Source organism: Sphaeramia orbicularis, chromosome 19, assembly GCF_902148855.1.
Source record: "Sphaeramia orbicularis chromosome 19, fSphaOr1.1, whole genome shotgun sequence".
Taxonomy (NCBI): Eukaryota; Metazoa; Chordata; class Actinopteri; order Kurtiformes; family Apogonidae; genus Sphaeramia; species Sphaeramia orbicularis.
Window position 1 is genome coordinate 12,913,342 of NC_043975.1, and position 512,957 is coordinate 13,426,298.

The 512,957-nt window shown below is 35.6% G+C and overlaps 4 protein-coding genes and 2 long non-coding RNA genes across 8 annotated transcripts in view; 3 read left to right on the top strand and 3 right to left on the bottom strand.

The window, feature by feature from the left end:
- Nucleotides 1-64,059: 64,059 nt before the first annotated feature.
- On the bottom strand, nucleotides 64,060-64,622 carry LOC115439503 (uncharacterized). The gene is made up of 3 exons (XR_003938260.1): nucleotides 64,505-64,622; nucleotides 64,316-64,428; nucleotides 64,060-64,285 (listed from the first exon to the last, which is right to left on the bottom strand). It is a non-coding gene; the product is annotated as an uncharacterized LOC115439503 (long non-coding RNA).
- LOC115439501 (zinc finger MIZ domain-containing protein 1-like) lies at nucleotides 64,417-445,348 on the top strand. Of its 3 annotated transcripts, XM_030163314.1 has the most exons (25): nucleotides 64,417-64,605; nucleotides 157,511-157,608; nucleotides 204,343-204,400; nucleotides 250,188-250,281; nucleotides 316,061-316,180; nucleotides 339,497-339,610; nucleotides 354,805-354,910; nucleotides 420,795-420,930; nucleotides 422,164-422,278; nucleotides 423,121-423,338; nucleotides 423,426-423,627; nucleotides 424,778-425,053; nucleotides 425,731-425,913; nucleotides 428,007-428,084; nucleotides 429,748-429,916; nucleotides 431,660-431,801; nucleotides 432,689-432,899; nucleotides 433,080-433,185; nucleotides 435,693-435,853; nucleotides 435,950-436,017; nucleotides 437,098-437,166; nucleotides 437,250-437,494; nucleotides 438,787-438,950; nucleotides 440,223-440,510; nucleotides 441,779-445,348. In XM_030163314.1, exons 5-25 carry the CDS (start codon nucleotides 316,112-316,114, stop codon nucleotides 441,884-441,886), a joined length of 3,228 nt encoding a protein of 1,075 aa, XP_030019174.1. In that variant the 5' UTR covers nucleotides 64,417-64,605; nucleotides 157,511-157,608; nucleotides 204,343-204,400; nucleotides 250,188-250,281; nucleotides 316,061-316,111; the 3' UTR covers nucleotides 441,887-445,348. The 3 variants fall into 3 exon arrangements, with proteins under 3 accessions (XP_030019174.1, XP_030019175.1, XP_030019176.1); XM_030163315.1 differs by lacking the exon at nucleotides 204,343-204,400; XM_030163316.1 differs by lacking the exons at nucleotides 64,417-64,605; nucleotides 157,511-157,608; nucleotides 204,343-204,400; ... (2 more) ...; nucleotides 339,497-339,610; nucleotides 354,805-354,910 and adding an exon at nucleotides 381,459-381,561.
- LOC115439504 (uncharacterized) lies at nucleotides 201,760-211,179 on the bottom strand. Its single transcript, XR_003938261.1, has 3 exons — nucleotides 211,048-211,179; nucleotides 203,247-203,253; nucleotides 201,760-201,772 (listed from the first exon to the last, which is right to left on the bottom strand). It is a non-coding gene; the product is annotated as an uncharacterized LOC115439504 (long non-coding RNA).
- A 2,409-nt stretch (nucleotides 445,349-447,757) lies between the features above and the next one.
- On the top strand, nucleotides 447,758-457,654 carry LOC115439502 (peptidyl-prolyl cis-trans isomerase A-like). Its single transcript, XM_030163317.1, is given in 7 exon segments — nucleotides 447,758-448,001; nucleotides 448,199-448,229; nucleotides 451,300-451,388; nucleotides 451,469-451,565; nucleotides 453,539-453,614; nucleotides 457,244-457,277; nucleotides 457,279-457,654. Coding segments are annotated over 7 exon segments (582 nt in total). The 5' UTR covers nucleotides 447,758-447,848; the 3' UTR covers nucleotides 457,381-457,654.
- Nucleotides 457,655-474,575: 16,921 nt separating this feature from the next.
- Nucleotides 474,576-486,836, bottom strand: LOC115439343 (zinc finger CCHC domain-containing protein 24). The gene is made up of 3 exons (XM_030163176.1): nucleotides 486,726-486,836; nucleotides 478,687-478,851; nucleotides 474,576-474,718 (listed from the first exon to the last, which is right to left on the bottom strand). The coding sequence occupies exons 1-3, from the start codon at nucleotides 486,744-486,746 to the stop codon at nucleotides 474,605-474,607; spliced, it is 300 nt and encodes a 99-aa protein (XP_030019036.1). The 5' UTR covers nucleotides 486,747-486,836; the 3' UTR covers nucleotides 474,576-474,604.
- Nucleotides 486,837-509,940: 23,104 nt separating this feature from the next.
- The window catches only part of LOC115410470 (zinc finger MIZ domain-containing protein 1-like), a 6,935-nt gene continuing 3,918 nt past the window's right edge, over nucleotides 509,941-512,957 (top strand). The window contains exon 1 of the mRNA XM_030122126.1: nucleotides 509,941-509,945. Coding sequence (XP_029977986.1) covers nucleotides 509,941-509,945 — 5 coding nt within the window. The remainder of the gene's footprint in view (nucleotides 509,946-512,957) is intronic.

Here is a 512,957-nt window from a genome sequence, read left to right on the forward strand (position 1 = left end):
TATATATATATATATATATATATATATATATATATATATATATATATATATATATATATATATATACACATACATACATACATACATATATACATATGTGTGTGTGTGTGTATGTATATGTATATGTATGTATTATGTATATAAACATACGTATATGCATTAGCACTTAATAACTGTCAAAACATTAGCTAATCAATTCATTTAATCAACTTACATAAGATTTAGCACATTTATATTACAATATATTCATTTTTCACATTCACTCTAGTGTCATTTATATACATTCATTATAGTGTAGTATATACAACTATATATATACACGTAGGTATATGTGTGTCAGCACTTAATCATCTTGAAAACATTAACTAATCGATTAATTTAATCAAGTCAGCTACAATTTAGCACATTTATATTACAATAAATTTACTTTTCACATTCCCTCTAGTGTCATATATATATTCATTATGGTATATGCAACTATACATATATAAACATACATATATATGTATTAGCACTTAATCATCTTGAAAACATTAGCTAATCAATTCATTTAATCAAGTTACATACGATTTAGCACATTTATATTACAATACATTTATTTTTCATATTCCCTCTAGTGTCATATTAATGCATTCATTGTTGCATAGTATATGCAACTATATATATATAAATTTACGTATATATGAATTATATATTCCAGCAGCAGGTTTTTTTTTTTTGTTTTTTTTTTTTTACAGTATTAAACTTTAAATTAACAGTTTCATCTCATAAATAGAAAAGAAATATTTGTGAAATTAGGATGTAAATGTATTTTAACTGTATCTTTCTGTGAAAAAAGAAAACAATTCTTTTAAAAGATTGAAATTTTTCGGTTATTCTCAGTTACCGTTTTTTCGTGGTATTTTACATTTGACATGTAAAATCACAGTCTATTTTTGTAATTTCATTGATATTTTCCTGTATCTTAAACATACAGGAAAAATTCTGTTAAATTACAGACTTTTTTTTTACAGTGTGGTTTGAAGTCGTGACTTATTACGGGCTCAAAAACTGGAATGGAATGCAGAATACATTGTTCCTAATTTAGCATTCAACCCACAACTAATACAGAATGCAGTAATTGAATCATACACAACAATATGATCATGCAGGAAATTGTAAATGATTGCTAGATTTTGAAAAAAAAAAATGCTCTGGAAAAATGGGCAAATGAAATTTTTATAGTCAAAATAAGAAAAAAAGTCCAGGTGAACCATTTTAGGTTAAGGTTTAAAGGGTTATAAATACCACAAATGTTGCTACTGCCACTTTTCTTTCCAGATAAACCTACATATTAGTGTCTAGTTGGAGTCTGCATCTTGGTGATTGGTGTTTGAGTGGTGTTTTTATTTCCAGAATCGCTCGCTATATAGATTTTTCTTAGGGTTCCAAATGCCTTTAGCGTGTCCGTCCTGTATTCGAACCTAACCTTGACCTTGAAGTGGAAAGTGCTCCTGATAAAAACTGGAGTTGCTGCTTCTGTGAACATGAAAGAAGCCATAAAATCACATTAAGCACACGGTTCTATGAGAAAAAGCAGCACATTCTTCATATTTAATGCACGACTGCGAGACTTTATATAGAGGTGAACATGGTTATATACAAGTAGCGGAAAAAATTTCTAGACCACCCTTGTTTTCTCCAATTTCTTGTTCGTTTTAACAACTAAAAGGTACATTTGTTTGGACAAATATAATGATAACAACAAAAATAGGTCATAGTAGTTTAATTTCAGAGCTGATATCTATCCATTTTCCAAAGTTTTCTTGATAATAACCAAAATCATTTCAGTTCTTACATCTATATCTATGGCATTGTACTGACAAAAACAGTGCTTTTAGGCATTCCATGTTTTCTTTTCTGTCTGTTTTAGTCACATGATACACACAGGAGTTAGTACTGGATTGTATAAGCATTGTTTTTGATGACTTTTGATGGTCTAATAATTTTGTCCGCGACTATATTTATTTATTTATTTATCTGTATTTGGGCCACATTTGCTTGGAGTCTGAACTAGAGCTGCACAATATATTGTTTGAGCATTGTCATCGCGATGTTTGTGTACGCAGTAGTCACATCGCAGGTCCTGCAATGTAGGACACAAATGAACTCAACATGTTTGCATCTAATTTCAAGAGTACCTGACACACACTGCGCACAGTGATCCACCAATCACAGCCGTTCTTAATCAGTTTGGAGTGAGTCGCCGGTAACGACATTGAAAAATGAGCAACGAACAAGAGAAAATCACCGAAAATGAAGACTTGGTGCTTCTCCCATCAGGCAGGAGACTACGGCACATCCAAGCCCAGACCACCAGACTCTGAAACAGTTTTTATCCGGAGGCACTTAGAATGATGAACTCCTGCTGAACTTTGAGCCCAGAATGCACTTTTAAGTTGGCACTTTACTGCTGTGCACTTAATAAATAAAACTTTTTTTTTAGTTATTTATAAGTAATTTTTAGGGGGGGTGTTGTTGTTATTGTTATTGCTATTTTTTTTTATATCAGTATTTTATTATTTTTATTATTTTATCAGTAACTTATACTCTTTTTAACTAAATGCTGCTGACAGTCGGGGACCTGAGTACAATATTTTGTTTCTGTGTATTTTTATATGCTGAAATGACAAATAAACTTGAATCTGAATCTGAATCTGAAAAGAAAAGCAGCTTTAGCTATCTGGAATTATTTCAGCTGAAAGAAGGATGATATTGAAACGTGTGGTCTGTATAGATTAGGGCTGTGCAATTAATTGAAATTCAATTACGATTTCGATTATTACACGGAACGATTACAAAAATTATGTAATCGAGAAAAAATGATTATTAATTTTGAGTTGTTTTAATTCACGCGCACGCAAGCTACCATGAGCTGCTCGGCCCCGCCCCCCTCTAAGCTACTGCTGCCAGCTAGCCGACAGGTCCACCCCAAAAGGAAAGTTGTACCTAGCGGTCTGGAAAAATAGCAGGAGAATCACAGCAGAAGTGCTTGGTAAACAAAAAAGGCAAGTCAAATTCCATTGTATGGAATCACTTTGGGTTTGATGAAGAGCAAAAACCCATTACGTGCAAAAAGTGTTTCGTAGTTGTGTCCACACCGACCGGTAACACAACAAACCTTTTTAACCATCTAAAGTTTAACCACCGCCACCTTTATCATAATCTTATGAAAAACTAAAACACATAAAAACAACTCCGTCTACAACTTCGTCCGCAATGCAATCTTCAGTCTCCGAATCTCTTTACGCTGCAACTCCCGTATTAACCTAACTGAAACCTCACGGCACGCCACTGAATTTACTATGTTTCATACTACATTGAAAATACTTGAATTTATAATTTGCACTTTACGTGAGTTTTTTTTTTATTGCTCCAGATCTATGGCAAGTCTAGAGCAGTTTAATTACAGTGAACTATTTGTTTACATAAGGAAACATACTTGAATTTACAGTACACTTATTTGCATTCAAAGATTTTTTTTGTTTCGTACAAAAGTGAACATACTTTGTTTTAGTGGTTAAAAGCTTTATTTATATTTAAAGAGTATATCTTACATTGTTTTGCAAGAAAAAAATAAACAACTTTAAGGTTAACAAATAATCGTTTTTAATAATCGTGATTTCAATTATTGCTAAAATAATCGTGATTTTTTTTTTTTCTATAATCGAGCAGCCCTAGTATAGATAGTGCATTTCACCTGTCACCACAACGAGAGGAAACACAACTAATTTGTTTGACCATTTATGTCGGCACCACACAGCTATTATATCCTCCTCAGTAGTTTTTCATATCGCAACATATATATATATATATATATATATATATATATATATATATATATATATATATATATATATATATATATAGCAGAGTTACAAAAAAATCACGGTGACACTTTATAATAAGTACACACTATGAAGCATTAGTTAAGCATTAACAAATACTGAATTCATCATTTATAAAGCATATATTTGACATGAATACTCATTAATATAATCATATACTAATCATTAATTAACCCCTTTAGCCCTATCAGCCCACCCGCGGGCCAAAAAAATTATATTAATATTCATCTACTATAAAAATATAATAAATCAGGACAATGGATGTTTTTTTTCAACTTTTGCTCAAAGTTTAGACCCTAATGTTAATAAAAGTACATCAAAAGTGTATTTTAGTGCAAACTTTAATGTTCAAACATGAGTTTTAATCTTTGTGGGGTGAAATATACGCTATTAAAAATCTCCGACACAAACAATTAATTTATGCATATCATCGTCAATCCAGCTGAAAAAAAAACAGGCAAGAATAAAAAAATTCTAATTTCTCTTTTAGTTTGTTACAGTTTACTCAGACCTAGTAATAGATACAATATTTTAGACAATGGGAATAGATTCTGTGAGGTCTTTAAATGTCCACTGACACCAAGAACATCCATATGAACCTTATTATTATAAGTATTATAAGTAATTACTTTGGGTATGTCTTTTCAGGCGTTTTTCCCCTGAAAATATGGTCAGGGTTAAACAAGTTATTAATAAGCTCACCTACAATGTGCTTCATGATTGTATTTTCATACTTTATAAATGATGGATTCAGCATTTAAACATTTAGTATTCAGACATGTATAAATGGTTAGTGAATATGTCAGTGTGTATTTTATACTGAGTCACACATTTATTTTCCAATAGACGTCCTATAAACAGTTATTAATATAGGAATTCATTATTTCAGGTAGTTATAAAGCACTTACTACTCATTAATTAAGTCTATGGTGTGAGCTCATCTAAAGTGTGGACTATCTATACCATCTAAAGCATTTACAAGTGAGATTTAAAGGTTGGCAACACCTAAAGACTCACAAAAGTCTGAGTTATTCTAACAAAATAAAGACACAGCACATGGGATTATCAAACAAACTGCATGATTGAATGATGAGTGATTACGAATGATGAGTAAAACCATTATAACTGTGCTGATAAACCGTATATTAACCCTTTCATGTATACTGGTCACTCCAGTGGACAGCTATTCTACAGCTGTTCTCTTGTATATTCATGGATTTTGTTGTTCTTTTCGTTGTTTTGTTTGTTTGTTTGTTTTTACACATATCTATATTAAAGTTTTGAGACACTACATATCTTTTCTGACATGAATTGGTAACATTATGTAGATCTCCCCTGAGCATAAATCCCCAGAATCACAAGCCCTCCCCACAATTTTCACACAATTTATCAGTAAATACATGTTTCTGTGCGTCAGAAATTAAACATGTAGTGTCCAGCTGAGTAGACATTTTTGCAACTTCATGAAAAATAGGTTCATAAGATTTTTTTTTTTTTTTTTTTTCATTATTATTTTTTAATGTATTTTTTATTTTTATTTCATTTTTATTTATTTTTCAGAAGAAAATTTCCAATCACATTGTGTTTTTTCATGCCTAAAGAGGAATAAAAACACTCAGGAAAAACTTTTGATTAAGGTTCTCATAATTCGTACATGAAAGGGTTAATGAGTATTCATGTCAGAAATATGCTTTATAAGTAATGAATTCAGTATTTGTTAATGCTTTACTCATGCTTCATAGATACTTATTATAAAGTCTTACCAAAGTCACAATGTCAGTTTTTTCCAATATCGTGCAGCCCTAATCTGAACATAGTCAGTTACCTCTAAAAAATCTGCTGAACACTGACTTAAATCACAGTCAATTTGCATTAATTTAACTGTCTCTTATCTCTTGGAAACCTCAAGAACATAAAAGGTTAAACAGTGAAATCCACTTATTACACTGTGGTGCATTTATATGATTCAGCACTTATCAGATAATAACACTTAATCCAACAGGCTACAATATTTATAGCAACACATCAACTTCTGCACTTTTTATTCCCTTTATAAATACCACAAATGCTGGTACTACCTGTTTTTTTTAAAGATAAATCAATATATTTGTGTCTAGTGGGTGTCTGCTTTTTGACGTTTGAGGTTTTCATCGTGTTTATAGTTCCAGAATCACCCACTATACTGGGTTTTGTTGGGTTTAAAAAATGCATTTCACTTCTTCAACCTCTATTGTAACCTAACCTTGACCTTGAAGTGGTGGGGATAAAAAAGAAAAAAAAAAGAAAAAAAAAAAAAAAAAACAGAGCTGCTGCTTTTCTGTGAACATGAAAGCAGGTATAAAGTCACCTTATACATGCAAGGAAAAAAAAGGAAGTCATTGCAGACATTTTATTTAAAGGGGTCATATTTATCTAAACCCACTTTTATTTTTTTTTATTAGTCTTTGGTTCATTTATTTGTGTATTTGGATCCTAATAGTTTATGTAGTTTGAATTTGAACCCTCCAGGTGTTGTAAAGATATCTTTATATTCATTTTGGCAAAAATCGAGTGGATTTCCACAACCTGTTTAAATTCCTGCTTAATTTGTTATATTTTATAACTAGTTACATCACGACATTTGCAGATATAAGGTCAAGACTTCCGACGAACATTTCTCCGAGTACGACATAATTGTTTGTCGGCAGCAGCGGTTGTAGTAAAAACTGAAAATATGTCCAAACGTTGAGCCGATTACCTAAAATGTTCAGTTGTTGGTTGAACAGGACAGAGCAGCACACCCAACAACCTGGAGGGGGTGGGGCCTGAAGTGGCTCATTTTCATTTAAAGGGCCAGCGCTAAAAATGACCTTTCTGGTGTCATTAGTCAGAAACAGGGTTAAGAACGAAGAATTCAGACCCAAACATAGCATTTACAGTTTATGCAGACCACAGGGAAATGTTTTAAAATGCATAATGCCATCTAAAAAAGCAAAATATCACTCCTTTAAAGGTTAACATAAACATTTTGGCCATCCTAATACAGATCTAGCACCTAGCATTAGCATTAACATATAGTACCGATTAAGAGCAGTGAGCTGAACTGACGAACCTGGATTCTTCTTGCTGCAAAGCCGAAGTGCTAACCAATATGTCACCGCGCCACCAGGTCAAAGGTCAAAACTACCTAGCATTAGCGTTAGCACATAGTACACTTTAGGGGCAGTGAGTTGAACTGTCAAGAAAAGAGTCAAACCTAGCGTTAGCGTTAGCACATAGTACACTTTAGGGGCAGGGAGCTGAACTGTCAAGAAAAGAGTCAACCCTAGCATTAGCGTTAGCACATAGTACACTTTAGGGGCAGTGAGCTGAACTGTCAAGAAAAGTCAAACCTAGCATTAGCATTAGCATATAGTACACATTAGGAGCAGTGAGCTGAACTGTCAAGAAAAGAGTCAAACCTAGCAGTAGCATGAGCATATAGTACAATTTAGGAGCAATGAGCTGAACTGTCAAGAAAAGAGTCAACCCTAGCATTAGCATTAGCACATGATACACTTCAGGAGCAGTGAGCTGAACTGTCAAGAAAAGTCAAACCTAGCATGAGCATATAGTACACATTAGGAGCAGTGAGCTGAACTGTCAAGAAAAGAGTCAACCCTAGCATTAGCGTTAGCACATAGTACACATTAGGAGCAGTGAGCTGAACTGTCAAGAAAAGAGTCAACCCTAGCATTAGCGTTAGCACATAGTACACTTCAGGGGCAGTGAGCTGAACTGTCAAGAAAAGAGTCAACCCTAGCATTAGCGTTAGCACATAGTACACTTTAGGGGCAGTGAGCTGAACTGTTAAGAAAACAGTCAAACCTAGCATTAGCGTTAGCACATAGTACACGTTAGGGGCAGTGAGCTGAACTGTCAAGAAAACAGTCAAACCTAGCATTAGTGTTAGCACATAGTACGCTTTAGGGGCAGTGAGCTAAACTGTCAAGAAAAGAGTCAAACCTAGCATTAGCGTTAGCACATAGTACACGTTAGGGGCAGTGAGCTGAACTGTCAAGAAAAGAGTCAACCCTAGCATTAGCGTTAGCACATAGTACACTTTAGGGGCAGTGAGCTGAACTGTTAAGAAAACAGTCAAACCTAGCATTAGCGTTAGCACATAGTACACGTTAGGGGCAGTGAGCTGAACTGTCAAGAAAACAGTCAAACCTAGCATTAGTGTTAGCACATAGTACGCTTTAGGGGCAGTGAGCTAAACTGTCAAGAAAAGAGTCAAACCTAGCATTAGCGTTAGCACATAGTACACGTTAGGGGCAGTGAGCTGAACTGTCAAGAAAAGAGTCATTCATAGTTCATGTCGACCACAGAGAAATGTTTTAAAATGCATAATTCCATTTAAAAAAGCAAAATATCACTCATTTAAATCAGTATTACATGCATTTTACTTTAGTAGTATTTGACAAATTCTGCTTAAGTCAGTACTATTACAAACATTCCTATTCCACCAAAAGTATTCTTTTCATTTTACTTTGATCAGTAGTGTTAGTTGTATTTTCCCTCAGGTAGTAAGAAGTATTGCATGTATTGTTCTTCAGACGAATATTAAACAGTCTTCTTGTCAGTAGTATTACATGCATTTTACCTTAATTACTAGTATTTGGTAGAATACTAGTTAAGTCATGAGTATTACTCACATTCTTCTTCATTCGGGTTTCATAGTTTCATTTAATGGGAAAAAAGTTTGCAAAAATATCTGAATACATAAAAAAAAACGAAATAAAAGACAAAAAAATAAGAAAAATACAAGCATCTGTGTCCATAATGTAGGTTTTTGACTGGTTTCAACAGCACAAAGTACAGAAAAACGAACAGAAGCTTAGCTATTGCACACGTTTCATGCTTAACACGACTAGACTTTGTTTTCTAGAGCTGCCCGTGTTTATTTCTGACCTGTCTTGTAATAAATTAGAATCATTCATATTCAACTCAATGGAGTCTTTGTACTCAGACACCTGCTGTTAGACACGTTTCTTTTATCCTGAAATAAATGAGGATAAAGGAACAGGTGGAGCTGCTAATAAGCTCCGAAATATGTATCCAAATAGTGATTTAAAGTATCATAACTCAGAAATAAGCCTGTATTTGGAAAAGGATTTGCCTTTTCCAAACAGGCGGTGGAGAGTGCTTTTATTTTCTGCATGATAAGTGTGTGTTTGGAAGTGGAGTCGAACACACAGCTATGCGGGGAAGTGTCTGAGAGCCTGGCTGCTCTCTCTTTTGACATGTCAGGTGTCGTGTTTACGCAGGCTGTTGCTCGGCAACCCCTGCCAAATAGACTGGCGGATGAGGAACGCTGTAAAGCAGAAGTAGATGTTGTCATGAGTGCGTCTGAAGCGGAGTGTGTGCAGATGTGTGTGTCTGCAGACAGGTAGTGCTGCTGCTGCCCTCCATGGGGCTTTACAAGCTGCTGCACCGCTCACTTTAACCCTTAAAGACCCGACACTGGAAAAACGGATTGTTTTTGGTGTAGTAATATTTATGACAACTTAAATTTGCTTAGACGTCAATTTTATCTTACAAATGTTCATGTTTATGTCAAGTACAGGGTGGGGAAGCAAAATTTACAATGAACATTTAGTTGTTTTTTCTCAGCAGGCACTACGTCAATTGTTTTGAAACCAAACATATACTGATGTCATAATCATACCTAACACTATTATCCATACCTTTTCAGAAACTTTTGCCCATATGAGTAATCAGGAAAGCAAACGTCAAAGAGTGTGTGATTTGCTGAATGCTCTCGTCACACCAAAGGAGATTTCAAAAATAGTTGGAGTGTCCATAAAGACTGTTTATAATGGAAAGAAGAGAATGACTATGAGCAAAACTATTAGGAGAAAGTCTGGAAGATACTATTAAAGAAGAATGGGAGAAGTTGTCACCCGAATATTTGAGGAACACTTGCGCAAGTTTCAGGAAGCGTGTGAAGGCAGTTATTGAGAAAGAAGGAGGACACATAGAATAAAAACATTTTCTATTATGTAAATTTTCTTGTGGCAAATAAATTCTCATGACTTTCAATAAACTAATTGGTCATACACTGCCTTTCAATCCCTGCCTCAAAATATTGTAAATTTTGCTTCCCCACCCTGTATGTGTATTTTCGGTGGCAGACAAACACTACAGATGACTAATATCTGATGTAAAACTCTTACTCTTTGTTTGTTTGTTTACTCTCTAGCAGCAAAACTATTGGTTGAATTCATACCAAATTGGGTCCACAGGTTGCCAGTGACCAAGAATAGATCTGATTATATTTTGAGAAAAAAAGGTCAAAGTTTCAATTTTTTATGAATTTTTAAAATATTTTCTTTTCCCATTTTCTTACAATGGGTGAAATTTCACATGTCTGTAGCAGCAAAACTATTGGTTGAATTCATACTAAATTGGGTTTATAGATTGCCAGTGACCCAGAATAGATGTCATTACAATTTGGGAAAAGTAGGTCAAAGTTAAAAATTTTTATAAATTTTTAAAATCTTTTTTTTTCTCCCATTTACTTAAAATGGGCGAAATTTCATGTCTATAAAAACATCAATTTTGTTTCAATTCACTTCAAACTTGGAACATATATAGAGGCAACTGATATGCTGACAACAGCACATGCATAGACATGATGACATCAGCTGGATCGATGCCAAAATAAGCGACAACACATGCGAGGAGCGGAGTTTGTTGTACCTGGCACCACTTGTTAATATATTTTACATTCCGGCTAAAATTTGCTTAGAGGTCTTATTTCTGTCTTTGTGCATAAGAAATCAATATAAGTGAATCCCCAAAGGAACTTTGTGTTGGTAAATGCAAGTTATGCAAATTTACAGGATTTCAGTTCTGTTGCAACATGTTGATGGTCATATGAACTATGTTTTCAGCTCAAAAATGTCCAATTTCATCATAATTAATGCTATATTTTCATGTCACAAATGGCCAAGTTATATTTGAACTGAATTTACCTGAAAAACAAATATTCTATTCTTTTAGATTCCCCAGTTTTTCTTACAAGATTCTCTCCTACATATCACATGTTTTATTTTTACAGCTTCAATATGGAGTATGGTGCTGATCCATCCTGCTTATGTTATGCCAATACATACATTAAGAATGTCACACGTCACTTTTTAAATCAGCAGTTTTCTAATAATAAGCATTTTTATAAAGAAACTAGAAGCACTCGGAGAGCGCAGACCTCCACCAAGGCTGATCAGTGCACCCCCACCCCCCCCCCCCCCGTGGGCCCCCCCACCCCCGATCACCACCAAAATTTAATAATTTCTTCCTTATCCCATTTCCAACAAACCCTGAAAATGTCATCCAAATCTGTCCATAACTTTTTGAGTTATGTTGCACACTAACGGACAGACAAACAAACAAACAAACAAACAAACCCTGGCAAAAACATAACCTCCTTGGCGGAGGTAATAACAATTCTATATTGTTATTTCCTCTTTAGTATGATGATAAACTATACAATAAATAATTCATATCCTAGTTTTTGCACAGTGATCATTAGTGTAAACGGTGACATGGCTGCTGAGCATCAGTATGATGGGATCTGTAACAACCATGTCACATCCGTCCACTGCCACATTTTGTGTTTTTGTGTCAGCTGTTATTGTTTTAGATCCACAATACTAACATTTATGAATAAGAGGAGAATTAGCAATAGTAAGTATGTAAGTTTATTACTAATAAAGTACTGGTGCTGACCAGAGCATCATGGGTAATGTCACGTCCGTCCATCAGCAAAAGTTTTCACATACACGTGCTATTCAAAATCCAATATTTCTGAAAATATAGCTTCCACTGTCAAATAATATCAGTAGTCTGTGCACAAATGGATTAGCATTATTTCAACACAGTTCTATGCATTTCTTACAACTTTTTTTCTTTTGACAAAAATGACCACTCATTTGACCCTCTAAGTAAATTTTAGCTGATTAGGTTAACTGTCACAATTTTTATTTTCTAATTGTAAGTATCAGCAGTCGCTTTTCCATTGGACATCTGCACAAAACTTTACCGATATTTGCTAAATGTCGAAAAAACAGAAGTGCGTAATGTCGGTTTTTCCATTAAATCACAAATGCGATGATTTTTACCTCCGCCAAGGAGGTTATGTTTTTGCCAGGGTTTGTTTGTCTGTCTGTTTGTTTGTCTGTCCGTTAGTGTGCAACATAACTCCAAAAGTTATGGACAGATTTTGATGAAATTTTCAGGGTTTGTTGGAAATGGGATAAGGAAGAAATGATTAACTTCTGGGGGTGATCCGGAAGAAATCCTGGATTCTGGACCACTTTCAAATTTTCGTTAACATTGTGGTAAATGGGGCCAAAATTTTCGTTTCCCAATATCTCGCTTAATTACAGACCAAAACTCATGAAATTTAACTCAGGAATTGACAATGGGGTCCTCTATCACATTTCAAAGGCTGATCCGGATCTGATCCAGAAGGCGGATTTTATTTTAAAAAATAAATGTAGGATTTGTATCACCGATTATGTGGGGAATTTTTGCGCTTGGTGGAGGTCTGCGCTCTCCGAGTGCTTTTCTAGTTTCATTTATTATCGCGAGATGACACGAGAAGTCATTCCATAAACATGGCGACGAACGTAAATATGGTGTTGATTTACAGATATATTCATTATTGTTATATATTACCCCTCTCTTGTAATAAATTATAAAATTATTGGGTTTCCTGGTGTGTCCACACATACCGCAACATGTTTCTTTTAAAAATCTTCTTCGCTTGTTTTAACGTCCGTCAACATCCTTTTTTTTTATATTCACCTGACTGTAGTTGTGGAAAAAGGTCTTTCCGTCGCAGTTTTACATGATATACCATTTGCACTACGCCCGAAAAACCACCTCTTGCCAGTGAAAACTTTTAATCAAAAAATGGCAAAATTGTCCTTTTTCCATTAGGTAGATTTTTATTTCCAGGTTATATTCATGCAGTTTGAGGGTCAATGGAAAAGCGACTAATGGCAGTGGATGGAGATGCTAGGTTCATGTTCAGTGAATGATATATTTTACTGAAAAAGTTGCTTTTTCTTCAGTTTTCTCTGTTTTTTTATATAATCAACTTCAACTTTCAACTTTAATCTGAGCTTTTATGAACATTTTCATGATCAGTGAATTAAATACAGGAAAATATCAGATTTATACCGATAAAATGCTAAAATCAAAGGATAATATGATAATAAATGGTGATGAATCACTTAAGAAAGGTTAAAATTTCACTTGGGAAGTGGCACGAATCTGAATTTTTATGAATATCTTTATAATCAATAAATTAAATACAGGAAAATACTTGATTATCACTGGAAAAAAATCTAACTACAGAGGATAATATTGTAATAAGTGAGGATAAATCACTTAAGAAAGGTTAGATAGACAGAAAAATTCAGTTTGGAACTGCCGTAAATGTAGCAGTGGGTCTTTATGGATTTACAATTAAAAACCTGTAGCTATTTATGTGGTAACTTAACTTCCAAATAATTGATTTAACATCATGTATTATAATCAGCATGTTATCCTTTTCAGTGAGAAGCAGGTATTTTCCTATGTTTAATTTACTGACTATACATAGCAGAGGTGTCAAACATACGGTCTGTGGGCCAAAACTAGCCTGCCAAAAAATCCAATCTGGTCCGTGGGATGAATTTCGAATGAATCTGAGCAAAAATGACATGGAAGATGTTAACGGTTAAGGGTGTTAAACTCATTTTAGCTCAGTTTGATCTCAGTTGGGTAAAGTTAAGCAAAAGCAGAATAAATTCCAAATGCCAAAATTTTAACTATATTATGCCTTTTGCTAAGGGTTTTGTGCATAGATCTGTGTATAAATGATAGGTTGAGGTATAATATTGTTAAAATTCCACTTTTTTTCTTAAGAAATTTCAGGTTGTTTAGATTATTCATTTTTTGTTTGAAAATGTAAAAATTCATTTTTACTTTTTTTGCACTAAAACAAAGGAAAAATATTTGGAGTTGTCATTATTTATGGGCTATTTTTCTATTATTTTATTGGTTCATGCCACTTGTGATTACATTGGACTGCATGTGGCTCAAAACTCATTCTCATTGGCTTTTAATCAATGAGTGACATGTCTGTTTTTTGGGGGGTTTTTTTTAATGCTAATTTTATCAGATTTTAATTTGTCTTTGTTTTTAATGATGGTTGTATTTTGTTGTTCTTAGCCCGCTTGACACCCTGTGTTATCTCTAGTTTTATTTACTTATTTAATCCCTTGTTTTATGTTTGGTGTACGGCACTTTGGCCAGCTGTAAAGTTCTTAAAGTGCATTATAAATGTAGTTGGTATGGTATGGTATGGTATGGTATGGTATGGTAAAACTAGAATGGCTTTGTGCAAAAATCTTAGGCCACCTCTACCTTTGTTGTTTTTACAGGGTTGAAATAAACCAGACCATTCCCACTGCCTTAGCCGCTACCACTTAGTACATATGAGGCGTTCATGGTGCACTCGGAAAAAACAATACCAAACACATATAACAAGAAAGTGCTCTTCTTCTGCACATTTTTTTTTTTTGCAAAACCAGCTATTAAACTCCTCAAGTGCACCCCCTTCACTCACAGTAAATACCATGAAAATAACAAAAAAAAATAAAATAAAAAAAATAAAAAATAGCACGTGTGTGGGGTTCCTGCTTAACTTTATATAAAACAACAGTAAAATACAACAAAAGTAAACATAACCAGAATGATTCCCTCACATAAACATATTTATTTCTCATTCTCTTTTCTTCAGATACAAGAAAATACAAGAAATTTAGTACGCACAGCTTAAAAAGACACAAAAACTGAACTAATTTGTTCTAATGGTTAAAGTCACTATGTAGTTTGACCTTTGACCCCATGACAAGAAGCAGCAAAAACTATTAGAAACATCTGACACATAGAATATCAGAAAATTAATGCATTAAAAACCTCTTAAGCACCGTTGCCCCCTGGAGACCTGAGGCAGCCACGGTGTCATCTTTGTTGCCATGGTAACGCTACTTGACACTTGTAGCAATATACACATTCTATACATCCACGTGACTGGAGGAATGTTAGCTAAAAACGTTGACTAAACAGACAACAGAACACAATCCAAATAAAAAGCACTTAAATGGGCTAATATCTAAACCAAGCTAAAGTTACGAATAATTTAATTGAACAAAAAGACCAACTTTGCAGCGCTAAGCTAACACTAAACAGATCCAACTGTACAAATATTCCGCTGCCGCAAAAACTCACAAAGCAAAACAAAAAAAAGAGCAGAATTAAAGGTGACATTATGAAGCAATGACCATGAGTTTTGTCTTACCTTCGCTGTTTTCTACTCATAACTCAGTTTAAATGAAAGAAGCTTGTGTTCTCAGTTAATCCATTGTTTTGTGTTACATTGAAATGGCTCCCACCGGAAACAAAAGGCCCAGGTTTTAAAGTGACTATTTAGTGTGACCTCTGACCCCATGACAAGAAGCAGCACAAACAATTAGAAACACCTGACATGTGTTGAATGAAAACTGGTGGAAAACATCAGAAAATTAATGCAATAAATGTCATATGGTCTGAATAAAAGGGTTGAAGACATACTAGCATTTTGGTTTATAGAAACTGTTTTTTTGTTTTTTTGTTTTTTTTCACAAATTTACGTTAAGACTTTAACCCTTTCATGCATACTGGTCACTACAGTGGACAGTTATTCTATAGCTGTTCTCTTGTATATTCATGGATTTTGTTGTTTTAGTTCCATATCAGCCAACACAGTGGACACTTAAACATCATCCCATACACTGACATTCATACCATTACTATAACTTTGCTGTGTTTGATAAACCTGATCTGGAGTGATATGTTTTAGTGTAAATCAATTGTTATTTGTAAGACTTTTTTTTTTTTTTTTTTTTTGCATATTGTCTCCATTACGTTAGTAATAACTAGCATTAGAATGTGTTAAAATGTAAGAAAACATCAGATTAGCAGCATTAAAATGTTTTTATTTCATTGTTTTCATCTCACGTTCTGATATTGGGTTTTAAAAACATGTTTCTGTACTTCAAAAATTAAATGCGTGGACATTTATGTAACTCCATGAGAAACAAAAATGGATCGCAATTTTTTTTTTTCATACCTACAGGGTGGGGAAGCAAAATTTACAATATTTTGAGGCAGAGATTGAAAGACAGTGAAAGTCGTGAGAATTTATTTGCCACAAGAAAATTGACATAATAGAAAATGTTTTTATTCTATGTGTCCTCCTTCTTTCTCAATAACTGCCTTCACACGCTTCCTGAAACTTGCGCAAGTGTTCCTCAAATATTCGGGTGACAACTTCTCCCATTCTTCTTTAATAGTATCTTCCAGACTTTCTCCTAATAGTTTTGCTCATAGTCATTCTCTTCTTTCCATTATAAACAGTCTTTATGGACACTCCAACTATTTTTAAAAATCTCCTTTGGTGTGACGAGTGCATTCAGCAAATCACACACTCTTTGACGTTTGCTTTCCTGATTACTCATATGGGCAAAAGTTCCTGAAAAAGTATGGATAATAGTGTTAGGTATGATTATGACATCAATATATGTTTGGTTTCAAAACAATTGACATAGTGCCTGCTGAGAAAAAACAACTAAATGTTCATTGTAAATTTTGCTTCCCCACCCTGTTAGTAGGAATAAAAATACTCAATAAGAAAATCTAGACTAAGGTTCTCATAATTTATGCATGAAAGGGTTAACCTGTTTAACCCTGACCATATTTTCAGGGGAAATACACTTAAAAATACATACCCAAAGTAAATGAAGAATTACTTATAATACTCATAATAATAAGGTTCATATGGATGTTCTTGGTGTCTATGGACATTTAGAGACCTCACAGAATCTATTCCCATTGTCTAAAATATTGTATCTATTACTATGTCTGAGGAAACTGTAACAAACTAAAAGAGAAATTAGAATTTTTTATCCTCGCCTGTTTTTTTTTGGATTGACGATGATATGCATAAATTAATTGTTCGTGTCGGAGATTTTTAATAGCGTATATTTCACCCCACAAAGATTAAAAATCATGTTTGAACATTAAAGTTTGCACTAAAATACACTTTTGATGTACTTTTATTAACATTAGGGTCTAAACTTTGAGCAAAAGTTGAAAAAAAAACATCCATTGTCCTGATTTATTATATTTTTATAGTAGATGAATATTAATATAATTTTTTTGGCCCACGGGCGGGCTGACAGGGCTAGAAATTAACCCTTTCATGCATAGTGGTCACTACAGTGGACAGCTGTTCTCTTGTATATTCATGGATTTTGTTGTTTTAGTTCCATATCAGCCAACACAGTGGACGCTCACACTGCAAAAATCTAAATCTTACCAAGTGTCTTTTTCTTATTTCTAGTCCAAATATTTCATTACACTTAAAATTAGACATAATCACCGAAAGAGTAACTTTTCAGTGAGATATAAGAACTGATTTTTAGACAATAGATCTGCAAAATCTGATTTCACAAAATCTTACCAAGATAATTTTCACTTGTTCCACTGGCAGATTTTTTGTTTGTTTGTTTGAATTAAGCAAAAATAAATAAATAAATAAAAAAAATTACTCTTTAGGTGATTCTGTCTTATTTTAAATGTGATGAGATATTTTGACTAGAAATGAGAAAAATCCACTTGGTAAGATTTAGATTTTTGCAGTGCACGCACCATCCCATACACTGCAATTCATACTGTTACTGTAACTTTACTGTTCTTGATAAACCTGATCTGCACTGACATGTTTGAGTGAAAATCAATTGCTTGTTATTGGTATTAAACTGTAATTAACAGGTTTTTGTGTTTTGTTTTGTTTTGTTTTGGGGTTTTTTGCATATTATCTCCATAAAGTGAGTAATGACTAGTATTAGTGTATGTTAAAATGTGAGAAATCATCAGATCAGCTGCAGTAAAAATATTTTTATTTCATAGTTTTTACACAGTTTAACAGTAAATACATTTCTTTGCTTCAAAAATTTAATGCATGGTGTGCGGCTGAGTGGACATTGTTGTAAGTCCATTAAAAATAGGTTCATAAAAACTATTTCAATCGGATTTGTTGTTTTTTTTTAATGCCTCGAGGAATAAAAACACTCAGGAAAAAAAAAAATCTTGATTAAGGCTCTTATAATTCATGCATGAAAGGGTTAAAGGAATGATATTTTGCTTTTTTAAAAACATTTCCCTGTGGTCTACATAAACTGTGAATGCTATACTTGGGTCTGAATTCTTCATTCATTCAACTCCACAGGTCCATCTTCAACCCTATTTCTGAGTAATGACACCAGAAAGGTTGTTTTGAGTGCTGGCCCTTTAAATAATAGATTTTGTTGTGTATTATTTTAGTGATTTGTCTCATTTAAACACGTGCTTATGTCTTCATAAAAGTCTAATTATAGGTCTGTTATCTGGTCATTTGAAGCTGAACAGGTAACACTTATCCCTAAAAGCCTAAATGTGGTTTCAGCTTGGTATTATGTTAGTCTGGGCACTTTTTCAGTGACAGTGGACTCGTTCAAGGTGAACACCACCTCGTCTGGGAAAAGGACAGAGCAGACGGCGGCAGCAAGTTGGAAAAAGTCAAAAATACTGTATATTCTGTATACTGCATCATGTTCCTCTGATAATTTGTGTTTTCTCAGCAGTTTTACTGCAGGAGGAGCTAGAAGTCTGGACACACCACATTCATCTCATTTATAGAAAGACACAGGACAGCCACTGGACCACTAAAAAAATAGAATAGAATAGAATAGAATAGAATAGAATTAAGTAGAATAGAATACAGTAGAATAGAATAGAATAGAATAGAATAGAATAGAATAGAATAGAATAGAATTAAGTAGTCGAATAGAATAGAGTAGAAATAGAATAGAATAGAATAGAATAGAATAGAATAGAATAGAATAGAATAGAATACAGTAGAGTAGAATAGAGTAGAAATAGAATAGAATAGAATAGAATAGAATAGAATAGAATAGAATAGAATATAGTAGTCGAATAGAATAGAGTAGAAATAGAATAGAATAGAATAGAATAGAATAGAATACAGTAGAGTAGAATAGAGTAGAAATAGAATAGAGTAGAACAGAATAGAATGGAGAGAATACAGCAGAGTAGAATAGAGTAGAAATAGAATAGAATAGAATAGAATAGAATAGAATAGAATAGAATAGAATAGAATAGAATAGAATTAAGTAAAATAGAATAGAATAGAGCACAAATAGAATAGAATAGAATAGAATAGAATTAAGTAGAATAGAATAAAGTAGAATAGAATACAGTAGAGTAGAATAGAGTAGAAATAGAATAGAATAGAATAGAATAGAATAGAATAGAATAGAATAGAATATAGTAGTCGAATAGAATAGAGTAGAAATAGAATAGAAATAGAATAGAATAGAATAGAATAGAATACAGTAGAGTAGAATAGAGTAGAAATAGAATAGAGTAGAACAGAATAGAATGGAGAGAATACAGCAGAGTAGAATAGAGTAGAAATAGAATAGAATAGAATAGAATAGAATAGAATTAAGTAAAATAGAATAGAGCACAAATAGAATAGAATAGAATAGAATAGAATAGAATAGAATAGAATAGAATAGAATAGAATAGAACTTTAGTGTTCAAAAAGGCTGTATAAAAATATCATACAAAATACTGAAAAATATTAGCAATGTACAAAAACTACCGAGAAAAAATATTAAATGTACAAATACTTCTAAATACTACTAAAATATACACCAAGTTAACTCTATAATACAAATTAAAGGAATATTGTCTATATATTGCCTCCTCAACCCCCTGCTGTTTATTGTTTTATTGTTATATTCTATGTTTATTGCTTTATTCTATTCTATTTTTTGTATTTTTACCGCCAAGGAGGTTATGTTTTTACTGGGGTTTGTTTGTTTGTTTGTTTGTTTGTTTGTTTGTTTGTTTGTCTGTTAGTAAGATAACTCAAAAAGTTATGGATGAATTTTGATTAAATTTTCACGAAATGTTGATACTGACACGGGGAACAAATGATTAAATTTTGGTGGTGATCGGAGTGGGGGGGCGGTTGATAAGTCATTGAAAGTGAATGATTCATTTAAAAGAGAAATTTAAACTCCATCCACAATCAAAAAGTAAAGCAAAAATTGTAAATAAAACAGTTTCAAACATAAAGATGCTATTTCTCATAAGAAGTTGTTTAACACATAACCACTGCTGCTTTATACATACATTTGTGAACACATTAGACTATTATTATCTGTTCCTTTACTACAAGTTTTGGACATTTCACCATATTTTATGAGTTTGTAACTTTTTTCCTGTGTGACAACATTTTTCTCTGCTACACAACTTTTATTTATAATCAACTCTTCCGTTTCAATCTAGGCTTTCATCAGCGTTCTGCTCCAAACCAACATCTAATCAGCTGTTCACGTAAAGAACAGTCACTGGTTTCATCTCATAGTCGCCGCACAGCAACTACAGCCATAAACACATACATATATTCATTTTTATATATATATAGGAGATGCAATAGTTGCTTTATCCTGTTGCTGCAATACATCAACATGTCTGTGAAATTCATGACCAGTCAAGAAAAGAAGGTTTTTTTTTCCAGCATAAGAAGTAGTTCAAATCCTGTCGGTTTACCTGGCCCTGGTTTTCCTCTTCGTCATCTGTGTGTATTTACAGACACAGATGACTAAGAGCATCATCCTGGTGTTTTCTTGGGGTTTCATCACATTCTATGGGTCTTCCAGTCACAAACACCAGACTGATTCCTCATGTTTGCTGCCGATTTTGTCTCCGTTGGTTTTCTACCTGTCAGCTCTGGTTTCAGTGTTTACCAATAACTCTGCCTGTCTGCCAGTCCCACAGGCTGCATCTGGGGCCTGGACCCACTGGTTTTACAAGATATATAGAGATAGATATAGATATAGATATAGATATAGATATAGATATAGATATAGATATAGATACAGATATAGATATACATGTGAATGTAGATATAGATACAGATAAAAATATAAATATAGACATAGATATAAATATAAATATAACTATAAATATAAATGTGAATATAGATATAGATAAAGATACAGATACAGATACAGATATAGATATAGATATAGATACAGATATAGATATAGATATAGATATAGATACAGATACATATATAGATATAGATGTGAATGTAGATATAGATACAGATAAAAATATAGATATAGACATAGATATAAATATAAATATAAATGTGAATATAGATATAGATATAGATATAGATATAGATACAGATATAGAAACAGATATAGATATAGATACAGATATAGATATAGATATAGATACAGATACAGATACAGATACAGATATAGATATAGATATAGATACAGATACAGATATAGATATAGATGTGAATGTAGATATAGATACAGATAAAAATATAGATATAGACATAGATATAAATATAAATATAACTATAAATATAAATGTGAATATAGATATAGATATAGATATAGATACAGATACAGATACAGATATAGATATAGATATAGATATAGATACAGATATAGATATAGATATAGATATAGATATAGATACAGATATAGATATAGATACAGATACAGATACAGATATAGATATAGATACAGATACATATATAGATATAGATGTGAATGTAGATATAGATACAGATAAAAATATAGATATAGACAGATATAAATATAAATATAAATGTGAATATAGATATAGATATAGATATAGATATAGATATAGATACAGATATAGAAACAGATATAGATATAGATACAGATATAGATATAGATACAGATACAGATACAGATATAGATATAGATACAGATACAGATATAGATACAGATATAGATATAGATACAGATACAGATACAGATATAGATACAGATATAGATATAGATATAGATATAGATATAGATACAGATATAGATATAGAAACTGTTATAGATATAGATATAGATATAGATATAGATATAGATATAGATATAGATACAGATATAGATATAGAAACGTATATAGATATAGATACAGATATAGATGAAAATGTAGATATAGATTAAAAAAATATAAATATAAAAGTGTTTGCTCCTGGAGGATTCTGTTGGGTTTCTGTAAATTGGCTTAGAGTCTGGTTTTGACCAACTCTATATGTAAAGTGTCATGACAAAACTTTTGTTATGATTTGGCGCTGTATAAATAAATAAATTTGATTTTGATTTGAAATTTGATAAATTTGATATAGATATAGATATAGATGTAGATGTAAATGTAAATGTAGATGTAGATATAGATCAAGATATAGATGTAGTTATCGATAAAATATAGATGTAGAGAAAAATATAAACATAGATATAGATGTAGATATAGTTATAGATATAGATATATAAATATAGATTAAAAAAATATATATCTATAGATATAGATGTAGACATTGCGATATAAATAAAATATATCTGTCGATATAGATGTTGCTCTGGATGTAGATATAGATAAAAAAATGTATATATAGATGTAGATAAGAAAATAGATATAGATATAGATGTAGATATAGATATAGAGATATAAATATGGATATAGATGAAAATATATAGACGAAGTCATAAATATAGATGTATATATAGATATAGTTAAAGTATAGATGTGGATGTAGATATAGATATAGATGCAGATATACATGTATATAAAAATATAGATATAGGTAAACATGTAGATATAGATGTAAACTTAGATAGAGTAAAAACACAATGGTGGCCATTTAATATGTGTGTGTGTGTGTATATAGACACACACACACACACATATATATGTATATATATATATATATATATATATATATATATATATATATATATATATATATATATATATATATATATATATATATATATATATATATATATATATATATATATATATATACAGGGTGGGGAAGCAAAATTTACAATGAACATTTAGTTGTTTTTTCTCAGCAGGCACTACGTCAATTGTTTTGAAACCAAACATATATTGATGTCATAATCATACCTAACACTATTATCCATACCTTTTCAGAAACTTTTGCCCATATGAGTAATCAGGAAAGTAAACGTCAAAGAGTGTGTGATTTGCTGAATGCACTCGTCACACCAAAGGAGATTTCAAAAATAGTTGGAGTGTCCATAAAGACTGTTTATAATGGAAAGGAGAGAATGACTATGAGCAAAACTATTACTATTATATACCAAGCAAGCAAAGCAAGGAAAGCAAGGAAGCAAAATTTACAATATTTTGAGGCAGGGATTGAAAGACAGTGTATGACCAATTAGTTTATTGAAGGTCATGAGAATTTATTTGCCACAAGAAAATGTACATAATAGAAAATGTTTTTATTCTATGTGTCCTCCTTCTTTCTCAATAACTGCCTTCACACGCTTCCTGAAACTTGCGCAAGTGTTCCTCAAATATTCGGGTGACAACTTCTCCCATTCTTCTTTAATAGTATCTTCCAGACTTTCTCCTAATAGTTTTGCTCATAGTCATTCTCTCCTTTCCATTATAAACAGTCTTTATGGACACTCCAACTATTTTTGAAATCTCCTTTGGTGTGACGAGTGCATTCAGCAAATCACACACTCTTTGACATTTGCTTTCCTGATTACTCATATGGGCAAAAGTTTCTGAAAAGGTATGGATAATAGTATTAGGTATGATTATGACATCAATATATGTTTGGTTTCAAAACAATTGACATAGTGCCTGCTGAGAAAAAACAACTAAATGTTCATTGTAAATTTTGCTTCCCCACCCTGTATATATATATACATATATATATATATGTGTGTGTGTGTGTGTGTGTGTGTGTGTGTGTGTGTGTGTGTGTGTGTATATATATATATATATATATATATAAAATCCCAGATCTGACCTGTAGCCAAAGGTTTAACATGTTCAATACCCTCCGTACACCACAATAAAGAATCATTGGCATACATTAGCAGCACATATTGTTCAAGCAAACTGGAGGGGATTAATAAAATAAGCTCCTTTATAATAAACAAAATGATTCAACCAATTTATGTTGTTCTGTTGTATGTTTTTCCTCTTTTCTATGGATGAATAGGCCAGCTCTGGATGCCACATCAACATCCAGCAGCTAAAAACGAGTTTTGACAGCAGAGTATTTCCTTGAATAAAAGAGCGAGCACATCTTTGTACACTTACATCTTTTCACCAACATTCAACATTAAAGCAGTGATATCTCCATTGTGGAGGAGGCTGAGATAGCATTTTCCCTCCTGACAGCAGCTTCAATACGCCATAATGCTTTGCAGCCACAAGACATGTTGCATTTTCAGCGAGAAGCACAGTGGACGCTTTATTCTCTAATGGAAAAGCTCTTGTTGCTTTGCTATCAATATTGTGGCATCACCTACAAGCTAGACCTGCAGCAAGTTCACAAGTTCACAGCTGCTCTCCGGAGGTTTTATTGAAATGATTCTGTGAAAAGTAAGAAATCACTGGCTGAGTGGGTGTGGGAGAAGACAAATTGAAGGGAAAGATGTAAAAAAAAAAAAAAGAAAGAAAAAGCAGTGAACATAACAGTTCAAGAGTACCCACAGGTGGATGGACAGTTCTAATAAACAGCTAACTAAGGTGATAATAAGCAAACTTTGATCCAACTGCTTTATCACAGAACATATCGTCAACAACAAACACATTTCATCTCCATATTTCAGTCGACTGTGTGAACCAGACACTGTGATTTTCTGGAATGACCGACCTATTTGTTGTGTAACACAATTCATTTGTCATTTATTCTGTATCTTCCAGTCATTACTGAGCGCACGAAACTGTTAAAAACCAAAAACTATTTTTGTGATGGCTTTCCAATGAATTTTTCTTTATATTTAACCTTTCCAAAGTCAATTTTCACAATTTACTATAATATTATCCTCTGCATTTTGCATTTTTTAGTGAAAATCAGGTATTTTCTTATATTTTAGTGACTGATTATGTAGTTTGGTGATTCTCAAAATTTTTTGAACAAATGCCCCCTTACGTCATCATGAGGCTCGTGTCAACCCCCCAAAAATAATTTTGTGATGGGGTGGTGTGGGGTGGGGACTTTATATTGCACTGTAGGTAACGCCCCCCTCACCTCATTGTTATCCTCCTTGGCGCCCCCCGACACCAATTCTAAAACAAATTGTCGGAGGGGTGCAGTAAGTAAGTAACACTATAGTTCTCAAAAGTGGAAGATGGGGGGGGGGGGGGGGGGGGGGTGCGGGGAGACGTACATCATAAGATAACATGCTGGTTGTAGGAAAGTTGCATTACGAGGCATAACACTGACTAACGCCCCCTATTTGTGCCTCAGCGCCCCCCTTCTCACCTTTCTCCTTCCAAACACCCCCAACGGTGTCCCAACGCCCCCTGGGGAGGGGTATCGCCCCCATTGAGAAACATTGATATAAATGTTCATAAAAGCTCTGAAGGTTCTTTTATCGCAACAGAGAAAAATGAAGAAAAATTACTTTTTCGACAAAATATATAATCAAATCATCAGTCACCATCACCTGTATTTTTCAGTATTTTGTGTGATATTTTTATAGAGAGTTTTGCTATATGTACTTTCCATACAGAAAACTAAAATTATAAAACTCTAAGGCCCCACGGTGCAAAATGAACAGTAGAAAAAATACAAAATATAAAATAGAATATAACAATAAAAATAGAAAATAATAATAATAATAATAAAACAATAAACAGCAGGGGGTTGAGGAGACAGTAAATAGACAATATAACTGTTATCTGTGTTATAGAGTTAACTTGGTGTATATATCATTTAGTAGTATTTGTGTATTTAACCCTTTCATGCACGAATTATGAGAACCTTAATCAAAAAATTTTTCCTGAGAGTTTTTATTCCTCTTTAGGCATAAAAACAACAATGCAATTGAAAAATTTCTTCTGGAAAAAAATAAATAAATAAAATAATAATAATAATAATAAAAATAATTTTAAAAAATTCAAAAATACATAAAAAATAATAATAATGAAAAAAAAAATTCTTATGAACCTATTTTTCAGTAAGTTGCAAAAATGTCCACTCAGCTGGACACCACACGTTTAATTTTTGACGCACAGAAACATGAATTTAGTGATAAACTATGCGAAAACTATGGGGAGGGCTTGTGATTCAGGGGGTTTATGCTCAGGAGAGATCTACCTAATGTTCCCAATTCATGTCAGAAAAGATATGGAGTGTCTTAAAACTTTAATAAAGATATGCGTAAAAAAAAATAAATAAATAAATAAAAAAAAATCCATGAATATACGAGAGAACAGCTGTAGAATAGCTGTCTACTGGAATGACCAATATGCATGAAAGGGTTAATATTTGATCTCTGTAGTTTTTGCATATTGTTAATATTTTTTAGTATTTTGTGTGATTTTTTAAACAGTCTTTTTGCAATTTACATGTTTGCTGCTAAACAGATTCTCATTGTTCCTGTAACAATGACAATAAAGACCTATTCTATTCTATTCTATTCTATTCTATTCTATTCTTTTTAATATCATGCATATTTACAAATGTCAACAATCTATACAACATAGACCTAGTTGTTTTTTATGTATCCTAACTCTGAAATATTACACATAGTAGCTTTAACATATGTTTTTAGAGTACGATGGCTATCATATGTAACAGTACAAGCAAAGAAGGTCATGGGGAGTTCCTCTAAACCCCCTGTGAAACGTCTGACAGAGTAGATTTTTGACATCTTAGATTATGTTATGTCGGTACCTGTCACGAAGGCAAATTATCATAAGAGGGAATCAATCTAAGCTCCTCTGATGAAAAATAACTTGAGAGATTCAACCTGACCTTAAAAAACATGTGACATTTCCCGGTGGAGGAGCTGGAACCCATCCTCTCAGATAAGGAGAGCATCTTACTTAAATGTCACAGTGCCGGACAGACTAACTCTGATATTGTTGAGACGCTGCCATCTTGGTTTGATGCTCTTTTTTTTTTTTAACCCTTTTTTTTTAATCCTGCCCACAGAGGTCCTTCCTAACCACCAAGTCTACGTAACAGGCACAGTCGCGAAATGATGTAAAACATTTTTTCACACAGTTTGTTTTTTACTTTATATTTCATCAGCTTGAGCCATAAAGAAAAAATACCAAATGCACAATCACTGTCAGATTTTTTTAACCCTTTAAATACAGTGTTTATAATGAAAACAAACCATATTTTTTGATGCAAAAACCTGTTTGTTTTTTTTTCCAATATTCTACATAAAAATTGGATTACTTATTTGTTTTTATTTTGCAGCCTCACACACCCACAGCTACAAACAGCCACAAAAAAAATTATGAGACCATTCTTGTTTTCTTCAATTTCTTGTTCATTTTAATGCCTGGTACAACTAAAGGTACATTTGTTTGGACAAATATAATAACTAGAAAAGCACTCGGAGAGCGCAGACCTCCACCAAGGCAGATCAGCCCCCCCGATCACCACCAAAATGTTATCATTTGTTCCTTGTGCCAGAATGAACATTTCCTAAAAATTTCATCCAAATCCACCCATAACTTTTTGAGTTATCATGCTAACAGAGAAACCAACAAACAAACAAACCCGATAATTAATGACCAATTCATTTATTTTTCTTATCAATGAAAGAGGGCACTTTTCAGTTTCTATTTTGCAAACAAAATTTACTTAATTTTTTTTTTTTTTCCTTTGGCAGATGGATATGTGATGTCATGTTTTTTCTTAAAATTGAAAAGATTAGATACACATTGAATGGATCAAAGGGGAAGTTTAATGTGGTATGGCATCCGTTTATTTCTTATGTAGAACAGCTGACAATGCACCATGACTCTGGATAATGTGTGCTGTGTACAAAGTGACTGGGTAATTACATAGTGGAACCCTTTAATTTTTATTTTAATTTTTAAATTTTTATTACCTCCACCAAGGAACAGTGGAGGTTATGTTTTCATTGGGGTTTGTCTGTCTGTCTGTCTGTCTGTGTGTTTGTCTGTTAGCAAGATAACTCAAAAAGTTATGGACGGATTTGGATGAAAATTTCAGGAAATATTGATACTGGCACAAGGAACAAATGATTAAATTTTGGTGGTGATGGGGGCACTTTTCTAATTTTAATCTTTTTAAAAAAAATTTTGTGGCGTTTTATACCTCTGCTGTATGTCCCAGTGTTTGTCTTACACTGTGTAAAAAAAAAAAAAAAAAAAAACATTAAAAAAATGGTATTATTCCAGCAGCAGGGGTGCTGATAAAATACTGTTAAATAACGGAAAATAACCATCTCATAAAAATACAGTAATTTTCTATAATTAAAATACAGTTTTTTGCCCTAACTTTACATGAGATTTAGCTTTTTTTTTTTTTTTTTTTTTTTTTTTTTTTTTTACTTTTTAATGTTAAATAAAGAATATTTACATGTATTAAAACAATCAAATTACATATATATATGTGTGTGTGTGTGTGTGGGTGTGTGTGTGTGTGTGTTTATGTATGTATGCATATATACAGGGTGACACAAAAAAAACGGGAACTTTTTAACAATCCAATAAAACCAAGAGTGATGGAAGAAAAATATTTTATTCATAGTAATTGAAACCTTAAAACATGCCATTTAAGAAACAATGATGGAATTTTCATTTTTTAAAAATGACTTCCTGTAGATGGCGTCCTCCTGTACAAATGCATTCTTGAAATCTGCTGTTGAGATTCCTCATTGACCGCTGCAACATCTCAGCTGGGATACTGTGAATTTCATCCTGAATTCTCTGTTTTAACTCATCCACAGTTCTTGGTCGAGTCGTGTGCAATTTACTCTTGAGATAGCCCCACAAGAAAAAATCACAAACGGACAAATCTGGCGATCTAGGGGGCCAGGGAACGTTAACGAATCTTAAGATCACACGGTTACCGAACAATTCTTGCACAGCCGCCAATGGTTACTAAAATGGGGGTGTGTTTACTTGCTCAAGGTCACTGTCTCGCAGTGCTGCCACTTGCTCATGTCTGCCAACACGCACTTCAAAAATTCCCGTTTTTTTGGGTCACCCTGTATATATATAATTTTCAATGAGACTAAGTTGTACAATCCACTGATAAAAACTGTATTTGGACAGTTTATCAGTGTTTATACATGTTATACATTCACAAAAACACATTTATTCAACAGTTTTGCTGTGAAACCTCCTGTAATTGCACAAGATATTTGTCAATTAACAAACAAGTCTTGTTAAACTTACAGAACAAATACTTCTTTTATGGTTAAGTGTCAGTAATTTTATCTCGTTTTATTTATTTATTTATTTATTTTACAGTATTAAACTTAAAATAACAGTTGAATCTCATGAATAGAAAAGAAATATTTGTGAAATTATGATACATTTGCAAATGTATTTTAAAGGTATTTTTCTGTGAAAAAAAAAATCTTTAAAAAAATGGAAATTTTATGGTTATTCACAGTTACAGTTTTTTCTTGTTATTTTATATTTTACATGTAAAATCACAGTCTATTTTTGTTATTTATATTTTATTGAGATTTTCCTGTATCTTGAAAATACAGGAAAAATCTGTAAAATAAACAGTGAAAATTCTGTTAAATTACAGAATATTTTTACAGTGTACATTTTATATATTTGAAAGACTTGATAAAAATGCATTGATCAAAAAAAAAAAAAATGCATACACATACATTACAGTTAAATATATGTTGTTTGTTTACAAAGTTTGGAAAATATAAACAAACACCTTTGGTACAGGAACAAATTTTGCCTAATTTATTTATTTATTTATTTTTAATCAAAAATGCTGAAGCAAGAGTTGGGAGTACTTGCCTTAAAAAGCATATTTCAGGGGGTACTCCACTGTAAAAAGTTTAAGAACCACTGACCTAATACAAATTGTGAAAAATAATACAAACTTTTGTAACACGAAGTGCAAAGTGTGCATAATATGCTCGTCCAGATACCAAAGGGTTAAACGAATCCGTATGGAACTACAGCGCAATTTGCTGTGGTATCTCATTAAGCCCTATAATGTCTTGGTAATAATTAAACGCTCACATTTAGCAGAAAATGATTCAGCCGAGTGTATCACAAGCCTGGGATTCTGACAAACACAGTATGCTTTGACTATAATTGACTTTTCAGTCTGCCCTGGAGTTACAAGAGAATAATGGGGCTGGAAATAGCTAGTTAACCTCCTGTCAGGTAATACATAAAAGGAAAACAAAAAAGTGTTCACAGCTATATACCTAAACCTTATTCTGTGAGAGGAGCACGGGGATGTCAAGGTGGGAATTGTTACACTAAGTGATTTTATTAAGTGGAACACCCACTGTGAGCTCAATCTGCCATGCAGGGATTGTTTGACGCAAATTATACATAATTCCTACCGCATGACAAAACATCTATAACCCAGACGTATACAGTATTTCTCAGCAGCACCGACCTGTCTTATAGCATAAACAGAACAAAACAAAAACTGTGAATTAAAAATAAAGAAATGAAAATAAATAAATAAAGAGCAGCAACGTTAATAGACTGATTTTACACAATTAGGCTACATAATTGCAGGAAATTAATACACCATATTAGAAGAGCTAATAACAATACAGCAAGAAAATTAGCATTGTTATTTTAATTATGAACCAACATGTAACGTGGAATTATTACAGTACAATCAGTGTGAAAATGGAAATCATTCTGCCCGTGTTTCCAAATGTTCATAATTAGATTTGACTATTACTGATTACACAAAATACCAGCTGATTATTTAGACAATTTAACTGTTTCGTCAGTTGTCTGTCTATTATAATGAGCTTTCATTAAATTATTGTTTGTTTGCCTCGGTGTACGGATTTAGAAATAATGAAACCTAACCTGTAGCGCCGTTAGTTTCATGAAACAAACATTATCCAGTTGTAATTAGTGGATTTTCTATAGCTGTAACTGTATTTACATGAGTTCTTTGATCAATAATGAGAGTAATAACTCAGTCTGAATAAAATGCCTCAATCAGAATAGACAGTTTGAGAACGTCGATGTGAAGTTTTGATACTAAACGGGAAAATGTAAGCATCTAATAACTAGGGGTGTAAGAAAACATCGCGATATTTCATTTCACAATACTGTATCGATATTAAAAAGTACTGTATTGATATTTTTAGGTATTTATTCAAATGCAGATATTGTGGAGGTTCATTTTTGTTGTTTTGTTTTTCATTTTTAAATTTTTTTTTTTTAATTATTATTAACACTCTTCTATTAAATAATGTTAGTTCCTTTGTTGGGATTGAACTAAAATGTTCTGATGTTAGTTCTGAACTAATAGAATATGAACATTTGAACAGGATCTTAAACTGTAATGTCTGTAAAATATGATTTAAGTTTAAACACAGGAAATGTTGCGATATAACATCAGATCCTGTTGTGATCAAACAAAAATGTGTTTAGTATTTGCGCAGATTTCTGGAGTAATTAAATTTTTCCAGGAAATAATCTTTTTAAAAAAGAAACAAAACCAATAAAAAAAAATTTGCCTTTTTAACAGTATCATGATATATCACCATATATCATGATATATGGTGATATATCATATCATGATCCTAGTATTGTGATTTGAATGGTATTGCCAGGTTCTTGCCAATACACAGCCCTACTAATAACCATGTTAAAGCTTAACCCTTTATCAGGCAAGTGACTATTTTTGGTCATTTCCACATATATTACAAGACAGTGACAGCAACAGTTACAGTGAGTCAACAATCTCAGGTCCAATGTGGTCTCCAGGGTCTGTAAGGTCCACCTCTGCATGAACAGTGAGTGGACCTGCTTTTTTCGGTACCATGAAGTAATGGTACTGATGTAAGGAATGATGTTCAAAGGGAGAATGTGTCTGGATCAGCACTTATGTTGTTCTAATGTTCTAAAAGTGATGTTCTTTTCGGCTTACATGTGTTTTTCTCGTATTTTTTAGATATACTTCTTGGGCAAGGCACCAAATATGGTAACTTCATTGACCTTGATTTTCTATATAATAATAAAAACATTTTAAAAATTTAATAAAAGTGATAAAGTCTTGTTACGTCCTTCAATCACACATTATGGTTGAAATGTTGTACTGAGTATTTCTATGAGTGTCCTATAAAGGGTTAAGCTTTGGCAACATTTGAAGAACATTTCTGTTTGTGGGATCATGTGGATGTGGACAGGGGTCTGGATCAGCACTTACGTTGGTCTAATGTTCTAAAACGGATGTTCTTTTCAGCTTACACAGACTGATCTCGTGTTGTTTGTGACGCCAGTTTATAGCATTTGGCGTGCTATATGTACGTGTTTTCATCCTTTTATGTGTTAATTAACACCATTTGATAGCATGTCAATGCGCTAGCCACTATTCACTAACCCTAACTCCTAACCCTAAACCTAACCCTAACCGCTAATCGCATTAATCACTAACCGCTAACCCTAAACCTAACCCTTACCGTAAATTTAATCCTAACCACTAATCACATTAATTGCTAATCGCTAACCCTAAATCTTACCCTAAACTTAACCGCTAATCACATTAATTGCTAATTGCTAACCCTAAACCTTACACAAAACTTAACCGCTAATCACATTAATTGCTAACCATTAACCCTAAACCTAACCGCTAATCGCTAACCCCTAACCCTAAACCTAACCCTAACCGCTAATCGCATTAATCACTAACCGCTAACCCTAAACCTAACCCTTACCGTAAATTTAATCCTAACCACTAATCACATTAATTGCTAATCGCTAACCCTAAACCTTACCCTAAACTTAACCGCTAATCACATTAATTGCTAATCGCTAACCCTAAACCTTACACAAAACTTAACCGCTAATCACATTAATTGCTAACCATTAACCCTAAACCTAACCGCTAATCGCTAACCCCTAACCCTAAACCTAACCCTAACCGCTAATCGCATTAATCACTAACCGCTAACCCTAAACCTAACCCTTACCGTAAATTTAATCCTAACCACTAATCACATTAATTGCTAATCGCTAACCCTAAACCTTACCCTAAACTTAACCGCTAATCACATTAATTGCTAATCGCTAACCCTAAACCTTACACAAAACTTAACCGCTAATCACATTAATTGCTAACCATTAACCCTAAACCTAACCGCTAATCGCTAACCCCTAACCCTAAACCTAACCCTTACTGTAAATTTAATCCTAACCGCTAATCACATTAATTGCTAATCGCTAACCCTAAACCTTACCCTAAACTTAACCGCTAATCACATTAATTGCTAACCACTAACCCTAAACCTAACCCTTACCCTAAACACTAATCACTAACTCCTAACCCTAAACCTAACCGCTAATCGCTAACCCCTAACTCTAAACCTAACCCTAACTGCTAATCGCAGTAATCACTAACTACTAACCCTAAACCTAACCCTTACCCTATACCAGTGGTTCTTAACCTTGTTGGAGGTACTGAACCCCACCAGTTTCATATGTGCATTCACCGAACCCTTCTTTATTAAAGAATAAAATATGATTTTTTTTTCAAATTCAAGACAAAGGTATATGTTTTACTGGTGCACAGAATGAACCGCGCATTAACATCACTGTGTTCAAAGAACAAAACCAATACAGTGCATGAACAAATTACATACTTTTTCACAAAGACATGACCTTTTTTAATACTACCACACTGAAATGGTTTTAATTTTTAACCTTATGTATTCCACTAATGAACTTATTGTATTTATGCTATTTATCATTTTCAACCCGGTTTTCATTTCATCTCGCTCCGAACTTTCCGAACCACGCAATTTTGACATAAAAAAAAAAGATAATTGCATGTAGTGTATCAAAAAAAAGTTCTAGTTATACTCCTTCAGTATTTTGTGATCGTTGTTTTATTACAGCACTAGCTCGGCTTTAGTGTAATACGATTTCTCCATCCACGACGGTGTGTCGGTCATCACGTGATTGTAACTGACCAGTGCGGTGACCGAAAAATGTAAACAAATGCTACACATGGCTGCCTCCGTGGTTAACAGGAAGTAACAAAAGTCATAACAACGATGTGGAAAATACTCAAATAATTCATCGTCAGACGAGTGGAAGAGATTATAAACACTTCCGGATTGTGTTGTAGTGCTATAAGCAACAACAATACACCGCGTATATTGGATGTCAATCAGAGAAAGAGTCTCCGAAGCCGTTTGTTTACATACACGGACCTAGCCCGACACACACACCTGACTAATGAGTCGAGTGTGTGTCTGGACCTCCGCTGAACCCCTGAGACTGACTCACCGAACCCCTAGGGTTCGATCGAACCCAGGTTAAGAACCACTGCCCTATACCTAACCCTAACCGCTAATCACTAACCGCTAACCCTAAACCTAACCCTTACCTTAAACTTAATCCTAACCACTAATCACCCCTTACCTCCCCCAACCCACCCCGACCCTAAACCTAACCTTAACCGCTAATCACACTAATGGCGTGTTATTTTACGTGGCATAAATATACACGCTGAAAGCTTAGAATGCATACAGATAACACATCAAATCAAAGTGGCGTGTTATCTGTACGCAGTTCATGATATCATGTTGCCTTACATGTGTCATGTATTTTTTATATATACTTCTTGGATTTTTTTCATTCTTTTTTTTTTTTTGCAACTTATGGGGAAGGAACCAAATGTGGTAACTTCATTAACCTTGAATTTTCTACAAAACACTAAAACATTTTGAAAAAATTCACAAAAGTAATAAAATCTTATAGAATAGAATAGAATCTTTATTGTCATTATGCAAGGCACAACGAAATTTCGTCCAGCAGCTCTAGGCCTTAAGGCACACATATTTACACACATATAATATAAAAGGCACATCTAAGCTATATTTATATATATATATATATATATATATATATATATATATATATATATATATATATATATATATATATATATATATATGTATAAACAGAAAAATAGAATAAAATAAAGTGACACAAGTATCCGTAGTGCAAACTTTAGAACTTTAAAGTGACCATGGCATTTAAGTAGTAGTTATGTCCTCAAATCACACAATAAGGCAAAAAAAAAAAAAATTCAGATAATTTCCATGAGTGACCTGTAAAGGGTTAATGTCATTGTTTCTCTTGGGTTGGAATAAATAAATCTTTTTTTCTCTAAAGTACAGAAACATGGTGAGATGAGGACAAAAATGGTTCATAGGATTGATTTTTTTTTTTTTTCTAGAGATCTTAAAAGCTTTCATGATTGTCGAACACCTCGATGGCGTGTCCAAATTCCAGAAGACCTTGTGGCCGCTTTAATAATGTCATACCGACTGTTTGTGGCCTTCATCAGGGTCATCATAAAACACATTACAAGCGGCACTTCACCTCGATGGGCAAAAGGCTCCAAACAACAAGTGGTTCAAACCAGTATTTAAAAAGATTAACGAGGCTGTAAGCACTGAAGCATCCACCAAATCTAATCCACTGGACTAGATTCAAGGCTGCCCATTACAAGTGTGGGATCAGACCAATGGGCACAGACCTTGGCTACAATGAGGCTGGCACTTACTCCCAAACTCACATTGGACTTCTCTGTAAAAATAGTGAGTCCATAAATTTTTTTTCTGGGAGTCATTCTAATCTGATTCATTTTATTTGAAACCTCTCAGAGTGGAATGGTGGTGTAGTGGTTAGTACTTCCACCTCACACCTACAAGGCCTCTCTGTGTTGAGTGGTTTCCCACCGTTTCCCCCACCATTAAAAAAAAAAAAAGTAAACAAGTACATACAGGTTAACTCTCCTGAATTTGTAACACTTGTAATTAAGTGAATGTGGACCAATGTGGAATGTGGGTGGGGGTTGAGGGGGTACTACTTTTCTCCCTTTTTTTTTTTTTTTAAATATTAGTTTTAGTTTTGTTTGTTGTTAGTTTTTTGTTTTGTTTTTTTTTTGGAAAACTGGAAAATTGGACATATGCTTATACCTGTGCTGAAAGGATATGTATACTGAAAATGTGTCCTAATATATGACGGTGTATTAGGGCCACATAAGAAAAAAAAAAAACGCTTGTCACTACGATAATACAGTCGTTATTTAACGAGAATAAAGTCGTAGTTTTACAAAACTCATTATTTAACGAGAATAAAGTCGTTATTTAATGAGGATAAACTCATTATTTAACAAGAATAAAGTCGTTATATTTCGAGAATAAAGTCATAATATAATGAGAAGTTGTACCTACTCATCGATGTAGAACTTGGAACATTTAGTGCAGTTCTCCTTTCATTTGTGGGTTCGGCATAAAGGCCAAATACTGAGTCTGTCCTCCATCAACACATTAGTCGAAGGACTTTGAAGAGAGTTTGCACATGTTTGGGTTTGTTGTAAGAACCGAACGGATTTGGAGCAAATTGCCTCTTTTGTGGAGGAGAAACTGATGAAGTGTTCAGCTGTAGGGCTATCAGTGGAAACACCAGAGAACTAAACACAGAGGGTTTGGTGTTTCTGAACAAACTGTGGGGAATCTGCTGTGAGTTTTGGGGTCCAACAGAAGGGAAAGTGTCTGCTTCGCTTGTTGCCTTCGCTGTAAAACCGGAAACTGTCGAATTTTCAAAATATGACGAGTTTAATCTCATAAAAGTATGATTTTTTTCCTCATTAATCAACGACTTTATTCTCATTAATTAACAACTTTATTCTTGTTAAATAACGACTTTATTCTCGTTAAATAATGACTTTTTTAAAACTATGACTTTATTTTTGTTAAATAACGACTTTATTCTCATAGTGACAAGCGTATTTATTTTCTTATGTGGCCCTAATATGCCGTCGTAAGTTTAAGTGTTTGTTTGTTGTTAATTTTTTTTCTTTCTTTCTTTTTTTTTTTTTGTTGAAAACTGGAAAATTGGACATATGTTTATACCTGTGCCAAGAGGATATGTATACTGAAAATGTGTCCTAATAAAAAGATTATTTAAAAAAAAAAAAAAAAAAACTCTTCTCAATTTACCCTGATCATGAGTACCTTCTTCAGTGAGATATAAGAACTTATTTTTAGACAACAGATCTTGAAAATCTTATTTCAAGAATTCTTACCAAGATAATTTTCACTTGTTCCACAGGCAGATTTTTTCTTTGAATCAAGCAAAAAAAAAAAAATCTTGAATTAAGAAAAAAAAATCTGCCAACGGAACAAGTGAAAATTAGCTTGGTAAGATTTCTTGAAGTAAGATTTTCAAGATGTACTGTGTAAAAATAAGTTCTTATATTTCACTGAAAAATTACTGTTTAAATGATTATGTCTTATTTTAAGTGTGATGAGATATTTTGACAAGAAATGAGAAAAATACACTTGGTAAGATTTTGATTTTTGCATTATTCACGTTTTCTTTGCAATAAAAGTATTTGAAAATGACCTTTTTTGCCAATTCTTTTGCACCTTTGTTTTCAGGAAGAACTTAAATTTCAATATTTGGCCATTAATTATCATTATTATAAAAAATAAATGCTTCAAACTGTGTGTTTTAGTAAAAGAGAAAAAAAATGACAAAGTTTTTAGCATGTTTACTATCAAAATCAACTGTAAATGTCCATGATGAAACTTTTGGAGATTGCAGAACTAAACTATTTCACATCTGCTCAAACACAGTATCCGTTTGGAAAACTGGAAAATTGGAAATATGCTTATACCTGTGCCAAGAGGATATGTATACTGAAAACGTGTCCTATGAAAAGATAATTTAAAAAAAAAAAAAAAAAAAAAAACTCTCCTGAATTTACCTTAATCATCAAATAATCATGAAGATCTGAGGTTGATCTCTGAGCACCGTCAATTGTAGCTAATGTTACATTAGCATGCGTTCGTCAGGGATTCTGCTAGCACTTCGGCTAATGCCTCACCTAGCTTGCAACAAACACGTTAAGTGCATATATGTTCCTGTCTTTCTTCAGTCTGTTTGCTCATGCAAAATGAAACATGATTAATATAGATTAAAAGTGACGGTTCATATCTGATGATGATGAAAAACTAAGAAACTGCATTTTACCTGAATAATTTACATGTATTGATCGGGTTAGCTGTTAAAAAGTCAATAATCATTTTAGATCTTAGTTTTTTTATGGTTATATGTGGCTCTTTAGGTCTTTGAGGGTTAAAATGCATAATTGATACTTGTTAGAGTAACACCAGTTGTACTATTTACTTAATAAAATCACTTTTCCATTAGATCATATTTAATATAAACTGATTTCTTAACCCATAAAGACCCGAACATCCATCATCGGCCAAATTCATCTACTGATCTAAACTGTTTAATACCTGCTGATCCACTAATTCTATCAATACATGTAAATAATTGGTGTAAAATGCAGTTTGTCGTCTTTTCATGGTCATCAGATATGACCCATTTAGACGTTCAGAGGCTCCGTAGTTACCGTGGAAACACTGTCATCTTCTACAACATTGATTCACCAGTAAAACCCATGAATGGATGGAAATGCTTGTTTTATGTTCAGTTAATACTGAAAAAGTCACTTTTTCTGCAGTTTTCTCTGTTTTTGCTATAATGCCTTCGAATTTAATCTGATCTTTTATGAACATCTTCATGATCAGTAAATTAAATATAGGAAAATACCTGATTTATACTGATAAAATACAAAATACAGAAGATAATATTATAAGAAAAGGTAATAAATCACTGAATATAGAGAAAATTCATTTGGGAACTGACATAAATGTAGCACCAGGCCTTTATGGGTTAATCGTGATTAATCAAAATTAATCCACAGCAACCCTGTGATTAATCTGATTAAAAATTGTACCGTTTGACAGCACTAGTTATTATATAATACATGTTATGTTTGGTAGCCAGTGTCACATTTGCTGTGTGTCAGTGTTGCAGTGATCATGTTGTTTCTCTCACTATATAGTAGCAAAGGAAACATGTTGTCAACCCTCTCGCTCGGCGCTGTCTCCCTCTGTCTCTTCCACTTCTTTTTGCCCATGGCCTAAGGGAACAGTTGGCTTTCTGAATGCTTTTCCCCCCTTTGTGAGCACACATTGATTGGCTCGTCGCTCCTCCAAAAGCAGAGCAGCATGGGGTGCCAGCAGCCAGCTTTCTGCTGGTATTGCTCGCTCCGGCTATAAAAGGAAGGAAAAAAACGAGGGGAGCGAGCATCAGGAGGCTTCGGCACAACCTGTCGAGGTATGTCTCTTCTCTGTCGGCCTGTTTCTCCTGCTTTAATGAGAATCAATGGGGTTTAACACATTTCTCTCATGTGTTTTTCCCAAATAGAGTGCAATCTCCTCTGTTTGTAGACCCTCCTCTTCCTCCTCCTCCTCCTCCTCCTCCTCCTCCTCCTCCTCCTCCTCCTCCTCCTCCTCCTCCTCCTCCTCCTCCTCCTCCCCACTGCCCTGCTGATTCCCTTCATCCTTTTCACTCCTATTTGTTGACTAGACACTGCTGCTCAGTCTGCAATTTTGTCACCAGGTCACATTCCCATAACACAACAGACCCCAAATAACAGTGTTTGAGGAAGGGCGCACAGGGAGTAAAAAAAAAACACTGATGCTCTCATCTGCAGCTGCAATTCCACTCATATTTTTTTATGTTTTACCTCGAGAAAGTGGAGTGAATATGCCAACACAGCTCTTAAAAGTTGTAAGCACACCCCGGGGAGATACGACACCGACATCATCCTTCTTGGACGTAACATGGAGCGGTGTGAGCGCTGTGTCCACGGCGGACTGAAGCGTGCACTGTGAACACATTTGGACTGGAAGGCTGCCAATAGTTGGTCGGTTGCAGAGGATGTGGGCTGGTCTCTGGAGCCTGGCGGCGGTTCATTCATAAACCAGGTGGGAACTGTAAATGAAAACACAGACATGTCCCTGCCTACACTTTCAAAGATCACATTGTGCTGTTTTGTGTTTTTTTTTTTTTTTAATGGAAGGAGCAACGGGAGTTGCTGGGATGCAGGTCCAGTAAAATATTTTGTAATTCTCCGACAGGTTTTGTCTCTGAATCTAAATTTCAAAATAAGCCCAAATAAAATACATGAACTTTATGGAAATGACACACCAGACATATTTTTACCTTGAGTTACTATAGCTTCACAATGATCTTTTTATTCCAGTTTGGCTTTTGATTTTAGTTTTGGTTTTTGTTGTCATTCATTCATTTTCCAAACTGCTAAACCTCAAGAGGGTCGTGGGGGGAGGGGGGGGGGGGGTACTGGAGCTACCAATGGTTGTTATGTATGTATGTATGTATGTATGATGCATGTGTGTATGTATGTATGTATGATGTATGTATGTATGTATGATGTATGTATTTATGTATGTATGTATGTATGTATGATGTATGTATGTATGTATGTATGTATGATGTATGTATGTATGATGGATGTATGTATGTATGATGCATGTGTGTATGTATGTATGTATGATGTATGTATGTATGTATGTATGATGTATGTATGTATGTATGCATGTATGTATGTATGTATGTATGTATGCATGCATGTATGATGTATGTATGTATGTATGTATGTATGTATGTATGTATGTATGTATGTATGTATGCAGGTATGTATGTATGATGTATGTATGTATGTATGTATGTATGTATGTATGTATGTATGTATGCACGCATGTATGATGTATGTATGTATGTATGTATGTATGTATGTATGTATGCAGGTATGTATGTATGATGTATGTATGTATGATGTATGTATGTATGTATGCATGTGTGTATACAGGTATGTATATATGTACATATGAATGTGTATATATGTATGTATGCATGCATGTATATATGTATGTATGTATACATGAATGTATATATGTGTGTATGCATGTATGTATGCATGTATGTATGTATGTATGCATGTATGAATGAATGTATGTATGTATGTATGATGTATGTATGTATGTATGCATGTATGTATGCATGCATGCATGTATGTATGTATGTATGTATGTATGTATGTATGTATGTATGTATGTATGTATGCAGGTATGTATGTATGATGTATGTATGTATGTATGTATGCATGTGTGTATACAGGTATGCATATATGTACGTATGAATGTGTATATATGTATGTATGCATGCATGTATATATGTATGTATGTATACATGAATGTATATATGTGTGTATGCATGTATGTATGCATGTATGTATGTATGTATGCATGTATGAATGAATGTAGGTATGTATGTATGTATGATGTATGTATGATGTATGTATGTATGCATGTGTGTATACAGGTATGTATATATGTACCTATGAATGTGTATATATGTACGTATGCATGCATGTATATGTATGTATGTATACATGAATGTATATATGTGTGTATGTATGTATGTATGTATGTATGTATGTATGTATGAATGTATGAATGTATGAATATATGTATGTATATATGTATGTTTGTATGTATATATGAATGTGTCTGTATGCATGTATGTATGTATATATGAGTGTATATATGTATATAGGCATGTATGTCTGTATACATGTATATATGCATGTATGAATGAATGTATGTATGTATGTTTATATGTATTTTTTTTATTTATAACTTTGAGAAATGTACTTGTTTTGCTTTTTATTCTTGTACACCATTAACATTGAAGAAAGGTGAAAATGAAGCTGAATTATCTGCAATTCTGTTTTTTTTTTTTTTATCCCTATAGTTTAAAATATTGTATGTAATTGCAAAATCATTTTGTTTTCACATATATTGCTCTTTTTTATACCTATTTATGCACACCAGTAATCACAATGAGTCCATACTGAGTCCCAGTTATACTTTATCTATCAAGAATAAATCACATTGTAAACCTAATTATTTCATGACAAGACTTAAATATATTTTATTCTATTTTTATGAGCAACAGTGTATATTAAAGCTGCAAAATGTAACATTTCTGAGTTAAAGTATATAAAAACTACTGTGTGTGTGTGTGTGTGTGTGTGTGTGTGTGTGTGTGCGTGTGTGTGTGTGTGTCTGTGTGTGTGTGTGTATATATATGTATATATATTCTATTAAATATCTCCACCAATGTTCAAATTCAGGGAAATTAATTCCAACTTCATGGACAGCAGTGTATATATACAATCAATAATGCATATACGTCTGATTATGTATATTTATGTGAATTTATGCTGTCTGAAATCAGATTAGTGTTGCATCCTAATTAGATTATTTATGTTTACTATTGAAGCTGCAATGCAACACTATTGCCCCAGACAAATCCCCTTACTCAGACAATAAAGTATATTTTATCATGAATTGTTTTTTCATTACTAGTTTCAGTGTAATTGTAACTACAACATCACTGCTTTGGTGAGAAATAAGTCCCATCTTGACTCATCCAGGTGTTCAGTCCTATTTTGTCATCATATCAATCTTTCGGTATAAGCTAAAGCTTTGTGAATCCGATGTTGCCCCTTACAGTCCATTCATCTTCTTGGCAGCCATCTGGCCAAAGCCCCTCTGTTAAAGCACAACTGGGAATGCTGGGAGGAGTTTGTATTATAAGCCAGAAGTTCCTTAAAGTTTTGGACGCACCTTAAAACTCTTAAGACTGCCATCATAACAGGCTGCCGAGGTGTCTTCAATGCAAAAATCCAAATCTTACCAAGTGTATTTTTCTCAGTTCTAGTCAAAATATCTCATCACACTTAAAATAAGACATAATCACCTAAGAGTAACTTTTCAGTGAGATCTTATTTTTAGACAATAGATCTTCAAATCTTATTTCAAGAAATCTTACCAACATAATTTTCATTCTTTCCATTGGCAGTTTTTTTTTGCTTGAATTAAGCAAAAAAAAAAAAAAAAAAAAAAAAATCTTGAATTAAGCAACAAAAAAAATCTGCCAATGGAACAAGTGAAAATTATCTTGGTGAAATTCCTTGAAATAAGATTTTCAAGATGTATTGTGTAAAAATAAGTTCTTATAATTCACTGTAAAGTTACTCTTTAGACGATTATGTCTTATTTTAAGTGTGATGAGATATTTTGACCAGAAATGAGAAAAATACACTTGGTAAGATTTGGATTTTTGCAGTGTTTATGTTTTCTTCACAATAAAAGTGTCAGAAAATGTCTTTTTTTGCCAATTCTTTTGCATATTTGTTTTCAGGAAGAGTTTACCTGTCAATATCTGTCCATTAATTATCATTGTCATTATTATAAACAATAAATGCTTCAAACTGTGTGTTTTAGTAAAAAATTTAAAAAAGAAAAAAAAAAAAAAAAAAAGGGCTTGAAGTTTTTAGCACATTTATGATCAGAAACAACTGTAGTCCATAATGAAACTTTTGGAGACTGCATAAATAAACTATTTTACATCTGCTCAAACATGTTTTTTGGTCTTGAACATTCAATATCTGTATCATGGCTTCATATTTTTTAGTATTTCCAGGCATTTGTTAGTCTGTGTGGAAGTCTCTGAAACAGTTCCACAGAGTCCCACACTGTTGCTGTATAGCCCTTAGCCCTCCCCCTTACCCTTGGCCCTTGCACTTGGCACTACCTCTTGAAACGAAGCTGCAAGGGTTAGGGTTTGAAACAACCCTACGCGACCTGTTACGTCATCAGCAGTCATCGATGCTGTTATTGACAGATGCGACAACTTTGTTTCCTAAAGTATTCCCCATGCCGTCAGCCGCTGTAACCGTCTCTGTTCCATGGGCTTTGGTCATCTTTTGTGGCTATCAACTATAAACCACAGAAATGTGGTCTATAACGCATTGAATTGGCATTAAACAGTTGATCAATTGATTAAGTGTTTTACAAAGAAAATACGTACACTGTAAAAAATGACTGTAGAATTAACACCAAAAAGTTGTAAAATTGCAACATAAAAAAAACTGGAAGTGACAATACAATGCAAAGTTGTTTGTTTGAAAAGATTTTTGTGTTAATGATTAAATCAAATATAGCTGTAGTTTTTACAGGAAGAGTATGTGAACAAAACCAGATTTGTATGTAGAAATGATGTATTTCTATTGTTTTTGGAAAATAGAACTGTAAATTGAAAAACATTGTGGTGCCGTTTAAATTGCAAGACCATAATGTTGAAACAATGGCCTATTTGCTTATTTATTTTTTAATAAAAAAGTATATAAAAAAGTAAACATTTAACAATGTAACATTTTAAACTTGTAAATTAATGGGTTGGTAGAGTTGGTAGAGCAGCTTGTCCAATAACTAAAGGGTTAGTGGTTCGAATCCTGCCTCTGACTGTCCAAATGTTAAAGTGTCCATGGAAGACACTGAACCCTAACTGGTCCCAGTTGGACCTGGTGGTTTCGGAAAGTGCTTTGGACACCATGATGTCGTAGAAAATGTGCTAAATAAGTGCAGTCCATTTACCATTTAAATCCAATGTTAAATCTACATGTTTAAAATGTTCAATCTACATGTTACTCCATAAGTATTTTTACAGTTGGATGTGTTTTTTACAGTGTTGTTCTGGAAACCACAACTGCCAGTTTTTTTCCGTAAAAACTACAGGATTTTTTTTTCACAGTGTACATTTGTGTGTTTCTTTTATCCTACTGCTGCACTTTTTGGCTGTGTTTACCTCCATCTTGCCAATGATTCAAACAGAATTATGGGAAATGTCTCCTACCCCTTTGTTCTGAAATATCTCCGTTTGGAGGGCTATACAGCCCTCCGCCTTAGCCCTTCCCCTTCATCTCATCGAGAATCAGGACAACACTACCCCTTCACGTGAACATGCAAAATGGAAGGATAGGGGTAAGGGGGAGGGCCAAGGGGTGAAATGGGATTCAGCCAAAGTCTTCAAACTTTCCGATGCCGTTTGAATTTTGTAAATAGTGCAAACAGTTCAGGAGTTGCAGTAATTTGAATGCTGTAAAGTGCAAAATGCAGTGCCGGAGACTGCCGTTGTTAAAAGGTTAAAAAATAAACCATGTGTATCTATGACAGTGTTTCTCAATGGGGGCAGTACTGACCCCCTAGGGGGTGTTGGGACACCGTCAGGGGGCGTTTGGAGCGAGAAAGTTGAGAGGGGGCACTGAAACTAAACCCCCCACTTGACAACTTGTTACGGAGTGGTATAACACCCCTCGCCCCCCCCCAGAGCGCTATAAGGACCCCCCCAGGTCGCAAATTGTGAGTGCAGTAAAGGGGCGTTTGTTCAAAAAAAGGTTGAGAAACACTGATCTATGTGAAGAAAATAATTCCTTGTTTCATTTAGAGCACAGGTGTCAAACATGCGGCCCGGGGGCCAAATCCGGCCCACCACAGGGTCCAATCCGGCCTTTGGGATGAATTTGTGAAATGCAAAATTACACTAAGATATTAACAGTCCTTTTAGTTCAGGTTCCACATTCAGACCAATTCAATCTCCAGTGGGTCAGACCAGTAAAATACTATCATAATAACATATAAATGATGACAACTCCAGATGTTTCTCTATGTAAATGTAAATATTTTCATGCATTTACAACAAAACAAAGTGTAATTTCACAGAAAATGTGAATAACCTGAACAAATATGAACAACCTGAAATGTCTTCAGAGAAGTAAGTACAATTTTAACAATATTCTGCCTGTTACTAAATGTTTTTGTGTATTTGTAGATCCACTGTGATCTGTAAGTTATAATGTACATGTGTAAATGATAAACTGAAGCAGAATATTGTTAAAATTACACTTATTTTTTCAGTTTGTTCATGTTATTCACATCTTTTGAAAGGATAGTTTGTAGATGTAAACCTTTTCATAATGTAAATTTACTTTTTTTGCTCTAAAACAGGGGTGTCAAACTCATATTAGTTCAGGGGCCACATAAAGCCCAATATGACCTGCAGTGGGCCGGATCATTAAAATAATAACATAATAATACATAAATAATATCAATTCCAAAATTTGTATGTCTAATTTCTATGTTTTAGAGTAAAAAAAGTAAGATTGTATTATCAAAATTTTTTACATCTACAAACTATTCTTTAAAAAAATGTGGAAAAACATGAACAACCATGACCAAAATGAAATTTATTTAGAAAAAAAGTGCAAGTTTAACAATTTATGTCATTATTTGGCTTCTCATTTTTACATGTTCATTACAACGTACAGATCACAGTGGATCTACAAATACACAAAACATTTAATAACAGACAGAATATTGGTACAATTACTCTTAAATCTCTTTAGACATTTCAGGTTGTTCATATTTGTTCAGGTTTTTCACATTTTTTGTAAAAGGCTAGTCTGTAAATGTTAACATTTTTGTGTAATTTTACTTTTTTTACACTAAAACAAAGATAAAAATCTGTGGTTTTCGTTATTTATAGTTTTTTATGATAGTATTTTACTGGTCTGACCCATGTTAGATGGAATTGAACTAAATTTATTTTGACATCCTTGATTGTTAATCTCTTCGGTGTAATTTTTGCATTTCACAAATTCATCCCAAGGGCCTGACTGGAGCCTTTGGTGGGCTGGTTTTGGCCCCCGGGCCGCATGTTTGACACCTCTGCTCTAAAACATAGAGAAAGGTTTGGAGTTGACTTTTTTTAAAAATATATTATTATGTTATTATTGTACTGGTTCGGCCCACTGGAGATCTAATTTAGCTGAATATGGCCCCTGAATTAAAATGAGTTTAACACCCATGATTTAGAGACATAAAGAAATAAAACTTTCAACTGTCACAATAAAAAATACTAGAAGGACTTTGATATTTTGGGGTCATCCTGTTGGAAATCAGTGTGATATGAAGGATGCATGGGGATTCGGTGTTCCAGGTGCCAAACAAAAAAACTTTTAATGATTCGTTACAAACAATAGACACTGAGAGGAAGGACGGTTTCTGTGCCATGCTTTGGGAAGAAGACTTGTCTAGACACATCGTCACTCCATTAACGGGAGCTTTGTGGTCCAAAATGTGGAAAATTGTCTTTGGCTTCGCTTCTCACAGCATTAATTAAAAGCAAGAAAAGACAATTTGCATAGGACAAAAGACGTCACGAGACAACATGACCTTCAAATAAACAGATTCATTAAGGAGGCAAATAACACTGGAGAGCAGATTTTTGTTTTTTTATACCCACACTCTAAAAAATTATTCATGGGGTTAGTAAGTTAAGCTTAAAATCAAGAGCTTTCTCTGCTTAAAAAATTAAGTTTGTTACATGTACACATTTAAATCAGTTAATAAGTTATTTTATTAAGTTGGTCTAAATGAAAAACAAGGAAAACAGTCTTAATAACATATTGATTTTGAACTTTAACTTAACAAAAAAGTATATTAAGTTAGTACAACTTAAAAATCGTGTAATCTTCCTTTAAAAGCTGAGTACAAATCTGATGTGCCTGCACACTAACAAATGATTCACGGGGTTAGTAAGTTATGCTGAAAATCAAGAGCTTTTTGTGCTTAAAAAAATAAGTTTGTTACATGCACACATTGTAATCAGTGGATAAGTTATTTTATTAAGTTGGTCTAAATGAAAAATAAGGGAAACAGTCTTAACTTAATAACTTAGTATATTAAGTTAGTACTAGTGATGTGATGTTCACGAACGAATCGAATCTTTTGAACAGCTCTTTGAAACGAACGATGGGAACCGAGTCTTTGTATAGAGCCGTTCATTTTTAAATTTTTTTTTAAAGGAGGGAGTGTCCGATTGCCTGTCAATTTAGCGTCACTGGGGAGGCATTGGCTTTATATACAGAGTAGAAGTGAGAGAACTCCTGATGTGGTGTCATTTTGATATTTACATTAGAGATATCAGGTATTTTGCAATGTTACTTGAAGTATTTTATATGCACTACAGTTTTTTTTAGGTATTTAAGTACTGTAATTGCAGTGATTAATCACTGTTGTGTTTTGTGCAATTTTTTCCCATTTGTTTACTCACATTTATTGTTCTTGTTCTGAGAATTGCACTACAGTTCAGGTATTTAAGTAACTGCAGTGATTAATCACTGTTGTGTTTTGTGTAGGGATGTCCAATATTGGCTTTTTTGCCAAAAACCAATGTGCCAGTATTGTCCAATGCTTAATTTCCGATTCCGATATCTACCGATACCGCTGCCGATATATGTGGGATATTAAACCGTTAAATCACATATCTCCTGTCATGGAATTAACACATCATGCCTAATTTTATTGTGATGCCCCATTGGATGCATTCTCAAATGCAACAAGGTTTTCAAAATGTAAACACTGTGCAAAGAATACAAACTTCAACTTAAGTTGTGGAAAAAATGCCATATTTATTTATTTTCTCTCCCTCCCTCCATGAGTCTATTACAGTGTGGCAACTCTACTGTACAATTTAGAAAACTGCACATTTCTTTCAGCTACAAACAATGCTTCATTTACACGTCGGTAAATGCCGGTGAAATCAAGGCATTATTTTATCAGTTTTAATGATAGGCAAAAAAAACCGATAACGATATTCACCGATATTACATTTTTATGCCAATATCAGGCCGATAATATCGGTGGGCCGGTATTATCGGACATCCCTAGTTTTGTGCAGTTTTTTCCATATGTTTACACACATTTATTGTTCTTGTTTTGAAGAGAGTAAAATGTTATTTCATAAGAAAATGTTTTATATTCTTCTTCATTTTTAGGCTACAGACTAGTCCACATAATGTACCGTGATGTTTTGGTCAAATTCCAGCATTTGCCTAATGTCACCTCTCATGTCATGTATTTAGCCCACACATTTTAACTAACTATTCTTTTTTATGGTAAGATAATATTTACTGCCGCGCCAGTTAAACACCTTTAAAATGTAATGTCAATCATCCCATGTAGCCTATTTAGTCATTAAAACATTGGTGTTTCAAAATAAGGAAAAAAACACAAAAGAGCCAGTCTTTTGAACGGCTCTTTTCAGTGAATGGCTCCTGATTGAACGGCTCCCTTCAAAGAGCCAGAAGTCCCATCACTAGTTAGTACAACTTAAAAATCTTATTAACTTCCTCTAAAAGCTGAGTACAAAGCTGATGGGCTTGGTATGTTTTGCTGACAGACCACGCCCACCACAAGAAACAGAAAAAAAAAAAAGGAGAAACATGATTTTACACAGAACTGTAATAAACTTTAAGGCTTGATAGAATTTAGCTTTGTTTCTGCAACAGTAGTTTTAATTATTCAAGGACTGAATAATACACATTTTGCTCCTTTCTCATTTAAAATTGTAGTTTATATTGTGGCGTGTTTGCTGCATTGCATTGTGGGTATTGGGTATAGTGTTGAAAATGTGTTTTTTATATGCAGGGGTTCAGCAGGGTTGTGGTGTTGGTGTTAATTTCTAGTTAATGTGTGCATGCTAATGTTTATTGGCGTTTTCGTGTTTATTTTTGTGTACAGTTGAGATGTTAACATGCAGACAGATCTAGTAATTAAGATACGTAGAGAAATAAGCAATATGATCATATAATTGGCATTTCTATGTGAAATTTGTTCTGATGTACAGAAATAAGTTAGGCCAACTCAAAAAATTAAGGTAACACTTATATGGACATATATGAGTAGAATAAAAATAAACAATTAGTCAGAATAACTAAATGGAGTAGTTTTTACACAATTAAAATTAAGTTGGTTCAATTTAATTAAGCTTGTAGAGTACAAGGCAAATCATGTTTGTACTAAAGTAAGTGTTTACCTAACTAGAGAAGTCTTGTGGCATTTAAGCAATTTGCCAAGTTGAAATAACCTAAGATTAATGGAAATTGTTGCCTCAATTTTTTTTCACGTTGAGCCAACTTATTTTTTAGAGTGCATGGTGACAGACAGTTTAAGCATTTACTTGTTTTTCAATGATATGACAAAGAAAAAAAGAACTTCTAAGCTGTAAAGACCTCAAGGTGGCATCTTGATTTGTTAATGAGGTGCTAAAGATCATCACAGAGGTCGTCTGATTATTCTAAAACCAAGAGTATTAAGGGAATACACCTAAAATCATTCCCTTCAGTTAGATCATACCAACTGATAAAGGTTTGTTTGTGGTTTAATAATATTGTGGAACAACAAGAAGAGTGGAATATTGGTCCAAAGATCTGTGCTCTATAAGTGCATTTCCACTCATCAGTTTCAACATCACATTGTGCATAAACTGTAATCCAGTAATGTCATATGTCAATTTTATGGGGAATTTCATGTTTTATTTACCGAAAACAATTCTTTAAAGAGATCTGTACTGTGTATGCCCATGCCTGTAATGGTCAGAGTACGGGAACTGAACCCAATTGCAAGACCTGGAGGCAGACGTAAAAGTTCACTGTTTATTAAACACAATAACAAATGACAATTCACAGACAATATTAATAAGCAGATCCTTGAAGGCAAGGGTTCCCGGACTCTTCACAGGATCCAGAGACAGGACCGGAGATTGGGCTTCACAGCCCGGACCAGTAACACGCGTCGGTAACCCGACTAGGGGAAAACAGAATTGTCAGAGTCCAAACCAGGTCATACACGGGTAAGCAAACAGATAGACAACAGGACATAAGGAACTGGCAGGCTCACGTACCAGTAAAACAGGTGAAAGGTCGAACACACGTGGAATCAGTTGGAGGCAGAAGCACAGACAAGGGTTAGGGCAAAAGGTAGGAGTCAAAAAGGCAATCCAGGTTAAAAAAACAGACAAACAGGATCCAAAAATGCTGGTAAGCATCACACAAAGATAGAATACAAACTGGCACAGCACAGAGGGAAACACAGGCCTTAAATACACAAGAGGGAGGGGAGAAAACGAGACACAGGTGAAGTGAATCAGGGCGGGGAAAGGTAATCACACAGGTGGGAGTAATGGGGAACAGGAAGCAAAGACACCAGACATGACACATGAGGAGGACTTAACAAAAATAAAACAGGAAATGACAGACAAAACCAGACTAACGTCTGGAGGCTGATGTGACAATGCCGACCTAGCATCATTTTTAAGAAATCAGTTTATATTAAATATAATCTAATGGAAAAGTGATTTTATTAAGTAAATAATACAACTAGTGTTACTCTAACAAGTATCAATTATGCATTTTAACCCTCAAAGACATAAAGAGACACCTATAACCATAAAACGCTAAGATCTAAAATGATTATTTACTTTTTAACAGCTAACCCGATCAATACATGTAAATAATTAAGGTAAAATGCAGTTTCTTAGTTTTTCAGCATCATCAGATATGAACCATTTGGACGTTCAGAGGCTTTTCCCTCAATTTCCTCTGTTTTTGATATAATAAACTTTGAATTAACTCTGAGCTTTGATGAAAATTAGGAAATTAAATATAGGAAAATACCTTATTTTCACTGAAAAATGCAAAACGCAGAGGATAATATTATAATAAATGTGGAAAAATCACATTACATCAATTGAAAGTCACCACAGATCCATTTCTAAGTGATTTTGTAGTGAGTGTTTTGATGTGATACTAAATTCTGTATTATGTTAGTTTATTTAGTATGGATTACTGTCAATGATGAAATTATTGGAGTTGAATGTCTTGTTTAATTTGTTTTTGTGATATTAACTGCTAATATTGCACATGTTTATCAATGTTGTTGTCAATAATATTTAACCGTCCTGGAAGAATAGCTGCTACTTTATGAAAACTAATGGTGATCCCAAGTCAGTAAATATAGAAGAAGATTTTTTTTGTATTACTGTGCTTATCTTTTTACTTAAATGACGCATGCAAATATTTCTTCCACCACGAACAAATGAGGACTGTGTTAACCACAAGCAGTAAAGCATGTTGGGTAAATCTGATGTCACACCGCCGAACAGAACTTAGTGCATCATTTCTGAAGTATTTCTCTGACAGACTGCTTTTGACTCAGTCTCCTTGACCCAGTTGTGATAAGGAAAAGTTCCCTCTATATTTGGATCTATGTGCTTTGTGCTGGAGAACATCACAGACGTCACAAGTTGTACAGACTGAAGGTGTCACAACGCTGTGATCGCAGGTCTGACAGGTCACTTTAGAAAAGAAGATGACGCGTCCTCGAAGAATATTTGATAATACACACAACTGTCACTAATAAAGTTGGATTTTTTTTTCATTTCACTATATAAAACATGCAGTAGATTCCTAAAATTAGATGGACTGTGACTGAATCTTTCTGAAATGCAAGTCAATACCCATAGATGGCAATTTTGAAATGAAAAAAGAAAAAAGTTTTTACAGCCTGGTTCAAAAACAGATTCTGATCTCTCTATCACAATGAATATGAGTCAATGAATATATTTTGATAGAACTCACCTGTTTAGATTATGACAACCAGGTGATATCGTCTGCATGTGCTGCGCTGCATGGCTTTGTTAGCTAACATTAGCTTGGCTGCTGAGTTGGATATCAGAGCTCTTCTTTATATGATAAAACTTATTTTTCTCGTCAACTGACAGTTTTGTTTTAGTTATGTTTAAAGAGTTACACTAACAAAGCCATCAGTGGATTCTGTCAAGAATTTTACTGGTAGTTATTTCCTATAACTAGGCTCCGTTAGTTACGTTAGCATCCATCTGCATTGAATTGCATAGTCTGTCAGCTAGCATGCTAATTAGCACAGGTAGTGGTAATTAGTGTGTTTATTCATTTCACAAATTTGACATTTTTATGAAACACAACCACACAGCTCACTTTATAAAAGAAGATGACACATCCTCGAAGAATATTTGATAGTACACACAACTGTCACTAATAAAGTTGTTTTTTTTATTTCACTGTATAAAACTTGTAGTACATTCCTAAAATTAGATGGACTGTGACTGAATCTTTCTGAAATGCTAGTCAATCCCCATAGACGGCAATTTTGAAATGAAAAGAAAAAAAAAGAAAGAAAAATGTTTTTACAGCCTGGTACAAAACCAGATTCTGATCTCTCTGTCACAATGAATATGAGTGAATGAATATATTTTGATAGAACTCACCTGTTTAGATTATGATAACCAGGTGATATCGTCTGCATCTGCCGCGGTGTGTGGGCTTTGTTAGCTAACATTAGCTTGGCTGCTGAGTTGGACATTCAGAGCTCTTCTTTATATAATAAAACTTATTTTTCTCATCAACTGACAGTTTTGTTTTAGTTATGTTTAAAGAGTTACACTAACAAAGCCATCAGTGGATTCTGTCAAGAATTTTACTGGCACTTATTTACCATAACTAGGATCCGTAAGCTCCGTTAGCATCCATCTGTATTGAATTGCATAGTCTGTCAGCTAGCATGCTAATTAGCGCAGGTTGTGGTAATTAGTGTGTTTATTCATTTCACAAATTTGACATTTTTATGAAACACAACCACACAGCTCACTTTATAAAAGAAGATGACACATCCTCGAAGAATATTTGATAGTACACAAAACTGTCACTAATAAAGTTGGATTTTTTTTTTCATTTCACCATATAAAACATGCAGTAGATTCCTAAAATTAGATGGACTGACTGAATCTTTCTGAAATGCAAGTCAATCCTCATAGACGGCAATTTGGAAATGAAAATTAATAAATAAATAAATAAATATGTTTTTACAGCCTGGTACAAAAACAGATTCTGATCTCTCTATGACAATGAATGTGATCAATGAATATATTTTGATAAAACTCACCTGTTTAGATTATGATAACCAGGTGATATTGTCTGTATCTGCTGCGCTGTGTGGGCTTTGTTAGCTAGCATTAGCTTGACTGCTGAGGTGGACATTCAGAGCTCTTCTTTATGTAATAAAACTTTTTTTTCTCCTCGACTTAAAGTTTTGCTGTAGTTATGTTTAAAAGTGCTGAACAGACTTTCTGCGTGATCTTGAAAAAGGCTTATTTTTATATATATGCCTGATCATAGTCCGATATTTAAAATGAGATTATCAGCACCAAAACAGGTTATTTCCAAATGCTATTTCCAGTGTCCGTGGTCGGGTCGGACAAGACTGGACCGCTTTACGGCAGACTTATGTCACTATGACAACACCACACCGACAGGCAGAGGTTAGCAGTGAGAAGTAAGCTAAACAAGTGAGGAGTAAGATCTGTCCTTTAACTAGAGAAAGGGATTTCTTGGCTGTATTTAGTTTTAATAGTGGACACTGGAACTGGAGCTGGACTGGCAGAAAGAAAAAGAGAACTAAACGGTAGAGTGATAGAGCACAGACTAAAACACCAGTAAACCTCTGCATTGAATGGATGGATAGAACTACGGGAGTTAAAAGGAATGAAAACAGCTGGAGTCGTCCCTCTTCCTTCTCCACAGGTACAGAATGCTTCTGTTCTTTATTCATATGCATTGGAACACTGGATTTGTCTGTAGTGTCTGTTGGTAGCTCAGTCAAACACTTAGTAAACACTTGTGTGTTAGCCACAGGGCTAGCTCTGTGACGGGGCTAATCTGTTTGATTTGGAGCATTGGTTCAGTCCAAAGGGCTTTGGAAGGTGAGACTGAAATGGTTCTGTGTGGAGTTGAATGTTCATGCCGGGGCCTGGATACTAAACTGTCCTTCAGGAACAAAACAGTTCTACCAATAGAACACTGTGAATGCACAAGGCTGAAGCAGCTAGCACTGAACCGCTAATGCAACACGATGAAGATGTTGAATGATTGAAGTCATTTATGAAAATGACTGAATACTTTGCTTAAAAGCTAGTACAAATATATATTATCGTGACATGTCTTAAACAGCGGTCTGTGTGTAACACTTAATAGCTCCGGAGTAAAAGAGACATACAGGGTGGGGAAGCAAAATTTACAATATTTTGAGGCAGGGATTGAAAGACAGTGTATGACCAATTAGTTTATTGAAAGTCATGAGAATTTATTTGCCACAAGAAAATTGACATAATAGAAAATGTTTTTATTCTATGTGTCCTCCTTCTTTCTCAATAACTGCCTTCACACGCTTCCTGAAACTTGCGCAAGTGTTCCTCAAATATTTGGGTGACAACTTCTCCCATTCTTCTTTAATAGTATCTTCCAGACTTTCTCGAAATAGTTTTGCTCATAGTCATTCTCTTCTTTCCATTATAAACAGTCTTTATGGACACTCCAACTATTTTTGAAATCTCCTTTGGTGTGACGAGTGCATTCAGCAAATCACACACTCTTTGACGTTTGCTTACCTGATTACTCATATGGGCAAAAGTTTCTGAAAAGGTATGGATAATAGTGTTAGGTATGATTATGACATCAATATATGTTTGGTTTCAAAACAATTGACATAGTGCCTGCTGAGAAAAAACAACTAAATGTTCATTGTAAATTTTGCTTCCCCACCCTGTAGAAGCAAGTGTTGGACTTTCAAAGTTTGGTTTCACTTTTGTTTGCATGCCAGTCACTAAACTATGCTACAAACGGACTTTATGAAGTTTTCTTGTCGACTCGTTTCAAACACCACTTTGCACTTTGTCTTGAAAAAAGAAAATACAGCGTTGTAAAGAGGATCTGCTCTTCAGTCATTAGCTTCAAATCAAATGCAGCCTTGGCCAGAGTTATGCCCTTCCAACAGTAGGTGCTAGTGCTCATGGGAAATGGAGTCTTTGTCCCTTAAAAACACCACTGATTCTGGCCGAAGGTGTCGCTGCAATCAACTTTAAACAAATTCTCTGTACAGGACCTTTAAACAGTTACATGAACAAAGCCATCAGTGGATTCTGTCCTGAATTTTACTGGCACTTATTTACCCTAATTAGGTTCCGTTAGCTAGGTTAGCTTCCATCTGTACTGAATTGCATAGTTGTCAGCTAGCATGCTAATTAGCGCAGGTAGGGGTAATTAGTGTGTTTATTCATTTCACATCTTTGACACTGTTATGAAACACAACCACACATATTATTTATGAAATTTCTAAAAAATAATTGGTGGTGTTTAATACAACATTGTTGGGCAATATTGTCTGTTATTTTAAGTAAATTTTTAATTCATCCTTCATTCTTCACCAATCATAAACCAACATCCATCTCAAGACTTTACAAAAACAGTCCACACACCAATTATTCATGTACAGTTTATGGAAGTTTCCTGTAGTTTGTGTGTGGGCTGCACTGTGTGGGCATTGGAAGCTAACATTAGCTTGGCTGCTGAGTTGGATATAGCCTACAGAGCTCTTCTATATATAGTAAAACTTATTTTTCTCCTCGACCGTCAGTTTTGTTGTAGTCATATTTAAACAGTTACACTAACGAAGCCATCAGTGGATTCTGTCATGACGTTTACTGGCATTTATTTACCATAACTATGTAACCTGGCACCATTAGCTACATTAGCATCCATCTGTATTGAATTGTATGGTCTGTCAGCTAGCATGCTAATTAGCTCAGGTAGTGGTAAAGATAATTGGTGGTATTTAATGTGACATCATTGGGCAATGTTGTCATTATTTTAAGTGAGTTATGGTTCTTTACCAACTCTCAAAAAAATAAAACGACAAGACTTCACAAAAACAATCCATAAACCAATTATTCATGTACAGTTTATGGGAGTTTCCTGTAGTTTGTGTTGAACTCAGATGCTAACGACGATGATGATGACAGTAACAATACACTGACTTCTGTGAAAACTTTGCCATTGCTTTTGAGTTAGTCACAGTCTGCTTTTTATTTCGCACTTTTACGACTGCACTTGTTACTGTTAACTCTGAAATCTACAAGATATAATAGCTTAATTTGCCAAAATGCCAGTAATAATTTGTAAAAGAATATAGCTCCCAGATGAGATGGCTTTTAGCGCCTTAAGATAATTAAGTAAATCACTTTGGATACCCTCCACTCATTAAAATGTAGCGGAATGACTTAAAATATAGATATGAATGACTTTATCTTATTTATTTGAGCATTTTAAAGGAGTAGATTAGAATTAATTGAACATTTTATGACATCAGAGAAGTGAATTTTATGGATAAAAAGCCAAAATCCCATTTTAGGTCTGGTTTCCTTGCAGCTTTTACTTACTTTATAGGCAAATTTATACAATAAGCTTAAGCTTTTATTTAATTTACTTATTTGTTCCAGTCCCTGAAAGTCATTCTCTGATCCTGAAAGCATATTTTTCTCAGCATTCTCCTCACAAGCTCACTCACCAGATGGAGGTGGCCTTTTTTCTCGGCACACTTCTCTTGGATCGTGGATGAACTTTCAACTTAATCTCTCATCTTAACATCTTACATGACAGCTGGGAAACTCCACCTGTTAAAAAAGATCACATGAGGTGATGGAGAGATTCAGAAAGGTGACTACGCAACTTGTTTGTATGGCACCCTCCTAAAATTACCCGCTGAGCATGCAGAGTTTTATGTAACCCTTTAATGTCTGCAGTGGAGTTTGATCATTTCATGAAGTAGAAGGTGACATAACATATCGTACACTGAGGCTACCTTCAGACTGCCGGCAAATGTGGCCCAAATCCGATTTTTTCGCCCATATGTGATCTGTATCCGATCTGCTAAAGACAGTTTTGTTTTGTTTTTTAACTTTTTATTTATTCCACCAATATAAAACACATGGAGATGTACAAAAATCACACCAGCCTCAGTCTACAAATCACTCGATCCATGTCACATTACTTTCACTCATAACTACTTATACTACACCTTTTACATGAATGTAGGACGTTTCGGACTTGGACGTTTCGGCCTAGGATGTTTCGGGCTAGGACGTTCCGGACTAGGATGTTTCGGACTGCACTTTTTGCAGTCCCTAACCCTAACCCTAACCCTCGAAAGGCTGAAACGTCCTAGGCCGAAACGTCCAAGTCTGAAACGTCCGTCCACCCTTTTTACATATAGGTCAAAAACATGTCAAGGTCATATATATTTTACACAGATACCAACAACATTCTTGAAATCTGATGTCTAATATTCCACCAGCACAAATAAGTGTATTTGCAAAACCAAAACAGGTGCTACTGAGGAAAAGAAATAGAATAAAATAATTGAGTTACCAAAAAAAAAAAAAAAAGCAGTATTAAAAACAAAAAGAGGTATTTAGAGCTCTTGTATCGCTTGAATTATTGGTTTCCATCTTCTCTCAAATTTTTCTAGTTTCAGTTGAAACCTTGCAGTAGTTTTTTCCATAATAACAACCTTTTTTACTTTGTCTATCCATTGCATTATGTTGGGGGTGGTGGTTTCAGCCAGTTAATTGTGATCATTTTCTTTGCTATTATGAGAAAGACTTTCAATAAAAAGCTACAATCTCTGTCTATCAGATCTTCAGGTAATATTCCAAGTATATACAGGGTTAAATCAAGATGTAGGTCAATACCAAGAAATCTTTTTATTTCTGTTTTCACACACCTCCAAAAATCTTTGATCTGTGCACAATCCCAAAATATATGAGTGAAGTCACCCACCATTCCACAGTTCCTCCAACATAAATCTGATGTTTTACTATATTTTGCAGTGACAAATGGAGTGTTAAAGTAACGCATCTTCACTTTCCATTCAAACTCCCTCCATGTTGGACTGTTAGTTAGTTTGTGTCCAGATTTGAACGTTTCTTCCCAATCATCATTCATTATTAATACATTTGCTTCCAGTTCCCATCTCTCTTTAACATCCATATTATTGTCATTGGATTCCTATTGCAGTGCTTTATGTATTTTTGAAATCAGCCCCTTTTTTTGACTCTTCTTCTGTAAATGACATGAACAGCTCTTCAATCTTGGTTGGTACTTTTCTTATTCTTTCCCATTCATTGTGTTTCTGGAGGTAGTGTCTCAATTGTAAGTATTTATAAAAATCATTATTTGCTAAAGACAGTTTGAACAAGCACAAATCTGATGTTTTCCAATCCGACCCAGGCCACTGTCATATGTGGTCCGAAATCCAACGTGTTTCTGATATGACAAATGTCACAATTTTGTATCCCTCCATATTTTCTTCCGTAAACACAGTGCGTGTCTGTGTGGTCACGTATTACGTCAGGACCTCTTTTTCGCATGTGGGTCACTTCAGGGTCGCATTCAATTAGAACTCAAAACTTAGAGAAAATCACATTTAATGTGTAATATGAATGAGCATGCAAAAAAAATCGGATTTCACCAAAAAATCCGAATTGTGTTTTAAGATCCGCTGTCTGAATGTAGCCTCAGAATAGAAGAATAGGCTGCATTTCATGTAGTACAGGGGGGTCAAACATACGAACCGTGGACCAAAACCATCCCCCAGAAAGGGTCCAATGCGGCCTGTGGGATGAATTTGTAAAATGCGAAAATTACACTGAAGATATTAAAAAGTCAGAAGTGCCAAACTGGTTTTAGTTCAGGGGTTACATACAGACTAATTAGATCTCAAGTTGATCAGACCAGTAAAATAATAGCAAAAAAAAAAAAAAAAACCCTATACATTTAGCTTTATAAACTATCCTTTCACAAAAAATGCGAATAACCTATGAACAACCTGGAATTTTTAAAGAAAAATAAGTCCAATTTTAACAATGTTATGACTGTTATTAAATGTTTTGTGTATTTGTAGATCCACTGTGATCTGTTAGCTGTACTACACATGTGTAAAAGCTAACATGAGGCATAACATTATCCTTAAGAAATTTCAGGTTATAGACATTTTTTGTAATTCTAAGTATGTTAATAAAGTAATTTTACTTTTATCTACTAAAACAGGGGTGTCAAACTCAGATCCTCGAGGGCCGGTATCCTGCATGTTTTAGATGTTTCCCTCTTCCAGCACACCTGACGATCCTTACCAGGCTTCTGCAGAGCTGGATAATAGGCCGATCATTTGAATCAGGTGTGTTGGAAAAGGGACACATCTAAAACATGCAGGATCTGAGTTTGACACCCCTGTACTGAAACAAGTTTGTAGTTGTCATTATTTATAGGGTTTTAGTGCACTGGTCCAGCCCATTTAAGATCAAACTGGGCTGCATGTGACCTGTGATCTAAAATGAGTTTGACACCCCTGATGTAATATGTCATTTTATTTTTGTCTTTGCATTTTCAAAGAGTTTAGAAATGCAAAACGATGTAATGTAATGTGAAAAATCCTGTTCTGAAAATGTTTACATTTCTAAACTATCCTTTTGCAAAAAGTGCAAATAACCTATGAACAACCTGGAATTTTTTAAGAAAAATAAGTTCAATTTTAACAATGTTATGTCTGTTACTAAATGTTTTGTGTATTTGTAGATCCACTGTGATCTGTGAGCTGTAATACACATGCATAAAAGCTAAGATGAGACATAACATTATCCTTAAGAAATTTCAGGTTGTTGACTTTTTTTTTTTTTTGTGTGTGTGAAAGGACAGTTTGTAATTGTTAATAAAGCAAATTTACTTTTTTGTACTAAAACAAAGAGAAAAATGTGAAGTTGTCATTATTTATGAGTTATATTGCACTGGTTTAAGCTCAGACTGGGCTGCATGTGATCTGTGATCTAAAATGAGTTTGACACCCCTGATGTAATATGTCATTTTATTTTTGTCTTTGCATTTCCAAACAGTTTAAAAATGCAAAACGAAGTGAGTGTAAAACTATGGTGCAGACACAAACCAAATGTGGGGGCTTCTCTATTATAAATGTAAGTGTTAGTCATGAAGAGGTTAATTAAAAACTCAATAACACAGAAGAGTCAACAGATATTCCTCCCACATCCGAACGCCGTGGCTTTAAAGTTCTCCAGCCCTCTGTTAGTGGAAATATTCACATTAGCCAATTTAGGGATGGCTTACAACCCTGGAACAGGCTGAAATCAATGCTTCCTGTCACCTTTTAGCAGGACAAATGGCGCCTATTGTTCCAGCCTATCCCTCCCCCTAACTTTAGACAGCTGGGGTAGAGACACAGACCAGAAAGCACAGCAAAGCAGGACCAGTCACACCAGGAAGGAGGAAGTGAATGGACCAGCTTCTGAGAGAAGAACTAGAAAAGCACTGGGAGAGCGCAGACCTCCGCCAAGGCAGATCAGTCCCATCCGTTCCGTTCCAACCCCCCTCCAATCACCACCAAAATTAAATTATTTGTTCCTTGTGCTGGCTTAATTCAAGGTTTTTTTGAGCTATTTCAAGACTTTTTTTGCTTAATTCAAGATTTTTTTTGCTTAATTCAAGATTTTTTACTTAATTCAAGATTTTTTTGCTATTTCAAGATTTTTTTTTTCTCAATTCAAGATTTTTTTTTTTGCTTAATTCAATATTTTTTTTTGCTTAATTCAAGATTTTGTTTTTGTTTAATTCAAGTGAAAATGATCTTGGTAAGATTTCTTGAAATAGGATTTTCCAGATCTGTTGTCTAAAAATAAGTTTTTCTATCTCATTTTTTTTGCTAAATTCAAGCAAAAAAAAATCTTCAATTAAGCAAAAATGTCCTGCTTATTTATTTATTTTTTTTGCTTAGTTCAAGATTTTTTTGATTAATTCAAGCAAAAAAAAAAAAAAAAAAAAAATTCAACTAGAAAAGCACTTGGAGAGCGCAGACCTCTGCCAAGGCAGATCAGTGCCCCCCCCCCCATCACCACCAAAATTAAATTATTTGTTCCTTGTGCTGGCTTAATTCAAGGTTTTTTGAGCTATTTCAAGACTTTTTTGCTTAATTCAAGATTTTTTTTTTGCTTAATTCAAGATTTTTTTGAGCTATTTCAAGACTTTTTTTTTTGCTTAATTCAAGATTTTTTTGCTTAATTCAAGATTTTTTTACTCAATTCAAGATTTTTTTTTGCTATTTCAAGATTTTTTTTGCTCAATTCAGGATTTTTTTTTTTGGCTTAATTCAAGATTTTTTTGGCTTAATTCAAGATGTTTTTTTTTTTTTTTGCTTAATTCAAGTGAAAATTATCTTGGTAAGATTTCTTGAAATAGGATTTTCCAGATCTGTTGTCTAAAAATAAGTTCTTCTGTCTCACTTTTTTTTTTGCTGAATTCAAGCAAAAAAAAGTTCAATTAAGCAAAAATACCTTGCTTAATTTTTTTTGCTTAATTCAAGATTTTTTTGATTAATTCAAGCAAAAAAAAATCTTCAACTAGAAAAGCACTCGGACAGCACAGACCTCCGCCAAGACAGATCAGTGCCCCCCCCATCACCAAAATAAAATTATTTTTTCCTTGTGCCGCCTTAATTCAAGATTTTTTTTTTTTTTTTTTTTAGCTATTTCAAGATTTTTTTTTTTGCTTAATTCAAGATTCTTTTGCTTAATTCAATATTTTTTTGCTTAATTCAATATATATATATATATTTTTTCTCAATTCAAGATTTTTTTGCTTAATTGAACTTTTTTTTTTTTTTTTTTTTGCTTAATTCAAGTGAAAATTATCTTATCTAATCATTTGTTCCTTATGCCAGTATCAACATTTCCTGAAATTTTCATCCAAATTAGTCCATAACTTTTTCACTCATCTTGCACATGGACAGACAGACAAACAGACAAATCAAAAACATAACCTCCTAGGCGGAGGTAATAAGAACGGTGAGAGTCCACTGTGACCCTGAACGCATCACAACTTTGAGGAGTCAGTCACAGCAGGCAGGATGTTGTGTTTCAGGGTGACTCGTCTAAAAGATAACTTCTGACAAACAGGTCATGGTGGCAGCTGCGGGTCAGTGTGTGTGTGTGTGTGTGTCATGTGTGTGTTTGTGTTGTGCGCGTGCATGTGCGTGCGTGCGCGTGCGTGCGTCCTGGAGTCTGGATGCTGCTTGGCACAGTCATGGCTCCTTGACGTCAGCGCTCAGCCCAGCCTGCTGCTGCTGCTGCTGCTGCTGATGCCGCTGCTGCTCTCAAACATGTCTTTGTTATTCAGAGCTTTCCATCAGAGAGCGGCGACCTGCAAAACACGGAGGGTGGCGTCTCCTCCGAGGCGGATCACACGTCCACGGCACGCGCGGGATCGCTGCGTGAGTTCTCTGTGCGTGCTTGCGTGCGTGCATGCGCGCGTTTGTTGCCCCTTTTTTGTCATCTAATAATTAATGAAAACAACATTATAAATATTTTTTCATATTTTTTATTTTTTATTCCAATCTTTATTTATTTTTTTTTTTTAATTTATGTAAACTTAATGAATGAATAAACAGTTTGTATGTTTGTGTAAAAAAAAAAAAAAAAAGTTTTTTTTCATTAGTTGCATCAGAAATTAAGAAAGTTTAAGTTTTAAGTTTGACTGCAGCAAACAAATAAGATAATCACTTCGATGTTTTTTTTTTTTTTTTTTTTTTTTTAAATTGTTATTATTATACTGTCTGTGCCACTATTAGTTTCTATTATATGGACATGTTTACGTTTGAATGTATTGAATTAGAAGCATTTAACAATTTAGTGTATGATATTTGAAGTCAAAATTCAGAATAGATTGAAGAATATATGCAAAAAAAGTCATTAGAAACAAGAGATGTATGTATAAATAAAAATTCAGGAACATGTTTGTGGGGGATTTTATACATTATTATGAAGTTTTATTGTCATATATCAAGAAGCATGTACATTTGAAGTAACTAACTAACTAAATAAATAAGTAAATAAATAAATAAATTCAGTCACATTAAAATGTATATATAGGTTAAAGATTTTCTTCTTTTCATCAATTGTTTGTGATATTTTTGATCAGTTAAGTGTAACTGGGACTCAATGTGTTATTGTGATTACTAAATAAAGGGATGTATATAAAAAATTAAAAAAAATATTCCAACTTTTTATAAAACTCATTAGAAAAAGGAGCAGTATGTATGCACAAACGTGTTTTGGACACATTTCACACATTCTTATTAACTTAGTTTAGTTGTAGTTTAGTTTAGTTTATTTCAGACACAGACATAATACAAAACATATGGAACAAAAATAAAAATTATAATAATAATAAACAATACACAAATTAAAAAAAAAACAAAAAAACAAATCAAACAACAACAACAATAATAATAATAATAATAAACAATACACACAAAAATCAAATAATAGAAGAAAAAGAACAACTGTTATGTCTTATATTTTCATATATATATATATATATATATATATATATATATATATATATATATATATATATATAACACACTGCAACATTATTCCTATAGATAAGTGCTTGTATTCCTTCTACTGTTGTATTCATGTGCATCCACTTCCTATTTCAGCCATGGCCGCAGATTCTAAACCCATGTTGTTATTATTTACTCCACTTGTTTCCATTTGGCGCGGTGCATTTCCGTGCGTAAAATCCGGAGCTTTTCCATCCGGACACTGCGGTAGACCCGGGTCGCTCTGCCGGATCCAGTCCACCACTACCACCACACTACCACCACTACCACCACCACACGGAGAGAGGCTTTTTGAGCGACAGTCCGGCTCCTGCTTCTTCTTGTCCTCATGGCTTCTCCTCGGAAATCCGCGACACATTTTGTCAGCAGCCACCGACCGTGGGTCCCTTTGGTAATAGAATAGCCAATGTAATTTGACACTTCAACTTACTGCGCTCTCTCCGAGTCTATTCAGTTACTCACCCACTGACGTTGAGCCCGTTCTCAGTGGCCGTGAGGGGGGAAGATATTTAAAAAACAGGAGCCGAAAATTACCGGAGGAGTTTCTGCGCGTAATAAGCCCGGTGAGTAAGCTGCAAACTTAAAAAAAAACAAAAACAAAAAAAACAAAAACACGTCGCTTGTTCTTTCTCAGTCAGTGTCTCGACTGCGAAGCGTCTTGTCTATAATAAGGGGAGGTTTTGTTTCCACTTTTGGCTCAGATTTTTGTTTCCCAACAATAGGGTGACCGCTTGGACTGGCACGGCGGAGCGCGTTCGGGTGCCTATAATAATAATAATAATAATAATAATAACAACAACAAACCTGCAGCTTGAATTATTATGATGGTGTTTATGATGATGATTATTATTATGATGATGATTGGGATTATTTACTAACACGCCGTCGGGGATTGAACCGCCGGGGCTGTTCAAGCAGGTTGTGCATTTCGTTGGTAACAGATGCCGCGTTGATCTGTGCGCGTCGGGGTTCTCGGAGGATCCACGGTTGTAGCAGAAATACAAGCAGAATGTGTGCGTTTTTTTTGTGTATGTGTTTGGGTTTTTGTGCAGAATGAATGTGTCTTTGCGTGGCGTGTGGGCTTTGGTTTGCTTTCCTGATGCGCACAAAGCACATGGCTGCTCTAATCTGGCTTTAATAGTCGAGGTGATACACGCTAGAAGGCTGCAGGAGAAGTGTGGATGGATGCGTGGATGGTCACTGCATTGCGCGCATTATTCCTGGAATCTAATGGTTTAAAATGTGAACTTTGCTGCTGCTGTTTTGTTTTTTTGTGTTGGGTTATTACTGTTATTGTCTCACATTCCTTAAAAAAAAAAAATGCTGGTGTCTGTGACTGTGGAACCAGTTGGAATTGAGGGGGGGGGGGGGGGGGGGGCCTCCTCTCATACAGAACTGGGCTCCTTTTCACGGCTGTACATCTGGCCAGGAAGCCAAAAAGCATGGCCAAGTGGAAAAAAGTAAGCCAAACACAGCTCCCGGCTCTGTTTCCTAACCATTGTCAATGACAGAGAGAAAGAGAGAGAGAGAGAGAAGGGAGAGAGAGTTTGAGTCATTGAGTCATGTATACGCACACACATGCACTTTATCTGCAGTCGAAAACGTCCCAGTTTGGGAGCATCAAGCAGCCAAACAAACACACGTGCAGATGTTTCTTGTCTCTTTTCGCAGACGTGTCCAGGAGAGCTCTTCCTGTTGTTGTTGTTATGTTGTTGAAAAGTTCATTCTCCTCCTTTCGCTGCAGCATCCCCAAACGTGCCTCCTCGTACACGCTTCGTTCGGACCCCGGTGTCAGTTTCTTGTTTACATTGCTGACATATAACCCGGCGGTCTTCGCTTCTACTAAAACACTTCGGGTGAAATAACTCAAGACTTGTCAAGATTTCTCAACTTTCACTTTAGCCTTGAAGTCGTGCCATCTTCCAGCAGCACCTGGTCTTTTGAGTTTTGATTTCTGATGGCTCCGAACCGCCGACTTTTTAATCAGAAGTACTCGAAAGCCACGTGCGATTAAACGCTGATTGAGCTCTTCAAAAAACTCGGATTCCTCCATCTCCCGTCGATTTAGAGCGCAGGGAGTTGTCAGATGTAGGCAAAAATAGGAGGAAGAAGAAGAAGAAGAGGTGGTGGTGGTGGTGGTGGAGGAGGTTTTCTGTCCCCTTCACCCTTTTCACTCCCTTCACAGTCACCCCGCCAATGTGGGGCCCCAGGTTGGGCTCCTGAATAACCATGGGGCAGACCCCACCAGGCTGACCTTCTTCTATTCAAGTTGAGGATGTTGAAACACCAGCCGTCAAACAAAAGACACATTGAAACAGAGAGCTGCAACCCAGCACGTGTGTCTGGCTGCTGAAGTAGACCATTTATTAACTGTGTTTCCTACTGACCAATGGAAAGCGGCGGAATAAAACTGCAAAAAGAACAACAGAAGACAATATTCAGTCGCGGCTTGAATGGACGGCATTCTTTCTTAACTTAAACATATTTTCGTCTGGATCACCGCCAGCTGAAGGTCTGTCTGTGTGTGTGCGTGTGTGTGTGTGGTACCGTTAGATTGACAATGGCAACACGTTTTCAGCTCGGGGTGGGAGTTTTCGCTCTCGCCTTTCCACCCACCCGACGAGGTGAGAGCAAAGGCGGAAGCTGGAAATGGCTGTGCCACATGGGAAATTATTCAACTCTCAGATCAGAGAGGACACACAAGAGGCCTCATTACCTCCGGCAGCACCACTCGCCTGCGAAGAGACCCAGAGCTAGTGTGTGTCAACTGGCCACACTCACCTACTGAGATATTGTCTGCATTACACCCATGCTCCTTTTGTCTTCCAAAACAGTCCACCGCATTATTTGACACTCAAAAAAAAAAAACAGAGATAATTACCTGTTTTTGACATATTGCATCATTTTGATCCCAAAGGTTTGCAGCCTGATCCCTCTTTTACCAACAATGTGTGCTTAAGTAGCTGGTAAACAGGGCTGTTAGCTTGGTGTATAATGTCATAATGTTATTGATTCGGCTTGGGAATTCCACTCGCGGCGAGCAGCTCCTGTGCACGGAAAACCTTCTTAAGCACTCTAACAGGAAAAAAGGCGAGCGAGTAAGCGAACGACCGCTCTTCCTTCAGCGGTTTGTGTAGATTACGCTCAAGGTCCTATTTGTGTTGTCTTTGCCGGGCTACGTAAACTCTTGGGTTGAACGAACGACCCTGCCGGGACTGTTTTCAACGAGTAAGGAGAAAGCAGGGCAAGCCCGGCGTCCTCCATAAAAGATGTGTGTCACTAGGCAGCTTGTGTGAGTCAAAGAGCATTCTGAATGAAGGTTTTTGTACCGGGCAAAGGGTACAAGGCTCTCAAGTGTTTACAGCAGGTCTTTGCAGGTTAAGATATTACACCTGTGATTAGTTTGGAGATGAAGTTAGTGTTTCCCGCCCCTTTTTTTCTTGTAAAATCTCCACGAAAGTCATCAGTGCTGATTTAAAACTTTGTTTCCATACAGTGTTTGAGCAGGTTGTCCTTAGGTGGAACATTTCTGATTGATGCAATATTGTAACAAAAAAAGAAAAAAAAAAAAAAAAAAAAAAAAATCAAATTTAGCAGAGGAAGTCAGAAGTCAGATTCAGTTTGTTCCACAATAACATCCAAGAGTTTTGACAAAAGTATCTCCCTGATTTGCTCTTCATGATGGATAATAACTTTATGAGAGCCAGAGTTTCAACTGACTGTTGTATTTTTGTGAATATGCCCAAAACTGTTCATTTAAAGTAGTGTTTTTGACCATCTGGTGCCTCTAAATGGAATATTTGCTCTCTGTTTTTGGTCATTATCAGCTCTTCTGTGATAGTGTTGCCCTTTGGCTCAACTAGTTGCTTCTCTGATTATGATCTTTGAGATGTGCTTGTGCTTTGTAGCACCCTGCTGTTGGAAACTGGTGAATGAATCTTAGTGAATTTGTCCTTGCATGGAACTTCTTTACACATAACTTCATGATTTTGGTGAAGAAAGTGTTGCTAAATGCATTACAATGTCTGTAAGTTGTCAGCATTCCACCCTTTTTGACTTGAATAGTTTTGTTTTTTGGCTGATCTCCAGATGAAGTTAGTGTTTCCTGCCCCTTTTTTCTTGTAAAACCTTCACAATGAAGTCATCAGTGCTGATTTAAAAGGTTGTTCACCTACAATGTTTGAGCAGGTTGTCATTAGGTGGAACAATTTTAACTGATGCAATATTGTAAAAAAAAAAAAACCCAAAAAAATCTAAAGGCTGCAGAGGACGTCTTTTTGGCAACAAATTCAGTTTGTTCCACAATAATATCCAAGAGTTTTGACAAAAAATATTTCCCTGATTTGCTCTTCATGATGGATAATAACTTTATGAGAGCCAGAGTTTCAACTGACTGTTGTATTTTTGTGAATATGCCCAAAACTGTTCATTTAAAGTAGTGTTTTTGACCATCTGATGACTCTAATTAGAATATTTGCTCTTAGTTTTTGCTCTGTTTTTGGTCATTACCAGCTGCTCTGCCATGATGTTGCTCTTTGGCTCAACTAGTTGCTTCTTTGATGATGATCTTTGAGATGTGCATGTGCTTTATAGCACCCTGCTGTTGGAAACTGGTGAATGAATCTGTGAATTTGTTCTTGCATGGAACTTCTTTACACATAGCTTAATGATTTTGGTGAAGAAAGTGTTGCTAAATGCATTGCAATGTCTGTAAGTTGTCAGCATTCCACCCTTTTTTACTTGAATACTTTTGTTTTTTGGCTGATCTCCAGATGAAGTTAGTGTTTCCTGCCCCTTTTTTCTTGTAAAACCTTCACAGTGAAGTCATCAGTGCTGATTTAAAAGGTTGTTCGCCTACAGTGTTTGAGCAGGTTGTTATTAGGTGGAACAATTTTGTTGTCTTTGAAGTCTTGTGGTGACAAAGTGAGTTTTATCCACGATAACACCCAAGGGTTTTTACAAAAATATCTCCCTGATGTGCTCTTCACAATGAATAATAACTTTATGAGAGCCAGAGTTTCAACTTTGACTGTCACAGTTGTATTTTTGTGAATATGCCCAAAACTATTCACTTAAAGTAGTGTTTTTTAGCATCTGATGACTCTAATTAGAATAGTTGCTCTCAGTTTTTGCTTTGTTTTTGGTCATTACCCGCTCTTCTGTGATCATGTTGCTCTTTGGCTCAACTAGTTGCTTCTTTGATGATGATCTTTGAAATGTGCTTGTGCTTTATAGCACCCTGCTGTTGGAAACTGGTGAATGAATCTTTATGAATTTATTGTTGTGTGCAACTTCTTTACACATAACTTAATGATATTTGTGAAGAAAGTGTTGGTAAATGCATTACAATGTCTGTAAGTTGTCAGCATTCCACTCTTTTTGACTTGAATACTTTTGTTTTTTGGCTGATCTCCAGATGAAGTTAGTGTTTCCTGCCCCTTTTTTCTTGTAAAACCTTCACAATGAAGTCATCAGTGCTGATTTAAAAGGTTGTTCGCCTACAATGTTTGAGCAGGTTGTCATTAGGTGGAACAGTTTTGATGTCTTTGAAGTCTTTTTGGTAACGAATTGAGTTTGTTCCATGACAACATCCAAGAGTTTTGACAAAAGTATCTCCCTGATTTGCTCTTCATGATGGACAATAACTTTATGAGAGCCAGAGTTTCAACTGACTTGTTTTTTGTGAATATGCCCAAAACTATTCACTTAAAGTAGTGTTTTTGACCATCTGATGACTCTAAATGAAATATTTGCTTAGTTTTTGCTCTGTTTTTGGTCATTATCAGCTCTTTTGTGATAATGTTGCTCTTTGGCTCAACTAGTTGCTTTTTTGATGGTGATCTTTGAGATGTGTTTGTGCTTTGTAGCACTCTGCTGTTGGAAACTAGTGAATGAATCTTATAGTGAATTTGTTCTTGCATGCAACTTCTTTACACATAACTCAACGATTTTAGATGATAAATACATTGCGATGCCTATAAGTTGTAAACATTCCACTTTTATTGACTTGAATACCTTTGTTTTTTGGTTGATTTGTGCATCTGTAGATATGAAAAATACTTCATATGTGTGCAATGGAGTTAATTTTCATTGTGGTTTTCATCTACGTATTTCCACCCCCCCGAGAATCGCAAAACAAGCTTTGGCTGTACGTCATCCCGCTGTATTCTTCTCACATTGTGCATTCCTCATGTGTGTGTTTGTCATGATTTGTAACGCTCTGACTTGGTGACACGGATCCACGGCGACATGTGTACGGCGCAGATTTCCCGCTGAGAGGTTTTTACGACGGAGGGAACGGTCAGACTGTACCTGTCAGCTCCACTGTTGACTGTTAATATGAGGCGTCTATTTTCACAACACGGCTCAGGGAAAGGGAATCTGCGTATGTTTGCATTCGTGCAGGAGGGAGATAGAGTGAGGAGCGAGGGATGGGAGAGGTGCTGGGAGTGACGCCAGACCACACATCATTTAATCATGTTAGAGTGTGCAACCACTTTGTGCATATTTTCGGGGCGCATCGGTGATAGGAGCTGTTATTGTACAAACTGTACGCGCGCAGAGAGGGCTTGACAGGAAGGAAGATGGGGATGACAGGAAGAAAAACATCCCTCACTTTTTGGTTTTGTGATTTGTCAAACTGCAGATTAACTCCAGCTTTACACGAAACCAAAATATGGCAAGAAAGTGAGATTTTCATGCCGCCGCTGCTACTTGAAATAAGATGAAAAATCCACAGCAGCAACATTTGCAACCACTTAAAACTTAAGCCTGTGGTAGGATGACCATTGTGCATATTAGCATTGGATTTGAACGTGTCCTTTAGGCTTAATCCCACTGTTGACTTGCCTGCTAAGTACCGAGTGTGTTATTTTTGCTCTTTTTAGGGAGCCCCTCTCTGCATAATCTCACTTAATCTAATCTATCCCCCTTTATAATAGACTGGGAACGATGTGACTTCATAGAAACAGCTTTAGTGTAGATCCGTCCCAAACACACTGGTGTGCCGTTACTTCCCCAAACCCCTCTGGCAAAAGCTCTTGTGAAAATGCAAGTGACCTCTGCGCCCCTTGTTAGTCTGAACAATAGGCCTGCCTCCTCCTACAGCTGCAGCCATGCTGGAGGGGAAGTTTGCCGGAACACAAAACACACATCTTGTGATTAATAGGCCTAAAATACTGTATTTTTGGCATGATCCCATCCTCTCTTTGTGCATGGGGAAAATTCCTTTTGTATTTAAAATCTCAATTATGGGCTGGACTCTTTGAACTGAACTTTAAATGCTTTCACACGGATAATTATCTTGAAACAGCCTCCAACTTTGTAGTATTTTGAATGTTTAGTATCACTACAAACGCAGCATTAGTCAAAGATGGCATGAAAATAAGTTTGGACTTACTTGTATTTATTATTTTCTCCTACTTTATAATTAAGAGTTGGACTCAGCAACATTTCAGAGGTGAATATTGCACTTTTTACTCTGATACATTCCGATGAAAAGCTGTTTTTAGAAGTTATTTTAGTTATTTACACAAAAAACACATGATGTGTTTTTGCAGAGGCTCTTTATTGGCATATATGTGTTCAATGGAGATTAAAACTATAATAATAAAACATGTTGAAAGGAGTGATTCCTTTACTTTTGCTGCTTTACCATATACTTTTGTGCACTGCTGTCTTTATTTGACTCGACTAAGATTTTAACTTATACATTTTTTCATTAAAGTCTTATTTATGCTTTCTGTATGTTTATACTTTAACATTTTGCAACAGTTAAGCGTTAAGTGTAAGCGTCTTTGTTTTTAAACTATTCATACTTAATGGTTGTCTTCCCACTATTGAAATGGTTGCATGTTTTAACCTCTCAATAATGAAAGAAATGATAGCTTTTCTGAGTTTCATATCATTGCAAATGTATTTTTAGTGATACTTGGACAGTTAGACAAACCTCAGCATGCAAGATTAATGTTTCAGCTTCAATTTTAAGGATTTAAAATGTTAATTTTTCACTGTTTTCTAACATTTTAATGACAAAATATCAAATTAAAAGCCTTAATGTTGATAGTTGTAATACTAGGGGGAGATACTGATACCGATATTTTGGCTGATGGCTGTTGGTGCTAATTAAAATAATAATAATAATGTTACTTTTTGTTTTATTTTGTTTTTGTTGGTGTTGATGACACAACAGAAACACAACAGAAAAATATATGCCACTGCCATTGGCACCGTCAATCTTAAGGTTTTAAGGTGTTAAGTTTTCACTGTTTTCTAAAATTTTGAGGATTTAGGATGCAAATTTTTCACTTTTGTAAAATTTTAAGGATTTAGGATGTTAAATTTTGACTGTTTTCTAAAATTTTAAGGATTTAGGATGTTAATTTTTCACTGTTTTCTAACATTTTACCAAAATATCAAATTAAAAGCCTTAATCTTAACAGTTGTGATATAATAGGGGTTGATACTGATACTGATATTTTGGCCGATGGTTGGTGCCAATAATGATATTGTTACTTTCTGTTTTATTTAGTTTTTGTTGGTGTTAATGCCACAACAGAAACACAACAGAAAAATATATGCCACTGCCATTGGCACAGTCAATTTTAAGGATTTAGGGTGTTAATTTTTCACTGTTTTCTAAAATTTTAAGGATTTAGGGTGTTAATTTTTCACTGTTTTCTAAAATTTTACACACAAATATCAAATTAAAAGTCATAATGTCAATGGTTATGATACTAGGGGCTGATACTGATACCGATATTTTGGCCGATGACCGTTGGTGCTAATAATAACGCTACTTTTTGTTTTGTTTAGTTTTTGTTGGTGCTCATGCCCCTTTTCATAAAGAAATCTTCCATGTTAACATATTTATAGTTACTTTTCATCACGTCATCCTTGAATGAATGATTGCAACATACACATTTATGAAAACACCTTTAATATAACATAACAGAAAAATATATGCCACTGCCTTTGGCACTGTCAATTTTAAGGATTTAGGTTGTTACTTGTGAACTGTTTTCTAAAATTTTAAGGATTTAGGATGTTAAGTTTTCACTATTTTCTAAAATTTTACAGACAAAATATCAAATCAAAAGCCTTAATGTCAACAGTTGTGATACTAGGGGCTGATACTGATACCGATACTTTGGCTGATGGCTGTTGGTGCTAATAATAATGTTACTTTTTGTTGTATTTTGGTTTTGTTGGTGCTCATGCCCCTTTTCATAAAGAAATCTTCATTTTTAGCATAATTGTAGCCACTCTTTATTGTATTATCTTTGAATGAATGATTAGAACATACTATTTTAAGAAAAAAACCTTTAATATGCAACACACTAAAAAAATATGTTACTGCCTTAGGCACCGTCAACTTTAATAATTTAGGGTGTCAAGTTTTCACTGTTTTCTAAAATTTTACACACAAAACATCAAATTAAAAGCCTTAATGTCGACAGTTGTATATAATCGGGGCTGATACTGACACCGATATTTTGGCCAATGGCTGTTGGTACTAATAATAATGTTACTTTTTGTTTTATTTTGTTTTTGTTGGTGTTTTAATGCCCCTTTTCATAAAGAAATCTTCATTTTTAACATAATTGTAGTTACTCTTCATCTTCATTATATTATCTTTGAATGAACAATTAACACATACAATTTTATGGAAAAACTTTTAATATATAACACACCAGAAAAATATATGCCACTGCCAACGGTGAAAAAAATCTATACAGATATTGACTATTACCAGCAAATACCCATTTATGTTCCTGATAAATTTATGTATCCCCTCTATTCGTTGTCCCCTCTTGTCTTATTATCTACATATATGCATAGACTCACTCATGTAATTGTTGCTGTAGTGAATGATGTTAGAGCCAAATGTGAGACTAAACAGCATTTTGAATCGACTGCTATGTTGTTTACATGTTTGCTACGGGGTAGTTTCAGAATACAGCCGGTTTCATCATCAAAAATTAGACTCAATCTGCGAGTCTGAGCCCACGGTTGGATATAATTGGAGCTTCGGAGGCCCCTAGCATTCACAGGCTCATGCATGTTGAATGTGACATGCTGTGAAAAACATACGCAGATGATGTCACGGCGCTGCACCACAGTGCTAAGTGTAAATGAAAGGCTTTGAATCATGAATAACATCCGCCCTCTCCAAAGTCTCAGCTTCTATAAATTAAACACAGTCCGAGCCTTCTGTCGGGATCCCCGAAGGGCCGTCGGATCCTGCAGCATGTGTCGGGCTTGTATGGCCGACATATTTCCCTCCTAAATTTCAACCTGCAGCTGCTCTTAGAAATCTGAAAATGTCTCAAGAGGTGTAATCTCACTATCAAAAAATTGGGGCTGCAAAGAGTCCTAAGGGGCGACACGGTTGTCTAATGTGCACTCCAGTCTTTTTTTTTTTTCTTTTTTAATTTTGTTTTGCGGGGGGAGATCCACACTTCTGATGAGTAATGAAGGTGATTCTGAGCAAGTGGTGGAATTACATTCAACAGAGCCCGTGGGGGTCTATATCTCATTGTTCTCTGACAGGGAAAATTAACTGGGATTTACTAATACACAGCAAACGACCTTCCCCCCATTCTCAATTTCCCTATTTTCTCTCCTGCTCTCGATGAAAAGGTCTGAGGGTAATCTCTTTCCCCGGCAACATCAACCCCCTTCCATCTACCTACCCAACCAAACCCACCCACAAAGGTTATTATCATTAACGAAAACTAACGAAATGACGAAAACTACAATTGAAAAAACATTTTCGTTAACTGAAATAAATAAAAACTATAATTAAAAGAAAAAAACAATAACTAACTGAAACTGTATTGTGTGCTTACAAAACTAACTAAAACGTCTAAAAATTATGGATAAAATTCCCTTAGTTTTCGTCTTTGTCAATGTCAGATTGATATAAAATCGATTTATTTCCCTCAAGCAAATTTAGCTGCTGGCACCATATGATATTTAACGGTCCGTCACTTCTCGTCATTTGTCGTTTACAGCCGTCTTCTGGTTCCCACTCTACCTGGAATAATGGAGACTAAAGTTGGGAGAAAGCAGCAGAGTCCTGTCTGGGATTTATTTGAATATGACGGAGAAGAAGAGAAAATATATAAAAAAAAAACTAAAACTAAACTAAAACTAAGCTTTTAGAAAATAGCGAAGACTAATAAAAACTAGCAAACCTGCTCGAAAAACTAATTAAAACTAACTTAAAATTAAAACTAACTGAATTAGAGAAAAAAAAGTCAAAACTAAATAAAACTAAACTATAATGAAAAATCCAAAAACTATTAGAACCTTGCCACCCACCCACAGTGTTGTATAAAGTACTGGAAAGTCACACTTGGGTGGAAGTCCAGGTCCTCTACCGAAATCAGCTTCCTGACTTTGTTGCTGTCATCGGTAATCTCAGCAGTGAAAACACCAAATTTCCTTTAATTATTAATTTTTTGGAACGATACTGCAAATTAAAAATATATGGGAGTGGAAGTATGGAATTGAGGTCAGAAATGTAGTGAAGTAAAAGTGAAAGTGAACAGAAAAAAAAAAAACTAGGGAAGTCCCGATCTGACCTAAAGATCGGTATTGGCTGCTGTTTTGGCATTTTTTTTTAGAAGATCGACTCGGATTTAGTCATGAGATCAGGCCGATCCGGGTCCAGTTCGGGCTGGGGGAGGGTAAACAAATGTCCTGCCCCCTCAAATTCAAGATTCTGAAGCTAGGGAAAAGGAAAATTAGCTGCACAACCGTGGGAGGCTTAGGAATTAATAAAGCGTCTATGTTTCACTTTCACTTGAGGTCCGGTAGTGATACGCCAGTCGTTTTTTTTTTCAACCCGCGGGGCTTTTGTGGAATTATTTGACCCGACCCAACCCACGCTGACAAAAAACTGACATTCTTCTGACCTGCCCCAACCTGACCCGTGAGTAATCTCCTGATTCGTGCACCACTAACATATGGCATGGAACGCACCCCCATATAATTCCTGGACAGACCTGTCCATAGACGCGCTACAGCAGTGGCAAACATACGGCTTGCAGTCCAAAACTAGCCTACCAAAGGTTCTAATTTGTCCCACAGTATGAATTTGGAAAGTGCAAAAATCATACTAAAGTTATTAAGAGTCAAAGGTGTCATGCTTGGTTTAGTTCAGGTTTCACATTCAGTCCAATTGTGATCTCAACTAAAATAATAACATAATAACCTACAAATAATGACTTCAAATTCATTCATTCATTTTCTAAACCCGCTTTATCCTCACTAGGGTCACGGGGGTCGCCTGGAGCCTATCCCAGCTACATAAGGGCGAAGGCGGGGTACACCCGGGACATTTCGCCAGTTCATCGCAGGGCTGAACATATAGAGACAAACAATCACTCTCACATTCACACCTATGGGCAATTTAGATTAACCAATTAACCTATCAGTGCATGTCTTTGGATGGTGGGAGGAAGCCAGAGTACCCGGAGAGAACCCACGCAGACATGGGGAGAACATGCAAACTCCACACAGAAAGGTCCCACCCCCCGTCGACTGGTGTTGGAATCGAACCCAGGACCTTCTTGCTGTGAGTCACGAGTACTAACCACTGCGCCACCATGTCGACTTCAAATTTAAATCAAAATTTAATTGTAAAAACTCGGTATTGGATCAATATTGGCAAAACTAATCCTAAAACTAGAAAAGCACTTGGAGAGTGCAGACATCCGCCAAGGCAGTTCAGCCCCCCCCCCCCCCCCCCCCCGATCACCACCAAAATTTAATCATTTGTTCCTTGTGCCAGTATCAACAGTTCCTGAAATTTTCATCCAAATCCGTCGGTAACTTTTTGAGTTATCTTGCACGCGGACAGACAAACAAACAAACCAACGCAAGCAAAAACATAACCTCCTTGGCTGAGGTAAAAATTGGATCGGAAGCAAAAAAATCTAGATCAGGACATCACTATAAAAAACACTCAGTAAAGTACAAATTCTCCTCAAACATACTTGAGTACAGTAGTGAAGTATTAGTACTTTGTTACTATACGACACTGCTACCTACCGTACCTAACCCACCCACTCCCACTCCAAACACAAATGTCAAACGCTTTCACGTTTACTATCAAGATGTAAAACACTCCTAGATAAAACCCCTGACAGGCTGCACCTTTTCTCATTCACCTGTTGTCATAAGTCGATGCACGAGAAGCAATCGATTTAAATATCACTTTGCATTTCATCTGTTTTCGTTTGCATATTCACTGTGGATGAGCCAGAGATGACCTGAAGTGGAGAAGGTTTGAAGGCTTTGTTGTTGTAAGGGGGGAGTTCTGACTGACTGAGATGTTTCCGCTATACAAAGTATTGAAAGGACAACAAATTTTTAAGAGTCGAGTCTAGTCGAGGGTCTTGCACGGCTGCTCGTCTCGAGATAACATTTAATATTTGAGAACTTTTTGTTGAATAAAACATCAGAATGTGGGAAAGAAAAACTCAGTATTTAGCAGGAGGAGGCGAGTATAGAGTTTACAAAGCACAAACGCAGCTGAATAGACGTACTGATGATGGTACAATTGAATTAAAATGTCATATTTGAAGATAAATTAAGAAATATTTTGTAAGATAAACACACTGGGATAGGTAGTGGAATTCATTTAAGGATTTGCTTCCAGAAAGTCATGAAAAATGCAGAAATTGCAAAATCAAGATGATGCCTCTTCTTATTATTATAGATTAATCGTGAATGTTTTACTCCAGTTAAATATGACACATAGTTTTAGTAAATTATGAGTCATTTTTAGTCACGTTTTGCCTTTAGTTGCTGTAACCAGAAAATAAACTCATTCATAACACAGAAAAAAAAATCTATTTTAAATTTTTGGGTGATTTTACCCAGCTCTTGTATGAGTTTCTTACACTTAACTTTCAGCATATAGTTTTAATCTATATGCTGAACTTAGATCAAACCAAAAAAACTTTGAGCAGCTTTATTTCTTCAGAATGCGCAAGATAACCTAACATGGATATTTTTTAAACAGATATTTCCTTTTTTTTTATTTATTTATTTATTTATTTTATTTTGTCCACATGGTAATGTAAACAGAACTGGTAGAAACTGTTGGACTCAAAACTGTTCACACTATTCTATTCTATTCTATTCTACTCAATTCTATTCTACTGTGGATGATACTAGATGTAGAAGATGCATCAGATCTGTGAAGCTGAGAAATGTGATAAAAGTGGTAAAATGTTGATTCTTGGTACATTTTTGTTGTTATCATTATATTTGTCCAAACAAATGTACCTTTAGTTGTAGCAGGCATTAAAACGAACAAGAAACTAAAGAAAACAAGGGTAGTTGAATAATTTTTTCCACAACTGGACTGAGAAAAATATATTTTGGAACTGTCGCAAAAGCAAAACTGGGTCTTTACAGGTTAAACATTTTAGATCAGTCAAATTTTTTGGTCCCCAGTGGTTGTTTGGGTCTTTATTGTCTTTAATATAAATGTATCTACACCAGGATGGACACGGCGATAAGTCTGACAAAGTGTATTTATTAGCTTTATGTAACGGAGATCAGGCGTCGCAGTCACTCTGTGTTGATTTCAGCTGTGATTTTTTTTTCTCTTCCGTTTGTGACCCGATATCCCTTTTTTCAATCTTCTGAAACAAAACTGTCCACCTGACGAGATGAAGCGCAGGCGGCAGTCACGCCACACCCACGGCCCTGTGTGTCGGCTTACAGCGTACCCTCATGCTAACATGGTGTCTGTGTGCGGTCGGTTACCCAGGTGCAAAGCATGCATCACAGACCGCCGCTGATACACTGACGTGACAGCTGCGGGCTGGAATAACATTAACCCTTTCGCTGGACTTGTGCATTTTCATCACTGAGCTCTCACTGAGTCAAAGCACACACAATCATCAGTACCGTCCTGTTCTTCTGCGGGGAACTGTTTCAATGCAAATGTATGGAAAAATGCTTAGAAATCCAATAGAAAAAGCTAGTTTTAACACATAATACAGATAAAATCAAATGAAATATAAAGTATACTGTATGGAAATTAGAGGCTGGTTATTAGACATGCTTTTTATCAGATTTGTCACATGTTTTATGCTTATCAGTACTGTATTCATCTGATATACACTAAAAGAAACGGATGGTTTCGAGTACTGCACTGATCGGTTTGATATCGCAAATGCTGTTTTTTAATGGATTCTAAGTAGAGGAAGAAGTATAAAGACAAAAAAACACAATGATAAGGTACTTCATTACACAGATTAAGTGTTTTTCATATCTGTAGATGCATGTATCTGTTAAATAACTGTATTATTATTCCAGTCCATAAAGGTCAAAAGGAGTTGAGGGGTATTTGCATACGTTTTAGGGCAATTTACAGACACTACAATGTTTTTTGCAATACTTTTCTGTCAAAATAATCAAGTTATTATGTGTAAGAACAAAATTACAATGATTTGTTACGGATTTGCAACAGCAGAATGGTACAAAGGAAAATGTCTGTAGCTGTTTATAATGAAGCAGAAAAAGAAGGAACGAGCCAAAGGTGAAGACCAAAAACAGAGCAAAAAGGAGAGTGAATATTCAATTTTGGGGTGGGGCATCAGATAGTTAAAAACACTACTTAATGTTAATGAAAATACAGGAAATAAAAGTCAAAGTTGAAAAATCTCAGTCTAAAAGTTCTTTATGGTTGTCAGCATTGGTTTTATCTAATATACACTAAAATACAAACATGGTACTGATATGCATAGACAAAAAAACAACAAAATAAGGTACTTCGTTACACACATATTAAGTGTTTTTCATATCTGTAGATGCATATATCAGTTAAAGAACTATATTATTATTTCAGTCCATAAAGGTCAAAGGGAGTTGATGGGTATTTGCATATGTTTTAGGGCAACTTACAGACACTACAATGCATTTTGCGATAAACTTCTGTCAAACTCATCAAGTTTCTATAAAATTACAAAGATTCATTACTGATTTGCAACAGCAGAATGGTACAAAAGGAAATGTCTGGACTTGTCCATAATGAGGCAGAAAAAGAAGGAACTAGTTCAGTGTTTTTCAACCTTAGGGTCTGGTCCCTACATGAGGTCGCCTGGAATTCAAATTCAGATACAGTAAAATGACATGAAAATGTTTACATTTACAAAGAGAAAAATTTGGAGTTGTCACTATTTATAAGTTATTATGATACAGCTAAAATTTACTTGGGGGGTCAAATGAGTGGCCATTTTTGTCAAAAAAAAAAAAAGTTGTAAGAAATGCATAGAACTGTGTTGAAATAATGCTAATCCATTTGTGCACAGACTACTGATATTATTTGACAGTGGAAGCTCTATTTTCAGAAATATTGGATTTGGAATAGCACGTGTATGTGAAAACTTTTGCAGGTGGACGGATGTGACATTACCCATGATGCTCTGGTCAGTACCAGTACTTTATTAGTAATAAACTTATATACTTACTATTGCTAATTCTCCTCTTATTCATAAATGTTAGTATTGTGGATCTAAAACAATAACAGCTGACACAAAAACACAAAATGTGACAGTGGACGGATGTGACATGGTTGTTACAGATCCCATCATACTGATGCTCGGCAGCCATGTCACCGTTTACACTAATGATCACTGTGCAAAAACTAGGATCAGAATTATTTATTGTATAGTTTATCATCATACTAAAGAGGAAATAACAATATAGAATTGTTATTTCTTTATAAAAAATGCTTATTATTAGAAAACTGTTGATTTAAAAAGTGACGTGTGACATTCTTAATGTATGTATTGGTGTAACATAAGCAGGATGGATCAGCACCATACTCCATATTGAACCTGTAAGAATAAAACATGTGATGTGTAGGACAGAATCTTGTAAGAAAAATTAGGGAATCTGAAAGAATAGAATATTTGTTTTTCAGGTGAATTCAGTTCAAATATAACTTGGCCATTTGTGACATGAAAATATAGCATTAATTATGATGAGACTGGACATTTTTGAGCTGAAAACATAGTTCATATGACCATCAACATGTTGCAACAGAACTGAAATCCTGTAAATTTGCAGAACTGGCATTTAACAACACAAAGTTCCTTTGGGGATTCACTTATATTGATTTCTTATGCACAAAGACAGAAATAAGACCTCTAAGCAAATTTTAGCCAGATAGTATTTTACTGATCTGACCCACTTGAGATTAAATTGGTCTGAATGTGGAACCTGAACTAAAATGATTAATATTTTCAGTGTAATTTTTACATTTCACAAATTCATCCCACGGGCCAAACTGGACCCTTTGGTGGGCCAGATTTGGTCCCCAGGCCACATGTTTGAGACCTCTGCTCTAAAATAACTCTAATATCTGTCTTCATGATTATATTAGAATAGTACTAAAACACACTGGTTGATCTTTCATATAAATGTTACTCTAGTATCGCTCACATGTCACATGACGGCGTTTCTCAATAACTTAAATGAACAATGACATGTTTGCCGTGAGTCTGTAAATAAAGGCAGTGACTGAGCAGGAACAGAACAAGAGTTCAAAAGGTTAAGAACTGCACTGATCCACCTCCCAACGACCCGGGATTTCAGGATATGAAATGTGTGTTTTTGTGTTGGCACAGCGTGGAGGCAAAGGGGAAAAAAAAAAAAGAAAAAAAAAAAAAAAAGAAGAAGAAATCCTTGTAACCACGTGCTGTCCTGTCCCCGCGATGACTTTAAATAACTCCTCTGTAAACACGTCCTGTCTGTTTCCTCATGTTCCCTTCGTCCGGTGGCAGGGAGGCGGGCTGTCCCGTCCTCAGCGGCGGCAAATAAACACAAACTGGAGATTATTTTACATGTTAATAGTAACAACTACTGTTACTGATTAATTGGGCCGTGGTGTGTGGATGTAAACACATATGTGCGCGCACACACACACACACACACACACACACACACAAACATGACTATTTATAGGCACAGATTGCATAAGCGCTTCTCAAACAACAGGGTGTTCTCACTTTGTCGGTATCAAACGGAGAGAGGCTGCGACTGACCAGATTATTTTTACACACACACACACACACACACACACACACACACACACACACACACACATATATACAGTATCTTACACCCTAGTCCTTCTTGGCCAAGGGGTCTCACAGCGTACAAAAATGTTGACAGCGGACGCTATTTTTGACCATCTGCTCTAAAAGGAGGGCACGTTTGAGTCACAGACGCTGTGGTGTGAGGCCGCGATGTGCCCGGCGCGTGGAGGGTGAGCGAGAAGCGAGCATCCTCTGCCGCGTCGCCACGGACGCAGACGGGCTTCGCTTTATGTCATGTACGTTACCAGGATGGGAGTTGATGGGAATTTTCTGGTTCTATTCCCTATTGATGATTCAGGGTGTTTATTGGGAAGAATCTGGAGATACGATACAAATCACAATTCAAGGATCATGATATTTGACGATATATCACGATACTGTTAACCCTCTGGTATCCCGTCCAGCAAGGCCCTTACTAAGCACCAAGTGTCTGTTTTCCGCACACTTGTGGAATAATGTCAAAAAATTTTTTATACAGTTTGTTTTTAATTCTTTTACACTTTTTTTCTTTTTCATCAACTTGAGCCATAAATAAAAACACCAAATACTCAATAATTGTCACATTTTTTAACCCTTTAAATGCCGTGTTTGTAATGTAAACAAACCATTTTTTTGGATGCATAAAATTTTATTTTTTTCAATATACTACATAAAAAGTGGATCACATATTTTTTCATCCTGGCATATGTCAATGATTAACTCCAACATTGGTTAATTTGCATTATTATTTTTGGCGCTAGGTCAAATGTCCAAAAATACTAGCATCTGTCACCAAGTGTGCCAAAAAGGCACACCTATAAATCAAACTATTGAATATTATATATTGATTTATATTTCTGCTCTATTTTGATTTTATTTTTGTAAATCAAGGTCAGCCCTAATCATACATATCAAATGGAGGAAATAGTGCGTTTTAGGCACACTTGGGAGACAGATTCTAGTCTGGTAATTTTCTTTTGTTTACAATGTGCAAATTTTAGTTGGTGGCCAGAATTTTAAAGATCATGCAAAAACGAACAACTTTTGAATTCTAACCTTATTTAAATTGTGAAAAATAATATGAAGTGTTTTAAAACAAAATGCAAAGTGTGCCTAAAAGGCGCACCCGGATACCGGAAGGTGACAAAGGCGATATTTTTTGTTTGTTTTGTTTCTTTTTTAACCCATAAAGACCCAGGGTGACTTTTGTGGCAATTACAAAAAATATTAAACCTTCCTTAATTGATTTATCATCTTTGATTCTAATATTATCTTCTTTATTTTTTCAGTGAAAATCAGGTATTTCCCGACATTTAATTCACGGATCCTGTAGATGTTCATAAAAGATCAGATTAAAGTTGAGGATTATTCCATCAAAAACAGGCAAAAACGGAAGAAAAAGCTACTTTTTCAGTCAAATCTATCATTAACTGAACCTAAACCAAGTGTCTCCATCCACATTTGTTTACCAAACTCCATGGGTTTTACTGGTGAATCAATGTTGTAGAAGAGGACGGTGTTTCCACGGTAACTACGGAGCCTCTGAACGTCCAAATGGGTCATATCTGATGACCATGAAAAGATGACAAACTGCATTTTACACCAATAATTTCCATGTATTGATAGAATTAGTGGATCAACAGATATTAAACAGTTTAGATCAGTAGATGGGTTTGGCCTTTGGTGGAGGTTTGGGTCTTTATGAGTTAAAAAGATTATTTCCTGGAAAAATTGAAGTCTTTAATCAAAACAAGATCTAATTCTGTATCACAAAACTTTCCTCTGAAAGAGCTTAATCATGTTTTACAGATATTACAGTTTAAATGCTCATATCCTGTTAGTTGTGAAAATAATTTACAATGTACAGTCCCTGAATCCTCCTATTTTTGTGCCGTCCCAACGAAAGAACTACCATCTGCCTCTTTCAGACAGTAAAAAGCGCTATTAGGATGCTTGAAATAAAAATTAGTTCATAAAAAAAGTGTTAAATTATAATAAATAAAACGTAAACAAAACAAAACTGAACCCTCGCCATGTCTGCATTTGAATAAATACCTAAAAATATTGATATAGTATCATAAAGTGAAGTGTCACTGCATTTTACACCAATTATTTCCATGTATTGGTAGAATTAGTGGATCAACAGGTATTAAACAGTTTAGATCAGTAAATGGTTTTGGTTGATGTTTGGGTCTTTATGGGTTAAAAAGATAATTTCCTGGAAAAGTTTAATTACACCACAAATATGCACAAATGCAATACATATATTTCTTTAATCAGAACAGGATCTAATGCTATTTCACAAAACTTTCGTCGGTAAAAACTTAAATTGTGTTTTACAGATATTTTAATTTAAATGCTCTAATTCTGAATTTACCGTGTACAGTCCCTGAATCATCTTATTTTTGTACCATCCCAACAAAGGAACTACCACCTGCCTCTTTCAGACAGTAAAAAGTGCTCTTAGGATGCTTGAAATAAACATTAGTTAATAAAAAAGCGTTAATAATAAATAAAATATGAACAAAAAAAACCCTAAATTACACCCTCACCATGGCAGCATTTGAATAAATACCTAAAAATATCGATGCAGTATCATAAAATGAAATCTCACTGCGTTTTACACCAGTTATTTCCATGTATTGATAGGATTAGTGGATCAACAGGTATAAAAAAGTTTAGATCAGTAGATGGTTTTGGTTTTCGGTGGATGTTTGGGTCTTTATGGGTTAAACAAGCAGACTAACGATTCCCATGACTTGAGCTACTGGCAGCCAGGTCTCCATTCCCATCCCTAGCTCCATTAGCTTGATGGGAGTGATGCATGATGGGAGTGTGTGAGGTGGTGAGAATGAGGTTTTGGACGAAGAACAAGGGAGAAGACATCGTCAGTGTTTGACTCATGGTGTAAACATCATCAGAGAGATGAAATAGTCTGAGGTCAAAAGTGTCTCAACAAAAAGTGTCTGTGTCTCATTCCACCTCTTTGTGTGTGTGTGTGTTTGTGTGTGTGTGTGTTATTTGTGAGGCAGGAATGTGAAACCTAATCTAGGATGGGGGGGGGGGGGGGGGGCGGAGTACGTTGGCGTTCTTTTTGAGAATCACCCCAATGAGTTGCCTCTTCTCCCAGTGTTTATGACGGCGAATTCGGGCTTTTACACACATTTAATATCACATAAAACTGTAACATGTGGCAGGTTTTTAAGGGTTCGTACAGGTGCTGGAAATCCTTGAAAGTGCTTGAATCTCAATGTTGTGTTTTCATGGTCTGAAAAGTGCTTGAATTTTAGTTGAAGTGCTTGCAATTCTAACTCAGTGATGTGATTTATCTGTTTTTAATTTAATATTTTAATAGCAACTCAAAGTAAGTAAGGAAGTAAATTTTGTTTATAGAGCACTTTTCACAGACAGAGTCACAAAGTGCTTAGCAGTGATCAAGCCATGATTATTATTATTGTGAAAAATAGATTTAATTTCTAAACTTTTTGCTATAATGAAACATAATTTTAGATGATTTTATGACCATCATTGTGATAAAAAGTGAATAAAATAATCATGAGTAGCCTAGCTGTATTCCTGTAGATATGGATTTGACCACAGTGATAAGTTGTCCTTAAAAGTGCTTGAAAATTGCTTGAATTTGACCTTGAAAAATCTGTACAAACCCGTACAAACCCTAAATACTACAAAAATCTGCAACATGAGGCAGGTTTTTAAGGGTTTATACAGATACTGGAAATCCTTGAAAGTGCTTGAATATCAACGTTGTGTTTTCAAGGTCTGAAAAGTGCTTGAATTTTAGTTGAAGTGCTGGCAATTTTAACTCTGTGATGTGATTTATCTATTTTTAATTTAATATTTTAATAGTAACTCAAGCCATGATTATTATTATTGTTGTGAAAAATAGATTTAATTTCCAAACTTTTTGCTGTAATGAAACATAATTTTAGATGATTTTATGACCATCATTGTGATAAAAGTGAATAAAATAATCATGAGTAGCCTATCTGTATTCCTGTAGATATGGATTTGACCACAGTCATGAGGTGCCCTTAAAAGTGCTTGAAAAGACCCTTAAAAATGCTTGAAAATTGCTTGAATTTGACCTTGAAAAATGTGTACAAACCCTGAATATTACAAAAATCTGCAACATGAGGCAGGTTTTTCAGGGTTTGTACGGGTGCTTGAAATCCTTGCAAATGCTTCAATTTCAATGTTGTGTTTTCAAGATCTGAAAAGTGCTTGAATTTTAGTTGAAGTGCTTGAAAGTGCTTGCAATTCTAACTCTGAGTTGGGACTTATTGATGTATTTCTAATATTAACTCAAGCCAAAGCTACAAACATTTAATTTCTAAACTTTTTGCTATTATCAAACATACTTTTAGATGATTTTAGATTGACATCATTGCGACAAAAAGTGAATAAAATAATCCTGAGTATATGTATTGCTGTAGATATGGATTTTAACACAGTGATAAGGTGCTGTGCTGGAAAAAATTTGAAAACGACCCTTAAAAGTGCTTGAATTTGACCTTGAAAAATGTGTACGAACCCTGTTTTTTGGCGTCATGAGACAAGAAGACTCGTGCATCTTCTGTGGACTCAGTTCCAGAGGCTGTGATTGGAGATTTCTAGGTGTTTTTCAGACAGGTGGGCGGGGTTTAATGTGGGATTGACAGCTGTAATTACCAGTCGCTGATAAGATTCTATCAGACAGACAGACGGTGCTTCAGGGGATGACTCAGAAGCTTCGCAAAAGTAGTTTCATGCATTGTAACATCTGTCTTTACATGTTATCTGTACATTTGATTGGATTTCCAATGATTTTAGCTCCTGTAGCTGTTAAAAAAGTTGTAACACTGCAAGATTTTGGTGCTATACATGACCACCAATACCGTCTTAATGGACAGGGTATTACTACTACTACTATTACTACTACTAATAGTAATAATATTAACCAATAAGTGCAACAGCATCACCAATTAAATAAACAACAATGAACAAAACTTGGATAAAAATTGGGGAAAACAGTAGAAATAAATAACTTAGACATTAACCAAAAGAAAAGAAGGCAAAAAAAACAGGACTCCCAATAAAAATGGGATAAAAGGTAAAAAACAGCCAACATTAAATCATAAAAATAGTGAAAGTGGTCACGCAATACAGCGATAACAGCAATAAAAAGATGAGAAAATGTAATAATAATGGCAACAGGTGGTAAAAGCAGTGAGACAAAAGTGAAATAAAGTCAAAATGAAAGAAAAAATTTAAAAGGGATACGAATACTAAAAGAAAATGGAAATAATATTCATCTTATGTATTGTATGATTTTATTGACACTGGTAGCAAATATTGATATTAGAATTAAAACATGCAACACCATTATTATTTAAGCAAACTTACGGTTAATTTTTCTATTTTATGTAAAAATAGAACATATAGGTTTAGACTTACATTGCGCCTTTGAAGCTTATATATGATGTATTTTTCAGTAATTAAACATCTTTTGTCCCACATTAATATAGTTAAAGTGGCGTTGTTTTGACCCCGGTTCATTTTATACCGACTCATTCATACTAGTTCTTTTAGGTCTAAATATAATATACTAAAATGCATATATTCACCTAAAGTCTCATTGTACTTTCTGTAGTTCTTGTCGCTGGCAGCAAATGTATTTAATGTCGTATGTGTTTGGTTATGTCACTGCTAATATTTTTGCAAAGTTATAGAACTCGTTATTAGAGACATTCAACATAGAAATGTCTCCTGCTGTTTTAGACCAAGTTTTTCTGAGGTTGCTGAGTGATGCATTTATGATTAACAGCAAAGACATGGATGTTTTTTCATTCCATTTGTCGACGGGATCCTGGGAAAATAAAGCATCAGTAAATAAAGAACAGGTCGTGCTCATTGTAACTGGAGGAAGCTACAAGTACTGCTTTATTTTTTAGACATTTTTATTCCTTACTGTGACAGAATCGCTTAAATTTGACAGTGTTGTTATTGTACGTCAGCATTGTGACGGTATCATGGCTTATTGTGGCACTTACAAGGCTTCCGTGCCACGTTCATTCACTAATATTCCCCATAATTCATTTAGCCTGGGAAAAAATTAAAGCCACCACTCCAAAATTCTTAGTTGTTAGCTCCCATTGAAAACCTCTGGAATGGGATCAAGAGGAAGATGGATGATCACGAGCCATCAAACAAAGCCGAGCCGCTCCAGGAGTCGTGTAAAGCAGCCAACGGCGATCTGAAAGCCTGGCGGCGACTTCGCCAAGAAGCATGAAAACAGTGGCTGAAAATCAGACTGTTTTCCCCCCAAGTTCAAATGTGGGACCTGTGGAAAAAGTGGGCCTGTACTTAGAATGGGACAAATTCTAAATGGTTTATAACATTTAAATGGTTACAGATAACAATATAGTTACTATTGAGCACTGATAGGAAGTCATATATGGACTGTCATTTGAGCCCATGACCTTTGACCTTGAGTGACCTTGAAGGGTCAAACAAGGTCACCATTGTCTAGATTTCAACAATCTTCTCTGAAAATACTGGTGGGATTCATTTCAAATTTTATATATACCTTCCTCGAGACAGCATGTACAAAATTTCTTCACAGTTTTGAGAAATTTTGAATTTTTCAAATATAAAAAAATTGACCTTTTCTTACAGTGGACCATATTTTGATGGTTTATAACATGGAAATGGTTACAGATATCAATATAGCTACTATTGAGCACTGATAGGAAGTCGTATATGGACTTTAATTTGGGTTCATGACCTTGAGTGACCTTGAAAGGTCAAACCAGGTCACCGATGTCGAGATTTCAACAATCTTCTCCAAAACTACTGGTTGAATTCATTTAAAAATTTATATGTAACTTTCTCAGGACAATATCCACAAAGTTTTCTCACAGTTTTTAGAAATTTAGATTTTTGAAAAACTTTTGAAATATCAAAATTTTGCCTTTACTTATAATGGCCCATATTTTGATGGCTTATAACACGGAAATGGTTACAAATATCAGTATAGTTACTATTGAGCACTGATAGGAAGTCATATATGGACTTTCATTTGGGTCCATGACCTTTGACCTTGAGTGACTTTGAAGGGTCAAACAAGATCACCATTGTCTACATGTCAACAATCTTCTCTGAAAATACTGGTGGGATTCATTTCAAATTTTATATATACCTTCCTCGGGACAATGTGTACAAAATTTCTTCACAGTTTTGAGAAATTTTGAATTTGTGAAATATAAAAAATTGACCTTTTCTTACAGTGGACCATATTCTGATGGTTTATAACATGGAAATGGTTACAGATATCAGTATAGTTACTATTGAGCACTGATAGGAAGTCGTATATGGACTTTAATTTGGGTTCATGACCTTGAGTGACCTTGAAAGGTCAAACCAGGTCACCAGTGTCTAGATTTCAACAATCTTCTCCAAAACTACTGGGTGAATTCATTTAAAATTGTATATGCAACTTTCTCAGGACAATATCCACAAAGTTTTTTCACAGTTTTTAGAAATTTTGATTTTTGAAAAATTTTTGAAATATCAAAATTTTGCCTTTACTTATAATGGCCCATATTTTGATGGCTTGTAACGCGGAAATGGTTACAAATATCAGTATAGTTACTATTGAGCACTGATAGGAAGTCATATATGGACTTTCATTTGGATCCATGACCTTTGACCTTGAGTGACCTTGAAGGGTCAAACAAGGTCACCATTGTCTAGATTTCAATAATCTTCTTCTCTGAAACTACTGGTAGGATTCATTTCAAATTTTATATATACCGCCCTCGGGACAATATTTATAAAGTTTGGTCACAGTTTTGAGAAATTTAGAATTTTTGAAATATTAAAAATGTGACTTTATTTATAATTGGTCATATTTTGATGGCTTATAACATGGAAATGATTGGAGATATCAATATAGTTATTACTGAGCACTGATAAGAAGTCATATATGGACTTTCATTTGGGTCCATGAGCTTTGACCTTGAGTGACCTTGAAAGGTCAAACCAGGTCACCAGTGTCTAGATTTCAATAATCTTCTCTGAAACTACTGGTGGGATTCATTTCAAATTTTAGATGTAGCTTCCATGGGAGAATATCTGTAAAGTTTGTTCACAGTTTTGAGACATTTTGATTTTTGACACATTTTTAAAATATCAAAATTTAGCTTTTTTCTTTTAATAGGTCATATTTTGATAGCTTATAACACGGAAATGATTGGAGATATCACTATAGTTATTACTGAGCACTGATAGGAGGTCATATATGGACTTTCATTTGGGTTCATGACCTTTGACCTTGATTGACACTTGAAAGGTCAAACCAGGTCACCAATGTCTAGATTTTAACAATCTTCTCTGAAACTACTGGTTGAATTCATTTAAAATTTTATATGTAACTTTCTCGGGACAATATCCACAAAGTTTGTTCACAGTTTTGAGAAATTTAGATTTTTGATGACTTTTTGAAATATAAAAAATTGTGCTTTTACTAATTATGGGTCATATTTTGATGGCTTATAGCACGTAAATAGTTACAGATATAAATATAGTTACTATTGAGCACTGATAGAAAGTCATATATGGACTTTTATTTGGATCCATGACCTTTGACCTTGAGTGACCCTGAAAGGTCAAACACATCACCAATGTCTAGATTTCAACAATCTTCTCCAAAACTACTGATAGGATTCATTTCAAATTTTAGATGTAACTTCCATGGGACTATCTGTAAAGTTTGTTCACAATTTCGAGAAATTTTGATATTTGACAAATTTTTTTAAATATAAAAAAATAGCCTTTATTCATAATGGGGTCATATTTTAATGGCTTATAACACAGAAATGGTTAGAGATATCAATATAGTTACTATTGAGCACTGATAGGAAGTAATATACGGACTTTCATTTGGATCCATGACCTTTGACCTTTATTTACCCTGAAAGGTCAAACACAAGGTCACCAATGTCTATATTTAAACAATCTTCTCCTAAACTTCTGGTTGGATTCATTTCAAATTTTACATGTAGCCTCCTCAGGACAATATCTACAAAGTTTGCTCACAGTTTTGACAAATTTTATTTATTTATTAATTGAAAATTTGGCTTTGCTTATAATGGACCATTATTGATAACTTATAACATGGAATTGGAGATATCTGTATAGTATTGAGCACTGATAGAAGTCACATATGGACTTTACTTTAATTAGTTGAGTTCTCCTCCAGTGAAAGTACCACCCTTTATATTAGGAGACTGATCTCCTAAATCCAGACCACTGGATGCTAACATAGCACCAGAACACATTCACGTTATTGATTCTCTATAGAACATGCCACAGTGTGAGCCACAGCGCCATTGATCTTATTTTTTTTTCTTATTTTGATCATTTAACAGTTCTTTCTGTTAAATATTTCCACTCTCAAACACCTAAGTCTCTAAGTTTTGCATGTGATAAGACCTGTCTCCACTTTACACATCTATCCTGTACATTTCGGACACTTTGTAGGCCTGTTTTTCGCTTTGTTTTGGTGCGATCTTTCACAAGGCTGCGTATCCTGCATCCTCTTTGTGTGTCTTCGTCTGCAGGAGGGAGGTGGGGAGGATCATGTGAGCTGTAATTATATTTATGTTGAGTCCCATTCAATCTGTCACAGTAAATTTTGCCTGACTTGTCATATTGTAAATCATTACTGCGGATTAAATGCTGGTTATGAACTCAAAAGGACGGGGAAGGATTCCTTTTTGTCCCTGTGATCGCTGTATTTGTTTGTTTTTGACAAGCCGGTGGCGGCGGCAATATTAGCCGCGCAGTATTCCCTGGATGTTTCCAATAAATGTTAATTGGGAGGAGAATGGCTAATGTCAGTGGCGTTTGCTTTGAAGAAATCCCTTTCAAAAGAGCGGGCAGCGTTCCAGGAGAGTACGAGAGCGCCTCTGAAAGCCTGTTTCACAAGCCATCCTCCACTTTTTTTTTTGTGTGTTTTCTTATTTGTCTGGGATCAAAGACGGTGATGAGCGGCGGCGGAAAGTTTGACTCTTGTTTCTGGCAAATGGCCGCCTTCAAACTCAGTGGAAAACATCGTCCGTTTGATTCCCGCTCTTTTTCGATCAGACGCTGAAGCAGGAGAGACTTCTGTCGACTGATGAGAGAAAGTGAAGAACAATCATACGCTCGGTGTCTTTTCCACAGAAACATCCTGATTATTAGCAGTATATGGAAGCCTGCTTATATACGCCAACTTTATCAAAGTAATGGAACATATTACATCTGATGACTTTTCTAATAAGGCTGAAAAGTCCAAAAAAAAACCCTGAATAAGGGAGTGCAAACCCCCTGTAATGGCCTCATCATGTTAATATTTAATTAAAACAGATTGCTGAATGAAGTCAGTAAGTGTTATTAGATATCACATAATTATCCAAGGAATAACGTCAGTGAAGATTTTCTATCAGAGAGATTCTAAATACAGGTGCAGCTCTGGAAAAAGTCTCAAGAATGGAAAATTAACCCCTAAAGATCCAGTACTCCTTTAATGGCAGTTCCCAAATGGAATTTTTCTCTATATTTCACCATTCTTAAGGGATTCATCACCATTTATTACAATATTATCCTCTGTATTTTGCATTTTTCAGCTATTTTTCCCTATATTTACCTCCGCCAAGGAGGTTATGTTTTTGTCCACGTTGGTTTGTTTGTCTGTCTGTGTGCAAGATAACTCAAAAAGTTATGGACGGATTTGGATGAAAATTTTAGGAAATGTTGATACTGGCACAAGGAACAAATGATTAAATTTTGGTGGTGATGAGGGGTGGGGGGGTGGGGGGGCACTGATCTGCCTTGGCGGAGGTCTGCGCTCTCTGAGTGCTTTTCTAGAAAAGACAGCGCAGACTTCCGCCAAGGCAGATCAGTGGGCCCCGTGGACCCCTCCACCCTCGATCACCACCAAAATTTAATCATTTGTTCCTTGTACGAGTATCAACATTTCCTGAAATTTTCATCCAAATCCGGGGCACTGATCTGCCTTGGCGGAGGTCTGCGCTCTCCAAGTGCTTCTAGTTAATTATCTGATCATGTAAATGTTCACGAAAACTCAGAGCAAATTCAAAGTTTGTTTTACAATAGAAAAAAACTGAACTTTTTCAGCAAGAATATTAATGATTCAACATAACAAGCATTTAAAACTTCTGTCATTGATTCAGCTCCATGGGTTTTACTGGTGAATCACTGTTGTAGAAGATAACAGTGTTTCCTTGGTAACTATGTCCAAATGGGTCATATATGATGACCATGAAAAGATGACAAACTGTATTTTACACCAATTATTTACATGGATTGATAGGATTAACAGGTATTAAACATGTTAGATCAGTAGATGGTTTTGGCCGCCAGTGGTTGTTTTGGTCTTTATGGGTAAAATATAAATGTAGACACCGTTGGATGGTCACCAAACAAAAGAGATTAACTGATTTTTGGTATGGACTGAAATTTGAGGGAAATATTACATAACTTATAACATAATGATCGTTCCATCTTTGTATTTTGACTTTATTTTGATGTTAAGTTGATTATTTGCTTTGAGTTTGATGTGTGATTCACATTTATTAAAGCATTTATTAGTCTGACTTGTCTTCCCTGTGTATTTTTGGTAGTTTGTGATACTTACAGAGGTTTGGAGGCTGTGCTGGTGATGTTAAATGGAAGTTTTAGAATTTCAGGACAAGTAAGTGCTGTAAGTGGCAAAAAAAAAAAAAAAAATCCAACAAGTGTACATATAAAAAATCAAGAAAAACGCATGCAAGGTGAAAAGAACATCACTTTGAAAACACAACATAAGTGCTGTTCCAGAGACATTATCCATTTGAACATCATTCCTTACATTAGTACCATTACTTCACGGTACCTAACAAAGCAGGTATACAGGTTCATGCAGAGGTGGACCTTACAGACCCTGGAGACCACATTGGACCTGAGTAGGGATGTAACGATAAGAAAATTTCATATCACGGTTATTGTGACTAAAATTATCATGGTTATCATTACCGGTAATCGTTACATCCCTAGACCTGAGATTGTTGAGTCACTGTCCTCACTGGAACTGTTGCTGTCACTGTCTTGTAGTGTTTGTGGAAATTACCAAAAATAGTCGCTTGCCTGATAAAGGGTTAGTTATAATGTTTCATGTACTTATAGTATGTCTGAAATATGTTTTGTCTAAACTCGCAGTGTTTGGCTACATTGGCGAAGCAGTAAATATTCTAATGATAAGTTGAGTTGATAATTTATTAGTGAGTGGTATGAAAGATGATTAAACTTTTCTGACACAGTAGTTTCTTCTCCACTCGTGCGTTCATGGTAGTTAAATCTCCATCCAGTCGTCATAACATCCTTTCCGCCGCTTTGAACACAACCGCAGTTGCGAGCAGCCTCTCATGTCGGAGCTTTATTTGTCTACAAAACGTCTTGTTTGGAGAAGCCCTGAATGTTGCATCCCTCGATTTGTATGCGAATCACATCTACCCAAATAGGGCCTTTAAAATTTCCCTAATGTTCACTGCAGCAAAATTACATTTGAGCCTGTTTACGCTGCTGTATATACCTGAAGACATAATTTCATCCTTAATCTTTTAGAGACGCTTTAACTCGCTATATATTATGGATTTCTGAGGGGGAGCGTATGAATTATTTGTGCCGTTACTTTTGCTGCTGATAGGAGATGTTTTGCATAATAGGCAGCCAAAACAACAAGTGAAAAATTAATGAGGAATATTTTGCAGAGATAGACTTCATGATGCATGTGTTGCTCTGATGAGTCAAAAAACACGCCATTCTCCTTGGTGTGATTGTCAACCATCCATTTTCAATAAGTCATTGTTCAGCCGCTGAGTATTTGTTTTCATTAATCTTTCCCGTTTGTATTGTCATGTTAATTTACTCCGCACTCTACAGGACTCTGGGTACATTGTGAAATTTTAAGGACAACGCAGATAGATGAAAGCCGGAAAGAACGGCGAGGCTTGGATATTGGAGGAAGGCCCAATCCCAAGTCTCATTTTCACCCCTCCCCCCTTAGCCCTTGGTCCTTGCACTTGGTACTACCCCTTGAAATGGAGTTGCAAGGGGTAGGGGTTGAAATAGTCCCTTATAAAATAAGATGATCTTTTGAGACCTGTTATGTCATCAGCAGTCATCAATGGCGCTATAAAAAGATGCAACAACTTTGTTTGCGTATAAATCCCCATGCGGTCAACAGCTGTAATCGTCTCTGTTGCATGGGCTTTGGGCATCTTCTTGCGGCAATTAACCGCAAACTGCAGAAATGCTTGAAAGAGAAGATGCTAGGGTTGCCCGATTTTGGACAAAAATAAAATCCAGATTTTTTTTCCTCTAAAAACTTGATTTTCGATTTCGATTCAGGCTGGTGTGCGATGATGTTTGAGGTGCTGAAATAAGTCGATTGTGCTACTGTCTTTCACAGATACCGCCTTCAGGTTTAGCTTGCAGTGAGGAATGGTTTGATCTTTATCGGAAACTTCAAAGCCATACCAATTTCACACAACCGACTCTTGCTATTTTTAGCCACAAACTTTTTAGTCACCTTAGCAAACGCCATTTTTGTTCTGGTGTGTGGAGACCAAAGACTGTGGAGACCGCTCTCACACTTAGGAGGAGGAGCCTCTGGTCGCCCGGAGACATGAGAAAGATGAAATTTGATTTGACGATAACTGTTTTTCGTCATCCTAATTAAATAATCTGATTTCGATTTAAAACTGATTAGTTGTGCAGAGACTCAAGACACCCCTACCCCTATGATACAACCCTTCGAAACCTGTTACATCATCAGCAGTCATCGATGCCGCTATAAAAAGATGTGGCAACTTTGTTTGCGAAAGAATTCCCCATGCCATTAGCAGTTGTAACCATCTCTGTTACATGGGCTTTGGTCAGGTTTTTGCAGCTATCAACAACAAACCGCAGAAATACTCGAATTAGACGACGCATTCAAATTGTTGCTATTTGTCATAAACAAGCGGTCTATAATAGATTGAAATGACAATCAGACGATCAAATGATTGTTATTTACAAAGAAAATGTGTACATTTGTGGGTTTCTTTTGTAGCACTGCTGCACTTTTTTTGCTGTGTTTGCCTCCATCTTGCCAATGATTCGATCAAAATTATGGGGAATTTCTCAAACCACTCCGTTTGTAGTGTGGTCCTGAAAAATCTTTGTTTCGAGGGTCAAGCAGAACCCCTTAGCCCCTCCCGTCCAACTCATCGAGAAATCAGAGACACCCCTACCCCTATGATACGACCCTTTGAGACCTGTTACATCGTCAGCAATCATTGATGGCGCAATAAAAAGATGCGGCAACTTTGTTTGCGAAAGAATTCCCCATACTGTCAGCAGCTGTGACCGTCTCTGTTGTGTGGGCTTTGGTCATGTTTTTGCGGCTATCAACTATAAACCGCAGAAATACTCGAATTAGATGACTGTTGCTGTTTGTCATAAACAAGTGGTCTATAATAGATTGAAATGACATTAATCAGACGATCAACGATTGTTATTTACAAAGAAAATGCGTCCATTTGTGTGTTTCTTTTACCACACTGCTGCTGCTGATTCAATCAGAATTAAGGGAAATTTCTCATACCCCCCTCTATTTGTAGTGTGGTTCTGAAAAATCTTTGTTTCGAGAGTCGAACAGAACCCCTTAGCCCCTCCCCTCTGATACATCAAGAATGGAGACACCCCTACAACCTTCACCTGAACACGCAACATGGAGGGATAAAATGGGATTGGGCCTAAGAGAACAGCCTCCACTTAGCTGAACTCCCAAAGCTTCTTTTTTAATATTTAGCTCCTGTCAGTTGAAATCAAAAAGTTTCTCACTTTCTCTAAAGCTGGGAGAAAAGGGGGAAACTTCTTCACGGGTGAAAGCCCTCGCACATGAATATTTAATGGTTGCATTTTAACCAGAGTCATAAAATCCAAGAGGATGTGGCTGAAAAGAGAGCAGCGAGGAGTGTGCAAAGTAGGCTACATTGTTTCTTTATAGTCTGAGCTGGAGGACTGGAAGTCATGTAACTCTTTTTCTGGCTGCACACTGAATCAAATATGTGGATTGTGTCGGGGATAATTTAAAGCTCAGGCCACGTTTAGCGGCGTGTTGCAGCCTGTTTTTGCAGGGTAAGCAGCATGTTATACAGCAGGAGGAAGAAATCTTGGACCTTAAGGGGCTAAAGAGAAAATGTTTCATTTTGACACTTCTTCAATGCACTCAGGAAAATGGATTTGATACACGTAATCCATTTGGCCAGTTGACCAACATCTACTCCATGTGCATCAATTTGAGTTTAACCCATAAAGACCCAGTGCTACTTATGTGGCAGTTCCCAAACCACCATTTATTATAATAATATCCTCTGTATTTAGCTATTTTTTCACTGAAAATCATGTATTTTCCTATATTTAAGAGGAAGAAAAAGTGACGTTTTCAGCAAAATATATCAATGACTGAACCTCGGTTTTGTGATTTAGGGATTTTTCACTATTTTCAGACATCAAAACCTTGATTAATTGGATAAGCTGCCCAGCCCTAACATGCATATTGCATTAGCATTGTCAAATAAATTCAAATTTATGGGAAAGTTAAGTTTAATTAGCTTCTATTTTGCAGTCATAGGTCTTAATTTTCACTTAAATCCGAGATGAACGACTACAGTTTTCATGTCTAATTTTCTTTCCTATAATTAACAGCTTTCACAAACATTTCAACTTTTATTTAATTTCATTCATTTTGTTGAAGGTTAAAAGGAAAAAAACTGAATCAATAACTGAACATGCATATTTAACCTTCCTTAGGTGATTTATCACCATTTATTCTAATATTATCTTCTTTATTTAGCATTTTTTCCCCATGAAAATCATGTATTTTCTAACATTTAATTCACTGATCATGTAGATGTTCATAAAAGCTCAGATTAAAGTTGAGGGTGATTATATCAGAAACAGAAAAGTGGAGAAAAAGTGACTTTTTCAGCAAAATATATCAATGACTGAACCTTGGTTTTGTGATTTTGGGATTTTTTAAATTTTTTTTTACTGTTTTCAGACATCAAAACTTTGACTAATTGCATATACTGCCCAGTCCTAACATGGATATTGCATTAGCATTGTCAAATAAGTCCAAATTGATGGGAAAGTTAAGTGTAGCTTCCTTTTTGCAGTGGTAGGTCTTAATTTTCACTTAAATCCGAGATGAACGACTACAGTTTTCATGTCTAATTTTCTCTCCTCTAATTAACAGCTTTAACAAACATTTCAACTTTCATTTAATTTCATTCATTTCATTGATGATTTTTATATCAGAAACAGAGAAAACGGAGGAAAAGTGACTCATTCAACAAATCTGTCAATAACTTAATATGCATATTTAACCTTCCTTAGATGAGTTATCACCATTTATTCTAATATTATCGTCTTTATTTAGCATTTTTATCAGTGAAAATTATGATGTTTGTATTTTTCTGGAAAATGCTTGGTTTTCACCGAACCCGTAGTTATATTGTATCGATATTGAGATATCTGGCATGAATATCGAGATATGAAGTTTTGTCCATATTGTTCAGCCCTAATGAAAAGATGACAAACTATATTTTATATCAATTATTTACATGTATTGGTAGGATTAGTGGATTAAACATTTGGATTAGGTCGATGGTGGATATTTGGGTGTTTATAGGTTAAAGGAGCAGGAGCCAAAGTTTAAAAAAAAAAAAAAAAAAAAAAAAAAAGGGGATATCTGGATATTTACTATGCAACCTTTCCTTCTACTTCTACTCTCGTCATGCATTTTTAAAATTCTGTTCAACCCTCCGCCGAGCCAGACTCGCAGACAGACACTGAGCTGATTGTTAACTTTGATAAAGCGCAGTATTTATGCATAGCGGGGTTATTTTGGTGTGTGTAAGCTTTACTTCACTGAGGCAATCATTTGTCATCCAATATTGAATCACGTTAAATGGACTCATAAATTGCAGTCACTTAACTCAGTCCAACTATAACATTTAATATTTCTTGGTGGGGAAAGGTCATCCGGCAGTGGATCAAGTCCCCGCAACGTAGATAATTCAGCTTCCTTTTTTACGAGTCTGAAAAAACGGACTGAACTTAAAGGCGGCGGCAGCTACTGTTTATGTTTTCAGGCTTTAGATATCCTTAATGCAGTGTTTAAAGTGTGTGGCTGGCAGGTTGCAGATGAACCACAGTGGATGCCCTTAAGGGAAACGCAATAAAAGGCTTTTCCCACTGAAAGGTCCAAAGTGCAGTTGTCCACTCTGCACGGCAACAATGGAGCGCTTGTGCAAACGGAGTCATCAGCGGCGCTGGCAAGCCTGGCAAACCAGCTTATCAGGAGGCAGGGTGGAGGTGGAGGCTGTGTGTGTGTGTGTGTGTGTGTGTATATATATGTGTGTGGGTTTTGTGTTTAGTGGTACACAACCTCTCAGTTCATTATTAGGAGTCGGAGTCCGAGCTGCAGACACAGCTGGGTGCCTTTGTGTTCACTTTGTAGCGACAACCCCAACAGTAAATGCCTTCTACTGCAAGTAAATAGTTTATTAATCTGTCAAATGATCACAAACTGCTCCAGTAGTAGTCATATAAGTAATTTATGAAGACAAAAATACTGTTTCAACTTGGTAAATGGGAAGATTTTTGTGTTTTTTCATTGGCAGTTGAACATTTTTTGGATTTTTGGCTTATTTAGTTTGACCATTCACAGGAAATACCCATCCAACCATCCAAATCATGCACAAACAAAACAATTATTGATGTCCTGTTATCAGTGTCAAATATGTACAGTTGTGCTGGCATTTCATCGACTACAAATGTCAATCAATCAATCAAATTTTATTTATATAGCGCCAAATTATAACAAAAGTTATCTCATGACACTTTATATTAAATGTTAGAACACGTTCATCTCACAGACGAGTTTGTTCAGAATCAGTTTTATCACAAACCAACAGACTCCATGTTGTTCACTTCTCATACATTCCCGTTGCACTGTTTTCTCATTCGATCTCTGCTCAGTGCATTTGTCCGCAGACGCTCAGCTGAGCTCAGTGGGACTGAGTGGAACAGTTTTTTTCATTGCCTCAAAACTGGACGGTAATTGGATAAATGTCACGATGTTGTCCCGCCCCCGGACGCTCGGTGTCTCTGGGGGCGAATGGAGCTGTGGGCGGAGCTCGGCCGGGCTGGACGCCGGGCTTCCTCGTGCTGATTGGAGGATCAGTTGAAAGGCTGAATCCCATTTGATTGACAGCTGTTTTGAGATCTACTCCTTCACTGACACAGTTCAGTTTAATACCGTCGCACATTCTGCTGTGAAATGGAGAGAGAAACCACTACGAAATTAACTGTTCATTTCTTGCACTGTAAATAAAACACACTCATGGTACTTCCTTGTTCCTTGTTTGACATAATTTCAACGTTTTCTTGTTTAGTTGGTACGATAAGGTCACTGACCATTTTCTTAAAAAAGAACGGAAGGACGAATTTATGTTTAAATAACTTGACTTTTTTTATGTAAGCCGACAATTAGCTTCCCCTGTCTGAAAGACGAGCAGCCACCACTGCCTGTTATTACTGTTTATTAAGTATTATCAGTACAAAACAATGTAATTTTGCATTGATTTGTGATAGAACTGAAGCTTAGTCAAACAGTAGATTTGATGAATGAAGTAACTAAGTAAAGCAAAGTAACTAAATGGTTTATTAATCTGTCAAATGATCCAAAACTGCTCCAGTAGTAGTCATGGAAGTAATTTATGAAGACAAAAATACTGAAAATTTAGTCTTTCAACTTTGTAAATGGGAAGGTTTTTGTTTTTTCATTGGCAGTCGAACATTTTTGGATTTTTGCCTTATTTAGTTTGACCATTCACAGGAAATACCCATTCAAGTCACGCACAAACAAAACAACTGTTGATATCCTGTTATTATATTAAGTATTATCAGTACAAAACACTGTAATTTTGAACTGATTAGTGGTAAAACCAAAGCATAACCAAACAATAGATTTGATTAATAAAGTAACAAAGTAAAGCAAAGCAAGTAAATAGTTTATTAATCCATCAAATGATCAAAAACCGCTCCAGTAGAAGCAACTTTGATAATATATGACTACATATAAGTAATTTATTAAGACAAAAATACTGAAAATACAGTGTTTCAACTTGGTAAATGTGAAGGTTTTTGTGTTTTTTCATTGGCAGTCGAACATTTTTGGATTCTTGCCAATTTTTTTTTTGGCTTATTTAGTTTGACCATTCACAGGAAATACCCATCCAACTATCCAAATCATGCACAAACAAAACAATTGTTGATATCCTGTTATTATATTAAGTATTATCAGTACAAAACACTGTAATTTTGCACTGATTAGTGGTAAAACCGAAGCTTAGCCAAACAGTAGATTTGATTTATAAAGTAATAAAGCAAAGCAAGTAAATAGTTTATTAATCTGTCAAATGATCAAAAACTGCTCCAGTTGTAGTCGTGTAAGTAATTTATGAAGACAAAAATACTGAAAATACAGTGTTTCAACTTGGTAAATGTGAAGGTTTTTGTGTTTTTTCATTGGCAGTCGAACATTTTTGGATTCTTGCCAATTTTTTTTTTGGCTTATTTAGTTTGACCATTCACAGGAAATACCCATCCAACCATCCAAATCCCGCACAAACAAAACAATTGTTGATATCCTGTTATTATATTAAGTATTATCAGTACAAAACACTGTAATTTTGGACTGATTAGTGGTAAAACTGAAGCTTAGCCAAACAGTCGATTTGATTAATAAAGTAATAAAGCAAGGCAAGTAAATAGTGTATTAATCCATCAAATGATCAAAAGCCGCGCTAGTAGTAGCAGCTTTGATAATATATGACTACATGTAAGTAATGTATTAAGACAAAAATACTGAAAATACAGTGTTTCAGCTTGGTAAATGTGAGGCTTTTTGTGTTTTTTTTTTTTGGGGGGGGGGGGGATTTTTGCCACTTTTTTTTGGCTTATTTAGTTCGACCATTCACAGGAAATACCCATCCAACCATCCAAATCACGCACAAACAAAACAATTGTTGATATCCTGTTATTATATTAAGTATTATTAGTACAAAACACTGTAATTTTGAACTGATTAGTGGTAAAACCGAAGCTTAGCCAAACAGTAGATTTGATTAATAAACTAATAAAGCAAAGCAAGTAAATAGTTTATTAATCCATCAAATGATCAAAAACCGCTCCAGTAGTAGCAGCTTTGATAATATATGACTACATATAAGTAATTTATTAAGACGAAAATACAGTATTTCAACTTGGTAAATGTGAGGCTTTTTGTGTTTTTTTTTTTTTTTTTTTTTGCCAGTTTTTTTGGCTTATTTAGTTCGACCATTCACAGGAAATACCCATCCAACTATCCAAATCATGCACAAACAACACAATTGTTGATATCCTGTTATTATATTAAGTATTATCAGTACAAAACACTGTAATTTTGCACTGATTAGTGGTAAAACCAAAGCTTAGCCAAACAGTAGATTTGATTAATAAAGTAATAAAGCAAGGCAAGTAAATAGTGTATTAATCCATCAAATGATCAAAAACTGCTCCAGTTGTAGTCGTGTAAGTAATTTATGAAGACAAAAATACTGAAAATACAGTGTTTCAACTTGGTAAATGTGAGGCTTTTTGTGTTTTTTTTTTTTATTTTTTTTATTTTTGCCAGTTTTTTTTGGCTTATTTAGTTTGACCATTCACAGGAAATACCCATCCAACCATCCAAATCATGCACAAACAACACAATTGTTGATATCCTGTTATTATATTAAGTATTATCAGTACAGAACAATGTAATTTTGCACTGATTTGTGATCGAACCAAAGCTTAACCAAACAGTAGATTTGATTAATAAAGTAAAAACTGTTTTTGCAGGTTTCAATACAGTAACTTTATGACTTTTACAGATGGCATTTAAGCCTTATTTCACATTCATGCTTGCAAAAAAGTATGACTGATCATCGGTACACAACCTCTCAGTTCATTATTAGGAGCCGGAGTCCGAGCTGCAGACACAGCCGGGTGCCTTTGTGTTCACTTTGTAGTGACAACCCCAACAGTAAATGCCTTCTACTGCAAGCAAATAGTTTATTAATCTGTCAAATGATCAAAAAACACTGCAGTAGTAGCAGCTTTGATAATATATGAGTCGTGTAAGTAATTTATGAGGACAAAAATGCTGAAAATGTAGTGTTTCAACTTGGTAAATGTGAGGCTTTTTGTGTTTTTTTGGGGGGAGTTTTCCAGGTTTTTTTGGCTTATTTGATTTGACCATTACAGGAAATAACCACTGAAGTCATGCACAAACGAAACAATTGTTGATATCCTGTTATTATATTAAGTATTATCAGTACAAAACACCATAATTTGCACTGATTTGTGTTAGAACCAAAGCTTAGCCGAACAATAGATTTGAATGATGAAGTAAAAAAGGTTTGTGCAGGTTTCAGTACATTAAATTTAAGGCTTTTACAGGTGATATTTAAGCCTTATTTCACATTCATGCTTGTAAAAAGTATGACTGATAATCGGGGTTGTTGAATTATTGATCAGATCTTGTTAAACTCACATTAGCACATATTTGATAATGGAAAGAAACAATGTGAAGGCATTACTTCTAAAGCTGTTAAATCTAAATTAGTTACATCTGACCAGGCTTTAGTTTATTTCTATGTTGGTTTCTGTTTTGCAGATTTGTTAGGGGATGATCCATATAAAGTTATACAAAAAATACATATAAATGTAAATGGAAGTTGATCTGAGGATAATTTGATTGAACTTAAGTCAACGAATCATCTTAAGTGTCGTGTTAACGGCACAATCTAAACCATATTTAAGCCATAAAAACTCAGTGATACTTTTGTGGCAGTTCCCAAATGAATTTTTTCTTGGTATTGAACCTTTCTTAAGCGATGTATCACCATTTATTGCAATTTTATCCTCTGTATTTTGTTTTATTTGCAGTGAAAATCAGGTTTTTTCCCATATTTAATTCACTAATCATGTAAAGCTCAGATTAAAATCGATAGTTATTATATCAGAAACAGATAAAATTGAAGAAAAAGTTAGTTTTTATTTAAAAATATATTATTAACTGAACATAAAACAAGTGTCTCCATCCACTGTCATTGATCCAACTCCATGGGTTCTACTGGTGAATCAATGTTGTAGAAGATGACGGTGTTTCCATGGTAACTACGGAGCCTCTGAACGTCCAAATGGGTCATATCTGATGACCATGAAAAGATGAAAAACTGCATCGTATGCTAATTATTTACACTTATTGATAGGATTGCTGGATCAACAGGTATTAACCCTTTCATGCATAAACTATGAAAAAAGTATCTACATTTTTTAAAGATTGATTTTATTTCACAAAATTAGCCTGAAGTTGATTTTGAATTTTGTTTTTTTTACATATATGGTTTTACCAAGAAGATATTTAATCCTCAGAAACTCAGGAAAGTACCGGTTTTGGCTTTTTTTTTAATTAAATAATTGTCTATATTAGAAACATGATGATGCAACAGTTTTTTCAGATGCATTTTTTTAAAAATTTTGAATTTTGTTTTTTTTTTTAATTGAAAATATTTGTTTTTGGTTTGTACTTGTAGCATAGTAAATGTACTGTGACTCATTCCACTACTAGAAAACAAAGTGAAATAAAGTAAGTTTGGGTGATTTAACTGGTAAAATATTCAATAAAATAATCAGAAATATAAGGAAAAGTAACAAAACAAGACGAATGCAAAAAATATTCAAGATACAAAAAATTGAATTTGAACACTTTTTTTCTTTGATTGAGTATGTTTTTTTTTTTTTCTTTAACTGAATTTTTTTATTATTATTATTATTATTATTTTTTTTTTTATTTATTTATTTATTTATTTTGTTAAAGCAATAAAGAAACAAATCTATCTTCATAATTTTTCATGGAGTTCCAAAAATGTCTGGACACCATGTGTTTAATTTTTGAGGCAAAGAATGCAAATATTAGAAAGTGATAAACTGTGTGAAAACGATAAAATCAAAACATTTTTAACGCAGCTAATCGGATGTTTTCTCACTTTTTATCAAATTCCCAATTTTTATTAGCAATTGATTTACACTCAAACATGTTAGCGCAGATCAGGTTTATCAAGAACAGCAAAGTTACAGTAATGGTATGAATGCCAGTGTATTATTATGGGATGGTGCAAAAGTGTCCACTGTGTTGGCTGATTTGAAAGTAAAACAACAAAACCCATGAATATATAAGAGAACAGCTGTAGAATAACTGTCCACTGTAGTGACCACTATGCATGAAAGGGTTAAAATCAGACTTAAAATTCTTGTAGGCTTTTTTTTTAGGAACCTGTAGAAGCTTGAGATGAGTGTGATTATGACAAAAAAAAGCTCAACAGAATGAAGTGGAAATATGGTTTGGATGTGTCATCTATATCCCATGTCCAATATTTCTGGATATCTGTTTTGTGTAAACACACTAGAAGTGATGCTACCTTCATCCTCTACCAAGAACCGGGCTAAAACCTCCTCAGAAAGACAGATTTGTCAAAGAGTATAGCACCGGGCAGATGTTAAACAGCTCTACCTGGATAGGTCCTATCACAGTGTCAATATTTACATGATTTTTTTTTTTTTTTTCCTGCTGCAGTAACGCACTGGCTCCTGTCTGCTTCCCTTCAGGTGTAAAACCCTGCATATGCAAAAATAAAACGTGAATCCTCGCTGGTGTCTCAGTGATTTTGAAGCAGTGCAGCGCAGTTTGTTGGTGGCAGATCTATTTTCTTTCTCTGAGGTGTTGGAGGAATGCGTTGTGTGCTCAGAGAGTTTACTCACTTGCAAGATAGTCTGTAGTGCTTTCACTGTATTTCCTTTGGGACACAACACTCGGAAAAAAAAAAAAAAAAAAAGCAAGTCTCAAGGTGCCTGTGTTCGGCTTTAGATGTGACTGTGGGTTGGTAAATATTGAGAGAGCAAACATTTTGATACCAGCAGCAGGATTATAGTTGAGGGAAACATGTTTTTTTTTTCGAAGAATATAAAAGTCAGCATACTGCAAGTCACAACGCTACATATTTATATTTGAATGCCAGTCGGTGAAAAACAGCAGTTTAGCGACTCAAATTCCCGCAGAGGAAATGTGATTGTGTTTTCAAGTCCGTCTTATTTTGATGTAGCTCGCCCACTGAAACTCATTCCCTTTGTTCCAAAACAGTCCAATTCATCAGCGGAGGGGGGATTGTTACCGCCCACAAACAGCCAACATATTTGTTCTGCTGCTTCACCTTGTTGGCTTTGTAGAGAGAAGGTGCCAAAGGTGGATGTTAAACATGTCAAGTGCTATCTGCCTCATTTACTCGGTCGCTGAATATTCATGGGCTTCGGATGCTGGTGTCAGCCGTCAGCCAGCCGTGCACATGGAGGCGGCGACGGCATCAAATACGCAGGATGCTTCAGCACGCAGCGTCCACACCACAAAGCCCACTTCTTCTGTGCATGTGTGGAAATGATTCTGCGACCGTTTACCATCAGTGTACAGCAATTTATGGGATTTAAGATAATGTCACTTCTTGTTTTTTACTCAACATTTACAAGAGGATTCACCAAGAGTCTTAACCCTTTAAACCAGGAGTGTCAAATATATGGCCCGGGGGCCAAATCCGGCCCGCCAAAGGGTCTGTTCTGGCCCATGGGATGAATTTGTGAAAATGCAAAAATTATACTAAGATATTAACAATTATTACCTCTGCCAGGAAGTATTGTGATCACTTTGCTTTGTGTGTTTGCGTGCGTGTGTGTTTGTATGTTTGCATGGAACCTGAACTAAAACAAGAAAAGCACTCGGAGAGCGCAGACCTCCGCCCAAACAGATCTGCCCCCCCCGTGTTTGTTTGTTTGTTTGCATGTTTGTTTGTTAGCAAGATAATTCAGGAAGTTATGGATGGATTTTCGTGAAATTTTCAGGAAAAGCTGATACTGGCACAAGGAAGAAAGGATTAAATTTTGGCGGTGATCGGGGGTGGGGGGGGTACCACAGGGGGGCCCCAATGGCAGAGGTGTGCGCTGTCTTTTCTAGAAAAGCACTTGGAGAGCGCAGACCTCCGCCAAGGCCGATCAGTTCCCCACCCCACCACCAAAATTTAATCCTTTCTTCCTTGTGCCAGTATCAACATTTCCTGAAAATTCCATGAAAATCCATCCATAACTTTTTGAGTTATCTTGCTAACAAACAAACATGCAAACAAACAAACAAACAAACAAACACGGGGGGTGGGGGGGTGGGGGGCAGATCTGTCTTGGCGGAGGTCTGCGCTCTCCAAGTGCTTTTCTTGTTTTAGTTCAGGTTCCACATTCAAACCAATTCAATCAGTAAAATACGATCATAATAACATAAATAATGACAAATCCAAATTTTAGTGTTTGTAAATGTCAACATTTTCATGTAATTTTACTGTATTTACACTAAAACAAAGTATTATTTCACAAAAATATGAACAACGTGAAATGTCTTAAGGGAGTTAAGTGCAATTTTAACAATATTCTGTCTGTTACAAAATGTTTTTTGTATTTGTAGGTCCACTGTGATCTCTAAGTTATAATGAATGTGTATAAATGATAAACTGAGGCATCATATTATTAAAATTGCACTTATTTTTCTGAAGAAATTGAAGTTTGTTTATGTTTTTCACATTGCTTTAAAGGATAGTTGGTTGATGTAAATGCTTTAAAACTACAGTTATACTTTTTTTGCTCTAAAATAAAGAGGAAATTTTGAAGTTGACATTATTTATGATTATTATGTTATTATTTTACTGGTCCAGTCCACATTAGATCAGATTTGGCTTAATGTGGGCCCTGAACTAAAATAAGTTTGACACCCCTTCTTTAAACCCCACGCCCAAAATGGTCGACATGGACTTTTTTTTTTTCTTATTTGGACTATAAAAAGGGTAGAAAATATGCTGTGAGTGCATCTTTTTTGCCCATTTTTCCAGAGCACTTTTTTTTTTTCCAGATGTTTCAAAATCTAGCAATCATTTACAATTTACTGCATGTTATAATTCTGCTAAAACAGCTTCTTCTCCAGCTTCTAGTACAGGTGTGAGTGAAATTACTGTAATGACCTAATAAAACCTATAAAGCACAACGTCTCTGGTTTCAGAAACTGTTGGAATTTTTCTAATTGAACCAACAGTGAAAGAGTTACAAGCATTCAAACTGCATATGCACAGGGTGTGTCAGCGATGACACGTTAGGTTTTAAAGAGTTTATAAGTCTTAAAAGTCTTGAATTTACAAATCTGTATTAAATATCTTAAAAAACAGTCTTTTAAAGGTATTAAATTTGATATGGTAGGTCTTAAGTGGTTGCCATAAACTGCCATAAATGTGCAAGAAATGTCCAAGCTGCAAGGAAATAAACATTAGTCTACCCCAGGGGTGTCAAATTCGCTTTAGTTCAGGGGCCACATACAGCCTAATATGATATAAAGTGGGCTGGACCAGTAAAATAATATGAGGATATAAGGATAATAACTTTTGAGTGAAAAAAGTAAAATTCTGTAATGAAAATGTTTAAATCTACTAAGTGTATTTGAACATAACGTGAACAAATATGAACAACCTGAAAATTTGTAAGTAAAATAAGTGCAATTTTAACAATATTACGCCTTAGTTGATCATTTATACATGTGAATCGCAACTTAGAGATCACAGTGGCTCTACAGGTACACAAAACATTGAATAACAGGCAGAATATTATTAAAATTCCACATTCTTCTTGTAAGACATGTCAGATATTCACATTTTTTGTAAAAGGCTAGTCTGTAAATGTAAACATTTTTGTGTAATCTTACTGTTTTTTACACTAAAAGAAGGAGAAAAATTTGCATTTTTCATTATTTGTAGGTTATTCTCATAGTATTTTACTGGTCTGATCCACTTTAGATTGAATCAACCTAAAATGATTTTAACTCCTTTGATTGTTAATATCTTCAGTGTAATTTTTGCATTTCACAAATTCATCCCAGGGGCCGGATTGAACCCTTTGGCGGGCTGGATTTGGCCCCCGAGCCGCATGTTTGACGCCTGTGGTCTACTCAGTTCCTTCGCTCATAGGTAGCTGAGATAGCCCCCCCAACCCCACCCCCTCATGCAATTCAGAAAATGCATTTATTAATCATATTCAAACAGGATGACATAATTATTTCCATTGACTTCCATTCATATGGAAGTCATTGTTTCATTCATTTTCTGAACTGAAGTCCCATGGGGCACGGCGGAAGGGGCGGGACTTTGGCTCTCTATAGCCGACAGCTGTGCTCCTTAGTCACATGACTCGTCACAGGAAGCACGATTGGCTGGAACGATATCACATGACAAGAGAAACCAGACATGCCAAACATTTACATTGAATGGAAATAATTTCAAGTGAGATACAATGGAACGATCACAACGACTCAGCGGGAGATCAGCGCTGATTTTCTCGCACGCCAAAAAAAGATATTCAGTCTCCGCTGCAGATTTTACATAGCGACAACCCTTCACTTAAGCGTTTCTAAGTGACTTCCGGTTGCCTTTTTTTTTGCTAGAGAAGCCACGCTGCCTCTGACTCTTGAGTCAAATCAGTGAAGGCACCCCACGAAGAGGTGTCGGAGGGCGGTGAAGGCGGCGAGCGTCTCTAACCCCATGTTCTGCACTCATGCCCATTTACTCCCCCTGACACCTCCAGGGACTCGCATGGCGGAAGGGGCGGGACTTTGGCTTTCTATAGACGACAGCTGTGCTCCTTAGTCACATGACTCGTCACAGGAAGCACAATTGGCTGGAACGACATCACATGACAAGAGAAACCAGACATACCATACATTTACATTGAATGGAAATAAAGTGAAGTGAGATACAATGGAACGATCACGACTCAGCGTGACGTTGGCTGATTTTCTTGTGTGCCTAAAAGAAATTCAGTTTCCGCTGCAGATTTTACATAGTAACAACCCTTCACTAAAGCCAGGGGTGTCAAACTCATTTTGGTTCGGGGGCCATATTTAGCCCAATTTGATCTCAAGCGGGCCAGACCAGTAAAATAATGACTTAATAACCTATAAATAATGACAAGTTTTCTTTTTGTTTTAGTACAAAAAACCCCAATTAAATTATGAAAATATTGACATTTTACAAAAAAAGATGTGAATAACCTGAAAAAACTGAAATTTCTTTTGAAAAATTAGGGCAATTTTAACAATATTATGCCTCGACTTATTATTCATACGTGTACATTACACACAATGTTACATAAACATTTGATAACAGGCAGAATATTGTTAAAATTTTGGAGTTTGGAAGTAAAATTTCATCAATTTCTACAATATTACACCTCTTATTATTAACACAACTACAAATCACAGTGGATCTCTAAATGTACAAAACATTTAGTAACAGGCAGAATATTGTTCAAATTACACATTTCGGGTTGTTTGTCTTTGTTTTTATTTATGTATTTATTTGCATTTTATTGTGAAAGAATAGTTTTGTAAAGGTAAATATTTGCACAATGTAATGTTATTGTTTTCACTTAGATTTTTTCCACATAATTTTTCACAAAGAAAATTTGCCATTGTCATTATTTATGGGTTATTGTGTTGTTATTTTTACTGGAGATCACATTGGTCTGTATGTGGAACCTGAACCAAAATGAGTTGGACAACCTAGACTGTTCAGGTTCATTTTTGCACTTTCATCCTGTGGGCCGGAATGGAACCTTTGGCGGGCCAGATTTGGCCCCCGGGCCACATGTTTGACACCACTGACTTAAGCGTTTCTAAGTGACTTCCGGTTGCCTTTTTTTTTTTTTTTTGCTAGAGAAGCCACGCTGCCTCTGACTCTGAGTCGAATCAGTGAAGGCACCCCACGAAGAGGTGTCGGAGGGCGGTGAAGGCGGCGAGCGTCTCTAACCCCATGTTCTGCAGTCATGCCCATTTACTCCCCCTGACACCTCCAGGGACTCGCTCTGACCTCTGCAGGGATCTCGCTCCCTCTTTACTCTCACTCATGCGTTTCCTCTCTGCTCAGAGGAAACCGCACCGAATTCCTTGTGCATTACCAGAGCTTTCGGGAGGCCCCCACCACCACCGTTGCTGCCACCGCCGCCGCTAGGCCTCGTCTAGACTGCCGTGACTGTTGTTTGGCAGCAGCTCCAGGCTGCGGCGGTGGGGTCAGACTCACTTAGCATGGCAGCGTAGATTGCAGTGGTCGTCTCATTAAATGTACGTTTCCTGTGTTAACATTAAAAGCCTGTGCTCTCTGTTGCTTCCTGTCAGAGTCATAAGAATCCCTCTTCAGGCTGTACTCCTTCAGCACTTACTACTGTCAACATTGTTAACGCTTAAGATTAATAATTTTCCAGGGTTGTGCGAGGAAACTGGAGAGGTAACGGCAGATCAAGTGACTATGTGGAGTCTGAAAGATGTTTTAATGAGGTACAAACTGGGAACAGACCATACGTATTTACAGTGTGGTATTGTTTTAAGAGTAAAGAATTGGAATCAAATAATCTCGATTTTTTTGGGGGGATTTTTCACCATTTTCAATACAAAAAATATTTAGCCTTCCTTAGGTGATGTATCACCATTTATTCTAATATTATCGTCTTTATTTTGTATTTTTTTCAGTGAAAATCAGGCATTTTTTTGACATTTAATTCCCCGATCATGGAGATGTTTATAAAAATTCAGATTAAAGTTGAAGGTTTTTATATCAGAAACAGACAAAAATGGAAGAAAAAGGGACTTTTTTAGTCAAATCTATCATTAACTGAACATAAACCCAGTGTGTCCATCCACTGTCATTGATCCAACTCCATGGGTTTTACTGGTGAATCAGTGTTGTAGAAGATGACGGTGTTTCCGTGGTAACTACGGAGCCTCTGAACGTCCAAATGGGTCATGAAAAGATGTCAAACTGTACTTTACACCAATTATTTACATGGATTGATAGAATTAGTTGGTCTAAAGTTGTTAAATGTTTTATATCGGTTGGTAATTTTCTTTGCCAGTGGTTGTTTGGGTCTTTAAGCGTAAAGAGACTTCGAAGTTCAGAACACAAGAGAAAAACTGCAGACAAATAATAGTAGTAGAAGTCGAATCAGATAGTGTTAAACAGTAATAAATAAAATATAAACAAAAAAGAAAAACAAAAATGGTATATGCTATGCTAATGCTATATCACATTATATCACATCAGTTTAAGATCCTGTTCAATTGTTCATATTCTATTAGTTCATAACTCACATCAGAACATTATTTTTTGTGCAGTCCAAACAAAGGAACTACAATTATTTCATAAAAGAATGTTAAATAATAATAAAGAAAATATAAAGAAAAAAGAAAAACAAAAAACTAAAATGAACCTCCACAATATCTGCATTTGAATAAATACCTAAAAATATCGATACAGTACTTTTTAATGTTGATACAGTATCATGAAATAAAACATCGCGATATATTGCATAATCGATATTTTCTTACACCCCTCCCTGCTACTACACATTTTTTCTATAAATAAGAGCTTTCTTTTTCTTCATGCTTCTCCTTGCATTCATTGTCGTTGCCTAATCCAAACACAAAGGCTGTCGTGCGTATTGTGATTACGCTGCATACATTTCCAAAGAACGCTACTATAACCTGAATAATATCAGCACCGCCCTTGTATCTTAATTGGAAAAAAAAAAGTGGGAATACCCAAAATACCTGCAGCAAAGAGCAGACAGACACAGTTAGAGAGCAGCTGGTGGACTAAGTAGAACATCCAACAGCTGAAGAGTGAGAAGTTTTTCTTAGGACAAGTGTAAACTTAAAATAAACACAGCGCTTTAGCGCATCATGTGATCCGTTACTCTCCACAGCTGGATCCTGGAGAGGAGGCTCAGTAAGTCCTGATACATGAGAGGGGCTGGCTGCAGCAGAGGAAATTTCATCCCCTGCCATCTCACCCGTTGATTAGTATTGATTGGTTGTGACCCAATTGGCTTCTTAAATGGAAGTTGCATCAAATAATCCCTCATTCTAGTTTCCTAAATCCATTGTAAGAGCTGAGCGAGATTGCATCAATGGGTTTTTGAGCTTTTTTTGGAAGTGGTGGTGGTGGTGGTGGTTAGGGATGAGAATGTATAAAAATTTAGCCATTCCGGTTCCATTATTGATCATCTTATCAATTCCCATTGGATTAGGGAATAAACTATAGTATTATTGGTTTTGTTTGTGTTAACTCTTTAACGTCAAATACGCACTGTAGAAGCCAATAATGTATAACAACTGATAACAAAATAAAGGCCGATAACGTAATAAGTTTGCCATTTTTAAAATGTAATAAGCCAATAACGTAATATCTGGCCAACAACGTAATAAAAGTCCTGAACCGATAACGTAATAACTTTTGACCAATAACGTTATAACTTATTGGCTGGTTATTACGTTATTGGCGTTACTATTACATTATTAAAAAAAAAAAATTCTTTGCAAATGTAATAACTTAGCCAATAACGTAATAAGTTATAACATTATTGGCCAAAAGCTGTTACATTATCGGTTCTGTACTTTTATTACATTATTGGCCTATGACATTTTAAAAATGGCAAATTTATTACGTTATCGGTCGTTATTATGTTATCGGTTGTTATTACATTATTGGCTTCTGCACGCACTAACAGTTTGAATTCAATTGGAACTAAACTCAAAGGGTTATAAAGGTGCAGTTAAAGGAGACTTGTCATCATCTAAATGTAATATAGGACATAGAGATTATAGAATAGAATAGAATAGAATATCCATTACTGATTACCTTATCGATTCTCGTTGGATTAGGGCAGTGGTCCATTTTTGAACGAACGCCCCTTTACATCATCATGCGCCTCTTGTGCCCACCCCCGACTCCCCCCTAAAAAATTGCGACTGAGGTGGGGGTGTGGATGATGGGGGGTTATACCGTGGGGATGGGTCTGTGGGAGACCCCCCCCCTTAGCTCAGTAAGGGCCTCAACGTACCTTATTGCTGAGGAGCAGGGTGGGGGTCATTGAAATTCGCCTTTGACTTAACATGCTGCTTGATATTGATACTTATACAGACTAACTCCCCCCATTTCAGTCTCAGCGCCCCCCTCTCAGCTTTCTCGTTCCAAATGCCCCCCGACGGTCATCTTTACTGGTCAAATACAACCATCTGAACCAAAATACGGAAATGATGTGATGACGCATTTGACGTGATGATGTTGTGGAACCGATAAGTGGACTAACGATTCCAAGGAACTGAGCTACTGGGGATCGATTCCCATCCTCCGGTGGTGGTGGTGGTGCGTTGAAACATACCCCTTGGGCGTCAGAAAGTGAAGCAACGGTGTTTTACCTCTTAATGAGTCTGGGGGAAAGTTGACCCAGCGAGTAACTGTGACAAACGTAGCTGAGGGTTGTGTGTCCCCCCCCCCCCCGTACAAAACCTGCACCTGTGGTTTGTATAGGCATGAATCTTTTCCTAGACAAAACCATGAATTTGCTGCGGCTCCGAAGGTTTCCCCCCCAGCAGCGTCCGGATGACACGGTCTGCTTCTACCGCCGCTGCCGCCGCCGCTGTTGGTTGGCTGTTGATGAGGGCAGCTTGAGTGTAATGATGAAATGGAAAAGTTCCAGCGCAGTGAGCACTCACACGCTGAAGGTAATTGGAGATTGCCACCAAAGAACTCTGCACAATATGCTTTCAATTCCAGTCCAGAGAGACAGAGCACAAAGTTTGATTATGTTTGCTGTTAGCCAAACGCCTGCTGTAGTCCAGCGAAATGGAATCCTGTTCAGACTCCAGGTGAGAAGGCAGGGTTGGTGCTTTTATATTTACTCATGCTTTATATTATTTTTCTCTTAACATTTCACTGCTCGGATGTTTTTTTAAGAGCAGCGCAAATAGCTCCTGGCAACTTATTCTTTATTCATGAGAGTCGAACGTCTTGGATGAAATGATTGACGGCCAGTGTTTGTGCAGGTTACTGCCAAACTGTCGTACATTACTAGGGTGTTCGAAAATATCGGTTCTGCAATATATCGCGATATTTTATTTCACGATACTGTATCAATATTAAAAAGTACTGTATCAATATTTTTAGGTATGTATTCTAATGCAAATATTGTGGAGGTTCATTTTTTTTTGTTTTCTTTGTTGTTTATATTTTATTTATTATTATTATTATTTAACACTCTTTTATTAAATAATGTTAGTTCCTTTGTTGGGATTGAACTAAAATAATGTTCTGATGTTAGTTCTGAACTAATAGAATATGAACATTTGAACAGGATCTTAAACTGTAATGTCTGTAAAACAGAATGTCACTTTTAACACAGGAACATTTGGTGATATAGCATTAGATCCTGTTGTGATCAAATAATAATGTGTTTAGTATTCGTGTAGATTTCTGGTGTAATTCAATTCTTACAGGAAATATAAATTTTTTTAAACAGAAAGAAACAAAGAATTGCTTTTTTAACAGTATCATGACATATCGTGATACATCATGTCGTGATCCTAGTATTGTGATTTGTATCGTATCACCAGATTCTTGCCAATACACAGCCCTATACATTACATATTACTTGTTACTGTTATTTATAAGTAATTCCTTACCTTACAATATTACTGTCTCACAATTGTAATGCGTTACATGAGTCCTGTGTTACTTTTAAGTCAAATACAGACTCTCCTCACAAATGCCCCCCTCAATACCAGAGATAGGAGAGCCTTGGGATGAAAATAGTTGCGGAGAAAATTATTAGACCATCAAAAGTCATCAAAAACAATAGCTATACAATCCAGTACTAACTCCTGTGTGTATCATGTGACTAAAACAGACAGAAAAGAAAACATGGAATGCCTAAAAGCACTGTTTTTGGCAGCACAATGCCATAGATATTGATGGAAGAAATTAAGTTTTTTTTTTTTTTTTTTTTATTGCTGTGCCAACCCTCCGGAACTCCCTCCGACGCTCCGACCTCAACACCTTTAAATCTGTTTTAAAAACTAATTTATTTAAGATTGCTTTTAATGTTTTTTTTTTTTTTTTTTTATTATATTCATATACCTGCCTTTTGCACCTGCCTTTTTTAACTGTTTTCAATGTGTTTGGTTTCTGTTTTATCTGCTGTATGTAAAGTGTTTTTGCGTACCATTAAAATATACAAATAAAATTTATTATTATTATTATTATTATTATTATTATTATTATTATTATTATTATTCATAATAATAATAATAATAATATTAATAATAAGTGATTTTGGTTATTATCAAGAAGAACCATGGAAAATGGATAGATGTCAGCTCTGAAATTAAACTATTATGAGCTATTTTGTTGTTATCATTATATTTGTCCAAACAAATATACCTTTAGTTGTACCAGGCATTAAAATGAACAAGAAATTGAAGAAAACAAGAGGTGGTTTAATAATTTTTTTCCGCGACTGTAAATTTGCGTCCCAAAGTACATGTGGACGAATAGCTCAGAAAGTAACGCTACAGTCTACGATGTTCAAATCCCGGCAAGAACACTTTTTTTTCAACATTTTACATGTTTAAACGGGGGCGCAGCACCGAGGACGCTGGTAGATGAATCCGCGATCGACAAAGAATTTTAACTATTCATAGAAACGTTAGCTTACCTTGTCATTGCTGATCACAGGGATCATGCTAATGCTAACTAGCTTCTGTAAAGCAGGCTTAGGGTTAGTAATGAGCATACGTCCATGTCTGCCATTTTCACCCGTTGGCTGAACATCAATAGGAAATAGATTTTTTAACTGACACATTTTTGATTCCTTAAGGTCTTGCGGTCTTGGTGTTTTGTTTTTTTCTTTTTTTTTTTTCATTTGCGCAATTAAATTATGGTCAAAAAGTGTGTTTTGTGAACATATACCAAGTAAAATATTACTGAAAATTGATTAGTGATGCCTTACACTACTGCGTAATAGCAAAAAAGTAATCCATTACTGTAATGCATTACTTTTGTAATGTGTTACTCCCAATACTGTTGACGGCGTCTGGATTTCCTCACGTGTTTGCATTTGCATTGTTGATAGTTTGGCGAGCAGGTGTCAAAGCCTGGTGTTGGTTGGTTAACTGAAGAAAAGGCTTTCAGATTGTGGTTGTGAAGCCACTCCAGGTCTGATGTGACACCAGAGGATCCGAGTGTTTTCAATGGAAAGCGGATGAATGATTGATGAGAGAAGCGAAGCTGCTTCAAGTCCTGCTCCGACCACATTAATAATGAAGGACACTTTGAGTGCCTCGGTGCCGTATGGAAGACAAGAGGTTTCATCACCTCCTCAGAGCTGCACTTTTCATTATTTTTGAAACACTTTGACTATTTAATTTATGTATTTTACTTTTTGTCTATTATTTTCTAATTAATTAATGATGGAACAGTGTTATTTACTATTATATTACTTGAGTGTTTTATCTTATGTACAATTTATGTATTGCATGGTTGTTGTAATTATGTATTTAAAGTAAATATTTATTTTGTAAAGTATATATTAGCTCTTTGATATGTCAGTATCAGCCATTATTTGAGTTGTTGACACAATCGGCAAATCAGAAAATAATCATCGGCCACGGTCATCAGTGACGGTGAAAGAGGCTAATAACAAGCTTTCTGTCTGTCTGTCTGTCTGTCTGTATTTATTTATTTATTTCCGCTTTAAAAAAGTTGTATTTTGGCCTCATGACATTTCATCAATTATTTATTATTTTACATCATTTATTTATTGACGTAGATTTAACTTACTATATATGTAATGACTTTTATTATTAATTTTTATTTATTACATGCTCTGATTTTGCTTCATCCTTTCTAATACTGCTTAAAAAAGTCTAAAAAAAGGCTAATAACAAGCTTTTTGTATTATTTAAGTACTTTTTCATTTAAAAAAAGTTGTATTTTGGCATTATGACATTTAATCAAATAGTTGATTGATTTATATTTGATTTACTATATATGCCATGGCTTTTATTATTAATTTTTTTTTTATTTTAATGTAATTTGTGTGTAATTATAGGCTCTGATTTTGCTTCACCCTTTCTAATACCGCTGAAAATAAGTCTAATAAGTCAAAAAGGCTAATAACAGGCTTTTTGTATTATTTATGACATTATGACATTTAATCAATTAATTGATTGATTTATATTTGACTTACTATGTATGTAAAGGGTTTTTATTCATTTTAAGTTATTACATGCTTTGACTTTGCTTCATCCTTTCTAATACTGCTAAAAAAAGTCAAATAAGTCAAAATTCCAAATAATGACAGGCTAATAACAGGCTTTGTGTATTATTTATACTTTTTTTTCCATTTAAATAAGTTGTATTTTGGCCTAATGACATTTCTTCAATTCATTGATTGGTTTATATATGGCTTACTATGTATGTAATGGCTTTTATTTTTAATTTTGATTAATTTGAATGTCATTTGTGTGTAATTATAGGCTCTGATTAAACTTTACCCTTTCTAATACCGCTGAAAATAAGTCTAATAAGTCAAAAAAGCTAATAACAGGCTTTCTGCATTATTTCTAAATAATTTGTCCATTTTAAAAAAGTAGTATTTTGGCCTAATGACATGTAATCCATTAACTGATTGTTTTATATTTGATTTACTATGTATATAAAGGGTTTTATTATTCATTTAAATGTATGACATGCTCTGATTTTGCTCCGTCCTTTCTAATACCGCTAAAAACTTAACTTCTGCTACTTCTTTCTCAAACGGGTGCAGTTTTTAGCAGCGAACACTATCTATTTTATAGATCCTTCCCATTAGGGTTTGTTTTGCTGGCGCCTCAGCGCTCGGCAGCCACCGGCTCGTTTTATTCCACAAGGTTCTGCTCTTTTTGCTGCTCAGTGTTTGACTGCTCTCTTTTGAGTCAGAGATGCCAGAGGTGCCAAAAGACATAAAAGATGTTGGAAGAGGAAAAAAAAAAGGGAAGATGAGGAGATGTTTTTGGCAGCGTTGTAAGTGTGTGAAGCGGCAGTGTGCTGCTGTGTGTGTCTGTCAGGCTCCATGTCATCCTGCCATTGTTCAGGCCAGAAATCAGCCCAGACTCCTATTGTTCTACACACTGATCTGCAGCTCCAGCCTGGTCCACCCAGTATCTCTGCACTTTGTCAACTTTGTAAAATTAAGTGTCATCTCTCAGCAGGTGACGGCAGCGATAAGGCAGTTGTGTTTGTGCCTCCAAAAACTCTCCACCTTGTCATTGTGGTTTGAATCCTTTACACTTGGCAAAAGCTTTCACTTGAGTGTAGGAATGAAGAGCCACTGTTGGTAGAATTTAGCCTCTGAGTGGAGCTTCTCCTCTCCCTCCCTTAAACCCCAGGGGTCTAAAAACGGCCCGCCAAAAGGTCCAATCCGGCCAGTGGAATGAATTTGTAAAGTGCAAAAATTACACTGAAGATATGAACAGTCAAGGATGTTGAACTCATTTTAGTTCAGGTTCCACATACAGATCAATTGCCGTGTTTCCACTACATGGAACCGGCTCGACTCGGGTACCAGGTCCTATTCCTGGAGACAGTTTCCATTTCAGGATACTACCGACTTTTCAGTACCTGGACGTCACAGCGATTCGGCGTGTTACTTCCATGTCGTCTGCTCAGAGTTGCTGATAAACTCGCTCGTTACGTGTTGTCACGTTAAGCTCATGCTGAATTTTTACGTCTGAACCTCCTCAACAAACCATGGTGTAGTTTAACAGGCTGTCATCATGTGGATTAACCTACCGCTATATTTGCTGTCAACTTCCGCATCTGTTTTTGTAAAACGGCGGGTCACAGAGACAACTCGCTGACCAATCAGTGGTCTGCAGTGTTCACACATCACGTTTTAGTATCTGGTCCCCAGTGCTGGAACCTCAGCAGAGGTGATACCAAAAAAACTAGTACCAGGTACCAGATTCCAGGTCCTTTTTTGGTAATGGAAACGCAAAAAGGCCAAGTCAAGTCGAGCCGATACCACGTAGTGAAAACGCGGCAAATGTGATCTAAAGTAAAACTAGAAAAGCACTCAAAGAGCACAGACCTATGCCAAGGCAGATCAGTCCCCCCCATCACCGCCAAAGTTAAATCATTTGTTCCTTGTGCCGATATCAATATTTCCTGAGAATTTCATGAAAATCCGTCCATAACTTTTTGAGTTATTTTACAAACAGACAGACAGATGGACAAACCCCGATGAAAACAGAACCTCCACCGTTACACTTGGTGGAGGTAATAATATAATTTATAAATAGTGACAACTCCATTTTTCTAGGTTCTAGGTTCAGCTGGACTAGTTTTGATTTTTTGAAACAAAGCTAGTCCAGTTGAACCTGGAAGAACTACCAAGAAGAACAATGACACAGGCAAATGAGAAATTTTATGAAAAAATGTTCTTATTTAGTTCCAAATTCTTAAATTTTTGGACAACTGATAATTTGAGGCATAATATTGTGAAGACTGCACTTACTTTTCTTACAAATTTTTTTTTTTTTCAGGTTATTCATGTTTTTTGGGAAAGGATAGTTTGTAAATGTAAATATTTTCATAATTTAGTGTTTTTTATTGCACTAAAACAAAGAGAAAAATTTATCATTATTTATAGGTTATGATGCGATTACTTTCCAGATCCAATTGGGCTCGATGCGACCCCTGGAAGAAAATGAGTTTGACAGCCCTCTGTTTAACCCATAAAGACCCAAACGTCCATTGAAAACCAAAACCATCTACTGGTCTAAACTGTTTAATACCTGTTAATCCACTAATCCTATCAATCCATGTAAATAATTGGTGTAAAATATAGTTTTTCATCTTTTCATGGTCATCAGATATGACCCATTTGGACATTCGGAGGCTCTGTAGTTACCATGGAAACACCGTCATCTTCTACAACATTGATTCACCAGTAAAACCCATGGAGTTGGATCAATGACAGTGGATGAAGACACTTGTTTTATGTTCATATATTGATATATTTTACTGTGAAAGTAACTTTTTCTTCAGTTTTCTGTTTTTGCTATAATAACCCTCAAATTTACTCAGAGATTGCTAAATTAAATATTGGAAAATACACAATTTTTACTGAAACAACAGACAATAACAAGGATAATATACAATAAATGGTGATAAATCACTTAAGGAAGGTTAAATATAGAGAAAATTCAATTTGGGAACTGACATAAAAGTAGCATTGGGTCTTTAGGGGTTAAAATAGTCAATAAATGAGTCAGAATTGCGGCATTTGCTCTGGGTGAATGTAAGACTGACCCAGGATTTATGCGTTCATTATGAAATATCGATGTAAATAGAGAGTTGGAGCTTCCGGTTGTGTCCTTTGGGACCTTGGAGTTTGATCAATGACAGTGGATGCAGACACTTGTTTTATGCTCAGTTATTGATATATTTGTTGAAAATGTCACTTTTTCTTCAGTTTTCTCTAATCCTGATTTAATAACCTTTGATTTTACTCTGAGCTTTAATGAGCATTAACATAATCAACGGATTGAATATAGGAAAAATATCTCATTTACACTAAAAATATGTTAAATTCAGAGGATAATATTCTAATAAATGGTGATAAATCAATTAAGAATGGTTAAATAGAGAGAAAAAATTATTTGGAAACTGCCACTGAAGAAGTGCTGTGTCTTTATAGGTTTAAAAAGCAGAAAACAAAAAAAAAAACCCGTGGAGAGTAGAGGAAGACATGCCTCAAAGTGGATCAAAGTCATCCCACCCTCCCCCTGTCTAAACAAAGCAACATGTTGACATGGTTGCAGTCACAAGCTCGGCTGTTTGTGGAGGAGGCGAGTGGTGGAGGATTGTGGGAAAGCGCTCTCAGTGAAAAGAAGTCCTGACATTGTTTTCCAAACAGTGTTTGTCTTGCTTCATGTCGAGGGGCAGCGAGGACGGCGGACTAAAAGGAGAGTAGCTGTGGACTGTTCTGGCTGTTTTGTTGCCTTCTCTTCTGAGAGTGCAGCTTTCATGTGGTTTGACTTTTTTTGAGGTATCTAACGCGCCACTTTCACTTTGCTGCTGTGTCTCTTCAGGCCAGAGAAGCTGCGTGTCCCATTCAATGGCGGCGCAGCACGACTCCTCGGCGGGCAACAGCGAGTAACCTTTAGTTCAGAAAGAAAAATCTTTTTTCTCAGTAAGACATTCACTTTTTACGCGACACTCCTCGGCCCTGGTGAATTTAGCTGCAGCACTGTTGAAATCAAGCACTCTCATATTGAGCAAAACAAATGATTACACTCTGAATTCGGTCCTGTTGAACTGCTCTTGATGCGACTGGGTACTCAACAGGAAATGTCAGATTTCTACTTGAAGAATTGCATGTTTGTTCAGCCAGAAAGTCTCCTCCTTTGAAGGAAGATCTCAACCTAATTTCCGAATGTCTGTGAGTGCGAGTGGGTTCTCAGATTGTGTAACAACACATGAAGTTGCGTCAGTGGAAGGATGGATGGTTTAGATGGAGTCAGATCTATGTTCCCCCATACCTGGGTGGCGCCTCAAAGCAAGAAGGTCCTGAGTTCGATTCCAAGACCAGGGGCTTTTCTGTGTGGTTTTCTCTCTGGGTACTCCGGCTTCTTCCCACTATTCATAGACATGCACTAGTACAGGGGTTCCCAAAGTGACGTACACATATCTGCAGGGGTAGTTGGAAGAAGTCCAGGGGGTACCTCAAGTTTTTTTTTGAAAAATACATTAAATAAGTCATCATGTACCAAATACAAAATAAGCAATGAGAACCAGAAAAGCACTTGGAGAGCGCAGACCTCCACCAAGGCAGATCAGTGCCCCCCCACCCTCGATCACCACCAAAATTTAATCATTCGATCCTTGTGCCAGTATCAACATTTCCTGAAAATCATCCAAATCCGTCCATAGCTTTTTGAGTTATCCTGCACACAGACAGACAGACAGACAGACAGACAGACAGACAGAAAAACAGACAAACGAACACTGACAAAAACATAACCTCCTTGGCGGAGGTAAATATAAAACATGATAAATACATTCATATAATAGTATAATTGCCAATCATCTTTGGTAACATTTTAAGAACATTTCTCTTTTATATTCTTCAAAATGAGTTTACTTGAATAGCGAAGTAATTATTTATTAATTAATGACCAATTTGTACATTTTTCTTATCAATAAAAGAGGGCACTTCAGTTTATATTTTGCATGCAAAATTTATGTAATTAAAAAAAAAAAATTATAGTTAAATATATGTTGTGTGTTTACAAATTATTGAAAATATCAAAATTTTTGGCACTGGAACAAATTTTGCCAAATTTTTTTTTCATGCAAAAATGCTGAAGCGTTTAAAAAAAAATTACTGAAGCAAGAGTTGGGGGTACTTGGCTAAAAAAAGACTGTAAAAAGCTTGAGAACCACTGCACTAGTAGGTTAATTGGTTAATCTAATTTACTCATAGGTTTGAATGTGAGAGTGATTGGTTGTTTGTCTCTTTATGTCCAGGTTGTTGTTGAAAATGAGAATCCGTTCTCAACTAACTTACCCAGTTAAATAAAATAAAATTAAAGTATCAATGTTCCCCAGTCCAACATATATGATATGAATGTAGGTACAAATGTAGAGACAAAGGCCTACAAAAGAAAATTGCAGACAGTGGCATTTCACCAAGGGTTAGGGTTAACCCTACATATGTACTGTGGAGCACAGATACGCTTCTACAGCTTTTGAGAGGCCAATTAGATCGTTTTACTTGATCAATAAATGTGACCGATAATCCCTCTGATTAGCGATTCCACCATAACTGTTAACATGGTCGCTGAATAAACTGGTGCAGTATGTGTTTGCATGCAGCATTTAATTAAAATAGAACATTCCTCCTGCTGTGAAGGATCTAATCTCCGGGAAATCTATCAGTCGAAGAGCTTTATTCCAGATTTGCTTATCTTTTCAGACATTTAGTTGAAAACCCATATATAGAGCTTGTTGACAATCCTAAATCTTTAAGGTCTCCAAGAAAAACAGTTTCATTTTGCTCCTAGAAACTACTCCCATCCGACCAGAAAGCAACAAATCCATTTCTATTTTCCTTTTCAATGGAGTATTAAAGGCTCGCAGTGCGTCTCTCAACCTGATTGAAAGTTACCTCCGATCAGACCGGTCTCTTCTGATTGAGGTCAACAAAAGCGCCATTTTTATTCCATTTCAATTGCCTACTCTACTGGTTTATTAGTTTGAGAGAACACTGACTTACATGCGTTTTACTATTTGTTAGGATTATCATGTCGTAAACTTTAGAGGTGGGAATAAATTCAAAGTCATGTTGTTGACAATGTGAAGGTCATGTTAGATGAAGTCTTTGGCAAACGGACTTGTGTTTTTTCTAATGATACTCAAAGTACTTTTTACGTGTTACATTCCTCCTTCTTGGGGTTCAGAGTCTTGCTCAAGGACACGTTGACATATGGGTAGTGGGCAGGGATTGAACTGCCAACCTTCTAGTTTGTGGATGGTCCGCTCTATCTCCTAAACCACCTGCACTGAATGTGAATATGATTATTTTATTTGTAATGTTTGCACAGATAGAGCTATGGAATATAGATTGTACAGACTAGTGATCTGGGGTACCGTAAGGGGGGGGTGGGGGGTGAACAGGACAAATTCATGGGGCCCAGCATTTCCAGGGGGCCCAGTGGATATAGGTTAGAGGTTGTGAAAATTTTGTGTAAGCTCCGGAGTAGTTGTTATGAAATGCACCCCTATACCCTCAGTCCCGACATACCCCCCCCCGCTGTGATATACTCAACGGCAATTTTTTAAATTGTCACATCGTTTTACTATTGACTGTGACTTACTGCACTCATACAATCTTGGGACTGTTGTGTTGACGGAAGTTGGAAAATCTTTTTGTTGGAAGGGATGCATGCGCTAAATTAGCTTTGCTTTACCGTTTTAGCTTTGCATTAGTTTTTATTTCCCAAGATTTTATTCCTGCAGTAAGTCACATCGCCATGATTTGAGCCTCAATTTGTGATCATATTGACCCCAGCGGACTAAAGTAATGATTAGGGAGAATTGAATTTTACAAAATCACTCATAAAATACTACAGATCACCCATAAAAACCTGGCTACGTCTGACCATAGGAATGAAGCCATTATGCTAAGCTAGGCTAAGCTAAGCTAAAGGAAGGGCTGCGAGAACAAGGCAATCGGTGCACTGCAGAGCAAACTGTTTTACCCACTTATCGAAGTCATTAGTGAATGACAAATGAATGAATAAAAAAACAAGTGTTGAACTCTTCAGGGTTTTCCAGGCTGGTAGATCCCATCAGAATAGCCCACTGGAACGGTTTGGGTTTGGCATATTCTTCCGCCAGCGCAGAACATGTGCGTCATCGCGACAGGACAAGACAACGAGCATGTGCAGAATGGAAGGAATAAAGTCCAAACGGAATAAAAGGTTTACATGTCTGAGGAATAATTTAGCCCCGATTCAAAAGGGGATTAAATCAGTGGCTTTAATCGGGTTTAAATTTAATCTGAACTTTTCTTTTTCAACTGGAACAAGGTGTTTACATGAGCATCTGAAATAAGATCTAACCTTTAATCAGTTTAAACCAGAATAAAGTTGTCATGTAAACGCACGGATTGTAGTTAAAGTGTTTCTAACAGTACATTTGCAGTACATTGAGTTTGGTGTAAAAATGAGATCCAGCTAAATCTTCATTAATCCTAAACTCCTTAGGAACGAGTTAACTGTGGTGTTCTCCATTTGATTGGATTCTTAATTTGTCCTTGATGGATGCTGAGTATGGAACGACATATGGCTCTGTTGTTTCCGACGGCCTAGCCGCCTTCTGATGTTTTGCTCCAATAAGCCGCCAGACATCTCTCAGCCTTTGCTATGACACATGAAGAGACCGCAGATGAGAATCACCTGTCTGTGGTGAGCCCTCGGAGGCCGAGCCCATCTCCTCTCAAGGCGGGTTGTCACCGCAGCTATTAAGACTAATAGAGGCAGCCTGTGATAAGCACAGTTAGCTGAATTCATGACCCGAGAGGCCGGAGCGCCGAGATCATTTCCACTTGTGTGTTTTTCTGCTGATGCGTTTAATTTTTATCCTGTCCGGCAGTGTGACACATGAGGGAAAGCAGAGAGTGCCAGAAAGAGAGAGGAATATAGAAAAGGATCGAGGCGGCTGTGGGTGAAGTATTGATCGGTTTGATCCGGGGAGAAAGCACTGCAACAACAGCAGCACATTACATTCTCTCTCAAGACACAACGTCCTCTCTGGATGGTTTATTGCACCTTTAACACTGATTTCTTGTTTCTTCTTCTTCCTTTAGCAGTGTAGTGCATTAAAATGTAGACTTTGTAAGAATCTGACACATTTTTCCAGGCATATTGTTATTAACCCTGTCATGCATAGTGGTCACTACAGTGGACAGATGTTCTCTTGTATATTCATGGATTTTGTTGTTTTAGTTCCATATTTTAGTTTTTATTCTACCTTTATTTAACCAGGAAGTCCCATTGAGATTAGGAATCTCTTCTGTAAGGGAGACTTGGCCAAGGTAGCAGCCATACAACACAAAACACATACATGATATACAATAAACAATAAAACACAACAACAACTATTCAACCATAATGGCATCAGCCAACAGCCGACACAGTGGACACATGCATCATCCCATACACTGTAAATCATACTATTAATCTATTCATACTATTAATCAAACACTACCATGCTTGAGTGTAAATCAGTTGCTAGTTGTTATTAGACTGTAATTAACTTTTTTTTCCCACTTTTTTTTTTTTTTTTTTTGCATATTATTTCCAGGAAGTGAGTAATAACTAGTATTAGAGTATGTTTAAATATGAGAAAACATCAAATTAGCAGCATTAAATATGTTTTTATTTCCCAGTTTTCACACAGTATATCGGTAAATACACGTTGAGTGAGTGGACATTTATGCAACTCCATAAAAAATAAGTTCATAAAAAAACTTTTTTGTCATGCCTAAAGAGGAATTAAAAACGGGGGGGGGGGGGGGGGGGGGGGGGGGGGAGGATCATGATTAAGGTTCTCATAATTCATGCATGAAAGGGTTAAATTTGTTACAGTTGGCAAGTTCTTACATAAAAGTACAAGGCCATTATCTGTAATGAGTGTCAGGGTGTCACAAACACACATGAATATCAGGATAAATCTTTATATTTTTATTACTAGTAGCCTTTTTTCACCCTAAACATACTCTGTGTATTTGAATAGAATAGAATAGAAGCATTATTGTCATTGCATAATAAATACAACGAAATTGCACATGCCCCCCACATAAAAAACCCACAAATAACATTCATAATACATTCTTCTCAATCATAAATACATTCAGTAAGCACAACAAACACACCAAAACACATCAATATTAAAATACTATTATATAAAAGTGCAATTATATAAAAAGTGCATCTATATAAAAGTCCTCTGGCTTGGATTTTTAAGTGCTGGTGACTATGGTGAATGCACTTTAAAATCCATTGGGAAGGTTAATTCAGCTTAATTGTTTAACACATGCTTTTAATGTGGCACAACATTAAAAAAAATACAGCCCTTTTATTGTGTGGTGTGTTCAAGTGCCTGCCAAATATAGCAGATTATTACTAGATATGTGTGTTATTAAATTATGAAGTGAGATGTTACAAGGACATCACCTCAACATGGAGTTTTAAGCCTTTATAGGGCACTTATTGAAATACTCAGAAAGTCCAGATTTCCACCTTAGCCTGTTATTGGACATCGTCATCTGCCTCCTCGTCGGTTGGCGTGACAACAGTCTCCGTCCTCTTGCCATAAAATATCCGATCAGCGCTTGCTAAAGGGTCAAAACACAGTATTTGAAATCTCTCTGACGGGATATTTTAGAGACAATTTGACAGATTAGTGTTGCTAAATGACCCACATTTTTTTACTTTTAAATTCATTTTTGCTTTAATTGGACTATAAGGGATTATCCAAAACAAGGAGCTACTGTTTATTGATATAAATATTGGAACGGTAATCAATTAAAGTTCGCTCTCTGATGGGACATTACTGTGTTTTTACCCTAAGAAGTAGACACATGCAATAAAACAACTGTTATAAGGCCATAAACTGACAAAAAATGACTCATATTCACTATTTACAGCTTCAAAATGTCTATAAAATCTCTCTGAATCACTGTATAGTGTTTTAAAAATCAACATGCTTGAGGCACGTAATTGGTCCTATATTTAATGTTTGAGGAAATTACCAAAATAGTCACTTGTAGGGCTGTGTATTGGCAAGAATCTGGCGATACGATACAAATCACAATACTAGGATCACGATACGATATATCACGATATATCATGATACTGTTAAAAAGGCAATTTTTTGTTTGTTTCTTTTTTTTTTTTAAATAATTATTTCCTGAAAGAATTGAATTACACCAGAAATCTGCACAAATACAAAACACAGTTTTATTTGATCACAACAGGATCTAATGCTATATCACCAAATTTTTCTGTGTTCAAACTTAAATTCTGTTTTACAGACATTACAGTTTAAGATCCTGTTCAAATGTTCATATTCTATTAGTTCAGAACGAACATCAGAACATTATTTTTGTCCCACCAAAGGAACTACTATCTGCCTCTTAGACAGTAAAAAGTGCTTTTAGGATGCTTCAAATAACCATTATTAAAAAAAAAAACAGTTTTAAATAATAATAAATAAGACATAAACAATAAAGAAAAACAAAAAAAAAAACATAAATGCACCTCCACAATATCTACATTTCAATAAATATCTAAAAATATCGATACAGTACTTTTTAATATTGACACAGTATTGTGAAATGAACAGGGATGTAATGATATGAAAATTTCATATCACGGTTATTGTGACCAAAATTATCACAGTTGTCATTATTATCACGGTATTGTTGAAATTGTGCTCAAACTGTTCAAAAAGTACTGATACACACACTGAAATAATTTAACCAAGTTGTATTTTGAAAACAAAAAACAAAAACAAGTAAAATAATTGGCGTAATGTACCTTCTGTTGGCAGAAACATTCAAATATTAACCTTTGGTGGTCTGAGCCTATTTTGGCCGTTTTTCAGTACATTTGAATTTGCCTTTATATCCTATACACAGAAATGTTTACTATACCCATGTTTGGTATCTTTTTTTTCCAGCACAACTTCATTCATATCATCTGCCTTTTATTTTTTTTCACTTTAACCTCCTACTATATCAACATAAATGGCCAGAAAACACACAAAAAATATATAATCCAATTTGAAAAATTTCTATACTTTATTGCATAAATAACACAAAGATGCTTAACGGACCTTTTCAAAGACTTTAAAAGTGAATATTGGTTCCAAATGTTAGGCATATAAAATCAAAATTGTAATAAATTAAAACTATACTCACATATTTGACATAAAAGCAGATCTTTACATAGGGTTTTTTTTCCCCTAAAAGTGCGGTAATTAAACACGGTTATCATGATAATTAGAATTTAAACGGTAATATTAACCGTCTGTGATTTTACCATGGTTTATCGTTATACTGGTAATCGTTACATCCCTAGAAATGAAATATCGCGATATATTGCGGTATTGATATTTTCGAACACCCCTAGTCACTTGCCCGATAAAGGGTTAAGAAACAGTTGTATATTCCGCCTTCAGAAAGCGTGATTAACCGGATATGGCAGTGATTGGGTGACACGCCGCCTTATCTTTCCTTCCTCTGCCATTTATTCGCATTAAACGAACCTCCCTGTGTAAACCACCCAGATCTTCATGAGCATCAGATGTTGCCCCCCTCTCCCCCTAACCCCCCCTTTTCTCTTCACTGCCACCACATGGCCGGTATTAGCCGATTTCCTGGAGATCACTGGAGGATGCCGTCGGAGCACTTGTGCACCTCTCCTCCCTCTCATTTGCTCTCTCTCTCTCTCTCTCTCTTTGCGTAGAGTGGCCCGCTTAATGCATTGTAATGGCTGACCATTATTTACGCAGGGGATAAACAAAGAGAAGCGAGGAATTGATGGAGTAATCCACTCTCGCAGTCATTAGGCGTTGAGATGGAGGAGCTGGTGGGAGCAGCCTCCTCCTTATGCCTCTCGAGTCGAGCAGCTAATGGAAATGGGACTCATTAAGACACCTTATACTCCGACGCACCCAAGATCATGAGCAATTGCTAATTGATTGTCGTTAGCGCTCTTGCAATGAGACGCTCTGCCTGTTTTCTCATTTGTTATGAACGGCTTTGTTTTCTTCCCCCCGTCTCTTTCACTTCATTATTGATGTTGCTGTTTTTCTTTCTCTTCTGCCTTTTTTTGTTTTGCCTCAGGAGGCTTCTCCGACTGAGTCATCTTAACACCCTCGGTTTACCTGGTTAGCTGCAGCAGCAATCAAATGCTGAGGAATCCTAAAGGGGGTAGAGCAGTGGTTCCCAACCTTTTTTGGCTGGTGACCCCATTTTAACATCACTAATTTCTGACGACCCCAGATATTCAAAATAGAGACTTTTTTTTTCTAAAATTAATTTATTTTTGATCATGTAATAGTTTGCTATACTATGTTGCAAATAAACGTTAATTTTCGATGGCATTTAGTCTATATAATTAGTGATGGGACTTTTGGCTCTTTGAAGGGAGCCGTTGACTGAAAAGAGCCGTTCAAAAGACTGGCTCTTTTCAGTTTTTTGCGTTCTTTTGAAACACCAATGTTTTAATGACTAAATAGGCTACATGTGATGATTGACATTACATTTTAAAGGTGTTTAATTGGTGCGGCAGTAAATATTATCCTACCGTAAAAAAGAATAGTTAGTTAAAATGTGAGGGCTAAATATATGACATGAGAGGTGACGGTAGGCAAATGCTGGAATTGGACCAAAAACATCACGGTACATTATGTGGACTAGTCTGTAGCCTAAAAATGAAGAAGAAAATAAAACATTTTCTTATGAAATAACATTTTTCTTTGGCTCATTACTCACAGGTGGTCAGTCACTCACTCGGAAAATTTTGTCCGGTTTCGACCAGTCTTCCAGCTCCACCTCCTCCAGTATGCTCACCTCATGCTTCAAACTGTTGTTTTTTTTGCTAACTTCTTGCCATGAGACGTGCAGAAGCACTCTTTTTTTACTGCTCGAACATTCTCCTCCTGCCCAATGCCTCCCCAGTGACACTAAATTGACAGGCAATCGGACACTCCCTCCTTAAAAAAATAAAAAATAAAAAAATGAACGGCTCTTTACAAAGACTCGGTTCCCATCGTTCATTTCAAAGAGCTGTTCAAAAAGATTCGATTAGTTTGTGAACGTCACATCACTATATATAATGTATATTATTATGGACGAAGGCAGTAAATCCAGGTGTAGATTACTGCACAAAGTGAGATTTTTTTTTTGTTTTTTTTTTAACTTTTATTGAAGAAAACAAAATAAAACAAAAAAAAACAATGTACAGAGTAACAACGTTTATCCTGAGATTGGGCCCAAGATTACAATATATAATATTTGGTTACAATGAAGAAAAGGAGAGAAAAAAAAAAACAAAAAACAATCCAGGCTTAAATATCCATTCCAATAAGACTGAATACTGGTCTCCATCTTCTTTCAAAGGTCGGAGTGTTCAGCTGTAGCTGTTCTGTTAACAGTTCCATTAGATAAACTTGTTTAATTTTTTGTATCCATTGTCCAACTGTAGGTGATTCAGGTTTCAGCCATAACATTGTTAGCATTTTTCTCACAGTCATCAGAAGATGTAGTATAAATTCTTGGTCGTGGGACAGACCATCAGGGAATATGTCCAGTAAAAATAATAATGGGTCCATAGAGAGGTTCACTTTAAGTAAACTATCCAATATGCCTTTTACATTAGTACAGAAGTGTTTCACAATGGGACACTCCCAAAATATGTGTGTCTGATCACCGACAAGACCACAGTTTCTCCAACACTTGTTGCTAACACCACTTTTAGAGTGAAAAGATTTTAATGGGGTTCTGAAAAATCGTATTTTAACCTTCCAGTCAAATTCCTTCCACAAAGTGAGAATTTGATTTTCCTTGGTCAGGATATGTACAGTCAATCCAGCTTGGATTTACAAGGCTGACAGTTAATACTGAACAAACAAGAACTCAAACTATGAATTATGAAAGAGCTGCAGCATCTGAAACTGACCACAATGAACATTTGACAGATAAACAGAACCACAGTGCTTCAGTTTCAGCTTCACAGTTTGTCATGTCTTTTATGGATTGGGATTGTCTCTGTCAACTCACCATATATTTTTTTATTAGCAAGTGTTTCTTAATTTTTGTCAATTACTAGAAATTTCAGGCGACCCCATTTGAATTCCAGACGTGGAGTCCCGACCCCAAGGTTGAAAAACACTGGGATACAGTATTTCCTGTGATTAGGTGGCTCTAAAAGAAAAAAAAATCTATATTCAACATGAAAACCACATGCAGGAGTAAAAGGGCGGATGTAGAAATTGTGCCTTTGCCAACCCGGTCATGCTTGAATAGCAGGGAAAGGCAGGTCTCCCTGTGACGCTTCCCTTATTGGCTCTGGAAATTCCTTCCTCTTTCCTCTGGAACCAGCAGATTGTGTTCATCTCAGCCTTTAATCATTTTTCCCTCCCAATAGTAATGTGCTCTCTTTCCCCCCTCCCTGGATTCCTCGGTGTATATGTCCCCCTCCTCCTCCTCCTCCTCCTCCTCCTCCTTCTCTCTCATTGCCTTTTCCTTTTTCCCTTATTATGAGGAACATACAAGGGAAAGAGATGAAGAAAGGGCTTGAAAATGCAAATACAGACCTGCAGTTCTTTCTTGTGACAGATCAGGCCTCATTACACCCACCTCCCCTTTAGAACCGGCTCAGGACAACCCTCAGCTCTCTCTTCTTCTCTCCGTTACATTACAAAGTCGTTCACCTTTGGAAACCCTCCTGTGTTCTGAACAGCAAGGTGACCAAAGAAGAAGCTCTGGCCGCAGGGCATGCCATTAGCTTTGCAGATGAAGCTGGAGTGGGGGGGGTGGTGGGGGGTGGTGGTGGTGTCATTTTTATGCCTGTGGTCAGACAGTGCAGCATTTCTTCGCCTTAGCGCTCCGCTCAGCAGGCTACACCTCTATCTGGATCTGCCTCATGGGAGTTGCTACCACCTTCTCATTCTATTAGAGAAAGAGTGGAAACAAAGGAAGAAAAAATACAGGCGCCCTCTTGGGTTTGCTGGCTTCTGAAACAAGATATACAGTACAGAGACAGGAGGAGGAGGAGGAATAATATTGAAGCTATCAATTCATGGAAGACATTTGCTCATCTGTTTGAGCTAGAAAAACATCTCTTTAAAAGGGAAATTCTGCTTTCATTAATCTCAGGGTCGTATTTTCTGGTTTTGGCCACGGTTTGCATCAGTAATAAAAACTGTGAGTTGACTCTCAGTTTCTGAGATATGAGAACATTAAAAGATGTTGCCTAACTTTTTCTTCCAGTCACTACACCAGTCTTCATTTTTTCTGCAATTAGACTTACAACATGTGGAAAGGAGTCTATGTATCTGAAAGTGAATTAATCAAAGCTCATCGTTAAAGCAGAAATTAATTGAAGTAATATTTTTGTTTTAGGAGTTTTGTCTTTCAAGGTTGAATATCGTCACTGTTGGGTGGAAACCTCTTAAGTTCATTTTTGGTCTTTTTCTTTTTAGCTTACTGGCCGATAGGCTGTAAGCTATTGTCATCATGCAGCCTCTGTCGTTGTCTGTCATCATCTGTCATCGTCTGTCGTCATCTGTCATCGTCTGTCGTCGTCTGTCGTCATCTGCCGTCTGTCATCGTCTGTCGTCGTCTGTCGTCATCTGTTGTCTGCCATCATCTGTCGTCATCAGTCGTCTGTCGTCATCTGTCGTCATCTGTCGTCATCTGTCGTCTGTCATTGTCGTCATCTGTCGTCTGTCGTCATCCGTCATCGTCTGTCGTCATCTGTTGTCATCTGTCGTTTGTCATTGTCTGTCGTCATATGTCGTCATCTGTCTGTCATTGTCTGTCGTCATCTGTCGTCTGTCGTCATCTGTCGTCTGTCATTGTCATCATCTGTTGTCTGTCGTCATCTGTCGTCTGTCGTCATCTGTCGTCTGTCATTGTCATCATCTGTTGTCTGTCGTCATCTGTCGTCTGTCATCATCTGTCGTCATCTGTCGTCTGTCATTGTCGTCATCTGTCGTCATCGTCTGTCGTCATCTGTCGTCATCTGTCGTTTGTCATTGTCTGTCGTCATCTGTCGTCTGTTGTCATCTGTCGTCATCTGTCATCTGTCATTGTCTGTCGTCACGTCGTCTGTCGTCATCTGTCTGTCATTGTCTGTCGTCATCTGTCGTCTGTCGTCATCTGTTGTCTGTCATTGTCATCATCTGTTGTCTGTCGTCCTCTGTCGTCTGTCGTCATCTGTCGTCTGTCATTGTCATCATCTGTTGTCTGTCGTCATCTGTCGTCTGTCATCATCTGTCGTCATCTGTCGTCATCTGTCGTCTGTCATTGTCGTCATCTGTCGTCATCGTCTGTCGTCATCTGTCGTCATCTGTCGTTTGTCATTGTCTGTCGTCATCTGTCGTCTGTTGTCATCTGTCGTCATCTGTCATCTGTCATTGTCTGTCGTCACGTCGTCTGTCGTCATCTGTCTGTCATTGTCTGTCATCATCTGTCGTCTGTCATTGTCATCATCTGTTGTCTGTTGTCATCTGTCGTCTGTCATCGTCTGTTGTCATCTGTCGTCTGTTGTCATCTGTCGTTTGTTGTCGTCTGTCATCCGTTACAAAACTTTCAATCGTCTTCTTCTCCAAAACTAGTGTTCGTGGTCCTAGTGATGTGATTTGAATGATCCTAGTGTTGTGATTTGTATCGTATCGCCAGATTCTTGCTAATACACACCCCTATTCTTCAGTGCGTCTTCTGCTCCTCTACAGCAGCAACATTGTGCAACACCTGCTTCTATTAGCTTAGAAAAAGAATTCGACAATGCCAACAAACATACATTTCACTTCCTGCACGATACATGACAATATGAGAGTCTTACTTATTGAACCTAAATATACATCATGTACATTTTGCATTTTTGGGGTTTGATGGTGTTTAACTGATTTCTTGTCTAAGCTACTGATGTAGAACAGTGAGGAGCAGACGACAGGCACTGAAATAAATTAAACATAAGGATTTTATTGCAGAATTTAGTTATCAGTAGGGTTGTGTATTGGCAAGAATCTGGTGATACGATACAAATCACAACATTAAGATCACGATACGATATATGACGATATATCATGATACTGTTCAAAAGGCAATTTTTTTGTTTGTTTCTTTTTTTTTAAATGATTATTTCCTTAAAGAATTGAATTACACCAGAAATATGTACAAATACTAAACACAGTTTTATTTGACACACACCACAACAGGATCTAATGCTATATCACAAAATTTTCTTGTGTTCAAACTTAAATCATATTTTACAGACATTACAGTTTAAGATCCCGCTCAAATGTTCATACTCTGAGTTCAGAACTAGCATCAGAACATTATTTTTGTGCAATCCCAACAAAGGAACTAACATTATTTAATAAAGGAGTGTTAAATATGAAATAAAATAGAAACAAAAAACAAAAAAACAAAAATGAACCTCCACAATATCTGCATTTGAATAAATACCTAAAAATATCGATACAGTATTTTTAAATATCGATACAGTATTGTGAAATAAAATATCACGATATATTGCAGTACCGATATTTTCTTACACCCCTAGTTATCAGTGCGCTGCTATCATGCATGTTGGCAACCAAGAAAACCAGGATTTTTTTAAGGCATGTTGCAGTCTATTCACACATTAAAAAGACATATATTAAATACGGAATTTAAATTATTAGACATTTTTATCCCAGGTACAATCCACATTGCTTAGAAGTGTATCTATTAATATATTTTTAGATTCTGGTATCATTTCATCTTCCTAAATTTCAATTTAACATACGTATTGTACGATGAAACCCGTCATGACCTTTGTTACCCTAATTTAAAATGGCGTATTCAGTCTTCAGCAGTTTTAATTTTACTTCTTTTAGCACAAAAGTAGATACAGACCTTGGTCTCAGAGTGATTCCTTGTCGAAATACATGTTGAATAAATCTAATTCAGGTTGATTTTTTTTTTTTCTTTTAATTTGCACATGATGTCAAATGAATAGTGTTTACATAGATCTATGAACAGGTTGACTCGTGCTGTGCTCAGGGCATGTTTGCATGTGACAGGAGGAGGATCGTGTCAAATACTTGGATTTAAGGCCCGTGGCAAACATGAACTCAATAAGTTCCTTGTATTAAAAGTGTCGAGGCGGAATTTGGTGAGACCTGGAGACTCTAATGCACAGGTGTCAAACATGCGGCCCGGGGGCCAAATCCGGCCCACCAAAGTGTCCAGTCTGGCCCTTGGGATGAATTTGTGAAATGCAAAAATGACACTGAAGATGTTAACAATTATTTTAGTGCAGGTTCCACATTTAGACCATGGGGAGCAGAGCATTCAGCCGCTCTGCTCCCCAGCTCTGGAACTCCTTGCCACCGGATCTCAGAAACACCACTTCACTTCCTCTCTTCAAATCCAGACTCAAAACCCATCTGTTTAGGACTTCTTTCTCTTTGTGAACACAATTGCATTGTCCAAATTTTTAACCTGCTTTTTATTTTTACTCCGCTTTATTGCTTGTTTTAAACTCTCCTGTTTTACTGTTTTACTGTTTTACTGTACGGTGTCCTTGAGTGCCTATAAATAAAATGTATTATTATTATTATTATCATTATTATTATTATTATTATTATTAGACAAATTCAATCTCAAGTGGGTCAGAACCAGTCAAATACTATCATAATAACATATAAATAATGACAAGTCCAAATGTTTCTCTTTGTAAATGTAAATATTTTCATGTATTTACACTAAAACAAAGTATAATTTCGCAAAAAATGTGAATGATCTGAACAAATGTGAACAACCTGAAATGTCTCAAGAGAAATAAGTGCAATTTTAACAATATTCCACCTGTTACTAAATGTTTTGTGTATTTATAGACCTACTGTGATCTGTAAGTTATATATAATGAACATGTGTAAAGGATCAACTGAAGTTAAAATTGTTACTGTTAAAATTACACTTATTTTTTCAGTTTGTTCATGTTATTCACATTGTTTGAAACCATAGTTTTTAGACGTTTCATAATGCAATTTTACTTTTTTCGCTCTAAAACATAGAGAAAAGTTTGGAGTTGACATTATTTACAGGGTGGGGAAGCAAAATTTACAATATTTTGAGGCAGGGATTGAAAGACAGTGTATGACCAATTAGTTTATTGAAAGTCATGAGAATTTATTTGCCACAAGAAAATTGACATAATAGAAAATGTTTTTATTCTATGTGTCCTCCTTCTTTCTCAATAACTGCCTTCACACGCTTCCTGAAACTTGCGCAAGTGTTCCTCAAATATTCGAGTGACAACTTCTCCCATTCTTCTTTAATAGTATCTTCCAGACTTTCTCCTAATAGTTTTGCTCATAGTCATTCTCTTCTTTCCATTATAAACAGTCTTTATGGACACTCCAACTATTTTTGAAATCTCCTTTGGTGTGACGAGTGCATTCAGCAAATCACACACTCTTTGACGTTTGCTTTCCTGATTACTCATATGGGCAAAAGTTTCTGAAAAGGTATGGATAATAGTGTTAGGTTTGATTATGACATCAATATATGTTTGGTTTCAAAACAATTGACGTAGTGCCTGCTGCGAGAAAACAACTAAATGTTCATTGTAAATTTTGCTTCCCCACTCTGTATATATAATTATGTTATTATTTTACTGGTCCGGCCCACTTCAGATCAAATTTAGCTGAATATGGCCCCTGAACTAAAATGAGTTTGACACCCCTGTCCTAGATCTCTCAAAATCTAGCAGTCGTTTACAATTTTGTTCATGGTATAATACTGCGAAAACGGCTTCGTCTGCAGCTTCTAGTACGGGCATGAGTGGAATTACCGAAACGACCCAATAAAGGGTGTGTCAGCGATGGCACGTCAGTTTTTAAAGAGTTAAAAAATAAATATCGGCCTCAAACATCGGCTGTAGATATCGACCATCGGCTCACCAAATGTTTAAAAATCGGTATCGGCCATAGAAAAACCTATATCAGTCGACCTCTATTCCAAACTCTAATGATAATTTTAGGCAAGGCAAGGCAAGTTTATTTGTATAGCACATTTCAGCAACAAGGCAATTCAGGGTGCTTCACACAGGACATTGAAATAAAAGAAACAAAAAGAAACACATTTAAAACATTATAAAAGAAACATATAAAAGGTGATTAAAAACAGCAAGTAAGAAAACAACACATAAAATCAAAATAAATAAATAAATAAAATAAAACAGAATAAAATAAAAATAAAAACACACACATTAAAGTAAAAGTTGCAGTGCAGAGTTTCAAAGAGAATATAAAATTTAAAAAGTCAAAAGACTTTTAGTCAAAGGCAGCAGTGAACAGGTGAGTCTTTAACCTGGACTTAGGTCTTTTTTCAGATTTTCAAGTAGAAAACCTACATATAACCCTTTAAATCAGTATTAAACCATTTGCAGGTTAATTTTCCGTTGACGTCCTAATCATTGCAGCCCGGCTAATATGCATTTTTAAATTAACCTCTTAAATTATTACGGGTTTAAAGAGCCTTTTAAGGTCATTTAATTCATTTTTTTTAAGCTTATTTAGGTGAAATATGACATGAAATCCAAACAACATGATGCTAGAGGGCAAAGTGTTTGATAACACGTTGGGTCGTTATTCACAGCGTGAAGTAAATCACCTGCATTTGCATAAATAACATCCATAATTGGTAGTTGCTGTGTTGCTGATCTGTGTGTGTATATGTTAAGTGTATGTGTGTGTGTGTTGTGTAGCTTTGTGTAATTACAGCTGCAGCGGTTAACTAGGCGCTGACATTTGTTGTATACAGGAGAGGGGGAAGATTAGGGCGCTAACCGAGCCCGGTGTCTTATGTTGTCTGAGTTTATCCCACGCGAACACGATGTATAAACCTGTAATGGACACTGCAGCAGTTTACGCAGCTCATACTATAGCTCTGTCCTGCAACAACATGTGGCTCTGGCTAATGAAATCCTACAGAATGTGCTGAGATGGACATATTAGGACTGTTACCTGGATTCTTTATTGGTGTTATCAGCATTTACAGTCGCTCTGGACCGCAAGATCTAATTTCAGTTGAAAATGATGAGTTTAGAAAAACTTCTGGTGCATTCAAGGACTCAAATAACGAAAGAAAGCATTGGAGTTTTTCGAATTCAATCAAAGCGTGCAATTTTGTTTTTAATTATACAAATTCTTTAATGTGTAAAATTAATAAAATTGGCTTCTGGACTGGTGATATTTTAACCATTTTATAGAAATACTGCAGAATGTGATGAGATGAACAGGAGTAACTTGTTAACCCTTTAGATGCTGGAGTTTTGTTTTGTTTTTATTTAATTTTGATATCAAGATTTCAAAAAGGTGTTTGTTTCATTCAGTTATGTTGCTCTGGTGCTTAAAGGGTTAATTATATGTATTCTTTATTGTGTAAAATTTGCAAAATTAGATGGATTTAGCTTCTCAGATGTCAGTTTTTTTTCCCCTGGATGTCACCTTTTGGGCTGGTGAGGGACATTTTTCCACCCATATTTTAATTATTTTATAGAAATCCTGCAGAATGTGCTGAGATGGACAGATTAAGACTGTTACCTGGATTCTTTATTTGTTTTTTTTCTTTATATTTCATAGAAATCCACCTCTGGTGCATTCAAGGACTCAAATAACGAAAGAAAGCATTGGAGTTTTTCGAATTCAATCAAAGTGTGCTTTTATTTTTTAATACAAATTTTTTAATGGGTAAAATTCACAAAATTGGCTTCTTAAATGTCATCTTGTGGACTGTTTTTTTTTTTTTTTTTTTTTTTTTTTTTTGATATCAAGATTTTAAAAAAGCTGCCTGTTTCATTTAGTTATGCTGCTCTGGATCTTAAAGGGTTAATTATATGTATTCTTTATTGTATAAAATTAGCAAAATGAGGTGGATTTAGCTTCTCAGATGTCAGTTTTTTCCCCCTGGATGTCACCTTTCGGGCTGGTGATGGACATTTTCCCCCCATATTTTAATTATTTTATAGAAATCCTGCAGAATGTGCTGAGATGGACAGATTAAGACTGTTACCCGGATTCCTTATTGGTTTTATCAGCATGTACAGTAGTACCAGCACTTTGAACCACATGATGAAATTACAGAGTTTAGTAACACTTCTGATGCATGCAATGAATAAAAATAACAAAATGAGGCATACAGTTTTTTTGCAATTCAATCAAAGTGAGCAATTTATTAATTTTACGTATTCTTTATTGTGTAAAATTAACAAAATGAGGGAGATTTAGCTTCTTAGATGTCACCTTGCGGACTACATTTACAGTTAAAGTTGAAAATGATGAGTTTAATAACACTTCTGCTCCATGCTATGAATAAAAATAATGAAAGAAAGCATGGTGTTTTTGAAAGTAATTCAATCAAAGTGAGCAATTTATTAATTATACATATTCTGTATAGTGTAAAATGAACAAAATGAGCCAGATTTAGCTTATTAGATATCACCTTGTGGACTAGTGATGGACATTTTTCGCCATATTTTAATTATTTTATAGAAATCCTGCAGAATGTGCTGAGATGGACATATTAAAACTGTTACCTGGATTTGTTATTGGTGTTATCAGCATTGAGTGAACCACAAGATCTAATGACAGTTGAAAGTGATGAGTTTAGTAACACTTCTGATGCTTGCATTGAATAATAATAATGAAATAAAGCATTTTGTTGTTTTCTAATTCAGTAAAAGTGAGCAGTTTATTAATTATATGTATTATTTATTGTGTGAAATTAGCAAAATTAGGTAGATTTAGCTTCTTAGATGTCACCTTGTGGACTAGTGATGGACATTTTTTCCCACATGTTAATTATTTTATAGAAATCGTACAGAATATGCTGAGAAGGACATATTAAGATTATTACCTGGAATCTTTATTGGTGTTATCAGTATTGAGTGAACCACAAGATCTAATTACAGTTGAAAATGATGAGTTTAGTAACACTTCTGATGCACACAATGAATAAAACTAACAAAATAAAGCATATTTTTGTTCTCTAATCAAATGAAATTGAGCAATTTATGAATTTTACATAGTCTTTATTGTGTAAATTAACAAAATTAGGTAGATTTAGCTTCTTAGATGTCATCTTGTGGACTGGTAATAGACATTTTCCCCCATATTTACAGTATTTACAATAGCACGAGTGCCAAAAGATCTAATTACAGTTGAAAATGATGAGTTTCAGAACACTTTTAATGCTCGCCATGAATACAAATAACAAAATAAAGCATATTGTTGTTTTCTAATTCAATAAAAGTGAGCAATTTATTAATTATATGCATTATTTATTGTGTAAAATTAGCAAAATTAGGTAGATTTAGCCTTGTAGATGTCACTTCGTGGACTGGTGATGGACATTTTTCCCAATATTTACAGTATTTACAATAGCACGAGTGCCACAAGATCTAATTACAGTTGAAAATGATGAGTTCAGTAACACTTCTAGTGCTCGCCATGAATAAAAATAACAAAATAAAGCATATTTTTGTTTTCTAATTAAATAAAGGTGAGCAATTTATTAATTATATGTATTATTTATTGTGTAAAATGAGCAAAATTGGTAGATTTTAGCTTCATAGATGTAACTTCATGGACTGGTAATAGACATTTTCCCCCATATTTACAGTATTTACAGTAGCATGAGTGAACCACAAGATCTAATTACAATTGAAAATGATGAGTTTAGTAACACTTTTGGTGCATTCAATGAATAAAAATAATGAAATAAAGCATGTTGTTGTTTTCTAATTCAATGAAAGTGAGCAATTTATTAATTATACATATTCTTTATAGTGTAAAGTTAGCAAAATTAGGTCGATTTAGCTTCTTAGACGTCACCTTGTGGACTGGTAATAGACATTTTTCCCAATATTTACAGTATTTACAATAGCATGAGTGCCCCAAGATCAAATTACAGTTGAAAATGATGAGTTTAGTAACACTTCTGATGCATTCATTGAATAAAAATAACAAAATAAAGCTCATTGTTGTTTTCTAATTCAATAAAACTGAGCAGTTTATTAATTATACACATTCTTTATTGTATAGAATTAGCAACATGAGGTAGATTTAGCTTCTCAGATGTGATTTTTTTCCTCAGATGTCACTTCGTGGACTAATGATGGGCATTTTTTCCATATTTAAATCATTTTATAGACAAAACTAATTTAACCAGTTCAGTATCAGTCAATACAGAGTCCCACTGAGGTGTATACAGAACATTGATGAGCTTCAACCTTCAGATCCAGCTAATATGACGCTGTTAATGTGCTAATTGACTGTTGTCGCAATCACTGAATGGATTTGTCTGTAATCATGCGGTTAGCCTAGATGTAGACACACTGGTTTTGGAGGCGAGGCGGTTAGAAATGTCAGCGCGTTGGTGCACTGTCCTGTTTTTATCTCCTCAAAGTGAAAGCCTGCCTCTCTGCTATGAAAATCATTATACAGTAGATTGTCATTCCAGCGTTTGCCGTTGCTCTTTCTTTGACTTCCAAGTGCCTTTGATAGGCGTCTGGTGAAAAGCAGAGATGCGTATCTCAGTTGATCTTGCGTGTCTTGAGCGTATCAACAACAGGAAGCCGTCTAAAAGAAGCTGTCGTGGCTGCTGTGCCAAGGTAACGCCGAGTGGAAGGGGAGCGCTGCCGAGGGAGGTGAACGGGAGGTGAAAGGTTTTTGGAGATGTTATTTACAGAAAAGACGCTGACGTGATTAAAAGCTTCTTATCAGCTCTACTGTGTCCACTTAAAACAGAATTAAGGAAGCTTTGAAGAGGTATCAGAGGATTACAAGTCATATTCATTTAACATCTTTACTTCGGTCTGAACTGGATACGCTAAGTGGTTTGGAGTGTTGGTGAGCTGGGGCGCCGTAAAGGGGGGGTCCAGCATTTCTGGAGGGGGGGGGTCCAGTGGATACAGGTTAGAAGTTGTTAAAATTTCGTGCAGAGTCGGACTTTGAAAGGGGGGGGGGGGGGTGTTCCAGTGGATACAGGTTAGAAGTTGTTAAAATTTCGTGCAGAGTCGGACTTTGAAAGGGGGGGGGTGTTCCAGTGGATACAGGTTAGAAGTTGTTAAAATTTCGTGCAGAGTCGGACTTTGAAAGCATGTTAAGTTTCACTTTAGGTTCACACCAGCATTACTTATGGACCGCACCCCCACATATATAACAGCTGCCCCCACCCCAGTGGTTCCCAACCTTTTTTTGGCTCGTGACCCCATTTTAACATCACAAATTTCAGGCGACCCCAGACATTCAAAACAGAGACTTTTTTTTTGGGCTAAAATTAATTTGTTTTTGATCATGTAACAGTTTGCTGTACTATGTTGCAAATAAACATTAATTTTAGACAACATTTAGACTATGTAATGTAAATTTTTATTTGTAAGTTTTCATTTTTTTTATTTATTTTTTTTTAATTATTAGAAATTTCAGGCGATCCCAAACATTCAAAACAGAGACATTTTTTTTGGCTAAAATTAATTTGTTTTTGATCGTGCAATAGTTTGCTAATTTTAGACAACATTTAGACTATGTAATGTAAATTTTTATTAGTAAGTTTTAATTTTTACATTTTTTGTTATAAATTATTAGAAATTTCAGGTGATCCCAGGCATTCAAAACGGAGACATTTTATTTGGCTAAAATTAATTTGTTTTGATCATGTAATAGTTTGCTATAACATGTTGCAAATAAACATTAATTTTAGACAACATTTAGACTATATAATGTAAACTTTTATTAGTAAGTTTTAATTTTTTAATTTTTTAAAATAAATTATTAGAAATTTCAGGCGACCTCAGACGTTAAAAACAGAGACATTTTATTTTTGGCTAAAATTAATTTGTTTTTGATGGTGTAATAGTTTGCTAATTTTAGACAACATTTAGACTATATAATGTAAATTTTTATTAGTAAGTTTTAATTTTTTTATTTTATTTTTTTATAAATCATTAGAAATTTCAGGCAACCTCAGACATTCAAAACAGAGACTTTTTTTTTGGCTAAAATTAATTTGTTTTTGATCGTGTAATAGCTTGCTATAATATGTTGCAAATAAATGTTAATTTTAGGCAACATTTTGGCTATATAATGTAAATTTTTATTAGTAAGTTTTCATTTTTTATCAATTACTAGAAATTTCAGGCGACCCCATGTGAATTCCAGGCGACCCCAACGTGGGGTCCTGAGCCCAAGGTTGACAAAACACTGATCTACCCCATGTGCAACATAGATAGATAGATAGATAGATAGATAGATAGATAGATAGATAGATAGATAGATAGATAGATAGATAGATAGATTGATTTACTTTATTAATCCCCAGGGGGAAATTCAAAATACAGTCACTGCTTCACAGTAACAGTCACATCAACAATAAATAAATAAATGCAGAGTGTAAATAGCTAAAAATAAAACAAAATGTGTTTTCTACCTAACACATTGAACATCAAAACATCAAAACAAAAAAAAAAAAAAAACAGAGGATAGAAGTGTTTTGGAGCTTCTACCATGTAACGCACGACAATTCTGAGACAGTAATATTGGAAGGAAGTACTTTTAAATAACAGTAAGAAGTAATCTGTAATGTATTACAGTTTGGAAGTAACTTGCACAACACTGCTGGTTTGTGTCTAGTATGAACCAATGAACCAGCGCAGTTTGATGAATTCGCATCCCTGCTGATGTCAGAAGAATCTGCGAAAGTGATAAAACGTACACAAATCACAGCTGTGTTTTGTCAGAGTTCAAAGACGAGATTCAAGACGCAGGTGTCATTTGAGAATCTGTTGTGATCTGCCTCAATCTTATGCTTCCTTTTTATCATTTTTCTGACATCAGACTTGTTTCTACACAGCTGGAAACTTGTGACAAGAAGTCGTCGTGACTGAGAGGAAGAAAAGTTCTACAGCGTGCATTTATTTTACAAACAAAGATGAGAAAAGCGCTTAAAAGTTAGGGAAGTTTGGCCTCATGCTAATGCGTTAGCGATCCATTCACGGTTAGCATTAGCAATCAGTACATTAGGAGCAGTGAGCTGCAACAACAACAACAAAACAAAACAACATACTCATACAGGGGAGCGATGACAGAAACAACAAAAATATACACAAAACCTAAAATACAGTTAATGAGAAATAATAAGTATTTTTCCCTCCTTTCTCCTCTGTAGATTAACACTGAAAAGTTAAACACTTCATCTGGTTTATCACTTTAATGCCAAAATGCAACAGTTTGCCCCTAAATAAATCAGGATCTTAGAATCAGAACACCTTATTAATGCCAGGGGAAATTGTTGTGTTCCGTTCAAATATAAGAAAAAGTACTCAATACTACCAAAAAAAAAAAAAAATTTTTTTTTAAATCTGTAAATTGGCTGGGGAGTCTGGTTTCAACCGCCTCTACATGTAAAGTGTTATGGGATAACTTTTGTTATGATTTGGCACTATATAGATAAAATTTGATTGATTGATAATGATAACACACATATATAGCTGTAAATATGGCTCTACAAGTATATATACCTAAATATCCACGTTAAAACACAATCATAATTTGTACAATATGTTCGACACAAATATGATTTATTTATTTATCTCTTTTCGAATACCACTTTGTTTTGGTTGTGTAACTTCCAAGTTAAATTATTCTATTCCAATTTTTATACTTTTATACTGATCTTAAATTTTTGTGGTATTCAGTGTGGACGACAAAGTAAGGAAGCCTGTTTTTTTTACTGTACACGACAATAAACACTTTGAATCTTGAATATGAATAAGTATAAGACATATACATAAATAAGTGTGCAAAAATATTATGTGTAATTCTAATTATGTGTTTCATGACATGCTAGTCGCTAAAACATCGTCTGCTCGTGCTTTCTACGGGAGCGCCGACTTATTTAAGTCCATCATTACAAATGCAAAGTAGCCCGGCGTGTTTCAGTTTCTGTTTTATCTCCTCTCCAATAATAATAATAACAATAACACATACACATACATAGCTCTAAATATACGTATATATGGCTCTAAATATATAAATATCCACATTAAAACACAATTACAACAGCAATTTGTACAATATGTTCTAAAAAATATAACTTATCTATTTCTAAATGCCACTTTGTGTTGGTTGTGTGACTTCCTAGTTAAATTAATCTATTCCAATTTTTATACTTTTATACTTATCTTAAATTCTTGTGACATTCAGAGTGGTCGACAAAGTAAGATTTTCAGAACAGGGAAACCAGTTTCTTTACTGTACATGACAATAAACGCTTTGAATCTTGAATATGAATGATAAGTATGAGAAATATACATAAATAAGTGTGTAAAAACATTGTGTGTAATTCTAATTATGTGTTTCATAACAGGCTAGTCGCTAAAACATCGTCTGCTGGTGTTTTCTACGGGAGCGCCGACTTATTTAAGTCCATCATTACAAATACAAAGTAGCCCGGCGTGTTTCCGTTTCTGTTTTATCTCCTCTTCAATAATAATAATAACAATAACACATACACATACATAGCTCTAAATATACATATATATGGCTCTAAATATATAAATATCCACATTAAAACACAATTACAACAGCAATTTGTACAATATGTTCTAAAAAATATAACTTATCTATTTCTAAATGCCACTTTGTGTTGGTTGTGTGACTTCCTAGTTAAATTAATCTATTCCAGTTTTTATACTTTTATACTTATCTTAAATTCTTGTGACATTCAGAGTCGTCGACAAAGTAAGATTTTCAGAACAGGGAAACCAGTTTCTTTACTGTACATGACAATAAACGCTTTGAATCTTGAATATGAATGATAAGTATGAGAAATATAAATAAATAAGTGTGTAAAAACATTATGTGTAATTCTAATTACGTGTTTCATAACAGGCTAGTCGCTAAAACATCGTCTGCTCGTGCTTTCTACGGGAGCGCCGACTTATTTAAGTCCATCATTACAAATGCAAAGTAGCCCGGCGTGTTTCCGTTTCTGAGCTGTTTTATCTCCACTCCAATAATAATAATAATAATAATAATAATAACACATACAGATACTGTATACACTCAAAAAAATAATTAGGCCAAAAATGTTGACTTTATGTATTTTAATTACATGTAAATTTTCCATCTAATTTCATTACATAAGTTTAATGTAAAGAGTTGCATTTAATACAATGTTTTTTCTATCATATTGAGTCCATATGAATAAATTAAATACTTTCAGTCAGATTTGCTTTAGTTAATGCAAACTTCTACATAAACTGTTTTTGACTGTAACGCTCAGCCTTTTTATGTGATCTAGTAAATAAAGTTTACTTTATTTGTTTAGATTCACTTCATACCAAGCATATTCACATTATGTTTGACTTTTTCAGATAAATAAACTTTAAATTTCATATATTTCAGTTATATTTTACTTTAAAATATTACTTCATGTTTATTAGAGCCAAGAATCATTTTTTTGAGTGTATAGCTCTAAATATACACATATATGGCTCTAACTGTTTAAATATCCACATTAAAACACAATTACAACAGCAATTTGTACAATATGTTCTAGACAAATAGGATTTTTCTATTTATTTTTAATACCACTTTGTGTTGGTTGTGTAACGTCCAAGTTAAATTATTCTATTCCAATTTTTATACTTTTGTACTGATCTTAAATTCTTGTGGTATTCAGTGTGGACGACAAAGTAAGGAAGCCTGTTTTTTTACTGTACACGACAATAAACACTTTGAAACTTGAATATGAATGATAAGTATGAGAAATATACATAAATAAGTGTGCAAAAACATTGTGTGTAATTCTAATTATGTGCTTCATAACATGCTAGTCGCTAAAACATCGTCTGCTCGTGTTTTCTACGGGAGCGCCGACTTATTTAAGTCCATCATTACAAATGCAAAGTAGCCCGGCGTGTTTCCGTTTCGGAGCTGTTTTATCTCCTCAGCTCATTGTTTCCTCTTTCTCACTGAGGCCAAACACCCTCTTTAATCCTTTCGCTGTTTCATTTGTTCACATGCTCGCTGAACGTGTGCTACTAAACCTACTGTATTTACCAGTTAAAATGCTAATGTGACCCACTGGGAATAATAGCCACTGAGGGCTGGACGGGTGGACCGACAGCCTGTGGCTCTGCGGAGCTTTTCCCACCCAGCTCAGAGCAGGGCCAGGTGAGCCTTCCTCCCCAGGTGTTCCTCTCTGTCTCGCCATTGTCCAACCCCCCCTCATACCCCCCCCTCGTCCAGCTCCAGTGGGTCCTGTGGCCACTTTGCACAGGGTGGTTGTTTTAAATGCAGTTGCTTGACTGAGGGGACGACTCGGGCTGTCCACCCCCCGGCGGCTTCAGCGACGGCGGGGATTTTGGCTCCATGAGGACCCAATTAAACCTGGGAGGGCCTCTGTGAAGGAATAATAACAATGATAAATGCACCTCTGTGAGCGGTGTAAAAAGAGGGAGGGAGAAATGTTTTATTGTCCTGGTCCGCCTTGACACAATTTACTCCATTTTTTTTTTTTTTTTTTGCAGTATCATCATCTTTAAAGACCTCACCTTGTAAAAGTTTTTTTTTTTTTCCTGGTGTCATCTTATGGATTTTCTGATGAGTTAGCTTTATGCAGCATCAAACTCACTCTGCATGAGCTCTGAATTGGTGCTGGATGAAGCTCAGACTCCCTGCCAAACTATAAATATTATGTTAGTGTGTGGGATTCATGCCCATAATTAGAGGTCATCATAAAAAAAAAAAGAAAAAAAAAAATCCATAATCTATCATTTACAAGTGAATGTGGTAATAATGTGCTGACTGCAGGTTGATCATTGTATTTACTGTTAACCCTTTAACCCCTGACGTGTTCTGTATACGTGATATATTTTAAATATTCTTTTGTGGCAGTTCTTAGATGACTTTTTCTCTTTATTTTAACATTTCTTAAATGATTTATCACCATTTATTATAATATTATCCTCTATGTTTTGCATTTTTCACTGTAAATCGTGTATTTCCTATATTTGATTTAGACATTCCTGAAAACTCAGTTAATTCAAAGGTTATTATAGCAAAAGTGACTTTTTCAGTCAAATATGTCATTAACCCTTTAACCCCTGACGTGTCAGTGGTGAACATTCTTTATGTATGATTTATTTTAAATATTCTTTTGTGGCAGTTCTTAGAATACTTTTTCTCTTTATTTAACCTTTCTTAAGTGATTTATCACCATTTATTACAGTATTATCCTCTATGTTTTGCATTTGTCACTGTAAATCATGTATTTCCTATATTTGATTTAGACGTTTATGAAAACTCAGTGTTAATTCAAAGGTTATTACAGTAAAACAGAAAAAAGTGACTTTTTCAGTCAAATATATCATTAACCCTTTAACCCCTGACGTGTCAGTGGTGAGCATTCTGTACACATGATATATTTTAAATATTCTTCTGTGGCAGTTCATAGATGACTTTTTTCTATTTATTTAACCTTTCTTAAGTGATTTATCACCATTTATTACAATATTATCCTCTATGTTTTGCATTTTTCACTGTAAATCATGAATTTCCTATATTTAGACATTCGTGAAAACTCAGAGTTAATTCAAAGGTTATTATAGCAATACAGAAAAAAAGCGGCTTTTTCAGTCAAATACATCATTAACCCTTTAACCCCTGATGTGTCAGTAGTGAGCATTCTGTATGTATGATTTATTTCAAATATTCCTAAAAATTCAACCGTTTGCTTAATAAGAAAAATTTCAAAACATACCGATAGAATAGACCTTGGTTTTTCCATAGACCTCTGAGCATGCTCAGTGCACCTCCCACCACCTGTGTAATGGGGGGCAAAACACAGAGCAGTGAGTGAGACCGACTCGCTATAAAAATAGACACATAGACAGTTTGGGCTTTTTTTTTTTTTTTACTCAGTTTTTCTTGCGTTTTTTTTGTTTTTACTGTTGTTCGCAGTGTTGTGGTGATTTTCCTTTGTTTTTTTTTTACTGTTTTTACAGAGTTTCCACCCTGTAACTGCTTTCTGGAGTTCAACCAGGTGCCAAAAAGCAGCTGGAGTGATTGCACTGAGATAATGTCTCAGGGTCATCTCACAACAGGGTCAGTTTAGTTGCTATTGTGCAGTTTTCTGTTATTTAGAGCTTATTTGGAGTGACCCACTTACTGTATTTAAGACGGTAGAATTTCCATTCTTAATGAGAAATATTTTCTGCAAATTCAGGTTAATTTAAGTCAGACTGTTCAGGCTACAACTTCTGTGTTGCTTTATGCAAAATAAAAACTTGCATCTGTGTCAGATATTACATGGCTTGCTCTGATATAGCGCTTCTTGGATGCACGTTTGTTTGTATTGCACAGTGAACATAAAGCAAATCAAATCATTCTTGATCAGTTTATCAAAATATGCAAATCACTTCCTCAGTAATGACAATCTTGTAGTGTCACTGGAAAGGCCTCTGGTGAACGAACCCCCCCCCCCCCGGTGGTTTATCTGTGTATTACATGTATCTAATTGTATACATCAGGTTTTTCAAGAAAAAAAAATCACACTGATCATGTAGAGGGCTTCAAAACTCGTGTATCAAATATGATACATGTGGCGTTATAGGGTTAAAATAAACCCAAAGTGCTTCCAAACTTGCTTCCTAACATTAGTCTACATCTGGTTTGAATTTTTAGCCCCCATGTCTCTTTATGAGAAATGTTTTCTGCAAATTCAGGTTAATTGAACTCAAACTGTTTAGGCTACAACTTCTATGCTGCTTTATGCAAAATAAAAACTTGCTCCTGTGTCAGATATTACATAGTTTGCTCTCATATAGCACTTCTTGGATGCATGTTTGTTTGTATTGCACAGTGAACATAAAGCAAACCAAATCATTCTTGATCGGTTTATCAAAATATGCAAATCAGTAGCTGCTGCATCATGTTCATCTGCAGCTGGAGTTGGCCAGTTCCAGCAAAACTGAGGTCCAAAGTCTGTTTTTTTTTATCTCCCATTTAGTGCTTTCAACCCGATCAAATACACATTAATTACTTTAAAATGTCCTGCTTTTACAATTTTGAGCTATTTGTTTGAGAAATAAATCCAATTAGCAACTATTTTTTCCAATGCATGCCTAATAGATGTATTTAAAAAACATTAGGTGATGATTACACAGCCCTTTTGCAGTGCCAGATGTGTTACTACATACTTAAAACTATCCAAAAGAACACCTCAAAAGCCACGTTTTTTATTGATTCACTTCTTATCCACTAAATCTTCTCATAACGGGGAAAAAAAAAAGTGTTGCAAGCTCCTTTCAAAAGCCGGTATTTATCACTGAAGCTACTGATTGCAGTCATTTTAGACACAGAGTGCATGTTTCCTGTCAGGTGGTAAATCAGAGAAAAACTCTTTAATTAGATAACCGGCCTGTGTATTTCAGATTTGCACCATACCGGCAGTTTATCAATTACTGCTTGTGGTTTCTTTACTGCCAGTCAGTCTTTGTCTGCATGCCCGAGCCTCCTCCTCACCGTGCTGCAGAGCCGTGTTATTGTACTTAAACAAATCAATTCTGTTGCAGTTGAGCTTTTTTCCCTCCATCCCCCGTCATTATGAACTGTTTGCAGTGCAGAGCACATTGATTTTTCACAGCCCTGGAAAAGCTGTTGATGAATAGCACAGAGGTATCTGGGGAGAATCTGGCTTTAAAAAGGAGGCACCCAGCGTCAGCCCCTCCTCCTCCTCCTCCTCCTCCTCCTCCTCCTCCTCCTCCTCCTCCTCCTCCTCCTCCTCCTCCTCCTCCTCTTCCTCCTCTCTCGACCCATTGAGCCCCCCAGCGCTCCTCCACTTTCTCTTTTCAGAGCGCGGCACTTCCAACAGGGGAGAAATGCTGCCTGAAAAATCTTCCAATGATGAAAAAAGAGGATTAAAAAAAAGTGTGAAGCACAAGGGACTGCCTCTACCCCGCCGAATGTGAAAATATACCTTGTGGTTAGACGGTTTTTATATTTGGAGCATTAGCCCTGTCCTGTGTCAGCCAAAACTGGAGCTGAGGAGAAGCCAGAGGTGTGTTGGACTGGGGAAAGAAATGACTAGCATGCTACGTGTCGCCAAGAAGACGCCTGATGAAAAAGATACTCAAACATGATGCAGAAATAAAGGAGGAGGCCATGCGTGGGTCCTCACTTAGGCTTATAAAATGCACTGTAAAGTAAAATATAAGGGTGCTTCTCTGAAACTGGGTTCATTTTGGTACCTGTCAGCTTTTTAGACCCAATAATAAAACGGCTAAAATTTACTTAGGGAGTCAAATGAGTGGCCATTTTTGTCAAAAAAAAAAAAAGTTGTAAGAAATGCGTAGAACTGTGTTGAAATAATGCTAATCCATTTGTGCACAGACTACTGATATTATTTGACAGTGGAAGCTATATTTTCAGAAATATTGGATTTTGAATAGCACATGTATGTGAAAACTTTTGCTGGTGGACGGACGTGACATGACCCATGATGATCTGGTCAGTACCAGTACTTCATTTGTAATAAACTTATAGACTTACTATCGCTAATTCTCCTCTTATTCATAAATGTTAGTATTGTGGATCTAAAACAATAACAGCTGACACAAAAACACAAAGTGTGGCAGTGGACGGATGTGACATGGTTGTTACAGATCCCATCATACTGATGCTCGGCAGCCATGTCACCGTTTCCACAAATGATCACTGTGCAAAAACTAGGATCAGAATTATTTATTGTATAGTTTATCATCATACTAAAGAGGAAATAACAATATAGAATTGTTATTTCTTTTTAAAAATGCTTATTATTAGAAAACTGTTGATTTAAAAAGTGACGTGTGACATTCTTAATGTATGTATTGGCGTAACATAAGCAGGATGGATCAGCACCATACTCCAGATTGAAGCTGTAAAAATAAAATGTGATATGTAGGAGAGAATCTTGTAAGAAAAACTGGGGAATCTAAAAGAATAGAATATTTGTTTTTCAAGTAAATTCAGTTCAAATATAACTTGGCCATTTGTGACATGAAAATATAGCATTAATTGTGATGAAATTGGACATTTTTGAGCTGAAAACATAGTTCATATGACCATCAACATGTTGCAACAGAACTGAAATCCTGTCAATTTGCATAATTTACATTTACCAACACACAGTTCCTTTGGGGATTCACTTATATTGATTTCTTATGCACAAAGACAAAAATAAGACCTCTAAGCAAATTTTAACCGAAAAGAGAAATTTAGATATATTTCCACCCAGGATGTACCTAATGATGACCTCAAATAAATACAAAAAAATTATACTCTTGCTCTGAGCCATCCCAAAATTAATGATTTTTTCATAAAGTATCGGGGCCAAAAATTGGGACATGAAAAGTTACTGAGGTGTCAGTGCATTTGATCTGAAAATGTGGCTTGAAATGGTCTTATATACTGCTATAAATGAGGACCAAGTGTTAAATTTGATGATCCTAGTGGTTTTTCTAATCCAGACATGTGGGTTTTTCATGAATCTCAGTCTCATTCTAGGTTTTGTGTGTAACCCTTCATGTCCACTCATGTTACATGCGGAATCTGGTCATTTAAACACATAGAAATTGCACGTGATTTTGCAACAGTGGTCATTTTTGTGAAACACTCTGCCTTGTAAAATTAGTTTGATTCCCAAAATGTATCTGAGAGAGAAAAAGATATCTAAAAAATACTAGCATGTAAGTTCATGTCCTTTTTACCTTGTTACATGTGGACTTTTTAAAATAAAAATAATATAAAATGTGTTTATCTGAAAAATAGTTTCTCGTTTATCTCAGTAAACATTTATTTTTAACCCTCTAAAGCCCGAGCCATTAAATCATTATTACTTTGAGAGTGGAACCTTTATTGGTCCTTCTGAACAACCCAATGTATTATTTTTTTTCCAAATATCAATTTCCATGTATGAGTTTCAATTTGTATCATATTTGATACATCAGGTCTCAATGCTTAAATATTATTATTTTTTAACAAACAAAAACATAATATAACACAAACATGTCTAACAAATTGGTAATTCCTTTTCAAAACTGCCAAAGTTCTTCCTCCTTCCTCATTAATGACAGTGTTGTAGTGTCACTGGAAAGGCCTCTGGTGAATGAAGTCCTCCCCTGGTGGATTATCTGTGTATTGCATGTATGTAATTGTATACATCAGGTTTTTCAAGAAAAAAAATATCACACTGATCATGTAGAGGACTTCAAAACTCATGTATCAAATATGATACATGTGGCGTTATAGGGTTAAAATAGACCCAAAGTGCTTCCAAACTTGCTTCATAACATTAGTCAACATCTGTTTTTTATGAATTTTTGTTTTAGGGACCAGTTTCATAGAAGCACCTAAAACCAAATGTATAAAGGAAATAAACGCAAATGATCACACATTTTCATCTGCTGCAGAAAAGCAACATATTTTTCACTACTTTTTGGGAAAACAAACAGCCGTGATTCACCAGGAGGCGAGGACTGACCTAAAACAAGGCTCCAGCGGAACAGCTTTAGAGCGTAACGGACAGTGGAAATTGAACATTTCCAGTCACGCCGCAGCTTCACCGTGTGTTTCCACCTGCCGCCGCTCACGTCGCGTGTTCCTTCCTAAGTCATGTTTTATTCACTCAATCCGTTTCCACTGCACTTTGTCGCATTTTGTTTTTTCGATACATCACACTTCCCTCTCGGCCAAGCGTGAACATTTCTTTGCAATATTTAGACGTTTTTTTTCTTGAATTTTCCAACACTCAGGGTTTATAATGAAAAATGCACATAAAAATGAGCTTATGGACTTAACTTCGTGTGAGTTGTCGCTATGGAAATGAGTGTGAGGAGGGAGTTTATGACCAATAATCTACATCTAGTCCTTTTATTTAATGAACAGTGCCTTTAATTTAGTCAAATGTGTAGATTTGAATGTTTAGGAAGTGCAAATAAGGCAAAAACATGCTTCTGCACAAGGGTTTCTTTCTCACATGCCAGCAGAAGCATGCATGATTTATGAAAGGAGAACATGCTTGGATCCAGTCTGTGTTCATTGGAATCTACAGAACGCTGCTGCTTGGATTTTATGTCTTTTCTCAAGCTCCAGTTTTACTTCTTCGTTGGCTTTAGCAGACATGACGCTAAACTGTGTTTTTTACCAACCAAATACGTATCCAAATATACATATAACGTAAAAGGTATAACAGCTTCTCTTGGCTTATGCCCCATTTTTCCTTCTCTGTTTCCCTCAAATAAGGAAGGAGCAAGCACCTTTGGTGATAGAAAGGATTATAAATGAACATAAGCTCCGTACGGTCCCCCATGCTGGTTTGTTTACATCTAACTACCACAATCCCTTGCTCTCAGGCAGTTTGGTGTGACTTGCCTGGAACGCTGCAAAGTTGTGAGTTGTAGTTTGAAGTCGTGATTTACGGGCTCAAAAATCTGCCTGGAACACACCACAATACACTGTCGTACTGACTTGAACTTCTACCAAAGTCATTTTTGGGAGGTTACCTGTACTTCTACCTAAGTGGGACTACTGACTACCAAAGTCATTTTTAGTAGGGTACCTGTACTTCTACCTAAGTCGGACCACTGACTACTGAAGTCATTTTTTGGTAGGGTACCTGTACTTCTACCTAAGTGGGACTACTGACTACCAAAGTCATTTTTAGTAGGGTACCTGTACTTCTACCTAAGTCGGACCACTGACTACTGAAGTCATTTTTTGGTAGGGTACCTGCACTTCTACCTAAGTGGGACTACTGACTACCAAAGTCATTTTTTGGGAGGTTACCTGTACTTCTACCTAAGTGGGACTACTGACTACTGAAGTCATTTTTTGGTAGGGTACCTGCACTTCTACCTAAGTGGGACTACTGACTACTGAAGTCATTTTTTGGGAGGTTACCTGTACTTCTACCTAAGTGGGACTACTGACTACCGAAGTCATTTTTTGGTAGGGTACCTGCACTTCTACCTAAGTGGGACTACTGACTACCGAAGTCATTTTTAGTAGGGTACCTGTACTTCTACCTAAGTGGGACTACTGACTACCGAAGTCATTTTTAGTAGGGTACCTGTACTTCTACCTAAGTGGGACTACTGACTACCAAAGTCATTTTTTGGAAGGTTACCTGTACTTCTACCTAAGTGGGACTACTGACTACTGAAGTCATTTTTTGGTAGGGTACTTTCACTTGTACCTAAGTGGGACTACTGACTACCAAAGTCATTTTTAGTAGGGTACCTGTACTTCTACCTAAGTGGGACTTTCCAGTACTTTATACAACACTGTCCTATACTTCCAGGACTGCAGGGCCTTGGCTGAAGTATTGTATGTGCTCTGATTCACTGTCCTCCTATCCGCTGAAGTAACTTCCTCATATCTAGCGATGCCTCACTAACTTTCTAACAATATCATAACTGATGTTGTCCTTCTGATGGGTGCGAGCGGGTCCTGGCAGGAGGGGCTAAGTGCTAAGATACAGTGAAGGCCTCTTGTAATAGGCTTATGTGTCAATCTGAAGTGAGTTGCGAGCTAGCGTTGAACGTGCCACGGCGGTGAACTCGGTCTACGGCGGATGTTTATGATCCGTACGGCGATCATGTGAAGTGGCGGGTTCGTCCTTTACGAGCAGGGGAGCGTGAAGGAGCCCGTCACGTCAAAAAGAAAGCACAGATGGGAAACGGGGAAGAATCTGGGGAACTCAGCGGGTGGGCTTGATTAGAAAAAGACACATGAAAGTTTACGGATTAACCCGTTTTTTTCTTTTTCTTTTCTGTGATTTCTCTCAGGGCCTGGAGACGTGAGGTGCTGGAGTGTTTCTCTTCCTCGGGTGTGAATGGGTGGGGGGGTCCTGGTGGCGACAAATCAAGGATAGAAGTCGACACAGGTGAGTCACAGTTTAATATTTAATGTACGATAACGCCGTGTTTACATCGTTACATCATTTACAGGGCTGTTTGAGGATCCAGGTGCAACTGATATTAATACTATGACATAACTTCCATCCTTTTGGACTGGATACAGGAGGAATAAATGAACAAAATAATAAACCGTAAACATTTGAAGGCAGAATTTGGACCAAGATATGCAGAGGACATAACATCAAAATGCTAATATTACTGTAAAACCAATACTTAAGTCTGATGTTTTTGGATTTTCTTGTGCCTTCAACCATGTTTAAGTGTCTTCATTAGTTAAAGGACTTAGTGTAGGTGTTAATTTAAGGTTTCATCCACAAAACTTTAACTTTAACCCACCTTTTTTGAACAAACGCCTCTTTACGTCATCACCGCCCCCACTGAGAAACACTGCTTTAACCCTTTATGGGGGCAAGTGTCTATTTTTGGTCATTTCCACATATAAAAACTTATTGTTTTGTGTGGTTTCTGTTCTTTATTTTATTTTATAACTTCAGCCATTTCTCAGTAACATAGCATCTGACCTGTTCTTTTGTATGAGCTATATATACTAGTCATGTAAACAGGAGTAGGACATCATAAACTCATTGTCTACCTTCTCTGTTTTGGACAAAATGTGTTGTTGAGGAGCCACTATGAGGTAGTCATACCTGGTGGTATTTTTTTGTTTTGTTTTTTTTTTGTTGACTTGTTGTCTTCCATATTCTGGAGTGTTCTGTTTAAATTTGCAGTTTCTCATTGCCTTTTGCTCACCTTTATATTTTATTCCCATTTATGTTCAAAATAAAGATTAGATTAGATTAGATTAGTTTTGATTAGACTGGGTTAGATTAGATTAAATTAGATTCCATTAGGTTAGATTAGATTAAATTAGATTACAGTACATTAGATTGGATTAGATTAGATTAAATTAGATTACATTAGATTAGATTAAATTAGATTGGGTTAGATTGCATTAAATTATATTATATTATATTAGATTACAATAGATTGGGTTGGATTAGATTAAATTAGATTAGATTGGGTTAGATAAAATTAAATTAGATTAGATAAGATTAAATTAGAGTAGATTGCATTAGATTACATTAAACTGGGTAAAATTATATTATATTATATTATATTAGATTAGATTAGATTAGATTGGGTTAGATTAAATTACATTAGATTAGGTTACATTAGATTAGATTGGGCTAGGTTAGATTAGATTAAATTAAAATAGAATAGATTACATCAGACTGGGTTATATTATGTTATATTAGATTAGATTAGATTAGATTAGATTAGATTAGATTAGATTAGATTAGATTGGGTTAGATTAAATTCAGTTAGATTAGATTAAATTCAATTTGACTTTATTGATCCCACAATGGGAAAATTCAGTGGTTAAGGCAGCAACAGAATGAAGTGCAAGTAAAAGTGTGCATGCATAGAGATGGTGCAAAAAAAAGTAATACTGTAAACTGTACAGACTGTACACATATTTACAACAGAGTGGAACTGCAGAACATGAGTGTCATTATCAGTATATCATTCACTCTGAATCTGGGCTCTGAAGAGCTGAGGTGTCCTGTGTGTGGTTTTCAACAAGACCCGGGTCCACAATGTGTCCTGTTGCACACACACACACACACACACACACACACACACCAAGGTCATTGTCGTTAACAAAATGACGAAAACTTGTAAAAACATTTTCATTAACTGAAATAAATAAAAACTATAATAAGAAAAAAAAACGATAATGAAACTGTATTGTGTGCTTACGAAACTAACTAAAGCTTATAAAAATTATAGATAAAATTCCCTTTGTTTTCGTCTTTGTCAATGTCAGACTGATACAAAACCAATTTATTTCCCTCAAGCGATTTTATCTGCCGGCACCATAGGATATTTAACGGTCCGTCACTTGTTGTTTACAGTCATTTTCTGGTCCCCACTCTACCTGGAAACATGGAGACTAAAGTTGGGAGAAAGCAGCAGAGTCCTGTCTGGGATTTATTTGAATACGACGGCGAAGAAGAGAAAAGATACGACAAAACTAAATTAATACTAAAACTAAGCATTTAGAAAATAACTAAAAGTAATAAAAACTGGCAAACCTGCTTTAAAACTAATTAAAACTAACTGAATTAGAGAAAAAAAGTCAAAACTAAAAACTAAACTATAATGAAAAATCCAAAACTATTAGAACCTTGACACACACACACACACACACACGTATCCCAAAGGTCAGGACTAGCAGCAGCTCATCCTGTGTATTTATGCAACATGCGCTCCACTAACGGGAGAATTATGTCGTGGAAAAGGGATGTAATTGGTTCGTCCACTGTATTATACAATACTTCATAGCTTAGGAATTAGGACATCTAGCAACACACACACACACACACACACACACACACACAGAATAGATAAGAGTGGTTAATCTTGATTAGAGCAGTGTGAACGCTGAGGAATACGGCGCCCTGACAAACATCTGCCCGCCACACAGCTGAGTGGGATAAACCAAAGTGATTATTGTGGAAATGTCAGGCGAGGTAGACACCGAGAGGGGAGATGACACGAACAGGGAGATGACAGCAGCGCTTCAGCCTCTGTCTGTCGGCTTCCTGTCCATGTCAGGCTGGGGTTTGATGGAAGGAGAAACGGCACAAAAAGGTGTCATCATATATATGAAAAAGGCGGGGGGAAAAAACTGTCATGGAATATATGGGTTTAACTCAGGGGTGTCAAACATGCGGCCCGGGGGCTAAATGCGGCCCCTGAAAGGTTCCAATCCGGCCCGTACGATGAATTTGTGAAATGCAAAAATTACACTTAAGATGATCACAGAAAATTTGGTTCGGGTTCCACATATAGACCGGGAAAAATACTATTATAATAACCTATAAATTCTTACAACTCCAATTTTTTTTTTTTTTGTAAATGTTAATATTTTCATGTAATTTTCCTGTATTTACATTAAAACAAACTGTAATTTCACAGAAAACGTGAATTTTCTGAACAAATATGAAAAACCTGAAATGTCTGAAGAGACGTAAGTATAATTTTGATAATGTTCTGCCTGTTACTGAATATTTAGTGTATTTGTAGATCCACTGTGATCTGTAAGTTGTAATGAACATGACATCAATAATAAACTGAAGTAGAATATTGTTTAAATTACACTTATTTACTTAACAGATTTTAGGATGTTCATGTTATTCACACTGTTTTAAAGAACAGTTTATAGATGTAAACGTTTTCATCATGTAAGGAAAGTTTTGGAGTTGGTATTATTTATATATAATGATGTTATTATTTTACTGGTCCGACCCATTTTAGACCAAATTTGGCTGAATTTGGCCTCTGAACTAAAATAAGTTTGACACATTTAAAAGAATAGTTGGTAGATATAAACATTTTCATCAAATAATTTTATTTCTTTAGCTCTAAAGCATAGAGAAAAGTTCGGAGTTGACATTGTTTATATATAATGATGTTATTATTTTACTGGTCCGACCCATTTTAGACCAAATTTGGCTGAATTTGGCCTCTGAACTAAAATGAGTTTGACACATTTAAAAGAACAGTTGGTAGATATAAACATTTTCATCAGATAATTTTATTTCTTTAGCTCTAAAGCATAGAGAAAAGTTCGGAGTTGACATTGTTTATATATAATGATGTTATTATTTTACTGGTCCGACCCATTTTAGACCAAATTTGGCTGAATTTGGCCTCTGAACTAAAATGAGTTTGACACATTTTAAAGGATAGTTGGTAGATATAAACATTTTCATTGCGTAATTTTACTTTTTTCACTCTAAAACAGAGAAAAAATTTGGAGTTGACATTCTGTATGTATAATTATGTTATTATTTCACTGGTCAGACCCACTTCAAATCAAATTCCGCTGAATTTTTCCCCTGATCTAACATGAGTTTGACACCAATGTTTTAAAGAATATTCGGTAGATATAAACATTTTCATCAGATAATTTTACTTCTTTAGCTCTAAAGCATAGAGGAAAGTTCGGAGTTGACATTGTTTATATATAATTATGTTATTATTTTACTAGTCCGACCCATATTAGACCAAATTTGGCTGAATTTGGCCTCTGAACTAAAATGAGTTTGGCACATTTAAAAGAACAGTTGGTAGATATAAACATTTTCATCAGATAATTTTATTTCTTTAGCTCTAAAGCATAGAGAAAAGTTCGGAGTTGACATTGTTTATATATAATGATGTTATTATTTTACTGGTCCGACCCATTTTAGACCAAATTTGGCTGAATTTGGCCTCTGAACTAAAATGAGTTTGACACATTTTAAAGGATAGTTGGTAGATATAAACATTTTCATTGCGTAATTTTACTTTTTTCACTCTAAAACAGAGAAAAAATTTGGAGTTGACATTCTGTATGTATAATTATGTTATTATTTCACTGGTCAGACCCACTTCAAATCAAATTCAGCTGAATTTTTCCCCTGATCTAACATGAGTTTGACACCAATGTTTTAAAGAATAGTCGGTAGATATAAACATTTTCATCAGATAATTTTACTTCTTTAGCTCTAAAGCATAGAGGAAAGTTCGGAGTTGACATTGTTTATATATAATTATGTTATTATTTTACTGGTCCGACCCATTTTAGGCCAAATTTGGCTGAATTTGGCCTCTGAACTAAAATGAGTTTGACGCATTTTAAAGGATAGTTGGTAGATATAAACATTTTCATCAGATAATTTTACTTCTTTAGCTCTAAAGCATAGAGGAAAGTTCGGAGTTGACATTGTTTATATATAATTATGTTATTATTTTACTGGTCCGACCCATTTTAGGCCAAATTTGGCTGAATTTGGCCTCTGAACTAAAATGAGTTTGACGCATTTTAAAGGATAGTTGGTAGATATAAACATTTTCATTACATAATTTTACTTTTTTCACTCTAAAACAAAGAGAAAATTTGGAGTTGACATTTATATGTTATTATGTTATTATTTCACTGGTCTGGCCCACTTCAGATCAAATTCGGCTTAATGTGGCCCCTGAACTAAAACGAGTTTGACACCCTTGTATTAGTAATTTAAAAGTTTTCTTAATCAAAAAGGTTGTTCTTTTTGCATTTTATCTCCATGAAGTGAGTAATAACTAGTATTAGAGTATGTTAAAATGTTAGAATCCATCAGAATAACAGCATTAATAATGCTATTTCCTAGTTTTCACACACTATATCACTTTCTGATAATGGGTTTTAAATACTTGTTGCTTTGCTTCAAAAATTAAACGCACGGTGTCCAGCTGAGTGGACGTTGTTGTAACTTCATGAAAAAGAGGTTAATAAAAAATAAAAATAAAAAAAAAAGCAATCGCATTGCTTTTTTCATGCCTAAAGAGGAATAAAAACACTCAGGAAAAAATCTCGACCAAAGTTCTCATAATTCATGCATGAAAGGGTTAAATCTGGAGTCCCAAAAAAAAAAAAAGAAGAAGAGCAATATGTCTTTACAGCAACAACGTGCTAATATATATTTCCCTACTTAAGAAAAAGCCGGTATGAAAGCTGTCCGCAGTAATATCTGTGGATTATCCAGTAATGGGGACACTCGGACTGAGCTCTAATCCAATATCAACGCCGACTTTCATATTGTATTTGACTAAATGACTCCATCCGTGTGTGGATTCAGAGCTGTTTGTTTGATTTGTTTTGCTTCCTGTCAAATCCAGTGCATTTATACAGCAATTTTAGACGAATAACTAGTTAAAAAGTCATATATTATCGCTGTTGGGTGGAAACCTCATAAGTCTATTTTTGTTTTTTAAGTGTTGTAACTACATCTCTTAACATAATTAATTTATTTAGAATATACGTTGTTTTTGCAGTTTCTAGAAAAATAACCATTTTGGACATATGAGGTTTCCACATGACAGCGACGCTATGTCATTTTTTTTCAGGTTTTGGTTTGATTAGAGTTTTGCTTTCTGTCAAATCTAGTGGATTAATACAACAATTTTAGACAAATAACTAATTAATAAAGTAATTAAAAAGTCATTTATCAGTGCGGTCGGGTGGAAACCTCGTAAGTCCATTTTTGTTTTTGTCATAAAATGATTCTATTGGTCAGCCGTCGCGTTGGTCTGGCGGTTTTAGAAACATTAAACCAATGAAAAGTGTTAGGACTACATCTTGTAACTACATTAATTTCTTCATCATTTTTTCAGTTTCCAGAGAAATAACCGTTTTTGGACATATGAGGTTTCAACATGACAGTGACAATTTGTCATTTTTTCAGGTTTTGGTTTGATTTGAGTTTTGCTTTCTGTCAAATCCAGTGCATTAATACAGCAATTTTAGACGAATAACTAATTAAAAAGCCATATATCATTGCTGTCGAGTGGAAACCTCCCAAGTCCATTTTTATTTTTTTGTCATAAAATGATTCTATTGGTTAGTCTTCATGTTGGCGTGACTGTTTTAGAAATATTAAAACAATGAAAAGTCTTGTGACTACATCCTTTAACTCCATTCATTCATTTAGAGCATACATCATTTTTCCAGTTTCCAGAAAAGGAACCATTTTGGACATATGAGGTTTCCACCCGACAGCAATGATATGTAATTTTTTCAGGTTTTGGTTTGATTTGAGTTTTGGTTTCTGTCAAATCCAGTACATTAATACAACAATTTTAGAAAAAAAAAAAATTAATAAAGTAATTAAAAAGTCATATATCATTGCTGTTGGGTGGAAACCTCGTAAGTCCATTTGTTTTGTGTTTTGTCATAAAACAATTCTATTGGTCAGTCTTCACATTTGCCTGACGGTTTTAGAAATATTTAAACACTGAGTAATGTATTTAAGTCAGTATATTTCCCTGCTCTGTATCAAATAAATGGAAAGAATCACTGTTTTGCTCATTTTAGACACAAATATAATTTCCAGTTTGGGTTTTTTCGCACTAATATTCACAACCATAGACACATTTTATTGATTTCAACCAGCATTTTTACCTTTTATATTCAGTTTTTGAAGCGTTTGAATGAATTTCCATTTAGCTCCATTACTGTGTTCTCTTCGTGACTAGATAAGATGTTGTTTTTTTCCATTTGTGAGGTGACCCTGTCTTTGCCAAACCCAGCCTACATAACTGGAATGCTTTATCCTGGACTGTTTTATTTGTTTGGGTTGATGTGTGATGGTTACCAGGTCATCTCTGCAGCACCAGTGTAAGCCCTAATGAATAATTGCTTTCCTCTGTGAAATGTGAGGGGTGCAGACATTCTGTTAACCTCCCTTAAGGGAAAAAAAAAAGCGAAGGGACAAAAAAAAAAAAAAAAAAAAAAAATCCCCTTCCTGTCAGTGGTCTCTGTTTCTCTCTGTTCTTGTGAGATCTGGAAGTGATAAGTGTGAGGCCTCTGGTAACTGAACAGGAAGGATGGAGGGTCTGGACTCGGAGCCCCCGCCTCGGTCTGAACACATGTCCACCTCCCCTCCTAACCTGCCAAACAAGACCAGCCGTTTAGGTTCATAAGAACAAACGTCGTCTTAACCCTTTATCGGGCAAGTGACTATTTTTGGTCATTTCCACAGACACAGTGAGGACAGTGAGTCAACAATCTCAGGTCCAATGTGGTCTACAGGGTCTGTAAGGTCCACCCCTGTATGAACAGTGCTTTGTTAGGTACCATGAAGTAATCAGGGTTCGTACGGGTGCTTGAATTTCAATGTTGTGTTTTCAAGGTCTGAAAAGTGCTTGAATTTCAGTTGAAGTGCTTCAAAGCGTGTGCAGTTCTAACTCTGTGATGTGATTTATTTCTTTATTTTTAATATTAACTCTGCCAGGTTAGATAACAAGTCAAAGCTACTTACAGAGAGGTGATACATTTAGAAAAATAAAACTTTATGTCAAAAAAGAACATTTCCAGGTGTTCTCAGGTCGACTCCAGGTACATTTTTATCTTAATCTTTGTCTCGGTGCGACTGTGTCTGAAGAACCCCAAGGGGCTTCCCTATATTAGCTGACCAGTCGACAGGCCGTAAGCTATTGTCGTCATGTGGCGTCCAGCGTCGTCGTCTGTCGTCGTTTGTCGTCGTCTGTCGTCGTCTGTCGTCGTCTGTCATCCATTACAAAACTTTCAATCGTCTTCTTTTCCGAAACTACAACTCCAATTGACTTCAAACTTGGTATACAGCTTCTTTATGATGATGTCAACAAAAGTTCGTGAAATTATTTGGATCCAGATCTGATTCTGGATTTGGTGCCACTTTGAAAAATTTCCCCATTATAAGAGATAGGAAGTGGATCAATGCAATAACTCAATAAATATAAATGATATCCAGTGTAAATTTCCACAGTCCAGCCCTGATGGGGAGATGACCCAAACATAATGTCCACATGCTGATCAGGATCTTCTTCTGGATCTGGGAACTTACGGAAAATTTAACATGGGCTCTTATGGGGAAAAAATTTCAATCATCTTCTTCTCCGAAACTCCAGTTCTGATTGACTTCAAACTTGGTATACAGCTTCTATATGATGATGTCAACACAAGGTATTGAAATTATTTCGATCCGGATCTGATTCTAGATTTGGTGCAACTTTGAAAAATTTTCCCATTATAAGAGTTAGGAAGTGGATTGATCCAATAAATCAGTATCAATGATGTCAAGTTGGAATTTGAATTTTTTACAGATCTGACAGGAATATGACCAAAACATGGGCTATTTCTGTAATATAATAAATACACAGAACTGGGTGATAATAAATGGCATCTGGATACATTTCCCAAAGCTTTTAATTTGACCGGTAAGCTACAGGGCCGTTGGTCCTAGTTTTTGGAAATAACTTTGCGTTCTCCTTTAATTTCTAAAGTTTTTGCTATTATGAAACATAATTTTAGATGTTTATGGCATAATACAATGTACATCAATGTGATAAAAATTGAAAACGTAATCATTAGTATATGTGTTCCTATAGATATGGATTTTACCCCAGTGATAAGGTGAAACTGACCCTTAAAAGTGCTGGAAAAGTGCTTGAATTTGACCTTGAAAAATGTGTACAAACCCTGAGTATTGGTACTAATGTAAGGAATGATGTTCAAAGGGTTAGTGATGATGTTGACAGGTGTCTGGATCAGTACTTATGTTGTTTCTTGTATTTTTTTATATAAAATATATTTTTTGATACTTCAGGGCAAGGAACCAAATACGGTAACTTCACTGACCTTGATTTTCAATAAAATAAAAACTTTTGAAAAATTTCACAAAGTAATAAAGTCTTGTTCTGTCCTCCAATAACACACTGAGGCTGAAATGTTGAATTTCAGAGTATTTCTATGAATGAACTATAAAGAATTAAAGACCAAAAAGTGTTTTTATGGCGACTTCCAAAGGAATTTTTCTCCACATTTAACTTTTATTAAGTGATTCATCACTATTTATCACTCTGCATTTTACATTTTTCTGTGAAAATTGGGTATTTTTCTATATTTAATCTGATGAATGTGTGGCTGTTTGTTAAATCTTAAAGTAAATGCAAAGGTTTTTCTTTCAAAACAGAGGAAACCGAAGCAAAAGTGACTTTTTCAGACAAATACATCATTAACTGAACATAAAAAGTGTCTAAAATCACTGTCATTTATCAAACTACATGGGTTTTATTAATGAATCGTTGTAGAAGATGACGATGTTTCACTTTATTAAATTAAGGATATTATAGGATTAAAGGAGGCTGTCTGTTGGAATAGATTGTTCTCAATAACAGTTATGGGAAGAAACCAAATATGGTCACTTCATTGACCCTGATTTTCAAAAATATAAAAACTTTTGAAAATTTTCACAAATGTAGTAAAGTCTTGTTCTGTCCTTCAATAACACACTAAGGTTGAAATGTTGAATTTCACAGTATTTCTATTTCTATGAGTGAACTATACGTAAATGGTTAAAGACCAAAAACTGTCTTTTATGGCAACTTTTTTCTCCATATTTAACCTTTACTAAGTGATTTATCACTATTTATCACTCTGTATTTGGCATTTTTCAGTGAAAATGAGCTATTTTTCTATATTTAATCTGATGATTTTGCAGCTGTTTGTTAAATCTTAAAGTAAATGCGAAGGTTATTCTATCAAAACAGAGAAAACTGAAGGAAAAGTGACTTTTTCAGCCAAATACATCATTAACTGAACATAAAAAGTGTCTACAATCACTGTCATTTATCAAACTACATGGGTTTTATTAGTGAATTGTTATAGAAGATGATGATGTTTCACTTTATTAAATTAAGGATTTTATAGGATTAAATGAGATTGTCTGAATAGATTATTCTCAATAACACTTACAGGCGAGGAACCAAATATGGTCACTTCATTGACCTTGATTTCTACTTGATGATAAAAAATGTACAAAAATTGCACTAAAGTAATAAAGTCTTGTTCTGTCCTCTAATAACACATTAAGGTTGAAATGTTGAATTTCAGAGTATTTCTATGGGTGAACTATAAAGAGTTACAGACCAAAAACAGTTTTTATGGCAATATCCATAGGAATTTTTCAGAGCAAAAATTAGGTATTTTGCTATATTTAATCCGATGAATGTGTGGGTGTTTGTTAAATCTTAAAGTAAATGCAAAGGTTATTTTTTATCAAAACAGAGGAAACCGAAGCAAAAGTGACTTTTTCAGCCAAATACATCATTAACTGAACATAAAAAGTGTCTACAATCACTGTCATTTATCAAACTACATGGGTTTTATTAGTGAATCGTTATAGAGGATGACAATGTTTCACTTTATTAAATTAAGGATATTATAGGATTAAAGGAGGCTGTCTGAATAGATTGTTCTCAAAAACAGTTATGGGGAAGCAACCAAGTATGGTCACTTCATTGACCTTGATTTTCCAAAATATAAAAACTTTTGAAAATTTTCACAAACGTAATAAAGTCTTGTTCTGTCTTTCAATAACACACTAAGGTTGAAATGTTGAATTTCACAGTATTTCTATTTCTATGAGTGAACAATAAATGGTTAAAGACCAAAAACTGTCTTTTATGGCAACTTCCAAAGGAATTTTTCTCAGTGAAAATTCGGTATTTTGCGATATTTAATCCGATGAATGTGTGGGTATTTGTTAAATCTCAGAGTAAATGCAAAAATTATTAAATTAAAACAGAGAAAACCGAAGCAAAAGTGACTTTTTCAGCCAAATACATCATTAGCTGAACATAAAAAGTGTCTACAATCACTGTCATTTATCAAACTACATGGGTTTTATTAGTGAATCGTTATAGAGGATGATGATGTTTCACTTTATTAAATTAAGGATATTGTCGGATTAAATGAGGTTGTAGCTATGGGCAAGAAACCAAATATGGTCACTTCACTGACTTTGATTTCTACATGATGATGAAAAGTTTTGAAAAATTGTTCTAAAGTAGTAAAGTCTTGTTACGTCCTTCAATATCACACTAAGGTTGAAATGTTGAATTTCACAGTATTTCTATGGGTGAACTATAAAGAGTTGATTAAAAAACGACAACAGACTTTTGCATCCACACGTACCTGGTGGAATTAAAGCTCCGCTGCAGTTCCATAATCACCCATCCTTTGTTGCGCTGACCAGTGTCGAGTCAAGTGGAAGCACTTGATTATACAAGCGCGTGGCACGGCGTCGACTTTATCGCTTCATTCAGAGGTCTGAATGGAGCGCCGCTAACTGATAAGCTTCATAGTGCAGTTCTAGCGTCTGTTTGGTTTTCTTTAGCGCCTGCTCTAAAGGAATGCAAAGTGTGACACCAGTTGACACCGGCGTCGGTTCAAAGATCAGTTTAGTGAAGCTTTTACAGAGCGTGAAGACAGACAAAACACATACAAATCATTGGCTGAGGGTCGTCACGAGCCAAATCCTCTGAGTTTGGAGAGTTTTCAGCGTCCGAGCTAAAAGTGGAAGGGTAAAGGCTCTGTTATGGATGAAACCTTTGGAGGAAAAAGTGTCAATTGGAGAAATAAAACCAACTTGCTTCAGAGAATGACTTAATACACTCTACAATATCCCTCTGTCTGTTTAGAGACTAGTGTATCAAGGCATGTCATGGTATGAAAACACTTAAATGGTGTTAAACAAACTTCAGCTGGACCGAAAATTGCATCTTTTAAATGGAAATACTCAGCTTTCTTGCACATTTTTCTTCCATTTATTGTGAAATGGGAGACTTTTTACACACAGTTTGTACAGGGTGGGGAAGCAAAATTTACAATGAACATTTAGTTGTTTTTTTCTCAGCAGGCACTACGTCAGTTGTTTTGAAACCAAACATATATTGATGTCATAATCATACCTAACACTATTATCCATACCTTTTCAGAAACTTTTGCCCATATGAGTAATCAGGAAAGCAAACGTCAAAGAGTGTGTGATTTGCTGAATGCACTCGTCACACCAAAGGAGATTTCAAAAATAGTTGGAGTGTCCATAAAGACTGTTTATAATGGAAAGAAGAGAATGACTATGAGCAAAACTATTAGGAGAAAGTCTGGAAGATACTATTAAAGAAGAATGGGAGAAGTTGTCACCCGAACATTTGAGGAACACTTGCGCAAGTTTCAGGAAGCGTGTGAAGGCAGTTATTGAGAAAGAAGGAGGACACATAGAATAAAAACATTTTCTATTATGTACATTTTCTTGTGGCAAATAAATTCTCATGACTTTCAATAAACTAATTGGTCATACACTGTCTTTCAATCCCTGCCTCAAAATATTGTAAATTTTGCTTCCCCACCCTGTATATCTATGTCGTAATACTGGAAGGTCTCAATGCATCTGTGTGTGTCTGCACAGTCACTTTTCCATTGACTCTCAAATCGCACAAATATAGCTTACGCATAAAAATTTACCTGATGAAAAAAAACATCAATTTTGCCAAAAGTCACAATTTTCGATTAAAAGTTTTTGCGCTGGCAAGAGGTGGTTTTCGGGGTGTTGTACAAATAGTATATCACGCAAAACTGCAATGGAAAGACCTTTTTTTGCAACTAGAGTTAGGTGAATTAAAAAAACGGATGTTGACGGACGTTACAACAAGCGAAGAAGAAGAAGAAACATGTGGTGGTATGAGTGGACACACCAGGAAACCCGATCATTTTTTAATTTAGTACGAGATAGAGTGGTAATATATAATAATAATAATGAATATATCTGTAAATTAACAATGTATTTACGTTGGTTGCTATATTTATGGAATGACTTCTTGTGTCATCTCGCGATAATAAACAAACAAATCATTGCATTTGGGATTTAATGGAAAAACCAACATTAAGCATTTCTGATTTTTCGACATTTAGTAAATATCGGTAAAGTTGTGCGCAGATGTTCAATGGAAAAGCGACTACTGAGACATTTTTAACTGGCCGATTTGGTACCTACAGTTGAGGAACAGTCCCATCTCCACATTAAATATCTTGGCAAGTTGATAGGACCAATATTTTGGGAGATATTCGTCATTTTGGAATAAAAAAGCCTTGCAATTATGTTGCTCAGTTGACTGGAAGGGCAGTACCACACTGCACGATGGGAAATTAAGTTAAAGACAGGAATGACGCATTTATTAACTTCAGTCACTAGATATTGGTATTAATCCATAAAGACTCAAACCATCTACAGATCTAAGCTGTTTAATACCTGCCGATCAACTATTCCTATCAATACATGTAAATAATTGGTGTAAAATGCAGTTTATCGTGTTTTCATGGTCATCAGATATGACCCATTTGGACGTTCAGAGAATCCGTAGTTACCATGGAAACACATCATCTTCTACAACATTGATTCACCAGTGAAACCCATGGAGTTGGATCAATGACAGTGGATGGACACACTTGTTTTTACATTAAGTTAGTAATATCTTTGCTGAAAAATTAACTTTGTCTTCATCTTTCTCTATTTTGATATAATTAACTTTGAATTTACTCTGAGTTTTCATGAATATCTACATGATTTGTGAATTAAATGTTGGAAAATACATGATTTATACCAAAAAATGCAAAACACAGAGGATAATATTATTTAAAAAATAGAAATACAGGAAAAATTCATTTGCCAACTGCCACGAAAGTAGCACTGGGTCTTTATGGGTTAATCCCAACACGCTAATAAGTATATATGTGTTGAACCAACAGAAAAGTCTTCATTTCTTTTAAGAGTCATAATGATGATAATAATAATGGTAATAATAATCTTCATGTTTTTGCAGCTGTTTAACATTTATGCATCCAAATTAGTAATAAAACGTATTTTCACTGGTTGATCTGACGTCTGATCTGATCTATTAAAAAAATTCAAAGTATTCCATTTTACGCCCATTCCTCTTTAACATGGACATTTTTCTATACAGATATTTTCTTCCTCTCTTCATTAAAAAAAATTGTCGACTCAACTTTTGTTCGGTTTATAAAAGTTTACAACAATCCTCACTGTAAAAAGCATTCTGTTTTTATGACTGTTAAATCCAGTCCAATCCATTTTTATTTATAAAGAACAAATTTAAACAAACACAAAGGTTTCCAAAGTCCCGTACGGTAAAATAAATGCAATAAAAACATAATAAACAGATAAAATACTAAGATAAAAACACAAGGCAAGGCAAGGCAAGTTTATTTGTATTGCACATTTCAGCAACAAGGCAATTCAAGGTGCTTCACACAGGACATTGAAATAAAAGAAACAAAAAGAAACACATTTAAAACATTATAAAAGAAACATAAAAGGTGATTAAAAACAGCAAGTAAGAAAACAACACATAAAATAAATAAATCAATAAATAAATAAATAAAATAAAATAAAATAAAATAGAATAAAATAAAAATAAAAACACACACATATTAAAGTAAAAGTTGCAGTGCAGAGTTTCAAAGAGAATATAAAATTTAAAAAGTCAAAAGCCTTTTAGTCAAAGGCAGCAGTGAACAGGTGAGTCTTTAACCTGGACTTAAAAGAGCTCAGACTCTCAGCAGACCTGATATTTTCTGGTAGTTTGTTCCAGATATATGGAGCATAGAAACTGAACGCTGATTCTCCATGTTTAGTTCTGACTTTGGGAACACAGAGCAGACCTGCACCAGATGACCTGAGTGGTCTGGATGGTTCATACTGGACTAGAAGGTCTCTAATGTATTTTGGGCCTAAACCATTCAGTGCTTTATATGCTAGTAAGAGAATTTTGAAGTCTATTCTCTGAGAGACAGGGAGCCAGTGTAGATGGAACATAATAAATAAATAAATAGACTTTCCACCCCTGATAAAGTATCCATGCACATAAAATGAACATCATATACGGTGTAAAAAGCCAAAGAGAAGAGGTGGGTTTTAAGACGTGAAAAAAAAAAAAAGTGAATAAAATGCTCAAATATAGAGAAAAATCTTCATTATATCTGCATTATTGTGGCCGGGCATTATTTCCCTGCAGCCTAAACTGACGTTTCTAATCAAAGTGTTAATCTGGTTAAAATCAGCAGGAATCAGATATAGGATATATTGACAAATAGTGTCTTTGCTTCATATTTTAGCGTAGTTTTTTGCTCCAAATGAACCAAAATACAAGTGTAGGGTTTATGTGTAACCTCGGGATTAGCATCTGAAACTCCACAGTGCAAGAAAAAACATGTCATATTTCTACGTGTCTCATTAGGGAGGCAGTTGTAAGACGTAAAACCAGAACTGATAGCAATTTATAGCACAGATGCGCTTGATTTTGTCATGAAAAATCAACATAAAAATGATAATTATACAGCATTATTAACTAACTCCAACTTAGTTTCGAATGATTCGATAAAATACTTGAAACAAACATACATGAGGTGACAGCTGACATATTTCCAGTGCAGTGACCGTGAAGAGAGAGAGAGAGAGAGAGCGAGGGGGTGATGTTGTCGTCACATTCACCTCACGTTTCATCTTTAAACGTCTCATTAGAGGAGCGTTTATGAGAGAAGACTGAACCTGATGTCAGGTTGTAGGACAGATTTACTCAATATTGCCAGAAAAGAAAGAAATTAAAGTGACAAATGCTGCATTAATGTCATTAAAAAGTCAATTTAGTGATGTTATTGCATAAAACTCTTGATCTGATAAACTGATATTGTTGGTTCTGAAACAACCGTACGTGATGTGACATGATATTTCCAGTGCATCCACCTTGGAGAGAGGATGTTGTAGTTATCGGAACCATCAGTAAACCATCTCAGCATGTTTTCATTTTTGCAAAGAGAAATCTAACTAGACCACTCTGTATGTGTGCATGTAGAACAGACAGATATGATTTTTTTTTAAAAATTTAACCAGGATATATCGCATTGAGATTAAAAACCTCTTATACGAGGGAGTCCAGGCCAAGATAGGCAGCAGCAAATAAAACACACAGTAGTAAGATTACACAGTTAACCCTTTATAGTTCACTCATAGAAATACTCTGAGATTCAACCTTTCAACCTTAGTGTGTTATTGGAGGACATAACAAGAGTTTATGACTTTTGTGAATTTAAAAAAAAAAATTGTATTGTCATGTAGAAAATGAAGGTCAATGAAGTTATCATATTTGGTTCCTTACCCGTAAGTGGCACAAACAAACAAACAAACAAACAAACAAACAAAAAAATATATATATATAAATACAAGGTTTCTACAGGTTAAATTTAAGACTTTTTAAAAACCTTTTTAAGACTTCTTAGAGCAGAATTATTACCTCTTATGTTTTCATCTGGGTTTGTCTGTTTGTTTGTTTGTTCGCAAGATAACTCAAAAAGTTATGAATGGATTTTCAGGAAATTTTGAGGAAATGTTGATACTGGCACAAGGAACAAATGATTAAATTTTGGTGGTGATGGGGGGAGGGGGGGGCTGATCTGCCTTGGCGGAGGTCTGCACTCTGAGTGGTTTTGTAGTTTGTTTTTATCTGTTTGTTATTTCGCCTCCTATGGTGAATGGACTGCACTTACATAGTGCATTTTATACACCTTCATGGTGCCCAAAGTGCTTTACACAGCCTCACACTCACCTGTTCAGACACACACTCATACACCAGTAGGTGGCCATTGCCATGCAACTGCCATGCATGCTACAGGGTCCTACTGGGAGCAATTTTGGAAGGACACTTCAACATGGACAGCTGGATTCGAACCGCCGACCCTTCGGTCATTGGACGACCCGCTCTACCAACTGAGCCACAGCTGCCCCAAAATGTACAATGTACAAATGTATAAATGTACAAATGTATAAATGTACAAATGTATAAAGGCAAGAGGCCGAGTATTACCTGATATATAAACATGTACCAGCGGCTGAATTACACATAAATACAGTTTTATCTCTGGAATAATTATTAAACATAATGCAGCAAACAAGACTTAAGGCCTACCATATCAAATTTAATACCTCTTAAAGTCTTGATTTGTAAATTCAAGACTTTCAAGACCCTCTGGGAACCCTGTACATTAGTGCTAGAGGCTTAGAACACTCCAAACAGACCAGGTATCTGGAAAAAAACAAGCACTTTCTTGACGGATGCCATGCTCAGCTCTCTCTCCGGTGACTAATAGTCCAATAATTCAGCTGTCAACCCGTTGCGTTATCTTTCTCATGGGATAGGATACCACCCTGGAACATCTCCACCTCAACCCCCCCCCAAAAAAAAGAACAAAAGATATTCCAGAGATCCCCAAACAAGATCGTCTCAAACAAGCCGCAACGAGGCAGCCACTTGTCAAGTTTCTCACTGAAAACCGCTCAGGAAAACCCGCCGAGTCTCAGAGAAAAGAATCTTTGTTCCTGGGAAGATTCAAGGATGAAATACTCTGTATGTCTGCACTGTTAGATCAGTAGATTATCCTCCTGAGACCCAGGAAGGCAAAGGTTTTGGCTTTGTTGTGTTAAGTAGTTGTCTTGATTGGAAAGAGTGTAATGCAACAGCTTTTTCAGATACATTTTTTATGGAATGTCCCTTTTTTTAAGTAAAGCTGTGAAAGTCTTTTCTCTACAGAGGACAAAAATGCATTGCTGGGTCTGAAGAGGTTAACCCATTAAGACCCAAACAGCCACTGGTGACCAAAATCATCTCCTGTAAAATATTTAATATCTGTTGATCCATTAATTCTGTCAATACATGTAAATAATTGGTGTAAAACCCAGTTTGTCGTCTTTTCATGGTCATCAGATATGACCCATTTGGATGTTCAGAGGCTCCGTAGTGAACGTAGAAACACCATCATCTTCTACAACATTGATTCACCAGTAAAACCCATGGAGTTGGTTCAATGACAGTGGATGGAAACACTTGTTTTTATATTCAGTTAATGATAGATTTGCTGAAAAAGTCACTTTTTCTTCAGGTTTCTCTGTTTCTGATATAATAACCCTCAACTTTAATCTGAGCTTTAATGAACTTCCACATTACCAGTGAATTGAATATAAGAAAATACCTGATTTATACAGAAAAAACACAAAAATACAGAGGATAATTTAATAATAAATGGTGGTAAATCACAACAGAAAGGTTAAATAGAAAGAAAAATTCATTTGGAAACTGCCCCAAAAGAAGCACTGGGTTAAATGTGTCTGGGAAATGTCCAAGCTGCGCAGAAAGTAACGTTAATCTACACTGTTCCACCCGTTCAAACCCGACAATTTATACTGAGATTAAGAACCAGTTATCACCAAAATTGCAGCCCCCGGTGAGAAATGATCACAGAACATTCAGCCCAACATGTGCAGCCGTTAGTCACCCGAGAAAGCTGACTTTGGGAACTTTAAGGAACGGCTCGCAAGCAAAATGTAAGCATGAGGAAGTGCAAATTTAACCCATGAAGACCCAGTGCTACTTTTGTGGCAGTTCTTAGATGAATTTTTCTCTCTATTTAACCTTTCTTAAATGATTTATCACCATTTATTGTCATATTATCCTCTATATTTAGCATTTTTCACTGTAAATCATGTATTTCCAATATTTGATTTTGACATTCATCAAACGTTATTATAGCAAAACAGAAAAAGTGACTTTTTCAATAAATTATATCATTAACCCTTGAACCCCAGATGTGTCTGTGGTGAGCGTAATGAATACATGATTTGTTTTAACCCTTTCATACATAGTGGTCACTACAGTGGACAGCTGATCAAAGGTGTTTTCTTATATATTTATGGATTTGTTGTTTTGTGCATTATCCCATACGCTGCAATTCATACCATTACTGTAACTTTGCTGTTCTAGATAAATCTGATCTGCAGTAACATGTTTGAGTGTAAAAAATTGCTAATTGTTACTAGACTGTATTAAACAGTTTTTTTTTTTTTTCCAAACAAAAAGTTGTTTCTTTTTTTTGCATATTATCTCCATGCAGGTATGTTAAAATTTGAGAAAACATCAGATTAGCAGCATTGTTTCTAAAATTAAACGCATGTAACTCCATGATTGAATAGATTCATAAAACATCCATCGCATTGTTTTTTTTATTTTTTCATGCCTAAAAAGGAATAAAAACACTCCGGAAAAAAATCTTGATTAAGGTTCTCATAATTCATGCATGAAAGGGTTAAATATTCATAAAAATTCAACCGTTTGCTCAGTCGTTAAATTTCCAAAATGTCCCGATAGAATAGACCTTGTTCTTTCAATAGACATCTGAGCATGCTCAGTGCACCCACTACCACCTGTGTAATGGGGGGCAAAACACAGAACAGTGAGTGAGATCGACTCGCTATGAAAATAGACAATTTGGGTTAGTTAGGGTTTTTTTTTTTTTTTTTTTACATCGTTTTCCTTGTTTGTACTGTTGTTTGCAGTGTTGAGGTGATTTTCCTTTATTTTTTTACTGTGTTTTTCCTGAGTTTTAATCATGTAACTGCTTTTTGGAGTTCAACCAGGTGCCAAAAAAAAAAAAAAAAAAATAGCACCAAAACATGAACTTGAACATGAACGTGTTCCAATTCACAGTTCGTGTTCATCATCCTAAATCTCTTATTGATGTACCAGGTGTCTTATTTAGTATGTATGGCACAGGTGTCAAACATGCGGCCCGGGGCCAAATCCGGCCCACCAAAGGGTCCAGTCTGGCCTTTGGGATGAATTTGTGAAATGCAAAAATAACACTAAGATATGAACAATCCTTTTAGTTCAGGTTCCACATTCAGACCAATTCAATCTCAAGTGGGAAGGACCAGTAAAATACTTTCATAATAACATAAAAATAACGACAACTCCAAATGTTTCTCTTTGTAAATGGAAATATTTTCATGCATTTACACTAAAACAAAGTATAATTTTGCAAAAAATGCGAATAACCTGAAATGTCTTAAGAGAAGCATGCACAATTTTAACAATATTCCGCCTGTTATTAAATGTTTTATTGATTTGTGATCTGTAAGTTATAATGTACAAGTACAAATGATAAACTGAGACAAAATATTGTTAAAGTTACACTTATTTTTTCAGTTTGTTCATGTTATTCACATCTTTTGAAAGGATAGTTTGTAGATATAAACCTGTTCATAATGTAAATTTACTTTTTTTGCTCTAAAACATAGAGAAAAGTTTAGAGTTGACATTATTTATTTATATATTCTGTTATTACTTCACTGGTCTGGCTGACTTCAGATCAAATTTAGCTGAATGTGGCCCCTGAACTAAAATGAGTTTGACACCCCTGATGTATGGCTATGAAATGAGCATTCGATCCTGTTCTCAGTAGTCTTAAAAAGTCTCGAATGTAACTTGTGGAAACCTGTAGGAACCCTGGCTGTAGGAGCTGGAGGGTCAGGGTGCAGATGCAGCGCTGTGTTGTTGCCGCTGCTGCCGATGACCCCACCGCCTGTCCTCGGAAACAGAGCAGCGGAGGCAGAACTCGGTGTACCGGACTATAAATAGCCCCGGCGTCATCCCCACTTTCACGTACAAACACAGACACTCGCGCTAGGACATTTGCATGTCTTCAGAGGTGAACCCAACCTCTGGTGATGGTCGCCGGAACGTGATTGACGGAAACACGGCGGATGTACAAAGCGTCGGTGCTTTCAGGACAGATGTTGTGAAGTACAGCAGGAGGAAGCCATTAAGCAACACTTGGCTCCCAGATTAACTTCCCTACTGGTTTGTGACCCTGTTGAATCTCCAAACTACCCCCTCCTTCCTTTCTTTACATCTCACGTGTCCTTGTTTAAGCTCTGGAGTAAAGACCTCACAACAAAGAAACCGAAGAGGGGCTCAGTTCCTTCCTCCGACGCAAAATGAACACTGATATCCCTTTGACGCCATGGATAACTTGTCAATTTCCCGCTCTTTAAGAACAGCCTGAATATGCCTCGCAAGCCAACAAATTAATGAATGGTTTAGTGTAATATGTTTGAAGGCAGGGGTGTCAAACTCATTTTGGTTCAGGGGCCATATTTAGCCCAATTTGATCTCAAGTGGGCCAGACCAGTAAAATAATGACTTAATAACCTATAAATAATGACAAATCCAAGTTTTTCATTTTGTTTTAGTACGAAAAAACCCCAATTAAATTCTGAAAATATTTACATTTTACAAAAAAGATGTGAATAACCTGAAAAAACAGAAATTTCATTTGAAAAATTAGTGCAATTTTAAAAATATTATGCCTCGACTTATTTATACATGTGCATTTACACATATTGTTACATAAACATTTAGTAACAGGCAGAATATGGTTCAAATTGCACATTTCGGGTTGCTCATCCTTGTTTTTATTTATGTATTTATTTGCATTTTATTTTGTAAGAATAGTTTTGTAAATGTAAGTATTTTTCACAGTGTAATGTTATTTTTTTTCACTTAAATTTTTTCCACAAAGAAAATTTGTCGTTGTCATTATTTATGGCAGGGGTGTCAAACATGAGGCCCGGGGGCCAAAGCCGGCCCGCCAAAGGGTTCAATCCGGCCCGTGGGATGAATTTGTGAAATACAAAAATTACACTGAAAATATTAACAATCAAGGATATTAAAATAATTTTAGGTCGATTAATTCTAAAGTGGATCAGAACAGTAGAATACTATCATAATAAACTATAAATAATGAAAACTGCAAGTTTGTCTCTTTGTTTTAGTGTAAAAAATATAAAATTACACAAAAATTTTCACATTTACAGACTAGTCTTTTACCAAAAAAAATGTGAATATCTGAAATGTCTCAAGTATGTGGAATTTTAATAATATTCTCCCTGTTATTTAATGTTTGGTGTATTTGTAGATCCACTGTGATCTCTAAGTTGTGATTCACGTGTATAAATGATAAACTAAAGTGTAATATTGTTAACATTGCACTTATTTTACTAAAGAATTTTCAGGTTGTTCATATTTGTTCATGTTATGTTCAAGTACAATTCGTAGATGTAAATATTTTAATTGCAGAATTTAAAGTGTATCTTTGCGTGTATTGTAAGATATTTAAGCATATTTAAGTCTATTTTTTATTTTACGGAACTTACTTTTTTTCACTCAAAACTTCTTATCCTATTGTTTATATTATTTTACTGGTCCGGCCCACTTTAGATCATATTAGGCTGGATGTGGCCCCTGAACTAAAATGAGTTTGACACCCCTGGTTTATGGGTTATTGTGTTGTTATTTTTACTGTAGATCACATTGGTCTGTATGTGGAACCTGAACCAAAATAATTTGGACCACCTGGACTGTTCAGGTTCATTTTTTTACTTTCATCCCGTGGGCCGGAAAGGAACCTTTGGTGGGCCAGATTTGGCCCCTGGGCCGCATGTTTGACCCCTGTGATTTAAAGACACGTGGCATTGAGATGTTGAATGGTCTACCTTAATGCTTGAAATATGACCACATTATTCCACCTTTGTTCCGCAGAAGCTGCCGTATTCGATCACTCCTCTACCGCCGTCTCCTTATAACTTAAGACTCAAGAAGCTCGACTCGACTCGGCAGCGCTCTTGTAATTTGTCAGTATAAAATAAATGAAGTGACGAAAGTAGAAGAGCTGCAGGGCCTTGAATTAGCTCATCAGCTCATCAGCTGATCTGATGGGCCCGTCATGTGGCCCAGTTTGGAGATAAATTTACTGCAGGACGACAAATATGAGCACACATGGTGCTTTAATGCAGCAATAGTGCGGAACAGGAACTATTTTATTAGTTTATTGATTTATTTCCCTTGTGTTCCACGTATTATTTAATTATACACCAGGGGTTTTGTTTGGCTGATGTAATTTCCTGTTAGTTTTCGTTCATATTTTACTGAGAAAACATATATTACATGAAAGTGTCGAAGGCTGACTCATGAATTGGCTTCAACTTGAGAAAAAATATGAATGGTGGTCAATGGCGACACAGAATTTTTTGATCTTCTTGATGTTTGTCAATGTAAAAGAGAATTTTATGACCCAAGAAAGTCATGGTTTATGGTAAAGATAGTTAACAAACATCTAGTTTTGTGGTAAATAGCTCAATGGACTGCATCTATTGTCACACATACAGGGGTTGGACAAAATAATGGAAACACCTAACATTGTGGCATTATAGAAGGTGTTTCCATTATTTTGTCCAACCCCTGTACTACACAGCTGTACTGAAACGGCACAGTATGATGAGAAAAAGAAAAGGGAATGAAAGATGTCATTCGATGCGGAACTTTAAATCCACGCAAGTTTCACATGGACTTAATAAAGGAGCACACATTGACCCGAAATATGAAGTAGCAGTTGATATAAGGTTAAAAAAACCCCAACAAATATGATGTGAACTTGGAGGGAAGAGACTGGAGACCCTCCACCATCAGTCCAGTCCAGTTTGGATCAGTTCAGGTTCAGGTGAACGACAACAATGACGAAAGACACGTTAATAAGACGGACGTTGTTTGGCCCATGTGAACTACGGTAGTTCTAAAACACTGAGACTAGCTCTGTCTGTCCGTCTGTCCGTCTGTCTGTCTGTCTGTCTGTCTGTCTGTCTGTCTGTCTGTCTGTCACGCACGCTGTATAATAGAGGAATAAATAGAACGTTGAAAGTATGTAAAGTTTCACTTTCGTTTCACGACAGCGTTCGTTACGTTACTTATGGACCGCACCCCCAGGTAAATAACTGAGCACCCCCCCCCCCCCCCCCCAGGCTCCGACAAAAAAAAAAAAAAAAAAAATCCCCCGTGCACACAGGCACACACAAATACACACAGTGTCCTAAAGAATTTGTTCTTTGTCCTAAAATAAATAATTTGGTTCATTGTGTTGTCAGTGTTTCTCTTCAGTTTGTTTCAACAGAATACCAGTTTACCCTCTTGTTAATGTTGCACTTCATGTGGAATTTTTTTGTTATTTTTATGCAGAATGTGAACTGACAGAACAATGATTAGATTTTTCTTGTTTGTTCAAAACTCCTTTTCAGGGAAAAGTGCAATACTAATGTTTAAAATACATATAGTAATATTAATAATTTATTTTATTTTCTATTTGATTTGTAGCAGCAGAATTATATTATTCCTGTTTTTCTATATTCTATTGTCTCCAAAAATTGGGGGAAAAATGTTAAAAAATTCATAAATGCATTAATAGACATTTTGAGGGGTTTTCTTTCGTCCCGTACCGAACCGAAAAAAACTGAACTGTGGCTTTGAAAACCGAAAACGTACTGAACCGAAAATTTTGTGTACTGTTACAGGCCTAATGATCGGTAAATTAAATATAGGAAAATAGCTGATTTTTACTGAAAAAATACAAAATGTAGAGGATAATACTAGAATAAATGTTATAAATATCTCAGGAACAGTTAAATATAGAGAAAACTTCATTTTAAAGTTGCCACAGAAATAGTTCTAGATCTTTAAGAGTTTAATAAACTGATCAGCTGTAACATATGTTTCCAAACCGAAAAGCAAAACTTTGTTGACGTGTGTTTCAAACAATTCCACCCACTGTGAAACATCTGATAACAGAAGAAGAAAAACCAAACTTTTCCAGCGGTCGATGGTCTGATCTGTGGTTTGGTGGATTCCAGCTTCATTCATTTCAACAGTTCCTTGTGCTTCTGTTCCTCGCAGACGCCAAAATGTGGACAAACATTTACAGAAAGAACATGATGATTATGAAAGGGTCACAACCTTCTGCTTGGACCAGTCGTTGGAATATTGAAGCTCATGTAAACACAGATAATCATATCATTAGCCTCATAGCATAATACACTATATGGACAAAAGTATTGGGACACGTTGAATTCAGGTGTTTCTTTTCTAACAGGGGTCTGGGATACAAAACAATAACACTGGTCAACAACAAATTTATTGTTTAAGTTTTTTGAGCTGATTTAGGATAATTTTGGTGTGCTGAATCCAAAAATCATATTAATTTTGCTCAATCAGGTCAACTTTCTGAACTATGCTACATATTGGCTTTTTAACATTTTTGCTTACATTTATGGGCATTTTCACATCATATGATACAAAATTCTTTCATATTTCTTGCAATAAACAAGTTCTGAAGATTTTACTTTTGCCAATTTACGATTAATGTTTTTTTTTAATATTACAGGTGAATGAAATGGCTTCGACCAGAAGATCTTGCAAAAATAAGCCTGACGTATTCTGCTACATCTGCAGTGAATACACCATTGTACCTAACAGGAATCAAGTCACAAGTTTCATAAAGTGTGCTTACCAATCTTATTTTGGTGTTAATTATTATATTTTGTGAGAAGATCAAATTTTTCAAAATCAAATTAGCAAAAAAAAAAAACCTGACCTGATTGAGAAAAACAGATGTCATTTTTGGATTTAGCGGTGCAAAATGGTCCTAATTCAGTTGAAAAAACCTAGACAACTTGCAAAAAAACATTTTTTTGTAACCCAGTGTAATGATAAATATCATAATATAGTTTTATATTGGAATAAATGTCATTACATTGGTTAATTTTGTTTAAATTGTTAAATGCAACAGAAATAGTTTTTACTTCATTTCTTTCAACACTGATTTTTATTTATTTTTTATGCATGACTATAATTTTAAATGTTCTACCTCTAAATTTCTACAATATTTTTCATGCTCTGATTGTAAATAATCATTTTCTACCACAACTAACCATCTTTTTTTTTTTTCTCATATAGCACTTAGGAAGAAAAATCTCCTATTAAACTTTAAGGAAATATTGATGTTTATTAACTATATGGACAAAAATATTGGGACACATCATATCTACAGATCAGAAGATGTCCTGTTCATGCTGATTTGAGATAAAAACATCAATATTTCCTTAAAGTTTAATTGGCGATTAATGGGAAAAACAAATAACCTTTTTTATTATATTTTTTTGTTTTCATTTTTTATTTTAGTTCGAATATAAAACAAAAACAAGGGACCAAAACAGTTTATGAAAGTAAGAAAAAAAAAACATTCGAAAAGTAGCGGGATGGAGTACAACTTATATACTCCCGCCCCCTTACCCCATCTTTTTCTATTGATCCCGAAGTCCCGTGTTAGTTCCTCAAAGTAACTTAACAAATCTTACACGTCAAAATAAATGCCTGCACAAAACGCCAAAAGTATTCTACATATCAAAAATGAAGTGTCCATTTCATTGCCGTATGATGCATATGATAGACTTCACTTAAAATATAAGAAGGCAACATAAACAATATGATATTTATCACAATATAAAACTATATTACGATATTTGTCATTATTGTTTTGTATCCCAGACCCCTTTTAGAAAAGAAACACCTGAATTCAACCTGTCCAAATACTTTTGTCCATATCAGCCAAGGGGTGCAGTCCAGCCCCTGCAAAAATTACACTGAAGATATTAATCATTTTAGTTCAGGTTCCACATACAGACCAATTTAATCTCAAGTGGGTCACATCAGTAAAATACTATCATAATAACCTATAAATGATCACAACTCCACATTTTTTCTCTTGTAAATATAAACTTTTTTTTGTCATTTTACTGTATTTACACCAAAACAAACTATCATTTCACAAAAACACGGATAACCTGAACAAATATGAACATTTTTCAATGTCTGAAGTGCATTTTTACCAATATTCTTCATGTTATTAAATGTTTTATGTATTTGTAAATCCACTGTGATCTGTAAGTTGTAATTTACACGTTTAAATGATAAACTGAGACATAATATTGTTAAAATTCCACTCAGTTTTCTTAGGAAGTTTCAGTTTGTTCATGTTATTCACATTGTTTTAAAGGATAGTTGGTAGGTGTAAACATTTTCATCGCATGATTTTACTTTTTTCACTCTAAAACATAGAGGAAAGTTTGGAGTTGACATTATTTATATATTATTACGTTATTATTTGACTGGTCCGGCCCACTTCAGATCAATTGATCGATTCGTTTCATAGTTTCGTCGATTCTTATTTATTTCCATGTGCACTGCTCACGATGTATATAGTTTCTTTGTTATACTTGTTTTGGATTTATTTTCTTCATTTAGTTAATTTTGTTTGCTTATGATTGTATATCATTACTAGACATTGCAAATACTTTCTTTATTTCAAGTTTTTAGGGAGGCCCATGATAAACCACTTTGGTTTCTGGCTTCCCCGACATGTTTACCTCCGCCAAGGAAGTTATGTTTTTGCCAGGGTTTGTTTGTCTGTCTGTCTGTCTGTCTGTTTGTTTGTCTGTCCGTTAGTGTGCAACATAACTCAAAAAGTTATGGACAGATTTTGATGAAATTTTCAGGGTTTGTTGGAAATGGGATAAGGAAGAAATGATTAAATTTTGGTGGTGATCCGGGGTGGGGGGGGCCACTGATCAGCCTTGGCGGAGGTCTGCGCTCTCCGAGTGCTTGTAGTTTTTATTGTTATTATTATGTTTTATTGCCTTATATACATGCAAATGAACAATAAACAATAAATTTGGGTTAATGTGGCCCCTGAACTAAACTGAGTTTGACACCCCTGGTCTATCTAGTGTTGTGCTATGTTATGCTACGGCGCTAATGATATAATTAATCGCGTATCTGCAGTTTTTTTTGCTTTACTTCATTAATTTACTTGACTTCAGAACCTTGACGTTGCTTCTTTTTCTTCAGCGAAACCTCTGAATACTCATTTCCAGCGCTCCAAACTCTAAAATCCTCGCCTATTTGCTCGTGGAATGAAGCCAAGCACATATTTTCACATTTATCGAAGACGTTTTTGATGTTTAAAATTGCTCGGTTAAAGATTCGCTTCTTCATTTAAAAGACGCGTCATAATCTTGCGGTGGATATTACCAATTTGTCTCCTCCTGTAGTCGACCGAGTCGGCTTGAAATGCATTCAGACTCGTTTCAGAGTCGAAGAATTCACGGCAGACATGCTGATATTCATCAATTTCAGACTTGTTTGGCAATTTTTGGGATCAAAGACGATGATGAGGATGATGATAGTGATGCTAATCCCACTGAAGGGGATGATTGAGTCATCAAGGCAAAACAGCTGTCTTATGTGCCGCCTCTCCGCCGCTAATGGCTGATGATGACGGTAGCAGAGTGTAAGTGAGTGCAGTTGACAAGCCGAGTTGGAGCTTCCTCGGGGAGGGAAGAGAATGGCTGAATCTGAGCAGAGGGAAGCAGGCAGCAGGGTGGCCATGAAACATTCATGCACCTGGGGACTCTTTGCATAAGGAGAGCAAGCTGAGCCAGTAATGAAGTAAGGAGCAGAGGACTTTTAATGGTTCTGTTTGTCCTTTTATGAGATTAGCTGGAGTCTGCCTTTTTGGTAGAAATTGCATTAAAAGCCTAATTGCATACAGTGAGTTAGCGAGGACTCGTACGAGCAAAATAGCCGCCGCTTTCCTCTGGAGTTCGTCAAAAAATGTTATTTAAATGGGGAATAATGCGATTAAGGTTAGTTACAGGCTGAGGTCACGAGTGTACGCACATTCTTTACGAGTAAAAGTAAAGATATTATGTAAAAATAAGAGTCAAGTGAAAGAATGAAGCATCAGAAATGTAGTTCAAGCCCCATGAAGGACGTTTCCACAGGCTATTTAATGGTAACGTCATATAGTATGTAATAAAGTAAAGCATCTAATGTCAAATCATATAAAAACATACTGAAACTACTGTATTTTGGCATTGTTTTAAGTGATTTTTAAGGAAAATTCTCTGATTCCAGCCTTTTTTAAATAGATATATTTACTGATGGCCCCTTGAAGGACATTTCCACAGGCTATTTAATGGTAACATCATATAGTATGTGATTAAAAAATGAGGATTATTAAAGCGTCTAATGTCAAAGTAGATAAAAACATGCTGAAACTACTGTATTTTGGCATAGTTTTAAGTGATTTTTAAAGAAACTGATCTGATTCCAGCCTTTTTCTATATATATATATTTACTGATAGGACATTTCCACAGGCTATTTAATGGTAACATCATATATTATGTAATAAAAAGTGAGGGTTATTAATTAATTATCTAATGTCAAATCATATAAAAACACTCTGAAAATAATCAATCACTCAGAATTTGTGTATTGTGTATAGATGAGACTCGTGAAAAAATGCAGCATCAAAAATGTTGTTAAAGCTCCTTGAAGGTTATTTCCACAGGCTATTTAATGGGAACATCATATGTTATGTAATAAAGTAAAGCATCTAATGTCAAATCATATAAAAACACTCAAAATTAACTGCCAGCTACTGTATTTTGGTATCGTTTTAAGTGATTTTTAAAGAAAATCCTCTGATTCTAGCCTTTATACATACATATATATATATATATATATATATATATATATATATATATATATATATATATATATATATATATATATATACTGCTAGGACATTTCCACAGGCTATTTAATGGGAACATCGTATAGTATATAATAAAAAGTGAGGGTTATTAAAGCATCTAATGTCAAATCATATAAAATATGCTGAAAATAATGAACATCCATTTAGAATTAAGTGCCAACTATTGTATTTTGGCATCATTTTAAGTGATTTTTAAAGACAATTCTCTTAATTCCAGCCTTTTTGTTTTGCTCCTTTATGAATATGTTCTAGGTTGTAAAACCATACATTTAAGGACATCACATTGAATTTTTGGAAGCGCTGACCAACATTGTTCACAATATTCTGACAGTTTATAGCCACTGCTCTCCTCTGTAGTTCGTCAAAAAATGTTATTTAAACGGGGAATAATGTGATTAAGGTTAGTTACAGGCTGAGGTCATGAGTGTACGCACATTCTTTACAAGTAAAAGTAAAGATATTATGTAAAAATAAGAGTCAAGTGAAAGAATGAAGCATCAGAAATGTAGTTCAAGCCCCATGAAGGACGTTTCCACAGGCTATTTAATGGTAACATCATACAGTATGTGATACAGTAAAGCATCTAATGTCAAATCATATAAAAACATACTGAAACTATTGTATTTTGGCATCAGTTCAAGCCATTTGTAAAGAAAATTCTCTGATTCCAGCCTTTTTTAAAAAGATATATTAACTGATAGCCCCTTGAAGGTTATTTCCACAGGCTATTTAATGGTAACATCATATAGTATGTGATAAAAAGTGAGGATTATTAAAGCATCTAATGTCAAATAATATAAAAACATGCTGTAACTACTGTATTTTGGCATCGTTTTAAGTGATTTTTAAAGAAAATTCTCTGATTCCAGCCTTTTTCTGTAAATATATAGATATATATTTACTGATAGGACATTTCCACAGGCTATTTACTGGTAACATGATGTATTATGTAATAAAAAGTGAGGGTTATTAAAGTATCTAATGTCAAATCATATAAAATATGCTGAAAATAATGAACATCCACTTAGAATGAAGTGCCAACTATTGTATTTTGGCATCATTTTAAGTGATTTTTAAAGACAATTCTCTTAATTCCAGCCTTTTTTTTTTTTTTTTTTTTTTTTTTTTTTTTGCTCCTTTATGAATATGTTCTAGGTTGTAAAACCATACATTTAAGGACATCACATTGAATTTTTGGAAGCGCTGACCAACATTTTTCACAATATTCTGACAGTTTATAGCCACTGCTTTCCTCTGTAGTTCGTCAAAAAATGTTATTTAAACGTGGAATAATGTGATTAAGGTTAGTTACAGGCTGAGGTCATGAGTGTACGCACATTCTTTACAAGTAAAAGTAAAGATATTATGTAAAAATAAGAGTCAAGTGAAAGAATGAAGCATCAGAAATGTAGTTCAAGCCCCATGAAGGACGTTTCCACAGGCTATTTAATGGTAACATCATACAGTATGTGATACAGTAAAGCATCTAATGTCAAATCATATAAAAACATACTGAAACTATTGTATTTTGGCATCAGTTCAAGCCATTTGTAAAGAAAATTCTCTGATTCCAGCCTTTTTTAAAAAGATATATTAACTGATAGCCCCTTGAAGGTTATTTCCACAGGCTATTTAATGGTAACATCATATAATATGTGATAAAAAAGTGAGGATTATTAAAGCATCTAATGTCAAATAATATAAAAACATGCCGTAACTACTGTATTTTGGCATCATTTTAAGTAATTTTTGAAGAAAATTCTCTGATTCCAGCCTTTTTCTATATTTATATTTACTGCTAGGACATTTCCACAGGCTATTTAATGGTAACATCATATAGTATGTAATAAAAAAGTGAGGGTTATTCAAGTATCTAATGTCAAATAATATAAAAACAATTTGAAAATAATGAACAATCACTCAAAATTAACTGCCAATTACTGTATTTTGGCATCATTTTAAGTGATTTTTAAAGAAAATTATCTGATTCCAGCCTTTTTTTTGTGCTCCTTTATGAATATTTTCTAGGTTGTAAATCAAACGATACATTTAAGGACATCATATTGAATTTTGAGAAGCACTGACCAACATTTTTCACAATATTCTGACAGTTTATACCCGCTGCTTTCCTCTGTAGTTCATCAAAAAATGTTATTTAAACGTGGAATAATGTGATTCAGGTTAGTTACAGGCTGAGGTCATGACTGTACGCACATTCCTTACAAGCAGAAATATAGATATTGTGTAAAAATAAGACTCTGTTACTGATTCAACTGAAAAAAAATGCAGGTTCAGAAATGTAGTTAATGTATAAAAGGGAAAAGTAGCCCCTTGAAGGTCATTTCCACAGGCTATTTAATGGTAATGGTATGGCTTCATTCATCTTACTGTGGGGAAATTTCACAGTTAACAGCAGTAACATCCAACAAGCAAGTGCAGAGAAAAAGACAGGTAGAAAAATACCATAAACAAGTGACAAATTAAAAATATAAAGAGGAAAATGTGAATCAAATAATGTCAAATTATATAAAAACACAGAAAATAATAAAGTCACTCAAATTAACTGCCAACTACTGTATTTTGGCATCAGTTCCATCCCTTTTTAATGTTTATTATTTGTAATTTTTAGGTTGTATAATTCATTTCAGGTGCATCTTCAATCTCTGTCATGTTTTTTTTTTGTTTTTTTTTGTATGCTACTTTATATAGCGTCATAACTGGACGGCACAAGATGAAGCATTCCCAGCCTGTAATGTGTTGACATGACAACGGTGCACCAAATGTGGACATCCCAGCTGCGCCGCTTTAACAGTTGTCCGTCCTAAACTCATCCTGCCAGATAAAAAAAAAAAAAAAGTGCATGTGCTCGCAGAGGGACAGAAAAGGCGAGGCAAGATGAAGAGGAGAAGTAATATTTAGACAGCTGCACGTGTAGTATGGTATCACTGTCAGTGGAAGAGGACGGTGGGGGGGCTGGGGGGGGGGGGCAGAGGTGATGGGATATTTTGGTGTCCTCAGACAAACACCCACTGCAGTATTGATGTCACTGCACCCCCCGACACTAAATCACCAGTCACAGTCAGCTACAGATTTATGGGACAGTCTGCTCTGTTTTTTTTCTTATGCTGTTAAAATACGAACACTATTATTTCCTCAAAAACGTCCCCTTTGTGTTTATGTGATTAACCTTTTAACTCAGGGGTGTCAAACTCATTTTAATCCAGGGGCCATATTTAGCACAATATGATCTGAAGTGGGCGGGACCAGTGAAATAGTAATATAACAAGTGGTGTCAGGCACAACAAACCCCGCCCCTTACATGTATTGTAGCTTATTTTGGCATCGATCCAGCTGATGTCATCATGTCTATGTGTGTGCTGATGTCAGCATATCAACTGCTTCTATGTATGTGCCAAGTTTGAAGTAAACTGAAACAAAATTGATGTTTTTATTGACATGTGAAATTTTGCCCATTATAAGTAAATGGGAGAAAAAACAAGATGTAAAAATTCATAAAAATTTTTTAACTTTGACCTATTTTTCCCAAAATGTTATCATGTCTATTCTGGGTCACTGGCAATCTATAAACCCAATTTGGTATGAATTCAACCAATAGTTTTGCTGCTAGAGACATTTGAAATTTCACCCATTATAAGTAAGTGGGAAAAAAAAGTTTTAAATTCATAAAAAATTGAAACTTTGACTTATTTTTCCCAAAATGTAATCACATCTATTCTGGGTCTCTAGCAATATATAAACCAAATTTAGTAAGAATTCAACCAATAGTTTTGCTGCTACACACTTTTGAAATTTCGTCCATTATAAGTAAATGGAAAAAAAAAAAGATTTTAAAAATTCATGAAAAATTTTAAGTTTGATCTACTGTTGCCAAAATGTAATGACATCTATTCTGGTTCTCTAGCAATATATAAACCAAATTTAGTAAGAATTCAACCAATAGTTTTGCTGCAACAGACGTGAAATTTCGCCCATTATAACTAAATGGGAGAAAAAACAAGATGTAAAAATTCATACAAAATTTTAACTTTGACCTATTTTTCCCAAAATGTTATCATGTCTATTCTGGGTCACTGTCAATCTATAAACCCAATTTGGTATGAATTCAACCTTTAGTTTTGCTACTACAGACATTTGAAATTTCACCCATTATAAGTAAATGGGGAAAAAAGATTTTAAAAATTCATGAAAAATTTGAACTTTGACGTATTTTTCCCAAAATGTAATCATTTCTATTCTGGGTCTCTAGCAATATATTAACCAAATTTAGTATGAATTCAACCAATAGTTTTGCTGCTACAGACATTTGAAATTTCACCCATTATAAGTAAATGGAAAAAAAAAAAAAAATTCATAAAAAATTGAAACTTTGACTTATTTTTCCCAAAATGTAATCACATCTATTCTGGGTCTCTAGCACTATATAAACTAAATTTAGTATGAAGTCAACCAATAGTTTTGCTACTAAAGACATTTGATATTTCGTCCATTATAAGTAAATGGGAGAGAAAAAAAAGATTTTAAAAATTCATGAAAAATTTTAGCTTTGACCTACTGTTCTCAAAATGTAATCACATCTATTCTGGTTCACTGGCAATCTATAAACTCAGTTTGGTATGAATTCAACCAATAGTTTTGCTGCTAGAGTGTTAACAAACAAACCAAACCAAAAACAATACCCTTTGCCTCCTCTTAGGGGAGGGAGGTAAAAATATTTTACAAAAAAATGTCAACTCCAAACTTTTCACTATGTTTTAAGGTGAAAAAAGTAAAATTACATCAAGAAAATGTTTCCATCTATCAACTATCCTTTAAAAAAAGTGAATAACATGAACAACCATGAACAAACTAAAATTTATTAAGAAAAATAAGTGTAATTTTAACAATATTATACCTCAGTTGATCATTTACACATGTTTGTTACAACTTACAGATCACAGTGTACAAATACAAATGCACAAAACATTTAATAACACACATAATATTTTTTTTAAAAATTGCTCTTTGGACATTTCAGGTTTTTCATAACTTGTTCAGGTTATTCACATTTTTTAAAGGATGTTTTGTAAATGTAAACACTTTTTTATACTAAAACAGAGATAAAATTGCGGTTTTCATTATTTATAGGTCATTATGATCGGATCGGAACTAGTTGAGATTGAATTGGGCTAAATTTGGCTCAAACATTACCACTGGGGGGGGCAAGGTAATTCAGCTTTGACATAACATGCTGCTTGATATTGATACTTGTACAGACTAACGCCCCCCATTTCGGTCTCAGCGCCCCCTGTTGAGAAACACTGATCTAAACTGTTCTTTTTTGGTTGCAAAAAGTGTCGATTTCTAATAAATTCCGGTTTGTATATCCATGTGTTCAGAGAAAATGTAGAAATTGTAAAACAGTGGCCTGACATCCCCTTCTACTCATATTTGTTATTACTTTGTGTGTTGAATCTGCACCTGAAACATCAAATCCAGTCCAGTATTATCCAGTATCCATAGATTTAACAACACTAACTGTGTTTTGTCTGAACATTCGGACCAGTTTGTAGTCGTTTTTCCATTGTTGAACAGAGGTATTCTTTGCAACACAGGCCGTTTGGGCAGAATTATCAATAGAAAATATCTGTCTCAGTGTGGAAAAAGCATTAATTAGCAAACGCTGTGATTTCTGTGTAAAGGGATAAACATCTTAGTTAATCAATAGACGTTTCAACAACGAATCTGTCCAATTCTATTCATTGAAGAAATCATTGTCAGCGCTCAAAAAAACTGTCAAAAGCATTTAAGTCTGATTTCCACTTCTCATTCAGACTGAGATCTGGGTTAAAAAGAGGCTTTCTTCATCATTTTGATTTATAAAACTGTGAATAAATGCGGGCAGGTGCTTCACAGTTGTTTAGAGGAAATTACAATCACTGTGACGGTTAAATCCACTTCAGTGTCTGATAAGCTTTATTTCTTCTAAGTACTTTTAGCATTTTTGGCTTGAAACAGGATCTGGCCAATGAGGGGTTTCTGTGCAGTGATCAGTTTTCAGGTGAAGAAAAGGAAGTGGACAAAAGTATTGGGACACGTTGAATTCAGGTGTTTCTTTTCTAACAGGGGTCTGGGATGCAAAACAGTAACGACAAATATTATAATATAGTTTTATTTTGGGATAAATATCATTATATTGCATTGGTTAGTTTGGTTTAATTTGTTATCTTCGCTTCTGAAATGCCTCAGAGATGGTTTTTACTTAATTGCTTTCAACATTGTTTTGTTTTTTTTTTTATCCATGACTATGATTTTTTTAATTCAAATTTTTATTCAAAACAGTCTCACAACATATTACACATAAAATCATTGATACAAACTACACTGTTTTCGCTTTTATTTTGAAAAAAGGGTGTCAATGTTGCATGAATATTGTCATATAAATATAGACTTTCCAGTGCAACACAGAACAGAGGACTAATTTGTGAAAATCAATGCTTATCATGGTCATGCTACTTTTGCAGGACATCCATGACTATGATTTTAAATGTTCTACCTCTAAATTTCTACTGGAAATAATCATTTTCTACCACCACTAACCATCTACTTCTTCAGATCTCACTTAGAAAGAAAACTCTCCCATTAAACTTTAAGGAAATATTGATGTTTATAAAATAAATGGACAAAAATATTGGGACACATCATGTCTACAGCTGTAAGATGTCCTGTTCATGATGATTTCAGATGAAAACATTAATATTAATTATCAATATGGTATTTATCACAACATAAAACTATATTATTATTATTTGTTGTTATCATTTTGTTTCCCAGACACCTGAATTCAGCGTGTCCCAATACTTTTGTCCATATAGATTACAAACATCAATATTTCCTTAAAGGTTAATGGGAGATTTTTCTTCCTAAGTGAGATGTGAAGAAAGTAGATGATTAGTTGTGGTAGAAAATTATCATTTACAGTCAGAGCATGAAAAATATTTTAGAAATTTTGAGGTAAAACATTATAAAAAATAAATAAATAAATAAATAAATAAATAAAATCAATGTAGAGAGAAATGATGTAAAAACCATCTCTGAGGCATTTTAGAAGCAAATATATTAATTTAAACAAAACTGACCAATGCGATATTTTTCATTCGTTTCATTCACTCATTTATTTGTTTATTTCAAGCATTTATCACAGTATAAAACTATATTATGTCATTTGTCATTATTAATTTGTATCCCAGACCCCTGTTAGAAAAGAAACACCTGAATTCAACGTGTCCCAATATTTTTGTCCATATAATTTATAAACATCAATATTTCCTTAAAGTTTAATGGGAGATTTTTCTTCCTAAGTGAGATGTAAAGAAAGTAGATGGTTAGTTGTGGTAGAAAATTATGATTTAGTCAGAGCATGAAAAATATTTTAGAAATTTCAAGGTAGAACATTATAAAAAAAAAAAAAAAAAAAAAAAAATCAATTTTGAGAGAAATAACGTAAAAACCATCTCTGAGGCATTTTAGAAGCGAATATAACAATTTAAACCAAACTAACCAATGCAATGATATTTATCATTCATTTCATTCACTCATTTATTTGTTTATTTTGAGCATGTCATTTGTTTTTATTGTTTTGTATCTCAGATCCCTGTTAGAAAAGCAGCACCTGATTTCAACGTGTCCCGATACTTTTGTCCATATCTCGTTTGAGTCGGCAAACCTCAGTGGGAAGAACGGAGGAGAATCAGCCTTTGCACGTGAACGGCGCACATTAATGAAATAGTAAACAAACGACCACTGTCTCCATCACAACACAAAGGCAACAAAGGCCTCCAGTAAGGATTTCCAGTAAAGCGACTGAGGGACGGACGCTGAACGAGCTCCACATCCACTCCTGATGAGTCGATCCATTGTGAGGCGAACAACGCGTAAGTCGAGTTCCCAGTGAATCAGAGCAGTCAGCTGCCATCCACCACCTCAAGGCACAGGGCCAGTCTAGCACAGGACCGCAGACATGTGACCAGCCGTCTCACACAACCGCCGTTACTATACCGAAGCCTCGCCGCCCGCCGCTGGCCACACAAACACCGACAGACAGATTCTCTTCGGTTTTCATCTGCGATTCATCGGCTTGCAAATCAATAAGTAACACATTCGTCATCGGAGTCATTAAAAACAATGTGAGGCTGTGTTTTCTGACGCGCCGTTAATTTAAGTCATTTTTCTAAAAGATAAGACGAGCGTTGGACGGTGCTGTCAGGAGTAAACTTTATTTATTTTAGTAGGAGGTTACAGAGGGTTGGTAATGTTCGGAAAGATTTAGTAGTTTTTTTGGTGCGTTTTGTTAAGGACTTGGATTGTAGACATGATAACATTTTGGGAAAAATAGGTCAAAGTTAAATTTTTTTAATGAATTTTTACATGTTTTTTCTCCCATTTACTTATAATGGGCGAAATTTCAACTGTCTGTTGCAGCAAAACTATTGGTTGAATTCATATTAAATTTGGTTTATATGTTGCTAGAGAACCAGAATAGATGTCATTACATTTTGGCAACAGTAGGTCAAACTTAAAATTTTTCATGAATTTTTAAAATCTTTTTTTTTTTCCCATTTACTTTTAATTGACGAAATTTCAAAAGTGTGTAGCAGCAAAACTATTGGTTGAATTCTTACTAAATTTGGTTTATATATTGCTAGAGACCCAGAATAGATGTGATTACATTTTGGGAAAAATAAGTCAAAGTTTAAATGTTTTATGAATTTAACACTTTTTTTTCCCATTTACTTATAATGGGTGAAATTTCAAATATTTGTAGTAGCAAAACTAAAGGTTGAATTCATACCAAATTGGGTTTATAGATTGAAAGTGACCCAGAATAGACATGATAACATTTTGGGAAAAATAGGTCAAAGTTAAAATTTTTTATGAATTTTTACATCTTGTTTTTTCTCCCATTTACTTATAATGGGCCACACAAACACCGACAGACAGATTCTCTTCGGTTTTCATCTGCGATTCACTGGCTTGCAAATCAATAAGTAACACATTCGTCATCGGAGTCATTAAAAACAATGTGAGGCTGTGTTTTCTGACGCACCGTTAATTTAAGTCATTTTTCCAAAAGATAAGACGAGCGTTGGACGGTGCTGTCAGGAGTAAACTTTATTTATTTTAGTAGGAGGTTACAGAGGGTTGGTAATGTTCGGAAAGATTTAGTAGTTTTTTTGGTGCGTTTGTTAAGGACTTGGATTGTAGACATGATAACATTTTGGGAAAAATAGGTCAAAGTTAAATTTTTTTAATGAATTTTTACATGTTGTTTTTTCTCCCATTTACTTATAATGGGCGAAATTTCAACTGTCTGTTGCAGCAAAACTATTGGTTGAATTCATATTAAATTTGGTTTATATGTTGCTAGAGAACCAGAATAGATGTCATTACATTTTGGCAACAGTAGGTCAAACTTAAAATTTTTCATGAATTTTTAAAATCTTTTTTTTTTTCCCATTTACTTTTAATTGACGAAATTTCAAAAGTGTGTAGCAGCAAAACTATTGGTTGAATTCTTACTAAATTTGGTTTATATATTGCTAGAGACCCAGAATAGATGCGATTACATTTTGGGAAAAATAAGTCAAAATTTAAATGTTTTATGAATTTAACACTTTTTTTTCCCATTTACTTATAATGGGTGAAATTTCAAATATTTGTAGTAGCAAAACTAAAGGTTGAATTCATACCAAATTGGGTTTATAGATTGAAAGTGACCCAGAATAGACATGATAACATTTTGGGAAAAATAGGTCAAAGTTAAAATTTTTTATGAATTTTTACATCTTGTTTTTTCTCCCATTTACTTATAATGGGCCACACAAACACCGACAGACAGATTCTCTTCGGTTTTCATCTGCGATTCACTGGCTTGCAAATCAATAAGTAACACATTCGTCGCCGGAGTCATTAAAAACAATGTGAGGCTGTGTTTTCTGACGCACCGTTAATTTAAGTCATTTTTCCAAAAGATAAGACGAGCGTTGGACGGTGCTGTCAGGAGTAAACTTTATTTATTTTAGTAGGAGGTTACAGAGGGTTGGTAATGTTCGGAAAGATTTAGTAGTTTTTTTGGTGCGTTTGTTAAGGACTTGGATTGTAGGTTAACCCTTCTAAGACCAGGTTTTCTTTGCAATGAAAGTATCAGAAAATGTCTTTTTTGCCAATTCTTTTGCGACTTTGTTTTCAGGAAGAATTTAACTTTCAATATTTGGCCATTAATTACACTGGGATACAAAAAAATGTTTTGTGCAAGTTGTCTAGGTTTTTTCAACTGAATTAGGACCATTTTGCACCGTTAAATCCAAAAATGGCATCTGTTTTTCTCAATCAGGTCAAGTTTTTTTTGCTAATTTGATTTTGAAAAATGTGATCTTCTCACAAAATTGATTACATTTTTGTGACTTTATCAGTTGATTTTTTATATAGTTCCCAGTAAAAATAGGTTTTAAGAGAAAAAAAATCATTTTCTAACAGGATGTATTTATTATTTATTATGTATTCACCGCAGATGTAGCAGAATACGTCAGGCTTATTTTTGCAAGATCTTCTAGTCGAAGCCATTTCATTCACCTGTAATATTAAAAAAAACATTAATCATAAATTGGCAAAAGCAAAATCTTCAGAACTCGTTTATTACAAGAAATATGTCATACTTTTTCAGGACATGGTCAATGATGCAAAAAAAAAGCAGCAGTGAAGTTACGCAGATATCACAATTTGACCAAAAAGATGACTTAGGCAATTACGCTACGAGGCTAACGATATTTATTTTACAAGGAGAAGGAGAAGTAAACGGACTTTTATGGTTGCACTAGAGCCTGACCTCCTCCTTTTATAATATTTACATCTCTGCTACTATGGTTTAAGTTGCACAGCTGCAGGAAAAGGCCAACTTTTATGATGATCAGTAGTCAGGTTTCCACTGACCTTTAGCGAGGCAGGACAGGATGGATTGAAAATGTGTTTAGAGAAAGGAAACAGTGGATTTTTTTTTTCTTTTTCTCGCTCATCTTCATCATTTGACGGTGTCCATTTGGTTGCTATAACATGTTTAACTTGTGCTCGTGTGGTCATTAAACACAACAAAGATGCAATTTTCTTATTAAAGGGAAACCAGACTGTGTACTGCGTTGAGTTTTTAGGATCAGGCTTTTCGTGGAAGTAGTTAAACTCCAGTTAGAGATGAAAATTTGAGGAGTAAAGGAGTGACATTTTCAGGAAAGGCTTAGAGGGATTTAGATAATTGAGCTGGAACGTACTCGATTATCTTCGTATCTTCGAGCTTAAAACTGCAGAGAGAAAACATGAAGAACTGTGTCTGTTTCTTAGTAATTTATTTAGAACGTGTCGTCAAATCAATCACTGATAAAATAGAAATATAACACATAGAAAACAACAAATGAAGTCTCTAGATTTTTGAATCTCAACCAGGAAACCCAGGAAAGTGAATTATTTTTTTTTTTTTTTTACATTAAACAATTGTCTTGATTGGAAACAGCATAAAGCAACAGTTTTTCAGATACATTTTTTAAAAAATAATTGTTATTTATTTATTTTTAATGGAATGTCCTTTGCAATAAACAGCATTTTATAAGTAAAACTGTCCAACTTTTGTCATCTACAGAGGACAAAAATGTATTGCTGGGTCTCAGGAGGCTATAAGTCGCAGGTGTCAAACATGCGGCCCGGGGGCCAAATCCAGCCCACCAAAGGGTCCAGTCCGGCCCTTGAGATGAATTTGTGAAATGCAAAAATTACACTAAGATATTAACAATCCTTTTAGTTCATGTTCCCCATTCAGACCAATTCAATCTCAAGTGGGTCAGACCAGTAAAAAACTATCATAATAACATAGAAATAATGACAACTCTAAACTTTTCCTTTTGTAAATGTAAATATTTTCATGTATTTACACTAAAATAAAGTATAATTTCACAAAAAATGTAAATAACCTGAACAAATATGAGCAACCTGAAATGTCTTAAGAGAAGTTAAGTACAATTTTAACAATATTCTGCCTGTTATTAAATGTTTTGTGTATTTGTAGATCCACTGTGGTCTGTAAGTTATAATGTACATGTGTAAATGATAAACTGAGGCAGAATATTGTTAAAATTACACTTATTTTTTCAGTTTGTTCGTGTTATTCACATCTTTTGTGAAGATAGTTTGTAGATGTAAACCTTTTCATAATGTAAAATTAACTTTTTTTTGCTCTAAAACAGAGAAAAGTTTGGAGTTGACGTCACTTATAAATAATTATGTAATTATTTTACTGGTTCAACCCACTTCAGATCAATTTTAGCTGAATGTGGCCCCTGAACTAAAATGAGTTTGACACCCCTGTTGTAAGTCATTTATTAATCAATAACACTGGGTTACAAAAAAATGTTTTTTTGCAAGTTGTCTAGGTTTTTTCAACTGAATTAGGACCATTTTGCACCGCTAAATCCAAAAATGACATCTGTTTTTCTCAATCAGCTCAGGCTTTTTTTGCTAATTTGATTTTGAAAAATTTGATCTTCTCACAAAATTGATGACATTTTTGTGACTTTATCAGTTGATTTTTTTTATGTAGTTCTCACCCAAAATAGGTTTTAAGAGAAAAAAAATCATTTTCTAACAGGATTCCTGTTAGGTACAATGGTGTATTCACTGCAGATGTAGTAGAATACGTCAGGCTTATTTTTGCAAGATCTTCTAGTCGAAGCCATTTCATTCACCTGTAATATTAAAAAAAAACATTAATCATAAATTGGCAAAACTAAAATCTTCAGAACTCGTTTATTGCAAGAAATATGAAAGAATTTAGTATCATATGATGTGAAAATGCCCATAAATGTAAGCAAAAATGTTAAAAAGCCAATATGTAGCATAGTTCAGAAAGTTGACCTGATTGAGCAAAATTAATATGATTTTTGGATTCAGCACACCAAAATTATCCTAAATCAGCTCAAAAAACTTAAACAATAAATTTGTTGTTGACCAGTGTAATTATATGTAGATATATATACACACATTTATATACTGTACTGTGCAAAAGTCTTGGCTGTTTTTTCAAGGTTTAAATATTCATGCATTTTATTTCTCATTCTTCTTTACTTCAATACAATAAGAAAATACGTGAAATCTGTGCACAGACTTAAAACACACAAAAAACTGAACTAAATGTTTTGCGAAGGTTAAAGTCACTATTTAGTGTGACCTCTGACCCCATGACAAGAAGCAGCACAAACAGTTAGAAACCTTTGACATGTGTTGAAAAAAACCTGGTATAAAACATCAGAAAATTAATGCAATAAATGTCACATTATCTGAACAAAAGGGTTAAAGATATGTTAAGTGCAAACGGAGGTCACTAAATATGACCACCGTGGTTTATAGAAGCTGTTTTTTTTTTGTCCTGAAACTTTAGTTTTTATACTTCACATATATCACATTGGATCTAAATACACAGACTAAGAAATGTATACATGTGGACATTAAAACTTTAATAAAACAACAGACATAATGTTGGTTTTTAGGACTTTTGCACAGGACTGTACTTCCCTATCGGCTTAATTTTGGAGCTGAGGTCCTTGCCCTTTGTTTTGAGTCCATTCATTCCAATGGTAGAAGTGAATATGAGTACAGATTATGACTATTTCTTTCACCACAGGATAAATATTGAGATCATTTTTGACAAAGTGCTCAAACTCTGAACATTTTCACATTAAAATCTCACAGCAGTGTAAACCTGTGTTGTCCAATTTGCAGCCGCTTTCTAGCATTATAATAGCAAATACATGATATGATTGTAATATTCTTTTATTTATCCTTCTTTCATCTATTTTTGTTCATCCACATAACGTTTCCAATCCTTTCAATTATGTCGACATAGGAGACAAGAAGAACTAAATACTTTCACTTTAGTTTACTGAAGCTGTTTTTACACTGAAACTGTTTTTCCTGCTGTTCATACTTCCCATATATCAGATTGGATCTAAATACAGATGCTGATAAATGCATGTGTGGACATTAGAATTTTAATAAACCAACAAACATAATGTTGGTTTAGGACTTTTACACAGGACGGTATATACACACATACATATGTACATGCATGTATATACCTGTATGCATACATACAGGGTGGGGAAGCAAAATTTACAATGAACATTTAGTTGTTTTTTCTCAGCAGGCACTACGTCAATTGTTTTGAAACCAAACATATATTGATGTCATAATCATACCTAACACTATTGTCCATACCTTTTCAGAAACTTTTGCCCATATGAGTAATCAGGAAAACAAACGTCAAAGAGTGTGTGATTTGCTGAACGCACTCGTCACACCAAAGGAGATTTCAAAAATAGTTGGAGTGTCCATAAAGACTGTTTATAATGGAAAGAAGAGAATGACTATGAGCAAAACTATTAGGAGAAAGTCTGGAAGATACTATTAAAGAAGAATGGGAGAAGTTGTCACCCGAATATTTGAGGAACACTTGCGTCAGTTTCAGGAAGCGTGTGAAGGCAGTTATTGAGAAAGAAGGAGGACACATAGAATAAAAACATTTTCTATTATGTACATTTTCTTGTGGCAAATAAATTCTCATGACTTTCAATAAACTAATTGGTCATACACTGTCTTTCAATCCCTGCCTCAAAATATTGTAAATTTTGCTTCCCCACCCTGTACATACACACAAACCTGCATACATGTGCATATATACATACAAACAGATTGAAAAACATCACGGTGATGGGGTTTTATAAGAAGTTACACACTGCACATTATTTCCCCAAAACTAGGTTGTCAAATTATTATTAAATTATGTCAATTTTTAGCTTTTATCCCAGTCAGTAAAATCATAATCTTAAATTTACAAATTATGAATGTCTTATACAAACAAGACACATTAATTATGAAGTGTTTCCATTTTTTCCCATTTCCATTTCTAGTCCAAAAAAAAGTCATGATAGTGGCATCTGGTCTATTCATGTCATTCAAAAACTATTGCTTTTCAGATGTTTTTTTGCTCAAATACTTTGCAAATTTGCAAATAGAAAGTGACTTTCATGAAAGCGCATTAATCTTGTAGTAGCTGAAATGCCACGCCACTTAAAACAATATTAACACACAGCCAGTAAAACATGCAATAATAAAGTGGGTTATTAAAATAAATGTTAGCACTGCAGCTCTGGCAGCTTCATGTGTATTTGCTGTAAATAGTGCTGAGCAACAGCAAGGTTACTGATCTAGTTGCATCTGCATTATGCTAATGTAATGAGAGCAAGAAGCCAATGGGGGCTGGTTGCATCGCGTCGCCGTGGGACACAAACAGAAGAGTCATCATGCAAATGAAAAGGATGGCTGATGGTTCAAAAAACAAAAGTTAAACAAGCGATAAGCAGCCAAATCGGACCACACCTCTAGTGGCAGACCAGATTCAGATGCTGACTTCTGCTTTGATATTTTATTTTATTTTTTTTTTCTGTAACCAAATGTTCTTATCGCGGCCCCCGAGCAAACATGCAAACAATCTGGCCTGTGTGTTTCCAGTCACATGGGTCAGGAGTGCTGGAGAGTCAGCGAGTCTGTCCTGGTATTTCCTGAGGCTTCGAAAACATACGTACGCTCTCTCTTTTCCGCCTCTTCTCCTTTCAGTTTCTGCCTCGCACACACTGGAGGTCTCATTTCAACAGCCTGTAACGATGATTTAATAATCGTCCTTATTTGTGTAGCACTTGTCAAGCTTCTTTATGAGACAGGAGCAAATTAAATAAAACCACTGGCGCAAGAAGTACACTGATCCTGAAAGGCAATCAAGAAATACTCTGTTACAGGGGTGATAAACATACGGCCCGTGGGCCAAAACTGGCCCACGAAAGAGTCCAATCTGGCTCGTGGGATTAAAAAATGACACTGAAGATATTAACAATCAAGGATGTTAACTCTTTAAAACAGGGGTGTCCAACATGCGGCCCGGGGGCCAAATCCGGCCCGCCAAAGGGTTCAGTCCGGCCCCGGGGATGAATTTGTGAAATACAAAAATTATACTGAAGATATTAACAATCAAGGATGTTTAAATCATTTTAGGTCAGTTCAGTCTAAAAATGATCAGAACAGTAAAATACTATCATAATAACCTATAAATAATGGAAACTGTAAATTTTTCTCTGTTTTAGTGTAAAAAAAAGTTACATTACACAAGAATATTTACATTTACAGACTAGCCTTTTACAAAAAATGTGAATATCTAAAATGTCTTAAGAGAAGTGTGTGGAATTTTAATAATATTCTCCCTGTTATTTAATGTTTTCTGTATTTGTAGATCCACTGTGAGCTCTAAGTTGTGATTCACATGTATAAATGATAAACTAAGGCGTAATATTGTTAACATTGCACTTATTTTACTAGAGAATTTTCAGGTTGTTCATATTTGTTCATGTTATGTTCAAGTACAATTCGTAGATGTAAACATTTTCATTACGGAATTTTACTTTTTTCACTCAAAAGCTCTTATCGTATTATTTATATTATTGTACTAGTCCGGCACACTTTATATCATATTAGTCTGTATGTGGCCCCTGAACTAAAATGAGTTTGACAGCCCTGCTTTAAAACCTGACGTGTCATCGCTGACACACCCTGTGCATATGCAGTTTGGATGGCTGTTCCCTGTTGGCTTATAATGGAAAAGTGTTGTAACTTAAAAACAGTTGAATATGTCGATATAATTCAATTAAAATTCAGTTTAAAAAGCTGTGAAAACTCTGCTCCTGAGTGATTGTAATTTTCCACATGGGATATATTTCTAAGCTTGGTATATCATGGAATTTTATTTGTTGAAAATGTACTTTTGTGCAGCTTGCAAATATTTTTTCATATTTTTAATTGCAGGTGGAAATAATCTTTGAAATCTGGATTGTGGAATCTGGTTGCCACTTGCGGGTTTTTGGTAAGCATCCATCACAATTTCTAACCAACATGTATTATGTGTATGTTTTTTACTATGTGAAAAGTAAGTAAACAAATAAATAAATAATTAATATTGGCAACAGATAGGAAGTCACATATGGCCTGTCATTTGGTGCAATGACCTTTGACCTTGAGTGACCTTCTTTAAATATGGACCCTTGCTTCTATTTTTTCTACATACTTTCTAGTTTGTTTTTTGAGCTACTTATGGGTAAAGAACCAAATATGATAACTTCATTAACCTTGATTTTCTTCTTTTTTTTTTTTTTTTTTATTAAACCTGCCACCACCCCTCTTCGGAGGACAACTTTTTTTTTTTTTTTTTATTACCGCTTGTATTTAAGTAACAATCTCAAACTTTATATTCACATGTTCCTCGATTTTTTTAAAAAATTTTTTACATTTTTTTTTTTTACATCCACACCATCAAAAAGTGTAGAAAAATTTCGCAAAAGTAATAAATTCTTGTTAGGTCCTCCAATAGCACACTATAGTTGAAATGTAGAATCTCAGAGTATTTCTATGAGTGTCCTATAAAAGGTTAAGTCAGTGTTTTTCAACCTTGGGGTTGGGACCCCACATGGGGTTGCCTGGATTTCAAATGGGGTCGCCTGAAATTTCTAGTAATTGATAAAAAAAAAAAAAAAAAAAAAAAAACAAGAAAAAAAAACTTATTAATAAAAAATATATGGTGAGTTGACAGAGACAATCCCAATCCATAACAGACATGACAAACTGTGAGTCTGAAACTGAAGCACTGTGGTTCTGTTTATCTTTCAAATGTTCATTGTGGTCAGTTTCAGATGCTGCAGCTCTTTCATAATTCGTAGTTTGAGTTCTTGTTTGTTCAGTATTAATTGTCAGCCTTGTAAATCCAAGCTGGACTGACTGTACATATCCTGACCAAGGAAAATAAAGGTCTCACTTTGTGCAGTAATCTACAGTACACCTGGCTTTACTGCCTCCGTCCACAATAATATAGATCAGGGGTCTCAAACTCATTTTCTTTCAAGGGCCACATTCAGCCCGATTTGATCTCCAGTGGGCCGAACCAGTAAAATAATAGCATAATAACCTATAAATAATGACAACTCCAAATTTTTGTCTTTGTTATAACCTCCTACGACCCACTGTCTACACTTGTGGACAAGAGTTTCACAACTTTATACAAAATAAATAAAAGAAAAGAAAACTGTCCACCACAAAGGACATTCCATACAAATTTTAAAAGCTGCATCTGAAAAAACTGTTGCATCATGATGTTTCCAATATAGGCACTTATTTAATAAAAAAACAAAAAAAGCTTGTACTTTGCTGACATGTCCTGGATCTTAGATGGTTAATGCAAAAAAAATAAAACAAAACATTAAATTGTGAAAATACTTACTTTTATAAACTATCCAAACTAAAACGATGTGAATGACCTAAAAAACCCTGAAATTTTTTGAGAAAAATAAGTGTAATTTTAACAATATTATGCCTCAATTTATCATTTCTACATGAGCATTATGGATCGGATCTACAAAGACACTAAACACTGAGGAACAGGCAGAAAATGGTTAAAATTGTGCGTAATTTTCTTTAGACATTTCAGGTTGTTCATATTTGTTCAGATTATTCACATTTTATTGTTACAGGATAGTTTGTAAATGTAAATATTTTCAGAATTTAATGTGATTTTTTGCTTTAAAACAAAGAAAAATTTGAAGTTGTCGTTATTTAAAGGCATAATGCTTTTTTTTTTTCTTTCACATCAAATTGAAAAGAAAATATGGAGTCATTATTTTTAGTAGTTTTTTCGCTATTATTTGACTGTAGTTCATATTGGTCTGTATGTGGAACCTAAACTAACCCCTTTAGCCCTATCAGCCCGCCCGTGGGCCGAAAAAATTATATTAATATTCATCTACTATAAAAATATAATAAATCAGGACAATGAATGTTTTTTTTTTTCAACTTTTGCTCAAAGTTTAGACCCTAATGTTAATAAAAGTACATCAAAAGTGTATTTTAGTGCAAACTTTAATGTTCAAACATGATTTTCAATCTTTGTGGGGTGAAATATACGCTATTAAAAATCTCCGACACGAACAATTAATTTATGCGTATCATCGTCAATCCAGCTGAGAAAAAAACCAGGCAAGAATAAAAAAATTATAATTTCTCTTTTAGTTTGTTACAGTTTACTCAGGCATAGTAATAGATATAATATTTTAGACAATGGGAATAGATTCTGTGAGGTCTCTAAATGTCCATAGACACCAAGAACATCCATATGAACCTTATTATTGTGAAGTAATTCTTCATTTACTTTGGTCTTTTTAGGCGTTTTTCCCCTGAAAATATGGTCAGGGTTAAACTGGCTAAAATGAGTTCCACAGCTCTGACTGTGGAATTTTTGCACTTTCATCCCATGGGCCGCATTGGACCCTTTGGTGGGCCAGATTTGGTCCCCGGGCCGTATGTTTGACACCCCTGATATTGATTATACAGACTAAATGTCCTCTAAAATTAACATTATTTACAACATAGTATAGTAAGGATGCAGGGTGGGGAAGCAAAATTTACAATATTTTGAGGCAGGGATTGAAAGACAGTGTATGACCAATTAGTTTATTGAAAGTCATGAGAATTTATTTGCCACAAGAAAATGTACATAATAGAAAATGTTTTTATTCTTTGTGTCCTCCTTCTTTCTCAATGACTGCCTTCACACGCTTCCTGAAACTTGCACAAGTGTTCCTCAAATATTCGGGTGACAACTTCTCCCATTCTTCTTTAATAGTATCTTTCAGACTTTCTCGTAATAGTTTTGCTCATAGTCATTCTCTTCTTTCCATTATAAACAGTCTTTATGGACACTCCAACTATTTTTGAAATCTCCTTTGGTGTGACGAGTGCATTCAGCAAATCACACACTCTTTGACGTTTGCTTTCCTGATTACTCATATGGGCAAAAGTTTCTGAAAAGGTATGGATAATAGTGTTAGGTATGATTATGACATCAATATATGTTTGGTTTCAAAACAATTGACGTAGTGCCTGCTGAGAAAAAACAACTAAATGTTCATTGTAAATTTTGCTTCCCCACCCTGTACATGATCAAAAACAAATGAATTTTAGTAAAAAAAAAAAAAAAAAAAAAAGTCTCCATTTTGAAAGTCTGGGGTCGCCAGAAATTTGCGATGTTAAAATGGGGTGACGGGCCTTAAAAGGTTGGGAACCACTGGGTTAAGTTAAAGTATAATTTTCCTCCCTGTGCAAAATCAAGGAATTACGGTGGTGTTTGTTCTAACCAAATGCAGATTGAAGCTCTGAACTGCAAATCCACTACCATAGATGGACTTGTGTTCCACTTCTCGTGCATTTCGCTCAGTAAAAAGCATATTTTTACAATTACACCACCCTCCGTACGGACATTAATGGATGTGGTTTGTGTGCGAGTATGCTTATGATGCTGGACTTTGCATTAAATAATCACTCAGTTTTTTTTTAACAGTTGAAATGTGCGCGCGCTGGTTCATCTAATTGATTTGGAGTGTTAAAGTGCAGGGTTCAACGAATACTCCAAGAAAACCTGTGAGAGGCTGATGCTAAAGAGTGATTTAACGTGTCTCAGACTGCTGGTTTCAAGTGGTTTTCCTTTCCTTTTTTTTTTTTTTAAACAGTACACGGGGTAAACACAAACGTTTGGATCAAGTTAGAACCGAAATCAGGAGCTGTCAGCGCTCATTTCCAAACTCCACATGCATTAAGTGCTCTAAGTAATCTCCTTTTTTTTACCCATTTAGTGGCCATTTAACACAATTTCATGCTTTTGATACAGAATCTAAAAACTCAATAGCTGAACATGTATGCTGGGATTATAATTTGGAGTCTCTGTGGGGGATGTAGGTCAGCTGAAAGACTCCATTTCCTCAAATATTGTAATCCCCATTTGTTCTGCTTTTTCACCAGAAACACAGCTTTGAGGTCTTTGTCAGGATACAACGCCCAGGGCAGGACAGTAGCTCTTAATTCTGTTGTCTTGTTTCCACATGATTTCTCCACTTGTCATGTCCAAACTCTATTAACCCATAAAGACCCCGAGCTACTTTTGATTTGATTTTTTTTTCTCTATATTTAATATTTCTTTAGTGATTTGTCACCATTTGTTAAAAATAACCACCCATATTTTGCATTTTTCCAGTGAATATCAATCATTTTTCAATATATTTCTAAAAACTCAGATTAAAGTTGAGTGTTATGATATCAAAAAACAAAGAAAATTGAAGAAAATGTAACTTTTTCAGTAAGATATGTCGTTAACTGAACAAAAAACAAAGTGTCTCAATCCATTGTCATTGATCCAACTCCATGGGTTTCGCTGGTGTATCAATGTTGTAGAAGATGACAGTGTTTCCATGGTAACTACAGAACCTCTCAACGTCCAAATGGGTCATATCTGATGACCATGAAAAGATGAAAAACTGTATTTTACAGCAATTATTTACATGCGTTGACAAGATTAGTGGTTCAACAGGTATTAAATAGTTACATCAGTAGATGGTTTTGGTCGCCTGTATATTTATATCTGAAAAAAACTGTTGCATTAACCCATAAAGACCCACTGCTACTTCTGTGGCAGTTCCCAAGTAAATTTTTTAAAATCTATTTAACCTTTTTTTTGTGATTTATCACCATTTACTATCATATTATCCTCTGTATTTTGCATTTTTTCAGTCAAAATAAGGAATTTTCCATTATTTAATGTGTTGATCATGTAGATGTTCATTAAAGCTCAGATTAAAGTTGAGGGTTATTACATAAAAAACAGAGAAAACTGAAGAAAATGTGACTTTTTCAGTAAAATGTATCATTAACTGAACATAAAACAAGTGCTGTAGTATGTAGAAAAGTTGTAGCGTGACTGTTATGAGAAGTGTCAAAATATAATTGACTCGTTATGAATCTGTGGTGGAAACTTTAACCCATAAAGACCCACTGCTACATCTGTGGTAGTCCCCAAGAGAATTTTTCTCTCTATTTAACCCTTTTTAAGTGATTTATCACCATTTACTATCATATTACCCTCTGTATTTTGCATTTTTTTCAGTCAAAATCAGGTATTTTTGATTATTTAATTTGTTAATCATGTAGATGTTCATTAAAGCTCAGATTAAAGTTGAGGGTTATTACATAAAAAACTGAGAAAACTGAAGAAAATGTGACTTTTTCAGTAAAATATATCATTAACTGAACATAAAACAAGTGCTGTAGTATGTAGAAAAGTTGCAGCATGGCTTATTATGAGAAGTGTCAAAATATAATTGACTCGTTATGAATCTGTGGTGGAAACTTTAACCCATAAAGACCCACTGCTACTTCTGTGGTAGTCCCCAAGAGAATTTTTCTCTCTATTTAACCTTTTTTAAGTGATTTATCACCATTTAGTATTATATCACCCTTTGTATTTTGCTTTTTTTTTTCAGTCAAAATCAGGTATTTTCCATTATTTATTTTCTTGATCATGTAGATGTTCATTAATGCTCAGATTAAAGTTGAGGGTTATTTTACCAGAAACTGAGAAAATGGATTAAAAAAGTGACTTTTTCAGTAAAATATATCATTAACTGAACATAAAACAAGTGCTGTAGTATGTAGAAAAGTTGTGGTGTGACTGTTGTTATGAGAAGTGTCAAAATATAATTGACTCGTTATGAATCTGTGGTGGAAACTTTAACCCATAAAGACCCACTGCTACTTCTGTGGTAGTCCCCAAGAGAATTTTTCTCTCTTTTTAACCCTTTTTAAGTGATTTATCACCATTTACTATCATATCCTTCTCTGTATTTTGCATTTTTTTCAGTCAAAATCAGGAATTTTTCATTATTTAATTTGTTAATCATGTAGATGTTCATTAAAGATCAGATTAAAGTTGAGGGTTATTTTATCAGAAACAGAGAAAATTGATTAAAAAGTGACTTTTTAAGTCCAAAATCTCATTAACTGAACATAAACCAAGTGTCTCCATTCACTGTCATTGATCCAGCTCCATGGGTTTTGCTGGTGAATCAATGTTGTAGAAGATGACGGTGTTTTCACAGTAACTACGGAGCCTCTGAACGTCCAAATGGGTCATATCTGATGACCATGAAAAGATGAAAAACTATATTTTACACCAGTTATTTCCGTATATTAATAGGATTAGTGGATTAACAGGTATTAAACAGTTTAGATCAGTAGATGGTTTTGGTCTCTGGTTGATATTTGGGTCTTTATGGGTTAAATCACCAGCTTTACTTCCCTTTTATGTCAATGTGGACCTGACTCCACCTTGGTGTGTTGCATATTTTTAGTTCAGTCGCTCTCTCCTTGGGCTGTCCACTCTGCACAAACTAAAGCAGGTCATGTTTGTGGTTGAACTGGGGAACAGGGTCAGCAGGATATATCTATTTAACCTTAGCGGAACCTCCACAAACTGAAAAAGGAAGTCATTCATTTAGCCTGTAGTGATAAAACATGGGGAAATACTTAACACTGTCTGCCCTCTCATTGATACAACTGGTTTAACCCTTTAGAGGGCACTCATTGAAATACCCTGAAATTCTAAATTTCATCCTTAGCATGTTATTAGACATCGTCAACTACCTCCTCATCGGTTGCTGTGACAACAGTCTCCATCCTCTTGCCATAAAACATCCAAGCAGCACTTGCTAAAAAGTAAACACATGTAATAAAACAACTGTTATAAGGTCATAAATGGACAAAAATCACTCATATTCACTATTTACAGCTTCAATTTTTTTTGAAAATCTCACTGTATATATATATATACTTTTTTTTGCGACTTATGGGCAAGGAACCAAATATGGTAACTTCATTGAACTTGATTTTCTACATGACAATAAAAAATGTAGAAAATTTCAGAATATTCTATGAGTGCACTATAAAGGGTTAATTGTTCAGGTTTGAAATACCCCGAAATTCTGAATTTCAACCTCAGTGTGTTATTGGACATTGTCATCTACCTCCTTGTCGGTTGCCATGACAATAGTCTCCGTCCTCTTGCCATAAAACATCTGAATAGCACTTGCTAAAAAGTAAACACATGTAATAAAACAACTGTTAAAAGGTCATAAACAGAAAAAAATCACTCATATTCACTATTTACAGATTCAAAATGTCTATAAAATCTCTCTGAAACACTGTATACATACTTTTTTTGCCACGTATGAGCAAGGAACCAAATATGGTAACTTCACTGAACTTGATTTTTTTATATGACAAAAAAAATGTAGAAAGTTATTTAAAAAATTAGAGTATTTCTATGAGTGCTCTATAAAAGGTTAATTGTTCAGGTTTGACATTAACTCTTTATGCGGCACAAATACCCTAAAAGTAAACACATGTAATAAAACAACTGTTAAAAGGTCATAAATGGACAAAAATCCCTTATATTCACTATTTACAGCTTTAAAATTTTTAGAAAATCTCTCTGAATCACTGTGTGTGTGTGTATATATATATATATATATATATATATATATATATACATATTTATATATATATATTAGTGGTGGGCAGCGATTAAAATTTTTAATCGCGATTAATCGCATGGCTTTCTGCGATTAAGCGCGATTAATCGCATAGTTGTTGGGGGGGGGGGGGGGGGGGGGGAACGCATCAACTGCATGTATTGCCTTTCAGTGATATTCCAGACTGGAAGTACTCCGGTGATAAAAATAATTGCACGTCAGTGCTTCCAAACAACTGTGTCCTTCTCAACCCCACCATCTGAAGACATTTAAAAGGAAAATGTCCATGTAAAAAACCACTACTTTTACACATGTTTATGTCCCCACCAGTGTATTTACAGTTGTGAGTGATTGACAGGAGTCTTAAGCCCACTAATCAGTACTAATACTAATAAGCCCATTAATATGTGATGTTCAGTTGTTCAAAGCAAGCAAAAGGGGCCCTGAAGTGGTCAGAATAAGTTGCACTAATGTATGTTTTGTCCTTTCCGTGTTACCGTAGTTAGTTCGGACATAGAACTAACAGACATGTTTCTTTCACTCTTGTTTGTATGGCCCCAAAAACGTTTGCCTGTGAGTATTTTATGTTCAGTTGTTGTAAGAATGAATAGTATCAAATATCTCTGATGTGAGCCTTTGTTGCTGAATAAAAAGACGTTGTAAATCTTTAATTAACCTGGAAATGCTAATCGTTAGCGTGTCTATGGATTTTCCCATTCAAGTTAGCATCGAGATAAAATGACTGCTAATACAACATTCACATCGTAAATGAGTAAAGGTTAGTTCAAAGGCTGACATATTAGACCTAAACACAACCAATGAATTTACATAAACTTAGCATGAGCCTGCATAAAGAATTAGCAACCCATCTGCAACTGCTAGCATAAACGAATTAGCTTAAACATCAGCATTACTTGTAAAGTTCGCCGGTTTTCTCCTCTCAACCAGCACATACACAGAGCACCTTGTGTGGACCGGCAAAATAAAAGCATGAGTTTCAAAATAAGAGTCCGTATGTATAAGTCAACTAAGACTTGCTTGAAAGGCAGACCAATAATAAAACGGCGTTAACGTGAGATAAAAAAATTGTCGGCGTTATTTAATGAATGCGTTAACGCGGTAATAACGCGTTAACTTGCCCACCCCTAACATATATATATATATATATATATATATATATATATATATATATATATATATATATATATATATGAGTAAAGTATATATATATATATATATATATATATATATATATATATACACGTTTTTTGCCACTTATGGGCAAGGAACCAAATATGGTAACTTCATAGAACTTGATTTTCTATTTGACAATAAAAAATGTAGAACATTTCAGAATATTTCTATGGGTGCACTATAAAAGGTTAATTATTGAAGTTTGATGTTAACCCTTTATGCGGCACAAATACTCTGAAAGTAAACACATGTAATAAAACAACGGTTAAAAGGTCATAAATGGACAAAAATCCCTCATATTCACTATTTACAGCTTCAAATTTTTTTTTGAAAATCTCACTGAATCACTGCATATATACTTTTTTTTTTACACTTATGGGCAAGGAACCAAATACGGTAACTTCATTGAACTTAATTCTCTACAGGACAATAAAATTTTTTTATTTTTTTATTTTTTTAAAGTTTGTGAATATTTCTATAAATGCACTATAAAGGTTTAATTGTTTGGGTTTGACATTAACTCTTTATGGGGCACAAATATCCCAAAACAGACAAAAATCACTCATATTCTCTATTTACAGCTAAGGAACCAAATATGGCAACTTCACTGAACTTGAGAGTCTATATGACAATAAAAAAATGTAGAACATTTCAGAGTATTTCTATGAGTGCACTATAAAGGGTTAATTGTTCAGGTTTGACATTAACTCGTTATGGGGCACAAATACCCCGAAATTAAACACATGCGGTGAAACGACTGTTAAAAGGTCATAAACGGACAAAAATCACTCATATTCACAGCTTCAAACTTTTTATAAAATCTCTCTGCATCACTTTTGCCACCTATAGGTAAGGAACCAGATATGGTAACTTCATTAAACTCATTTTTCTACTTTTTTTTTTTTGGAAAGTTTCAGAATCAACGACTGTTAAAAGGTCCTAAACGGACAAAAATCACTCATGTTCACTATTTACAGCTTCAAACAGTCTATAAAATCTTTCCGAATCACTATATAACGTTTAAAAAACCCTACATGCATTTTGACCTCACTGAGGCACAGGATTGGTCCCATATTTACTGTTAGCTGAAATGACCAAATATAATCACTTGCCCGTTAAAGGGTTAACCATCATTTTCCACGCGTTGTGTGTATTAACGCTTGCACTCAGCCAAACTAATTCCATACCCGTTCCTCTGGGCTTGAGGAATAGTTTTGTGAAACCATGCATGAACATGAAAAATTGATTTGTTTATATATCATTTCAGTATAATAGGCTTCCTCCCTGATTTAGTGACAAAACTTGATGCTCCTTGTAGGGAAAAGGGGAAAGAATTACATCCCGTGTCTCTTGGTTCTGTGGTGTCTAAACCTGATAACAAGGATGGGGCGAAAGACCAGACCGTCCACGGTGGAAAGAGTTTTTTTTTTTTTTTTTTCCTCCAGAACAAGTCATTATGCTGGATCAATCGTCCCCAGAGACACGGTAGACTCAAACGCCACACACAGAGATGGAGGTTTGCATCAAAATATGAAACAGCCCCAGGCTTTTACTTGATGCTTCAGCAGGCAGAGGTACAAAACATACATGCAATTATGTGGGTGTTTTATTTGGATGTTTTTATTTATCTGTATCACTACCCGGAGTGTCGTCTAATATTTGTCGAAAAATATTCTAAGTAGAACCAGCTGAAAATTAAACGCTGACTATTTTTCATCTTTTTATTTGTCATTTATATCTTTGCGGTTGGGATCGTTGGACTGTGAAAACAAAAACATTTGGCATCATCGCCTGGATCTCTGAGCTATTTCACTTGTTTTCTATTGTTTCGTAGACTGATTGTATGGATGTGTGTTTAAGAAAGGGATTAGCTCTGCTTCTGTATGATTAGCCCATAATATGCAACATTATTAAAGGCTCAGATTTATCATCTGGGATTCTCAATGATGCATAGAACCAGTATTGCCTTTCTAATATTGATCTTTAGCGTTATAATCACCATAAAAACATACATTGTTGATGAATCCCTGCGAGAATTGGTGCATAAAACCCAAACTAGCAGCAAGATGAGAAGCTCGCAGAGAAAATGAGAAGAAACATGTTGTCTGATCAAGACTTGGGCGTCACTTCAAGTTTGTCGTTCGTGATTTTGCTCATTGGATCTGGTTCTTATTGGATATTTGTTCAGATTCTGATATTTTTGGAAAGAAAAGAAGGATCAGATACTTACCTGATTTTATTTTTGGCACTTTTAGGCTCTGATGAGTAAAGTTTCAACTGTGAACAGAAGGTTTTTTTTATTCCTTTTTCTATAGGAGGTGAAAAAAACCACAGTTATTAACAAAAACTAGCGTTGACCCATGGGGGACCAGGGTTTCTGTATGTCACAGGTGTCAAAGAAGCGGCCCGGGGGCCAAATCCGGCCCGCCAAAGGGTGCAATCCGGCCCCTGGGATGAATTTGTCAAATGCAAAAATTTACATTGAAGATATTAACAATCAAGGATGTTAAAATCATTTTAGGTCAATTCAATCTAAAGTGGATCTGAGCAGTAAAATACTATAATAATAACCTATAAATAATGAGAACTGCAAATTTGTCTCTTTGTTTTAGTGTAAAAAAAGTAAAATTACACAAAAATATTCACATTTACAGACTAGTCTTTTACCAAAAAAAAAATGTGAATATCTCAAATGTCAGAAAAGAAGTATGTGGAACTTGACTAATATTCTCCCTGTTATTTAATGTTTTGTGTATTTGTAGATCTATTGTGATCTGTAAGTTGTGATTCACATGTATAAGTGATAAACTGAGGTGTAATATTGTTACCATTGCACTTATTTTTCTTAAGAATTTTCAGGTTGTTCATATTTGTTCATGTTATGTTCAAGTACAATTCGTAGATGTAAACATTTTAATTACAGAAGTGTATTTTTGCGTGTATTGTAGGATATTTAAGCATAATTACGTGTATTTTTGCATGCATTGTAGCATAGTTAAGCATATTCAAGTGTATTTTTGCATGTATTGTAGGATATTTAAGCATATTTAAGTGTATTTTTGTGTGTATTGTAGGATATTTAAGCATAATTACATGTATTTTTGCATGCATTGTAGCATAGTTAAGCATATTTAAGTGTATTTTTGCGTGTATTGTAGGATATTTAAGCATATTTAAGTGTATTTTTTATTTTACGGAATTTACTTTTTTCACTCAAAATTTCTTAACCTATTGTTTATATTATTTTACTGGTCCGGCCCACTTTATATCATATTAGACTGTATGTGGCCCCTGAACTAAAATGAGTTTGACACCCCTGCTGTATGTGGTAGTTTTTACGCTGGAGAAAGGGCACTTTTGGGAAAAAATGACAGTCTGTATTTTGTAAGTCCTGACATAACAATTGTTTGGAACATCATTCTTTAAAATTTAAAAAATTAACATATTAATACCGATGTCTGGGGACCAAGGTTATAATAGTTTTGGATTTTTCATTATAGTTTAGTTTTATTTAGTTTGTACTTTTGTTTCTCTAATTCAGTTAGTTTTAGTTTGTTTTTAGAGCAGGTTTGCTAGTTTTTATTAGTTTTCTTTTTTTTTTTTTCTCTGAATGCTTAGTTTTAGTTTAGTTTTAGTATTAATTTTAGTTTTGTCATGTCTTTTATCTTCTTCACCGTCGTATTCAAATAAATCCAGAATCAAGAATATGTGAAAGCGAGGAACCAAAATGTTTGTGAACAACCTTTGGAAAGAAAATCGGTTCTTGACACAAAAACTTAACTCCAGGTTTCTGCAAATGACAGACATGCAAACATCAGGTTAGAAATATATACTTATTCTGGGTTGCATCTCTTACATCTCAATAGTGTTTCTCACAAATTTTCCTTCTGCTCTTCAGCAATTTTTACGGCCAATATTCGGCACCGACAAGATTTGGTTTTGTAAGAAAAAGTTACCAAAGAGTCCAGCCACTGGTTCCGGTTTTAGTCCTGGTTCTGGTTGAACTGGAGGGTTGCATCAGGAAGGTCATCCGGGGTAAAACGTCTTCCATGCAAATCATCGTGATTTGTTGAGATTGTCTTTGGGAGTGACAAGGACGGACAGGATTAGGAACGAGCACATCACAGGGACAGCTACGGCTGGACGTTTTAGGGATGAAGAGAGAGAGGCCAGGGTGACATGTGCAGAGAAAGATGATGAAGAAGGAGGTGAAGAGGAAGACCAAAGAGGAGATTTATGGATGTTCTGGATGGAGTGAAGGAGGACAAGCAGGTGGAGGTGGAGTGTGAGAAGACAGAGGAGGGGACAGGGGCGGATGGAGGAGGAGGATCTGTTAGTCCAAATAAGTTCATACTGTTCACCCGAACTTCTGCAGAGTTCCTTTTCTGATCTGTCAGATAGAATGGAAAAAGAATGAACTGTGTTTCCTTCTGTCTGACAAATAAGAAAAGAAAATCTGTACAGGATGATCTGGTGTGGTAACCCCTAAAGGTAGTAGTAGTAGTAGTAGTAGTAGTAGTAGTAGAAGGATTAGTGGTAATGGTAGTAGTAGTAGTAGTAGTAGTAGTAGTAGTAGTAGTAGTAGTAGTAGTAGTAGTAGAAGGATTAGTGGTAATGGTAGTAGTAGTAGTAGTAGTAGTAGTAGTAGTAGTAGTAGTGGAAGGATTAGTGGTAATGGTAGTAGTAGTAGTAGTAGTAGTAGAAGGATTAGTGGTAATGGTAGTAGTAGTAGTAGTAGTAGTAGTAGTAGTAGTAGAAGGATTAGTGGTAATGGTAGTAGTAGTAGTAGTAGTAGTAGTAGTAGAAGGATTAGTGGTAATGGTAGTAGTAGTAGTAGTAGTAGTAGTAGCAGAAGGATTAGTGGTAATGGTAGTAGTAGTAGTAGTAGTAGTAGTAGTAGTAGTAGAAGGATTAGTGGTAATGGTAGTAGTAGTAGTAGTAGTAGTAGTAGTAGTAGTAGTAGAAGGATTAGTGGTAATGGTAGTAGTAGTAGTAGTAGAAGGATTAGTGGTAATGGTAGTAGTAGTAGTAGTAGTAGTAGAAGGATTAGTGGTAATGGTAGTAGTAGTAGTAGTAGTAGTAGTAGTAGAAGGATTAGTGGTAATGGTAGTAGTAGTAGGAGGAGGAAGAGAATTAGTGGTAATGGTAGTAGTAGTAGTAGCAGTAGTAGAAGGATTAGTGGTAATGGTAGTAGTAGTAGTAGTAGTAGTAGTAGTAGAAGGATTAGTGGTAATGGTAGTAGTAGTAGGAGGAGGAAGAGAATTAGTGGTAATGGTAGTAGTAGTAGTAGTAGTAGTAGTAGTAGTAGTAGTAGTAAGAATAGTGGTATTGGTAGTAGCAGTAGTAGTACGAGTTGTAGTAGTAGTAGTAGGAGTGGTAGTGGTAATGGTAGTAGAAGTAGTAGTAGTCGCAGTAGTAGCAGTAGCAGTACTAATTGTAGTAGTAGTAGTTGTAGTAGTAGTGGCAGCAGTAGTAATGGTAGTAGTAGACGACACAGAAGTAGCAGTAGTAGTACTAGTTGTAGTAGTAGTAGTAGTAGTAGTAGTGGTGGTAGTGGTAATGGTAGTAGTAGTTGCAGTAGTAGTAGCACTAGTTGTAGTAGTAGTAGTGGTAGTGGTAATGGTAGTAGTAGTAGTACATATTGTAGTATAGTAGTGGTAATGGTAGTCGTAGTCGCAGTAGTCGTAGTACTAGTTGTAGTAGCAGTAGTAGTAATAGTAGAAGTAGTAGTGGTAATGGTAGTAGTAGTAGTAGTAGTACTAGTTGTAGTAGTTGTAGTAGTAGTAGTAGTAATAGTAGAAGTAGTAGTGGTAATGGTAGTAGTAGTAGTAGTAGTTGTACAAATTGTAGTAGTAGTAGTAGTGGTAATGGTAGTAGTAGTACTAGTTGTAGTAGTAGTAGAAGTAGTAGTGGTAGTGGTAATGGTAGTAGAAGTAGTAGTTGTAATGGTAGTAGTACTAGTTGTAGTAGTAGAAGTAGTAGTGGTGGTGGTAGTAGTAGTAGTAGTAGTAATATTTGTAGATAGCAGGTCTTGTTTCATCCAGTATAAGTTCATTAGATCTGATTGTAAAGTTCCTCATTTCTGACATAAACCACAACCCTCCCCCTAAAGTGCTTCTTAAAAAGTGCTTTTATAACATAAACCCAAAATGAGATCTGCAACATCTGGGTTTTGTCTTTTTTTTTTTTTTTTTTTCTCTGCCCCCCCACCCCCTTCTAGTTCATTACGAAAAGGCCAAAACGAACAGATCCTCCAACACCAAACTACTCGTAGATGAGTCTTATCCGTGTTTTTGCAGAAACGCACGACGCGCGCCAATTTGCTCTTTGAAATACTGGGGTAAAAAAAAAGAGGAAAGAGGGACGTGTGTCTCATTAAAACATGTCTGTCGGTGGGTCGTTGTCATCTTCAGTCGGCCGTCACTTGGGGCGCTGGTCAGTCTGAGTCCGATCCACATGACAGCAGCATGTGCATGCACGGACAGCGCATTTAGCCTCTGTCGCTTCTGTCTCATCTTCAATGTTTATACCCACAGGTCAGAGGAGATCTCATTTAAGAAATAAAGGCAGAAGGTTGTGTTAAGGGGGGGGGTAGGCGAGGCGAGTGTGTGTAGGGGGGGTTGGGGTAAGTATTTCCCTGGTAACAGAGGACGGAGCTCTGCAAAGTCTCGCTCCATCTGTCTGCATGACTGCTCGGTACATGAAGCTGTGTGGTGGTGAAACTGCTCCAGGGGGTTGTAGAGGCAAGTTAGTGTGGAGGGAGGGGGCGGGGGGGTGTAGAAGAGGTTGGTAAGTGTGTGTGTCTGTGGTGGTGGTGGTGGTGGTGGTGGGGGGGTTGTTTCTGTAAATAGCCCACCCTGCATTAAGAACCATGCATGCCGGGACTGCGCTCTGTGCCGTCCTGACCTGGCCAACCCAGCCGCCGCTCACATTTCCTCACAGCGCGGCGGCGGAGGCTGTGGAAGTCAGCGCTGACTGTTCCTCCACTTTATCCAGGTCAGATCTCATCTACTCTCACTAGTAATGCACTAACGCTTGTGACCTTACTGCCCCCCCCCCACACACACATACTTCCTCCCCCTTTCAGCCAGCCAGTGTCAAAATAACACAAGCCTCCGCCTGCTGTTACCCAATCACACCGGCCTCGTCTGGATTTCTACATATCTACAAATTCCCACATCAAAACAAAGTGTCAGCTCCGTTTTTTTTTTTTCTGATTTCCATCTTTTTTTTTTTTTGCGCTGTTAAAAGAGTTTGCCTCGCAGCATATGTGCACTGGATATGTGTACGCGTGTGCTGGGAAGTAGGTCATTGATTTGGAACTTGGACACTGATTATGTGCTGGCCTAGAAATGGGCTATAATCGGTGTCTCTCATACCAAAACAGCTTTTCATAAGCAGTGTTGGGAGTAATGCATTACAAAAGTAATGCGTTACAGTAGAGTCAAAACACAGGAACGTCCCGTCGGAGAGCGAACTTTAATTGGTTGCCATTCCAACGTATTTTCTCAATATAAAGTAGTTCCTTTTTTAAGGAGCGATTGAGGAAAAATGTAAGCTTTTCAAGTCTAATGGACAGTAACAACAGAACTGCTCTGAAGGTGCGGTCATTTCAAGGTCACGGTAACGCTACATATAGATATATACGACTTTATTTATCCCACCGTGGGGGAATTTCACCGTTAACTACAGCAAAGTGCAAGAAAAAAAAAAAAAAAGACGGGTAGAAAAAAACCAGAAACAAGTGAGAAATGAAATATAAAAGAAAACGAGAAATTTGAGTTTTATATAAATATGTATATAAATAGAGAATTAAAATTAAAAATAAAAAATGGTGAAATTTAAATAGTATTTACATATTTACATTGTAGACTGAAAGGTTGAGAGCTGAACTGAGGTGACATTTGAAAACAGTGGCGTCCTACTGTTGACAGGTGCAGTAAAAAGATACCAATCAATCAATCAATCAGTCAATCAAATTTTATTAATATAACGCCAAATCATAACAAAAGTTATCTCATGACACTTTACATATCGAGTCGGTCGAAACCAGACTCTGAGCCAATTTACAGGAACCCAACAGATATCTCTTCTCCACACAAAAAAAGACTATTTACGGTTCCGTCCACTGAGTGGCAGAAAGAGGGAGATGAGTAGCGGCTTTGGCTTGAATACTGCGAAAAATTTAGAACAATCTAAAAAATGGGGAAGAGCTGTTGTGCCATTGATTGCACGAACAGATTTAAAAAGCACTCGGAGTTATCGTTTTAGCGGCAACCTAAAGCCAAAGACAGAGGAAGCAGATGGATCGCTGCAATTCGTAGAAATAACTGGAATCCAGGCAACGAAACCTGGATTCGTGTCAGGTAACGTTTATGCTGTGTTCTTGCATAAAATCATACCTTAAATTACATATCGTTTTGGCTAACATTACTTCTTAGTAAAGCTCTTAATGTTAGCATCTGTCATTTAGTTCTATATTTCAGAACTGAAACGTCTTTGTCTTCAGTTGTGTGATTCCGAACCTTGTGCTTTACATGATTTGTAAACTAGCTTAAACTGAGGCTAACCTAGTTTTCCAAATAAGGGGGTACTCTAGCACAAAGCAGTTGTAACTGTGTTGTATCAAGTATTTGATGTTAACTCTACTTAAATATCAAAAGTATACTCAGTGACAATGAAAATGCAACACTTGAACATTCTTATATTTTTTTTAAATCGATGAGGATTTTTATTCCATAAGCTCTTAAGAAATTAGTCATAGGCCATTTCTATACAGTAAAAATAAAAAATCACATCCAAATTTGTTGGCAAAAAATAAGGATAAAGAAGAAACTCAAGGACCCCCAAAACCAAAAGCCACAAAGCGGTCTCGGAGGTGCTGCAGCTCAATGTGGCGATCCTGCTGTGGCGTGGTCACACGTGCTCGTCCAGGGTGAGGTCTGTCTGCAGCTGAGCCAGTTTCTTCATGCCTCTGTTACATCCTGACTATGGTGGACACATTGCATCCAAAACGGCGCACCACCTGCTGAGCAGAGATTCCGGCCTCCAGGAGCCCCAGAGCATGGCATCTGTGGTCACGTGTAAGTCTAGGCATCGCTGAGTTATTGCAAATGATTTTGATGCTTTTCAGCTTTCCTTTATATACAGAACATGACCACTCCTTAACTGACCACAAGTTCATTCAGACGTGACAATAGCTCAACCCGTCTCAGGTTGTGAAGAAATTGTCTGGGATTATCTTATACAGGTGAAACTTAAACTTACTGATGCAGCTCAGGAACAATAAAACACGTTCAAGTGTTGTGTTTTCATTGGCACTGAGTATACAAGTAGATGGTCCACTCACTTGAGTTCAACTCCAGTAAATCAGAAGCGAACTGTGAGCACTACTGCTGGGCCAAGAAAATACGTCTGCACTGACAGAAAACCTCAAAAACAATAGTATGTTGAATTGAAAGCACTCACCAGCTGTAATCCTCTAATTAACGATGACGAGGATGTCAACAACTCTTTGTCTTTTGTATGCTTTCAGCCTTTGCATTGTGGATTTTCCCGGCGTTGAAATCAGGTTCATATAAATGTCAGGATACGTGATTTCCAGCCACATATCAATGTTCGTAGACCACTTGTTGTTTGGTAGCTTGTATGGATCCATGTCCAGTCCATTTGTTTTTAATTTCATATTATATTCCACATTTTTCCGGGTCTCGCTGTAGTTACTGCTATACTCCGCCATGTTGAGCCAGTTCGTTTTTGCCACTCGGTCTGACTTAGAGGGGCGTGGCCCTGGGAGGAAATGACGTATGTGCATTCCCTCTATTATATATTTATTTTACATTTACCTCTTTCTCAGTCTCAACAGATTTGTAGTTGGTGGATTGTGGTTGATGTTGTGAAAGAACACTACCGCTGTTAACCCTTTCATGCACAGTGGTCACTCCAGTGGACAGTTCTTCTCCAGCTGTTCTCGTGTATATTCATGGATGTTGTTTTAGTTCCATATCAGCCAACACAGTGAATACTTATGCACCATCCCATACACTGACATTCAAACCATTACTGTAACTTTGCTGTTCTAAATAAACCTGATTTGCAGTAACATGTTTGAGTGTAAAAAAAAAAAAAAAAATGCAAATTGTTATTTGACTGTAAATAACAGTTGTTGTTTTTTTCCTTTTTTAACTCATTAAGACCCAAATATCCCCCATCTACCAAAATCATCTACTGATATAAACTGTTTAATCCCTTATGATCGACTAATCCACATCAATAATTGGTGTAAAATACAGTTCTTCATCTTTTCACGGTCATCAGAAATGACCATATTTGGACGTTCAGAGGCTCCATAGTTACCATGGAAACACCGTCATCTTCTACAACATTGATTGACCAGTAAAACCCATGGAGTTGGATCAATGACAGTGGACGGACACATTGGGTTCATGTTCAATTAATGATAGATTTTGCTGAAAAAATAACTTTTTATTCATTTTTTTTTCTTTTTTGATATAATAATCCTCAAGTTTACTTTGAGCTTTCATGAACATCTACATGATTAGTAAATTAAATGTAAGAAAATACCCAATTTTCACTGAAAAAAACACAAAATACAGAAAATAATATTACAATAAATTGTGATAAACCACTTAAAGATGGTTAAAGACAGAGAAAAATTCATTTGGGAACTGCCACAAATATCACACTGGGTCCTTATGGGTTAAACAAAGGTTTTGTTTTTTGTTTTTTTGCATATTATCTTCATGAAGTGAGTAATAATTAGTATTAGAGTATGATAAAATGTGAGAAAACATCAGATTAGCAGCATTAAAGATGTTTTGATTTCATAGTTTTTACACAGTATATCAGTAATAGGGATGTAATGATTACTGGTATAATGATAAACCGCGGTAAAATTGCAGACGGTTAGTATTACCGTTTGAATTCTAATTATCATGATAACCGTGTTTGATTACCGCACTTTTAGGAGAAAGAACACCTATGTAAAGATCTGCTTTTATGTCAATTATTTGAGTATAGTTTCAATTTATTACAATTTTAATTTTATATACCTAATATTTGGAACCAATATTCACTATTAAGTCTTTGAAAAGGTTCGTTAAGCATCTTTGTGTTATTTTTGCAATAAATTATATACATTTTTCAAATTGGATTTTATATTTTTATGTGTTTTTTGTCCGTTTGTGTTTTTATAGTAGGTTAAAGTGAAAAAATAATAGAGTTGATATAAATGAAGTTGTGCGGAAAAAAAAGATCCCAAACATGGGTATAGTAAACATTTGTTTATATAGTATATAAAGGTAAAATCAAAAGTACTGAAAAACGCCTAAAATGGGCTCAGAAGGTACATTGCACCTATTATTTTATTTGTTTTGTTGTTGTTTTTTTTTTTTCAAAATACAACTTGATTAAATTATTTCAGTGTGTGTATTAGTACTTTTTGAACATTTTGAGCACAATTTCAACAATACCGCAATAATAATGATAACCGTGATAATTTTGGTCACAGTAACCATGATATGAAATTTTCATATTGTTACATCGCTAATCAGTAAATACATGTTTCTTTGCTTCTAAAATTAAAAGCACGGTGATCAGTTGAGTGGACATTTTTGTAACTGTGAAAAATAGGTTCATAAAAAAATTCAATCGCATTTTTTTTTTTTTTTTTTTTTTTTTATGCCTAAAGAGGAATAAAAACCACTCAGGGGGAAAAAAAAATCTTGATTAATATTTTCATAATTCATGCATGAAAGGGTTACACACACACACACACACACACACACATGCTTATCTCTCTTCATATGGACTTGAATGCGCCCCAATCTGCAGGCATGCCCCGTTCTGCCACCCGATTCCTCGATGGGGGTTTGATGTGCTCATTCAGATGCCATTTGAGCCAATAATGTAAATATCTGGTCCTTGAACATGCCAAGACGTGATCTAATCTGCGTCTGACATAAAGTCTCTGAGAACACATGTATAAGGGAGTTTTCTTCACGACCGTGTTGGAGTAAATCTTGCGCTCAAAGCCGGGAATTAACTGTCAGCCTGCATCATCATAACTCCCCTCTCCTATGCCTCTCTTTTTTTTTTTTTTTTTTTTTTTTTTCATTCCTTCAAGCTAGTGGCATATTAGGTTCTGCAGTAGATTTTCCTGAAACGCCCTCAGGATGAAGCCTTGATATTGTTTTGTAAATGCGGCTCAGTATAAATTCAACTCTGCTTACAGTAGGAGCTGATATTTAGCTGGAGCCACTCGCTGAATAGTGGTTAGGAGGTCAAAAGGGCATGTTTGTGTACTTCCTGTTCCCTTCCTCAGTCCTGGCCAGTGCGCTTTAAGAATAAACATTGGCAGCGTGTGAGCGTGAATGGAGGAGGTCTGTATTCCCTGCATGATACTGGAAAAAGAAAAAAAAAAAAAAACTGACAGTGTAATATTTATTTTTTAACCCGTAAGGACCCAGTGGTACTTTTATGGCACTTTTTTCTATATTTAACATTTCCTAAGAGATTTATGAGCATTTATTGTAAAATAATCCTCAGTATTTTTGCATTTTTCCAATGAAAATTCAGTATTTTCCAGTATTTAATGTACTGATGATACAGATCAGGGGTGTCAAACTCATTTTCTTTCAGGTTCCACATTTGATCTCCAGTGGGCCGGACCAGTAAAATAAGAGCATAATAACCTAGAAATAATAATAATAATAATAATGATAATAACCCCAAATTTTTTCTAAACAAAAAATAACATTAACCCTTTCATGCACAGTGGTCACTCCAGTGGACAGTTCTTTTCCAGCTGTTCTCTTGTATATTCATGGATTTTATTGTTTTAGTTCCATATCAGCCAACACAGTGGACGCCTATACATCATCCCATACACTGACATTCATACAATTACTGTAACTTTGCTGTTTTTGATAAACCTGATCTGCACTAACAGGTTTGAGTGTAAATCAATTGTTTGTTTTTGTTAATAGACTGTAATTAACCATTTTTCTTAAACAATTTTTGTTTTTTTTGCATATTATCTCCATAAAGTGAGTAATAACTAATATTAGAGTATGTTAAAATGTGACAAAACATCAGATTAGCAGCATTAAAAAAATTTATTTCATACTTTTCACACAGTGTATCAGTAAATACATGTTTTTTTACTTCAAAAATTAAATGTATGATGTCCAACTGAGTGAATGTTTTTGCAACTCCATGAAAAAAAGTTTAATAAAAAATTTTTTGATTGCATTGTCTTTTTTTATGCCTAAAGAGAAATAAAAACACACAGGGTCAAAAAACGGTATTCAAAATCTCTCTGAAGGGACAATTTGACCTACATTTTTACTTTTAAATTCATTTTTGCTTTAGTTGGACCATAAGGGATGATCCAAAACAAGGAGCTACTTTATATTGAAATAAATGTTGGAATGGCGATCAATTAAAGTTCGCTCTCTGATGGGACATTACTGTGTTTGGACCCATTAAGGTTCATATAATTCATGCATGAAAGGGTTAAATGATAAAATCCTTTACATTTTACAAACTATCCAAACAAAAAAAGATGGGAATACCCTGAAAAAACTGACATTTCTGAAGAAAAATAAGAAGAAATGATAAGAAAAATTCTATCAATATTTATACGTGCATCTACCAAGACACAAACCAGAGAGAATATTGTTAAAATTGCACTTATTTTTCTTTAGACATTTCAGGTTGTTCATATTTGTTCAGGTTTTTGACGTTTTATTATTAAAGGATATCAGAATTTTACGTTCTTTGCAGTAAATCAAAGAGAAAAAAATTGGTGTTGCCATTATTTATAGGCATGATGTCATATTATTTTTTTCACATTAAACCAAGAAGAAAATTTGGAGTCATTATTTCTAGGTTATTATGCTGTTATTTTAGAGTTTGATGCCCTTGACTGTTAATATCTTCTGCCCTTTGCACAGTCATCCCTGCGGGCCGGATTGGACCCATTGGCGGGCTGAATTTGGCCCGCGGGCCGCATGTTTGACACCTGTGGTATAGATGTTCATAAAAGCTCAGAGTAAAGTTGAGGTTTATTATGTTAAAAACAGAAAAAACTGAAAAAAGGAGCAAGGATATCAGTGACTGAAACTAAAAACAAGCATCTACAACTTCTGTCATTGATCCAATTCCATGGGTTTTACTGGTGAATCAATGTTGTAGAAGATGACAGTGTTTCCATGGTAACTACGGACCCTCTGAACGTCCAAATGGGTCATATCTGCTATAATAAGGTAACCACAATAAACTACAGAAAATATGACTTCAGACTCGTACCTCGTTTAACCCATAAATAAGTTTTATGTCAATTCCTAAATGAAATGTTCTCTCTATTTAACCTTTCTTAAGTGATTTATCACCATTTATTTCCAATATTATCCTCTGTATTTTATATTTTATCAGTATAAATCAGGTATTTTACTATATTTAATTCACTGATCACGTCGATGTTCATAAAAGCCTAGATTGAAGTTGAGTGTTATTATATCAAAAACAGAGAAAACTGAAATAAAAGTGACTTTTTCATCAAAATCTCTCATTAACTGAACATAAACAAAGTGTCTCCATTCACTGTCATTGATCCAGCTCCATGGGTTTTACTGGTGAATCAATGTTGTAGAAGATGACAGTGTTTCCACGGTAACTATGGAGCATCTGAACGTCCAAATGGGTCATATCTGCTAAAATAATATGACTATAATAAACTACAGAAAATATGACTTCAGACTCGTACCTTCTCGTCTTGAACATCAATGTTTTACATTTAGATTCAGTTCATCAAACACAAAAACAGCTTCAATAACTGCACTCCTTGAAAGCACCAGTCAATGTCTAGAGAGTTAGTTTAGCCCATAAATAACTTTTATGTCAATTCCTCAATGAAATGTTCTCTCTATTTAACCTTTCTTAAGTGATTTATCACCATTTATATCCAATATTATCCTCTGTATTTTATATTTTATCAGTATAAATCAGGTATTTTACTATATTTAATTCACTGATCACGTCGATGTTCATAAAAGCCTAGATTGAAGTTGAGTGTTATTATATCAAAAACAGAGAAAACTGAAATAAAAGTGACTTTTTCATCAAAATCTCTCATTAACTGAACATAAACAATGTGTTTCCATTCACTGTCATTGATCCAGCTCCATGGGTTTTACTGGTGAATCAATGTTGTAGAAGATGACAGTGTTTCCACGGTAACTATGGAGCATCTGAACGTCCAAATGGGTCATATCTGCTAAAATAATATGACTATAATAAACTACAGAAAATACGACTTCAGACTCGTACCTTCTTGTCTTGAACATCCATGTTTTACATTTAGTCTCAGTTCATCAAACACAAAAACAACTTCAATAACTGCGTTTCTTGAAAGCACAAGTCAATGAGCAGAGTTAGTTTAACCCATAAATAACCCGGCGCTACTTTTCTGTCAATTCCTGAATGAAATTTTCTCTCTATTTAACCTTTCTTAAGTGATTTGTCACCATTTATTATAATATTATTCACTATATTTTGTATCTTATCAGTATAAATCAGGTATTTTACATTTAATTCACTGATCATAAAAACTCAGATTAAAGGTGAGGGTTATTCTATCAAAAACAGATAAAAAAAAACTGAAGAAAAAGTGACTTTTTCAGTAAAATATATCATTAACTGAACACTGGAACATTTTTCCATTGAACATGAGGTATATTCCAATATTTAATGTACTGATCATGTAGGTGTTTATTAAAGCTCAGATTAAAGTTGAAGGTTATTATATCAAAAAGCAGAGAAAAGGACAAGTGTTTAATTAGAACAAGTGAATATCTGGAAATTCAATTACTCCCAACATTTCTTAACCCATAAAGACCCAGTGTTATTTTTTGTGGCAGTTCCCAAAGTGACTTATCATCACTTATTATAATATTATCCTCTGTATTTTGCTTTTTTCAGTGAAAATAATGTGTTTTTCTATATTTAATAAATTGATTATGTCAATGCTCATAAAAGCTCAGATGAAAGTTGAGGGTTATTTTGTCAAAAACAGAGAAAACTGAAGAAAAAGTGACATTTTCATCAAAATCTATCATTAACTGAACATAAAACAAGTGTCTCCGTCTACTATCATTGATCCAACTCCATGGGTTTTACTGGTGAATCAATGTTGTAGAAGATGACGGTGTTTCCACGGTAACTACGGAGCCTCTGAACGTCCAAATGGGTCATATCTGATGACCATGAAAAGACGACAAACTGTTTTTTACATCACATATACTGATAGGATTAGTGGATCAACAGGTATTCAACAGTTTAACATCAGTGGATGGTTTTGGTCAGTGATGGATGTTTGGGTCTTTACGGGTGAAGCATTTACACAGAGCATTGCATTGTGGGTGATGCTGCATTATTGTTACTACTATAGCGAGTGCATTTAAGTCAGTTTGTAGTGATTTTTCAGTTTATCAGCACTAAAAGTATTGGATTAGTCTGTAAACTCCTGTTAGAGTTTGGACAAAATAATAACAACGAGGCAATACTTCTAGTTTTTGTTTGTTTTTACAGGTATTTGCAGAACCCAGAGCACAAAACACACAGTTAAGAGTTATTTTACTAACATTTTGAGAGGCAGGAAATATTTTTGGCTTGTCATGAATCTCTTGTGGGTAATTATTTAACAGGAAATGCTCATTATTCACAGTAATTTCAGTCTTTGCAAAACAAACTTTAAGCTGTACAAAAAAAAAAAAAAAGACAAATGTATTTTAATGAATGTTAATAAGATCAATCTTTTCTCACATTGTACGTTACATTTATGGTTCGATATCACATTGCAAGTCTTTGTTGGATCCAAGTTTTTGCAGTGAAGAACTCTGAAATTTGACAAAAATCAAGTTCTGTTTCGAGGTGTGCAACAGAAAAGTTGTAGCATGACTGTTATTATGGGATATCGCTGACTCGTTACGGATCTGTGGTGGATAATTATGTAAAACAACACTCACTAGTGGCAAAATCTATGTATCCAGTTTAATTTTATATCAATGCAAACAAACTAAGATCTACTAAAATGAGAATCAGTGTTAATAATTATTATTATTGAAAGTTTTTGCAGTGAAAAAAAAAAAAATTCTGAAAGTTATCCTTTTTTTTTTAGTTTGTTCGGGTGCTTGAAATCCTTGAAAATGCTTGAATTTCAATGTGTTTTCAAGGTCTGAAAAGTGCTTGAATTTTAGTTTAAGTGCTTGTAATTCTAACTCTATGATGTGATTTATTCATTTATTTTTCATACGACCTCAGCCAGGTTCAATGCCAAGCCAAAGCTACTTACAGAGGTGATATGTTAAAAAAAAACAAAACAAAACTTTATGACTAAAAAGAAAATTAGTGGGTGTTCTAAGGTCGACTCCATGTACATTTTTATCTTAATCTTTGTCTCGGTGCGAGTGTGTTCAAGAACACCAAGCGGCTTCCCTTTTTTTGGATAAAACTTTGTGTTCTCCTTTCATTAAACTTTTTGCTATTATAAAACATAATTTTAGATGTTTATAGCACAATACAATGTACATTATGGTGATAAAAAGTATGCGTATTCCTGTAGATATGTGTTTCACCCCGGCGATAAGGTGAAAATGACCCTTAAAAAGTGCTTGAATTTGACCTTGAAAAATGTGTACGAACCAAGGTTATAATAGTTTGGATTTTTCATTATAGATTAGTTTTATTTAGTTTTGACTTTTTTTTTTCTTCTAATTTAGTTAGTTTTAATTAGTTTTTAGAGCAGGTTCGCTAGTTTTTATTAGTTTTCGTTTTCTTGTAAATGCTTAGTTTTAGTTTCGTTTTATTTTTGTCATATCTTCTCCATCGTATTCAAATAAATCCCAGACAGGACTCTGCTGCTTTCTCCCAGTTTCAGTCTCCATGTTTCCAGGTAGAGTGGGGACCAGAAGACGACTCTAAACAAGTGCTGAGAAGAGACGGAGCTTGAAGTGCCGTATGGTGTTGCTAGCTAAAATTGCTAGAGCGAAATAAATCGATTTCGTGTCAATTTGACATCGACAAAGACGAAAACGAAGGGAATTTTATCCATAATTTTTATCTGTTTTAGTTAGTTTTGTAAGCACACAATACAGTTTCAGTTAGTTATCAGTTTTTTTCTTTTAATTCTAGTTTTTAATGTATTTCAGTTAACGAAAATGTTTCTTCAATTCTAGTTTTTGTCATTTCGTTAGTTTTCGTTAATGGTAATACCCTTGGTACGAACCCTGATGACTGGTTAGAGTGGATGTCCTTTACTTGACATATCATGTCCTCTATAATGTGTGATTGTTGCACATGTCACTATGGCGATGCTCGTCGTATTGTGCGGACCGACTGTATTCCCTTTTGTGTTTTTTTTTTCTTGCAGAGTTAAGAGCCTGTTTTCATAATGACACCAGGAAAGTTTTTAGAGCAGGTTCGCTAGTTTTTATTAGTTTTCATTTTCTTGTAAATGCTTAGTTTAAGTTTTGTTTTATTTTTTTCATATCTTCTCTATATCTTATTCTAGTTTTCGTCATTTCGTTAGTTTTCGTTAATGATAATACCCTTGGTACGAACCCTGATGACTGGTTTGAGTGGATGTGCTTTAGTTGACATATCATGTCCTCTATAACAGTGGTTCTCAAATGGGGGTATGCGTACACCTGGGGGTACGTGAAGGCACTCTAGGGGGTACGTGACATTTTAAAACATTTAAAAAGTAGCATCCATGCAAAAATCCTTTAAAAATTACTACTACTAATTACTAAATTAATTAAATATTTCAGGAAAATATATAAGTTCATAAAAGGAATTTTATGTTCAGTAGGCTATTCAATTTCATCATCCTAAAAACCCAGAGTCTCCCCCATACCAGAATGGTTCGACCCAAGCTGTCATATGCCACCTAGCATTACCTGTCAATCACTTGAAAACTCAAACAATGGAGTCGTGGTTGAAGCGTAATCCTTTTGAAAACACGGAGGGACCAGTGGTAAAGAAGGCCAAAGCAGAGCCGACAAAATTCCACCTGTATCTTGTATATTACGTTTTATTTGGATTTACGTCCACAAGTTGCAACCCACCCAAGGCACTGTGTTTTTTTGGGTGGGGGAAAAACGAGCTAACAGTAGCATGACGCTAACAGCTAACAAGCTAACAGTAGTATGAAGCTAACAGCTAACGAGCTAACAGTAGCATGAAGCCAGCACATCTGCAGCGTCATCTGAAGACAAAACATGGATGTCACGTTGGTAAGAGGAAACTGTCTGATCCCACAAGAGGACACTTTATGTTGAAAATTATTTTTATGTAAACAAATCTTTATTTATAATTAAGTTAATTATTCCTTTCTGAGAACAGATGTTTACTATGATCCCAAAGAAGGACACTTTATGTTGATAAATATTTTTATGTGCACAAATCTTTATTTATAATTAAGTTAATTCTTTCTTTCTTTTTTAGTTATATCTTTTTTATTTCCAAATAGTTCAAGAGAGACCACCACAAATGGAGTTCCAAAGTTTAATAATAAATCAGACACTGACGGCACAGCACTCTGTTTTAAGTCTTTTTTTTTCAACCAAAAATGCTTTGTTCTGGTTAGGGGGTACTTGGCAGAAACAATATTTCACAGGGGGTACATCACTGAAAAAAGGTTGAGAACCACTGCTCTATAATGTGTGACTGTTGCACATGTCGCTATGGCGATGCTCGTCGTATTGTGCGCACCGACTGTATTCCCTTTTGTGTTTTGTTTTTTTTTCTGGCAGAGTTAAGAGCTTCTTTTCATAATGACACCAGGAAGGATTGAAAGAGCAAATTTAAGCTGGCCGTTTGCATATCAACTCAAGTTTGCATGAGAGAGAAGCGCTCCCCCCCGCCCCCTCCTCCTCCCTTCCACTCGTCCCCTATGAAACATCCTCATACTCGCAGCGTGCACTTGTTTAAATGAGCCCTTGCCATGTTTGCATTTGTTTAGGCAGCCCCAACAAGCAGGCACAGACAAAATCCTATCAAAATCACATCAGCCGCCACAGCTGCAGGCGGCGAGGAAAGAAAGAAGGAGGCGAAGAGGGGAAGGGAAGAGGGAGGAGAACAATTGACCAGGAGCGACACGGGAAGGAGAGGTGACCTGATTGCTCAGCTGGCCAAGAGCACGGGAAGGAAGCAGCAGGAAAGGCTGGTCCCCTCAGTCTGCTTCTGGTGGGTCCCTCTGTGGCCTTCCTCTCCCCCCACCCCCACCCTTCCTCCTCCTCCTCCTCCTCCTCCTCCTCCTCCTCCTCCTCCCGTCCTCCTTCCCGCACTGCTGCCTGTCACGGCTCACTACATCAGAACAAAATGATCAGCTCTCACCTCCTCATGAACACGGGTCATCGTGGTAGCCATGCAAGGGGCTGGGCCTTTTGTATTAGATAGGGATCACTGATATCGAGGAGGAGGAGGAAGAGGAGGAGGGAATAGTGTTTGGGCTTTTACTGCACACACTGTATATGTAAGGGTGTTTAATTTTTATTATTTTATTTCTTACACATGGCCTTGAGGTTACTAATTTTCTAGCGCTATTAATTTCATCCCAGCTGCTTTCCAGGAATTATTGGATGTGTGCACATTTACGATTCTTCCCTCCACAAGAAAAGCATGTCAAGCACCTCTTTCACAGCTCCTGTAGCTCATAATGTAATTAATTCTAATCGCAATCATCGTAATAGCTTTTCAGATCAAATACCCAGGAGCGGTCCTAACAAAATAATCCATTCCTCTGAAAAACAAACACCCAAACTCTCTCTCTCTCTCTTTCACACACCCTCACCCCCCCCTCCCGCCTTCGTGTTTGGCTTTGGCTCGAGAAGAAGAGCAGTCAGTTGGACGGAGGCTAAAAAACATCAGAAAACAGAAGGACCTGCACATTTGCATACCTTTTTAGCATGTGGCTGAGGGAGCCTTTATTAAATTCAACCCCCCTGTGGGGTGGGCCCTACCACTGGGATGGAGGAAGGGAAGGGAAGGAGGGGGGAAGGGCGGGGGGGGGTCGTTGGAGGGAAAGAGGGGTGGTCTCGTCTTGGAGACAGGAGGCACCATCTGAGCCAGCAGACGAACAATCCTGTTTCCAGACACGTGAACAAGGTGGCAGCAACTGCAAACGGGGCTTTTTGAAGACCAGGGCCGGCCCAGTCTGGTCTGGGAGGGGGGAGGTGGGGTGGGGGTGGGGGGTAAGAGGAGGGGAGTGGGGGGTGGGGGACACCTAAAACAAACAGCCTGAAGAGGAGGACGCTGAAATAATAGGATAATTAGGTAGATTATCATACAGATAATTAGAATTGTTAGCTAAGTAAGTTAGCGATTAGGTTCGTTTCTGTGTTTAAAATCACTGTTAAGTCGGTAGTTTAAAGGATTTTGAGACTATTTAAGATAAAAAAGTAGAAATATCATGTCATTTTGAGTCGTGACAATGTGATTTTTGCCAAGTTAGGATTAATTATCTCATTAGCCGAGCATTTAGCACGAAACGTATTAAGTTTCAAGTTCATAAACCAAGATGACATTTTTTTTTCTTTTTTTACGGTTTAATGTATTTTTACTTTGTCTGCCTTGTTCAGTTTAAGATGGATTAGTTTTAAGGTTTGGGCACTTCAGCCTTTATTTATTTAGTTTTTATTTCACCAGTGATAAACAGCCTGAAGAGGAGGACGCTGAAATAATACGATAATTAGGCAGATCATCACACAGATAATTAGAATTGTTAGCTAAGTATGTTAGCAATTAGCTTCTTTTCTATGTTTAAAATCGCTGTTAAGTCAGTAGTTTTATGGATTTTGGGACTTTTTAGCAACAGAATGTCATTTTGAGTGATGACAATGTGACTTTTGCCAATTTAGGGGCAGTTATCTCATTAGCATTTAGCATAAAAAGCATTTAGGCTTCAGGTCCATAAACCAAGGTGCTATATATTTTTTTACTACTTGTTATTTTATTTTTACTTTTTCTGTCGTGTTTCAGTTTGAGATGGATCAGTTTTGGCACTTCCGCCTTTATTTAGTTGTATTTCCCCCCCAAAAAAACAAAAAAACAACTCATATAAATTATATAAAGTTGTTTAATTTCACCAGATTTAGTGAACGTACTGGGTTGAAACTTTGCACCACTCTGTTAACCCTTTATAGGACATTCATAGAAATACTCTGAAATTCTACATTTCAACCTCAGTGTGTTGTTAGAGAAAATTTGTTATTGTTATATAGAAACTCAATCAGTGAAGTTATCATATTTGGTTCCTTACCCTTAAGCGGCAAAAAATAAGTAAAAAAAAAAAAACAAAACAGGAAAAACACATGCAAGATGAAAGGAACATGATATTCAGAAGATTTTAATATGATTTGATGTAATTACAACTTAATTAACCCTTTATAGGGCACTCATAGAAATACTCTGAAATTCTAAATTTCAACCTTAATGCATTATTGGAGGACATAATAAGAATGTGTTACTATTGTTAATTTTTAATTGTTTTTATTTGTTATTATGTACAAAATCAAGAACAGTAAAGTTACCATATTTTGTTCTTTATCTGTAAGTGGCAAAAAAAATCAAAAATCCAACAAGTATATATAAAAAAATACAAGAAAAGCACATGTAAGGTGCGAAGAATATAACTTTTATAACATTCCAACAACATAAGTGCTGATCCAGACCCCTGTCCACATCCACATTATCCCTTTGACCATCATTCCTTACATTAGTACCATTACTTCATGGTACCTGACAAAGCAGGTACACTCACTGTTCATGCAGAGGTGGACCTTACAGACCTTGGAGACCACAATGGACCTGAGATTGTTGACTCACTGTTCTCATTCGAACTGTAACTGTTGATGTCACTGTCTTGTAATGCATGTGGAAATGACCAAAAATAGGCACTTGCCCGATAAAGGGTTAAAGAACATAGATACTGGGTGCATCTTGATTAAAATTACATGCATCACATTAGTAAAAACATGCTCTTTTTGTTATCTTCAGTGTGAGGAAGCAGCTCTTACCGGGTGGTTTAATAAGAGTTGTGTGTTTGTGTACCTGTGAGTGTGTGTGTTTGTGTGTCTGAGGTGAAGGAGGGCAAGCCCGACACGTCGGTATGTGTCGGAGCAGGCAGGGGCAGCTCGCCTTCGTACCTGGGAGGAGGCGGAGACCATGAACCGCTGTGAAGTGAGCCAGAGAGGACTGAGCTTTTAGCACGCCACGCTAGTTAGCCTGCTAGCTCCCCTAATGAGGCGCTTTACAAATACCTCGTCAGGAACAATTATCACAGGGAAATCCCCACTCTGGTTTTTGATAGCGTTTTAGTTCCAGTGATTTTAGCAACTAGGATTTTTTTCATTTCTTAATGTTGCCTTCACATGCTATTGGAAAGATGATGCTTTCCACTTGTGAATTCAAACTTACAAGTGCGTTGTGTTCAAGTGTTTTTGAAATGAAAGATGGCTGACATACAAATCTCTCGTATTTGGGTAAAACAGTTTTAGACATATTAACTTATCTGCTACAGCATTTTTGATTTTTTTTTTTTTTTTTTTTTTGGTATATACTATAAATGTGCCAAATCATCAGCTAACAGCAGCAAAACGTTAATCATTGTACTTGTTTATCATTCATGATAAGTCCCTCATTACTCTCCACCATGTTGAAAAGCTCAAAGGTTATTTATAAAAAAAATGTTCCCAGTTCTCCAGTGGAAAATGAGGGGGTGCTCATGTGCAATTTTTGAGTTTGTAACGAGTATTTACTATAATTCCGATAGCATGTGAAGGCAGCAAAAGATCGCTGAAACGGACCAAAGAGGTGTAAAGCATGGAAAACATATGAGGAACACAATTTATACCCCACTAGATTAAAGAAAATTATAACCTCTTATCAACAATCTGGTTGATATTTTATGCAATGAATATGTTTTTCTCCGATTTAGATGCTAATACAGAGTTGAAGTCTCGCCCTATGGGGATGAACTTTGAAAAAAAAAAAAACTTATTTTACAGTCAATGGTGACAAATGAGACATGAATTGATGTTTGCCTATTTAAGATAATTTAACAAGTCAAGAAAGTCACAGTTTGTTGTAAAACTGTTGGAGTATCAGATTATAAACATTTGTAACTATAAAAACTATGCACCAAAAAGCCATTGAGGTGATGTTGGAGATCACTGAAGATGATAGATTTTCATCTCTTTTAATACTTTTTCATCTCGTTCTCAAAGATTAGACGTGAAATGCGCCAAAACAGCCTCCAATTTGGTGTCATTTACATGTATCACATATGAGAGATGCAGTCCATTAAGCTATTTCCCACACAAAACTAGATGTTTCTATGCAATCTTTGCCAAAAATGCTGACTTTCTTGACTTGTAAATGTATCTTTTAAATTGAGAGACATCATTATATGTAAATGGTGACACAATTACAAGTAAAATGCGCCAAAACAGCTTTCATTTTGGTGTCGTTTACATGTATCACATATGAGAGATGCAGCCCATTAAGCGGTTCCCCACACAGAACTAGATGTTTCAACGTAATTTTTCCCCAAAACTGTGACTTTCTTGACTTGTAAATATATATTTTAAATTCACAAACATCATATATGTAAATGGTGACACATTTACAAGTAAAACGCACCAAAACAGCCTTTGTTTTGGTGTTGTTTACATGTATCACATGGGAGAGATGCAGTCCATTAAGCGGTTCCCCACACAGAACTAGATGTTTCAACGTAATTTTTCCCCAAAACTGTGACTTTCTTGACTTGTAAATGTATATTTTAAATTGACAAACATTATATATATAAATGATGACACAATTACAACTAAAATATGCCAAAACAGCCTTTGTTTTGGTGCTGTTTACATGTATCACATATGAGAGATGCAGTCCATTAAGCGGTTCCCCACACAAAACTAGATGTTTCCACGTAATTTTTGCCAAAAACTGTGACTTTCTTGACTTGTAAATGTATATTTTAAATGGACAAACATTATATATGTAAATGATGACACAATTACAACTAAAATATGCCAAAACAGTCTTTGTTTTAGTGTTGTTTACATGTATCACTTATGAGAGATGCAGTCCATTAAGCTGTTTCCCACACAAAACTAGATGTTTCTATCCAGTTTTTGCCAAAAACGGTGACTTTCCTGGTTTGAAAATGTATCTTTTAAATAGACAGACATCCTTATGTGTAAATGGTGGCACAATTAAAACAGGATTTTAAAAAAAACATTACATATTTTGTCGCGGAATAGTACTGGGTATCATAAGATCTGTTGTAATCTGGCAAAAACTGTTTGCTTTTACAGTTTGCACATTTAGATATGATAATATAAAAAAAAAAAAAAAAAATACACAACAGATGATTAAAGTAGGTTTAGCACAATGACATTTCTTTATATTCTGTCAATTTTTAACATTTGGTGCCTGGACTTCACATGCATTCACTACTATCTTCATCATCATCCAGGCTTTTTACCAGTTAATGCAGGTTTAAAAACAAAGTGCAGCACAGAGGTAAAGTGGGATTGAACTTGACTTCTATAAATCGAGTGTATTTATGTGCATATTGCAAAAAAAGCATGGTTTAACAGAGTGGTGTTACAGCTTAGAGAGCTTGTAAGCAGCTTTTTACAGCTTGCTAAACACAAAATATGGTCAAGGTTTAATATGCTATGTCGTCACATAAAGTCATTTTCGCCACTAGTGACATTTAAGAATAATTCCATAGCACAGGTCCAATACATTCTGCAAGACTAACAGCCTGAATCTGATCTCTGAGTGAACTGAAGGGGCCCTCAGCCATCAGTTGAGACGGCAACACTTGTGCTAACCAAAAAAATACCCTTTGCTCTTTGCTGTTTTTGTAAGCCCCACCTTAGCATTTGGCACACCCAAGGCAAGGGGGATGGGGGAAGGAGTATGAAGTGAAGAAATATCACAGATGTTAGTCTGCATGAACTCCTTCCCCTTTACAGCCTTCCTGCTCAATCTGGCCTCTTTAACCCCCTGTTTTTTTCCGCCTTCTCTCTCCAAAAAAGACAAATGACTTCTTCTAACCTAATTTCAGTTGCAGCATGTTGAGGGTCTGCTTTTTTTGACGCCTGCCGGTCAGCAGAGTTTGAGGAGACACTGTGCAGATTCAAGCCCATCTGCAGATCAGTTATTTGGGTTTTTTTTAGACTTAGACTTTATTGATCCACAAGGGAAAATACTTGGTCACAAGTACACACAAAAACACTAAAAAAAACACTAGCAAAAAAAAAAAAAAGGAAAGTAAGTGTGAAGAGACAAAAGCAACAAATAGAATAAAGCAGGAAAGAAAACAGGAAATGGAAGTAGATTATACTACGTTCAGACAGCAGGTCTTTTCGGATTCGGATTTTTGGGTGAAATCCGATTTTTGTGTGTGTGCTCATCTTGGTGTTTGTGTTGTGGCTGTTGTTGTTTTCCCATCGCTCCTCCTCCTCCTGGGACGCAGAATTGTGACGTTTGTCGCATTTCAATGACGTAAAGGTCAGATAAATGTGACCCTACGATTCAGACTGAAGTTGCATTGCAAAATATCGGATACGTATCGGATTTAGGACCTCATATGAAAGTGGCCTGGGTCGGATTTGAAAAAGTCAGATTTGTTCTGTTCAAATTGTCTTTAATAGTTCGGATACAGGTCACTTATGGGCAAAAAAATCGGATTTGCCTGCAGTCTGAACGTAGCCTTAGGCACATTTAGCAAACCTAGACAAACTTTATTGATCCACAAGGGAAACTATTTGGTCATAATAGCTAATTTACATACAAAAACACTCAAAAAAGCAAGAAAAAAGTTTCAAAAAAAAAAAAAGGAAAGTGTGATGACATAAAAGCAATAAATAATATACGTAGAATAAAGCAGAAAAAAACAAGATTTGCATAAGTACAAATCTACAGGAAATAGAAGTAGACTTAAACTACGTCTTAATGCACAATTCAAATTTTTTGGTGAAATCCGATTTTTTGGTGTACTCGTTCATATTACACATTGAATGCGACTTCCATCAGTTTTGAGTATGAACTGAATGCGACCCTGAAGTGACCCGCATACGCAAAAGAGGTCCAGACGTAATACGTGACCACGCAGGCATGCACTGTGTTTACAGAAGTAGATATGGAGAATTGTGACGTTTGTCGCATTTCAATCACATAAAGGTCGGATAATGCGACCTGGCCGTTCAGACTGAAGGCACACTGCAAAATATCAGATATATATCGGATTTAGGACCACATATGAAAGTGGCCTGGGTTGGATTTGTGCTGTTCGAACTGTCTTTAACAGATCGGATACAGGTCACATATGGGCAAAAAAAATTGGATTTGGGCCACATTTGCCTGTAGTCTGAATGTAGTCTTAGACAAACTTAGCCAACTTAGACAAACTTTACTGATCCACAAGGGATACTTGGTCACAATAGCTCATTTACATCCAAAAACACAAAAAAAAAACCCTCAAAAGAGGAAAGTAAGTGTGAAGAGATAAAAGCAATAAATAATATGCATAGAATCTGAGGCACCATTAAGTGGGGGGGGGGGCATGACAAATTCATGAGGCCCAGCATTTGTGGGGGGCTCATAGAGCAGTGGAGGGGGTCCAGTGGATACAGGTTCGGAGTTGTGAAAATTTTGTGTAAGATCCGATGTACAATAGAGGCATAGAAGTTGGGAGACAGACATTGAAAGCATGGAAAGTTTCACTTTCGTTTCTGGTCAGCATAAGTTACGTTAGTTTTCAATCGCACCCCCATGTACAACACTCCCCCAGCTGCGACAGATCGACAAGATACTGAATTTTTATGAAGGGTCCACAACATTCAGTTTAGTATAGAATACACTAGGGTCAAGTCACGCACATATTGACTTTGAATGAAAAAGTTAGAACTGAGATAATGATTTCAAACTCTTTGTAGCTTAATAGTATAACATCTTAACTTTCTAAATCCATTAAAATTTTTGGCAAAAAAAGATTTTCAAGAAAATTACAGAACTTTTTATAGGACCTAAATTCTGTCCCTTGGAAAGTTCTCTAAGAATGAATAATAACATAACTTATCATTGCTATAATTTGAAATCTCGATCATATATTTCTGTTTTCAATATAGTTTTATGACCTTTTACACACCCTTTTATCATTAAAAAAATAATTTTGTCTGAAAAATTGGTGTGAATTGCTTTTTTAAGCATTTTGATATCAGATGGTGCCGGTTATGTAGGGATTTTCACTTTTCTCAAAAAACATGTTTTTTTTTTTTAATCACTAATTAATCAAATGAGCTAAACCAATGGAAATTTCTGAAAGTAAGCATTTAACCCTCTGCTCAAGCATGGCTTCATTGGAATTTAGGATTATTTTGTCACTAATCTAAAAAAAAAAAAAAAAATTTTTTCCCCTACATAACCAAAAATAGGTCTTAATAAAGCAGAAAAAACAAGATTTGCTTAAGTACAAATCTAAAGGAAATGGAAGTATATATACACTATGACCCCCCCCCCACACACACACACACACACACACACACTCAGGAATTCTTCATTAGCCTAAACTTTGCGACATTAGTTTGTTTTTGTGTCTATTTCCGCTCCTTTCAACTCGTCTTTGGCTCCACATGTTGCAGGTCCAGTTGTGTGGTTTGAAGCGCTGTGGAAACAGCAGGGTTAGGGTTTCAGCTGGTGCTGCAGCCGCGGTGTGTGTCTGGGTTTGAATGCGACAGAGGTCACAGTTGTGTGGTGTGCCAAACCCAGTCTGGTGACTGAGGCGGCGGCGGCGCTGTCACTCATCCAGCCGCTCGGTCAACCTGTACTGTCATCCCGCTTGTGTTTAATTTGGTTAAAGCCGGCAGAGCTGTCTAAACCCGATCACGGGGCTTGTTGAGAAGCCGATGGCTGATAAAGGCCAGGAAGTGTCTTTGATTGTTTGGCCTTTCTCTATTTCCCTGGGGTCGTGTTGCTGCTCCGTGATTGGCTGAGACTTGGCCATAACCAGGAGGAACCTTTGATTGGTTCCTGATGTGGGGACAGCAGCTGCATCCCAGGGGTCCACAGCAATTTATCCAGAGGATATTAAATGACCTAATGGCCAGATTATTTACACAGAATTTACCTGCAGGAATCTCCATGTTCCTGTAAGGTGTTGAAATGGCCAGGGAGAGTGAATACAGCTCTGTAGTTGGACTTAACCCTTAAAGACCCAAACATCCACCATCGACCAAAACCATCTACTGATCTAAGCTGTTTAAAGCTGCAGTATGTAGGAATTCTGTTCTAAGTAATTGTAAAATGGCCTTGACTGTCACCAGACATTAAGGAATCCTGTTCATTTCAAATACTGATCTCACTGACAGTAGTAGTCCAGCCAGAATATTTACCTCCGCCAAGGAGGTTATGTTTTTGCCAGGGTTTGTTTGTTTGTTTGTCTGTCTGTTTGTTTGTTTGTCTGTCCGTTAGTGTGCAACATAACTCAAAAAGTTATGGACAGATTTGGATGAAATTTTCAGGGTTTGTTGGAAATGGGATAAGGAAGAAATGATTACATTTTGGTGGTGATCGGGGGTGGGGGGGCCCACGGGGGGGGGGGGGGGGGGGGCACTGATCAGCCTTGGCGGAGGTCTGCGCTCTCCGAGTACTTCTAGTTGCATTTGAAAAGCTCAGTGTCAGCCCCGAAATGATGTTTATGTTGACATTGTGTGTTTTGGTCTGAGGCTCCGCCCATCACCTGTCTGCCAATCACAGAGTCAGAAGCCTTTCAGCATCCAGGTTGCCAGGTCCTACTGAGCTGCAGCTGGAACATTTCTGATCAGAAATGTCTGACGTTATTAAACCTAAAAGGCCTCTCATTATTCCCAAATACATCGTGACAAAGTGAGAAACAAAACAAGGAGATGTTTAGGAGATGATTTAGAAACATGGAGACGGATGAAAGAGGAGAAGGATTTGAAGACCGACGCCGGCCCTGCCTTAGTCTGAGCGCCGGTAAGAACCACTGAGAGCCGGGGTTGTGGCCTCTTCACCCGGTCCCAGACTGTTGGTGTGTTCTCCTGGGGCTGAGCTGCAGTCTCTTTTCCTGGCCCCAGTGAAGAGACTGCCGGTCCGGGACTGGTGAACAGACCAGGTACCGGTGTAGACTTGTCTGTTGCCATGGTAGTTCCTTGTAGTTCAGTGTTTTCTGTCGAAGTGACCTCTTCATGTAGCGGTGTGTAATCCGAACGGGGGGGGGGTGTCAGTAGTCTGGTGTCCGTGGTTCGGTGGTGGTGGTGGTGGGGGTTAGAGTGATGGTGCGGCTTGTAGTAAAAGTGAAACTTGCGGCTCATTTCCCTTCGCAAACTTTCATTTGAGTGTGCAGGACATTTGTCCCGGCCTGTTATATATTACACTTATGTAGAATAAGTCTGGTGATGATTTTTTTGTATGAAATTTATGGTGTGGTGGCAACGATTAGTGGAAACGCTAGTAGTACAGGGTGGGGAAGCAAAATTTACAATGAACATTTAGTTGTTTTTTCTCAGCAGGTACTACGTCAATTGTTTTGAAACCAAACATATATTGATGTCATAATCATACCTAACACTATTATCCATACCTTTTCAGAAACTTTTGCCCATATGAGTAATCAGGAAAGCAAACGTCAAAGAGTGTGTGATTTGCTGAATGCACTCGTCACACCAAAGGAGATTTCAAAAATAGTTGGAGTGTCCATAAAGACTGTTTATAATGGAAAGAAGAGAATGACTATGAGCAAAACTATTAGGAGAAAGTCTGGAAGATACTATTAAAGAAGAATGGGAGAAGTTGTCACCCGAATATTTGAGGAACACTTGCGCAAGTTTCAGGAAGCGTGTGAAGGCAGTTATTGAGAAAGAAGGAGGACACATAGAATAAAAACATTTTCTATTATGTACATTTTCTTGTGGCAAATAAATTCTCATGACTTTCAATAAACTAATTGGTCATACACTGTCTTTCAATCCCTGCCTCAAAATATTGTAAATTTTGCTTCCCCACCCTGTAGATGCTCATGCTGGATCTGGCAACCCCTAGCCTGGGGAGAGGAGGAGGGGATACCACGTTCTACAGTGTTTTGAATGTGATTGCAGTACCAGTTTTGGCCACAATCCTACATACTGCAGCTTTAAGCATTTTTGATTGAAAAAAAAAAAAGGCAAAATTTGTTCATGAGCCAAAGGTGTCTGATTATATTCTCAAAACTTTGTAAACAAACTACATATATTGAATTTTAATATATTAAACATAACAAATCTTTTTAAGTAAATTTCATATGCAAAATATAAATTGAAAAGTACCCTCTTTCATTGAGGGAAATAAATTCAGTGGTCATTAATGAGTAAATGAACCGTTCATCAACAAAAAATTATTTAATTGCATCAATTAAGTTATCTTGAATAACATAAAATTGGAATGTTTTTAAAATGTTACCAAAGCTTAAACAAGATGATTAATATGAATAATATGAATAAATAAAAATATTGAATAGAAATAAGGTCAGGAGTGTCAGTTTTATTATATGAATGTATTGTGTTTTATATTTCAGCATTAATTCTCATTATTTATTTTGTATGCGGTACATGATGAGTTATTTAATATATTTTTCTACAAAAAAATTTAAAGTACCCCCTGGGCTTCTTACAACCTTCGTCGTACCCCCATTTGAGAAAGACTGGTTTAGGCTGTACAGGTGATCCAAACCCTTTAGAGCACAGGTGTCAAACATGCGGCCCGGGGGCCAAATCCAGCCCACCAAAGGGTCTAGTCCGGCCCCTGGGATGAATTTAAGAAATGCAAAAATTACACTGAAGATCTTAAAAATCATTTTAGTTCAGGTTCGACATTCAGACCAATTCAATCTCATAATAACCCATAAATACTCAAAACTCCAAATTTTTCTCTTTGTAAATGTAAATGTTTTCATGTAATTAGACTAAAACAAAGTATAATTTCACAAAAAATCTGAATAACCTGAACAAATATGAACAACCTGAAATGTCTTAAGAGAAGTGAAATTTTAATAATATTCCACCTGTTACTAAATGTTTTGTGTGTTTGTAGATCCACTGTGATCTGTCAGTTATAATGTACATGTGGAAATGATAAACTAAAGCACAATAGTGTCAAAATTACACTTTTTTTTTCAGTTTGTTCATGTTATCCATATTGATTGAAAGGATAGTTAGTAGATGGAAACATTTTCATAATGTAATTTTACTTTTTTCACTGCAAAACAGAGAAAAGTTTGGAGTTGACAGTATTTATATGTTATTATTTTACTGGTCCGGCCCACTTCAGATCAAATTTAGCTGAATGTGGAACTGAACTAAAATGAGTTTGACAGCCCTGCTTTAGAGGAAATCAGTGACTGATTCTACTAATGAGCCAACGGTGGAGCATGTGGAGAATCTGCAGAACCAAAAAAAAATAGAAAAGGAAAAAAAAAAAACTCTATACCCAGCGAAAAAATTTCATTTCCTGACTGCTCTCTTTTCCTTTTAAGGCTCTTCCAAAGTCGGATCGAAAAGTCCTGCGCCACCTGTAAAACGTTAAAAAGCGTTGACCCGCAGACTCCAGCGCTCGTTAAGCTTTTTCAAGTGGAGAATTCTGTGAGATCCCCTCGCTCAGATGTTTCCCTCTCAGTCAACCAAATGGTATATCAAGTTCAGGAAATTAGCCAGTTCCTGTTGGGGGAAGAGAGAGGCCAGTGTCAATGCAGCTGACTTTGTACTATTACGCCTCTCAGTCCTGCATTACACCCTGAAGCCTAACACACTCATCGCCTCAGACTCCACTGAATTCGCACTCAAATCCACCTTAAATATCCAAAATATTGTCCTCTAAGGCTTATTCAAACACCTGAATAAAGTGGAGGTGCATTTTAACTGACACCCAGACAGTAATTTTACTCAAGTACAGTAATATAAAAATGCAGAATTAACCCATAAAGACCCAAACATCCACTGTCAACCAAAACCATCTACTGATCTAAACTGTTTATGTGATTTATGATCTTGTGATTTAGTGATTTATTCCAAACATGCAATGAAATTTAACATATATACCAGGGCCAGATTAGCACTTCATTGTACCCTGGGCAACAATATTCAAGGGCCCCATCATCACAACCCCAGGATCCCTATAATCTGGCAAAATACAGAATAAGTTTCAGGAATATATGTAAATATACCCCATACTTCAATATCTAACTATCATCAAATGCATTTTGATGTACAAATGTGTAAATGCTCGTAGAACTACAAGTGCACCACTATAGCCTCTTGTCAAGGCCACTCACTTGCATATGATGATATGAAAACAAAACACATTAGCATCAGTATAATCTAAAATTGATCCACTACATTAGAAAGAGAGGGAAGTGTCCTCCATTTTCACAAAAAATAAATAAGAAACCAGATATTTTCATAATGCCTGAGCTACCCAGGGCCCTTCACAGGTCCCGGGCCCCTGGGCAATTGCCCAGTTGCCCATATGGTTAATCCGGGCTTGATATATACACTTGCAAAACATACATAATAATACAACTATCAAGAATCATAACAGTCTTAGACAAAAGAAAAGCACAATAGTTCCATTTACATGCCCGAAAAGGGGTGGGAAGAAGTGCAACTTATTTAATCCCACCTCCTCTCTCTACAGTATGTCCCTCTTCCTTTTACATTACTTCTCTATATTTATATATCTATTCACACACACACAAACACACACACTCATTCATCCATATACACATATATACGTTTATACATACACACAACATTGATCCATTAATTAATTCTATCAATACATGTAAATAATTGGTGTAAAATACAGTTTGTCATCTTTTAATAGTCATCAGATATGACCCATTTGGACGTTCAGAGGCTATGTAGTTACTGTGGAAACACTGTCATCTTCTACAACATTGATTCACCAGTAAAACCCATGGAGTTGGATCAATGACAGTGGATGGAGATACTTGTTTTTATGTTCAATTAATGATTTATTTTGCTGAAAAAGTCACTTTTTCACTAGTTTTCTCTTTTTCTAATGCAACAACATTAGCTTAAATCTGAGCTTTTAGGAACATTTACATGATCAGTGAATTAAGTAATGAAAATTACCTGATTTTGACCGAAAAAATGCAAATACAGAGGATAATATTATAATAAATGGTGATAAATTACAAAAGAAAGGTTAAACACAGAGGAAAAAGTCATCAGAGAAGTGACACAAAATTAGCACTGGGTTTTGTTTTGTTTTATTATGCTCTATATTTTGCATTTTTCGCTGTAAATTATGCCTTTTCGACCATGCAAAATTCAGACTTGTATGTGCTTGAAGAAAGATTCTATTCTTTTAGAGGTTATTTTGTTTTTGTCTTAATTTGCTTCATTTTATTTTATTTTGTTTATTTGCATGTTCTAAATAAATAAATAAATAAATAAACCTATATTTAATTTCCTATTTTTAATTCAGATGTTCATGAAAACTCAGAGTAAATTCAATGGTTATTCTATTCAAACAGAAAACTGAAGAAAAAGTGACTTTTTCAGCCGAAATATCAATAACTCCTTTCCCCTTTTCAGGCATGTAAATGGAACTATTGTGCTTTTCTTCTGTCTAAGATTGTTATGATTCTTGATATTTGTATTATTATGTATGTTTTGCTAGTGTATGTATGTTAAATTTCATTGCATGTTCGGAATAAATCACTAAATTACAAAAAAAACTCAACATAAAACAAGCATCTCCATCCACTGTCATTGATCCAACTCCATGGGTTTTACTGGTGAATTGATGTTGTAGATGATGACAGTGTTTCCACGGTAACTACGGAGCCTCTGAACGTCCAAATGGGTCATATCTGATGAACATGAAAAGACGACAAACTGTATTTTATACCAATTATTTCCATATATTGATAGGATTAGTAGATCAACAGATATTAAAGAGTTTAGGTCAGTGATGGATGTTTGGGTCTTTATGGGTTAAATTACTTCATATCCAACTTTTATATCTGAGGGATCATCATGTGATTAATGGCAGAGGAAAGAAGAAAAAGCAGTTTTTGTTTGGACGCACTAATCTGTCTTCCTATTATATTGGATTTTTGTGCAATTTGGACATTTACTGAAATGAAACCATGTGAGAAGTTGAGAGAGAAAAATCACTATTTGGTGGAGGCGGAACTGTTAACAACTGCTTTTTGCAAGATATTAGAAGAGCCCCGGTTGCCGTTTTTTTTTATTAATGTGTTGTGTTTTAAAGGCTGGTTATACTATAAAGCCAACTTGCATCCATGAGGGTTTTCCTGCCTTATCTCTTACATGCTCATCCCTCTTTGTTATCTGTGTTTCCGCTTGTATTTTATTGTTTTTTTAAGTATTTGTTGAAGCATTGAATTGAAGATATTAGGGGTGATTTGTTACTATAATCTACCCAGGTACCACAGACGAAAAATGTTCTCTTTAGTGAAATCCAGCACTTTCACACTGATGTGCGAAATGTAGAAATGCTAAAAATGGTCCAAAAAAATATAATCAAATTAACCCATAAAGACCCAAATATCCACTGGCAACCAAAACCATCTACTGATACAAAACGTTTTAATACCTGCTGATCCACTAAGTATATTAATACATGTAAATAATTGGTGTAAAATACAGTTTTTCGTTTTTTCATGGTCATCAGATATGACCCATTTGGACGTTCAGAGGCTCTGTAGTTACCGTGGAAACACCGTCATCTTCTACAACATTGATTCACCAGTAAAACCCATGGAGTTTGACAAATAATGGTGGTTGTAGATGTTTGTTTTAATGTTCAGTTAATGATATTTTGCTGAAAAAGTCACTTTTTCTTCAGTTTTCTCTGTTTTTGATTTGATAACCCTCAACTTTAATCTGCGCTTTTATAGAATAGAATAGAATAGAATAGAATGCTCTTTATTGTCATTATACATTGTACAATGAAATTGGGGGGAGCTTCTTCATGTCAGTGCAGCAATATTAAAAGAGACAAAGTAATCTGCGCTTTTATGAACATCTATATGATCAGTAAAGATGAAAATATCTTATTTTCACTGAAAAATTCTAAATACAGAGGATAATATCATAATAAATGCTGATAAATCATTTAAGAATGGTTAAATAGAGAGAAAAATAAATTTGGGAACTGACATAAAAGTAGCACTGGGTCTTTATGGGTTAAAAAAGTAGAAATTTTTTTCTTAACCCATGAAGACCCAGTGTTACTTTTATTGCAGTTTTCTCTCAATGTAACCTTTCTTAAGAGATTTCTCATCATTTATTATGATATTATCCTCTATATTTGGCATTTTTCAGTGTAAAACATGGATTTTCCTGTATTTAATTCACAGATCACATAGATGTTCATGAAAACTCACAGTAAATTCAAAGGTTATTTTATCAAATTAGAAAATAGTAGCTTTTTCGACTAAATATATCATTAACTGAACATAAACCCAGTGTCTTCATCCACTGTCATTGATCCAACTCCATGGGTTTTACTGGTGAATCAATGTTGTAGAAGATGACGGTGTTTCCACGGTAACTATGGAGCCTCTGAACATCCAAATGGGTCATATCTGATGACCATGAAAAGATGACAAATTGCATTTTACACTAATTATTTACATGTATTGATAGGTTGTAAGATGGTTTTGGTTGTTGGTGGATGTTTGGGTATTTTATGGGTTAAAACGACGGGAATGGAATCAGCAAAATCAGCCTTTTTCAGTTACTGACTAAGAAAAATATCTGAAATAATCTTTATCCTCTATGTGGATGCGGATGAAAAAAAAAACAACTTTCATTCAGTAAGAGTAGAAAGTATATTTAGCTGTCACGGTAAAATACACTGTAAAAACTTCAGTTCTGAGCATTGTACGATTGCGTTCTTGTCTTACAGTTGGTCTCCAGAAGCTTCTCAGCTGCATCGCAAAAGACGCCAAGATTGGCTGAGGAGCAACCGGTAGTCTGTCACGTCACTCGGCCACGACACGGTAAGAATTTATGAGTCTTATTTAAAGCAACATTATGGAACTTTTGGTCGCAGGGTCTTCCTAAAGTCAAGAAACGGTATTGTCTGTAGCAACTGTCATCTAATCTGTATCTCGGTAATACTCACGCATTTGTCAACAAACCATTGATGCCGGCAGAGGCAAGACAATTAATGTGCGTTCAACCATGTTTTCAGACCAGGTAAAGTAGCCTTACAGCATTTTATACAAACATTATGGTTTTATTTTTTAAAAATATCAGTAATGAAAAAAACCACAAATGAGCAGATCTATATAACAGCCTATAACTGATTGCTCATTGTGGGAACATAGTTTTACTGTAATACAACGCTGTTTGCATGGTCATCGTGTTCATATTGTAATACGAGGAATCAAAGATCGATTTGTAATGTTGTAAATTATAGTTAAATCAAAAATAAACTTCTGGTGTCATCACAACTAACTTTATGAGGAACGGAAAATTTAAGCTTGACAAAAATAGCAATTTCATTTACTAGCGGCATTGTACCTGTGGTGCCATTGTGCGATATCACCCTCCAACAGTGGCATTGCATCTGTATGCTTTCCCATGCTGCAACATCGGGATGCGTGTCAGACAAACACGCGCCAGACACAGAAATGTCCATTATAGTAGGATATCATGATACATATCAACAGGGGCGCTGCTACCAATTATATGCCCCATGACAGCATAATCATTGTGGACCCTACAGAAATTGACTATCTTCTCTATCTATCGGACAGGGGGGTTGTTATGTACAAGGGGGTGCGGTCCATGAACAACAGCACTTCTAATACCATCAAAACGAAACTTATTATACTTTCACCGTTTGCCTCCCGACTTCTATACCTCTGTTCCACGGTGGATCTTACACGAAATTTTCACAACTTCTATATCCACTGGGCCCCTTCCACCGCTCTATGGGCCCCCCACAAACACTGGGCCCCATGAATTTGTCATGTTTACCCCCCCTTATTGGCACCCCAGCATATCGATATCGTCTCATATGAAAAAAATGATCACAATATGATTTTTTTCCTAATCGCCCAACTCTACTCTCAGGTTTTCTTTTCTTCGTCTCTTCGGACAACACCCTTACCCTGTTTGCTTTTCTTGCTGCTTCAGCCATGACCGTTAGCCTATTTGTAGCTTTCCTTTAATCATAACTTCGTTTACGTGCCTTGTCTTCTGAAGTTGGAGCGGTGGATTTGACGTAGGCCGTAAACCAGTCCAATTTTGTAGTTCTTTTTATATAGATGAGTTTCAATGTTTACTAACAACAGTGATGTCATTAAGATGCGCGCGCAACTCGGAGGCAAAAACACGAGTACCAGCTACCAGCTGGCTCACATCAGCTGCGTACACCTCCAGGCTCTCACCCGGAACTCGTGAATGAGCCAATATGTTAGCTCTAAAATGGTCCATTAAATGTCTCTGTCCAAAAGCCGATCCCGTCTTCTCTTTCACGGCCGCACAATTTGACTTGACCGTAACGGGAAGGCTGTCCCATAGTAGAAAAGTAGACTTGCACGCCACTAAGCGCAACAGGCACGCAGGCTAACTATACCAAGAAGCTACGCTAACTGTGGTAATAACTATAAACAACGGTCGGCAGAACAGAACCACCGCTGCCACCGATGGAACCGAGCGGTCTTTCTGCCTCCAAGATGCGCGCGCAGCAAGACGTATTGTGTGCGTACGTCACATGAAACAGATCTATAGGGGTTACAACCCGAAACCAGAAGTTGCGTAGAGCTAGCGCAGGCGATACAGACACTCTGGAGTGTAATTGAACCTATTGTGAGTTGTCGTACCACCAAAATGACCTGGAAAATATCATTTGAAGGCTGAAAAAGTCCATAGTGTTGCTTTAATTAACCCGACGCCTTAAATGATCATGTAGCCGGTTTTAAGTCTCCGCTTCAAAGCCTCGTCTTGAATGACTCGTGCTTCCTGCGGAGCGACTGTATCTGTTTCCCCGCCTTTGTTGCTGCCCCGTGTCAAAGGTCACGACCTCAGCTGGGGGGTCAGCTCTTTGGTCAGCTGCTTTGTGGTTAGATGAAGCCCAGACACACACACACACACTTATCCCCCTCCCCCCTCCTCCTCCTCCTCCTCCTCCTTCCTTCTCTTTTTCACTCTCGTCTCCGTATGATCCTACAAAGTGGCTAACACGTGTAACTTCCTCCATTGATTCCGATGAACCCTTGACCACAGTGAAATCTTCCATGCGATGACCCCCGGAGCTGTGGTCAGCGTCTCGTGTGCTTCTGTTAAGTGAGCTGGTGTTTTGCAGTCAAACAGTGGGGGTGGTGCAATAAAAAGAGGGAATAATTTCCAGACAAAGCACTTGTCTGCCTCTGTACAGCTCAAGCATTAAACTTGTGCAGAGTATTACTTGAGCCTATTGATTGCCGTCCTCTGCTGTAGAGGGCCAGTGTGCAAAATCAATGCTTTATTTTCTCCCTAGCTTGCCTTGTTCATGCTTGTTTTTCCCTTTTTGGAGAGTGAAAATGAGAGGAAAAACAAAAGAGAAACCCTTTACTCTCTCTATATCGCATCTTTCCGTTGACTTCAGCGACTCATTTTTTGGCAAATTCGGCCCCGTTCCCTGTAATCTCCCCTGGCCCACATATTTGTTCACTTCTTATCTCCATCGCATTTGTGAGCGTGAATCCACCTCTTTATAGTTCGCAGTGGTGGGTGGGTGATGTCATGCTTGTTTTTGCAGCGGTAGGGCTCTGATGTTACTGTATGTGTGTCGCTTCGGTGAATGCACAATAGTGTATGTGTCCGCCCTTGCATGTTTCACCACTGTACCGACATATGTATCTGTTCACAGGGGGATGATGACGATGAAGATGAAGTTTTTGTAGTATTGTGTCATGCATACAAATATGCCCACAGCACCACAAGTTAATGTAAAGCAGATCCAGAATGCAGCACATACATTTGTGTACATTTGAAGTCGGATTCTTAGCGTTTTAATTCATTCCTTTACCAGATGTTTCCTCATGTATCATATTGTACCTTGTAATTATTTAACATTCTAGCTGAGCTGATATATGTCTTGAGATGAAGAGGAGGAGGAGGAGGACTTAAAACAAAAGAAAAGTTTTAAATCAAAGAAAACATTTCCACATATTCGGTAAGAAGAGTCTTGTTTTGAAACTTTTATCATTTCTGTGCATTGTTATTCCAGGGTTCCTATGAGGTCTTAAAAAGTCTTAAAAGTTTTGAATTTTAAAAAAAAAAAAAAAAAAAACGCTTTAAAAGGTATTAAATTTGATATGGTAGGTCTTAAGCGAGGTTATTATTGTTAAGGAAAACTAACGAAATGACGAAAGCTAGAATTGTAAAAACATTTTCGTTAACTGAAATAAATAAAAACTAAAATTAAAAGAAAAAAAAAAAGATTACTAACTGAAACTGTGTTGTGTGCTTACAAAACAAACTAAAATGGATAAAAATTATGAATAAAATTCCCTTCATTTTTGTCTTTGTAAGTGTCGGATTGATACAAAATTGATTTATTTTAACTGCTGGCACTATACGACACTTCGGGAACAAAGGCGGGATAAAGCAGCAGAGTCCTGTATTTATTTGAATACGATGGTGAGGAAGGTAAAAGATATGAAAAAAACTAAAACTAAGCATTTACAAAATAACGAAAATATCTAAAAACTAGCAAACCTGCTCTAAAAACTAATTAAAACTAACTGAATTAGAGAAAAAAAATCAAAACTAAATAAAACTGGGGCCGCATGTTTGACACCTGTGGTCTAGATAATGTCGGGCTAAAGTGATGCAAAAATGCTCAGATTCAACATCAAAAAAGTCATCACAAACATCCTAAACCTCCAGAAACCAGAGAAAACACCAGGAAAGCCTTCATAATCTGGTTGTAACTTGTCTGTGAGAGGTGCGGAAATTGTGATTCTCATCGCGCATCGAGATTCTATCTTGAAAGATCATCATATGATGGCTCAGATTGCCCGGCCGTAGCTACAACGATGACAACACGGTTCAGAAACAGTCATGGATGCGAGAATCATTGCTTTGAAACAGGAACTAACACCAAAGTCTATCCATTCCTCCTCCTGTTGCTACGTAAACAACAAGATATGATATTCAGGGGAAATTCGCTGAAACCACATGACACACAAGTGATGTTTTATCAGGAGGGAATGTCTCGTTTTCCAGTAGCTAGAGGATGTTTTTCACTTAACCCTTTAACGACGGCAATCTCACCAGCGCTGCATTTTGAACTTTACGGTATTTAAATGATCGTAACTTCTGAAGTGTTTGAGCTGGCCACAAAATTCAAATGGCATCAGAAAGCTGAGATCCTGAGCTTTCCGACACTATATAACACTTTACGGCAGCAAAGTGGGACTCTATTACAAATAGAAAGGACCTGTTTTAGAGACTTCCACACAGGCTGAAAAAACATCTGGAAAAAAACCAAAAATACAAAGCCATAATATGAATACTGAATGTTGAAGACCAAAAAGCATGTTTGAGCAGATGTAAAATAGTTGACAGTTTATTTCTGCAATCTCAAAAAGTTGCATTGTGGACATTTACAGATGTTTCTAAAGATAAATATGCTAATATGCTTTGGCTTAGAGTCTGGTTTTGACCAACTCTATATATTAAGTGTCATGAGATAACGTGTTTGTGATCTGGTGCTATATAAATAAAATTTGATTGATTGAGTGATTTGATTGGTTTTCCCCTGTAAGTCGCTTTGGAAAAAAGCGTCTGCCAAATGCATAAACATAAACATAAAAAATTGAACTTGCTTTTTTTTTCTTTTTTTACTAAAACACACTGTTTTAAGCATTTATTATAATAATAATAATGATAATTAACCCATAAAGACCCAGTGAGACTATTGTGTCAGTTCCCAAATAAATTTTTCTCTCTATTTAACCTTTCCTAAATGATTATAATCATTTTATTGTAGTGTTTTCCTTTGCATTTTGCATTTTTTCAGTGAAAATCATCTATTTTCCTATATCTATTTCACTGATCATGTAGATGTTCATCAAAGCTCAGTTTAAACTTGAAGGTTATTAATAAAAAAAACAGAATAAACTGGAGAAAAAGTGACTTTTTCAGCAAAATTTATCATTACCTGAAGATAAACCCAATGTCTCCATCCACTGTCATTGATCCAACTCCATGGGTTTTACTGGTGAATCAATGGTGTAGAAGATGACGGTGTTTCCACGGCAACTACGGAGCCTCTGAACGTCCAAATGGGTCATATCTGATGACCATGAAAAGATGACAAACTGTATTTTTCACCAATTATTTACATATATTGATAGAATTAATGGATCGACAGGTATTAATCATGTTAGATCAGTAGATGCTTTTTTTCAGCGGTGGATGTTTGGGTCTTTATGGGTTAGTGGCCAAATATATGAATACTGAATGTTCCAGACCAAAAGGTATGTTTGAGCAGATGTAAACAGTTGAAAGTTTATTTCTGCAATCTCAAAAAATTTTGTTATGGACATTTACAGTTATTTCTGATAATACATATGCTAAGAACTTAAACTCTGCTCCTTTCTTTTTTACTAAAACACATTGTTTTATGCATTTATTATTTATAATAATGATAATTAACTCATAAAGACCCAAACATCCACCATCTACCAAAACCATCTACTGATCTAAAAAAGTTAATACCTGTTGATCCACTAATTCTATCAATAATTGTATTGTATTGTATAACTGTTTATGTTCAGTTATTGATATTTTGCTGAAAAAGTCACTTTTTCACCAGTCTTCTCTGTTTCTGATATAATTACCCTCAACTTTAATCTGAACTTTTTTGAACATCTGCATGATTAGTGAATTAAATGTAGGAAAACACCAGATTTTCACTGAAAAAAACACAAAACACAGAAGATAATATGACAATAAATGGTGACAAATCACTTAAGAATGGAGTTTGATCAATGGGTTTATGTTCAGTTATTGATATTTTGCTGAAAAAGTCATTTTTTCACCAGTTTTCTCTGTTTCTGATATAATTACCCTGAACTTCAATCTGAGCTTTTTTGAACATCTGCATGATCAGTGAATTAAAATATGTAGGAAAACACCAGATTTTCACTGAAAAAACAGAAGATAATACTACAATAAATGGTGATAAATCACTTTAGGACAGTTAAATATACAGAAAAATGTATTCACACTGGCTCTTTATGGGTTAATGTCCAAAAAAATAAATTTTCTGATGTTTTTATTGCAAAAAATACATGACGACACCTAATATAATGACAGTATTAGAAGGGTTGGCGCATTGGTGAAGCCTTAACATTCACATAAACAGCATATCCGTTAGCAGTAGGATATGAAATTGCATATAGAGGACAGGGGGAACACAAAAAGAGGTCAGCGAACAGGAACAGGGCTGGTGACAGGCCGCCTGTATGTGGGGTGGTTTTACTAACGAGAAGCCATTGTGCCCTCGGTGAAGGTTAACTCTCTGATTCAGGGAGGCAGGAAGTGTTAGCTGCCTCCCCTGCACTTTTCCCATCCGTGGCCTCTGCCAAACCTCAGCAGAACAATCCAGCCCCTGTGACTGAGAGGGAGGAAAAAAGAGAGAGAGATTCAAAGACGGAGCAAAGGGGAAAAAAAACAAAAAAAAAACAGTGGAAGGGTCCAATTCTGCAGGGTAACATTAGGCTCCTATGTTATGTTATGCAAGTGTTCCCTTTTTGTTAGCCCCGGCCAGGGTTTTGATACAGACTGCATGAAGCATGATGGTAATGCAGAACATTCAGTCTATCCTTTTTTTTTTTTTTTTTTTTTTTTTTACCAAACAAACTCCATTTAAGGTAAACCAGACATGTTTTTCCTCTGCAATTGGAGCTGAAAAGTGGCCAGCTGCAGCCAGGTTCCAGCAGGTTTAAGCTCTGTACACACACAGAAAAAAGAAGAAAAAAATAAAAGGATATCACAAAATCCACTCAGAGACAAACGCCCACACTGAAAATAGATATCTCCAAATGCACACACACACACACAGAAACGCACACACAGAAAAATAGATATCTCAAAGCGCACACTCGCACTCATAAGTCACAACACCTCATACCGAATCAACAATCGCATCTTTGTTAAATTATCCAGGAAATTGTTTGCGGTGCTTTGATAACACAGGTGTTTATATGGTAATAGCTTCTGGAGGCTGGATAAGAATGAAACAATAAAGTCATTAGGGTGTTACAAGAAGAAATGAAACCAGGCTCCTTCACACACTGCAGCTCATCACCTCCTTCCACAAACACACACATACATACACAACACTTTACAACCAAAAGAGGCTGAAATCTTACACACAAATTCATCCAAAAAAAAAAAAAGCTTTTGTCAGCTGCCTTAATGACCCTTGATGTGTGTGAACCTGTGCCAAGTTGTCCATGGAAGGGCAATTTATCTCCACTAGCGCCATGGTTATACAGAAGATAAAAGAAGAGAAAGAGAATAGAGTGTACACAAGATAGAATAGATGATGCATAGGAAAGTGGCTTGTTTGTCCCTTGTAAGCCTTTGAAGTAGCCCCACTTAAGAGCTTTTGTCTCACAGTTTATGCAAAGAAACCGCCAATTTAAACATGCTTTTAACCCGTAAAGACCCAGCGCTACTTTTAAGTCAGTTCCCAAATGAAATGACCTTTCTTAAGTGATTTATCACCATTTGTTTAAAATATTTATCCTCTGTATTTTGTATATTATCAGTATAAACCGGGTATTTTTCTATATTTAATGTGCTGCAATATATCACGATATTTCAATATTAAAAAGTACTGTATTGATATTTTTAGGTATTCATTCAAATACATGTAAATAATTGGTGTAAAATGCAGTTTGTCATTCTTTCATGGCCATCAGATATGACACATTTGGACATTCAGAGGCTCCGTAGTTACATCTTCTACAACACTGATTCACCAGTAAAACCCATGGAGTTGGATCAATGACAGTGGATGGAGTTACTGAGTTTATGTTCAGTTAATGATAGATTTGACTGAAAATGACACTTTTTCTTCAGTTTTCTCAGTTTTTGATATAATAACCTTTAACTTTAACCTGTTTAACCCTGACCATATTTTCAGGGGAAAAACGCCTAAAAAAACATACCCAAAGTAAATGAAGAATTACTCCACAATAATAAGGTTCATATGGATGTTCTTGGTGTCTATGGACAATTGGAGACCTCACAGAATCTATTCCCATTGTCTAAAATATTCTATCTATTACTATGCCTGAGTAAACTGTAACAAACTAAAAGAGAAATTAGAATTTTTTATCTTCGCCTGTTTTTTTTCGGCTGGATTGACGATGATACGCATAAATTAATTGTTTGTGTCGGAGATTTTTTAATAGCGTATATTTCACCCCACAAAGATTAAAAATCATGTTTGAACATTAAAGTTTGCACTAAAATACACTTTTGATGTACTTTTATTAACATTAGGGTCTAAACTCTGAGCAAAAGTTGAAAAAAAAACATTCATTGTCCTGATTTATTATATTTTTATAGTAGATGAATATTAATATAATTTGTTAGGCCTGCCGGCGGGCCGATAGGGAGCTTTAATGAACATCCACGTGATCAATGAATTAAATATAGGAAAACAGCCAGTGTTCACTGAAAAAACACAAAACACAGAGGATAATATTATAACAAGAAAAGCACTCGGAGACCTTTGCCAAGACAGATCTGCCCCCCCATCTGCCCCCTGATCACCACCAAAATTGATCTGGATTCTTTTGGGTTTCTGTAAATTGGCTTAGAGTCTGGTTTTGACCAACTCTATATATAAAGTGTGATGAGATAACTTTTTTGTTGTGATCTGGCACGATATAAATAAAATTTGATTGGTTGAGTGACACGGTGCGACACGGTGGTGCAGTGGTTAGCACTCGTGCCTCACAGCAAGAAGGTCCTGGGTTCGATTCCAACACCAGTTGGATGGGACCAGTTGGGTGGGACCTTTCTGTGTGGAGTTTGCATGTTCTCCCCGTATCTGCGTGGGTTCTCTCTGGGTACTCCGGCTTCCTCCCACCATCCAAAGACATGCACTGATAGGTTAATTGTTTAATCTAAATTGCCCATAGGTGTGAATGTGAGAGTGATTGTCTCTATATGTTCAGCCCTGCGATGAACTGGCAACTTGTCCAGGATGTACCCCGCCTTCGCCCCTATGTAGCTGGGATAGGCTCCAAGTGACCCCCGTGACCCTAGTGAGGATAAAGCGGGTTCAGAAAATGAATGATGAATGAATGGTTGAGTGATTTGACTGGTTTTCCCCTGTAAGTCGCTTTGGAAAAAAGTGTCTGCCAAATGCGTAAACATAAACGTAAAAATAAAATTTAATAATATCTTCCTTGTGCCAGTATCAACATTTCCTGAAAATTTCATGAAAATCTGTCTATAACTTTTTGAGTTATATTGCTAACAAACAAACAAACAAAGACGCACGCACACAAACACACAAAGCAAAGTGATCACAACATCTCCTGGCGGAAGTAATAAATGGTGGTAAATCACTTTAGAAAAGTTAAATATAGAGGAAAAAATGGGTCTTTATGGGTTAAACACAGAGGAAACTAAAAGAACTCGTGCAACTCCAAGTAAGTCAGTAAAAAAGCCTAAATGCTGATATAATGGAGTGTTACTGTAATTAGTACCTGTGATGTAACTAGTGAGTAGTATTTCCATGACTCTAACACATGCTCCAGTCCGAAAAATTCTGGAGTGATGAAATCATTTTTTCCAAACTTGACCAAATCAAGATGTATTTTTCTGTTCCTGTGAGTGAGAAGCAGTAAAGGGCGACAGACAGGCTGGGGTGTGAACAAAGATGTCTGTCCACAAAGGTGCCCTCTCTCATCTGATCCCAACACATCTTTCCTACAAAGGCAGGGCTGTGCACAGCGTGGAGGCGCTGCTATGCTGCTTCTGTTGGTAAATAATGAATAGGTCACACCTGGTGGTCTCTCAGTGCTCGCTGCTGCCTCCTCCCTCTCCGCCGGTGGTTTGGGAATACGTGCGTGTGTGTGTGTGTGTGTGTGTGTGTGTAGGTCTAACATTAATCAAAATTCTCCTGCCGTCTTCATTTTTGTTATGCTTTCTTTAACCTTTAGCAACATGGTGTCCTCTTGTGTCACGCTCTGCAAAGTGCTTTAACTGTATTTGTGCTTTTAGTGTAGGTGTGTGTGTGTGTGTGTATAAACAGGGTGGGGAAGCAAAATTTACAATGAACATTTAGTTGTTTTTTTCTCAGCAGGCACTACGTCAATTGTTTTGAAAGCAAACATATATTGATGTCATAATCATACCTAACACTATTATCCATACCTTTTCAGAAACTTTTACCCATATGAGTAATCAGGAAAGCAAACGTCAAAGAGTGTGTGATTTGCTGAATGCACTCGTCACACCAAAGGAGATTTCAAAAATAGTTGGAGTGTCCATAAAGACTGTTTATAATGGAAAGAAGAGAATGACTATGAGCAAAACTATTAGGAGAAAGTCTGGAAGTGGAGGAAGCAACAAAAAATGTACCAAAGCTTTTATTAAACCTCTCAAATCCAAAATCCTAAAGGATCCAACCAAATCCATGAGAAAAATGGCAATTGAACTTGAGGTAGACAACAAGAGCGTTAGAAATGCAGTAAAATATGATTTGAAGATTTAAATTCTCATGACTTTCAATAAACTAATTGGTCATACACTGTCTTTCAATCCCTGCCTCAAAATATTGTAAATTTTGCTTCCCCACCCTGTATGTGTGTGTAACAGTGACATCGAGAGCCAATAAGAAGCCTATATGTGTTGGATACGACCATGTAAAGATGCAGGTGTAAAAGGCCAGATTATACCCCCATGATATCAGTAGTGTTGAGTAGGGCTGTGCAATTAATCGAAATTCGATTACGATTACTACACGCAACGATTACAAAAATTATGTAATTGAGAAAAAACGATTATTCATTTTGAGTTGTTTTAATTCACGCGCACGCAAGCTACCATGAGCTGCTCTGCCCCGCCCCCCTCTAAGCTACTGCTGCCAGCTAGCCGGCAGGTCCACCCCAAGAGGAAAGTTGTACCTAGCGGTCTGGAAAAACGGCAGGAGAATCACAGCAGAAGTGCTTGGTAAACAAAAAAGGCAAGTCAAATTCAATTGTATGGAATCACTTTGGGTTTGATGAAGAAGACGAAGAGCAAAAACACATCACGTGCAAAAAGTGTTTCGTAGTGGTGTCCGCACCGACCGCTAACACAACAAACCTTTTTAACCATCTAAAGTTTAACCACCGCCACCTTTATCGTAATCTTATGAAAAACTAAAACACATAAAAACAACTCCGTTTACAATTTCGTCCGCAATGCAATCTTCACTCTCCGAATCTCTTTACGCTGCAACTCCCGTATTAACCTAACCTAACCCATATAACCCTCACGTACGTCTTCTAGATGGCTGATGTATACAGAAGGCCTGAACTGAAACCTCACGGCACGCCACTGAATTTACTGTTTCATACTACATTGAACATACTTGAATTTATAATTTGCACTTTACGTGAGTTTTTTTTTATTGCTACAGTTCTATGGCAAGTCTATAGCAGTTTAATTCCAGTGCACTATTTATTTACAAAAGGAAACACTTGAATTTACAGTACACTTATTTGCATTCAAAGATTTTTTTGTTTCGTACAAAAGTGAACATACTTTGTTTTAGTGGTTAAAAGCTTTATTTATGTTTAAAGAGTATATTTTACATTGTTTTGCAAGAAAAAAATAAACAACTTTAAGGTTAACAAATAATAGTTTTTAATAATCGTGATTTCAATTATTGCTAAAATAATCGTGATTTTTTTTTTTTCCTATAATCGAGCAGCCCTAGTGTTGAGTGATTTACACAAGAATGACTGAACTTTTCAACATTTTAGTGAGAGTTCAGCCTTTATCAGGTAAATTAACCCTTTCATGCATAGTGGTCACTACAGTGGACAGTTACTCTCCATCTGTTCTCTTGTATATTCATTGTTTTTATTGTTTTAGTTCCATATCAGCCAACACAGTGGACACTAATGCATCATCCCAGACATTGCAATTTATACCATTACTGTAACTTTGCTGTTCTTGATAAACCTGATCTGCACTAACATGTTTGAGGGTAAATCAATTGCTTATTATTGTTATTAGACTGTAGTTTTGTTTTGGTGCATATTATCCATGAAGTGAGTAATAACTAATATTAGAGTATGTTAAAATGTGACAAACACCAGATTAACAGCATTTAAAAAAAAAAAATCATAGTTTTCACTCATTATATCAGTAAATACATGTTTCTTTGCTTCAAAAATTAAATGCATGGTGTCCAGCTGAGTGAATATTTTTGTAACTCCATGAAAAATAGGTTCATAAATTTTTTTTTTTTCGATCCCATTGTTTTTTTTTCATGCCTAAAGAGGAATAAAAACAGTCAGGAAAAATAACTTGATTAGGGTCAAAACACGGTATTCAAAATCTCTCTGACGGTTTTTTTCCATAAACACAGTGCGTGCCTGCGTGGTCACGTATTTTGCGCATGCGGATAACTTCAGGGTCGCATTCAGTTCGTACTCAAAACTGATAGAAGTCGCATTTAATGTGAAATAAGAACAAGCACGCAAAAAAAGTCGGATATCACCAAAAAAAATCCGAATTGTGCATTAAGACCTGCTATCTGAACGTAAATTAATTCAGAATTTAGAGTTTTTAGATTTAAGTAACTTAGCTTTACCACTTAACTTACCCGATAAACGCTGAACTTCCAATGAAATGTTGAAAAATTAACGAATTCTTGTGTAAATAACTCTACTGATATCATGGGGTTATAATCTGGTCGGGGGGGTTAAATTTCAGCCTGGGGGGTATATTTTGGCCTATTACACCAGTACAAGGCGACGAATGAGTGACTTATCTCTCTACAGGGAGCTCAAATAGACAGTGTGTCCATGTATTTCACGCCCGTCATTAGAACAGATGATTCCTGAAGAGATTTATTTGAACGCCCAGGGACCACAAACGGCTAAAAGCTAATTCAATATCATTATTTGTGATCACTCCAAAAGATAAAACCAGCCGCATAAAGGATTCCTCTAATACCCAGTTGAGATGTAATGCATCGTCAGTCATGCCGGCAGTCTCCTTCCATCAAGAAGCCTCGTCTCATTAAAAATACATGTGGTGCATTGAACTCGAGTGGACCAATCATACGAGCTTTCCATAAAAAAAAAAAAAAAAAAAAAAAAAACTCCTTGTGCTGCTTTACAATCAGCAGGTAATGAGCGGCTACAGGCTCAAGTGGATGTCTGACTTTTTTTTCCCGCTTTAAAGGAAGGACTAGCCTTCAAATAAATACATTTAGATTATTGATTAATGCATTCTAGCCGGTGAATTAATCATTTAGCCTATAACACGCACATAAACACATGAAAACGCCGCTTTGAATTTCAGAGAGGCTGCGTAACGTGCATAAATTTCTGGTTTTGCCCGACGACAGCCCTAAGAAAAACACCGTACATCCACTTTCCTCCACTCTGGATTTAATTTTTATAGTTTAACCCTTTCATGCATGAATTATGAGAACATTGATCAAGATTTTTCTTTATTCCTCTTTGAGCATTAAAAAGACAGTGATTATTTTTTTTTTTTTTTTTTTTTTTTTTATGAAGCTATTTTTCATGGAGTTGCAAAAATATCCGTTCAGCTAGATTTTTGAAGCAAAGAAACATGTATTTACTGATTTACTGTGTGAAAACTGTAAAGGGACTAGTACAAAGGCTGAACCCAAATGCAAGACCAGAACACAGATGACCAATTGAGAGTGTTTATTAAACACAATCACAGTAGTAAAAACACAGCACAAAATAGTTAACACGTCTATGAAGGCGTGTGATACTGGACTCTTCGTCCGGGCTGTGGCGGGGAATATGGATGGTCAGCACGGCCGAGCCGGAGGATTCCCGTCAACACCCCGACGAGGGCAAAACAGAGGATAGTCAAAAAACAAGCCAGGTCATACACAGGAGGGCAATTCAAGAGGCAACGGGACATGAGGGAAAGGCTACTCACGGTCAAGGTCCAGGCGAGGGTCGAAACACAAGGTAACACGTTGGAGGCTGAGGTAGTCAGGGAATAGGCAGAATCAGAAGTCGATGTACAAACCAGGTCAGAACCAGACGAATAGGCAGACAAGGAACAGGCAGAATCGGTGGTCGGAAGGCAAAACGGGCAGACAGACTGACAGGTATCCAAAAACGCTGGTAAGTGAGCACACAAAGGTAGAACACAAACTGGCAAAGGAACAGGGGAAAACACAGGGTTTAAATACACAAGAGGGAGGGAAGACAATTGGACACAGGTGGAGATAATCAGGGAGGAGTCAGGTAATCAGGAGCAGGTGAAACAATCAAGGAGGGGAAGTAAAGACACCAGACATGACACAAGAGGGAAACTTAACAAAATAAAACAGGAAATGACAGACAAAACAGAAAAGACAGACACAGTCTGGGAGCAGACATGACAAAAACTATGAAAACTATGAAATAAAAACATTAAATTTGATTCTGATTTGAACTGATAAAGCACTTTGTGACTCTGTCTGTGAAAAGTGCTCTATAAATAAAATGTACTTACTTACTTACTTACTTAAATGCTGCTAATTTGATGTTTTCTCACATTTTAACATACACTACCAAAAAAAAAAAGTTATGGATATTTTTAGTTTTAAGACTATTTTTTCAGTAGGGATTCTTGCACAACGCTTTTTACTTTTTTGTGTGTGAATTGAATTGAAACATATTTTTTAATGATCGGACATAGTTTTATTTACAAATGGGAAAAATGACCAAAAAATGACCGAAAAAAAAAAAAAAAAAAAAAAAGAAATATCCTTAACTTTTTGTTTGTAGTGTACTCTAATACCATTACTCACTTCGTGGACATAATATGCCAAAAACAACAACAACAACAACAAAAACAACTTTTGTTGTTAATTACAGTCTAATAATGACAAGGAATTGATTTACACTCGAACATGTTAAATCAGCTGTATCCAGAACAGCAAAGTTACAGTAATGTTTTCAATGTCAGTGTATGGGATGGTGCATAAGCGTCCACTGTGTTGAATGATATGAAACTACAACAACAAAATCCATGAATATACAAGAGAACAGCAGTAGAATAACTGTCTACTGTAGTGACCACTATGCATGAAAGGGTTAAATATACAGATTTATTTTTTAACCCTTGTGTGATGCTCATATTTTTACTATTAAGCCAGTGTTTGTGGATATGGTGGACCCAACATAAACAACATAATCCAACAATTTTATATTAAAATACTCAACAAATATTTACTTCATCCCAATTACAAGCAACATAAAAAGCATATAAGTTTAATATTTGCCTTTTGCATTTGCTAGATCACATTTATGATTGAAGTGCTACTCGTTTTTAGTTTGTTTTGTTAATAAAATGTAATATAATATGTCAGTGATTAACTCCAACATTGGTTAATTTGCATTATTATTATTTTTGGCTTTGGCGCTAGGTCAAATATTCAAAAATACTAGCATCTGTCACCAAGTGTGTGTAAAATGCACACCTATAAATCAAGCTATTAAATATTATATATTGATTTATTTTTCTGCTCTAATTTGATTTTATTTTTGTAAATCCAGGTCAGCCCTAATCATACATATCAAATGGAAGAAATAGTGCGTTTTAGGCACACTTGGGAGACAGATGCTAGTCTTTTAATTTTCTTTTGTTTACAATGTGAAAATTTTAGTTGGTTGCCAGAATTTTAAAGATCATGCAAAAATGAACAACTTTTGAATTCTAACCTTATTTAAATTGTGAAAAATAATATGAAGTTGTTTTTAACACGATGTGCAAAGTGTGCCTAAAAGGCGCACCCGGATATCGGAGGGTTAAGTTGTAATTTCATCAAAAGTCTAATTCAGCCCTGATCCACTTCCCGGTCCGTCTACTGAATTCCCCTCTCACTGCTGTAAATGCATAGTTTATTTATTAAAAGTGACTGTTGTTGAAGTGGTGGACTGGAGCGGTTGAGCCGCGCTTATCGGCCGTGTGTGGCGGAGATAGCGTGCGGCGTGTGCGTCACAGAGAGCGTGTGATTGGAGGCGGATTCAGGAGTCAAACAGTGTTTTATCTCTTGTATATCAATCACGGTGCACTGTGGTTCCCCTCGCACACCAGCACCGCAGCACACCACATTGTTTGCTGTAGCAACAAAACCTACTCTGAAGTGGTATTGCGGTGCCCTTGTGTTTTTCTCTGCTCTCTTTTTTTTGTTTTTTTTTATAAAGGTTACTGTTGTGTTGTCAGGGAACTGGGAGAACAGAGTCCCCAGACTGCACGTTCACAAAGCTCAGCAACAGCAACAATAGAAATCATAGGAATTGTATTGACAGCAGCTCCACTCGTCGATACTCTTTACAGCGTTTTGTGTTAACACTGGCACCACACTAGGCAACAAGCGCCGGGTAATGCACTCCACTCTGCAAGATAAACTCTTGTCATCAAGGAATTAGAGTAACTATCTGCTTTGTGTGTTTTTCCTTGCGAGCGAACAGCACAGCACAGCGAATCAAAAGAATGTTTACTGGGCTGCAAAAGAGAAGTGGAAGTGGAGAACAACACCATGTTTCCTGTCTAGTGATTTGTAAAACTCTTGAATTAATTTTGGCCTGGAAAGCTGGCGCTGCTCACAGGGAGTTTTCCCTGTAAACAGTGGAAGCCACACTGCTGGCCCTCCACTGCTTTCCATTCCTTCCACTGTGTGTGTACATGCTCACACACACAAGACCTGACGCACACACACAAACACACACACAAACACACACGCACGCACGCACACACACATTCTACCTGTCCCACACATGAACTCCACCTGCTGAGTATGTGCACTTTATCTGCTGCACTAACACCTTAGAATAGAATAGAATAGAATAGAATAGAATAGAAAACAAAAGAATAAAGTAGAGTAGAATAGAATAGAATAGAATAGAATAGAATAGAAAACAAAAGAATAAAGTAGAATAGAATAGAATAGAATAGAATAGAATAGAATAGAATAGAATAGAATAGAATAGAACAAAATGTGATAGAATAGAATAGAGTAGAATGTGACAGAATAATAGAATAGAATAGAATACAATACAATACAATACAATACAATACAATGTGATAGAATAGAATAGAACAAAGTAGAATAGAATAGAATGAGATAGAATAGAACAGAATAGAGTAGAGTAGAGTAGAATACAGTAAAGTAGAGTAGAAAATAGTAGAGTTGAATAGAATAAAGTAAAATAGAATAGAATAAAGTAGAGTTGAATAGAGTTAAATAGAACAGAGTAAAAGTGAATAGAATAAAGTAGAATAGAATAGAATAGAATACAGTAGAGTAGAAAATAGTAGAGTTGAATAGAATAAAGTAAAATAGAATAGAATAAAGTAGAGTTGAATATAGTTAAATAGAATAGAGTAAAAGTGAATAGAATAAAGTAGAATAGACTAGAATAGAATAGAATAGAATAGAATAGAATAGAATAGAATAGAATAGAATGTGCTACACCAGTCTGTTCAACAATATGAATCATAAAAAAGACAATCTGTCATAAAATAAGAATAAAGTTTATATAAAATTACAAAAACTAATAAGTAAAACAAGAAAATAGAATATAAAATTTTACAAAAATTTAAATACGAATACAACTACAGTACAATGAACTAAAGACAAACATAAATTTTGAAACGCCACAATACTGACGATATATATATATCTATGAAAACTCAATAAAATATAGCTAAATCCTGCAGCGTTTGCTAAAATCCTGACATAATTTACATTCTTATTTATAAACTGTAAGAATCAGCTTTATTCTCCAAATACATAAACACATACAAGGAATTCTTGGCTGTCAGTTGTTGTCTTTCTATCTTAAGACAAATACAAAATGTAAGAAAAACTCTATATATTTTAAAAAGAAGTATCTACTTATATACATATAATATTATCTGGAGTGGAGTTACACTTTCATAAATCACAACTTTACGCAACATTTTCCGCTGTTATTGAAAATATATGCACATTAAAAACCTCATAACTGAAGTTATCAGACTAATTTGTTGCTTTTACTAACTCTTATTAGTAAAACATTATAAATACTGTATAAATGAAGCCGAATAATGTGAGTTTTCAGGTTCTAGTTTTTCCTCACATCAGTAAAATAAACAGAAGGTACATTAATGTTTCGTAATAGGTTATTTAATCCTAAAATGCAATTCTAAGATTGATTAAGACACTCAAAAATGCACATTTATTACAGAATAATCCGCCAGTTGTTTGGAAAATTACTTGTTTCGGTGGTAAAATGGTCAAACTGATGATATTATCCATGCAAATCTATGTCCGGTATATAATCTGTGTGATATTTTGTTCTCTTTTATCTGTCAGATGATGAGGTAGGTTGTAAACAATCATCCTTGTAACCTAATAATATTTTCCCAGTGTCTGTATTGCAACCATCCATTATAGATCACAGATTCCTTTCTAAATACTTACTGACACTTGTGAGCAGACTTTTCCTGTGCACCGAAGGCTTATTAGCATCTTATTTGGTTTGATCCTCAAATAAAGTGGATTAGATCATCTGATTAAATTTGATGTAAATGTGTAAAACTCCTGACGGGTGGTTTTTTTTTTTTTTTTTTCACTCTTGTTTTTCACACAGCTTTAAAAAAAATAAAAAATACATTTAAAAAAATTAGCTACTTTATATTCACTTCATCCATCCTCGCTGCTTGCCAAAACAGTGCAAATTACTGCACAGTATGTTACTATAAAATGACACTCAGATTATTTAGAAAAGACTAGAAAAACTGATGTGTGTTTATGTTTTACCACTAAACCACAGCAAATCAAAACACATGATTTACAAATCTCCATAAACATTTTGGCTTCGACTGTACTGGGAAGCTATATTGTCTTTTTTTTTTACACATTAACCCTTTATCGGGCAAGTGACTATTTTTGGTCATTTCCACACGCATCTCATTGTTTGTATTTTCTGTTGACTGAATAAACATAAATCTGAACACGACTTTTTAATCCACCCTAATTTTAAGGGTTTTTTTTTTTTTAGAAACTTAACCCTTTATTTATCGGGCAAGTGACTATTTTTGGTCATTTCAGCACACACCTCATTGTTTGTATTTGATGATGATTGAATAAACATAAACCTGAACATGACGTTTTAATCCACCATAATTTTAAGTTTTTTTAGAAACTTAACTCTTTATTTATCAGGCAAGTGACTATTTTTGGTCATTTCCGCACACACCTCATTTTTTGTTTTTTTCTGTTTCATGGATGATGACTGAATAAACATAAACTTGATCCTTACCTTTTAATACACCCTGATTTTAAGGCTTTTTAGGAACTTAACAGAGTGTTACAAAGTTTCAAGTTCACTAAGTTCAATGAAATTAAACAATTTTTTATCATTTATATCAATTTTTTTTTCTTGTATTTTTACATGTTAACGTTTTTTGTGCTACTTACGGGTAAGGAACCCAATATGGTAACTTCACTAATTGATTTTCTACATGACTGTAAAAAAATGTTTTCCTCCAATAACACACTTAAGTTGAAATTTGGAATTTCGGTGTATTTCTATAAGGGCCCTACAAAGGGTTAACAGAGTGGTGCAAAGTTTCAGCCCATTAAGTTCACTAAATTCAGCAAAATTAAACAATTTTATATAATTTGTAACAATTTATTTAAATTTTCTTGTATTTTTTTGTCAACTTTTTTTTTTTTTTTTTTTTTGGACACTTATGGGTAAGGAACCAAATATGGTAACGTCATTGACAGATTTTCTACATAACAGTAACATTTTTTCTCCTTCAATAACACACTAAGGATGAAAATTAAACAATTTTATATCATTTATATCAATTCTATTTATATTTTCTTGTATTTTTTTATATTTAGTTTTTTTTGCCACTTACGGGTAAGGAACCAAATATGGTAACTTCATTGATTGATTTTCTACATAACAATTAATCCTTTTCTCCTTCAACAACACACGAAGGTTGAACATTAAACAATTTTACATCAATTTTATTTATATTTTATTGTTTTGTTTTTTTTTTATTAACTTTTTTTTTTTTTTACTACTTACGGGTAAGGAACCAATGGTAACCCTATTCATTAATTTTCTAAATAACAATAATAAAAAAAATCATCCTTCAATAACACACTTAGGTTGAAAACTAAGCAATTTTGTATCATTTATTTCAATTTTATTAAATGTTTTTATATTAACTTTTTTTTGGCCACTTATGGGTAAGGAACCAAATATGGTATCTTCCTTGATTGATTTTCTACATAACAATAAAACATTTTCTTCTTCAACAACAGACTAAGGTTGAAAATTAAACAATTTTATATCCTTTATATCAGTTTAATTTATATTTTCTTGTATTTTTTATATTAGCTTTTTTTTGGGTCAGTTATGGTTAAAGAACCAAATATGGTAACTTCATTGATTGATTTTCTACATAACAATAAATCATATTCTCCTTCAACAACATACAAAGGTTGAACATTAAACAATTTTATATCAATTTTATTTAAATTTTGTTGTATATTTTATATTAACTTTTTTTTTCTTGCTACTTACAGGTAAGGAACCAAATATGATAACTTCATTGATTGATTTTCTACATAACAGTAAATCATTTTCCCCTTCAACAACACACTAAGGTTGAACATTAAACAATCTTATATCCTGTATATCAATTTTATTTATATATATTTTTGTATTTTTTTCATATTAACTTTTTTTTGCCACTTGTAGATAAGGAACCAAATATGGTAACTCCATTGACTGATTTTCTACATAACACAAAATTTTGAAAAGTAAATTTCGTGAAAGTAATAGTCTTGTTAAGTCCTCCAAAAACACACTAAGGTTGAAGTGTTGAATTTCCGAGTATTTCTATGAGTGAACTATAAAGGGTTAAACGACCAAAATAACACTTTATATTAACAGTGATCGTTTCTGTCTTGGCTGCCGGGATTTTATTGACATTGTAAAGTTTTTGCGAACAACCGGCTGATCAGAAAAGTCTGAAGCGGCTTTAAGTCAAAGCGTATCAAGCGGGTGTTAAACGCTGCTGTTTTCATTTGCCTTCCTCCTGCTGTACTTTCTGTTTTGGCTTTGTGTGATCAAGATACTAAATTCGTAGCCTGAGGCATCTCTCCATTTTTGATGTTACTCCCCACAACAGTCCAAGTCCAGGGAGGCCCTCGAAAAAGAAAAACAACTTTTCCAAGTTCAGTTGTTGAACATGATATCGAATGGCGAACATTGGTTTTGACTCATGTCCCATCAGACCAATTTAAAGTGCGATCCGGCCCGTATACGGCGGAGGAATCATGTTATTAAGCCCCTTTAATGAAAGAGTCAGGATGGACTCTCCATATCTTGAAAAAAAAAAAAAAAAAAAAAAAGAAGCTCATCTAAATGGAAAACACATTGTCTTCATTATTTGCAAGTGTTGAATGAATGCAGTTGCCATGGTTACAGCCATCGGAGGCTGAAGCCTGGTTTGAGGCCAGAGGGGCTACAGGAACAAAGTGGCTCCTAATGGGCAGATTGTACAAATGGCTCTGTGAGAGGGTTATATATCGCTGGCATTTTCATGTTGGCCAACACAGTCACAGTGCAACAAATAATCACTTTCACATCATATCCTCATGTCGGCGCCGACTCCGCTTAATGAAACAAGATAAATCGCGCCACGTTAGCTGCTATTCCGCCGCGCAATCTTTAAGATATTCTAAGAAATACATTTTTTTAAACGGCCGTTCTGTGTTGTTTTCCAATACGCCGGCTTTTAAAAGAGCCGTGCGGAAACTTCCAGTGTACACCAATCAAAATGCAGATTGTCTACACAGCATGGCGTCCACCCGGGAGAATTACAGCTGAATACTAAGCAGGAGAAAGCTCCACGTTTTTTTTTTTTTTTGACTGGTGTTTAGCTTCTGAGACAGAAAGAGAGAGGCAAAATGAGGGAGAGAAACGGCACCGCTTAATTCATTTTCATGTCTGAATGTGGGTTAAATTACCTTTAAATCCCACACAGAATTGCACATTGCAGGTAAATGAGTCACTTGGCAGCTGATAAGCAGCCGCAGAGACACGCTGGGAATCAGGGACAAGGTGGCTTTTTTTTTTTTTTTTTTTTTTTTTGCACAGAGGAAAAAAAAGACACACATTACTAATAATAGAGGAAATGGTAGTGTGGGACCTCTCTGCTCTGCGATTCATGTCAGATAATAATTGGTTTACCTGATACGACGCCCTGTGTTTGGCTGCTGATGGGGTAGTGGTGAAACAAATTACCGGGGGGTTGACCTCTCGTTGCACGGCGGTGACCCTGACCGGGGGAGGCGGCCTCACGCAAATACAGTGCACACGCAGGGCCAGTCTGGATGTTACTGGGCAGACTGGGATCCAGTACAGCGGACACTTACCCAAAAAAGGGTGGAGGTTTCAGATGTGACAGGTAGATTTAAATGTATGTGTAAAAGAAGATGCATATGGCATGGATGTAGAATAGAATAGAATAGAATAGAATAGAATAGAATAGAATAGAATAGAATAGAATAGAATAGATGAGAATAGATGAGAATAGAATAGAGTAGAACAGATTACATATAAACATGTGTATCAAGGAAACTGCAAATGTTATGAACATAGAATGGAATGGAATAGAACAGATGAGAGTAGAATAGAATAGAATAGAATAGAATAGAATAGAATAGAAATTATCATAATAGAATAGAATAGAGTAGAATAGAGTAGAATAGAATAGAAATGAACAGAATAGAATAGAATAGAATAGAAATGAACAGAATAGAATAGAATAGAATAGAATAGAATAGAATAGAATAGAATAGAATAGAATAGAACAGATTACATATAAACATGTGTATCAAGGAAACTGCAAATGTTATGAACATAGAATGGAATGGAATAGAACAGATGAGAGTAGAATAGAATAGAATAGAATAGAATAGAATAGAATAGAATAGAATAGAATAGAATAGAATAGAATAGAAATTATCATAATAGAATAGAATAGAATAGAGTAGAATAGAATAGAAATGAACAGAATAGAATAGAAATGAACAGAATAGAATAGAATAGAATAGAATAGAATAGAATAGAATAGAATAGAATAGAATAGAACAGATTACATATAAACATGTGTATCAAGGAAACTGCAAATGTTATGAACATAGAATGGAATGGAATAGAACAGATGAGAGTAGAATAGAATAGAATAGAATAGAATAGAATAGAATAGAATAGAATAGAATAGAATAGAAATTATCATAATAGAATAGAATAGAATAGAATAGAAATGAATAGAAATGAATAGAATAGAATAGAATAGAATAGAATAGAATAGAACAGAACAGAATAGAATAGAATAGAATAGAATAGAACATAACAGAATAGAATAGAGTAGAGTAGAGTAGAGTAGAGTAGAATAGAATAGAATAGAACAGATGAGAGTAGAATAGAATAGAACATAATAGAATAGAACATAATAGAATAGAAAATAATAAAATAGAACAGAATAGAACAGAATAGAATAGAATAGAATAGAATAGAATAGAACAGAATAGAATAGAATAGAATAGATCTTTGTTGTCATTGTCAGAGGAACTGTTCTGTTTAGGAAAAAAAAACTGTATAAAAATATCATGTAAATACTGAAAAATGTAGACATGTGCAAAGAGCTACAGGATAAAATATTAAATATACATATGCTACTAGAGTACTACTACAACTACTGAAATATACAGAAGTTAACTCTATACTACAGATGAGAAATATGTAATATACAGGCAAGATTAATATTTTCTATAAGCCTTTACTGATAATTATATTTATTAGTAATGCCTCCTCTTAACATGTTCTAATGACTAATATTTGGCATCACCACAGGATATTTTTCATCTATTTTTGTTCTCACAAGTGGTGTTTACATAGACCCCAGTATTCAACTAATAATAAACCAGGCAGAAGACACTTGGGGGTGTAAACCTTCCAAAATAATCCGTACAATAGGAAAATATAAATACTTAAATTGGAATAAATGATCTTTTCTGCACGTGTTAGCTTTGTAATGGTCATAAACATGGAGAAACAAAAGTTGTCTCTTGTAGTTGCAGCTTTTTTTGCCGCTAACCTTGGAATATTTAAGGATTGTTCAACACCATCATGGTCACAAATCTCCAAACAGCAAATTTTTTATTAGTATTTATAAAAAAAAATAACAAAACCAGAATCCATCAAAGTATCTGTCAAAAAGTTTGAAGACCATCTATTCCAAAAATGGGATAAAGTTGAAAAAAAAAAAAGATGTATTTGACATAAAATTAAACTCTTTAGAGCAGGTGGAACCACTTTGTGCACATCTGATCACTTTATTTAAGATCCACATAAAAAGCAAAACAGTGAATTTTAATTAAATATCATCCATGTGACCGTAGATACTGACGTTTACTGGCTGTTGAAACAAATGTTCATAGATTTATTGGAAGGATTAAGAAAAAGGACGTCATCTTCCTGTGGCAACTTGCAGGAAACAAACATTTAAAGAGGCACATTTATTATCAATATCCCAGACATTAATTAAAGTGCCCCGAGGAATATCACTGCTGATTGTTACAGAAAAATACCCACCCCCCCACCCGTTTTAACAGAAAACATCTGAAATGAATTGAATGAAAATGGAATAACCTCTAAGACTTAACCTGTTATAAGGAACTGAAGTGGAGGTTAATTTTGCCCTGAGTAGTGTCTTTCAGGCATCTCTCTCAGCTAAAAAAAAAGTGTGCATAATACTAATGAATGTCTCCTAATAAAAGGGCACAGTGATAAAGAGTGGACAGTTTTGTGTTGTGAGTCATTTAAGACAATATCACAGTCTGAGATTATTATCAATATAATAAAATTGGTGCTTTTTTTCAAGCTCATTTCAGTTCTTAAAGGTCTGTTTAAAGCCTTAAAGATGTAAAGCAGCCAAAAGCCTCTACTGATCTAAAACGCTTAATAACTTTTCAGCCATTAATCTTATCAATACATTGGAAAAAAAGTCAGTTAAAATGCACTTTCTCAGTTTTTCACGGTCATCAGATATGACCCATTTGGACGTTCACAGGCTCCATAGTTACCGTGGAAACACCATAATCTTCTACAACATTGATTCACCAGTAAAACCCATGGAGTTGGATCAATGACAGTGGATGGACACAGTTGGTTTATGTTCAGTTAATGATATATTTTGTTAAAAAAGTTATTTTTATTTCAGTTTTTTATGTTTTGATTTGATAAACTTTGAATTTATTCTGAGTTTTGATGAAGGTCTACATGATCAGTGAGTGAGAAATATAAGGAAATAAACGATTTTCACTGAAAAAAACGCAAAATGCAGAGGATAATACTACAATAAATCACCTAGGAAAGGTTAAATACAGAGAAAAATTTACTTCTACAACATTGATTCACCAGTAAAACCCCAAACTTTGACAAATGACAGTGGTGTAGATCCTTATTCTTAGTTCAGTTAATGATATATTGCTGAAAAAGTCGCTTTTGCTCCAGTTTTCTCTGTTCTGAGAAAACTGATAAAATAACCTTAGACTTTACACCAAGCTTTTATGGGCATGATCAGTAAATTAAATATAGAAAAACACATAATTTTCAATGGAAAATGCAAAATTCAGGGGTTATTCGAATAATAAATGGTGATAAATCACTTACGAACGATTAAAGAAGAATAATTAATTAGTTTTTGGTCTTTAAGGGTTTTATATATATATATATATATATATATATATATATATATATGTGTGTGTGTGTGTGTGTGTGTGTATATATATATATGTGTGTGTATATAAACTAAAGGTTCTCAACCGGGGGGTGCGAGCACATGGGGTGGGGGGTCGCAAATGACATAATTTTGAGTGTGTGCAGGTGCATTAGCAACCACTGTTGTACATCACAACAGTGTAAATCACTCAGCACCCCCCCTCTCTCAATTCCTGAGCGGGTTGGGAAGGGGTCATATTGTATGGCACACAACACCCCCCCCATGTCACAAATTTGTTTTTGGGGGGCAGCAGGTAGTCAATGATAAGGTGAGGGGAGTTCACTTTCAACCCCCCCACCCCCCCTCAGTCCCACAACTTTTTTGGGGCATATGGGGGGGTACCAGTAGGCACATGATGCCATTATGGAGCGTGGTTCAAAAAAAATTGAGGAACCCTGATCTAAACTATTACTAACTAACATATAAAGTACCCCCCCAACCGGCCCGGCGTCATCTGTTATTATTATTACTACATACTGTATATGTTATATTTTCTGTGCAGATGGAAATATAAAAGACAGTTAATGCAAACACACCCGTTTGTACTCTTTTATTCCCTCACCCAATGAGAATCGATAAGAGAATCAGATCGATAAGCACTATCGATAATGGAATTGGAATCGTTATATTCTTAACGATTCCCATCCCTACTTATAACCAATAATTCAAATACATAGTAAGTAAGTAAGTAAAGCTTTATTTATATAGCACTTTTTAAAACAACATGTTACAAAGTGCTTCACATAAAGGGGAGATAGATCAAATCAAATTTTAAGCCAATGTACAGAAACCCAACAGAATCCTCCAGGAGCTTGTTAAATTACTTAAACCAAAGTGAAATCTTTACAAAACTAAGTCATTTAAACCACATCCAACAGGTGTAAACAGTAAATTCCTGACTCTAAGCAGCTGAACTCACATAAAGAAACTCCGCCGTGCCACAATACTCACAGAATAAACAGTTCATTGAGTTTCGGTTTTCGCCGGTACTTCAAAGTTTGTTGCGATTGTAAAGCATCAAGGATGCACAGAATAATACGTATCCACACGACGCTTGTGCAAACTTTCTTTGACTCCTGCAAACAGGTTGTTGACATGTTTGAAAAGCGGCGTGTTTGTGATGCAGCCGGCCTTAAAGTCAGTTTCATGTCTTTGTTTGTCTGAGAAAAAGAAGACGAAGATCGCAACTCTCGAGATTTGTTTGTCCTTCTCGGGGCTCCGCAATCGATTCTTTTCTCTCCGTGTTTTGTGCAACGTTCATTCATGTGATGAAAGGGACGGGAGGCTTTCGAGTACCTGGCGTGACGTCTGTAATATCCATTTTTTCTGTAGATCAAGAGTGGATATTCTCCCAATTTGAATGTAAATCCAAGGGAATTGTGTGCAGTCTGCCAGGCACGTAGCGGCGTCTGAAACAGGCGCCGTTCAATATTATAACACAATTTGTATGTTAAAAAGGAGGCCCCTGTTGTTGGAGGTGTTTCTAAGTGTGTGTGTGTGTGTGTATCGAGCGGTGGAGGATGTGTCGCTGACAGGGCAGCCACTCTGGCCATTGTGTCGGGTAGGACTGGGGTGTTGGTGGTGGTGGAGGGGTAAGGGGGTAGGGGGGGGGGGACTCGTTGCTTTCAATCCATTATTGACTAATCTCATTAGCCGAGGATCCTAACGCTGAATGAGCCGCACAAACTGACTTCTCCCTCCCTCTCATTCACCAATCACGTGCGCTCACACTCACACACATTATTTGCATGCGTGCGCGTATTGAAGCCGGGGTAGAACAGGGAGTCACTTGTAATTATAGACAGCAGTTTTGAAAGAAAAGTTTTTTTATTGGCCTTAATTAATCATTTTAATTAAGTGACTGCCTATCTGTGCTTTCTGCCGGATTAGCAAATTATATGTTCAGCACTTTCTAGTTGCTTCCTGACATACGTGCATGTGCTTCTCCAGCCCAGTCACCAGAAAAAAACAGTTAGCGGTTTACACGGCACTTAAAAAAACAGTAATTATTGCATTAGTCCAGCTAAAACTGGACTTAGTTAAACTGAAATCAAAGTTTTACCGGTCGGACTAACGCTGCCTTCATGTGCTATCGGAAAGATGATCATTTCTATTTGTGAATTTGAAATAGTAAGTGTTTTTGTTGTTGTAGCGAAATGAAAAATGGCCGACACACAGTTTATCGTGACCTGCTACTTGGGTAAAACAGTTTTGGATGTGTTAATTTATTAATTCATCTGCTACAGCATTTTTATTTATTTGTTTTTTTTGTTTGTTTTTTATGGGTTTTTTTGCAAATTGTGTATTTGACTCATAAAGACCCAGTGCTACCAAAATATATTTTTTTCTCCATATTTAACTTTTTTTAAGCAATTAATCACTATTTATTATAATATTATCCTCTGCATTTTTTTTTCTTTTTCCCAGTGAAAATCATTTATTTTCTTATATTTATCCAATCCAACCCAACTTTATTTGTAAAGCACTTTAAAACAACCACACTGGACCAAAGTGCTGTACAGAAAAGTAAATAAAAACAAACAAAAAAAAATAACAGAGTAAAATACAAGAATAGGTTAAAAATAGATAAATAAACAAGAAAAGGACTCGGAGAGCGCAGACCTCCGCCAAGACAGATTTGCCCCTCCCCCCAATCACCACCAAAATGGAATAATTTCTTCCTTGTGCCAGTATCAACATTTCCTGAAAATTTCATGAAAATCCATCCATAACTTTTTGAGTTGTCGTGCTAACAAACAAACAAACAAACAAACAAACAAACAAACATGCACGCAAACACACAAAGCAAAGTGATCACAATATCTCCTGGTGGAGGTAATAAAAATACAGAAGAATAGCTAAAACCTGAATAAAAGAATAAAATACAAGAATATTTAATCCATTGATCATGTAGATGTTAATACAAGATTAAAAATTCTAATTAAAGGTAGGGTAGGAGATCCTGGAAAAATGGTTCGAGCAAGCTACGTTTTGAAAATACACAATTCAAAAGTCCACACCCCTTTCTCCAGACTTCTCCCTGAAGCCACGCCTCCAGAGTACTGGATTGTACTCGCAGAACGGGGGGATGGGGGGGCAAATGACAGTTGAATTTGCTAGACATATCACCATTCAATCATTTCAATGGGCTTGTTAAAATGATTGGATGGTGTTTTTTCAGTCCTGTCTGTTCCACAGGTGACTAAATTTTTTTTATTTTTGTGTTAGCGCATTTAATTAATTGGTTTGATCAGGGTGTGAAGGGGACAGTAAAAAATACTCCAGGAAAACATCTTCTACCCTACCTTTAAGTGTTATTATACCCTCCTGAGACCCAGTAAGTAAACATTTTTGCCATTTTACATTAAATAATTGCCTTAATTGGAAATGGCATGATGCAAAAGTTTTTTCAGATCCTATTATGTATTTATTTATTTTTAAATTTTTTATTTTAAAGTAAAACTGTGAAACTCTTGTCCACTACAGAGGACAAAAATGCATTGCTGGGTCTCAGGAAGATATCAGAAACAGAGAAAACTGATAAAAAGGGACTTTTTTTTTTAGCAAAGATATTATTAACTGTTAATTATTATTATAACTATCATTGTTCCAGCACCATGGGTTTTACGGGTGAATCAATGTTGTAGAAGATGGCAGTGTTTCCATGGTAACTACAGAGCCTCTGAACGTCCAAATGGGTCATATCTGATGACCATGAAAAGATGACAACCTATTGTAGCAACAACCGATTACACTCCTGTATGCGTCGACTCGAACAATGACAACAAACATTCCAATTAATCGGCTATATCGATGGCCAAAAAAACAAAACCTCCTAGGGCTGCTCGATTATACAAAACAAACAAACAAAAAAATCTTTGAATGCAAATAAGTGTACTGTAAATTCAAGTATGTTTCCTTTTGTAAACAAATAGTGCACTGGAATTAAACTGCTCTAGACTTGCCATAGAACTGTAGCAATAAAAAAAAAAAAAACTCACGTAAAGTGCAAATTATAAATTCAAGTATGTTCAGTGTAGTATGAAACATAGTAAATTCAGTGGCGTGCCGTGAGGTTTCAGTTAGGTTAATATGGGAGTTGCAGCGTAAAGAGATTCGGAGACTGAAGATTGCATTGCGGACGAAGTTGTAGACGGAGTTTTTTTATGTGTTTTAGTTTTTCATAAGATTATGATAAAGGTGGCGGTGGTTAAACTTTAGATGGTTAAAAAGGTTTGCTGTGTTACCGGTCGGTGCGGACACAACTACGAAACACTTTTTGCATGTAATGGGTTTTTGCTCTTCATCAAACCCAAAGTGATTCCATACAGTTGAATCTGACTTGCCTTTTTTGTTGACCAAGCACTTCTGCTGTGATTCTCCTGCCGTTTTTCCAGACCGCTAGGTACAACTTTCCTCTTGGGGTGGACCTATCGGCTAGCTGGCAGCTGTAGCTTAGAGGGGGGCGGGGCGGAGCAGCTCTTGGTAGCTTGCGTGTGCGTGAATTAAAACAACTCAAAATTAATAATCGTTTTTTCTCGATTACATAATTTTTGTAATCGTTGCGTGTAATAATCGAAATCGTAATTGAATTTCGATTAATTGCACAGCCCTAAAACTTCCTATCTGAAAAATGCACTGTTTGAGAAATTTGAGAAAGTGCTGTGTAAAAAGTAATATATCCCAACAACAATGCATTATTTATTGGGTTTCATTACCCAGTATCATTCTGCAAGAAAACAGGCAGTTTTGTTTAATTTTCTCGACAAAGTACATTTTTCAGATAGGAGGTTTTGTTTTTTGGCCATCGATATTTAAACATACTGAGTGCATATGTTAGTTTCTGCAAACCACAGTTACATATAGTGTTAATGTAGGAACCACTGCTGTTTTACCTTTATTTGGTTCAGATGTGCATGTGCTTCTTCAGTCCAGTCACCAGAAAAAACACTGCTATTGTACATTTCTGCAAAACCACAGATGTATATAATTTTAATTTTAAGTAAATGATGGAGCCACTACCGTAAACCATAAAAACTCTAGATTTAATAGACTTTTTTCTGCATTAAACCTGGAGTTATTACGTTTCGGTGCTGTGGTTATGATAAGCTAAAGAGCATCATATGGGTTAGATATTATGATTCTTTTTTTTAAAATTATGTTTGGTGATTTTTTTCTATATTAAACCAATGTCTAGTGTCTGTTCTTAATCCTAACGCTGTCGGTGCCTTAAGGTGTTTTCACATCTGAAAATCCAAACCAAGGTCCAAACAGTGATTCATGTTTTCGTTACGCTGTTGAGCATGCATTTACGTTGGTGTATTGTCAATTTTATGGATATCCTTTTGCATTTAAAAGGAGAAAAATTTATGAAAAAAACAGCATCGCACAACGTTATGCTATCGATTCTTTATCTGCAGGTAGAATCCAGTCATTGTGTGTCTTTCAAGGTCTTTTACTCCATCATTGAGCCATATTTCTATTAAAAACGCAGTCTCCCCATGTGCTACCGCAGCTCGTTTTTCCAGTTCTTTTTTGTGTTCTTTTGTTTAATGGTGTACAATAGTCTGCTGTAACGTCTTGTAATTGATCTGAGAGTGTGAATCAGCCACGCTGTGAATGAACACAGTCGTAAGCTCAGTTTGATCCAGAACCAAACCAGCTCTTTTTGTTGGACCGACGTCTGGTCTGAGAAAGGTTCAGACTTGTAATTTGGGTTTGGCTCGAACTGGAGAGTCTGGAAGTGTGGATGAAATGAGGTATATGTGAAAGTACCAGAATGTTAAGTGTAAAAACGGTGAAATACGACGAATGAATGTGTTCGTGGAAATGCATTTTAGCTCAGAGACCCAGAGTGACTTTTAATGTCAGTTTCTCTCCATCTAACCTTTCCAAGGTGATTTATCACCATTTGTTATAATATTATCCTCTGTATTTTTCATTTTTTCAGTGAAAATCATTTATTTTTCTATATTTCATTCACTGATCATATAGATGTTCATCAAAACTCAGAGTAAATTCAAATGTTATTGTATCAAAACAGAAAAAACTGAAGAAAAAATGACTTTTTTGACAAAATATTTCATGAACTGAACATAAACCAAGTGTCTCCTTCCACTGTTATTTAGCAAACTCCATGGTTTTAACTGGTGAATAACTGTTGCAGTAGATGACAGTGTTTCCACGTTCACTACGGAGCCCCTGAATGTCCAAATGGGTCATATCTGATGTCCATGAAAAGATGAAAAACGGCATTTTAACTGAATTTTGCCAGTGTGTTGATAAGATTAGTGTTTAAAAGTTATTAAGCATTTAAGATCAGTAGACGCTTTTAGCTGTTTAAGTCTTTGAGGCTTAAAACAAACCTTACAAGCTTGAAAAAAGCATCAATTCTATTTTAAAGATAATAATCTCAGACTGTGATATTGTCTTAAATGTCTCACAACAGAAAACTGTTGACTCTTTATTACTGTGACCTTATATTAGGAGACATTCATTATTATTCATTAAACAAAGTTATGATTTTCGGGCTCCATAAACTAAGAGAGATGCCTGCCAGACATGACTCAGGGCAAATTAACCTCTACTTATGACAAGTAAGCCATGACCATAATAAGATGATAATTTACACCAATTATTTCCATGTAATGATAGGATTAGTGGATCAACAGGTATTAAACAGTTCAGATCAGTAGATTCTTTTGGTTAACAGTGGACGTTTGGGTCTCTATTCAGGACTTTTTAGCTTACCGGCCAACAGACCATAGGCTATTGTCGTCATGCGGTGTCCGGCGGCAGCGTCTGTCGTCCGTCACAAAATTTTCAATCGTCTTCTTCTCCGAAACTACAATTCTGATTGACTTCAAACTTGGTATACAGCTTCTTTATGATGATGTCAACAAAAGTTAGTGAGATTATTTGGATCCGGATCTGATTCTGGATTTGGTGCCACTTTGAAAAATGTCCCCATTATAAGAGATAGGAAGTGGATCGATGCAATAACTCAGTAAATATAAATGATATCCAGTGTAAATTTCTACAGTCCAGCCCTGATGGGGAGATGACCAAAACATAATGTCCACATGCTGATCAGGATCTTCTTCTTACGGAACTTACGGAAAATTTAACATGGGCTCTTATGGGGAAAAAATTTCAATCGTCTTCTTCTCCAAAACTACAGTTCTGATTGACTTCAAACTTGGTATACAGCTTCTGTATGATGACGTCAACACAAGGTATTGAAATGATTTGGATCCAGATCTGATTCTGGATTTGGTGCCACTTTGAAAAATTTTCTCATTATAACAGATAGGAAGTGGATTGATCCAATAAATCAGTATCAATGATATCAAGTTGGAATTTGAATTTTTTACAGATCTGATTGGAATATGACCAAAACATGGGCTATTTCTGTAACATAATAAATACACAGAATTGGGTGATAATAAATGGCATCTGGATTCATTTCCAAACGCTTTTAATTTGGCCGGTAAACTACAGGGCCATTGGTCCTATTTATTTATTTATTTTTATTCACTGGCTTCTTTCACCTTTGTCCTGCAGCTTTTACTGTATCTGACTGTAGACTGACTTTCTGGTCGTCTCATGGATCACCTGCATCTGTAAAAACAACCGTTTTGCATATCAGCTCACTCCTGACAGCGTAAAGCGTGCAGTCATGGAAAAGGAGATGCAAAGTGTCAATTTGAATCGCACAGAAGCTTAATAATAGTCGGGCGACGCTGGCTTGGGTTTTGTTTTATTTGTATTTGTATATTTGTGTATTTGTCTGCGCCCAGGTGAGTGGGGGCCGCACACCCCTGCAGTATCACACAGCAGAGAGAGCACACCACTGCAGAGAGAGATTCATGACCCAGCCAGCCTGTAATTGCTGATGGTTCAGCAGTTTTCAGGGGCTGAAACAGGAGGATACGGAATTTCTCAGCTTTTTTCCGCTTCTTGCAGCATTCATTTCCTCCTCCTTTCTGATCCAGTGCTTCTCTCTTTTTCTCTGTCTTGCTGCCTCTCACGCCTCCCCCCTCCCCATATCTGTCTGAGTATGTGCTTCTGTCTGTCCGTCCGTTTGTCGGTCTGTCTGTCTGTCTGTCTGTCTGCAGCTGTGTGTGCATCATATACGCTCTTTGAAATGCTACCGCAGGCAGCGTTGTTTATGCTCACCTGTCAAGCTGCCTCAACTTCCCTGATGGATGATGTGGACCAGCGTTTGCTTGCCAACAGTTAAAAGATAATGTTGTTGCTAAATTACACTCGTAACACAAGAGACAGGAATATTGTACCGGCGTGAATCTGAAGTAGGAAAAATACAATAAAGAAAAGGATTTGGTGAAAATGAAGCAGTTATACAACTGGATGGAAACAAAATGCGACAAAGTAAGGATGGACAGCCTGACAGATATCCTCAATCTCTTCATTTTGATATTTAATTTTCCTTTTTATACTGTTAGAGCGCTTTATAGTGAATGTGCACTGCTGTGGACACCATGACACCATATCTTTAAAGGGGTAGTGAGGAATTGTGTTCTTGGGCCACGTCCACATGAAACCGCATCCTTTCCTATCTGATCTTTTTCTTGGTCATTTTCCCAAAATTGCTTTGTGAACATCCCATGCTCATCACAGGTTTTCCATGGATCATCTCTGGTCCTGCTGCTGTGGTCCTGCCTCTCTCCTGCCTTCATCGTCATCACTCACTTATCCATATAGCTGTGATAGTGTTTATCATACAGTTCTATAGATGATAGAGGTTTCTATTATTTGTACTAACTGTTGTAGTTGTAGTTTTTCCTCGCCACTGTCTTCACGCCAGTCACAAGTATTTGCTCCTGGAGGATTCTGTTGGGTTTCTGTAAATTGGCTTAGAGTCTGGTTTCGACTGACTCGATATGTCAAGTGTCATGAGATAACTTTTGGTATGATTTGGCACTAAATAAATACCATTTGATTGATTGATAAACACGGGGTTATTTCAGGAAACATCTACGTCCACACAAAACCACCGAAAACGACTGAAAACGTCGTAGTACATATGCTAGGTTTGTACATGGTGTTGTAATGCTCTCGCAAAAAAACGGAGCAGAAGACGTGGAGCATGCACATAAAGCTTGCTAGCTTCTACAGGGTCTGATCCGATATTTCCTTCTGGTGGCCCCTTTCCGCAGTAGATCCAAGAACATGTCGTGAATATTGTTGCTATGGTTGTTTGTTGCTCATTGTAATGAAAGAGTAGCCGAAGATTTGGATTCAAAATTTCCAGTAAGCTCAATAGTTGTTGTAGCACCAGCACTACTCTGTTGTTGCTGTTGTTGTTGTTGTGAAGTGGTGTCTTGCTTCTGGGGTGAAAGATTACAGAGGCTGAGCTATGACATCATTGTTTTAGAAAAGTTACGGTTTGGTCGTACAGACGAAGACGCGAAACCAGCGTTTTCAAATTTGTCCACTCTGGGACCCGGTTGAAAAAAGTTGTGGTTTCAGTGACTGAAAAAGGCGGTTTCATGTGGACAAAAGGCCTATCCGATACAAAACTTTTGCGGATACAACTGAAACCGTCTTTGTATGGACAGGGCCTTAGTTTATAGCCGGCTATAGTTAGGCTGGTTTACTCAAAAGTCCATATCATTAGGGATGGGAATCATTAAGAATTTAATGATTCCGATTCCATTATCGATATTGCTTATCGATCCGATTCCTTGTCGATTCTCTTATTAATTCTCATTGGATGAGGGAATAAAACAGTACAAACGGGTGTGTTTGCTTTAACTGTCTTTTATATTTCCATCTCTGCACAGAAAATATAATGTATACAGTATGTACAAATAATAATAACAGTTGATGCCTGGCTGGTTCGGGGGGGGTGGGGGGTGGGGGGCGTACAGTGAAAGTGAAACTAAAGACGTTTTACTAATTCCTCTATTGCCGCATTTCTACTACATGGAACCAGTTCGACTCGGCTTGGCTTGTCCCCCATTGTTGTGCACCTCATTTCCTTTCCCTTCTTACCTTCGGAAACTTGTATTTGAGGAGTTACCATGTTTGTTGCCCACACCGGAACTGGCCCAGCGTTCACTCTGCCGCTACATTCACAAGCGCCACTAAGTACAGTATCAAATACGTGACATTCCTGTAAATGATTCACATGCTGTGGACAAATGTTTGAGGATATTGGAGGGATTCCATCCTTTAGAAGACATGGAAGCTTTGCAAGTGTTCCAAGTAAGTGGAGCTGGTGTAGTCTGTTTAGACCGTTTCTGCCTCAACACCATGTTGGCTACGTTCTGACCAAAACAATGCAGCGTACGTGTGACGTCATCGTGCATGCACAACGAAGGCAGAATCGATAAGCAGAATCGTTAAGCAGGCAGGCAAACGATTCCAAACAATCGAGCTACTGGGAACCGGTTCTCAAAAAGAACCGGTTCTCGATTCCCATCCCTACATATCATGTTGTTTTTAATCTCAATAAAGATTTTAATTTGGATATTTCTTCTCAGTTCTACTAGACTTAAAACACAGATGGGCTACTAACAGACAAAGTTATCTAATAACATAATTAAAAGACAATATTACATTAAAGATATAGATATATAGGACATGAAATCATTTAAGCACAACCATTTTTGTAATTCCACTCTGTTTTAAATATAGTCTGCATACTTTTTATATTATTATTATCTTTATGCGTGCACATTTTTTCCTGCACTTTATTCTGTTGCTGCCTTTATCATTGAATTTCCCCGTTGTGGGATCAATAAAGTCTCATCCAATCTAATCTCTAATCTAAGATCATCAGAGCATCCAGATCTACTTCTATGTGTCTTAGAAATGCAAATATGACCAAACATTTCAATCATATCAACTAATAGTAAGCTTACGGAGAGTGGCATTTCATGTTGCATTCGGTGCACATTATGATTATGATAATATTTAAATGGACATATTCCAGTGGCTGTGGGTGTAATTACTCTTGTGTAATTTGCATAAATGATCCTCATACAACACCTTAATTATTTTAGACTACTATTGTGTGTCTGTGTAGATTTTCACTCATATCCCACTGTAAATCAAATATTTTTTTAACAGATTCTGTCACTAAATTACCCATATACAGGATACTGTGCAAATGTTCTAGTCCAATATTAGGCTTGTTGGTTTATTAAAGTTCTAATGTCCACACATATGCATTTTTCAGTCTCTGTATTTGGATCCAATCTGATATATGCGAAGTATGTGCAGCAGGAAAAACAGTTTCAGGGTAAAAACAGCTTCTATAAACCAAAGTGATCATATATAGTGTGACCTCCCTTTACATTTTACATCTCTTTAACCCTTTTGTTCACACAATATGAGATTGACTACATTAATTTTCTGATGTTTTATTCAACTCAATCCAATCCAACTTTATTTATAAGGCACTTTATTTTCATATTATTTTATATTTTACATATTTTTAGTTGTTTTTTTTTTTTAATTTTACTTATTTTATCTTAGGTGTTTTTTTGTTTTTTTTTTTATTATGTGTGTTTTTAGTGTTGACCCTGCATCGTCATTTTGTTCTGCAGTGCATCTTTGATCTAATTTGCCTGAATGACAATAAAGTGATCTGATCTGATTCTGAGAAAACACGCGTTTCCATCCACTGTCATTTATAAGAATACATGGGTTTTACTGTTGAATCAATGTTGTAGAAGATGATGGTGTTTTTTGCGTGCACTACAGAGCCTCTGAATGTCCAAATGGGTCACATCTGATGACCATGAAAAGACGACAAACTGCATTTTAAGTTATATTGCATGTATTGATTGGATTAAAGGATCAATAGGTATTAAACAGTTTAGATCAGTAGATGAATGGACGCAGGTAGATGTTTGGGTCTTAATGGGTTAACCCTTTAAACCCTGAGCCTAAAATAGTCTGTCTGAACTTCTTTTTTTTCTTATTTTGAGAAAATATGCTGTGAGTTCTAAAGGCGAGAGTGAAATTATCATGATGACCTTGTAGAGCCTTTAAAGTGCAGTGTCTCAGGTTTCAGAAACCATTGGAATTTTTCCAATTGGACAAACAGTGAAAGAGTTACAGCCATCCAAACTGGGGTGTGTCAGCGGTGACGCGTCAGGTTTTAAAGAGGTAACTATGTTGGAAGTGTCATAGGCTGTTTATAAAGTGATGGAATAAAACATCAACAGAGTGAATCATAATGTAAGTCTGTCAGTTTGATGTCTGATGTGGACTTAATTTTCTTTTTTATATATATATACACAAGAAATATTAGAGTGTTATAGTGATATGTCAACCTTTGGGAGCTGAGATTAATTCTAAAGTGCTCTTTGATGACAAATAATGGCAGAAATAAACAACTCTGTGGCATTATGAAGTATTTGTGCAAGCTGGTTTTATTTTCCAGGGTGTATGAAAGAGATTATGTGTGTGTTATCTCTTCATTTGACAGTGTTGAATTGCATAATGCCTGCAAACATCCTCCTCAGTCCTAGCATACAATATTCATCTGATGCTATTTTTAGCGGACTGTAAGATTATATAAAATGAAACATACTGTTCCACAAACACATGATGTGCATCGCTGACACTTCCAGGATGCTGTTAGGACAGTTTAGAGTGTTTTTTTTGTTGTTGTTTGTTTTGCTTTCCGCTGTCGTTTAAACAGACCACACACACACACACACACACAGTAGGATGCGCGAAATAATATACGCGGAATGAAATGATTCCAGCCAGAAGGGAAGAAAACAAAATATTGAATAAATGTCTTCAGTGTTTGATTGAGGTCTCTGCTAAGTCGACTCCCTCGGAGATTCTCCTTTTTCTCCCCAGACACATTGGCATTCTTTGCAGCCACATATGAAATGAGAGTCTTCCTGATTCATTTACACAAAGGCAATCAAAACATGGCAGCTCACAATCTCTGGCAAATTAGACTGGAGCTCGTAGTGCGGTGTGGACCAGGGCAGCGGCGGTGGAGGTCTGTCTGTCTGTCTGTTGCATGGGATTCATCACATGCTTGTGTGTGTGTGTGTGCACCCCCCCCCAACCACCACCACCACACACACAGCTCCATAAGGAAGATTTGTGACACAGATTTACGGCGGCCTATGCTTGCTAACCTCTAAATCAGCCCCCTCCCACACACTCCCCACCCCCTCTTTGCCTTTGCATAAAGACACTCGGACACAGACACACTCTGCGTGGTCATAGAGGTGGGGGGCGGGGGGGGGGGGGGGGGTGCAGTGGACTGGGGTAGCGTTGAGGGGGATGGGGGTGGGGGGTACAGACCAAACCTCCACAGTCAAAAGCCTCCTCTCTGCGGATCAAGCGTCCGCCTGTCTGGTAATGTGTTGTCATTGACCAATTAGGAAATCCAGATCAAACAGGCGCAGGGAATGGCCCCTCGCTGCCCCTCTCTGAGCACTCTGCTCTCTTTAATTGAGCACATTTGTGGAATGAGAGGCCTCTCCCTGGAGGGACCGATGGCTGCAGATACTAGCAAGCTGTTAACACAGGATCAGTCCACTCAGCGAGGGTATCAAACAATCTGCCGCTATAAAAAAATATATGTCTGTATGAGTCATGCCAGTTAGAGGTGATCCTAATGCAGGTCTACAGAGGAGACATTAAGCATACCAGAGGTGGAACATCTGCTTTGATAGTGCTTTGTATGTTCACAGCAGTCCTGGAATAAAACCAGAGGCTTTTCTTTGACTCAGTGGACTGAAAATGAACCAATATTTTTGTAGTTTTTTATTCGTTTGACCTCCAAAGTCTGAGTTTTTCTACGTTTAAAAATAGGCATAAAGAGTTTTGTAACTTTTCAAAGTGTATGTTCACAATAAAACGTGAATAAATAACTTTTTTCCCCCAAAATTTCACCAGTTTAATGGATTGTTCTGCAAAATGAAGTCCACCAGAGCCTTTTGAACAAATAGCATTCAGACAAAAATTAATTGCAGCATCTAACATGTTCCTTATCCCTACGCTAGCAGGTCTACAGAGGAGACATTAAACATACAAGAGGTGGAATATCTGCTTTGATAGTGCTTTGTATGTTCACAGCAGTCCTGGAGTAAAACCAGAGGCTTTTCTTTGACTCAGTTAACTAAAAATGAACCAATATTCTTATAGGTTTTTATTAGTATGACCTCCAAAGTCTGAGTTTTTCTACGTTTAAAAATAGGCATAAAGAGTTTTGTAACTTTTCCAGTCGTATGTTCGCAATAAAACGTGAATAAATAACTTTTTTCACCAGAGCGCACCAGAACCTTTTGAACAAATAGCATTCAGACAAAAATTAATTGCAGCATCTAACATGTTCCTTATCCCTACACTAGCAGGTCTACAGAGGAGACATTAAACATACCAGAGGTGGAACATCTGCTTTTAAAGTCCTTTGTGTGTTCACAGTAGTCCTGGAATTAAACCAGAGGCTTTTCTTTGACTCCATTGTCTGAAAATGAACCAATATTCTTATACTTTTTTATTAGTATGACCTCCCAAGTCAAAGTTTTCCTAAGTTTAAAGATAGGCATAAAGAGTTTTGTAACTTTTCAAAGTGCATGTTCACAATAAAATCAGAACAAACTAGAAAAGCACTCAGAGAACGCAGACCTCCGCCAAGGCAGATCAGCCCCCCCCCCCCCCCCCCCCCCCCGATCACCACCAAAATTTAATCATTTGTTCCTTGTGCCAGTATCAACATTTCCTGAAAATTTCATCAAAATCCGTCCATAACTTTTTGAGTTATCTTGCTGATTAATCAACAAACAAACAAACAAACCCCAATGAAAACATAACCTCTGCCCTTCCTTGGCGGAGGTAATAACTTTTTTCCCCAAAAACGGTCACTAGCTTATAGAAATATTCCGAAATTCAATATTTCAACCATAGTGTGTTACTGGAGGACATAATAAGAAAGTATTCCCTTTTTTTTCTGGAATTTTTCAAAACTTTGTACTGTAATGTAGAAAATCAAGGTCAGTAAAGTTACCATATGTGGTTTCTTGGCTGTAAGTGGCAAAAAAAAAAAAAAAAAAAATCCAAGAATTCTACATAAAACTAGAAAAGCACTCGGAGAGCGCAGACCTCCACCAAGGCAGATCAGTGGCCCAGTCCCCCCACCCCCATCACCATCACCATCAAAATTTTATGATTTGTTCCTTGTGCCAGTATCAACATTTCCTGAAAATTTTCATGAAAATCCTCCATAACTTTTTCAGTTATGTTGCTAACTAACCAACCAACCAACAAACAAACCCTGACAAAAACATAACCTCCTTGGTGGAGGTAAAAATACAAGAAAATCCCATGTAAGGTGAAAGGAACATGCATTTTAGAACATCAGAACAACACAAGTACTGTTCCAGTCACATGTCAAAATCCTCATTATCCCTTTGAGCATCATTAGTTACATTAGTACCATTACTTCATGGTACCTGTCACTGTTACTGTCACTGTCTTGTAATGTGTGCAGAAATTACCAAAAATAGTCACTTGCCCGATGAAGGGTTAAAGGATCGTTCTGCAAAATGAAGTGCACTAGAGCCTTTTGACCAAATAACATTCAGACAAAAATGACTTGCAGCATCAAACATATTACTTATCCCCACATTAGCACTAACAGATGAGCATTTACTCACTTTAATGCACCAGGTCAGAATGGAATATACATAAATATATATTTTAAGTTTTAGTTTATTTCGAATATGCAACAAGACAAAGTAATCTTACTTAGTCCTTACAAATAAAACAGGTAGTAAGAAGTCATGGAAAAACCAAAAACGAAGCTTATACATATGCATGATTTCATTCGCACTTTCAAAAAGGAGTGGGAGGAAGTGTAACTTATTTAATCCCACTTCTTCTCCACACAGCAGTCTATCCTCCAGCTTCCTATCAGCAGAATATATGAAGAGTATTGAAGCAAGTACATTTTCTCATGTACGGAACCTCCAGTTGAACGTATCCAGGACACTCTGACCTTGGGTGGTGGTCATATGGAGATCCAGGTGCTACAGGTCTGAGGACTATGTGGTCTGGGTGGAACTGGTGACGCACGTGAACTCCTATAGGAAGGCAGTGGCTGCAGTTCCATCGCCTGGAGGAACATCTATTCGTGCCATTCATACCGCAATTCACAGCTGTCCAATCTGCGACAAAACTGAGGAACATTGAGATAAAACAGTCCTGGATTTCACCTTCTGTGCCGTTGGTGATTAGATGGATAATATGTAGAAAATACAAGCAGTTATTATACTCGTATGAAAACATAAAAATAAAATCATTGCACAAATGTGAATAAAATCACAAAGCTAATGCAATAATCATAAAGGTCTACGTCAAGCGAATAAAATGTATTATAGAATGATAATAAAGTTTATTTGTATAGCACTTGTACTGCTTTAAAACGACAATAAAATAAATAGTTATGTGTGAATAAATAAGCAGGCGTAAGGAATAAAAGAGGCATAAAGTGGTGAATGATTTAAAAAGCTATATATAAAACACCAAGGATGCAATGCAAAAATAATAAGTCAATTAAAACTTAAAGCAGAACAACGTAAGCTTGAAGAAAAGTACAGTTTAACTCAATTATTAAGAATAAATATGGCCTTAAAATGAAAAGAAATCGGGTTTTTAAAGAAGTCTTTTGGTCAAAGTAGTCACTTAAAGTCTTAGACCACCTTTAGTGTTGTTGTTGTTGCTGCAGGGTTGAAATGCATGTTTCTTTTTCATTCTCTTTTCCTCAGATACAACAAGAAAATACAGGAAGTAGGAAGCAGCACAAATAAATAGAAACATCCGACATGCGTTGAATGAAAACTGGTGTAAAACATCAGAAAATGAATGCAATAAATCTGATATTTTTAGGAACAAAGGGTTAATGATGTCACAGTAAATACTAACACTTTGGTTTATTGAAGCTTTTTTCCTTGAAACTTCAGTTTTTTTCTGCTACAGTCGCGAAAAAAATTATTAAACCACCCTTGTTTTCTTCAATTTCTTGTTCATTTTAATGCCTGGTACAACTAAAGGTACATTTGTTTGGACAAATATAATGATAACAACAAAAAATAGCTCTAATAGTTTAATTTCAGAGCTGATATCTATCCATTTTCGATGGTTTTCTTGATAATAACAAAAATAACTTCAGTTCTTACATCAATATCTATGGCATTGTACTGACAAAAACAGTGCTTTTAGGCATTCTATGTTTTCTTTTCTGTCTGTTTTAGTCACATGATACACACAGGAGTTAGTACTGGATTGCATAACCATTGTTTTTGATGACATTTGATGGTCTAATAATTTTTTCTGTGAGTGTACAAATAAATAGAATGGTAACTTTACAGAAAGGCTAATCATGTTAACAGCACCAGAAACATGATGTTATATGAAAAAAACTTCAGTAATGAAATAATATTTGTGGAAAAATGTATAAAATGCAAAGGTAAAAAAGTGATATTTTGAGAATAACATCAGAATATTCATTATGCATGTGAGTAAAGTTGTAATTCCATGAGTAAATAGTGAAAAATTATTAGTTGAACCATGGAATCTGTGAATGTTTTCCAGCTTTACCCAGTTGGAAAGATATTAGAAATTTAAAAGAACACTTTAAAGAATATTTAGTTATTTGTTAAACCTAAAGTAGAATTTAAGGAGATGATCTAGATCCTTTGTTATCATGGAAGTGACAGAACTGTTCCCCATTTTTATGAGCTTATTCGTAACATTTTGACTATTTGTCCACAAAATAACATCACTTTTTTCTTGATTAAATTTTTTTTTTCTCGTTTATGACTTCATTTCCAAATATCATTTATAGTATATTCTCATTGTAGCATTAATCCACTATCATAATGAACCAAATCTATATAAAAAATAAAGTAATTTTAAGAATTCATTGCTTCATTTTGATAAATATCAGACAATATAGGACAATTATGCCTCTAAAACTGATCAACTACAATGTTTCATTTTTTGATTAAGTTAGAATAGAATAGAATAGAATAGAATAAAATAGAATAGAATAGAATAGAATAGAATAGTAATAATAATTTTTCCTCAAAATATCATCACTTTTTTCTTGAAAAAATATATTTTCTCTCTTTTATGACTTTATTTCCAAATATCATATACTTATTCTCATTCTCTTATCATATCTTGTCATATCTTAACTAACTATCTTTATAACTTCACTAAACCAACAAGCCAAATGTTGGATTTTACACAGTCTTTAATGTAAAAATGCAGTTTCTCTAGTTCAAGGTTCAAGGTTACTTTATTTGTACCCGCGGGTAGATTTGTTTTGCAGTCGAGGTGATTGCTTTGGTATTACAACAAGACATACATTGAACATGTAAGACAGGTACTTGATCGAGCTTACAGACAGGACAAAAAGTCTCCAGTGTTCCACCATTCATCAGTATAGCAGCATGGATAAGTAAAAGAATAAAATAAATAAATAAGATCAAATAAATGAAAACAAGATGCAATAAAACACAATAAAAACCAGAGAAGATGAAAACAGTCTGGGATAAAAACCAGGATAAGAAGATAAAATTTCAAAATTTGAAGTCACAATAATAACAAACAGAGCAAAGAAATAGAATAAATAACTAAAATAAGTTAATAAAGTGCGATGTCACTATTTCTTATTGAGCTCAGTGTTGGCGACAATTGGATAATTTGCTGTTTTTGTCCGTTTTACGTCCTCGTAGTCGGACTATTTTGGGGGTTTTCGGTGTCGAGCGAACTGTGTGAAGACGTCACTTTGGGGTCGGAGCGGCGTTAACAGGCAAAAAACAGATTAATGCATAATGAAAAGGACATTAGTTGAAGTCAGACCAAACAGCGAGTCTTATGAATGTTTAAAATGAAGATGCTGGTCAGGTCGGTGCTGGCAGTTCGACGAGTCTTCACAGAGTTGGCGCGTGAAACAGAGAAAGCTCATGTTGCTGCTGTCCATCAGTGTCTTTGCAGGTTGAGCTCATGCACTATTTAAACACACACACACACACACACACACACACTCGTTCACTCTTACTCCTCCCATTCACTCCAACTGCAGGGCCAAGTCACAAAGGGTCAAAGGTCGCTCTCACAATGGAGACAAGAAGGTCCGAGGCTCATCCACCCTGCACCCCCCCCCCCCCCCCCCCCCCACACACACACACACACACACACACACACACATCAAATCAAACACACACCAGCAAACACAACTTCTCCACCTCGCACACTTCTTGTCAGGTCGCAAACACACAAAGCTCATGTTCTGCTCTCAGCCTTCTTTGAATTCCTTCCCATGTATCTTGCAGCTCGTCTGTCACTCCTCCCCCCAGCGCTATCAGTCTCCCTCTCCCAGACCTCATAATGGCTCCTCCTGGGTAGCGGCTGCGTCTGCGGCTCCCGCTATTTCAAAGTTTTAGCTGGCCGGATTAAGCGTGGTATGTGGAAAATGAACAGCCACTCACAGGAGGGACACATGAGCTGAATGCATAATAAACCAGGAGACTGGCAGGGAAGAAAAAGAAAGCAGAATGAGAAAAGAAAAAAAAAAAAAAAAAACCACACACTGCAACTTGTCTGAGGCAGTGTCGACACCTACACGGCAACGATATCACTCACTGAAATGGAAATAAAATGCTTTCTTGACTTTGCTCCGTGCCCACAATCAAAGGCAATTTTAAGACAAAGTGTTTTCAGTGGGTTGAGGTTGGTAGTGACGGCTTTCTTTGTGAGATATTGAGTGTGAATTCACATCATATCGCAACAATAGCTCTAGGTTTACACTCCTGCTCGCTGGTTTCATCATCGTTCATCACATGCACCCCACCCCACCCTCCCTTCAAACCTGAACCCCCCCCCCCCAATCAGAAAAAAAAAATTCCTGGAGGATTGCAGAGGAGAGCGCTAGCTGTTAGCTCCACGCTGTTCTGCGTTGGTGGGTGGGGGGCTCTTTTGGAGGCGACACACACAGTCATGGGGCTCATCTGTGCTCACCCGAGGGAATTGACCCCCCCCCCACCCATCCTCCACCTTCTTCACCACCCCTCCCTCCTGTGCTATTAGTATAAGGATGGAAGGAAATTAAAAGAGTAGCTGTTTGGAGGGCAAAGAGGATGCTCTCAGTCCATCTCCGGTCCCATGCTCCTTTGCTGCTGCAGGAGCCAGGGATGGAGGAGGCAGCAAGGTGGAGGGGGTGGATGGGGTGGAGGGGTTGGTGTCCCCCATCTGCTTTTGTCCCGTTTTTTTTCTCTCCTATCACAGACGGCGATCTGCCGCTGAGACTCGGTGAAACGTTACACTTGGTTAGAGAGGAGATATTGCTTAGGCCCCTCTATGATCCCCGACCCTCTGTTTTCTTCTGCTGCTGGAGGAGGAAACGAGGAGGAGGGAGGTGGGAGGTGGTGGTGGTGGGGGGGGGGGGGGGTGTAGCAGCAGCGGCAGCAGTGATGGTGGTGGTGATGGTGGGGTGGGGGGCTTCCAGCGACCCCTCCACCACCACTAGCACCATGCTCCCTTTGCTTTTCTAATCATGCTGCAGATGTGCCTGATGGCTGAACAGCCTCTGTGTACTGAACGTGGGGCTCCCGCAGGAATCCAGGAGGGTTGCTTATGTGAGCTGTCATGAAAAAAAAAAAAAAAAAAAGTGAGAGGGCAAGAGAAAGGAGGGAGGGAGGGAGGGAGGGAGGGAGGGAGGAAGAGGGAGAGATCAGTGAACAGCAACCAACACAGCAACACTCCTCCGATTGACTCTGTGTAGGAACATATTGATGCGCTCCAGTATTGCAATTTTATGTTTTGAGATACTGTATTGATTTGCAAAAACACTATCGATTTTGAATTGTTTGTTAGTGATGGTAAGACTCACCGATTCACATCATGAGCCCATCTAAAAAAAAAAGAAAAAAAAAGGGTGAAATGCAGTTTGGGGTGAAGTAAAGATGCATAATGATCAGTAAAAGCAAAGCTGTGTATATGTAGTTATGTGGTCACTCCTATCCATCCATCCATCCATCCATTTATTGTTCCTTCCTTCCTTCCTACCTTCCTTTCTATCCACCATCCTTCTTCCATCATCCATCCTTCTTGTCTTCCATCCATCCGTCCGTCCGTCTACCATCCATCCATCCATCCATCCATCCATTTATTTATTGTTCCTTCCTTCCTTCCTTCCTACCTTCCTTTCTATCCACCATCCTTCTTCCATCATCCATCCTTCCTGTATTCCATCCATCTGTCCGTCCACCATCCATCCATCCATCCATCCATCCATCCATTTATTGTTCTTTCCTTCCTTCCTTCCTTCCTTCCTTCCTAACTTCCTTCCTTTCTATCCACCACCCTTCTTCCATCATCCATCCTTCCTGTCTTCCATCCATCCGTCCATCCATCCATCCATCCATTTATTGTTCCTTCCTACCTTCCAATCTATCCACCATCCTTCTTCCATCATCCATCCTTCCTGTATTCCATCCATCTGTCCGTCCACCATCCATCCATCCATCCATCCATTTATTGTTCTTTCCTTCCTTCCTTCCTTCCTTCCTTCCTACCTTCCTTCCTTTCTATCCACCACCCTTCTTCCATCATCCATCCTTCCTGTCTTCCATCCATCTGTCCATCCATCCATCCATCCATCCATCCATCCATCCATCCATTTATTGTTCCTTCCTTCCTTCCTTCCTTCCTTCCTCTCTATCCACCATCCTTCTTCCATCATCCATCCTTCCTGTATTCCATCCATCTGTCCGTCCACCATCCATCCATCCATCCATCCATCCATCCATCCATTTATTGTTCTTTCCTTCCTTCCTTCCTTCCTTCCTTCCTTCCTACCTACCTTCCTTCCTTTCTATCCACCACCCTTCTTCCATCATCCATCCTTCCTGTCTTCCATCCATCCATCCATCCATCCATCCATTTATCGTTCCTTCCTTCCTACCTTCCTTTCTATCTACCATCCTTCTTCCATCATCCATCCTTCCAGTCTTCCATCCATCCATCCATCCATCCATTTATTGTTCCTTCCTTCCTACCTTCCTTTCTATCTACCATCCTTCTTCCATCATCCATCCTTCCTTTCTTCTAACCATCCATCCATCCATCCATCCATCCATCCATCCATTTATTGTTCCTTCCTTCCTTCCTTCCTTCCTTCCTACCTTCCTTTCTATCTACCATCCATCTTCCATCATCCATCCTTCCATTCTTCCATCCATCCGTCCATCCATCCATCCATTTATTGTTCCTTCCTTCCTACCTTCCTTTCTATCTACCATCCTTCTTCCATCATCCATCCTTCCTTTCTTCTAACCATCCATCCATCCATCCATCCATCCATTTATTGTTCCTTCCTTCCTTCCTTCCTACCTTCCTTTCCATCTACCATCCATCCATCCATCCTTCCATCCATCCATCCATCCATCCATCCATCCATCCAATCATTTATTGTTCCTTCCATCTTTCCTACCTTCCTTTCTATCTACCATCCATCTTCCATCATCCATCCTTCCATTCTTCCATCCATCCATCCATCCATCCATTTATCGTTCCTTCCTTCCTACCTTCCTTTCTCTCTACCATCCTTCTTCCATCATCCATCCTTCCTTTCTTCTTACCTTCCATCCATTGATTTTCATGAAACATAGTGGAACACCTTTGTTATTACTGTAACAGGTAGTTAAACCAAACATGTTTATGCTACAGATGTAAGATTCCAGACTTTAGGAGAGAACATACCATGGCCTTGGAATCCGATCTGTCTGAATGGAACGTATGGGAGAAGTGGAAATATTTATTGAAAACTTCTAGTTCTGTAACAATCAGACGACCTCGGTGATGATCTTTAATATCTGATGTACAGATGGAACTAAAGGATCATTTTGTGAGACACGTGACCGTTTGAGGTGTTGCAACAAGTGAGGCGCATTTACAACAGCTACACTTTTACATCTATTCCGTCACCAAATCCAAAGGTAAAACTGACCGAAGAACAACACCGAACACTGCTGAACCACAAAACCAACTGTCCTAAACATTCAAACAGTGTTCGGCCAAGTCAAGGACCAAAACACACGATACACATGATCCAAACTTAAACCATTTAGCCACGTTGGCTTATGTTATGTTTTTGTCTTGAGCCCTAGCATCTCGTATCAATTGCCGTAGTTCATCATTGGTGATTTGTAGTTTAATGATGTTGTGGACTATTGACCTGCACAATCTGAGTGTCCTTCGAGTTTACTTAGTATTAGTTGAAGGCCTTATACCTCTGTTGTTTAGAAATAATACCAATATTCCTTATCAGTTATGAGAGTGAGTAAACAATGAAGATGCATGTTAGTGATTTCCATGAAAATGTTTAGATCGTAAGGCGATTTGGTCTTTCTACTATGTTGGGTTTCTTAAAAATACCCTTAAACAGGGGTCTTAATCCTTTCATGCATAGTGGTCACTACAGTGGACAGCTATTCTACAGCTGTTCTCTTGTATATTCATGGATTTTGTTGTTCTTTTTGTTTGTTTGTTTGTTTGTTTGTTTACACATATCTTTATTGAAGTTTTAAGACACTACATATCTGTTCTGACATGAATTGGTAACATTATGTTGATCTCTCCTGATCATAAACCCCCAGAACTACAAGCCCTCCCCATAGTTTTCACACAATTTATCAGTAAATACATGTTTCTGTGCGTCAAAAATTAAACGTGTGGTGTCCAGCTGTGTGGACATTTTTGCCACTTCATGAAAAATAGGTTCATAAGAATTTTTTTTGTTTTTTTTTTCATTATTATTATTATTTTTTTTTATGTATTTTTAAATTTTTTTTCAATTATTTTTTTTTATTTATTTATTTCTATTTATTTTTCAAAAGAAAATGTTCAGTCGCATTGTTTCTTTCATGCCTAAAAAGGAATAAAAACACACAGGAAAAAATTTTGATTAAGGTTCTCATAATTTGTGCATGAAAGGGTTAAAACTCTTAAATTTACAAATCTGCATTAAAAACGTCTTTAAAATGTGTTAAATTTGATATGGTAGGTCTTAAGGTATGTTGCCGTAAACGCGTTGGCTTTGTTGTGTTTAAATGCGTCTGTTAAATGTCCAAGTTCCAAAGACAGTAACGTTAGTCGACTCAGTCCCACTTCTTCCAACCTGACAATTTTTTATTGACATTAGGAACCGATTATCGCTAAGTTTGCACGAATTTTTGCCAATATGGCGTGAAATGGGCATTAAATTCTGTTCTAAGTAGTCTTAAAATGTCTTAAATTTAACCTGTAGGAACCCTGTTTTAAAACCTTGTACAGGTCTTGCAATATGCTGTAAGATATTGAATCATAATCCTTGTATCATGATCGCACATGGCCAGATGCCTGTCAATACACCTATATATATATGTGTGTATGTGTGTGTGTGTGTGTGTGTGTGTGTGTGTGTGTGTGTGTGTGTGTGTGTGAGTGACTGGCAGCCCTGTAAGCCCACCCTTGTTCATGGTTGCTGCTGGAACTGCACACCAAACCACATTAAATAAAAGAAATCCATTCCCAAGCCTGTTAAGGAGCCATGTGGGGAGGTGTGAGAGTGTGTGCACTTGAGTGGCTGTGTGTCCATATGTGTGTGCAGAAGAGAAATGGGGGAAGGGAGGTGGTGGTGGTGGTGAGGGAAGAAGGGGTGAGGGGAGGGGAGGTAGAGCAGGGAGGTGGGACAGGCAGGAGGCAGCTCATATTATCCACCGTGCCAGCTCTGGATGGAGCCTGCCGGGGATTATGGCACATTCTGTAAAGCAACAATGGAAGCGGCGCCGAGTCGTACACATTTCCATCCTCTGCTGCTTTTTCCTCTGTCGAACAAACACAGCTTTGTCCTCGCTGCCTGCCCGTCCGCCTGGACACTTACCAGGCCGAGGAACCGGGTAGACACCTGGAGTCCTGGAGTCCTGGAATTGCCCTCTCCGAACTGAACCCCCACCACCAGCACCATCACCACCACCAGCAGCCGCCCTTGCCGAGTGTGAGAAGACACTGTTAAGATAATTAAAGGGGAGCTTTCACGCAGGCCTCGGCCGACAGTCGGAAGAAAACAAGACATATCTCTGAATCAAAGCTCATTAAAATCATGGGGGGTGAAGAGATGCTTCCTCCTCCTCCTCCACCTCCTCCTCCTCTTTCCTCCTCCTCCTTCCTCGTCTTTATCACCCTTAAGCAAGTGCTGCAAACAGGCGAGCCCCAGTCAATGATAGTGCAGATTAGTCCTTTATTGCCTAATTCACCTACACGAGTCGACATGCTGGGACTCGATCACCTTGAGCACGCTTCACATCGCGTCCCCATGAGGTGCGACAGTGATGCTGATTTTCTCCACTCAGGCCACCTTGTTTCGTTTTAATAGTGTCAGCATTACTTTGAGCTTTTGATTAGTGAGGTGTGTGTGTGTGTGTGTGTGTGTGTGAGTGTGAATGTGTGCGGCTATGTGTGTGTTGAAGTGGTGGTGGTGGTGGGGTGTTTCACACAGCTCTGCGGAGGTGTAACACCCTGCCTGTAGTGTTGTTGTAAAGCACATTAGGAGTGACTGAGGGTGTTGTTATGGTATCATGATGCCGGTCCAGTACTCAAGGGAAGGTGAGAAGATCTGTGTGTGTGTGTGTTTTATGTGTTCATGTGTGGTCGGGATGTCGGCCAGGACTCCGTGTCAATAGAAACATCAGTCCTTTCATTCTCCTTTTTGGATAGCGTTCTTTGTGTCTTTGTTAAGCAGAAATCCTGGACATTATCTTATCAGCGTACGCGCCACATTAAACGCTGAGATCAAGCTTTGATTAAATCACAAACATGAACAATCAGAGGAGGCGGTTCTCTGGAAACCTCCAGATTAACTCCTTTGGAAGTGAAACCGAAGGGTAATCTGTCAATTGTTAGCATCTACCACAGTTTACAAGCTGAACCGTCTCCTTAGGCCTTGAATAAACCGTCATTGTGAGCGCGACATAAGGTTAATAGAGCGAGACAAAAGTAGTAGCAGTGAAATATAATATAATTTGAAGTGAACATCAGTTTTCAAAACATGCAACCTTTTCACTGCTTTCACTCCTCAACTCAGAATTTACAAAACCAAATACTGCTTTTGCCGAGGTTCCAAAAGACACCGAGCAATAAGCTACTAAATATGATTGCAATCTGAAAGCTGGAAATCCTTGAAAATGCCTGAATTTCAATGTCGTGTTTTCAAGGTCTGAAAAGGGCTTGAATTTTAGTTTAAGTGCTTAAAAGTGCTCGCAATTATAACCTTGTGATGTGATTTATCTGTTTATTATTAATTTTAACTCTGCCAGGTTCGATGCCAAGCCAAAGCTACTTACAGAGGTGATAAAGTTTTATTTTTCAAAGTGTTTGTCAAAAAAGACAATTTTTAAAAATTTTTATCGAGTGTGTCGGAAGAACGCTAAGTGGTTTCCCTTTATTTGGATAAAACTTTGTGTTCTCCTTTAATTTCTAAACTTTTTGCGATTATGAAACATAATTTTAGCATAATACAATGTACATTAGTGTGATTTAAAAAAGTCAAAAAATAATCATGCATTTATGTGTTCCTGTAGATATGTATTTTACCCTTACGTGATAAGGTGCTGTGCTGGAAAACTTTGGAAATGACCGTTAACAGTGCTTGAAAAGTGCTTGAATTATAGTTTAAGTGCTTGAAAGTGCTCGCAGTTATAACCCTGTGATGGGATTTATGTATTTATTTTTTAATATTAACTCTGCCAGGTTTGATGCCAAGCCAAAGATACTTACAGAGGTGATAAAGTTTTATTTTTCAAAATGTACTGTATGTCAAAAAAGAACATTGTTTTTAAAAAATTTTATCGAGTGTCTGAAGAACGCTAAGTGGTTTCCCTTTTTTTGATAAACTTTGTGTTCTCCTTTAATTTGTAACCTTTTTGCGATTATGAAACATAATTGTAGCTGTTTTTAGCATAACACAATGTACATTAGTGTGATAAAAAAGTGAAAAAAATAATCATGCATTTATGTATTCCTGTAGATATGTATTTTACCCTTACGCGATAAGGTGCTGTGCTGGAAAAATTTGGAAATGACCCTTAACAGTGCTTGAAAAGTGCTTGAATTATAGTTTAAGTGCTTGAAAGTGCTCGCAATTATAACCCTGTGATGGGATTTAGCCATTTATTTTTTAATATTAACTCTGCCAGGTTTGATGCCAAGCCAAAGCTACTTACAGAGAGGAGATAAAGTTTTATTTTTCAAAATGTACTGTATGTCAAAAAAGAACATTATTTAAAAAAAATATTATCAAGTGTGTCTAAAGAACGCTAAGTGGTTTCCACTTTTTTGGATAAAACTTTGTGTTCTCCTTTAATTTGTAAACTTTTTGCGATTACAAAACATAATTTTAGCTGTTTATAGCATAACAAAATGTACATTAGTGTGATAAAATGTGAAAAAAATAATCATGCATTTATGTATTCCTGTATTTTACCCTTACGCGATAAGGTGCTGTGCTGGAAAACTTTGGAAATGACACTTAAAAGTTCAAGCAAAAAAAAAATCTGCCAATGGAACAAGTGAAAATGATCTTGGTAAGATTTCTTGACATAAGATTTTCAAAGTCTATTGTCTAAAAATAAGTTCTTATATCTCACTAAAAGTTACTCTTTAGGCGATTTTGTCTTATTTTAAGTGTGATGAGATATTTTTACTAGAAATGAGAAAAATACACTTAATTTTTTATCGTTTGTGCATGATCAGTACATTAAATATCAGAAAATACCTCATATTCATTGGAAAAATGCAAAATATGGATGATTATTTTATAATAAATAGTGGCAAATCACTAAAGAAGTGTTAAATATAGAGAAAAAAAACCATTTGAGAACTACAATAAAAATAGCACTGGGTCTTTATGGGTTAATATGAGCAGTGTTCTACAATTAAATGCTGTTGAGGAACCATTATGGTGCAACGATTGATCATTTAACAACAACCGCCTTCACCGGGGGCCGTCACCATGACAATAACCCATACTGTCACCATTGTTTTGTTCACACTCTGCCATCATTTACCGCTGAACGCTTTCTTCCAGATTACATAACGTAAGTGTTTATAGCAGGAAATCGTGGGTCAAGGAGCACCGTCTAGTCCAGGGGTGTCAAACATGCGGCCCGGGGTCCAAAACCGGCCCGCCAAAGGGTCCAATCTGGCCCGCGGGATGAATTACTCAAAGAAAAAAATTACACTGAAGATATTAACAATCAAGGATGTCAAAATAAATTTAGTTCAGTTCCATCTAAAGTGGGTTAGACTAGTAAAATACTATCATAATAAACTATAAATAACGAAAACCACATATTTTTCTCTTTGTTTTAGTGTAAAAAAAGTAAAATTGCACAAAAATGTTAACATTTACAGATTAGCTTTTTACAAAAAATGTAAAAAACCTGAACAAATATGAACAACCTGAAACATCTTAGGAGATTTAAGAGTAATTGTACCAATATTCTGTCTGTTATTAAATGTTTTGTGTATTTTTAGATCCACTGTGATCTGTACATTGTAATGAACATGTAAAAATGAGAAGCTGAGGCCAAGTAATGGCATAAATTGTTAAAATTACACTTTTTTTTCTTAATAAATTTCATTTTGGTCGTGGTTTGTTCATGTTTTTCTACATTTTCTTCAAGGATAATTTGTAGATGTAAAAATTTTAATAATATAATCTTACTTTTTTCACTCTAAAACATAGAAATTAGACATACAAATTTTGGAACTGATATTACTTATGTGTTATTATGTTATTATTTTAATGATCCGGCCCACTGCAGGTCATATTAGGCTTTATGTGGCCCCTGAACTAACATGAGTTTGACACCCCTGGTCTAGTCCGTCATGCTTCTCCGCTATGACACACAAAACTTTACGACTCTACAATTATCCGACCTGATGCAATGACCAGCAGAACAGACCATAATACTGCGTAGTCTGAACCTGATGTGAGTTTTGCTACGAGAGATTATCAAGCACATTTTTCGGTACTTTTACTTTTTTTTTTTCATCCCAAATATTGCGATTCATGGCTATCTTGCTGACAAAAAACACACCCAAGTTGTTGGAAGTATCCCATAACTGCAACCCAGCCAGAGTATCCGAACTGTTTTGGTTCACAAGCCACTTATATGAATAAATTAAATCTGTTTACCACTTCCCTGCGCCTTGACGGCTCAGCTGAGAGGCTGTGTAAAGCTGTGAGGGTTCATGATCCATTTGTTCTGCTGTGATGGTGGGATAAAGCTAATCATTGTCTACTCCTCTCCCCCTCTGACTGTTTTTATCCCTCGCAGCAGAGGCACACAACTCCTCTGTGTTATATTAACAGGCTAGCGAGTGTATTTGAAGAAGCCGAGCGTCTGAAATAATGTGTAAATTCGTAACTGTGCGACTGTGACAGTTCAAAGAGCAATCCCTCTCACGGTTCTTTTCATCCGGCGTCATTTAGCATCTTCGGTTTTTGTCATTAAGTTAAATCCGCCCTCCTTTTTTTTTTTTTTTTTTTTTTTTTCGAGGTACACTTATGTAACATGATCACGTAATGAGACGAACATGGACGCCGCCTGACGGGAGACGCTCCTGTCCTCGGCGGGGTGCCACGTGGAAACAAAGCCTTTAAAGTGGTGGTACGCTGGGAAGAAAAACATTGTTTTACCCCAGAGGTGGGCTGATAGCACTGTGAAAAGCCCATTTGAAGAGGTAGGCCTCATCTGTCACTGGGCAATGGAGGAGGCAGCCATGCAGAAGCCCCCTGATTATAAAGAGATAATTTCATCCAATCCTCTGGTGGTGCTCCATCGCCTCACCGCCATACTCCACTGCCTTTCATATTTGTTCCCAGCCTGCATCTCCTCACCCGTTTCGTTTTATTACAGCTCCCACTCAATACATATATTTTAGCTCCCCCTTGAATAGGAAACGAAAGCAGGTCTCCCCCCCCCCCCCCCATGTGCCTTTTGTTGTGAAGGAATCTACAACTTGTTGTGTAATACCAGCAGTGTTGGGAGTAACGCTCTACAAAAGTAATGGATTACTTTGTGCTATAACACAGTGGTGTAAGACATTACTAATTTTATTTATTTATTTATTTTGAACGTGCAAAGAAAAAAAGTAAAACAAAATGAAGCAAAAATAACATTTAAATGAACAGAATCCGTGTATCATTCGTTCATTCGTAGCTGCTTAATTATAGTGAAATATTCCTCCAGTTCGGCCATGATTCCATTTGTTTATTTTTTCCCTAGTAACAACTACTTCCGGGTCAGACAACTTAACTATATTGAAAATAGAAAAATCGGATGAAACGGTCGTTATCCTTTTTTTTTTTCATTTTTCATTTGAGCACAAAATCGGGAAATGTAAAAACAAACAGTTATCCGTTTTTGATTCTGGTTTTGAAAATGAACAAAAAAAAAAGTTTTTTTTTTAAATTTTTGGATTTAAATTGATAAGTGAATGAGCGAATGATACACGGATTGAACAGAATCTATCTTCAAGTACGTGCAAGTCTGAATTTTGTATGGTCGAAAAGGAGTAGGAAGAAGTATAAATATATTTAATCCTACCCCTCAAGTGCTTTTACACCTTTATCACTAACTTAATACAACAATCAAACAATACATTTGTCCTAATTTTATCATTCAACCACAACAAATACATAATGCAGTAACTGATATACACAACAATATGTTCATGGCAGTACAGTCATACAAACAGACTCAACAATTCAACAATTTTCTTCAATAATTACAGCGCATTTATCAATACAACACCATCCATAAACAAACAGCCCTCATTGTCATTATTAAAAACTGTACCTCTCAAGAATCAATTCTTTATATCTTTTTTAAAAAAACTGAATTATGTTTGATATTTGTTTTTATTTCCACGCACAATTTGTTCCACAATTTTGCTCCACAGATGGTGATACAGAAACTTTTTAACATAGTGCGTACTTTATAAATCTTTAAATTTAATTTTCCCCGTAAATCATAGCCTTGTCTAACATTTCTAATCAATTTAAGTAATATTTAACTTGGCACGTGTTCAATTGCGCTTATGTTACAACACACTTTTCACCCATAATTTAATTGTTCATTCATTCATTCATTCATTCATTCATTTTCTGAACCCGCTTTATCCTCACTAGGGTCACGGGGGTCACTTGGAGCCTATCCTAGCAACTTATGGGTGAAGGCGGGGTACACCCTGTACAAGTCGCCATTTTATTGCAGGGCCGACATATAAAGACGAACAATCACTCTCACATTCACACCTATGGGCAATTTAGAATAACTGATTAACCTATCAGTGCATGTGTTTGGATGGTGGGAGGAAGCTGTAAAGCCATAATTTAATTGCTGAAATGAAAAAAAAAAAAAAAAAATTAGCAAGACTTTGAGACCTTAAAGCAGCGTATGATGTTCGTCAGCAATTTTTCATCAAATCTGTAAAACTCGAGTGATAGCCTAAGTATCACGAATCTGTAAGTCTTTCCGTGATTTCGCACGTGAATTACTTCCCTCACTGTGAATAACTTCGAAGTTGACGCCATCACAAGCTGTCCGTTTGTTTACATACCAAACGGAAACCAAACTGACACTCAGGCCTTTTTGGAATTCCTCGCAGCCGCAGCAGCAAGAAGCAATGAAGTCGTTTCCGTGTTTGTTGCTGCTGCGGCCATACTGCGGCTGCGTGGAATTCCAAAAAGGCCCAAGTGTCGGTTGGTTTCGGTTTGTTATGTAAACAAATGGACTGGTTGTGATGGAGTTAACTTCGAAGTTGTTCACCTTGAAGGAAGTGATTCAGGTGCGTAATCATGGAAAGACTAATGGATTTGTGCTGCTTAGGTTATCGATCGGCTTTTAGAAATTTGATGAAAAATTGTTGACGGACGTCATACGCTGCTTTAAGGAATAAAAAATGTGTCAGGAAAGTTCCATTTCCTGTTGGTGTTCAGCCAGTGGGTGAAGACGGCAGAAGACAGTCCATTGTCCACATGGACGTATCCTCAGTACTAACCCTAAGCCTGCTTTAAGAAGCTAGTTAGCATTAGCATGATCCCTGTGATCAGCAATGACAAGATAAGCTAACATTTCTTTGACAAGTTAGAATTCCTTATTGATCGTGGCGTCCTTGGTGCCACGCCCCCTGTTTGAACATGTAAAATGTTGAAAAAAATGCAAGCATTCCTGCTGGGATTCGAACATCGTAGACTGTAATGTAACTTACTGAGCTATTCGTCCACATGTACCTCGGGGCGCAAATTTATGCATCCCAATCCTCTCCTGTTTTGTGTATTGGAGGGTCATTTTTTGACTTTTTTCAAGGGGGGGGTGCCATTTTTGACAAGACTCTGTATGTAACTCAAAAGTAAAACAGGACACATTACTATGATCAGGCAGTAATGTTGTAAGGTAAGGAATTCCTTTTAAATAACAGTAACAAGTAATATGTAATGGATTACATTTAGGAAGTAACTTGTACAACACTGAACGCCTGCCATTGCTGTAAATTAAGATCAGCACACTCCAGTATTGACACCTCCAGAGCGTGCAGCAGCAGCAGGATTTGCAGGGTAGCGAGACAGATAGGTCTGCATTAGGTAAAGGCAGCGAGAAAATAATAAATGATAACATCTGCAGGAATATGAATCGGGGAAGCTCATAATTGCATCTGTTGTCATCCTGGTTTTAATCTTTAATTTGGCTCTTGTTAGTCATTAAAGATATAACAAAGGACTAGTGTTTAATTAGAACAAGTGAATATCTGGAAATTAAATTACTCCCCAACACTGTCATCTCATGCCTTCTTAAAATTAAAAAAAGGAAGAGGTGTGTGGCCTTTTTATCGTTTCCCCGATCGGGAATTTACGTTTACGAGGAGGTCAGATGTTTTATTGCAATGTGTGTTTAACAGGAAAAGACAAACAAAAACGGAGGTGGTGAACGGCCCGGCCTTTTTTCTTTACTCTCATTTTAACTCGCCGTTGGAGGTAAGAGAGATGACACGGGGAGGGGAAGGAAAGGGAAGGGAAGGAGGGAAGAGAGACTGAGCGAGCAGGTCGACTCGCTCATCAATAACCACAAGGTCAGACAGGCAGTGGCGGGCTGAGTGGGCCCTGTTAGGAAGCAGCAGCTGAGGATTTGTTGAGCTTGTAAAGGCTTAAAGCAACACCACTCCGCCTTCTTTGTGCCACTAGCCAGGCCTTTGAAGGGCCAGGGAGACACCTGCTGGTGGCTGAGAGGCACGGTGGGGCTGGGGGACGAGTGGGTCCGATCAGCTGGTACTGAGTGGACGGAGGGCGGGGGGTGTGAAAGGGGGCGGGGGGGAGGGATGTTCCACTTCATCAGGGCTCATATCTAATAAAAATACTTGTGTTGTGTAATTGTGTGGGGTTTTTTTAGACTTTATTTTTATCTCCACATTTTATGATAGACAAAATGAACAACAACAACAACAACAAAAAGATATACCACAGCAATTAGAGCAGTGGTTCCCAACCTTTTTTGGCTCATGACCCCATTTTAACATCACAAATTTCTGGCGACTCCAGACATTCACAAAGGAGAGTTTTTTTGTTTTTTTTTGCTAAAATTAATTTGTTTTTGATCATGTAACAGTTTGCTATACTATGTTACAAATAAATGTTAATTTTAGAGGACATTTAGTCTCCATAATGTACAGGGGTTGGACAAAATAATGGAAACGCCTTCACCTCAAGATGATAATGCCCCAATCCATACAGCTAGAATTGTTAAAGAATGGCATGAGGAACATTCTAATGAAGTTGAGCATCTCGTATGGCCGGCACAGTCCCCAGACCTCAACATTATTGAGCATTTATGGTCAGTTTTAGAGATTCAAGTAAGACGTCGATTTCCACCGCCATCGTCTCTAAAAGAGTTGGAGGGTATTCTAACTGAAGAATGGCTTAAAATTCCTGTGGAAACAATTCACAAGTTGTATGAATCAATACCTCTGAGAATTGAGGCTGTAATTGCCGCAAAAGGCGGACCTACACCATATTAAATTATATTTTGTTGATTTTTTAAGGTGTTTCCATTATTTTGTCCAACCCCTGTATATTATTATGAACGGAGGCAGTAAAGCCAGGTGTAGATTACTGCACAAAGTGAGTTTCATTTTCCTTGGTCAGGATATGTACAGTCAGTCCAGCTTGGATTTACAAGGCTGACAATTAATACTGAACAAAAAATAACTCAAACTGTGAATTATGAAAGAGCTGCAGCATCTGAAACCGACCACAATGAACATTTGACAGATAAACAGTACCACAGTGCTTCAGTTTCAGCTTCAGAGTTTGTCATTATCTCTCTCAATTCACCATATATTTTTTTTATTAGTAAGTTTATATTTTTATTTTTTTATCAATTACTAGAAATTTCAGGCAACCCCATTTGAATTCCAGGCGAGCCCACGTGGGGTCCTGACCCCAAGGTTGAAAAACACTGAATTAGAGCATCCAGGTTCAGGAGGCAACAATTGCATAGTTTGAGTTATTGTTTATTAATTGTCAGTCTTGTAAATCCAAGCTGGACTGACTGTACATATCCTGACCAAGGAAAATAAAACTCTCCCTTTTTGCAGTAATCTACACCTGGCTTTTCTGCCTCCATCCATAATAATATACATTATATAGACTAAATGTCGTCTAAAATTTATGCTTATTTGTAACATAGTATAGAAAACTATTAGATGATTAAAAACAAATTAATTTTAGCTAAAAAAAAAAACTTTAAGAGGTTTAAATCCATTCAACTTAAACTTTTTCGTACTTTCGACTATGTCCACAAATTAGTAGAATATACTTAACATGTTACAGTAATGTAATAAAACTTAAATCATTTAAGTACATTGTAATGAAAGCATTTTAGTAAATACAAAGTCCGGGCTTACAGTGTCGAATTACATTTATAATCTGAGGTTTTATTGTATTTTCCCCACAAATTTTTCTTTATTTGTGTTTTTTAAACAGTTGCTCTCTTCCGTAGAAATACATGAAAATAATAAGTAAAAATAACTATCTGTTTGGCATTAAATAGTGATAGTGACTACACAGACAGTAGTGGCTGAATATTGGTAAGGATGTGTCCCTAGTAGGGGTGTAAGAAAATATCAGTTCTGCAATATATCGCAATATTTCGTTTCACAATACTGTATCGATATTAAAAAGTATGGTATTGATATTTTTAGGTATTTATTCAAATGCAGATATTGTGGAGGTTCATTTTTGGTTTTTTGTTTTTATTTTTTGTTTTTATTGTATTTATTCTTATTTAACACTCTTTTATTAAATAATGCTAGTTCCATTGTTGGGATTGCACAAAAATAATGTTATGATGTAAGTTCTGAACTAACAGAATATGCAGGATCTTAAACTGTAATGTCTGTAAAACATAATTTAAGTTTTAAAGCAGGAACATTTTGTGATATAGCATTAGATCCTGTTGGGATCAAATAAAGATGTGTTTAGTATTGGTGCATATTTCTGGTGTAATTCAATTCTTCCAGGAAATAATCTTCTAAAAAACAAACAAAACCAATAAAAAAATTGTGTTTTTCACAGTATCGTGATATATCATATCGTATCGTGATCCTAGTATTGTGATTTGTATCGTATCGCCAGATTCTTGCCGATACCCAGCCCTAGTCCATAGCGTCCCTACCCAATTCTACGCCCCTGCCCACTGTGTTCGCTGTATGTGTTGGTTTACTGAATCATTGTTTGCTTTTTTTTCCCCCCTGTACATTTTTTATACATTGGAGACCTAGAGTTTAACACCAGTGTTTAAATATTCATGTAAGAACTGATCATTGCACATTGCCAAATACCTTCTAAGTTACATCCCGTGAGATGAGCTCTCCTCAAATCTGAAAAGTCTATTTGCACGAGGCGCCGACAAACAAATGTGCTCCATCTGTAAACAGAGGCAGAGGGGAAAACTCTTGTGATGTCTCTCTTTTTTTTTTATGAGCTTTCTAATTTATGGAGAGGAATGCACTAGTGTGCCCTTCTCTCCTCTCAAGTACAGGCATGAGCAGCTCCAATAGGTAGCATAAAAGCTCTTTAGCCGTCTAGTGGAGTAGATTACTGGCCCTGCCGTTAAATCCAGCTAGAGACCCCTAAGTGAGCATTATCAGTGTGGTGCAGCATGCCCGCCTGCTTGCTCTTTCTCTCCCCTCATCTCACCGGTACTTTGTGCACAGAAATTCCTCGCCGTGTGATGGTAATGGAGAAAGATGGCGTGCGGATGGGGAGGGGTCTGAGTGATGGGTTTGAGAGATGATGCACTGCAGGAGGAGATGCCCTGTGCGGCGGCGAAGGAGGGGGAAGATTTAGACAGAATGAGATAAAGAGTATAGACAAGGTAGGTGGAAGGAAGAAGACGGAAGAAGATGCCCCTTTTACTGCGAACATTTCTGATATATGTGCTTATTAATTCACTCAGAAGCTGCTGGTCACTGTGAGTTACAGCCACCACCCCCCCACCACTGCCTTTCCAGTGTGATATTTACTTATTTGACGCTGAATGCAACATTAAATCAAACCCCCCCGCAGGCAGAATTGATAACCTTTAATGTAGCATGTAGTAGAGCCCGACCGATTAATCGGCCGGCCGATTAATCAGGCCGATTATAGCTTATCACCAATTAATCAACATCGGTCAATATGTAGCCGATGTAGCCGATATATTAACTTTTTTTACTGCGTGGAGATTCTGACGCTCGCTGCTTCTGTGTGTGTGTGCTGCCCGGAGAATAAAAGGAACTTTAAAGCGAGTTAGTTTCACTTTCACTCCTGCTCAGACAATGCCCCCCCCCCCCCCCCCCAAAAAAAAAAAAAATCACGGACCCTCCCCCTCATCTTATGAAGTATTCACCCCCCCACACACCCCCATGTCCGTGCACTTCCTGTCTACCTCACAGTTTCATTCTGCAGACAGGCCTGGGTGTTCATAGTGCAGGGGAGACTGGGGACAGTTGTAACACGGGTCAGTTGTAACTCTTGCAGTTGCTCCAATCAGGAACAACTTAGGACTCACATAATTCACTCTGCACATGCTCAGTTTAGTCCTTAGTCCACATAAGAAGTTGTCGTCCCGTGAGGCAGACACATCCAAATTTGTGAGTGAAAACATAATTGTGTGGTCAGTCATATTTTTTGCTCTAATTATTTTTGTGATTGCATAGTTTGTATTTGAAAGTTGTGTAAATTATATTTGTGAGATAAACACAGATTTATGCAACTGTTTATCCACCTGTCCACAATTATCTAATATAGGATTATTATAGCCTATGTAGATCAGTGTTCTTATTTCATATATCGGCCAATATATTGGTTATCGGCCAATATCGGATATCGGCCGATATATTGGATATCGGCGTCTTTTATCCCCCAATATCGGTATCGGCCCCAAAAATCCCATATCAGTCGGGCTCTAGCATGTAGTACTTTTTAACTTGTGATGATCTTATGCTGCATGTCAGATCACAGTCTCATTGTTTGCCTTCTGTGAGAAAAAAAAAAAAAAAAAAAAGGTTTTCCATAAGCTGCTGCTCCAAAATCAATAGTGCTCTGTAAGGGCTTTTTGTTGGAGGAGCCCTTATGTCGCTGAAGTAAAGAGGAAGAAGGGGGAGAAGTGAAATGTAGAGCATGTCTGGGCCCAGATAATTGTTAACCAAAGATTACATAATGGCTAAGTAATGTAAACAGAGAAGCACATGCCAACTTAATGTTCTCATAAGACAGGATGGAAGGATTTCTGGCACTTTTAGGAGGTAATGCCGACAATAACCAATGGTGGCTCGTCAATAGAGGGTGCTAAATCTTACATGGAGAAGAAGACGACAGGAATCACCTAAAATAATTTTAGAAATGCATTAATATTTAGAAGAAAGAAAGTAATATTTAAATGAAAGAGCTATTCACTCTCAAAAATACAGGTATGAGATCAGAACATTTATGTACCTATAAGTGCATTTTTTAAGAATGTTCTCTCAAAAGTACAATATTGGGCTTTAGGAGGCCAGAATTGCAGCTTTAGACTATGAAAAAGGGTCCAAAGTTATGTAAAGTACAAATTTGTACTATAAGGTACCCTGCAGCTTTAAAAAAAAATGTGTGTAGACCATGAGAATAGGCTATAGGCTAGGAGAACTGAACAGTAGGTCTAATTAGAGTTCAAACATTAGGCTTAGCGCATTATTTATTATATATCATACTGTAATTACTCTATGTTATATTTAATAATAATTTGTTTTCATCATTTAATTTTCTATGTGAAGATCATAATTTACCAAAGTCTCATTACTTTAGATATCTGCAGGTTCGGAGTTTTGCCTGTAAATTTTTTTCAGAGTATGCATTTCCACCTTCTAAAGACCTATTGTACTGTCCACTGTAGTAACCACTATGCATGAAAGGGTTAAGAAGACAGATAACACGAAACTTTTTTTTTTTTTTTTTTCATTTAGGCTAGTTACTTTTTCATAGAAGTGCCACAACCAATGAAATAGGTTCCAGATCCAACATTGGAGTTGCCAGATTCGGCTCGAATTAAGCCCTGATTTTACCCCAGCGATAAGGTGAGGTGCTGGAAAAATCAGAAAATGACCTTTAAAAGTGCTTGAAAAGTGCTTGAATTTGACCTTGGTAAATGTTTTCGAACCCTGGTGGTTACAGTGCAGCTGAAAACCAACTTACATACTGTGTGCGCCTCACCAAAAAAAAAAAAAATTCTCCTTTTTAAGCGTTTTAGACTGTTCCTATAATGTCCATGTTTCCCTTAAACTTGACCTTAAAATGCATCTGAACACAAGATTTTTGTGTAAGTTTTAAGGGGAATAAAGATTAATAAGACAGATTTTTTTTCATTTAGGCTTTTTATTTTTTCATAGAGGTGCCAGATCCAATGAAATAGGTTCTGGATCCAACACCGAAGATCTAGATCCAGATCTGGCTGGATCCAGCTCAAATTAAGCCCTGATTTTACCCCAGCGATAAGGTGCTGTGCTGGAAAAATCAGAAAATGACCCTTAAAAGTGCTTGAAAAGTGCTTGAATTTGACCTTGGTAAATGTGTATGAACCCTGGTGGTTACAGTGCAGCTGAAAACCACCTTATATACTGTGTGCACCTCACCAAAAAAAAATCATTTCACTAGCCGCCACCGCTGACAGCCTGGCAGGCTCTCCTCAGACTGTGTGAGTGTGTGTGTTCATTTTCACCCCGGGGTGTTTTAAACATGGTCAGACATCCTCTGTAAGTCGACCAGTTTGTCCCCTCTGAAGGTGTACAGCGGCGTTCGGGGCGACCGCCAGGGCTTGTTAAGGGTGTCACCAGAGCTGAGAGGAATGTCATCCTCTGGGCTCTCTGAGGTGCTTGTCACCTGCCAAATCAATATCTCCCTGTTCAGCTCACTCTCAGCGCCAACGTGCACAGTCACACACACACACATGCATGCACGTACACACACACACACTCTCGCTAACCTGCAATATCCTGGTGGTGATGGGATTGGCAGCTTCCTGGGGTAGAGGCGAGCTTTAACACTTGTCTTTGTGTGTGTTGCAGAGCGCTCCAGTTTAATGGCTGGCAGGTAGAGGCCAAAGAGGGACAATCAACATGAACTCGATACCGTCGATGGACAGACACATACAGCAGACCAATGACCGTCTGCAGTGTATCAAACAGGTGAGGTTACACTGGTCTGCAATTTTTTTTTAGAAATGATTTGCTTCAGACATTAAATGTGCTAAATGTTACGTATTTTAATAAGATTACAGGGTGGGGAAGCAAAATTTAAAATGGTTTGAGGCAGGGATTGAAAGACAGTGTATGACCAATTAGTTTATTGAAAGTCATGAGAATTTATTTGCCACAAGAAAATTGACATAATAGAAAATGTTTTTATTCTACAGGGTGGGGAAGCAAAATTTACAAGGAACATTTAGTTGTTTTTTCTCAGCAGGCACTACGTTAGTTGTTTTGAAACCAAACATATAGTGATGTCATAATCATACCTAACACTATTATCCATACCTTTTCAGAAACTTTTGCCCATATGAGTAATCAGGAAAGCAAACGTCAAAGAGTGTGTGATTTGCTGAATGCACTCGTCACACCAAAGGAGATTTCAAAAATAGTTGGAGTGTCCATAAAGACTGTTTATAATGGAAAGAAGAGAATGACTATGAGCAAAACTATTACGAGAAAGTCTGGAAGATACTATTAAAGAAGAATGGGAGAAGTTGTCACCTGAATATTTGAGGAACACTTGCGCAAGTTTCAGGAAGCGTGTGAAGGCAGTTATTGAGAAAGAAGGAGGACACATAGAATAAAAACATTTTCTATTATGTAAATTTTCTTGTGGCAAATAAATTCTCATGACTTTCAATAAACTAATTGGTCATACACTGTCTTTCAATCCCTGCCTCAAAATATTGTAAATTTTGCTTCCCCACCCTGTATGTGTCCTCCTGCAGAACTGCAGAAACTGCAGAAAAAGCGACTTTTTCTGAAAAGAAATCAATAACTGAATGTAAAACCCAGTGTGTCCATCCACTGTCATTGATCCAACTCCATGGGTTTTACTGGTGAATCAATGTTGTAGAAGATGACGATGTTTCCACGGTAACTACAGAGCCTCTGAATGTCCAAATGGGTCATATCTGATGACCATGAAAAGATGACAAACTGTATTTTACACCAATTATTTACATGTATTGATAAGATTAGTGGACCAACAGGTATTAAATGTTTTAGATCAGTAGATGGTTTTGGTTGACGGTGGATGTTTGGGTCTTTATGGGTTAAAATAAAACTCAAGCACTTTTCAGACCTTGAAAACACAACATTTTCAAGGATTTCAAGCACCTGTACAAACCCTGCATAATACAGGTGGAACACACCCTCTACATGCCAATCCCTCCATGTACATTGTACCAAAAGGATATTCATTTAGAGGAGTGTGTGTTCTTATTACCTATACGTCAATGCTCGTCTCTTGAGCTCAGACGTTCCTCTGTTTGCTCCCTCAACGCCGTCCCCGTCTCTCGCTTTACCTCACCTTGTCGGTCTTTCCTCCGCGTCCAATAACTAGGAACTAATTGTATTAATAGATTTAGTGAACCAAAAGGTATTAAAAAGAGTTTGGATCAGTCGATGGTTTTGGTTGTTAGTGGATGTTTGGGTCTTTATGGGTTAAATTACCCCATAAAGACCCAAACAGCTACTATGGGATGAATTTGTGAGAAGTCGAAATTACACTGAAGATATTTAAAATCAATCATTTTAGTTTAGGGGCCATATAAAGCCCTACTTCTGTCTCAAGTGGGTTGGATGAGTAAAATATTACCCTAATAACATACTGATAATGATAACTCTAAATTTTTCCTCTGTTTTTGCTTATGTTATTCACATTTTTTAAAAGGATAGTTTGTAGATGCAAACATTTTCAACATGTAATTTTACTTTTTTTTTTTTTTTTTTACTTTATTTTGTCATAAATTCATCATTATTGTAAAAAAACCCAAGTGCTTTCATCTCTGCTGTTGTTACTTTGCATCACTACTATCTTTGTGTTATCACGTTGCCTTTTGCAGATGCTTAGAGATATAGATAGATATCGTATTCGCAGAGTTTGAAGTCATGTACAGACTGCGGTGCCGTTGTCTGATTTCCTGCTCCAGCTGAGGTCAGGCGACTGTTGCACAAATGTACTTGAAAAGGCATGTTTAATGATTTTCTTCTATCCACCCATTATGCAAATAATTGAAGAAGTTATGCAACACAAGCGCGATTGTAATGCTATTATTGAACTTAGGAGCAGTTATGTGTCACTGAAGTACATTAGAGACAGATGTAAAGTGGTTATAGTAATGTCTCTGTCACATTTAAGCCCAACGCGACATAAAAGTCACAAAGCTGCATAAAAGTCCCTTTTATTTTTCAAGGCTCTCTGTATTCATCGCTATTGAAGAATAACTTCTGATTACATTCACTTACAAGTGTTCGAATACTTACATCTTCACTGCACTCATCTGATAATAGTAGTTATTCAACTCCATATCATAATGCTGAATAAAAACATTAATGAGATGATCAAACATTAGATTCACTGCATTTTTTTCAGGCTGAGGGAAATACTTTTACTACAACAGAAACAAGTGGTTCCAGGCAAAACGAACCCCGCCCCTCGCACATATTGTAGCTTATTTTGGCATCGATCCAGCTGATCTCATCATGTCAATGCGTGTGAGGATGTCAGTATATCAGTTGCCTCTATATATGTGCCAAGTTTGAAGTAAATTGAAACAAAATTGATGTTTTTATAGACGTGAGAAATTTTGCCCATTATAAGTAAATGGGAGGAAAAAAATGTAAAAAAATTAATTACAAATTTTAGCTTTGACCTACTTTTCCCAAAATTTTATGACAGTTATTTTGAGGCACAGGCAATATATAAGCCAAATTTAGTATGACTTAAAGCAAGCCTTTGCTGCTACATAAATTTGAAATTCTGCCTATTATAAGTAAATGGGAGGGAAAAAAAAGATGTAAAAAAATTCATTAAAAATTCTAACTTTGACCTACTTTTCCCAAAATGTCATGACATCTATTCTGGGTCACTGGCAATCTATAACCCCAATTTAGTATGAATTCAACCAATGGTTTTGCTGCTACAGACGTTTGAAATTTCGCCCATTATAAGTAAATGGGAAAAAAAGATTTTAAAAATTCTTAAAAAATTGAAAGTTTGACTTATTTTTCCCCAAATTTAATGACATTTTTTCTGGCTCACTGGCAATCTATAAACCCAATTTTGTATGAATTCATGTACCAGTTTTGCTGCTACAGACATTTGAAATTTTGCCCATTGTGAGTAAATGGGAAAAAAAAAAAAAAAAAAAAAAGATTTGAAAAATTCATAAAAAATTTAAACTTTGACCTACTGTTCCCAAAATGTAGTGAGATCTTTTCTGGGCCACTGGCAATATATAAACCAAATTTTGTAGGAGTTCAACTCACAGTTTTATTGCTAGAGTGTTAACAACAAACAAAGAAACAAATCGAACCAAAAACCATACCCCTTGCTTTCCCTTTGGGGGGGGGGGGGGCAGGGTAATAAAGCAGTTCAAGTGTCTTTAGAAATCACAATATACTTAAAAGTTAATAAAACATCACAACTATTGGGGTTTGTGTATTTGGTTGGCAACTTTTTTTTTTACCTCCTCAATGATAAAAATGAGCACAAAATCAAGTATACAGCTTTAATGCTAATGCTAATGCTAATGGGACACTGTTGTATACCCTACATGGTCAAAAAATGTGGAGAAGGCGCTCTTAGGAATTTTCCACTCCCATCCAAAAAGCACAGAGGCAGAAGTAAAGTGGCCCCTGATGTTGCTGATCATCCCCAAGGTGTTGGATGGGGTTGAGGTCAAAGCTCTGTGTGGACATGCCAAGTCCTTCCATAACAAACTGAGAGGAATGTGTCTTCACTGAGGTGGGGCTGAAGAAACTAGTGAGTCCATATGTTTTTGAGCACATGTTCTATTTACTTTTTACACTTATTTATCTTTATTTAGTCTTGAAGGTTCAGGGTAGTTCCTCAAAATCTAAAATAATACCAGAAAAAGAGAAAATGTAACTAAAACAAGAGACCTAAACAAGTTTTGGTGAACTTCTGATCCATTAATCCTATGAATATATGTAAATAATTCAGGTAAAATACTGCTTCTCAGCTTTTCAGTGCATCAGATATGGACATTTACAGGCTCCATAGTGAATGTGGAAACACCGTTGTCTTCTGCAACATTGGTTCACCGGTAAAACCCATGGAGTTGGATAATAACAGTGGTTGGAGGTGCTTGTTTTTACGTTCAGTTAAGGATATATTTTGTTGAAAATGTCACTTTTTCTTCAGTTATAATAACCATTGAATTGACTCTTTTATGATCTATGTGCTCAGTTAATGAAAAACCTGATTTTCACTCAAAAATGCAGATGATAATATAATAATAAATGAAGATAAATGACTTTGGAAAAGTTGAAAGTAGAGGGAAATTCATTTGGGACTCTATAAAAATACTTATAGGTGTTTAAAGGTAAACATCATAACATTTGTTTATACAATTTTTTTTTAAACCTTTAGAGCTTTTAGCATTTAGAAGGTTTCCAACAGCTCTAGAATAGCTGTCCACTGTAGTGACCACTATGCATGAAAGGGTTGAAGTTGAGGGTTATAGAAAAAGAGAAAACTGAAGAAAAAGTGAATTTTTAAGCAAACCCATCATTAACTGAACATAAACCAAGTGTCTCCATCCACTGTCATTTATCAAACTCAGTGGGTTTTACCGGTGAATCAATGTTGTAGAAGATGACGGTGTTTCCACGGTAACTACGGAGCCTCTGAACGTCCAAATGGTTCATATCTGATGACCATGAAAAGACGAAGAACTGCATTTTACACCAGTTATTTACATGTATTGATAGGATTAGTGGATCAGCAGATATTAAACGGTTTAGATCAGTAGATGCTTTTGGTCACCAGTGGATGTTTGGGTCTTTATGGGTTAATATGAGTAATAAGAAAACAGACGAAAAGTGGCTGCAGTTGGAACATAGAGAAAGTAAATAATAGTAAATGTTGTTGATAAAAACAAAAAAAGGAAACTTGATTTTTTTAAAATATATATATGTCTGACACTGTTACACGATGTTGTCTATTCATGTATTAATAGGATTAGTGGATCAACAGGTTTTAAACAGTTTGGATCAGTAGATGCTTTTGGTTGTTTGGGTCTTTATGGGTTAAATGTCCTTGTTTGCCTTCATATACGCCTGCAGTATGAGGCTAATCTGTTAGCTTCCATGAACAGGACTGTAGTGTGACCGGGGTCAAAGATCAGAGGCTCCTCTCCCTCCCCTCCCCCCTCTGTCCCCCATCATCACCATTCCTTCTCCCTCCTCCACCGCTGACTTCCAGCAATTCCTTTTGTTCTGCTCTCACCACCGTTTACTGCAGGGACAAATCTCTGGCAGAATTAAACAGACATACTTGTGTAACCCCGGGCTACAGGGCGCTCACTTTGATCTCTTTTCGTTACTGACGGCCCGTTTTGTTTCTGGGCTCTGCTCCGCTGAAGTTCAACCTCCTGAAAAGTCCATCAGAAACAAAGCCTTGGGGATGACGTATATATAAAACGCAAGTGTGGGCATGGCAAATTGTTTTAGCCTCAGCAGGGTGTTCCTAGTTATTGGACGCGGAGGAAAGACCGACAAGGTGAGGTAAAGCGAGAGACTGGTGACCAAAAGCATCTACTGATCTAAACTGTTTAATATGTGCTGATCCACTAATCCTATCAATACATGTAAATAACTGGTGTAAAATGCAGTTAGTCTTCTTTTCATGGTCATCAGATATGAACCATTTGGACGTTCAGAGGCTCCGTAGTTACCATGGAAACACCGTCATCTTCTACAACATTGATTCACCGGTAAAACCCACTGAGTTTGATAAATGACAGTGGATGGAGACACTTGGTTTATGTTCAGTTAATGATGGATTTGCTTAAAAATTCACTTTTTCTTCAGTTTTCTGTTTCTGTAACCCTCAACTTCAACCCTTTCATGCATAGTGGTCACTACAGTGGACAGCTATTCTAGAGCTGTTCTCTTGTGTATTCATGGATTTTGTTTTAGTTTCATATCAGCCGACACATTGAACACTTATGCATCATCCAATACACTGCAATTAATAACATTACTGTAACTTTGCTGTTCTTGATAAACCTGATCTAACTTGTTTGAGTGTAAATCAGTTCCTTGTTATTGCTATTAGACTGGAACTAACAAGAAAAATCTTTCTTTTTTTTTTTTTTTGGCCTATTATCTCCATAAAGTGAGTTATAACTAGCATTAGAATAAGTGAAAATGTGAGAAAACATCAGATTAGTAGCATTAAAACGCTTTTATTTCATAGTTTTCACACAGTATATCAGTAAATACATGTTTCTTTGCTTCAAAAATTAAACACATGGTGCCCAGCTGAATAGACATTTTTGAGGGAGCAAACAGAGGAACGTCTGAGCTCAAGAGACGAGCATTGACGTATAGGTAATAAGAACACACACTCCTCTAAATGAATATCCTTTTGGTACAATGTACATGGAGGGATTGGCATGTAGAGGGTGTGTTCCACCTGTATTATGCAGGGTTTGTACAGGTGCTTGAAATCCTTGAAAATGTTGTATTTTCAAGGTCTGAAAAGTGCTTGAGTTTTATTTTAACCCATAAAGACCCAAACATCCACCGTCAACCAAAACCATCTACTGATCTAAAACATTTAATACCTGTTGATCCACTAATCTTATATTTACATGTAAATAATTGGTGTAAAATACAGTTTGTCATCTTTTCATGGTCATCAGATATGACCCATTTGGATTTTCAGAGGCTCCACAGTTACCATAGAAACACCGTCATCTTCTACAACATTGATTCACCACTAAAACCCATGGAGTTGGATCAATGACAGTGGATGGAGAGACTTGGTTTATGTTCGGTTTATGATAGATTTGCTAAAAAAGTAACTTTTTTTCAATTTTCTCTGTTTCTGATATAATAACCCTCAAGTTTAATCTGAGCTTTTATGAACATCTACATGATCCGTTGATTAAATGCAGGAAAATACCTGATTTTCACTGAAAAAACACAAAATACAGAAGATAACATTACAATAAATTCTAATAAATCACTTAAGGAAGGTTAGATATAGAGAAAAACTCATTTGGGAACTGACACAAAAGTGGCACGGGGAAATTACTTATACAAACTCTTAAAGTTGATGTATTTAGTGGTAAAAGTAAGACTAAAAAGTGATGTAGCGGCGTGATTAGCTTAGTCTTACCTAGAACATAACATAAAACAGTCCTGTTAAGCAAACTTGTGAATATCATCACTGTCGGGTGGAAACCTCTTATGTCCAAAACAGTTATTTTTCAGGAAACTGGAAAAACGATGTATATTCTAAATAAATGAATGGCGTTAAGAGGTGTAGTCACAAGCCGTTCTCCACACTTTTCCATTTCTAAAACCGTCAGGCCAACGTGAAGACTGACCAATAGAATCGTTTCATGCCAAAAAAAAAAAAAAAAAAGACCAAAAATAAACTTACGAGCTTTCTGCACGACAGCGATCATATAGTACGTTTTAATTAGTTTAATAATTAGTTATTCATCTAAAATTGCTGTAATAATTTATTGGATTTGATTGGAAGTAAAATTCAAATCTAACAACCAAAACCTGAAAAAATTACATATTGTCATTGTCAGGTGGAAACCTCTTATGTCCAAAACAGTTATTTTTCAGGAAAACAATGTATATTCTAAATAAATGAATGGAGTTAAGAGATGTAGTCACAAGCCATTTTCAACGCTTTTCCTTTGGTTAAATATTTCTTAAACCATCAGGCCAATGTGAAGACTAATAGAATTGTTTTATGACCCCCCAAAAAAAAAAAAAAAAAAAAAGACCAAAAATAAACTTACAAGCTTTCAGCACGACAGCGATCATATAGCACGTTTTAATTAGTTTAGTAATTAGTTATTAGTCTAAAATTGCTGCAGTAATTTATTGGATTTGTTTGGAAGTAAAACTCAAATCAAACAACCAAAACCTGAAAAAACGACATATTGTCGCTGTCGGGTAGAAACCTCTTATGTCCAAAACAGTTATTTTTCAGGAAACTGGAAAACTGAAATTTATTCTAAATAAGTGAATGGAGTTCAGAGTAGTCACAAGCTGTTTTCAACACTTTTCCATTTCTAAAACTGTCAGGCCAATGTGAAGACTGACCAACAGAATTGTTTTATGCCAAAAAAAAAAAAAAAGACCAAAAATGGATTTACGAGCTTTCTGCATGACAGTGATCATATAGTACGTTTTAATTAGTTTAATAATTAGTTATTCATCTAAAATTGCTGTAATAATTTATTGGATTTGATTGGAAGTAAAATTCAAATCAAACAACCAAAACCTGAAAAAATTACATATTGTCACTGTCAGCTGGAAACCTCTTATGTCCAAAACAGTTATTTTTCAGGAAAAAAAATGTATATTCTAAATAAACGAATGGAGTTAAGAGATGTTGTCACAAGCCATTTTCAACACTTTTCCATTGGTTAAATATTTCTTCAACCGTCAGGCCAATGTGAAGACTGACTAATAGAATTGTTTTATGACCCCCCCAAAAAAAAGACCAAAAATAAACTTACAAGCTTTCCGCACGATAGCAATCATATAGTATGTTTTAATTAGTTTAATTATTAGTTATTAGCCCTGCAATGAACTGGTGACTTGTCCAGGGTGTACCCCGCCTTCGCCCCTATGTAGCTGGGATAGGCTCCAAGCGACCCCCGTGACCCTAGTGAGGATAAAGCGGGTTCAGAAAATGAATGAATGAATTCGTTATTAGTCTAAAATTGCTGCAATAATTTATTGGATTTGTTTGGAAGTAAAACTCAAATCAAACAACCAAAACCTGAAAAAATGACATATTGTCGCTGTCAGGTGGAAACCTCTTATGTCCAAAACAGTTATTTTTCAGGAAACTGGAAAATTGAAATTTATTCTAAATAAGTGAATGGAGTTCAGAGTAGTCACAAGCTGTTTTCAACACTTTTTCATTTCTAAAACTGTCAGGCCAATGTGAAGACTGACCAATAGAATTGTTTTATGGCCCAAAAAAAAAAAAAAAAAAAAGACCAAAAATGGATTTACGAGGTTTCCGCCCTACAGCAACAATATGTATGTGAAGTATACTGGTGAGTTTGAAACGGTCACGGACTAATTTTGTTAAATTTGCTGCTAAATTTAATGAACTCATTGTTGCCCAAAGCAGTGGCTGCACATTATACCCAGTATTTGCAGTTTTAACAAGAATAAGCTTCAGATGCAACACGTGAGCTTTAACAACACAACATTTCTGCACACACGTCATGTCTTAGAGTAGAACCTTTTGTGGCACAGTGGGCAAATTTGATCAACGTGCTTATTTTCTGCAGGTTAGACACTGTTTCCCACGCTGGTAACCCACAATGATGCACATTAGTGCCTCAAGACATCCCCCACTGTTTGGTAGAAAACAGTAATAGTGTTTTCCTGCCCTTTACTCTGCACTTGAACTACACAGAGATCACCTGTGGAGAGCGGGGACGATTACACCGACTAATAACTCCCTTTAACGTACACGTTATATGTGATTATTGCATTAAGGCGGACTGAAAAACATCCGAAGCGATTCTTTTTACTGTCCCGTTTGATGACGCATTGTTCCGTAAATGAAGATCACGCCACGGGAAAGGGGATTTGCATCTGTCCTACACAATAGCGTAAACAATTCAAATGTCGGGGGGTTAAATGTATTAACCCCGCAAGGCAAGAATTTAAACAAACATGTCTGGATGTTAGCGTCCGGGGAAGCAGCACATGGGTAAACATGCCAATTAGAGAGATCCATGGCATACAAGGAGGCCTCCAGTCCATCTAATAAATGGTTAAGCGCCGGGTCATTTCAAACCAACCAGTAAGAGCCAGCACCCTGCTAATAGAGGCAGCTTTGTGCCGCAGACAATCAGGGTTTGGAAGGCCCGCATAATAAATACCATTTATGTCCTGCCAATTAGACTAGCAGTGAGCCCATTCAGCTGGCCGTCTATTCTCCTCCCTGCACACAAAGATGATCATCAGGGGAGATCAGAACAATTAACTCACTATCTTCTCCCCCTGCTCCCCATTGTCCAATATCCAAGCCATTAAAATAATTAAGGAAATATTGTAAACCAATCCAGCTGTTTGCTTTAATTGAAAGTGTGCACATGTTGAAATTTGGCATCTTGAAGAGGGGGATACAGACATGGAGCGGGAATATAAATGAAGCCTCTTCTATTGTGTTGTTGTTTTGTGGGAGATGTGACACGTCTGCGTGAATACTCCCACAGTCAGAGCGTCGGACAGGGGAACAAATTGATTTTGTTGCTCAAATGATAAATTACGAGCGAGCGCGATGATAAAGTGAAGGAAATTGGAATCCGTCGGCCTGATTGAATTGAATTGAGGGGTTGGGAGGTAAATCAGAAATCATGACGGTGGTAATTCTTAAGTGACTGTCTTGTCGTGAGATTACATTAACTCGTAAAGACCCAGTCCTACTTAGTTCCAGAATGGTTTTTATCTATATTTAACTCTTCTTAAGTGTAGGGATGTAACGATTACCAGTATAAACCGCGATAAAGTTGCCAACGGTTAGTATTACCGTTTAAATTCTAATTATCATGATAACCCTGTTTGATTACCGCACTTTTCCAGAGAAAACGCCTACGTAAAGATCTGCTTTTATGTCAAATATTTGAGCATAGTTTTAATTTATTATAATTTTAATTTTCTATACCTAATATTTGTATTTGTATTTGTATTTATTTATTTAGCACAATAAAAACAGTGCAGGGAGGGAACGAAGCCCAAAGGGCTTGTACAGAGTTCCACTCCCATCATCTACTATAAAAAAAATAGAATGTACAAACATAAGAAAACAATAATTAAACAACAAATAACAATATAGAAAACACTGAAAAAGTCAGGACAGGAGATGTTTTTTCAGTGAGTTTTTGAAAGATGTAAATGACAATATAGACTTTAGAGACATGTCTAGATTGTTCCACAATTTAGGACCTCTAAATAAAATATTAAATTGATGACCAGATGTTCGACAGAAGGGTAAAGGAAGATTGTCGCTATGTCTAGTTGAGTATAAATGTAAATCGGATGAAAAACTAAAAAAATATTTAATATTTGGAACCAATTTCAACAATACAACTATAATAATTATAACCGTGATAATTTTGGTCACAGTAACCGGGATATGAAATTTTCATATCGTCACATCCCTACTTCAGTGATTTATCATCATTTTTTAAGTATTATCCTCTGTATTTTGTGTTTTTACAGTACAAATCTGTTTTTTTTTTTCTATATTTAATTCATTGATCATGTAGATTAGGGGTCCCCAAAGTTTTAAACTCACAACCCCCAAAATAACGGTGCCAGACTGGTGACCCCCACTATCCCGAAGTGACTGAAAGATAAAAAAAAACATGCACACAGGACTCACTAAAAAGCATGTCCAAACATAGCCATAACAACACAAAAGAACAGAACAGCCTGACAACCATGACATATATATAACAATTTACTATTAGATAAAAGCTGAATACGTCAAAGTGCATACAGGACTCACACAAGGATACTGTGGCATATTTAGCGCATTGCATTGTGGGTACTGGACATTTGACTCATTGTGTTCAGTTTTATGTGCAGGGGTTCAAGGGGGGGGGGGGGGGGGGGTGTTAATGTTTATGTAGGTTAATGTTAACTTAATTAGGTTAGGTTAACTTGAATTTCCCTTGGGATTAATAAACTATCTATCTATCTATCTATCTATCTATCTATCTATCTATCTATCTATCTATCTATCTATCTATCTATCTATCTATCTATCTATCCATCCATATCCATCCATCCATCCATCCATCCATTTTACATGGTTTATTGGCCTTGTTATGTTTATTTTTATTAATGTGACCCCATTAGTCAAACCTGTAGGCCGAAAAATCCCTTACCTGTTTGCCAATGTCAAGTTGTTGTTCATGTACTATTATTCCAAACTCTGGTCTTCTAAATAATAATAATAATAATAATAATAGTAACTTTATATGTATAGCACCTTTAAAAACAAAGTTTACAAAGTGCTTTGACAGAGGGCACAACAGCACGATACATGAAGCAAGTAAAAACACTAAAACAGAATCAACACAATTAGAGAGATGTATGAACAAGTTGATTATCAAACAGGATCAAGTTTAAAAATTAAAATTAAAAGTCAAAAAGGGACAGACATCACATAAAAGCAAGTCTATAAAAATGTGTTTTAAGAAGTGATTTAAAAGATGTCACTGATTCCGCAAGCCTTATCTCCTCGGGCAGGCCGTTCCAAAGTCGAGGGGCCCTGATGGAAAATGCCCGGTCACCCTTAGATTTAAGCCTCGACTTTGGAACAGCCAGGAGCCCTCTGCCCCCCCGAGGATCTAAGGCTGCGTACTGGCTCGTAGTCAACTAGCATTTCTTCTATATAACTTGGGGCCGGGCCCATTCGAGCTTTAAAAGTGATCAGTAAAATCTTAAAATCAATTCTAAAACAAACAGGGAGCCAGTGGAGGGATGCCAGGATAGGAGTGATATGATGTTGTCTGTTAAAACCAGTGAGAAGCCTAGTTATAAATAAGAGTACTTCCTGTTTTCCCAAAGATTCGCAGACCATACTTCCTCCTGATGATCGTAAAGTGTCATAATACTGACATCGATATGTCGCATTCACGTCGGGGGTCACATTAAAAGAATTTAGAAATTCATCTCACAACCCCCCATTAGAGTCCTGTGACCCCCAGTATGGAAACCCCTGATGTAGATGTTCATAAAAGCTCAGATTATCGTTGATGATTCTTATATCAGAAACAGAGAAAACCTAAGTGACTTTTTCAGCAAAATATATCACTAACAACATAAACCAAGTGTCTCCATCCAGTGTCATTGATCCAACTAGATGGGTTTTACTGGTGAATCAATGCTGTAGAAGATGACGGTGTTTCCACGGCAACTACAGAGCCTCTGAACGTCCAAATAGGTCATGTCTGATGACCATGAAAAGATGACAAACTGTATTTTACACCAATTCCTTACATGTATTAATAGAATTAGTGAATCAAAAGGTATTAAAAAGAGTTTATATCAATAGATGGTTTTGGTCATTGGTGGATGTTTGGGTCTTTATGGGTTAAATTAACCCATAGAAACCCAAACAGCTACTGGCGGGATGAATTTGTGGAATGCACAAATTACACTGAAGATATTAAAAAAATCAATCATTTTAGTTTAGGGATCATATAAAACCCTACTTCTGTCTCAAGTGGGTTGGATGAGTAAAGTATTACCATAATACCATATTGATAATGATAACTCTAAATTTGTCCTCCGTTTTTTCTGTTTTTGCTTATGTTATTCACATTTTTGAAAAGGATAGTTTGTAGTTGCAAACATTTTCAACATGTAATTTTACTTTTTTTTTTTTAACTTTATTTTGTCATAAAATTGTCATTATTGTAAAAAACCCAAAGGCATTCATCTCTGCTGTTGTTAAAAATATATCACTAACAACATAAACCAAGTGTCTCCATCCACTGACATTGATCCAACTAGATGGGTTTCACTGGTGAATCAATGCTGTAGAAGATGACAGTGTTTCCACGGTAACTACGGAACCTCTGAACGTCCAAATGGGCTTTTTTTCCTGCTTTTGATATGAAAACCCTAAACTTTAATCTGACCTTTTATGAACATCTACACAATCAGTGAATTAAATAGAGGAAAATACCTGATTTATACCGATAAAATACAAAATACACAGGGTACTTTTATAAATAAATGGTAATAAATCACTTAAGAAAGGTTAGACATAGAGAAAATTTCATGGGAAGAGGCATAAAAGTAGCGTTGGGTCTTTATGGGTTAAAAGGAATCCACCAAAAACATTATTTTTCTGGTATTTTTGGTCAGATTAGATGCTTCTCTGCAGGTTTAACAAAATTGCAGATGTCTGATTGAATATTTTCCTGCATATAAACACACATATTATCACATTGCTTTATTTAATGTCCATGTAAACAGTTAAATCCATCCTCAGCTACTAATCAATGGTATTAGTCAGCTATACTTACCTGAATATCATTGCTTTTTTGATCAGTTCTTCGACAAAACAAGCATTTCACTGAGTCATTGCGCGTATTATGTGCTCGCAGCTGAACCTCGAGAGCGTGATGTTCGTAGCTATCGACATTCTTTCATAATGTTAACAACAGTCTGTGCTATCTGGAGAACATTACGTTTACAGTCGTATCTGTTTCGGGCACAGACCCATTTCCCACAACACACCACTGCTCAACATCTCCATGGCATTTAAAAAAAAAATGACTCAACCAAATAAATATGTTCACTTGTTTAACCTCCAGACAGGAATGTTTAAAAAGTGATACAGAAAAAAAAAAAAAAAAAAAAAAAAAAAAAAAACAGTTATCTGATTTCACCCCCAACACATAGTTTCTCAGTGGCAGTTTGTTTTCCTCTGGCGTCCTAGAATTGCACTGTTGTGAACACTTCAGGGAAGATGGGCTGCTTGATACTGCTGGTATTTATTTCAGACTCAGTATTTTTCCTCTCACGGTGGGGAAGTCTAGCAGTTTGCTGCCAGACTCTCCACTCAATGATACATACAGAGGTTTTTTTTTCTTCGGAAACTATGGTCTCTCCTCTCACTGCAGGAGCACTTCCTCAGACTGTAAGCGTCAATATTTCAAGATAAATTGGAAGACAAGACTACCACTGCACTGGCTAGGCAGCAGTTTCTATCTGCTACTGTCTGCCTTGCAGGGTTAATTGTCACCATTAATATGTTTTCGAGTGTTGTGCAAGTTACTTCCAAACTGTAATCCATTACAGATTACTTGTTACTGTTATTACCTCCACCAACACTGTAAGCCCAGATAAGTAGAGTTTACTCAAAAAATTTGAGGCATTTAAATGATTTGAGTAATGATCGACTAATCAGCTGGTTTAAGTAGGTTCAACTTTAATGCTAAAAGTATTGAACTTAAACTATGAAGTAGAAAACACGAAAAGACAAGTTATTTGTACTTTAAATCTGTTGTAAAATCAACCCCACTATCCAACCATTCAACTCAGCATTTTAGGTTACATTGACTAATTTTCTCAATTGCAGCCAGATTAACCCTTTCATGCATTAATTATGAGAATCTTAATCAAGATATTTTTCCTGAGTGATTTTATTCCTCTTTAGGCATGGAAAAAAAAGGAAAATTTTTATGAGCCTATTTTTCATGGAGTTGCAAAAATGTCCACTCAGCTGAAGAAGCAAAGAAACATGTATTTACTGATATACTGCATGAAAACTATGAAATAAAAAACATTTTTAATGCTGCTAATCTGATGTTTTTTCAAATTTTAACATACCTGCATGGAGATAATTTGCAAAAAAAAAAAAAACAACTTTTTGTTTAAAAAACAAAATAGTTATTCACAGTCTAATAACAATTAGCTTTTTTTTTTTTTTTTTTACACTTAAACATGTTTCTGCAGATCAGGTTTATGTAGATTAGCAAAATTTACAGTAATGGGGTGAATAACAGTGTATGGGATGATGCATAAGCGTATCTACTGTGTTGGCTGATATGGAACTAAAACAACAAAATCCATAAATATATAAGAGAACAGCTTTGAACAGCTGTCCACTGTAGTGACCACTATCCATGAAAGGGTTAATTTATCATTGATTAAACAACTTTTTTGAAGATAATCAAACTCCAAATCCTATTTCTGACCATAATAGTTACAAAATTATTCAATTTAATATTTTGTAGCAGAAATGGAAGTTAGCTCAATGTCATTTGCCAGTACAGGAAGTGCTTTTAATTTGACAAGACATTAAGATTTCCATTGCACAATAACAGTCTTAGATGAACAGGAAAGCTATTGTTCTTCCTCTGGATCTGACTCATGGTGCAGCTCTACAAAAATACAAAAACAAACACAAAAAGGCCAATAAACACTGCCATACACACATTAAATCCAAATTAACACTAACACCACAACCCCGCTGAACCCCTGCACAGAAAAATAACACATTTTCAACAACATGCCCAATACCCACAATGCAATGCTAAGATAAAAAGGTGTGGTCATGACTAAAACTTAGTGATTTAATTCCATTCGACTTAAACTTTTTCGTACTTTCAACTATGTCTACAAATTAGTAGAATATACTTAACATTTTATAGTAACATCATAAAACTTAAATCATTTAAGTGCATTGTAATTAAAGCATTTTAGTAAATACAAATTCCAGGCTTACAGTGAAGGAGGTTATGTTTTTGCCGGCGTTGGTTTGTCTGTCTGTCCGTGTGCAAGATAACTCAAAAAGTTACGGACAGATTTGGACGAAAATTTCAGGAAATGTTGATACTGGCACAAGGAACAAATGGTGGTGATCGGAGGGGGTGGGGGTGGGGGGGCACTGACCTGCCTTGGCTGAGGTCTACGCTCTCCGAGTGCTTTTGTAGTTTAAAAGTACTTCCTTACCTTACAATATTACTGTCTCACAATTGTAATGCGTTACCTGACTCCTGTATTACTTTTGAGTTGAACACCAACAGGAAATAGAACTTTCCTGTTGTATTTTTGGTTCCTTAAGGTCTCACGGTCTTGCTGGGTTTTTTTTTTGGTTTGGATTGGGTTTTTTTCATTTGAGAAATTAAATAATGGGCGAAAAGTGTGTTATAACGCAAACGCTATTGAACATGTACCGAGTAAAATATTACTGAACATTGATTAGTAATGCCTTACACTACTGCGTTACAGCAAAAAAGTAATCAGTTACTGTAACGCGGTACTCCCAACCAAGGTTATAATAGTTTGGGATTTTTCATTATAGTTTAGTTTTATTTAGTTTAGACTGTTTTTTCTCTAATTCATTTAGTTTTGATTCGTTTTTCGAGCAGGTTTGCTAGTTTTTAGTAGTTGTCATTTTCTTCTAAATGCTTAGTTTTAGTTTAGTTTTAGTTTAGTTTTAGTTTTTTCATATCTTTTATCTTCTTCACCATCGTATTCACATAAATCCCATACAGGACTCTGCTGCTTTCTCCCAACTTTAGTGTCTGTGTTGCCAGGTAGAGTGGGGATGAGAAGACGACTTTAAACCACAGGTACCATATGGTGCCGCTAGCTAAAATTGCTCGAGCAAAATAAATTTTCAAATTTTCAATCCAACATTGACAAAGACGAAGGGAATTTTATCCATAATTTTTATGTTTTACTTAGTTTTGTAAGCACACAATACAGTTTCAGTTATCGTTTTTTTCTTTTAATTCTAGTTTTTATTTATTTCAGTTAACGATAATGTTTTTTTCAATTCTAGTTTCCGTCATTTCGTTAGTTTTCGTTAATGATAAGAACCTTGGTACGAACCCTGATGACTGGTTTGAGTGGATGTGCTTTACTTGACATATCATATCCTTTATAATGTGTGACTGTTGCACATGTCGCTATGGCGATGCTCGTCATATTGTGACTGTATTCCCTTTTCTGTTTTTTTTTTTTTTTTTTTTTTTTTCTGGCAGAGTTAAGAGCTTGTTTTCATAATGACACCAGGAAGTTTTTAGAGCAGGTTCGCTAGTTTTTATTAGTTTTCGTTTTCTTGTTTTAATTTTGTTTTATTTTTTTATATCTTCTCCGTTGTATCCAAATAAATCCCAGACAGGACTTAATTCTAGTTTTTATTTATTTCAGTTAACGATAATGCTTTTTCAATTCTAGTTTTCGTCATTTCGTTAGTTTTTGTTAATGATAATAACCTTGGTACAAACCCTGATGACTGGTTTGAGTGGATGTGCTTTACTTGACATATCATGTCCTCTATAATGTGTGACTGTTACACATGTCGCTATGGCGACGCTTGTCGTGTTGTGTGGACCAACTGTATTCCCTTTTCTGTTTTTTTTTTTTTTCTGGCAGAGTTAAGAGCTTGTTTTCATAATGACACCAGGAAGTTTTTAGAGCAGGTTCGCTAGTTTTTATTAGTTTTCTTGTTTTAGTTTTGTTTTATTTTTTTCATACCTTCTCCGTTGTATCCAAATAAATCCCAGACAGGACTTAATTATAGTTTTTATTTATTTCAGTTAACGATAATGTTTTTTTCAATTCTAGTTTTTGTCATTTCGTTAGTTTTCGTTAACGATAATACCCTCGCTCCCAACACTGATGTTTTCACTGCCGAATGTGGAACGCCAGCAGAAGCAGAAACAAAGAGCTGTGATTTTGAAAGAAAAGACACACTTGGCCAGATCGTGCGCGCTGTCACGTCGAGTCGGGCTGCAGATGTGCAGATCAAGTCGCTTCCAGACGTGACTGTACGGTTAGAAAGCGGCGGTCCGGTCGTCTTTGTTCCCTTCGAGCTGGAGTGGGATGCGGTGGAAATGTCTGAGGATCGCTCTCACCCATGGGACAGCGATGTAAGGGGAGGGAGACAGAGAGGGGGGTGGTCTGCTGGGGGGGGGGGGGGGGGGGGGGGTCTCTTGGCCACTAGTTTAGGGTTTGATTGGTGGGTTTTGGCCGGAGTAGGGGGAACATCTGTGGCGTGGCACTGCCAAGCTCGCCGTGTGACAGCCACACTGGTGGGACCAATTGTTCTGAGTGCAAAGAACAGTAATCACTCCAAGCCCAAGTGGTTGAACGTTTTTTTGTTTTTTTTTTTTCCCTTTAACGTATTACCCCCTCCTCTTCTCCTTTTACATCCGTGGTGCACTGATTGCTTGTGTTGTCTAGCTTCCAGACTCATCTAAATATAGCATCTGTGGATGTATGTGTTTGCAGGAGACCCATCCACTTGTGAAATTTAACTGCTTAGCAAACCCACCCACCCACCTCCACCCTCCCACCCTCCTCCGACATATTAGAGGAGAGCAAGAACAGTATAGGACAATGCGATAAAAAACAAAAAACAAAAAAAAAACAAACAAACAAGACTGGTTTCATCCGGCCCTTGTCAAACACCGGCTTTGTAAATTGATATGAAAGCTGCCTGATCAAATCCTGACCTCTGCTGCCCCCTAAAGAGCAAAGACGAAAAAAGCAGCGCTAAAGCCAGCCACTGTACCTCTGTCACTTCCTCTTGTGCTTCTCCGTCTGACAGCGAAATCAAAGCACACAGACGTGTTAAGAAGGCAGCCTTTCACTTTAAGCTGACAAACCTCTCTATTTACCTTTGATGCTGTGGAGTGGGAGTCCATTTGTTCATGGTTTGTACAAGTGCACTACAAAGGCTTGTGTGCATAATCTCTCCAAAGGCAACAGATTACTGCAGAGTGGAGGTAGCGCCTCAGCTCCAGTCATTTATATTTAAGAGAGAAAGCTTTGAAGAAACAAACGATCAAAAGTCAGTCCAATCCTACGACGGCGTATTAGGGCCGCAGAAGAAAATAACAACCACTTGTCACTACTGGAATAAAGTAAAAAAATATGGAGATAAAACCTGTAATTTTATGAGAATAAAGTGGAATATAACGAGTCGTAATTTTACTAGAATGAAGTTGTAGTATAATGAGAATAATGTCGTCATATTTTGAGAATAAAGCCATAATATTACGAGATAATGTTGTAATTTAAATTTTTAATTAAAAATAGCATCATTTACGGGAATAAAGTCGTACCCACTCTTCGCATAATGGAGAACTTGGAACATTTTGTGAGGTTATGGTGAAAGTTGCTGCTTCGCTTGTTGCGTTCGCTGGAACCGGAAACTCTGTCATCAACAAGGCTTGAGGCTTACAATTTCTAAATAATGACTTTTTATCGCACTATTGCGAATTTAGTTTCAAAATACGACGACTTTAATCTCATAAAAGTACAACATTGTTTTCATTAAAATTATGAGTTGTTTTTTTTGTTTTTTTTTTCTTTTTAACTACGACTTTATTCTCATAATATTATGGCTTTATTCTTGAAATATTCCAACAAGTGTTTTTATTTTTCCTATTTTCAAAATGTTATGACTTTAATCTCATAAAGTACGATGTTATTTTTGCTAAACTACCACTTTATTCTCATATAATTATGGCTTGAGTCTCGAAATGTTATGACTTTAATCTCATAATAGAATGACATTATTTTTGTTAAATTATGATTTTTTTTTTTTTTTAACTGCAACTTTACTCGCATAATATTATGGCTTTATTCTCGAAATATTACAACTTTATTCTTGTAGTGACAAGTGTTTTTATTTTTCCTATTTTTAAAATGCTACAACTTTAATCTCATGAAAGTACGACATTATTTTTGTTAAATTATGAGTTTTTTGGGTTTTTTTTACTGCAACTTTATTCTCATAATATGGCTTTATTCTCGAAATATTATGACTTTATTCTTGTAGTGACAAGCGTTTTTATTTTTCCTATTTTCAAAATGTTACAACTTTAATTTCATAAAAGTATGACATTATTTCCGCAAAATTATGAAGGTTTTTTTGAACTACAACTTTATTCTCAAAATATTACGACTTTATGTCACTTTTAGTGACAAGTGTTTTTATTTTTCCTGTTTTAAAAATATTAAAACTTTAATCTCATGAAAGTATGACATGATTATTGTTAAGTTATGAGGTTTTTTTTAAACGTCTTTATTCTCATAATATTATGGCTTTATTCTCAAAATATTATGACTTTATTATCGTAGTGACAAGTTTTTTTTTATTTTTCCTATTTTAAAAATGTTGCGACTTTAATCTCATGAAAGTACGACATTATTTTCATAAAAATTGTGCGTCTTTTTTAAACTACAACTTTATTTTCATAATACTATGGCTTTTTTCCAGAAATATTATGACTTTATTCTCGTAGTGATGAGTGTTTTTATTTTTCCTATTTTCAAAATGTTCTGACTTTAATTTCATAAAACTACGACATTATTTTCGTTAAGTAGTGAGTTTTTTTTTTTTTTTAATTATGACTTTATTCTCATAATATTATGACTTTATTCTCGAAATATTACGACTTTATTTTCGTAGTGATGAGTGTTTTTATTTTTCCTATTTTCAAAATGTTACGACTTGAATTTTATAAAACTACGACATTATTTTCATTAAGTCGTGAGTTTTTTTAAATTATGACTTTATTCTCATAATATTATGGCTTTATTCTCGAAATTTTTCAACGTTATTCTTGTAGTGATTGGTGTTTTTATTTTTCCTACGTGGCCCTAACGCGCCGTCATACGATCCACGCAGTGAAGTCTTTTTTTTTTTTTTAGTTGCAGCCGAAGCAGACACCAGGGTTAGTGAGGGGGCTGCTGGCTCCAGTAAAGGAATGAATGCCATACAGGGGTGGCTGCAGGTCAAGGAGCCTGTTGTCAGATAAAGTCACAGCGCTGCTCAGGGCCGACTGCTGAAATAGGGGCTTCCTGGGCTATTCATGCAGCAATACCAGGAGATTTATTGCGCCGAGCGGCCGAGCTGTGCAACAGAAACCTGAGGACAGTGAAGTGGAAACGTGGCTGGGTCTGAGTCTAATGGGGACGTGGGCCCTCATCCCTGTCCGGTACCGCTCCAAACCAGTGGCGCCCATCTGTGGTTGACTTTTACCCCCTTAAAAAAAAAAAAAAATCAGTGTCTGCTTGGTATTGTTTGTGCATGTGTGAATCGACTTGATCGCTATTATTTGAGCTGAAAATAATCTACTTTGTTTTCCACTGTTTGTGCTGTGGATGCTGTTGTTTTGAGCTGATGAACTCTGTTTTAATGAGTGTCCATTGATTTTAACAATGTGAGTTTATTTGCAAAACAAATACCACAGTGGATTATGGTTTGGATAGTTCATCTGTCTGTCCATCCATCCATCCATCCATCCATCCATCCATCCATCCATCCTTCCTTCCTTCTTTCCTTCGATCCATCCATCCTTCCTTCCTTCCTTCCTTCGATCCATCCATCCATCCATCCATCCATCCTTCCTTCCTTCTTTCCTTCGATCCATCCATCCTTCCTTCCTTCCTTCCTTCGATCCATCCATCCATCCATCCTTCCATCTATCAGTCCATCCATCCATCCATCTATCAGTCTATCCATCCGTCCATCCATCCATCCATCCTTCCTTCCTTCTTTCCTTCGATCCATCCATCCTTCCTTCCTTCCTTCCTTAGATCCATCCATCCATCCATCCATCCATCCATCCATCCTTCCTTCCTTCTTTCCTTCGATCCATCCATCCTTCCTTCCTTCCTTCCTTCCTTCGATCCATCCATCCATCCTTCCTTCCTTCCTTCCTTCTTTCCTTCGAACCATCCATCCATCCATCCTTCCATCTATCAGTCCATCCATCCATCCATCCATCTATCAGTCTATCCATCCGTCCATCCATCCATCCATCATCCTTCCTTCCTTTCCTTCCTTCCTACGATCCATCCATCCATCCATCCATTCTTCCTTCAAACCATCCATCTATCTATCCATCCATCCATCCATCCATCCATCATCCTTCCTTCCTTTCCTTCCTTCCTACGATCCATCCATCCATCCATCCATCCATCCTTCCTTCTGTCCATCATCCATCCATCCATCCATCCTTCTTACCATCCTTCCTTCCATCCATCCGTCGTCCATCCACCCATCCATCCTTCTTACATCCTTCCTTCCTTCCTTCCTTCGTTCCTACTTACATCCTTCTTTTATCATCCTTCCTTCCTTTCTTCTTCTTATCATCATCCTTCTAACCATCGATCCATCCATTTGTTCGTCCATCCATCCATCCATCCATCCATCTAACCATCCTTCTTACCATCCATCCATCCATCCATTTGTCCTTCCTTCCAACTTACATCCTTCTTTTATTATCCTTCCTTTCTTCCTTCCTTCCTTCCTCTCTTCTTCTTACAGGGTTCAGTGCCATAAAATTAGTAGAAAAGGGCAATTAAATCATTTATTATTCATTGTACAGTTAATTATCAACCACTTGACCACTTACTTCCTTTTTTATTTTCAATCTGAAAGAACCTTAAGAGCTGAGTCATTATCCAGAAAATAAAAACAATAAAACTTCTCACATTTATCTGCCTGGTTTGGTCCATCTATGGCCTAAAGTCTAGGTATTATCCAGGTTTTTTTTTTTTTTTTTTTTAAACATGAAACAACCTATAAACTAACTGTATTTAACCCTCCTGGTGCTTGGTTCTCATCCTGGCTTATAAATGGATGAATGAGTATTTTAATATTAATATAATCTGTTTTCTGTCCCGTAAATGTTATTAAATATTCCTTCTTTTTTTTTTTTTTCTTCACAGCACTTACAAAATCCAGCAAATTTCCAAACGGCAGCAACCGAACTGTTGGACTGGTGTGGCGACCCCCGAGCCTTCCAGCGTCCCTTTGAGCAAAGCTTGATGGGATGTCTAACGGTAAGTCACACACACACACGCGCGCGCACACACACACACACACATACACACACACACACACACACACACACACCTCTTTCGGATCTAACACTCAAGGACAATGAAGCAAGTGCTGCATTAGCTCTTTGCTGAAGTCCCTCATGGATACCAGGGAGCTACTGTTGAGCTGGTGCCTGATCTTCACGGAGGTCACCACCGAGAGAAAAAAAAAAAAAAACATCTCTGGAAACCATACAGATTTAGTCTCATTTCAGTGACTTCAGTTACACTTTGTGCTGCAGCTCATGAAATTGAAACAGGGATGTCCTCAAAGCGCAAAACAATCTGTTCCGTTTTAGAGAAATATGGCCCAAAAGCACTTAATCTCCTTCCTAAATGCCCTGGAGCTTTGATAAATTAAATAATCAGTATATAATATTAGAAAGCATATTCTATACATGACTTATACATACCAAATGTTACAGTATTCATTATGCAGAGTGGCAGATTTCAGAATAATTGACATTAATTATGGATATTGATGTATTAATGTGATCATTGCTTTAATGCTGAAGCTGCTGATGGTGATTTAACAGTTTTACATAATTTATCAGTTTGTGAATTTGCCCTTGGGATCAATATAGTTTGATCTTAATCTATAATGTTACATCAGAAGTTATTGGTCGGTTCATTTTGTGTTATTTCAAGTAGGTCTGTAACTTGTAACTGAAGTAATCAATTAAAATAGTGGAGTAAAAAGTGGAATGTTGGCCTCAAAATATAGTAAAGTAGAAGTATTTATGAAATTTAAATGATACAATTAGGTTGAAAGTGTACTTAACCCCCTGGTATCCAGGTGCGTCTTTTAAGCACACTTGGCACTGTGTGTTAAAAAAATTCATATTATTTTTCACAGTTTAAATAAAGTTAGAATTCAAAAGTTGTTCATTTTTGCATGATCTTTAAAATTGTGGCCACCAACTAAAATTTTCACATTGTAAACAAAAGAAAATTACAAGACTAGCATCTGTCTCCCAAGTGTGCCTAAAACGCACTATTTCTTCCATTTGATATGTATGATTAGGGCTGACCTTGATTTACAAAAATAAAATCAAATTAGAGCAAAAAAATAAATCAATATATAATATTTAATAGTTTGATTTATAGGTGTGCATTTTACGCACACTTGGTGACAGATGCTAGTATTTTTGAACATTTGACCTAGCGCCAAAAATAATAACGCAAATTAAACAATGTTGGAGTTAATCAATGACATATGCCAGGATGAAAAAACCAAATAATATGTGATCAACTTTTTATGTAGTATATTGAAAAAAATAATTTTTTTGTGTTTTTTGCATCCAAAAAAATGGTTTGTTTACATTACAAACACGGCATTTAAAGGGTTAAAAAATGTGACAATTATTGAGTATTTGGTGTTTTTATTTATGGCTCAAGTTGATGAAATAGAAAAAAGTGTAAAAGAATTAAAAACAAACTGTAGGAAAAAATTTTTGACATTATTCCACAAGTGTGCTAAAAAGGCACCCTTGGTGTTTAGTAAGGGCCTTGATGGATGGGATACTGGAGGGTTAAGTGCAGAATTTGAGAAAATGCAGTGTTTACAGGCAGATATATTATAATTACATTACACTACACAGATATAAAAAGACAAAAACCACATTTAAATGGAAGATTTTTAACACTTTCATGCATTAATTTTTTAAAAATTTACATAAACAGGACTTAAAATATGTCCAGTTGTACTGTTTTTCCATCATCTATTGTTTAGTAAACTAGTTCAGATCCTTCCATTGATAATTACTGCAGTGATTAATATGTTTCAGATACAACAAGTTCTTTAACTGTTCCTTAAACAACCATCAGTTTTCAGAGAGAATAAAGATTGGACTGTGTTTCAATGGAAAAAGGTCATGTGGTCTGATCAGTCCAGATTGACCCTGTTCCGGAGAGATGGATACATTTGGATTAAGTAAAGTATAATAAAAGTACATTAAGAGAAGTTGGTAAAACCAGTTTAAAAAGACAGAAAAACTAGGTAAAATATGGTTAAAACACTAAAATTAGGTAAAAACAGGTCTAAACTTACTGTAAAATCTAAATATTTGACAGTTAAACCAGATTTAAAGATGGTTAAACTGGACTAAAGTATAATAAAACAAAACTGAGAGATGGTTTAAACAGACTAAATTTAAGCAGCATAAAAGTTGGTGATGTCGGTATAAAAGATGCTTAAAATGAGGGTGAGAAAAGAAGTGGATGAAGTGATTACCCATCATGCCTAGTGCCTACAGTACAAGCCTGTGGGGGCAGTGATATGGCCTGGGGTTGGTAGTGTGAACGAATGGAAATTATGCCGTGTGTAATTAAAAGAAAGGTAATACAATGAAATATTAGAGGCCAGGATGTGTATTATTATTATTATTATTATTATTATTATTATTATTATAGGATTTATGTGTCTGTAAATCTCTTTCTATAAAAATAAAAAATAAAAATATGATGGATTTAGTAAAAAAGAAGTCTATTATTTATTATTAAAGTCTATTAATTGAAGTCTATTCTTATTCTTATTCTTATTTTAATATTAATGTGTCCATAAATCTCTTTCTATAAAAAAAAAAAAAAAAAAGATTAAACAAATATATGATTGATTTAGTTCAGAAAGTCTAAACTGTGTATGTTGTGGTCGTTAGGGATATTTTCTTGTAATTAAGCAAAATATATGATTTAATTATTATCTCTTACCAAACAAATTATGAATCAGATAATCAGATGTGATAATGTCCACACTCTAGTGGAATACACAAGGGTAAACACAGCTTATTTGGAGTAATTATTAGAAATATAGTGGTTTTAATTGAAATCTAGTGGCTATTTTGCACAACCGTGTTCATCAAAAGCTGCTGTGTTTACTTCTGTGTCAGTGCTGAGCATGTTTGTTGTTCTATGATTGTGTGAGAGTGGGTCATGTGACCTGTGCATGGACTCCAGGTGTGTCACCCACCTGTCCCCCGGGGCCGTCCTGTGCTGTAATTGGTTCATTACGGTTCGCCTCCAGCACCGGTTTAGACCAGAGATGTCCAACTCAGTTTAGTTCAGGAGCCACATTCGACCCGGTTTGATGTCAACTGGGCCGGACCAGGAAAATAATAGCATAGCATAACAGCCTTGAATAATGACAACGGCAAATGTTTCTCTTTGTTTTAGTGCAAAAAAATAAGATTAAGTTACGAAAATATGTACATTTACAAAAAAAGATGTAAATAACCTGAAAAAAGTTAAATTTCTTATGAAAAATCATTGCAATTTGAACAATGTTATCCCAAAAATTATTATTTATACATCTGCAGTACAGATCAGATCTACAAAGGCACAAACATTTAGTAACAGGCAGAATATTGTTAAAATTGCACTTAGTTTTCTTTAAATATTTCAGGTTTTTCATATTTTGTCAGGTTATTCACATTTTATTGTTACAGGACAGTTTGTAAATGTAAATATTTTCATAATTTAATGTTATTTTTTGCACTAAAAACAGGAGAAAAATTTCAACTTATCATTATTTACAGACATAATGAAATACAATTTTTTTTCACATCAGACCAAGAGGAAAATATGGAGTTATTTTTTGTAGGTTATGATGTTATTATTTTACTGTAGATCATATTGGTCCGTATGTGGAACCTGAACGAAAATTAGTTTGACATGAATTTTTGCACTTTGCAAATTCATTTCACAGGCCGGATTGGAACCTTTGGGGGGCCGCATTTGGCCCCTGGGCCGCATGTTTGAGACCCCTGACGTAAAGGTCGGATAAATGCGACCTGGCTGTTCAGACTGAAGTCGCCTTGCAAAATATCGGATAGGTATCGGATTTAGGACCACATATGAAAGTGACCTGGTTCGGATTTGAAAAAAATCTGTTTTGTGCTGTTCAAACTGTCTTTAACAGATCAGATACAGGTCACATATGGGTAAAAAAATCAGATTTGGGCCACATTTGCCTGCAGTCTGAACGTAGCCTAAATGCGCCTTTAAAAGGGATTTAACCTTTTCATGCATAGTGGTCACTACAGTAGACAGTTACTCTACAGCTTTACTCTTGTATATTCATGGGTTTTGTTGTTTCATTTCCATATCAACCAACACAGTGGACACTTATGCATCATCTTATAAACTGCAATTCATACCATTATTGTAACTTTGCTGTTCTTGAGTGGAAATCAATTGTTAATATTTATTTTTTGCATATTATCTCCATGAAGTGAGTAATAACTAGTATTAGAATATGTTAAAATGTGAGAAAACATCAGATTAGCTGCATTAAACATGGTTTAATTTCACTGTTTTCATATCACTTTATGATATTGGGTTTTAAATACATGTTTCTTTGCTTCAAGAATGAAATTCATGGTGTAGCTGAGTGGACATTTTTGTAATTCCATGAAAAACAGGTTGATTTAAAAAAAAAAATTCAATCACTTTTTTTTTTTTCATGCCTAAAGAGGAATAAAAACACTCAGGAAAAAAAAATCTTGATTAAGGTTCTCATAATTCATGCATGAAAGGGTTAAAGTGCTCAATTGACAAAGTCGTTATTTCTAGGTTATTATGCTGTTATTTATATGTATGTATCTTTATTTAGGTGGGACAGTGCACATTAATGAACACATTTATACATTCCATTTCAGTATAAACATGTAAATATGCTGGAGTTAGCGTCAGCACTAATTTTCATCCACAGTCCCCACTTAATAAATAAATAACAATGATCCGTGCAACACAAAACAATACAGTGGAATAAGTGCAGTACAGAGAATTTACTAAATTCATTCCAGAGGTCGGATCGGAACCTTTGTCGGACCGGTTTTGGCTCACGGACCACATGTTTGACACCTGTGGTTTAGACGGACGTGCAGCTCTTGTTTGTAACCTGGTCATGTGATCGCAGTTAGAGCAGGTGAAGGAATACAAGTACTTGAACGCCACAGTGAAACCACTCCGACACCCCCCCCCCCTTTCGCCACCACCCTATCCCCCCTCCCCCCTCCCATTCAAGTGATTGTTTGTGTTAGTGCTTTAAACGCAGCAGCAGGTGCCTTTTCCTCCATTTCGCCAATTCAATTTGTTTCCTGCCGAGAAAATCTCAAGGCTTTTGCTTTTAGTTTATGGGTTGTGAAGACCTCGGCCTGAACCGTGCTCAGAGCGGAGGGAGCTCCGAGGATCTGATGTGATTGTGAAATTACTGAGATTGTAATGGTAAACACTTCCCCCTGTCGCCTGCCTGTTTGTGTCTCGCTGCTGCTTCAACTTTGGCGTTTGTTGAAGTTAGACGGTTGGCTGCGACAGAAAATCCCCTTCAACAAACAGGAAAAATATTGTGTAAATTTGCAAACCCTAACACAAAGATCTGCCAGTGTGGTAAGGGAAAAAGACTGTAATCTAAAAATCAAACTATTATGAAACACATCTAGCACCATTTAACTGAGTTCTTAGACTTGTTTTTTGGGGTTTTTCTTTTTTAAATATATTTCTTTTAACCCAGGGGTGTCCAACTCATTTTAGCTCAGTGGCCACATTCAGCCCAATATGATTTCAAATGGGCTGGACCAGTTATTTATGTATGTATGTATTTATTTATTATTTACATACAAAGGAACACAATAAAACAAAACAAAGCAAAATAAGACAAAAACAAAATAACATTTAAATGAAAAGAATCTGTCTTCAAGTATGTGCAAGTCTGAATTTTGTATGGTCGAAAAGGAGTTGGAAGAAGTATAAACTTATAAAAAATAATAAGTAATAATAAATAAGTAAAATAATAACAGTAAAAAAAAAATTAACTACATGATGAAAATGTTTACATCTACAAACTATCCTTTAACCCATAAAAACCTAGTGCTACTTTTGTGTCAGTTCCCAAATGAATTTTTCTCTCTAATTAACCTTTCGTAAGTGATTTATCTCCATTTACCATAATATTATCCTCTATATTTTGCATTTTTTCAGGGAAAATCAGGAAATTTCTTATATTTAACCCTATAACGGCAAACGTATCATATTTGATACATGAGTTTTGAAGCCCTCTACATGATCAGTGTGATAATTTTTTTTTTCTTGAAAAACCTGATGTATACAATTAGATACATACAATACAGAGATAATCCACCAGGGGGAGGAATTCATTCTCCAGAGGCCTTTCCAGTGACACTACAAGACTGTCATTAATGTGGACGGAGGCAGGACTTTGATAATTTTGAATATAAATTACCACTTTATTAGACATGTTTGTGTTATATTTTGTTTTTGTTTGTTCAAAAATAATAATATTTGAGCATTGAGACCTGATGTATCAAATATGATACAAAATTGAAACTCATACATGGAAATTTATATTTGAAACAAAAAAGGGGAGTTGTTCAGAAGGACCAATAAAGGTTCCAGTTTCAAACAACTGGAATTTTCTGTCAATAATTTAATGGTTCAGGCTTTACAGGGTTAATTTACCGCTTATGTGCTTTAATGATCATGATGAGATGACATTTAAGGGTTATTATAGCAAAACAGAGAAAATATAAGAAAAAAAGGTACTTTTTCAGTCAAATTTATCATTAACTGAACATAAACTAAGTGTGTCCATCCACTGTCATTGATCCAACTCCATGGGTTTTACTGGTGAATCAATGTTGTAGAAGATGACGGTGTTTCCATGGTAAGTACGGAGCCTCTGAACGTCCAAATGGGTCATATCTGATGACCATGAAAAGATGATTAACTGCATTTTACACTGATTATTTCAACATATTGACAGGATTAGTGGTTTTAAAGTTGTTAAACATTTTAGATCAGTAGGTGGTTTTGGTCACCGGTGGATATTTGGGTCTTCATGGGTTAAAATTGTGAATAACATGAAGAACCTGAAATTTCTTCAGAAAAATAAGTGCAATTTTTTACAGTTTTATGCCTCGGATTTTTATTTCTATTTTGTATATTGTATTATTAACAGGGAGAATGTTGTTAAAATTGCTCTTAGTTCTCTGAAGACACTTCATGTTGTTCATGGTTTTTCAGGTTAGTCACTTTTTTTTTTTAAATATAATGTTTCCAGAAAATATGAAAATAGCTAAAGTGATTCCGATTTATAAAAATGGTGATAAGCACATGGTGTCAAATTATAGACCGGTGTCACTGTTACCACAGTTTTCTAAAATTCTTGAGAAACTGTTTGTAAAGAGGTTAGATGACTACATAGACAAATATAGGATATTAAATGATCATCAGTATGGATTTAGGAAAAACCGATCAACATCTTTAGCAGTAATGGAATTTGCAGAAAATATAGCAACAGCGGTGGATCAGAAACAACATACTGTTGGTGTTTTTATTGATTTAAGGAAAGCATTTGACACAATTGATCACTCAATATTACTCCGGAAATGTGAAATGTATGGTATAAGAGGTGTGACGCAAAACTGGTTAAAAAGTTATTTACAAAATAGGTCTCAGTATGTATCAATTGGAAATACAAATTCACAACTTAGAAACGTAACATGTGGGGTCCCACAAGGTTCAGTTCTGGGACCCAAGTTATTTATACTTTATCTAAATGATATCTTTATGGCATCTAGTAAGTTAAAATTTACAATATTTGCAGATGATACTAATTTGCTTTATTCGGGAGTAAATATGAAACAAATATTAGAAATTGTGGAAAAGGAATTGAGCAAGTTAAAAAAATGGTTTGATGTAAATAAGTTATCACTTAATGAAGATAAAACAAAATTTATGGTTTTTGGTGGTGCTAGGGGAAGTGATGATATAAAACTGAAAATTAATGAAATTGAAATTGAAAGGGTGTATGAAACAAAATTTTTGGGAGTGATTATTGACCATAAACTCTGTTGGAAACCACAAATAGAATATATCAAACGCAAAATGTCCAAAGCTGTTGCGATTCTTTATAAAACTCGAGACTTGTTAAGCAAAAAATGTTTGCATATGTTGTATTGTTCACTTGTAATGCCATATATGTCATATTGTGTGGAAATATGGGGCAATGTGTATAAGACTAATTTAGACCCAATAATTAAACTCCAAAAAAAGCTATTAGAGTCATAAACAAAGCTGGTTATCTCCAATCAAGTAATCCACTTTTTGTAGAATCTGGTTTGCTAAAATTTCTTGACATTGTATATTTAAAAACAATGGAATTTATGTTTCACGTTAAAAGTAAAAACCTTCCTTTTTGTATTCAGAAAATCTTTAAGTTAAGAAAAGGACATTATAATTTAAGAGGGATGTTTGTGTTTGAAAAGTGTAAAGTAAGAACAAACGTTAAATATCACAGTGTTTCAGTTATTGGTGTCAAGCTATGGAACGAATTGAAGGATGAAGTGAAATTGTGTAGCTCACTGTTGAGTTTCAAAAAGAATTTAATTGGTCAAATTATGAAGGGCTATGAGAGTAATATGTTTACAAAATAACTTATTACACTGAATGTAGTATAATTTAAGTTTAAGTATTTATCTGTTGCAACTTAAGGTGTGGACATGGACTAAGGGTGTAAATAGGAGAAGCAGAAATAAGCCTCCGGCTTCAGCTTCTTCCTTTTTCAGTTACAAAATGTGTTAATTTTATGCTTGTTTGTTTCTTTTTTAATATGTAGGTGTTTTGTTTTGTTGTCTTTTTTATATGTGTGTGTTTTGTATCTTGTATTTAACTGAAATAAATAAACATTCATTCATTCATTCATTCATGTTAAACTCAGACAAAACAGAACCAAACTGGGTGTCTGATCCTAAAAGTAACACACAATAAATCACAAAACCAGGACAGTGCTCAAAGTTTTTTAATTGCCATGCTGTAACTTTGGAAACTTTCTAAATGCAGATCAGCCCACATGACTTTTTCTTATAGGTTTTACTTTTTGTATTATTGGAAGGTGTTCAATTTTATCAACAATTTTGTAAGTGATTTATCACATTTATTATTTCATTCTGTGCATTTTTCAGTGAAAATCAAGTATTTTCCTATATTCAAAATACCGATTGTGTAATGTTGATAAAAGTCCAAAGTAAATACAAAGGTTATTTAATCAGAACACAAGGTTTTTTCATTGTTTTCACTCTGTAATGTTTGGTTTCATTGTGCACTAGATATTTTGGATGAGGATTTTGTCAAATTCATGTGCCGGAAGGGGAAACTTTTCAACGCTGATTACATTTTTGATGCAGAATATCATTATTGTATTATTTAAGGCCCTGTAATCAATATTTCCAGTATTTTAAGAGGATGGCTTTTTAATGGCTGCACTAACTTTTGAAACTTTCTAAATGCTAAATGTGACAAAATCAATATTTTCTTAGCTGAAGTGGATTGCTAATGCAGAACGAAAGGTTGCTAAATGTAAAAATAATTGTTTTGATAGAAAAACACAATTATCGCAATTAATGTCAAATGAGGGTTAACCTTTAAACACCTATAAGTATTTTTATGGTGAGTTCCAAATGGATTTTGTTCCGTATTTAACCTTTCCTAAGTGATTTATCTGCATTCATTATAATTTTTCAGTGAAAATGAGGTGTTTTCCTACATTTAATTCACTGATTGTTTAGATGTTCTTAAAAGCTCAGAGTAGATACAAAGGTTTTTAGATGAAAATAGGGAAAACGGAAGAAAAAGTGACTGTTTCGGCAAAATATGTCATTAACAGAATATAAAACAAGTGTCTACAACCACTGTCATTTGTCAAACTCGATGGGTTTTATTGGTGAATCAATGTTGTAGAAGATGTCGGTGTTTCTATCTTCAGTACAAAGCCTCTGAACGTCCAAATGGGTCATATCTGATGATGATTAAAGCTGAAAAACTGCATTTTAGCTGAATTATTTACCTGTATTGATAGGATTCGTGGTTGAGACATTATTAAACACTTTATCTCTGTAGATGCTTTAAGTCAGGGGTTCCCAAAGTGGGGTACACATACCCACAGGGGTACTTGGAAGAAGCCCAGGAGGTACTTGAACATTTTTTTTTTGTAAAAATACATTAAATAAGTCATCATGTACTACAAGAATACAAAATAAATAATGAGAATTAATGCTGAAATATAAAATACCATAAATACATTCATATAATAGTTTTATCGTCAATCATCTTGTTTAAGCTTTGGTCACATTTTAAGAACATTTCTATTATATATTATTCAAAATTAGGTTTTTTAAGTAGCTAAATAATTATTTTTTGTTAATGAAAGTTTTATTTATTAATTAATGAACAATTCATTTATTTTTAGTGTCAATGAAACAGGGCTATAGAAGCCAATAATGTAATAACAGCCAATAATGTAATAGCAGCGGATAATGTAATAACTGCCAATAACGTAATAAATTTGCCAATTTTAAAATGTAGGAAGCCAGTAACGTAATATCTGGCCAACAGCGTAATAAAAATCCTGAACCAATCACGGAATAACTTTTGGTCAATAGTGTTATAAGTTATTGGCTGGTCATTACATTATTGTCCTGGTAAAAAAAATTCTTCGCAAATGTTACAACTGAGCCAATAATGTAATAAGTTATAACGTTAGTGGCCAAAAGTTATTACATTATCGGTTCAGGACTTTTTTTTACATTGTTGGCCAGATATTACGTTATTGGCCTATTACATTTTAAAAATGGCAAATTTATTACATTATCGGTCGTTATTACATTATTGGCTTCTACACACCATAAATACATTCATAAAATAGTTTTATCGTCAATCATCTTGTTTAAGCTTTGGTAACCTTTTAAGAATGTTTCTATTTTATATTATTCAAAATTAGTTTTTTTTTTTAAGTAGCTAAGTAATTATTTTTTTGGTGATGAAAGTTTTATTTATTAATTAATGGGCAATTTATTTATTTTTAGTGTCAATGAAACAGGGCACTTTTCAGTTTATACTTTACACACAAAATTTACTGTAAAAATGTCATTTAAAAATAAATAAATAAATAAATGAATATATTACAGTTAAATATAGGTTGTTTGTTTACAAAGTTTTGAAAATATAAACGGACACTTTTGGCAGAGGAACAAATTTCGCCAATTTTTTTTCAATCAAAACTGCCAAAGCAAGAGTTGGGGGGTAAAAGTATATTTTAGAAAAACGTTTGACAACCACTGCTTTAACCCTTTCATGCATAGTGTTCACTGCAGTGGACAGCTATTCTACAGCTGTTCTCTTATATATTCATGGGTTTTGTTGTTTTAGTTCCATATCAGCCAACACAGTGGACGCTTATGCACCATCCCATACACTGACATTCATACCATTACTGTAACTTTATGTTCTCAATAAACCTGATCTGCACTAACATGTTTGGGTATAAATCAATTGCTTAATGTTATGAGAGTGTAATTAACAGTTTTCTTAAACAAAAAGTTTTTTTGTTTTATATTATCTCCATGAAGTGAGTAAGAACTATTAGAGTATGATAAAATGTGAGAAAACATCAGATTAGCTGCATCAAAAATGTTTTTGTTTCATAGTTTTCACACAGTAAATCACTTTCTGATACTGCGTTTTAAATACATGTTTCTTTGCTCCAAAAATTAAACACATGGTGTCCAGATGAGTGGACGTTTTTGTAACTCCATGAAAAATAGGTTCATTTAAAAAACAAAATGCAGTCTCATTGTTTTTTTCATGCCTAAAGAGGAATAAAAAACACTCAGGAAATAAATCTTGTCTAAGGTTCTCATAATTCATGCACCAAAGGGTTAAACATACTGATTAAATTTATGTCAAAAAGCAAAGTGATGAACCTTAAAACTGGTGTTTGTATTTTGGTAGAAAACCCCACCGCAGCTCTACTGTCTGCATTACAATTAAAGTCCTGAAATTAGAACTACTTGTTGTAAGTTCTTCCACTAGAATTACCATTTAGCAAAACATCCCTCACAAGTTTAGGTCCTAATTAGACAGGCTGCACTCGTAGATCTTCTTCTTAATGGGGGATTCCTATAAATAAAGGCCAGATATGCGTGCAGTGTTTTGGTGTCACGTCAGGACTATACTTACAGAAGATAATGATACGGTGCGGCGCAGTGTTCAGCTGTACTACCCCGGGGCTCGTCTTGAACTTCGGAGTGTGACAGCAGGATTGCAGCCAGCGCGAAGCCGTGGAGGCGTTGTGGGTCCAGACGTCCTGAAGGACCTGAGCGGCTTCTCTTTGAGCAGATAATGAGGACGGTAAATCAAAGCACGGAGGTGATTTACACTCCCTCCTGTGGCAGTGTGGATGTTTCTCTTAATGTTTCCTCTCAGTGGGCATAGCGTCACTGGAGGCCACGTTTCCCTCTCCCCTCGCCGTCTACGCGTTCATATGGAACCGATAAGTTTAGGTCAAAGTGGATCTTTGATGGTGCCATTCTGCGCTCTAGTTCCGCTCGGTGAAATATGGTGGAAATGTCAAAGGAAAATGACTAAACTGGTGATTTATGGTGAATATTTGGATATGTTATTACATTATTTATGAAATTTATGTTTAGAGAATAATTTTATAAAAATATCTAAAATCCTTTGTCTTGAGTGAGAGTGAAGTTAGCATTTTTTGTTAGTTTTACCAATAAATTAATTAAAAAATGCGTTTCTAGTATGCAGTTTTTATGCAAAGCACACATATTGTATAGGCTGTGTCAAAAAACAAAACAAAAAAACAAAACAAGGAGAAATAGTAACTTTTCCATCGGACATCTGCGTGAAACTTTACCAATATTTACTAAATGTCGAAAAAACAGAAGTGTGTAATGTTGGTTTTTACATTAAATCACAAATGTGATGATTTGTTTATTTATTATCACGAGATGACATGAGAAGTCATTCCATAAATATGGCAACAAATGTAAATATCGTGTTGATTTACAGATATATTCATTATTATTATATAAAACCCCTCTATCCCGTACTAGATTAAAAAATAATTTGGTTTCCTGATGTGTCCATGTTTCTTTTAAAACTCTTCATTTTTGCTTGTTGTAACGTCCGTCAACATCCTTTTTTTTTTATTCCCGTGACTCCAGTTGCAGAAAAAGGTCTTTCCGTTGCAGTTTTGCGTGATATATCAATTGCGCTACGCCCAGAAAAACACCTCTTGCCAGCACAAAAACTTTTTATTAAAACACAAGAGTTTTGGCAAAATTGATGTTTTCCATTAGGCAAATTTTTATGCACAAGTTATCTTTGTGAAATTTGAGGGTCAATGGAAAAGCAACTAGTGACAATTTATTGTGCTTTTCATGGGCAAAAGGAAAATCCAGAAGACAATAAAAACCAAGTGGGAGACAGAAATATAAACAAAAGTACACAGGATAAAATTCTAAAAATAAGAATAATAGAATTAAAAGAATGTACTGTACTCCAGAGGCAAATGAAATGACCAATTTCAACAGCAATGGGTCAAATTTTAGCTTCTTTTTGCTAATATTAGATCAGATTAACATTTTTTTTTTATTTAGATAAAATAATGAGTTTAGTTTGTTTACAGCTGTAGAAACCTTCCAGAAGTTTGCTGAGAATAAATCTGAAAAATATCTAAAATGCTTCATCTTGACTCTAAAATTAGCGCTTTTTCTTAGTTTTACCAATAAGTTACCAAATAGCTCTAAAATGCAGTTTTTAGCCAAAGTAAAAAATATTGTAGGGAAAATGTAAGACAAAATACATGTAAATTGTACGTTAAAAAAATAAAAAGGAAAAATGGCAGTTTATTGTGCTTTTCAAGTGGGCAACAGAAATGTAAAAGTCCAAAAAACAACAGTAATAGTATTAAAATACTGTACTGTACTCCAGAGGCAAATGAAATGACCACATTTCAACACTTTTTTAGCATCTTTGTGTTTATATTGGATCAGATTTTACTTGGTACATGTTTTCAGAGCATTATTTTATTTTGAGAATAAATCTATAAAAATGTGTAAAATGCTTTGTATGAGTCAGTTTTCTTGAGTTAGTTTTACCACTAAATTAATTAAAAATAAAAAATAAAAAAAAATTCTAGTATGCAGTTTTTAGCCAAAGTGAAATATTGTAGGATATGTTAAAAAAAAAAAAGAAAAAAAGAAAAGGAAAAAGGACAGTTTATTGTGCTTTTCAACTGGGAGACAGAAATAAAAAAGTCCAAAAAAACAGCAGTAATAGTATTAAAATAATGTACTGTACTCCAGAGGCAAATGAAATGACCACATTTCAACACTTTTTTTTATCGTCGTTGTCTTGATATTGGATCAGATTTTACACAGTACATGTTTTCAGAGCTTTATTTTATTTAGAGAATAAATCTTTAAAAATGTGTAAAATGCTTTGTATGAGTCGGTTTTCTTGAGTTAGTTTTACCAATAAATTCATAAAAAATGTATTTCTAGTATGCAGTTTTTAGCCAAAGTACAATATTGTAGGATATGCTAAAAAAAAAAAAAAAAAAAAAAAAAAAGATAAATTAAAAAAAAAAGAAGAAAAAAAAAAAGAAAAATGGCAGTTTATTGTTCTTTTCAAGTGGGAGGCAGAAATATAACAGTCCAAAAAACAACAGTAATAGTATTAAAATAATGTACTGTACTCCAGAGGCCAATGACATGACCACATTTCAACACTTTTTTATCATCTTCGTGTTTATATTGGATCAGACTTTACACGGTACATGTTTTCAGAGCTTTATTTTATTTAGAGAATTAATCTTTAAAAATATCTAAAATGCTTCATCTTGAGTCGCTCTGAAGTTAGAAGTTTTTGTTAGTTTTACTAGTAAATTATTAAAAAATGAATTTCTAGTATGCAGTTTTTAGCCAAAGTAAAATATTGTAGGATATGTTTAAAAAAAAAATTTTTTTTCAAAAATTCAAAAAAAGGAAAAATGGCAGTTTATTGTGCTTTTCAAGTGGGAGACAGAAATATAAAAGTCCAAAAAACAACAATAATAGCATTAAAAGAATGTATTGTACTCCAGAGGCCAATGACATGACCACATTTCAACACTTTTTTATCGTCTTGGTGTTTATATTGGATCAGATTTTACACGGTACATGTTTTCAGAGCTTTATTTTTCCGCTGGGTTGCTCCGAGGGAATGAAGTGTGCTCCATAATGAGCGTCTGACACCGTCCTGACTGACCGTGGCGGGTTGTGGTTTTGTTTTGTGCTTGGGTTCAGGTGGTGAGCCGCGTAGCAGCGCAGCAGGGCTTCGACTTGGACCTGGGCTACCGGCTCCTGGCTGTGTGCGCTGCCAACAGGGACAAGTTCACTCCAAAATCAGCAGGTAAGACCAGAGTTTTCTCAACCGCCGTCATGGACCATCTGGCCATGCTGGCCCGTCCACGCTCAAAGTTTCTGTCAGCTTTTTGGGGGTTTGGCAGCTTTTCACAACGCCCACCCCGTCACCGCCAGACTACAGAAGGGGCTAATGAAGAGCACCTATCTGACACTTCTAAGAACATCAGTGTGTTTAATCAGACATTAAAAGAGGAGGCGGATGCTCTGACACTGTTCTATGAGGTGAAGAAATGAGCGTTTCCTCACGGTATCTACATAAACGTTAACTTTTCCACATTACGGCCTGATTTGTATGTACAACAAAACACCCTGATTTAAGTGTTATCAACAAAATATGACAAGTTTAGTTTATTAAACACTTATTTTGTAGTTATAGAACTGTTTTCATTCAAGATTAATTTACTGATCAGTGTCTTCATTCATTTATTGATTTAGATTTTTAAAAATATCTAAAAAAAAATTCAGAAAAACGCAGCCACAAACTAGTTATAAAACTAGTGGAACACTTTAATATTGCATTTTTTGTTTGTTTTTTTGTCCAAAACATTATTTAGAATATATGAAAAGAATTAGGCAAGTCATGTGATCATTTTCCACAAATCAACTTATTGATTTATTGTTTTGGCTGTATCTGTAAAGTGGTGTAGTTTAATTAATAACACCAATTCACAAACTTTTTATAGGTTTTATGTGTAAAAAAAAAAAAATGCTTTTAGGAGAAATTAATTTACTGATCAGTGTTTTGGTTCATTTATGGATTATTTAGTTCATAAAAAAGTCTGAAAATTGAGAAAAATGCAGCCACAAACTAGTTATAAAACTAGTGTAACACTTTAATATTGCATTTTTTTTTTTTGGTCCAAAACATTATTTAGAATATATGAAAAGAATTAGGCAAGTCATGTGACAACTAGTGTGACACTTTAATATTGGATATTTTTTTTACCCAAAACAATATTTAGGATATATTTTAAAAAACTTAAGCGAGCCGTGTGATAGTTTTCCATCAGTCAACTAATTGATTTATTGTTTTGGCTGGATCTGTAAATTGGTGTAGTTTAATCAATAATATCAGTTCAAAAATTTTTATAGGTTTTATGTAAAAAAAAAAAAAAAAAAAAGTTTTCAGTAGAAATTAATTTACTGATCAGTGTCTTCATTCATTTATTGAATTTTTTAGTTGATAAAAAAGTCTGAAAATTGAGAAAAATGCAGCCACAAACTAGTTATAAAACTAGTGTAACACTTTAATATTGCTTTTTTTTTTTTTTTTTTGTCCAAAACATTATTTAGAATATATGAAAAGAATTAGGCAAGTCATGTGATCGTTTTCCACAAATAAACTTATTGATTTATTGTTTTGGCTGTATCTGTAAAGTGGTGTAGTTTAATTAATAACATCACATCACAAACTTTTTATAGGTTTTATGTTTTAAAAAAAATGCTTTCAGGAGAAATTAATTTACTGATCTGTGTTTTGATTCATTTATTGATTATGTAGTTAATAAAGAAAGTCTAAAAATTGAGACAACTTTTGTAAGAAATGCTTAACTAATGATGTCAATGTTGTTGATATGGAAAAATGATACATAAAGTTGTAAAAAAATAAATAAATAAAGAGAAAAATGCAGCCACAGCTAGTTGGAAAACTAATGTGACACCTTTATATTGTATATTTTTTGTCCAAAATATTATTTAGAATATGTTAAAAAGCAACAGAAGCAAGCCATGTAATAGTTTTACATCAATCAACTTACTGATTTATCATTTCGGCTGCATCTGTAAATTGGTGGTTTAATTTATAACATCAGCTCAAAAAGTTTTTATAGGTTTTATGTTTTAAAAAAAACATGTTTTCAGTAGAAATTAATTTACTGATCAGTGTCTTCATTCATTTATTGATTGTTTAGTTCATAAAAAAAGGCTAAAAATTGAGATAAATGAAACCACAGTTAGTCTTAAATCTAGTGTGACACCTTTAGTTTTTGTCCAAAAAAAAGTATAAACATTATTTAGAATATATTAAAAGTATTAAGCAAGCCATGTGATATCTGTAATAGTGGTGTTTAATTAATAACATCACATCAAAAACTTTTTATAGGTTTTGTGTTAAAAAAAAAAAAAAAAAAAAAAAAAAAAACAGCCAAAAAACAAACAACTTTAATTTATAAAGTAAATGAAGCTATACTGGAGGAAAAAGCTGAATGTTTTCCAAAATATTTCTAAAATGTAATAACGTCAAAGCACAATTATTAGACAAAGGTATTTTTACACACTGAAATGCGGTGTTTTGTTGAAAACAGTCGGCTGGAATACAAAATTATAATGTCAAATGTTCAAATCTAATGTATATTACAATAAATATCAGTGCAATCTATGTCTTTAGGGTTAATTTTGTTGGTATTGTCACGTCTCAGGCAGTAGATGCTCTCACACTGTTTTACGAGGTGAAAAATGGAACGCTTTCTCACACTTTCTACATAAATTTCCACTTTTCCACATTACATCCTGATTTGTTTCCTCACCTTGACTTTTTGAAGTGCAGACAACAAAACACCCATTCCTCACGAGTAACAAAAACTACTGTCAGAGCGATGATGATGTTTCCATAGTGCAACATCGTCGGCGTACAGTGATGGATTATTGGGACAGACGCAGGCTGCTAACGGTTGTTATCAAAAGCACGTTGAAGTTCGATGGCAATGAAGATGTATAGTGTGTCAGCAGCACCGGCAGATAACAGGAATATTTTGTGCTCTTTCACAGTTTTTGATTTGTGGTTTCCACCTGTCTCTGGTTAGGAGGGGATCAGGGTTGTGCTCAAACTGCTTCTCTGTGTTTGGACTCTTCAGTGCATTTTCTTAAACTGACTTGAATGTCGGAGCCACATGTTGTTTGAGTTTTCGCTCTGTCTGCTTTTCCCGATTTATGGTTTTATGTAGTTACACAATCAAATCATGCAGTGTCAGTGTTATTTATCCCCTAATGCCTACGTTTATTTACAGTTATATATATCTATGTATAGATGTGTTTGTGTGTATGTATTGTTTCTGTTAAGCAGATGCTAAATTAAGGGGAGATTGTTCATTTGAATGTAGCACATACAATCACTACGATGCAAATTAGTGACATTAGGCATAATTTAATAAAGGGGAGGCATGGGGTATTGTTTTTGGTTCAGTTTGTTTGTTTGTTTGTTTGTTAACACTCTAGCAGCAAAACTATTGGTTGAATTCATACAAAACTGGGTTTATAGATCGCCAGTGATCCAGAACAGATCTCACTACATTTTCGGAAAAGTAGGTCAAAGTTCACATTTTTTTGAATTTTAAAAATATTTTTGCTTCTCCCATTTCTCCATTCTCAGGTACGTAAATTATTTTATTGACACTGTAGTTGATCAGTTCCTCTAGTCAACAATCCAAACAAAGCAAAAATGACCCAAAAAAATCAGTAGAATGTCATGAAATTAACTCTTTAGGTGCCAAAGTTTGGGGTTTTTTTTCCTAAAAATTTTCAATTTTGATATCAAGATTTCAAAAAGCTGTGGCTTGGAAGTGGTAAGAGATAAAGCCTTACTGTAAATGAGAAAAATATTGGGTATGACCCAAAGTTTATGATGGGAGTAAATTTATACATCTAATTTGCATATTGTGATGTCGCATGGTGGCAGCTATATTGGATTGTTTAACAGTAAAATTGAACTTTAAACCTCAAAGTCACAATATTGCAACAAGCAACGTAACTGAATAAACCAGACCACAGCTCCAGATGCAGTCGACTTGGTTTAGTAAGTGAGTAAAGTTTATTTAGTTTCAGTTTTGATAGATAAAAACACATTTGGCTTAAAAGCTACTAAAACTTACTGCATTTTACTTTCTACTAATGTTTAACCTTCATCCTACCAGCTGGGGTCCAGGACATGATTTTTATATGTCTCTGCTGTATCATTCATTGAATGATCACTTTGTGCTAGGAGTTTGTCTGTTTGTATGTCCATGTTTGATTGCTTATATTAGTTCCAAAAACAATCTGACATAATGGGTACTGTATTCAACTTGCGGTCGGGGTCCAAATGGACCCCAGTTGAATAGCGGTTTTTCTTAGTCCATAATGAGCATCTAAAATATAATTTTATTATTTGTTTCAGTAAGTGATGGTGAATAGAAATAGAAGAGCAAGGTACACTGCTGCACAAGCCCGTGGGTCTATTTTAGAGGCAGAGGACAGCTCTGAGGCTGAAGGTTCCGAGACATCCGATTGTTAAAAATCAGGGTGATTTGATAACTTGTATCACCCTCATTCTTACACAATTAGTTATTGTAACGGTGTTTTACGATATAAACCATTTTCATACGTAATAAAAACATTCCAAAATGAAATGACATTTCGTGTCTGTTACTAAGATGTGATATCACCATATATCACAGCGGGGTCCAAATGGACCCCGGTTGGTAGGATTAGGATACGAAATATGTTGGTAGGATGAAGGTTAAGTTCATTTATTTTTATAGGGTAATATAACAAAAAACAAAAGCACAAAGAAAACTTCCATGTAAATATGCTCAAAGGGTTAACACCACTACAGAAACAGGATGTTGAAATTGATCAGGGATCATAGACAGCAGGTAACGTATCGTCGCTGTCGGGCTGAAAAGTCTTATGTCCAAAACGTTTTTTTTTTTTCAGAAAACTGGAAAAAATTATGCATATTCTAAATAAGCAGTTTTCAACAAGCATTCATTGGTTCATTGGTTAAATGATAATCATAATAATGGGTTTATATAGTGCTTTTATAGACACCCAAAGCGCTTTAAATTATTGACCCATTATTCATTCGCTCTCACATTCACACTCTGGTGGTGGTAAAATACATTTGTAGCCACAGCTGCCAATTTGCGCCTACGGCCCTTCCGACCACCACCAACCGTTCATACACCAGTGTGGGTGGCACTGGAAGCAGGGAGGGTTGAAGTGTCTTCACTGTAAGCCCGGAATTTGTATTTACTAAAAAGCTTTAATTACAATGCACTTAAATGATTTAAGTTTGATGATGTTACTATAAAATGTTAAGTATATTCTACTAATTTGTAGACATAGTTGAAAGTACGAAAAAGTTTAAGTTAAATCACTAAATTTTAGTCATGACCACACCTTTTTATCTCCGCATTGCATTGTGGGTATTGGGCATGTTGTTGAAAATGTGTTATTTTTCTGGGCAGGGGTTCAGCGGGGTTGTGGTGTTAGTGTTAATCTGGATTTAATGTGTGTATGTCAGTGTTTACTGGCCTTTTTGTGTTTGTTTTTGTGTTTTTGTAGAGCTGCACCATGAGTCAGAGCCAGAGGAAGAACAATGGCTTTCCTGTTCATCTAAGATTGTTATTGTACAATGGAAATCTTAATGTTTTGTCAAATTAAAAGCACTTCCTGTACTGGCAAATGACATTGAGCTACAATACATTAAGTTGAATAATTTCATAACTCTTTTGGTCAGGAATAGGATTTTGAGTTTGATTATCTAAAAAAAAGTTGTTTAATCAATGATAAATTAATCTGGCTGCAACTGAGAAAATTAGTCAGTGTAACCTAAAATGCTGAGTTGAATGGTTGGATAGTGGGGTTGATTTTACAACAGATTTAAAGTACAGTAAAGTGTTCTCTACTTAATAGTTTAAGTTCAATACTTTTAGCATTAAAGTTGAACCTACTTAAACCAACTGATTAGTTGATCATTACTCAAATCATTTAAGTGCAGTCACTTGCCTCAAATTTTTTGAGTAAACTCTACTTATCCAGGCTTATAGAGTGCCCAAGGACACAACGGACTGACTAGGACAGAGCAGGATTCGAACCACCAACCCTCCGGTTATTGGATGACCCGCTCCACCACCTGAGCCACAGCCGCCCCCAAATGATCAATAACAAGACTGACCAATAGAATCATTTTATTGCAAAAAAAACAAACAAACAAAAAAAAAAAAGGACTTACGAGGTTTCCACCCAGCAGCGATACTATGTATATTCACAAAGCGCATTAAGCTCATTATAAAGATAGGGGAATAATAAGTCAAATTTGTGACGATAGTGTATAATTGGTTAAGTCAGCCTTTATAGTGGGATCATTTTAAGTCATCGCTGATTCTACTTTATTGTAATTTAAGTGAGGTTTTCCTGCAGAGTAATTATTTGGAACGCAGTAAGTACCCAGATCAGCTTCCCAGAGTGATTTTATTCCTGTATGTGCGTGAATATTTCAAGAGGAGTGACCTGAAGAGTCCTCAGAGGCCTTTCCACAGAGAGAAGCCCACACTGGTACAGCCGAGGACACGGCTCTTAAACGACACTCCCACAGGGCCCCGGGGGCAGGACCCGCTCCCCCTGACATCCAGCAAGGCCGTTGCCGGGCGACAGAGAGGGGAGCGAGTCACATGACGGGGCCGGGATGGCGGCAGCGGGTCAGCCATCCAAGACCGGAGACAGACGAGTTACTGTCTGCTGAAGGAAAGCTGGAAACCTGGAAGAACACTGAGCTGAAAACAAATCTGTATGAGTGGAGGGGAGAGAGGACGTTTAGTTTAACGGTGGAAGAGGGATTCAGACCGTTTACTTCACTAAAAATACAAAAAAGTGGAAGTAGTCAGGGGTGTTGAACTCATTTAACCCATAAAGACCCAGAGCTACTTTTGTGTCAGTTCCCAAGTAGATTTTTTCTCTATTTTTAACATTTCTTAATTGATTTATCACCATTTATTAAAATATTATCCTCTGTATCTTGCATTTTTTTCAGTGTAAATCAGGTATTTTCTCATGTTTAATTCACTGATCATGTAGATGTTCATAAAAACTTGGAGTAAAATTACGAGTTATTATAGCAGAAACCGAAAAAAACTGAACTTTTTCAGCAAATATATCATTAACTGAACATAAACCCAGTGTCTCCATCCACTATTACTGATCCAACTCCATGGGTTTTAGGCAAGGCAAGGCAAGGCAAGTTTATTTGTATAGCACATTTCAGCAACAAGGCAATTCAAGGTGCTTCACACAGGACATTGAAATAAAAGAAACAAAAAGAAACACATTTAAAACATTATAAAAGAAACATATAAAAGGTGATTAAAAACAGCGAGTAAGAAAACAACACATAAAATCAAAATAAAATAAAATAAAATAAAAATAAAAACACACATATTAAAGTAAAAGTTGCAGTGCAGAGTTTCAAAGAGAATATAAAATTTAAAAAGTCAAAAGCCTTTTAGTCAAAGGCAGCAGTGAACAGGTGAGTCTTTAACCTGGACTTAAAAGAACTCAGACTCTCAGCAGACCTGATATTTTCTGGTAGTTTGTTCCAGATATATGGAGCATAGAAACTGAACGCTGATTCTCCATGTTTAGTTCTGACTTTGGGAACACAGAGCAGACCTGCACCAGATGACCTGAGTGGTCTGGATGGTTCATACTGGACTAGAAGGTCTCTGATGGATTTTGGGTCTAAACCATTCTGTGCTTTATATGCTAGTAAGAGAATTTTGAAGTCTATTCTCTGAGAGACAGGGAGCCAGTGTAGAGACCTCAGAACTGGGCTGATGTGGTCCACTCTCTTGGTCTTAGTGAGGACTCGAGCAGCAGCATTCTGGATCAGTTGCAGTCGTCGAATAGACTTTTTAGGCAGACCAGAGAAGATACTGTTACAGTAGTCAACTCGACTAAAGATGAAGGCATGGACAAGTTTTTCAAGGTCTTGCTGCGACATCAGTCCTTTAATCCTAGAAATGTTCTTGAGGTGATAGTAAGCTGACTTTGTAGTTGTTTGTATGTGGTTTTTAAAATTCAGGTCTGAATCCATGACAACACCCAAATTCCTGGCCTGGTCTGAAGTTTTTAACTGAAGTGACTGGAGCTGCATGCTGATTTTAAGACGCTCCTCCTTGGGTCCAAAAATGACTACCTCAGTTTTTTCTCTGTTTAACTGAAGAAAGTTATGGCCCATCCATTCAGATATTTGCTCCATGCATGGCCCATCCATGGCCCATCCATTCAGATATTTGCTCCATGCATTTACCCAGTGCTTGTATGGGGCTATGGTCACCTGGGGACATTGAAATGTAGAGCTGTGTGTCATCTGCATAGTTATGGTAATCTATTTTGTTTTTTTCTATGATCTGAGCCAGTGGAAGCATGTAGATGTTGAACAGAAGGGGCCCCAGGATGGAGCCTTGGGGGACTCCACATGTAATTTTGGTCTGCTCAGATTTAAAGTTACCTATTGATACAAAATAATCCCTGCCCTTTAAGTAGGATGCAAACCAATCAAGAACTGTGCCAGATAGTCCCACCCAATTTTCCAGTCGATCAAGTAATATATCTTGGTCGACTGTGTCGAATGCAGCACTAAGGTCCAGTAGCACTAAAACTGAAGATCTGCCATGATCTGTGTTTAAGCGAATGTCATTAAATACTTTGAGCAGAGCTGTCTCAGTGCTGTGATGTGGTCTAAAACCTGACTGAAAGACGTTAAAGCAGCTGTTGACTGTTAAGAAGTAATTTAGCTGTTGGGACACTGGAGCCTTTTCAATGATTTTACCTAAAAAAGGAAGATTTGATATCGGCCTGTAGTTGTTCATTGAGGTCTTTTCTAGAGTGTTCTTTTTTGGGAGCGGCTTAATAACAGCTGTTTTCAGGGTCTGTGGGAAGACTCCTGAGTTTAGAGACACATTTACAATCTCTAACAGGTCAGATGCCATGACGTGAAACTTTTTTGAAAAAATCTGTGGGTAAAACATCTAGACAGCAGTAGGAAGAGCTCAGCTGGTGTAGAATGTCCTCCAGATTTTTGTCATTGATTGGATTAAAGTGTGTCAGGGTGTTTAAATGGTTTTCAGACACCAGTTTTTACTGGTGAATCAATGTTGTAGAAGATGACGGTGTTTCCACGGTAACTACGGAGCCTCTCAACGTCCAAATGGGTCATATCTTATGACCATGAAAAGATGAAAAACTGCATTTTACACCAATTATTTACATGTATTGATAGGATTAGTGGATCAACAGGTATTAGCCTACAAAGACCTCGTGCTAATTTTGTGTCAGTTCCCAAATGAGTTTTCCTCTCTATTCTAATTCATTATAATATTATCATCTGTATTTTACATTTTTCACTGTAAATCATGTACTTTCGTATATTTAATTTACGTGTTCATGAAAACTCAGTAAATTCAGAGGTTAGTATATTAAAACATAGAAAATTGTAGAAAAAGTGGCATTTTTAGCAAAGCTTTCAATAACTGAATGTGAAAACAAGTGTGTCCATCCACTTTCATTGATCCGACTCCACGGGTTTTATTGGTGAATCAATGTTGTAGAAGATGACGGTGTTTCCATGGTAACGACAGAGCCTCTGAACGTCCAAATGGGTCATATCTGACGACGACGAAAAGACAACAAACTGCATTTTACACCAATTATTTACATGGATTGATAGAATTAATGGATCAACACGTATTAATCATTTTTCGGACCAGTTAAATAATATAAGTGAAAATAGTTCAATTACATTATGAAAACGTTTACATATGCAAGCTATCCTTTAAAAAATATGAATAAAACCAGACATTTCTTGAGAAAATACATGCCATTTTAACCCATAAAGACCCAAACGTCCAACTTCGACCAAACCTGAATAGAAATTAAGTTTAAAGTTTGACATTTGCTGTAATAATTATTGACAACAACTGACACAAACATTATTTTTATCATGATAATGTTCCGTCAGCAGGAAGGGGAGGTACTACAATATGAAGGGCTGATGTTTATGTCCATGTTAAGTATAAAATAACATAAGCAGGACATATTTAAGTACCTCTAAGTACCTCAGAAGTATACTTAAGCATAGTGCTGCAGTAAAAATATTGAGATTCTGGTTCTTCTGGATATGATACAAGCTGAATTTCAGTGTTTGCCCTGTCAGATTCTCAGTTTGTCCATTATAAACTACCCTTTTGAGGCATAATACACAACAATAAATGGAATAAAATGGTGTTTGCCCTGTCAGATTCTCAGTTTGTCCATTAAAAACTACCCTTTTGAGGCTAAAATAAAACAAAAATGGAGTAAAATAGTGTTTGCCCTGACAGATTCTCAGTTTTTCATTAAAATCTACCCTTTTCAGGCATAATACAAAGCAAAATTGGATTAAATAGTGTTTGCCCTTTCAGATTCTCAGTTTGTCTACTAAAAACTATCCTTTTGAGGCATAATACACGACAAAAATGGAGTAGAATTGTCTTTGCCCTGTCAGATTCTCAGTTTTTTCGTGAAAAACTACCCTTTTGAAGCACAAAACACAAAAAAATTGGATTAAATAGTGTTTGCCCTTTCAGATTCTCAGTTTGTCCATTAAAAAGCATAATTTTAAGGCATAATACACAACAAAAATGGAGTAAAATAATGTTTGCCCTGTTAGATTCCCAGTTTATCCATTAAAATTTACCATTTTGAGGCATAAAACACAACAAACACAGAGTAAAATGGTGTTTGCCCTGTCAGATTCTCAGTTTGTCCATTAAAAACTACCCTTTTGAGGCTAAAATACAACAAACATGGAGTAAAATGGTGTTTGCCCTGTTAGATTCTCAGTTTGTCCATTTAAAAACTACCATTTTTAGGCATAATATAAAACAAAATTGGAGTAAAATAGTGTTTGCCCTGTCTAATTCTCAGTTTGTCCATTAAAAACTACCCGTTTGAGACTTTAAATACAACAAAATTGGAGTAAAATAGTGTTTGCCCTGTCACATTCTGAGTTTGTCCATTAAAAACTAACCTTTTGAGGCATAATACACAACAAAATGGAGTAAAATAGTGTTTGCCCTGTCAGGTTCTGTTTGTCCATTAAAAACTACCCTTTTGAGGCTTAAAATGCAACAAAATGGAGTAAAATAGTGTTTGCCCTGTCGGATTCCAAGTTTTACAATTAAAATCTACCCTTTTGAAGCATATAACACAACCAAAATGGAATAAAATAGTGTTTGCCCTGTCAGATTCTCAGTTTTTCATTAAAATCTACCGTTGTGAGGCATAAAACAAAACAAAAATGAGTAAAATAGTGTTTTTCTGTGAATTCCACTACAAAATCTAACCACAGTTATACTTAAGAATGTTGGGCTTTAGTTTATTTTTCCAAACGCAGACGTGTGAAGTGTCTCCACCTTATTTTTATACCTTATCTTCTCTCAGAAAAAGGCTCCGTGAGGCTAAAATCCTGGGAGAGTTTTCACTGGATCTGCCTCAAAAGAAAAAAGTCAGAAGCCAAATCTTTTTCTCATAACCACTGGCCGGCTCCGTCACGTCATGCATCTTGTAATCTGTTGTAAAAATCTGTGTTAAAAGTGAGAAAAAAAATCAAGAAATCTGTCCGCCACGGAGGACATGATGTCAATGGATGAGCACTAATAAGTAAATCAGATTTGGCGTCCCGTTTTAACCGGGTCTAACTCGTCTGCGAGATGTCTTGGCGCTGACACATGCCACAGTCAGAGCTATTCCATTTCTGTTATGTCATCGAAATTCCTCCCTCGAACATGGGAGAAAATCGAGGGGGGAAATTGCGACGAGGAGAGCGTCGAGCTGATTTCAGCAGTCGGAAATCAATGTTCGCAGTCGACGCAGCACTAAAACAAGTTGTAGCTTTGACAAACGGATTCACCACAAAAGGCCTCTCAACACTTTAAAGCACATTTGTACATTTTATTTATTTTAAAAAAAGCTTAGCCATGCAAAACATAAGAAGTCGATCTTGATCTTAATGACAAAACCAATCTGTGTCTTTAGTTTGTGCAAAACATTTATTGATTTTATCAGGTTATATTTCACCTGCACTGAAGGCAACAGCATAGTGGGTAAAATGGAGCTTGTTTAAGTCTGAGTTAACGGTTTATTTGTTAGAAAATTACCAGTTGAGGCATAATATTGTTAAAATTGCACTTATTTTTCTCAAGAAATTTTAGTTTTTACAGGTTATTCACATCTTTTTTGTTTGGATAGTTCATAAAAGTAAGTATTTTCATAATTTAATGGGGGGTTTTGCACTAAAACAAAAGACAAAAATTTGGAGTTGACATTATTTATAGGTTATTATGTTATTATTTTTACTGGTGCGGCCCACTGGAGATCAAATCAGGCTGAATGTGGCCCCTGAACTAAAATGAGTTTGAGACCCCTGTTTTACGCCAATTATTTACTTGTATTGATGGAATTAGTGAATCCAAAGTTATTAAACATTTTAGATCAGTAGATGCTTTTGTTTGCCGGTGGCTGTTTGGGTCTTTATGGGTTAATACAGACAAGGGAATCAATGAGTTTGAGCCCTTTTGCCTTTTTTGCGAGCTGCCCACAAAGGGTGTGAAGAGCTGTGTGTGTGTGGGGGGGGGGGGGGGGGCTTGTATCTGCTCGTAGTGACCTCTTTGTGAATGAGATTAGCCTGCTCTATTAATCTGTGATTACGCCGACTGTCTTTACTGCGGGGCGAAGACGTGCACGTGGAGCTCTGATGAGATCAAGGATGGACGGGTGGGGGGTGGACGGGGGGGTGGATAGACTCATCAGGGCCTCCCCCCCGTCCTGTTTCAGGCCCCCGTTAGACCAGGGGTGTCAAACATGCGGCCCGGGGGCCAAATGCGGCCCGCCAAAGGTTCCAGTCCAGCTCCTGGGATGAATTTACAAAGTGCAAAAATTCCACACTTTTGAACTGAATTAAGCAAAAAAAAATTTTTTTGCTTGAATTAAGGAAAAAATGTTGAATTAAGCAAAAAAAATCTTAAATTTAGCAAAAAAATCTTGAATTAAGCAAAAAAATAATTAGCTTGAATTAAGTAAAAAAAATCTTAAATTAAGCAAAAAAAAAAAAAAAAATTCAATTAAGTAAAAAGAAAAAAAATTAGCTTGAATTAAGGAAAAAATCTTCAGTTAAGTGAAAAAAATCTTCAATTAAGTTAAAAAAAAATATCTTCAATTAAGCAAAAAAGAAATCTTAAATTAAGTAAAAATAAATCTTGAATCAAACCAAAAAAAATCTCAAACTTTGCAAAAAATCTTGAATTAAGCCAAAAAAATCTTGGCTTAACAACTTCAAATTTTTGCCTTTGTTTGAGTGCAAAAAATGACATTAAATTATGAAAATATTGACATTTCCAAACTATCCTGTAGCAATAAAATGTGAATGACCTGAACAAATATGAACAACCTGAAATGTCTAAAGAAAATTCAGCCCAATTTGAACTATTTTCTGTCTGTTCCTCAGTGTTTAGTGTCTTTGTAGATCTGATCCATAATGCACATGTAGAAATGAGAAATGGTGGCTGAATATTGTTCAAATTGCACTTATTTTTCTTAAGAAATTTCAGTTTTTTTCAGGTTATTCACATCTTTTTTTTGTGGATAGTTTAAAAAAGTAGGTATTTTCATAATTTAATGGGGTTGTTTTGTACTAAAACACAGATAAAAAATATGGAGTTGTCATTATTTATAGGTTATTCTGTTATTATTTTCCTGGTCCGGCCCACTGCCGCTCAAATTGGGCTTATTGTGGCCCCTGAACTAAAATGAGTTTGACACCCCTGCGTTGGACCCATTCCGTCTGAGTCCCACCCTCTGGTACAGCTGCAGTGGTTGAGTCTAATTCCAGATAAAACGCTTAATCCAGGGGTGTCAAACATGTGGCCCGGGGGCCAAATGCGGCATGCCAAAGGTTCCAATCTGGCCCCTGGGATGAATTTACAAAGTGAAAAAATTCCAAACTTTTGAACTGAATTAAGCAAAAAAAAAATTTGCTTGAATTAAGGAAAAAATGTTGAATTAAGCAAAAAAAAGAAAATAAATCTTAAATTTAGTAAAAAAAACAAACATTTAGCTTCCATTAAGGAAAAAGTCTTGAATTAAGTAAAAAAAAAAATCTTCAATTAAGCAAAAAAGAAATCTTTAAGTAAAAAAAAATCTTGAATCAAACCAAAAAAATCTCAAATTTAGCAAAACATCTCGAATCAAGCAAAAAAAAAATTGCTTGAATTAAGGAAAAAATCTTGAATTAAGTAAAAAAAAAAATCTTCAATTAGTAAAAAAAAATCTTGAATTAAGCAAAAAAAATCTTAAATTTAGCAAAAAATCTTGAATTAACGACTTCAAATTTTTGCCTTTGAGTGCAAAAAATAACATAAAATTATGAAAATATTGACATTTCCAAACTATCCTGTAACAATAAAATGTGAATGACCTGAACAAATATGAACAACCTGAAATGTCTAAAGAAAAGTCAGCCCAATTTGAACTATTTTCTGTCTGTTCCTCAGTGTTTAGTGTCTTTGTAGATCTGATCCATAATGCACATGTAGAAATGAGAAATGGTGGCTGAATATTGTTCAAATTGCACTTATTTTTCTTAAGAAATTTCAGTTTTTTTCAGGTTATTCACATCTTTTTTTGTGGATAGTTTAAAAAAGTAGGTATTTTCATAATTTCATGGGGTTGTTTTGTACTAAAACACAGATAAAAAATATGGAGTTGTCATTATTTATAGGTTATTCTGTTATTATTTTCCTGGTCCGGCCCACTGCCGCTCAAATTGGGCTTATTGTGGCCCCTGAACTAAAATGAGTTTGACACCCCTGCGTTGGACCCATTCCGTCTGAGTCCCACCCTCTGGTACAGCTGCAGTGGTTGAGTCTAGTTCCAGACAAAACACTTAATCACAGTTCTTCCTGTGTGCGGGTCAGAGCGCCACATTCCCAATCACTAACGCCTCAGCAAGCTCTTGGAATTCCTCAGCTCAAAGAGTGAAAGGAGGCACCAACTTATAAGAGGAGAAGGGGGGTGAGGGGGTGTGGGGGGGGGGGGTGGAGAAGTTGTTCATCCCCTCGAGCTGTTCTTTCTCTCATGTAACAAACGCTCGGTAAACCTGCTATTCAGCGGATAATTAGTCGGGCTTCAGCTCTCGCTCTTGTCAGCCTGATGATGAGTCTGTGCTCTGTTTTTTTTTTTTTTTTTTTTTTTACACATGCACAGTTTGATCATTAGACGTCGTGGCTTGTGTTTAAGCGCTGTGTACTTGTTGTTACCGAGTTAAAAATAAGTGTCCTGGGAGTTTTTTGTCCTTTTGTTTTATCTGGTTCAGTTGTTTTGACAGTAGGTTGGGGAGGGGGGGGGCAGGGTTTTTTGTTTTGTTTTGTTTTTTTTTATGATGGGACATGATAAGCTGGTTTCTTTTCCAAAAGCTGCTCAAACATGAAGTGCAGGAGCCAGTTTAAAGGGGGAAATCTTAATTAGTTTACAACTGTAGCTTAGGTATTGTTGTTAAGTTTTTCAAAGCCGGGTCCTGCCCACTTGGGATTACACGAGACGCAATAAAACCCCAGTGGAAATGGAACAAACTAAGGGCCGTAAACAAGGTTTTCACCAGCACAGAAAACCTACAGATGTAAAAACATCAGCTGTACATTTATAAGTGGGTATGTATTATTTAAATAATGTGGATTTAGTAAAGGGAACGCTTTCCCAAGACAATAAGACGTCAAAGTTCATCCTAATGTTTAACTCAAATAGGAATTTAATTAATCAACCAAACTTTCACACAGTTCAACACAGTTTAAAGTACTGATAATAAGACAAAACAGGTATAAACTGTACTAAAGTGGATAAATACTGGATTAAATCAGTGAAAAATAGCACAAAATATCAAAACAAATCATTGAGAAATAGAAAAAGTGATTAAAATGAAACAAAGAATGAAATAGCAAGACAAAAAAAATTATAAAACAATTAAAAAAAAAAAAAAAAGCATTGATGAAGTAAAAAAAAAGAAGAAATATTTATAAAAATGTAAACAAATATAATAAAATAAGTGAATAAGTGACAAACTCACCCTTGTATTAAGTAACTTTACATTAACTTATGGGAAAAAAATGAGCTAAAAAGGGTTAAAAATAATGAATTTGTCTGTAATTCTGTAAAATCTTGCTTTATTTTCTTGATGCTTCATTGCTAACATGATCTAAAAAGTGCTTCAAGGTTTAAAACTAGACTGTAGCTGTACATTTATAGTGGGTATGTATTATTTAAATAATGTGGATTTTGTAAAACGAACGCTTTCCAAAGACAATAAGACGTCAAAGTTCATCCTAATGTTTAACTCAAATAGGAATTTAATTAATCAACCAAACTTTCACACAGTTCAACACAGTTTAAAGTACTGATAATAAGACAAAACAGGTATAAACTGTAGTAAAGTGGGTAAATACTAGATTAAATCAGTGAAAAATAGCACAAAATATCAAAACAAATCATTGGGAAATAGAAAAAGTGATTAAAATGAAACAAAGAATGAAATGGCAAGACAAAAAAATAATAATAAAACAGTAAAAAAAAAAAGCTTTGATTAAGTAAAAAAAAGAAGAAATATTTCTAAAAATGTAAACAAATAGAATAAAATAAGTGAATTAGTGACAAACTCACCCTTGTATTAAGTAACTTTACATTAACTTATGGAAAAAAATGAGCTAAAAGGGTTTAAAATAATGAATTTGTCTGTAATTATGTAAAATCTTGCTTTATTTTCTCGATGCTACATTGCTAACATGATCTAAAAAGTGCTTCAAGGTTTAAAATTAATGAAGCTACAGTTTTAACGCCATCTAAAAAGTCATTTCAGTGTGTTTAAAATTAAAAGAAGAATAAAATTAGAAAACATAAAAGTGATAAAACAGCAAAAAAGAAGCACTGATTTAGTAAAAAAGAAGAAATACTTATAAAAATGTGAACAGTTATAGTAAAATAAGTTAATAAGTGACAAAATCTGCTTTGTATTAAGTGTAAAAATCAAACCTTACATTCACTTATGGAAAAACTTACCTTCAAGGGTTAAAACTAATTAATTTATCCTTAATTAAATGTCAAATCTTGCTTTATTTTCTTGATGTTACAGTGCTAACACGATCTAGAAAGTAATTTCATTGTGATTAAAATGAAACAAAGAATGGAATGAAGGACAAAAATGATAAAACAGCAGATAAAAGCATTAATTTAGTAAAAAAAAAAAAAAAGAAGAAATACTTATAAAAAATGTTAACAAATACAATAAGTGAATAAGTGACATAACCTGCTTTGTATTACATGTAGAAATCAAACCTGGCATTCAAAAATTAGCTTCAAGTGTTAAAATTAATGAATTTGTCTATAATTAAATGTCAAATCTTGCTTTATTGTCTTTATGCTACACTGCTAACCTTATCTAAAAAGTCATTTTATTGTGATAAAATGAAAAGAAGAATAAAATGAGAAGACATAAAAATGATGAAAACGCAAAAAAAAGCACTGATTTAGTAAAAAAAAAAAAAAAAGAAATATTTATAAAAATGTAAGCAAGTACAGTAAAATAATGTAGTAAGTGACTTTGTATTAAGTGTAAAAAATCAAACCTTACATTTACTTACAGCAAAAATGAGCTTCAATGGTTAAAACAAATGAATTTGTCTGTAATTAAATATCAAATCTTGCTTTATTGTCTTGATTCTACAGTGGTAACCTAATGTAAAAAGTCGTTTTATTGTGATAAAATGAAAAGAAGAAAAAAATGAGAAAGCATAAAAATGATGAAACAGAAAAAAAGCATTGATTTAGTTAAAAAAAAAAAAAAAAAAAACAATGTATAAAAATGTAAGCAAATACAGTAAAATAGTGAAATAAGTGGCATTACCTGCTTTGTATTAAGTGTAAAAAATCAAACCTTACATTTACTTACAGCAAAAATGAGCTTCATACTACAATGCTAACCTTATCTAAAAAGTCATTTCATTGTGATAAAATGAAAAGAATAAAATGAGAAGACATAAAAATGATGAAAAAGCAAAAAAAAAAAAGCTTTGATTTAGTAAAAAAAAAAAGAAAGATGTATAAAAATGTAAATGAATACTGTGAAATAACATAAAAAGTGACTTTGTGTAGTGTAAAAAAAAATCAAATCTTACATTTATTTACAACAAAAATGAGCTTCAACAGTTAAAACTAATGAAACTACAGTTTAAACATCATCTAAAAAGTCATTTGAATGTGTTTCAACAGAAAATGAACAGAAGCCCATGTGCTCCCCAGCTTGTCTTGTCTGATAGAAGTGCTTTAATTCTTGCTGGAGTGTGTGACTCATGTAAATCTTGGCTTAAATGTGTCTAAAGTGATGATCATATTTCAGTGTTGGAGTGAAGTGGTGCTTCAGACCCTGAGGTCAGACATTCTGCACACAGCTCCGTTCAGATACACACTGCATGGCCTGCAGCCCTGTAATTTCTCTTCCACATTCAAATGCTTCTTTTTTTTTCTTCCCTCCTCTGTCTGTCTGTGTCGGTTTCTCTTCTCCGTGTGCTTTAACATGTAGTTTAGCTGCGGTTTTTCCTAAATAGAAAATAACACGCGAGTATGAAAACATTGCTGGTGGCCAAGACGCGGTGTCGGACTGTCAGCGGCCGTTTGGAGTCGGTGAAGTTTCAATCACAGCGTTAAATACGACTACTGTGAAATGTTGCTGCGTGTTAACCCTTTAACCCCTGACGTGTCTGCGGTGAGCGTTCTGAATGTATGACTTATTTTGAATAGTCCGAAAAATTCAACTGTGTGCTCGATAAGAAAAATTTCAAAACGTGCTCATAGATAGACATTGTGCTTTCCATAGACATCTGAGCATGCTCAGTGTGCCCCCCCCCCCCCACCTGTGTAATGGGGGTTAAAACAAAGAGCAGTGAATAAGACCGACATGCTATAAAAAATAGACGGTTTTAGCTTTTTTTACCTCCGCCATGGAGGTATTGTGATCACTTTGCTTTGTGTGTTTGCGCGTTTGTTTGTTTGTTAGCAAGATAACTCAAAAAGTTATGGATGGATTTGCATGAAATTTTCAGGAAATGTTGATACTGGCACAAGGAAGAAATGATTAAATTTTGGTGGTGATCGGGGGGGGGGGGGGGCAGATCTGTCTTGGCAGAGGTCTGCGCTCTCCGAATGCTTTTCTTGTTTCATCTGGGTTTGTCTGTTTGTTCGTTTGTCTGTTTCTTTGTCTGGTTGTTAGCAAGATAACTCAAAAAGTCATGGAAGGATTTTGATGAAATTTCCAAGAAATGTTGATTATGGCACAAGGAACAAATGATTAAATTTTAGTGTTGATTGGGGGGGGGGGGCTAGGGCTCTCCAAGTGCTTTTCTAGTTTTTAATACCATTTTCCTTGTCGTTTTTACCCTCGGCTCTCACGTCAAAATATTGTCATCGGTTCATCATCCATCTGTCCATCCATATGTGCAAAAACTTTGGCGTGTACCAGTGGTTTTCAACCGGGGGTGGGGGGGGCAGGTAGTCAATGATAAGGTTAGGGGAGTTCACTTTCACTTTCTTACAGCTGTATGTGGCGTTACTTATACAACAAGAAAAGCACTCAGAGAGCGCAGACCTCCGCCAAGGCAGGTCAGTGGGTCCCCATGCCCCCCCAACCCCACCCCCGATCCCCACCAAAATTTAATCATTTCTTCCTTTTGCCAGTATCAACATTTCCTGAAAATTTCCTGAAAATCCATCCATAACTTTTTGAGTTATTTTGCTAACAAACAAACAAACGCGCACGCAAACACACAAAGCAAAGCGATCACAATACCTCCCAGTGGAGGTAATAATTATGTATTGAGGTTCAGACTGAGGACAAATTGAGGTCCATCGCAGATTGTTTTGGGGGGGCAGCAGGTAGTCAGTGATAAGGAGAGGGGAGCTCACTTTCACTTTCTCATAACTTCATCTACAGAGCTGTATAACCCATGGGTCCTCCACATACACGTCTTTCACGTTATTTGTAGAAGTAGCCCCCCCCCACACACACACACAAATTTTTTTCCGGCATAGGGGGGGCGCTGTAGGCTGATGACGTCGTTAGTGGGGCTTGGTTCAACAATGGTTAAGAAGCCTTATCATGAACCGAAGGCAGAAGGTTTTGAAGTTACTGTTGTTTTCAATGTTGTCATGATTTCCCTTTTTTTCTGTATTTTTACCAAGTTTTGACCGTGTAAGTGCTTTTTAGAGTTCAACCAGGTGTCAAAAAGCAGCTGGAGTGATTTAGAAAAAAAAAGCCCCAAAACAAAAACTACTGGGCCAAAACTCAAATACTTGTTGTTGTTCAGTGTGTTCCAGTTCACAGTTCATGTTCAACATGTTCCTAAATCTCCTACTGATGTACATTCTGAGTGATTTATTTAGTAAAAAACCTGTCAAACTTCAATTCCTCTGTTTGTCTTTTCCCTGTTTTGACCCTAAAACACACAGTAAAGCAAAAGCAGTGAAGAAAAGGAATACAAACGCATACCCACAGCAGCTTTCAGAGCACTTCTACAGCCTGTTTCATTGAAAAACTAGAAAAGCACTCGGAGAGCGCAGACCTCCGCCAAGCGCAAAAACTCCCCACATAATCGGTGATACAAATCCTACATTTATTTTTAAAAATAAAATCCGCCTTCTGGATCAGATCCGGATCAGCCTTTGAAATGTGATAGAGGACCCCATTGTCAATGAGTTAAATTTCATGAGTTTTGGTCAATAATTAAGCGAGATATTGGGAAACGAAAATTTTGGCCCCATTTACCACAATGTTAACGAAAATTTCAAAGTGATCCAGAATCCAGGATTTCTTCCGGATCACCCCCAAAAGTTAATCATTTCTTCCTTATCCCATTTCCAACAAACCCTGAAAATTTCATCAAAATCTGTCCATAACTTTTTGTTATAACTTTTTTTATAACTTTTTTTTTTCATAACTTTTTTTGTTCATGTTGCACACTAACGGACAGACAAACAAACAGACAGACAAACAAACCCTGGCAAAAACATAACCTCCTTGGCGGAGGTAAACATCTCAGTAGTTAAAGGGTTAAACTCAGTCAAAGTAATTCTGATCATTGAATCCTTGTAACGATAGACTCAAACAGGTTAAACTTGCATATTTATCAGGTTTGGAGTTATTAGACGCCACACAAAGCGACTCTAAATCCACACATGTCCACTTCAGAGCGTTTTACGTGTCCAGTGAAGTGTTCCAGCATGCCGTGATTGATGTGTTAACTTGTAAGGGTGCAGGGCAGTAAGTCACCCACCATGCACTTAGCTGATAGTAAATACCACCAGAGCAAATACAGACAGGAGAGAGCAGAGATAAGACCGCCACCGCCTGCCTTTCATTCCCCTCATTTATCAGCTCTTGCATCTATAGCATCTGGAAGTCATTTTCTAGCATCAGTACAAACTTCTTTTTTTTTTTTTATTTCTCTATTTGTTATTTGACAGGGACAGTACATAGTAGGTATTGTTGCGCTTAGATATGATTCGTCCAAAGCAGCGTTGCATAATAGCACGTTAATAACCAGCACGGGACGACAAACAGACTAATAATGAACAAACATACGATGCAGCAAGCAAGCAAAAGTTTATTTACATAGCATATTTCATTCCAGGTACGAGCAGAGTGTGCCGAAAGAAATGTACGAAGGATTGTAAGATGAAAACGAAGAGCAAAATAGCATTAAAAGAGTGATATTTAGATTTTTTTAAATGGAATTATGCATTTTAAAACATCTCCTTGTGGTCTACATAAACTGTAAATGTTATGTTTGGGTCTGAATTCTTCATTAACCCTTGAATGATAGGATAGAAGAATGATAAGTAATAATTTTTTAACAAATTTTTCCTCTTACATCTTGATTATATTTACATTTTATTAAAAAAAAAGCTAAAAACAAGTAGCACTGTAATTCATAAACGTGATCTAGCAAAGGCAAAAGGCAAATATTCAACATATACGGTTTTTATATTACTCGTAATTGGGATGAAGTAAACATCTGTGGAGTATTTTAACCTTTTCATGCATGAATTACAAGAACCTTAATCGAGATTTTTTTTTTTTTTTTTTTTTGAGTGATTTTATTTCTCTTTAGGCATTAAAAAAAAACAAAGCGACAATTTTTTTTTACTAAGCCATTTTTCATGGAGTTGCAAAAATGTCCACTCAGCTGGACAGCATGCGTTTAATTCTTGAAGCAAAAAACATGTATTTACATTGAAAACTATGAAATAGAAACATTTTAATGCTGCCAATCTGATGTTTTCTCACATTTTAACATACTCTAATACTATACATTACTCACTTCATTGAGATAACATGTAAAAAAAAACTTTTTGTCGGTAATTACAGTCTAATAACAATAACAAGGAATTGATTTACACTCAAATATGTTAGATCAAGTTTATCAAGAACAACAAAGTTAGAGGAATGTTATCAATTGTAGCGTATGGGATGATACATAAGTGTCTGATGTGTTAGCTGATATGAAAATAAAACAACAAAATCCATGAATATACAAGAGAACAGCTGTAGAATAGCTGTTCACTGTAGGGACCACTATGCATGAAAGGGTTAAGATAAAATTGTTTGATTATGTTGAATTAAAAACTCACAAATTCAGTGGGTCCACCACACCCATGAACAACAAAAACATGAACGCCACACAAGAGTTAATTCAACTCCACAGGTTCATCTTCAACCCTATTTCTGAGTAATGACACTAGAAAGGTCATTTTGAGCGCTGGCCCTTTAAATGCACATGACCCCGCCCCCTTCCAGGTTGTTGACCGTTCTTTCTGTCCTGTTCAGCCACTTGCATTCATTATTACAACCAACAACTGAACATTTAAGGTAATTGGCTTGAAGTTTGGACATATTTTCAATTTTTACTACAACCGCTGCTGCTGATAAACAATTATGGTGTAGTTGGAGAAATGTTTGACGGAAGTTTGTTTTTTTTTTTTACAAATATTGTCAAACACTTAACACATAACACAATACATGAGAGGTGATACAGATACAAAAATAGAATACATCGTCATAAGTCTTGACCTTATATGTGCAAATGCCGTGACGTAACTAGTTATAAAACATAAGAAATTTAGCAGGAATTAAAACGAGTTGTAGAAATCCACTCGATTTATGCCAAAAATGAGTATAAAAATACCTTTGCAGCACCTGGAGGGTTCAAATTCAAATTTTTGAGCTATTAGAGTCCCCAAATACACAAATAAACGTACCAAAGACTAATAAAAGTGGGTTTAGCAAAATATGACCCCTTTAAATAAACAGGGTAACTCTTTAAAACCTGTCGTGTCATCGCTGACACACCCCAGTTTGGATGGCTGTAACTCTGTCACTGTTTGTCCAATTGGGAAAATTCCAACAGTTTCTGAAACCAGAGATGTTACGCTTTATAGGTTTAATTGGATCATTACAGTAATTTCACTCATGCCTGTACTAGAAGCTGGAGAGAAGCGGTTTTAGCAGAATTATAACATGCAGTAATTTGTAAATGATTGCTAGATTTTGAAAGATCTGGAATAAAAAGTGCTCTGGAAAAATGGACAACTCACTCACAGTATATTTTCTAACTTCCTTATAGTTAGTAATTTATTCGTCCCTTTATCAGAACATGATATATACATACATACAGTCTGGATTTCTATATTAAACATGGGCGAAAAGGCGTAGGCTGAAGCAACAGCTTATTTATGCCGACCCTATTTACAAGAAGGAAAGTTGCAGAAACAAAACAAGACAATAAGATGTCACAGTTTTATTTATTTTATTTTATTTTACCTTTATTTAACCTCCATTTAATCTCTTTTGCAAGGGAGACCTGGCCAAGGAAGCAGCCATACAAAGTCCAAACAACATAAAACACAATTAACAATAAAACACAATAACAACTATTCAACCATAATAGCATCAAGAAAAACAGTGACATTCCTCCTTCACTGCATTAAACAGTAATATAAATAAAACAAATAATATAATCTAAGCAAAATGTTAGATTTCTACTGATAATTGGCTAACTTTATCCTGATGTTTTATACTTATTGAATACCTTAGTTTTAAACATCCTTTTAAATATAGTGATTGATGAGCATATTTTTAAATTCCTTATCATATTTACAATATTACCTTTTGTGTTGGTCGTTGCCTTTAATTTCTTGAACATACAGGTCCTCTAAGGTTGTACTGGTTGTTCTTATAGTCAAAAAAAAAAACAACTCCAGGACCATTTTTAGGCTAAGGGTTTAAAGCAGGGGTGTCAAACTCGTGTTAGTTCAGGAGCCACATTCAGCCCAATATGACCTGCAGTGGGCCGGTGATGATTAAAATAATAACACAATAATACATAAATAATATCAGTTCCAAAATTTGTATGTCTAATTTCTATGTATTAGCATGAAAAAAGTAAAATTACTGTATACTATCAAAATTTTTACACCTACAAACTATCCTTTAAAAAATGTGGAAAAACATGAACAACCATGATCGAAATGAAATCTATTAAGAAAAAAAGTTCAATTTTTAACAATTTATGCCATTATTTGGCCTCAGCTTCTCATTTTTACATGTTCATTACAATTTACAGATCACAGTGGAACTACTAATACACAAAACATTTAATAACAGACAGAATATTGGTACAATTACACTTACTTCTCTTAAGACATTTCAGATTGTTCATATTTGTTCACGTTTTTCACATTTTTTGTTAAAGGCTAGTCTGTAAATTTGTGAAATTTTACTTTTTTTTATGCTAAAACAAAGAGAAAAAATTGTAGTTTTCATTATTTATAGTTTATTATGATAGTATTTTACTGGTCTGACCCACTTCAGATGAAATTGACTTAAAATTACACTGGGTTACAAAAAAAATGTTTTTTGCAAGTTGTCTAGGTTTTTTCAACTGAATTAGGACCATTTTGCACCGCTAAATCCAAAAATGACATCTGTTTTTCTCAATCAGGTCAGGTTTTTTTGCTAATTTGATTTTGAAAAATGTGATCTTCTCACAAAATATAATAATTAATACCAAAATAAGATTGGTAAGCACACTTTATGAAACTTGTGACTTGATTCCTGTTAGGTACAATGGTGTATTCACCGCAGATGTAGCAGAATACGTCAGGTTTATTTTTGCAAGATCTTCTAGTCGAAGCCATTTCATTCACCTGTAATATTAAAAAAAACATTAATCATAAATTGGCAAAAGTAAAATCTTCAGAACTCGTTTATTGCAAGAAATAGGAAAGAATTTTGTATCATATGATGTGAAAATGCCCATAAATGTAAGCAAAAATGTTAAAAAGCCAATATGTAGCATAGTTCAGAAAGTTGACCTGATTGAGCAAAATTAATGTGATTTTTGGATTCAGCACACCAAAATGATCCTAAATCAGATCAAAAAACTTAAACAATAAATTTGTTGTTGACCAGTGTTATTTTAACATCCTTGATTGTTAATATCTTCAGTGTAATTTTTGCATTTCACTAATTCATCCCAGGGGCCGGATTGAACCCTTTGGCGGGCCAGTTTTGGCCCCTGGGCCGCATGTTTGAGACCCCTGGTGTTAAGGGTTAAGACACTAACAATGAAGCTAAAAAACATGCAGAACACGTTGAACATATCGACAAGAGCCATTAATACACAATAAAAACATTACCATTACATTACAGCGCATTAACACTTTGCTCCTGTAGTATTTTTATGAGATGTAATCGGCGTTACATTTCCGAGCGACTCAAAACATCAATTAAGAACAATGATCTCAGGATGGATGACAGATTTCCTTTTGTTTAAGCCTCATTTAAACCAAATGTGTCTGCGTTCAAATGAATTACCGCGCCGTTGTACTTTGTACGTCTACTCAAACGCTTATTATTATACTTTATTTGCACTAATTGAACCTAAATTGACTTGTGTGTGTGTGTGTGTGTGTGTCGCTGTACTGCAGATCCAGACTAATAAACGCCTCGGGTGACGTTTGTACCTGCATGTTTTATAGGTGTGATTATTTATCCAAAAGCTTATGTGTGCTGAAAGACAAATGTGGTCTAATTGGCCCCTCCCTCTTTGATCCCAACCCTCTGCGCATCAGGAAGCCACAATGCCCAGCCTCCTCCTCCTCCTCCTCTCTCTCTCTTCTTCCTCCCTCCTCCTCCTCCTCCTCCTCCTCCTTCCATGCCCCTTAATTACAATGACTAGTCTGATGGATTAAGTCGACTGTATGCAAAGACAAGGGTTTTTTTTTTTTTTTTGGTGGAGGTGGGAGATAAAAAAAGGGGTGTGTGCCTGTGTGAGGGGGTAAGAAATCACCACTTTAAAACTTGTACCTCCACCTCGTCGCTGTTGCAGCTCTTCCCGGGGAATTTGCGGCGCTTCTTGCTCAAATTTAATGAATTGATTGAGGCTTCTTTTACTCGTTGCTCTGGACTGGGGCCAACACACAGGCTGTCTAGCACATTAGGCACCACCCCCCTTCTGCAAGTTTGAAATGTGAGCCGCCTGCATTTTTTTTTTTTTTTTTCCCTTTCCTCCCTCCCTCCCTCCCTCCCTCATCCCTCCCTCCCCACCCCTCCCCCTCCTCCTCCCTCTCTCTCTCCCTTCTGGCGAAGTGGCTGTGGCTGCTTCTGTGTGATGTGTGTATTGGGAGAGCAAGCAATGGATCACTAGACAGAAAAAGAAGATACATCAATAACAGCTGCATACATCCGAGGTGAGGAGATAAGCATTTGGTTCTCTCTCTTTTTCTGTCTCTCCCCTTCTCCTGCCTGTCCCTCTCTCCCACCTCCCCTCCTCCTCCTCCTCCTCCTCCTTTTTCTCCCCCCTCTCTCTCTCTCTCTCTCTCTCCCTCTCTCTCTCCCCCTTCTCCTCTGTCTTTATTAACCCTTTGCTGCTGCAGGAGCCGGCTCCTCATTTAACATTTGTGACGATACGTACCTCTTCTTCTTCTTCTTCTCCTTTTGTATCCTCCTCTTTCTTCCTCCTTCCTCCTGTTCTATGAAGTTTCTTCCCTTTTTTCTTCCCCTCCCCTTGTTCTACAGCTTATCCCTGTTTTCCCCTCTCATTGTCTCAGGGGTATTTGTTGCTTGAGTGCAAAGAAGCCGGTGGCAAGTACAGCAGGAGCCCATTAGCAATGACTCCATCTGTGATTGGTTTTGCCTGCGAAACGGAGAGAGAGAGCGGCCATGAATAATTGATGTGTATTGTGCAGTCAGTCACTGGACACGCAGAGGAGAGAGGAGAGGAAAACAGAGAGGAGCTGCTGCCCTGAGACACCGAGGGGAAACGAGGGGAAGAGGCGAGGGAGGGAGGGAGGGAGGAGGAGGAAAAATGTTAGAGAGAAGAGAGGAAGGTGGGAGGGAAAGCGAGCAAGAGAGACAGCACGAAAGAAAAAAAAAAAAAAGAGGGAGAGAGCTTTAAAATAGCTGCTGGCTTCAGTAGTGCAGAGATTAAGGCTGCCCTGTATCGCCTTTGTTCTGCTGTTGCAGATTGGTGCTCAGAAGTGTTTCTAGACACATGAGTCCCCATTTTTTCTGTGCAGTGAAGAGTGAGAAATAAGCAGGGACATTACTGGAGTTGCTTGAAGTGCGGGTGGCATTTTAGACATTGAGGGGAAGGTGGTGGTGGTGGTGGTGGTGGTGGTGGGGGGGGGGGGGGGGGGGGCAGTGAATAGGACAGAGCTGTGAAGCTGTGAGCTGTCAAAAGAAGGAGACAACAGTTGAAGATGTTAGCAAGAGGGAGGGGGTGGTGGGAGTGTGGGGGGGGTTATTTACTCACAACAGCTAAGGTGGAACTATCTGCTGGTGTGAGGAACTTTACATTATTTCACCTCCAGGGGGGGCGGATAGAAGGGTCGCTCCCCTCCCCACCACCACCACCACCACTGCCGCCACCCACCCCCTCCTCGTCAGTGGGTGCACACGGGCACCCCGCCACGTCTTAAACTAACGGAATGGGCTTTGACAGTATGACGAGTGCCTCGCAGCGCCCCGCGTGATAGAGTTGCAACAGCTGACTGCTGCGTTTGACCCACTTACAGCTCACACACAAGGGGTCAAAATGGCCTTGATTATCTCCCGGAGTCGCGCTGACCTACTTGAGGCGCCGTTTTCCGCGAGACTCTTGGCAGTTTATCACACCCACTCCCCCCTCGGTGGTACACGGCGTAACCAGCCAGACTGACTACAGAGACAAAAACAGCTTGTAGGAATTCACATCAAGAGACAGTGATTTGGTGTTTCACATGGTTCATTCATGGTAGTGGGTTTGGAAGGAGCAGCGGCGTTACAGTTCAGGTTTTTAAAGGCTAACGACAGATTTTATCAGTGCGTGAGGATCGATAGATTTGTAATTTACACTGGCTTCACGAGCAATGGGAATTATGGAAAATATTACTTACGAACTCAAAATTTGGACATGAACGCCCCCTCATGTTGTATTTTCTAATGGAGAACTGGAAGAAATTTTGATCCATGAGCTGCTTAGATGAAAATAACCTTTAAACTTTTCAACATGGAAGGAATTTATGGCGAATGATAAATAACGCTTTTATTAACATTCTGCTGATGATGATTTTGCACATTTATAGTAAAAAATAAAGGCTTTAGCAGATGAATTAACATATCCAAAACTGTTTTACCCAAGTAGCAGGTCACAATAAATTGTGTGTCGGCCATTTTTCGTTTCGCTACGACAACAAAAGAACTTGAACACTTTAACACTTTAAATAAAATATTGATCTTCCAAAAGCGCTTCATTCAAACTGCAACCCATTCTAAGCCACTGACCTCTTCTGCTAATTTACACTTCAAACTAAATTTACTTAATATTTTTTAATTTTAATTTCTACCAAATTTGTATTTTTATGTTTTCCGCGAGACTCTTGGCAGTTTATCACACCCACTCCCCCCTCGGTGGTACACGGCGTAACCAGCCAGACTGACTACAGAGACAAAAACAGCTTGTAGGAATTCACATCAAGAGACAGTGATTTGGTGTTTCACATGGTTCATTCATGGTAGTGGGTTTGGAAGGAGCAGCGGCGTTACAGTTCAGGTTTTTAAAGGCTAACGACAGATTTTATCAGTGCGTGAGGATCGATAGATTTGTAATTTACACTGGCTTCACGAGCAATGGGAATTATGGAAAATATTACTTACGAACTCAAAATTTGGACATGAACGCCCCCTCATGTTGTATTTTCTAATGGAGAACTGGGAAAAATTTTGATCCATGAGCTGCTTAGATGAAAATAACCTTTAAACTTTTCAACATGGAAGGAATTTATGGCGAATGATAAATAACGCTTTTATTAACATTCTGCTGCTGATGATTTTGCACATTTATAGTAAAAAAAAAAATGCTGTAGCAGATGAACAATGCAGATTTTATCAGTAGATGAGGATCGATACATTTGTGACTTACGCTGCCTTCACATGCAAAGGGAATTATGGTAAATACTAATTACGAACTCAAAATTTGGACATGAACGCCCCCTCATGTTGTATTTTCTAATAGAGAACTGGAAAAAATTTTGATCCATGAGCTGCTTAGATGAAAATAACCTTTAAACTTTTCAACATGGAAGGAATTTATGGCGAATGATAAATAACGCTTTTATTAACATTCTGCTGATGATGATTTTGCACATTTATAGTAAAAAATAAAGGCTTTAGCAGATGAATTAACATATCCAAAACTGTTTTACCCAAGTAGCAGGTCACAATAAATTGTGTGTCGGCCATTTTTCGTTTCGCTACGACAACAAAAGAACTTGAACACTTTAACACTTTAAATAAAATATTGATCTTCCAAAAGCGCTTTGTTCGAATTGCAACCCATTCTAAGCCACTGACCTCTTCTGCTAATTTATTCTTCAAACTAAATTTACTTAATATTTTTTAAAATTAATATCTGCCAAATCTGTATTTTTATGTGTAAAATTCAGTATAATCAAAGTACCTTGCTTGAGCATTTCATTTTGTATTTTGCAACCAATACTGCAGTTCATAGGTACAATACTCGTCAAAATCAACATTTTCATTTGCCTAAATGTGTCGCATCAAGAGCTCAGTTTTATATTAGCTATAGAGGGTGTAAACTGTGGAGCCAGTTTTCACACGTTCATGGAAATAGCACATCAGAGATATCTTTTAAGAAATATTTAAGGAAGTCAATTATGATATCGCATTGATACATATATTTATTTATATTGTCTTTCGTTTTTTTAATGAATTCTGAATGTGTACTGACTACGGAAGTCTCATAGCTTTTATAATGTTTATGTATTTATATGGTGGAGGCTTTAAAACAAGCCATTGTAGGCTACACCTTTACTGTTTTATTACGACTTTAATCAATGTTATGTATGTGCAAAATCAATAAATCAGTCAATACATCAATCAAAAAAAATGTTTGAATTCAAAAGTGGATAGGACCATCTTCCTGATAGCAAGTGAAGGCAGCATAAGAGGTGTTTGTTCCTATTTGTTCATTTAAATAAGTAAATCCTGTCTTTGCATACACACTAATATTGTATTACTCTGAATATACTGTTTATTTGCACTAATTTTTACAGTTTTTACCCTAATTCTGAAAAAGACAATATTATAAAAAAGCTGTTTCCATGGGCGATGACAATAAATATTCCTCTGATATTCCTGTCGCATGCATATACTCTTAAAATTAGTGTTTTTCCAGAGTTTTCCATCAGTGGCAGACATCCCTCCCTCTTTTGTTCCCTCAAACACCCCCTGGATTTAAGTGGCTTTTCGATATTTGCTCACGTCCTTAAACCTGTTTATCTCCTCTGTCACGTTGTTTAACAGTAGGTGTGGTTCTCCTTCTGACCAGGAGTTTAGACTTTTCTTTGGAGCATCCATCACTACTGAAGATCTTTGCTGTGTCACAACCGGCACTAAAACATGTGATTCAGATTTATTTTCACAATGCAATAGATACACGTCCAAAGAATAACTGTAAAACCAGAATAATATCTGGATAACCAACGTGTCTTAATAGGAAAATTCAGATAAAGGTGCTTATTTTGAATATCCCAACTTGGGGTGTAAGAAAATATCGGTTCTGCAATATATCGCGATAATTCATTTCACAATATTGTACAGATGTTAAAAAGTACTCTATCAGTATTTTTTTTAGGTATTTATTCAAATGCATATATTGTGGAGGTTCATTTTAGTTTTATGTTTTTCTTTTTTGTTTATATTTTATTTATTATTATTTAACACTCTTTTATTAAATAATGTTAGTTCCTTTTTTGGGATTGCACAAAAATAATGTTATGATGTTAGTTATGAACTAATAGAATATGAACATCTGAACAGGATCTTAAACTGTAATGTCTATAAAACATAATTTAAGTGTTAACACAGGAACATTTTGTGATATAGCATTAGATCCAGTTGTGATCAAATAAAAATGTGTTTAGTATTTGCACATATTTCTGGTGTAATTCCATTCTTTCAGGGAATAATCTTTTAAAAAAGAAGCAAAACCAATAAAAAAAAATTGCCTTTATAACAGTATCGTGATATATCATGATATATCCAATCGTGATCCTAGTATTGTGATTTGTATTGTATCGCCAGATTCTTGCCAATACACACCCCTAATCCCAACAGAATTTGCTGCTTATACAACACTTGTGAAGTTCAGGATATTGTCATATTTAGAATAATAGTGGAATAATAATGTGCATGTAAACATAATCACCATATATAATATATTCCATTTGGATATTCTGACTTAAGCCTTATTCTATTAGGTCTAAGCTAATAGGTTGTTTTAACCCTATAACGCCAAACGTATCATATTTGATACATGAGTTTTGAAGGCCGCTGCATGATCAGTGTGGAATTTTTTTCTTCAAAAACCTGATGTATACAATTAGATACATGCAATACACAGATAATCCACCAGGGGGGAGGAATTCATCCACCAGAGGCCTTTCCAGTGACACTACAACATTATCATTAATTAATGAGGAAGGACATTTACATTTATGCATTTGGCAAATACTTTTTTCTAAAGCAACTTATAAGGGAAAACCAAAACAAAAGAACAAAATACATAAATAGATGAAAGACATAAAGGAGCAGTACAATTAAAAACAGTGTCATACAGAAGAATAAAAAAAACAAAATGATAGACTAAAATACAAGAATAAATTAAAAATACATAAAAACAGCTGTACAATTAAAAACAGTGAAATAAAAATACCAAGTAAAACTACAGAATAAATGTAATAATACATTTAAAATTGAATATTTGAAAGTGCTAGGAAGGAGGCAGAACTTTGCCGATTTTGAAAAGGAATTACCAATTTGCTATAGTATGTTTTTGTTTGTTCAAAAAATAATAATATTTGAGCGTTGAGACCTGATGGATCAAATATGATACAAAACTGAAACTCATATATGAAAATTAGTCTTCGAAAAAAAAAAAAAAAAAAAAATTGGGGGTTGTTCAGAAGAACCAGTTTCAAAGAACTGGAATTTTCTGTCAATAATTAAATGTTTCAGGCTTTACAGGGTTAAAACTAGGGTTAAAATAATGGCAAAGGTGCAGTGTTTAACATTCAGGGGTTTTTATGAGGATCCAAGTGTAGAACTTGGTGTATAATCAGACAAAAATGAGACAAATGAAGCCGTTTCTATCAGAGTCCTCCATGTTGGACCATGTTTCAGTAGCTCGAAATGGATTTCCTCCTCTTCATGTCGAGGTGTGTTACAGGCACCTACTGTGTTTGCAGAGATAATATCCTCTTATCTAAGACGACCAGAAGTGACAAAACAAACACTGGCTCTAATGAGGGAATAAGGGAATTCAACCTTTTTTGCAGCCACTGATGTAATCTACAACCTGTAACCAGCAACCGCGATATGTCACTAAATATTACAAATTGAACCTTTAATCTTAATGAATTAGACACAGATGAACAGAATTTAATGAATGCCCATAATGGCTTTGGAGACACGACGGAAGCATTTTATATTTAACGAAAGAAAGATTTAACCACTGATATTAAAGAACCCACAGCTTGTAATAACGTTATTATGAGCAAACATCGATATAAAGTGCGTGGACTCACACTGAATAAGTCAAAGTCGGCTTTATTGTCAGTTTTACCATACGTACAGCACATACAGAGGATGGAAATCGCGAAACTCTTGAGTCCCATGGTGCAACAAGGAACATATTAGAAACAGAATATAACTATAAACAATAAGGGGTTGAAGAGACAAATAAATAGAACAATAAAGTGGCGACAGTAAAGTGAATTAAAGTGACAAGTACATGTTTAAGGGCCCTCATTTATAAGCTGGGGTATCCTATTACAAAATGTATTTTGTTGATCAGTTGTTGTTATTAATAACTGTTTGTAATACATTTTTAATATATAATGAATTGAACTGATAAGTCGACCTGTGATAAAACTACCAACACAATCACTAAATGGATTTCCATGAACTACAGGCCACTCTCAGCACTAGATATTCCATCAAATGTGGTCAATTTTAATAGATTATTTATGATTAATTCACTACAAAGCATGCAGTAACTTGGACTGCATTGTTAACCCAGTGCTACTTTTATGGCAGTTTTTTTTATTGCCTGTATTTCACTTTTATTAAATGATTTATCACCATTTATTATAATACTATCCTTTGCATTTTGCAGTTTTTCAGTGTAAATCATGTGTTTTCCTAAATTTAATTCACTGATCATGGAGATGTTCTTAAAAACTTACTATGGATGCTTAACAGTCGCGGAAAAGTCTTAGACCACCCTTGTTTTCTTCAATTTCTTGTTCATTTTAATGCCTGGTACAACTAAAGGTACATTTGTTTGGACAAATATAATGATAACAACAAAAATAGCTCATAAGAGTTTAATTTAAGAGCTGATATCTATCCATTTTCCATGTTTTTTTGTTTTTTTTTTTTTATAATAACCAAAATCGCTTCAGTTCTTACATCAATATCTATGGCATTGTACTGACAAAAACAGTGCTTTTAGGCATTCCATGTTTTCTTTTCTGTCTGTTTTAGTCACATGATACACACAGGAGTTAGTACTTGATTGCATAACCATTGTTTCTGATGACTTTTGATGGTCTAATAATTTTTTCCGCGACTGAAAAAGTGACTTTTTCACCAAATATCTCATTAACCGAACATAAACCAAGTGTCTCCATCCACTGTCATTGACCCACTTCCATGGGTTTTACTGGCGAGTCAATGTTGTAGAACAGGGGTGTCAAACTCATTTTAGTTCAGGGGCCACATCCAACCTAATATGATATAAAGTGGGCCGGACCAGTAAAGTAATGTAAATGATAGGATAAGAACTTTTTAGTGAAAAAAGTAAATTCCATAAAATAAAAAATACACTTAATTATGCTCAAAAATCCTACAATACACACAAAAATACATTTAAATATTCTTAAATATCCTACAATACACGCAAAAATACACTTAAAATTCCGTAATTAAAATGTTTACATCTACCAATTGTACTTGAACATAACCTGAATAAATATGAACAACCTGAAAATTCTTTAGTAAAATAAGTGCAATGTTAACAATATTACACCTTAGTTTATCATTTATACACGTGAATCACAACTTAGAGATCACAGTGGATCTACAAATACACCAAACATTAAATAACAGGGAGAATATTATTAAATTCCACATACATCTCTTAAGACATTTCAGATATTCACTTTTTTTTTTGTAAAAGACTAGTCTGTAAATGTGAACATTTTTGTGTCATTTGACATTTTTTACACTAAAACAGAGACAAATTTGCAGTTTTCATTATTTATAGTCTATTATGATAGTATTTTACTGTTCTGATCCACTTTAGAATTAATTGACCTAAAATTATTTTAACATCCTTGATTGTTAATATTTTCTGTGTAATTTTTGTATTTCACAAATTCATCCCACGGGCCGGATTGAACCCTTTGGCGGGCCAGATTTGGCCCCCGGGCCGCATGTTTGACACCCCTGTTGTAGAAGATGATAGCGCTTCCATGGTAACTATGGAGCCTCTGAATGTCCAAATCTGTCATATCTGATGAGCATGAAAAAACGACAAACTGCATTTCACACCAGTTATTTCCATGTATTGATAGGATTAGTGGGTCAACAGTTATTAAACAGTTTAGATGCTTTTGGCTGTTTTGTTTTTAAAGGGTTAATTCCTCAACAGCCCTTTATTTAAACATAACTTTTCCTACATTTACGTCACATGTCCACACTAAATCCAGCATAGAGATTCCTTAAACAGACTTTTGTAAATGCTGCTGTCTCTGTTCCAGACAGTCTGACACTGACACCCACATTTCCTGATTGTGTTTTATCAGTTCTTATCGTTATGTTTTCACCATCACTGTTCTTCCACAGTGTTCTCTGATTTGTTTCAGTTAGAATGAAGAGAGATAGTTTGCATTCTTGACCACCATTTTACAATGAATACATATTAGTGTTAACATAATAATAATAATCTTTATTTATTTTATTTATTTATTTTTGGTATGGTAAGAGATGCAGGATATGAACATGTTTTTTCAGTGCAGACAGGCAGGAGGAGTTAAAAAAAAGAAAAAAAAAAAAAAAGGGTTTGTCTTTTTTAGAGACATCAGTTTTGACCTTTTCTTAAACTCTCGGTTCAGTGAAAAAGAAATGTTACTCCAAAAATTACACTTTAATGCAGAGTGAAAAGAGTCTGAACACCCACTTAAGCCTCTCTTCTGTGTTGGTATTTTTCTACCGTCTTGATGCTTTAATACAGGGGTGTCAAACATGAGGTCCGCGGGCCAAAACCGGCCCACCGCAGGTTCCAATCGGGCCCAAGAAGTGAATTTGCAAAGTGTAGAAATTATACTGAATATATTATAACAGTCAAGGGTGTTGAACTGGTTTTAGTTCAGGTTTCACATCCAAACCACTGTAATCTCATGTAAAATAATAACGTAATAACCGATAAAAAGACTCAAAACTTTCTTCTTCGTTTAAGTTGGGGAAAAAAAATTATGTAACATTATGCCTATAAATAATGACAACTTTATTTTTTTCTCTGTTTTAGTGCAAAAAACCCATTTAATTCTGGAAATATTTACATTAACAAACTATCCTTTAACAAAAAATGTGAATAATCTGAACAAATATCAACAACCTGAAATGTCTAAAGAAAATTAAGTGCAATTTTAACAACATTCCGCCAACTACTAAATATTTTTTTTGCCTTTTTAGATCCGATCCATAATGCACATGTATAAGTTGAGGTGTAATATTGTTAAAATTGCGTTTATTTTTCTCAAGAAATTTCAGTTTTTTCAGGTTATTCACATATTTTTTTGTTTGGATAGTTTGTAAATGTAAATATTCTCATAATTTACTGTTACTTTTTTTCTCTAAAACGAAGAGAAAAATTTGGAGTTTACATGATTTACAGGCTCTTCTGCTATTATTTTACTAGTCCGGCCCACTTGAGATTAAACTGGGCTGAATGTGACCCCTGTTGCACTTATTTTTCTCAAGAAATTTCCGTTTTTTCAACTTTTTCACATCTTTTTTTATATGGATAGGTTGTAAATGTATTCTCATAATTTAATGGGGGTTTTTAGCACTAAAATAAAGAGAAAAATTTGGACTTTACATTATTTACAGGTTATTATGCTGTTATTTTACTGGTTCGGCCCACTTTAGATCAAATTGCGCTGAATGTTACCCCTGTCACATTTATTTTTCTCAAGAAATTTCCATTTTCTCAGGTTATCCACATCTTTTTGGTTTGGTAGTTTGTAAAAGTAAATATTCTCATAGTTTAATGTTAGTTTTTTGCACTAACACAAGAGAAAAATTTGAAGTTCACATTATTTGGAGGCTCTTTTGGTATTATTTTACTGATCCAGCCCATTTGAGATCAAATTGGGCTGAATGTGACCCCGGAATTAAAATGAGTTTGACACTCTTTCATAGTTCACTCATAGGAATACTCTGAAATTTAACATTTTAACCTTAGCGTGTTATTGGAGGACATAAAAAGACTTTATTACTTTGGTGAAATTTTTCAAATTTTTTTATTGTTATGTAAAAAATCAAGGTTAATGAAGTTACCATATTTGGTTCTTTTCTTTTGAATTACAGATATGTTCATTATTATTATATTTTACCTTTCTATCTCATACTAAATTAAAAAATAATTGGGTTTCATGGTGTTTCCACACATCCATGTTTCTTTTAAAACTCTTCTTCTTCACTCTTTGTAACATTCGTCAACATCCGTTTTTTTTTGTTTGTTTGTTTTGTTTTGTTTTTTTTATTCACGTGACTCTAGTTGCGGGAAAAGGTCTTTCCATTGCAGTTTTGTGTGATATACCATTTGCGTTACATCGGGAAAAACCACCTCTTGCCAGCACAAAAACTTCTAATCAAAAAATGACAGTTTTGGCGAAATTGTTGTTTTTCCATTTAGTAAATCTTTATGCGCAAATTATATTCATGCAATTTGAGGATCAATGGAAAAGCAACTATAGTCTTGTAATGTATGTTGAAATTACCAAAAATAGTCACTTGCCCTGTAAAGGGTTAATAGCTGTGTCTTTGTGTCACTTCTAGGGATGAAACAATTCCCGGTATAACGATAAATCGTGGTAAAATTGCAGACAGTTAGTATTACCGTTTAAATTCGAATTATCATGATAACCGTGTTCGATTACATTTTTAGGGGAAAAACCCTATGTAAAGATCTGCTTTTATGTCAAATATTTGAGTATAGTTTTAATTTATTACAATTTTAATTTTCTATGCCTAATATTTGGAACTAGTTTTCACTTTTAAAGTCTTTGAAAAGGTTCGTTAAGCATCTGTGTGTTATTTATGCAATAAATTATATACATTTTTCAAATCGGATTTTATATATTTTTTATGTTTTCTGGCCTTTTGTGTTTTTATAGTAGGTTAAAGTGAAAAAATAATAGGCAGATGAGATAGATGAAGTTGTGCTGAAAAAAAAGATCCCAAGCATGGGTATAGTAAACATTTGTTTATATAGTATATAAAGGCAAAACCAAAAGGACTGAAAAACAGACAAAATAGGCTCAGAACACTAAGGGTTAATATTAGAATGTTTCTGCAACAGAAGGTACATTGTGTCTATTATGTTATTTGTTTTTTTTTTGTTTTTGTTTTTTGTTTTTTTTTAAATACAACTTGCTTAAATTATTTCAGTGTGTGTATTAGTACTTTTAGAACATTTTGAGCACAATTTCAATAATACCGCGATAATAACGATAACCGTGATAATTTTGGTCACAATAACCGTGATATGAAATTTTCATATCGTTACATCCCTGGTCTCTTCTGGCGTTCGCTGTAGCTTCATGTATCTGAGCTGACGACCACGTTCCTGACATTTTCAAGCCACTTTTCCAGCAGAATATCGTCATCCATCAGGGGATTCCTTCTACTGTACGAAATACAACTTGCTTAAATTATTTCAGTGTGTGTATTAGTACTTTTAGAACATTCTGAGCACAATTTCAATAATACCGCGATAATAACGATAACCGTGATAATTTTGGTCACAATAACCGTGATATGAAATTTTCATATCGTTACATCCCTGGTCTCTTCTGGCGTTCGCTGTAGCTTCATGTATCTGAGCTGACGACCACGTTCCAGACATTTTCAAGCCACTTTTCCAGCAGAATATCGTCGTCCATCAGGGGATTCCTTCTACTGTACGAGTGTGTGGAGACGAGGCCAGCTGCTGCAGTTTCCCTCCTCTTAGCCTCACTTGAGAAATTATATTCTGGCATGTAGGGTTTCTATTATTGTTCACTTTGCTTCGTCTTTGCCAACAACGATTGTGTTAAGCTGTAAAGGCTGGTTTGGGATTTATTCACTGATTCCTTTTTTTTTTTTTTTTCTCTTAAATGTGTCTGTGGGACAGTTCCCAACATGCTAAGATGACAGACATTTTGCAACAGGCGGTGTTGAGATGTCTGGCTAACTGTACACTCCTCTGCTCCTCCAACTATTCATTATTGTTGTTTAGTTAGCGTCAATGACTCTCTTGTTCTACTGCGCTCAGGATGCGGACTGTTTCTCCAAGTTGTGAAACTGTGCTAATCTTGTTCTTTGAGGTGATTCCTCAGTTTCACACTAAGTGCTAAATGCAAGCTCAAACATCTGCAAGCTCCTTTTTTCATGGCTCTTTTCTTTGCAATGTCTCCTACAGTTGGTTTTATTATTCAGGTTTTTATTGTTTTTTTTTCAGTCTGGGTAAAATATTTGCTTCTTTTCAACCTCAATGATTGTCGGATTATCCTCCATGCACAAAGCTGCCATGTTTAGAGATTCCAACTGGCAAAACGAAGCAAAATTGAGTCCCAAATAATGTTAAATCTTAATTTTCCTTGACTTATTTTGCATACTTTTGGGTAAATCTCAAAGTGTAGTTGCTGTTTTTGTCATCTGTGGTCTGGTTTGGATAATATTTCACCTGAATTGGTGAAAACAACTGTGCAATTTTTAAATCTTTTTCATTTTTATCATAAACTACCTGTTCTTTGGACACATTTTGTTGTTGTAACTCTGCTTTTCTCTCTATTTGCGGTCTCCCTAGTTACTATTTTTCCTCTGTTTATCCATGTCAGCCTGTTTTTCCACACATTTGCTGCATTTTTTGGTTCTACTTGTCCAATATCAATGTACAGTGTGTCCCCCCCCAAAAAAAAACCCACATAATTTGAGATATCCATATTGGAGTGACTACATAGTCAGGAGAAATGATACTTAATAGGATTGATTTTGGACCTAAAATGTTTTATTCTACAAATTTCAGACCAAAAATTCTGGGGGAAGGTAATTTTATAATGTTCCAAAGTTATTACAAATGTTCAAATGTGTGCACCGCTTGTGAATCAAGTCAGTGGTAGAGTTCCTTTTTTCTGACACAAACAGCCTTCCTCTTGAATTTTCTTATGCCACGTCCAAATCTGCTTTCCTGTTGGAACTTGTTTAGGAAATTTTGTAAGAAATTTACGTTGTACATTCACATTGGACTGAGTTCGGGCATACTTCAATACACAGAACGCCTTTTCTGTCGCAGTGAACGGCATGTCTATTCCTGAAAGCAGAACAATAAAAATGATGACACTTTTTTGAGCAAAACTAATTATTACATGATGAAATAATGACAAATTTTTTGGGACACCTTGTACATATTACAGTATTTTGTCTATATTTATGTTAAGGCTTTGAATAAGACGTGGAGGGTTCTGAAAGCTGTTTTTCGGAGCTTACATGAGCAGGGATCTCCATTTGTATCTGATAAGGTGCACCAGAACATGAGGCAGCGATCACAGATTATAGACGACCGTACTGGACAAAGCAGCGCATTAAAAAGCCATTAAGGAATCCATGAACTTTATTGAGCTCAATAGGTGAGAGTGCAGATCTAAATACCATCAAGAGAATTTAATACAATCTTTACAGGTATCTGAATGTAACCACAAGCTCCTGCACACAGATTTTTTTTGTCTATTGAGTCTTTTATACAAGTCTAGTAAATCATTTTTAGATTAATTGTACAAAAGTGCATTGAATTTTGTCCATATTCTAAATATTAGTGTTGTATATACACTATGCTGTATTTTATTTATTGCAGAAGTCAACATTACTCCAGTGTTGGTTTCCCTGCACTGGCTACCGGTAACCTGCAGAATTGATTTTAAGATACTACTCCTCACGTATAAAGCTCTAAATGGAACCGGACCAAGTTACATTGCAAACTCACTGATCAATTATATACAGACTAGAACACTGAGGTCATCAAATGCAGGGTTACTAGCGACTCCCAGAAATATTACAAAGAAAATGGGGGCGCAGCCTTTACTAACTATGCACCAAAGTTATGGAATACAATTCCAAAAGACATTAGAGAAGCCAGTTCACTGAATATATTTAAAACCAAATTAAAAACATTTTTATTCTCATTAGCCTTTGAAAGGAGATAAAAATGGGGTCACAATTCAGGAACCAGGAATGTGCGGTTTTTTATTTTTTTTTAATTTTATTGTATTTCTGTTTTTATTTTTTTTATTTTATTGTATTTCAAATTTCATCTTATTTCTTGCACTTCAAAAATTCTATGCATAATCAAATATTTTAATGTGCGCTGCTTTTATTTTTATTTTATTGTATTTCTCTCAAATTTTATCTTATTTCTTGCACTTCAAAAATTCTATGCATAATCAAATATTTTAATGTGCGCTGTTTTTATATTTATTTTTATTTTATTGTGTTTCTAATCAAATCTTAATGTATTTTAATATTGTATTTTTTTTCAATCAATGTGAAGCACTTTGGGCTACAATTTCTGTATGAAAGGTGCTATACAAATAAAGTTTATTATGATTATGATGATGATGATGATGATGATGATTATTATTATTATTATTATTATTAACATTAGGGATATTATCCAATATAAACCAATAATGCTCCACCAGTTGTAGTCAGTTATATCATTTAATACCAACATCTTACATGATATTTTGCAGATATAGACATTGGACTGTGCTGAGGGTAGAACCAGAATATTTTATTATGTGCAGTGGAAAATGGTCACGTTAGTAGAAATTAAAATATACAGTTGAGGCCAAAAGTTTTAGCGGTGACACAACTTGATGCTTTATGTAAATGTGATTCATTACAAACATTCAATGTAGCAGCGCTGAAAACAAATGTGTGTCACTGCCAACACTTTTCCATAAAGGTACAAATACATACGAATATGAAGAAAACATAACAAAAAAACGTAATAAGTCTTAAAAGAATATTATAATAAGACAAAGAAGACAGATATGTGAATTACTAGAACATTCACTGGTGTTGGCTCAGAGCAGCCATCTTGAAAGATGAAGTTTTGGCAATTTTTTTTTTTTTACTTTCTTAGTAGTTTTAGAGGAATTTCAGATGTTCTGACCCAAATCTACTGATACAGACCAATAGTCTTACCTGTATGTTCAAGAACAACCAGAACAGAACCAGAATTAGAACCAGTACAATAACCAATAATATAACAGTATGTTTTACTCTGTCCAGTCCAAGTCCAATCCAGAATTTGTAAAATCTGCACAAAATATAAATGCATAGATAATATATATAAAGTGATATACATTTTCCTCCTATTCCCAGTAAACTTGAGTACCGGTCCCAGTGTGTACCGACCGACTGGTGGTTTGGGTTTCATTGAGTTTCATATGAGTTACATTTGACTCTTTCCAATCCGAGTCCAATCCAGAATTAGTAAAATCTGCACCAAGGTTAATATCGTTAACGAAAACTAACGAAATGACGAAAACAAGAATTGTAAAAACATTTTCGTTGACTGAAATAAATAAAAACTATAATTAAAAGAAAAAAACGATAACTAACTGAAACTGTATTGTGTGTTTACAAAACTAACTAAAACGTATAAAGATTCTGGACAAAATTCCCTTCATTTTTGTCTTTGTCAATGTCGGATTGATATAAAATCGATTTTTTTTCCCTCACGCAATTTTAGCTGCTGGCACCATATGATATTTAACGGTCCGTCACTTCTCGTCACTTGTCGTTTAGTCGTCTTCTGGTCCCTACTCTACCTGGAAACATGGAGACTAAAGTTAGGAGAAAGCAGCAGAGTCCTGTCTGGGATTTATTTGAATTTGACAGTGAAGAAGAGAAAAGATATAAAGAAACTAAAACTAGACTAAAACTAAGCATTTAGAAAATAATGAAAACTAATAAAAATTAGCAAACTTGCTCTAAAAACTAATTAAAACTAACTGAATTAGAGAAAAAAAAAAGTCAAAACTAAATAAAACTAAACTATAATGAAAAATCCAAAACTATTTTAACCTTGACCTGCACATCATGTAAATCCATAGATGATATATATAAAATGACATACATTTTCCTCCTATTCCCAGTAAGTTTGAGGACTGGGCCCAGTGTGAACTGACCAAGTGGTGGTTTGACTTTCATTGAGTTTCATTTCACTCTTTCCAGTCTGAGTCCAATCCAGAAATTCTAAAATCTGCACAACATGTGAATGCATAGATAATATTTATAAAGTGATATACAGGACAAAATAATGGAAACACCTTAAAAAATCAACAAAATATAATTTAATATGGTGTAGGTCCGCCTTTTGCGGCAATTACAGCCTCAATTCTCCGAGGTATTGATTCATACAACTTGTGAATTGTTTCCAAAGGAATTTTAAGCCATTCTTCAGTTAGAATACCCTCCAACTCTTTTAGAGACGATGGCGGTGGAAATCGACATCTTACTTGAATCTCTAAAACTGACCATAAATGCTCAATAATGTTGAGGTCTGGGGACTGTGCCGGCCATACGAGATGCTCAACTTCATTAGAATGTTCCTCATGCCATTCTTTAACAGTTCTAGCTGTATGGATTGGGGCATTATCATCTTGAGGTGAAGGTGTTTCCATTATTTTGTCCAACCCCTGTACATTTTCCTCCTATTCCCAGTAAGTTTGAGGACTGGTCCCAGTGTGTACCGACTGAGTGGTGGTTTGAGTTCCATTCGGGGTGTTTCTGAAGGTTGTTTTCCAGCCCTGGGTTGCTGCACATATGGATGACTCTAATGAGCCTAGAGGGGTGCCAAGATCTGACCCCGACTCCTCCAGTGTCTGTTTCTACTGTACAGCCCCTCTAAAAGGGGGCTCTGACCCCAGGCCCACTGTGAGAAGGTCACAGGTGAATCAGCCACCAGCGTCCACCGCCGTGACACCGGCGGCCCTGCCCAGCACCCCGAGGTGGGCACCGGTCCGGGCACATCTGCTCTGTGCCTAATTAGTATCATTGTAGACAAGGGCTTAAGGCTGGGCCTTCGTTAATAGCAGCCTGTTGCTCGGGGTAACAGTCTGGCTCCTGTAAGCTGCTTCGCTGCAGCTCTGCCCATCTGATAATCTGGTGGCAGAAGCTTTCAGTCATAAACACACTGAGCTGCAGTCAGTTTGAGGATCCTCTGAAAACAATCCACCCTCGACCAGACTTAACCCTTTATAGGGCACTCCTGGAAAAAGACTGAAACTCAAAAGTTCAGCCTTAGTGTGTTAGTGGACATCGTCTTCTACCTCCTCGTCAGTTGGCAGTCTCCGTCCTTTTGCCTTAAAACATCCAAACATCACTTGCTTAAAACTAGACCCATACAATAAAACAACAGTTAGGGTCAAACACTGACAAAAATCCCTCATATTCACTATTTAGATCACAGGTGTCAAACATGCGGCCCAGGGGCCAAAACTGGCCCGCCAAAGGTTCCGATCCAACCCGCAGGATGAATTTGCAAAGTGCAAGTTAGGACATCAAACTCAAAACTACTATCATAATAACCTATAAATAATAACACCATTTTTTTTTATCTTTGATTTAGAGCAAAAATGTTAAATTATGAAAATATTTACATTTACAAACTATCCTTTAACAATAAAATGTGAATAACCTGAACAAATATGAACGAGCTGAAATGTCTAAAGAAAATTAATTAAATTCAATTAATTTTAATAATTTTACTACCTGTTACTAAATGTTTTATGCCTTTGTAGATCTGACCTGTAATGCATATGTACAAATGATAAGTTAAGGCATAATGTTGATAAAACTGTACTTATATTTCTTAACAAATTTAATTTATTCAGGTTATTCACATCTTTTTTCTTTTGATGATTTGTAAATGTAAATATTGGCATAACTGAATGTTATTTTTTGCGCTAAAAAAATTTGGAGTTGTCATTATTTATTGGCTATCATGTTATTATTTTACTGGTCCGGCCCACTTCAGATAAAATTGAGCTGAATGTGGCCCCCGGAAGAAAATGAGATTGACACCCCTGATTTAGATCTTTAAAATTTCTAGAAAATCTTTCTGAATCACTGTATAGTATTTTAAAAACCAACATACTTCTTGACCTCACTGAGGCACAGGATTGGCCCCATATTTAATATTTGCTGAAATTACCAAAAATAGTCACTTGCCCGATAAAAGGTTAACCCTTTACAGGGCACTCATAGAAATAGTCTGAAATTCAAAAGTTCAACCTTAATGTGTTATTAGACATCGTTATTTACCCCCGTGTCAGTTGGCGTGACAACAGTCTCCGTCCTCTTGCCATGACACATCCGAGCAGCACTTGCTAAAAAGTAAACACATGCAATAAAACAACTGTTACAAGGTCAAAAACCACTCATGTTCACTATTTAGAGCTTCAAAATGTCTATAAAATCTATCTGAATCACTGTATAGTTATAAAAACCAACATGTTTTTTGACCTCATGGTGGCACGGGATTGGCCCCATATTTAATGTTTGCTGAAATTACCAAAAATAGTCACTCTCCTGCTAAAAGGTTAATCCTTTATAGTTCACTCATAGAAATACTCTGAAATTCAAAATCTCAACCTTAGTGTGTTATTGGAGGACATAACAAAACTTTATAACTTTGGTGACATTTTTCAACATTTTTTATTGTTATGTAGAAAATCAAGGTCAGTGAAGTTACCATATTTGGGTCCTTACCCATAAGTGGCAAAAAAAAAAAAAAAGAAATACAAGAAATATATGTAAGAAATACAACAAAAACACATGTAAGGTATAAGGAAGATGTATTGTATAACACTGGACAACATAAGTGCTGATAAGTGATAAGATTATGTAGAAAATCAAGGACAATGAAGTTACCATATTTGGTCACTTGCATGTCAGTGGCAAAAAAAAAAGAAAATACAAGAAAAACACATGTAAGGTGAAAAGAACATCACTTTTATGACATTAGACCAACATAAGTGCTGATCCAGACACATGATCCCTTTGAACATCATTCCTTACATTAGTACCATTACTTCATGGTACCTAACAAAGCAGGTCCACTCATTGTTCATGCAGAGGTGGACCTTACAGACCCTGGAGACCACATTGGACCTGAGATTGTTGACTCACTGTCCACACTGGAACTGTTGCTGTCACTGTCTTGTAATGTGTGCAGAAATAACCGAAAAATAGGGTTAACCAAACCGAAAAAAAAAAAAGCCAAAAAGTTGTATTTTCCCTTGAATTACAAACGGAATAACATCCTGATTAGTTTCTTGTATAGTTGTTTTGTTTTTTACATACCAAAAAATGCAGTAAGTGTCTTCCATCTTGAGATTTTAATATTAATTGTGACATAATAGCATGACATCCTGCCTTTGACAACCTTAAACCAGCAAATGTTTAGTGTTTTTGCTTCTCAATGCGTAACACATGGACAAAAAGCTCTGACTAATCTGTTTTACGTCACATTTGTCAATACAGAAGCTTTTCGGAGTGCTTTAACATCATAAATCATATTATACAGAGTTTACATATGGCATCAGTTATCTGCGTCTGTAAACTGGAGGTGTGTAATCCATCAAAATGTTTTTCCAGATGCAGTTGTAATGTTCTACAAACCCAGAACACAATGGGAGAAATCCTTTTACATAAGCATCCAAATGACGGAGATACGTTATGGTTTGTTTAATTTTTTTTGCAGAATATCTGGATTACAGGTGTTTTGTGCAGACTTCACGTTCAATGTACAATATCCAAGATCTAGGATGAATCTAAAATCAGTGGGCGCCCAAAAAAATGCAACAATCTAGTTAGCGAGATATATGCACGACAAATATTTATGCAGGCATGATAATTATAAATTGCTTAAAACCAAAGGCTGTGAAGGAATACGGAGTGACTAAGAATAGTTCAACCGCTGCTGGTCCTTAAAGGAAAGACGAAAACTTGACCTCAGTCACTCTGTCGCCAGATTTTCAGCTCCTGCATTAAGACGTAAAGATGTACGTTTGGAGGGCGTTTTGCTCCCAATCAGCTTAATGTAGCACTGAGCGACGTACAGGAACAGATTGAAGATCGGGAGATGTTTGGCTTTAATGCAGACGGAATTAATTCTCGCCAGGGGGTGAAACGCTATAGATTTCCACCTTGGTGCTTTGCAGGGACACTGAATGGCATGCCCTGTTTTTAATGAAGAGATTTGTTGCATGTGCCAAAAGAGATTATCTTTTCAAACACTGGTCTGCTTAAGCAAAGGCTGTTTTTTTTTTGTTTTTTTTGTTTTTTTGTGTGGAACCATGACCAAGAAAAGACAGATCTGCATAAATCATCCTGAAATTGTGATGTATACTGTATCATCCGGTTACTATACAGTTTGCCAAAATAGATTTCCATGAGCATTGGCAGTGTATCTGAAATCTGGAAACACAGATTTGATTTGAAGATAAATGTCTTATCTTAGATCTTATTGGTTTTTATTCAAACATTCCCGCATTCAAGCATGGATAAAAAAAAAAAAAAAAAAAAATTTGCACCACAAAGCAGTTCGCTGGATATTTTGCAAACTAGACTACAAAAATAATAAGGTTAAAGCTTTGAACTCTTATCTGAGAAAGTTAATACAGTAGCAGAGGTAAGGAATAAGTGACAGCTTTGTAAAAAATCTGCCTCTAATAAGCGCTTAGAGGTTTTCATGTGGCAACAAAGAACGTAGGATGTGAAAACAGTAACCCAGATAGATACAGAATATGCTGCATTTTCTTTCTCTCCTTGTGACGCTTGCCTCCACATGGCCACATATGCTCCTGGCTTCAGTAAAACCTTTCTGGATGGAGTCCAAGTGCCCCCTCCCACCCCGGCCCCACTCACCGGATGGACATGGCACGACACTGTGGCCATGTGGCCAGCAGGAGGCTGTATTTAAGCCGGGGCAGCGCTGAAACGGGCCATAAAACCTAGCCAGCAAGTCTGGCTCCCCATGAGGCAACGGGCCTAAGTACTCATTGACAAGACTCCAACATCACTGACTTCCCAGAGAGAAAGGCAGAGGAAATAATGCAAGAAAAGAAGCAGCAGACAAAGATGAGGTGCAGACAGGAGGCAGTTGTCTGGCAGACATACTCAAGCTGTTTTTAACTGTACTGCTAATGCTTAAAAATGCTTAAAAATACTACATGGCGCTGCTTTCTTTGTAATTTTGGCATTTTTTTTTAGCTAAAAGTGCAGCATGTTACCGCTGTATATGAGATGTCGAGGGGAAAAAATGACATTTAGATGCCACATTGTAGCCGTGATGTTCATATATGTAGTGTATTTCATTACAGCTAGACTCAAAACATGCCCTTTAACCCCTAGAGTCCCAAAGAGCCACCGGTGACACAAACCATCTACAGATATAAACTGTTTAATACCTGTTGATCCACTAATCCTATGAATCCATGTAAATAATTGGTGTAAAATACAGTTTGTCATCTTTTCTTGGTCCATTAGGACGTTCAGAGGCTCCATAGTTACCATGGAAACACCGTCATCTTCTACAACATTGATTCACCAGTAAAACCCATGGAATTTTTCTCTATTTTGATTCAGTTAACTTTGAATTTACTCTTGAGTTTTCATTAACATCCACATCAGGGGTGTCAAACTCATTTTAGTTCAGGGGCCACATACAGCCTAATATGATATAAAGTGGGAGGGACCAGTAAAATAATATAAATATACGAACTGAACTTGAACATAGCACGAATAAATATGAACCTGGAAATTCTTAAGAAAAATAAGTACAATTTTAACAATATTACACCTTAGTTTATCATTTATACATGTGCATTACAACTTACAGATCACAGTGGATCTACGAATACACCAAACATTTAGTAAGAGGCAGAACATTGGTACAATTCCACATACTTCTCTTAAGACATTTGAGGTTATTCATATTTGTTCAGGTTATTCATATTTTGCTTGTAAAAGGCTAGTCTGTGAATGTAAACATTTTTGTGTAATTTTCCTTTTTTTTTGCAGTTTTAATTATTCATAGGTTATTATGATAGTAGTTTACTGGTCTGACCCACTTTAGGTTGAACTGACCTAAAATTATTTTAACATCCTTGATTGTTAATATCTTCAGTGTAAAAATCTGCACTTCACAAATTCATCCTGGGGGCCAGATTGGACCCTTTGGTGGGTCAGTTTTGGCCCCCGGGCCGCATGTTTGACACCTGTGATCTATATGATCTGTGAATTAACCCTGTAAAGCCTGAACCATTAAATCATTGACAGAAAATTCCAGTTCTTTGAAACTGGAGCCTTTATTGGTCCTTCTGAACAACCAATTTTTTTTATTTATTTATTTTTATTTTTTTCAAATATCAATTTCCATGTATGAGTTTCAATTTTGTATCATATTTGATACATGCTCAAATATTATTATTTTGGAACAAACAAAAACATAATATTACACAAACATGTCTAGCAAATTTGTAATTCCTTTTCAAAATTGGCAAAGTTCTGCCTCCTTCCTCGTTAATAACAATCTTATAGTGTCACTGGAAAGGCCTCTGGGGAACAAATTCCTCCCCCCCGGTGGATTATCTGTGTATTGCATGTATCTAATTGTGTACATCAGGTTTTTCAAGAAAAAAAAACACACACTGATCACACAGAGGGCTTCAAAATTCATGTATCAAATATGATACATTTGGCGTTATAGGGTTAAATATAGGAAAATACAGGATTTACGCCAAAAAATGCAAAATACAGAGGATAATATTATACAACAAAATGAGTTAAGAAAGGCAGAAATAGAGAAAAATTCATTTGGGAACTGCCCCAAAAGTAGCATTGGGTCTTTATAGGTTAATGCCATTTTTAACATATTATGGTAGATTACTCCAAGGACTTCAACATCCTGCATCGTTGTTGTATGTAACAGTGTGAATGGATGTCACATTCACACAATAGTCAAACTCAACTGAACCCAGGATCCATTCTGAATGTGCATTATCTCTATAGACGTAAACTATACACACACACCAACACTGATGTTTTGTTTCACAACCTCTAATTTTCCAAAGCATGGAGTTAGAGTGAAATGCAGTAAACAAACTGGAAGATAAATCTGTGGATAATAGAATGTTTTATTTTCTCTTGGTTTCAGACATGCATTTTGGTTCCCTCCTAAAATAAAAATGGCAGCAGTAAGCACTTTTAACTCCAAAGAAACATATTTAACATACATAACAGGAATAATAACTTTAATTTATATGCACGGCCAGATGGTGCAGACACACTTTTAGTTATTATACAGAAATTTGTTAATTTAAGATTTAGAGCATATAATGTAGATTCCCATTTAATTGATCTATTAATTTTTATATATTTGGATTGTGATTAACATTGTTATAGTTGAAATAAAAACTAATACGAGCAGTGACTGAAATACAATGACAGGTCACAAAAACTCAGTAAAAACTACAACAAATTACACTAAACATGGTAAAATGAAATGCAGTTGCAAGTAAAATAATTACATTTTTTTCAAACTTTAATTTGCAGTGTGAAAAATATTAGTTTTTAATAAATAAAATAAAATAGCTTTGCTTCGTATGTGCATTTTTAACTGTGAAATGTGTTTAGAAATAGAAATACTCTCAAATTCAAAATGTCAACCTTAGTGTATTATTGGAGGGCATAACCAGAACTTTTTCGACATTTTTTATTTTTATGTAGAAAATCAAGGTCAATGAAGTTACCATATTTGATCATTTACATGTCAGTGGCAAAAAACAAAAACAAAAAAAAAAAGAATATAATCATTTGTTTAATACCAGTTGATCCACTAATCCTGTCAATACATGTAAATAACTGATATAAAATGCGGTTTGTCATCATTTTATAGTCATCAGATATGACCCATTTGGATGTTCAGAGGTTCCGTAGTTACCGTGGAAACACCGTCATCTTCTACAACATTGATTCACCAGTAAAACCCATGGAGCTGGATCAATGACAGTGGATGGACACACTTGGTTTATGTTCAGTTAATGATAGATTTTGCAGAGAAAGTCAGTTTTCTTTGTTCTTTATATAATAACTGTCAACTTTAATTTGAGCTTTAATGAACGTCTATATTATCATTGAATTAAAATTAGGAAAATACCTCATTTGCACTGAAAAAACACAAAAGACAGAAGGTAATTTTACAATAAGTGGTGCTAAATCACTTAAGGAAATTTAAATAATAGAGAAAAAAAAGTAACACTGGGTCTTTCGGAGTTAAAATCGAAACCTAATCGGGAACTAATAACAGTAATTGCATGTATATAATATGTCATTGTAACTGAATACAGTTACTCTCATTTTGCATTACTCCTCACCGCTGCATATGCATCCGTTTCACACATCCTGCTCACTTCATCAGCTTTCTACAAACATCAGTCACCCTGAAAAATGTCACCAAATGACTCACTTACAAGTCTTAAGTAAGTGAGCTAATGAAGTCGGTTTTATAACACCCAGTTCGCACATGCTTCCGTGCCAAAGCGCCGCAGAGTTGAGAGAGTGACCGGAGAGGTAAAAATGTGTGCCATGTGTTTAAGACTGCGAGTTCAGGCTGCAGCTTCGACCTAATTATCTCCCCATGGATGAACAGCCAGCACAGTTCTGCCCTGTCATGGGCTGACAGGTCCGTAACCTGTTATATTCACTCCTCACCAGTGGAAAAAAGGCCGGCGTGATGGACGAGTCGCTTCTGTTTCATTATCAAATTGGCATCCATGAATAATTTGTGGCATCTGGGTGTAGACAAAGAGGTTTGATGGCTGCCAGGCGGGCATCAATGGCTGTGTGGCAACTGTGTCTGCAGAGTGGAAGATGATTTACAATCCAGCTGGTAGCACAAAAAAGCAATGGCTACGCGTTGGTTTATTGATAGTTTTCCATGTATGTAATGGTAAATCCCAGAATTTTACAGTTCTGGGCAGTCTAAGGGTGGCACATACGCAAGAAATTCTTTGGCTTAAACCAGACACGGCTGTTTTTCACGGACTCTTAGGTGCATTCAGTAACCAAGGGATACAAGGGCTCCCTAGACTCTCTCTTATTTTAATTGACTTTGGCCTGCAGGAGGCTTGTGTCCATTCAGACCTTTCTGGGCAAAGAGAGAGAAGAGGAGAAAAAAGGGGAGGGAGGGTGGGGAGGGAACAGAGTGTGAATAGAGCTCCCTTAGAAACTAAAGAGTGCAGCGTACTGAAGCTGCTCTTGTTAGTTTGTTCATGGTCTTTGTTCTGCTTTCAGCCCTTCTGGCTAAACGTCTTCAAACAAACCATTTGGGGGTCGTGATTCTTTTCCGACAGGTTTACAGGAAAAGTGACTGTTGAGTGGAAGAGCAGGGGATAAATGATGAAGGTGATGAGTGGGTGTGGGCGTGGGTGTGGGTGTGGGTGTGGGTGCAGACGACTGGATGTTTGGGAGCGTTAGTGGCCCGAGCCGAAGCCATGTGGGACGGTGCCAGGTGGGAGTCCAGAGTTGACAAGGGAGCAGGTGTCTATTAGATAGAGAGCAGAAAAGCAAGGGAGGAGGTGGGAGGTGGGGAGGGGGGTTTTTGGTGGATCAGGATCATAAGAGCTCTTGGCATCTGCCTTACCTGCCCCCCCCCCCCCCCCCCCCCCCGTCAATACACAGAGGGATGAGAAAAAATAAAAGGCAATCTGGAAATGTTAATGCAGTGAGTCATTTTTTCACATCATTTAGTCATTATTTTTGCTCTTCTTGCAGCTCTGCTCACTTTTTATTTACAGTTTAACCCTCAAAGACCTAAATCAAATGTGATCATGCAGCACCCATAAGCATCTACTGATCTAACATGTTTAATAACTTTCCAACCACTAATCCTGTCAATACATGTGAATAATTTAGGGGAAATGCAGCTTCTCAGCTTTTCATCGGCATCAGATATGACTCATTTGGACGTTCAGAGGCTCCGTAGTGAACATAGAAACACTGTCGTCTTCTACAACACAGGTGTCAAACATGTCAAATCCGGCCCACCAAAGGGTCCAGTCCGGCCCTCGGAATGAATTTGTGAAATGCAAAAATTACGCTGAAGAAATTAACAGTCCTTTTAGTTCAGGTTCCACATTCAGACCGATTCAATCTCCAGTGGGCAGGACCAGTAAAATACTATCATAATAACATATATGTAATGACAACTCCAAATTTTTCTCGTTGTAAATGTAAATATTTTCATGTATTTACACTAAAACAAAGTATAATCTCATAAAAATGTGAATAACCTGAACAAGTATGAACAACCTGAAATGTCTTAAGAGAAATAAGTAGAATTTTAACAATATTCTGCCTGTTATTAAATATTTTGTGTATTTGTAGATCCACTGTGATCTGAAAGTTCTAATGTACATGTGTAAATGATAAACTGAGGCATAATATTGTTAAAATTACACTTATTTTTTCAGTTTGTTCATGTAATTCACATCTTTTTAAAGGATAGTTTGTAGATGCAAACCTTTTCATAATGTAAGTGTACTTTTTTCACTGTAAAACAGATAAAAGTTTGGAGTTGACCTTATTTCTATATTATTCTGTTATTATTTTAGTGGTTCGGCCCACTTCAGATCAAATTTAGCTGAATGTGGCCCCTGAACTAAAATAAGTTTGACACTCCTGTTCTACAACATTGTTTCACCACAAAACACAAGGAGTTTGACAAATGACGGTGGTTGTAGACCAGGGGTGTCACACTCATTTTAGTTCAGGGGCCACATTCAGCCTAATATGATCTAAAGTGGGCCGGACCACAAAAATAATATAAATAATAGGATAAGAACTGATAAATAATGTCAACTCCAAAGTTTTCTCTATGTTTTTGAGTGAAAAAAGTACAATTCCGTAATGAAAATGTTTACATCTACAAATTGTACTCGAATGTAACATGAACAACCCTGAAAATTCTAAAGAAAAATAAGTGTAATTTTAACAATATTACACCTTAGTTTATCATTTATACATGTGCATCACAACTTAGAGATCACAGTGGATCTACAAATACACAAAATATTTAGTAACAGGCAGAGTATTGGTAAAATTCTACATACGTCTCTTAAGACATTTAATATTGTTCATATTCAGGTTATTCACATTTTTTTGTAAAAGGATAGTCTGTAAATATAGACATTTTTGCGTAATTTTACTTTTTTTACACGAAAAAAAGGACAAAAAATTGCGTTTTTCATTATTTATAGGTTGTTATGAGTGTATTTTACTGGTTCTGACCCACTTCAGATTGAATTGACCTAAAATGATTTTCACATCCTTCATTGTTAATATCTTCATTATAATTCTTTCATTTCACAAATTCATCCCAGGGGCCAGATTGGACCCTTTGGTGGGCCGGTTTTGGCCCCCGGGCCCCATGTTTGACACCTGTGTTGTAGACGCTTGTTTTTATGTTCAGTTCGTGCTTTGCTTCCCATCCTTTTTTGGCTCGTGACCCCATTTTAACATCACACATTTTTGGCAACCCCAGACATTCAAAACAGAGACATTTTTTTCGCTAAAATTAATTTGTTTTTGATCATGTAATAGTTTGCTCTACTATGTTGCAAATAAACGTTAATTTCAGACAACTTTTAGGCTATATAATGTATATAATGCACCTTTTTGGTGTCTGTTTCTCAGTTTCTCTTGGAGATGTCTTAGTGGGGCCAGGCAGGGGAAGAAATCTTTCCATTCTCTGTTCAGTCTGGTTTTCCGACTGTAACTGTGTCTGAGCAGGTTGAAACGTAGTAACGCACATGGTCACATGATCGGGTCAATCAAGATATGCCCTCTCAGATATTATATCCTGCATTTTATTTGAACTTGATTTTGATTAGGAAAAGTGTGTGTGTTTTTTTATCAATTACTAGAAATTTCAGGTGACCCCAAGGCTGAAAAACACAAAGTTAGTGATTTATTTTGCCGAAAAAGTCACATTTTCTTCAGTTTTCCCTATTCTTTTCTTTTTTTCAGATATGTATCGTCTCGCTCATTCCTTGAAATAATACGCTGTCATGTACATTTCTGCACACAATGGATAGTAGGGCTGCACGATACTGGAAGAAACTGACATTGCGATTTTTTTTTTTTTTTTTTTTTTGAAATTCAAGTTTTTATTGAACTTTTCAAAGGCTTGGTACATGTCAAACTTAATGTGTTTCTCCATATAACAACAGGTAGTATATAATTAACAATTAACTCTTTTTGAAGCGTAGTAGCTAACGCACATGGTCACATGATCGGGTCAATCAAGATATGCCCTCTCAGATATTATATCCTGCATTTTATTTGAACTTGATTTTGATTAGGAAAAGTGTGTGTGTTTTTTTATCAATTATTAGAAATTTCAGGTGACCCCAAGGCTGAAAAACACTGAGTTAGTGATTTATTTTGCCGAAAAAGTCACATTTTCTTCAGTTTTCCCTATTCGGATATAATAACCTTTGAATTTAATGGAGGATAAAATAATAAATGGTGATAAATTGATAAATAACTTGGGAAAGGTTAGATTTAGAGGAAAATGAACTCGGAAGTCATCACAAAGATAGTCCTAGGTGGGGGTAAAGGGTCAATTCACCCACTTTTCTACACTTCAAGCCTGGGGCGCCGTTAAGGGGGGGGCAAACATGACAAATTCATGGGACCCAGCATTTATGGGGGGCCCATAGAGCAGTGGAGGGGGCCCAGTGGATACAGGTAAGAAGCTGTGAAAATTTCGTGTAAGGTTCGCTGTGTAATAGAGGTATAGAACTCTGGAGTCAGACGTTCAAAGCATGTTAAGTTTCACTTTCACTTTACATCGGCGTAAGTTACATTAGTTATGGGATCACACCCCCACTTATACACACCCCAATGTTTACCTTTCATAGGGCCCAGAATTAGTAGCAGCACCCCAGCTTCAATGTAATATCTAGCATAATTTTGCATGTTTACCAAATATATACTTACATAATACAAACTGTACTTCATTTAAATGGACAGAAAAGTTTAATTTGTGTACGTTTGCTTGAAACTACAAGAAAAAGCAGGTACTGAGTAGTGTGTGCAACCTTCATAACCCAAGTGTTTTTGCATTTTGATGTTGTAGTATTTGACGGTTCAGTTGAATATCATATAAATTAAATTATACATGTAAAGATAGAAGTTTAGACAAGTTCAAATCATAATCATATATAATAGATTGCAATTACCTGCAGGAATGTGGATTATATCACCCATGAGTCTGTGCATGGTCTCGCTAGCAGAGCGTGAGATGCAAAAGAAAAACCCACTTAACTTGTTATTTTTTTTGCCTCTAGTGGCCAAAAACTCATCTTTGCACTTTATTAAACACTCAGAAATTCATTCGTGCACACATCTGAACCATTTCCACCCAGAGGATTTACAATCGAAAGAACTCCTGTTTATAAGTGGATGATAAATAGGCTGTTTTTATTGATTTTTTTTTTTTTTTTGTAGACTAGTACGGAGCATTTACATGGTGTGAATGTTGAAAAACGGGAGCAAAGAGAGAGTACAGGGTGTGTTTTTGTTATTCCGGTGGACTGCAGAGGGCATTTTTCTGTCATGTGGAAGCGAAGAGAAGATTCGGAGTTTTTAATCAGCACAGTTTATCTCTGCCTCCTGTCTGTATGTGCAGAGAAAGGTGGGGAGGGGGGAGCATTATCATTGGAAGGAGCATTGAGCGACTGTCAAGGATGCCGTCCATGTCATTTGTCATGTCTCCCCGGGGCTTTTATGACAGAGACTGAAGCTGGAAGCGCCACACCGGGCTACACAACCACCCATCTAGTCCCAGCAGATGCGTTCACCACCCTTTTGCCATGGCTGACCATCAGGCTCCGCAGCTGAGCACCGGAATATCAATACGGCTCAGACTGGGCCGGGCCCCTGGGACTATCCACCAGGCAAACAGGATAGGCTCCTCTCCTTATGGAAGCCAAAAGGACCCCCCACACACACCCACCCGCCACTAGGGAGGCCAATGCAAACATGACAGAATGGTGGTCTAAAGCCGCAAACGGCAATTTAATTCACCCCAGAATAGTTGGAAGAGCTACACCTGAGATGATTATCTGCAGTTTTTGGCGTCGGCGAATTGGCGAATTGGAGGGGGGGGGGGGGGTGCAGATGAGTCTATTGAAGGGCCGGCTGTGGGAGGAGAGCAGAAGAGAAACAGTAATCCTTTTGTGTTCATCATCCACACTGTCCTCCTGAGAGACGTTCGGGTGAAGGAGGGCGGAGAAGGGGGAGGAGGAGGTAGAGACTGTGAGGAGTGGAACGGCGTGGTTACTCTTCCCCCCCTGTCATATGAAACCTGAAGTTTATCCTCTGACTCAATGACAGAGCGCCTCTCCTTTAAACAGGTTGGGGCTCAGTTGAGGTGGTAATTTTGTGGGGCGATAAGCCCTTTATCTAATGGTGGGGTAGAATAATTCCTCTCTAAGTGGCAGGGCTGGAACCTCCCTCCCTCCTTCTCCCTCCTTCTTTTCTTTTCTTTTTTTTCAGATATGTATCGTCTCGCCCATTCCTTGAAATAATACGCTGTCATGTACATTTCTGCACACTGGATAGTAGGGCTGCACGATATTGGAAGAAACTGACATTGCGATTTTTTTTTTTTTTTTTTTGAAATTCAAGTTTTTATTGAACTTTTCAAAGGCTTGGTACATGGCAAACTTAATATGTTTCTCCATATAACAACAGGTAGTATATAATTAACAATTAACTCTGATTGAAGTGTAGTAGCTAACGCACATGGTCACATGATCGGGTCAATCAAGATATGCCCTCTCAGATATTATATCCTGCATTTTATTTGAACTTGATTTTGATTAGGACAAGTGTGTTTTTTTTATCAATTACTTGAAATTTCAGGTGACCCCAAGGCTGAAAAACACTGAGTTAGTGATATATTGTGCCAAAAAAGTCACATTTTCTTCAGTTTTCCATGTTCGGATATAATAACCTTTGAATTTAATGCCCAGGATAAAATAATAAATGGTGATAAATCACTTGGGAAAGGTTAGATGTAGAGGAAAATTAACACGGAAGTCATCACAAAGATAGTCCTAGGTGGGGGTAAAGGGTCAATTCACCCACTTTTCTACACTTCAGCCCTGGGGCGCTGTTAAGTGGGGGGTAAACATGACAAATTCAGTGGACACAGGTTAGAAGTTGTGAAAATTTCGTGTAAGGTTCGCTGTATAATAGAGGAATAGAATAATTCATCTCTAAGTGGCAGGGCTGGAACCTCCCTCCCTCCCTCCCCCTCCTTCTTTTCTTTTCTTTTTTTTCAGATATGTATCGTCTCGCCCATTCCTTGAAATAATACGCTGTTATGTACATTTCTGCACACAATGGATAGTAGGGCTGCACGATATTGGAAGAAACTGACATTGCGATTTTTTTTTTTTTTTTTTTTTTAAATTCAAGTTTTTATTGAACTTTTCAAAGGCTTGGTACATGGCAAACTTAATATGTTTCTCCATACAAGAACAGGTAGTATATAATTAACAAATAACTCTTTTTGAAGCGTAGTAGCTAACGCACATGGTTACATGATTGGGTCAATCAAGATATGCCCTCTCAGATATTATATCCTGCATTTTATTTGAACTTGATTTTGATTAGGACAAGTGTGTTTTTTTTATCAATTACTTGAAATTTCAGGTGACCCCAAGGCTGAAAAACACAGAGTTAGTGATATATTGTGCCAAAAAAGTCACATTTTCTTCAGTTTTCCGTGTTCGGATATAATAACCTTTGAATTTAATGCCCAGGATAAAATAATAAATGGTGATAAATCACTTGGGAAAGGTTAGATGTAGAGGAAAATGAACTCGGAAGTCATCACAAAGATAGTCCTAGGTGAGGTTAAAGGGTCAATTCAGCCACTTTTCTACACTTAAGCCCTGGGGCGCTGTTAAGTGGGGGGTAAACATGACAAATTCAGTGGACACAGGTTAGAAGTTGTGAAAATTTTGTGTAAGGTTCGCTGTATAATAGAGGAATAGGGCTCCCTCCCCCTCCCTCCCTCTTTTCTTTCCTTTTTTTTTCAGATATGTATCGTCTCGCCCATTCCTTGAAATAATACGCTGTTATGTACATTTCTGCACACAATGGATAGTAGGGTTGCACGATATTGGAAGAAACTGACATTGCGATTTTTTTGTTTGTTTGTTTGTTTTTAAATTCCAGTTTTTATTGAACTTTTCAAAGGCTTGGTACATGGCAAACTTAATGTTTCTCCATGATAGATTTTACTGAAAAAGTCCCTTTTATTCCACTTTTATTTCTGATATAATAACCTTTGAATTTACTCTGAGCTTTTATGATCATTTGTATAACCAGTAAATTAAATATAGAAAAAGCACCTGATTTTTTTTGTTTTGTTTTGTTTTGTTTTTTTATGTGAAAATACTAACATTTTTAATCAGTGGCTAAGCAAAGATATTGGTTTGTGTTTTATCTGTTCTTATTTTTAACTATTAATATTATTACTTCATTTGTAGTTATTTTCATGAATATTTGTCTGATGTACTTTGTAACACAGTCAAGTTTTGTTGTTCGATGGTTCTACACCTGAAATAAATAATAAATAAAAAGCCATTCCTAAAAGAAAAAGACAGAAAGTTATCAGTTTTATGTAGAAATTCATCATAGTAGTTCTTAAAATGGACTCTGGATATTAGTTTTTCTATCTTTTTTCCAATGTTAGCGCAGGTTTCAGGCAGTAAAAGACGATTTGGTGGCATGGAAAAACAGTGTCGGCCCGATCCTTAAGTAGATATCACACCAAAAGTAAACCTAACACACTGTATTAGTTGGAACCATGTTGCTTTAATCATACAAATACCAGCCCAGTTTTTGCACTTAAAACTAAAAAAAAACGAGTCTGGTGTTCATCTGCACTTCAGTATTAACAGTGATACTCAGCAGGCAATATCTTTCGAATACACATGTCAACCACTACATGTTATTTGCTCTTGGTTTAAAAAGTGCAAAAGTGCACATTAACACTTAGTAACAGGCTCTCTGGTGGCCACAAGGCCCTAAGCATGCACTTAGTTTACTTATTTATCACATCAGCTCTGAGGAAAACACTCTAATTTGACGTAAATATTAATAAATACAGTGTGAGTCATTTTTATTGACCTAACCAAGCGCTGTCAAGGCCTGAAGTTAATTATAAAAACTGTAATAACTGTTTTAACACTGGAAAAATCTAAATATGTTGTCTGTAGAGAAATGACATTTACATTTATGGAAAAAAAGGCCATGGAAAGCGACTGTATTATTAATAGAGATGTATATATGGATCTGTAAAGTTGATATATAATGTATTATTGAGCAGAATGGGGGTGTATAATAGGAATCAACTAATTCTACAAATCCATGGTTCAGCTCAGTCTTGAGGATTTCATTAACACTTACAGACCTTGAACTATTTTTTTGGATATTTCTGGACATTTAACTTTTCCTAACCGATCTGTCACCGTTTATTATCTTATCTTCTGCATTTTTCAGTGAAAATCAAGTATTTTCTTTTATTTATTTCACTGATTGTGAACATGTGTGTAAAAGCTCAGAGTAAAATTACAGGTTTTTATATCAGAACTGAGAAAACTAAAGAACAAGTGACTTTTTTAACAAAGTATATCATTAACTGAAAGTAAAAACAAGCATTTACAACCACTGTCATTTGTCAAATTATGTGGGTTTTACTAGTGAATCGATGTTATTGATGTTTCTACGTTCACGACGGAGCCTCTGAATGAAAAAGAGAAACTGGGGCCACATTCAGACCAGTCTGATGTCAAATGGTCCGGATAAGTAAAATAATAGCATAATAGTCTATAAATGATGACAACTTCAAAATGTTCTCTTTGTTTCAGTACAAAAACTAACATTAAATTATGAAAATATTTACATTTTACATAAATGATGATAAAAATTAACATCGCAAAGATAGTTCTAGGTAAAGGTTAAAGGGTCAGTTCACCCATTTTATCCATGTAAGGATCAGGCTGACTCTGCTTTTCCATCCCACATCCAAAGCGCCTTTTACTGCCTAAAACCTGAGCATCTACGGGAGTTGGAATGTAAACTCTACTTTGTGGTGATAAAGTTGTGGATTTTGTGTATTTGCCATTGTCAGGACCACTTTACCCATATAAACCAACTGTAGTGGTCACTTACTGATGTGTTTAGACTCATCAGATGCAAAATGATGACCAGTGCTTCTAACAGCTATACTTACAGTCTGCTTTCCAAATGAACTGAACATCCACATTCTCTGTAATAAGGATTTCCATTAGACTAAAGGAGGTCATGAACACTGCTCTATCCAACACTATGTTCACACTGCAGGTCTTTTCAATTCTGAATTTTTGCTGAAATCCGATGTTTTTTTGATGCCATCAGACACGTGTGAACAGTCTATGGCTCTGAAGTGACCTGAATATAGATATGGCCAAGTTCCGCCTCCTTCAGCCCCGAATTGTGACGTATGTCGCATTTCAATAACGAAAAAGTCGGATGAAATGCGATATGACCGTTCAGACTGAAGTCGCATTGTGAAAGATACAGATATGTGTCCAATTCAGGACCGAATACATTAAAAAAAAAAAAAAACAACAAAAAAAAAACAGATATGGGTCAAATATGGGCAAAAAGTCAAATTTGGGGGCTTGTACCTGCAGTGTGAACAGAGCCAAGTCAGTAACACTTGTGTTGTGTTAAAGTACATCTCATTGTTTGATACAAGTATTACTTTGTGTAGTAGTTTTTCTCCGTTTAAAAGAGTTGATGGGAGATTTTCTCAAACAACAGTTCAATTTCTTCCAGCGTCGAATTGTGATGTCCTTTGTTTTTCAATGATGAAAAAATCCAGTGAAATGCGACATGACCGTTCAGACTAGTGACGTTGCGAAATATACAGATATGTATCCAATTCAGGACTGCATACGTTAAAAAAAAAAAAAAAAATCAGATATGGGTCACATATTAGCAAAAAGTCAGATTTGGTCCACTTTTACCTGCAGTGTAAACATAGCCAAGTCAATAACACTTGTGTTCAAGTGCATCGCATTATTTGATCTGAGTATAACTTAGTGTAGTAGTAACAGTTTTTACAAAAATAGCTCCTTTTTCTCCATTAAAGGGTTGATGGGAGTTTTCCTCAAACAACAGTCCCATCTCCTCCAGTGTCGAATTGTAACATCTGGCACATTTCAATAACGAAAAAATCGGAGGAAACGCGACATGACTGTTCAGACTGAAGTCACATCGTGAAACACACAGATATGTATCTGATTCAGGACCGCATATGTTCAGACTTAAAAAAAAAAAAAAAAAATCCGATATGGGTCACATATGGGCCAAAAGTCAGATTTGAGCCATTTTTACCTGCAGTGTGAACAGAGCTTAGTCAATAATGCTTGTGTTGTGTTCAAGTGCATCTTATTATTTGATCTGAGTATTACTTACACTACGTTCTGACAGCAAGTCTTAATGCACAATTTGGATTTTTTGGTGAAATGCGATTTTTTTTTTTTTTTTTGTGCTCCTTCATTTTCCACATTAAATGCGACTTCTCTCAGTTTTGAGTTTGAACTGAATGCAACCCTGAAGTGACCCGCATGCGCTAAAGAGGTCCTGACATAATGCATGACCACACAGGCACACTCTGTGTTTACAAAAGTAAATATGGAGGCATCTCGTCACGGCACAGAATTGTGATGTTTGTCGCATTAAATGGCATAGGGGTCGGATAAATGCGACCTGGCCGTTCAGACTGAAGTCGCATTGCAAAATATTAGATAAGTATCGGATTTAGGACCACATATGAAGGTAGCCTGGGTCAGATTTGTGCTGTTTAAACAGTCTTTAACAGATCAGATACAGATCACATATGGGCCACATTTGCCTGCAGTGTGAACGTAGCCTCAGTGTAAAGGGTTTTACAATGCAAAAATAGCTCCTTTTTCTCCGTTAAAGGGTTGATGGGAGTTTTTCCTCAAACGATATAGGACAGAGTGTCATATATTGCACAGGTTGTAAAGCCCCTTGAGGCAAATTTGTCATTTGTGATATTGTTCTATATATAAAAACTGACTTGACTTCATTTTTACAGCCGTCCACCCCCACCGCCTCCTGCCTACTGAGCAGAGACAGATCAGAATTATGTTGACACTACACATAGGTTCTGCAGGAATCCTACACTGGTATTGTCACTTCTCTTCTCCGCTCGGTGTTGTTTTTGTCTCGCGGCTGCTCATATTGGCCTCCGCGAGCGTCGAAGATACCGTCCTCCCAGCCAGATGGCCTCAGGTTGGCACAGTTAGGGGATAAATTGTGGAGACATGTTTATCAACATAGAAGAAGTGCAAGTTACCCCTTGTTGGAAGAGAATAATGGGACCTAATTGAGCTGTAACATGCTGGCTGGTCGCCAGGCCCTTGAATTGAAAACTCTCTCCATCAGAAGGGGGTCTGCGTGGGGGGGTGGGGGTGGGGGGGTGCTGTTAAAACCTAGAGTCATAAACCTATTAGACCCGGTTGTATTTAATTAAAAGTAACCTACGAAGGTGCGACTTTTTTTCCGGTAGAAGAGCACCTGAGAGGCCTGTTCTGTCAAGCAAAGCGGAGCCCGGTAAAGTCCGATCCACCCTCTGGAGGAACAGCACAGTCTGTCTCCTGGCACCTGCCTCACCAAGAAGAGAAGGGGTGGAGGTGGAGGTGGAGGGAAAAGGGAGAGGGGAGCATGGGCGGGTGGGAAGGAGGAAAAACCCAGCTGCCTCTGCGCCTGAGCCCCCGTGCTGCTTTTAAAGGAGTGGGAGGGAGGAGAGGAGACTGCTGGCACCATCTGTACATGTCTTTTGTATTCCAGCCCTCATCTTTACACAGAGCGAGGCTGGTGTGCTCAGTGTTCAAATGAAAGGAGAGGAGGTGCCTTTTGGGGCGCGATGCTCGGAAAAGGAGAAGGTGTACGTGTATATGTGTGTATATGTGTGTGTGTGTGTGTGTGTGTTTGTTTGCGTGTCTGCTGAAATTCGGGGGCTGTTTTGTCCTCAGAAATTCACTCAGAGGACAAGTCGTGTCCTATTTATTGGCGTCTCGCCTTGTGTGTGCAGTCACTCATGTGTGGTCAAATCTCTGGGTTGCTATGTTTGTGATGGAAGCTTTTGTTTGTTCCTGTCTCCCATCAGCCCCATTAGCCTGATGTCTCCTCTTACTTAGTCAACCTTTTTTTCTTTTTTTTTTTTTTTTATTACTCTCACGGTACCCCCACCACCCCCACCTCCTTTTCCACCTCCACCTCCCCCCTCCCCTCTGTGGCTTCCTGTCCTTGTATATGGCAGCAGGGTGGATCTGCCTGCAACCGTCTGCTGTCATATTGACGTGGCTTGTTGCGCGAAAACCGCAGTTGAAATCACCGAGCCCCCACCACCACCACCTCTCTAGAAGTGCTGTGAATCATAAGAGGAGGTGGCTGCCCTGCTCTTTGATTGAATCCACATTCCCTTTCTTTCTCCTCTGCCGCTGCACACAGGGGCTAGAAGGAGGCAGGGAAGAGAAAAAGGAAAAGTGAGTCTTTTGTAGTTTTCACAGTACAAAAAACATGAGCTGCAGATGAAAAGCATATGATTCCATCAAACGCTCTCTGTGGTAGCTGCATAACCAAGCGGTAGGTAGGTAGAAGGTGGAAGGTGGGTAGGAAGGGAGGTGGAAGGAATTAAGGGATGTTCTGGAGTTCATGTGCAGGCTCAGAGTGAACCCTAGTGGACAAAAGCTGTACTGACGCTCCAAACTGAAGCTGATGTTTTTATTCCGGTGTATAAACCAAGGTTATAATAGTTTTGGATTTTTCATTATAGTTTAGTTTTATTTTAGTTTTGACTTTTTTTTCCCTCTAATTCAGTTAGTTTTAATTCGTTTTTAGAGCAGGTTTGCTAGTTTTTATTAGCTTTCATTATTTTCTAAATGCTTAGTTGTAGTTTAATTTTAGTTGAATTTTAGTATTAATTTTAGTTTTGTCGTATCTTTTCTCTTCTTCTCCGTCGTATTCAAATAAATCCCAGACAGGACTCTGCTGCTTTCTCCCAACTTTAGTCTCCATGTTTCCAGGTAGAGTGAGGACCAGAAGACGACTGGAAACCACAAGTGACGAAAACTAACGAAATGACGAAAACTAGAATTGTAAAAACATTTTCGTTAACTGAAATAAATAAAAACTAGAATTAAAAGAAAAAACAATAACTAACTGAAACTGTATTGTGTGTTTACAAAACTAACTAAAGTGTGTAAAAATTCTGGATAAAATTCCCTTTGTTTTCGTCTTTGTCAACGTCGGATTGATATAAAATTGATTTATTTCCCTCAAGCAATTTTAGCTGCTGGCACCATATGATGTTTAACGGTCCGTCACTTCTCGTCACTTGTCGTTTAGTCGTCTTCTGGTCCCCACTCTACCTGGAAACATGGAGACTAAAGTTGGGAGAAAGCAGCAGAGTCCTGTCTGGGATTTATTTGAATACGACAGAGAAGAAGAAAAAAGATATAAAAAATAAACTAAAACTAAGCATTTAGAAAATAGCAAAAACTAATAAAAACTAGCAAACCTGCTCTAAAAATGAATTAAAACTAACTGAATTAAAGAAAAAAAAGTCAAAACTAAATAAAACTAAACTATAATGAAAAATCCAAAACTAGTAGAACCTTGCTGTGAATGTAGCTGTGTGTTTTTTTGCCTGTGTATTTTACTCCTAATTTTATTGTAAAGCCCTTTGTGAAATCTTTCTGCGAACAGTGCCATATAAAGAAACTTTATTATTATTGTTTTTTATTATTATTATTAAGTCACCCTCATCATTTCACTAAATGCACTAAACGGCTGTTATCGCACCAATAATTTCTCACAAGATTCCAAATCAACTAATACACACTTCTTCTTCTTCCTCCTTCAGCTCTTCTGTCCTCCTGGTGTGAGGAGCTGGGACGCCTCCTCCTCCTCCGTCACCAGAAGAACAGGCAGAACGAGCCTCCGGGAAAAGTGCCCATGCAGCCCCCCATGAGCTCCATGAAGCCCGGCCTCTCACACGGGTCAGTATTCACACACCACTGCGCTTTTTGGCTGGAGGTGTGTTTGTGTGCGTGTTGCATGTGTGAACAGACCGAGCGGCCCTTGGGGAAAGCCCTTCCTCTCCACATGAAGCCCACTGTTCCTTATGGACCAGTGGCCAGACAAACTGCTTATTACACAGTCAATATGGACTCCGCACAAGTCTAATTCTAGTTTATCATCTAAACTACAAATCCCTGTAGCTTCAGTAAGGACAATGTCTAGAAAGTTTGTTTATAGTTTTCACTAGTTTGAATTTTTAACAAAGTTTTAAAATATTGCAAATTTGCCTTTACTTATAGTGGGTCATATTTTGATGGCTTGTAACATGTAAATGGTTATAGATATCAATGTAGTTACTATTGAGCACTGATAGGAAGTCATATATGGACTTTCATTTGGGTCCATGACCTTTGACCTTGAGTGACCTTAAAGGGTCAAACACAAGGTCACCAATGTTGACATTTCAGCAATCTTCTCTGAAACTACTGGTCGGATTCATTTCAGTTTTTATATGTAGTTTCCTCAGGACAATATCTACAAAGTTTGTCCACAGTTTTAAGAAATTTTGATTAAAAAATTTTTCACAAATGTTTGAAATTCCCTTTAATTTACTTATTATGGGCCATATAATGGGCTTATATAAGATGGAAATGATTACAGATATCAGTATGGTTACTATTGAGCACTGATAGGAAGTCATATGTGGACTTTCATTTGGGTCCATGACCTTTGACCTTGAGTGACCTTAAAGGGTCAAACACAAGGTCACCAATGTTGACATTTCAGCAATCTTCTCTGAGACTACTGGTCGGATTCATTTCAAATTTTATATGTAGTTTCCTCAGGACAATATCTACAAAGTTTGTTCACAGTTTTGAGAAATTTGGAATTTTTGAAATATTAAAACTTTGTCTTTACTTTATAAAATGGAAATGGTTACAGATATTAATATAGTTACTATTGATCACTGATAGAAGTCATATATGGACTTTTCCTTTAATTATTTGAGTTCTCCTCCAGTGAAAGTACCATTCACTTCTTTTGGGAGATTGATCTCTTACATCCAGACCACAGGACTCTAACATAGAGACAGAACCTGACAAATTCAATTTGTTATTGATTCTTAATAGAACATGCAGGTGAGATATAGAGCCACTGGTCCTATTGTTTTGGTTTCCTTACATGATGTGTTTTTGTGCGTCCCCCTACAGAGATGGGTCTTTTCCCTATGACTCTGTTCCCTGGCAACAGAACACCAATCAGCCTCCAGGTTCTCTGTCTGTGGTGACCACTGTGTGGGGAGTGACCAACACCTCGCAAAGCCAGGTGAGATCGGGAGTGGAAGTGGGTCTGAGAGCATCCCAGATCATAGGAATTCACTGTACATGGTAGAGGGATTTTCATATGGGCTGTTTATCTCCAATTTCAATTCAGTTGGCATTAGTTACATGGATTTTCAACTTGATAGTGTTTGGTTTTCATTTAGTTTTTGTTCGTTTTAATCTGTTTTTGTATACAATCTATTAGTCAGGGCTGAAACAGAAAAAGGTCATAAAAAATTGCACATTGGAAAGTACTAGCAGGAACAAGTGGCAAAGTAATAATAATAATAATAATAATAATAATAATAATAATTATAAGAATAGTATCTTATTATGTTATTATATTTTATAGTATACACAACATGTATATATATATGTGTATATATATATATATATATATATATATATATATATATATATATATATATATATATATATAGTTTAATGATCACAGAATAAAAGTACTAGCATAAACAAGTGTCAAAGTAGTAATAATAATAATAATAAGAATCATAAGAATAATAAGTTGCTTATATATTATAATATAATATTATAGCATACACAATATGTGTATGTATGTATATAGTTTAATAATCACAGAATAAAAGTACTAGTAGAAACAAGTAGCATAATGATAATGATAATAATAATAATAATAATAATAATAATAATAATAATAATAATAATAATAATAATAATAATGATAATAATAATAATAATTAGTAGTGGTGAGAGAACTAAGTTACCACCAGCAAGAAAATAAATATTTCACTAAATATTGCACACTGGAATAAGAAGTTTTAACTTTAGTGTAAAACTGTGTTCAACCTGTTCTACCTGTGGCAGGTTTTGGGGAACCCCATGGCCAATAACAACAATCCCATGAACCCCGGGGGTAACCCTATGGGCTCGGGCATGTCCGGTAACAACCCGGGGATGAACTCGCCTCAGTTCTCCGGTCCTCAGCAGCAGTTCCCCAACAAAGGCAACTCCAACCAGGGCTACATGCAGCAAGGCATGTACGGACGCCCCAACTACCCCGGAGGAGGAGGGTTCGGTGGAAAGTGAGTGAACAAATGAACACACATGAATGAGCCTTAATATTTACCAAACTGTGTCTTGAGCTGATGATCGGTGTGTTTGATTTACAGTTACCCTGGAGGGCCTAATGCTGGACCCGGTGGAATGGGCATCCCTCCACACTCCCGTCCTCCGTCAGACTTCACCCAACCTGCCGCTGCAGCCGCCGCCGCTGCAGTCGCCGCCGCTGCCGCCACGGCGACCGCCACTGCCACGGCAACTGTCGCTGCCCTGCAGGAAACCCAGAACAAGGACATGAACCAATACGGACCGGTGAGAAAAAAGCAGGTTTATGTCACATGAAGTACACACTTTTTATACATTAGTCTGTAGTTTTACTTGCAATTTGGTCCATTTTACACCAAAAAACCTCTGATACAAGTGCACCATAGGATTATAATTGTTCACAAAAACCAAGACATAGCTGCATAACATTAACAAATACAATGATAGTGAAATAGGAGCTGTGACAGGCCCCAATTGTGCAAAAAAACAGGTGTGAATAAAATAAAAACTAAAAATTGCCATTGAAAAAATCATTTCATTAACAGAAATAAGAATAAAACTATGGTCTTCATATACATGAAAAGTAGATAAATATTACAGGTAACAACACATATAAATAATCATAACTGCTGACAAAATCAGCTTTGTTTTCCACCAAATGTTAGTGATTGTTGTTGCACAAGAATGAAGTGCCTGCTGTTAATAAATACGTCATATATAATATCGTACATTCTTTCATCCTACATTTTATAGCCTCTATAAATCCAGGTTGTTCTGATAACACCTGGAAAACTACAGCTAAAATTAAAACTATATAAAGAAATGAATCTGAAATTACAATTTAAGTAAAGTATAGCATAGAAATGAAGGACTAATAAAATAATACTAACATTTTCCAGACTGTAATATAATGACTTGGTATAAATCTGAAGCAAAATTCAAATAATCTCAAAACATTTAACATGGGGTCATGGGAGTTGTTTTTATCACCAGTGCTGATGGAAATCTGACTTAACAGACTTAAGATATTAAAAGTGTTATTCATCAGAAAACAATATTTAAGAGTTTAATATGTCAACTTTTATCTTCCATTATATTAAAAATTCAAAAGGAAAATAGAGACAAAAGTATTTTCATCATAAGTGGACAATCAACTAAATAAATGATATAATTGTTAATTCATGGGTGAATTTCTACAGAAACTGAGTTGATTTCAGTTCATTGTTGAGTAGGTTCCGATTAATGTTAAGGGTGTGACATGAGCCTGTTCACAGCAGCTCAATAGCTCTTCAATCTGTAATAAAAACCAAACCTACAAGAGGTTGGAGCGTTTTTTCTCTTTTGTAATGTGTAACAGACTGGGTTCTGAATGGCTGTCAGCTCAGGGATGGATGACTGAACCCGTTTTGTCTTCCAGATGAGTTCCTCTTTCCAGATGGGACCAAACCAGGCGTACAACAGCCAGTTCATGAACCAGCCGGGACCTCGCGGACCCCCATCCCTCCCTGGCAACATGGGCAGCGGCATGAACACTTCCAACATGAGTGGCCCCCCCATGGGGATGAACCAGCCCAGGGGCCAAAGCATGGGGCCTTTCGGGGCCCACGGCCAAAGGATGCCCCAGCAGGGATACGCGGGTCCGAGGCCGCAGGGCATGGGTATGCAGGGCATGAAGAGGCCGTACCCAGGGGAGGTGAGCGGCTACACACACTTAACCTTTGACCTCAGGTTCACAGTCCATTCGCTGGATGTTTAGTGTGTGTGTGCCAAGGTTATTATCGTCAACAAAACCTAACAAAATGACAAAAACTGGAATTGTAGAAACATTTTCGTTAAATAAAATGAATAAAACTATAATTAAAAGAAAAAATGATAACTGAAACTGTATTGTGTGTTTACAAAACTAACTAAAACGTATAAAAATTATGGAAAAAATTCCCTTTGTTTTCATCTTTGTCAATGTTGGATTGATACGAAATCGATTTATTTCACTGTAGCAATTTTAGCTAGTGGCACCAAACGACACTTCACAGTCCGTCTCTTCTTGTCACTTGTGGTTTATAGTCGTCTTCTGGTCCCCACTCTACCTGGAAACATGGAGACTAAAGTTGAGAGAAAGCAGCAGAGTCCTGTCTGGGATTTATTTGAATATGACGGCGAAGAAGATAAAAGATACGACAAAACTAAACTAATACTAAACTAAACTAAAACTAAGCATTTACAAAAAAATGAAAACTAATAAAAACTAGCAAACCTGCTCTAAAAACGAATTAAAACTAACTGAATTAGAGAAAAAAAGTCAAAACTAAATAAAACTAAACTATAATGAAAAATCCAAAACTATTAGAACCTTTGTGTGTGTGTCACCAGCCAAACTATGGTGGGCAGCAGTACGGACCAAACAACCAGTTCCCCAACCAGCAGGGCCAGTACCCTGCCCCCAACGCCTCCAGGCCGCTGCCGTCCCCCAACTACCCCGGCCAGAGGATGCCTGGACAGCAGATGCAGGGCCAGTACCCACCCCCCAGCGGCGCCATGGGCCAGTACTACAAGGTACAGTACCACTCAAGGACTGAACCAAATATAATGTTAATGCTTTATATTCCATTTTATGCTACTTTATACCAAGGCAAGGCGAGTTCAATTGTATAGCACATTTCAGCAACAAGGCAGTTCAAGGTGCTTCACACAGGACACTGAAATACAATGACAAGGGAAAAAGAAACACATTTGAAACATTATAAAAGAAACATGTTAAAGGTGAATGAAAACAGCAAGTAAGGAAACAACACATAAAACCCAAACATATAACAACACACACATTAAAGTAAGAGTTGCAGTGCGGAGTTTCGAAGGAGAATATAAAATTTTTAGTCAGTGGCAGCAGTGAACAGGTGAGTCTGGAACCTGGACTTAAAAGAACTCAGACTCTCAGCAGACCTGATATTTTCTGGTAGTTTGTTCCAGGTATACAGAGCATAGAAACTGAATGCTGATTCTCCGTGTTTAGTTCTGACTTTGGGAACACAGAGCAGACCTGCACCAGACCACCTGAGTGGTCTGGATGGTTCATACTGGACTAGAAGGTCTCTGATGGATTTTGGGCCTGAACCATTCAGTGCTTTATATGCTAGTAAGAGAATTTTAAAGTCTGTTCTCTGAGAGACAGGGAGCCGGTGTAGACACCTCAGAACTGGACTGATGTGGTCCAGTGTAGAGACCTCAGAACTGGACTGATGTGGTCCAGTGTAGAGACCTCAGAACTGGACTGATGTGGTCCACTCTCTTGGTCTTAGTGAGGACTGGAGCAGCAGCGTTCTGGATCAGCTGCAGTTGTCCGATAGACTTTTTAGGCAGACCAGAGAAGATACTATTACAGTAGCCAACTCCACTAAAGATAAATGCATGGATAAGTTTTTCAAGGTCCTGCTGCGACATCAGTCCTTTAATCCTAGAAATATTCTTGAGGCGATAGTAAGATGACTTTGTAATTGTTTGTATTAAGATGACTTGGTAATTGTTTGCTGTACCAACACTTATGTACAAGTTGGAGTCAAATGTATTGTTATTCTGCTGTATTTATTTGATGTTTACAGTCTCTTGTTACTATGAAGCACGTAGTTGAACTTGTAATGTGCTATATAAATACAGGTTGATTGATATTTTATTCAGTCATGACAAAATCCCTAATTTTTTTTAGTAACAAGTCATAAATTATCTGATGAAGAAAACAAAATGTCCTATTATACAAGTCATATTTTGAAAGTCATCATATTTTGCTGTACTATCTGCACTGGATGGACAATATTTTAATTGCACTAGTATTTATACGAACACTTATGTACAACTTGGAGTCACATGTATTGTTATTCCACTATATTTATTTGACGTTTTTAGTCTCTTGATACTTTTTTTTTTTTTACTTTATTGCCATTATCAACAAAATACAGGTAATTAGCACTACATAACAAAACTGCCTTGAGAGTAGTTTTCATTTTATATAAATGTACATTTAAACACAAATATCTGCACTTTCTTTGTTTTTCAGAAAAATCTTAATAAATTTGTTCTAATCCCTGTGATTGAAATTATTCATATTATTTTGCATCAGCCTAAATGGATGAAATGGTAACATCATTTTTTTTATATCACACACAGTAAAAGGAACAAGGCAAAAACAACCTAAAATATGATAAAGTGTTAATCCACACTATCAGGCTTACAGAATAAAGTTCTCTTAAATGTGTTCATTAGTGATATAAACAGAAAAACATAACATTCCATAATGTTGTTCATTATTCTGCATAATGATAACTTATTTTTATTTATTATTTTACTAAAATAACAGTTTTTGTTGGTGTTACACTGTGACATTTCTACTTGTATTTCCTTTTCCTCTGTTGTTTAATTTTTTAAATATAAATCATATATTTTACAGGATTTGATATTATATAAGAAGTACATTTGGGCTCTATTTTTCAATTTATTTACGTTTATTACGACGTTTACTGATTAATCAGGAAAAAAATGGACAAATTAACCACCAAATAAATTATTATTTATTAATTTTTGTTCAGTCTCTGTACTTTAAACCTTTCATTTGTTCATACTTTTGGTTAATGAATAATCTGTTTTTAAAATTACAGCAAGAGCCTCCTTTCAACGGCCAAACGAATAACTTCTCTGGGAGTGGATATCAGTACAACCAGGGAAACATGAATGGGGTAAGGTCATTTTATCAGCGGTACCATCTGTTTTAACCCACAAAGACCCAAACATCCAACACTGAACAAAATCGTCTAATGATCTAAACTGTTTAATACCTATAGATCTACTAATCCTATCAATACATATCAACTCATGTTAACTCAGACCCACCTTTATCATCTTCACTCCTTTAAATTGAACTTAACCCTTCATAGTTCACTCATAGACATACTCTGAAATTCAACATTTCGGAGGACGTAATAAGAATGTATGAGTTTTGTGAAATTTTTCGCAATTTTTTATTGTTATGTAGAAAATCAGGGTCAGTGAAGTTACCATATTTGGTCCCTTACCTGTAAGAATTTAAACACATTTTTTTATATTATTTTCAGTTGTTGTCACTTTCTTTGTATAAATGATCTAAATTTAGATTTGGAATTTGGGATAAATGTTGTACAGTAAACAAAAATTTACAAAAAATCATTTTACTCTAATAATTGGTGTAAAATACAGTTTGTCATCTTTTCACGGTCATCAAATATGACCCATTTGGACGTTCAGAGGCTCCATAGTTACCATGGAAACACTGTCATCTTCTACAACATTGATTCACCAGTAAAACCCATAGAGTTGGATCAGTGACAGTGGATGGAGACACTTAGTTTATGTTCAGTTAATGATAGATTCTGCTCTTAAAGTCAGTTTTTCTTCAGTTTTCTCTCTTTCTGATGTAATCTAATCTGAGCTTTTATGAACATCTACATCAGGGGTGTCAAACTCATTTCAGTTCAGGGGCCATATTCAGCTAAATTTGATCTGAAGTGGGCCGGACCAGTAAAATAATAACATAATAATATATAAATAATGTCAACTTCAAACTTTTCCCTATGTTTTAGAGCGAAAAAAGTAAAATTGCATTATGAAACATCTAAAAACTATTGTTTCAAACAATGTGAATAACATGAACAAACTGAAAAAATAAGTGTAATTTTAACAATAACATGCTTTGGTTGATCATTTACACATGTTCATTATATATAACTTACAGATCACAGTAGGTCTATAAATACACAAAACATTTAGTAACAGGTGGAATACTGTCAAAATTGCAGTTATTTCTCTTGAGACATTTCAGGTTGTTCACATTTTTTTGCGAAATTATACTTTGTTTTAGTGTAAATACATGAAAATATTTACATTGACAAAGAGAAACATTTGGAGTTGTCATTATTTATGTTATTATGAAAGTATTTGACTGATCCTGCCCACTTGAGATTGAATTGGTCTAAATGTGGAACCTGAACTAAAATAATTGTTAATATCTTCAGTGTCATTTTTGCATTTCACATATTTATCCTAAGGGCCGGACTAGACCCTTTGGCGGGCCGGATTTGGCCCCCGGGCCGCATGTTTGACACCTGTGATCTACACAATCAGTGAATTAAATAAAAGAAAATACATGATTTTTATTGAAAAAAGCAAAATACAATTGATAATATTATAATAAATAGCGATAAATCACTTAAGGAAGGTTAAATATGGAGAAATATTCATTTGGGAACTGCCACCAAAGTAGCTCTGGGTCTTTATGGGTGAAAACACTGCACATCACACTGATCTGAGTCCACATATTTGAGTGTATTATTAATGTGGACTTGATTTTTTTTTTTTCTTTAACAGCCTCCCCGACCTGTGGGTAACTACCCTCACTCCCCAGTGCCAGGAAACCCCACCCCCCCAATGACCCCAGGAAGTAATATCCCTCCATATCTGTCGCCAAACCAGGATGTGAAGCCGCCCTTCCCTCCTGACATCAAACCAAATATCACCGCTCTCCCTCCCCCTCCAGGTCAGTAACTCCTGAACACTCAACACAGACCCACCTTTATCACCTTCACTCCTATAAATTAAACTGAACCCTTTATAGTTCACTCATATATACTCTGAATTCAACATTTCAACCTTAGTGTGTTATTGGAGGACATAACAAAACTTTATTACTTTTGTGACATTTTTCAAAATTTTTGATTGTTAATGTAGAAAATCAGGGTCAATGAAGTTACCATATTTGGTCCCTTACCTGAAGGAATTTTAACACATTTTTTAATATTGTTTTCAATAGTTGTCACTTTTTTTGTGTAAATGATCTAAATTTAGATTTGGAATTTGGGATAAATGTTCTACAGTAAACAAAAATGTTCATTTCACTCTTATAAATACCTGTAAAATGTAAAACCAGTGCACTTTAAATTCTTTCCTGAGCTGTTTACGAAGTGAGAAACAGCATAAACTAATAGATAAATAAAATAAAATCATTATTGACTTGTTTGACAGTTATGACATTATTCAGCTCACATTTCACTTCGTGTGTTATTGGAGGACTGAACAAGACTTAATTACTTTTGTGAAATATTTCAAAAAATTTTATTGTTATGTAGAAAATCAAGGTCAATGAAGTTACCATATTTGGTTCCTTACCCATAAGTGGCAAAAAATAATAATAAAGAAATTCAAAAAATATGTGTAAGAAATACAAGAAAAACACATGTAAGGTGAAAGGAACATGTGTTTACAACATTAGACCAACATAAATGCCGATAAGTGATATGAGTATGTAGAAAATCAAGGTCAATGAAGTTACCATATTTGGTTCCCTACTCATAAGTGGGAAAAAAATGTCAATAAAAATAAAGAAATACAAGATATATATGTAAGAAATACAAGAAAAACACATGTAAAGTGAAAGGAACATGTATTTATAACATTAGACCAACATAAATGCTGATAAGTGATATGAGTATGTCGAAAATTAAGGTCAATGAAGTGACTATATTTGGTTCCTTACCCATAAGTGGCAAAAAATGTCAATAAAAATAAAGAAATACAAGAAATATATGTAAGAAATACAAGAAAAACACATGTAAGGTGAAAGGAACATGTATTTATAACATTAGACCAACATAAATGCTGATAAGTGATATGAGTATGTCGAAAATTAAGGTCAATGAAGTGACTATATTTGGTTCCTTACCCATAAGTGGCAAAAAATGTCAATAAAAATAAAGAAATACAAGAAATATATGTAAGAAATACAAGAAAAACACATGTAAGGTAAAAGGAACATGTATTTTATAACATTAGACCAACATAAATGCTGATAAGTGATATTATTATGTAGAAAATCAAGGTCAATGAAGTTACCATATTTGATCACTTGCATGTCAGTGGCCAAAAAAAAAAAAAAATTGAAGAAGTAAATATTAAAAAATACAATAAAAACACATGTAAGGTGAAAAGAGCATCACTTTTAGAACATTAGACCAACATAATGCTGTTCCAGACCCTTGCCCACATCCACATTCTCCCTTTGAACATCATTCCTTACATTAGTACCATTACTTCATGGTACCTAACAAAGCAGGTCCACTCACTGCTCATGCAGAGGTGGACCTTACAGACCCTGTAGACCACATTGGACCTGAGATTGTTGACTCATTGTAACTGTTGCTGCCATTGTCTTGTAATGTATTTGGAAATGACCGAAAATAGTCACTTGCCTGATAAAGGGTTAACTTTTCTCCTCCTATTGCAGCCAACCACAACGAGGAGCTGCGCCTCACGTTCCCCGTGCGGGACGGCATCGTCCTCGAGCCCTTCAGGCTAGAACACAACCTGGCCGTCAGCAACCATGTCTTCCACTTACGTCCATCTGTACACCAGACACTCATGTGGCGGTAAGACTTCCACCTCTGAACAAGCATGTTTCATACACGTACCCTGTGGAAAAGGTGCATTTGTACACTGGGTTTTGACATTTTTGAACACTGGGTATAGATGGGTATAGGGACCAGGGTAAAAATGTATGTGTTTGAATTAAAGATTTAGAGCTGCCACATTATTTTTTTTATTTATGTACAAAGCAACATGTAACACTTCTATTTACTGTCTCTGTTCTTTTAATGTTTTTGTGTTTTTGCAAAATAAAGAGTTATTAAGAACACTTTAATGTATAATTTTTGACTTAGACTTTACTTAGAGCCAGCAGATACTGCTCGTAAGTCGTCATACTTGTGTTATAATATCATCAGTCCTCCTGTAACTTATTATTGGTGTTTCTAAGGCATTATTCAGTTTCAGAAACTACATGTCAGAGCAGTTCTCTGTGTCTTTATAACTGGCTACATTATGATGGTTAGAATGTGTTCCATAACCCAGGACTGGAGATTCTTCCTTCAAACACTGTTGTCACTTTGGTATGGATGTGTAAAACATTATGACAGCAGAATTTATAACACATTATGCCTGCACTTGTAATACTTTATTAACTTTGGTATAAGTTGTTGTACATGATCATAAAATGTTGTAATGACTTTTATAATGCATTATAAATGCATTATAATGTCTTATGAATGTGCGCTTAATGCATTATAAACTAGACCTTCAAGTAAAGTGTTACCATCAAATGATATGATGATTTGCTTTTCATCCACTAAAGCTTTAAGAACTGGTCAAAAAACAACTAAATTCTTCCACCACAGATGGATAAAACCTTAAGTCCACCCTGTTCCACATTAGAAACAATAGACAATAGAGTTAAGTGTTCCTCTGCTTTCACTCACAGGTCGGATCTGGAGCTGCAGTTTAAGTGCTACCACCATGAAGACCGCCAGATGAACACCAACTGGCCGGCATCGGTTCAAGTCAGCGTCAACGCCACGCCACTTACCATCGAGCGGGGAGACAATAAGACTTCCCACAAACCCCTGCACTTGAAACATGTGTGCCAGCCGGGAAGGAACACGATCCAGATCACAGTCACTGCCTGCTGCTGTGTAAGTGGAGCCTTCACTGGAAATAATAAGAAGAATGGAGTCAACATGTACCTGCTGATTGTACTGTGTCCAATGTTGTGTGAAGCAAAGTCCAAACCTGATCCAGCAGGATGCACATACTGAAACCATACGAAAAGGCCCGGCGGAGAGTATTAATGATGGTGTTGTTTGTTCCTGCAGTCGCATCTGTTCGTGCTGCAGCTGGTCCACAGGCCCTCGGTCCGCTCTGTCCTCCAGGGCTTATTGAAGAAGAGGCTTCTTCCTGCAGAGCATTGCATCACCAAAGGTACACACACACACACACACACATACACAGACGCACACAACTCCATCCCAACACAAACACATACATAGTTCAGGATATCAGTTCAGAAGAAGCACCTTTAACCCTTTCATGCATGAATTGTGAGAGCCTTAATCAAGATTTTATTTTTCCCGAGTGTTTTTATTCCTCTTTAGGCATGAAAAACAAACAATGTGATGGAATTTTTTTCAGGAACCTATTTTTCATGGAGTTACAAAAATGTCCACTCAGCTGGACACCATGTGCTTAATTTTAGAAGCAAAGAAAAATTTATAATTTGTGTTTACTGACATACTGTGTGAAAACTATGAAATAAAAACATTTTTAATGCTGCTAATCTGATGTTTTCTCCCATTTTAACATACTATATTACTAGTTATTACTCAGTTCATGGAGATAATATGCAAAAAAAAAAACAACTTTTTGTTTAAAAAAACAAAAAAAAAAGTTAATTACAAGCTAATAACAATTAGCTTTTTTTTTTTTTTTTTTTACACTCAAACATGAGAGCAGATCAGCTTTATCTAGAACGGCAAAGTTACAGTAATGGTATGAATTATAGTGTATGGGATGATGCATAATCATTCACTCTGTTGACTGATATGGAACTAAAAACACATAATCCATGAATATACAAGAGAACACCGTTGAACAGCTGTCTACTGTGGTGACCACTATGCATGAAAGGGTTAATTCTTTGACAGGGGTGAGATCCAAAAAAGTCGCAAAAAGTCATATACATGTATGTTACAATTCACTAAAACAAAATGAAGTCATTACTACAGAAAACAGTGCATATAAATCTCTCACAGAAAGGCAGCTAAATGCTTTTATTCATGTACCGTACAAGCACAATTCCAAAATAGTTGGGAAATGGTTTAGAATATAGATAAAAACCACAAATCACACAAAAAAACATATTAAACCAATCATATTTGGTGTCATCATACACTATAAATTCATGTAGAAGACATTAAAAACTATCCAACTAAAAACATTAACAGATGCCTGTGTTAGTCTATCTATTATCAAAAAATGATTAAAAAAAGTAAAGAGATTTTCTCAATACTTTTAATTTATTTTAGTCTTTTTTTTCTGGGAAGCCTGTCTTTCATTTTTATTTCATAAACAAATGTTTTCTGTAGCTTTGTTAGTTTTTGTTAATTAAAAGTAAAAAAGTAAAGGCTTTAAATGGGTCATATTTTGCTAAACCCACTTTTATTGGTCTTATTATTTGTGTATTTGGACCCTAATAGTTCATAAAGTTTGAATTTGAACCCTCCAGGTGCTGCAGAGTTGTCTTTATATTCATTTTGTCAAAAAATCGAGTGGATTTCCACAACCTGTTTTAATTCCTGCTTAATTTGTTGCATCTATAACTAGTTACGTCACGACATTTGCACATATGAGGTCAATACAAATATTTCTCATTTGTATTTAAAGGGCCAGCGCTGAAAACGACATTTCTCGTGTCATTAGTCAGAAATAGGGTTGAATTAATGAAGAATTGAGACCCAAGCATAGCATTTACAGTTTATGTCGACCACAGGGAAATGTTTTAAAATGCATAATTCCATTTTAAAAAAAGCAAAATATCACTCCTTTAATCTAATTCACATTATTATCCCCATAGGAAAACTCTTTGCATTCTACCCATTCTACACACAGAGTACCTAGCATTAGCATTAGCTGTTAGCACTTTAGGAGCAGTGATTAATGATAACCTAGTTCTCTTCATCTGTTTCTGGTTTGGGATTCATAATAATAATAATAATAATAAAAATGACCATTGTCTAGTTGCTTCACAGACGTGAGAGCAGCTAAATTAAAGAGGAATTTCACTCGTTAAACCACTCATTTCAGTTCATATTAACCCTTTCATGCATGAATTATGAGAACCTTAGGCAAGATTTTTTTCTTGAGTGTTTTTATTCCTCCTTAGGCATAAAAAAAACAATGTGATCAAGTTTTTTTTTTCTGTAGTTACAAAAATATCCATGCATTTAATTTTTGAAGCAAAGAAACATATGTTTAAAACCCAATATGAGAAAGTGATATGAAAACAATGAAATAAAAACATTTTTAATGCTGCTAATCTGATGTCTTCTCACATTTTAACATATTCTAATGCTAGTAATTACTCACTTCATGGAGATAATATGCAAAAAACCTTTTTGTCTAACAAATAACAATTGATTTACATTAAAACATGTCACTGCAGATCAGGTTTATCAAGAACATCAAAGTTACAGTAATGGTCTGAATGTCAGGGTATGAGATGGTGCATAAGTGTCCACTGTGTTGGCTGATATGAAACTAAAACAGCAAAACCCATGAATATACAAGAGAACAGCTGTAGAATAACTGTCCACTGTAGTGACTTATGCATGAAAGGGTTAATAACTATCGAGATTCTGCAGAAAACAGACAAAAATCAGAGTAAATTAGTTGTTTCTCACAGACTGCTTTTCTTTTCTTCCGCCTAACAGTCAAAAGAAACTTCAGCAGCGTAGCAGCGTCATCAGGCAACGCCAACCTCAACGGAGAGGACGGGGTGGAGCAGACGGCCATCAAGGTTTCCCTGAAATGTCCAATCACCTTCCGGCGAATACAGCTTCCAGCGAGAGGCCACGACTGCAAACACGTTCAGGCAAGAATTCAACACAAAACACAAGGAGGCAAAAAAAAAAAAAAGAATATAACAAATGTGACTATTAATGACATGGGCTTTTTCATTGTTTTGCAGTGTTTTGATTTGGAATCGTATTTGCAACTGAACTGTGAGCGGGGGACATGGCGATGTCCAGTGTGCAAGTAAGTGTATCCAACACCTACAGCTGGGGGGGGGGGTTAAACGTATGGTCCGCAGCCCAAAACTGGCCACCAAAGTATCCACTCTGGCCCACGGGATGAATTTACAGAGCAAAAGTACAACAGTCAAAAGTGTCGAACTCATTAAAAACCTCCAATAACCGACAAATAGTGACAACTTCAAAGTTTCTTCTTGGTTTAATGTGGAAAAAAGTAAATTACATTTGAAAATATTTACATTTACAAATTATCTTTTCACAATAAAATATAAATCACCTGAACAACCATGAACAATTTAAAATGTTAAGACTGGGGTGTCAAACTCATTTTAGTTCAGGGACCACATACAGCCTATTATGAAATATAGTGGGCCAGACCAGTAAAATAATAAGATAAGAACTTATAAATAATATCAATTCCAAAGTTTTCTCTATGTTTTTGAGTGGAAAAAAGTAAAATTCCGTAATGAAAACGTTTACATCTACGAACTGTACTGGAACATAACATGAACAAATATGAACAAACTGAAAATTCTTAAGAAAAATATGTGCAATTTTAACAATATTGCACCATGTGTTTTCATTTCTCTTTAAACATGAAAAAAACAGTGTGATTGAAAAAATTATTATAAAAAAAATAAAAAATAAACAGATAGAATAAATAAAAAGTAAAAAAAAACATTAAAAAATAAAAAAAAGTTTAAAAAAATAAAAATAAAATAAAATAATAATAATAATCATCATCATCATCATCATCAGCTGGACACCATGTGTTTAATTTTTGAAGCAACAAAACATGTATTTACTGATAAATTGTGTGAAAACTGTGGGGAGGGGGGGCTTGTGATTCTGGGGGTTTATGCTCAGGGGAGATCTACACAAGGTTACCAATTCATGTCAGAAAAGATATGTAGTGTCTTAAAACTTTAATAAAGATATGTATAACAAAAAAAAACAAAAAAAAAAAATCCATGAATATACAAGAGAACAGCTGTAGAATAGCTGTCCACTCTAGTGACTAGTATGCATGAAAGGGTTAAATGACAAATAAAGAATGAATCTGAATCGTTTTCTTTCTTTTCAGTAAAACAGCGTTGTTAGAAGGCCTCGAGGTGGACCAGTACATGTGGGGAATCTTAAACGCCATCCAGAAGTAAGTTAAGACCGACAGTTCATTTCTTACCTGAAATGAAATGTGCGTGTGTTTCTCACATTTGCGTCTTCGTTACCCGTCAGTTCGGAGTTCGAGGAGGTGACGATCGACCCGACGTGTAGCTGGCGGCCGGTGGCGATCAAATCCGACATCCACATTAAAGAGGATCCGGACGGACCGCTGGCCAAGAGGTTTAAGACAATGAGCCCCAGTCAGATGATCATGCCCAACGTGATGGAGATGATCGCTCAGCTCGGACCGGGGCCGTCGCCGTACCCGTCGCTACCTGCTCAGCAAGGAGGCAACAACAGCGAATACAGCAGTCAAGGTACGACACAGTTCAAGTACACAAAAGAAACAAATAGTACCAGGCACAACAAACCCTGCCCCTCGCACGTATTGCAGTTTATTTTGGCATCGATCCAGCTGATGTCATCATGTCTATGCGTGTGGTGATGTCAGCAGATCAATTACCTCTATATATGTGCCAAGTTTGAAGTAAATTGAAACAAAATTGATGTTTTTATAGACATTTGAAATCTCACCCTACAAATAGTGACAACTTCAACTTTTCTTCTTGGTTACATGTGGAAAAAAGTAAAACAAGTGGTGCCAGGCTCAACAAACCCCGCCCCTCACACATATTGTAGCTTATTTTGGCATTGATCCAGCTGATGTCATCATGTCTATGCGTGTGCTGATGTCAGCAAATCAATTGCCTCTATATATGTGCCAAGTTTGAAATAAATTGAAACAAAATTGATGTTTTTATAGAAATGTGAAATTTTGGCCATTTTAAGTAAATGGGGGGAAAAAAATTTGGGAAAAATTCATAAAAAATGTAAACTTTGAACCATTTTTCCCAAAATGTAATGACATTTATTTTGGGTCACTGGCAATCTATAAACCAAATTTGGGATGAATTCAACCAATAGTTTTGCTGCTACAGATATTTGAAATTTTGCCCATTATAAGTAAATGGGGGAAAAAAAGATTTTAAAAATGTATAAAAAATTTGAACTTTGATCTAATGTTCCCAAATTGTAATGAGATATATCCTGGGTCACTGGCAATCTATAAACCAAATCTGGTATGAATTCAACCAATAGTTTTGCTGCTAGAGTGTTAATAAACAAACAGACCGAACCAAAAACAATACCCCTTGTTTTCCCTTTGGGAAAAGAAAAAAGATTTAAAAAATTCATAAAAAATTTTAACTTTGACCTGCTTTTACCAAAATGTAATCACATCTATTCTGGGCCACTGGCAATTTATAATCCAAATTTGGTATGAATTCAACCAATGGTTTTGGTGCTACAGACATTTGAAATTTCACCCATTATAAGTAAATGGGGGGAAAAAAGATTTGAAAAATTCATAAAATTTTTTAACTTTGACCTACTGCTCCCAAAATCTAATGAGATCTATTCTGGGTCACTGGCAATCTATAATCCAAATTTGGTATGAATTCAACCGATAGTTTTGCCGCTAGAGTGTTAACAAATAAAGAAACACATCAAACCCAAAACAATACGCCTTGCCTCCCCTTCGGGGGGCGGGGCAATAATACACCATAACTGACACATCTGAACTTAACCTGACATCTGCATTTGTTTTTAGGCAACAGTTACCAGGGACACGGGAACTTCGACTTCCCCCACGGTAACCCCGGTGCGACGTCGATGAATGATTTCATGCACGGCCCACAGCTGTCCCACCCCCCGGACATGCCCAACAGCCTGATGAGCCAAGACAAGCCCCTGTCCCACAACATGCCTGACTCAGTGAGTGGTCCCATCAGAATCAGAATCAGTTTATTTGCTGTTTGCAGAAAAACTGCACTGGAAAATGAGCTGCAAGAGCTTAGCATAAAATACATAAAAGACAGCACAAGGTAAAAAAACAATGAAAAATTACATGAATAACAGTAATAAAAAGACAGGTGCCCCCTTAGATAAACCGACACTCATTTGGACAAAGTGCATGAATATAAAGTGCATTATTTAGACACAAATACAAAAATAAAAGATACACCATACATTGTTAAGTGTGTTATATGAACTTGTTAATGCAACACACAGCACTGGGAAAGAAACTGTTGGCAGACCGAGAGGTAGAATATTTGATAGAACGATAGCGTCTGCCGGATGGAAGAAGAACAAAAAGACCAGTGCCAGGGTGACCAGCAGGGTCACTCTTAGTCCAGTCACCACAACTCACTATATATTCTGTTTGTATTTACATTCTCCAACTACACTGGAATTTTTACTTGAATAAAAGTATTTAGTTGCATTCCTGTGAGAGATTTATGCTGAGAAATGTAACTTACTGCACTATTTTCCTATGTTTTAAATAGAGCTGTCAAAATTAATGCGTTAATGCAGATTAATCCATCATCATGATTAATCTGATTACAAATTTTAACACAATTAACCCCTCTGCAGTGCAGAATGAGTCTGAATGTCTCTGCCAAAGCATTTGGGTCAGTTTGTCCAAGTACAGTTACAGTCACACATGAACAAAAGGGCAGTTGATCCAGTAGTGACAGCAGCAGAACCAGCCCATAAAGATGGAAGACACTAAACAGTACGTTGGCCCTCTGGGTGGAAATATGAGGAGGAAAAAAACAAAATGAACAGTCGACCATCATAAAGTGTTATACACACTCTGCAGGAAGGAGTTTTCTTTTCACTGAAGCGCTTCCACCTTAAAATACCACATTGACGCAAAGCATACATTAGTCTGGGATTCTGCTAGCACTTCAGCTAACGCGTCGTCCAGCTTGCCACAAACACGTTAAGTGCATATATATTTCCTTCTTTCTTGAGTCTGTTTGCTCCTGCAAGATGAAACACGATTAATATAGATTAAAAATAAATGATATTTAATCATAATTAATCAAAATTAATCCGCAGCAACCCTGTAATTAATCAGATTAAAAATTTTAATCATTTGACAGCACCAGTTTAAATACATACTCATAGGTTCATTCATCCGTATGACTCTCCCCAGTACAGACCTATTCTAACTCTGTTCTAAATCTGTCGTCTGTGCAGATACCTCACTCTGCCGCCAATGACCCGTCTCATGGCTCGTTGCAGCAGAGCTTACATGCGTCTCCTCACCCTGGGAGCCAATCAGGGCAGCAGCTCCACCACAGCGGACCGCCTCAGCCGTCGCGGCAGGCTCCGCCCCCTCAGCAGCAGCAGCCGCCCCCACCGCCGCAGCAGCAACAGCAGCAGCAGTCCGGCCCTAACAACCATCCCCATGGCGACCTGTCCTTCAACCCATCCAACAGTTTGGACGGCCAAGCGGGGTCGGACATGCCGGAGCCATCTTTAGACGTAAGTTCATATTTAGTGGTTTTTATTCAGTATTTTTTCTTTTTTATATTGGTTTAGTTATAGTTTTATAAGTGCTTAAGTAGTTTGTTTTAAGTTTATTTGAAGAATTCATTACTTTAGGTTTAGTTTTAGCTGGTGAGGGTGTTTTATCAACAGGTATATCCATATATTATACATTCAGAAACTATTTATCTACTAATACATGCCCTTTGTGCATGGCCAAAAAAAGGTTCTACACACAATATTGTGCACAATCTATCTGTACTCACGTTATTATAACTTTTGTTCTGTGATATTAAACTATATATATATATATATATATATATATATATATATATATATATATATATATACATATTGTACATACTATAATGTTATATTAAAACATAATAAGCTACCTATCATTAGAGTTATTACTACTACTTTTCCACTTGTTTCTACTAGTCCTTTCCAATATGCAATTGCAATTTTTTCACTTCAGTTTTTAATAATTTTTTATAGTTATTGTATTGCTTTTTTCTTGCGGTATTTCTTGTGTGTATATTCAATGTTGTGCTGCTTTTGATACTTCAATTTCCCGAGGGTTTTGCCCAAAGGACCAATAAAGTTCTATCTAATCTAATAAAATCCAATCCAATCTAATCTAATAAAATCTAATCTAATCCAATCTAATAAAATCTAATCTAATCTAAATGAAATCTAATCTAATCTAATAAAATCTAATCTAATCTAAATGAAATCTAATCTAGTCTAATAGAATCTAATCCAATGTAGTAAAATCTAATCTAATCTAATCTCATAAAATCTATTTTAATCTAATCTGTACAGAAAATGCATTTTAGTTTGAGGAAAAATACACTTGATAAGATTTAGATTTTTGCAGTGAGAGGATGATGGTGTTTCCATGGTAACTATAGAGCCTCTGAACGTCCAAATGGGTCATATGTGATGACCATGAAAAGACGACAAACTGTATTTTACACCAGTTATTTACACGTATTGACTGGATTGATTCAACATGTGTTCAACAGTTTAGATCAGTAGATGGTTTTGGTCGATGGTGGGTGTTTGGGTCTTTATGGGTTAAACTGAATTGTGATGTCATAGCATCAGTTCTGGACCCCATTATTTAGTTGTAGTGTCTCTTTATGTATTTTGTGGTTTTTGTGATTTTCTTGCTTCATGAATGCGTATAACTTCAGTGAAATCTAACTATTATGAGCTCACTTTGCTTCTCGGCTAAACTTGTCGTTTCGTCTTCTTCGCAGCTTCTTCCAGAGCTCGCAAACCCAGACGAGCTGTTGTCGTACCTGGACCCCCCGGACCTCCCCAGCAATAGCAACGACGACCTTCTATCGCTCTTCGAAAACAACTGAGGCCATTCAGACACATATGAACTTCTCTGACAGCCTGCAGTTTCCCTGAGAACCCAGGGCGCTCGCTCAGTACTTGACAAACACAAAGATGCACTCCCTTTCTCTTCTTCCTCTTGTACAGTTTTCATTCGCCAGCGCAGATTGACTGAAAGAGGTTAAAACACAAAGACACGGCAGGATGGAAGGGGGCGGGGTCAGGGGTCGGCCCCGCCCTCTCGCTCCCTGTTGCGATACCTATGAACTGTGCAGCTATACTCAGTTGATTTTTTTATGCCACACACAGGTGTTTGTGTGCACATTAGGAACGTGTTGTAGCATTTTTTAACCATGTTTTGTTTCCTTTTTGAGAAAAAAGGAATTCACTGTAAAGAGAAAAAGAAAAAAAAAAAAAACCTGCGCTATCTGGCCGGTGTGCATTTCTGTCCATGTAATGTTATTCCAGTCTGAGAGGCCACAGCTTCCTGTTGTCACAGCTCCATTCCCTCACTGGTTAGTCTGGTTCTGTTCTGTTCTCCACACATTACGTAAAAAGCACAAGAGATTTCGGCAATGCAAAAAAACAAAACAAAACAAAAAAAAAAATCTGTCTTTACAACAAAAATCTGTCAAAAATGTTTTTTAGAGCGGTTTTTTGCTGAATGCCAACATTTTAAAAAGCTTTTTGGGAATGATCGGCTTCCACTTTGTCTACGATTGTGATACATACATAAATATTTTTGTCAAAAAGAGATATCCTCTGAGGGTTGACAGCTGGAACGGATTTCGGCCTTTAATCCACACAACACACACAAACACAAAGAAAAAAAACACACATTTGTACTTCACCGTATTGTATAGTAGTCATCCTCCTTTAATGGAAATGAAAGGTACAATATGAGAGATTGGGGTTCCTGTGACGATCCTGCTGCACTTATTGCTTCCTGCTAAACCTCCTTCCACGCCGTCTGCTCTGCATGAGCCTGGTGTCACTTGTGCGTGTGTTTTATTTGATTATTTTTTATTTTATTTTCACTAAGTTCTCTCCCCTTGTTAAATAATGTTCCAGTAGTCTACAAAGTGCATGTGTGCCAAGCCCTCGTCTAGTGCTGTTCCAAGTGGTTAAAAAAACAAAAAATATAGTTTTTTTTTTTTTGTACATTTGTTTTATGATTTCTGTCTAGTCTGATTTATTTAACACTAACGTTGAAGGGATAAAGCTGTCAGCAGTACACTTATCATGTATTTGCTGATTTTGTTTTTTTTTTTTTCTGGTTTTTATTTGGATTTTTTTTGTTGTCGTTGCTGCATAATTACACTATCCATAAATCGTTTTTTGGGAAACTGCTCACCAAAGTTAGAGGGATGAGAACGGAGATGTTTGTGTTTGCTTGGTGCTGTGTAAGACTGAGAGTATGTATGTGTGTGTGCGTGTGTGAGTGTGTGTGAGTGTGTGATAGGAGGTCGTATATACAGTAGCGGAGGTTTTATCCGTCGCCGCTGTTCAAAAAGAAGTGGTTTTTAAAGCAGTATTGGTGCAGACCTTTTGCCACATTTGTTTTCAGCTTCACTTTTTTGAGAAGAGTGCTGTTCAGTATGCAAATGTATTATTTTTTAAGAAATGCTATTGTACTGTAAATATCATTGTGAATATTTTTGTATCATCTTAATAATGTTTGTCCTTCGATCATTAGTCGTTCGACCTAACCCGCTCCTCAGATCCCACCTGACCACTGACTATGTTTGTAACCAGCATACGACAGCTGTCTCGTCTTCTTGCCGCTGGGGAAAAAAAAAAACAAAACAAACCAGCAAAACGTCTCATAAGCTATTCCCTCCCGGTGCGCTCTGTCTCACACCTGTCGCATGCAGACAGGTGTCTCGTACCCCCCCACACCCCTTACCCCCCCAGCCACCCTGCATCAGCTCAAAGTGATCGTATAACATATAAGTTTTCTAAAAATGTCACACCTCAAGCTCAGTTTGAAGCAATATTTCCTTTCTGATGTATTTGATTGATTGTCGTCTGCTCATGACTTTATGTTTTCCATTATTCTGACCAGTAATGGTTTTTAAAAAGACGTGGTATCAGCCGGCTTTCAGTGTAATTAGTAAGTGAGCTATGTGAATATCATAATTGTTGCTAATTGTGGATACACAGTGGTATTTTAAAGATATATCACAACCATATTTTAAAGAAATTCATGATATTGTTTATATTTTTGTTATAAAATGTGGCTTTTTTAAAAGCATGAGACCATATACATTTTTATCCCCTTTTTTTGGTAAATTATTTTGTACTGGTTTTCTTATTAAACTGTAAGGCTAGAAATCCAATTTCTTTCAATTGTAGCTGATTATGTGCTGGTTCAAAATCTGCTTTTTTTTGTTTGTTTGTTTGTTTGTTTGTTTAATGTTCATGTAAAAAATATAATTTGTTCCAGTACAACACGCTGACATGTTTCATATTTCAGTCACTCGTGAAGTCCATCTGTTAACAACACGCTGCCACATTATGTTCATTTTTTTTAATATCTGAATTGAAACTTTTAATCAGTCCCATGGAAGTTGTTATCATTTCATATTATGTACAAGTTGAGCCAATTTGATGTGTTAGGCATCACCCCAAATCTGTAGTTGCACAATCACAATTAAGGGCCATTTCTCTGGGGGAAGTTGTTTAAGAAAAAAAAATAAAAATAAAGCAAAAAAATAAAGCAAAAATTAATTTAAAAATTTTAAAAAAAATACAGAATGGAAGGGCACGTTCATCAATTGGCCTGGAGATGATTTTTTTTTTTTTTGGGCAAAGCTTGGTCAAACGTCCCGAGGATGCCTGTATATATGTAAATGAATATAGAGACATGTGAACAGAAATGTATTCATTTTCCCTGGGAATGTGCATTGTTTCTTCAGAATAATAAAAAGCTTGCAACCCCTCTGCTGGAAGTGGCTGAATATGGAAAATGAAACTTGTTAGTTAGTGTCTGTGGGTATCTCTCAGCATTTTGTTCCCCCCTCTGTATAATACTTTCACCTCTTCTGTTAGGGGAACTGGGACAGCTATGTTTTACATGTAATATTTAGCCTCTGTGTTCTAGTCTGTCACCTGCATACTCTGAGGTGCTAAAGATTAAAAAAAAAAAAAAAAAAAAAAGGTTACAAAGAAAACCCAGGGGAACGCTCGGAGGGGTGGGAGAAAGGCGTGTGCAGCAGCGGGAGGGAGGGACGGGTCCAGAAGATTGTAACCAGATCCATAGTTTGTACAATTTTTGATATCATGAACAGAAAATGATACAATCTAAGGTGATTCATTCATTCATTGTCTCTATGTTTGTACATTGTATGTACAATCATTTCATATTCTAAACTGGTCAGAAAATAAAGGAACTAATTGTGATTTTTAGTCTTGCAGAACTGTATGTAGTTAGATGATGTGACAACCTAATATTTATCTAATAAATATGTATTCAGATGATACCTGTATGCCGCTGTCGTCTTGTCTTTTTTGCTTTTTTTGTCACTAGTCTAACAATACGCAACATTAACAATAATCACATTAACAGTCAGAAGTTCTGGAAATACAGTAGGTGACAAAAGGAGAGCAAGTTGGTACAAAAAATATGAAAATTATAAAACTAAATCACATAAAAAAATTTAAAAAAAATCACATACTGTACTGCAGTGGTTCTAAAACTTTTTACAGTGGAGTACCCCCTGAAATATACTTTTTAATCCAAGTACCCCCAACTCTTGCTTCGCTGAAAAACATTTGGCAAAATTTGTTCCTGTGTCACAGGTGTCTGTATATATATTCAAAACTTTGTAAACAAACAACATATATTTAACTGTAATATGTAAAAGAGCAGTTTTTAAGTAAATTTTGTGTGCAAAATATAAACTGAAAAGTGTCCTCTTTTAGGTTATTAAGAACATTTTAGCAAAATTTGGAAAAAAGGATCAAAGCTGGATGAAAATTGGTGCTGGTTGTTTCATTATTTTTACAAAAATAACAATGTCAATTAAACAATAAAATAAATGATGGTGGGTTTGTATGAAAATAAATACAAACATAAAAATTAATGGTTAATTACCTACTGTAGATGTTGAGAAGAATGATTAAAAAAAAAAAAAAAACTGAGGAAATCTAAAAGGTGAAGAACTTTGGTGAAATTCTTGAGGAGTTCTCTTTGATGCCAGTAAATCAAGAATGACAGTGCCTGTATTTTTTTCCCTTTACTTTCCTTAAATTTGTCTTTTTATTTTCTTTTTGGCCTTCTTTGATATATTTTATGGTGAATAATGTCTAAGGTGTATTTGCTCAGTGTTATTCTGTTTTTTGTTTTGTTTTTTGTCTTCTTCTCAACTTTATCAATCAAAATCTGGCAATACATTCAAAAGATTGCCATAGAGAAACACTAATTATTTCCAGATGGCGAATTAATATCAAACTTTTACAGAATAGTATTTGTATAGAACATTATATAAAAATAAAATAAAATAACAAAAATAAAAATCAGAGGTCTAATCAGACATCAGTACATTCAAATTCATCCATTCATATACAATCAAGGCTTCTTTGGTTCTTAATATTTCAGTGTTTTGGTTTGTTTTTTAGAGTTTGTTATTTCATTTATATAGATTTAGAACAGTGGCTGGCTCTTCATAAAATCTACATCTGTGGATAAATTGTTGAGCAATAATAATTAAAGTCTTGTACATAATTAACCTTTTTGGGGTTTTTTTCCGTTATTCTGTATTGTAAAAACAATATAGGCCTAATAAGAATTGAAGAAGAAGAAGAAGAAGATTTTTTTTTTTTTTGGTTTGTCATATGAAATGCCCCCCCGCCCCCCCCCCCCCCCTCAACTTTATTAATCAAAATCTGGTTAAACATTTCCATCATTTTCATACAAAAATTCTTATTTTCTCCAGACTGAGCAACATTTTCAAACTTAAGAGAACAATATTAATAAAGAACATCATAAAATAAAATGAAATAAAGTAAAATACAAATGAATAAAATAAATAAAATAATTATGAAAATAAAGTCAGAGGTCTAATCAGGAATCAACAAATTTGAATTTTCATATACAATCAAAGCTTGTTTGGTTTTTACATGTCTTAATGTCTTTTTAAAATTTGTCATTTCATTTTTGTAAATTAAGAACAGTGGGGGGGTCTTTGCAAATCTACATTTATGTGTAAATTGTTTGGCCATAATAATCAAAGTGTTATACATAGTTTCTCTTTTTCTGTTTTCCATTATAATTCCAAATTTAATGTCTTTGTATTCCAATTTGGGCGATTGAGTGTCCTTATCAAATGTGCAGTCTAGAATGTTGTCCAAAATGTCCTGGTGTATGGGCAGTCAAAAAATACATGTTCTAATGATTCAATTTCAAATTTACAAAAAACACAATTATTTTTCTCTATATTAAATCTTTGTCTCATAAAATCATTGCAAGGGTAAATATCATTTAGTGTTTTAAAATGAGTTTCTTTCGCTTTTGGGGGTATGGGTAGAGTCAGGTATTTGGTTCTAATCTTGATTATAATTTCTTAAGGAAAATCTTTTAATACATTTTCTGTTTCAATGATAAGGGAAAAAGATTACATGTAAGGGCACCACGCAAGAATTTATTAGTACATTTTTCTCCCATAAAATTAACATCATCATCATCATCAGAAGAAGACAGCAATGGATAGCAATAACAGTTTTATTGTATTATTTTTCCTCATTTGATTATTTTTCTGTTTTGAGTTGATAAGATGTTTAAACTACTCAATAAAAGAGCAAATTTATTGTATATATAAAAAATTAAATAAAATAAATAAATAAATATGAATGCGGTCTCATCTCGCGAGATTTTGATCCGTGGCTGCACCCGGAAGTAGTACTAGGAAAACTTCCTCCACCGGCTGACGGCGTGACTTTGGGTTGTAACTCACATATGTGTGGTAACTGACCCTCAGTGCAGAGAAGATGTTGTTCCTATCGAACAGAACCAAGCTGTGTTCGCTGGTTTTCACGGCGGCCCGGCTGTACAGCACCGGCCCCGCAGCCGCTAACGCTAACCCGGTGGTTTACTTCGACATTTCTGCGGATAATGAACCCCTGGGCAGAGTCACCTTTGAGGTAAAACCACTTTTACTGCACCAGACACGCTGTACCGCTACTTTATCGATAACATCTAAGTGAACACAGCTGAGTAAAAATTGCAAAACGTGTTCTCTGTCCGTGTTGTCTTGGACTGGTTTTTGAAGAACAGGTCGTTCGTGTTTTGACCCTCAGGCGGTTTATGAATGTGTTTGTTTTTTTTTTTTCCCCCACAGCTCAACGCAGAAGTTGTACCGAAAACCGCAGGTAACACATGATTTTCATATTAAAAATAGGTCAGATGTTAATTTAATTTTAGAGTGTGACTTAAATGACTAATGACTAAATAATATTAGTTTACCACATAACTGGTATTGTGTAGATTATACAGTTATACAATATTTGTCTGTTTTAGTTTGATTTAATCACTTGCAGAAATGTACTCTCCATTTTCTGGAATTGCATTTAAATCCTGCAGTTTCTCCATGTGCAACAAATCAAACTAATTGCTAGAGCCCGACCGATATGGGGTTTTTGGGGCCGATGATACTGATATTGGGGGCTTTAAAAAAAAAAAAAAAAGCCGATATCCAATATATCGGCTGATAACCGATATATTGGCCAATATATGAAATAAGAACACTGATCTACACAGGATATAAAAATCTTATTTTAGATAATTGTGGACAGGTGGAGAAACAGTTGCATAATAATAATGGATTGATTGGATTTATATAGCGCCTTTCTAGACACCCAAAGCGCTTTACATTATTGACCCATTATTCATTCGCGCTCACATTCTGCCTCTGGTGGTGGTAAACTACACCTGTAGCCACAGTTGCCCTGGGGCAGACTGACAGACATAAATGTTTGTTATCTCACAAATATAATTTACATAACTTTCAAATGCAAACTGTGCAATCACAAAAATAATTAGAGCAAAAATATGACTGACCACACAATTATGTTTTCACTCACAAATTTGGATGTGTCTGCCTCACAACACTACAACTTCTTATGTGGACTAAGGACTAAACTGAGCATGTGCAGAGTAAATTAGGTGAGTCCTAAGTTGTTCCTGATTGGAGCAACTGCAAGAGTTACAACTGACCTGTGTTACAACTGTCCCCAGTCTCCCCTACACTATGAACACCCAGGCCTGTCTGCAGAATGAAACTGTGAGGTAGACAGGAAGTGCACAGACATGGGTGCGTGTGTGGGGGGGGTGAATACTTCATAAGGGGGAGGGGGGGGGGGGGGGTGATAGCATCATTGTCAAAGCAGGCGTGAAAGTGAAAACTAACTTGCTTTAAAGTTACTCTTATTCTCCGGGCAGCACACACACACACACAGGAGCAGCAAGCGACAGAATCCCTGCACAACAACAACAAAAAAAAGTTTATATATCGGCTACATTGACTTCATATTGGCCGATGTTGATTAATTGGTGATACGCTATAATCGGTTGGGCTTTACTAATTGCTCATTTTGTGCTGTTTTAATTGTACCCAAGCAACAGCACAAACTAATGAGTAATATTTCAAATCATATTCCTCTAGAAGAAATGATTAAATACATGTCAGTGTGGTGTAATCACTTTCATTTGTTTAATTTGGTCAGTTTTTATAAAGTTGTTTTAATTAATGAAATCTGACCAAAGTTGTGTGCTATATCATTTATTCATTCAACACCGTTCAAAGCAATGATGAAATGTCTGTTTTACCTGTATTTAAGCGAATAAAAACGATGATTTCAAAGCAGCTGTAGTGATTGAAATAGGATTAAATGTATGTAAAATAAGATATGTGTAAAGTATTAGTAAAACACATAAATGACCCATTTAGGTTCAGTATGTTTCTCATTGCAACGTCCTGACAAAACCATATCAATCCACTAGACCACACTAAAGCAACAGTACACAACGTACTAATGGTGGTTCCTAGAGCCAGAACAATCAATCAGTCAAATTTTATTTATAGAGTGTCAAATCATAACAAAAGTTATCTCATGACACTTTACATATGGAACTGGTCAAAAGCAGACTCTCAAGCCAATTTACAAAAACCCAACAGAATTCTCCAGGAGCAAACGCTAGTGACTGGTGACAGTGGTGAGGAAAAACATCCTTTAAACAGGCAGAAACTTTGAACAGACCCTGACTCCTGGAGAAAGGTCATCTGCCTTGACCAGTTGGGGTTAAAGAGAGAGGGTAAAGGAAGAGAAAGAGAGAGAGAGACTGGGGGAGAGGGGGAAGTAGGGGGAGACACTTCGATGCACAGCAAACAAACAGAACAGAGTTGGGTAAGACGGCATTTCAACATGCTGCCCCCTCTGCATGGAACGTCCTGCAAAGCAACTTAAATCTATCTGAACTTGTTAGTTTAGGTGAATTAAAAGCGATTTTAAGGGAGTTATATTTGCTTTTTTTAATGGAATTATGCATTTTCAAACATTTCCCTGTGGTCTATATAAACTGTAAATGCTATACTTGGGTCTGAATTCTTTATTAATTCAACTCCACAGCTCCATCTTCAACCCTATTTCTGAGTAATGACACCAGAAAGGTCGTTTTGAGCGCTGGCCCTTTAAATGCAAATGAGCTAGTTCATGCCCCGCCCCCTCCAGGTTGTTGACCATGCTTTCTTTCCCGTTCAGCCACTTGTGTTCATTAATACAACCAACAACTGAACATTTTAGGTAATCAGCTCGAAGTTTGGACATATTTTCAGTTTTTACTACAACCACTGCTGCTGACAATTATGTCATACTTGGAGAAATGTTCGTCAGAAGTCTTGACCTTATATGGGCAAATGTTGTGACATAACTAGTTATAGACACAACAAATTAAGAAGGAATGAAAACAGGTAGTAGAAATCCATTCGCCAAAATGAATATAAGATAGCTTTGCAGCACCTGGAGGGTTCAAATTCCAACTTTTTTTGAACTATTCGGGTCCAAATACACAAATAAATGAACCAAAGACTAATAAAAGTGGGTTTAGCAAAATATGACCCCTTTAAAGGCGCGTGAAATCAATAATTTTGGTCAATGTAACTGTTTTTAAACTTGTATAAATGATTGTTTTGTAATTATGGATTGTAAGTTTGTTGTATTATGTGTCTGTTATCTCTTGTCTTGTCAGAAACTGTGTTATTCTGCTTTTCTTGTCCAGGTCATGCTTGAAAAAGAGATTTGTAACGTCAGTGAGGTTTTTTTTACCTGGTTTAATAAATATAAAGCATTTAGTCAGCATGAATCCATCTGAACTGTTCACCACATCCCGTTTTTGTTGCGTTTGGATCGTCAGAGAGAGACTGAATCCTCATGTTTATTGTAGAGAACTTCAGAGCTCTGTGCACGGGTGAACAGGGCTTCGGTTACAAAGGATCCACTTTCCACAGGGTGATCCCTCAGTTCATGTGCCAGGTAGGTCCTACTCTGCTCTCATTTATTCACTTTTATTCACTGGTGTCTGGATTGTCATCGCAGTGCCTTTATGTTTTCAGGGTGGAGACTTCACAAACCACAATGGAACTGGAGGAAAGTCTATCTACGGGTGGAAATTCCCAGATGAGAACTTCAGACTGAAGCACACCGGACCTGGTAACTGTCCCGATCTGAGCACACAACGACAAATGATTATAAAAAGTAGTGTTTTCTGTCTTTATCAGAGTTTTTGGGAGTTTAATTTACCATAGGGATGACCATTTTGCAGGAAACCACAGAATATTTATGCATAAATCTTTATAAGACAAAAGAACACAACAGATTATATTTGTACATTTTAATTTATGCATAAAAATAGAATAATGAGCCCGAAGACCTCAGTAGAACACAACAGGACAGATGGCTTTGAGGATATGATGTATTAAAATCATTAAAAACAAGTGTTGCCAGGAACAACAAACCCCGCCCCTCGCACATATTGCAGCCTATTTTGGTATCGATCAGCTGATGTCATCATATCTATGTGTATGCTAATGTCAGGATATCAGTTGCCTCTATTTATGTGGCAAGTTTGAAGCAAATTGAAACAAAATTGATGTTTTTATAGACATGTGAAATCTCGCCCATTATAAGTAAATGGAAAAAAAGATGTAAAAAAAAAAAAAAAAAAATTCATCAAAAATTTGAACTGTGACTTACTTTTCCCAAAATGGAACCACATCTATTCTGGGTCACTAATAATCTGTAAACCCAATTTGGTATGAATTCAACCAATAGTTTTGTTGCTACGGACATGTGAAATTTTGCCCATTTTAAGAAAATGTGAGTAAAAAAAGATGTAAAAAAAAAAATTCTTTAAATTTGAACTTTGACCTACTTTTCCAAAATCTAATCACTTCTATTTTGGGTCAGTGGTATATATAAACCCAATTTGGTATGAATTCAACCAATAGTTTTGCTGCTAGAGCGTTAACAAAGAAAGAAACAAACCGAACCAAAAACAATACCTCTTGCCTCTCCTTCGGGGGGGGGGGGGGGGGGGGTAAAATGACCTGTTTATTACTGCACTTCTACAAAACATAACTGCATATGGAGATACTTTAGTGTTCTATGTAATGCTGTTGTATGTCCACTAGATGCAGCAGTATAAATGTATACAGTAGTCTATGTGTAGGAACAACCCCTCTGTTCACTACAACATTTTTTCCCACATTTTTTTTTGTGTTAGGCTGCTTTGTCCTGGTTTATGGCAAAAATGTGTTCAAAAGGAATTCATATAGTTTAGTTTATATGGATATCTTTTATATGTTCCTCTGAAAATGACAGTGTGAGCGAATAATGAACTAATAACCCATAAAGACCCAGTGCTACTTTTGTGGCAGTTCACAAATGAATGTTTCTCTCTATTTAACTTTTCTTAAGTTATTTATCACCATTTATTGTAATATCATCCTCTGTATTTTGCGGTTTTGTTTTGTTTGTTTTTTTAATGAAAATCAGGTATTTTCCCATATCTAATTCACTGATCATGTGGATGTTCATAAAAGCTCAGATTAAAGTTGATTATCATAATATCAGAGACTGAGAAAAATGAAGAAAACATGACATTTGTAACAAAAAATATCATTAACTGACCATAAACCAAGTGTCTCCATCCACTGTCAGTGATGTTTTACTGGTTCACTACGGAGCCTCTGAACGTCCAAATGGGTCATATCTGATGACCATGGAAGACCACAAAGTGGTTTTACAGCTATTTTTAAATGTACTGATAGGATGAGTGGATCAACAGGTATGAAACAGTTTAGACCTGTAGATGGTATTGGTCACCAGTGGCTGTTGGGGTCTTTATGGAGTTAAATAATGAGGTTACATAATATTTAATTGTTACATACTATGAATTCATACTAAAAATTCATATTTACCTCATTTTGACCATTTTGAAGTTGTTTTTAATGCAGTTTAAAGTGTGTTTTATTAGTTACTGCCTCAGTTTTACTGCTCAAGCTAAGTCAAGCCAAGGCAGCAGGTTTTTTAGCTTGGATATAATCTATCTTGTGTCATTCCTTTTAACATGCTGTTAGTTGAGTATATTAAACTAACATCTGTTTATAATATTTACTCTGCAGGTATCTTGTCGATGGCCAACGCTGGACCCAACACCAACGGATCTCAGTTCTTCATCTGCACCTCTAAAACTGAATGGTATGTACTGACAGAGTAGATATGAGTGACCATTCTGTGGCCTTCAGCTGTGTGTTGAACATTCCAGATACCAACATGGCACCTCCAGTCCTGCAGAACTCAAAGATACAAGATGTGTCGTATAGAGAAATGCATTAATGACATGAACAGATATGTGCTTCTGTGAAACTGGTCCTAAAAACAGGACATGGGGGCTGAACTTCAAACCAGATGTAGACTGATGTTATGAAGCAAGTTTGGTCTATTTTAAAAATATGTATTTAGTGAGATTAGAGAAATTATTTCTCAGATAAAACACATTCTTAGGTTATTCTTTTAATACAAAAATCTGCATGTAACGTGGTAAAAAGGACACGAAAATTATGTGCTACTGTTTTTTTTTAATGTCTTTTTATTCTCTCAATCGAATCGAACTAATTATCCAAAGCAGTGGTTTCACAAAAATTACCGCTGTTGCAAAATCACTCACGATTTATGTTTAATGGACAGGTTCTGCATGTAACACCAGTGGACACGATGGGTTATGGACAAAACCTGATTGAGATTCATGAAAACCTGCATGCCTGGATTAGAAAAACCACTAGGATCATCAAATTTAACAGTGTCTTTATTTAGAGCGCAATATAAGACCATTTCAAGCAATGTTTTCAGATCAAATGCACTGACACCTAGGTGGTTTTTCCTGTCCCAATTTTGGTCCTAATATTTGATTGAAAATGCATTAATTTTGGGATGGCTCAAAGCAAGAGTATAATTTTTTTGCATTTATCTGAGATCATCATTACTTACACCCTGAGGGGAAATATGTCTAAATTTTTATTTTATTGTTTTGTCTAAAAAAGCTGGAAAAGTGCCAGGTACCAAAATAAACCCAGTTTCCTAGAACCACCCGTCTTTACACTTAATTTCTCCTTTTTTCAGGCCTTTATCTATGTTGTGTAGTTCAGGGTAAGATAAATAAAATAAGGAATTATGTTGTCACAGCTGTTGTAAACAAACCTAGCATTTAAGACACAACTACAGGTACGACAGTGACTGTGGAAAATTGCTCTAATGAGTGTATTTGACAGAAATAAATGACTTTAGCCTCATCTGAACCTTGTTATTGTAAATCAGAACTCAGGCTCCACTGGTAATCAGCTGTTTGGACCCAGAAATTTGGCCCCAGTATTGTTTTTAAAATGTTATTAATTTTGGGATGGCTCAGAGCAAGAGTATAATTTTTTTTTGCATTTATCTGTGGTCATCGTTAGCTACATCCTATGTGGAAATATGGATAAATTTCCATTTTATTATTGGGTCTAAAAAGCTGGAAAAGTGCCAGGTACCAAAATGAACCCAGTTTCATAGAAAGACCCAAATATATTAACACATGTCAGCTTCTTAACTTTCTCTGTTGCCTCTTCAGGATTATAGCCTGTTCACTTATTGGTATGTAGAGGGTCTGGGTCAGATTTTGCAGGAAAAGCTCACTCCTGCAAGTCTTGAAATCATCGATAGCAGTAATAGTACACAACAGTAATACCCTGACCTTAGTAACAAACAATACAAACTGCATGTCAGCACACAAGCACGCACAAGAAACAATGGTTTTCTAAATGTTACATACTTTACTTTTAATCAGTCGTGTAAAGGAGCCATATATCTCACTTTATCTCTCTCCACATGCACAGTTTGTACGGGTGCTTAAAACTCTTGAAAATGCTTGTATTTCAATATTGTGTTTTCAAGGTCTGGAAAGAGTGTGAATTTTCATTTAAGTGCTTGCAATTATAACTCTGTCATATGATTTATGTATTTATTTATTTATATAAACTTCTATTTATTCAAATTTTTACAACTTTACAAACATAAAAAAAACTGTTGGTAAAAATTAAAATTACAATGATGCTACATGACTGGTTTATGTAATTTATGCTTGTGCAACATCACTAGCACACTGAGGTAGTACATAATGTTTGCACAACGGCTCATATCGTCTAGTGAAATAAAACGCCTAAGTATGTGATTCAAGAATGTTATTTCTCGACAATCCAAGTGAAAAGGAAGACAAGCAGAGAAAGCCAAACCAAAAGTGACAGATTTCCATCATGTTATGTATTTAAGTCCAAATTATACTGCACTCCCAAATGTGCCAGTGGCTTCCTTCATTTCTGCAGGAAAGTACGAGTCTTTTATTAATATAGTGTAATGTATTAATTTTTAATAGTAACTCAAGTCAAAGCTACTTACAGAGAGGTGATACATTTAGAAAAATAAAACTTTGTCAAAAAGAACATTCCCAGGTGTTCTCAGTTGACTCCGGGTACATTTTTATCTTAATCTTTCTCGTGTGAGTCTGTCTGAAGAACACAAAGTGGTTTCCCTTTTTTTTGGGATAAAAGTGTTTTCCTTTAATTTATTAACTTTTTGCTTTTATGAACATAATTTTATGTGTTTATCGCGTAATACAATGTAAATCATTGTGATAAAAAGAAAAAAAACATTAATCATGACTATATGTATTCCTGAAGATATGTATTTTACCCCGATGATAAGGTACTGTGCTGGAAAAAATCTGAAAATGACCCTTAAAGTGCTTGGAATTGACCTTGAAAAGTGTGTACGAACCCTGCACGTAACTTTCCTCCAATGTGTTTCAGTGAATAAGCAGTTATGATGGTTCCACATGAAACTTACCAAGTTTTAACAAAGTTACACATAAAGATACGACCATAAAGCATTTTACTTTTTAATACAACTTAGATACTGATCTGTTTCCCCTTTTCTTGCCACTTTAGTGCGACTCCCATCCTGTTAATGAAAATTTTAATCAAGGTGCTGGTGCAGGTCTTGAAACGCTGTTTTCCAGACCTGAAAAGGCTGGAATGTGTGTGAAAGTCCTAATACAGTTTCTCTCACAGCGAATTTTAGAATAATTTGTAAGATAATAAGAAACATGAAGAAAACAGAAAAAACTTGACTATGATTGATTAACCGGTTGGTGCTGAATGATCGTAGTGAGGCTTGTTTGTGTGATGTCCATGCACTTTTGTGATTTTCGTATGTTTTGAAAGCGTTTCTGTGTAAAACAATAATTTACGGCGACTTATACATTCATTAATTCATATATTTATTAAAATGAACTTTTCTACTACACACAACAGGCACAATATCACCAAAAAAGTAGGGCACACAAGTATAAAAGTACAGAAAGTCAAGGTCTAGGGGGAAAAAAGTTTTTGAAAAAGTCTGGATTTTTGATTTGGACAAGAGCAACATGGTGTTTAATAAATACATGTGTATACATTTGTGTTAAGCCTAAAGCTCACGTTGTCGAAGAACTTTGACCTTAAACCCTTTCTAACTCCTTTTGTTTGTATCACTCACTAGTTTAGGAGTGTCCATCTTATTAAAAAACTGTTCCAGAGGTTTTGTTTCCCACCATGCTGGGAATCAAATTCTTCCTGGAAGCTGTAACGTTTTGGCATTATAAGTAGAACAATGTTAAGATTTGAACTTTGGCCTAAAATAGCAGAAATCTGGCAGAAATAGCAGCACCGCCCGACACAACGCAGCGACCTCAGAGCCCCGTCGGGTGCATTTCTGCGTGGTCTCAGTGATAATAAACCTCTTCTTCTTTCTCTCAGGCTGGATGGCAGGCATGTTGTGTTTGGCAGCGTTGAAGGAGGGGATGGACGTGGTCAAGAAAGTGGAGTCTTTCGGTTCACGGTCTGGGCGGACCTCCAAGAGGATCACTATCACGGACTGTGGAGAGCTCAAGTAAGACTGGATGTGAACGCAGGACCCCAGCTGTCGTCTCATCTGCCTGTAGATTCAATGTGAGGCTGTTTCCTCAGTCGGAGCAGAGCCATACCAGTCTCAACTAACAATACATTATTTCAGAAACCTGTCACTTTTCACTTGGGTACTAAAAACCTCTGTTAGTTCATTTCAGGGAATAATTAAGGCACTTAACGCCACAAAAGTAAATGTGAACTCAATGTGACTCAGCTATATCTTAGAGGTGTTTATTTGCATAAATAAAGTCATTTTTCTAGAATTTCAGCTTCCTGTCATCTGTCTTTTTACTACATTAACCCATAAAGACCCAGTGTTACTGTTGTGGCACTTTCCAAATAAATTTTTTCTCTAGATTTTCCTTTCTAAAGGAAGGATATTTTGCTTTTTAAAATGAATTTTTCAAACGTCTCCCTGTGTCTACATAAGCTGTAAATGCTCTGCCTTGGTCTGAATTCTTCATTAATTAAACTCCACAGGCCCATCTTTAACCTATTTCTGACCAATGACACCAGAAAGGCAATAAGCAGCAGCGACAGTGGCTTTGTCCAGTCATTGATTCTGGGAAGTGATTGGTTCAGGAGTGGAGATCTTCTGCACCTCCTCAAATACTGGCTTGGGTCTGGGAAAATCTTTTCAAAAACCAGCTCCAAAATGTCATCCATGTTAATCTGCAATGAGAGACGATCACTTTTAATTTTGTTTTAAGAAAAAGGCGAGTTAATGTTTTTGTTTTTTCCACATCTGGCATATTATAATTTATCTGTTGTTTGGATTTTCAATGTTTGTTGCAGTTATTATTATTTATGTCGAGGACATATAGTGCTTCTTTTGTTGTTGTAAATTTGCAATGTTACAAAATGCGATTTTTTTGAATTTTTATATCATGAATTACCAATTTTTATTTGCTCTTTTCATGTGATTAAAACTACTGTAAATATTCTGTATACTGATTAGCTTGCAAATCCATAGTGTATTTGTAAACTAAAGTCAAACATACACTTACTCAGGGTTGCTTTTGTTGTACCTGGCTGAGCTGTGGCTTCTCTTTTCTTGTACTCTGGGAAATGCAGATTGAAGATCAGGTCTGATGAGGAAGTTGCTTGCCAACGTCCTGCATTTTCATTCAAATGTAGGGCTGCCAGGTAAAGTCTAATGAAGAGTCAAATAAGAATTATAAAATATACTGACCATAAACATATGTTTCATCAAATGCAACAAATTTACCTGCAGAGCATTCCCAGGAAAGGATAGAGTGGAACGTTTAGGTGCAAAGCGCAGAATCACACTGGAACGCTTCCACTGCCGAAGTCTGCGTGTGAGGGTTGAGCTTCTCTTCGTCTTTTTGGGATCCTCTTGAATGTTAACAGGCTGGTGTGGCTTTTACAAATCCATACTCAAACTTGTTGCATAAATAGATTCCAAATTAAATGATAGAGGTAAAATGAGTCACCTGGTTTTAACCAGTTGCTCTTATCTCTTGAAATGCATCGTGGATGTAAACATTGAGGGAAAGCAGGATCTTCATGTGTGTGGAGGTCTTGTACATGGTTAAGTATAGCGATCCACTTTGCCACTCTTTCCTGGGGTGTTGTAGAGGAAGCAGCAGTCCAGTAGATGTGGTTTTTTTTTTTTTTTAATGTGAAGCCACTTTTTGAGTATAGTACAGTCTTTGTTTTGTGCAGTCTTCACCCATCTTTTTGGATAGCCTTAAAAACAGACAGAAAAAAATATACGTATTGCCTAAAGAACTGATTAATACAAAGGACCTTACATTTCTACCTGCAGTATACTATTGCATGTTAATCATTGTAGGGAATATTAAGCAGCAAAATTTTTTCCTAATCTAAGATTTTTTTTTTTTTTTAAATCTTACCAGAACTAGGTGTAGGTTCAATGACAGTATTGTTTCTCAGATCCATCATGGTGGAACTTCCAACTTCCTCATATCACCACCAAGGATGACATTTTGTTCTTCTTGAAGCTTCTCCATCATGGCATCTTGTGTTGACCTCCATTGGTATTAAAAGCAGGCTCTATGCAAGTACGGGCATGTCGTCTACAGGTGTCATACAGAAACCATCTTCAGGCCTCATTGCCCAGAATATCTACAAAACCAAAAAACATTACTCTAATATAATACAAATAAAAAAGTGCCCATTTCAACAAACAAAATGTTAAGCCATTCCTTTCAGTTTTTGAAAAACAATCCACCATTGGTTAATACAGTTGCAGAAAAAAATATTGGACCCATCAAAAGTAATCAAAAACAATGGTTATGCAATCAAGTACTAATTCCTGTGTGTATCATGTGACTCTAAACAGATAGGAAAGAAAACATGGAATGCCTAAAAGCACCATTTTTGTCAGTACACTGCTACAGCTATTCGTGTAAGAACTGAAGTGATTTTGGTTATTATCTAGAAAAACCATGGAAAACGTCTACATATCAGCTCTGAAATTAAACTCTTATGAGCTATTTTTTTGTTATCAATTATATTTGTCCAAACAATGTACCTTTAGGTGTACCAGGAAAAAATTTGAAGAAAACAAGGGTGGTCTAATAATTTTTTCCATGACTGTATAACAACCAAAAGTCATAGATTACCAACCAGAGTGCTGCCAACAACAGGCTGACTTCCATTTTCTAAAAAAAATCACAGTGCCGGTGTCAGATAGAAAAGTGACTCCCATGAAAAAGTGACCCACAGGTCAGTTTTCTGTTATAGAATTCTGAACCCCCTCCCCCCTTATAGAAAAGTGACCCACCACCAATAAATCACCAAATTTGTAACAAAAAAAGTTTATTCAAGGTATATACACAAAACATATTATGAAAAGTACAAAAGTTTAGGAAAAAAATTAAAAAGGACTCATAATTCTACAGTATGGAAAAGTGACCTAGGTCACAATACATAACATTTTACAACTACAAAGTACAATAAAACAGAAATAGGCAAAGGGTCAAAATTCTATAGCATGGAAAAGTGACCTACAGTACATATTACAACTACGTTACGTGTACCTGTTGTTGATTCAAATCCAATAACCTTTACTGCAATCTGTTTTCACCCATTCAGTTACATAGTTTTTGTACAAATATTACTAAATTAATACATAAAACCTATTTTTTCACAATTTTTTCAAAATTTCCAGTAGATTTCATTAATTATTTAATTAATTTAGTAGTTTCTGATGAAAAATTCAAATTATACACATATATTCAAGCTTATTATGATATAGAAATGTATTAGAACATTTTAATTAACATACAGTGCAAATTAATTTAAGGCATCAAAATTCTATGTGATGGGTCAGTTTTCCATACAAGAAAAGTGACCTGCGGCTCACAGTTCTATGTAGAATCGTGACCCAGGGGTCAAATTCTAAATGACACCGGCATGGCTGTTCTACACAAACATTCCCAACCTTCTTGTCTGCACCACTGACACTCTTTGACAGACAGTGCACACCTCAAAAAAAGCTCCAAAAGGCATTTTTCATAGATGATATAAGTTGGGGTTCTGTGGATTGGTACTGTTGACTGTTCTGTTGTTACAAAACATACACTACCACCTAAAACACATGTACACTTGTACCTGCACAATAACTTTGTTCTTGGAACTTTACTTACTTCTCATCAGCCACCTGACAAAGCAGTGATGGAATCTTCAGGATTATACGTGGAATCCTGTGGGTCCATATGTCCATTATTGAGCTGCCTTCTAAACAGTCATCCTCCTCTTCTGTCCCCTTTAGACGTGGTATATTTGACTTATTTCATGGTGTTACTTGTTCTCCTCAGTATCAGACAGTCTGCGTCGCTTTGCTGGTGTTGATGTCAGGCATTCATGTTCGTGCACAGCAGCAGTTGTCATTGTACAAACACCAACATCTGTGCAACGTGGGGTTACCTGAATGCCTTTGTAAACAAATAACAAACATTAGCTACATTTACATTGAACTGTTTTTATTCTGATATCACATGATAACACTGCAAATGTAATGTATGACACTACTTCACAAACCTGCACTTCTGACATGAGGTTGGAGGGTTTTTATGGAAAGCTGTGTCCCAACAGAGCATGTCCGTTTGGATTCTGTTTGGCAGCCCTTGTGAGCAAACAAAGGTTGCTCAATTGCCTCAGCCCTCTGAAATAAAAATAATGCCATATGTAAATGAAAATTAAACACAAAACATAACGTGCAAATTTTTATTACGTTTGTTGTTTATTATGTTTGTGGGAAAATTATTACATTTGTGGGATTATTATGTTAAAAACTGCAAATTTTTATTACGTTTGTGGTAAAGTTATTACATTTGTGGGATTATTTTGTTAAAAACTGCAAATTTTATTACGTTTGTGGTTTATTATGTTCGTGGGGGTTATTACATTAAAAGCTGCACATTTTTATTACGTTTGCGGTTTATTATGTTTGTGGGGAGTTATTACATTTGTGGGATTATTAAATTAAAAGCTGCTAATTTTTATTACATTTGCAATTTATTACGTTTGTGGGGAGTTATTACGTTAAAAGCTGCTAATTTTTATTACATTTGTGGTTTATTACAATAGTGGGGTTGTTACATTACATTAAAAGCTGCCAATTTTATTACGTTTGCGGTTTATTACATTTGTGGGATTATTACGTTAAAAACTGCTAATATTTATTATGTTGGCGGTTTATTACGTTTGTGGGGTTACTACATTAAAAGCTGCCAATTTTTTATTATGTTTGTGGGAAAGTAATTACATTTGTGGGATCATCTTAAAAACTGCAAATTTTTATTACATTTGTGGTTAATTACGTTTATGGGGGGTTATTACGTTAAAAGCTGCAAATTTTTTATTATGTTTGTGGGAAAGTTATAACATTTTTGGGATTATTATGTTAAAAACTGCAAATTTTTATTACGTTTGTGGTTTATTATGTTTGTGGGGAGTTATTACATTTGTGGGATTATTAAATTAAAAACTGCTAATTTTTATTACGTTTGTGGGGAGTTACTACATTAAAAGCTGCGAATTTTTTTTAAATTACATTTGCAGTTTATTACAATTGTGGGGAGTTATTATGTTTGTGGGGTGTTATTACGTTAAAAGCTGCTAATTTTTTATTACGTTTGTGGGAAAGTTATTACATTTGTGGGATTTATGTTAAAAACTGCAAATTTTTATTATGTTTGTGGGAAAGTTATAACATTTTTGGGATTATTATGTTAAAAACTGCAAATTTTTATTACGTTTGTGGTTTATTACGTTTGTGGGGGGTTATTACATTAAAAGCTGCTAATTTTTTTATTACATTTGCAGTTTATTACAATTGTGGGGAGTTATTACGTTTATGGGGAGTTATTACGTTAAAAGCTGCTAATTTTTTATTACGTTTGTGGGAAAGTTATTACATTTGTGGGATTATTATGTTAAAAACTGCCAATTTTTATTACGTTTGTGGTTTATTACGTTTGTGGGGGTTATTACGACAAAAGCTGCAATTTTTTATTACGTTTGTGGGAAAGTTATTATACTGTTGGAATTATTATGCCAAAAACTGCCATGTTTTATTACGTTTGCGGTTTAAGCCTATTAAGTTTGTGGGAAAGTTATCACATTTGTGGAGTCATTACGTTAAAAGCTGTTAATTTTTATGACGTTTGTGGAGTTAACAGCCACAACGCAGAATGAAGCCAATTGTAAGAATAGCATTAGCACTTACTGTGCAGACAATAAAATAACGTCACACAAAATGCAAGACGACGGTCACTTATCTAACATAAAATACTAACTACTAGCTCTGATATTATATATGTTACCAAGTCATTAAATGTCAGCGTAGTGCAAAACACAAACTAAAGTTTCAATCTTCCATCTACGGGCTCAATGCTAATGCTAGCAGTATGCTAACCGCTGTCATGTAAACACATATCGCTAGCCATCTAAAATACAATTAAGTCATTTTGTCGTTAACTGTAACTTACCACTTGTTTGTCTTCACCATTGCTAGTGTAGACAGTCGGAACTGACCCCTCGATTAAATGCAGTTTTAAGGCAAATCCCTCTCTGTATTGGCCGAGGTTGCTAAAACACTCGTCTTCAAAGTGGTTAGCGCAGACAAGAAGAGATTTTCCCACTGTTTTAGGGATATTCCCACGGAAAATAAAATTCAACCAGGCCCTTCTAAACGGTTCACAGGCTGGAGGTCGGTGTAGTGACTTGTGTTCGGTATTACAACCAACAACTGAACATTTGAGGTAATCTGCTCGAAGTTTGGACATATTTTCAGTATGGACTACAACAGCAGCTGCTGGCAAACAAATATGGCGGACTAGGAGAAATGTACTTCTTCTTCTTCTTCTTCCGTCAGGTTTATTTGGCGGTTGTCCACCATTTTAGGAGCATTACCGCCACATACTGGGCTGGTGTGTTATTGAACATGAGCACAGGGAATAGAGGGAATGCACATACGTCACTTCCTCCCTGGGCCACGCCCCTCTAAATCAGACTGAGTGGCAAAAACAAACCGGCTCAACATGGCGGAGCATAGCAGTAACTACAGCGAGACCGGGAAAAATGTGGAATATAATATGAAATTAAAGACAATTGGACTGGACATGGATCCATACAAGCTACCAAACAACAAGTGGTCTACGAACATTGATATGTGGACAGAAATCACGTATCCTGACATTTATGAACCTGATTTCAACGCTGGGAAAATCCACAATGCAAAGGCTGAAAGCATACAAAAGCCAAAGAGTTGTTGACATCCTCGTCATCGTTAATTAGAGGATTACAGCTGGTGAGTGCTTTCAATTCAACATACTATTGTTTTTGAGGTTTTATGTCAGTGCAGACGTATTTTCTTGGCGGTGATTTCCAAGGTAAAGGCCCAGCAGTAGTGCTCACAGTTCACTACTGATTTACTGGAGTTGAACCCTTAGTATTGACCCAAGTGAGTGGATGATCTACTGGTACTGTGGAGATTTAAGTAGAGTTAACATCAAATACTTGATACAACACAGCTACAACAGCTTTGTGCTAGAGTACCCCCTTATTCGGAAAACTAGGTTAGCCTCAGTTTAAGCTAGTTTACAAATTATGTAGAGCACAAGGTTCATAATCACACAATTGAAGACAAAAACGTTTCAGTTATGAAATATAGAACTAAATGACAGATGCTAACATTAAGAGCTTTACTAAGGAGTAACATTAGCCAACGATATGTAATTTAAGGTATGATTTTACACAAGAATACAGCATAAATTAACGTTACCTGACATGAAATGCCAACCACAAATCCAGGTTTTGTTGTCTGGATTCCAGTTATTTCTACGAATTGCAGCGATCCATCTGCTTCCTCTGTCTTTGGCTTTAGGTCGCCGCTAAAACGATAGCGCCGAGTGCTTTTTTAAACCTATTTGTGCAATCAATGGCACAACAGCTCTTCCCCATTTTTTAGATTGTTCTAAAATTCTCGCAGTATTCAAGCCAAAGCCACTACTCATCTCCCTCTTTCTGCCACTCAGTGGACGGAACTGCGGTGACTTCCGCTAGCCGCTCGTGGCTAGCGGTGACGGCACGTGCATACCCTCTATATCTATGATGGTTATGTAAAGTATGGAAGTAAATGTGTCTCATCAGATTTTGAATTATAGAAGCTATTGAATTTCTAGCACTGAATTTTTTTGCACTGAAATTAAGTATCTGAATTTTTTTGCACTGAAATTAAGTGTCTGATTTTTTTGTCTCTGAATTCAACTATGTTCATTTTTGAATTTAAAAAATTCAGATGCAAAAAATTTGGACGCAAAAAATTCAAAAGCAAAAAATTCAGATGCAAAAAATTCAGATCACACATCCGCGCTGACCGTCTTCCTGCATCAGTGTCACATGACCAACCAAATGTAACTTGATTGGCTGGCTGTGGGTTCGACTTGAGATACAATCATTGCTTATGTTTGATGTCCCGTATGTGTGATCTGAATTTTTTGTGTCTGAATTTTTTGCATCTGAATTTTTTTAATTCTAAATTTATGAACACAGTTAAATTCAGAGACAAAAAAATTCAGATACTTAATTTCAGAGCAAAAAAAATTCAGTGCTAGAAATTCAATAGCTTTTTTAATTTAAAATCTGATGAAACAGATTTCCTTCCATAGTAAAGTAATTATATTCTTACCAATAAGCCAGTTTTAACATTCGGAAAATGTTTGTCGGAAGTCTTGACCTTATATGTGCAATGTCATGACGTAACTAGTTATAGACGTAACAATTAAGAAGGAATTAAAATATCTAAATGTAATAAAAATATTGTTATAACATCTCAAATGGATTTACATAATTTGAGCATGACATGCGTAATCTTGAATTTTGTTGAACTGATAAAAAAAAAAGAAAATTGGTAAATTTTATGTACATAAAAGTAGATATGCCAAAACACTCCCAAATTTTAAAGTCTTTATGATAGAATTTGGAAATATATTCACTCACTAGAATTTATCTAAAATGGAATGAATTTATTGTATTTTTATTTCTTTAGATTTTTGCATGTCAAGGTATTAATACTATTATTTTTGTTTTTTATTTAGTTTTTTCTGTAAGCCCTTGCATCATGTTATTATATTTATTTAAATTTTTTTGGATGATTTTTCTTTTTGACATCTTGATGTTCCTTCAAAATTACAATGTTTTGTATAAATATATATTTTCAATAAAGATAAAATAATCACAATAAAAAAAGAAGGAATACAACTTTTCCAACGATTAGGGTCAAATATACACAAATAAATGTACGAAAGAGTAATAAAAGTGGATTTAGCAAATATGATCCCTATGACTCATTATTTCTCACCATTATAATATTATCCTTTGTATTTTGTTTTGTTTTTGTTTTTTTTTTTTTCCAATGAAACCATGTATTTTCTTTTTCTTTTTAATTTACTGATCATGTAGGTGTCCATAGAAGTCAAGTCAAGTTCACTACAGAGCCTCTGAATGTCCAAATGGGTCGTATCTGATGACAAACTGTATTTTACACCAATTATTTACATGTATTGATCGGATTAATGGTTCAGAAGTTATTAAATTTAGTAGATCGGTAGACGTTTTGGTCATCAGTTGCCGTTTGGGTCTTAATGGGTTAAATATTTTAGATCAGTAGATGGTTTTGTCATCCGTTGCTGTTTGGGTCTTCATGGGTTAAAATTGTAGATCAGTAGATGGTTTTGGTCGTCAGTTGCTGTTTGGTCGTCATGGGTTAACTGCCTTTTTTCAGTGGAGAAGCAGAGCAGTTCAAGTCAAAGGTGTGTCCATTTAAGTGAACTGTTCTAACTCCTGCCGCCTTCTGCTTTTCTCATCAGTGTCCGTTGACTAATGATCTTATTCCGCTAAGTATTTATTCTGCTGAGGTCTGTCCGAAAGAATTAAGGTCTACAATGTCATTATAATTGCTTCTGCGTGGGGAAATGTTCTTTGTGGGGGTTGGCTTGAACGTGCTTGGTCTGTCACAGCTTACTGGGAATATGATAAAGCCAAATCTGATTATGTTTGACTGTAAATGAATTTTACCAGATGCTTTGAGAAACAGAGAAATCCAACAATTTTATCTTGTGAGGAGATTAAAACCATCAGGATCAGTCGATGTTTAGGTTTTAACCTGTCAACCGTAGATCAGTGACGACTTTGGCAGTTGCACAGGATGACGTCATTCTATGTCAACAAAACAAATCATAAACAAGCAGAATAAAATGTTTCTGTATGTTTTAATAGAAAAAACACTGCACGAACTTATGAGATCCATCCATAGGTTACTTATACAGACACAGAAAGAGGGGTTTTCCATTGTATTTCTCATTTAACCCATAAGGACCCAGTGTGACATCTTTGCAGTTCCCAAATTTATGTTTCTCTATATTTTCGTCAAAAGTGTCCCATCAGAGATGTCCCGTCAGAGATAATGACTTTTTACACTCGACGCCCCATGCTGTCAAAGAAAGTACAAAAACCTGGACTATTTATGCCTAATACTTCTTAAAACTTATACCTTGCTAATGAATTGCACAGGTATAGATTAAATAAAATTCCAAAGAGAAGTTTTAGTTGGAGTTTTAGCTGAAAATACCAGAGGCCAAAAATATCCCGTCAGACACTGAACTTTAATTGACTGCCATTCCAACATTATTTCAGTATAAAGTAGCTCCTTGTTTTGGATAATCCCTTATGGTCCAACTAAAGCAAAATTAATTTAAAAGTAAAAATGTGGGCCTCTTAGCAACACTAACACTAAACTAATTGTCTGTAAAATGTCCTGTCAGAGCGATTTCAAATACCGTGTTTTGACTTTTAACCATCCTTAAGTGGTTTATCACCATTTATTGTAATATTATCTTCTGTATTTTGTGTTTTGTTTTGTTTTTTTTCAGTGAAAATCAGGTATTTTCCAGCATTTATTCATAATAGCTCAGAGTAAAGTTGAGGGTTATTGTATCAAAAATAGAGAAAACTGAAGAAAAATGAGTTTTCAGCAGAATCTATTATTAATTGAACATAAATCAAGTGTCTCCATCCTCTGTCATTGATCCAACTCCATGGGTCTTACTGTGAGTCATGTTGTAGAAGATGACTGTGTTTCCACGGTAACTACGGAGCCTCTGAATGTCCAAATGGGTCATATCTGATGACCATGAAAAAATGACAAACTGTATTTTCACACCAATTTTTACATGTATTGATAGAATATAGTAAATTAACAGGTATTACACAGTTTATATCAGTAGATTAATTTGGTAGATGGTGGATGTTTGGGTCTTTATGGGTTAAAGCTTCCAAGTTTTGCATACGTCTGTTTTCTTTTAACCTAGTTTCCACCAAAAGATGATCCCAAATAATAACTGACAATGCTGAGAAGCCAACAGCTGATGCAAGTACCGATTCTTTTTGTTTAATTTCTTCTTGTTGTTTCCCCTTTTTGTTCCATGGAAACAAAGCAATCTTCATTACAAAACCTCTCAGCCTCTTGAATGCTTGAACGAGCATAAATTCAATGAGTTTGTTCAACAGAAAAGTTTACAGCACAACAGATACATTGGTCACTGCCATCAGTGAACGTCATATTGCAGATAAGATTTGTTGCTGGCTACAAATAAACTTAGGTCAATATTGATGCACCTGGAGCTTAAAAATATGTTCTAATGCCATAAAACGTGTACGTATGCATTTAAGATCCTTTACAACTGTTGATGAAGAAAAAAAAGGCTAGAAAAGTCACTACATACAGTCGTGGAAAAAATTATTAGACCGTCAAAAGTCATCAAAAACGATTGTGTGCAATCAAGTACTAACTCCTGTGTGTATCATGTGACTAAAACAGACAAAAGAAACATGGAATGCCTAAAAGTGCTGTTTTTGGCAGCACAATGTGATAGTTGTTGATTGTAAGAACTGGAGTGATTTTTGGTTATTATCAAGAAAAACATGGAACATGAATAGATACTATCAGCTCTGAATTAAACTATTATGAGCTATTTTTGTTGTTATCATTATATTTGTCCAAACAAATGTACCTTTAGTTTACCAGGCATTAAATGAACAAGAAACTGAAGAAAACAAGGGTGGTCTAATAATTTTTTCCACCATTGAAGACTGTCGTGAGATGAAATAAAAGTAAACTGAATTTTAAGCCAAAACATCATGTCTTTAACCCGTAAAGGCCCAGTGCTACTTTTGTGTAGTTTCCAAATGAATTTTTCCTCAGATTTAACCTTTTTCAAGTGATTTATCACCACTTATTTATATTATCCTCTGAGTTTTGCATATTTTCAGTGAAAATCATGTATTTTTCTGTATTTTATTTACTGATCATGTAGATGTTCAATAAAAGCTCAGTGTAAAGTTGAGGGTTATTATATCAAAAACTATATCACTTTGTTTTGTCTTTCTCTTTTGTAATGACTGAAAATATGATAAAACCAATCAAAACTTAAAGGACAAAAAAAAAACAAAAAAACTGAGAAAACTGAAGAAAAAGTGACTTTTTCATAAAAATATAACGCAACTCCATGGCTTTTCCTGGTGAATCAACATTGTAGAAGATGACAGTGTTTCCACGGTAACTACAGAGCCTCTGAATGCCTTAATGGGTCATATCTGATGACCATGAAAAGACGACAAACTGTATTTTACACCAATTATTTACATATATTGATAGAATTAATGGTTCAGAAGTTATTAAACATTTTATATCAGTAGATGATTTTGGTCGCCAGTGGCTGTGTGGGTCTTTATGGGTTAAAGGAGTTATTTGCAATTTTGAGATTCCATCTGACAACAGTAGGGGCAGTAGTTTACTAGAACAGACCCCCAAACCATCACCCCCTTATTAACTGCCACACCCCGAATTAGGCCTATTAATAGGAAGAGCATTGTTTACAGTGGACTTCCTTTGACTTATGGAATCATCTATGTTTTCTATAATTTCTGTCAAAATAATCCTGCTTTAACCCTGTGATGAACTGGTGACACATCCTCGGACCCCACCCCTACCCACTGATAACTGGGATAAACTCCAACACCCCAGGACCCTCTTTAGGCCTAAGCACACTGGAAGATGAGTGAATATAATAATATAATAATACTGCTGTCTTAAAGCCCTCACAAGCCTCCTTAACCTATAGTTTACAGTAAAGCTGAATTAGATTGAGTTATTTTGCAGAACCCCCCCCCCCCCTCTGTTTCAAACTGTCTCAGTATGGTTTGAACTATGAATCAACAAATAGCAAATCTGTCAAACATAAAAACTGTCAGGAATTTTGTGCCGTTATCCACTTGCTAAGTTTGACATCATGGTGCCGTGAAACAAATTTCTGGGTCCAAACAGTCGATTACCATCGGAGCCTGAGTTCTGATTTACAATAACAAGGTTCACATGAGGCTAAAGTCATTTTTTTATGTCAAATACACTTATTAGAGCAATTTTCCACAGTCACTGTTTTACCTGTAGTTGTGTCTTAAATGCCAGGTTTGTTTACAACAGCTGTGACAACATAATCCTTATTTATTTACCTTCCCCTGAACTAGACGACATAGATAAAGGCCTGAAAAAGGAAAAACTAAATGTAAAGATGGGTGCTTCTTTGAAACTGGGTTCATTTTGGTACCTGGCACTTTGCCAGCTTTTAAGACCCCATAATTAAAGAGAAATTTAGACATATTTCCCCCCAGGATGTACCTAATGATGACCTCAGATAAATGCAAAAAAATTATACTCTTGCTCTGAACCATCCCAAAGTTAATGCATTTTTAATAAAATGTTGGAGCCAAAAATAGGACCAAAGTTGGGACAGGAAAAGCTAAATATGTGTCAGTGCATTTGATCTGGAAAACATAGCTTTCAATGGTCTTATATACCACATAAATAAAGACACTGTGTTAAATTTGACAGTCCAAGTGTTTTTTCTAATCCAGACATACAGGTTTTTCATGAATCTCAGTGTCATTCCAGGTTCTGCATGTAACCCATCATGTCCACTGGCGTTACATACAGAACCTGCCCATTTAAACACAAATGAGTGATTTTGCAGAAGCGGTCATTTTTGTGAAACACTCTGCCTTGCATAATTAGTTCAGTTCCCAAAATGTACCTATGAGAGAATAAAAAGATATTCAAAAAAATAGTAGCGTGTAATTTCCGTGTCCTTTTTGCCATGTTACATGCAGATTCTTGTATAAAAATAATACAAAAATGTGTTTGATCTGAAAAATAGTTCCTCTTTTATCTCAGTAAATATTTATTTTTAAAATAGACCCAAAATGCTTCCAAAGTTGCCTCATAACGTTAGTCTACATCTGGTTTAAACTTTTAGCCCCTCTGTCCTGTTTCATAGAAGCACCCAGATGTAAAACGCTTCATAGATCCACACTTTTTTCCTCCCTCAGTTACTTATAACTTTACTTACCACCTTCATCCACTTCCTCTGCTCTTTATCATCATGTGTAAAGTGGTACAATGACAACTGCAGTTTAGAAGAAATGATCTGAGCGTAACGCCAAACTCCTTTTCTGCCCACTGAGCCTTATCTCCATATGGAAACCAATTCTAACATTAACTTGTTTTACATCTTTAATGACTTTGTTGTTTTAACCTCCTAAGACCCAGGAAATGTCAGCAAAGTACAAGCTTTTTTTTTTTTCTTTTTTTTTTTTAAGTAAATAAGTGCCTATATTGGAAACATCATGATGCAACAGTATTTTCAGATGCAATTTTTAAAATTTTTATGGAATGTCCTTTGTGGTAGACAGTTTTCTTTCTTTCTTTTTTTTTTTGTATAAAGTTGTGAAACTTTTCCACAAATGTAGATGGGTCTTAGGAGGTTAAAAAAGCTTAAGCCATCTGATGTGTACAGAGTTTCACCTGAGACTACCCAGGTTACTTTGTATTTGCCCTCCATGAGACTGAGGCTGTGAGGGCAGACTCAAGGCTGCAGAGGCTCAATACTCACTCTAGTGGTACAAAATGGTATTACACCGTTGCTTTCCCTGCCTCACTGATGACTAATGCTGCCTTCACATGCTATTGGGAAGATGATCCTTTCCACTAATGAATTAGAATTTACAGGTGTGTTGTGTTCAAATGCTTGTGCTGTCGTAGCAAGATGAAAAATTGCCGACACAATTTATCGTTACCTTCCTCTTGGGTATAAGAGTTTTGGACATGTTAATTCATCTGCCATTGAATTTTAATACTTTTTAAAAAATTTTTTCATAAATTGTGTTATAAAAGCATTGTTTATCAGTCTATTAGCAATGAATCCCTTGTTGCTCTCAGCTATGTTGAAAAGTTTAAAGGTTATTTTAATCTCAGCAGCTTGTGTATCAAAATACTTTCCCATGTCTCCAGTGGAAAATACGACATTGAGGGGGCGTTCATGTGTAATTTTTGAGTTCATAACAAGTATTTACCATAATTCCCATAGCACGTGAAGACAGGTTTAGTGCATATGTACTGTATCTTTGGAGTAAAGTTAGAAGGTGTTATTTGTAATATTTTAATCTGTAAACATCACAAAAAGCTCCCTTAAGTCCTTAGAAAAAACTGAGATTTAAACATTTCCATCCAAGCACTTACTAATAAAGACCATGTAAAAGAAATTCCACTAACCCAACATTATAGTGAGTACTTTTTCATGTTATTTGGATGAACTGAGACCTTAAATCCACCATAGGCACCCATATCTATCAGTTTAAGTCAACGGTTTAACCTTTAATGATCTTTGGTACATTAAAACACCATTAAAAGTTTGTAATTTAAGACAAATACTACGATCTAAAACCCATCTGAAGCTCTTTGGTGACTTTTTTTTTAACCCATAAAGACCCAGTGCTACTTTTGTGGCAATTCCCAAATGAATTTTTCTCTATTTCTACCTTTCTTAACTGATTTATCACTGATTTTTAAGAAATATTATCTTCTGGATTTTGCATTTTTGGTGTAAACCACGTACTTTCCTATATTTAATTCACAGATCATGTAGATCACAGGTGTCAAGCATGCGGCCTGGGGGCCAAATCCGGCCCGCTGAAGGGTCCGGTCCAGCCCCTGGGATGAATTTGTGAAATGCCAAAATTACACCAAGGTATGAAAAATCCTTTTAGTTCAGGTTCCACATTCAGACCAATTCAATCTCAAGTGGGCAGGACCAGTAAAATACTATCATAATAACATAAAAATAATGACAACTCCACATTTTTTTCTTGTAAATGTAAATATTTTCTTGTATTTACACTAAAACAAAGTATAATTTCGCAAAAAAAATGTAAATAACCTGAACAAATATGAACAACCGGAAATTTCTCAAGAGAAATAAGTGTAATTTTAACAATATTCTGCCTGTTGTTAAATGTTTTGTGTATTTGTAAGTTATAATGTACATGTGTAAATGATCAACTGAGGCAGAATATTGTTAAAATGACAGATTTTTTCAGTTTTTTTCCATGTTATTCACATCTTTTGAAAGGATAGTTTATATATGTAAACCTGTTCGTAATGTAAATTTACTTCTTTCGCTCCAAAACATAGAGAAAAGTTTGAAGTTGACATCATTTATATATTATTACGTTATTATTCTACTTGTTTGGCCCACTTTATATCATATTAGTCTGTATGTGGCACCTGAACTCACATGAGTTTGACACCTGTGATGTAGATGTTCATGAAAACTCAGAGTAAATCCCAAGTTAATTATATCAAAACAGAAAAAAAATGACGAAAACGTTACTTTTTCAGCAAAGATATTGCTATCCAACTCCATGGGTTTTCCTGGTAAATTAATGTTGGAGAAGATGATGGTGTTTCCATGGTAACTACTGAGCCTCTGAATATCCAAATGGGTCATATCTGATGACCATGAAAAGATGATAAACTGTATTTTACATCAATTATTAACATGGATTGATAGAATTATTGGATCAACAGGTATTAAACCGTTTATAACTATAGATGGTTTGTGTCACCAGTGGCTGTTTGGGTCTTTATGGGTTAAAACTAGGTGCCCAAATATAACTGTTTTCATTTATACAAGAAAATGGTCCTAAAATACATCATTACTAAAACCCTGAAAGGTGAATATTTGACAGTATAAACTATAAATGTTAGTTGGCTAATATATTCTTTCCATAGTAATAAACATAACACTAACAGCTTTAAAAGACAGTATATTCAAAAAATTATGTACCATCCAGTACTGATAATACAGATAATAATGCAGATACACAACAATGCTGCATATCCTCCTTTGCATATTTTATACAGAAAATCATGATACAGAACCTTTTATATTTTGAATAATATACAAACATGTAAAAGAGAATCTTCATTCGTGAACTTTGTTCCTACGTTTTGAACATGAGAGAAGACAGAAAGTATCTTAATTCACAGTTGGTAAGATTCATAGTTAAGGCTTAAAGTGAAAACTCACATAACGATAAAGGTCTGACTGTTATAGGAAACTCAGCAAAGGCAAAGGACTGATCTCCACTAAAAAGATGACATTTCCCATTTACTTCTACCCAGAGTCACACTGGAGAAATATACTTCACTTAACATTAGTTGCATAACAGTACAACAAAGTTTATAATCATGAACTTTTAGTCACTGGATCGTGTAACTACCCCTTCTGATAAAACTGTAGGGGATATGGGGGCTGATGAGGAGTGTTATTGCACACGTCGGCAGTAGTAGCCGAGGACTTTGCATTTTTCGCACAGGTGTTGTGGATGCTCTTTGCTCTGGTCCGACACGTCCAACCCGTCTGGTTTCTCCAGAGGACGCTGGAATAAAGAAAAAGGGAAAATTTCACAACGTAATATTTATTTTCAGTAATCAAACTTCATTTTTGATCATCTTTAATGACCTGTTTTTTAAAGCCAGATAATATAACCATGATAATGTATTTACAAGTGGTGCCAGGCACAACAAACCCCGCCCCTCGCATGTATTTTACCCATTATAAGTAAGTGGGAAGATTTTAAAAATTCATTAAAAAAGTGAAATTTAACTGTTCTCAAAATGTAATGAGATCTATTCTGGGTCAAAGGCAATCTATAAACCTAATTTGGTATGAATTAAACCAACAGTTGTGTTGCTACAGACGTGAAATTTCGCGCATTGTAAGTAAATGGGGGAAAAAAAAAAACGATAAAAAAAAATCATAAAAAATTTAAACTTTGACTTAATGTTCCCATAATTTAATGACGCCTATTCTGGGTCACTGGCAATCTATAAATCAAATTGGGTAGGAATTCAACCAATAGTTTTGCTGCTACAGACATGTGAAATTTCACCCATATAAGTAAATGCGAGAAAAAAAAAATAAAATTAAACTTTGACTTAATGTTCCCATAATTTGATGACATCTATTCTGGGTTACTGGCAATCTATAAACCCAGTTTGGTATGAATTCAATCAATAGTTTTGCTGCTACAGACATTTGAAATTTTGCCCATTATAAGAAAATTGGGGGGGGGGGGTGTAATTTTAAAATTAATAAATAATGTAAACTTTTACCTACTTTTCCAAAAATTTAATGACATATATTCTGGGTCACTGTCAATCTATAAATCAAATTGGGTAGAAATTCAACCAATATTTTTGCTGCTACAGATGTGAAATTTCGCCCATTATAAGTAAATGCGTAAAAAAAAAAAAAGAAAAATTAACTTTGACTTAATGTTCCCAAAATGTTATGACATCTATTCTGGGTCACTGGCAATCTATAAACCAAATTTGGTAGGAATTCACCCTGTAGTTTTGCTGCTACAGACATTTGAAATTTTGCCCATTATAAGTAAATGGAGAAACAAAAAGATTTCAAAAATTCCTAAAAATGTGAACTTTGACCTACTTTACCCAAAATGTAATGAGATCTATTCATGGTTACTGGCAATCTATAAACCCAATTTGGTATGAATTCAACCAATAGTTTTGCTGCTAGAGTGTTAACAAACAAACAAACAAACAAAGAGACAAATCGAACCAAAATCAAATACCCCTTGCCTCCCCTTTGGGGGGCGGGGTCATTAGTATAAAAATGAGATAACAAATCAAAGAATGCATTTAAGCATGATTTACCACTTTATTTAAAAGACTACAAAATCAGTACTGCGTCATTATCAACTGCTGTTTTACTGCATTGTTTTGTATGTATAAACTGCTCATTTTTCAACAGCTGATTCAACTTTTTACTGGTGCAAAATTGCAATAAAAAGTATGGGGTTTTTTGGGGTTTTTTGAATGAAAGAATTGTTCAGGTGTGAATAAAAAGGGCTGTCCCTAGTGTGTAAAGTAATCTTACCAAACACTCACAATTACAAAAAATGTGCTTAATTTTTTTAACGCATGAACAAGGAATAATTAAAAAAAAAAAAACATTATTATATTATCATTATTAGACATTACATATTCCTGTACTATATTGTACTGTCATGTACTACTTAAGATGTTCAACAGTGACACATATAATACAAGACATGCAGGAAAAAAGAAAATGACGTAAAAGCAATTAACTTAGTAGAAATAAGGATGGAATTAAGGCTGTATTGTTCCTTACTTTGTTCATGCACATAATCAAGTAATCGTTCAAGTGTGTCGCCTGAATCTGTAGTGTCCTGTGTGTGTTTTCCAACACTCAGTGATATTTAAGTCAACTTTATTGATGTCGACTGTGAGTTTAGTCTGTGAGTGATTAGTGTGTCAGCAGATATAGACAAAACAACATGAAAAGGAAACAAAATACGACAAAATACAAAATAGTGGCGACAGAAACTGGCCAAATAGACATTATAACCATCAGTACTGGCACATCTCTGTTCCCTAACTGGTTTATTATGAAGGTAGATTTGTTTGTTTATTGTTTGAACCAAAAAAAAAATACTTTCAATTAAAAAAATATATATATATATTTCCAATAAAAAAACTTCACTTCAATCAAAAAAAAAAATTTTTTTGATTGAAGGGAAGTTTTTTTGGGATTGAACAATAAAGACATAAATATCCTACTCCTAATATGGCCCAAATACAAAAAAGATGACTTCAATCAAAAAAATGATTTCCAATAAAAAAAATAACTTGCTTCAATAAAAAAGACCTTTTCAATAAAAAAAGGGGATCTCAAATATATTTTTTGCATTCAGCCACTTTTTTCTTTGATTGAAAAGGGATTTTTTTTTGTCAAAAATGTTTTTGTTTTTTTTATTTAAAATTTTTCTGTTAAAGCAATAAAGAAACAAATCTACCTTCATAGTTTATTGACTTAAGCACATGAAAAGGGGCTTTGGATTCTTTACAAGTGAGATTTTTTTTGAAGAAAACAGTTAATTTTTTTTTAACAAATTAACCCTTTAACAACTGTTCTCTCTCGCGCATTTTGCATTTATCACTCCTGTACGGTCTGTGCTCTCAACAAAATTCAAATGGCATCGGAAAGCTGAAATCTTGAGCTTTCCAACACTATATAACACTTTACGGCAATGATTCGGAACTCTGGTACAAGTAGAAAGGAACGGTTTCAGAGACTTCCACACAGGCTAAAAAACTCCTGGAAATAACAAAAATTATGAAGCCATAAAATGGATACTGAATGTTCCAGACCAAAAAGCATGTTTGAGCAGATGCAAATAGTTGAAAGTTTTTTCTGAAATCTCAAATGTTTGTTTTTGACATTTATAGTTGTTACTGGTACAAATATGTTAAAAACTTCAAGTCTGTTTTTTCTTTTTTCCTAAAACACACTGTTTTAAGCATTTAGTATTTATAATACTGATAATTAATGGCCAGATATTGAAAGTTAAGTTCTTCCTGAAAACAAAGGTGCAAAGGAATTGTCAAAAAAGACATTTTCTGACACTTTTATTGCAAAGAAAATATGAAAACACCGAGTCAGTCTGTTATAATGGCAATCTTATAAAGTGCCCCTAAAATACATCTTAAGACACAGGTGTCAAACATCCGGCCCGGGGGCCAAATCCAGCCCGCCAAAGTCCCATCCGGCCCCTAGGATGAATTTGTGAAATGCAAAAATTATAATGAAGATATAAACAATCAAGGATGTGAAAATTATTTTAGGTCAATTCAATCTGAAGTGGGCGGAACCAGTAAAATACAATCGTAACAACCTATAAATGAAAAAACGCAAATTTTTGTCTTTTTTTTGTGTGTAAAAAAAGTAAAATTACACAAAAATATTAATATTTACAGCCTTTCCTTTTATTTACTTTTCCTTTTACAAAAAATGTGAATAACCTGAACAAAATGAACAATATGAAATTTCTTAACATAAGTATGTGGAATTTGACCAATATTCTGCCTCTTACTAAATATTTTGTGTATTTGTAGATCCACTGTGATCTCTAAGTTGTGATGCACATGTATAAATGATAAACTAAGGTGTAATATTGGTAAAATCGCACTTATTTTTCTTTAAAATTTTCAGGTTGTTCATATTTGTTCATGTTGTGTTCAAGTACGGTTCGTAGATGAAAACATTTTCATTACGGAATTTGACTTTTTTCACTCAAAAACAGAGAAAGCTTTGGAGTTGACATTATTTATAAGTTCTTAATCTATTATTTATATTGTTTTACTGGTCCGGCCCACTTTAGATCATATTAGGCAGAATGTGGCCCCTGAAAGAAAATGAGTGTGACACCCCTGTCTTAAGACACTATTCTACAGTTTTTCTCATCTTTTTTCTAACGGTATGACAGTATATGTCTTTCTTTTTGTGGTTTTCTGTCCTTACCTGCTTATGAGGGTAAACGTTGATGTGGCACTTAATACATTCTTGTCCCATGTTGGCCCAGGAGTTTCCGCTCATCCACTTCCGCTTGCATTTGGGGCATTTATATTCCCCAAAACACCGCTTCTTTCCCTGATACGGGGTGAGGCCTTCCCCTTTGGGCCGAGCCTGTAAAATAAAAAACAAAACCTTGTCAGTGTATAAACCTCAGCAGCTTTGGAAACGCTTTGGTTTGTTTTTTGCCTCTCACCACCTTTTCTTTGGATAAGGGCCAGAATCAAAGCTCTGCATGATTAGACTGGGAGGTGATCGGAGCCCCACTGGTGGCCCAGACGGGGGAGTTTATGAAGTAGACGAGTCTCGAGGAATGAGATGATTATTTAGTCCACTGTCAGCGCACGTTAGAAAACAGCTCATTTGCTTTGATACTTTAACCCAGGGGTGTCAAACTCATTTTAGTTCAGGGGTCATATTCAGCTAAATTTGATCTGAAGTGGGCCAGACCAGAAAAATAATAACAATAATAACCTATAAATATTGACAACTCCAAATTTTTGTCTTTGTTTTAGTGTAAAAAAAAAACCCTATTAAATTATGAAAATACTTTTATAAACTATCCAAAAAAAAAAAAAAAACCCTGAAAAAACTGAAATTTAAATAAAAAAAAAACGTAAGAAAATTTAGTACAATTTTAACAATATTATTCCTCAACTTCTCATTTGTCCATGTGCTTTATGGATCAGATCTATAAAGACACTAAACACTGAGGAACAGACAGAAAAAATGTTCAAACTGTGCTTAATTTTCTTTAGACATTTCAGGTTGTTCATATTTGTTCAAGTTATTCACATTTTAGTGTTACAGGATAGTTTGTAAAGTAAATATTTTCATAATTTAATGTTATTTTTTGCACTAAAACAAAGAAAAAAATTTAAGTTGTTAATTCTAGATTTTTTTTTTTTTTGGCTTAATTCAAGATTTTTTTTTTACTTAATTCAAGATTTTTTTTTTTTTTTTGCTTAATTCAAGATTTTTTTTTAACTTAATTGAAGATTTTTTTTGTTTAATTCAAGATTTTTTGCAAAATTTGAGATTTTTTTGGCTTGATTAAAGATTTCTTTACTTGAAGATTTTTTTTTGGCTTAATTGATTATTTTTTTATTTAATTGAAGATTTATTTTGGCTTAATTCAAGATTTTTTCCTTAATTCAAACAAAATTCTTTTTTGCTTAATTCAATTCAAGACTGGAATTTTTGCGCTTGGCAAAAACATCCCAGGGGCCGAACTGGACCCTTTGGTGGGCCGCATTTAGCCCCCGGGCCAGATGTTTGAGACCTGTGATCTAAATGGTTAGTAAATTAAATATGAGAAAATACCCGATTTTCACTGGAAAAACCTTAAAATACAGGAGAAATTACTACAATAAGTGGTGATAAGTCACTTAAGGAACGTTAAATAGAGAGGAAAAATTATTTTGGGAACTGACACAAAAGTAACACTGGGTCTTCATGGGTTAAGTGTCTGACAGTGTCTTACAGTTTTATCTCAACAGGATTACAGGTGTAAAATGATGCCGTTTTAGACAAAAAAAAACCGATTTATACGTTAAAAAAAAAAAAAATAATAATAATAACAAATAGGAAGTGGAAACGCATCCTAATTGTTGAGTCTGATTTATTTGTGAGACAGAAAAGAAGGAGTCTCGGCTTTCCCATTAGAAATGAAATCTCTCCCTCCAGCTGTTCCCCAGGGACCGTAAAGGAGGCCCCGGCCTGTGGGGGACCAATGGGAGAGGCCTCCCTACTACAGGACAAATACCTCAGGTCCTCAGTCATCCCTCCCAGCTGGCCCCGACACACCAATCAGGAAGCAGAGATCTTAGCGGGGAGGAAATAAAACCCAGATGAACTCTGCACTTGTATAACATGACAAAATCCTCTACCCATCACAAAGAAATCATCTGGACCAGACTGGTTTAAATTAGAAGCTGAAAAGTAGAGCAAGTCAAAATTAAGTTTGGACCCACACCACTGGAGGAGTTCATGAAATCTTGTTTTGATTTCACAGCTTGAGCACATGTCAAGCGAGGAAAGCTTCAAATACATTTTCTTCCCACATCTCTACGTATGCCTCGAAATGTGTTTGACATGGCAAAAGAACGCTATTAACCCTTTACCGGGCAGGTGACTGTTTTTGGTCATTTCCACACACATTACAAGACAGTGACAGCAATAGTTCCAGTGAGGACAGTAAGTCAACAATCAAACAACTAGAACCAGAAAAAATAGCATAATAACCTATAAATAATGACAACTCCAATTTTTTGTCTTTGTTTTAGTGTAAAAAAAACCCATTAAATTATGAAAGTACTTACTTTTATAAACTATCAAAAAAAAACTGAAAAAACTGAAATTTAAATTAAAAAACGCAAGAAAATGTAGTGCAATTTTAACAAAATTATTTCTCAACTTATCATTTCTCCATGTGCATTATGGATCAGATTTACAAAGACACTAAACACTGAGGAACAGGAAGAAAAATAGTTAAAATTGTGCTTAATTTTCTTTAGACATTTCAGGTTGTTCATATTTATTCAGGTTATTCACATTTTATTGTTACAGGATAGTTTGGAAATGTCAATATTTTCATAATTTAGTGTTATTTTTTGCATTAAAACAAACAAAAAAAATTAAGTTGTTAATTCAAGATTTTTTCGGCTTAATTCAAGATTTTTTTTACTTTATTGAAGATTTTTTTTTTGCCAAATTCAAGATTTTTTTTTACTTAATTGAAGATTTTTTTTTTGGCTTAATTCAAGATTTTTTTTTTTTTTTTTTAAACTTAATTGAAGATTTTTTTTTTTTTTTTTTTTTTCTGAATTCAAGATATTTTTTTCACTGGATGTGGACGGGGGTCTGGATCAGCACTTATGTTGGTCTAATGTTCTAAAAGTCATGTTCTAATGTTCTAAAATACATGTTCCTTTCACCTTAAATGTGTTTTTCTTGAATTTACAAATCTACACTTAATGCCTTAAAAAAAGTCTTTAAAAGGTATTAAATAATATATATATGTATAATAAAAGAAAAAACAGGAGAAGACTTACTACAGATGTATTTGTTTTGTTTTTTGTGTTTTTTCTCTAAACAGAGAACTATATGAAACGTGTATATGTTGAATTTCATGTTTTAGCATTGTTGATTTTTCAGACAATGTATACAAATGTGTTTGGATGTCTGTTGTAAAGTGTCTCTCCAAATGAAAAAATACAATTATTTAAAAAAAAAAAAAAGTATTAACCCTTTCATGCATGAATTCTGAAACAAGTATCAATATTTTTTGAGGGATTGATTTTATTACCCAAAATTAGGCTAAAGTTGAAATGCATTTTGAATTATTATTATTATTATTAATTTATTTATTTTTTAATATGGTTTAATAAGAAGATTCTTGAGCTCCTGAGACCTAGGAAAGTACTTTTTTTTTTTTTTTTTTTTTAAGCTTTTTTTTAATCAAATAATTGCCTATATTGGATTGGAAACATCATGATGTAACTGTTTTTTCAGATGCATTTTTAAAAAAAAAAATTATGGAATGTCCTTTGAGGTGAATGGTTTATTTTTTTTTGTTTTGTTTTGTTTTTGTATAAAGCTGTGAAACTCAAAACCCATAGCTGGGTCTTAGGAGGTTACCTTTATGAGATTACAGAGCAGTCCAAATTATAAAACTAAGATGATACTTTTTTCACTGTATTTCTTAGGGTCTACAGAGACTGCCCCCATGTGGTTTGGAGAATATTGCCTTTATAACCCTTTGGAAAGTGACTTTAAACTATGTGTCCGCAAATGTAGACATCATGCATGAAAGGGTTGAATTAGATATGGTAGGTCTTAAGTTATGTTGCCATAAATGTGACAATTTATCCTGAAATTAGGAATCAATTATAGGTAACTTTGTGGGAATCAATGCGTTGGAGTAAATAAATACATTTTTGTAAATTCAAGGAGTCACAATTTTTTGCCAGTATGGCCATGAAACAGGCATTAACCCCTTCATGCATGAGTTTAAGCCCATTTTCCAAAGGTTTACAAAGGCAATATTCTCCAAATCACATGGGGGCAGTCTCTATAGATCCTAAGCAACACAATGAATAAAAATATCATTTTAGTTTTAGAATTTAGACTGCTCTGTGATTTTATATAGTTAACCTCCAAAGACCCAGGTATGGGTTTTCTGTGCATGTTTCTGGACTAGACTTTCACAGCTTTATACAAAAAAAAAAAAAAAGTCCACTGCAAAAGACATTCCATAAAAATAAAACTAAAAATACATCTGAAAAAACTGTTGCATCATGATGTTTCCAATATAGGCAATTATTTAATTAAAAAAAACAAAACTTGTACTTTCCTGGGTCTCGGGATTAATTATCTTCTTAATAAAACCATATTTTAAAAAAAAATATATATATGATATTTTATATATATATATATATATATATATATATACTAAAATGCATTTCAATGGTAGCCCAATTTTGAGTAATAAAATCAATCTAAAAAAAAATTAGTTACTTTTTTTATATAATTCTGTATGAAAGGGTTAAAATCTGTTTTAAGGAGTCTTCAAAGTCTTAATTTTAATTTGTGGGAAACCTGTAGGAACCGCATTTTAATATATACTTTTTGGATTTTTTTTTTTTTTTTTTGCCACTTATGGGCAAGGAACCAAATATGGTAACTTCATTGACCTTGATTTCCTACAAATTTGAAAAATTTCACAAAAGTAATAAAGTCTGGTTATGTCCTCCAAAAACACACTAAGGCTGAATGTTTGAATTTGAGTATAAAGGGTTAAAAGCAGCGTTCAGGCCTGTGTTTGTATCGTTTTGCCACGGCGACGCGCAGTGGGAGGTCACTTCTGATAGCTGTTTCTCAAGCGTGTGCGTACAGACTGCATCATCTTCCTGAGGGAAAGCAGCTTTCACTTTGCAGAAAGCCAAAACAACTGCGCTCAAAGTCTGAAGTTCATGGGTGGCAAAGGGCACGGCGCACTCTGAAGTTTCCACCGGTCCCATCCAAGCTGTGACACTGACAAACCGACATATGAACATGACTCCAATGACCGGACGGACGGACACTCAGGGAAAGTCTGAGTAATGACAGAAATGATGAGGCTAGTGTCACCATGTACGCACAAAAAACGCAGTCACTTCATCACATGTAAACATTAGACTCAAGCACTGTTTTATACCGATTTATCAGTTTGTCTATAGCAGGGGTGTCAAATTTATTTAAATTCAGAGGCCACATTTAGCACAATATGATCTGAAGTGGGCTAGATCACAAAAATAATAACAATATAAAAAAAAAAAAAAAATCAACTCCATACCTTTCACTGTTTTCAGGTGGAAAAAGTGGAAATACATCAAAAAATCTGAATAACATGAACAAGCTAAAAGTTAAGAAAAATAAGTGCAACTTTAACTACATTATACCTCAGTTTATCACTTACACATGTGTATTACAACTTACAGATGGATTGGATCACAAAAATATATAATTTTAAAAGAAAAGTCAGTTCCATACCTTTCACTATGTTTTCAGGGGAAAAAATAGAATTACGTCAAAAATGTGAATAACATGAACAACCTAAAATTTGTTAAGAAAAATAAGTGCAATTTTAACTATATTATACCTCATTTTATCATTTACACGTGTATTACAACTTACAGATGTATTGGATCACAAACATAATAATAATAAAAATAAATAAAAAAAAGTCAACTCCATACCTTTCACTATGTTTTCAGGTGAAAAAGTAGAATTACGTCACAAAATGTGAATAACATGAACAAGCTAAAATTCATGAAGAAAAATAAATGCAATTTGAACTAAGTTATACCTCAGTTTATCATTTACACATGTGTATTACAACTTACAGATGGATTGGATCACAAAAATAATAACATAATATAAAAAAAAGTCAACTCCATACCTTTCACTATGTTTTCACCTGAAAAAAGTAGAATTACGTCAAAAAATGTGAAAAACATGAACGAACTAAAATTTATTAAGAAAAATAAGTGCAATTTTAACTATATTATACCTCAGTTTATCACTTACACATGTGTATTACAACTTACAGATGGATTGGATCACAAAAATAAGAACATAATATTTTTTTAAAAAAGAAAAAGTTAATTCCATACCTTTCGCTATGTTTTCAGGTGAGAAAAGTAGAATTATGTCAAAAAATGTGAATAACATGAACAACCTAAAATTTGTTAAGAAAAATAAGTGCAATTTTAACTATATTATACCTCAGTTTATCACTTATACATGTGTTTTACAACTTACAGATGGATTGGATCACAAACATAATAACATAATAAAAAAAAAAAAAAAAAAAAATCAACTCCATACCTTTCACTATGTTTTCAGGTGAAAAAAGTAGAATTATGTCAAAAAATGTGAATAACATGAACAAGCTAAAAGTTATTAAGAAAAATAAGTGCAATTTTAACTATATTATACCTCAGTTTATCACTTACACATGTGTATTACAACTTACAGATCACAGTGGCGCTACAAATACACACAAAAATGTTATAACACACATAATATTGCAAAAATTGCTCTTACTTCTCTTAAGATATTTCAGATTATTCACATTTGTTCAGGTTTTTCACATTTTTTGTGAAGTATAATTTCGAAATATGAACACTCATACAGTTCAGGGGCCACATTTAGCACAATATGATCTGAAGTGGATTAAACCACAAAAATAATTACATAATAATATTTTAAAAAATGTCAACTCCAAACTTTTCATTATGTTTTTGGGTGAAAAAAGTAAAATTACATCAAGGAAATGTTAACATCTACAAACTATTCTTTAAAAAATGTGAATAAAATGAACAAACTAAATTTAAGAAAAATAAGTGAATTTTTTACACTAAAACAATAAATAATTGCAGTTTTCATTATTTATAGGTTATTATGATAGTATCAGACCCTGGGGTGCCAATAAGGGGGGGGGGGGTTTAACATGACGAATTCATGGGGGGCAGTCGATAAAAGTAAGAAGTTGTGAAAATTTCGTGAAAGGTCCGCTGTATAATAGAGGAACAGAAGTGGGGAGTCGGACACTGAAAGCATTTTAAGTTTCAGTTTCATTTCACACTAGTGTAAGTGATGTTACATATGGACCACACCCCCACGTACAGACACCTGAATAAATTTATAAATAATTGAATTTCAAGTATTTATTTGGTCATTTAAGTATGCATTACTTTGGTTTGGACAGTTTGTGATGACGTTAATGATTTTTTTTAGCAATAACAATAATGCCTGTGTATTTTGTATTTGTGGATACTTTGAAATGTAAGACTCTTGATCATTTACAATTGGTCATATGTTTGAAGAGTTTTAATAATTTTTTTCTGTTATGACGTGTAATGCGGGTCACGTGTTGTGATTAGATGCCACATATAGAACACCTGTGTAAGTTTCTGTCCTCAGTCTGATGAAGGGCCTCGGCCCGAAACGTCACCATTAAATGGTTTGGGAGCTCACTGGTTGTGCGGACCTTCCTTTATTTTTCTCACGTTCTACTTTTTTGGGATCCAGCACACCTCTAATTTTGGATGTGCGTGTCGTTCACCTTTTTTCCTATTTTTTACTCCCAGCTGCTGTTGTGTTAAAAATATATATATATACTGTATGCTTTCTTTTCTATTCTGTGTTAATATCACACACTGTACAGGAATTCAATATGAATTTAATACAAGTGGAGACTGGAGAGATAATTAAGAGGTAGCTCTATCAAACATAAAGGTGTTTAGAGTCACATACTTATATAAACTAACTTTATGTGACATTCAATCTTTCTACCAACAACATGACTGTCTGTTTCCTCTTGATAACTTACTTTTGAGTAAAGAACAATCTGTGCACAAATGCTGAGTTCAGTATCTATGCAGTTGCACTTCCAGTAATTCCAGTAATTAAAAAAATTAAGGTACTATTGTTGATGTTTTTACCTTTCCCTTTGTTTTCGTCATCACCTTCTCGAAGTGCTTAAACCAGCGTCCACAACAAAAACAAAAAACCTCTTCTTAGTCTGTGACAGGTGTCTACCAGCAGGTAACAACCGCAGCTGGAAAATGAAACTTAAGCATCAGTATGTTATATATTCATGGTAATACTACTGAAGGCCACTAGTGGGCTCAGGTTTGTTTGGTTTTTTTTGGCAATGAGAGTGCTGTGGCATGAAATACCAGTTTGTCTATTGCCACAGAGCCAATGAAATGATCTGAATTCTGCATTCTGAGCATTGTCCCAGTGGCTGATTTAGATTCATCAAAACCCGGGCAAATTCCTCATATGAGACAAAACATGTTTTATGTTGTTTTCCTGCATGTTGAAACTGAAAGTGTGAATAGGTGCACAAACCAGCTTCTGGTTACTAGTGCCCTAACCTTTTCCTGGAATCAGATAGGCACATGACATATGTGGTGTTTATTACCACACAGAGGTGGCAGAAGTACTCACATTCTGTACTTAAGTAGAAGTACAGCTACTTTTGTGAAAAATACTCTTGTAAAAGTAGAAGTACTGATTCAACTCCTTTACTTAAAAGTAAAAAAGTACAACTTCTCAACTGTAATAAAGCACAAAAGTAACTAGAAAAGCACTTGGATAGCGCAGACCTCCACCAAGGCAGATCAGCCCCCCCCCCCCCCCATCACCACCAAAATTTAATAATTTGTTCCTTGTGCCAGTATCAACATTTCCTGAAAATGTCATCCAAATCCGTCTGTAACTTTTTGAGTTGTCTTGCTAACAGACAGACAAACAGACAAACCCCGATGAAAACATAACCTCCACCGTTCCTTGGTGGAGGTAAAAAGGTAAAACTGCATTTTTTGCCATGAATGAAACAATACTTATTTAACCAGGCAAAATCATAAAAGTTTCCATTTTCTAATTCCACAGTGAATGGTTCTGACCAGAGTCAGGCACCGAGTCGGGTACTGAACAGGTAACCTGGGACAGGTAAAAAAAAAAAACATAAGAATTTTCACAACTACAGGTAAAACAAAGAAAAGAACTCAGAGAGCGTAGACCTCCGCCAAGACAGATAATCATTTGTTCCTTGTGCCAGTATCAACATTTCCTGAAAATTTCATGAAAATCTGTCCATAACTTTTTGAGTTATCTTGCTAACAAACAAACAAACATGCACACACACAAAGCAAAGTGATCACAATACCTCCTGGTGGAGGTAATTAATGGAAATGCGGTGGATAGTGGGCAAGGAAGAGAAAAAGTAAAAGAAGATTCATGGAGGGAAATAATTTTCAGGACATTTAATGATGATGATCATCTAATTTGACCATGGCTTATCCAAAACCGGTTTGTTTTATTTTGAAGTGAACTTCTCCTCTGTTCACATCCGTCCAAAGACGGCATAGAGCAGCACGTATTAGAGATTTATGGATGGTGTGTGTTTCAGCCAAAAATAAAGCCCTTAAAAGTGACTTACTGTGTAGACAGTGTGTTTAATCACAGTACTGAGCGTTGGGAGTACAGGCGGAAAAGTTTGGAAAAAGTGGACCTGTACTGGACCCTGTACAGGACTCTGGTACTGACCCTGTACAGGACTCTGGTACTGAACCCATACTGGACTCTGGTACTGACCCTGTACTGGACCCTGGTACTGGACCCTGGTACTGACCCTGTACAGGACTCTGGTACTGAACCCATACTGGACTCTGGTACTGACCCTGGTACCGACCCAGGTCACAGCCTGTGCTCCTTCTCTCACTGATTTTCTCTCTGAAGCAACATACATATTTTACATACAGTCACATCCATTTAGTTTGAAAAAGGAATGAGTCTATTCTGAGAATGTGTTATGTTGTGTATTTTTATTTAAGGGGTACATTTATTTTCAGATATTTCTTTTATATAAATCACAATCTCCTTTTTTTTACAGTGGATAATTTTTTGGGCTATTGCCCCTCTGGTCCACCGTACAAAAGGCTCAAAACTGCAGTTGAAAAACCAATACAGCATTTTTTATACAATCTATAGTGTATATATCAGACATAGAGTTAATATTAAAATGCACAGAACACTGATGGATGAAAATAACAATAAGAGAAAGAGATCAATAGGAGGATGAAAGAACTGATTTCAAAATAAGATTAATACAACACATATAATTCATATAAAATTAGCAGATGAAGGAGTCTCCATCCAAGGGTTTTCCATATTTTATCTGCCATATTTTATCTGACTGGTACCAAGCTTCAACTTTTTCTGCTGTATGGAACAACCTTGAAACTGTTCAATTTAAAAAGAAATAATCGGTCCACACATGCACACCGTTTGGGGTGCTTGGCGGAGGTTTGCGTTCTCTGAACACTTGTTCTAATATAGGACTAATTTTTATAGAAATTTTTACGATGTACATTGCTGGTCTTGAGTACTGATTTCATTTCAAGTATATACATGTAATAAATAAACTGAAATAAAAAAATTGAAATTGAATATGACTCAGAAATGACATATAGGTACAAAAATTGTTCACATGCTCACTAATATTCCATTATTTCCAATTCTGAAAAAGACACTATTCTGAATCAGCTGTTCACATGGTCAATGAACATTAATATTCCTCCTGTTTATACAGCCACGTGTTCCCCACAGAAATATTGTTTTCTCAAAGTTTTCCATTGTGTGAATTCACCTCCCTCTCTTTTTTTTCCATCAAACCTCTTGTAGATAAGGACAGCCTTTCAGTATCTACTCCTATCTGTCAACCTGTTGAAATCCTCTGTCATAATCTATAACAGTAGATGTGTTTCTCCTTCTGAACATAAACGTGGACTTCTGTTTGGGTTCATCCATCTGCATCACAGACCATCTTTGCCTTTACTCCAGCTGAACATAATATGTCACGACCTGCAGTAAAACCCACAAATTAGATTTTCTAAAGTCACTGTAGGCTAAACATATCCAAACAATCATCATTAAAGTGGATTATGTTAAATGTTTTATCCCACATCTTAATCGGAAAAAGGCCTGATTCGGAATATACAAGTCGTTAGCCTCATACACTATGTGGACAAAAGTACTGGGACATGTTGAATTCAGGTGTTTCTTTTCTAACAGGGGTTTGGGATCCAAAATAATCATGATAAATGTCATGATATAGTTTTATATTGTGACAAATGTCATTATATTTCATTGGTTAGTTTGGTTTAAATTGTTATCTTTGCTTCCAAATGCCTCACAGGTTTTGACTTAATTTCTCTCAACACTGATTTTGTTTTTTTAATCCATGACTATAATTTTAAATGTTCTACCTCTAAATTTCTAAAATATTTTTAATGCTCTGGCTGTAAATAATAATTTTCTGCCACATCTAACCATCTACTTTCTTCACATCTCACTTTAAAAAAAAAATCTCCCATTAAACTTTAAGGAAATATTGATGTTTATAAACTATATGGACAAAAATATTGGGACACAACATGGCTACAGCTGTAAGATGTCCTGTTCATGCTTATTTGAGATAAAAACATCAATATTAATAATCAATATGGTATTTATCACAATATAAAACTATATTATGACATTTATGTGTTCTTGTTTTGTATCCCAGACTCATGTTAGAAAAAAAACCTGAATTCAATATGTCCCAATACTTTTGTCCACTCATTAAATACTCAGAAATTCCAAATTTCAACCTTAGTGTGTTATTGGAGGACATAACCAGACTTTATTATTTTTGTGAGATTTTTCAACATTATTTTTTGTCATTTACCTCCTCATGCCATAAAACATCTGAGCAGCACTCACATGCAATAACACGACTATTATCAAGTCATAAACTGACAAAAATCACTAATATTCACTATTTACAGCTTCAGAAATTAATGTAAAATCACTCTGAATCACTGAGGCATGGGACTGGCTCTATTTAATGTTAACGGAAATGACCAAATATGGTCACTTGCCCAATAAAGGGTTAAATAATTATGCTGTGAGGTTAACAAAGTGAAATATGCTGTTTATAATTTCAGAATAAAGTACAATGTTCATGTGCATGTGAACACACTCAATGCCATAGCTGTATTTAGCACGAAGTCAAGGGAAGGTTAGCATCTGGTCAAAAAAATTACATTATAATAATCTACACCAAATTTATATTTTTGGGTAGGTAATTATATTTTCAGGAAAATGTATTTTGAAATGAGGACAAATTTGTGGGAAAAAAAAAATTAGAGGAGTTTTATGAGTGTGAACGTTTGTAAAGTGACAAAGTTTTGTGCTGTCATTCTGGGTTCGTTTTATAAATTCTCATTAATAAACTAATTTATTCCAAATATATTGATATTTGACTATTATATTTTATTTAATATTCTAAACCAGTGGTTCCCAACCTTTTTTTGGCTTTTTTTTTTTTTTCTATTTTAAAATAACACATTTCTGGCGACCCCAGACATTCAAAATTGAGAATTTTTTTTTGCTAAAATTAGTTTGTTTTTGATCATGTTATAGTTTGCTATACTATACTGCAAATAAACATTAATTTTAGATGACATTTAGGCTATATTATTATGGATTTGAAAGATAAGTAGTACCACAGTGCTTCAGTTTCAGCTTCAGAGTTTGTCATGTCTTTTACGTATTGGGATTGTCTCTGTCAACTCATCATATATTTTTTTATTAGTAATTTTTTGGAATTTTATCAATTACTAGAAATTTCAGGTGACCCCATTTAAATTCCAGGCGACCCCAAGGTTGAAAAACATTGTTTAAAATTAATAAATGCATGTGTCTATGCAAAATACATTTGAATATAATGTTAACATTATTTTGTGTTGTAAATATTGTTAAAAAAAAAAAAAAAGTATGATATTGATAACTGAAATAAAAAATGTTGAATTTGATATTTACTTTTGTTGTCCATCCGTGATGCGGCCATTTTTCAAAACTCTTCCTATTTAGCTATGATAAAATATTTTTTCCCTGTAACCAATTATTGGGTTGTAAAATAGGTAGTTTAAAGTATACACTGAATACATGTGAGGATGAAAATGTCATGGGAACTTCACTTTTGAACGTTGTAACTCTTGCAAAAAAATAGACGTCAATTTTTTAGTAGTTTAGTAGTTTTTGATAGTTTTCATTTAAAAACATTTGACACTAAATTTTGCCCTTTGAGTATGTTTAGGATGACATTTAGACCTTTCCAATTATGTGTAATATTTGTCTTAAACTTGTCTGGTTCAAAAGTTATGAATCAAAAAGTAGTGGGCGGTACATTTGTGACGCCCTTGACCTCGCCCTTTAGTCATTTTTACGCACACAAAAACACTTGGTTAGGTTTAGGAAAAGTTCCTGATCAGGGAGTATTTAGTGATCGACCTCTTCTGTAGTTTAGGTATAAAGATGCGTTGGCTGTGAAGTGACATAAAAACAGAAATAAAGACAAAAAAAAAAGTCATGTAATTAGATCTGATGATGTCAACTGTTAACTATGTTCAGATGTCATGTGCTGAAATGATTCCCTCCTAAACAAAAACATGACATTTCTCAGTTTTTATCTGATCTGATAAAAAAAAATAATAATAATAAAAAAAAAATTAAAAAAAATTGGGGCGTTCTTAGACAGCGTCTTTGCTTTATCATCTGGTCGATAATTAAAATAGACGCAGACGGTACACTTTTGTGTGTGATTGAAGATCTCTGCAGTCTGAAACCACATGTGAGAAACCTCTTGGTATATTAAATTCATTTATTACGTGCATTACAACACATCCCATGCAAAACTCGTAACTTAAGTCATGTCGCTTAAATCAGACCCAGGACGCGCTGAGCGATGTAAAGCTAGATTTTATAGCTGCGGCAGATAAGTTTGGCCCAGATCAGTGCAGCCTGGTGAGAGAGGCCCAGCAGCTTGGCTCCCCCTCCCTCTGCCATCATCTGGAAACCATCAGGATAAACAATGGACCCCCCCACCACCACCACCACCATCACCACCACCGGCACTACCCCTTCTCCTTTCTCTCCACCTCATTCACTCTCTCCCCGGCTCCCATGAGACTTAGAGGCCCATTGGATAGCTTGTGGTCAATTACGCCACACTAACAAACCCACACAGCTCTATCTCTCCATCTCGCTGGGTTTCATTTGTAACGGACCCCCGCGGCATCAGCTGTTACCAAAAGAAAACAACACATAAATGCCTGGGCTGACTTCCACACTGAGGGCTTTTGTGAGTTTTAAAGGCTCCTCTGTCGGATTAAGTGTTGCTTTTCCTTATCTTGTGTAAGCATTTATCCCATAATAAAGAAACAAATAGATGACTGTATGTTATTTTTTTTAAAGAAGAGGATTTTTGGAACTGGATTGAGTTATAGGTTAAAAGAAAAAAAAGATGAATGTTTCTTACAGTTTTTTTCATGCAATAAAGAATTTCTTCTGGTGGGACAGTAATGACATAAGGGGAGAAAAACAAAAACACAAGAACTAACCATGAAATAAAAGTTACCTCAAATAAAATAAAAGTAATACATTCCAACAATGTGAAAACCGAAATCAAACAGAATTGCATGTAAATCAGCTTCATTTCCCCCTAATGTTAATGTTTCATTGTGTTAGAATCAAGTGGCTTTAATAAACAAAACATCGTGCCTTAGCTCAGCTTTTATAAACCAAGACAAAAAAAAACCCTAAAAACTAAAACCAGCAATAAAACCAAGTAATAAATGAATTCTTCAAATCTTTACTGTAGCTAAATTTGTAAAAAAAAAAAAAATGATAATAATAATAATATTGTCTTCTTGTGGGACAGTAATGACATAAGGGGAGAAAAACATAAGAATTAACCATGAAAAAAAAAAATCAAGTAATGCATTCCAACAATGTGAAAACTTTAAGCTGATTTACATGCAATTCTGTTTTATTTCAGTTTATTTTCCCCTAATATTAATGTTTCATTGTGTTAGAATGAAGTGCCTTTAATAAACATATGAAACATCATCATGCCTTATCTCAGCTTTTATAAACCACGACCTAAACCCCCCCCCCAAGAAAACTAAAACTAAAACCAGCAATAAAACCAAGTAATAATTGATTTCTTCAAAAGTTTACTGTAGCAAAAGATGTAAAAAAGAATTTCTTCTGGTGGGACAGTAATGACATAAGGGGAGAAAAACAAAAACAAGAACTAACCATGAAATAAAATTACCTCAAATAAAATAAAAGTAATACATTCCAACAATGTGAAAACCGAAATCAAACAGAATTGCATGTAAATCAGCTTCATTTCCCCGTAATGTTAATGTTTCATTGTGTTAGAATCAAGTGGCTTTAATAAACGAAACATCGTGCCTTAGCTCAGCTTTTAGAAACCAAGACAAAAAAACCCCTAAAAACTAAAACCAGCAATAAAACCAAGTAATAATTGAATTCTTCAAATCTTTACTGTAGCTAAATTTGTTAAAAAAAAAATAATAATAATAATGTCTTCTTGTGGGACAGTAATGACATAAGGGGAGAAAAACATAAGAATTAACCATGAAAAAAAAAATCAAGTAATACATTCCAACAATGTGAAAACTTAAACTGAAATAAAACAGAATTGCATGTAAATCAGCTTCATTTTCCCCTAATGTTAATGTTTTATTGTGTTAGAATGAAGTGCCTTTAATAAACATATGAAACATCATCATGCCTTATCTCAGCTTTTATACACCAAGACCTAACTCCCCCCCCCCCCCCCCCCCCCCAAGAAAACTAGAAAGTAAACCAGCAATAAAACCAAGTAATAATTGATTTCTTCAAAAGTTTACTGTAGCAAAAGATGCAAAAAAGAATTTCTTCTGGTGGGACAGTAATGACGTAAGGGGAGAAAAACAAAAACACAAGAACTAACCATGAAATAAAAGTTACCTCAAATAAAATAAAAGTAATACATTCCAACAATGTGAAAACCGAAATCAAACAGAATTGCATGTAAATCAGCTTCATTTCCCCGTAATGTTAATGTTTCATTGTGTTAGAATCAAGTGGCTTTAATAAACGAAACATCGTGCCTTAGCTCAGCTTTTAGAAACTAAGACAAAAAAAACCCTAAAAACTAAAACCAGCAATAAAACCAAGTAATAATTGAATTCTTCAAATCTTTACTGTAGCTAAAGATGAAAAAAAAAAATTCTTCATGTGGGACAGTAATGACATAAGGGGAGAAAAACATAAGAATTAACCATGAAAAAAAAAAACAAGTAATACATTCCAACAATGTGAAAACTTAAACTGAAATAAAACAGAATTGCATGTAAATCAGCTTCATTTTCCCCTAATGTTAATGTTTTATTGTGTTAGAATGAAGTGCCTTTAATAAAATATGAAACATCATCATGCCTTATCTCAGCTTTTAAAACCAAAACATAAATACCTAAAAAAAAACAAAAACTAAAACTAAAACCAGCAATAAAACCAAGTAATAACTGAATTCTTCAAATCTTTACTGTAGCTAAATTTGTAAAAAAAATAATGTCTTCTTGTGGGACAGTAATGACATCAGGGAGAAAAACAAAAACAGAAGAATTAACCATGAAAAATAAAAATTACCTCAAAAAAAATAAAAGTAATACATTCCAACAACATTAAAACTAAAACTGAAATAAAACAGAACTGCATGTAAATCAGCTTAATTTCCCCCTAATGTTAATGTGTCATTGTGTTCGAATGAAGTGGCTTTAATAAACATATGAAACATCGTGCCTTATCTCAGCTTTTACAAACCAAGACCTAAAAAAACCCCCCAAAAACTAAAAACTAAAACCAGCAATAAAACCAAGTAATAATTGATTTCTTCAAAAGTTTACTGTAGCAAAAGATGCAAAAAAGAATTTCTTCTGGTGGGACAGTAATGACATAAGGAGAGAAAAACAAAAACATAAGAATTAACCATGGAAAAAAAAAGAAAAAGTAATGCATTCCAACAACGTGAAAACTTAAACTGATGAAATGCACAACCATGAACGAAATAAATAAAATAAATGAATGAATTAGAGCTGCACAATATATCCTTTGAGCATCGACATCATGACGTACGTGTGCACAATAGTTACATCGCAGGTCCTGCGATGTCGGAGGCAAATGGACTCAACGTGTTCTCATCTAATTTCAAGAGTACCTGACACACACTGCATGCAGCGATCCACCAATCACAATCGTTCTTAATCAGTTTTGAGTGAGTCGCTGGTAACAACATTGAAAAATGAGCAACGAACAACAGAAACACCGTAAACGAAGACTTGGTGCCAAAAACAAAAGCAATGTCAGTTAGCTGGAATTATTTCGGCTACAAGAAGGATGATACAAAAATGCGTGTTCTGTATGAGAGGAAACACAACTAATCTGTTTGACCCTTTACGTCGGCACCACACAGCTATTATATCCTCCTGAGTATTTTTTCATATTGCAATATATATCGCAGGGTTTAAAAAAATCGCAATGCCAGTTTTTTCCAATATTGTGCAGCCCTTGAATGAATTCCTGGAAGGTAGTCGTCATCATCATCATCATCTTTATTTGCAGACTTGGAGTCCATTTAAAAACAAACAAGCAATCAACAAACAGAATACATTTAGAAATATAGGTTAAAAATACAAACAAACATCAATATTATACAGGGGTTGGACAAAATAATGGAAACACCTTCTATGATGCCACAATGTTAGGTGTTTCCATTATTTTGTCCAACCCCTGTAAAAGACAACTGTACCAGTGTCGCCACAGGGATGACTGGTATCGCACCAAACTATGACTGGGATTAATCAAAAGCTGAATGATGGAATTCTGACAATCGTTCATGGGATCTTTGATCAATAACGCCAAAAAACTATATCACGCACTCCTGCTTTAACCCTTTCATGTATAGTGGTCACTACAGTGGACAGTTCTTCTCCAGCTGTTCTCTTGTACAGGGTGGGGAAGCAAAATTTACAATATTTTGAGGCAAGGATTGAAAGACAGTGTATGACCAATTAGTTTATTGAAAGTCATGAGAATTTATTTGCCACAAGAAAATTGATATAATAGAAAATGTTTTTATTCTGTGTCCTCCTTCTTTCTCAATAACTGCCTTCACACGCTTCCTGAAACTTGCGCAAGTGTTCCTCAAATATTGGGGTGACAACTTCTCCCATTCTTCTTTAATAGTATCTTCCAGACTTTCTCGTAATAGTTTTGCTCATAGTCATTCTCTTCTTTCCATTATAAACAGTCTTTATGGACACTCCAACTATTTTTGAAATCTCCTTTGGTGTGACGAGTGCATTCAGCAAATCACACACTCTTTGACGTTTGCTTTCCTGATTACTCACATGGGCAAAAGTTTCTGAAAAGGTATGGATAATAGTGTTAGGTATGATTATGACATCTATATATGTTTGGTTTCAAAACAATTGACGTAGTGCCTGCTGAGAAAAAACAACTAAATTTTCATTGTAAATTTTGCTTCCCCACCCTGTATATTCACAGGTTTTGTTGTTTTAATTGCATATCAGCCAATACAATGGACACTCATGCATTATCCCATACACTGACATTCATACAATTACTATAACTTTGCTGTTTGTGATAAACCTGATCTGTAGTAACATGTTTTAGTGTAAATCAGTTGCTAATTGTTATAAGACTGTAATTAAGTTTTCTTTTTTTTTTTTTGCATATTATCTCCATGAAGTGAGTAACAACTCGTATTAGACTATGTTAAAATATGAGACAACATCAGATTAGCTACATTAAAAATATTTATTTCATAGTTTTCACACAGTATATCACTTTCCAATAATAGGTTTTAAATACATGTTTCTTTGCTTCAAAAATTAAACACATGGTTTTTGTAACTCCATGACAAAGAGGTTCATTAACCCTTTCATGCACAAATTATGAGAACCTTAATCAAATTTTTTTCCTGAGTGTTTTTATTCCTCTTTAGGCATGAAAAAAAAAAACAATGCGATTGAAAATTTTCTTCTGAAAAATAATTTAAAAATTTAAAAAATACATTAAAAAATAATAATGAAAAACAAACAAAAAAATTCTTATGAACCTATTTTTCATGAAGTTGCAAAAATGTCTACTCAGCTGGACACCACACGTTTAATTTTTGACGCACAGAAACATGTATTTACTTATAAACTGTGTGAAAACTATGGGGAGGGCTTGTGATTCTGGGGGTTTATCCTCAGAGAGATCTACATGTTACCAATTCATGTCAGAAAAGATATGTAGTGTCTTAAAACTTTAATAAAGATATGTGTAAAAAAAAAAAAAAAAAAAAAAAAAAAGAACAACAAAACCCATGAATATACAAGAGAACAGCTGTAGAATAGCTGTCCACTGTAGTGACCAGTATGCATGAAAGGGTTAAAAAACTTCTCTGTAAACTTAATTTGATTCTGATTTGAATTGATAAAGCACTTTGTGACTCTGTCTGTGAAAAGTGCTCTATAAATAAAAAAAAGTCAATCACATTGTTGTTTTCATGCCTAAAGAGGAATAAAAGCAATCAGGAAAAAAATCTTGACTAAGGTTCTTGTAATTCATGCATGAAAGGGTTAATTACCATACTGGAAGTGTAATAGTGTCAAAGCTGAACTCAGCATTTCTGCACACATGTAAAAGCAGATCAAACCCCTCACCAAAACAATAAGCACAAACCACAGAGCGTTGTGAGTCGAGGAAACGAGATGCGAGACGCTCCACAGCCAATGGAAGCAAACTAATGTCCTGTTTTACACAATGGGACTTCCTCTTTCCAGAACTACCAGGGCCAAGTGGTCCACTTTTAGACGCATCAAGATATCAAATGATTTTATAAATTTCCATCTATCTGACCAACTGTGAGGTTTGCCTTCACTCCCCCTAAGATAAATATTAAAAATCCAAGAACTGCAGCTTTTCTGTTTTCCTACAATTTCAGTCATCCATCAAAGCCATTGTTGAAAACACGCACAGACATTTCATTTCCACACACATTATTCCCATCCATATCTTTTTCACACACAAAAAAAAAAGGATTATAAAGCAAAGATAATGTCTGCAAAACTCAGAGTCTGCTGGAACATGTGGTCAAGTTGACGACAAATACATCTGTAGAGCAGCGTTATGTTTAACACGGGGTGAATGACAGGGGCAGGTGGGCTGGCAGAAATATGCAACAGCGAAATATCCCCCACTTCAGTTGAAAACACTGATCGAGATTCAAGAGAGGAAACCGCTGTGGGGAGGAAGAGTTAGTGCTCGTTTTTTTCTGGCATTGAGATTCTCCGCAGCCACCAGATGCCTGACAGACGGGCTCCCAGAGGTCGCTAATAAGATGCCCAAAACGTTTCTTTCATAATCAAAAAACAGCAGGGGTGGAAAGTAACCTTTAACGCATATGTGTACTTTTTTACTCCAACTCAATACTGCTACAAATAACTTTAGCGAGGAGACTCTTTATGAGGAGACTCTATAATAAAAAAACAACCATAACCGTTTAATGATAATAATAATAATAATAATAATGGATTGGATTTTATGTAGCGCTTTTCTAGACACCCAAAGCGCTTTACATTATTGACCCATTGTTCATTCACTCTCACATTCTCACTCTGGTGTGCCATGTGTCGTTTCTCTTTACAATAAACTCAACTCTGACTGATGTTTAAACCTGGTCTTAAATCCTATTTCCACTGTGCACTTTACTGTTATTTATGTACCTCCATCCTACCATATAGTTACATTTCACTTGCACATTAAAGGTAATTATTGCACCTTACTGTTAATCATCTGGATTTCTGACCCTGTTCTGTTTGTACTTATTTCTGATTTATTATGTATAGTGTGTTTGCTCTTGTGTTCTGTTATTTACTGTCAAATGCTGTTGTAAACTGCAATGTCGCAGATTTGGATCAGTAAGGTCCATACACCCATCCATCCATTCATCCATCCATCCATCCATCCATCCATCTGTCCGTCCGTCTGTGCATCCATCTATCCACCCACCCACCCACACCCCATCCATCCATCCATCCATCCATAAATCCACCCCCCCACCCATCCATCCATCCATCCATCCATCCATACACCCACCAATCCACCCACCCGTCCGTCCATCCATACACCCACCCATCCACCCACCCATCCGTCCATCCATCCATCCATCATCCATACATCCATACACCCACCCATCCACCCGTCCGTCCGTCCATCCATCCATCCATCCATCCATCATCCATCCATCATCCATCCATCCATACACCCACCCATCCACCCGTCCATCCATCCAGCCAGCCACTCACTCACTCACTCACCCATCCATCCATCCATCCATCCATCCATCCCTACTCCTTCATCATCTTTGGTCTGGAATGGCCCAAAAATTCCAGTGTGTTCCTTGCTTTACCATAAGTTGTGTGTAGTAAAATTCACATCTCAGGTGTGTATGCTATAACATCTCCACACAATTATTCTTTTACTTTTGTTCTGAATTTCCCATGTTGTTTGGTTTCAGTAAATGCTAAAATCATCCAGTATGTAGGATATGATTAGATGAAAAAGGCCACAAACTCAAAACAGATTCTTTCATCACACCCAGCCCTCAGGTTTCAGGTTTTCTGTGTCTACATATAAAACTGGATCCAAAGTAGTTAAAACCAGCTTTGACAGTAACACGCTGTGCTAATACCAATGCTTCACTGTAAATAATCTGATGTTATTGTCTTTTATAATAAATTGTTACAGGGACCACACCCTCATACACTTTAACTTTTACTTGTATGACGTATTTCCACATTGCTGTATTGGTACTTTTACCTCCGAATACTTCTTCGACTACTGGTAGTTAGTGCTGTTAGAAGCCATATGTTGTTTTGCAGTATTTTACTATAGCTTATTGCATTTTGTTATTGAGCAACACAGTGGTTGTGCGAAGCAGCATCAGCCACATACAAACATGTAGTATTTTTACACAGCGTCAGAGGAGGTTGGATTGATGGGTCAAAAAACACAGCAGACTCGCATGTATTTCCTGTTTCAGACCAGCAATAGTTTATGTTTTATCAGTAACAGTAAACAAATGTGTATTATCTCAACCATGACAGTTGAGGTCATCTAACCTTAAACAAAGTCCTGAAAGCATTCTGTTGTATGACTAAACCTTCATAGTCTAAACAGAGCCTTAACCCATAGAGACCCAAACAGCCACTGGTGACTCAAGCCATCTACTGATCTAAAATGTTTACTGTTGATCCAATACATGGAAATAATTGGTGTAAATACAGATTGTCATCTTCTCATGGTCATCAGATATGACCCATTTGGACGTTCAGAGGCTCCGTAGTGAACGTGGAAACTCCATCATCTTCTACAACATTGACTCAGAAGTAAAAACCATGGAGTTGGATCAATGACAGTGGATGGACATGCTTGTTTTTATGATATATTTTACTGGAAAAGTCAGTTTTTCTTGTGTTTTCTCTGTTTTTGATTGAATAACCCTCAAATAATTTGAGAATGATGATTAAAGTACATGATCTGTAAATTAAATATAGGAAAATACCTGGTTTTCACTGAAAAGTGCAAAAATACATGAGATAATTTTATAATAAATGGTGGTAAATCACTTAAAGGGGTCATATTTCGCTAAACCTACTTTTATTAGTCTTTGGTTCATTTATTTGTGTATGTGGACCCTAATAGTTCATAAAGTTTGAATTTGAACCCTCCAGGTGCTGCAAAGCTATCTTTTATTCATTTGGGCAAAAATCGAGTGGATTTCTACAACCAGTTTTAATTCCTGCTTAATTTGTTGTGTCTATAACTAGTTACATCACAACATTTGCACATATAAGGTCAAGATTTCCGACGAACATTTCTCTGAGTACGACAGAATTGTTCAGCAGCAGCAGCGGTTGTAGTAAAAACTGAAAATATGTCCAAACTTCAAGCCGATTACCTAAAATGTTCAGTTGTTGGTTGTATTAACGAACTCAAGTTGCAAGCACGATCAACAACCTGGAGGAGGTGGGGCGTGAAGTGGCTCATTGCATTTAAAGGGCCAGCGCTTAAAATGACCTGTCTAGTGTCATTACTCACAATAGGGTTGAAGATGGACCTGTGGAGTTGAATTAATGAAGAATTCAGACCAAGCATAGCATTTACAGTTTATATAGCCACAGGGAAATGTTTTAAAATGCATAATTCCATTTAAAAAAGCAAAATATCACTCCTTTAAGGAAAAGGCTATGGCAAAGTGGTTTTCTATTTAAAACATGCTCTGTAAAAACCCAGGGCCTCAGTGCATTCCCGTCTCATCCATGCAGCCACGTTTATCAGAGGGAGTCTATCTACCCCACATTCCACAGTTTCCTCTATCTAACTTGTCCTCCTCAGCAGACGATCAAGCCAAAAGCAACAGACGACCTACTGAGGACAGATAAGACATTTATCAGTCACCGAAAACAAAAGGACCGAAGAGGCGGCAATCAGATGCTGTTACATGAGATTCCACTGAACTGAACTATACAGCTACAGTTTCATGTGCAAAAACAAAAGGGATACATCATTCCAGAAAAAGCATAAATGTCCACTTTAATGTACTGATCAAAGACTATGTAAATGAAAGTTAAAGGGACTCAAAAGTCCAATAAATGTCTTTCTGGCTTCATTGAATTTTCTTGTGAATCTGGCACTCATATGAAGTAGTTCTTTCTCCAAATATCAATACAAACCAGTGGTCTCCACCAAGAAACAGGACTGGGATCAGTCATAATTTTTGAATAAAAGAAGTATACAATGGTAGAAACTGCTTCTTTGTTTTACAGGACTTTCTATATTAATATAATCCTAAAACAGAGACTAATTAAAGCACTAAAGTCTTGTACTTGTTGATCTTATAGGATTTGACATTAAGCTACTTATTGGTTTGAACTGCGTTTTTATATTTGTTCTTATCTTTATCCCAAAGAGTTTAACAGTGCCAGGGTTTTAGATGAGCAAGACATCAACACAACAGAATAAATTCATGAAATAAATGATTGGAGGGTAGTCAAATGGGGGATTTTGGGACAGTAACGATGATTATTATAACTGCATACTATACATTAGATGTTTTGTTGGTTTTTTTTTGCATTATTAAACCATATATGTAGACTTTTTTATGTCCAATTTATTTTATGTCTGACTTGACTCGACTTAGGTATCAGGTACTATTCCTGGAGACCATTTCCATTACAGGAAACTACCGACTTTAGAGTACCTGGACGTCAGAGCGATGCGATGTGTAACTTCCGTGACGTCTGCTCAGAGAGTTGCTGATAAACGCGATCATTGCGTGTTGCCCCGTCAAGCTCACGCTGAATCTTTTCATCGGCCACTCAGGACAAAAATATCTGAACTCCTCAACCGGCCAGTGTCATTTTGTGGGCTGTCATCATGGATTAGCCTACCGGTATAATTATTGTAACTTCAGAATGGCTTTTTTAAAAACTGGCGTGTTGTGCATTGATGACACAATGATGCAGAGGACAACTCTCTGACCAATCAGTGGTCTGCAGTGTTTACACATCACATTTTAGTATCTTTTCACCCATTTTAGAACCTTGGCCGAGCAAGTACTAAAGAAGTAGTACCAGGTACCAGATTCCAGGTTCTTCTACGTAACAGAAACACAAAAAGGCCGAGTCGAGTTGAGTTGAGCCAGTACTATGTAGTGGAAACACGGCAATTCTTTCATTGCTGATGTTCTATTATAAGGTGAATTAAATGTCCTATGTGTTCCACAGGGGTCATTGTTAGGACAACTTGCATTCATTTATACACCCCTCCCCCTTACTTCCTTCATCATGGAACCTACTTTCATTGCTAGATGTTCTATTACAGTGTGAACTTAAATGTCCTGCAACAATGTAAATTGTTATTATGACTGGAAGAACACACACTCACTTCCTTTTCTAAGTAGTTTCCAGAAATTTCTTCATCTCTGTCCCTTTAAATAAGTCACTGATAGCCATTCCTCTGCACAGAGATACAGGGATGACTGCAGCCAAGCAGAGCTGAGCGAACAATACAGCCTGACTTCCTGACCTTTGGTTCCACAGCCGCTCTGGTGAAACAATGCACTCCTTATTTAGCCCAGGCCCTTCCCACCATACACCCATTTACTCTCAGCACACTGTCACTTGTGTACTTTCTTTACAGTAACTGAACTCAGCTCCTTAATTGGCAAGGGGTCGTTAAAATGTTATGACCCTAGGTTAAGGGGTGAAAGGTGTAGTAACTACATATTTGGTTGTTTAATTAAAACTGATTTTGTTTATACAGTTTACTGTTACATCTTTCTCAGAAAGTAGCAAATTAGCGCTTTGACAGGTTGTACGAGGAAAGGATAATATATTACTTGAAAATCCTCTGACTTCTTCTCCATCACTCTAAATGGATGCTCCAGCCTCTGGTGAAGGTCCTCCAGGCCACCGTAGAGTTTTCTTAATTATCTAATATGTAATATTTCCTCATTAAAATATCTAAAAATCTACCTATTTTATATAAGTTGTGCATATTTTGTTACTCGCACTGTATCACATGTTTGCAAACAGTAAAAAACAAACTTGCATCCATTGTAACAGCTGATTAACACTACTAACCTTACCTTTTCATTATAATGAAATGAAATACTGTGACTAAGTCATTAACATGAAGTGAAATTTTAACATAAAGCCTTGTCTTAAATATGATTTCTAAGTCAAATCAGATTTTCATCAGCAGTGATAAAAACAGCTCCCATGACCATAATTTAAGAGATGATAATTGAATGTTTCCATGCATTTTTGCCTACTGACTCATGAAAAGTGACTAAAACTGTCATAGAAGAGAAGAATATCAAGTAGCATGTAAAGTCAAAACAGTACAGGTGTTTCAAAACTTTGCTCAACCTACTAAGAAATCCATAGCGCACATACAGTATTTCATTGAGGCAGGAGTAAAAAATGCCTCAGATTCCTGCCGACAAGAACAAAAAGCAGTTTGTTCATTAGTCCGTAGCTTCACAACACTGGGCTCAGCTTCGTCCTAAGGAGCCTTCATCATGACAACAGCTCTGCAGTCATTACTCAGGGTCTAAAATATCAGCAACACATGATAAAATCTGACATCATCCTTCTAAAACAGAGCAAGAATGGCCCAGATCCAGCCCACAGAAATGATTTCCAGATTTGCACATTTCGAGAGGCGTGGTTGTAAAGAGGAATCGTAAATATCTCATAGTAATCCTTTGACATCTTAACCTCCTGGTGGAGCGAGTGAAGCCAACCCTTCGACGTGTCGTCAACAGGATGTTTATCGCTGACATGCTGGGCACAGCGTGGATCTCATACCATTAAGTAGAATGAAACGCTTTAAGGCACCTTCACCAGTTGTTTTCCAGCTCAACATGCTTCCACTGAGCTCCGCTGAGTGTTTCTTTATCAAACAGGCAGAGTTTCACAGTTAACTTGGGCCTCATTCCTCCCAGAGAAAGCCTGTTAAAGACCCAGCACACCCACTTCCTGTGTGCGTCTTCTCTCATCTTACTGAGCCGTGACATTCTTTGATTCCCGTCCACTGCAGCTCAGATGCAAACCAGGCAACTATGAAGGCCTGCACAGTCCACAGAAACTCACCACTGCAAGAAACATGCTTTACCATTAAAAAAAAAAAAAAGACCAAATCTGATTTCTTAAGTACTGTGTAAGTGTAAAAATAGTGTCAAAGTCTAGAAGTGCACTTACATCACTAATATTTCTTCTGATTAGAGATTCCAACTTAGTTCTTTAAGTTAAGTTGTGTTTATTCCTCATTTAACCACAACAAAACTCTTCTGAAATGTTCAACAACGGTCTGTCCAAAGGCGATTTCTCACAGACTGCAAGGGAAGCCCGGCTTCACCTAAAATTACAAAAATTAAATGGTTAAATATGTTCGGTTGTGTTGACATTTCATTGACTACAAATGTGTTAGAACACGTTCAACTCACAGACGAGTTCGTTCAGAATCAGCTTTATCACAAATCAACAGACTCGATGTTGTTCACTTCTCATACATTCCCGTTGTGCTGTTTTCTCATTCGATCTCTGCTCAGTGCATTTGTCCGTAGACGCTCAGCGCCATGCACTTCAATGGGACTGAGTGGAACAGTTTTTTTTCATTGCTTCAAAACTGGATGGTAATTGGTTAAATGCCACAATGTTGTCCCGCCCCCAGACACTCGGTGTCTCTGGGAGTGAATGGAGCTGTGGGCGGAGCTTGGCAAGGCTGGACGCTGGGCTTCCACGCGCTGATTGGAGGATCAGTCGAATGGCTGAATCCCGTTTGATTAACAGCTATTTTCAGATCTACTCCTTCACTTGACAGAGTTCAGTTTAATACCGTTGCGCATTCTGCTGTGAAATCGAGAGAGAAACCACTACGAAATTACTGGTTCATTTCTTGCACTATAAATAAAACACACTTATTGGACTTCATTGTTTCAATTTAACATAATTTCAACGTTTTCTTGTTTAGTTGGTACGATAAGGTCACTGACCATTTTCTTAAAAGGAACGGAGGGACGAATTTATGTTAAATAACTTGACTTTTTTTCTTTTTATGTTAGCCAACAATGAGCTTCCCTTGTCTGAAAGATGAGCAGCCACCACTGGGTCTGTCCCCAGCTTTATCGCAAAAAACAGAGAAGACATGGAGCATGCACATAAAGCTTGCTTGGTTCTAACCGGGTCTGATTCAATATTTCCTCCTGGTTGCCCTTCTCTGTGGTAAATCCAAGAGCATAGTGAATATTATTTGCTATGGTTGTTTGTTGCTCATTGTAATGAAAGAGTAGATGAAGATTTGGATTCAACATTTCCAATAAACTCAATAGCTGTTGTAGCACGAGCATAACTCTGTAGTCTGCTATTGTTGTTGTCGTTGTGATGTGACGTCTTGCTTCCGGGGTGAAAGGTTAGAGACAGGGATGCAAACAATTAATCAACTATCAATTAATTGTTGATAAGAATGTGCTCAGTTGAATTATCAATTGTCGGTTAATTGCCCTTTTCCACCGCGGGATTTGTGGTGTCGACAGTAGGGGGCGCCACTGCCCGAAGTAAGTAAGTAAGTAAGTAAATTTTCTTTATAGAGCACTTTTCACAGACAGGGGGTCACAAAGTGCTTTACAGTGCAGATGCATTTAAAAGCAATTAAAAATGTAGAGTCAGATACAGTTTTGAAATGCAGCTAAAAATACAATGAAAATGTGATAAATACATAAAGTGCAGTCAGTTTGTAGCAGCCCTGAGTCAGTTGGATTTAAAATGCCTGCGTGAACTAGTCATTAAACTAGGCTTCATCGCTGAAGTTGAATAACAGGGGAGTCACCCTGTCCACCTGTCCACACCTGTTCGAAGGCTGCTGGTTTGTCTCTGCTGAAATCTCACTCCATCATGTCAGCTAGTGATACAAAGTCAGAAATGCGCATTCCTTCTAAACTGCCCCTCTTCAGATCCATTTATTTTATTGAATTTCTCTGCAGAATTTATTTAGTTTCTGCCACATAAATGTCATTACCTGTACTGTATCCAGTGGTAATGTATGTAATGGTAATGTAATGGTAATACATCAATCATTAAGGAATATGACACGTTTTTTCATGAAGTATATAAGCAGTATTTAGCTTTTATTCTTTTAGACCCTATCGAAAGAGAAACTCTGGTTCTCAGGAAAATCACCGCTTATCAATTAATCGTTAATCGATCGATAAGGTCAACCAACTAATGATTAATGGATTAATCAATAATTTGCATCCCTAGTTAGAGAGGTGGGGCTATGACATCATCGTTTTAGAAAAGTTGCAGTTTGTTGGTACAGACGACTCAAAACCAGCTTTTCAAATTTATCCACACTGGGACCACGGTTTCAAAAGTTGCGGTTTCAGTGACTGAAAATGCTGGTTTCGTGTGGACAAAAAACCTATCCGATACAAAACTTCTGCAGATACGACCGAAACCGTCTTCGTATGGACAGGGCCTATGAAACAACTTTTGGAGTCAAAGAAAAGAAGCAATAGAAATAGAACCTATTGCATTGGACACAGCTCTAAATGAAAGAATGGGGTTTGATGCTGAAATGGCAGCGTCTCTGTTGAATATGTGGATTATGAGGCTTGTGAAGGTAGAAAGTTATCATGTGATGTTATTATCTTTGCTAAGTTATTGTTTGTTCTGACCTTGTTAGTATGGTACTGGCGCGTCAAACTTGCCACTTCATTTGTTAACACAGTCACAAGCATGGTGATTCCCAGCCCCAGAGAATGTGGGAGACCAAGGAAGACTTGGTCCAAATATATCAATGCATACATGAAAGTAGGGATGCACCGATACCGATACGAGTATCGGCATCGGCTCCGATACTCAGTGTGTGGTACTCGTACTCGTAAAAGACATCCGATACAAATGCACCGATACCACTTATGGCCGTGTGACATTCACAGTTCAGTGCAGCAGGTAATTTAATTGACTTAATTGAAGATTTTTTTTTGCTTAATTGAAGATTTTTTTAACTTAGTTGAAGATTTTTTTGGCTTAATTCAAGATTTTTTTTTTATTTAATTGAAGATTTTTTTTTGGCTTAATTCAAGATTTTTTGCTAAATTTGAGAGTTTTTTTTGGCTTAATTCAAGATTTTTTTTACTTAATTGAAGATTTTTTTGGCATAGTTCAAGATTTTTTGCTAAATTTGAGATTTTTTTGGCTTAATTCAAGATTTTTTTTTGCTAAATTTGAGATGTTTTTTTTTTTTTTTTGGCTTAATTCAAGATTTTTATATTTTTTTTACTTAATTAAAGATTTTTTTTTGTTGGCTTAATTCAAGATTTTACCTTAATTCAAGCTAAATTTTTTTTGCTTAATTCAATTCAAGACTGTGGAATTTTTGCACTTGGCAAAAACATCCCAGGGGCTGAACTGGACCCTTTGGCGGGCCGCATTTGGCCCCCGGGCTGCACGTTTGACACCCCTGCTCTAAAGGAAACTATTAAACTTCACTACTTTGTGCAACAGTTCATTTAAAGTTTGTGATCTATTTGAGTTTTTCCCTTTTGCTGACTTGCTTGTGCAGAACATCCTGTCCATCAGTCATATGGTTATTTCCATTACACCTAACAAATGTCAGGCATTTCCCCCTCAACATGATCAATGGGGAACCGCAGCTGCGCATAAAGCGGCGGTTAATATTTCTTTTCGTGTTTGGAGTAGAGGTCGTGCCTATTTCCACAGAGAAACCTATCATCTTTCATTAAAGCGAGCTCACAGATCCAATCTGGCATCTGCTGCTCATTACCAACCTGTGGTGGCACAACTGACCCAAATATGTGCTGAGGAGTCTGTTTCCCCCTGAAAAGGGATATAAAAAATACCGTTTATAACATGATGAATAGAACTGTGTCAAAGCCCTGAACTGTTCACAGTATTTTAAGTTCTATCATCTCATCAGGCTGCAGTTCATTTGCATGTGTGTGTGCGTTTGATGGACGGCTCCAACGGCCCACACACTGCACACCTGGTTCAGTTTAGACCAAAGCCTGATGTAAAGCTTCAGACTAATGCACCTGACTGATGTAAAGCAGCGCAGAGCCCACCGGACACGCTCACCTGAGGGCAGTCTTGATGTAGTGTCCTTTGTTGAAGCAGAGGTGGCACAGGTAGTTGGGCGGCGGCCTTTTGCTGGGTTTACCGCGTCTCCGGGGAAAGGGAGAGGTCGGAGAAATGGTCGGCTAAAGAGCTCAGGCCGTCCACAATGTTGTTGAGGGAACCATACGGTGAGGAGCTCTTATAGAAGTTATTGTTTAAGGCCTGTGAGAGAAAAACATATGGAGGAAAGTCAAGAAAAGTCACACATGTAGGTATGAACACTGGATTATACCAAAGAAAGAATAACACTAAGTGTGATTCATGATGATTTCACTGACAATTGTAAATTATCTTTAAAATTTACTTGTTTCTTTGAGAATCGCAAAGTAAAATATAATATAAGATGCATTTAAGGTCAGCTCTAGAGGGTGGAGCTTATAAGATGAGATGAGATGAGGTGAGGTAAGATAAGGTAAGGTAAAATACAGTAAGATGGAGATGAGATATGATAAGGTAAAATGCTGTAAGATGAGATGAAATGAGGTAAGATAAGATAAGGTAAGGTAAGGTAAGATAAGGTAAAATACAGTAATTTGAGATGAAATAAGAGGCGATAAGATGATATAAGATGAGATAAGATAAGGTAAGATAAGGTAAAATACAGTAAGATGAGATGAAATAAGTTAAGATAAGGTAAAATACAGTAATTTGAGATGAGATAAGAGATGATAAGATGAGATGAGATAAGGTAAGGTAAAGTATAAGGTAAAACACAGTAGATGACATAAGATAAGGTAAAAATATGATAAGGTAAGATATGATATGGTAAAATACAGTAATTTGAGATGAGATAAAAGACGATAAGATGAGATAAGGTAAGGTAAAATAAGATAAGGTAAAATACAATAAGATGAAAATGAAATAAGATAAGGTAAAATACAGTAATTGAGATGAGATAAAAGACGATGAGACGAGATAAGGTAAGATAAAATACAGTGAGATAAGATAAGGTCAAATACGATACGATAAGGTAAGGTAAGATATGATAAGGTAAAATACAGTATTTGAGATGAGATAAAAGACAATGAGATGAGATAAGGTAAGGTAAAATAAGAAAAGTAAGATAAGGTTAAATACAGTGAGATAGATAGATAGATAGATAGATAGATAGATAGATAGATAGATAGATAGATAGATAGATAGATAGATAGATAGATGGATGGATGGGATGGATGGATGGATGGATGGATGGATGGATGGATGGATGGATGGAGGATGGATGGATGGATAGATAGATAGATAGATAGATAGATAGATAGATAGATAGATAGATAGAGAGATAGATAGATAGATAGATAGATAGATAGATAGATAGATAGATAGATAGATAGATAGATAGATAGATAGATAGATAGATAGATAGATAGATAGATTGAGTGATTTACTCTATTGATCCCAAAGGGGAAATTCAGACTACAAAATTCAGAATACAAAATGAGATAAAGTAAGGTAAAATAAGATAAGATTTTGGGGAAATTTCACAGTTAAGAGCAGCAAAAATACAATAACAAGTGCAGATAAAAAAGACAGATACAAAAAAAATGAAAATATAAAGAGAAAAATAAGAAATTGACATTTATATATAAATAAAGAATTAGAATTAAAAATCAAACATTATTTACATATTTACATCATCAAACCATTTCAGTGCTCACATTAAATCTGAGCCAGTAATTTGATCCCAACTGTTTTCAAACATTCCCAAGAGAAATACAAAACAACTACATAAGCTTAAATTTAGTTTTAAGTGGTAACAAAACATGTTGGGGATATACTGCATTTCTAAGTCATAAGTCACATTTTTGGCCAAATTGTTATAGCTCCTTAACTTTACTCTTCTAACACTGCCAATTTATTTTAAGCAGATAGCACAATTGGACCAAATGGCTTTATAATAATAATAATTCAACATTTTTGTCATAACCTCTGAAATCATTATTTAAAGCCAAGTATTATTTTTATAATGTTATTGGAGCGGATCATTATGTAACATTTAGGGGATATAATAACAGCAATGCTATGTAATACTCATAATTATGCTATAATTTGTATATAATCATGTAAAAATAGGAATTAGTGTGTTGTTGTTTCATAGAATAAGCTGTTAAATTCAATGTACAGTGATATAAAGTATAAAAAAAAACAACTTAAAACCCTCCCATTTGTCGAGTTATAAATGGAAATTCTTATCTTTGCTGGAAAATATGTGAGATATCACAAATCCCTCTGGTTGGTACACACAAGATTTAAGAGGAGCGCAGAGAAACATTACTGCTTTTAAAGACGGATGTGAAAAAGAAGATAGGGAAAAGACATGAAGTGTTGAGGATGACGATTAAGGTTCTGAAAAACACCACCATATGCTGCATCTTAGTCAACTGTAACAACTAAATATTTACAGTATTAAATGTGTCCGAACATTTCTACAGATCCAGATTAACATACAGGTAAATAAAGTAGAATATCTTGAATTTTGATGGAGTAAAATAGCAGGAAGTTGAACATCAGCTGTAATAGGAAGCCTAGGAAACACAAACAGTCGCGGAAAAAATGATTAGACCATCAAAAGTCATCAGAAACAATGGTTATGCAATCCAGTACTAACTCCTGTGTGTATCATGTGACTAAAACAGACAGAAAAGAAAACATGGAATGCCTAAAAGCACTGTTTTTGTCAGTACAATGCCATAGATCACAGGTGTCAAACATGCGGCCCGGGGGCCAAAACTGGCCCGCCAAAGGTTCTAATCCGGCCCGTGGGATGAATTTGCAAAGTGCAGATTAGGGCATCAAACTAAAAAATAATATCATAGTAACCTATAAATAATGACAACTCCATTTTTTTCTCTTTGATTTTAGTGCAAAAAACATTAAGTTATGAAAATGTTTACTTATATATTCATGGGTTTTGTTGTTTTAGTTCCATATCAGCCAACACAGTGGACACTAATGCCCCATCCCATAATAATACACTGACATTTATACCATTACTGTAGCTTTGCTGTTCTTGATAAACCTGATCTGCACTAACATGTTGAGTGGAAATCAATTGCTTGTCATTATTATTAAACAGTTTTGGTTTTTGTTTTTTTTTTACATAAAGGTTTTTTTTTGTTTTTTTGTTTTGTTTTTTTGCATATTATCTCCATAAAGTGAGTAATGACTAGTATTAGAGTATGTTAAAATGTGAGAAAACATCAGATTAGCTGCATTAAAAGTGTTGTAATTTCATAGTTTTCACATGATCTATCAGTAAAAAAAATGCTTCTTTGCTTCAAAAATTAATCCATGGTGTCAAACTGAGCGGACATTTTTTGAAGTTCATGAAAAATAGATTCACAACAAAATTTTCAATCGCTTTTTTTTTTCATGCCTAAAGAGGAATAAAAACTCAAGAAAATAAATTTTGATCAGGGTTCTCATAATTCATGCATGAAAGGTTTAACAAACTATCCTTTAATAATAAAATGTGAATAACCTAACATGTCTGAAGTA

Bases quoted from the DNA above. Each gene is read 5' to 3' on its own strand.
- LOC115439501 (XM_030163314.1), top strand. From the start codon at position 316,112: ATGAACTCGATACCGTCGATGGACAGACACATACAGCAGACCAATGAC. The intron at 428,085-429,747 runs GTAAGGTCATTT...TTTCTTTAACAG, and splicing joins ACCAGGGAAACATGAATGGG to CCTCCCCGACCTGTGGGTAA. The intron at 438,951-440,222 runs GTGAGTGGTCCC...TCGTCTGTGCAG, and splicing joins CCCACAACATGCCTGACTCA to ATACCTCACTCTGCCGCCAA.
- LOC115439343 (XM_030163176.1), bottom strand. From the start codon at position 486,746: ATGACGAAAACAAAGGGAAAG. The intron at 478,852-486,725 runs GTAAAAACATCA...TTTATTTTACAG, and splicing joins TGACGAAAACAAAGGGAAAG to GCTCGGCCCAAAGGGGAAGG. The intron at 474,719-478,686 runs GTAAGGACAGAA...TCTTTATTCCAG, and splicing joins ACGTTTACCCTCATAAGCAG to CGTCCTCTGGAGAAACCAGA.